This window comes from Eulemur rufifrons, chromosome 16, assembly GCF_041146395.1.
Source record: "Eulemur rufifrons isolate Redbay chromosome 16, OSU_ERuf_1, whole genome shotgun sequence".
Lineage (NCBI taxonomy): Eukaryota > Metazoa > Chordata > Mammalia > Primates > Lemuridae > Eulemur > Eulemur rufifrons.
The window spans coordinates 25,474,968-26,051,683 of record NC_090998.1 but is presented as its reverse complement, the minus strand read 5'-3'; the positions used below and the strand labels follow the sequence as shown (position 1 = coordinate 26,051,683).

Here is a 576,716-nt window from a genome sequence, read left to right as displayed (position 1 = left end):
CCTCTCAGTGCAAGTGTTCTGGAATCTGCTTTGCAGCACACAGACTCTAAACTACAAAATCAGTTTCCCGGTAGCTGTACCTCTTACATGTTATACAGATACAGGGTGGGAATGGCTGGGAAGAACAGACTCTTGATTCACATAGTCTCAGGTTTGAATCTAACACCATAATTTATCAGCAACACCCTTGGGCAAATTGCATATCTGGTCTGATCCTGTTTTTTCTTTTCTAAAATGAGGTGACTGCCATTGGTATTTAAGGGTGTAACAACAACTGTGAGACCCCAATAGCAAAGGCTGCAATGAGATAGGAGAGAAAATGCTGTTCCTAAGGAGAGACAGCTGAAGAATAGGTAATGTACACATTCTGCTGCTCAGAGGGAAATTTTGTCCAGAGGCCAAACGCTCAGTCCTTGAAGTAAGAGGGAAGGAAACCACTGTTTACCGAGCATCACTGTGTACCGGAGAGCATGGTAGGCACACTCACAGCACAGACCTCATTTCACATGAACCCCAAGATGGAGATGTCATCATCCCCATTATGCAGGGGCTAAATAAAGGTAAATAAATTATTCAAAGCCACAGAACTTGTAAGATACAGAGGCAGGAATTAAAATTGTGTCGGACTCCAAAGCCTATGTTTTTTTTTGTAACATCAAACTGCATTAATTAGTAATATCAATAATAATGATAAACATAATAATTTTGTTCCTGCAGAGTCCAAAGGGAGGCTGGACCTGAGTCCCTAAAAGGGTCTTCTGGTAGGTCTATGTCGATCTTCCCTAGCTCAGGGCCTGCCCGCCTCCCAGTGTCTGCCCTGCTACATGTCAGGCTGCTATCTGATGTCAGGTACTCTTAACACTGTGCTTCTCCATCTTCCCAACTTGATCCTTGCCCTCCCCAATCTCCTGTCTGGAGTGTGAGGTCTCCATTTTGCCTCCACAATCCCATCATTTCCATTTGAACTCTTGGGCCGCCAAGTCTTGATTCTGTCAAGTTACCGCTGGAAAACTAAGACAAGGGAAAGGTTTGGTCCAGAGAAAGGGTTTTTCATCCTTCTCACTCTTACTCCTTGAGACTTCATCTCCTTCAGGGGATATTACAGCACTCTGGCTGGCTTAAGAACCTCCTTAGAAGGTCCCCAAATCTGCCCTTCCTGCTCCTGTCACAACCCTTAGCAAACTCCTTAGATTCCGCTCATTCACTTGACTGTCTCCTCCATGAGTGTGAGTGAAAGTTTGTATTTTTTGAGGGACAGCATATATCTTACTCACCGTTAGCTCCCCAGAACCTTACATTGCACTTCACTCCTCCTGTGTACTCAATATATACTTATCGAATAAGTGTATCATTATTGCACAGCATTGAATGAACCAGTGAGTAGTTACACAATTAAGGTCAAGAAACATAATAATTATACCCTTCATGGTTTATTTCCACATCTCCCTGATGTGGTAACAAGTGAAATTATTTTAAAATAGCTTTTGGTGATTACATTTTAAACAGTTTAAAGATAGTAATCTAAATGTGAAGAGTATTTGGTAAATGGCAACATTTAAAAAGTTAAAAACTGAGTTCAAATTTTTCATCCAAAATTCATTCTGGCTTTTCTTTGCCATGAAGCAAACACTGGTTTGATTGTGATAGGTTCTTTAATTTAATTAGAAGAAATGTTCAATTTGTTGTTGTCTTATTCCTTCCCTCTTTCTATCATCTTAAAGCTTTTCTATCACCGCCTGTCTTAGTAATAGAGGCAACATTATCCAAAGTTTATTCAAACTTATCTGAACCTTTTGGGGCTAGAAATTAGGTGGGAACTGTTTTCTTCATGAGATTTCTAGTTCTTTTTGGCTTTGAAAGGCTGGAAATGCAACAAGAATAGCTTTTCTTGCGGTATTTTGGTTTCTACTCCCAATCAAAACCAGGAAGTGCAGAGATGCACAAAAATTAAAATAAAGGGGAAAAAGTTAACTTTTTGAACCTCAAACATGATTCAGGTTCAATTTCAGTTTAAGGCAGAGGTTCAACTAAGATCTTGTTTTATCCAAACCACTTGGCCCTTCCATTGAAATGACTAGTGGGCTCACATATGGAATCCTTTTCTAAGGCAAGGAGAAAGGGAATTGCTGGGGTGTAGAATCATTATGTCAACAGGATGTTCTATGATACTATCATTGCGATGAGAGTTCACAGGACAGTGACTGTAGTGAAAGCAGAGAGTCTTAACAAGTGCAACTTTTATGTCTCAGAATTCATCCTTTTAAAAATATATAAACAGTTGACCCCTGAATGATTCAGGAGTTAGCGGCACAACCCAACACACAGTCAACAATCCATGGATAACTTTTTGACTCCCCAGACACTTAACTACAAATAGCTTACTGTTGACCAGAAGCCTTACCAGTAACACAATCGATTCACATAATCTTGTATGTTAAATGTATTATATATTATATTCTTACAATAAAGTAAGCTAGAGAAAAGAAAATGCTATTAAAAATCATAAGAAAGAGAAAATATATTTACTATTCATTAAGTGGAAGTGAATCATACAGATCTTCATACTTGTCATCTTTACCTCGAGTAGGCTGAAGAGGAGGAAGCAGAGGAGTTGGTCTTGCTGTGTCAGGCATGGCAGAGGCAGAAGAAAATCCACATATAAGTGGACCCATGCAGTGTGAAACAAAGTTGCTCAGTGTATATATTTTATAGGATATGACTCTAACAAAACGAGCTTGTCCAGCCTAAGCTCGCCACTTCTTTCTTAGGAACATCAAGATAAAAGAAAGGTGGCTCTGTTACAACTCCTCTTTAGAACCAAAAGTTTCCTTTCGTGTTCATTTGATTGGTTAGTGAGTCTATCAGGAAGACCATGAAAATTCTTGCCTAGATAGTGAAGGAGGGTCAATGAGATTTAAAAAGCAACTGACCAAACCATTAGGATAGTGGAATGTTCAAATCCTGGAAATTATAGTTAATGTTTTGAGGCTCTAAAGTTTCAGTGAGCACCAAATTCTATCCTTATACAGCCAAGAACAGAAGGAAAGTAGGGATTTACAAATGGCAAAAAATACCCAAGTTTCCTATAAACTGTGAGTGGATAAAAGCAAGATTCAAACACTCAGGAATAATCAGTAGCCTGAGAAGAGTCTTCAGGTTAGATTTATTAGCTGTTCTATTACTGGAGAACAACTTGACTACAGGAACCTATTTGCCTGATAAATGCCAAAGGAAATAAGTGGAGCTATTTTTCTCTTAGACTGTGTCTACATAAAAAAGAAGTTGGCCAAACAACAAGCCAAGTTAGTCAATTCACTTAAGGAATGTCCATCAAAACAGTTGCTTGGCACTAATTTCAGTGATTTCACTTTTCAATTAGCTTCACTGGTGTCACTTAGACACCACCACAATCAAACATCTACACATAGTAGTTTTAATGAGAAATAAACGATCTAAAATTTGAATCTTAGAAGAGTTTTAATACCCTTGAAGGATGATTGCCTCAGTTATCCATCAAATAGTAGCTTCAGTACAAATGCCTACTGAGCTTATTTTGTTTTTACATTTCTGATATTTTGACCTTAATCATAACTCCCAATTATTTAAGTGATGGATGTTTAAAGTATATTTTGGCATTAATATCTTTTCTTTTATGGCTTTGAATAGGGGATGTCTCACTCTGCATATATTATTTTGTACAACATGTTAATAAATGGTTTGAAATACTTGTTTTTCAGGATAAGATACAAAGATGTTTGATTGGATAGTTATAGAGGTTATTTTGTCAAATATTACCAAGATTTTCAGAGTGGTTGCTGATGTTCTGAGATTTCTTATAACTCAGTATGTGAGAATATTTCAAAATCTTTAAAGTGCTATAAAAATGTAGGGTGGATTATTAATATCTATATTCTCCTATTTGAATATATTATAATAATTTACCAAATTAAGTTTAGGAAAACCCACAGCAGTGCCAGGTTGAAGAATAAAAAGTAGTACAATTTTCTAGTGGAAAAAAAATCTTGGTATTGGTAGACAAGAGAAATCAGCTGGCTGGCTCTAGTTATTACACAGAGATAAAGGCCTCTAATATATTTTGGAGCTGTCTCAGAAATATATGGTATCTTTGCACCAGATCAAATACTAAGCAAGTGGAGAAAGGTCCTAAGAACATCTGAGCAGTGGATAACTTGGATGCATAGTCTTCATTTCTTGAAGATTCCAGTTCTATTCTATGCAGCCATGCTTCTGAACTGGCTTTAAAAATTCTCCGACTCTGTGTGGAAATGGAAAGTAGACCTCTTGTAGAACTGCCTTAAGTGCCAGGTTAAGAAGATGCCAGACTTTTCAAGGAAAGTGGATTTCCCTTGTGTGTTCTGGCTTACAAAATCTGTCTCTTTCATTTCAGGAATAAAATTGTCACACCTTCTAAACAGCGGAATAAGCCAAACTCAACAATCAATGCCTTGTTTTTCTGTGAATGATCTTGACCAGTCCCTTGAGAAAGGAAGTTGGGTGGAGAATAAAAATGTATAAATAAAGAACAAAAAGATTGGCTCATCTTATTGCAGTAAGCAATTCATCTGTCCATTCTCTGCCTCTATTATAAAATATATATTGTTTTGATTTAAGATACAAAGTGCTGGTAGAGTAACAAAATCTTAGATGTTTCTTTATTCAGATGGAACATAGATAGAGAGAGAGAATTTCCCCCACTCGCATGTATCTCAAAACTAACCGGAGATGACCCCTTAGAGGTGAAGGACATTTGAGTCTTTTAAACAATCAACTTCTTCATGGGACCTGACTACATTTCCCAATTATATTGATGAGTTTGTGATACTGACTCATCAGTAGGAATGACTAAGTATTCCTATGTAGAATAAGCCAAAACGAAAGTCCTTATCCACAAAAATTATCAAAAGTATCAACACCTAATACTTCATATTCAAATATATATGTATGTGTGTGTATGTATACATACACTTATAGATTTGTATATGTGATTGTGTGGCGTGTGTTTGTGTTTATATCAGAGAGATGATCAGAATTGATTCATAGTAGTTCTAAATAATTATTAATACCTGCCTTTACCAGGAAGATATCAAAATGCAAGAAGCTAATATAAAGACAGAAACCTGAGGATTATACGAAACCAAGTAAATCATCGCAACTTAAAATAGTCTTTCAATATTTATTTTATCTTCTACCATGTGAAATCAGTATGTCTGACTCAAAAAAAAAAAAAAATTGGAATGGAAAGAATCAAATGATGGCCGTTTTTTGTTATTGATGTTAATAACTGTGTCCCACTGCCCCACAGCTATTTAGTGGTATTAGAAGAATACAGAGGAGGAAATTTTTTCTAAAAGCACTGTGTTGAAAGGTTGTAATGAAGCTTAATATAGTTTTGGAAGCTCAATTCCACTTATTTTGTCGGATGCATGTATATGCGTAAGATCAGGTTACTGAGAAAAAAAATACACTGCTCTTTTCATTGCTGAGACAAAGAAGGAATTTCAGCTAAAATATGGGGTGCAGACAAGAGGAGGGCATGAATACAATTGGGGGAGTCAGGAGAGATAACTTAAGCCATTCTGGGATAACGAATGGTTGATTTGCAGAGGCGGCCCTTCCATCCTTTGGAAAGAACCATTTCCAGACAGCTCAGTCAATCCAGAGCCCAGTGAGGATCCCTCCCACGAGGGCCCATGCATGTCCTATGGGCCTCTCTTTCAAGACCTGTGACACTGTATTACCCGCAGTGGGCTGTCTCTCTCATCATCACAATGGTAAGCATCTAAAAAACACATCAACTAAATATTTGTGCTCCCCTCATTGTTTTTCATTGTGCATAAGTACATGAAATCAAGAAACATTTTTAAGATCGTTATGATCCTTTTAAGGTACTGTGGGCTTTCAGTTAAAGCATAGTTGAACAGAGAAGTTCTTGAAGACAAAGACTACGTCATATATTTCTCTTTGATGGACCACTGTCTCTACGGAATCCATGCTGAAAACATATTTGGTGAATAGAATTAAATCTTATTTTAATATTTAATTGTTGTGGAACAGCAAGTTTTCAGAGTATAGGCTAAGTCCTCTGGGGCTCCCAAGACCCCTCCTGGGGCCTACAAACTTAAAAACTATTTTCATGATAATGCTAAGATATGATCTGCCTTTTCATTGGCACTGACGCTGCAAAGGCAACAATAGGTAAAATTGCTCATGCCTTAGAACAAATTAAAGAAGTGGCAGCAAGCTGTGCTAGAAGTATGTTGATCACCTTCACACATTGGTCAAAAAAAAAAAAGCCTGTTTCACTTAAGAATGTCATTGAATAAACAGTAAACGTTCTTAATTTTATTGAATCTCAAATCTAGACTCCTCAGACTTTCTGAAACTTGATGAAATGGGAAGGTCACATACCAAAGTAGGAAGATTGTATCAAAGAGTTCTTTGATGTTCTTTCTTGTTTTGTGAACTGAACTTGCAGCTTTTTTTTTTTTAATAGAACATCATTTTTACTTGAAAGATTACCTTATAGACAAACTATAGTTATCCAAACTGGAGCATTTGGTAGACAATCTCTCATAAAACAAAACAAAACAAAAAATCTAAGTAAGCCTGTCACAAAAAGGAAAACAATGGATAGTTTTGTTTACAATGAATTTTTCTACCACTGATAGCTTTATAGTGTCTTCATACCTGAATATTTCCCTTATAAAATAGGTGAAGTTATTTTAAAATGCATTTTATACATTATATAATGTAGATGTATGTAAAAATGTGTCAATATTTGGAAGATCTGCATAACTCAATAAACCAATATTTTTCTAATGAGTAGTGATGATGATACAAAATCATGAGTGTGTAAAGAGATACAATACGGACCAATTGATTTTAATATAATAGAGTAGGAAATTTCATTCGAGTTGCAGATTCCACATTGCCCCTAACCTTTAAAGGACTGCCACCTGATGAGTTTTAAGATGGTTTCAAATACCATCTATAATTATGTGAAAACCTTATAAAATTCTCCTCACTTTTCAAGTTACATATAATTCAGCCAAAACAACGTATCACAACAGACTGAATACAAAAGCAAATGTGAATCTGTCTTCTATTAAGCCAGAACTTTAAAAGATGTGTCACAATATAAAACAATGCCAATCTTCTCACTACTGTTTTTTGTTTTGAAAAAAATAGTTTTTACTCTAAAAATTTACATCAATATTTAATGGTATCTTATGTTTATTTTAATGCATTAAGAAATTAATATTTTAAACTTTCTCAGTTTTAATTTCCCATATGTTAAATACTGAAAGATATGACCCACATAAACAAAAGCTCTTTGGGGTCCTCAAAAACTTTAAGACTATAGCAGGTATTGAAATCAGAAAGTTTGAGAACTCCTGCTGTACAGAAATAAGGACACAGTTTTAACTTCTCAGAGAACCAGCAAATTGGGAACTATTATCCTATAACTTGTGGGTCAAAAATAATAAACACCTTGAAAAGTTGCAAAGATACCACAAGAATGTAATTACAGCATGTCAAACGCTGATTAGTATATAATTTTGAACTCAAGATCTTGTAACAAACATTTTAAAACACCTCCTATACATGATAAAAGAAACTTACCTTTAAATAAAAGTAATGAGGCATTCCAGAAAAAGAGTTCAAGAACTACTTCTTAATTCTCTACTCTTAAAAAATGGATATAGAGATTATCTCCCTTTTCTTTGTCATGTCACAAATTGTGCAAATAAACTTTTAGTTTTCAACCCTCATGTGTAAATTAGAAAGGCTAAAGCTATTGACTTTCAGAATATCAGTCTCTCTACTATAAATACTGGTGTTTCTTTGGACTTTCTCATTTCTTTCCTTCCTTTGTTCATTCCAAAAATGTTTATTGAGCAACTAGTCTCAACTGAGCAACATGCAAGAAGTTCGTAAAGTCAGAAACCACAGGATTACACTGTATAATTGGCAGCAGAAGCATACACAGAGAACACAGAGATGAATAAGAGATGTCCTTTGCACATGAAATTTTTTCTGGGCAGGATTTGAATATAAATTCATTTTACTATTATATTCAAGTTTTCCAGAATGGTTGCCCCACACTTGAAACCTTTGATCAGAGGTGATGAAAAACCTCAGAGGGAGTGAATTCATAAAGGAACATAGGGTTCCATGTCATGGACAAGCTGGCATGACTCCCCTCTCCTGGAACCTACACTTGGTCACCTCCCCTAATTCTTCACCCACATAGGAGGTAGTGAGGTGTCTACTGTGATTGTAAAGAGGAAATATATGGATTTTTTTCATAGCCAAAATTTGTACTTATTTTAAATCAGTATGTAGTATTAGTGATTTTAGTTTCAAAAAACTCACAGACTTAGTTGTTGGCAACATTCATACATATCTGGGAATGCCGCCTAAAAACCAAAATGCTGCAAAAGTCATAGTGCATTTCGGTCACACTCTGTTTCATATGGCACCAATAACAAATACTGTTGGAAAGCATTTTCAAAGATTCCAAGTTCTCTTAAGAATTCCAGGTCTAATTACTAAGTAGGCTGGAAGGTCTAGAAACCTTTATGGATATTCACTTGTGACATTGTAATTATCAGCTAATTATGGAATAACTAACTACACAGAGCCTTTTGTTTTTGTACCTGGAAAATGAATATGCTAACTAATGAATATGCTAACTAATGAATATATTAGTGAGTGACAGGATGTGTGTGGGGTAGAGAAGTATTCCCTTTGGATATCTTTTTCTTCTTTATTTTCCCCCCAAGAGACAACTCATGGCCAAGGAGAGTCATCTTTTTCTATTACAGCAGAGTCCTGTGATGTTGCTTCTCCATCTGCTATTTCTCCCTCACTGTTCCATCCCATCAAAACCACAGAGAAGCCTTCCGCCCTGGGAGGCCAGTTTCAACACCTCTGCCTCCACTATCACCATTGAGGAATGCTGTTACTCACCACAACCCAGAAGCCGCAGTTGAATCCCAGAGCACCCAGAGAAAAGGGCAAGAAGCATCTGACTGTGAGAGCTACATGCCACTCTGACTCCCAGAGATCACCTATAACGTGAGCCAATCATCAATCATCAAAACAATAGAAGTGGATGGGACTCTTCTTGTATTCTTGGCTGAAATATTATTAAGTCAGTATCTTAAACCTCCTCTTTCTGAAGATGGCTTGGTTAATATTATTTTTGAAAAAGTAAATTGGAATGGATGCTTGGTCTAGCCACTGGGGCACAGGTAAGATGTTCCTCTTCTTTAAAGAACATGGCACAGTGGTAGATTAGGATTAGAAGGTACACAGAGCTAGGGTCAAATCTTAGCGGCATGAGTTTGAGAAAAGATGTTTAGCCTTTTTAAATTTCAAGTTCCTCATCTGTAAAATGAAAACAAAAGAAGCTATCTCAGAGAGTTGCTGTGAGGATTAAATGAGTGAATGAGTAAGAATCCCTTTTGATGAGGCTGGTTCCCTTTCCTTTCTTTTCAGGTAACAGTCCTCTGCCAGCTCTGTCAAAACACTCCGAACACACACATTACCTGATCTCTCCTTTCTGCTACACCTGAGAGACAACCCTGCCATTGTAGAAATCCAATCAGATGGTAATAATGATTTCAATTTTAGTTCGTGACACAGGTTTTGCTGTATTTTTATATCGGGAATCATCCCACTCCAGTTCAATTTAGTTCAACAAGTAGTTATTGAAGATCTGCCAGGCACTGAGTTTGAGCCAAAGGTGGAAAACACAGTACCTGGTCTTCAGAACAAGATGGGAGAGATGTTCAACATGTACACAAACCACAATAATATGTGATGGGTCAAAGAAGTGCCTGGAGAGACATGCACATGGTGTTAGAGGAGTTAGTGACAAAACAGATAACCTAACATGTATCTCCTCAACCATGCATGCCTGGGAAGTGTTTACACCTGCCATAAACACACACATAGAGCTAGGACTCTTGGTGACTCCATAAAACACTTCAATCAAAGTAGAGCTTTGCAGATAAATGTGGCAGGAACCCTTTTCCCCATCTCCCACCCCATTGTTAGCACTCAGAAAATGTGTGGCAAACCTGAGTTCAAATTTTAATATGCATTAACACAATGCTGTAGACCTTTATCCTCTCCTGGAGTCAAAATAGTTTGTCTTTCATTAAATTTAAGAGAAAAAAAAATGGTAAATCTACATTGCTCCATAAACAGTGTAGCACAAAGTCTGTTGCAATTCTGTGCAATTTTCTGTAATCATGTATACTTAAGTGAAATTTACATTATCATTATGAGCTGCACTATGGAAATGATTCTTTTAGCCTACAGCTATTAGAACCACCCTGGTGCCAGGACTGAGTTGTCAGCACCAGGGGAAGCAATTTCATCGGGTTTCTTTTTACACGGGACACACGGCTCTTATTAGCGTTTATGCCTCCTATTTTGTTTTTTTTTCCCTGCTCATGCAGTTTGCCTCTTTGAGTGGAAATGAAAACAATTTCAAGAATGAAAAGTTTCAGCTTGTTGCTAAAAATATACCCAATCATCAGCAGGGGAGGCAATTCCTTAGCCACTTGCAACAAAGATGACCTCTTTGCCAGGCTTGGCCTACAGCAGGAGGTGTCTACTCATGAGCTCTTTTTACATGGGCTCAAAAATAAACAGCCAGTTCCTCTGGCCGGCCTCCCTCCTTGAATGGAGGCAGGGAACGTTCTGTACAAGGAAACCTTTTCCCATCAAGCTAGGGGGCCCATCCTAACCAAGTCAATCAAAGCATCTGATGTATGGTAAACATTAATAGCTTTTAATTACAGGTGCCCAAGTGGCCCAATTTTAATGTCTTTCAAACCTGAGGACTCAGCACATTGAGGATATTCATATTACAAAGGTAGGGCAGTGCATCATATTACTTTTTCAAAAATAAAATCAAAGACTTTTTTCACATAAGCCTCTACCTTGAATATACATCTCTCCCAAGGTCACAGGAATACATTTCCATATTATAAGTCACCAAGTAAGCAAAAACTTGGAAAATGAGTGCCAAGTTCAGGAAAAGTCATACATAAAATTCCCTCCTATCTTTAAGGCTGGCAGTGAAATTTACACGGCTGAACCAGCACTCTGAAAAATTGAAACCACATGGTGTCCCGACTCCAGGTACCATTAGTGTATAAGAAGGAAACATGCCAAATTTGCTTTTACAAATAGAGAAATTGAGGCAAAACACCATACGGAACTGATAGAAGAGCTAGAATTATGATCCAGGGATCTCTCAATCTCTTTGAGCTGGTAGCTAAATTTACTTCCAACGGTAGTGGTCCAGAGTTCACAAACTTTCAAGACATGTATTCAGATGTGCAAAACTTTTGCCGTTTTTCTACAAAGCAATACATCTACTTTGAATCCCCATTGTGCCTGGTGTTAGGAAATGTAATCCTAATCAATTCCAGGTAAATCTAGTAATATAAAATTTATCATTAGTAAATTCAAAATTTCCCCCAGGGCTCTTTCTCACCAGGGTGGCACTTACGTCCCGTGAGGTATGTCAGGTTGTGTCAGTGGAATGGGGATGGGGTGAAATGAGGCCTCTGTCATCTGCTGATACGCAAGCTATTGAGTCTAGTTCTTCTCTATTGTTCTTCCTCCATGTTTGCACCCACTGAGCTGTCTGATTCCCATCTGCTGAGGGTATCCCTTATTCTGACCACGAGACCCTCAGATCCTTCTCAATATAACATCTGATCATTTACCACTGTGAAATATTTGGCTGTACCCACACCTTAGGGGGAGTCTCAGGGACCCTCTGAGAAGGTGCCCAAGTTCTATCTCCCTTGGATACACCATGCAGCTGTTTCAATTCCTCTCTCCCGTGCCACAAAGACCCCTTGGGAGCTTGTCCACCCTCCATCCCTGGAGGCTACTTTGAGAAGTGAGGATATAGCAGGATGCAGTTTGGGCTCAGAGAGCTGCATATGGAATTTATTCTTCTTCTTCCTACCCAGCTCTTCTTCCACTTGCCCAAACTTAAAGGATCTTATTGTAATTTGAGGAGCTGGGAAGAGAGATGAGGACTAGTTTTCCCCAAGCACATAGTCTAAGATATTCCAGTTAGTACTTCACAATATTGCTCTGCCACAGAAAAACAGGTTAAAGGCCATGAAGTAAAAATCAAATACTTTTACCATTCTCCTTTTGCTGAAAGAACCAATGTCATAAAATCCTACAGGAAAGTAAGGAGACAAAACACTGGAATGGGAAGGAAAACTTTGAGAACTTAGAGACTATTATTTTTATTTGAGAGACATTCTGTATACTATCTTAGTTTTTTCTTTTCTTTTCTGTTTTTTCCTTACTTACTTCTTTTCTTTTTTATCAAATAGTATTGGAAATGGGCATTATATTTGTACAATGACAGGTCTAGATGCTTTTTCACAATTTTACAGCTCCTCCTTTATCTGCACTTCCCTATGATTGCTCACCTTATACTATCCCCTCTCTCCCCTCTATTCTGGTTACCATCTTCACTATGTTTTACCTGCACCTCATTGTCCCTTTTCTCTCTCTCCCTACTTCCCAGTCCTTTCACTTCATAAAAGACAATACTACTTATTTGGCACTAAGGGGTAACTGGATGACTAGTCCTGGTCAGCTACTCTGAGTGTGAGGGAACTGACATCTTGGATACCTCTAATTCTTTTATGAAACACTCCTGGACCTTAGCAAACTAATTAGGAAGATCTGATCTAGTCAAATTCCCTCTACTCATCAAATCTTTTCCTCTTGCATATCCTCCATGAATCACCTTTCAGCTATTCTAACCTATTATTGATCTCCATTTTATGATGCCTTAAAAAGCCCTTCAAAGATCCTCTGCCGCACTTCATTTAACTCTTTGTCCTATACTGTCTGATACTATTCTCTATTTGTTTCAAGTGTATTATTGTTCTTTTAACTGTATTTTAAAATATTTGGGGGTATGAGTTATGCTTTCTAAAATAAGGACAACTTCCAAATCACTCAAATTTAAGGATAGAAATATTGTAGTTACCCAAAAGTTATGAAGCAAGATGATAATGCATAATTGAAAGAACATGGGCAATCATATAGACAAGAACTCGAGCCCTTCTTCCATCACTTATTGACTAGATATATTTGGGAAAGTCTAATTATAAATGTTGTGAGAATCAAAATGACAGCATAAAGATGCCTAGTAAACCTTTAGTTTAGAGCTATCCAATGAATGAGTGAATAAATGAATGAAAGGATTTCCATGATAGGATGTAAAAGATGACAAATGTGCCAGATCAGAAAGAAAAGAGGAATATGAAAGAGAACAGGTGAAAACATGGCATATTGTGGAAATGGCAGGTGGTCAGTGTAACTTGAAGTTTGAGTAAAAATGCAACAGAGGGGGCTTCCACGTCTGGCCAAGATGGACTAACACAGACCAGATTTACCCTCCTGCCTGAAAAAAAAAAAAAAAAAAAAAAAAAACAGGACTAAATATATGAAATAATATTTTTAAAACATTGTTTGGACATAAGCAATGAAAGGCAATGATCCTTAAGAATTGGGAAACATATGAATTGAATACGATTTTGTCCAAGCTCAGTACTTTTGGTGAGTTTATGTGCCTCAGAGCAGAAGAGAGAACTCTAGTAGAGTCCAGTAAACTCCCGGAGTTGAGTATACAGAGCTGAGGGTCTGAGAAAACCACAATGGCTTGAGTTAATAAGACAGAGTACTGGAGAAGCAAGTGCTGCCTTGAGCAAGAACTTCAAATATTCATAGAGTACTGCTTCAATATTCAGCAGAGTTTATACATCACCATATTCCTGTAAGAAAATAACATAAAGCCAGGGAAGGAATCACCCAAAAAGAATTAAAGAGAATAGTACCCAGCACTCACCTAGGGCCAGGAACATTGCTTGTTCCTGCCAGCCAGACTGGAAAACCTCAGAATTCACAGGGCATTGGTTACTCAGAAAGGTCTTACCTCAGGAGTGGAGAATAATTTGGCATAGACTATGCGGCACTCTGGTCCCACCTAACAAATCTTAAAAGCAAAACCCAAAATTATTAAACGGTTTCCAAGTAACATAACTACATCCCAGAACAAAGCTCAGTAACAAAGGTAAAATTCAACAAGTATGGCATCCAGTAAAAAAAATTTCCCTATGCAGAAGAATTCCAAACTATTTATGTAGATATTCTACCCTTAAGGAGGGGGAGAATAGCTCCCTACTTCTTAGACGTGGACTGTGCATAGTGAGTTCCTTCAAAAACATACAGTATGAAAAGGGGGGGAAAATAACTCTACCATGGGGAAATCTGAGGAGCACTACCTCAGCCAGGTGATCGAGGTTAATGTGAATCGTAATGGATGATGTTAATAATAGGTACCCTTCGTATGATGTGATGAATATGGCAGTTTTCCTCTCAAAAACACATAACCTCAGTCTAATCAGAAGAAAAACAGAAAAATCTCAACTGAGGTACGTTCTACAAAATACCTGACCTGAAACTTGTCAAGGTCATCAAAACAGGGAAAGTCTGAGAAACTGTCATAGCCAATAGTAGCTCAAAGTTATATGACTGCTGAATGTAATGTGTCCTAGATGGTATCATGGGACAGAAAAGGATATTGCATAAAAACTAAAGGAATTCTGAACAAATTATGGAATTTAGTTAGTAATAATGTATCAATATTGCTTTATGAATTATCACGAATGTACCATACTTATGTAAGATGTTAACAGTAGGGAAAATTTGCTGTGGGTCATATGGCCACTCTGTGCTATCTACACAAATTTTCTATAAATCTAAAACTGTCATAAAATGAAAAGTTTTTTAAAAATAAAATTGGAAAACAATTACCAGGCATCTGAAGAAGCAGGAAAATATTACCCTTAACGTGGAAAAAATAAATCAATCAAAAATTATCCAGAACTGACACAGATTTTGTAGTTAACAGGCAAGAATATTAAGGTGGTATTAACTGAATTCCACATGTTCAAAAAGTTAAGTGGAGACACAGAAGATTGAAAAGATTCTCAAACTTCCACAGTTGAAAACAGCAATGTCTCAAATGAAAAGTACACCAGATAAGATAAATGGCAGATTAGACATTGCCAAAGAAAAGATCACTTAAGTTGAAGACATAGCAATAAAAACTATCCTTCTAAAAAGAGAGAGAGAGAAAAAGAATTTTTAAAAATGAACAAAGTATAAATGAGCTGGGAGATAACTTCAAATAGCCTAATAGGCATGTAATTGGAGTTCTCATGTAAAGGCAGGGGGCAGGGGGTGGGGGGAGCAGAAGAAATATTTGAAAAAATAATGGCTGAGATTTTTCCAAATTTTATGGCAATGTAACTCTATAGATTGAAGAAGCTCAAGAAATGCCAAAACCAAGAAGCATAAAGAAAGCTACACCAAGGCACATTCTGATCAAATTGCTAAAAACCAATGATAAAGAGAAAAATCTCAAAAACAGCCAGAGTGAAGGACAAAAATAAGGATGGTAGAAGATGTCTCCTCAGAAACAATGTTAGGAAGAAGATAGTGAGAAACATTTGTTTTTAAAACAGAAAGAAAAAAAAAAACCCTACCAACCTAGAAGTCCATATCCAGTGAGTAACTTTCAGAAATAAAAACAAATATTGCTTTAGACAACAAAAGCTGAGAGAATTCTTTACAAGGAGACTTGTGCTATGAGAGATATATAAGGAGAGTCTTTAGGCAGAAAGAATACGATGCCAGGCTTGGACCACCAAAAAGACATGAACATTTCTAAATGTGGTTAAAATTAAAACTGATAAGTAAGAGTAGTATTGATATTACACCAATGAAACAGAAGAGAGATTACAGACACAGATCCAAATATTTATGATAAATTAATTTTTGACACAGGTACAAATTAAATTAAATGGAGAAAACAACCTTTTCAACAAATGGTGTTGAATAACTGAACAACCATATGGAAAACAATGAATCTCAATCCATACCACATGCCTTCTTGAAAAATGATCTTAAAATGAATTGTAGACCTAAATTTAAAACTATAGAACTTCTAGAAGAAAACATAGGGACATATCTTTGTCTTTTGGTTAGGCCTAGAGTTCTCAGAAGCAACAGCAAAAGTACAATCTTTAAAAGAAAAAAACATGAATTAGACTTTATCAAAATTAAGAATTTTTGCTTTTTAAAAGACACTGTCAAAAGGTTGGAAAGATGAGCCAGAGAATGGAAGAAAATGTGTGAAAAACACGTTTTATTATTTAAAAAAACTGTATTCAGAACATACAAAGAACTTTTACAATCAATAATAAGAAAATGAGTAACTAAGGCAAAAAATTTGAACAAGCACTTCACCAAAGAAAACACACGGTGGTAAAAAAGACATGAGAAGATATTTAACACCATTTGTCATTAAGGATATGCAAATTAAAACCACAATGAGATATCACTACTCACCTATTACAATGGCTAAAATTAAAAAAAAAAAAACTAACGAAACAAGTGCTGTTGAGAGAGTGAAGTGACTGAAATTCTTAGACATTGCTAGTGAGACTGTGAAAGGTATGGTCATTTTGGGAAGCAAATTGGAAGCTTCCTATAAAATTAAACATACACTTATCATATAATCCGGGAATCCCATTCCTAGTTATTCACCCAAATGAAATAAAACTTAAGTCTATAAAAATACCTATATGTAAATGTTTATAGTACCTTTAGTTAATAATCACCCCAAACTGGAAAAAAATCTAATGTTTTTCAACCTTAGTATTAATATAAATAAACTGTGGTATAGTTATTCCATAGAATACCACTCAGCAATAAAAAAAGAATGAACTACTGATATATGCAACATGGATAAATCCTAAAGGCATTATGCTAAATGAAAGAAGCCAGTCACAAAAGGCTACAGAGTCTGATTCCATTTATAGGACATTATGGAACAGGCAAAACCTAAGGGACAGAAATCGGATTAGTGTTGCCAAGAGTTGTGAGTGGGAGGATAGATTCACTGCAGAAAGACACAGGGAAATCTGGGTAGGAGGGTGATGAAGTTGCTTTGTATCTTGATTGTGGTGGTGGCATGACTGTTCATGTTTGTCAAAACTTGCAGAACTGTATGCTAAAAAATGCTAATTTTACTGCCTATAACAAAAATAGTAGCAATGTATTACGAGTTTGTAGCATATGTGAAAGCAAAATGTGCGATAACTATAGCACCCAAGATAAGAAGGGGGAATTGGAAACACACCGTTATAAAGTTCTTAATCTACATATGAAGCAGTATAATATTTGGATTTGATTGTGATAGAGACAAATAGTAAACTTTTGGGAAATTACCCAAAAAGTTTTTAGGAGATATAAATAAACCCACCATGAAGATTAAATAAAATAATATAAAATAATCAACTCACCCAAGAGCAAGTAGAAAAATTGGAGAAAGGAACAGATGGAACAAATAGAAAACAATAAGCAAGATGGTGGATTTAAATCCAACTATATCAATAAAGACATTAAGGGAAGATGGTCTAAACATACCAATTTACAGAAACAAAAACAAAAACATAATAGCCTCCCACATCATAGGGTCAGTTACAGGACTTGTAGATTCAGATTAAGTTAGTAGAGAACATTTTTAAAAGGCAGGTCTATGTCAGGAGAGAATTAAACAGAAAAGGAGAATATTGAAATAAGCTTTTATACAAGACTTGGCTTTCAAATAAGCCTAATCAGGTAAAGCTCTTGTAAAGGCAGAGCTTTAGAAGAACCAGCTATCCCATTGTGCTTTGTCCAGATGTGGTTTGGGAACAGGGACAGTGGACAGAGGACTAGTTCTCAAGACCCAGACAGCTCAACCACTGACTCACCATGTAATTACAGCAATTTGCTCAGCTTTGCTGTACTTACATTTTCAAAATTTGTAAAATAGTACGTAATCTTTATCTTACTTAGAAAGGCTAAGGAGAGAGAGGATGGGCTCCCCAAAAAGTTGAGAACATCTCAGATTGAGAACACATTACTGTTCCAAACCAATGAATTTTTACCTGATTTTTCTTGCTTTTTATGCAATGAGCTAATATTAAATTATATCCTTTATAACCTATTTTTGTTCCAAAATAATTTTGTTAGAAAATTATGAGATTGAAAACCGTGATGATAAATTTGACCTTGGCAAATGCTGTGATTGAAGAGGAAGCCAAATGTCATGTGTCACTACATTTTGTAAAGAAATTGATCTTGAAAAATGGATTGGCTTCAAAAGGAATTTTTTAAAATATTTGTAATCCAGGACCTCTTGAGTGAAGGAAGCATTGACAATTAATCTCTATTTCTGTGACGTCTACAACCCAAGAGATTACCCCTTCTTGTCTAATAGCAGGAGTGACCATACATCACCAAAGTACATTTGGCAGATATTGTTGATTTCTATTCAACGGTCATTTCTTTCTTCCTTGCTAATGAGACCCTTGATTTTTCGGGGGATGGAGACAACAATGTGCACAGTCCTAATCAATGGGTCATGATTTTTGAAAGCATCATTTATCACAATGAAAGCTAATGTCAGTAGAAGGGTGGGAGCTAATTCTTAGTTCTATAGACTGTACTGCCCGTGGCAAGAATATTTTTATCCCTTGCCACAGCACGCTAAAGGTTGGTGGTATTCCCTGGTCATTGTGATAACCAGAAAATATTCTCTATCATTTCCAAATGCTTGCCTAGATTGTACTGTTCTCTGTTGAGAAACCCTTGGCCAAGCTATTTGGGTCTGCTTGGGCTGCCTTAACCAAATACCACAGACTCGGTGACTTAAACAATAGAAGTTTATTTTCTCACAGTTCTGGAGGCTATAAGTCTAAGATCAAGGTGTCAGCACATCTGGTTTCTTCTGAGGCCCCTCTCCTTGACTTGCAGATGAATGCCTTCTTGCTGTGTGCTCACATGGTTTTTTCTCTGGGCACACACACCCCTGGTATCTGTGTGTCCACATTTCCTCTTCTTATAAGGACATCGGCAGATTGGATTAGGGCCTACATTTATGATCTCATTTTACCTTAATTACCTCTTTGAAGGTCAGTCTCCAAATACATTCACATCTGAGGTACTGGGGGTTAGGGCTTCAACATATAGATTTTGGGGCAGGACAATATTCAGCTGGTAATATAGGCCAAATATTCAAATCTTGCTGCCCCTTGCTAGAAACATTAAAAGATAAACTGAGACGCAACAAAAATTCTAAAGAGTTTATTTGAGCAAAGAGTGATTCATGGATCAGGAAGTACCAAACCAAAAGAGGTCTGGGGCTCTATTGAGGAAGCACATGGGACGGAGTTCTATACGGCACATACAGAAGCAAAGCAAAGACAGTGTCTAATTGGTTAGTTATACAATTGCCCTGTTTGGTCTGTCCCTCTGGAAAGTCCGTTGTTATGTAACTCTCAGTTAGTTGCTGGCTTTTTATTGGTTGAGATTGTGTCATTTTTCTTTACTACAAGAAATGCTTGTAAGTGCCAAATTAAGTTTCACTTATGTTTGCAATTCAAACGAGGGTAAGGTTACTTTCAAGGCCTAACCGTTTTCTCTGCTCAGGGATTTTCCAGGCCTAGTCTCCATTTCAAATCACTTGAATGGACACTAGATTTTCCCATCTCTTTCTAAACTAAGGAAGGTCAAATGACCCAGTTCTGCCCAGTGAGGTGTCAGAGGAAGTCTGCTTGGTGTGGGGGAGCTTATGGGAAAGCTTTTACTTTTGTTGATAAAATGGATAGACATGGCTAGTCCTGCTCCCAGCCCCCTCTTTCAGCTTTGAACACTGATATAACTGATGCCTGAGACCATGAGAAAAAGGTCAGAGAATGGCAGAGATGCCATCTTAGATGCTGACATTGTTGTCATCAAAACAATGTGCCTCTTAGTGTCTGTCTGCCTTGTCATATGAGAAACAAACTGCATAAGCTCCTGTCAGCCATGTTTTTTATCATTTGCTGCTGAAAGCACTCAGCAAACACAGCATAAAAATATCTGAAAAATCCCACTCTAAGTTGTAAAATCTGTAGGCATAGACTTGTTCATATTATTCCCCTATAATCCTCTTAATGTCTGTAGGTCTTTAGGGTCTTTCATTCGTGATATTTGTAATTTGTGTCTTCTCTCAGTTTTCCTTGATCAGTCTGGCTACAAGTTCGTCAATTTTATTTAAGTTTTTCAAATAATTGGATTTTAGTTTCATTGACTTCCTCTAATTTTTTTTCTGTTTTTGATTTTATTGATTTCTGCTCTTATTTCATCCCTTATTTTTTACTTTGGGTTTAACTTGCTCTTCTTTATCTAGTCCCATAAAGTGGAGATTTTGACCAACTTGTGATTTGAGATCTTTCTTCTTTCCTAAAATAAGCATTATTTCCTGTTATAGACTGAATGTGTCCTCCCAAAGTTCATATGTTGAAATCTTACCCCTTAATATAATGGTAATAGGAAGTGGGGGGTGGTTATTAGGAGATAATTAGGTCGTAAGGATGGAGCCCACATGAGTGGTGCTAAGCACTTATCAGAAGAGACATGAGAGCATGTGTGTTCTCCCTCCTCTCTCTTTCTGTCTCTCTCTCTCTCTCTCTCTTTCTCTCTCTCTCTCCCTCTCTCAAGCTCTAACAATGATCATCCTGAAATTCTAATGAGGAATCTACGGGGTTAAAACAATGCAGGTAGTACTTCTACTTCTAGTAAAGATAGAATAACAGGCACTGAATTAATTGATATGTCTAAAACAAATAGAAAACTCATCAATATAGACGAAAGAAAGATTTTTCAGACATTGACAATGGGCAACTACGATCCCTAAGAAAGGGGAAACAGACATACATTCAGAGAAAACTGGAGTATACAAAGAAAGCAGAGAAGAAAAAATAGCTGTTCGACTCCGAAGGATTTCCACTTCCTTGTTCTAGTTTAAGAAGCCAGTCTGTGTGTCCTGCCCTTGAATTCCATAGATACCTAAATTATTTTTCTAATCGATTCCACCCCTGCAATGTTCCAATGATCAGCAACCCCCATTTGCCCAGACTGTCCCAGTTTTAGCATAAAATATGCTGCATCCTGGGAAACCCTTCTTCAGTCCCAGACAATTTGGGAGTGATGGTTACCCTAATCCGTGTGTATTTTCCTTTTAAGCTAATGTGATTTCGGAAACTGCCAACCAGAAAAGCCTTGATTAAGGCAGATGCTTTTAAGTCACGTGCAAACCAATGAAGGTCTGTTTGCATCCAGAAGCTCTGTCATGCATCTCACTTTCTGCTGGATTCTATTATTTACAGCCCAGTACATGATGAAGCTGTGGGCAGGAGCATTGTCATAAGCAGAGATGGGTTAATTGTAAGTATATAAGGCAGTTACTTCAGATTGGGATGATCTATGTGGAGAGGGATTATTCTCAAAGGGCTAACCACTAGAACATGTTGCAATTTGCAATGTCTTATGAGTGGTAACGTTTGGTCACACAGAGTTGTTTTAAGAGTGCAAATTTTATCAAGCAATTCGCTGTACTGAAATAATGTTCATTCCTTTTGCCCACGTATAATAATGTGTTGTTTTCAGTCTGTATATATGCTTAATCAGGGAAGTTCTGTTTTGTAAATTGGTTTTCTGTCCTCAAAATTATTTGACTATCAACATTTGCAGCTGATATAGTTTAATAACTGCATGATCTGCAAGAGAGGTCAATGAATACAAGGGAATTCAATGCCATAAAAAAGTTGAGGAGAGGATTACTTAAGAAATGACAGCAGCAACAGCCCAGCAACAGCAGACAGCCCACCCACAGAGGCTGCCTCTCAGCTGTGGCCCCCCAACCCCCACCCAGTTGGAGAAAAGAAATGATGACAGCCTTGTGAACAGGCGCAACCGTCACCAATAAAAACACTGTCAGCAGATTTGCAGATGGGCTCAGAAAAGCCTCTGAGCCTCTAAAACACTTATCTCACCTCAATTATCCTTAGGTTTTCACATCTTTATTAGGGTCATCAGTAAATGAAGAGCAGTGGGAGTCTACAAAAATATGACTAATGGGCATATCTTGTATCCATTCAGCTCTTTCAGGAGCATTTTATTTGATCCTCCGAACGAACTGTTGGAGAGGGAGTGGAATTATAATTATTCTATTTCATAGATCAAAAATCAAGAGAGCTCTGTGGCTGTGCTCAACTGGGTAATGCCACTATTTTATTACTATTAGCTAATGTTTATTGAGCAATATGTGTTAGACACTGTGGGCTAAGTACTTTAAAGGGATTATCTCATTTGCCTTCACAGAACTGTTTAGGATAGATAATATTATTGTTCGTAATGTACGGATGAGAGAACTTGGGCTCAGAGGGTTTATAACAACTTGTCCAAGAGGGAGAGCTGGAATTCAAGCCTGGAGTCTAAAATCCACACTCTCCACCTTGTCTTGGCCCTAAAATATAAATCAATATTCTTGAATGCCTATTGCTTGAATCAGTTTGTATTTTTGGAATTTTGCCATCAGTTTAACTAGTTTTAGACTCTTATCCTATGAGCTTATGCTAACTTCTTGAACATTTATCTAATAAACACTTATTTAGCACTTAATATGTGCACCATTATATATTTTGAGAAAGTATTTGTTTAAAAAAGGGGCACCTTTTGTATATTAAGATGGCTAAATTCTTTGCTTTTATTTGATCTTTCTTAATTAGTTGTACAAGGATGGTGTTTTTATTCCTACGTGGGGTCTCCCATCTGTGAGTTGTGGGGCAATAGTAGGAATCACGGGTCTTAAGAAGCATTGGCAAGAGGCTTAGAGTTTGAGAGACCTTCAATAAATATGCATAAGATAAGGAGAAAGGACTTGTCAGACAGTAAAATGATCAGTGTTGGGGAGAACACCTATCCCTCACAGCTCATACTTCTCTGTAGAAGAAATCTCCACTACAGTAACTCTTCTGACCTCTCTTTGCCCCATTATTTATCCTTCCCCAGATCTTCGGAGTTTGGGAGAAGGACTTGGAAGTGCATGGCTCAGTTCCTTCTACACTTGGGTTGGAATCTTTTTGCCTGCAGAGACTGTGCATCTGAGTCTGCTTTTTCCCAAAATGAGGTCAGCTAGTGGGGCTGGCTCTGCTCCTGTGAGAGGAGGACTACTGGTGCCCTGAACTATCTGGGACTGTTAAGTGGGTAAGTTTGCACATTCAGGGAGCAAGTGTCATGAGCCCATTAGGCCTAAAGCTCATGCTCATTCTCTAATGAACTCTTATGTTCAAAAAGTTATTTCAATTTCTCTCTCCTACTTGTTTCTCTTAATTTTATCTGAATTTGGGAAGATAGATACTTTTTATTAAATCCAAACAATTGGCAGAAAAGAATCCATGGACCTGTATCTTCTCTGGAACTATAAACGATAAATCAGAATTACCTGTCAGTTTGCTAGCTCCCTCACTAGAGAGAACACTCTATTAATTTCTGGTATATAATATGTATATTCCAAGTCCTTAAAAGGTACCCAATAAATATTTGTTGACCAAAAAATTGGGTTTCAGTTTTTCTCATTTGTAATATAAAGCATTTTTCGGGCATGTTGCTAAAGGCATGGGTATTCTACTGCATTGTTCCTTATTTCAAGTGGATCTTTCTTAGCATCAAACAATGACTTTAAAATGTCATCTACTGGGAGCTCAATCAATTCCATTTGTAGTTCTTTAGGTGCCTTGATGATATCAACTAGGTGAGGCTGATATGCTAATTTAAGTGTGAAGTCAAGATTCTCAAAGTTAGTGAACCTTTCATTGTATTCTCCAATTAATAGGTCTATAACAGCTGCATATTTTTTCAAATGATTTGCATATATCATCTGCTCATCAGTGATCTTTGCAAACTGCAGAAAATGTTCATCTGAAATTTCCTTTTGAAAAAGAAATATCTTGAAAAAAGATAGATTTTTTGAAATGCTTGGATTTTTTGCCACAATAATATAGACTTAGTTTTACCTTGCAAAGAAATATTCAAATCATTTTGATTTGACATATCACACAGAAATGCTGCATTCCTGTTCTCGCAGACATAAAATTTTGGCTAACACCTGTTCCTGCGATAGCCAACTCGTGTTAGAATGGTAGGGCAAATCCACACTGAATACCTCATCATTCAACTTTAGCATGTTTCAGAACTGACAATACCCTTTTGCATTTGCACAAATATGGTTAACAATACATATAACTTGTTGCAAAGCATCACTTAAAATAGTAGCTTTAGCAGAGATTTTGCTAATGCAAGATACGATGAAAAGAAATGAGAGCATTTGGATCTGTTAATACCTTTTTTATCTGTGCAATAAATCACTGTCATGAAAGTGTACCGTCTGTACATACACTCACTAAATTTACCAAATCCAGTCAAACTTCACAACATTTATCTCAACAGTTGCTGAAGATATCTATTCCCTGTGTTCTATTCACAGGAGTGCCCAAAGTGAGTAATTTTTCATAGCAAACAAAATCTGTTATGACCCGAATGCAGTATAAAACCTATGCTGAGTCAGTAGTATTAGTTGATTCATCCAAAGTGATCAAATAATATATGTATATATATGTATATATTCTTTTAAAAATATTGTACGAAGTTGTTCTGTTAAGTTGAAGGCTAACTCATGTTGCCTGTCAGTTATGGTTCTCCTTAAAAGAGGCAGTTATTTTTACTTGGAAGCATTATTGGGGTCTAAGAATCCTATAATTTTAACAATACATTTTTTCACAATTTCTACATCACTGAATGGCTTTGCTTTTTCCCCCTGAGTATATACACTACTTTATAAGTTGCTTTATTGGCATTCTTTGCAGGTCTTATTGCTGCTTGAAAGAATTGTCTTTGCTTTGCTTTTCATCTTTTAATTTCTGTAATACAACCTTTTGCTCCTCTCTCTCTAATTTAAAATATTTGTGGTCCTTATGAGTGTTATAATGCTGATGAGCATTGAGTTTCTTTAACGTTGGTATTGCAGTATCACAAACCAAGCAAATCATCTTATCTTTAGCAGAAACAAGATAATATTGCAATTCCCAATCTTCATTAAGAAATCCGTTTTCTTCCTTCAGCATCCTCTTGATCTTCTTTGACATGATGGACTGTTAAGCAGATAGAAGTAAAAAATACTGTTTGTGTTCCTGAAATTCTCACTATGAGAAGGATTCTCTAAATGGTTGAGTTTAATTAAAACATAGTGTGCTGTGTTAGATAACAAGTCACCCTCAAAAGTACAAACAAAGCAAACCAATGTGTTAGCTAATTGTGTGCTAGCCACTGCTCTAAGGCAATTAAGTAATTCATGTTTCAATTTTCTGTAATGAGCTATTAGTAGAACCACAAAAAAAGCATTTAAAAATTAAGTTATAATTGTCCATGGTACTCTGCTGTTGTTTTACAAAGTAAATAAATTCCAACCACTGAGTTGTAAATGGGTTTTACTCTTTGGTTGGATGAAATTGTTGTTTCCCCTAAAGGTTTAATGGTGAATGTTTATGTTGATTTTACCCTAAAGAATGTGAAATATTTTATTACCTATGACATTTTTATCTCTCTTTTTCTTATGATATTTCCTTCACTAATTTGGATATAGATTCCTTTTCCACTGATTATACCTTATATTTTCCTAGACATTTCTTGCAATTTTAACTCTGCTCACATATATAAATTATTATAGCATTATCTTTCTAATACAGTGATTATTTTTATAAAAGGCCCATTTTTATTATAGTATTACCTATACACAGTATAAAAAGTAGAATGGTTCTCCAAGCTTTATGAAAACAAACAAAAAGTAATATCCTGCCCCACTCCTCATCACCTCCAAAAAACAAATTCAACTTTTTAGCTATTTTCTTGCATGCACATGTTTAAGTCTAAATAACATGATTATACTGCCATTTCTTTATTTTTTTTTAAAAAATAGTGTTACTTACTATACTTTGAATTCCTACTATGAAATATAAGAATTTAAATCTTGCCTTCTACCTCATTCCCCATGCAAATATTTTCCTCCTTCCCATCCATTTAATGTAACTATGATTTGTGGTTACATCAATATGCTAGGTAGTTTTATGATGACTATGTAAATATTATTCAGGGATGAGCCATGTAAAATGCTGTGCATATATTTGTTTCTTGTACAAAAGTTTCTTACTCTTGAGTTAACAGTTGCCTGGGATTATTTTCTTTATTTGCTTTTTCAATCTCTTTTATCTACTTATGTTGAATTGCTCTATTGTTAACTTGTTTAATCTGGGAATGGAATTCATTTTTCTGTATGCTTCCAGGTTAGAATTGGCCAAAAGAGAAATTTGTGTCATTATCTTGCAGGTGGAGATAAAGCATTGAACACTAGTTTTCAAATATCTTTTTGTGGATGGAATTATGACAGAGACAGAGGTGCCTGGCAGGTGCAGGTCGGGCTTGCTCTCCTTTGCTCCCTGCCTAGTTCTTCCGGACAGCTGGCTTTGCTGACTGACAGTGGTTTCAGGCCCACCTTCAGATCCGGTGACTACACAGAGGTAAGAGTTTCCCATAGACCTCTCCACGAGCCCCCCCTCTGATGGATCCACTTCGATGGCTGGCTGTACTTGGCTTCTCAGATTTTCCTACAAGCTCCAACTTGTCCACCTGTGCCAGGGCTGGTTAGTGGCTGAATTTTCCCATTGCCCCTTCCACACTTCACATTCCCAGCTTCTCCCACATTGTGCATGATTGAATCATGTAATTATTCCTAAACACTCACAGTGATTGTGTTTCCCTGACTGACTCCTACCTAAGACTCTATCATTAATTCTTCCAAACTCTTGATAGAATTGTAAGCCTCTGCTCAAAATATCCATATGCCTCAGGTAATTTAATGTCTAAGCTTTTTTTTTTCCCCCCTTAGTAAGTCCCTTTTTCATCCCTCTGTCCTGATTCTACATGGACTGGCTGCTCTGAGGTTCTGACGCACTTCTGTTCTGGGATTACCCGTTAGCTATGTCCTAGGAATTCCCTTCACATCTCACCAATATTGAGCTTCTCTGTTTCCCAGATTCCGTATATTCCTTTCTCTTGATTTGGTCTCTTATGTTGGTGAAACGATGCCTGCAGTAGCTTCCTGAGAAAGATGGTTGGGGACAAAGGTATTCTTATACCATTCTCCAAATTGGCACCATTTGGAGGTGCCAATCCACCATTTTTAAAATCAGACTTCATATTTTTCATCTCCTTGCCTTTTTGTTCTCTTTTCTCTGAAAAATCTTCAAATTTATCTTCCCAACTTCTAGTTTTTGTTCTGCTTTTGTGCACTTAATTTCTAAGAGTTGTTGTTCTTTAGATGTTTCTCTTTTAGGGTGTTCTGCTCTTATTTTTTGGATGTTATAACTACTCTTCCCTCTATGAGGAATTTAGATTTTAAAAACTATTCTGCTTCATGCACTGTGTCCTTTCTTCCATTGTTTTTGTTCGTTTGTTTATTTGTTTGTTTCTATTATGTTAGAGTAGGACGCTAAGATGATCTGGGTATATGGATAGGGCATTTGTACAGGTAGGAGTCCCTCTATGGGGACTAAGCAGGGATAGCATTTTGTGGATTTGCTTTTCTTTGTCTGTTTTTTGTTTGTTTTGCTTTATTTTCAGAGGCTCATTTGAGAAATCAGATTTATATACTGAGTGATCTTACTCATTTAAGGGAATATTCATTAATTGCCTTTTTGATGATGAATTTGAAAAATGGTCTTACATAGACTGCATCCTTTAGTACAATCTCTAATGCCTTTCAGACACTCCATGTACCAGTCAGTAAAAGAGCCATTATTTCATTTGTGTGTCCTACTTAATACAAAAGAGATAATAGGACATGTTTGAGGAAAAATTAATTAGAATATAAGCAAGACAGAAAATGAAAATATATGAAAAGGAAACGATAAGAATGAAAACGCTGAACCTTGACTGATAATGTAAACAATTCTTATTTTGAACCTCTTTCTAACTCTTTACATATTTAGTTGGAATTCCAGTCTTACAAGTTTCCTCTAAGAGAAAAGTTCATGAAATTCAGTGTTTGCAGAAAACTCCAAAAGATCATGTCCTTTCCTGTTTTTAATTTAAGCTCAGGCAGGAGTGGCAATATATAATAAATAATAATTCAATTTCTTTTTTAAAAAGTACTTTTTGTTACCACTGCTTAAAATATTTATATATAGCATTTTGTATTTTTCAAATGCTTTTGGTGATCTTTATTATTTTTTTTTTAATTTAACAAATAATTAGCAGACACCATGTGCCAGACAAGTCCTAGATACTGGGGATACAACATGAGCAAAACAAACTCTGCTCCTAGCTCTCAGGACACTTAACAATTTGATAAAAAAAGACACACAAGGTTACAGTCATAGTGCTTTATTACATTACAATGTGATACGTACTAAAATACAGACTAAGGATGCTTAGATCACGAGAGTGGAGACAAACCAAGTCTTGAGATTGGGAGTCAAAAAGGCCAGTCAGAGAAATTGAAACTGAAAGGAAGTGAAAAAATTAAGAGACAATAGGAAGGGTATTAGGAAAGCTGTTCTAGGCAGAAGAAACAGCCTTGCAAAGGCCCAGCAGTGAGAGAGAGCACAACACCTTTGAGACCTGAAGTGGTTTCTAGTAAAATGTGGAAGGTCAGTGGTGGAAGATGTGGTTTGAAGATAGCCACGGGTACAACATGAAGCCTCTTGCAAGCCGTGTTAGGATGTAAGGCTTTGAACAGGGAAATAACCTGATCAGACTTAGGTTTTAGAAAGATTGTTCTGGTTAAAGGGATGGTTGGAGACAAGACTGAAGGTGAATCAGAGCAGAGGCAGGGAGAGCAGTCGGATGGCTATTGCAACAATCTAGAAGAGAGATGATGACCTAAATAATGCAATGCCAGTAAGGATGGAGAGAAGTGGCCTGACTCGAGGGATAGTAAGATCACCAGAACTTGGTGATTGATTTCTGGCCCATTAAGATCACCAGAACTTGGTGATTATTTCTGGCCCATTAATTAAGATCACCAGAACTTGGTGATTATTTCTGGCCCATTGATTTAATCACAGAAGGGGTTGACTTGCACAACTACAAGCCAACAAGATCGAGAGTCTCACTCTAGGCAGACTCAGAAGAAACCACCCCCACCAAAGTATGTATGAAAAAGTTTAAAAACTACTCTGCCGCTCCCCACAGCATGAAGTAGAGCTACTTAATTGAGAGATAAAGAAAATATTTCAAATTCATAGGATCATTTATTTGTCAGGTGCCAAGTGTGTAGAGCAGAGCCTTGTGCTAGAAGCCACAGGACTCAGAGTGAAAGAGCTCACTTTAATAAGCTCTGACTGGCAGGAGTGGAAGCAGCATTTAGATGTAACGCCTCAATCTATCTTCACAGCTACTTGCACTATTTCACAGCTGAGGAAATCAAGGCTTACTATGTTGAGGTCTTACCTCAGGATAGGGGCATAAGATTCTACATTTTGCTAAACTAGTATAAACAATTAGAGTGGAGGAGGAGTGGGCACCAAGCCATAGGTAACTCCAAGTTTTCCCTCTTGAACAACTAGGCGAATGATGATGCTGTGTAGAAAGATTGACAACCCAGCAACTGGATCAAGTCTGAGGGAAAAAACGAGGTGATATATTTTGGGCAAAATATAGTTGAGGTGTTTATCTTTCATTCAAATGGTGGTTCCAGCAGGGATTTGGAAATCTTAGTCGGCTCTCTGCAAGGAGATCAGTGCTGGAGGCATAGTTAGGGAAGTCAGCAGTATATATGTGGTAGTAAAAAATTTGGAAAAAGATGAGTTTACCACAGAAACTGGATAGAGAGACATTGTCTATTCAGTCTACATCATTCAGTCAGGAAGTTTTTTTAGTCTCTTTAAAAATCCAGTCAAGGCAAGAAAAGGTGTGCGGCTGGCTCAATAAATATCAATAACAAATGCTGAAAGAAGAGCTTAAACTCTGAAGGGTCCCCTGCATACAAATTTTAGTATTTCCAATAACCATAATAAGTAATAACAATAACTAATTATATCTATAATATAATTTGATGGCCTACAGGCCATGTGGGCAACTAAAATACAGAAATAATTCTGATGGAAATTGTAAATTAAGCAGCCTGTATTTAGACAATCACTGAGACTTTCATTCAACTGCTATTTTTATGAACCATACCAAAAAAAAAAAAAAGAACTGAAGAACTTTAATTTCTAGAAACCTTTGGGCATAAACACTTGCGGAATCCACTTCAACAATAAGAAAATTGTCTCTTTGGAAAGAGAAAGCTCAGAGCCACACAAGTAGAGTCGCATTATAAAGATTATGATCTCAAAATCATGTCTTGCATTATGAAGAGAGAAGTTCCATGAAGACAGACTGTTCAGAAATGCAGCCAGCAGCATTCCAGGAATTTTTTTTCTACCTGTTGCAATTTCATTCTAACAAATAAGAGAGTTAGTCTCATTCAATTCAATATCATGACATGTTCCTGTGTTTAAATGTAAAATTTAAAATAAAAGTAAGAGTTTGAAAAATTAGAAAGGAAAGGTCAATACATTTACTATCTCTGAACATTATAAATAACACAGGAAGAAAATTCTTTGTCATATTGGCTGTTATATTTTCTTTTTGGTCATCATTAGTATGCAAAAAGATGACTTCTTTTTGTAAGCTAATTTTGGTTCCAATTACCTTACTAAACTCTTACTAGTTTTAGTAATTTTTTCATCAATTCTCTTGGATTTTATCAGTAGGTATAGGAGACAATTTTATGAGTTCACCAAAATTATTTTATTTTCTTCGTGGACTTATACCGGATCTCCTTCCCCACCTCTCCTCCAGCAACATGAGGCAATCTCTGAATGTGGACGACAGTTGTGTACACCACTTCCAAGTCTGGTCACAAAATCTCCTGAGCTATCCTTCACACTTTCCCCATTTTCCATTTGCTGCTGGATGACAAGACAGAGGGCAACCTGGGAGTTTCTCATTGATAATGGCAGAGCATCTGTCTGTCTAAATTCCCAGAATGGCTGAGTAAAGCCAGAAGCCACTCAACCTGCACTGTGATGTGAGGGAGAAAACATAATTGTTTGTTACATCACCTAGCATGGCTTACCTTGACCAACACAAAAATTAACCAGAAATTTAGATCTTTATTGAGATTAAGTTAAAACTGTACTAAAAGACATAGGAGACCAATACCATGTTACAGGTGTAAGGTTATACATATATAAATGAATCTGTAAATCCATGCAATCCCAATAGAAATCCTAAAATAATATATTATGGAAATGCTAAGGTTAAATTGTTATGAAAGAATAAAATAGGTTACATTAGGTTAGATAAATAAAAATAAGGTTAAATCATTATGAAAGAATAAAATAAAAATAAGATAATTTATATGAAAGAACAAAATAGCTAAGATAATTTTGAAAAGACTAACAAGAGGGAAGCGCTTGCTTTACAACACATAAAAGTATATTTGAAAGCTACCAAAATTAAAACAGGGCTGTAATTTTGCAGGATTATTCAGTAGAATCAAATAGAAGCAAGAACAAGATTTATGATATATATAAGTTTAATTTATGATAAAAGTAGCATTTGAAGTCAGAATGGACTATTCAATAAATGATACTGAGGCAAAAGGCTAATTATTGTAATAAATGGATAAGATAAGATCACTTGACAACATTCAAAAAATTACAATTGAATTAAAAGTTAAAACATAAAAATCAAAGCTACAAAAACAGAATAAGGAAAATACAGAAGAATATGTTTATGACCTCAGGGTAGATAGAGTTGCTTAAACAAGTCATAAAAATTAAAAGACATAAATAATTGATGTCCAAATTATTTAATGACAAATCAAATCATAGGGGAAAAAGAAAAGCAACTGAATAAAAAATAGGTAGCAATATTCCTGGCAGGCCAACACTGCACTCACTGTTCTTCGTAGAGTTTCTCCCAGAAGCCCAGCCTAGAGCTTGCTTTTTAAGTTCATCCAATTGTGGAAGCATCTAATTTCCTGTATTATGTTCTTTTTCCCCCCCTTAAACTAGCCAGATATGTTTCGCTGAACCTTGACGTTAAGTATTTGGTACCAGAAGTGGTTGTGGACAATAGGTTTTCCAAGTTGAAAGTCTGAGATTGTTACTATCTGACCTGCTTGGTTATGAGCAGTGACAATCTGGGTAGCATTACAGAATGTGATACTGATAATCTAGGGAAATTTGAATTATTGCCTGTGTTCACCTGGAATAAAATGCAATTGAAGGTGTGGCATTGGTAGATCAAGGGGTGACTGCCTTTACATAGTATGTATAGCAGGTAACTGTGGGATGGGGGATAGGGTGATCACTTGCAAGACCCCACTGAACATTAAAGCAAAATTACATAATTTAAGTTTTTAAATTTTTAGTTCCAAGAATGATTAGATGATTATGAAGTTTATATGACTGTCCCCACGAATATGTCTCTTATGGCCACAGTGCTGATGTAGTCAAAAAGTAGAGGCAGAGATGAACCTTCACATGCCTGCATTACAATGAAGGTTTAACTCTCAACCTCAATTGATCTCTTGTTTGAAGGTTGTGAAATTTAGGGCGTTAACTGGGAAAAGTTGGAGCCCTGAGAAATAGAATTACAAAATTTTGTTTGATATGGAGGACGGGGAATAAATATGTCTAGCTCCTAAATCCCAAGGAGACTCACTAGCTCCACCTGATGAAATGGGTCCTCTCAGCTAGAAGACAAGTGCTGATCTCACTGAAGGTAGTTACCTGCAAGGAAATGCCATTTCTCCTGGAGCCTCATCTCTCCAGCTAGCACAGCCCCCATACCTAAACTGAGAGTCAGACCCTAGCGTTTCTGAGAGGACCAATTGGAAAGTCAAACTTGAAAGAGAAGGATCAGTCCCTAAAGGGATTGCAAGAATTTATTTATATCAGGAAAAAAACCCACTGGAGAATATATGCAGTAATGAATTCTAAGGGTTTCAGAACAAGAGTGGAAATATACACTTTTGCTTCTAACTGAATGTTGCAACACAGGCATTCACATGAGAAATGCTCAATTCACTGTGCTAACACGAGAAGCTGGGAGTGGCTCTGTTCATACAGACAATTAATTAAAACCTAGCCTCAATGGCAAATATATGCTTTGCATATGTTAACTTATGTATTCTTCTCAGTGACACTATAAAGTAACTACTAATATCACCCTTTGGAGTAGAGCGGTTAAATAATTTCATCTATACCATGCAGCCACCAGAGATAGGGCTAAACCACCACCCAGAAAGAACAGAGCAATTTGCATTTTTTCTTACTTTTTCCCCACAGTATATCATTCTATAGAAACTGTCTAGGAAGACACATCTTACAAGCATTTATAAAAGCAAATAATGCTTGAACCATAGGTATTTGGGGATCAGAAAAAGGAAGCAGCATCCCTTTTGGCCGAGGAGCAAATTGTTTAAATGTCTGCTAACTTAGCAGTATTCATTTATAGTGGTTTTTAATCAAAAGAGATTCCAGAGTTAATTTTGACATGTTTATGTCTGGGAATGAAATATTAATCTAGAAGATGTCACTTTTTTCTTCAGACTTTATTTTGTTTACATTCCCAGCTGGCATTTAGCTTTGCCTCGCCACTCTCATCTTTCACTTTCCAGATCTTGTCTCATTTCCATGTAGTTTATGGTCCAATTAATTATAAGGAACAGATTGCCTGGAAACTGTTTTATGAAAAAATGTGATTATATGGTGTCACAGTAATATTCTCTAAGTTTGACAAGAATGTACTATTCAGGTGAAGAAATTCTGTATTTATATAAAATGCATGATCGCTATGGAATCATGATTAATGTAAAAATCTTAAAAATCAACAAACTGGGCTCAATCTTTCTTATAAAGATGCTACTCAGAAGACAAAAATGATTAAATAAAGGCTCTGACCTAGATCGCAGAATAGTGAGGGAACTGGGTGGTTGCACTGGCTGATGTATATTTGGGACCTATGAGTCCTTCTTTTCTAAAAATGCAGATTAAAATGCACAATTCACAATAGCAAAGATGTGGAAACAACCCAAATGCCCATCAATACATGATTGGATTAGTAAGCTGTGGTATATGTATACCATGGAGTATTACTCAGCTATAAGAAATAATGAAGATACGACATCTCTATGGTTCTCCTGGAGAGAGTTGGAACCCATTATATTAAGTGAAGTATCCCAAGAATGGAAAAACAAGCATCACATGTACTCACCAGAAAATTGGTTTCCCTGAACATCACCTAAATACACATCTGGGAACGACACCAATCGGATATCAGACTGAGGTGGGGGGTGGGGGAGGGGATGGGTGTATGCCTACACAATGAGTGCATTGCGCACCGTTTGGGGAATGGTAATGCTTGAAGGTGCTGACTCGGGAAGGGGGGGTGGGGAAGGGAGGGATATATACCTACATGATGGGTGCAACGCGCACTATCTGGGGATCAGACACGCCTGGAGCTCTGACTTGGGGGGAAAGGCGGTACATGGACAACGTATGTAACCTGCAATTCTGTATCCCCCATAACAATAAGATGAAATAAAAAAAAAAAAAAAGAAAAAATAAAAAAATGCATTGAGGCCGGGCGTGGTGGCTCACGCCTGTAATCCTAGCACTCTGGGAGGCCGAGGCGGGTGGATCGCTCAAGGTCAGGAGTTCGAGACCAGCCTGAGCAAGAGCGAGACCCCGTTTCTACTAAAAATAGAAAGAAATTATATGGACAACTAAAAAATATATATAGAAAAATTAGCCGGGCATAGTGGCGCATGCCTGTAGTCCCAGCTACTTGGGAGGCTGAGGCAGTAGGATCGCTTAAGCCGAGGAGTCTGAGGTTGCTGTGAGCTAGACTGACGCCACGCACTCACTCTAGCCTGGGCAACAGAGTGAGACTCTGTCTCAAAAAAAAAAAAAAAAAATATGCATTGAGAAGAAAAACCTGGAAGAAATAGAGATTTTAAAAATCATAAGAGATATTATGAACAAACATGTTGAAACTTAGATGAAAAGGATAGTTTTCCCAAACTGACTTAAGAAGAAAGCTAACATCTAATAAACCAAAAAACCATTAAAGAAATTAAAAATCACCTCATCCTAAAAGAACTAGACTCAGATAACTTTAGAGATTGCTTTATCCAAACTTTCAAGAAATGAGTAATCCTCATCTCATAAATTTGTTTCAAATAATATAAAAATTGGAATAGCTCTCTAATTCATTTCATGAATGTACAATAAAATTCACACCAAGGCCAGGCAAGTCATTTATGAACATAAATGAACAAGTCATTTCTAAACATAAATGCAAAGACAACTAAATAATAAGAAACTAAATTCAGCAGTGCATAAAGTGTACATTTTAACCAAGTAGGGTTTATTTCAGGAATTGATATGTTTGCCAGTTGTTCCCCTGGGTAAATCAAAGTCCAAACAAAATAGAAAAGGTTTAAAGCATGTCCACATGTCTCAAGACCTAACAGAAGGACATTTGAATTCTGTTTACCTATTCAAATAAGACCTTTTCTCCTTTGATTTTTCCTCTTGCAATGATACATTTATGTTGTTCATACTTTTTTGTAATGATTCACAAACAATACTTTAGGTTTTGGGAAATAATTTCAGAGGAACTAATGGTTTGCTGATGGGGCCCCCTGTGGCCTTCTGGATTCTTGAGTGCAACTCCTCGACTGAACCCAAACTTCACAGACCAAATCTGGATTTGGTTGAGGGGCTGCACTTGGGGATCTGGAGGGCCACATGGAACAGTAATGAGTGAATAGCTGGAGGCTCAGTGTAGAGAGAAGTCTAAAAGATTAAAAACTCCAGAAGGGTCAGTCACTAGGGGCCTTTGCACTTTTGTGAGTTTTACTTCCTGAAGTGTTACCAGGTTCTTAAAATGAATAGTGATGATTCATTTATCTCTAATATGTAGCAGATTATCTCTAATGCGGAACAGAAATGAAGACTGCCTTTGATGGGCTTATTAGTAGCCTAGACGTGGCTAAGGAAAGAAATCTCAGAGCTTTAGGATATCTCAATGGAAGCCTCCAGAACTGAAAAAGAAAAGAGAAAAAAGATTGAAAAAACTAAAAGAATATCCAAAAACTGTGGGACAACTACAATAGGTGTTATATGCATGTAATGGGAATACAAGAAGGAGAAGAGAGAAAGGTACAGAAGAAGTATTTGAAATAAGAATGACTGAGAATATTTTCAAATTAATGTCAGACACCAAACCACCAATCCAGGAAGCTCAGAAAACATCAAGCAGGATAAGTTTAAAAAAAAAAAAAAAAAGCCAAAAAAACCTACACCTAGGCATTTTACTATAAAATTTCAGAAAATCAAAGATAAAGAAAAAATTTTGAAAGAAGCCAAAGGGGGGGAAAAAAAAAAACCACCTTACCTATAGAGGAGTAAAGATAAGAATTATATCCATCTTCTTAGAAACCATGCTAGTAAGAAGGGAGTGGAGTGAAATATTCAAATTATTGAGAGGAAAAAAAAAACACCAACATAGAATTCCATATCCTGTGAAAATATCATTCAAAAGTAAAGGAGAGGCCGGGTGCAGTGGCTCACACCTGTAATCCTAGCACTCTGGGAGGCCGAGGTGGGTGGATCATTTTAGCTCAGGTGTTCGAGACCAGCCTGAGCAAGAGTGAGACCCCATCTCTACTAAAAATAGAAAGAAATTATATGGACAGCTAAAAATATATATAGAAAAAATTAGCCGGGCATGGTGGCACATGCCTGTAGTCTCAGCTACTCCGGAGACTGAGGCAGGAGGATTGCTTGATTCCAGGAGTTTGAGGTTGCTGTGAGCTAGGCTGATGCCACAGCACTCTAGCCTGGGCAACAGAGTGAGACTCTGTCTCAAAAAAAAAAGTAAAGGAGAAATACTTTCTCAGACAAACAGTAATTGAGGGCATTTGTTGCCAGTTGACATGCCTTGTAAGAAATGTTAAAAGAAGTTTTTCAGAGAAAAGGAAAATGATATAGGTCAGAAACTCAGATCTAGGTAAAGAGAAGAAGATCACAAAATGAATAAATGAAGATAAAATCTTTCATTTTTGTTATTCTTAATTGATCTAAAAAATAATAATCTGTTTGAAATGAGTGAACAAATTGTACTTATACAAATGAGTAATAGCAAAAATGGATTCAATTATGTGTGTGTATATATTATATATGTATGTTTATGTATAACTGGAATAAATGATAGCACTGATACAAGGAAAGGGAGAAATTAATTTGTTATAATAAAGCATTCACACACCCATGAAGTCATGTAGTGTCATTTGAAAGTGGACTTGTATTAAATGTAAATGTATACTACCAACTCTATGGGAACAACTACAAAAACTTGAAAAAGAAATATAGCTAATATGCTAAGAAAGGAAAGAAAATGGAATCATATAAAATGCTAAATGAAAACCACAAAAGGGGCCAGGGGCTCATTCCAGGGGGCTCATGCCAGAGGCTCATGCCTGTAATCTTAGCATTTTGGGAGGCAGAAGTGGGAGGATTCCTTGAGGCCAGGAGTTTGAGGGGAGCCTAAACAAGATAGCAAGAACCTATCTCTACAAAAAATTAGAAAAATTAGCTGGGTGTGGTGGCACATGCCTGTCATCCTAGCTACCTGGGAGGCTAAGGTAGGAGGATTGCTTGAGCCCAGGAGTTAGAGGTACAGTGAGCTCTGATCGTATCACTGCACTCCAGCCTGGGTGACAGAGCAAGACGAAAGAAAGAAAAGAAAGGAAAGAAGAAAGAAAGAAAGGAAGAAAGAGAGAGAGATGCTTAGAGGGATCTATTAATATATTTTTTAAATGTAAATAATGGAGAAGAAGAAAGATTTAAAATCAATGATCTATACTTTTAACTCAAGAATCTAATAAAAATAGAAGCAAAATAAATTCAAAGAAAGTAGAAGATACAAGTAATCAAAACAAATGATGAAATCAGTAAAGTGGAAAAATCAACAAAGCTTTGGCTTGGTTTTTTTGAAAACATTAATAAAACTGATAAACAGCGAGAGAGAGAGAGAGAGAGAGAGAGAGAACACAAATCATTAATATGAAGAATAAAAACAGGGCATCCCTACAGATCTCATATATATCAAATGGATAAGAGGATATGACAAACAACTTTATGCCAATAAATGTAGCAACTCAAATACAATGCACAAATTACCAAAACTGAATTACAAGAAATGGAACATCTGTATAGTCCTCCTAGATCAAACCAAATTCATTATAAAAAATAATCTTCTCATAAAAACTCTAGTTACAGATTTCACTGATAAATTCTTTCTACTATTTAAAGAAACAATACCAATCTTACATAAATTCTTCCAAAGTATGAAAATATAGCCAAATTACCAATTTCCAACTCATTTTACAAACCCATCAAAACCCTGATAACAAAACCAGAAAATGACTTATAAGAAAAGAAAATACATATTTTTTATTAACATAGATATCATTATACTAAATAAAACATTAGCTAATAGAATCTAATTTTATATAAAATTGATAATACATCAAAACTAAGTAAGATTGATTTGAAAATCAACCAATGTGGTTTACCTAGCAAGGAAACAGAGTGAATAAGCTATGTGATTGCTTCAGTAAATACAGAAAAAATATTTGATAATATTCAACACCCATTTGTTATTTCAAAGAAAAATATTCAGCATACTAGAAATTGCTAGAATTTTCTTAATCTGACAAATGGTATCTACAAAATAAAATTTTAATGGCTTATATGGTAAAATATTGACCATTTTCCATCATGAGATAACAAGAAGATCAGATGACCACAACCACCAGTTCTATTCGAGATTAGAGGCCCTCTCTAGTACAATAAAGCAGTAAAAAAAAACTTTGAAAAATAAGTAAAACTGTCATTATTCACAAATAATATAATTGTATATATAGAAAGTTCAAATTAATTCATAAACTACTAGACATATAAGTAAATTTAGGAAGGTTGCTGGATATAAGGTCAATACTTTGTTTTGTGTTCATCCCAGAAAGGCAGAATGTGATCCCTCCCAGTTAGTAGGCAGGATGTTGAGGCTGATGGCACTCCACATAACCAAAGAATTTGGAGGACAAGTTATTATTCACACAAGGGCTTCTGGAGAAGGGCGATGGGGGGGCACAAGCAGGCCTAGGTAGGCTTGAACACAGTAGAGAGTACGGGTAGGGCCTGTATAGTGGCTGAGGGTGCATTGGGATAATATTCCCAAGCAAAGGCCAGGGATTTTCCAGGTTTGAATTTCCCACATGTGCCAAAGGAGGGAATTAATTCACGTGGGCTTTCTTACCAGTCTGTCCAGATATGAGGCAAAAGGGTAAAAGGGAGGTGGGGTTCATATGAAGTCAAAAGTCAAACATCAAAACATGGAGTCAGACTCTTTTGTTACATAACCCAAATAAATTATGTTTTTATATACTAGTAAAAATCACTTGCAAAATGAAACTTAAAAGGAATACAATGAATAAGATCATCAAGATGCATCCAATAAACACCAAGGGGGAAATGTAACAAAAGATTAAAATATCTTTATACTGTGGAAACCACTGAGCATTACTGAGGAAAATTTTAAAAGAACTTAATAAATAGAAGTATATGCTATGCTAATTGATTGAAAGATTCAATGTTGTTAAGATGTGGATTCTGCCCAAATTGATTTATAGATTTAATTTAATCCCAATAAAAATCCCCAGCAGGTCTTTTGTAGAGATTGACAAAACTACTTATGAATTGCAGTATGAGGCAAAGGATCTAGCTGGGTGATCATAATGGCAGGTATTATTAAACAGAAACTACCTGACAAATTCATCCCATGATGGGAAACACATTCTGGAAGGAACAAATACTGCTGTTTGTAGATTAGTGTGCACTTTCTTCTGTAGACACTGCTGAAGATGCTGTGCCCATATTTGCCACTGTAACTCTGTTCTCTTCTTCCATGGTGGCCAGTCTCCCATCTGATTAACAAATCGATCCCCTGTAAGTCGAGGATGTTATGCTCTACAAACTCGGTACAAGTGAGGTCACATTGAATTCCAGCCAATAACTGAACCTCTTCTCTCATACCTAATCTTATTATCAGGAAGGAAAAAAAAGTCTCCCTTTGAAGCTTTTTCCTCTCCTCACCCACTCCCAAATTATCAAAGAACTTTTCGGCTCACTCTATGCAAATGTTCCTTCTTTCAAAGACAATGCAATGCATGAAGTGAACTCGAGGTTGTTATTGCTTTTTCTTCTGGCTGCCATGTGGTACATTAGTCCAAAAGTGGTCCTGTAGTCAACATGCCCATTATTACTTGGCACCATGGGAAGGTTCTCACACAGGCTGCAGAAAAGCCCATGAAGGGTATAGTCTATTTAAATTTATAATTCAGTGTTCAGCTAGTGTTCCCCAAGCATAGTCACTGCAAAAGACCATTGATTTGGAGACTCTTCCAGCATCAGACATAGATTGTGCTCAACTCAGGTCCCTCGGTCATATCTTTATATCATGATGTGAGCCTGACCCATGCACCTAAATAACTACTTACCTAACCCCCACTATTGGCCACCCCCACACTACCTTACCTCCTTCCATTTCCTTGAACAAAATAATATTTTAAGGAAGTGCTGTTCAGAGTGTGGTCCAGGAACCTGCAGCATCAGTTGGTTTAACCAGCGAGCTTTTAGAAAATGCAAATTCTCTTGTCCAATTTCTATCCTTCTGAATGAACAATTCAAGAGGTAGGACACAGGAATCTTTGTTTAACAAACTTTCCAGGTGAGTCTTATCAACATTAAAGTTTTGACTAGCATTGTTTTAAGGTGATTTAATATCTCTGCCTATAATGAGATAGCTAAATTCATAATTTCAAACAGATGACAGTTCTCAATTGGCCATGACCATTCTATTTCAAGTATCTATTTCTACTCTGTGTAACTCTTTAATTATGCTCTCAGTAGTTGGAAGATTTGGAAAGTGCAACCAGTTTCTGAAGGAAAACTTACCCTTAGACAAACACATACACACAGAAATCCAAGGGATTATGCAAAAAAATCTTTCGCTTTTCCCTACAGTCACCTGTCAGTCTAAACAGAGTCATTCTGGTATGAGGGATAGAAGCCATTGTTCTTAGATGGACTGCCACCTTCTGCTCTCCTTTGCGGTCCTCTGAGTCTCTCTTTTTAAAAAAATCCTCCTTCTGTTTGCCTTATTCTGCTTCCTCATTGTCTCCTCATGTACATTCAAAACAATTAATATCATGTATAACACAATCTGCCTCCAAGGAACTCCAAGGAACGAACGGAGGAGATGTTCTTGCAACAATCTGGGAAAACGTCACCCTCTCCGTGCATTGGGAAGCACCAGGTTCCCTGACCAATGTATGCTGGTTTTATTTTGTTTTATTTCTGGTGCAATTTAGTACATGGAAAAGGCCAAAAATCCAGACATGAAAAATGTCTCTTATAAAAGCCTACATGAAGTTAAAAACAGACTACATTTTCCTGCTTAGGTTACACCAATGCTTTAGTTTAAAAAACTAAAGAAAAATTTTCACTGACTTAAAGGAGGTTTGTAAAAATTTCCCCACATATCTACTAATCACAGGTACAGAAGATACATACGTAGCCTCTGCATTTCTTAACACAGAGTAATGCCCTCTCTTAAGTAAAGTCCCCCCGCCCCACCTCTATCCCTCCATCTTACTCTGCCCTCCACCAGAAGGCTGTTTGGCAAATTACAAAGAATAATGTGGTCTTTTCTGACAGTTTGGCTTGGGAGCCCCAAATGTAAACTCACATCACTGCTACCAATGAATGATTTTATTCATTTTAAAGTACTTATTTTCTTTTATTCAAATACACTTTTTAAGACATGTAATACACCAAGAGGAAGTGGAAGAAGTTTATTTCAGAAGAGAGATTTACGTGACTACCTTTACATTAAAAATATTAAAAGTTACTCTGTCTAAAATTCCCATTTAAAACTGTCTTCGTTTTTGCATATTCAACCCCTAAAACATCAAGGTGTATGTGGGTGTGCGTATGTTTATGGTTATGTGGGCCTGGTTTGTTTAGGGAGAGGTTCCACTTCACCATTGCCACCCACTCTGTCTCAAAACCAAAGGTATTCTGAGGTGCCCCTGGTTACCTGGAAGTGAATTCACCATACTTCAGTACCAGCACGTCTCTCTTCAAAATGTGGCTCAGGACTCACTAAAGGAAACCACACAGTGTTAAGACTAAACATTCTTGAGTAAGCCTCAGTTATGGCAAATTCAACAGCCTGGCCGTTGAGAGAGCAGTTACCAAAATTTTCCAAATAAATAAAGCAAACAAGTTACTTCAGGAAGAAGTTCACATCTATATGATTTATAATACTGGGAGTTGGCCCATTGAGGCAGGAGGAACCCAGTGAACCAGCAGTAAACCAGAGGCCACCCAGGCACTCAGGATGCCTCTGAGGTTTTAGTTTGTGTTCAATCATCTACTGAATCCTCACTAGGAGTTGCTCTGTTTGGGAGGTGAAGGCGTCTTATAACATCCTGCAAGACTTACTGGCTTGAACTTTATCGTGCAGCCTCTAAATGGGTTAATATTAACAGGAAAAAAAAAAATAGGGATCCTATTTAGAGGCTCCTGGCAGCAAGCAAATACAGAAAAAAAATACACCTCCAAAATCAATGTTTGCTTTGCTGAGGGCCTGCTTAGGTGTACATTGGAAACAATTCTGTCTGTCTACCACAGTTAAGTCACCCTGCAGCCTCGTGTGCCAGCCAGGGGTACTTAGCAGTCCAGAATCAACAGGTTGCCGCTGTTGAGCAGTACCAGAACAGAGGGGCAAAAAAGAATGGAAAATGTTAGATGTGACACTGCGGCCTTGATGGATGAAGATGATAAAAGATGAGAAGCACCCTGGAGAGCCCTGCCTCTCTGACCCCCGTCCACTAACCTCAGACTGGGCACCATCTCCAAGGATCATTCTAGCCATTAGAGAAAACACTGCTGCTCTGCAGCTGGTCTCCACATATCATTCTCAGGCACTTCCAAATTAAAACACACATGCCCACATACACACGCCCCCACTCATATATGACATACTATATATATTGTGTAGGAGGATATTATGTGTTGATGGACAAAGTGAAACACACTTAGCATTCTTGTAGTCACACCCATATATATCTCTCTGCCTGGGCACATATTATAATACATGTACAAAATTATACAGTCAAATACTTAAAGGGCATAAATTATATTTGATTAAAATAATCCATACATATTCTTAGGCAGAAGCCCTAACCTCCTGCAAATGGACTGGGCATGAACTAATAATGCAATCCAATTATCAGTCTCAGTATCTTAATCTGATTAGGAAGTGGTTATTAAATTAAATATTATAATAATTTGTATATGTATCCTAAGACAGCCAAATACACTATATTAGTTTAATATCATATTATTCTTTAATCAGTAAATTCCATTGGCAATTTATCTTATCGACCTACTGTCAATAATAAGATATAGAGATTCTAAGCTCCCAAGCAAGGGTGTTCTGTCTTTGGTTCACCATTACATTAATACATTTAGCAACTTTTACAAAAATAATGTACAACCAAATAATAAGTCCTACCTGAGAAGTAGATATGTAAGTACAAACAATGAAGACATATTTATAAACAACATTTCAAATATTCATCTCAGTGAAACATTCTTTGAGCATGCCAGATACATGTGTATATCGTGGAGTATATCAGATATATAAATGCACATATATATGCACACGACCTTGGTTATTTATCATTCTATTTATGGCATTATTATTACATGACATTCAACAAGCAGGGAAAAACAACATAGTCTATAAAAATGGAAGAAATAGTTTTTTTAAGACAAGACAAAATTAATGATCATGAAGAAAGAACTAAGAACAATAAAACCCACAAACAGAATCATTCATGCAAAAGAAGCTTAAGGTAGCAAAAAGATCTTAGAGAAGCAGAAGATTCTTCACTGGCACAAAATATGAAACACAAGAAAAACTTATTCAAAATTGGGGTAACCTAAGAATGTGGAAAAATTGAAACAAAGATGACTCCTTGTGAGGGTATAAATATTGAGAAAGCACTTATAGGTTAAAAAAATTGAAAAGAAAATATTGTGACAATGATGTGAGAATATTTTGTATGTTTTAATGAACCTGATAGGTAAGAATATGAAAAATGAAAAGGCTAAACTGAGAGATGGAAATTCTTAAGACTCTGACAAATCAGGATTAGAGTATTTTGTTTTCTTTTACAACAGTATTTTCTTTCAGAAGAGTTAATAAAGGATTACTTTAGTTCACTGAACTAGGGAACCTGAAAAGGTAGAAGGTAGGAAACAATTATGTGATAAATAAGATTATTTTGGAATAATTTTTTATTTTTTTTTATTTTGGAATATTACGGGAGTACAAATGCCTTGGTTACATAAATTGTCTTTGCACCACCTGAATCAGAGCTACAGGTGTTCCCATCACCCAGACAGTGTGTGAATTAAATACAAAATGCCCAATAAGAATCACCATGGCAGTGCACACTCTGCACCTTGTAGATAAAGTAATCATAATTTAAGCAAGTGTTGTAAGAGCTAGTCAGTAACAGGAAGATTTCCTTAGATAATGTGGAGCAGTCCCTAGATGGTCCTCTAAAGACATGTAACACAAGCAGAAATAAATCTTTGTTGTTATAAGCCCCTGAGATTTTGAGGTCTGTTGCAACTGCAGCAGAACTTGTCCTATCCTGACTGATATAGCGAGGGTGAAGAGTAGATCTATGCCCTATGAAGTATTCTCATTGCAATTATTATGTAGCCAAGATCCTATTTAGTCACACATATACATACAGTTGACCCTTGAACAACACAGGTTTGAACTATGCAGGTCCACTCATATGTGGATTTTTTTTTGACAAAGTTACCCCAAGTGTGCCTGCCTCGCCTGCCTCCCATTTCACCTCCTCCTCTTCCACCTCCTCCTCTTCCACTTCTGCCACCCCTGAGATAACAAGACCAATCCTTCCTTTTCCTTCTCCTCCTCCTTAGCCTATTCAACATGAAGATGACCAGGATGAAGGTTTTTATGATGATCCATTTCCGCTTAATGAATAGTAAATATATTTCTATTTCTTATGATTTTCTTAATAACATTTTCTTTTCTCCAGCTTACTTTATCTTAAGAATATAGTATATAAAACATGTAATGTACAAAATAGGTGTTGATCCACTGTTTATGTTATCAGTAAGGCTTCAGTTCACAGTAGGCTATTAGTAGTTACTTTTGGGGCAAGTCAAAAGTTATATAGATTTTTGCTAAATGGGAATGGGTCCCCCTAACCCCCACATTGTGCAAGGGTCAATTGTGTATGTACATACAGAGCAGAGCCACAAATTTTTAATACTGTTTGTAGTGTAAAGTGAACAATCAGTTTCATTCCCTCCAAAAACCAAAAAAAAAGAAAAAAAATTATAGTGTTTTGAAGAGATAATTGGGGAAATTATCACTAGTAGATGCCACTGATGGTAAGTGTCACATTATAATAAAACCTGGACTCTGCAGTTGTAAAGAAAGGCAGAGGCAAAGGTCATATAATAAGGGAAATAAGAGCAGTCCAAATACAATTCAAGCAAGCGTGTGAATGATGGGCAGCGTCTATATGGGGGGTGGGGGGATTGAAACAAAAAGAGAAAATAAACAAGAAGGTGCAGTAGTAAAGGTGAACATGAGGCAGATCATAATTTTCTAATACAGAGTCTATTCATTCTGTTTGAAATTTGGAGCCTGCTTATACTGTTGTGTTTTATGAGCGTGCATATACTACTACTGTCTGGAAGGCACAGGCCTCCAATTCCAGCACCCCATTGGCAGACGCTGTTGAGCTGCTCTCCAATGATAAGTCGCGGTGGGAGAGGATCAGAAGGATAACCAAGGGATGAGTCTGTAGAAGGGTGTATCCAACAATTTCCACTGGAAAAAGCAGCAAGAGCTGATTTTTTTTTTAAGCAAAAGTAAAGAAGCTCAGCGAGTGGTCAAAGATGGTATTACTGGTTTCTTGTCTAACAGGTGAATGAAATAGCTCTGGAGGCCCCTCAGATCTTTTGTGGTTAGTTTTGGTTGGAAAGTTGAAATGGAGTATTTGTTGTCTGTTTATATTTTCCCTACTTGTTTCCACAAAGAATTTAAGTGCTTAGGAAAATGATACCTACCAAACTACACTGGTAACCAAGTTGCTGAAGAAGGGTTTGTATGTTTTCCTTCTGTATCCCTCCGTATTATTTGAAATTTGTACAAAGGACGTGTACTCATATATTACTTTGGAATTTAAATGTTTAAGAAATTAAAACAGCTATGAAACAGACTATGCTCCCTGTATTTGGTTCTTTTATCTCTGCTTACTTGAGATAACATTTGCTTATTGATGAAGTGGACCTTAGGGACTGAAGAAAGGTAATAAGGAAAAATATAGCAGAGTAACTCATCACAAACCGAAAACTCCACAATTGGAGACAGATTATGTTACTAGCTGGGCTCACCTGAGTGTATGGGGAAAGCACAGTGGTCACAGCTCAATGTGCATCTGCAGCAGAAGAGTTCTTGTTGAGAAATGTTCCTGAGCACACATCAGTCTTATTATTCACTGTATATATGAGTAGAGTGTGACGCTGGGCAGGGCTGGGTGCAAACCCCGCATCACCACGTACCAGCCATGGATCTTGGGTAAGTACTTTGACTGCTCTGAATCTGTTTCCTCATCTGCAAAACAGAGATGTTAATATATATCCTGTGAGATAGTTGCAAGGAGTAAATGTACTGATAAATATAAAACGTGGAGAAGGTAATCAGTAAATGGTGGCAATTCCTGTGAAGAGCCTCTTTGAAAACGAACCATGATGGACAAGAAATCAAGACAGAATATAAGAAAGTATATGACTATAAAATCCCATATTCAATATCTGCCTGAATTATCTAAAAATACAAAGTACAGTTTGAAACAAGAAATAAACTGTGTAGCTCAAGGAAAATGGAATTATTTAATATGAAAATGAAGGCTAATGAAAAACCCTAATCACCGTCAAAATATATAAGTGGGGTGGAAAAAGGGATGAAAAGCCATTCTCTTTATTCATATGAAGACATAAATTTAAGTTTAGAAATGTAGAAGAAATGAGTTTCTGAGCATGAGAAGCTCTGAGTCATAGTAATGAGTGATAGCATGAAACCTTTTTCTCATTAATCTTTGAAATAAATTGGCTCCTCTAGCCTTGATGGTATGGATGTTGCAGAGCTATGTGCTAAAACACATTGAGTTTCAAGATAGTAATGCAAGTGAATACGAGAGTCTCTGAACAGCTTTGGAAGGAAGTGAAAAGAGAAACACAAGTTAGACCAGGAGACCACTTGAGGCATTCGAAGGGGATGAAAGGTATTGCAAAAGGAAAAAGACAATGGAAATGATTCAGACAAAGGTTTCTGTATATCAAATTCACCTAGACATTTTAGTGGTTGTAAAAGCATATTCCCAGGTACAGATTGAGAGATTGAGATGGAGAGAACTTTAAAACCTGGGTTTAAGGCACAGACAGAGTGTCAAGGCAGTGACTCCCAGTGGAGTGCTCATATCGATCAAGGTGGCTGAGTTCCAAAAAGCCTTTTAGACGTGTAGAAGGGGTAGGAAGGAAGGAAGTGAATAAGGTCACTTGCCCGCTGAAATTCCACCTTGAAAGGATCTGTCTTATCTCCCCTTCCCCCCATGAGACAGAAAATCATATTTTCATCTTTTTAGTTATTTTTAATTGACCCCCATCAGTGCACTTCAGAGAGCAGAGGGATGTCAGGCTCATAATTCAACTTGAGAACCGTGTGAAGCAAGGTGAAAGTTTTCTCAACCCTGGAAAATCTAAGAATTTGTCTCACACACAGAGCTTAGAGTGCCTGACTCCATGAAGAAATTGATGTTTTTACCTAAAATAACTGTTCAAATTGTACATTTGCTACGTTTTATAAACATCAGAAGGGCACCACTGACACCCAAGTGAAAAATCCCCACCTTGGCCAAAATGGTTTCACGTAAAAACAACTTAGCTACCAAAGAAAACTTTCTGCACTCCTTGTGCCCAAGGGAATCTGGGGCAGGAGAGCCTGTGCCTACCTCTGCAGAGAAGCAAAGACTTTAACCCCAAATGGGAAAGGTGCTTTTAGGTTAAAATGCTTCTGGCTTTAGCATCTCTGTTCTCCTCTCAGGAGTAGAGTAGGTACCTCCCAAATTCGCCCTTAGAGCAGCCCCACACCGTTATTTGTCCATGGTCCACCTTTTGACTTGCTCTGTATAAACATTTCACCCTCCGCCCGCAGACAGCCGCCTACCTCTGCCTGCCTCCCTGCTTGCTGGCCTCCCCTGCCCAGGTTTCAGCTGGAGGAACACCTAGCAAACAACATGCGCTTTGGGGCTCAATGTTCTTCAGGCCTGCCAGTTCTTTCAGGAGGTCGTTTACATGCCTGGCTCTTACTTCAATGAGCTACTCGGGAGCAGCCAGTGAAAAGTGCTTTTGCTCCTGAAAAATATTACAGTGCTTTGTTGCAAATGGGGAATCCGTGGCTCCCCACCATTAAAGGTAACAGCCAATGCGGTTGAACCCATCACTTCTTAGGGAGTGACTGTACTCCCCCAAAGTGTGATATGGCAGTTTTTGAGCTCCCAAATTCTGTTTTGTAAATAATTGGTCATTTTCCTCTGATTCATCAAACTCTTTTTGGCCCTGCCTACCTGGTCCCCCTCTTATTTGTAGATTGCCATGGTACATAACACTTAATGGGCCAAGAAAAGACACAAAGCTAACATTTACTCATTACATCCACATAGTGTGTATGGAGAAAAACACCCCCTTGCACACACCCTTTAGAAAAGACATAAATTTTGACAGGAAAAATATTTCAAGGGGAGCTCCATGGATTTCTTTACTCAGTTGTAATGGCAATATTATCAAATTAGTTTGTGTTGCCTCCAACTTAATATTTTCATTTGCTTCTTTTTCCCCTTAAGTGTACTATAAAAAGATGATTAATCAAAGAAAGGAAAGTTACCTTTGATTAAAGAAGTTAATTATGAGCGGCTGACTTGATGTGGGTGGAAGGCTTCACTCAGCCATTTTATTTTCTTCTCCACAGGAGGGCTAGAAAAATGGGCCATAGGCAATATTACAATGAAGGAATCACTGGAGTAGTAAAAACTTTACAGGAAACTTCAACTTTCACTGCCATGATCAATAAGCAATGCAGAAAATGTTTCTCTGTCTACATTTTATTACACATTTAATGGGCATCCAGTTTCTATGTTTATACATTAAATATGTTTCTAAAATCTCATTATGGATTACATTAATATAAATAATCACCATAATATTATACCCATTTCATGTAGAGGAAGCTGAGTCAAAGATGAATTATAAGAAAGGAAATTGTTTTCATTACTGCTGAATATAGTTCTGGAGCCCCACAAAAGGTATTTAAAGAGAGGTACAGTTGAGAGCATGCACTTTGGAGCCAAAATGTACAGGTTAGATCCCCTGGTCAGCTGCTTTGCTACCTGTGTAAACAATGGGAAAGTATTAACCTCGCTAAGCCTCAGTTTTCTCATCTATAAAATGGATATAATAATGGCACCCTCCTGCAAGAGTTTGTTTTGAATATTAATTAATTTGTGAAAACTACCTAGAATAGTACATAGTAAGTGCTATGTTGTTAGTGGCAGCTATTATAATTATTATTATTGTGACACATCATGATGTATGAATACTAAATGGAGGAAACAGTCTTGAACAGAGAGGGTAAGCAGAAGGTAGATATTTAGCCTCTTCAGCTCCTATGCATTTCTGTGTCTGCCTGGTCTATAAGCCGTCAAGGGTGCTTCCCTGGCTAATGCAGAGTGTGCCCCTAAGTGGAAGTCATTCTTTAATTTTATCCTGAGACCCTCATCTCCTAGGCATCATTTTACTGGTGTCCTGGAGAAAAGCTTTGGTAGCAACAGCTCTCTGCTCCCTCTAAAGAGAGAATCTAGCTGTCCTTCCTCAAGGACAATCTAAAGAAAGGTTTTCCAGTTAGAACAGCTTCAACTCTGCCATAACTATTCCCATTCTGGTCACAACTGAGGAGAAAACCTAATATTACAATTTGTTCATTGCATTGTGAACTGAACCTGAAAACAAACACATTTCTGTTTCTGAAGGTTTGGTCTTTGCCCCCAAGTCAGACCTTGTGTCATTCACACTCAGTGGCTTCTCATGGTCTGGCTAGCAAGGGTACAAATTAACTTGGCACAGACCAGGCAGACACATTTTCTTAGCAAAAGTTACCCCTAGGTGTCCAGTCACCTCGTCATGGGCCCCAGAAGTTCTCCATCTGGCTGCATTCCTTAAAGCATGCTCTGAAATTCAAATAAAGTCAAATGTTCTCCTCATGATCCTTTATTCACTTGCTTGGGTGAGCCTGTTGCTTTTAGGTGGCTTCAAAGTTTGCCACCCCAGTAATGGTGGAAAAGTGATTTAATCTCTCTAGTCTCAGTAAAATGAGATTGATAAAAAGACATCTACCTCAATTGTTGGAGAGACTAAAGAAGACATAGTATGTTTTCATACATAGGACAATATTTTTAAATGCCTAATAAATGTTAGCTGTTATTGTGTACACATGATGAAGTTTTTGTTTGATTTGGGGATTTATTTTTTAATGAGTATATGCTTTGCATTCTCAAATCAAATTACACATTGGTAAGGGCAGGGATTGTATCCTCTAGCTTGTTTATTTTCAACCAAAGTAGTTTGTACTGCACTCTTGTAAGGAAATCATGTCCATTTTGTTATGCCTTTCTGCATAAGAACATGTAGTTTCCTCTACCTGCAATGAACTTCCTAGGTTGTCTGTCTGTCTGTCTGTCTGTCTAAACCATACTCACTCCTCCTTTCAGTTAGGGGGTCAATCTGGTGTCCTTTCTCCGGGTTCTCTTAGAGAAGTTATTCTTACTGCAGCTCTTGTGACAGGATATGAAAGGTTATTTTTTTAAATATTAATATAAAAAGAGCTCTTTTGCTTTTCTTAAATTTCTTTGCTATATTAGGAAGATGGAATACAAATGTCTCCCCTGCCTCCCGAAAGGACTTGAAAATAAGCCCTCCTCCCCCTGCCCTAGAGGAAAGGGAAGCAGGTTTTCCATTGTCCAAGATTTGTCTCAGGGTTTATGGGAATTTCAAAACCTCTTATGAAATTTCCAAAAGATAATTGAGGATACAGCAGGAGGAAATGGGGGTGGGGGTGGGGTAAGATTCTCCCAAAATAACAGAGGAAGAGGAAAGAACCAGAAGATTCCTTGGAGTGCAGGTACAGATCCCAGGAGGTTGCCCAAGAAGGAAGAGATCTGCTGTGTAGAGGAAGGACTTTGTAAAGAGTCACTGGGGGACGTATTCTCAGAGTGCCCAGGAGCCCACAGGGCCCTGAGTCATGTCCCACTCACCTCCAGCCCTCACTGGCGGGAGGTCATCTCCTTCCCTGAGCCCTGGCCATGCTCTGGTGAGCCTGCTCTGGCAGCAGAGGGAAGGACTTGGCTCCATTTCCTCTCTTCTTGCCAGGTCAGCAGGAGCAATCTCCAGCCGCTCCTCCCAAGTCCCCTCAGATTTCGCCTGATTATGAAACTTCTACACCCCTTCCTCACCCACAGCACAGCCCCAGAACACTAAGAAACCTGAAACGGCAGGGGGAGCTTCACTCTTAGGAAGGCAGCCAAGACCCAGGAGTGGGGACAGTCCTACTGACCCTTCTGTCATTTCCTTATAATTGTTGGCTTGCCACCTGTCTCTGCCCCCTCACCCACTCACCTGTAACATGTGGAGTGAGGTGTGGGCAAGGAGATGGTCTCCTTCACCTGCCCCTCACCACCACCTGTGCATTCCTGGTGCCTGCAACACTTCTTGGCCAACAGGAGGGTATTTTAGTTATACTGTTTTGCTTTTTGGAAATATAATAGCATCACTTTAGCTTGCTCGGAGAAAGCCTGGGAAGTTATAAAGTTTCAGGTGAAGCAACAAGGGGAAAAAATTCCATGAAATTCCAAAACCTGGAACCATATATAGATCTTATATTAATCACTACCCTGTCTGCAGATTGACTATGTCCTGGTTTAGGTGCCAGATCCTGGCACACACAGTCATGATTAGTGGGCAGGGTCACCTGGACATTAACAGGTCTGCAGAGAATTGCCTCCTCGTCAGGGAAAGGAAATGAGGCAATTTGTATTAGAGAGATGTGGACAAAGTCGGCACTCAAATAGTCATGTATTGTATACAGGTGCTCAATTTACCTGTCTTACTTGCCCTGGAGTGTTAGTTTGTTCCATCCACAAATAGGTATGGGGTGCTCATTGTATGCTATACACTGTGTTGGAAGAAGAAAAATGAATAAGACCAAATGCATCTTCTCAAGAAGCCATAGATTCCTCTCAAGAGGTCACATTCTTCTCTAGGTTCCAGAGCAGGGTCTTCCTACTAGTGTCACTGCCCTTAGTTTCCCAAGGCATTTGGACATCTCCCCATCTGAGCAAAGAGTGGAGAAATCCCTTTTATGCTTATTATAATTCATGATAAAAAGGAGAGCTTGCAAGGAAAACACACACACACACACACACACACACACGCTCAATTATCTGAACTATATTTTATATTATATCTAAGCAAAGGGTAGGTTTTCTACCATGAATTTGTAGGCTTTCTAGCACCCACACATTTTCCCAAGCTTATCTCTTTTTAAGAGGGGTCCTGAGGAAACACAATTTACAATAATGCACAAAATGACTTTAAGATGAACTTCCAGGTCTAGCAAGAGTAACACTATCACCCTTTATCACAGTGTATAAGTTTCCCAGAGCTGCAATAAGTAATTGCCACAAATTGGGTGGTATAAAACAACAAGATTCTATTCTCTCTATCTCTGGAGGCTAGAAGTCTGAAATCAAGGTGTCACCAGGGCCTTGCTCTCGCTACAAGTTCTAGGGAAGGATCTATTCCATGCCCTTCTCCTAGCTTCTGGTGTTGCTAACAATCCTGGCATTCCCTTGCTTGTAGACGTATTATTCCAACCTCTGTGTCCATCATCACGTGGCATTCTCCCTGTGTGTCTGTTTCTGTGTTTCTTCTCTTCCTGTAAAAACACCAGTCATACTTAAGGGAACATCCTACTCTGGTATAACCTCATCTTAACTAATTACATCTTTAATGACACCATTTGTAAATAAGGTCACATTATGAGGAAAGGACATGAATTGTGGGAGGGCACCATTCAACCCAATACTCTCAGTTTCTTCCTTAGATGGGAGTTCCTACATCTATCTCTTAGCCCCAAATATTGCTCCAGGTTCTTTGTGACTTCCCTATTTCCCAAGTGAAGAAGGTATTTACTCATCTGATTCCAAAGAATCTTTCCCTGGCTTTAGCTCTTTTCACCTATGCTTCTTTTCATCATTTCCAAGAAGTCCATAGTCCTGGACTCCTGGATATTCAATTCTCACACCTGACCTGTTCTGATTTCCTCAGACTCATTGGCCTGTGAGGCTTGCTTTGTCACCAATTATTCAGTCAGCACCCAGGTTCCCCAGCTGTGGAGCACTAGCTTATGTTCCAAGTTTTCAGCTTTATTTGAACTTGCTTTTGAAAGCTGGAATAAGGCCCCATTCAAAGCCTTGCTCCCTTTCAGGGTGATGCTCTATATTTCTATTTCCTGCTGAAGGTATAGCATCTGCTATGTGTTCGTAAAGTAACCCCTTTAGTGGGACTTCCTTGTGACTCACGAGTGGTCAGCTCAGATTTCATAGTTCCAACTATGCTCCCAGATTCTCTTTAAAGACTCATCACTCACATGGAGCCTAGAGGTTTTCAAAAATCATATCATTAAAGTTTTAATACAGCAAAATGCCTTTAGCATACAATAGAGATTAACAAATGGATATATTCCTACCTTGAGCAAGAAATGTGTCACTACTTTAAGGAACCTATAGGTGTTTCACTTTTGAGTAGTTTCTATCTATATTATTTTCATTTTCTGATGTGAAATAATTATTATAATACCCAAGAAAAGAGTCTTGAAAGTAGTTAAGGTCTTAGTTGATTCTGGCCAACAGGAAAAAAATGTATTGATAGGGTATCGGATGGTTCATAAAATTACCTGGAAGATTGCAAAGCTGGCCTCAGAGAACGGTCAATAACAAAGAATCATGATCAAAATTACCATACAGAATCTGTCCAGTGAGGACACTATAGCAAACACCAGGTACCACAGTTTACACCACTGATACTGTTGGCATCAGGTAATGGTCATGAGAAAGAAAAAAAAGTCATGCCCACCCCTGGCTGAACGGAGGAGTGGGGTGCTGGGTAATCTAGACTTTTAGCTGGGCAAAATATCAGAAGGAATGATGGAACATATACTAGACCAGCACCTAGAAGTCCCAGTCATTCATTTAAAACTTTTCACTACACCTAAATGTGCAAAAAGGTACATGAACTACAGTTAACACCTTCTAGACATAAATTCATTATCTTCAGGAGCATATAACAAGTTGACTCAGCCAGCTCTCTGGAGTGGTTAATTCACTAATTTCAGACTCATCAATAAGCTATGTTGTATCTTAAGATTACTGTTAGACTTTCTCTTTTTTTCCCCTCTGGTTTCTGTTTTCCCAGAACTGGAGAAGGTGGTGATGTTAAGGCTGACTCTATGCAATCCAATCAAGAACAATAAGAAAAAAGTTTGTTTTTAAAAAGAAGATGAAAGCTAAATTAACAAATATGAGACATGTTTATTTCACATCACTCTCTGCCAGAATGTGCATTTGCTGTGGTATAGATGAATGGTTCTCAAATTGGGATCTCAGGGCCATTGGTGGTCTCATTATGTCCTAGGTGGTCCTGTAGGCCAATTACAAATATGTTCTAAAAAATCAGTCGAAATGTGTGTTTTAAATTTATTTTAATTTACTTTGTTGAATTTAAATCAAAATATAAGAATCAATATTTTAAAATTGTAACCTCAGCAATGATTATTAATTTGAGAAAAGATTGCTCAAGATTTTGTACATGTGTGTGGTGGTAGGGTAGGTGGTCCAGCGGGCCTTTGCCCAGTATCCATGATCTATAATTTTAAAAGGTTGAAAGGACAGAGCCTCTCCTCTTCAGCAGAGGGTGATGCATCAGGCTGTAAGACTAAAGTCAGTTATAGAGGACTCAACAGTCAGCTTTATCTCAAAATTGAAGGTTCAAGAACCAATGTGCCATGTGTGGAATAACTTTCCTGCAGGAATGGGCCCACATCAGCCCATCTTTTACTGTCATTCAGAGTCAGCTAATCAATGATATAAAAAAGGCCAAAAATGACAACCTTAAAATGTAACTGAGTTTAAGAAAGATAAATTATCAGCTTGAAAATTATGATATTACTACCAAATGGGGGAATAGAGAACATGCGGTAGGTTGATGAAGTTAGGGGGGATAAAAAGCATTTGAGAGTAAGAAAATTCTAGGTTTATATAGCTTTTTCCAGAAAAGTGGGTGAATGGGTCACACAGTTGTTCATGTTGGAGTGATTGGTTTATCTATTAGTCAGCATTTGCTTCATGGCATTGTGTCTCACCCAACTGTATTCTAATTCTGTATTTTCCAAGTAATTTTCTAATTCTAACTTGGTTTTACAAGTAGATAGCAATCCCTGATTGAGATATGCATATTGATGTAAGCTTGGCACGTGGGCTTTCAAATGGATACTTTTAATTCATTCTTTTATTCTTTCATGGAGCTTTACTGAGCACCTACTTTGTACTTGAATTGTGCGAGGTACTGGAGCCTCACTGGTGGTCTCATGGGGGATAAATTCCCATGGGTCAAATATACAATAATGAATAAATAAAACTATGTTTCTGGACCATGGGTGACCGACCTAAGGAGTGTCATTCTGTAAAGCCCTGCTTGAAATAGCTCTCCTGTCCTTCCAGTTTGCTTTAGACTAGTTTCCCTTAAAAGCAGAACCTAAAAGAAAGGCACTTAATTTGAGATGTGATTCTAGGAAGCAGCAGTAAAAGGCAGGAATAAAATAGGTCAGAGAAGGATAAAAAGTTGGCTACGACTGTGGGAAAATGGAGCTCAATCTTGTTCTCTGAAGGAGTTTTACGAAACAGTTTGTCCAGAGAATAAAACGAAAAAGCATTTACCAGCTTATATCCCACATTGGTCAAGGATAGCTCCGTGGGCTTTGACTCCCCTGCATTTCTGGGATCTATAAAAAGCAAAAACCTCTTTTGATTAAGCCACTATACATGGGGGCAAATGCAATATTAAGTAATACCTACATGTTCTGCATCTTTTAAAAAAAATATCATTTATATATTATAAAATTTACTCATTTTAGGTATATAATTCAATGAAGGTTAGTATATTTACGAAGTCTTCAAATTGTTTTCTTTTTATATTTCCACTTAGCATATCTTGTATATCATTTCATACATAGTACATATGGATCCGATTTATTCTTGTTCAACAACTGTATAGTGTTTGCAATAGTCATTAATGTTATGTACTAATTATTTTAACTCTACACTCCTGCCCCATGGAGTGAAGTATGGCCTAATAAAATGAAATGTGACCATAAGTGACACATATTTCTTCTAAGTTGAAGCTTTAAAGATTCAGTGTCTACATTTCAGCACTTTCTGTCTTTTCCTGTGTCACAGTGATTGGCAGTATTCCAGAGAGCAGCAGCTAAATCAGCCTGGGCCCCAAAGTGAAGATGACACAAAGCACAGTTTTCAACTGAGCCAGGATGAATACGTAACATGAGTGAGAAATACATCTTTGTTTATTTAACCTACTGAGAGTTTGAGGTTTTTTTTCTTATAGTGCATCATCTAGCCCATCCTGTCTGCTTTTCCTTCATTTGTTTAACCAGTTTCATATTGATTATAATTATAGTTAGCTTGAATTTTTTGATATCATAATCTTGAAATGAAGATCTTTATAAATATATCATTGTGTATGTTTAGATAATTTTGGAATAGATATGGTCAGAAGTAGAATTGCAAATCAGAGAATATGCACATTTTATATTCTACCAGATATTTCCAAATTTCTTCCAAAGAAAGATTTTAAATATTTTCTCTCAGAAGCAGAGTGCCTATATCCTGGCCAGAGCACCTATAATAGATAGCATTATCATTTTTACCTTTTATAGGCTGATAGACAAAGTATTCTACTATGCTTAATTTAAATTTCTCTGATTGGTATTGAAATATGGCATTTATTTCCATGTAATTATTGGCTATTTGATTGTTTCCTTTGTGACTCAGTTGTTTTTCTGTGATGTGCTTACTCTGACCTTACCTTTATCCTCTTGGGTTGTTTATGCTTTCTTCTTGATTTGTAAGAGCTCTTACTATGGTCTAAATATTAATCTTTATATTACGTGATGCAGATGTTTTCTCCAACTCAGTCTGGCATCTTTATGTCTATAGAGTAGAGAACTCTAAAAGTATTATGTATCATTTTATCTTATAGCTTTTGGGTTTCATTGAGAGGAAAATCTTTCTCCCACATGATTTAAAAAATTCTCCTTCATTTCCTTTTAATACTTCTTTAATTTCATTTTTTACAGTTTATACTTTAATCCATTTGAAATTTTTTTAATGAATAATGCGAGCCAGGTAAAATATTTCATAGTAATAGTTTTCAAAGGGGCTGCCAATTTTCCCCATGATATTATCTCCCCTTCTGATCCAAATCCAATCATAATCAAATGATAATTATTTTATCATAATTAAAATTACTATGTATAAGAAGATTGATTACTGAGCCTTGTTCTGTTTCAATGATCAATTTCTCTATTCCTACGTCGGTACCCTCTATCTTAATTAATCATGACCCACATAATCGTTCTACTTTAAAATTGTTTTCCATTAACTATTCTTGCAAGTACAGATAAATTTTAGAAACAATTCATTAAGTTCTATAAAATATTCCACTGGAACTTTGAGATCATGTGCCATTAATAGGTTACTTTGAAGTACTTTGACATCTTTACAATATTGAGTATTTATATCCAAGAATACAGCATGCCCTTCCATTTTTTTAAGTCTTCTTTTAGGTCCTTGGTAAAGATTTGTAGTTTCCTTCATGTAGGTCTTGCACATTTCTTGCTCAGTTTTTTAATAGATTATTTTTGACATCTTGCTTCCCCATATTTCAAGACAGAAATGAAGTCATTAGGCTGAGGCAATTGCTCCAGTTCGATAGCTCTGGTTTCACTCGGGTATTTACTGTTCAGAAACTGTCTACTTATTTCTTCCTCTCTACTCAAGCAAAGCATTATCTTTCAATTGTGACAGTTTGGAACACCCCGCTGCATTTGACCTGCACATTTCCTTTCATCCGATCCATATTTATGTTCTGTTGCATGAATGATGACAGGGTAGTTGATCCCAATTGGCTCAAATCTCATCAGCCAAATAGTTCTTGAATTCTTATGCTGTTTTAAATAATAGTTCCCTCTGAGAATGTTAGTTATTAAATCACACTGCAATTCTTCTTGCACAACTAGATGTTACATTTATATTAAACCCTTGAGGGCAACAATACAGAACGTATTGTACACATGGGCCTGCAGGCACAACTGAAGGCCTAAAAGCATATGGGAAAATGGAAGACTAGAGTCCTCTGAGAAGTGGAGATACTGGTGTATTTTGCTAAGACCCAACAGGTGAATTAATAATGGCAGAACAGCCATTATTGGAGCCCATTCTCCATCTTCATTGTGATACTTTGTTAGGCTTTTACAAAACAAAAATTCTAAACCTACTTTGAATTTCACGTTATGGCATAGTGTGCTTTTGAAATATTTACAACGATTTTTATTGAGGATTTCCTCCCTCTTCCATCTTTCAAATGTATATCTGTTTCTGTGGTTTTAAAGTTCTGTAAATCTAAGTAGAATATTAGCTTTGGTTGAACTGATAAAACATCTGTAATATCAAGAAAGTGTTTTGGAAGCTCCTATGTTTCTTTAATTTCCACCCATTTTTTTCCCTTTCTCTCTGTGATGGTTTTTTTGTTTCTTCTTGTGATGATGCAACTGCAAGGGAAGGAATACCAGAGATTGCAGCTGTCACCAGAAGCTATGAGAGAGCAGACTCCCCTTCAAAGCCTGCAGAACTATGAGAGAATTAATTTCTGTTGTTTTAAGCCACGCATTTTGTGGTACTTTGCTATGGCAGCTCTAGGAAACTTAATACGCCCTGCTTAAGAATGTAAATATTGGTTCTTCTCTCTAGTGTCCAAATTTGGAATCCAAGCTCAGTTCTTCCCTACTCTGCATCCTACCTCCCCATAGATGCTCATCCACATAATCTAGGATTAGACCTTTTTGGTGTATGTTGTACTTTACTGTAGTAGGGAGCATTTAGAGATAAAAAATATACACCAATAGATACAAGTACTCAGTTTTCCCTAAATCTAACTTGATACATAATGTTAGCTTTCATAATCTGAACCTATTTTATCTTCCAAGCCAGAGGCTACCACTGAGAAAGAACTCAGGCCTTTAGAGTTGCTCCAAGCCACATCTTCAGCTCCAGGCTGAACTGCCCTGTCTATACCTATATCAGCCATTAGCTGGATCACGTAGATTTATACTTAGAATCCTATGACAAGTTGCTCTCTCCTTAGGTACCACAGCATGGACAGAAATCCATTGCAAGGGCTTTCACCTCAGGTCATTTCATAGCAAGCCTTTCCTTTGCTGCACTGCTCACAGAAATCTTTCCCCTTCCCACCTGCTGGCCTCCTGAATACTTACCATTTGCCTCTATTTTTGTCTCTGTCCCATGCATGCATGTATGTAAATATATCTATATATTTTTAAACTTAAGTTCAATCCTGCCTCACATACCACATGTTCCTCCTTGAAGTCTTTTTACAGGCTTCACACTCTTGTGCCTACAATCAAAAGTATCTCTCTCCTGGCTCACTATAAAATTGATACCTTTGAATGTCTTATTTTATTCAACAGGTGTAAGATTTGATGGGAGGGGAGAGAGTGCTGCTGTCCCACCTCCAGCACACATAGGGTTGGGGAGGATCGTCATCACTAGAGAGAGCATTTAAATATTTCACGTACAAGCTTCTCCACAGAAAAAAATATTTTATGATATCTGTACCCATTAGGCACGTTTGATCTAAGACACAAATACAGAATTTTTAGTGAAGTCAGTGGAAATCTACATCGGCCCCCTGATGGAAGGAATTAAATTCAAATAGGGTGAAATAATTTCGCCAGATGCCATATATTTCCTATGTAAAAACTGAAATTTTAAAAATGATAAAATTAGCAAAAGGAAACATGCTTGCATTATCCGACATCCTTCGCTAGGAGCCGTTCGAGGATAAGCAACAGGCTTTCTCGTCAGTAGACTCCTTGAAAGAAATCAGGACATTGAGATCATTTTGGAATTATTTGGAGGCTGTTTTATAGAAATATGTTTTCTATCTCTAAGAACTCAGACTACCAGACGTTTGGTTTTCTTTACTTCAAATTCTGCCCAATACTTCATGGGACAAAGCAAGAAAACTACCACCAAGAAACGACTACACTGGGATGAAATTCCAGAATTCACCCCAGGTATAATGTCCCCATGCCCCAGTACCATGTGCAATACTTCATTTGTGTGGTATAACTGACATATGTGTGCTCCCTGGTCTGGGTGTAGGATCTTCCTCACGGGACAGTGCAAGGGAGAGAAACCAAGGTCTGTGTCCACGGCCTCAGGCTTCCAAAGAGAAGGATGAGGCTGACGAAGTGTTTCCCCAAGGCTGTGCATCTAGATGCTTCCCGGGTCTATCTCCCACTTCCCCAAACCCACTGACTGCCCTGAGGAATTATGTGTGTGATGAGCTCCACAGCCCAACTTAAGGGGCGATCCTTCCTGACAGACCTATTCTACCACAACCCCTCAGCCCACCCTCCCCTGTGAAGGTCAGCGGGGGCGCTGCTTCCGGTTTGACTTTGTAGCCCGCTGGGGGAAGTAGTCTGCAGAGGCAGCATGTCACTGTCAACATGAGCTCCAATTCCTCCCTTTACCTACGCTAAACGTGGGGAAAGCTGGACTCTCAGCTTCTAGATAAAATGCAGCCAATTGAAAGTTAATTCAAATATGAAGGGGGTTATTGTTGGGAATATAGGAGTGTAACTGCAATTTTATTTTATAATATATATAATAAAGTTATTATATAAATTTAGTAAGCATTGCCCTCAGGAAGAGGTCCAAACTCGTTAGCTAGGCCATAAAAAGGTCCTGCCTGCTTTCCCAACTCAGACCCGGCTTCTCTGGCTCCTCCCATGTTACCCTCCAGCCAAACTAAACCACTGGCTGTTGGCCACAAGTGTAGCTTCAGCCCTTCCTTTTCTCTTGAATGTCCATCTCAAAGTACCCCCTACTCTCCTCCCACCTTAGGCAATTCTGACTTTCCTTCAGCTTTAGAGCCTTTCTATTCTAAAATGTCCTCCTTGAGCCCCCAAAACTTGGAGGGAATTTCACTCTATCTGTTAACCCCAAACCAAGCACTTGCTGCTTTGTAATTTTCTATTCACTTGCCTGTTTCTCCCTCTAATCTGAAACTTCACTGAAGGCAAGAACTGAGTCCTGCCCACCATGGTTTCCCCAGGGCCACCACTCCCCTCCCCCGCCACCTCCCCATGCAGTACCCAGCAACAGTAGGTATCAACTAATACATTTCAAATGAAGAATCCCTCCCTCTTCCCCTCAGAGCATTCATGCAAACTACATCATCAGGAAATTTTTCTCCTTGTATCTTCCCAGTTGAAGAATGTTGCAACTGGCTGGTGTCTCTGAGTCACCATGTTTAAAACCAAAAGACTTGGATTGAAAGAAGCTGGGGTGAGGAGAAGGTCAGATTGAAAAAACAAAACAAAACTCTCAACTGTGATTTCATTGTCTGTTAAGTGGAAATATTGTACGTATTTAATTATATTTCTTTTCCTCACAGAGTCATGATGAGATAACCTACATTAAGCCCTCCAGTAGAATACTTGGTACAAAGAAAACAATAAATGTTAGTTTAAGGAATGATAATATAATAGAGTTTTAGAGGTCATTTAACACACCTACTCCCGCCTGGTGCAGGAAGGGCTTTGGCAGAGGGCTGGGAGCCCAGTCTCTCTCAGACCACCCAATGGGCTCATGACAGCCATTCCATGTACGGACAGCCCTGGGGAGAAATTTCTTCCTCTGACTGAAGGGAAATCTGCTTCCTGCACACATCAAGACTTCTATTTTGTATATGGAGAAATTGAATTTGTCGTCTTTTTGTTTTAATTGACTTGATCTGCATAAATAATAAAATACATTCTCTTTCTTAAAAAAATTAAAACATTACAGTTAAACCCTTTTTCCCTACTTGGCTTTCATCCCCAGAGCCCACTTCCTTTGTATATGTCAAATTGCTGAAGCTAAACCTCTGTTTCTGTCCCCTTTCCCTGCCCTGTTTCAGTTCTTCTTAGGTTAAATTCTCATTTTCTTTCTCATTTTATAAAGCTGTTATGAAAGTCTTCACTATCCTAGTGGCCTTACCCCAACCGTATCCAAATCCAAATCATCACATTTGCAATGTGTGCTCATTTTTTAGGGGTTTTGATGAAGCGCCTGCCCCTTCCTGAACCTGGAAAAAGGAGAAATAAAATTACTCCTTAATACAGTCTGGCAATACTAATCAAAATCTAAACTGCAAAAATCCTTTGACCCAGAAATTCTACTCACAGAGGTACACTAATATATAAATACACACACATACACACGATGATGTTCACATTTTTGTTTGTTAAGTACTTATTCCAGTGTATGCCCACTCATTGGAATAATATATCTGGTAAAAAATGATGAAGTTAATATATTTCTGTTAATTGGCTGAGAGACATTGTTAAAGGGAAGAAAGCAATTTGCAGAAAAGTTATGTATAGACTACTCCTATTTATGTTTAAATTTTTAAGGTAAATGGAAAAATAATTATTTACTTGCATTTGTATAGAAAATGTCTAGAAGACTACACAGAAAACAGTGAAGAGTTGATATATTTGGGAAGAGGGAATGAGGAATGGAAGGAGGGTGGGAAGAGATGAACTTTTCTTTTTCATTTAGTTCCTATTCATAGTGTTTGTTTGTATGTTTTGCTGTAAGCATGTGTTACTTTTACAGTTTAAATTTATTAATATGGACATCACTAACATGATGGAATAGGAAGCTTTTGACTCTCCCTTCATCCATGGACATGCCAAATAAACATCTATCCGTGGATCAGTTCCCTCTGAGAGAAAGTCAGAGACCAGTCAAGAGACTCTTACCCACATGGGAAACTGAGAAAGCATCCTCATCAAATGGGTAGGAGAAGCTGAGGCACACTTGGGCATGGGCTCTACTCTGGGCACTGTGCCATCAAATTGGGAAAGGAATTCTCAACACCCAGTTAGAATGGAGTGTAGAAGCATAGGACTCTGGGAACAGAAGGGACTGGCCAAATCCAAGTCTTCCTTGATACCAGAACAAAGAGGTGGTTTTAAATGAGCATCCAAACACTTCCAGGGGCTACACTCCATTGAAATGGTGCAGAAAAGGGCCAGCAGAATGTAGCTCCCATGTTCTCTCTGGAATGGGCTTATGACACACACTTCCAGTGGCTACGTAATGGCCTGGTCTCTAATGAACTTGTATTAGGGAGCTTACACAGCAAACAAACAATGCTCACCCCAGAGATAAATCCAGGTCAAGCCAGTCTTTTTGGAAGGAGTTTGGCCATGTACAGAGTGCCACAACTTCCATAGCTCCCACCCGAGAGACTGTCTCCTTAATGACAAAGCTCTGAAATTTGAGGGGGCTTTGTGATCCTGAGTGACTGAAGACCACAGAAAACAAACAGGGGGACATATGATTGGCCCTCTTCACAGCAGCTATCCCTCCAGATCAGAAGGTGCAGCCTGCAAGTGAGTACAGGCATTTCCCATAGATACTCTCCCCAGCTTAGCCCAGAAAGAGTAGGAGATAAATGCCTACACCCAGCCTCACAATGCCTCACCATGAAAGTAGAAAGAACTGGAATTCATATTAATCAGTGCAACTTTTCCAGGCACCCATCATTCAAGTCTCAAGATACTGACAAGATGTGGAATATCTTAAACTCCAGGAGGTCACCAAAAATAGAGATAGCAGTGTGAACAAAAACAAAGATTTGAAAGAACCTTGAAATCTCTGGCTGGATAGATTAGTGAAAGCTTCTTCTACTGATATGGTTTGGATGTTTGGCCCCTCCGAATCTCATGTTGAAATTTGATTCCGGGTGTTGGAGGTGGAGCCTGATGGGAGGTGTTTGGAACATGGAGGGCAAATCCCTCATGGATGGCTTCTGCCCTCCCTGAGATAATGAGTCCTTGCTTTATTAGTTCAGGTGAGAGCTGGTTGTTTGAAAGACACTGGCACCACCTTCTCCCTCTCTTGCACCTTTTCTTATCATGTGACACACTTGCTTCTCCTTCACTTTCTGCTTTAATTGGAAGCTCCCTATAACCTTCACCAGAAGCAGATACTGGCACCATACTTCTTGTACAGTCAGCAGAGCCATGAGTCAAATAAAACTCTTTTCTTTATAAATTAACCAGTCTCAGGTATTTCCTTTATAACAACATGAAATGGACTAATACACCTACAAAAGTCCAGTCTAACAAGAAAGAAAGAGGTAGGTATCTTATCTAGTGTGCAGAAACCAGCACAGAGAATCAAAGAAAAAGAAGAAACAGGGGAATGTTCCAAACAAAAGAACAAAGTAAATATCCAGAAACTGACCCAAATGAATTGGAGTTTTGTGGTTTGCTCAACAGACAATTCAAAACAGCAGTTAAAAGCATGCTCACAGAGGCCAAGACAACAATGCAAGAACAAGCTTAGAATGCCAACAAGAAGACAGATTGTATAAAAAAGTACCAAATGGAAAAATCATACATCTGAATAATGCTATGACCAAAGTAAAAAATTCAATAAAGGAGTTCAACAACAGACTAGATCAACCAGAAGAAAGGATCAGTGGACTTGAAGACAGATCACCGGAAATCATTCTATTTAAAGATTAAAATGAATAAAAATTAGGAGTAATTATAGATTAAGGGACTTATGGGACACCATCAAGCAGAAAAACTTACATATACTTGGCATGTCAAAGGAAGAAAAAGGAGAGAAAGGAGCATAAAACATATTCAAAGAAATAATGGCAGAAAAATTCTAACATCTGGGGAAGGAATTAGAAAGCTAGATACAGAAAACCCATACAACACCAAATAAGATGAACAGAAACAGGCCTACACAACAACACATCATAGTCAAATTGTCAAAAGTTGAAGAGAGAATGTGGAAAGCAGCAAAGAAAAAGTGAATCATCACATATAAGGGAACTCCCACTGACTATCAGTGAACTTCTCAGCAGAAACCTTGCACACCAGAAAGCAGTGGGGTGTTAGATTCAAAATCCTGAAAAAAAAAGACTACCAACCAAGAATATTATATCCAGCAATTCTGTTTTTTAAAAAAATGAAGGAGTGGTATAAACTTCCTCCAAAAAACAAGTGTTGAAAGAATTTATCATCATAAGACCTGCATCACAAAAAAATGCTGAAGTGAGTTCTTCAAGTTGAAGGAAGAGGACATTAATTAGTAACAAAATTATATCAAAGTACAAAACTCACTGGTAAAAGTAAGTACATTGCAAAATCCAAAACATTCTAATACTGTAATGGTGGTGAGTAAATCAATTATATATCTAGTATAAAGGTCAAAAATAAAAACCATTAAAAGCAATTAAAGCTACAAGAATTTGTTAAAGAAAGCATATATAAAAAATATGTAAAGTGCAACATCATAAAAAACATGAGAGGAGGGGGAACAAAAGTGGAAAGTTTGTGTGCATGATCAAAATTAAGCTGTTATCAGCTTAAATTAACCTGTTACAAGTATAAGATGTTTTATGTAAGCCTCAGGGTAACCACAAAGCAAATGCCTGTAATAGATACATAAAAGATAAGAAGAAAAGAACCAAAGCATATTGCTTTAGAAAATCATCAAACTACAAAGGAAAAAAGCAAGAGGGGAAGAAGGGAACAAATATTTACACACAAATAGAAAACAAATAATAAAATGGCAGAAATAAGTCCATACCTATCATTAATAACCCTGAATGTAAATGGATAAAATTCTCAAATTCAAAGATATTGGATCAAAAAGCAAGACCCAACAATAGGCTGTCTACAATAGACTCACTTCTCTCATAAGAACATACATAGACTGAAACTGAAGGGATGAAAAAAAGATATTACATGCAAATGGAAACCAAGAGAGAGCAGGATTAGCTATACTTATATCAGATAAAGTAGACTTTAAGTCTAAAAATCTAAAAAGAGAGAAAAAAGTCATTATATCAATGATAAAGCGGTCAATTCATCATGAAGATATAACAATTATAAATATTTATTCACCCAATGCTGGAGCATCCAAATATATTAAGCAAATATTATTAGATCTAAAAGGAATGATAGATTGCAATACAATAAAAGTAGGGGACTTCAATACCCTACTTTTAGCAATGGACAGATCATCTAGAGAGAAAATCAATAAAAACAACAACAATAGCAACAACAAAAACAGAGTTAAACTTTAGATCAAATTAACTTAACAGAAATAGAAAGGATCATTAAAGACTGTTACGAACAACTATATGACAACATATTGGAAAATCTAGAACAAATGGATAAATTCCCAGATACATACAACCTACCAAGATCGAAGCATAAAGAAATAGAAAACCAATAGTAAGTAATAAGATTGAATCAGTAATTTTAAAAATATCTCCCAACAAAGAAATGTCCAGGACTGGGTAGCTTTACTACTGAATTCTATCAAACATTTAAAGAACTAATGCCAATTCTTATTAAACTATTTCAAAAAAATTGAAGAGGAGAGATTTTTTCCAAACTCATTTTACAAAGCCAGCATTACCCTGATACCAAAACAAGACAAGGACACAACAAAAAAAGAAACCTGCAAGCCAATATCCCTGATGAAAATAAATGCAAAAATTCTCAACAAAATATAATAAACCAAATCCAATAGCACATGAAAAAGATTATGCATCATGATCAAGTGTTGTTTTCCCCAGGGATGCAAGGATGGTTCAACATATGTGAATCAATTAATGTAATACATGCAATCATCAGAACAAAGGGCAAAAACCATATAATCATCTCAGTAGATACATAAAAAGCATTTGCGAAAATTCCACATTGCTTCATGATAAAAAACTCTCAACAAATCAAGGATAGAAGGAGCATACTGCAACACAGGAAGGGCAACATATGACAAACTCACAGCTAACATCATAATGAATGGGAGACGAAAGCCATTCACCTAAGATCTTAAATAAGACAAGGATGCCCACTTTCAAGACTTTTATTCAACATAGTACTGAAAATCCTAACCAGAGCAATTAGGCAAGAGAAAGAAATAAAGGTCATCTAAATTGTAAAGGAGGAAGTTAAATTGTCCTTGTTTGCAGAAACTGAATCTTCAGAAAAACCTAATGACTCCACATACACACACACACACACACACACACACACGCAAACTATTAGAACTGACAAATAAATTCAGTAAAGTTTCAGGATACAAAATTAACATACAAAATCACTGGCATTTATATACATCAATAGAAAACAATCTGAAAAAGATATCAAGAAAACAATTCCATTCACAATTGCTATAAAAAATAAAATAAAATGTGTTGGAATAAATTTAACCAAAGAAGTAAAGTTTTCTTCAATAGAAACTATAAAACACCAATGAAAGAAATTGAAGAGGACACAAAAAAATGAAAAGATATCCCTTGTTTATGGATTGGAAGAATAAATATTGTTAAAATGTTTATACTTCCCCAAAACAATCTACTGATTCAATGCAATCCCTATCAAAATACCAATGACATTCTTCACAGAAATAGAAAAAATAATCCCCAAATTTGTATGGAACCACAAAAGACCTCAAATAGCCACCGCAATACTGAGCAAAAAGAACAAAGCTGGAGGTATCACATTACCTAACTTCAAATTATACTACAAAGCCATAGTAACCAAAACAGTATGGTACTGGCATATAAACAGACACATAGACCAATAAAACAGAATAGAGAGCCCAGAAATAAATCCACACACTGATAGCCAACCAATTTTTGACAAAGGCACCAAGAGCATGCATTGGGGAAAGGATATTCTTTTCAATAAATGGTGCTTGGAAAATTAGATATCCATATGCAGAAGAATGAAACTAGATTTCCATATCTTTCACCATATACAAAAATAATATTTATGGATATACTAAAATTATTGAAGTATATACTTTAAACTGTTGAATTGTATGGTATTTGAATAGTATCTCAATAAAGCTTAAAAATTAAAATACATAAATAAATAGAGGAATAAAATGTTGAGCATGAGTATAAGTGAATATCTTTTCATTTTTCACTCACTGTAAATTAAAATGACAAGTATTATTCTGATTATGTTTACAAGTCTTCTTAGAAGCAAGACATAGTAATACTTATTTGTAACTAAACATAAATTTAAAGATTGATGACAGACCTCTATATTCCTTGCTTCGTCTAGTTTTTGGGTTTTTTAAATTTTTTATTTATCATGCAAGATTTAAGTGTAGTATATGGATTACTGATTTTCTTCCAGAATCTAATCACATTCTTTTATAGGCTATAATTAGAATGTATTATCACAATAGTGGCAATCCCATCTGAAAGATGCATATATATTTTATTTCTAAATGAATTAAAGAAATTCTATTTCAAATAAATGAATAAATTTAACTAAATTTTTTTTCTCTCAGCATTAAACCATAAAAATCAACACACAGAGATTTGAGCAAAAAACAAGTACATATTTTTAAGGTACATACAATCTCATAAAATACATTAACCTTTTTAAAGGACCATCAGTCAGAAAAAAAGGAGGAGAAAAATCAGACAAGGAAACTAGAGAAAAAAAGCATCAAAGAGACAAATAATTGCAATAAAGATCCAAGCACAGTCAAAAGGAAATGAAATGGACTTCAAATATCCCCACGCCATTGGCAAGGCCACTGACATAATGGTGAAGATCATTGGTGTATTTCGATCCATTAGCAAGACCTTCTCAAGTATGAGTTAATTACAGTAGACTTTTTTTAGCTGATGCCAGAAACTCCAGTGATTATGGAGTTAGAGTAACCAAGAATGGGGGGTAAAGTATTAAGAATTGAAGTAATGTTCACCATGGAGCTGGATGAATGGAGAATCGAAATACAAAGAACCAGAACAATGACTGTTTGAGCTATCTTATATTCTCTTGTTTTGAATTAGTATTAATTTCATCTCCCCAGGCACAAAGTATGCTTCTTAAAAGAACAAAGAGGTTACATGTCTTGAGTGTCTGCTACTAACTTACACAACTACATAACCCTTGCATTGAAGACAGCCCAGCCATAAAGTTCCAAGTTACTTTTTGTCATGGTCTGTGTTGGTACAATAATGCTATTGTTTTTTGTTAATTCCTGAAAAATAATTCACTTAGGTAAAAATTCTGTTTTACTCTACTGGCAAGCTAACAAGTTAGCTTGTTTACTGTTTTGTTGTTGCTGGAAGAAAACATGAAATTTATGAATCAGAAATAAAGGACTTTATTACTCACCACACAGTAAGCAGCATAAGCTTAATATTGGTTTGCATTGATTCCCTATGTGCCTTAAGTCCCCTGGGTGACACAAGTGGGACTAGATACACTTCTACGCATGCATTTTATTTCATTACAGAAGAGGAACAATGAGCTTGAGGTATTTAGCACTTTTATAGTGTTTGGTAAGTAAGACCACTCTTTATCTGAAGGAATATGTTATCTCAATCCTCAAGGTCACCACTGCAAATACAGCCCTGAGACGACACCATATATGCAACCACAACACTAGACTATGAGACATTTGAGAAATGGCCCAGGTAAAGAGTGATCAGGGCATTGTGTTCTTGGCATACCCAGTGAGCATGTGTGGGGACACCCAGGGCCCATGGAAGATGGCCTCTCCCAACACTTTGTAGCTGGAGGAAAGGTAGGGAGATAAAAGGATGGCTTATAATTTTCTACTCATAACTCAATATTATAGGAAGAGGATTAAACAAAACAAAACAAAACAAAACCCATCACCAAAAAAATACCAGACCTACAGTTTGCATGTGGTAATGACAATCAAACCATGTGTCAAGACTCTGGAATAGCTCCTATAGTAGCTCCCATAGGGGTATCTTTCCAGGTGTTCAGAATCAAGGAAAGGAAGTGAGGAGAGGGAGGAGACTCATGCTGGGCTCAGGCCACCAGACCCATCCCTAGTCTCTGCCTGTACCCTCAACTCAAGGGTCCTCTTACATTGGACCGTCTGTTGGCTTCTGCCAGTGACCCCCTTCCATGTCTTCTCTTTGGCATCCTTTCCCTAGGTCCTATGTTCTCTTAGAGCAGTGCAATCCTTTCTCAGAACAACCAATAGATCTTTATGTTTCTCTCAATGGTGCCTTCACTGAAATTTATCCTTAACATGTTTCTAGTATAGCATCTCTACTACTGATTTTTTGATTAATACATGATTCTCTAATGTGGTCCTCAGGCCCCAAGAATCACAACAGGCCTCCCAGCGTGCTCACATGTAACACCTTTCTTCTATTTTTAAGTGCATAGACTTTACTTATTCAAATGACTTGGGAATGTTATTAATAACTGTAACCATAATAATAGCTATGCATATGAAGCCTACTGTGTACCAAGTACTTTTCTATAAGCTTTAATCCTCCTAACAGCCCAATGGTATAGGAATTGTTCATATCTCGATTTTACAGACAAATAAACTGAAGCACTAGAAAATGAAATAACTCGAAATGGCAGAGCCAGGATTCAAATTCAGGTAATTGGGCTTAAGGGTCCACAATCTTAATGATAAGCAAAATTATCTCTCTAATATATTAAAATTCAGCGATATTTTAATTATAGTATTCTCTCTCTAATTCTTTGTTATTATCATTTTCTTCTTTCACTAAAAAGTAGGAACAGTTGGATAATGAGGTTGGTGAGCTTTTTGCCTTTTCTATGTGAGTCAAGTTGAGAAAACTTTTTGAAAACCACAAGACTAACTGATGAGATATTTGTAAACAGAGTACATGTCTTAAATCCCTACCTCCAAGTGCATGGTAGAGTGCCCACCACATAGTAGAAGCTCAAAGAAGGAAGTGGGGAGAAAGAGAGAGAAAAGGCTCAGAGAAGACAGAAGGGGAGGAGAAGGGAATGGGGGACAGTATGGGAGAAAGAAAGAAAATTTGAAAGGAAGGGAAAAATAACCCTAATCATCACCATTTATTACAGACAGCTGTTTGTTGATTGGTCCACTATCAGTACCGAAATGGCCAGACAGGCAATCTCTGCTCAAGAAAAGGAGGTGCTGGGTGCTTAGATGTTATTTGGCCATGGGCCCAGGACCCTCTCATTTAACGTGGCTCTCTCAAACTACCTTTTTCATTGTCTTTTTAGATTTGTTTTTTGCCAATGCACATAAATGAAAGGAATAGAATAGAAGGTAAGATGTTGTCCTACAAGATCCCAATACCTTGCAGTCATAGTATTTTTAACAAAGTGGGAAATGACTGATTACTATACAGCAAAACTAGAAATAGAGCCATCCCTAGCACTGTGCTTTATCTAATATAGCCAAAGTTTTATTATGCAAAATAGCAGCGTAAGCCAATCTCATTCTAGATATACATTTTCAAAAGCAAAGAAATCACTGCTCCCTTAAAAAAACAAACAAACAAACAAACAAACAAACAACAATCTCAGCAATCCAACATTCATGAACAGCCCTAAAATAACAAACTAATGTGGACAGAATTTTTTTAAAGGAAATCTTTTTTAAAGATTTTTTTTATTTGCAAGGAAACTAATTTATTCTCAGAGTTTCCAAGAGTTTCGTATAAAAAATAGTGACTACATGTTTTGTTAAAACAAGAAAAAAATAGCCTTATATGTTTTTATAACTATTTTCAAAAGGAAGTTGCCTGGCCTAATGAACTGCATCTTGGATCGGGAATCAGGAAGTTCAATTTTTGCTCTTTCTCAAACACTGTCTTGCTGTGTGGCCTTGGATAAATTACTTACCTTCTCTGGATTTCTTTATTAAAAAAAAAAACAGAGATTATACTGACTGCACAGAAGAGGTATTGTGTTCACCAATGATTTAGTGACAAGAATCATTCAAGTATGAACAAAGAAGAGCTATGTATAACCTGAAACACACATTTTAGAGTAGTTGGGAACAGTTTTCTCATTAGATAAATAAGATAGTTCAACTAGTCGATTTTTAAAATGAATTCCAATTACTCTAAAAGCCATATTTCTAAAACAACCCCAGAAAATTCATAATTCATTTTTGATTTTGAAACTATCCTTTTGCAGAGTTTCCAAATGAGGATCATCTACTTTTTTAAAAATTATGTTTTTACTATAAGACAGGATGAGAGAGAGAATTTACTTCAGCATCTGTGTCCTCTCTCCCCATAGCAAACCTTATTAGTTTTTGGAAATCTGAGTCTGATTTATTAGTGGCCCACAGTAAATAGTCAAATATGACAAAATCTAAGAAATCTTTCCCAATACCCCCAGGAAAGCCCAACTAGGATAAGCCCTAGTTGTACAAAACATAATGCTTTGTACATATTTTCTGAAATTATCTGCCTAGATGTCTGTTGTTCCATTAAATTATAAAACCATCTGCGGTGGAGACTCTGCCTTACCCATCTTTGCACACACAATAACACAATAATCCACGGCACATGGAAGATCTTAAATAAATATCTACTGAGCAAAGCTGAAATTGGAGCAGTTAAGTTGGTCTCTTTCAGAGAATTGAATTAGAAATAAATTTCTCGAATTGACAGTTTTCTAACTAACAGAACCAAGAATCACAGAGAGCAGCTTCAGAAGCTTCTTCTATCAAATTGCTGGATAAGGAAAGGTAATGAGGCATGGCTAATTTCATAGTGTCAGTAAACTCCAATAACATTCCACTGCTCACAGATTGTCTAAAGTTAGCATGGCATGCAGGGCCGCGCAGCTCCATCACCACCGCCTTGGATAACAAATTGTCTCAAGCCCCACCTCAGCAACGTAGCCCTGCTCAGGGTCCATCCCTCCAGCCACGAGCCAGCACCTTTTCAACCACAACAGGCCTCATACATTCTGCCAACTTTCCTAAGGATTTTTAAAGGGAAATGACTTTATACGTGCTAGTCCTTAAAACTTGGATATTTCTCCCTTTTCTTTCCACGTGAAGTCATACTCACCTTCAAGACCATCCTCTGTGAAGTTCTACCAAAACTCTCCCATCCCACTACTTTAGATATACATATCTCTACAACAGCACACATTTTTATCATTTGCTTATATAACTAATCAAAGGCAGACACTAGGTCCTATTCTTTTTTACGATCCCAGATCTAGCATATGTGACTTTTATTATACGGTCTATCCATTTTTGTAGAAGGAATTAATGTTTGTGGGTCCAATTCTTCAAATTAATGTTCTCTCCCCAACCACTGTTTTCTGAAATCAGTGAGTCCCTGGACTTTGGAGGTAATGAGCCAATTGTGGTGACATGGAAAGCAGATAAAACTTGCACCACGATTAGCTATTGGAACATCAGAAAATAGGTTTTCAAAGACAAGAAGTTTAGTCATACATGTTTGCATGACAACAAAGATGGACATGTGACAAAATTGTTTTGCAAAATAGAGTGAGCTTGTATCATTCGTTGTTTAAAACAAGTGACCTCTCTCCAAGATGGGATTGTAAATTATAGGGATTAGCGTTTCCTGAGGAAATTCTTTCCTGGAATATTGTGGGAAATGTGTATGTTTTTCCAAATCCTAATCCTCAGCAAAATCAGTTGAGAAATTGAGAAAATGCAAAAGAGTACCCCATTTTTACTGTGAGAATTAAAGTAACAGAGATATTGTTTGTTTGAAGGAACCCACTAATACCAAGTTAAATATAGGAGTGAAAATGGATGTTACACGTTACACAGTAGAGAAGATTAAGGTCCACATTTCTAGGAAATGGAGCAGGGCTGTGGTATGAGGGAGGGAAGCCGGGTTGGGCCTGGAAGGAATTCTTTTGCAATTAAAAGGTGTGCTATCACTTGTGTTGGAAACACCTTCTTGGTGCCATGACTGTGGGCTGTGCTCCAGCACCGCCACACTTATCCTGAAGGTCCCTGAAAATGAGGCCATTTGATTATAAATAGACACTATCATAGTGTGTTAGTTTTCATGAAAAAAAAAAAAAAAAACGGAAAGGAGACCCAAACTTGCCAAAGAGAATGAAAAAAGTTCAGGATCCAGGCTTATAAAAGAAAACACCCTTTTCTATCCCACAGGGGCTCTAGCAAAGGGGATGATGCATGGCATAAGATACCTTGTGCAACGCAACCTGCACAGCATATTTCCTACCACTGTGGCTTCCTGCCATTCTACAGCTCACCTGTGTTTCTTTTCTTAGGTTAATTCACCAGTTCATTTTTTCCCCAAGCTCTTAGTGTTATTTATTTCTTAGTGTATTTGTACTGTAACAAGTACTGCTTTTATGCAGATGACCTAAGCTGGGCTTTAATATCTTATTAATAAAAGGTAATAGTTTATATTCATTAAATGCTTTCTCTATACCAGGCATTAGGTTTAGTTTATATGTAGTTATCTTATTTAATATTTACAGCAGTTCTGTGGAGTACACATTCTCTCTAATTACCTCCGTTTTGCAGAATAGGACGCTGAGCCCCAAGGGCATCAGAGCCGTGATTCAAACTCAAGTTTATCTGATGTCAAAACAGTCTTTTATCTGCCACACTGTATTATTTCTTATCATTACTGCTCATGGTTGGTGATCATGTTTTTCTACAGTAAAATCAGACATATCATGGGATATGTTGAAATCTCACAATAGACGATGCTATTGAAAATGAAGCCAGATGCAATATCTCTGTCGGGTTCAGTTCTCATGTACACCCAGTGAGTCATGCCAACAAACTGATGTTGAAAATGCCTTTAATTCTCTTATCTGCTTTTAAATGATAAACCAATAAATAATAAATAAAGATGTTAGAGCTAAAATGGAACTTAGAGATCATCCAATATAACACATCTCACGATTTAGCTACATCGGAACCACCTTAAGGACTTGTTCAAACACAGATTGGTGGACTCTAGTTCCAGAGTTTCAGATTCAGTAGCTCTGGGTGGGGATCTAAAGCTCGCAGGTCTGTCAAATTCTAGGTGATGCTGCTGATCTGAGGATAGTGCTTTGAAAACCAATGCTCTAACCTCACTTAAATCTCAGGTGAGGCAACGGAGGCCTGGGGAGATGAAGGGGCTCTCCAAAGACACTTGACAGCCAAGAAGCAGAGATAGAACAGAATCTAATATTTTTTCAGCCTCATTATGTGGGCCCTGAAAATAACTAGCAATTAAAATAGCATTGCCTGAGGGAAGTAAGCTCAAATACTGCCAGTGGAAGTATGAATTGGCACAAGGGTTATTGAAAGCGATTAGGCATAATACATTAGGCACTTTTAAATAGTCACACCATTTGATTCCATCAATCCAATTTTAGCAGACTAACCTTGGAAACAATCAGAGTTGAGTAAATGTTTTTCCAAAAAGATATATACATATATAAAGGTTAATATATTTTATTAATATTTATAAATGTTTGTTGGGAGAGTTAGGAGAATTGGCACTAAGGTTCAGCATTCTCCCCTCCAGATACTCATTGTTCATAATCAAGACAGTAGATTTCGGCACTCTGCCTCTGTCTACACTTACTCTGGTCAGGGCAAGGGCTACCCCCTCATGCTATCACATCCTGCTGAGTGTTCAAGCAATTCCCTCTCTTCCAGGGGCCTCCACTCATCCTTGGCCATTGGACTGGGGATCTGATGGGGCTGCCAGACAGACTCTCCAGATGTAAGCAATAGAGAATGGGCAATCGATGGGTGATATGCCGGCCACACTTGCCAGGGAGGACAAATAGGCCCTAATTCAACCTCCAACGGTGCTGGCAATGGGGCACGCACCTCAGCGTCTCATCACGTGTCCTTGTGTGCCACAGTTCCTGCCCCTCAATCTCCTGCTCTCTAAAGATAAACAAAAAACCCTATTCTGCAAATAACACCCTAATATTGTCTTACAATTAGAATAATGTCTATTGAAATTAATGGAGTATTTGTAGCCTCCGGTTTGCACGTGAGTGACTTTAAGTCTAGATGTTTAGGATGGTGGATGGGGGATTTCAGGGAAGGCGATTGTGGAAGGGGAAATGGGGGAAGTGATGGACCTTAGGGTATGATGAAGGAATATGAGCACAGAAAGGGGGAGAGCAATCTAATACTTCAAAATAAATTATACTGCCAAACAAGCTGCACGTATACATGCTCAAGAGTTTAAACAGTATTAAGTCAAACTGAAGGACAAAAGTTTCTCACAACTCCATCTCCCCAAGTCTTTCCCGGGAGGCAAATTGTTCAACCTCTTTAATCTCTTCAGCTTGTCACCTAGAGGGCCAGATTTAGGTTTTGTGGGGCTTGAAAGGTATTCACTCTGCAGAACTCTTTTAAAGGAGCACAATTCACATGACAATGTGTAAACATCTTCAGGCCTTGGAAGTGGTCTGGGCCAGTAAGAAGTCCTGAAGCTTATGTTTCACTGGTTTCATGGTTATTCCTTCTTTGGCAATCTCCATAAATCCAAGTAACTACAACCCATGTTGAACGGTGCAAATGTAGTTCACCCAAGATAATCTCTACCTCCCCATCTCCCCTGTGTCTACTGATAGTTGCTAGTTACACTTTTTCAGTTCTTAGGGGGTATGTTTCTATCTTAAGGTAATATACTGAAGTCTCTATTCCTACTTTTCAAGAAAGTTGTTAATAGATATAAGATTAGAAAGTAAGTGTCCCTACCTGGCTGTTCTCTTTTTTCTCTCGGTCTCATCTCTGCTACCTCTGAGTTTTTGTCAGCCATATTAGCACTCTAAAATGATCAAACTTTATAAGATATATATCTTGCCCAGTACCTATAGTTAAGTCTTCTGTGCTGTGTCAATGAAACGATTTTAAAATCTGAAAACCCATAAACAACATTGATTATATTATGATCATGCAAGCATTACAGACTGCAGAAATACATAGTATGTAAGATTGGAACTTGGAGGAAGGAATGTAATTCTATGACACAAAACCTGCACTTTTTGAAGGAAACAATATCAAACATTAAATTCAAATAAATTCTTTTATTACATTCCATTATTTACTCAAAAGTATACCATTTTAGTTTGCTTTATACTTATTCCATAACTTTCTTGTACAGATTTGTCTTAGTGTTTCCAATTTTTTTTTTTTTTTGCAGTTCTCAGGATAATACTGTTTCTAGTGATCACTATGCACACCCAGCTTATTAAACATGCTTTCTGTTACAGTAAATTCACTTTCTTCTTGAAGGCATTCTACATAAAATCTTCTAGCTTCTTACTCTGATTTTGAGTGATTTCTTTCTAAGCTTGCTGCACAGTAATCATCCTAAGAATCCTTTTTATAATATATCTGTTAGAGCAACTGGTTCTTGACACTCTTGTCTTTCTGTTCTGGGATCCCTTTTTGGTTTTGCAGTAGTCCATTTTCAAGGAACATTTTACAGAAAAGAGGGAGCAACATTTTCTTGGACCTTACATATATGAATGTCATTATTTTATCTTCTCATGACTGACATGTAACTGGGTATAGAATTCTAAGTTCAGCATAATTTTCTCCCAGAACTTTGAGGCATTACAGTTTTAGCATGCAGCATTTCTGAGAAGAAATTTGATGCAAATACAATTTTTATCCCCTTCTGTATTACCTGCTTCATTTTTCCCACACTCTGTAGATTTTATCATTTGTGTTTAAAAACCTCAGTAGTCTATATACAAATATGTGCATGTTTTTCTTTCATTTCAGTTTGATATTCTATGCTATCTTTCAATAAAAAGATTCATGTCTTTCTCCAGTCTGGAAGAAGAATTTTGTTCAGAAATTGTTAAAATTATTTCCTCTCCTCTATTTTCTCTGTTCTTTGATCCTAGAACTTCTCTTAGATGTTTGATCTGCTAAATTCACCTTTTATGTCTCTGTATGTTATATTAGATCATTAAATATGAAATGTCTTATTTCTAATCAAAACTTCAATTTATTATATCTCAAACAAGAATCAGTACAATTAATCAAAGCATGCCCCTAAACTATCGACACAGTTTTGTCATCTTAACAGTAGCTTGTTTATGCCAGCAGCAAAGAAGCCTGGAGAGTGAGTGGTGATGAAATCGTGAAAGGCATTTTTGACAGTTTGTTGAGAACTGAATATTTTTCCTTGCAAGAAGTGGTCCAAAACCTGGAAGAAGTGGTAGTCAGTTGGTGCAAGGTCTGGTGAATATGGTGTATGGCAGAGAGTTTCCACGTCCAGCCTCTATAGTTTGGGCAGCATTGTTTGGGCAACATGATCTCAAGTCACCCACATGGCTCATTTTCAAGATTAAAATCAGCAGAATGGGACTTCTCAAGCAATCAACAAACTGTGTGTTCATTCATTAGCCACATCCTTCCCAAACACTTCATTGACATTTCAAGCTGTCTGCATGGCATTTGTTCCACGATGGAAATCATAATAAAAAATAACACAAATCTTTGACTTATCCATGGTTTCACAAAAATTGCTCTAAAAAATTTTTTGAAAGATAATCGCAAGCCAAGCAGTGCATTTGAAAGAATGAGGTTGTATCTTTACAATAAAAATAAAACAAAAAGTGTCAAAGTGAAATGTTAGAGATATCAACTGTCAAACTTAGTACTGAAGGAAATCGGACATACCATACTTAATAAACTATTAGTACATTTTCTTCTCTTTTCTTTTTCCTCTATATTCTGGGCAATTTCCATGAGTTTATTTTCAGTCTTCTATCAAAATATTTGGCAATTCTAGTTTTCAATGTGAATGAATTGTGCTCAAAATTTCAATTTGAATAAATCTTTCTTGTTCTTGGATTTCCCAATTCATTAAAAACTTCTCTTCAGTTTTCTGAATTACCTTTATTCAGGATTAATTGTGGTGTGTATTTCTCCTCAGTCCTTCTCTTGTATTGGCTTTCCTTCGCTATCTTGGTCGCCCGTTTATGCTTGGCATAAAGGAATTAGGTTGATTGATACTGGTAGCTTGTGCTGATTTCCTCTGATGAGGTGTCATTTGCTTTCTCCACAGGCCTCCCTGCTGAGTGGAGGGTAGTACGTGAGATCTGTGCGTGGGCTGGGGCCAGCCTCCCGTCAGACTTCACAAATGGCTTTGCCAGGGGGACCGGTAGAGTGGCCATTGCTGCCAAGATGAAGATAGCTTTGCTATGGTTCATGTACGTTCATACCCAAAGCCTGGTTATTTCCAGGCAGCTTGTTCAACTTCTTCAGAGCATTTCTTTGGTTGCGACCTGTGGCTAATTACTGCCACTGTCAGCTGCCCTGTACGTGCAGAGGTGGGGAAGGAAAATGGAGGATGATCATGGGATGGGGTGCTCCTTAGCAGACTTGCAATTAATGCCCAGTGTATGCCTGAGTTTATACTCCTACTGTTTTTACTCTTTAATACTGTAGGGGAGGGGAAAGTGGCTCCCTCCACCCTTATAGGTTCTTTGGCTGAGCTACAAATTAAATGGACATAAGATAGATTAACAGGAGAAAAGCCGTGTTTAATTATATACGTACACATGGGAGTCCCACAAGATATGTGACTCCAACAAGAGTCAGGTGACTGAAGTGTTTATGGCATCCTGAGCTACAGAAAAGAACAGGGGCTTGGAGCTTGTTCTGGGGGTGTTGGCACAAGTCCTGGGATGGTGAGAGGAGGAATTGCAGAGTAAGTAAATGTTGTCTTGTTACGCAGATGAAAGTTCTCTCAGATAATGAAAGCTGTCTGAGAGCAGTCCTCAGAAGAAGAGGTGATATTCTGGGTACGGGGTCAACCTTCAGTCTCCTCTCCTGTGACCCAAGTTGCTAAGTTCCGTGAAAGGGATTCATGATCTCATTCCTTTTGGAGGATTAGTTTTCAGGCAGATGAGGGGGAGCTCAGAAAAAGCCTCTGCCTCTCCCTGCATCTGCCACGCCCCAGGTGCCCTCAGTTCAAAGTAATTGGCATACCAAAGCGTCATATTTTGTTTAGGGTGGAATTTCCTGAGTTCCTTCAATAACAAGCTGGGAATCCATTTGGGGTTCAGCTAGGGAACTGGATTTCACCTTTCTTGATTTCTTCCTCTCTGTTCTGGCCAAGGCTTCTCAACAATCTACCTGCTTTCCATGCTCCAGAAATACATCAACATGTCCTGTCTTACGATGATTCTGTTCATAACCTATTCTCAAATGGTTATGAATTTCCTCTCTGTATTGCTTTAGTGTCATTTCGTACTATTTTGTAACTTTTAAATCATTTTAACAGTGTTTACAGAAACTGTGAAGTAAAATTGTCCTTCAAAGGCCCATTTTCTCCATAAAGGCTTTAAACTTGAAAAACAAAACTTTCCACTGAAAGAATTTAGGTCTATACACACACACACACACACACACACACACACAGCACACATATAAAATCATGGAATAAAATAATTTTGTGAGGAAGAGGAAAGGGAAAATCAATAGCTGCTTTAAAAATACTAGGCTGATTGATTGAAATATCTTGTCCAATAGAATACAATAGTTTTGTGATAGCATACAAAAAGAGTAATGTGGAAAGTTGTTACGCTGTTGGACACCAATTATCTAAAGTCTTTGGTGAAAACTCATGTGAAATGCTTTTTCTTAAATAAAGCCCATTAATGATTTCAAAGGTAATAGAATATTCCAGTTGATGAGTTAGAACATAGCACTGTGCTTCTAATATTTAAAATGGAACAGCTATAACCACTTTCTCAGTTTTACCTATTCACATGGTCATGAAAACTTATGCAAGATTTATTGCAAATATGTCTTGTAAGTAAAGTTACATGCAGCAATAAAATGTAGTAGTGCTCGCTTTACTAGGCCACTCTGGACTTTACCAAAACGCTCTTTCTCTTCTACAACAGCCATTAAGCTTGGAGCCATAACTTTGTGTAATGTAATTAAATGGTAAAAGACTTTTAACATTTTTTATGGGCTTATTAAATATTATTCCCCTGGTTCTTTGAAATCTGGAAGCAGCAGCATATTGGCAACTTAAAATATTAAAAGATTCCTTTAATTAAACACATGGCTTTGAATGGAGAAGAACATTAAGAAAAATTTTAAACAGCCAAAAATGTTGGCATTATTTTATTAACTACTATAAATATTGGTTACTTTGGACAAGCAATGACAGAGCAGGTTGGACAATTTCACTGCTGTGACCAGTTGTGAATCTTCCAAGGTCTTCTTGACTTTCTAGGTTTAGATTTCTGTGCCTTTGTTTATTTTATAATCATAAAATATAATAGTTGAACAGAGCATCCATTTCTGTAGTTTTCCCCCTCTCTTGATCTCTCCTGCCCTCTCCTCTTCCTTACTTTCTTAAAATTTGAAAAATACAGAGAAGTACAAAGAATTAAATGACAAACCACTTCCACTATTGACAATTAAACACTATTAATATTTTAGTTTATTTTTTTCCTCTATGAATACACATTAAAAGACATTACTAGAGCATTCATATAACTACATTGTCTTCTTGAAAAAAAAATGAAAAACTTACATATGCAATAGAAGTCCTCTTTAACCTGTACCCCCTTTTCAAAATATTCCCCACTTCTGAGAGGTAATCACTATTAGAAATTAGTGTATATATCCATGAAATAATTATGATAGTGCTTTTGTATTTTTTAAAAAATTATACATAAATTATCATGTTATTCATTTGTTATGTGACTCATTTAATTCACTAAATATGTTTTTGAGATCTGCAGTTATTGCCACACATAGCTATAATTCATTTGTTTCAATAGCTATATAACAGCCCAATATTAAATTCTATTTTGATGGATATAGATATTGCTAACATTAGATTTTTTGATTAGTAGATCTTCTATATCTTTATCTGTCCTTTCATTTCCCTTTTAGTGTCATTTTGTCTTAAGCAGGTCTCTTATAAATAGCATTAGAACTAGGTTTTTTTTAATGGGAGCTTACTGCTTTAAATAGATAAATTTACCTTATTTGCATTTATCATGATTCATAATAAATTTTAACCTATATCTTTCACTTTACTTTTTGTATTTTACCTTGCTTTCTCATTTTTTCTACTTCTTTTTTATATTCCTCCTTTTTTTCTTTTCCAATGGAATAATTATCTGTTCTTGGATTCCTTTTTTCCATTTGGTGAATTTGAAATATTTTACATGCATCATATTAATAGTTTTTATTTTCTTAGGGTCCCAAAATGGTTAGTTTATGGATAAAGAGAATTTATATTTTGCTAATAAATGCCATCTGTGTTGTGTTAGAGTTTCTTTTTCTTCTTTGAAAAAAGTTAAGCTTAATAAAAAAAGTTTAAAATTACAGGAAATAATTTGCAGATTGATGTCATTTGTGGAGACTCTTGAAAGACCAAGAGAATGAAGATGAGACCTGCTTCCCTTCTTCCCATTCAATGACGGTTTTTGGCTCACTAGTGAGAACAGTTTCTGGATTTTGCTGAGCTGATGTGAGGTAAAGCTTATTAATAAGCCCTTTAAATATAGCTTTGCTGTACAGTATGTTACCCATTAGCCACATGTGGCTACTGAGGACTTGAAATATGGCTAGTGAAACAGAAATGTTTTGTTTTGTCTTATTTTAATTAATTTAAAGAAGATAAATCACTGTAAAATATTTTTTCATTCAACACAACTTTCTTTTGGTAGGAGCATACTTTTACTTTTTCCTTCCTAACATACTTTGTTATTGATGTCACAATTTCCATGTTTTTATATTGTGTTTCCATTACATATTTCATAGGTACAGTTATTTTTAATATTTTTGTCCTTTTTTAAACTAGCATTAAAGTGATTTATATACCACCACTACAATATTTAAATATTCTATATTTGTTTATATATGTACCTTTGGCAGTGACTTTTATACCTTCATATGATATCATGCTGCTGTTTAGTGTCCTTTCGTTTCAATCTGAAGAACTCCCTTTGGCATTTCTTGTAAGGCAGATATAGCGGTAATGAACTTCCTTGGATTTTGTTTGTCTTAAAAAGTCTTTATTTCTTGTTCACATCTGAAGGACTGTTTTGCTTGGAATAGTATTCCTGGTTAATAGTTTTTCTTTTCTTTTTTTTTTTTTTCATTTCTTTGAAAATATCATCCTATCCCCTTCTGGCCTGCAAGGTTTCTGCTGAGAAATCCACTGATAGTCTTACAGAGCAACCTAGTATGTACTGAGTCATTTTTTTCTTGCTGTTTTCAAAATTCTTTCTTTGTCTTTGACTTTTGACAGTTTAGTTATTACATGTCTTGGTGTAGACTTCTTTGGATTCATCATATTTATGTCTGCTAGGCTTCATGAATCTGAATGTCCTTTTCTCTCTCCAGATTTGGGAAGTTTTGGGTTATTATTTCTTTAAAATTTCTGCTCCTTTCTCCCTTCTCCTTCTTGAATTTTCATAATGTGTTTATTGGTTCTATTGATGGTGTCCCATGAGTCCCTTAGATTTTTTTTCACTCTTTTTTATTCTTTTTTTCTTCCTTTGGCCCCTTGACTAGATAATTTCAAATGTCTTGTCTTTAACTTCACTGATTCTCTCTTCTGCTTGATTGAGTGTGCTGTTGAACTCCTCTAGTGGATATTTCAGTCTGGTCCTGTTTTTTATCTCCAGAATTTCTGTATGGCTCTTTTGAATAGTATTTCATTGTTGCTATTAGTGTTTTGTTCATGCATCATTTTTCTGATTTCATTTAGTTGTCTATCTGTGTTCTCTTGTAACTGACTGAGCTCCTTTTTGACAATTATTTTGAATTCCTTGTCATGTAATTCATAGATCTCCATTTCTTTACAGCTGATTACTGAAGATTTACTTTGTTCCTTAGAATGGGTCATGTTCCTTAAAGCTTTGTGTTAATATCTGGGCATTTGCCACCTCTCTCAATTTTTATGGACTGGCTTCAACAGGGAAAGAACTTCACCAATCAGCCTCGCTAAGGATTCTGAGAGCCTCTCAGACCTTTTCTACAGTGTTTCTTCTCTGGACTTGTGCTTGTAGATTCCTAATTAGAGAGATTTATTGCTTCTTTTCTTTGTTTTAATTCATGAACCAGTAATCTCTTGCACCCTCTGGAGTCTGACTATTGTACCATAGGCCAGGACATTGGAGGCACACTCCACTCTCTCCCTCCCTCCTAGGGGAAAAACTTCAGGTTTTGTGCCTTCTCCAATCTGACAGAGCCATGCTGGATGCAGCAAATCACATATCTCTTTCCTTTGTTCTTAGCTGTCTCCAGGCATCCAAATTATACCAGTTCTATTTGTGCTCCATGTGAGAGGTGAGGCAGAAACCAGTCCCTCAGGTGCACCATGATAGGCTGTGGACATTGGATTATGCGCCATTCTGTCTTTCCCCTAAGGGACAAGTTGAGGGCTGAGACATTTTCTCTCAGTAGTGAACTGTGCTGGCTTGGGGGAGGGGCTGACACGAAAAATCGCTCTTTTTACTCATTTCAGTATGGCTGTTCTTGGTTTTGTGCTCATCTGGGGTACTATAATTGCTCAACTGGATTCTGGACCTCTCTTGTATGTATTTTGGTACATATATTTTTGTTAAATCAGTGTTTTTGTGGAGGAACCAAGGGCTGGGACTTTACAGTCCACCATCTTGCTGACATCACTCCCTTTGATAAGACTGTATTATACTTTGTTGAAAATATAGCATCTGAGTTGGCATTTATAAGACTTAGTATGAAAATAGAACAATGTAAAATGTCTCAGTAATAATTTTAGGTAGTATTTTGCAATAAGGATGTTTTTGGTTAAATAAAATATATTTTTAAAAATAATTTTCTTTCTGTTTTACTTTTTTTCAATGTAGTTATTAGAAAATACAATTATATATGTAGCTAATGTTATATTTCTATTGATAACACTGTTATAAATTATCCTAAAAGCATAAGCCACAAGATCTCTAGCTAATGGAGGCCTCTCCTGGGCACAGAGATTATAGCTGGAACCGTTCCTCAGCAGCCTCTCCTTGGCCTTATCATTCTCATGGATCTACTACACTGATATCCCTTAATGCTTTGGGAGCTGGAGGGAAAAGGCACAAGTCCTATAACAAAAGTAAAAGTTTTCTAGGTTTTAGTTTTGTTTTGTTTTGATTTTTGACCCAGACTTTGGCTCTTTTATATGTTTTTCAGTTTGTTTTGTCAAGACATAGAGCACCGGATTTTCTTTCAAAATGGCATGAAGAGGGTGAGGGTTGGGCCTGAGGAGGAAATAAACAAAACAAAACAAAAACTCTTGGCCCTGCTGAGAACTGAGTGAGGGTGTGGCTGGAACTGAACTGGCACCTACTCCTGGAGCCCAGAGACAAGGGATCAGGTGGAGGACAGCCTGGGTGGAGCCCTAGATAACTGGTAGAAGGGGAGTGAATGCTAAGCCAGGGGAGTGAATGTTGTTCTTGAGACAGGGTCCAACAGACAAGGTGCCAAATGCAGCTCATGCCAGGGATCACAATAGAGCCAGGGACAAGTCACAATGGTGAAAGCATCAGAGATGAGTTACTAGAGAAAATGTAAGGGTGAGGGGGCAAACCAGATGGAGGGTGGGATAGACAGGGGCAGGGATATATAGGGAGAGTGTCCTCCCAAAGCCCACATCATTCCTGCTGGTTGAGACAGCTTCACTGCACATCCCTCTTCTGGGACACTCCAGCTGCCCAGCTGCTGACAAATGTGTTTACTTCCCCGGCTCTAGTACTCAAAGCAAAATCAGTTGGGCTTTCTAAAAATTGATTGGTAATGTTGAATTTTTTGGCTCCTCTACATCGATCACACAAAAATCTGACTTATTTACTTGTTTTTCTCTTTTACTAGCCTTGTGTCACCTTAATCATCTCCCTATTGCCAATGCCCAGCACAGTTACAAGCTATAAGCAAATAGTAGTCATGGTGGTCAGTAGACACGGAATTGGAATTAAGAAGCAACATCATTCAAGGCTATATAAATCCTAGTTCTTATTTTAGAAGTTCCCACAAATTCCTTTTGAGATAATACAGAGATTTAAATATTTATGTGCAAACATATATTAAAACCCAGTATGTAAAATAATGCCTCCATTTTGGTGTCAGTTTAGGCAATAGGGACCCCGCTTTTAGGATGGGGTGGGAAAGCTGTTTTCAAGAGCTGCTCTTTGCAGCTGCATTGTTCACTAACTTGATGGAGCTAAAACTCTCCCAAAGAAGCGAACTGTCCTCACGGAAATAGCTGAAAGAAACACATCAAGTTTCTTGGCATAGTGCAGCAAGGAAGGCTGCAATAGATTAGCTCTGCCCTTAACAACAAGTTTCACTGGGCCGATGAGAGATGTTATGGAAATGTATCAAGAGAAAGAGTACTCCAGCTTCAGCTGGCCAACAGACCATAGGGTAATCACTGCAATGAAAATACTGAACCAGCACCAAGACTCACAAAGCAGCTTATTATAAGGATTTAATATACGGTAATATGGAGAATCTGGATAGCTCTTGTAATGGGATATGGAGCCTTGCTCTTCTCAGTCCCTGGTTCAAATTTGGATTAAGTCCATTTTGAATAAAATTAGTTGCCATTTGAGACAATTTGCAGGCCTTGGAAAAACAAGTTGGTCATCTCATCCCAGCTACCAGGATAGCTGACCTTACACACAGGGGCTACATCCCAAAAGTCAAAAATCCCAACTGATGCACATTGTCATGCTACAGATTTACTCTCACGGCAGCAATAGGAAACCCACTAACATTATCTGAAGGATGTTCTAATCACAAACTCCAGTTCTGTGACCAAAAGGGCCTTCCGTTCTGGAGAGTCAAGGTTGCAAATTAAAAAAAAAAAAAAAAAAAAAAAAAGTACAAAAATCAAGGTCTTCCACGACAAGTTAAATTCTTCTATCAGGCTTTTTTTTTTTTTTTTTTTTTTCCCAGAAAGCAGCACAGTGGCTTTGACAACTATAAGCCATCAGGAGCTCAGTTAATTTGTGTGGAAGCCAAGTCTGCCCTGTACTCAAGTGCAGTTAAGGGTTCCACTCTAACTTATCAAATGGATGAATTTTCAGAGCAAAAAGAATAAAATTAAGTCACCAAAGGTTTGCTATCTCTCTCCAACTACAAGGAAGTTGGTTGTGTACCAGCTGTCCAGCATTGCTACACTCTCGTTTCTCAGAAAGTTAGGAAATAAGAGGTCATCAGAAAGGTGCCTGTGAGCATCAGGGACCCGCGGGTGCTGAACTTCCAGGCGGGCTTCTGAGAGACACTAAGGCCCCCCGAGCATCACTGAGCTACAATCCAGTACTTACATCCATCGTCACTTCAGACTCCCTTGCATTGCTTCAGCCAGAAGAATGGAATAGCAGATAGAGCTGGAGGAAAGGCTTCCCCTGCCCACCCTGCTGGGTCTCCTTGCATTCACTGCCACCATCTGGCCTTGTGGACTCTTGTGGTGCTAGCTCCACTGTATATCTTTCTTTACACTAGTCACAAAAGTCCTGTCTTAGTACATTCATGTAGCTTTCCAAAATCTAGGTTGACATGTGATTTCTGGATGGTGCAGCCTGAAAATGACATCGCACTGGGCAGTCATACTGTCTACACCCCTTCGAGTTTCTGGTTTTCTCTTCAATCTGTCATCTTCCCAAGCCAGGGTCACTGAAACAGGAGAAGAGAAGATCTGGAAGCACCTCTGCTCTGTCTAAATGTAATAATTTAGCAGGTAGAAGCTGTGAGTTGAGAGCTACCATGAAAGACATTCAGAGAGGACGGACAGTACAGTTCTCTGCTTGGCGCTGATGGCTGTTCACTTTCCTTCACAAATAAACCAGAAATGAAATCCACAGATAGAAGAACCTACCTTTATTCATGAAGTAAAAAAGGAGTTTAGATTTTAAAATGTATTTCATGGCACCTATAGCCTCAATTTTCATGTCTGAGAGAGCTCTAAATGTAGCTTAATAAAAAGTTCGGTGTTATGTTGTGCATTTTATTGGCAGCATTGCTACTGGTGACATGCTTTTACAGAATTGTGAACTGTGTTCGTAAGTTTTAAACGAAACAAAATATGGTCTTTCACGTTAGTTGCATTCCTTGAACATTCAGTATATGTCAAAGTTGTGAAAAAGATACTTCATGTAGATTTGTAAAACAGAGTTAGAGTCTAGGCTCAGGTAATTAGAAAGAGAGCGTTCACCTTTGTGAATGCCCAGCAAGGACTCAAAACCCATGAGAGATGCAGGGCAATTCCTGTATTGCAGTGTGGGTGGCCTAGTACCCGGCACCCCTGCTTCCTGTTACCTAGAGCCCAGTGGTGTCCCTCTGGCCCCGTAACAACCCAAACGCCCCACCACTTCCCAAAATAGCCTCCCCAAGGACCACTGAGCTAGAATGTCAATCCAGGGATTTGGTTCCTGATGCAGCTCTGTGGTATGTTCCCCCATAATTATCATAAATAATTGTTCAATGTCTGTCACACTCACTAAATAATAAGTTCTCAGAGAGCCAGGGCTGTGTCTGTCCTGTTCACCACATCATCTCCTGACATGTTCTAGGCACTCAATAAATATTTGTGGGATGAGTCAATGAGGAAATGAATGAATGAACGAATGAGTACTATATAGTCATCAGACCTGTATTAATTTATCAGCACAGGCTAAGTCTATATTGCAAAGCTTAAAAGCTTAAAGAAACTTGCCTTTTTTTAAAAAAAAAAAATGGTTTTACTTAAGGATTAGTATCTACCTTCATTAGGTTTAACTGTAATAAAGCTTCCATGGCTTCTCATATGGATGGATATAAGAAAGCTCCTAGCTCAATATCTGAAGTGTCAGGGCCATTTCTTGGGTAGAATAGTGGGGCTTTGTCCTAAAGAGCCAATATTTAGAGGAAGTAAAGAGGGATGGCCTCAGACATCTCAGAGCTTCCTCTTTTCCTGCCATTTTCCTTTTCTTTGTGGCTGCATTTAGTTCTCGCTTCCTGGAGTCCTACAGCAGTGGGTCCACATATCAGGAAAGATCTCATGTCACGTGTGACGTCTGGATCCTACCTTTTGGACTAGGCGTCGGACGTCTGGATTTTCATCCCAGTTTTGCCATGAACTAGCTTTGTGACCTTAGGAAAGTTACTTCACTTCTCTAAGTCTCTGGTTCCTCATATATAAAATGAGAGAATGAGACTACAATTTTCTAACTATTCTTTCCAGCTGTAATATTTAATATTTCAGCGACATTTCACAACTCGGAATAAACAGGCACAGGTAAGCCCAAAGTTGTGAAAAAAGAAAAACTAAAACATGTTTTTTTGAAAGAACAATGGTTGAAAACTGAGCTTAGTCTAGCTACGTGACAGAATATCCTTGGAACTTCACAGAAGATAAAGAAGGAAAACACGTCTGTATAGATTGTATGCTTTCTATAAAGTGAATTTAACTAATTTCTTTCTCTCACTAAAGAATGTGTTTTATTTCCTTTTGTGTTTGCTAGCAGATCTGTTGCAAAATATATTCTGATTTTCCTTTATTTCCAATGTTCAAAATAGGCCTTAACAGCTGGTGGATCTCTCTGTATACATCCCACTCTTTGGCATAGCACTTAGTGAGTAGGCATTTGCATTAATGACAGTTTGTTGTGCCAGCTGCTGTAACAAAGACTGAGAGACAGCCACATCTATTATATGGTTCCTAACATTCCTTTAAGGTAGATCACATGAAATTGAGTTGAGCTGGAAGTGTGGGAGTTTCAGGTGCCTTTTCTGATGATTTACTTGATAATCACACAGAAGCTTAATTGAAAATATAGAAAAATGATGGGTGATAGTTTAAATTAAGAAGGAAGTCAACCTAGCCAAAGAGGGACTATATAAATATGTTTCTCAGATGTTTTATGAGTACGGGAAAATACTGATTTAGGAAAACAACGATCCCCATACCATCTCCTCTAACCCAGAGTGCCTGAAACAAAGAAATATTATCAGCAAAAACCCAAAACAGTCAAGCTATTAAGAGGGCAGAAAGTCCTACTATCTGGTACATTCAGAGTATCAATTTTTAATTTTGAATTTTTCTTCCTAACTAGAGGCTTGCTAGAAAGACTTGACCTACAAAATTGACACATTTTTATCTTTGAAATTAAATGATACTTGGAATTCTTCTTTGTAAATGAATTCTTCAGAATAGCCATTGCATTAAGAATCTTCCCATCATCTTTTACCAAAGATTATTGGTTTTGAATAAAGATTCACTAGCCATCATTAACAGAAAAACAAAACAAAACAAAACAAAACAAAATAGGCCTTAACAGTAGTTCCTAAGCTGTTAAAAAAAAAATAGGCACTACATTATGATGGTGGCTGCTAGTTATTGGAAACAAGAATAAAAAAATCTAAAAACTTATAACAGCAAATAATGATTCTCTCCCTTGCAGAATCCTCAAAAGTCTGAGCTTCGATTTAAAGATCAATTACCTGTAAACTGTGTCTTATTCAGGCCTAAGCACGTGCAAGATTAATACTGAGATTTTAAAGAGCTATAATTTAGGAATTCTAAGATCATCCTATGGTTAGCCCGTGGAATCAGAGAATTGCTTTTTGGGGGGAGAAAGAAATTGAAATGCACACATGTGTCTAGGGGATTTTATCTTAGCAGTCGTCAATCTCCTGCTAGCACTGGGTTTAGAAGGGTATCACCTATGTGGAGGCACAGTGCTCTCCATATGTCATTCTGCATTGGGAAACAGAAGCATCTTGGTGGCCTCCCTTGGGCATCAGGGCGGGCTCACTCCTCAAAGCATCTCAAGGTGGCTACTGACCAGCCTTTCCTCACAGCTGCTAAGGAATACCAGGGCTGCATGAAAACCATGGTGTCCTTGGCAGTGGAAGAGGGAAGGCTTGCATGTATTAACAAGTTATGCCACACCAAGTACAGCCTTACTTCTTCTACTGAAGGAATCAAAGAAAGAACAGAGAATGTTGATTGCTCAGCTTTCTGCATCCACTTGCCGTAGGACCTTGAGCTGAGCAAATGGCAGAGATTTCTATTTATCATCCTTCAGTGGCTTAAAATTGGACATGAGAGTGGGGAGATGCGACAGTGTGTTGTGTCTGGGCAGGGCCCAGGCTTTTGGATAGTACCACTCAGTCTGCACCCTCCAAAATCATGATGCCAAACTGTAATACTGAACAACACGGAAAATTCCTGGGTGCAATTTAAAAGCCCCAGGCTAGAGTCTTCTTCACCTTTCATGTGGAGCTCACACCTCTGCTGTAGCCCACTGATTGTCAGAGAGTGGGGCCAATATACTCTAGGTCATAAGTGGTTAGAGGAGGAGGACACAGCAGTGATCATATGGAATGTGCATCCTTCACCCTAAGGCCTCAAAAATAATGGCACGGACTGATGGCCAAGGCCACTGAAGGGCTAAAGTGACAGCCTGGTCACTCTCCATTAAAGTCTTTAAAAGCTTCACATAGTTTTCATTTTTCAGCATTAATTCAAATCCGAAAGCTTCTACTCCCACCATATCCCTCCCCCGACTTGAACTGGCTGCTTCAGGAGTGTCTTCCCTGCTATTATTAGTGGATAATTGCTTAACATTTTCTAGAGGCAATTAACCTTGCCTTTGAAATGAAAGAAATCCCTAAATTGAGCAATATGATGAAAGCCATTCTTTCATGTAATTTAGTCCCATCAGCCAATACCAGCCATTAAGTACATCAATTTCTAGCTCAAAGGCAGTGCTGAAGAATAAGCAGTGGTTATATTTTAAAGAAAAAAAAAAAAAAACTCAAGGTCTTAATGCTGTCAATCTCAATTTCTTCAGAACAGGGTCCTCAAAGCAGCCACAAGCTCCATAGAGTGACCTTGACAGAGGACATGGGTTAGAAGGAGTGCGTGTCAGGCTGACAGTGTGCCTCTCAAGCCTTGTGTGCAAACCTGAAATTCACCGAGAACTTATAATTCTGCATTAAAACTTCATTTCTCTTTGTAACATGACAGAACAAATCTGTCATATTACAAAGAGCTCTAATATTCTACTCCAGTGTGTCAGTCCCGACTAGCATATTCACGCAGGTCTGTTTTATCATTAACTGGTTAAGCATCTCCTCTGAGATCATCGGATTTGGGGTCGGGAGAGCCCACAGACAGTGTGCTCGTCCCCTTGCTTCCGCATAAGGCTGTGCCCAAGTAGTCTCAGACTGATGGATATCAGCATTTTCCTCTTGCTAAGAGAAAGATTTCCAAGATGGAGACTAAACAACATCCCCTGGTATCTCGTTCCAAGCGTTGGGAAAGTTCTGTGCCAGCAAACCACTTTGTGGTTGCATTAGATGCTCTCTGCCGCCCTGCGGTTAGCTGGAAGTCAGTTTACCGCAGGCCTTTTATCACCCAGCGGCTGCATTTAGCTTTCTGGGTGACCCTGGCCCACACTCCAAACCAGAGGAAGGCCCTGAGGGGCTTTTTAAGGACCATCCAGAAACCCTCAGAGAGGCAGGGAGTCCATGCCACATCTACAAAAACAGAGATTAAAAATAAAAAAAAAAAATAAAAAAGCGCACCGATCACTTTGGCGCCCTCTAGGGGTAATTTGCTGCCATCTTGTAGATTGTGAAACAGGACGTTTTGGGGAATTTCTGTCAGTGGAGAGACAAACATCTTGTTAGCAATTTCCTCATATGGCTTACCAGTACCCTTTCCTACATTCTTTTTGTTGATTATTTTACATGACCACAGGATCCCTTTTCTCATGGAAACTTTCATAAAATCCAGTACCAAGGGGAAAAAAAACAACAACAAAATTAAAGCCAGAGATTTTGATTGTGTCTATCAGGTCTGTTTATTTTGAAGCAAAGCATTGAAGGCAGCTCTTCAGTCGTGCTTTGTAAATGCCTCCCATTCACAAACATGTGATTCTAGTCACTTTTATCCCCTTTTAACACATGGGAGAAACTCGGATGTGATGCATCGTATGAAAGGACATGGCATTTACAGTCCGCCTATAAGTCTCAACACCATGACTTACTGTCTTTGGGTAAGTTACTTCACCTTGCTGTGCCTCAGTTGTCTCAAGTGTCAAATGGGTAAAATAAGAGAGCACCTTCTTCGTGAGATTTCTGTGAGGATTAAATGGCATAACACCCATAAAGCACATCGTCATCCTCCATGTTTATTGTTTCTAGGGACTCAAGGTAGCAGAGAGAAAAGGACTCAGGAGTATCCACCTCATAGGGCTGTTGAAAGCATTAAATTAGTTAATGAAAGCACCTAGTAAACACCACCATAAACTGTGTGCTGTTGTTGTTTTTGTTACTTCCATTTTACAGTTGAGCAAACTAAAACGTACAGAGAGGGTAAGTAATTTGCCCAGGAAACAGACAACTAGTAAGCAGTGGCGTCAGGAATGAAAAGCAGGCACTGACTTGGTGACTCACGCGCTGTAGCATATGCTCTATGTTCGGTAACTGTGTGACAGCAGGGACGAGTTTCAAGTAGATTCGACATCGCCTTCCTGACGAGACGTTTCTCACTCATCAGCCTGCGAAGCGCACACTCTGCAGCACAAGCCTACCGCAGTAAGACACTGAAAACATAACCACCCATGAATCAGTCTTCCGACAGTATGGGACAGAAATCTTCAGCTGTTTTATAGTCAGATCCTATCTTCCTCATGCTGAAATCTCTGAGCTGATCACAGAGAGAGGAGAGAGTTGATAGGACATTTAAAGAGGTAATGGCCATAGGAGAGTAGGAAATGTTCGTAGGGACTCTCCCTGCTGAGGTGACCTGAGTCAAATGTTCTGATAATCTCTGACCTTTCTCCATCAAAGGCCCCAGACCACTCCACTTTCTGATGGAATGACCAGGAATGTGTAGCACAGAGAACGCCTCCTGCTCCTCCGACAAATGTCCTGAGAATTTTCATAATTTCTATTGAACTTGGGTAGAGCCATTCTACCCCTATGATTGCTAGAGAGTTCCTAATGTGGTTATAATAAATCTGCTCCCTGATGTGTGGTTTTCTTCAGCGACCTTTGTTAGCATATTACCAGCTCTACTATCTAAGCTGCTAAACCTCAGAGCCTTCCCACGTTAAGGATTTCTCATTGATTTTAGTTTCCAAAAACAAATTTCCAGTGGGGCAATGAAGCAGTGATCACCAGATCACTTCCGCTGGTGAAAAGTCTGTTGCTATTCAGCTTACTGTCCGTAACTGCTGAGGCGACGGAAACTCAAATCTCTGAGGTTGTTTTATTTTCACTGAGGGCAGAGAGCTAAAAGAAGATAGTTTGTTGTTTTAGGGAAGACACTCTCCCCTTAGACATTTTCTAGCTATGGGCAGAGGGGAAAATATATCGAAGAACGTTGATTTTTTCTGTTGTTGAGATGCATAAAAATGTGTGTTTAAAAAAGATGCTTTCCTTGGAGATGGTGCCCAGATATATGCCTTCCTTTGAGTTCAGTTTGGCTATGAGCACATTTTCCTATCCCTTATTTAGCCCAGGTGATAAAATACTTTATAAGTTAGTTTACTCTTTTAATCACATTCTATACAGAGGAGACAGGGCTCCTGGTAATGAAGTAAAGCCATCTGAAAAAAGCTTTCCTTGGAAGTATTTCTAGGTAATAGGAAGAAGTTTTAAGGTTGACTATTAGTTTTGAAGACTCAAGTCATCACCCTTAGATTATCTCTATCAATAGTAAAGGGAGTGAGACAGCAATGACAATGTCACTTGATCTTTACTGTGAAAAACTCAAAGTTCCCTATGTTGGGCCTTAGATGGTCTCATAGGTGTGTTATTGTTTCCGATAATAGATGGAGAAACTAAGTTTGCAAAGATATTTGTCTCACTACAGGGCACAGAACAAATACTTCAAGGGGGACAGAAGGAAACACACATTTCTCTCAGTATTCAATACTGTGTCTTTTAATATACAGCATTGCAAAAAACTCAGTATACGGTTGATAAGTGTGGCTGAGAACAACGTAATGAGCCCTTGGGGAGTGGAGATGCATGATGTCAGTACATTCATTCATTCATTCATTCAATAGTCCTTGAGTACTCACTGTGTGCCACATATTTTTCTGGGCAGATGAGAGTGAAGTCCCTAATCTCAAGGAGTTTACAGTCTGGTAGGAGAAGACAGAAAATATAACAAAATGTCCTCCCCGCCCAGACTCACACATTCACCTAGACCTTATTATGAAGTTTGGTGTAAGTAAACAGCTGGCGGTGACCTGGAAAAGCCGGAGAAGCTAGAAGATTTACGTTGGAAAGAGAACAGGAATTGAGGGTGGGCACTGAAAATAAGGGAAAGTTTTAGAAGATGTTAGAGAGTTAGGAAAAGTGGTGAAGATCCGGGAGAATGAATTTGTACAATGTTTTGCTGTTTTTATGGCATAAAAATGTACTTTCCCTACCCCAGACCCACCTTCGACTGTTTCCTGAGAAAATGAGTAAAGATATGAACGAACTCAAATTCCTTTTTTGGTTGCTTGTTGGAATGTGTTCTATATGAGAAGGGATCATGACGCCTCCTGACTCGTGTCTGTCTGGCGCACCCTTGCTCTGTCCCTGAAATAATCCCATGCATTAGGGTGTTGCCACATGGAAACAGTCTCACTGGAAGCCGAAGGGAAAGGAAATGGGAACATTTCTCAAGTCTGGAGGGCTTGAGGAGTGTCTTGCCGAAGGAAGAAGCCTGGATCATCCCTCCACCCCTCATTCACCGGTTGTTGACACAGACAAGAGAGTCTGGAGTTTCCTTTGCTCCACCCTCTTCACTCATTTTCTCCCCGCCACTCTAGTCTGGGCTTTCAGAGCCCTGCACTTGACCCTGCCCACACAAAGCCTGCACCCCAGTCCCTATCTCCTGCCCTCCTTTGCATGTTCCAGGCTGAGAATTAACCCTCGTCTTCCAAAGTAAGAGGTTGGGCTGAACGTTAATTGAAAAGATCACTTCTTGTCTCAACTCAGACTCATGATGCCAAAGTCAGGCCAGGCCATTGATGAGAACCTTGCATCTGAGCCCATCCTCAGCAGTGATCTGAATGGTTTTGTAAAGTTCCAGATTCAGAGTTCTCTTGTTCTAAAGCCCTTGGATACCAGCTCTCAGTTAGTCCAAAATGTTAATGGAAAACAACACAGATGCCCATGTCTGCCCTTGCTTAACCTGGGGGATGTTTTCAAGTTTCATCTAGTTTATCGTGCCACCAGGACACATTCTGTTCTTTCTCCCATCTTCAAGGTCAAGAATTTGATTCCTAGTTGCTGAGAAAGACCAGACTTCTCCTAGGAAGAGAAGTTAGAGGAGTCTATGTTGGATTATTTCATCTGTTAGCAGCAGGACCAGAAGATAATGAGGACAATTTGCAGAGACTGGCATTGACAAATGGTACACATTTTTGAACTCATTTCAAAGTACAAAACTCCCATTTCATTTCATTTTCTGAGGCCCTGAATACCTTATAGGCAATTTAATTGCCTGTATTTGGGATAGAGAATTCCTAAAATGTTGAATATAATATTTGGATTTAAAGAAAAAGACACCATAATAGAGGCCATTGTGCAAGTAAGTAGAGACAGGTTCATGTATTTCAAACCTTGGATAAAACATAAAGAAGATCATTGAGCTCTAATTTGAAAGAATTCCACTGAAAGACTCAGAAAACAATCCACTGTGAGAATATGAGACAGAATTATAATATGTACTGGACAATTGTTTGCTAAGAAGCATTTATTTTGTATCACTTTTTAGCAAGATCAAATTGTCAAACTGTTTAAAATTCCATTGGAAAAAATTTGGATTATCACAAAACTGTTTACTCTTTTATCCTTCCATGTATATTGGATTGCTCATGGAAGACAATGGAAAGAATCTGAGAAATGCTGGTTTCAGCAGCAAATCAGAGTGCATTTCAGAAATATTGTGAACTATGTAAACGAATGTGATTTCTGGACATGCGTTATCATAGCCACAATATTACTGGTGCAACGTAAGACACAGAGAAATGAAAAATTCCAGCGCTATCAGAAGAGATGATCCTTTGGAAGATGATGGTACAAGTAAAACATTCTTCCCATATAATGACTATGCTTGCTTAGGAAGGAAAGAATCATCTTTATTTTGTTTTGCTAAATACCACTGTTAACTACAGAAGCTATGATTCATCAGCCGTGCAATAATTTATGCCCTTTTAAAGTCATTCTGGAGCTACGGCATTGTCACCTATGAAGATTTTACAAACATCTATGCCCTAGATCACTCATTGAATGTATATCCATGTAAAAGTAAGTTTAGAACAAGAGTGAACTTTTTCTTCATATTAAGGTCATTTTTGATTATTCATTCTAATGGGCATTTCCGCCTTTTTTCTTGTAATATCTGAGTTCCAAGGGCATAGGCAATTTACAAGGAGGCAATAGTTCTTGGCTGTCTGAGGATCACCCAGGGGGCTTGAAACAACACATTGCTGGGCCCAGTGCTACTAGTGTGCAGAGAATGCATTTCTAACAAGTTCCAGGTGATGCAGGTGCTGATTCCTGGGGCTAACACTTTGAGAACCACTGCAATAAAGGGATGGGCAGGGAGGATGCTAAAAGGCAATTTTTGGGGGAAAAAAAATCTCTCCATGTGGGTCAGGCTGAGCTTGTGCAAAATGAAGAGATGGCTAAGCTTTCCCCGCAAGGCCAAGCTTCCCCATGGCCTCCTCACCTGTACACAGAACCTTCTTCCCCCTGGTTTTCTGTCTTCTCTTTCCTATATCCAATTCTGTTCCCAAAGGAGCTCGCAGATCATGCTATTTTAATTTACCCCAAGATATAAGTTAATTATAACAGTTATTCCTTTTAAAGACTTTTGCATTTTAACGTGGATCAAAACTTTATACCCAATAAATGAAATTCAGACAATGAAAAGGCATTCATTTTAAGTGGGAAACTCATCGTCATATTTCCACTCTATCACCTCCATTACATCAGAGTGATCTAAACAGCAAATCTCTTCATGCTATTTTCTTGCTCAAATTCCTCAATGATTATCTTTCAGGAGAAGAATAAATGCAGGTAAATTTTAAATTCTCAGCAAGACAACCAAGCCTTTCAACATAAGCCACTGCCTACCTGTTCAACCTCAGCCACCAGCTCTCCCTCTTTCCACTTCAAGTACAATACTGAGCTATTTCAAATTCTCTGAAACACTGTTTTATTCTCGGCATCAGCTACATAATTTTCAGGACCAGTGGAATATGAAAAGGCAGGGCCCTGTGTTTAAAATTTGCTAGAGAATTTCAAGACAGCAACAGCAGAGCAGTCACTCAGGTAGCGGGGCCCATAGGACGGCAGCTTGCAGGTCCATGAAGCACCCCTGACGGTTCTGGAGACAAGAACTCATAAGTCCCTTGGCACTTGTTTTAGGGTATCACAAAGAAACTGGCCGAATTTTTTATTTCTTTTTACTCTGAATTACTACGTTTAGACTTGCTGAACTTCAAATACAGGAATGCACTGGAATTTCAGCACTATACTTTTGTTCTTTCTCCAGGTAAACCCCTGCATAACTAGAGCATGCAACATACTGCCTTGACCCTGGCGCCACTTACTCTCCTTAAGCCACAGTTGTAGTCTCTCCCTCTGGTACTTTTGCAACGTACTGTTCCCTCTGAACATTCCCTCTGAAATGCCACCCACCTGTTTGTCATCTGATAAACCCCTCTCAACCCTCAGCTGCTCAGCTCAGCCTCTTCCTTTGCCATAGGCTCTTCCTGACACCCCAGTGCAGACCTAGGCACGTGGGACCCACCTGCACTTTGGTGAGTAGTTTACTGAGTTTTAATCTTGTTTGCACGAACATCTTATTCACTAGACTCTGAGCTATTCGGGGGTATTGACAGTGCCTTCATCTTTGCATCTTCAGTACCTAGCACATTGCCTGGCCTGGGTGAGGAACTCAAAAATGCTTGTTAAATAAAAAGGTGGGTGGTCAGCTTTTAACATTTTTCACTAATTCAAAAATAGTTTCTTGGAAGAAAAACATTTCTAAAGTTGAGGGGTAGCTTAAATGTGATTCTGTCATCTGGAATTAGTAGGTGGGGTTGTAAATGCGCTTCTAGTTTCCACGAAGGGAGGGTGCTCTGGGGCAAGAACTGAACTGCTTGCTCCTTCAAACCTAATCTAGGTGGGTTTCACCGCCCCGGAGATGCATTCAGTCCTGCTCAGTGGAGGATGCTAACACACGGGACAGTTTGAGAGTGCCATCAGGAATGCCTTCCTAGGCTGGTTGCATATGCGAAATTTCATTCTTAATTCAAGTATCAGAAGCAGTTTGAGGTCTACAGTCAATATCATCGAGCTGATGATCTGGTCCGCAGTTGATTTACGTCCTTCGTGGCTCCTCCTCCTTCGTGATTTCCGACTATTCTCACTGTTGCTCCACGGCGGGTGGGTGCAGAAATACCTTACGAGCTGAAATTCAAACCAAAAAAGTCTGCTTTTTACAAATGTATGGTGTATCTATGAATTTCATGTACCCAAGCTATCTTCATCCCTAGCTAACACATAAAATATGAGCATTGGCAGGATATTATATTTACTTAGTTTTTTTTTTTTTTTTCTTTAACTTACATGTACTGTTCTGAGCACATTTTGAGAAAAAAATCCAGGAAACTTTTTTTTTTTTTAATTTGATCTTTCACTTGTGTTTTAGCAGTTGGTGTGTACTCTGTTCTTGCACAGAGTTCAAGGAGCATCTGGTTGTTTCTTTCTGGCCAGACCATGGAGAGAGAATTCGTTGTTACTGACTTTCTGCCTAGATCTCTGCCTCTCGGTCTTTCTCTCCTTAGCTTTGTTTCCTTCTCTCTTGAAGCTGGTAGGATTTCATTTCCCTGAGGCACCTCCAGCCCTGTGGACGTCACTAATGAAGTGGGACAAAGTGTGGCTGGGCCCAGACATAAATCTCAAAAGGCAAGAAAGCCTCGACAAATTAGATTCATCTTCAGCAGCGGTGAAGCCTTAACCCCCATTCAGACAGGTACATTTGTCCATCTGCCCTGAAAGCAAATCCTAGGCTGCCTAAACCAGGTGAGTAGTTAGGGTAGCAGGAAGCACATGAGAAATCTTGGCTATAACCAGAAACTTATCTGAATGGCAAGGCGACTTTATCCTGGTCTTATATGACTAAGGCTCAGTTTTAGTTTTAACCTGTTTGGGTGGATTTCTTATTCACTCTTCACTCTGAGTTTTTCCAGTCCTAAATCCAGCTCCTGCCTGCTTGGCTTCTTAATTCATTTAGGAGCCTTACAACCGGCTATCCTTGACTTAGAATTTGGAGTCTCAGGGTTGGGAGGGAGTTTGATGAATTAGGTGTCTGTCCCCATCTCAAACCTGAATGCACTCTACCACTGCCCTGCCTGGGGTCTGGGCTATCTTTGCCTACATTCTACTGGGGTGGAAAATTCAGTGCTGTTTGAGGTTGTCCCCTTAATCCTTGAGCAGCTCTATTAGAAAATATCTTCTTTTCATAAGCCACATGTCAGCTAAGGTCAACTTGCCCTTTCAAGATTTAAATGAAATTGTTTTGAATTCTCATTCCTTATGTGGTGAGCCATTTAGCAACTCTCTCAAACTCTCCGTTAATCTTTGACATGCGGGCAGGGTGTTTATGATTTTCCTGACTGGCTCTGGCCAGGGCCTAATCGCTCCATTTATGGACCCCTTCTCTTTTCTACGCCTGCTGTCCCTTCTCCGTGCCCTGTTACTCCACACGGAACATTCCCCTTCTTCCCGTGTGGACTTCCACTTGAGCCTGTCTCGAACACAAAGCTGTGTGCGTGTGTGGGACGTATTTTTACTCTGAAAGCAAGTCCTAGGCTGACTGACCCAGGTGACTAGCGAGGAATAGCAGAACCAGGACAACTGTTGGAGTTTACGGTGCAGCAACAAAACAACCAGTGATTACATCTTAGACATTCCTGTTCTTCAAGATCTTTCAGCCACCCCCTCACCAGGATCCTCTCTCTCTCTGGCCACTTTTTCTGTAGCTTTTGTCTCCCACCATGGTACTTGGCCCCATCTCTTTTTTCAACTCCTCCCCTCTTCTGTCTAGTTCCATGCTTCTATCCCAACTTCCAGTTAACTTCTCCTATGGAGCAATTTGGTTTTGTCTTTGTCTTCTTCTAGACTTTGACCTTGGGACCTCATGCCCCATGCCCCAGGCAACTTGTCAATGTGTCTTCCCAAACATAGTCCACTCTTTGAAAGTCCTGTGCCAGCTGTTACTTTGCCTTCACGTGGTTACATAAAGCCCGAGTCTGACCCCATATAGCTTCCATCCAGTTCATTGCAACCTGCCCTCTCTTGGCTGGCCTCTTGCTCTGGTCATTGCTGTGGACAGAAAGAACACAGGCTTTGGAATTAGCCTTGAGTCTAAATCCCAGATCTACTGCTCATGAGCTGTGTGGCACCCATCATGCTACCCTTTGAGACCATGTCCCTCAGCTATAAGATGGTGATAATTATACCCTCTAAAAGATTTGCATGAGAATTCAGTTAGGTAATGCACAGTGGCTGGTACATAACAGACACTCAAACATGTTTACTTCCTTTTTTCCCTCTCATCTCAGCCTCAAACTTCAGCACTGGTGCAGGTGAAGCTACCTCAGCCTGGTTGGATCCATTTGCTTTGACCTCTGGTCCCTACCTACTTGATATCTTGGCTCTCGGGGATGTTTAGTCTGGTCCCTGCTTCTATTTCCAGCTTCAGGTTTCATTACTCAGCTATTTCCACTCTATGCTCCAGAAATATGGAACTATTACACTTGGCGTCCCAAACTTACTCTCTGTCATCTCTGGAATCTTTCTACATGTGCAACTTCTACTCAGGTCTCACTTAGCCACCACTCTCCCTTCCTGAAACCCTTTGATCCTCTTAAAACCAAGTTGGGTTTCACTACTATTGGTTCCTCCAGCAGCCTGTGGTCATCCCCATGACAGCACCTCAAACACTGTCCTGAAATCACTTGTTTCTGGGCTGTCCCATTGATTATGAGCTTCCTGAGGCAGAGGTAGATTGTTCATCAAAATTTTATCCCTAGACTGTGGCATGCAGTGGCCCTTCGAGAATGTTTGTGGTACCATCCTTGCTTCCATGTTATGTGATTGCTCACAGTCCTGACACAGCAGACAAGAAGCATCACCTTTTAATTACTTAAGAACCATTTTCCTTCCTCCTTGCTATCCCACCCACCAGTCACAAATATATTAGCACAGGAATATATTTCTCTGAGCACTAAAGCACTTCAGAGGAAAGAAAATGTGAACTTTATATTTCACTTAACTATGCCAAATTAAGTGAAGTGGTATAAGGTAATGAGAGGCTTAGAGTTTAGTAAACACAGGTAAAGAATAATAAACTACAAAAAAGTCTAGTGAATGAGAATGAAGCTGCTCTACATAAATGGCATGTGACAAGGTAACTGTGGAAAAAGGTTAACATAACACATGCAGAAAAGGGAGAGAGATTTCTCTTTCTGCCTCTCCCTCTGTTTGCCCATAGACCCTGAAGAACTTGGAGATTGTTTCAGAGATGACTGGCATGAAGTTACAGCTCACAGATACAAGTGAGCTTTCCTGCTCACTTGCATCTTCTTAAACCAAGTCCAGAAATTTCCAAATGACATTAGGAGTGCTGTGGTCACCATGCACCAGCCCTCTGACTATTTGCAAAGGTGGGAAAAAGCTTGCCAGGGATAACTGAGGGAAAGCTGTGCCAGATCTCTTTTTTGACATCTCACAAGTAGCCCCTTGGTGCCTCCAAAAAGAAAACAAATCAGAGATGCCATGAAAACTCTCACAACTCAAATCTCATCAACATGCAACATTTAAAAATTTTAAGTCAACAAACAAAATACCTTGGAACATATTCTTTATTTTTGTGCTAAACAACTTTGTTTTAAATATATGAAATTCCAAAGTCCTTAAATACTAGGCATATTTATACTAGGTAAAAATGATCATTTTTATGATTTATTAACCTACCATATTGGTTATCTTAATCTCAAAATGAACTCAGCCTCTGTTGTGGTCGGAGTCCCAGGATAGAGGTTAACAAAAAACGCACCCTGTCCCCCCTGACGTGAGCTCACACACGAGAACACCCGGCCAGGCAGATGTTCCGGGAGGCACACTGTGTTCAGAGCTGGGCATTCCTTTGGTGTTGGGAAACAGCTGTGCGATTTCACTGGCATTTCCATATCAGAGAGGAATTCTAAAGAAAGCGTCATAGTTGGGCTGCTTGAGGGGAAGGTTCCAGAAGCAATTTGAGGCAAGTCATTTGTCTTTTCGGAGGCTCAGATGCCCATTTGCACAAAGGCTACACAAACAAATACCAGTAACAGTTAGGAAACAGGTCTGGCTATAACAAAAATCAAAACTCATTGTGGCTCAAAAGAAACAAGAGTTTATTTTTCTGTCATGATACAGTCTGAACATAATCAGTCTAGATCTGAGAAGGCAGCTTCACGGTCTCGGGACCAGGCTCCTCCTCTCCTGTTTAACACTCGGCCTTCGTCTCGTGGCTAAGCTGTCTGTTCTCAACTAAAGGAGAAGGGGCAGGAGAGGGCACAAGCCTTCCCTTTTTAAGGGCAAGGATTGCAAGTTGTTTATACCTTTTCTGTTCACACCCCACTAGCTGGCACGTAGTCATGTGGCTACATGGATCAGTAAGACAAGCTGGAAGATGTAGTCTTTAGCTGGGATGCCACGGACCCCGCTAGAACCCGGGACTTATCTTGCCAACAAAAAAAGGGAGAATGCAGACTCAAGGATGGCTAGCAACCACCTGTAAAGTTCCTTTTGATCTTCTGCTAAAATAACAGAGACGGAATGTTTGATATAAAGTGAATGTTCAATTGGTAGTAAACATTGTCTTTCTAATATGCAAAATCTTAAATCAGTTCATTTGATTTCATTCTTGATAAAGAGACAAAAGAGATATGTACCTCCACCTAGAGACCCACAAAGAGGGGCAGATTAAGAAGAACAACAGACGGGGCTTAGAGATAAAGTTAATTGCCCTGTGCGGGCCTCCTGGCCCTTTCAGTTGCAGGTACTGACAGCTTTGTCCTTGGGCCCAGGCTTGCCCAGGGTCTCAGCTAACCCGGATCAGGGTGATTCCAGAGGGGAGTCTTACGGCTCTGTGTTCAGAATCTGGAGTGTCTTGGGGGAGTCCCAGTTGCGGCCCTTCCCTAACATCCAATTCATTTCTCCAACTCCTGCATCTCAGTTTCTCTCTCACTTGTTCCCCTTCTCCACTTGTCCACACATACCTCATGATCAAGCTACCCAGACGTTAGGGAAGGTTGCACACGACCCGTGCGTACACTGCCACGCTGTTTTCCTCTGCACCCATCTGCCTTCATGCTGTGATGCCCCCACCAAGTTTGAAGACAAGAACGGGAACAGATAATCAGGATCTAGGACACCATGCCAGAAAGAGATGTGTCCAGAATAGAAGCCAAGGAATAAGAACTCATGCAAGGCAGTAGGACTTTGCAGCAATGGGTGGCCGCACGGTAGTGCTCTGTAAACTCCAGATCCCGACATACAGAAAATCCTACCATACCAAGGGGAAGGAATGAGGGTAGTGGAGCCAGGTGAAGAGTGATTCCCACATGATTACCTTCTGAAATGATTCTGACACTCGATAGGACATCCAAGAAGGACATACAGCAGTCCCCCCTTATCTGTGGTTTCACTCTGCATGGTTTCAGTTACCTGTGGTCAACCATGGCACAAAAATATTATGTGGAAAATTCCAGAAATAAGCAATTCATGAGTTTTAAATTGTGCACCATCCTTCTCTGTCCCACCTGGTACCTGAATCCTCCCTTTGTCCAGCGTGTCCCTGTTGTTCACGCTGCCTGTGGGTAAGTCACTTAGTAGCTGTCTTGGTTATCAGATCTGCTGTTGCAGTATCGCAATGTCTGCGTTCAAGGAACGCTTGTTTTACTTAAAAACGGCCGCAAAGCACAAGAGTAGTGATGCTGACAGTTTGGATAAGCCAAAGAGAAGCCATAAGTGTCTCCTCTAAGTGAAAAGGTGAAAGTTCTCAACTTAATAAGGAAAGAAAAGACAATCGTATGCTGAGGTTGCTAAGATCTATGGGAAGAATGAATCTGTCTGTGAAGAGGGAAAACATGATTCCTATTAGTTTTGCTGTTGTACTTCAAACTGCAAAAGTTATGGCCATAGTGCAAGATAAGTGCATAGTTAAGATGGACACGGCATTAAATTTGTGGGTGGAAGATGTGAACAGAAACATGTTCCAATTGGTGGCAATGGGGTTCACTATGAGCTGCGGTTTAGGGAACCCACTGGGAGTTTTGGAACATTTATCCCTCTCAGATAAAAGGAGAACCTACCATACCCACATATTAGAATTTAAAATTACCATTTGGCAAAGTTACTTTCTAATGAAGATATTAATATTTCATTGACACCTGGGAAATGTTCTAGTTAACCTGTGGGCTGGTCCCCCTGTAAGTGGGTAAAGGCATAAGAATTTGCAATTGGTGTTTTCTGGGCTTTCTCTGTCAAAAATGTTTAGTCAGACCAATTAGAGCAGGACTCAATATTGGGAGAAAGCTCCCAGGGACTTTTTGACTAACAGGGAAAACACAAATATGACTAACTCAATGTGAGAGCTTCAGGGACTCTTAGTGATCACCCAAACTCTATTTTACAGTTGAGAAAGCCATGGCCCTGCTTAGGCCGCAGTGTTAGACAGTGGCAGAGCCAAACTATTCAAAATAAATAAAACCTAAGTACTGGAGGCTCCCGGTCCAGCAAGCCTAGTAAGGTGCTTTCTGACATTGGAGGAATCTACTAGTATGAAAAGAACATCTCTTATGGGAAAACATTAATATATTGCTAAAACTGTTTTTATCAAAAAGGATAAGACCTGAAATGATGAAACAAATCCTGAGTGTATAAATAATGCCATCACACTGTTGTATAACAACCACATTCCTGAGGAATTTGCAGAGTGACAAATGACTTCAGACAAACACGCGTTTCTGGCTGCACATTTTGTAAGTGGCTTTAGAGGAAATGTTGATTCAAGAACGCAGAGGAGACTGGTGATCTAAATTGCCTGGGAATGAGGAAAATCCTCTGTTCAATGCCTGGAACAGAGAACAAGGTAAATGTTCATGAAACGCCCCTTCCTATCTAAGTGAATAACACGTGGCGTCTATAGCCAGGAAAGGCTCCCTTCGAGTGGAGGCTGCTCTGTTTGATGCAGGACACACTCACAGGGGAGACAGAGCTTCCAGATCTGCAGTTAAAGTGGGTAGGAAATTAACAAATTATTATGACACATGCATCATCTCACACAGCTGGCGGGTGGGGGCTTTGGAGGCAGCAGGTTGGGGTGAAAAGTGTACTGCACAAGGCTTCGGAGAACCTGGGTTCTAGTCCCGGGTCTGTCACTAGTTGTTCCAGTTGGGTTACCTCGGGCAGGTTACTTAACCTCTCAGGCTGGGCTTCAGTTTCCTCCTCTGTAAAATGGAAGGGTTGGACTACATGTTTTCCAGCTCTAAAATACTGTGCTATAAGGGATCACTGTTCAAATGCCTATGGCAATGATTTGCAACATGAGGTAGTTTTGTCCCCTCCAGAGGACGTTTGGCAATGTCATAAATGGTTGTCACAACAGAGGGAAAGGTGCTACTGGCATCTGGTGAGTATAGGCCAGGGATGCTGCTAGACTTCCTAAAACACACAGAACAGCCTCCCCACAACAAAGAATTACCCAGCCCAAAGTTTCAATAGTACAGAGGTTGAAAAACACTAACTGAGTGGACAATATAATGATGAACCCATTTCATCCAATTATTGTCATGTTGCCAGATCTTCTGGCTTTTTAAGAGAATTTGAAAATTTGGATTTTTATGTAAAATCTCCCAAACTTAAAATATAGCAATATGTCAATTTTTTTTTAATATAACACTCCAGGAGCCAAATAAAATAGGGCTTCAGGACAAATCCTGTCTGCAGGCTGTCAATTTGTGAAATCTTATTTAGCCATATATATCCAAGTAACTAGTATAGTTACTGAAAGCGTGGATTTCTTCATCTGTATCTCACCATCTGAGCCAGAACTAAGCAGGTCAAAGTTATTCCGTGCTGTGCTCACACACGTGCGTAGTATAGTGGAAAAAACACTAACTGAAACATCCAAAGATGCTACTGCTTATCATCTGTGTAGCCTTGGGATAGGAGTCATTAAATTCTCTAACAGGGTCTCCATTTCAAGGAGGGTGTCAATACCCTCAGTGTCTACTTCTCCAGGTTGTCATAGAATAATAATATCTTGGAGCTGGAAGGAACTTTAGAAATCACCTAACAGACAATATACCTAGAGAACTGATGTGACTTTGCCCATGAACTCACAATCCTCTAACAGGAAGACCAGGGCTAAGAAGCCAGGTGTCTCGACTCAGTGTCCCAAGTTCTCTGAAAAGAGTGAGACAAAGAAAGGTGGTGGGGGAGAGGGCCAGATGTGTCTCCCCCAAACTGACTATTCCAGATGTGGTCCGTCAACACTTGGTCTTCCAGATGTGCCTGAGTAGCAGCAGATGTGATCTGAGGATCCAATGAGAAGGGATGTGAAAGCACGCTGGAGCCTGTAAACTGTTACCCTGTCTCCCAAATGTGAGGACGGCATCAGTATTCACTTGTCTCTGACACATGACCACAGGCAGCTGTTGGCCAGCAGCAATGTGAGTGCCTGGTGTTGGTCACAAGGAGGCCTGAGCCAGGGTGTGTGGCTGGCTCAGCATGGACACTTTGCTCCTAGAAAAACTAAGCAAAAGCAGATCAGTAACATCAATGTGGCTGCTGAAAAGCAGTGTTGTTACAATGCCATAAAGACAGAAAGTGAAGTTGAGCTGCCTTTATTAATTAACATGAGCCAATGGCATTAAAACATACATCTTCAAGGCTAACCATGGTTTATAGACATCAAAATCTCTACACTCCTACCATGTCTTCACTTGGTATGCTTTCCTGCCTGAGACTTCTGTTCTCTTCCTTCCTCCTGCTGGGGGTCTTGCTTCATACCCTCTGCTTATCTGAAAGCCCCCATCTCTCAGGACAGGACAGGACAGGCAGGCTCTCTGTGAGACCCTGCCTGAATGAAGTGTGCACTGTGCCTACTGTTCTTTCTCACAGCCCACTTTCCTGTCTGTGCCAGGTCAGGGTCCAACCACCACAGTCTGTTTTGATGGAGGCATGGCCAACGCCTCCTATAAGTTTTAAGTTTTTAAAGTTATTAATAGTTCCATCTTTATTTAGCATGATCATTGTGGTTACATGGGAGAAGCCTGAGTTTTTGCATCAACTTTCAGAGTTTTTTTCTTCCTTAACTATCATGCTTATTTCATGCCAAAATTTCTGCTAAGTTCATTGTGAACATCACTCCCAGTTGCCTTGTCTGTGCAAGGAGTGAGATGGAACATGCTGATGTTGCAGCTGCTGCCATCGACTCGGCTGCTCCAGCAGGTTTTACATTTTTTAGCCTAATGACAGAGTTTTCGGTTACTTACAGGATGTAATTATAAATACATATTTGCAATACAACCAGCTTGACGTGCTTACTTTTCCATTAATATAACACTGCGTTTTTTGGAATGCATGTACCACCGTTTCCTTAAAGCTCAGCTGAAATCTTACCTCCCTATTAGGCTTTCCAGACTAATTTCTCCTCTACTTTTTCTTCGTTCTTCTGCCTGCGCCACTCTTTCTGGTCTATAGAGCCTCTTTTATTGTTTCTATCCTTTTATGTGTGATTATGCACTCCCTGAAGGAAAGAGGATTCACCCACCCATCCTTCTTCTACCTAACATCAATTACTAACCTTGCAAAACCGTCAACACTTCTTATATTATTTTTATTCCCATTGTGTAGCCTAGTGTCCTACATAGTTACGAGATGCCCAATAAGTGTTCATAGTTGTAGTCTATGAAGGCCAGAGGCCTAATTAATAGCATCTTGCTTCTCTGTTACGGTGATGGACATTTTGAAAATAAGACACAGGCGCAGCAGAGATGAGGCTGAGATACGGAAGATCACGTTGGAAGACACAGCTCAGGGTGAGAGGCCATTGAGTATTCTGGTGCCGACCCCAGTGGGGGTAGGCAGTGCTGGGCGAGAGCGGCCCCCCACAGCTGGGGGGAAGCTGCCCCCAGCGAGCAGTGGAGAACGAGTTTTCAGGAACACCGCTCACTCCCAAAGGAGGAAGGACAGAGTTATTAATCTCAATCATACTCATCTCCAACTGACCAATCTGAACTCAGTTCAGCTGCTTTGAGGCAGAGTGGGTAAAGGGCAGAGAGAAGCCAGGAGTCACATTTGTAAGTTCCCTCCATATAGACGGCTACATGAGCAGTGGGGAAGAATTATTCCCCTTTAACAATTATTTTAAAATGATGGTCACATCCAAGTTATTTTAAAAAAATCTCTTTATCAGATTTTGAACCACGCTTCTTTCAAACCTTGCCCAAATCCTAACACAATCTTCTGATATTACCTATCCCCTCGAAACACTGAAAACAAAGAAGAGTGATTTTATAACGTTATAAAATGTTCATGTTATTAAGGATTAATACATTAACACTTCATAATCTATTAACTGGACTGAATCATTTCCTCATTATGGCTGCATCAATATGACCTACCTACAATTCACCCCCACCTCTCTGGTGATCTAGACACTGGAGGAACAGCTTAGAAGTGAATGAAGCCTGGCCACCCCACAGAGACTGTGAGACCATCTGTCTAAGAGCTTAACTAGGACAGTTCAGGGAATAAATTCAAAGCTGTGCCTGGGACTTTTTGAAGCTAAAGGAGCAGCATTACAAGGTTTATAGCTTAGTACTTTCTTATCTTATTCTTAATAGTCCCAAGAATAAGCTTAGACTTTGGAAAATGTAATACCAGGAGGGCATGTCCTGCGGTAATTACCCTTGTGGATAAAGAGTGAAATTTCCCCCAGAATGGGTGTTGATTGCAAAGCGTGGAGGAATAAAGATGTGTATTTAATATCTTGGAGAGAAAAGTAGAACCAAGGATGAGAAACAAGGTTAGAAACTGGGGTGGCTACAGGATACTGATTGTGAAGACTTCATTTAGGGGATTTTTTTGTTTTTTGACTATGGAAAGATTAAGTGGATGGTCACATTTTTTCCACAATACATCATAATTCTCTTTTGTTTTTCCTAGTGCTTAAGAATAGCCAGCTAAATGTTTATAACTCTGTGAAATGGCAGTAAAGAGGGTAATGGCAGAATTATCGATGAAAGAGAGGCCCACCCCATGTTCAGCCACTACGTCCCTGACCATCTCCTGCTCTGTGGAAGCTTTCGAAGATGTGGCAGTGCCACGCTAAGGAAGAGGTGACGAAACCATATATCTCAGGTGAGTGACAATCAGTGATGACTCAGAAACAAATATGAACTAAATCATCTCTTCTTCCCTAAATATACCATAGGCAGGTGATTCTTAATGGGGACAGAAATCCTACCCTTGGGTTATTTATGGAAAAGGCACAACTGCTGTAATAAGACAATTATCTATTTTCTTGAACATCACAGAAGGAATAATTCCATTGCATATTTTTTATAAACAAATATAGATACTATCACCAGCCAAGTGAGGGATGCTCAGTGATGCTTTAATTAGAGCATATTTGCAGAGCTGCTTCCTTTTCCTAATTTCTGTTTCTATGAATAATCTATGGAGTTGTGCAACATGCAGATGACACATGGAAATCAGAATTATGACTTTTATGTAGACCACATTGTTTTTTTGCCTGTAAATTGCCTCCAAATGGCTTGGAAAGGAGTATTGCTTTATGATGCTTTCAACCAAGAAGGGCTACCTGAAAGCAATTATACCTCCTATTCAGTAGAGCCTATTTCTGTGATCCTCCACTGTTCCATTCCGATAGGCCACGTCAGTCAGTGTTTCTTCCTAAGGAACAGTCCCACTTGGGTGTAAGAAAATTTAGAATTCTTGCACTGAAAACGTAGAGGAAGAAAATTCAAAAACCAAGTGATTGGGAGAGATCTGGAGCATCCTAAAAGTCACTGTAATTAAAACACAGCAGTTTGTAATTATTCTGAAGGAAAACAACATACTGAGAAAGGCACACAAATATTAATGTGGTTACCCAAGGCCCTGCTACATTAATTCAAATTGACTTGGGCAGATATGAAATCCTCACATGGACTGAAAACTAGTTGGAAGGCTTAAAACAAAAGAAAATGCAATATAATTAGGTGGAAAAAGCAGTGGATTTGGAGTCACTATCATATGGCTGGTTCTGCCGTTGACTAACCGACTGACCTCTGGCAATTCATGGAACTTCTCTGTGACTCAAATTTTAAACTGCAAAACAGGATACTATTACTTAACCTTGGGTTAAAAGAATGTATGCAAAGGTTATTTTCTGTTGTCAAATGCTGTTCCACACCCTTTTCCTCGCTTCTGCTTCTCTTCTCTCCACACAGGGACAGATAAACCCCTGCCTACCTTCTCCATCAGGCACCTGCTGCATTTTCCTTTTTATCCAAATTTTTCTTTAGCATAAGCCTGCTGATTTATAAATTTTGTTTTTTTTATATTTCTTAAAGCCAGCATTCAACATCTTATTTATTTGAACTATAAAATAGATGTTTTATTTCAGTGATTTTTCTCCTTTATAATCTTTTTTTCTCATCTTTAGTTTTAAATTTTTTAAATTTTCATTGACAAATAGTAGTTGTATATGTTATATTTTTATGAGGTACAATGTGATTTTTTGATATATGTTTACATTGTGGAATGATTAAATTAACCACCGAATCCATGGCCTCACATACTTACCAATTTTTTGTAATGAAAACATTTAAAATCTACTCTTTTAGTAATTTTGAAATATACAATGCATTATTACTTATTGCAGTAACCATTCTGTACAATAGATCACTAAACTTCTTCCTTCTAACTGAAATTTTGTATCCTTTGATAAATATCTCCCTTTTCCCCATCTACTCCTGCTTCCCAGCCTCTGGTATCCACCATTCTACTCTCCATTTCTTCAACACCATATTTTAAAATTAATCTACTAGTATATTTATATTCAGTGTTTCTCTGAATTAAGAAAAACGTTTTCTTCTCATTCCCCCTTTTCTGTTCTATTACCATTGCATCTCCTTGGTTGCTGCATTAGCTACACTTAACTCACTGTTCAGATTCTTGATATAGGTGAAGTGGTAAACTTAAAGGCGCTCGTTGAAGTATATACTTTTGATAAAGTCAGAGTCACCTCTGCTTAGAGATATTCTCCCAACTGTCCGGGAAGAATGTTTGTACTTACATTCCAGAAGAAGTTTTCAAACTTTACTGTTGTATTAGAATCATTTGGAAAGTAAGTTAAAAATAAAAATTTCTGAAGCCTTCTTCAGAAGATTTTAATTAGAAAGGTTTAGGTAGAGAACCAGAATCTGCATTTTTAACAAGCACCTAAGTAATTTTGATGCAGGTGACCCATAGACTACACTTCCAGAAACTCTGTTAGAGATTATTTAGGCAATTCCAAAAGTAATCTGGAGTTTTGAATTTTTGCCATTTAAAAAAGTAGTACTTTAGAAAGGGAATATTAGTAAAAAGAGTTTTTATATTAAAAAATGTGAAGCTATATGGGAAGCACAGGTGAGTTTGGATGGTAGTTTGTTCACTTGATATCTGTGTGTGTTAGCGAAGTTAATTAGTTTTACTTTCCTAACATATAACATTAGCCACTCCAAGGAAAAATTGGGATGAATAAGATAATACGTGTTAAAAACAAACACTTTAGTCATGAAAAGTAGAATAGAAACATTAATAATTATCTCTTCAGTGCTTATAATTTTCAAAACTGGATTATTCAACTAAATGAGAAAATTATAAACCTAGATTCCATAATTTCCTTTTCCATAAATTAGTGTTTTTAGCCATGTGAAGTCTGAAGGATGTGCTTGTCAACACCCAGTGGCTGACCAGGCCACAGGGTGGGTGGGAGAAGGTGTGACCATGAAACAGCATATGTGGTTATAAAGCTGTTACCTGGCATTAACAGTAAATCAATAAAATGTGCATTAGATTTAGGACAAAACACTGCTACAAAGTGTAAATACAATGTAATAGCAAACAAATTTTTTTAATTGCATCAATTTATTTCAGACAATTCTGACACATTCTTCAAAAGAAAACAAAAAGAAAATTACCAATTACCTACTGGCTGGAAATGTATTCTGTGATCTTCCTATTACCTGGAAACCATTTTTTATTCTGTGCAAGATGGATGTCAAGTAAACTACAATTATACTGATTACCAATTAAGTCTGTCTGGATTTTGGTATTGAAAGACAAACTGCAGCATGTACTGCCTTGCAGCTCTATCTCCTTTGCCCCATGAAATGTATATATCCACATAACAAAGACACTAAATGCATAACATGTATAACATACACATTCAATGTGTGCGTGTGTTTGTGTGTGTATACATGCACATACCTTTTTCAAACTAAGAGATTTTTTTGGTAAGGGGGAATGTTTTCAGGAAAATTTCCCAACAGAGAATGGCTGTTCCCAGCATAACCCTGGGAAATACTTTCACAGCAAGCTGAAGGCAAAGGGTTGTATCCTCATTATCTTTGTACCCCAGGTATCTTGTATAGTGCATACAAACATTAGACGCTGAACAAATATTCATCGTTGTTAAAGTTGATGTGATCTTCTTTGGAATAACAACGTTGAGGTGGGTCTCGGTGAGATTCTGAAGGAAGTGGTAATGTAAAGAGGCCAGATTTTCTCCTGAGGTTTGCTTTATCTTGTCTAGTTATAAGATAGGTCAGGTTATGCTACAATAATAGAAAACACCCAGACTCAGTGACTTAACAGCGTTTATTTTTCATTCAATTAAAACCATTTGCAAACAGAGGCGGCCCTCCAGGGGAACTGTCCTTCATGTGGTAACTCGGGGATGCTGTTTGGATCTTGTGTCTCCACAATCTCAACCCAAAGCCTCCTCCACTGTCACCCAGAAGGAAAAGAGAGCTCTAAGCTGGAAGGTCTGGCAGCAGTAATGAAACGTCTGGGCTCGAACACCACCCACGTCGCTCTGCTCACAGCCCGTCGGTACTAGCAGCACGGCACCACCGGACTGCCGAGGAGCAGGGACACAGAACCGATCCACCCTTTGTTCAGAAGCAGAAGACAACTGGAGAGAACAAGACCAGCAATCTCCACCGCACTAGTTTAAACGGTTTCCAAGGAAATGCATAACAGTACAATAAGCGTTTTTACAGAGGGATAAATTATAAAAATAAATTGAAGAAGGTACTAAATCATAAATATAAATAGATCTTAGATGCTGATTATGAAGGGAAATTCTGCAGTTTCAATACATTTGTTAAACCTAACTGAAGCTTACTGTAAAATCGATGTGAATGTATAACAACTTTAAAATACCACGTATCTAATATTTGAAAGCAACCTATCTTTTGTCAATTATAGCTGAATAAAGAATTCTAAATAATAACAGAAATTGTGATGTGGCAGATCCCATGGAAAGCTAATTAAAATGTATTGTTTTGAGGCAAATCTTTATTTCTGTCACTAAATATGTAGTATTCAATCACTGGGATTTGGATTGAAAGCAATTTTTCTTTCCTTGGCCCATACACATTTTTTTCTTATAGAATTCTCAGAAAAACATTATAATGTAAAATAAGTTAAACTCGTGCTACGTGGAAGCCTGAAGTATTATGTCAGTGTAGTTTCTGGTCATCCCCAAATATCTATGAGGGACCAAAATTAAATTGATTCTCTGAGGGTTCTTTAGAATAGCTTTTCTCTGGGACTTTTCAATACCAGGTCCCAGATGGATTTAAAAGTTGAGCAATCCCAAACCTGACACATTAAGCTGACACAAAGAATTTAAAACTAAATTGTTAACATAATTTGCCATATTTAGTTACTTCTTCAGTCATAGAGGTGTGATTAAACTTATTGGGCCAGCCATTAGAATTGGCTAGAGATCCTTGAACAAGAAGAAAAGCTTGTATGAATTTATAAGAAATGGAAGCCAAGTTTAATTTTAACCTTTGTGTAAAATAGAGTCTTTAATCATATAATCAATCTTGTTTGGATGTCATTTAGGATAGTCTGAAATACCATCTGCCATGGGAAAGTTCAAATGCAGTATTTTCTGGATGTGCTGGACTAGGTAAAGTCTGCAATTCCTCTCCAGACCTAGGATTTGATGTGTAGACAGAACGTGCAATTTTGCAATCTGCTGAGCCAAGGAGGATTTAATATTACATTCAGAACTGTACTCAAATTGTCAAAAAACGTTCAATAAAATAACATTGCAAATCACACTCAGTTAAACTAGCTGGCAAAGGTAGCATGACAAAATTGAGAAATAAAGCATATGGGACATAGTGCTATTTACATGTTTTCAGGGCTTACGCCCTGGGTGGCTCACTATTTACAAGACAGCAGTTTCCACCCTTCCCCTCTGCTTTAGGTTTGATACAAGGCCAAGTCCTCAATCTGACTTCACATGACTGTGGTCTAGTTCAGATTAGTATTTGTCACCACTCTTCACAGCAGACAGGAATTCAGCAGACTGGGGAAAGAGTGGAGGAGGAGGAGGAGGAAGAAATTAAGGGACTAAGTCTGTTGAAGGTAAAAATACCTGTGATCAGCTGCCTGAGTCGATCACAACAGTGACAGATGAAGGTGCCATGGCAGCCAAGATGTTCACAGTTTTACAATTTTAGGTAACCATTGAAGAAAAGGGCATCTTACAATTCTCCTAATATTTGCTGCCACTGGAACAAAAAAAGGTCATACAATAAAGTATTATTATTATGTACCCTCTCTGAAAATGCTTTACAGAATTCTGAGCTTCTTACTGAGAAGTTAATGGGACATCTGGATGAAAGATGACAAATCGTAAATGCCCTTTAAATAAATTAAGACACGGTTTAACGGAAGAGAAAACTAGCAATCAGAACAAATCAATGTAACAAAATTATTATTATTATTTTTTTTTTTTTTGAGACAGAGTCTCACTTTGTTGCCCAGGCTAGAGTGAGTGCCGTGGCGTCAGCCTAGCTCACAGCAACCTCAAACTCCTGGGCTCAAGCGATCCTCCTGTCTCAGCCTCCCGAGTAGCTGGGACTACAGGCATGCGTCACTATGCCCGGCTAATTTTTCTATATATATATATTTTTAGTTGTCCATATAATTTCTTTCTATTTTTAGTAGAGACAGGGTCTCGCTCTTGCTCAGGCTGGTCTCGAACTCCTGACCTTGAGCGATCCGCCCGCCTCGGCCTCCCAGAGTGCTAGGATTACAGGCGTGAGCCACCGTGCCCGGCCACAAAATTATTTTTAAGAGCCAAAAAATAACATGTCATCAGTAATAAAAATGTTAACAAAAATGATGACAAATTTAAAAGGATGACATAGACAGCAACTCTCTGTTTCTTTATGAATACAGAATATGGACTTACCTAGCAATTACTATTTTAATTGTTTTACATGTATTCACAGCCAAACAACCTTATGAAGTAAATTCTATTGTCTCCTTTCTACAACTGAGGAAACTGAGGCACTGGGGAGGTTATACATTAAGCTGGCAAATGATAGACTTGAGACTTGAACCCAGACAGCCTGGCTCCATCTGCATCAACTGTGAAAAATGAGGAAAGGGAAGAACACAAATTGCTAAGCTTTGCAACGGGAATTATATTCATGCATTTCCAAATTACTTACTATGTGATGTGATTTCTAATGTTGATATCACTGATAGGCTGTATCAATTTCAATTAATAGGTAAGAAGAAAGAAGCGAGTCGTATTTGGCTCTCTGTGTGTTCTATGACTGAATAAGATTTAGGACAGAATGAAATTATTTTATTCAGCCCTTCCTATTTTCTTCTCTGAAAATGTAAAGTTAGAATGCTCATCATGTCCTCAAGTTAATGATCTGAGACTGACGATTTTCCTTAAGAATTGATTAGAGATTCAGAGATTAGTCTTCTGGAACAATCTTTATTGTTACATTATATTAGCTGATATTACAGGAGTTGGTTTCTTGACTTTATATGCCAGCCAGGCCGTCTTTTCATTTAGTTAATGTAAAAATCCAGGTTAAGTTGCTGTATTGAAGTAGTATTGATTTGCTTGAGCGGTGGAACATAAGTCTTTTTCCCATCAGGTAAACAATAGCAATTGAATGAAATTGGGCTTAGAAGGGAAATGATTTCCCCACAACTTTGCCCTATCAGCATAGGCCTGACACTCCCCAAGCCATGCGGCGTGGTGCAGGCTTTGGTGACGTGCTACTCAGCATGACGGGTTGCCAAGAGGCTGTGTCTGGAGCTTGTGCTGAGAAAGATCATCAGCATCCTTTGGTGGGAGACATATAACCAAAGTGAATCCTAAACAATGGGTGGCTAAATTAAAGAAAATAGGGGAACGTAGCTGGTAAAAGGCAACACCTGCCCTTGTGAAGTGCACAGGCTTTGGCATCCGGCAGACCTGGCTTGGAATCCAGCCTCACATCATACCAGCAGTGACCACTGCTGGGTCAATTCACCTCTCTAAGCCTTCATTTCCTCTTCTTTATATTTTTACAATTTTCTTTTTTTTTTTTTTTGAGACAGAGTCTCACTCTGTTGCCTGGGCTAGAGTGCCGTGGCGTCAGCCTAGCTCACAGCAACCTCAAACTCCTGGGCTCAAGCGATCCTCCTGCCTCAGCCTCCCGAGTAGCTGGGACTGTAGGCATGTGCTACTATGCCCGGCTAATTTTTTATATATATATATATATATATATATTTTTAGCTGTACATATAATTTCTATTTTTTTTTTTTTTTTTTTTTAGTAGAGACAGGGGTCTCGCTCTTGCTCAGGTTGGTCTCGAACTCCTGAGCTCAAACAATCCACCCGTCTCGGCCTCCCAGAGTGCTAGGATTACAGGTGTGAGCCACTGAGCCCGGCCCATTTCCTCTTCTTTAAAAGGAGATACTTACCTCCTAGAACTTAGAAGCATTAGCTAGTTGTAATATGTCTAGCACAATACAAGCTCAACAATTTTTTAATGAAAAGCTACTTCTCAACAAATTCAATTACTGGAGGGGAGGTATAAGTAAAATATTTTTGAAGACTCATAATTAATTAGACATTATTTTCCATTTACCCCAAATCCATTTTGGAAGTCTGAGTCCTTAAATGGAGTTATTCATTATCTGCTTAATTTTTAAAACTAAAGTCCTATTAACTCTCCAGGCCACTCTCAAAAGCAAACCAAGGCTGAGTCCATAGTATTTCCTCGGATTTAAAGAGACAGTTTCCGATTTTTAGGATAAATGTGGCCAAAGATCAGAGAAATCTCTTCTTGCTGGCACTAAACTAGAAGTGTTCCTAGCTCCAAAAGTCATACATTCGCAAAGTGTTTCAATGGCCTCTTTCACTCTTTACTCATGATAAATAATAATTCAACAGCACTGGGTTCGCACCTTTCTGCTTTCCTTGAAGTGTTTCAAATGCATCTGTATTCAGGACATGCCTACTTTACCCTCCAGTCTTAAGAGGGATGGAAGGAAACAAATGTAATTGTGTTCAAGATTAGGGGAAATAATCTGGTCACTGCTTCTTCCGACATGGGAATCTCTAGATTTGCACTCAATATAGTAGCCACTTGTCACATGTGGCTATATAAATTGAGATTATTTAAAATAAAATTTAAAAATTAGTGTCCTCTGTTACACTAGTCATATTTCAAGCATTCAATAGCCCCATGTAGCTAGCGGCTACCAAATTGGACAATGCGTACATACAGAGCTTCCATCATCTCAGAAAGTTCTATCAGGTAACACTGCTAAATGACTGAGAGTGAAGAAATCTACTTACAGTATAATTTTTCTTTCTCACTGAACATACAAAGATATAGGCATCCTCTATTCTTTAGGGGAAAGAAGTATGCAAAATTACTTACAGCACAAAATGTAAGACCGAAGACCATCTCATACTTTCACTCCTACCTTTTGTTTTGGTTTGTTTAAATTATTTCGTAGGGATGGAGTGGCTCCAACCCTGTGGTTCCACGCTTTACTGGTGAGCTTATCAAATTCACCTGTCATAAAGAAGCCTGGCATGGCCACCTGACAGTGATTTCAGCTGGAAGGGTTACCTAAGCCAGGTGGTTTTAGGCAATATAATGGCTCCTTTTTTCTCCTGCTGCTCTTGTTTGTGATCTCTTGTATGTTGCTATTTCCCCTCCCTCCCAACCCCATCCCCATTTAATTTATGCTTCCTACCTTGGTATTTTTTGGTCAGAGTTTACCATGATGACAGAATTGGTGTGCCACATGGCAAGGTGAAAAAAGAATAAACTTTTCATGGCCAGTGAAGCTGAGAAATTGTTGGTCCTTTGTGCCTCACCAGGCTATTCCTTCATTACCCTTTATCTAGGCCTTATTTTCTCTACACTCCCACATGGTCAGAAAATGTCCAGGACAGCCTGAAGCTGCATATTCTTTTGTAGTGTATATAATTCTGTATGAAATATTCACCATTAGGTGAAGGAAGAGGTCCCATTTTCTACTTCATTTTATCGCTATCACAAACGGAAGTCTTAACCAAACTCAAAAGGGATTGCGAATATTTCTAAGAGATAGTGGATATTTATAACATTGAATTCTGTTCCCTAGTTATCCCTCAAGGATAGAGACTCTGGTTTGAAAGTAAGTAATAGTAGAGGCAAAAGAAGCAGGCAGGTCAAACTTAAAGCCATACAGAAGAACAGGGGAAGAAAAAGAAGACAGCCGGTTCCCCATAAGTTATATATTAATACATACCCACTGCAGAAATGCAGGTCTCTTAGCTATTTATTTGCCAACGTTCTCCCCTTCCTTATCCCAGCTGTACTTTCGCCATCTGCAGACTTGATCCTGTTAGTATCCCTGCCCCGGTGACATAACCACCACAAATGGCTTGAATCTACTCCTACTACATTCCTAGAATTTGAAGTGAAAAAACGAGTGCATTTCCCATAGCGACATTAGCCGATTCAATAAATTTAGGTTATTGGAGATTGTTGGCCGTAATATGGAGAATTATTTGGTGGCAAGAATAGAAGCAAGTGCTCACTTAGGAGGCTGTTTCAAAAGTCTAGGCAAGAGATCATAAAGACTTTGGTTAGGGAGGTAGTAGAGAGAATGCATGGAAAAAGGGAGATGGATTCAGACTGTATTTTACAGTAAAGCTCACAGCACTGAGTCTGCAGGAGGAAGTTAGGGGCGATGGGGAGAAACAGGGAGGGATAAAACTGCCTCTCACTGAGATGAGAAATATTAGAAAAGACATAAATGAGAAAAGACCTCTGGGTGGCTAAGGTGGGGTGGGGATGAAGAGGACTGTTTTTGACATGTTAAGTACCACATCTAAGTGGAAATATTAAGTAGTCAGCTGAATATAGGACTCTGGACTTAAAAAGAAAGAACTGGGCTGGAGATACAAATTTGGTGGTCTTCAGCATATGGAGAGGATTTAAAGCCATGGAATCAGTTGAGGTCCATGGAGAGAGGGAATAAAATCACAATGAGGGTACCAGCCCTGATACATGTGAGGTCAGGGTCTATATAACACTGCATTATGGGTTTTATAGAATGTTTAGGCTTCGCTGTGCACTACTTAATATGTATAATTGGGAATATGCACCTAAAATTCTGAAGAACAGACATAAAACACATTTCTGAACACAACTCTTCTTCACATGGGGAATTGCCAGCATAACAAAGGGTTTATATTAGGTGGAATCACTGTGACACTTTGAAAGAATTTCATTCATATAAAACTGGATACATCTTACTCTTCAATGACCGTAGCTGATTTACTTATCTGGATTGCTTGGAACCATACGGACCAGAGTTTTGTAAAAAATCTGCTTTGATATTTCCACCTAGTTTACCTCATTTTCTATAACTACTGGTTTTAATTTGACACAGAGCATAAGTTATTTCCCTGTTTTATGAGAGAAAAAGAGGAAATTATAAGAAAAAATGAGTTGTTGCTTATTTTTAGCTATTGAAAAGCCCAGGAACATAAAAATTATTAGTTGGCCTATAAAATTATAACATATAATGAATTTTAAAGAATAGCTCACTGAGACAGTAACTGTAAATTTATTAATTGAATCACTAAGTGCTTAAAATTTTTATAGAGTTTGAATTAAATATTTATAAAATATAATGGGAATGCAGTTATGGAAAGGAGACAAAAGACCAAAAAATATTACAGGAAAATGTATCATAAAATGTAGTGCTGCCCACAGGGCCCAGTGCTTGCTAATATTTTCAGAAAAAAGTACCTAAATAAAAGGGGCAAAAACTCAAAATTCATTACATACATATCTTGCCACAAGGAATTTTCTATAATCTGTTTCAGTATCTGAGCTGTGTTGAAGTCAGCAATTTGTACACTCTGTGGCTTTATTTTTTTTTTTTTTTTTCCTTTTTAAATCAGCTCCCAGACTTCTGAGAACTGAATGTTTGCCAGGACTGAGTCAAATTTTCCTACCTTTTGAATGAGTTTGTTTCTTGATTTCTCCTTATTTCTCAAAACAGGACCAGAATGTATCAAGATTTGGAGTCTGAGATGTATTTCAAAAGACTATCAGATATTCTTGGTATCCATTATCATAGGACTGCCACACACATGGCTCTGGACATTCTGAGTTGACCCAATCCTAAACACCCCTGTTCTCCTAATACGTAACTCCTGCTGCTGGGCCCTCTGAATCTTCTACTCCTGATCACAAAACCTCATGCACTGTCTCTCCTCCAAGCTTTCTTGCTCCCTCCTTGTTGTAACTGAAACCTGATGGACCAGGAGTTCTGATACTACTCTATGGCCCTCTCAAGTGGAGGCAGTCTCTTACTCATATAGCCAGGCACCTCTCAGCACCGTTTGAAATCATTTCACATATAATTTCCCATATATTCTTCCCTACTTACGTTCTTAGAGTATCTTCTAAATTGGGGGGGGGGGTGCACATTTCTATCAATGTGATTTAGTAATTCTAGTAGCATTTGGAAATTTTGGACTTTTCAGAAATTTTGTTGATTTATAGGGGGCTGCTTACCATTTTATGGGGGTTATTTAAGCTTCTTATAGAATCTTATTTAGAAACACAGCAATCTTAGCTAAATCCTTTAAATCAATATTCAGAATCTATTTAATGGGGATTAGTTGATTCATTATATTGCAGGTGCAATGATTATTTTATTGAATGATTCCATTTATTTATTAACTTAATTATATGCTAACTCCTCACCACAGGCTAGACACTATAAAATGCCTTCAGGATACAATAAACAAACCAGATATGAGCCCTCTCTTCAGGAGGAGGCAGATATAAATAAGAACACAAATTATTAATTATACACAACAACACAAAATACTATTTAATTATCTAGGTAGGAAAAGTTCAGTATGTAATGACTCCAGAAAAGGGAGCAATTTAACAGGGATAAACTTGTTGATAGGATGCTTTGGAGGAAAAAGAAAACAGAAAACCAGATCAAAGAAAATGTTACCAGCTCTTTTCCTTCTATTTATATATACCAATGATTGATGACCAAGTAGCCCCTACATTATGAGAGATTGGGTATGTTAAAAAGTGTTTATTTTTCAATTAAATGCAAGGAAAATTTTAGTTTTGCCCGGCTAAAGAAGAAATCTGGCAGTCACAGCTGTGAGCTCTAGTATATTGATTCTACCCACTTACTATGATGCTAATGGTGATGCACACAAGTATTCAGAGCACAATGGCTTTCTGCTTCTTGTTAGCAGAGTCTTTGGAGATACAGCAGAGTTGTTTACTGGTATGTAAACAGAAGATTAGAGGCTAAGTTCTTTCATCCAAGTCTCCTTTTTCTCTTGGAGTTTTACAAATGTGTTCCAGGTTTTTACATACTTTTTTTTTTCTTATTTAGAACTTACTATGCAAAGTCTATCTTTTTTTTCCAGTGAATGAATAATGCTTTTGTTTTTATCGTCCTTTAAAATATAGATAGCATTTCCTGGTTTCATTCAGGTTAACTGTCAGATTAAAAAAAAAAATAACCAAAAAGAAGTTATAATTTTAGATAACTGACTCAGTGCAGAGTAACACCAATCACAGGGATATTGTTCTGGTTTTGATTTCAAAGCAATCACTGAATAAGCCTCCTTTGAATTGGAACATGAGTCAGCATTTAGCAAAGCTGAGTTTAAACCTCTACTCTAGATTCTGAGTGACAGAAAACTTCTAAATAGGACGCTGTTTGTTCATAGTTTTGGGTATCTGTGATTTACTTGGCTTTGTTAGACAATAGAGGCTTTGGTTCAGTTATATTTTTAACATTCCTTAAAATAAATCAAAGAGTGTTCCCATTTTGGATGTGGATTGGTATGGTGGAGGAAATGAAGTGCTGAGTATCCAGGGATTACACACTGGGCTCGGTGCTGGACTGCCTTAGTTAATATTTTTTTGGTTGTACATAATAGAAACTGGCTCTGGCTAGCTTAAGGGGAAAAAGTAAGTAGTGCTAGCATATTGCAAGACTATTTGGGTATCTCATAGAATTCAAGACTCAGCAAAGGGGATCTGTGACCTCAGAAATCAGGGTTCATGCCTGTATAGCTACGGTAAAGCAGCTGAAGTGACTCACCACATGACTTTTCAGTGGAGGCCCAGCTGGTGCCAGGTCTTCACCTGTAGATCAGTCAATCAAAGTTAGAGGGGCAGAATGATTTGATTGTGGGCAACCACACCTGTATTTTGTGGGCAATTTCCAGAGAAGGGGGAATGATTGTAAACTGGCAGCCATACCAGTGAGGTCTATATGGAGCACTTTACAAACTTAATTTAATTTCACAAAAAGCCTATAAAAATCATTCTTTCTACCTCACAAAGGAGAAAACTTAGACTCCAATTGGTTAGGCAACTTGTCTAAGGTTCCACAATTAGAATGTGGTAAAGCTAGAAGATGAAGTAGGTCTACAAGGTAGGCTAATCTCATTCTTAAAATATTGAAATAATGTGATAAGACTACCTGGGATAGAAACTTTTGAATATTTTCTCATAGAGAAAACATTAGGTATCTACAGGCTACTGGAAAGGGTAGAACTAAGTGTTGACAGCCCTGGGGTTGAATCCCAACTCCACCCTGTCACCATGGCCAAGAAGAAACCTAATCTTCTCCATTAATAAATGTGTACATATCATCTCCTTCACAGGGTTATCGTAACTTCACATGGTTATTGAGATAACTTACAAAAGTACTTGGCATAAAACAGACATTCATCTTTTTTTGGCAGGGGGAGGAGGGAAGAACATTTCTACTAATGCAAAGTAGAATTTTTCTACTACTTAAGCAAAACAGAGTCACAGTTTGGTAGTGGCTTTATCATTCAAAAATCCTAACTGTTCTCCTACTTGCTGTCTTTCAAAACAGTGCCTTATTCATCTAAACATAAAGGTAGAAAATGCTATGTAAAAAGGGGTAACGAAATCATATACTAGGCAAAGAAAGTTTTAGATACAAAATATTTGACTACTTCTCTTTAAGACTTGGGGGTTCACATTTTAGGAAAAAACTCTTACCTTTGTAGTAGCGCAATACTTAATCATGAATACTACCAGAAATGGTCTATGTCCTTTTGATAACCAGAACAAAAACAGAATATGGTTCTTAAAGTGGAAATCTATAACTTGAACATCATTGAAATAATTTATTAGCTAATAAAGTTCGCAAGAATTAATGTATTCAGATAATCAGAATTCCGTGCCCAGATTATACTTCTCAGTTGCCTTTAAGAATATCTCAGTGCAAAAAGCATTGTAGCATTGTAGCAATGTTATTGTACCTGGTAGGTATTCTTCAAATACATATAGACTAATAGGTATCATTTTTTTCCAAATTCCTTCAGACAATTAGTCTATGTCAACAGCAAAGTTGGAACCACAAATAGAAGAAAAAAAACATTCTGTGGTGTTTAGAGATGAAAGAGAAGTGTAAACTATGACTACTACAGTCTCTTGATATTTCCACTGTCTCTGGATCTTAGCTTCAGTGACCTTATATGCTTTATATTCATTTAAATCATATCGGAGTAATTGTAAAAATATCCTATCATTTATTAGTAATTTGATGACAAAGAGAGTCAAGTGATTTTAATAATGACCATAACATTGTGTAACTGGTTTGTTCCTGAATGAAAAGCTTCCTTTTATACTACGTTGCTTTTCAAGTCAATGGCCTGCTTGCTTTAATTTTTACTTAAATATATAAGAGAAAACTGATCAGTTATTTCTAAAGATTTTTGGGAAACACTATTGTACATATTTAAGGAGAAGTATATATGGTATTATAAAACATCATCATACATGGATCTAGAGGACTGAGCAAGAAAAATCTTTAAAAAAGAATTAAGGAAATATTTCAGATTCCTCATTATAATAAATCTTTAAGAAACCACCTCTTATCTAGTTTTGGTGTGGTATCAAAGAATATCCGCAGTTCTCTAAAAAAGTTATGAAGATGTTTCTCCCTTTTCTAACTACCTATCTCCATGAAGCTGGATTTTTATATACTGCAACCAAAACAACAAATTGCAGCAAACCGAATGCAGAAGTTGATATGAGAATCCAGCTGCCTTCTATTGAGAAATATATTAAAAACATTTGCTAAAATATAAAACAATGCCACTTTCCTATTTTTTGTTTTGAAAAATATTCTTATTTTCATTAAAATGTTATACATATATGAACATGCAACAGGTATATTATTGTTATTTTTAAATGAATAAACATTTTTAAATAAAAAAATAAAAAAGAATTAAGAAAGAATTTTTTAAAAAGAAATTAAAAAAATAACCAAATAAGTTTTGAGAGCTTTTTATTACACTGAGAAATCTCAGAAAAGTACAAAGCCCATGAAAGTAGATGCATTTCTGAAAATAAGACAAAACATTTGCATACATATACCTTAATGACGTTGTAGTTTTGTTGTTAAAAGTATTCATGATTTTGCATTGAAGCACACTGGCTCATGAATTAAGTATATTCTGAAGTACTAGGAAAACATTTCATATATCCTGTATTTGAACCTGAATTCCTATAAATGTTTAAGTTACATATTCTTTCTAGGGACTAAGTTCATGGTTTGATTCATAAGAAAAATGACTTTATTGATTTGTAGTGTCTTTGAAGAGCAGACATAGGAAGTAAATGTATATCATACATACTCCTTTAGTTTTTAAGCGGTACATCAGATCAAAGGTGAATAAATGTAATACTCTTTAGTGCTTTTAATGGTATTGTTTTTTTCCAGTAGACTAAATAAAATACATAGATCTAACTGCAGAAAAGAGGTTTGGTAATGCCAGAATGATTTTCATATCAGTGTTTTACATCCAAGTTATACAGATAAATAGAGGATGTTGAAATCCATGCTATTTCTGTCCTCAAGATCAAATAAATGTATGGTTACATTCCAGCATTTCATCAAGAGTCATCATGAAGCAATATTTACTACTTTTGCCAAATATAACAGGCCACCAGAGGCTATAAAGTTTACTTAATTTTGATAACGTAGCACTTTTCAGTGGCTTTTGGGTCCATATTATACTCTCTTGCTGCTACTATCACTACTAATAAAATAATAGTAAACGTAAAGGAGAAAACAAAAGAAAATAAATCAGATCACTTGATAGTGCTTCTAAATATTGTTTTGGTTTATCCTTGAATTAGAAATCAATTTTACAAGGTTTGGAAAGAAAACAAAACATCTTTATAATTTATAGCATGTATTTTAAAGGTCTAATGATTTATCCAATGCCGGTGTGGGTTAGCATGTCATGTTCTCTTTACTCAATGTCAACTGGTTCCGTAGCTATTAAAGCACTTAACTGCTTCTGAGCACAGGAGAGGAAGAGTTCCAAACTGGACAGGCTTCTTTGGCGGATGACTTGATCAAGCTGTCAATTTTTTTTAAAGAGAGAGAGACAGAGAAAGAGAAAAAAATACACTTAGTTAAGGGATAAAGAATATTGTCACTGAAGCCCACTAGAAAAATCTTTTCAGATGAGATGATTTAGGAAATCAAATAATACTTTAAACTGAATGACAATGTTGTCACTATTTCTGGTCTATCATCTAAAATGAGATGATAATCATTACAGTCTTATAATTGATGTTGATATTCAGTTATTGGAGAAATAGACTTGATCAGAGTGATTTTAGAAAATATAAAATGGTATAAAAAATGCCAGTTCTTAACATATATATAGACCAAACACCCACAAAGATCATACAAATACCACAGATGCAAGTAACAAAAGAAATACACGGTACAGAAAAACAGCATATTTACATAGGGTTTAATAGAACAAATGATAAGTGAGGACATAAATAATTTGCTGAAATGAGAGAAAGTTTTGGGGAAAGGTATACTTTAAGAAATATCTGATATTGTTGAAACTTATTTGTCCTCATTCTTTTGCTGAGATAGAGATTTTTTTATTAGGATGTTTTAATGTATCAATAGCCATATAGTGAACAAGACAAGAGGGTTAGTAAGGGAAGTTATTTGGGTTATAGATGATAAAGAACATTCTGGATGGTAAAGACTATTCAGTTCAATAGGAAAAGTTTCTAACTCCTCTGCACGAAAAAATTTTCCCATGGTGTAAAAATAACCAAACAATGACAACACCTTGCTTACAGGTTACAGAATAATAGAGGAATTAAAAAGAAAGCCAAATAAATTCCATTTTACAATATATAACTGTCATATTTATGTAAAGTTGACATTCTTCTCATAAGCTTCCTCCCACAAAAAAGCCAAATCCAAACAAGAATTCTCTATTAATTTATACTTCTATAACCTACTGATACCCAAAATGACTGAAAAACTGGAAGATTAAAATTGTGAAGTATCCTAAGCATTAATTGATCAAAACACAGTACATTATATTTAGCAAAATGCTCATATATTTAGCAAAATGCTATACTGACTCTCTTCAATTCTAATATTCAAAGATTTTAACATACATACATAAATAGGATTTCTGTTTATACTTTTTCCTCCTTATCTTTTTTTTTCTTCTACCTCTATTGGATGATGCCTTTAGGTGAATATATGTACCTTATGCTTATAAGACTATTAAACAAGAGCGTTCTTAGAATGTAAGCCCCAGGTGAGCAGAAATCTTGTCCGCCTTGCTAATTTACTGTATCTCCAACATCTAGAAGACGGTCTGGCACATGTTAGACACTTACTATACATTTGTTGTAATTGAATGAATCAATAAATTCATAACTCTAATTGAGCAAGTCAACCTACTAGGAAATGACAGAGGCACTTTTAATGCTAACAGTGAAAGCGTGCTTAACCTACCCTAAAAGATATGAGGGAGATTAAAGTTGGATTTTAAAAAGTTTCATTTTACTATATGTAAAACAGATTGAAATCTAAGTATTTGTAGCTTTTTAAATTATTCTGCACTTTGTCAAAATTCAAACAGCACAGAAGAATGTACCAACACTCACTTCCAATCCATTCCCCAGTGATTTCTGTCTACTTTTGGATATTTTCAAGCATTTAAATATGGCCTTTAAAAAATATTTGGTCCAGATCTTATAATTGTTAACTGTGGGAGGGTTCACACAATCACTTTATTCTACTGCCATTACTGGAATTATTCCCTATCACGTTTTAAAAAAATTGCTTGACTGTATTCCATGATTTATTTAGCCGTTCTCTCATTGACAGACACATAAGTTTATTCCAAGTTTGTTTTGCTGATTTTGAAGCAATAGGGAAATTTACAACTTGAATGCACACGTTTCAGAAGATGTTCAAGGGTTTCTTTTGGATGGATTCCAATATACGGAATTTTTATGTCATAAGATTTGCATATTGTAAACTCTAATATTACCAAAGTGCTTTCCAGAGCAATGTACCAAGTTATCACTCCTAACTACAGAGAATGAGAGGAGCAGTTTCCTCTATTTTCTTCTTAAAAACAGTTGCATAGTTTCCATTGTAAGTTTACAATTTAATATATGTTATAGATATTTTAAAAGTATTCTATTGACAGACATTTGGACTTTTCCGTATCTTTGGCTATTCTAATCACTGCTACAATGAACATCCTTCAACACAGACCCCTGTATATATGTGCTACTATATTTTGTAGAAATTGCTTCAGCAAAAGAATATGTAATCTGCAATGCTACTTCTAATCATAAACCAGGTTTCCATACATGTATGAATCTGTCATTGGCCTCTCTATCCTGTTCCCTTGGATAATTCACCTATCTCTACACTAATGTAATGCTATCTTCATTACTACAAATTATATTTAATCTTAATATATTACCTGTTGCCAATATAAAATATTTCAGAAGAATATAGTGCATACTTATAATAAAATTTAGTTTTAAAAGGAAATGATCCAACTACAGATAGTCTCATATTGTTTTTTCATAAGCACAAAAAAATAAACAAAACTCAGAAATATACTGAGATATATAAAGAAGTAAAAAAAAAAACATTTCTTTTTTGAGGCAAAGAAATGATGCAATCAAAACTGGGGACAGTTGTATTCAGAGGGTGGAATTAGACAGGATGACATATGTAGATTCAGTTTGGAGGTGGCCTCATGAGTGTTTGTTTTACTATTATGCTTCATGACTTATGTACATATATCATATGTGCTAGCTTTAATAATTCAAAATTTAAAATCTTTCAGCACAGATCAGGAGTTTCATTAAAAATAAATTTGACTAGGCCAGGCGTGGTGGCTCATGCCTGTAATCCTAACACTCTGGGAGGCCGAGGCAGGAGGATCACTGGAGATCAGGAGTTCGAGACCCCGTCTCTACTAAAATAGAAAAAATTAGCCGGGCACGGTGGTGTGCGCCTGTTGTTTGGGAGTCCCTGCTGTTTGGGAGGCTGAGGCAGGAGGATCACTTGAGCCCGGGAGTTTGAGGTTGCTGTGAGCTAGGCTAATGCCATGGCACTCTGGCCTGGGAGACATAGCATGACTCTGTCTCAAAAAACAAAACAAAACAAAACAAAACAAAAACAAAAACAAATTTGACTTAATATCTTAGAATTTCTGGATGTCAGATGAAAGAGAAGCTTGTCTCCCTTTGAGGGCATATAGTACAAATTCACATGGTGTCACTAGTATCAACCTATGACTGTCGCTAAGTAACGAGAATCGGGATGTATGCTTTCACAATGAGTATTCTGCAATGTTTAAAAAAGGATCAGCACAAAAAAGTTTGACAGATTTCTATTTAAAAATACCAAGCACTTCTCCTTTGCTGCTTGTGTTAGAAGTCACCTTGGAATTAATGAATGTAAGATGACAGACATATAGGTTTTGGTTTTAGGCAGCTGCCAAGACTCACTTCACATCTTTTCCCACTCCTCCCCAGAACACTCTGAAGGCAAGAATACTTTAAATAAATAGGAGTTCAACACTTTAAAGAGCAACTAGGAGACCCTGATACTCCATGAGGAGGAAGACAGAAATTGAGCCATCATGAGGCCGAGCTTCCAACTTAGTGGGTCCTTCCAGGGTATGGTATATAAGATCATGTCTGTGAGAGGGAACATGTATGACCTTTCTCTTATGATGTTGAATTCCTCTCTCTGAAACAAACACATCAAACTGATGTTCTTGGCAAATTTCTGAATTTCAACAGTTTCTATTTTATTAGGCATGACCTTATTATCCTTTACTGAGGCAAGAATTTTGGCAAAACATTCAACTTTTTTTTGCCCCTTAAAGAATAGGACTTAGTTCTGTATTTGCGGCTTTCATTTCAAAGTGAATCAAAGATTTGTATTCCGTGACATACTGCTGATAAATATTAGGTCCAGAGTAGTGGTGGCAAACATTTTTGGATATGGGGTTTAAAATCTCTTCATAATAGTGTAGCTCTAACTGCTTTGTTTTCTCTCCCATTAACTTCCATTCAGCTCTTATAGATACCTGGAAAAATCTGGAAATTCTGAGGTCTCTAAAATAGACATGTGGGCTTTATACCTCTTTTTTTGTTTCATCTGTGTCATGTCTTCAGTTTGCTGGCATACTTCTAAAAGCCATTTTAACCACTTATTAAAAGTTGTTAAGTTTAATAAGCTTAGGGGGGAAAAGAACACATGACTTCCTAATAATTTCCTGTGTTGGATTTACCTTTCCATTAGTGTTTTACACCATAGCAAAACAAAAAACAAAACATCTCTTGACCTTGGTGTTTATTTCCCAGTCACCTAAATGCAATATGAAGGATGGTGAACTTGTATTGGTCTAAAGAGCAACATTCAAAGTCAATTACAAACAAATCTGGCTTCTTTTAATGGGACTGTTCATTAAGAATACTATTCACAGTCTGTTTTTGAAATATATATACTTTTACCTATATAACACACTTAGTACTAATTGTGCTTTCAATATATTTTTGGCTTCTACCAAGAAATGTGAACATATCAGATCTACTTTTATCAATGTTATTTTTCCAACCTACACACACACCTGTATATTTTAAATATAGGCTTAAAAAAAGATGTCATTTTTCAAAAAAGCTAGAATGGATACTCGGCAAATTCACTGATGGAGAGTGACTCATACACAAATGTTATCAGTTTAGTAATAATGTGTTTTATGGATTCAGTTTTCACATTCACTAACAAGCTCTTTCATGGGCATTGAAGAAAGGTCAAGTATGATGATCTGGAACTATAAATACACAGGCAGATTTTCCAGTTAACATCATATTGGGTAAGAAGGGTTGTTTACCTTCTAATGAGGAAGGAAACAGTTCTTCAGCTTCTTGTTTATTGTAAGGCTGCCCTTTTTAACACTGTTGTTCGGATATGAATGCCTCTCTTCATCTGACTTTACAAACACATACACTCAAGCTGCTGTTTTATTTATGTGTCTTGAAATTGAGCCAACCAATTAATCAATTAATCTACTGGTTGATCAATAAAAAATCAAGATTCCCCAATATTTGTCCATTATTGTTCAGAGGCTTGGACAAAAAGTATACAATACTCTCCCTGTCTTTAAAGAGGTTTATGATCTCCTTGGAGAGACACACATGCAACAATTAAAGAACAATTAGGTGCTGTTATGTATAGTAAAGACTGAGTCCATTGGAAGATCAGAAGGGGGAGAGGTCATGGTGGAAAAGTACAGCAGAGAAAACTTCAGTGCTGGGACTTGAATAGGTTCATAGAGGATCGAGAGCATTTCCTTATACAAAGAAGAGCAACATGTGAAAGAAAATTCAGGAAAAATAGATTATCAAAAACAAAGACATAGAACTGTTCACAGACACTGGAAAAAAAGTCTTGAATCTAGTGGAGAAAGTCTGATTACATATATTCTTTCATTTACTCATCTGTTCAATATGTATTTAGCATCTACTATGTCCAGGCACTGTTTTAGACATTAAAGATATAGCGGTGAATAAGACAACACTATATATATGCCCCTATAGGATTCCCTACTCCTATAGAGTTTATATTTTAGTTTAAGGAGACAAATTAATACTCTTTAGGTAGAGATCAATGCTATAAAAATAACAAAGGGTAAAGAGTAAGACAGAGACAGAGGGGAGATCCTTTGGGTAGACTGACTATAGAAGATCACTTAGAGAAGGTGGTAATTAAGAGTCTTGAAAGAAGTGAAGGAAGAGGGGAGCCATGCAAAAACATGGTGAAAGAGAATTTCAAAGCAGATAAAACTGCAAGGATAAACTCCAAAAATGGGTTCAGACTTGGTTTGATGGAGGACTGGGAAGAAATCCAATAAGATTGGAGAAAAGTGAGCAAAGAGGAAACTAGTAGGAGAGAAGATTAGGGAAGTAGATAGTGACTAGAGCACGTAGGGACCTATAGGTTTTTACTTTGATGGGAAGACATTGGAGACTTTTAAGCAGGAATCTGAACATGATCTGTGTTTGAAAAACATCACACTTGTTACAATGTGGACAACAGACTGTAGTGGGGAAAGAGTGGAAAAAGAAAAGCCAGTTAGGAGACTTTTAGTCTGGGAAAAATATAAATTTAACCAGACTGCTGGCAGTGAAGGCTTAAGAGCAGGTCAAGTTTAGGATATATTTTGAGATAGGATCACCTTGAGTTGCTGATGGTTTTGAAGAGGAGAAGAAAGAAAAAGAGAAATAAAAAGCAGTCCTTGGAATGATGGTGCCATCTCCTTAGATATGATGGACTGGAGCTAGACTGAGTTGGCCAGAAGAAAATTAGAGTTTTACTTTGCATATGATAGATTTTTCTAATCCTACCAGATATGTGGGAGATACCAGATTTAAGAGTCTGCAATTCAGGGGACAAATCAAGACTAGAGATACAAATTTGGAAATCATTTGCATATAGAAGGCATTTAAAGCATAGACGAAAATACTAGGGAATGAATGTAGATAAAAGAGAAAAGATTAGAGGACAAAGTCCTGGGGCACTGTCGCACATGATCTCAAAGGAACAGTGGGACATGAAGTTCAACAGATGTTACTGGGTTGAATTGTGTCCTCCAAAAAGATAATGTTCAGATTGTGAACGTGACCTTATTTAGAAATAGGGTTTCTGCACATGTAATTAAGATGTAAGTTAAGATGAAGTCATATTGGATTAGGGTAGGCCCTAAATCCAAGTACTAGTGTCCTTATAAGAAGAGACACAGGATAGGGGAGAAAGCCATGTGAAGATGGAGGTAGAGACTGGAATAAAAGCCAAAGAACAAGGACCGTCAGCTATCATTAGAAGCTAAGAGACAGGCATGGAGACAGGCATGGAACAGGTTGCTCCCTAGAGCCTTCAGAAAGAGCATGGCCCTGCTGATACCTTGATTTCAGGCTCCGAGCTCTAGAACTGTGAGAAAATAAATTTCTCTTGTTGTAAGCTACCCAGTTTGTTGTAAAGTGTCACAGCAGTCCTAGGAAACTAATACAATTATTTTCCAGATTGTTAAGGTCTTTATGTATCAGAGTAGTGTTTCTCACAATTTGTTCTGCAAAACATCATTTCTGTGCAGCATGTGTTTTATTTACTAAGAAAAAAAAGGCCCTTCAATCAAGTAAGTTTGGGAAGTGCAGAATTAAAAAAGTTCCTTTTCCATGGAACTTCTCAGAGCCTCTGTGCTTATATATTGTGAATTGCCAAAATGACTATGGTACAGGTAATGTTTCCCAAACTTTTTAAACTTTGAAATTATATATGCATATATGTGAAAAGCACACATTGGAAAATAGCCCACAAATTAATTTCTTTTGAGAACTCTTCTAGACTAAAAAAAAAAATTGCAAATATAGGGAGAAAAAAACACTGATTTAGTTTTCCCTTTATTAATAAGTAATTGTGGAGTTTAAATTGTAAGAGATACTGAGACTGCTTAGTCTAACATCTACATTTCACAGTTGTGGAAAACGGATGCTCTGAGTGGTTAAGATATTCCTAATATGCCCTTCTATACTTAAAAAAATCTGCTTCTTTAAAGCGTATTTAAATGTACTAAACTGAGTTCATCTTTGCTCAAGAATCCTACTATATATCAAAGAGATTCTATAGCCTCACTAAGTTTTTGACAATGGGTTTTTGACTAATCCTTAGAGTACTAGGACTGTAGCCAGAAAGGTGCCAAAAACTACTCCAGGTGAGATGATATAACTACCCTTACTCTTGGTGTAGACACAAAGAATGCAGATTATGGATCAATTTTGAAACTTAATATGCATACAATCTTGTATATGGTTTGCTTTATAAAATCATCACAATAAGGGCTGGTAAACCTGAAGAAGATCAAGTTATTCTCCAGTGGTGATTATTTTTATTGTGATATTTAATCATTTTTTCCTTAAATACCATCATCCTTATTTTTCTGTTGTGTCCTTGAATTCTGCTGCTCATCATTGCAGCTTACGAAAATTGAGACTTATCTACATAACATTACTGGCTGTATTAATGGAGGTTCTCTAGTACCTATTTTATTACTGGTACACTCACCATAAAGTGTCTTTCTTTACATTTTCAGGTAAGTAAATTTGATGTAAGAGGGCTAAATTGTGTGTAAAGCTGGAGGTTAGACATGAAATCCCCTCCCTGGGAATATAACCATGTCATTGTTGTAAATCATGTTGAAAGAGATTTTGAACCAACTTCAGAATAATAGAATTACATAAAATACATGTTTAGAATAAATGCAACTCTAAAAGATTTAATCTTGTCTAGGTAGCGGTTTGAACTAAGGCAGCGCCAGTTGCCTCAACCTTGAACTTCAGAAAATTTAGGCCATGGCCGGGCGCGGTGGCTCACGCCTGTAATCCTAGCACTCTGGGAGGCCGAGGCGAGTGGATCACTCAAGCTCAGGAGTTCGAGACCAGCCTGAGCAAGAGTGAGATCCCGTCTCTACTAAAAATAGAAAGAAATTATCTGGCCAACTAAAATATATATAAAAAAAATTAGCCGGGCATGGTGGCGCATGCCTGTAGTCCTAGCTACTCAGGAGGCTGAGGCAGTAGGATCGCTTAAGCCCAGGAGTTTGAGGTTGCTGTGAGCTAGGCTGACGCCACGGCACTCACTCTAGCCCGGGCAACAAAGCGAGACTCTGTCTCAAAAAAAAAAAAAAAAAGAAAGAAAATTTAGGCCTAACCTCCTCACCAGAAAGAACACCCAAGGCCATCATTCAAGTCCCATGAAGACTTTCAATTCAGAGTTCACATCTCCTATTCTCTTTGAGGATATTTTCCAACTTTAAAGTATATTTCATGTCTATTGGACTATTTAGATAGTTAAAAAAATGTCAACATATAAAGAAGCTGTGTAACTTTCCAGCACGCACAAGATGAAATACAGATGCTCTTTTAGAGTAAATGAAAAACGGGTATAAAGAGTTTTAAATCCTATTGGCCACAACTAAAGAACTATTTTTTGTTTTGTTTTGTTTTAAGATGTCCTAGGGTAAGTAAATTCTCTGTTTTTGAATCATCTAAAGTAAGCTCTACATATTTGGGTAGTTCTGCCTTTTTATCCCAAACTACCATAGAATCCACTGGGAAATGGAAATACTCATTTTTGATCTTCACTAAACCATATGGGCAGAATAAATGAATATGTATTCCAGACTCGAATGTGCAGGCACACCACCTTGGAATAAAATTTTATTCGATTTTACAAGTTAAACAGCAGCACTTGGCCAGAGAAGGACACACTGCAGGAGTGAGTGAAGATTTTATTTTTGCTTGCCTAACAGCAGAAACTAACTAGACTTTCTAGTTTAAGTTTCCATATGTGAAGTTTAATGAATTTGAAAAGAAAAGAATTCTGGTAGCAACGGTTTTATTACTAATTCTGTCAACTTCCAAAGAAAATCTAAAAAATTTCCAAAACAACTTAAAAAAAAAAGAAAGCCACAGATTTAGAGGAACTTTAGGAAAAAGTAAAGGTGGATGAAATTGTATAGTAGTTGCATAGAAATCCTATCTCAGGACTCTGATCCATAAGGCTATATTTACATATTAATAAACAAGTTCCATATCCTAGTAGAGTTCAATGGCAAGTAGGCAATTTATCTCAAATACAAGGTAAATTGGTTCTGGCAAGGCAGACTAATTGATTTTAGGATGACATCTCACATACAGTTTTTAATATAATTTGTTACATGCTCCCAAACCATGAATAACCTTTTTCTATTTTTTTTCAAGATTATGGTAGTGCAAATATTGCAATCTATAGGATCACTTTTTTTTTTTTTTTTTTTTTGAGACAGAGTCTTGCTTTGTTGCCCGGGCTAGAGTGAGTGCCGTGGCGTCAGCCTAGCTCACAGCAACCTCAAACTCCTGGGCTCAAGCGATCCTCCTGCCTCAGCCTCCCAAGTAGCTGGGACTACAGGCATGCGCCACCATGCCCGGCTAATTTTTTCTATATATATTTTAGTTGGCCAGATAATTTCTTTCTATTTTTAGTAGAGACGGGGTCTCACTCTTGCTCAGGCTGGTCTCGAACTCCTGACCTTGAGCAATCCACCCGCCTTGGCCTCCCAGAGTGCTAGGATTACAGGCGTGAGCCACCGCGCCCGGCCAGGATCACTTTTTGTAAATTAAATAAACATAGAGGTCCCAAATATATATTGTTCAGTCTACTGTTCAAGTAACCAACAAAACTCTTGCTGTACTTTTTTTTTTTTTATCAATTTAGGTTTTAAAGATTTAGCAATCTTATTATACCAATCTAAAGAACAGTGTCTGCCAATTAATATATATCTCTCCTTTTGTTTTGACCTTTAGCAATTTAAATTTAATTTTATTTTGAGGCAGAAGGATTACATATCTTGAGTTCTTGTCTTCCCATACTACCTTTAAATTCTCAAATGACTGACATTTTGCCTTATGTTTTTTAATCTATTAATATAAAAACAACCAAGGGACTGTCCACAAGTCTTATTCTTGAGTTTTTTGCACAAATATATTGAAATTGATTTTACAGTGTGTGATGAACAATCTTGTAATGTTAAAGTCTGACCTTTTCTTGTTTTAAGAATAGTGTTAATGCTTCTTGATTGGTAGTACTTACTACCTGCTATGCACAGGTGAACCTCTTTATGTGCTGTATTAGTTATCTATTGCTGTGTAACAAAGCATCCCAAAACCTAGTGGCTTAAAACAAAAAGTAACAAATATTTACCATCTCATAGTTTCTGTGGGTCAAGAAACTGTGCATTGCTTATGAGAGTGTCTCTGCCTCACGTTCTCCACTGAGGTTGCAAGAGAGCTGTAGGTTGGTGCTCTCGTCATCTCAAAGTTCAACCGGGGAAGGATCTGCTTCCAAGCTCACTCGGTGGCTACCAACAAGCCTCAAAACATCCAATTATAATCTAGCCCATGCAAGCCTCTCCACAAGGCTGCCTAGTGATATGGCAGCTGACTTTTCCCAAAGCAAGCAATCCAAGAGAGGATGAGAGTGAGAGAGCACTCCAGACAGAAGCCACATCTTTTTATAGCCCAATCAGTCCAGCCCAGACTCAAGGGCAGGGGATTAAATAAGTGTAGGGCATATCACTGGGAAATGTCTACTATGTATTATCAAATTTGTATTCTCTTGCTAACTGTATGAATGAGGCCAAAGCTTAGAGAGGTTTTGACTTGCCCAAGTGGCAGGGCTAGGACTGAAATCCAGGTGTATACGACACTCAAACCTACTTTCTAAACCACAATACTACACTGCCTTCTTAGATAAGAACTTCAGTTATGGCTGGGGGCCCTGGCACAACATCTGTTTTGGTACAAATATGCAGGGGTTTCTTGCATTGCATTACTCTAGTGCAAAAGCCTGTCAGGGTGCCAAAAGCCCTAGAGATGCAGTCATTAAACCACGTAATTATCTTCTCTTCACAAACAGTAGATTCAGGAAGGTTTCTTTATAACAACATACAAATGGTTCCCTGAAAATGCAACAGAAGCATTTAAAGAAAAACTGGCATATCAAATACATAAGAAGTCAGTGCTTTAAATAACCTGTAAGCCTCAGTGGCTGTATATAAAAACAACAGACTACTTCCTTATAGGTTCATAATGAAATAAAGAGGAAACCTTCATAAAGACAATGTGGGGTGAAGATCTCACCTTATGTTACCTTCTAGGCTTGTAAAATCTTTGCTTGCTTACTTTCATATTTCCGCTACTGATAAAACTGGCTAAATACTCCGGTGTAAGCTGCCCCACAGCTGTGATGCATACCTGATTCCCATTAGAAATTCTAATTCCTTAGTATCCAAAATTGAACCAATGGCACAAAACACCATTTAATCAAATGGAATTTATTGTGAACAGACTTTTCCCCCCTCCTTTTACATAAATAGAGCTGTTCTTCCTCATCATCCAGGATTTTGTCATGTGTGCTTGACCACTGAAACTTTAAAAAAAGAACACAAAACAAACAATGCCATCTGTCTGGCACATTTTACAACAGATTTATCCTACTGTGAGAGAACCAAGTGGGAAAAACACCCTCCCTGTCAGTCCTCTTGAAATCTCTGCTGCCTCCCAAATGGATCTAGAAATATAAGAAAATCCTAACATCTCTCTTTCTTGTAAACAAGTAAAGGAGGTACGCTTTCAGTGAAGAAAACTAAACTTGGACATTATTGCCTGAAACTGGCAATAGCACCTGCTTAAAGAGGAGATACTGAAAAATAATTAACACTAAACACCTGCCAAGAAGAAGATATTAGAACTCAAGGATAATAGCAAAGCCTTTTAGTTGCCTCTTCTTTTCTTCCTGACCAATAGAGTTCCAGTTTAATTCTAGGAACAACATGCATGTCCTCAAGCCATCATTCCCAAGACTCTGTTCCAGCTGGGGGTAGCCAAAGAAATGTCAGTGCAAGTTATTGGGTAGGATCTTCAAGAGAGCTCCTTAAAAGTAAGATAGACATCTGTTCTTTTCCCTATTTTTGTTCCTTCCATATTTCCTTCCTCCACCATCACAAATATGTTTACTGGAGTTCTAGCAGCCATGTTTCAGTCTTAATGATGTAAATCGGGGCTAAGGACAGAAAAAGTACAAAGACAGAAAGATCCAGAATCTGTTATGACTTTGTTTAGCTTCTATACTAGCTCTGAATGGTTTCTTTATGGATTTGCTTATGCAACTGTTATTTTTAATTTCTGTTATAAGGAGGTAAATATAAATCCCAAATGACAGAGGTACCAACTTTACACTGTGCATATCTATTACAATGGAAACAAAAATTTGGTTTTCAGAGTATCAGCTGGAGAACTAGAGAACAAATTTAAAATGTTAAATGAATGAGACTGCAATTTCTGGTGAGTTGGAAATTTTGAGAACTGAAATACAACCAATGGAATACAACATTCTACAACAGTTTAAGAGTTGATACGTGGTAAAAGTAAAAATAAATAATTGTAAGGATCAGGTGACGCTGACTACCTGAACATACATGTATGCAAGAAAATTTATGTTTAAACTGCATTGGCAAGTGCCTTTTTTTTCTTTTCTCTGCTACATAGAGCATATGCATGTACAGCTAGAAGAGTGGGAAAAAAAGCCACCTAAAAATGTTAAAAAATAAATAATGTGGATAGATTTAAAACTAGAGCAATGAAAGTTTTTTCCAGAACAAACAAGTTTAACTTATGATATCTGGGAAAAAAATATAAGGTTCCTAATCAACTTAATTTTATGAATATTGTGGATAAACCCTAATAGTAGTTTTGTCTCTGGAAACTACAAGATGGTTCTGCAGAACAACTTTGATAAGCAGACAGGACTTCCATGTCGGGTATATATTTTTACTGAATCTCTATCAGTTTTACTCTTATTATTTGATGTTCATTTTCTATACACCATGATTTTTAACAGCACATATATTTTAAGTTGCCACAATCACTTCTGAAACAAAGAGGTATTTAAATTAATAAATACTTAATAAATATGACAGAATGGCTAGAGCTCAAGACATTCTGATCAAAACCATACATTTAGGAAAACTCATCCCAATAATAGTAACAGCATTAATAGCTAACACTGAAAATGAACCTGTTAAATTCCAGGCAATATTCTAAGTACTTTATGTGTGCTGCCTCATTTAATTGTCATAACAATCCTATATAAAGGAGGCAGTATTTTTTCTCTCCATTTTAAAGATGAATAAACTGTGGCCCAGAGAGGTTAAAGTACTTGCCTAAGTTTACACATGTAATAAATAAGAAAATGTGGTTTTAATCCAGAAAATCTGATGAAAAAACCCATACTCCTAATCATATATTATACTTCTCTCACTAAGATGAAAAGTATTTCTATTTTATGCTAAAGTTTAATGCTGAAAGGCTTTTGAGTAAAATGAGACAATGCAGTAATGTTAAACAAATGAAAGCAAAGAAAGGCCAATGATCTTTCTGTCCTTTTCTTCTAAAATCTGTGGGGCATTTACAAAGTAGAACTAGTATTTTGGGTAGAAATTTCATAAACTGATGCCATAACTCAGAGGCATTGATGAGGCTGGCATAAAAGCTATTATATGGCTTTTGTTTCTATTTCAGTCATTTTCTTGTTAGCTAAGGAACATTGGCCTACCATATTTGATGTTTATGCATTCCAAACGAAAATTGTTATAAACAGAATTCTGCAGAAACTGTCCCTTTGCCATATCTGCATTTTAAGACGTTAGTTCAATTGATAAAACTTCCTATTTCCCACCTATATTTTATAGGTAAGAAAGGTTTAGAAGAAAATCTGGTAAAAATTACTTGAAATGTTTTACCCAGCATCATTTCTAATACATTGTAGCTAATGTATTAGATGTAAAGGGGGGAAGGGCAGAATAATTTTCTTAAAAAAAACAAAACAAAACATTAATCAGAAGTGCACACTGCAATTGGGATGCCATAAAAATACCATATGAATTAGCCACACCAACTCAAGAAATCTTTTTTTCTGCTGCACAGTATATTCTTTAAGGACCCAATTAATCAAGGCAATGCAGCAAATGCACTGCAACTCTTTTTCTTCTTCTGTGTCTTAATGTAAACAAATGACATTATGCAAGGGAATGGAAGGATCAAGTAATCTCAATGGTGTGTGGAGATTCAAATGAAGACTATTATCATATAGAAATTCCATGGGTATGACCTATCCAAATGACTCACCACTTCATTTACTATGTAGGTATTACTATGCCTGAATGAAAAATATAGTTTTGCAGACGTATTTCCATATTTTTCTAAAGAAAAGACATTATGGAGTTTAAAGTCCTCAGGAAATGCCAAGATAGCTACACTGAAAAGAACAGTACACATTAAAATATATGTTAAATGTAAGCATGCCTAGCTGTAAATTTAATCATATTCTCTGAACACTTGGAGGTCCTACCCTACTATTCTATGAAAATCTAGCAGTCACAAGCAATATAGAGGTCTCATTTTACAGTTCTTTATTTCTTCAAAGAAAATACTGATATGTATTTTCAAATTTATGGTGAGCATATAAGAATAAAAATTTTACCCCCCAAAATACTGTTTTTGGTGATAGCAGAGCTTTAGATAATGAAATGAAGTGAAGCATTAGATAAAAATGAAGTGTCCAGCCTTGCCTGGGTTGGTTAGGTGAGAGAGAAATAGAGCAAGGTAGCAATAACATTTAAAGAGGAAGATTGCTACACTATTGCAGATCTCAGAGATGTCTGCAGTAGTTGTCCTCGAATGCAGCAGAATAGCTAGGATTATCAAAAATTCATTATTAGTTCATGAATTAGTCTAAAAAGTACCAATCTGGGTTTCATTTTTAAAGGACCCCTGAACCACAGTTAGGAAAAGACATGTTTGAGTCTTCCTTAGTTAAGATCAGCAGAAGGACAGAGGCCTCCAGGGAACATCAGGAATCATTACTACGAGTATTCTGTAGATAGGAAGCAAAATCACAAGTTTTCATTTGATTGAGGAACCGAACCATTTGGGGCAATCATCAAATAGTGGATGAAGTCCCCAAAAGTAAAGAAAGCTGACCGGCTTTTCTTTGCCTTGTGGGAACTTCATCCTACTCTTTGATAATTATTCTATAAAGTTCCTTTATAGAAAAAGCCAATGGCCTGTAATAGTCATTGGTATATAACTCTTCATATACACACAAAAATTGTATAAAATACTAACTCAGCATTCTTTTCTTCATTTTACCAGGTTCATTGATGATTTTCAAAGGAAGTCTCAAAAGTATAATGGAAAGTAAGCACTGATTAAATTATAATCATTACTCCTATTTTACAGATGAGGAAATTAAAACATCAAAAAGTTCTATGTCTGAAAATCAGTAGTAAAACCCTATTTAGAACATGTAAGTTCCTAGCTCCAAAGTCTGAACTCATACTCTGAGTTGAAGTACATAGCTTTATGGTGAAAGATGAAGATACAATAAAAATAATATTTGGGGTGGGTTTATCTTTCAAATCAACTTTATTAAATTGTGTAGGAAGAATGAATAATATAGTAAAAGACTATTCAAATCCTAAGATATATAAATGTACATGAAAAAATTAATGAATAAAAACATTTGATTAGAAAATTATTTCAAAATACCCATATGTGATAAAGACTACAAAGTACTTTTGTTGCTCAAATCAAATAGTAAAGCTACTTGAAAGGCAAAGGAAACTTCTTTCAATAAAGCTTGAAAAGCAAATAGCAGCAAAGCAACGTTTTAAAATCTGGTTCTCATTGCTCTGCTAATTTATCCAAAAAAAGGCAGGGGGAATGGGAACATAATAAATATATATTAAAGATCATTTTAATGGCTATATTTTCTGTATTCTTGACTTCTTATAAAGGAACCACATCCCTTTAAATCACATAGACATCAAAATAATCTTTGGTAATGTAAAGAAGGGAAAATAGAGGTGAGAAATGTATATATCAAATCATCAAAATATCAAAATGATAGTCACCAATAGCAAACATTTTAAGTGTGACTTATTGGTAAAATTACTTAATCATTAAGTACTTATTAAATAGATAAAACCACAAAAATTAGCCTAGAAGCAAATATTCAAAAATTAGTATATATTTTATAGGCAAACTACTGATAGAAAAAGAAATGAACAAATTTAATGTAAAACCTAATGATTATTTGCATTGAAAATTTGCTCCTAATTAAGATTGTAGGTATCTGGTTTTGACTATGAATAAGCCAGGCACAATTCTATGAATTTCAAAAAATGGAAAAGAGCCTCAATGAAAACATTTTAAAATAGAACTATGCTATAAGTAAAAGCAGAAATTGATTAAAGTTCTCATAGACATGTTTTGCTTATAATTTAAGCCTCATGAATGTTAAAGAAATGCACTGACATAATTCCCAGATCAAATATGGCACTGGGGCTACCATAACTAATCAGTAATGTCCAAATATGGCATACTGCAAGGATGTAGTAGTATCTTCTTGGTAGGTATTTAATAAAAGTTTGCTGAATTAATGAATGCTACTGACTTACATGCTTTGAGACGTTCTTCAAACAGAACTTACACTGACCTATCCCAATATTATTTTCATAGACCTACATATGGCCAATGATACCCATTTTCTTCATGGCTGATAAAGGTTAGAGGTACACTGAGTTATATGAAATAGAGAAACTAACTATACTTACAAATCCATGACATCGTTCTCAAATTGGCTTAAATCAGTGGTCTTCAAGTACTTAGGTCTTGTATGTCTTCTCACATATTTTTAAGTTGACATGTAAAATTTTTTACCATAAGTTTCATAGTTATAAAGCATGGAATTTCCAGTGTATTACTTGTTGATATAATAACTAGAATACTGTTTTAGATGTATCCTATGCATACTCCACCATTATCCATTTAAAAATATATATAAAATGCCCTTCTTTAAAATCTAGAAATTGTTCTTTCTCTTTCCTTAAACTTTTGTATTCAACCCTCTGCCATCCCATTTTTATCCCTGCAATATAAACTTACACTGATCCATCTATCTTACTTCTCTGAAGTGTATTTATGTTTAAAAATTTAAAATAATTGCTATGACCATAAATCCACTAATTCCTTGTAGGGATTAAATTATTAATATAATTTTCGAGTCCCTTCAATGTGAGATCATTAGATATTACATGAATTAAAGACTCCTCAATTGTAAGTCCACATTTTCTAGATACATAAGCAATATTTGATAGAAATATTCACTTCTCCATCTAAATCTTTTTTTCATTTCTCTTTTGGGCCACCAACTTTTTGACTTCATCTCCTAAAAGTCTTCCATTTGCTTACTTCGCTCCAGCCATCCTGTGTTCCTTGCCTTTTCTCCAAGGTTCTTGTCTACATCAGCCCTTTGTACTTTCTAGATAGCTGTAAGACTTAATCAATCTCTACATTCAAGTCTACTTAAATGCCAACTCAATTCATCTCTGAGGCCTGTTCTCACTCTGTCTAAAATAGCATCTCAGCTCTTCATCTGCACCACTAATTCATTACTCTGTTCCATTCTCATGGTGTTTACCATCCCCAAATACCGTACTTTTGTTTATTGTCAGTCTGATTCCCCACTAAAACAAGCTTTCTAAGAAAACCCTAAGGATACAGGAATTCTGAGGAAATACTTCTACATTTCCAAGACCTAGAGCAGTACCTGGCACATAATGAAGCTGAATATATGTTTGCTGAATTTACGGGACAAAGAACAAAAATAGAAGAGATAATTACTAACTTTATTTTAGCAATTGTTCTTTTAGAAAAAATACTATAATACATTTTCAAATTTTTCGGAAGTCAAACAGCATTTTGCCTTCAAAAAATAATAGATATAAAAGAATAGAAAACAATTAAATGAAACAAAATTACAAAGTACTCAGTATACTAGTGGTAATGCTGTTTAAATTTTACACCATCTATCAATAAAATACAATGTCACATGAACTAGAGGTTTGTATTGCTAAATAATGGACAGCAAGTTGTCTTTATTTTTATGATACATAGATAGAATCAACTTTCCTTTGGGGCCACAACCAAAAGGGAATACAAGAGAATTATTAATTTAATAATTTCTAAGACTATTTGAAAATTATATACATTTTGAAATTTATAACAAAACTAGAAAATCTGTCAAGATTCTTAATTTTTTTTCACCTAAAATCTTTACTTCTTGAGGATCATTCAAATCAAAGTTTTCTAAACTTTGTTAGGTCTATTTAAAACAGTGAATGCTCTAGCCTAATTTTTTTATGGGCTTTCCAATTTTGTGCTTGTGAATTGGAGAATTAGTTAATGGCATGTTGAAATCTCTCTGAAAAGCACATAAAACAGTATTCTGAATTGTTTCATCAGTCTGGATAATATTCCAAATCCTAAAACAGCCTGGAATCATGTCCTAGTCCGTTTGTGTTGCTATAACAGAAAATATGAGGCTAGGTAATTTGTAAGGAACAGAAATTTATTGGCTCGTGGTTCTAGAGGCTGGGAAGTCCAGGACTGAAGGACTGGTATCTGGCAAGGCACTTCTTGCTGCGTCATCCCATAGTGAAAGAGCAAAGAGAGGGTGTGAGAAAGTAAGAGATTGAATTTGCAGCCATTCAGGAAGGTAGAGCCCTCATGACCCAAACACCTCCTGTTAGGCCCTACTTCTCAACACTATTGCCTTGGGGATTAAGTTATCAACACATGGTTTTTGCGGGACACATTCAATCCACAGCACTCAGAGTACTTATTTGGACCTAAAGGAGACTTCTTTCAGTGATTTCTGGACCTATGAACTCTGATTTCTTCAGCATTTTTAAAATAATCAGTCTTGTGGTCATTCTTTTTGGTGCATTTCAAAATAAGTTTTAGCTACATATGCCTTTAAAAAATTATTCTTTGAATCCAAGCCACACCATGGGATATAAAATTATCTACCCAAAAGAATCTTGTCCTTTTATGCACATACTTCCTCTTCCATCTCCAAGTGAAGAAGTGGCCCTGTACTAGTTATGATGGCTGCAAAATAAACTACTCCAAAACTCAGTGGTGTGAAAACAACATGTATTATGCTCATGAATTCTGTGGGTTAGGAATTTGAGCATGGCACAGGTTGGGCAGCTTGTCTGTTCCATGTTTGAGACCTCAGTTGGAAGACTAAAAGGCTAGGAGCTAGAATCACCTGAAGGCTCACTCACTCTCTCATCTGGTGGGTGATGCTGCCTGAAGGCTGGAGGCCTCAGCTCTTCTGCATGTGGGCTACCCCATGTGGTCCACCCCATGTGGTCCCCCAACAAAGGCTGGTTTGAATTTTTTCATAGCATGGTAGCTCCAAAAGTGAGTGTTTTAAGAGAAAAGAAGAGGTAGGCGGAAGACTTACTGCCTTTTATGATCTAGCTTCAAAGTCACACAGTGTCATATCCATCACATTCTATTTGTTGATGCAATCGTAAAGTTCAGCCCCAGATTCAAGTAGAAGGGAAGTAGATTCTGCTTATTGACAGGGAGAATGTGGGACTGGAAACACCGTGGCCATTTCTTGGAAAATACGATCAGCCATAATTCCTAATTAGGTACCATTTGTTAGCATTCTCAATTTCCTGAGAGTGTTAATCCTATCTCCAGTTCAGATGACTATTGGAGTAAATCAGTATTCACCCAAATTACAAGAGGTAATATCTATCTCTGGTTTCTAGTCGGGAAGAATAACTTCCTGGGACTCAACATGCAGGAAAAAAACAAGATTGAGAGACAACATACATGGAAAATTAGTAAATAACAATGGAGACAATATATTTGGGAGAGAAGTTATTTTCCATATTAGTTTTATTTTCCACAAACCACTTGTAACTGGATTAGCCCTTCTTCTTAAATTCATTCTACTCAAGACTTTATCACCATCATGTCTCCCTGAAAAATGTGCCCTTGCCTACACATACATTTCTTTTTTATTTATTTTTATTTCAGGATATTATGAGGGTACAAACATTTTGGATACATTTTATGTCTTTGCCTCACCCAAGTGAGGATTAGAGGCATGCCCTTCCCCTCTACAACGCTCACCACGTCCATTAGTTGTGAGCTTACCTCCCCCCCCCAACCCCCTAATCCCTGGAAAATGTTACTACTGTGTGAGCACCATAGTGTTGATCAGTTAGTGCCAATTTAATGGCGAGTACATTACACATACATTTCTGTTCCCACTGTATCAGAGTTCTTCCAGCAAGTAGAAAACAAGGAAAACCAGGTGCATGTACTCATTTTACCCTAACGACTTTATGTAAATCCCATTCTTAATCCTGTGGGTTGGCCGGGCGCGGTGGCTCACGCCTGTAATCCTAGCACTCTGGGAGGCCGAGGTGGGCGGATCGTTTGAGCTCAGGAGTTCGAGACCAGCCTGAGCAAGATCGAGACCCCATCTCTACTAAAAATAGAAAGAAATTATATAGACAGCTAAATATATATATAGAAAAAATTAGCCGGGCATGGTGGCACATGCCTGTAGTCCCAGCTACTCGGGAGGCTGAGACAGGAGGATTGCTTGAGCCCAGGAGTTTGAGGTTGCTGTGAGCTAGGCTGACGCCACGGCACTCACTCTAGCCCGGGCAACAGAGCGAGACTCTGTCTCAAAAAAAAAAAAAAAAAAAAAAAATCCTGTGGGTTGATGCAGTGTAAAAATGATTCTAAACCCTCAATGTAAATGTGTCTCTAATCCTATTAAAGACACAAAACAGACCCAGATGAATGAGTAGAAAACTGAGCTAAAGAACTCTCCCTGACCCCAATACCATTGTCAGTGTTGGTGCCGACTTCACTGGTCAGCATTTCCCCCTAAGCATGGCCTGGGAAACCAAAACTCCAGCCTACACCTGTCTGCTATTCTAGGTAAAGCTCTGGAGAGGATTCTGAACAATTTTTTTTTTTAAATTTAAAGGAAAAACACTGAAATACTGGACATATAAAAAATAAACACAAAACAATAGTTGGTTTAAACTGCCTTTCTCTTTTTAAAGCCAAGATAAAATATCTCATATATTTACACAAAGAAGCATAAAGCAGGAAGCATAATCTCTCCTAATCTGACCTCTCAGAGAAGATCAATCACCTTTGTCTTTTGCTTATTTAAATATATTTTGCAATATATGTATATACAGAGGAATATAAAGAAAAATATATTTAAATAGGCAGGATCATATTACTCAGGTGATTTTGCAAACATATCAACAAATATAGATGTTCTTTTTAATGGATGTACAGTATTCCATTGTAGCATAATTCATTTAACTAGTCCCCTTCATGGACATTTAAGTGGTTGCTAATTTTGCAAACACCAAAAAATAAAACTCTATTGTGTGCATATGTGCCATGGAATATTGAATACAAATACAACCTCAAATTTGACCAGTTTCTTTTGTAGCTTAAAGGGCAATTGAAAGGCAAGAGAAGGTTGTGAAAAGAAGTACACATACAAGATAATACACTACTTGACAAAACGGAAAAGTCAGTCTGTTAAAACGTGCTGGTAATAACATTTAGGGCTTGGACTCTCATTAAAGAGGCCCTTGGGAAAATATAAACACTCCTTCTGAATTCAAGTATCAAGCTTGCCCATCACATTCTTGTTTTCAGCTTCAGCTTCTGGCACTTCAGCCTGCAACTGAGGTCTTGCATCAGATGCCAAACTAAACATTTGTGAACAAGAATTGTAATGACATCCTTTTTTTGTTTGTTTGTTTTAAGTAATCTAAAAACATATAACATGAAGTAAAACAAAGAAAAATTAGGATGGGGTAGTCGCTAAGAAATAGGAAACCTGATGCCATTAAAAGCATTCTCTTGGATAGACATTATATACAGCATATATGTATTGTCAGATTTTAGCACAACTTTTGGAAGAGAGGAGAAGGGAAGGGAAGAGAGATTAATTTGATTGTAGACATTAAAGAAAAAATACAAAAATAGAGTTACTTCAATGAGTGGAGTATTGGAAGAACAAAGATTCATTCAAATCCACTTTTCACATCTCCACTTTTAGTTAAGCATGCATGACTGACCAATGGGCATCTGCTATGGTTTGCATGTCCCCTCCAAATTTATGCTGAAATTCAATTGCCATTGGAACAGCATTAAGAAGTGAGACCTTTAGAGGTGATTAGGCCATGAGGGTCATGCCCTTATGAATACGTGAAGGTTATTGAGGGAGTGGGTTCCTTATAAAAGAATGAGTTTTGGTCCCCTTCTCTCCCTTTTGCCCTCTCATCTTCTGCTATGGGATGATGCAGCAAGAAGGCCTTCATCAAATGCTGGCACCTTGATCTTGGACTTCCCAACACCAGAACTGTGAGGAAACAGATTTCTGTTCATTATAAATTACCCACTCTCAGGTATTCTGATATAGCAGCACAAAACAGACCAGGACAGCATCCTAATGAAACCATAACAGATTTTTTTTAATCATAAACTTTTTCAGGTAAACGCTGCCTCATTCTTTTAAGCAGAGGAAAATAACCATTTGTCCCTGAAGGCTTTCATTCTAAACACGTCCAAGCATAATACTGATGATGTAGAAAGCATTTTGACATGTTTAACATGAAATGCTTCAATGTCAGAAGACTATTCTCCTCTTTTTAAAATGTCAGATTGTTTTTATAAGACATCTGTGAACTTATGAAAAGAACACGCTAACTGACACCTTCCAATCAGTCTTTACAATGTATGTTCCTTATAGCAAGAGAGTGGTTGCCTTTGGGGGTGGGCATCAGTGATTGGAAGGTGGGTGGAGAGAGGAGGGTCTGGGTCTGGGATGTTGGTAGTACTCTGCTTCTTGACCTGGGTGCTTTTTGTTACACAGGAGTGCTTCCTTCATGAAAATTCACTGAGTGGTTTTCTTAGAATCTATGTTAAGCTAAAATAAGTTTTTATAAAAGTAGCTTGTGAATAGAGGCAGCTTCATAAACTATAGTTAATTTCCACAGATATTTAAAACATATTAGTGGGTTATTACTGATAATCAGCATAACCAAATAAAAAGTGACTCTGCATTTATGAAACTATAACAGATAGTTTTAGATTACTCTTTATCACTCTGCTAGGTACTTCCTAAATACAAATGTTTCCTTAATCCTTGATTGAGAGAGTGATGCAACCAAGGGTCAGTTTCTCTTTTCTTGCTTTCATGCGTATGGGTGCAATTAGCACTCTCTCTGAAAGAAAATGCAGGTTGAGTATCCCTTACCCAAAATGCTTGGGACCAGAAGTGTTTTGGATTCTGGATTATTTGCATTATAACTACTGGTTGAGCATCACAAATCTGAAAATCCAGAATCCAAAACGCCCCAATGAGCATTCCCTTTGAACATCATACATCAGCACTCAAAAACTTTTAAATTTAGGAGCATTTTGGATACTCCATTCTCACATGGCACATTATGAATACCCAATAACATTAGCTATTATTATTATGTAACTGCACAGAATTTCCCTTTACAGTTTGCATGGTCTTTCATTTATTCAAACAATAGCTGAGGATCTATGATATGCCAGGCAGGGTTCTGACCAATGTGTTACTCTTAAACCTGTCCTATTTCTCCCACATTTCACTTTGGGAGGGAGTCCTGGAGGACGTACGGCTAGGAAAAGCTTTGCTAAAAGTTTTGAATATCTTTCAACTTTATAGCATAGCTGAGACTTAAATAAAAGTATAAAATGAGGGAGGAAAGGCCGTATAAGAAAGCTTTCTGCATCAACACGCTTAACTAATCTATATATGAGATTTATTTCCCAACCAGTAACTACTCTGTGGCATCTAATTCCTTCAGTATCAAATGATTTAGAAATGTACTGATTCACTAACTGCTTCATGTTTTAACAACCAACCCAATTTGTTCATAACTTTTGTAGTGGGTCAGATAGAAAATATTTTAGGCTTTGTGGGCCATATGGGCACTGTCAAAACTACTCAACTCTGCTGTTGCAGCATGTAAAAAGCAGCCATAGATAATATGTAAATAAGTGGGTGTGGCTGTTTCAATAAAACTTTATTTAAGAAAACACATGACATGCTAGCTTTGGCACATTAGCCATGTTTTGCTGACACCTGCTTTATCCCACTATATGTCTTGCAGTGCTAGACAGATAGCTGGCCTTAGTAAATACATCTTGCTTGAAAGAGTCAAAATGCAGGAATTAGGGAACATGGAATGCACCAATTTCTCTCCTAAATCAGATTCTAGAGTGAGCTATAGAGAATATTCTTTCTACTGATTTAAGAAGTTGTCCTTTAGGTAAAGGGGAAAAAAATGACAAGAAATTATAATAATAGTGACAGAGAAGCATACACTTTGGTGTTAGTGTGATACTCTCTCCCTTTAAAGTACAAAAGGCACATTTGTATACAAGGTAGGAAAATCCACTGGAAAAAAGAACCTATTTGTAAAAGAATGCACCAAAGAAAGCCAAATATGGGTGGTCCAACCAGGCAAAAGTGGTTGGCAGTGGAATTTAAAAAATAAGATTAACACAAGATGTTAAGTACCAAAATCCATCTAGTCATACACATGTGTGCTTTTAATGACATTCAGAGCCATTTCCATAAAATGAAAGAACAGAAGTTAATTTATTTCATTGAAAACATTATGAAAAGTCCTAGAGAACCCTAGAACTGAGAACCTTTTATTATTTTCTCATGGCTGAAAATCATGTTCATCTGCCAGTGACAAGCAATGCTCATGATTATGGTGGAGACAGAAGCCTGCTAGTAACATAAAATGACAGCAAAGGACCACCCCAACACATTGTTTTTCCAACATAAAACTGACATATGAGATGCAGACCCAGTGCAAGGGGTTCTTCATAAAACAAAGTAACAAAACAAGTACAGTTTTTTTTTCCCCCCTCAGACTCTGCTGAAAAGAACAACTATTTCAGTAAGTGGAATTGCCCCAGGCTCAGTCCTTGCTGTGACCTCCACTCCCATTTATTCAGCAAATATTTATTGAGTGCCTACAAAGTATCAGGCACTGTTGCATGTATTGGGAACACATGGCTGTTTTCTTTTAAGGCATTTGTTTCTTCTTGAGGGGAAAACAGACAACAACCATTTGAAACAGTAAATAAGATAATTTCTGTTACTAATAAGTGCTAGGAAAAGAATAAGGCATTGATGGTAGAGCATGCCAGGTAGAGGGCTGGAGAGTATGGGGTTATTTTAGCTAAGATGGCATTGGATGGCTTTTCTGAAGAGGTAACATTTGGGAAACCTTTGGAAGATTTCAAGTACGGTAATACAATAATCTGAATTGTGCTTTGAGAAGATCACTAGCTGCTGTGTGGAAACTGTACTGAAGAGGTGGTGGGAGTGGGTAGAAGAGTAAAAAAGCAAGTAGTCCTGGTAAAGGTGATGGTGGATTGGCCTTTTCAGCAGTAGAGACGGTGATAAATGACACATTTAGGAAACATTCTGAAGGCATATTTGACCTGGCGAAAGTCCATGGTGGCTTTGACTAGAAGGGATGCAATGGAGAAATGACAGTAAGTTGATGAATTCAGAATTATTCTGGAGCATGTTTATCAGTTGTCTTTTCAAAAGACTATATGTAGGTTGTGCAAAGAGGATGACTTCTAGGGTTTTGGTTTGACCAACTGGTGCCATTTATTGAGATAAGAAACATTTGTGAAGGAGAAAAATCTAGCAGGGGATAGGTGGTAGAAATCAAGAATTCTGTTTTGGACATATGAAGTCTTTCTTTCCAGTCTATGTCCTAATGTAGACTTAAGAGAGGAAGTCTGGATGTTGTGTTCCTCAAAGAAAAATGACTATCTCATAGTTCTTTATATCATTCAAAAGATTAAATACATGACAGAGGTTCAATAAATACATGGCAAATGAATTTATGCAACAAGTCATAATCTGTTATAGTTATAAAATTATGTATCAACTTCACTGGGCCATGGGATGTCCAAATCTTTGATCAGAGATTATTTTGGCTGTAATCTACGAGGGTGTTTTTAGGTGATGTTAACATTTGAATTGGTAGACTGAGTAAAGCAGATCGCCCTCCCTAATGTGGATGGGCCTCATCTAATCAATTGAAGACCCAAATAGAACAAGAAAGGCTGAGTAAGAGGGACTCCTCCTGTCTGACATTGGTCTTTCCTGGCATTCAGACTCAGACTAAAACATAGGCCCTTCTTGGGTTTCAAGTCTGCAGGCTTTTGGTCTGGAACTTACACCATTAACTGTCCTGCTTCTCCAGCCTTTGGACTCATACTAAACCACATATCAGCTCTCGTGGGTCTCCATCTTGCCGAATGTAGATCTTGGGACTCTCAGCCCCTATAACTGCATGAGCCAATTCTTTATCATAAATTTCTTCACACACACACACACACACACACACAGGCACACATCCATTCATCCTATTGATGAACCGTAATACAGCAACTATTTTCAAAGTCTAATTATTTGAAAAGAATTTGCATGTTAGGTAAGAAGCATGAAAGCCTTTCAGGAAAACTCTTTCTTTTATTTTCATTTCTTTTCTAAAAACCAGCTTCTCTATCCTTTCCAATTCAAGATTTAGCCCTTGGTGTCTCTACTCCCTTCTACATGGATATCCTTACCTGCTAGAATAATCCTACTCTTTAGAGAGAAGAGTACAAATGTTCTCAAATGAGAACAGATACATTGCTAAAGCAGGCAAAACTAGTACCAGTCTAGAAGCAAGAGAAGAGTTCTTGGATCAAAACATATGGATTTTACATCTATGTGAAAACAGTACTCCTTCACTAAATATTTTGGACTAGATATAGTCTTGAGACATGAGACTACCATATTAATACCTAGTTAACAAGAAATAGGCATTCTGTAATTCCTTCCTATCTTCCCCTCTTGTTCTTATAACTATCAGCCTTGAGGAGCAATATAAATATTTTCATTTGAATAGTAGCTAGCTAGCTATCACACGTATCTTTTTATACAGTGTACAGTCTATATATAGCTTGTTATAATAAATACCATGTACATTCAATTATACAATGATTATCTATAGAGAATTATTTTTTAGAGAGAACTTTAAAAAACCAAATGATATATTAAAACCCTTTAAGTCATTCATGTCATTATCCAGAAATAAGCTCCATCAAACTGTGATGTATATCATACTCCTGCCTAGAAACTAGCATTCCTTTGTTTGAAGATAATGAACAGTTCTCTTCTTGCAAGATGACACAGGCACCTTCATTACTACCACCTCTATACTGTCACTAAGATCTGCTCCCACCTCCTCACTTGGATCCCAGACCAAAGCAATGCATTGAGTTACATTATAATCCAGCTTGGGAAGTGCGATGCCTGCTAAGAGAAGAAAGAGGACTACACATCAAAGGAACTGTAGGACTTAGCCAACATGTACCAAAAGGAGGCAGGAGACCATGGATGAGAGAGTTCCATATTAGAGAAGATAGAACCTAAGTTTGGATAATGGAGAGTTTATCGATATGAGAGCATTCTCTCATGGGGTTTAACACCCTAGCAAGACTACACGAGATGATGCTGAGACACTGCTATGATGGCTTGTGGAAGCATACAGAAAGCAATGGTCTACATTACATGAAGTAGAAATACTACAACCTTTGTGACAGACAGTAAAAGTCCTTCCACAGACTATACTACTAGAAGTTGCTGGTCTAATAGAGTGATGGAATGGTCTATTGAAGGCACAGCTGAGACTACCTTGGAGATGATATCCCATAATTCACTCTCTAGGTCACAGAATATACCCTAAATCAACAGCATTATAAGAAGCTGTGTTCCCAAGAAGTAGAATTCATGGGTCCAGGAACCAAGGGGTGGATATAAGAGTGGCCCTACTTACTTATCATTCTTCTTAACTGACTGGGACAATTTGTGTTTTCACTCCTGCAAACTCTGGCCTTTAGAGGTCCTGATTCCTGGAGGGGGGATGCTTCTGCCAAAGGACACAGTATAACGAGTCCCATTAAATTTTATGTTATGACTGTCACCTGGTCATTTCAGGCTCCACATGCCAAGAACAGTAGGCAAGGAAAGAAGGCAGGAGGAACTGATCCTGATCAACACGAGGAGATAAGCTGTTATTCACTGCGGTAAACGAAAACTATGATTGGCATCCAGGTGATCCAGTAGGGCATCTTTTGAAATTTCCTTGCCTAATTTTGAGTATAAATAGACAAGTGGAGCAGTCATAGCCAGAGAAAGACATGACAACCAGAGCCTTAGAAGTTTCACGGATACAGGTCTGGGTTATCCCATCAAATAAGCCCTTAAAACAGCCGAGTTCTACCAAGAGTAAGAGGAATCTAGAAAAAGCAGTAGAGAAAGGAGATGAGAATCAGTTGTGCCTTCAAAACAGGGATAGCAATAGGAGTTACAGCTCATCTCACCAGCTTTCCTCTTTTAAGTTTCCCCAGGAAAGAAGACAACAGGACCAAACAGAATCCTGGAGGAGCGGTTCCAAGGACTTATATAAAAGAAGTGGATCTGAGTGGTACAAGATATAGACTGTAGTACACCACCCAGAGCCCACCTTCAGGGCTAATGTACTACTTTCCCCAGATGCTGGAAGTATGAGTGGCTCATGGTACTTATCTGAGCCCCTCTCCAGGAACTGCTACCTTGGCCAAGATCACTCACTTTTCCTGAGAGCCTCCCACATCCAATGAGTGGCCAGTGCAGGGGTGCAAAGGCTCATCCCCTTTTCCCCAAGGAGATTCAACTCTGAAGGGCCATCTCGCTCTAGGGCTCCTTAAGGGATCAGCTAAAGCCCTGTACAACTGTATTTTGCCCAATCCTACTTTCTTCTCTCCCTATGGGTGTTGATCCTAAGGGCATTCCCTAATGTGTTCCCTGCACATCAATCTCCATCGTAGAGTCTCTTTTTGGGGGCATCTGACCTAAGACAAACTGGTAAGACTGTATTAGTATCAGCTGATTATTAGATCTGGCTATGGCAAAATAAAAGACATTAATCAAATTCTAGAGCTGGAAGGGATTAGGAAGAACACTCTACTCAATGAAAAAGCTTTTTCCCCCAAAGATGAATTCAGAAAAATAAATGGGGTGAGATGTGAGGGAAGAGAAGAGAAGACGACTAAAAAACATTCAGAATAGTTTATATGAGTCCCCTGAAAAAATATCTTAATAACTTAGAATACTTAGTGATTAGAAGAATGCCATTGAGAAAACTGGCAGGACTTTTGTAATCAGTTGTTTTGTTTGTAACAACTGGGGGGGGGGGGGGTTGCTATTGGCATCTACTGGGTAGAGGCCACGGATGCTGCTAAATATCGAACAATGCCTGTACAGTCCCACAACAAAGCACTATCTGGCCCCAAATGTCAATGATGCCAAGATTACGAAACTCTGGTTTAGAGTTTACCAGGCACATTTTGCTCATTGTCTCATTTCATTCTTGGGATTACTGGGATTGTTAGCATCACCAGATGGCAGTCACTGTGTAATTGGAGAACAATAGAGGCTTTTTTATCTCCCCTAATCTCTTCCCTACAAATCAAGAGGATACAAGCCTGTTTATAAAGCTTGACATGCAGGCTGCAGGCTCGAGACTGTTCTTTACTAATAAATTCAAATCCTTCACTGTATTAAGAAACTAACTTGTGAATTTACATCAGAGAAAAAGTATCTGCATATTTATAAATTCTGCATTTATATTATATTTATTCTCAAAGCTTGATTATAATAAATAACCTCTACACTGTATGGGACTACTGGTGGATTTAATATATTTACATATCACACTTTTTGCCTTTTTTGTTTTATCTTTTCACCCCTGAGAGACAGGCTCAGTAAATACTATCACCAATGATAACACACAGATCTGTTAAGAGGAAATATGGAATCTAGTTGCTTGGAGTGTTCTCTCTGGAGTACCAATTCTGCCATTGCCCAGTGGTGGGACTTTGGACAAATTACCTAATCTTTCTCAAAGCTCTAGTTTTCTTACCTGTAAAATGAGGATTATAACACTTTCTGACTACTAGGCCTGTTATAAGGATTAAATGAGATAATACACATGAAATACAATGACTGGTGAACCATATGCACTGAATAAATAGTAGCTGCATTAACCATTCCTTGCTTTTTGGCTTCTAGCATTTATTTCTCCTTCCTAATGACACCTTCAGTTCCATTTGGGGGATTAATTGTTGCTCACTGGACTGCAATTAGGGGTTAGATTTCCATTCCTAGTTATGATACTCTGGCCAGTCTATTTTTCATCACGGGACCATTGTTAACGCTGCTGCCTCTGAGTTTCTAAAGATGTCTTGCTTCTTTGCCCATTACCAAAACTAGTATACAGCTTCCCACCAAGCGTCTGATATCCTTTCAACAAACTCTCTTTTCCTAAAGTTAGTCTGACCTATTTTCTATTGCTTGCAATTAAAGAGCCCTATAGATATACAGTAGCTATGTCTCACATTAGCATCAAATGTTTAGATTAAATGTTTATTTAATCTAAATGATACTTAACTAAATTAAGATTTAGTGACTTCTTTCTGCTTTCAGAAATATGTTTAGTCATTAATTTGCCTTTTGATTTTAGCCCTAGTACATAGCCACATACAGTAAAATCTACATAGAAATTGAAACACTGTTTACCTAAAAGAAATTTTCCTGTGGAGCAAAGGTGCTGTTTAAGCAATCATCTCTGTTTGCTCTCTGTTGGAGCACTTCTTGGTAGGACTTCAAGAAATACAAGGCAAATGAAAAGAAACTGAATGTCTGATTGATGTCTGATTGCCTGAGTCCACAATTCTATAGGCTCACCTGAGATCTTAAATAAGAATCTTTTCAGATACAGGGGCTTTCATTATTTTTGGCTTTACTTCTATGCCTTGGATGTGGTTGCTCTCTGGGTATAGCTGTGGGTCAAGACTCTGTGTGGTAAATCTGAATCTTCAGTTACTGGCGTCAGGGTCAAAGGAGAGGAGTGTAGCAGTAGTAACTGCATGTTTCTTGAACAAGGAAAGAAATGAATAATCACTTTGGGTTTCACTTTACAGATGCTTTGATTCACTTCACTTTTTACTGTGGAAAGATAGAATGGCAATTCTCTGGATTACTGTGGCATTCACTGCCTAGAATAACTCTTTCAAGGCTGTGGAATATTATGACTCTTTCAGCTCGGTTGCACTATGAAGAAGCTAGTTATATGGCATTTCAGCACAGGGTACAGAAATCTTTTCTTTCCCATCACTTGCTATACAAAATTCAGTGTTCTATTAGTTTTCTTATATCCCAGATTAGACTATTCTAAAGGCAAATAGTAATAATTCTTTGAGCAGGGAAATGTGGAAAAACTAAATACATAACTTAAGAAGGTCAATGATTCCCTGGTTCTTGCTGAGTAATTTTGCCAAACACTAGATTTTTATTTAAAAATATAAGGGGAAAAGAAGTCCATTCAGCAGATACTACAATGGGTAGCAGTTCTTATTTTCAGTACTACTGAAGCAGCTTTTACTAGTTAGAATGTGTATAGTTTAGGTTGTTCTGTAGCACCTTTACCCATCTGTCAATTTTGTTGCAAGTTTCTAAAGCTGAAATGGCAACTCCAAAAGGATCTCTACAGATTAATTTATAGCTATAGAGAAGCTGTTCTTCTGCTAAACTTCATTAAGTCTGTTGCCAGATAAGGGCATTTTTTTTTCTTGATCTATATTTGATGAGTGAAACATATACATTAAGAATCTTTCAAGGGACATAAGCTTTCCCATGCATATAGTTCAACGACTGGTTCAAAAACTTTCCTGGGGGGTGGAGGGAAGCTTTATAGAAGGTATGGAAATATTTAGTGATTACAAAATGTATCCCTTTTCCTAGGAAATATTTTACCCCCTGGTGATTAGAAATCAACTGATTCAGGGTGGTTTTTTGACCATTCTTTCTTCCTTTCTTCTTAAGTTACATACCCTCTTTTCTCAACAAGCAATTCTTCATTTTTGGGGAAGTATTAATATAAGGACCCCGGTTACTATGGATTTCATATACTATGGATATGCTGTATTGAACATATAACAAAACTCAACAATAAGAGATCTTTTTGATTCCCAGAGTGACATTTTCAACAGCACGTCTTATGGTAATAACTTTATTTATAATAAAAATTCATGCATCATTATTTCAGCAGGTACTTTTTAAACCCATAATCTACGCAAATAAATACAGCCTAGCCAAAAACATGCTACAAGATCTAGTATACACTAATTTCAACCATGAAAGCAGAGTAAATGTTCTTCAGACTATTGCTGTACCCATTTATTCTTCCACTCCCCACAGGCAACAGAGGAATGAAGTCTCTCTGTGAGTCCTGCTATTTTCTACATGAAAGCTCTTTCTCATCAAACGCAAGCTGAATGCCAGCCCCTTTTATTAAACTACATGATTTTAGCCTTTTCCTCTTTTGTAAAACTGACGTATTTTCTACCTTAATCAAATACAATTAAACTAACACACTCACTACCTTATATATTTAATTACTTCTGAGGATTTTCCCTTTCCTTAGCTTGACTCAGAGACTACCATACTGCAGCTAAGAAAATTTTAAGATGATTATAATACCTAAAACATACAATTTTTTTTGAAGTACCACTGGGTGTCAGTGCATCATATGAATGAATTGGCCCTTGGCCATAATGTTGCTGAAAAACTACATCCGGTTCTAGTTCTTGTTTGAATATAGCATTTCTGTGGTATAAACTTGTTCAAAAAAGAGGCAAAATGACTGTCATGGGGTATTCTTGATGGAAGCTTAAGAACTTTTAATAATGGGAGAAGCCTGAAGAAGTCTACACCTGGCTGATGGACTACTGGATACTTTTAAAAGCATGAACATATTAATATGCAATTGTAACTTCATTAGAGAAAAATGGATAGAAGAATGTCATGCTTTTCAGATAGATTCATAGATGATGACAAAGAAAATAATTAAAAATATTTTCCCAAAATGATTGAAGAGAATTTGTACATTTAAAAGTAACTGAGTTGATACAAACTTCACTTGGGGCCTTAGTCTCCCCACTGCACTTGGACAAGTAACAACCATCTCTGATTCTGAACTTTGTGCCCATATTGTTTTTTTTTTTTTTTTTTTTTTTTTTTTTTGTTGAGACAGAGTCTCACTTTGTTGCCCAGGCTAGAGTGAGTGCCGTGGCGTCAGCTTAGCTCACAGCAACCTCAAACTCCTGGGCTTAAGCGATCCTACTGCCTCAGCCTCCCGAGTAGCTGGGACTACAGGCATGCGCCACTATGCCCGGCTAATTTTTTCTATATAGATTTTTAGGTGTCCATATAATGTCTTTCTATTTTTAGTAGAGACGGGGTCTCGCTCAGGCTGGTCTCGAACTCTTGACCTTGAGCAATCCACCCGCCTCGGCCTCCCAGAGTGCTAGGATTACAGGCGTGAGCCACCGCGCCCGGCCTTGCCCATATTGTTGATATCACTTGTGACTTATGCTTTCCCCCCCCCCCCACTTATTTTATTTATCCAAATCCCAACCATTTTTATCAGTCATAAGTGCATTCAGCCATGTGTAGTGGAAATCTGGCAAACAGTGGCTTAAACAAGGGTCTATTACTTAATGTACTATAGCACGCTCCTGGGAGTAAGCAGTCCAGAGCTGGTAAGCAGTCAAGGAACCAGACTCTTTTTTCCCACGTGGGTATCTTTACCATGTTTTTTTCCCTTATGGTTATAAGATGGCTGCTGCACCTTCCGGCATCAGTCTATGTTCCAGTGATGAAAGAAGGAGGACAGGCAAAACATGCTTGTGAAAGGAGTCTACCCCTTTTTACCAGGATAACAATAGCTTTCTTAGAAGCCTCACTCAATAGACTGCCATTGGAATCTCAGTGGCCAGAACTAGGATACACAGCCACCCAAGACTGCAGAGGTGCTGGAGGAGTTGCATGTTTGTAACTGCGCGGTGCCACCTTTAATAACCCTGGGGCTCTATTAGTCGGGCAGAAGAGGAGACTTCCTATGATGTAGGCAATCAGTGCTGCCTGCCACATCACTCTTCAAAGCTGGATGAAGAATTATGGTTTCTACATAGTCTTCCCTGTTACATTTCAGCCCTTCTCGATGTTTCTTTCTCTGAATGCTCACAGCAACAATAGGTTGAGTTATATATTATGATAATTATGTATATACTGCCTTATGCAATGTACTAATATTTTAATATATATGTAGACTCACAAGTTCTTGAAAATGGGGGCCAATTTTTATTTTACTTCTGTACCTTATAAATATGATAAATATTTGACTTATCGATGAATTCACTAATTCTTTTCATGTCAATCCTGTTCTCTAAAAAAGTAAGCAGCATGCCACTCTTGCTTTAAAAGTTTATTTCATTCTTGACTCATCCCTAAGCAATCCAGCTGTTCTCTGAACTGCTTTTAAGGCTTATTCTCTACTGTGTTCTCTAAGCTTATAGCTTTCCTATCACTATAACAGAAAAACAAAACAAATAAAAACAGTGTCTTGCATTATATCCAAGGTCTCAGGGAGAGATATATTTGAAAATTTATTTAAACACACTGAAATCACTGTAGTATAAATCAATGATGACAACTATTTTTTATCTCTCTCTATCTTGATTTTCCTTCTCAATCCTATCATCCAATAAGGGAAGTAGGGGAATAGACTCAGTAATATAGAGTATTCAAAAAGACAGTGATGGCCAGGCGCGGTGGCTCACGCCTATAATCCTAGCATTCTGGGAGGCCGAGGCGGGTGGATTGTTTGAGCTCAGGAGTTTGAGACCAGCCTGAGCAAGAGCGAGACCCTGTCCTACTAAAAATAGAAAGAAATTATGTGGACAGCTAAAAATATATATAGAAAAAAATTAGCTGGGCATGGTGGCACATGCCTGTAGTCCCAGCTACTCAGGAGGCTGAGGCAGGAGGATTGCTTGAGCCCAGGAGTTTGAGGTTGCTGTGAGCTAGGCAGATGCCACAGCACTCTAGCCTGGGCAACAGAGCGAGACTCTGTTTCGAAAAAAAAAAAAAAAGACAGTGACATTTTCTCAACAAGTGTATAAGTGCTCCTCTCCATATTGTTCCTTTTAAAAAAATCTTTGTGGGTTTCTTTTCTTAGATATAACTGTGGAGAAAACCACTGGTCTAAAATAGAAAAGTTGTGCCCCAAAGAAAAATTTATTTATTAGTTGATATATACATATTAATCTACTAGTATATTATGTACATTATAAAATATGTGCTGTAAATAAAGTGAGCCTAATGGAATTGAATTATGTTTGAAAAACTTGGTTTAGTATTTTGTGATAAAGCAATTCTAAGGATTTACGTTTCAAAAAATGACTTTGCCTACTGTGTCGAGAATAGACTTTGGAGTGCAAGAACAGAAGTAAGGATACCAGTTAGGAGATTCTTGCAGAAGTCTAGGCAAGAGATGACAGAGGTGTAAACAGTGGCAATAGCAATATAGTTGGTCAGATTCTGGATACATTTTGAAGATAGATTTCCCTATGTACTGGATATAGGGAAGAGGAGATAGGAGTCATTTCTGACATTTTAGCTTAGACATTATTATGCCCAGAAGGTTTCTCTGACCCACTGGGTCTGAGTTAGAGTGTCTCTGACCCTCTCTCTGGGTTAATCCCCATCCCAGAGTCCTAACATATACCTAGTATAGAAATATCCAATAAACAGTTATTAATGAATGAATAAATAAATAAGCAAAATCTTTAAAACATAACTCAATACTCTGCTGGCAATAAAAATACTGGAACAAACTTTCTTGGTGTGCAGGCTTGCACAAAACCTTTCTTATTTTTCAATAGTGCTACATCATCAATTCTATAAAAGAATTCATAATCACTTGCATTTTATTATGAACCACTATAGTTAAATAATAGTATATTCTTCAGCAAATAGTGGTAGGTCTTGAATGATTGTATCATGGGGATCTAAAATTTTTCATACCCTAATGCATGAAAAATTTTTAAGAACGAAAAGGATATATGAGAATTGCTATGACTTGTTTCATTTGAAATGTGAGATTTGTCAGATACCAACAGGCTGAGTATAAAAATAAAACAACGACAGCTTCAGAGATGGGGGCTGGGAATATTCCTGTGCTGACTGCTGATAATGCAGTTCAATTGTCTGTGGAACAGATCTATTCTGAGAATCTTTTGTGAAGTTTTTACTTGGTTTTATACAGTAAATACATACTCTGAGACAAAGTTCTTGAAACAGAGCTAAAATGACCAAACTAAATGAACTGCATGACTTTTTATTAGACTCAAAACTTGATAATGGTATCTATTTATATAGCTATTTATACCTTCTGTGGTTGCTAGGTATGAGCCCAATGAAAGAGGGCTAATATCATTAAAACTGTTTATTTTTAGTAGAAACCTTGAAACAAAGAAGATAATATATCTAAAGTAAGCACAACTCTCATGAAAAATGGGATGTCTTATATTCCAAGTAAAAACTCTTTTTATTACCTTTAATGATAGTACCTGTTTAGAAGGGAATTAAAGTCTACTTAACCAATGGAAGTTGCTCAGGATGGTTTCACCTTAGTGAGTTTACTACATTCGAGGATCGGTTTTTAGCTGTGCAGGTACAGATTTATCAAAACACCGAGTACAGATCTCTCTCAAGAGAATGAAATAACTCAAGTTCATGAGACTGACTATAAAAATTTCCTCTATGTTGGAAACAAACCACAATCAGAAGGTTGTCTAGTGAGCATGGAATCTGAACAAATGGAGTTAGAGTACATAAATGTTTAATGACATTCCTTTACTCATTATACAAAATTTTATTAAACATCTGTTGTGTTTCAGGCTTATTCCATATACTGAGAATAAAGCAGTGAACAAAACAGATGAGGTCTTTTCCTCTTAGAGCTTATATTTTAGTAGGGGAAACAGATAAATTAACAAGAATTTTTGAGCGTTTTATTTACTGACATATCCCTAGTACTGAGAGTACTGCCTGGTACATATTGAGTATTTGATGATATTTGTGCACTGAATGAATAATGTGATAAAAATATTAACATAATTTTAGACTGCTATGTTCTAAGAAGAAAATAAAACAGGATGATGATATAATAAAAGTGAGGTTGGTAGCTAATTCAGATTGGGTGGTATGGTAGATTAAAATTATTGTGGCAAATATTTATCCATTTTTTTCTCCCACCTCCGTGACAGGAATAGAGTTTGCCATTCCATTGATGTTAGGCTTGACTGTGTAACACACTCTGGCTTCATGACATATGAAGTGTACTTCCCTGCCCCTTGATCTTGGGCTTGGCCATATGATTTGCTTTAGAGATGTCAGCAGAGATGATGCAATCACGGGCTTGCAGTGTTTATGTGTTTGGGCTTTCTCTCGTACTTCTGCCACTGATGTGAGAAGAATATGCTGGTGTAGCCCATCATAGTTTCCTTCTGAGTTTTAGAAATTCAAGTGCCTTAATTTCTTTCACTAAAATATATGCTATTTTCACTAATCCCTTGACTACTGATGTGGGAGTCTTAAATATAAAAGAAGTGAGTGAACCAGATTGCATTCTGGTGAGAGAGGGAAGAGGAAGAAGAGACTTTTACCAACTATAAAAGTATATAACAAAAAAAGTAGATGTAAAACTTTTTGTAGTTGTGGTTAACAGGATTAAGTAACTTGAAACCAGTAAAACCAACTAAGAGCAGAAGGAAAGTGCATGCTTGTTTAGTCCGGTGGCTAAGCTCCACCCCAGACAAGATATTTTCATTTTCAACACATGATACATAAGAAAAGGAAAATGTGAACCACAGGAATGGAATAAATATTGAGGACAAAAGCAAAGTGTTGAATATATTATAGTCACACTAAATCTTAAATGAATAAACGCTCTAAACTACAAAGGAAAAACTAAGCAACAAAGTTATTTCAAATGCCAAATGTCCCCACAGATGAATAAAAAGCAGACATTAAAATTCTTGTAAAATGGCAAAAAAAAAGCTATGATTAATATGTTCCTAGTTAAAAGTATTAATCACAATATACATGGAAAAAACTAACAAAAATAAAAAATAATAAAAGACCACAGTGATAAGAACAGTGGGAGTATTTCATAAATCAGTCTCAATGTACACTGCTGGATATAGGATTTATCCTAGAATATTATCCATTCAAATCAAATGTTCCTAAAGTCATCTACATTGGAAAACATCATCTGGAAAAGACTCAAATGGATTGGAGGAATCCAACTTGGAAATTTACTACTGTAACATCTTCACAGCCAGGTTTTGAGCAGCCACAACCTTCTGTAACAACCCAGAATCTCAAAGAAAGATGTAAATGATAAGAACCAATGAAAATAGACACCAGAAACCTATATACTTATTACAAGGTTAAGAACTAAAGTCTCTCCTTTTTCAATTTTATAATATATAAGGCTTAGTTTCATAAACAGTACTTTGCTGTCTAGTTTCTCATTTTCTTTAGTTTTACAGAATTGAAAAAATAGCAGAGACTGTGGGTAATGGGTTTGGTAATAAGAAAATGGGGAGGAGGGCAGAAAAAACAGACTCACTGATCAAGTGAGACAGATATTGACAACATAGATAATGGTAAGGACTCAAGAAACAACTAAAATTTAATCTAGGTGAATTTAGTACAACGTTCATTGAGCTCTTTTTACTTTAGTAACCTTTGTGGCCATCATTCTATGAAAAAAAAGTGCTATAACTAATGTATATAAAATACCCCTGAGTAACCAGTGGAAAAAACTGTTAACGCAAGGGTAAGTTTAATCACTAAAATTTCAAAATTAAAAAAAAAAAAACTGCATACATATACCTTCTAAAACTATCCATTTTTAGTATAAGTACATGGACCCAAAATATTGCATTTCCTTTGAACAGTGCTGCATAACTTAAGCATTCACTGTACAAAATGTCAGATTGCTTAAAAAAAAAGATATTATGGTGGCTAGGTTGCAAATTTTCTACAAGATATGTGATGAACCTGGCAATTGCTAAAGCTCCACTTTAGTAAGAATGAAACCTACCTAGTTTGACTTCAAAGGATCAGTCTTAGAATTAGCCAAGAGACTGAAAAGCTGGAAAAATATTTCTTCAGTAACCATAGCAACTTAGAAGAAATTACCAAAGAATGCAGTGGCCATTGGTAATGTTTTCTGATTTTTGATATCCTTCCTATGTTTGATGAATTTACAGCCTTATAAGGTATGACTTCCCTAGATGAAACCCAGAAAATTCAGTTATCTGGCCTGCTTCTACTCCTAAAACTCTACTAACCAGAGTCAAATATGCAAGACTTTAGTTCACAAGTAAGCAATTAGAAGTCTCTGTACAGCATCCATTTTGCTCATGAGGATGGTAATAGAAGTATCCAAATTTGGGGCATAAAAATGGTTGAACTAAGCAATAGTTTCTCATACGCTTGATGGGAATGTTGCAGCAAAGGGGGCGTTTATCTTAAGCCAGTGTTGTGGTGTAGTTTTTGGCATTGTTCATGGAAGCTTAACTTTGACCTTGGTTTTCTAGCCCTCTAACAATATGGTCAACTACTTGATATCCTTTTAATAATCTCTTCTGTTGCTTAACTGCTGGAGGCAGTTACTTAAAAGAAGAATGTTGGTTGACACATAAATTGGTTCTAGAAGTGGCTGAAGGCAATACAACCTCAGGAAAATCAGAAAGATCTCTCATTTGTTATGGGGCTCTGTAAGGGTTGATGACTCTAAAAATCCAGCTAGTATTCTGGAAAAACAAAAAAAGTAATATCTGGCAGCCCATAGCCTGCAGTAGCAAAGTAACATTATTAATTATAGCTACTTGAAATAAAGTGACCACTGAAGGTAAAATTCTGGGAGATCTAGGGGCTACTGACATGGAACAATATGAAGAACACCTGTAACAGCTATTCTAATATGACAGGTAGAATAGTAAACCATTTTATCTTAGGGTTATATAAATTATTTGACTCTGTACCACAATATATTTCAAAAAGATCATTAGTGTCTCACCATCACATAGGACAACTATGTTGATAACACATGTCTCCAAGACGTGGAAAGAAGGAAGTAATAAGTTCTCAAGAGTCTTTGGTAAGGCATACCTATGAATCCAATAAGGTGGATGATATATCATGTGAAAAAGAGCTACACCTCAATGACATTTCCAGGGTTCAGTGATCTTGTCCATACCAGGACAGTCTTTACAAAGTTAAAGATAACTTACCATACCTTGTACCTCCTACTGCTAAGAAAGAGGCACAAGTGCTAGGTGTGCCTCTTTTCTAGTATTATACATTGCTTTGCGAATCCTGCTTTGACCTATTTATGAAGCGACCTGAAGTCCCTAGTTGTGAGTAGGATCTGGAGGAAAAAGGAGGTTTCCTTGTTAGTCCTGACTATAGTACATCTACCTGGTCCTAATTAAGGACCAAGAGATTCAATGGGTGTTAGAACTGTCAATACCTTATCAGATGCTATCTGGAGCCTGTGGCGAGTTCTGATAAAGCAATACCAGCAGAGTTCTCTAAGGTTTTGGAACAAAGTCATCAGGCAAGAAACTCTTGTCCCTTTGAAAAGCAGCACTTAGCTCACTTACTAGGTGCTATTCAAGACTGTATATTTATGTGTGAAACAACAAATGTGACCTGAACTGTGCAAAATGAACTTACTCTAGCTGATTTAAGATCCAACTCTTATATCAGGCAGCTCAGGAACAAGCCATACCAAGTGATTGTGATATATATGGAACAAGACTCAAGAAGGTTATGATAGCAGAATTTGAATGATCAGACCACTCACACTCTCAGCAATACTTGCCTTGTGGTTAGATGTCACGAGAGATTTTAGGTCATCCCTTTTGTGGGCAAAGAGGGAGCACATTTTTGTTTTTATAAGGGATAGTTGGAATATTATAATGTTATTATTTTAATTGATGTTACTGTTATTACATTTAAGTATAGAAGAAGAATGTATTTTGAAGGTTAGGTTTAGGTATTAGCAAAGGGTATACCTTTATGTTGGATAACCAGGTAGTGTATGGTAGTGCATTTTTTTCTTTTTTTTTATGTTTCATTGTTTTGGCACTTTTTGAAAATGCTTAACATATTGGGAGATATTCCATGCATGTAATTTCTGTTTCTACAAGGCAAAACTCACCAAAATATTTTTTTTAGCTTCTTTCATGCCTAGTATACATATAGCTATGTGACCAAGTTCTACCAATCAGGTTTACCCCATAGACTTCAAAAAGAAATGAGCAATTTGAAGGGGGAAACACCATGAGGAAACTTCTCTGCTGCTGAGGGTGGTGGCAGAGACTTTGGAGGGCAGCAGAGGTTGCGAAGAGCTGATACACAGTGGCATAAGCGGGGAAGTGGAAGCAACAATAGTTTTCTCTAGTGCTTGGTAGGGAAGCAGCAGCAATGGAATTTCCTCATCAGGCTGGGTCTATGTCATGGTTTTGGGTTTTGCTTCTGGAAGCTGAGCTTCAAAGACTGTTTCTTCCATTCAAATACCCTCTTAATAAGTAAGCTCCTTTTCTGCTCAGTCAGTGTCAGATCCTGTTGCTTAAAATTATTAATAAGAATTTAATCCTAATTAAAAAATATATACATGTAGTTTTCAAAAGGACCAACTATCTGCTAAATATTTATATCACCTTAATCTTAATTTCAAATTTTCTGATGAAGGGATACAATGATAAAAAAAGCTCTCAGAGGGTAAACCAATGTGAATGCTAAGGCTTTAGGTATAAAGTTGAGGATCATGGAGTCTCATGGAAGGAATCACAATTGAACCAATCAATGTGAGGGAAATGGATGAAAAATTACTTGGAAAAGAATACAGAATGACAATAAATATCTTTAAAAAGAAAGAACAAGAAGAGATGTACATTGCAATCTCAGAGGAGGAAAAGAAGTGCTAGTAAAATTCTTCCCTTGACTATCCATTTAGTATTCTCTGTTTTAAAACAATAAAACTAGTTTGACAATTTAGTCGAAGGCTAAGTCAGACACGTTATACACCCACAATATAATGGACTTCATGTAAAAATAATGTGATGATAATAAATGAGATATCTTCTTTCTTCTCCGTTACAGACTGGAGTTCACACACATTAAATAATTGGTTTTCCTTTAAGGAGTGACCACAAAGCTTCCAGACTAATGCAGGAGCACAGACAGGTCATGTCAGTACATATGAATCAGCAATGAACAGAATGTCAGTAAGGTTTTTTTTCTGTTTTTATATGAGAAGAAAAATACCGCATCTCTTAGAAAATGATTTTTTTCATGCTGTTTCTAAGACATCATTAATTACAAACCAAATTAGGTTTTTTTTTTTTCTATTTTTTCCCAAGGAAAGAGTTGATGGCTGAAATGATACATAGGATGAAAAAGAACTATACAATAAATTAAACAGATTAAATTAAAGCACTACCAAGTGTCTTTTAGGAATAACATCATCTCCTTTCTACTGAAAGTTAGAGATTTTGATAGTCAATGAAAATAACAAAATAGTAATTTCAAGAGTTTTGTTTAAAAAAGCAGCACATGAGAAATAACTCATTTGTCTCTTAACTATATATATGAAAAATAAGTCAAAGAATGGGAGGCAACAGATCTTTATAAATAGTAAGGATTGATAGTTTAAAAGAATATTAACCTCTTATGGAATAAACCTACAATCCTACAGAAATGATTTCTACAGTCCAGTTGTCTAAAGTACACAATTGGGGAGGCTATTGTATTTCTAAATGTGTTATAAGAAATTATTGTGGAAATTAGTACAAATCCTGAAATGCCACTTAATCATTTTATGTTTCCTGTAAATGAAAACAATTTGTCCTCTCTACCCAGTAAGACAGAATTAAGAACTAAAGGTCAGTAAAGAGAAGTTGTAAATACTAAGGTTATATTGCTTAGCTTCATGCTACTAAATTAGAATTAAGTTGTTTTTTTTTAAATGTTCTCCAAGCTAATTTAACTTCAAAGTTTAATAAAATGGGTAGCTTTCAAACAGACTGTATTGTGACCATGACTCAGTTTTCTTAACTTGCTACATAAAAAACTTATTTGCAATAATGATATGTATATTTGGATACATTTTAAAGGACTGAAATAACTGACATATTAGACTTTTTTCTTTTAATTCCTAAAGGCAGTATAATTTTAAAGGGAATTTGGCTTATATGTCAGTAGCTTATATGTCAGTAGAAATGTACATTAATTCCAAGGATATACCTATGAAGACTTTTATGAGAACTAAAAAGAGTAGGCTAGGGGTTTAGTTTTAAACACTGGTGTTAATGGGCTACAAAGTACAAAAGGTACTGATATTGGTACTTTAGAATAGTAGAGCTAGACTGGGTTTAAAAAAAAAATAAAAAACAAACTATTATCTACTTATCACTGGTACCACGTAAACATGTGGTGATTTGTAACTTCATAGCCCAATTTATGTTGCAGCTTTATAGAAACCTTATATTAAGACTTTTTCAATCTTTTATCACCACCTAATATGGTCATGATAATTAGAGAAACATCAGGCCTGTTTATTATCAAAATCATAATCTTAAAATCCTACAGGAATAAAATAATATTTAAAGTATTTAAACCAATAATCTTTGCTATGATATTCAAAAGTTCATAATGGTGAAAAAGCTATTTTAAAATTATTTATAAATTATATGTAACATATATTTTCAAACAGTTTTCCAAGTGAGGTGTATGTGTGTTCTGTCCACTTTTCTATTTTCCTTCCTAATTTATCTGAGTCTTATGTATTGAAAAGATGCAAGTTAGATGGAGCCTATAAAAGAAGAAAAGTATAGTAAAAGCCTCTTAGTGGAGACACTAATAATTCCTAGAATAGTATATGAAAATAATGTGTAAATTAAATTATTCGCTTAAGGAGTTACAAAGGAAGATCCTATAATCTCCCTATATGGTCTACATTCTTATAGGACTAAGTTAAAATCTTGACTCTCTCTTTTACTGATTTTGGGTAGTTATCTAATATCTCTGACTCTTAGTTTTCCTTACCTGTAAAATGCAGATTTGATTTTACTGTTGTTTTAAAAATTCAATGAGACAGGAAATATAAACTACCCACTATATTAATTTGGACAAACTTGGCACTCAATAAGTGGTGTTTTTTATTTTTTTCTGATACAGAACATTTTACTTAAACAACTTAGATTTCCATTTAAATTAAGGATTTCTAGGTATTTCTTCGGTGTTGAGGTAATATTAAGGTTTCCTAAGATTCTATATTGCTGAATTTTTACAGTAAGCAACTTTTTCTTTAGTTAAACAAGCTCAGATGTTCCAAACTCTTCTCCAAAGTTATCTCCTTTATAGTTCACTCTGAAAACTGTGATTTCCATGAAAATATCGACATCTTTCCTAAATATAGAACTCAATCCTGGGCAGTTTTATAGTTAAAATACCTTAAGAAAAAATATATTGATGACATGTGGGCTCACTGTTTGCTTGACCAGTCTTTTTCTGTATTGCTGAGTATATCATGCCTTTCTAGGTCTCTTAGCTGTTGGTTTAATGGTTGTGACTCTTTACTGGTTCTAACTACTGTGGGCTGTGATAATTACCTTTGGATATTGACTTCATCCTAGATGAATTATATAAGCAGCTAGTATATAAGCAGTTGACGAGGCCAGTTGATGTGATATAGTACAAAGAGCACTGGATCAAGATAGGAAAACTTGGTAAAGAAGAGGTCAAACTGTTGCTTTTTGCTAAACATATCTTATATCTAGAAAACCCCAAAGACGCCACCAGGAGACTCTGGAATTGATAAGTAAATTTAGCAAAGTCTCAGGTTGCAAAATCAATGTACACAAATCAGTAGCATTCACATGCACCAATAACAGTCAAGCTGAGAGTCAAATCAAAGACTCAATACAATTCACAATAGCTACAAAGAAAATAAAATACTTAGGAATATACTTAACCAAGGAGGTGAAAGATCTCTACAAAGATAACTACAAAACACTGAGGAAAGAAATTGCAGATGACATAAACAAATGGAAAAACACATCATGTGCATGGATCATTACAATCAACATTAAAATGTCCATACTACCCAAAGTAATTTACAGACTCAATGCAATCCCCATCAAAATACCAATGTCATATTTCTCAGATCTAGAAAAAAATAACTCTATGAACTCTATGCTTCATTTGGAACCAGAAGAGAGTCCTGATAGCCAAAGCAATCTTAAGCAAAAAGAACAAATCTGGAGGCATCACATTACCAGACTTCAAACTGTACTACAAGGCTATAGTAACCAAAACAGCATGGTAGTGGCACAAAAATAGAGACATAGACCAATGGAACAGAACAGAGAACCCAGATATAAAACCATTCACACACAGCCAACTGATCTTTGACAAAGCAGACAACAACGTACACTGGGGCAAAGAAGCCTATTCAATAAATGGTGCTAGGAAAATTGGATAGCCACATGCGGAAGAATGAAATAGGATTCATATCTCCCACCATTCACAAAAATTAATTCACGATGGATAAAAGACTTAAATGTAAGGCATGAATCCATAACAATTCTAGAAGACAGTGTTTGAAAACCCTTTTAGATATCAGCCTTGGCAAAGAATTTATGAAGAAGACCACAATGGTAATCACCACAACAATGAAAATAAGTAGATGGACTTGATTAAATTAAAGGCTTCTGCACAGTTAAGGAAATAATCAAGAGAGCAAATAGACAACCTACAGAATGGGAGAAAATATTTGTAACCTATATATCCAATAAAGGGCTAATAACCAGAATCTACAAAGAACTTAAGCAAATCAGTAAGGAAGAAACAAACAACCCCGTTAAAAAGTGGGCAAAGGACATGAACAGAGGCTTTTCAAAAGAAGATAGACAAATGGCTAATAAACATGAAAAAAATGCTCAACATCACTAATCATCAGGGAAATGCAAATTAAAACCACAATGAGATACTACCTTATTCCAGTCAGAATGGCCTTTATTAAAAAGTCCAAAAACAACAGGTGGTGGTACGGATGCAGAGAAAAAGCAATGTTTATCTACTGTTGGTGGGACTGCAAATTAGTCGAACCTCTATGGAAAATAGTATGGAGATTCCTCAAAGAACTAAAATGTAGAATTACCATTTGATCCAGCGAGCCCACTACTGGGTGTTTACCCAAAGGAAAAGAAGTCATTTTTATCAAAAAGACACCTGCATTCGAACGCTTATTGCAGCAGCACAATTTACAATTGCAAAGATGTGGAATCAACCCAAGTGTCCATCAATTCATAAGTAGATTAACAAAATGTGGTATATGTATACTATGGAATACTACTCAGCCACGAAGAAGGATAAATTAAGGCCTTTTGCAACAATTTGGATGGAACTGGAAACCATTATCCTAAACAAAGTATCTAAGGAACAGAAAAACACCACTTGTACTCGCTATTAAACTGGAACTAACCAATGAGCACACATGTGCACAGAGGGCAATAAAACTCAGTGGAAATCAAGCAGAGGGGAGGGTGGGGAGGGGATAGGCCAAAACCTACCTAATGGGTATAATGAACACTATCTGGGTGATGGGCACACTTATAACCCTGACTCAAGCATAACAAAATTAATAATAAACATGGCAAATGATTGTAAGAGTCAAATAATGTATGTAAAAGTCTATTAATATAAACTTTAGTTGCTGAACAAATATATATCATTATTATGGATACTAGAAAATTTAAGCTCTTTCTTGGTTATCTTATTTATCCTTGTATCCTGAGCACAATACTGTATTAAAGGTACTCCGTATTTCTTTACAGAATGAAAAAATATATTTATACAGATCTTCCCAGTACCTAGCCTAAGATGGGATAGGGATGGGTACATGCAGATGCATGATGAGTAGATATTTAGACAAATCAAGATGCTGGAAATTTAGAATACCACTTCATTCTTCATTTCCTTCTAAATAGTTTAATAGCTTTCACTGGAGTAGCACACTGAAGGGAACTGTGGGCCCTTAATAAATGGCTCATCAAATTAAGGTCATATAGATACACACACACAGACACATATGTATATGCACTTTTTAAATTCTAAGGGGGGCTGAAGGGTTTGTCAACATAATAAACATAAATACACACACACACACACACACACACACACACAATATCTCTCCATTTCCACTGCCTCCAATAATCAGATTCATGAGCCAATATATTCTAGAACTATAATCAAAACATATAACAGGAATACAGAAAATAGACTTCTTTATAAAAATCTTCATATATATGCTTATCCCAAAGAGAGACCAAATCTTTTGGCTTCTCGCAGCTTATTGTTTACCCTCTTTTTACTATATATCTTAGTCCAAATTTCAGTTTCCATTTCATAGAAATCAAAAGTCCATCCTGATAGCCATAGCATTATGTGATCTTCTAGAATTCTACCAATTATTGTCAGAATAATGCATTTAACTTTTATTCAAGCATTGCCACGGGTTAATGGTGTCCATTATTGCTTTGGGCCATTATTTTGACCTCATAAAATTACTTAAGAAATATGTTCTTACACTTTTCTTCCAAAACAAGACTTTAAGCTTTTAAAAGACAGTGCTCCTGGTCCCCCGCAGCTGCTTTGATCTGGTAGACATTACATAGTGCCATACAGCTAACAAAACATAAAAATGAGTCCCTATTATCCTCTTGTTCTTGGCATTCAACCTGAAACCTTCATTCCTCTTTTCTGACCTATTCATGAACTTTTGTCCTTATTCTTTACTTCCACATCTTGCCCACAGAGCTAGTTTGCCTAATGGCTAACAGCTTACACTCCTGAGCAAGACTATCACTTTCTGGCTTTGTGATTTGGGGGCTAATAACATCTATTATTGTAATGAACACACACATGCACATTTAAATAATATCATTAGATTAATGCCTATAAATTAGCACCTGTAACCTAGTAAATGCTATGTAAATATTAGCTTTCATCATCAGTTGTCATCATCATTTCAATTTTTGATAGCTACTGCTTCTTCTACGTCTGACCTCTGTTTTCCTTCTTTAGTAGTTTTTTTCACCATTTATATTAAGGGATTTTCTAGCTATTCTAAGTCAAAACTCCACATGGTTTGACTCATCTCAAAAAGCTACACCCACTTACGGGCCTTCAATTATAGTACAACCACCAGGTGTGCCAATTCTTGACTGCCATAGCCTGTGACTCAAAGTTGTCACTTACTTTGTTGCTTGGTCTTTGATTTGAATCAAATCTTATCACCATCCAAGTTTTAAGAACTTAAGTATAATGCAGTAATAAAAGTCATCTGAATATTTTTTTGAAGTTAAAATATTTTTGCCAAAGAATAAACCTAATTGTCATTGTAAAAGTTCAAAAAGTGATTATTTAGATGAACATTTTGAATTATTACATAAAAACAGAGATAAACATTTTTAGACACTAGCTGACCCCAAAGAAAGTCTTTACCAGACTTTGATCAGAATTCTTTTGTTTAAAAAAAATGCTATTCCAAACCAGCTTAAAAACATTATATTAATTGCTGAGCCAAGCTAGTTTTTATATGTACATGCATAAATTTTTGTTTTCATTTTAAGTTGAAATATACTTTATACTCCCTGATATAGGAATAATAGTATTTAATCTAAGCATTGAGATTTATCTTTAATATGATCTCAATTACCCACCCCACTGTTGAAATGGAAATGACCAGCAGAGTTGTCTCACCAAAGTCTGTGATTGTTCACATGTCAATAAGTTCTTTTAAGATTATTCTTATGCAAGTGAGTCCAGCAAAACAAGAAAGAAGATAAATAAGACTGTTAAAACAGAAAGTGGGAGAGAGCAATAAGTTTGTTTTTAAAGTATATTTTATGAAATAAACTTTCAAATGAGAGTTAAAGATTGAAAATATTAAATAAGTTTTAAAATCATAACTGTATTAACTTTTAAAAACTATAAAACCTTTTAAAACCCGTTTAGTTCATTTGTTTCACTAACCCCTCTTCCAAATCAAATTTTCTACTCCTTAAATTTAGGGGTGAGGATAAATTTATGACCTAGTTGAAATATCATTTGGCAGAATGGTTTGTTCCAGCTATTTTTCTAAATCCAAATCTCTTTCGATTTTTTGTTATTGTGCCACCTGAAATGGATGAACTTTTACAAATTTGGATGGCAAACTTCTGGTGGTTTGAATTAAAATTCAGGTTATGCAGACTAGGCTAAATTCCCTTTGGCATCGAAAAATGAGGTAGAACGGAAAGCACAGGCAACAAGTGAATATGAGGGCATATTATTCATTTTAATATGCCTTGGCCAAATAAAAACATTTTCAAATATGAGACCTAAATCAAAAGTTACAAGGGCAGATGCCTTAGACCTGCCTGCAGTCCCCAACCCCCCAGGCTGTGGCCTGTTAAGAACTGGGCCACACAGCAGGAGGGGAGCACCCTAGATTTGCCTAGATTTTCACAGGAGCACGAACCCTACTGTAAAGTGCACGTGCGTGCGAGGGATCTAGCTTCCGCGTTCCTTATGAGAATCTAATGCCTGATGATCTAAGGTGGAGCTGAGGGGTGATGCTAGCGCAGGGGAGTGGCTACAAATACAGATTATCATTAGCAGAGAGGTTTGACTGCACAATAAATGTAATGCACTTGAATCATCCCCAAAACATCTCATTCCCCCTTCACCAATCTAGGGAAAAATTGCCTTCCATGAAACTGGTCCCTGGTGCCAAAAAGGTTGGGGACCACTGCCTTAGACCACAGATGCTGAATTGCTACTAAGCTCCTTTTTGCATATGCAACTATGAAGCCTGCACCAAGTTGAACAGAAACAAGACTAATTAATTAGAATGAGAATGGGGCAGGAAGCTGGGGAATGGCAGAAAAGTACAATTTTTCTGTACTAATATATAGTCTGTAAAATCACTATGATGCAACCAATTTATAACAACAATTAAAAATCCCTCAAGAGGTTTATCAGTTGTCAAAGAAAATGTTACTTATAGTCTTAATAGAATTTTAGGACTGTAAGAGACATTAAAGATCAAACTTCCATATTAAGATAAGAAAAGTAAGGCACCATGAGACGTTAAATAACTTAGGTTGAAATCATGTTTAATTCAAATAACTATGTAACCGATCAGAAGAAACTAAAGAAGGTTGGTTCATTTTGGATAAATATTACCTTTTAATATGAATAGTTTGAGATACAAACACTCAAGAATATTGCAGCAAAACTGTATTAAAAGAGCCCTTTCATAATTAAGAAATTCTGACAATGCCTTGACCATAAAATCTTTGAAGTGAAGATAACTGTTCCTTACTCCTCTCTAAAGATCTAAATTAAAAGAATATTCTGAAGTGAAGATTATTTTCCTGGAGGTGATTTAGAAAACACAGGCCATAATTCTGGTTCTTAAGAGGAAAAAAAAATAATCTTTTATTACATTTGGATGAAATTTTATTTTTTAGGAATCACTGCTTGGCTGTGAGTAGTTGTTGCTTGCTGAATGTTACTCACACTTCCTCCCTCATAGCAGGCTCATGTGTAACAGTCTCAACTTGTGGAATGGGTTGGAACTCTTCATTCTAATCCAAGGGCCATAGGTCATTGTAAACCACAATTTCTTCCTCCCTAGGGAAATGTCAGGGATGTGGTCTTTCCTATCTCGTTTTTCTGCAATATCCTTTATGTAAAATAAAGTTTATGGCACTAATGACCAGATCTGATATATTATAATACCTTATCTGGCAATTAATATGAAGAGAGAAATTTTTTTTTTCAGAATAGCACTTACGGGGTTTCAATTATCTAGTTATTCTGAGACATAATGAAAGAATAAATATTTTAAAGGGCTGAGAGGAAGAAATTTTCCCCACAAGACAGTTTTGACAGTCTAGAACAGGGGTTGACAACCTTGTTTCTGTAAAGAACCAGATGGCAAATATTTTGAGTTATGTGGCCAGATGTCTCTATCAACTACACAGCTCTGCTACTGTAGTGTGAAACCATCCAGTGGATAATACATAAACGAACAGATGTGTCTATGTGTTCCAATGAAACTTTATTTACAAAAACTGGTAGCTGGCCAGATTTGACCCATAAACTGTGTTTTATAACTGCTTATCTAGAATTTATGGTGATTCATGAGAGTTTGAAACCAAAATTTAAATTTTAATAAAACACAGTATGGTCTTCCAATGCAAATTGCTATACTTACAGGTACCTAGCTGATTCTCAAAAAAAATTAAGTATATATTTTTAGGTTTAGGCAAAACTTACTGCCTTTTCTTCTCTATTATATAAACTATAGTGGAGATGTATAAATCCATTAAAAAAGAGACAATTTCAATCAAATACCATGGAACACTTATGAAGGTTGAGGCTACAAAATATTGGTTTTTTTGATTCCATACTAAATTTTTGAATTCATTGTTATAACCTTTTCTTCCTGGGCTTAGTGAGACAGATTTTACAGAGAAATTTTTTAAAAGACTATCAGGTAGAATACTTATTAGAAAGGCATTTTTATCACTGGAACTCATTCATCATTAACTTGAAATATTTTTCTGGTTGATCATTTAAAAATCTCTCCTTATTTGGATATTTTGATTAAATACTAATTTTTGGTTATGATTATGACTTGGACTAATGGTACAAGCACTATGTATCTGACTTAGTAAATAACTTAGGATATAATTTGAATATAAATTATAATTCACTTAATTAGGACATATACAGGTAGCCTCTTTGTCCTAAGATGCTTAGACCAGATGAATAGTGAGTATTTACAAAGTTCCGTGACATCTCTATTGATCTAACACACACAAAAATGGTAAGTGGCATTTAAAATTAAAATTGTTTTCTCAGTACAAATCTAATTTTAATTCTAATATATTTCTAATTTTGAGCATGATTTTACTACTCATCAGGACTGGATAACTGATTAAAAATTCACTGATTTCACATACACAGTAAAAGCTATTTTATGGTGACCAGTGATTTCACTGGATTTTATATTTTTGGATAATTTGTAAGTTATTTGAAAAATTATGCAGTTTGAATTTTTCACTTTATGAAATCTTTTAAAAGACTGAAGGAAAAGATGTAGGGAAGAAAGTCTTCATTTCAAACTTTTAGTGAATTTTGTAAGGGTATGAGGATGTCAAATGAAAGATTTTTAGGATAAAAGAAATGTAAAGACAGAACCTAACACAACATTTGTCTTCCTTCAAAGATTTTTGAAATCTTCAAGAGAGGAAGAAGATTACTTAATAGACTGAAATGTAAGCCCAGTTGGAACCAAGGTCTACAGGGCTTTTGAGTCAGTCCTCTAATGTTGAAAATCTCAAGTTGACTCTCTAGTTAAAAAAAAAAAGAAAAAAACCCTGGAGAGGGGAAAGGAAACTTTTTGTTCTGGAAGTGTTTCTTCTCTGATGCAAATAGAAATCCATCTTCCAAAGGAAGAAGTAAAGATGAGTTGCTCCAATTTAGTCTTTTGGGAAGAGACAAGAATATCATGAATTTGCTCAAAATCTTTTGTTTCTTCTAAGTATTAGTTCATAAGCTCTGAGATGTCTTTTTTTGTGTGAAAATTTTCCAAATCCCAAGATATTCATAAAAATTAACTTGAAACACTAAAACACATTTTTGGAAAAGAGTATAGAGGATCTTAGTTTTTTTAAGAGTTACATAAAAAAGGGATCTAGTAATTAGTTGGTGCTTTCATTTCAGATAGTTTATCCACTTTTTTTAAATAGCTTTTCTGCTTAGAGAGATGGAAACATTCAAATATTAAAAATATTCCACAATATGTGTTATTAATAAAACTCCAAAATCCCAAAGTGGAAGTAACAAATTTCCTACAAGGATACTGATATAATCAGTTTTAATCTCCTGTGAATTAGTAACGGGGTGAAATAAAATTTTAGAATTCACACTGTAAACTTCAGAGGAAACAGAATGCCAAACTATCTGAAAAGCACATTCTTAATTAGCAAAAATAATACAACTAGTTTTTTTAATAATGTGGTAAAGATGATAATAATCACAAAACATATTTATTGAGCCCTTACTATAGCTGTTGTATTTTATAACTCATAACAACTCTGTAAGATAGGTAATAAATTTATTCTTCTTAACGTAAAGGAAACAAGCAAGAGAAGTGGAACTTTGGTGAAAATGGAGCCTAATGTCATGATTTAATTGTTGTTATTTGATGGATATCTCCATATGTGATAACTGGTTTACCAATTAATACAAATGAATACTATTAATATGAGTTGCAAGAACACACAGATTAAATGACAGAGTTCATTATCAGTTCTCTTCAAAAGTTAATCTGTCTCACACAGGGACCACTAAACTCTTAAAAAGGCATTTCTTCCTCTTACTTTAAGCATTTATGACAGCCACATACTCCCTTTGATGGGAAAGTAATATGATTTTTAAAATCCTTTTTACGAAAAATCTCTCATGTTGACCAAAGAAATACTAGTCTAAAAAATCCTACAAATGGGTTTGCTTTGTTATATAATTCCTTGTCCAGATTTAGAGCTGAAATAAGGATTGGCCACATTATTATTAAGAAAAGATAATAAAAATGTGAAAACAACCTAAATATCCATTGGAAGATGAATGGATAAAGAAAATGTGGTATATACATAAAAAGGGATACCATTCAGCTTAAAAAAAGAAGAAAATTCTGTAATATGAAACAACATGGATGAACCTTGAGGACCTTGTGCTAAGTGAAATAAGCCAGTTACAGAAAGACAACATATACTGTATGATTCCACTTATTTAAGGTATCTAAAATAGTCAAATTCATAGAATCAAAGAGTGGAATAGTGCATACCAGGGGGGGAGGAAAGGGAAATGGGAAGTCACTGACCAAAGGCATAAAGTTTCAGTCAAGCAAAATGTATAAGTTCTAAAGATCTGCGAAACAACATTATACATCTGTATTCAACAACACATTATTGTTGACTTAAAATTTTGTTAAGAGAGTAGATCTCATGTGAAGTATTCTTACTAAAATAAAATAAAATGAAATAAAATAAATAATTTAAGGAAGAAAAGATGAGAAACGATATATCCACGGGAAGTATGGAATTTATTTCATATCTATGCTCTTGCACGATTACAATCCCTGTATGCATGTACAAAGTACACCAATTCCTTTGCTGCATGATTACCTTTGAACCAGATTATTTAAAACAAATTCTTTGTAAGCATATGGAAATAGGCATTTTCTGAGAACATATCATACCCTGAAAAGCCAGAATTCTTTTGGCTCAGAATTTTTTCTTCAGGTTAGGTACCTATCAGGAATTTGGGGGAAAATCCTTTTGAAAACTTCCTCAGGTAAGCAGTGCAAAGATTTAATCCCCCACAAAATGCTTCTGAGAATGGTTAATTTCTCTAGAGCAATGTTTTACTCTAGTGACAAATCTCCTTTGTTGAGACCTAACGGTAGCTATTGAGAAGTGGGAATTTTGTGTTATACCAAATTTGACTTCAAGTTAAGAGCATATAGAACTAAGTAGTGTCATGAATTTTTAGTATACTCCTTACCTACTACTTAACTGCCAAATGCAGCCTAATATCTCATGTTTTTTATTTATTGTGCCTTTTTGACAACCAATTAAGTTTAGATATTACGTCAAATTTCATCATATACATTATCTTTTATGTTTATCTTATATAACACATGACATAGTTATAAATTTATGATACATATTTACATATATAAACTACTTAAATATACTATTTCTATAGTATATAACACATGTTAAACATATAAATTAAACATATTAAAACATTGTGAGAAATTTTATTATACAATTTATTATATGTTTGTTACAGAGATTACCATGTCTCATCTTAAAGTTTATCTTGCACATTGCTTACGAAGACTAAAGATTTGTTGAAAACACAACAAATCAAGTTTGATCCATTATTTTCAGGTACTGCTCAGACTTACGTGAAATGATATTTATTTTGCAAAGCTTCAATACGCATTCTGAATTCTGACAAGCACATTGTGATTTACCCTTTTGATATAGAACTATGGCAGAAGCCTTAATTTGCTAACTGTAATGAAGTCCATTTGAACCACAGTGGTGTTAACATAGTCAGAAAGCTTAGAAGATACATGCAAATTTCTACAAATATTATGAGAAATTAACAAATGTATGACCAAAAAATCCTAAAAATTTAAAACTGTCTAATATCTTTGTGAGTAAAAATTAAATTGGAAAAGCTATAGGTCATTTCTAGGAGTCCAGAAAGAAATTATTCACTGTTGCTTTTCTGTTGACAGAAAGGATTTATGTTTATAGACGTAATTATTAGAATACACAATTATACAAGAACAATAATCTCAGATGGAGATTCCTAAATTAGATGACAAAGGCCATTTTAAAATATTTTAAAATTTCATGTTATTGAATGGGAAGTCAGTGATGGAGTTTATGGAAGTACAGATTAAAACTCTTCCGGAGATACTTACTCTTTTCTGTTCTTTTACGTATTCTATCAATTCATCTCTTGTTCTTTTCACTGCCTCTTCCACAGCCTTTTCACTTCGCTTCTGCTCTCCTATTATTGCTGCCTTAACAGTTTCCTGTTTGTGGGAGGAGGAAAAAGTCAGGGAGGTATGCATTATGACATATTTGTGTCCATTTTATATAAACTAAAAATCCTCTTCAATGGATTGCGGCTTAAGCTGTTCAAAGCATACCTTTAAGTAGGAATAAGAACTTACAAAATCTTTTGGGATCTGTTGGAGATTTCAAAGAACTCCCTTTCCTAAACTGAGTGAAAGGGAAAAGAAGTGGAATAAGCCATTTATTGCAGGGAGCGCCTGACAGACTCCAATGGCTTCCTTACCAAGTTTTCATTTGATGTTTACATGATTGATTGCCTTCCGGTATTTTGCACTATCCACATAAGACTTCCAACTTGTGTTTATTCTTCCAAGAACAGCCTAATGCTCTAGCTGTTTTATTCACGTTTAATTTTGCCATCATACAATAATCAAGTGTGGTCTGGGTGGTAAGATTTACAGCTAGTTTGGTCCTCTTGCCAGGTTAAGATGTTGCGAGCTGGACACCATGAATAAGAGGTAAAAATTCCTCCCTGTGTGCTAATATTTGAAATGGGAGATGCAGGGAGGAAAATGGTACTCCTCATTTTATTGAAATAGTAATCAGGAACCTAAGGAATTTTAGAATTGCAGATAGAGAGAAAGAAGACTATAATTTTGAAAAAGAAATACACTTCACAGGAAGTAGTGACATTTTCTGTTCAAATAGTGTTTCATGAATTGGAAATGAATGCCACAAAATAAAATTCTTTAACTTCCATCTCTTTATATAGATACCATACTTTTTTTTTATTGGACAAGAATGCAATCAATTAGAAAATGCCTTGAGTTTCTCAAAATATTTCCTTCATTTTTGATTCTTGAAGGCTCTTCACTCTGTGGTGTGTATAAATGTTTTTGCTTAGTTTAGTTTTCCCAATTAATATTAGAAATGTGTATATATAATATATAAAAACCAGAAAATATAAAATAATATTATTTATTCTGAATACATTTACTGTAAAAAAATTTGAAAATGCAGAAAAATATGAATACCAAGCAACATACACAGATATACATAGTTGGATATAAAGACGACAAGACTTAAACCATATATACTATTTTCTAATTCTGGTATTTTTCACTTAAAATATATTTTGAATATTTTCTTAAGCCATTATATAGTTTACCATAATATGATTTCTATTCCATTATAGGGCAACATAATAATTTATTTTACCAACCTTTAATCATGGGTATTTTGGTTGTTTTTAATAAAATAAAACAGGGCAGAGAATCCATATTATGTATCATTGTGGTGCACCTGAGATATTTACTTAGGACCAATTTAAAAAGTGGAATCATTTTGGCAAAAGGATATAAACTCTCTTATAGCTCTTGACATTTGGTATAAATTTCTTCCCATAAGCAGCCCATGAGAATGGCTATTTTCTTGCGTCTTTGATTACATTTACTTTCATCAGTTTTTAAAATTTTTACTAATTTGGGGAAAATGGCATCGGTTTTATTCTGTATTTTTAAAAGATTATGTGATGTTGAGCATTCAGTTCATAGAAATATTGGCATTATGCATATCTTCTCTTGTCATTCTCTTGATCACATCTTCTGCCTACTTTAATACTGGTATATTCATCATTTTTTGGATTCTCTTCTTAATATATGAAATTAAGTGACAATTCTGAAATCTATACAATGATTATTTTGAAAATTGTTCCTATTTATAATTACTCAGTACATTGATAAAATAAAGTACAAAGTTGTTTCTATAATTATTTGAAAATATTGAAGCTCAAAAACAGTAATAATTTTCAAAGAAAAAATGAGAATAAGACTATTTAAAATAAAAGTATCTGCTATTACAATTTTTATTGACTTCACACTTACAAATTTGGAATTTAAAGTTTTTCAGATTGGTAAAGGTAAAAAATATTATATATTTATTAAACTCCCCGAAATAAAGCACAGTAATAATTTTGTAGTGAAGAGTACGAATATTCACACTATGCAGATAAATTAAAAGTATAAGTAGCTTCACATTAGTTCCGGTCACCAACAGTTTAGTTAGAAAAATCTTTAGTGTTCAGGGCTTTTGAAATTTTAGAATAAGATAAGATTTTCTATCTAATAGGGAGCATATCAATAAAGTTAACCAGGCCTGTTTGACTGAATACAAAAGCATCAATTTAAATAAATGGGCTATATCCAGAAAAACATGAAGAGTGCTAATGTTCTTCAGTTGACATTTTTTTGTGGGGGGCTGAAAGTTTATATTATCTTCTCAGTCCAAATTTTTGAGGATCTTCCATTCTTCATTTTTGAGCTGGCAGGTTACTATTCACACTACAAAGTTTCCCTTGATCCTATCCTCCTCAGTTGGGAATTAGGTCACAGTCAAGGTTGTGAAGCCTATCCTGAAAAACTACTTCTCAATAAAGAACTCCTTTGAATACACACACAAGTGAAGTTTAAGTCTTCCATTTTCTAATCAAACCAAATTCTAAATGAGTTAGAATTGATTAACAAATTGTGTTTGCATGTATGCAAGTGCTTGTGAATTTCTGCCTGCATATTTTTCTGCCTGCATAGTCCATAAGTGAACTATACTGTCCTTATGAGTCATAAGAATTAATCTAAAATAAAACATAGCTTGCAAGGAATGAAGAGTTGATACCAGTGAGTACATTCAAATAGTCAATTCTGAAAGAGTATTTTCCAGATTATTTTAATGATGGCAACACATTGGAACATGGCATATTCTCTAAGGCAGGGTTTCTCAACCTCAGCACTATTGACAAGGGGGTATCCATCTACTCCCTAGATGGGCTCCAGCTGAAAAACATTACCCTAAGGAGAATAGTTTGGAAGGAAAAACACTCAATTGCATATATATCATGATGCATTTGTAAAGATGTATCAGTCACATTTCATGTCATATTTTCAATATTGTTTATCATCTTAAAATATATACAGACATATAATATCCAAATGATTATATAACTGGTTTATAAGTGTGGAGAAAGCTCTATATACCAATTAAAAATTAATGATTGAAATAAGTTTTTATATTGTTATGATTAAGTAGGTCATGTTCAATGTCATTCAGTACTAAAAGCTTATGTGACATTCTGTGTAAGATTTTATAATTTCTCTTTATTGCTTAAAAGTATAGTTATGTTTTAGTATCCACCAAATCTACAATATATTTCGGTAATCACAGGATCATTAAACAATAAAAGGTCAGTGGTTGTTTGCTCTTTATCAGTGCAATTTTGTTAAGGACTGTAAATACAGTTAAATTATTTACAGGAAACAAATATCAGCAACCAACTCAATTCTGGTCTGTGGGTTATAAACCACAGTATCATGTGGTGGTTTAATTTTCTGGGGCAATTGTGCACTTATTTTTTGTTTTTATACATGATATATGCCATTATCTAATTATGTATTACTTTCAAAGTTGCACATGGTTATGGAAATGCCCCTTAGAAAATGAGTGATAAACTGGAGAGGCAAAAATAGATATCACATGTTATACAGTGTTTTAGTTTGTGGTTGGTAGCATACTCTGTTCGCACACTCATTTGACAAATATTTCCTGAATACCTATTTTGTGTAAGGAATAGTCCAAGATACTGAAGGCTTTTCTGTCCTTCTCTTGATGAGTTTATAATTTACTTGTGGAAATAAAACATAAACATACAGAAACTGAAATAACAGTATAATAAAAGATCTCAAAAGATATGGTGGTTAGCAATGGTGGTGATACTAATTGTGAGTTAGTTACATGGAGGGAAATATCAGAATGTCTACAATGATCTCAGAAAGCCTTAAAAAAGTGGTGGACTCTGACCTTAGATTTAGCTGGTGTTTGGTATACCAAAGCGTGAGGATGAAGACTGAGGGATCAGTATAAGTAGGTCATGTTGAAGGATATTTAGAAATAAAAGCTTATATGACAATTAGTACAAGAGTGCAAAGATAACATCCGAGTATATGTTTGAAGGTTTTGGCTACAGATGAGGGTTCTTGTGGGAAAAGTGGAAAGAAAAGAAGATGGAAAGCCAGGCTGGGACCAGGTAGTGGAGAGCCTGAAGGCTTAAGGCTGAATCAGCAACCTAATAAAGAGCTACCAGTAATGTCATGGGGACTGGTTGCTCCTTCTGCCACTTACATGGTCTTTACATGAGTCAGCAAATAGTCTTTATTAATACCATACATAGTCATCCTTGCCTCACTCCAAATGATATATCAAAAGTATGGGTTGTATGTTTAACACAATATCTCTCAAAAGTCACTAACTCTTAATTAAACAATGGTCTAAACAAGGAAAAGAAGGGACAAGTTTTCATTCCTTTCCTATGCAGGCAAAGAAGGATTGCTTAGTACTGTCCTATGTCCACAGCCAGCAACTGTGTTTAGGGTATATATGCCAGAAATTAGTGTCTCTGTTATACCAATATACAAATAGAACAGTTTCACTTAAAGTTGTGAGAAAATCTTCTAAACTGCCCAAACTTTCATTCTTTTCTACATTTTAATATATATTAATAGAAAAACTAATATTCAGTATTATGGGCAGAGTGATTTGGGGGTAATAAACTAGAGTTCTTGTATTGGATGTAAATTTTTACCTGCGATAACAAGCAAAATAGGCACCATTTTAGTGTCTATAACAAGCAATCCACAAATGAAATAAGCTTATATAATCAGAAATGTAATTTTTTAGTGACTATGATGTCTACATTCATAGGTATTAGTAAGTAGGTGTCTTAGAGAGATTTATATGGTCTGGGAAGGGCCTTCTTGCTACATCAGAACATGATACAGAATGTATCACATGACAAGAGGGCAAATGAGGGCAGGAGAGGGTAAGAGTGCAAGACAGAGAGAAAATAGGGTCCCAACTCATCCTTTTATAAGGAGCCCACTCCTGAAGGTAAGAACATTCATCCATTCATGAGGTCAGAGCCCTCGTGACCTAATTGCCTACTAAAGAGCCCACCTCTACATATCATCATAATGGCAATTAAATTTCAACATGAGTTTTTAAGGGGACATTCAAACCATAGCAATAGGCAAATAGATTTTTTTAAAAGATCAATTATTATATTTAATTTTAACTTAATTTAATCATGGGGCAAGAAATGGGACAAAGTTTTCCTTTATTTAGAGAGAGTGGGTATTGAATTCTGTAAACAGGCTTAGTCTCTGTACTCTAAGAGCCAACAATTTATTTGGGAAAACAAATAAATATACAGATGTTATCTTAAAATATAGTAAATGTCATGATAGAGGTATAAATATTATGGAAGAAAGATACTTATGTGAGGGGAAGATATAAAGATTCTAGAAGACTCTGTCTTAAAGAAACCAAAATAATTCAAGTAAAGGAAAAGAAGGAAAGGGACAAGGATAAGCTGAGGCAATGGGGCACCAGTGCTCTGTGATCACAGAAGTACAAAGCACAAGTATTTTAGTATCACAAAAGCACAAGTGCAAGGCAGAGAAAAGTGAGAGATGAGGCCGGTGAGGTAAGCAATGGATGGATAACAGACAGCTTTGTGTGTCATGTGCCTGTACGCCATATGCCTCAGTTTTCTCATTGATAAAATGGGAATAGTATCTTTTAATGTAGGTGGTAGTGATAATTAATAGAGTTAGTTTGTACGAAATACTTAAATCTATGCCAGGAACATAGTAAGGGCTCAATGAATCTAAATATGATTGTTAAATATTTTGGACTTTATCTTATGTATGATAGTGCAACACTGAAGAGTATCATACAGCTGAGATCTATATGTTAGAACATTCTGTAGCTTTGAAAGATGGATTTCTGTTGCATAAAACTAGAGTCAAGGAGACCAGTTAGGAAACTACTGCAGTACTCAAGACAAGAAACACAGTTAGCCAGGAGTAAATGGGCAACATTTAACTTATACTTTAAAATGTCTAGGAAGAAAAATTAGCGGGACATAGTCAATAAATAGAAACTAAAGAAGGGAGAGAGGGATGGGAGGAGTTAATTATATAAAAACAACCAATTAACCAAATAATCAAGGAAATAACTAGTGTAGGTATCATATTAACTTTTATTGCTCCAATAAAACTAGTCCATGGAGACTTTTACATATCCTTTTAAGTGATAAAACAAATTATAGGACATGAGCATAAAATTTTTTAAAGAATTTCTCCAGAGACATCTTTCTTGCTTCTTTTCCATGTATGTTGGAAATAATTCCCCCAACATGAGTGTATCTATCCAGAGCTAGGTTAGCCTTTTCCCTGGCTAACTAGATGATCTGTGTTCATGGAAGGTCAGAATGATTATTTTTCAAATCTTAATTTCAAACTGAAGTTATTACAGATACTTTTCTAAATCAGCCGAAAGATTTAAAAGACTGTATGTCTAGTTATTGAAACAGATTCAAGTGAATTTCACAGTGTATCTCTGGGAAAATTGTAAACGCTATGTCTACTAATAGGTGCAAGTAATGCTGCAGCCTGAACTGCATTTCGTCCAGTCCCTTTTCTGTACCATGCTTCCGTGGCTCAGGGACTTGGCAGGCAAACATTCCCTACCTATTTTCATTTAAAGAAGTGTAACAGAAGGAATGGCCTGGAAAAAATGGCAAAAATATTTTCTGTCTCTAAAGCTGCATCCCTGCCTCAGGCCCGTGGTTGGGAGGGGCAGGGTAAGCCTTTTGTTTATTTGTGCAACAGGAGGTGGCCCAGCCCAACCTGGTAAAGGGAAATCCTGGGCGGAGGTCATGAGATTGTCTTCAGTGGGGGTGGGATGATCAGAATTACCAACCGTAATTGCCTGACGCAGAGAACTCATCCTTTAAAAGCTCTGTGTTTCTGTGAATGTTCAAGAAATTTGGGAGTTTTTGAGATGAGAAAGGTGTGCCATTTTCCCTCCTTTGCTGGCAAAGTAAACTCTCTTTCCTTCCTCCTCAAACCGGTTATCCTGTTCTTCCTCGGCCTCATGGACAAGTGCCGAGTTTTCGGTAACAGATGTTTACTCATCTTTAAGATCTCAACCTAATTTTCACTTCCTTGGAGAAGGCTTTCCTGATTTCCAAGCCTACATCACATCTCCCTGTTATTTTTATCTCAGAAAATCTCTTCTTTTTAGCACTTATCACCATTGCACTTTTGCATTTATATGTGTACTTATTTGACTGATGCTTTTTTAACCTAATAGAACATAAAATTCATAAAGGAATAGACTATGCCTGTTTTCCTCAGTAATGTATTTCAACGGTGCACCTACCACATAGTAGATACTGAGTATTTGTTGAGATGAAGTAATGAATGGACACTATCATAATCACGCATGTGATTCCATAATAAACAATGGAAAAATTGACTACTGTACCAGTCACTTATATGTTGTAGAACACATAATCCTTACACTAAATATTTTATAATCATTACTATAATTAATTACAATATACAATGTATATTATATCTGTAGGAGTGCTTTCAAGTTGAAGCTTTCCTCAGTAGTGTTGACAGAAACAAATCACTTGTAATTTGAATATGTAAATTTGTTTAAAAAATTTTGTTTTGTTTTGCTTTATTTTTAAACTCCCATAGGTTAAAAATGATGTGATAAGGCTGGGTATGGTGTCTTAAGTCTGTAATCTCAGCACTCCCAGACAAGAGAATTGCTTGAGGCTAGGAGTTTAAAACCAGCATGGACAACATAGCAAGACCCTGTATTTACAAAAAAAATTTAAAAATTTAGCTGGGCATGGTGGCGTGTGCCTATAGTCCTACCTACTCAGGAGGCTAAGGCAAGAGGATTGCTTGAGCCTAGGAGATCAAGGCTGCAGTGAGCTATGATCAGGCCACTGTACTCTAGCCTGGATGACAGAGCGAGACCCATCTCTTAAAAATGAAAAAATGTGATAATATGTGATATTGTGCAATGAGTTTTTTCCTGCAATACACATAATTTTTAAGTTGTTCTATATTGTTCTCAACTAACACCAAATTTTATTACTGTGAAGGAGTTGAAAGCCCATCTGTAAATTCTATCAATACGTCTCACAATCTTAACCCTCTAAAGATTTTAATAGATAGGAGGTACCATGTATCTTAAAAGTATAATATAAACTTCTGGAAAAAAACAGGCAGGACCTAAAATATTTCATAAATACTCTGACAGCAACTTATTTAAGAATCTAGGTGTTTCCTCCTTCCTTGGTGTGAATTCATGCATCCTAAGGTCTATCTCTGCAGATTTATTCATATGATTAGAAACATGATTTTTCTCAAGGTGATGGTAAACATTATAAATGAAGGAAGGCAGTGAGTTAGGGTTGACTTCTAAGTCAGATAAAAATGAGTCTGTACCTGTATTCCCCTGAATAAAATATAATTCTCTAATTTCTTAAAAATTTTTTATTAAATATTAATATATGTAACAGAAAAATTTTAACATATAAAATAAGGTATATTACCATGCACACCATGTGTCCTTCACCAGTTTAAGAACTAGAACATTACCAATAATGCTGAAGTCTGTGTAACCATTATGAATTCCATCCTCACCAGCTTTGTGCTCTCCAGAAGAAACCACTTTACCTCTTTATATTCTTTTCATGGTCTCTCAATATCTCTGAATAGCATTCTTATGTTAATTTTAAAGTTTTAGGCATTATTTTTGACTTTTTAGCATGGAGGATTAGGCTGAGATGGGTTCAGTTGTGCGGTTTTCTGTTTGTTTGTTTGCTTGGTCTTGGCTGGGCTCTTTCCATGTATATGCAATCAGCTGCTAGGTCTAATGTGCCTGGCTGCTACTAGAATGGCCTTGCCTCTTCTTTTTGCTGTCTCCCATTCTCTAGCAGACTAGCTAAGGATTTTTCATATGGAAGATGGACATGGTTTCAAAACAAAGAGTGAAAGCTGGTAAAGCCTCTTAAGACATGGATATAATTAATATACAATACATTGTCACTTCAGCCACATTATATTGGTCTAAGTAAATATTTATTATGAATTAATTCCTAAATTCTCCCTAGTTGTCTACATATCCTCTCAATATGTTCAAAGATATCAAGCATTCCATTTATCTTCTTGGAGACATATCTCCTGCACATATGTCCAAACTGGATTAATCGATCTCTAGGTCTGTTACATAGCTGTCCATCCTGGGATCTCCCTCAGTTATATTTTGGGGTATTTCCTATGTCTCTCTTGAATTGAATCTCCAGCTTTGTAGATCCCAGGGGATTATTTTTTCATGGCTTACCCTTTGCTTTGGTGGAGTACTTCCTCCAGAAGATTTCTGAGAAAAAGTATATGGGAAGTAAAAGTTTTGATAACCAGTTTGTCTGAAAAAATGCCTTTATTTTACCCTTACACATAATTGAAGGTTTGGTCAAGTATGGATATATAGGTTGGAAATTTTCACAGAATTTTATAGGTTGTCAAGAAGTCTGATTACATTCTGATTGCTGATCATTTGCACATTTTTTTCCCCTGGGACAGAACTTTTATGTATCTTTTTCTCTGTTTCTCAAAAATTTCATAATGAACCTAGTTTTAGGGCTACCTAGAAACTCATTTCTTATAACCTAGAAATTCATGTTAACTCTAGATTTACTTTAATAATAATAATGAGATAAGAACATAGTATCATGATTTCCTGCACTGTATTTTCTGTTTAGTTCTCATAATCCTACAATTCAGCTGAAGAATCTCCTCAATTGAATGCCCGACTTTCTGGTCTTTTCAGTCCTATTTTCCATTTCTTTGTATTTTCACACTCTTTTCACTGGAAAACTTTTACAACGCTATCTTCTGGCTTTTATTTATTTTTTTTTTTACTCTATCTCTAAGGAAATTAATGATAGTTTGTAAATTGTTTTTGTATCTCCACAAAATCTTCATTTAATTCTCTACTTTTCATAAGAAGTTGTATGTTCATACTTGATTATTTGCTCATGTTTAAAGAACAGAGTACTAAAAAGCTGAGTAATATCCCTGTGCATGCAGTTGTGGTTTGTGGACTGTGATCTTAATACAATAGCAGAGTAATCTGGCTGGGTTGTTTCTTTGGGGCAATTTCTGATACCAGTGTATTTAGATCTTTTATCTTGGGCTGTCCACATTCCTCACAAAAGAATCTTCCAATTTCCTGTCGAGTTGTCAGCATTCTGAGAGCTGGGATGGGGAAAAAAAGGCTAAAGTTCTCAATAAGCAGCATAAAAATTTTTTACCCTCGCTCTCCCCCAAACCCAATTTTCAGTACTGCATTTATACTTTCAACTGTGCTTGGGGATCTCTGGTCCAGAAACCTCCAATTGTATTTTAATTTTTTTTCCCAGTCTTTGGTACGGTTTTAAAAAAAAATGACTTGGATTCTAACTGTTTATTAAATAGACTTTCAAACTTTCCTTTTATTTGCTGCCTCATCTTCATTCCCACTTCCATAGGTATCTAGTGCCACCAAGTAGTAAGCCTTCTGGAATTTCTGCAAGGTACCTTGGTCTTTTTCTTACCTATCTCCACTTATAGCTTAAAATTTCATTTCAGTAGGGTTTCATTTCAGTGGGGTTTCAGAAGGAGGAAGAAAAAATTAGTATTTTAAATGCTCTTTTAAACTAGATATGTGTTTGAAAAAAAGTCAAATCTTTTATTTTGAATTTTAGATTTACAGAAAAGTTGCAAATATAATATAAGAGTTTCTATACACCTTTCATCCAGCTTCCTATAACGTTTATATTGTACATAATTATGGTACATTTGTCAAGCTAAGAAATTAACAGTATATAACACTACTAAATAGATTGCAGATTTCACTTGATTTTCACCAGGTTTTCCACTAACACCTTGTTTTCTGTTTCGGGATCTATCAAGAGTAAAACACTGCATTTAGACATCATGTCTCACTAGTTTTTTCCTATCCATGACAGTTTCTCAGTCTGTCTTTCTTTATCACGACATTGGCACTTTTCCTGTATCTTGTAGACATTTGGATTTGTCTCCTTTTTTTCTCATTAGACTGGGCTTATGGATTTTAGGGAAGAATATCAAGAGATGATGCACACTTTTCACTGTGACAGATTTGTACCCAATTATTAATATTCCAAAAGTCTATCATTTTTATAATTTAATTGTAGAACATCCTCTTTCAGAAACACTGTAAAATCCTTTAAAAATATTTATATTGCCATTTTTTTAAATGTATAACTTTGGTTATATAGCTTAACTGCTCTAAATCTCAGGGTGTACTTGCCTCTCAAAATAGTTCTGAAGATGTAATGAAAATATATGTGACCATTTTGTTAACTTTAAAGAACAAAATATAAGCATTGGCTTATATTTTTTACCTTTTACATTCTGTTTTTCTTAACTCTGCTGTGTCTTTCACACACATCTGTTAAATCACATAATCTTAAATACCATTCAAGAGCCAATAATCCAGCATAAACTCACCTAATTTACTTAGCATAGTGCCTGGAACACAGCATGTGTTGCTCTTGCTAGGGTGGCCACTACTGTTCTTGATACTATCATCATCATCATTATTACCATTTTATTCACTTTCACAGTTTTAACACCTAGCATAGTGGGATGCATAATAAGCAGTGTATGAACAGATGGTTACTGGTGATTACCTAATACTATGGTTTCCAAACTTTGTATCAAGATGCCATGGGATGCTGCAAGGAGCTCACAAGGATACTGCAGGGTTTTTAAAAAATATTAAAGAGCAACACAGCAATACTTGAGAACTGTTGAAACCAGGTGAATTACCAGCTTGTCAATATTACATTTCATTCTCTTTTATTATATCTTTGTGAAGTTGGATTTTGGGGGTTGCTGAGATAAAAAGCAAGTACCATACAAAAATCATTGTGGAACAGGACATGAGAGTGTTAGTATCCAATCTTACTCCAAGGTTTAAGAAGTTGTGAAATGCCCAGCACATAAAAAATTCTCATGAGTAATTGTAGTTAAGGATGAAATTAAAATATTTTTCTTTCAATTTTTATGTATTATTTTTTCAAATGGCTGTTATGATCTAACTAATTAATAAATGGAACAATTTCTTTTGGCCTAGCAGGAGTCATAAAAAAAAACAAATTTGCTGAGACAGCAAGGGAGCTAGGAACTAAGACCATTTGGGAAGCTCTAACCTAGTGTGTACCCACTTTTAAAGGTGCTCTGGGGGATGCAAGAAATTTAAGGTATAGTCCTTACCTTTAATTAGATTTTCTTTGAATTAGGGAAACAAACTCACATGTTCTTTAAGACAAATTGTGCATCTGTACTCTGTACCAGATATTAGAGTTCTACTGTTAGAATATGATTTGTAATAAACATATTCTCTGGTTTCAAAGGGATATCAAGTTGGTAAGATAGACAAATAAATGAGTTGTTGCAATTCTGAGGGACAGAGTGCTTTGACCAACCTCAGCTGCTTAATCACAAGCATCCTCATCATTTCATTCAATTAGCTGCAGTAGACATCCACTGTAATCGACTGACCAGGTTTCGTGACACTGTAGTGGATAATACCAGAGCCGGACCACCAGACAAACACGATTAGCTTTTTGCAATGAATATTCAGTTTTGGACCATGTTTCAGCACTTCACCTTTATCCAACCATTGTGCCGAATGCTTGCGATTGTCAAAAAGAATTCATTTTTCATCACACATAACAATAAGGTGTAGAAATGGTTTGCCTTTATTTTGTGACAGCAAAGAAAGGCAAGCTTTGAGACGATTTCTATTCTGATGCTCATTTAATTCATGCGGAACCCATCTATCCAGCTTCTTTACCTTGCCAATTTGTTTCAAATGGTCCTATATTGTTGGAATAATAAAGTCACACCTTGCAGCTAATTCACACATAGGTTGAGATGAATTTGCTTCAACTACAGCTTTCAGCTCATCATTATCCACCTTGGTCTCAGGTCACCCATGTGGCTCATTGTCAAGATTAAAATCACCAGAACACAACTTCTCAAACCATCAATTAGCCATATCCTTTCCAAACACTTTGTTGATATTTCAAACTGTGTGCAGCATTGGTTCCATGATGGAACTCATGTTCAGAAATAATACGAATTTTTGACTTATCTCTGGTTTCACAAAAATTGCTCTAAAATTTTTTTGAAAGATAATCACAAGCTAAACCATGTATTTGAAAGAATGAGGATGTACCTTCTCAATAAGAATAAACCACGAAGTGTCAAAGTGAAATGTCAGAGATATCTACTGTCAAACTTAGTACTTAAGGAAATTGGACATTTCATACTTAATAACCTAATAGTATAGTAAGGGAACCAGCAGTTTGGCACCAAAAGCATGACGTATGACACAGAGTGGCAGAAGATGAGACAGAGAGGTATGGACCAGATCACTGAAAGATTTATATTTCATGCTAAGTATCTTTAACTTTATGCAATGGGCTATGAGGAGGCAATGAAGAATTTAAAGTTGGAAAATGACATTCATCTTTTATTCCAAATTGAAAAGGCAAAAAAATGGAGGCAAAGAAGTATATGTTGGAGACCAATGTAAGCTATAAGAACACTAAGACAATGATAGTAGGTTGGACGGAAGTATATATGTTTAAGGATTAATAAAATAGGAAGGTTCTGATGATTATAGAAGTATGGAAATGAGAATGAGTGAGGGAGATTGTAGGCTGAATTCTAATTCTATTGACTGAATAACTTGGCAGATGGTTATCTCACTGAATGAATATAACAGGAGGAAAATATACGGAGGAAAAAAGGTCTTGAGGGATGAGAAGGTAAGCTGATAAATTTTTTTTCATTTGTCCCTAGATATGATATATTTGATAATTTAAAATGTCATTATTATTTAACCTATTATAAATTACATTACTATTGTAAATAAAAACTTTAAAACAAACAAATGAATCAAAACTAAAGAACTCAGCATGGAAAAATTTCAGGGTTGTGAAATTATCTAGACTGCTAAACTAAAATAGAAATGCTATTTCCGTTTGTAAAAGAAGGGTCAGGTGGCAATGCTCAATTTCTTAAAGAAAATTTAACCACTGATTGTAATGTCTGTGGCTTCTGGGGAAAACATAACCCCAAATTATAGTGGCTGTGGTTATAAACTATTATGAAGAACTTCCAGCATCAGACATAGTTTGAGTGTCTGTACACACTAGAGTTCTTTTACAGGACTTTGCTAGAACAGCAAAATTAATGACTACCATCTTTTTGCCAATTTGGTGTCAATAACAAATGTACTTTCTTTTCTTTAACAAAGATTTTCAAGTGCCACAGCATTAATTTAATACGAAAATCAATAAGCTAGAGTCATAAATTTTCCTCGTAATACCTCAGGGAAAAAGTATTATCTACAATCAGCGTTATGACTCAGTGTTAACTTATGACCAAGGCCAAACAAAAACATCTCTAATAAGCTCTGAGAATTATATATACAATCCTTAGGTATTGTATTTTCTGTTAGAGTTTAAAATTTGTCTCCTCAGTTAAAGCCAGCAAAATCTCGAAGTAAATTATAAAGGAGAAGCTTTCTCCCTTTTTCATTTCTCAGGAATAATTTCAGTTGCATAAGTTACACAATGTTTTTGCATTGCCACACTCTATCATTTCCTCCATTCTACTGTGATGTAGTGGCCTAAGAATGATGTTAATTGCTCTTATGTTTTATTTTCCGATTTCTTTACAAAAACATTTCAGTACTATGAAGTGACCTAAACTTTAGAATTAAAAAAATGGTGTCCAGGCTTTTGAAAAGTAAGTCGCTACAGTCAATACTTAAGCAATTTGTATGTCCCTGGAGAGGGGCTCTTCAGGCTCTATGTATAACAACTAGCTGCCAAAGAACTAGAGGACAGAATGAGCATTGGTCTCTGTAACTAGGCAGGGGCTAAGCAGAAGATAGCAGAAGCTGCTGTTCACGCTGGTGACACTGAGCTTCCTAGAAAGTTTGGATGAAGGCCTGGCCACTCAGTCATGGGTAATAGTGTGTTACAGAAAGCACTAATAACTTTAATACACCCATCATGTCACCTGAAATGTAGCAATTGTTAAGTGTGAGACCATTTCCACTATTACACAGTTAATCTGAAGTGGCCATATTCTAAGTAGAAAATGGACACATTCCATAAAAGAATGTCATATAGAGCTCCATCCAGAAAATATTTCTTTATTTATTTGGCTTCAAATAACAACTATATGCTTATTAATCCCAAATTTTATAACATCATCTTTACAGATTTGAAAATTATAGAAAAGTTGTGTCTATTTCTGGTTCTATCCTGGTTCATTGGTCCTCTTGACTGTCTACTCCCATAACAATGGCATACAATTTAATTACATCAAGCATCTTTCTGCCTCAGGGATTGCCTCTGAAATGCTATTCCTTCCTCAAACACTCTTTCCCCAGCTATTCATAAGGCAAACTCTTCACATCAATGCAGCCTTCAGCTTAAATGCTAGCTCTTCAAGATCCCTTACCTGATATATTTTGGTTCCTCTCTTTATATATTGGTTCCTTCACTCTCTAGCTTTATTCTTCATGATACTGACCACTAATTGACATTATACTTTTATTAGTTTCCTACTAGTCTTCTTCACAAGATAGGAGGAATTTTTTTCCACTGCTATATCCCCAGAAGTAGGTACAGTGCCTGCAATATAGTAGGCAATCATTTCTATTATTAATATAAAACACCAAAGAAAAGTTTGACTATGGCGGTTTGTGTGATTATCCTGCTGGTCTAAATAAAAGAGATCTGAGCTTCATCTAGCCCCTACCCCCAAAAAGTAATTTATTGATTAATAATCTAGGATAGGACTATGCAACTTTAAGGGGCTAATGGAATTACAGTTGTTTGGCTGTAGTAAACTCAACCATATGAAAATGGAAGGAATGGGCTGTTTAAAGAAAACTTTGAGTGCATTTTACACTACTGCCTGACTTTCAAAAACCTGAGAGTTACCTGGCAACATTGTTTTCTGGTATAGATCTTCCCTGTTCAACCTTCTTAGCTACATAGTAATTAAACAAACACTCACACACTCACACTCACACACACAATCTCTAGCAAAACATAAAAACATATGTAAGAAAATAAACATAATGTACTTAGTCAAGACATGCTTGGACTATCTTCACCATACTCTGATCCTTTAGGGGAACAAATTTTAAAGTAGTATATAATATATTTCAGTGTTTCTTGGAGACTCCTGGCAAACCAGCAGAGAGGTATACTTTAAGATGTATATTTTCCATTTGGGTGATGAATATATGCTGATTTATTCATGCCCTCTTGCTCAATTTCATAATGATTAATGGCCATCATTTACATGAGGTTAAAGGAGTGGGCTATGGTCACAAAAGAATTTTAAATAAATTCTTCCAAATAAGAACTTAACCAATGAACTCGGCCTTACTGGCATGGAATTTCAACCAACTAAACTAACAGACAATTAAACATCTTTTATACAATAGATGTTCAATATATATTTATTGGTAGAATACAGTAAGAATTAGAAGATAATCATTACTTTAATGAAAAAAAGCATAAGATAAGAGTAGTAACTACTCTTATCTTATGCTACCCTACAGACCTGTTTAATTTCTATACTAAATAGGTAACTATGTGCTCCTGAGAATAAACTTAAGTGATATCTTCTAAAAATGTAACATTTATCCTTGATATTGGCAACACCTAGTTTTTTAGGACTTCATCAGAATTAGTTAATGAGTCATAAAAAAATCTAGGTTCTCAAAACTTAGTCATTTTAGCTACATTTATAATGGTTGATGAACAATGGTAGTGTATGTAAGTTTGACCATGTGAAAGAGACTTCTATGAATGCTATTTTTGTTTTTTATACTTGATTAAGGGATGATTTATTTAAGTATCTCTGCCTTCATAAAGAAAAGACTAAATACAAATAAAACAAAACCATGCAAATTTGATTATAGAAAATAAAAGGTAGAGTTTTTAATTTTTCAGGTAAGTAATCAAAGTTATTTTTTACGTAGGCCATGCTTGTTGATTTTTATATATCCCTTATGAGACCAAAAGGAGTATCTGTGAGGTTTTATTAATTATTGCTACCAATTAAAGGTATATAGACACACAAAATAAAATTATAAATTAATTGAATCAAACTGTCTTTTTATGCAAATATATCTTTTGGTATTTTGTGTGTATGTGTGTGATTGTGAAAAGGAGAAAAACCAGAAAGCTTAATGTAGTTGCAACAATTAAACATCAATTAGAATTCTGACCTTTCTGAAAATAAAATAAAAAGGTAAAATGGTAAGTTACCAAGTTTTCAATATCAGAAAGATGAAAGCACATTGAAATATTAAAAGTTGTCTGTTCAAAATATTAGTATCAACACCAAAAAAAAAAAAAAATTAAAAAATGGTATGTCCACTAAGGTGATTTTAAGTAAGATAGAATAATATAGTAAGGATACTTCATATTGAGAAAAGTAAGAAAAAAATAAAATATTTACAAAGAGTTAATTTTACTAACCTGACTTATTTTTCTTTGTTCTTGTATAGCTTTTTGAATTTCCTGAGATACTTTTTCCTGATCTTTTGCATGTTCTGTCTTCCATAATTCCCTTTCTTCAGCATGGGCTTTTTCCAAATTTTTTCTCTCTTCTTCTATGGCTTTTAAAACTACATCCTTCATTGCTTCTTTCTCGAGCTTCAGAATAAATAATGACCAGAACAAAAATATTTGAATGAGTGACTGCACAATGATGCCTTGAATAAGATAGACTTGGTTAACCTAAAAGATGCAAAACTTTGATTCTACACGGTTTAGTTCTGATATTGCTGTTTTTATGCAGTAAATAATGGCTATGAAATAAAATATATATGTCATTTTTATATAAATATTCCAACATATTTCCATGGTATTTCTAAACTTCAAAGAAATCAAGCTTTAGCTTAAAGTAGCAGATTTCAAACTATGTGGTCTTAGGATCCCTTTATAGCCTCAGAAATTATTGAGGATGTCAAAGAGCTTTTTTTAAATGTTGATTATACTGTATTAACATTTATCATATTAGAAATTCAAATCAAGAAAAAATAAAACTGTTTATTAATTCATTTGAAATTAATACCATTAAATGCATTATATATTAACAAATAATATATTTTATAAAAATAACTATATTTTCCAAAATTCAAAAAGTGAGAATGGCATCATTATATGTTATTTGTAAATCTCTTTAACCTCTTTAATATTTAATAGAAGATAGCTAAATTCTTGTATCTGCCTTCTATATCATATCTGTAATGATATGTTTTTTGGTTGAAATACATAATCTACTCACAAAGATATGAAGTAGAAAAAGGAGGAAAATAAAATTATGTCAAATAAAATTTTCATACTGTTACATTACAACCCTTTCTTGTACTTTGAATTTTTCATTGATGTATAATTTTTTAATATTGACATTTATAAAATATTGATTCACTGAATTACACATTGAGCAATACATTGAGTTATTTCTTTATATAATTTTAAAAAGCCACATTTGCTAATATCACCATAAATCTCATCAGGAAAGTCTTTAAGTATTGGAAAGCAGATACACATTTTTCAAAATCCTGATTTTTTTCTTTAGAGCACTTCAAACTCCATTCCAAGTTAAAAAGTACCTCTCTCCACTTTGTTCTTAAATCCATACTGTGGGAGTTCACAACTTGATCTTCTATATCTACACAAAACATACATATTGATTCCATCTCCTAATTATTTCTAGAATTTACCTGTTTCTTTCCTTTCCAAGCTACTACGAATATTCTATTTCTATCACTATCTCTGACCCAGAATTCTGATGCATTGTATTAACTCTTTCCCATCTAGGGGTGAAGAACCTGGAGCCTTAAGGCCACATGTGGCCTTTTAGGTCCTTAAGTGCGGCCTGTTGAGTGAATCCAAATTTTACAGAACAGAGAAAAGAAGTAGAGAAAGATGAAGCTTTTTTTTTTTTTTTTTGCCTCTTTTGGTGCTTAAAAAACAACAATCTTGAAATCAGAAGGCCACAGGTTTCCTACCCCTGCCGGGTGTCTCCCTGACATACGGAATAAAATCCACACTTAGTTCAGAATGCTAGCCGTCCTTTAAGGTTCACTTCAGAAATAATTTATTGTTTAAAAACTTCCATAACATACACATACTATGTACACACTTGTAATAATTTAACATATTCCTCCTTGTCTTATTGGTACATAAGTAATATTTTACTTATCTGATGGTAAATTCTTTAAGAGAAAAACAAAATCATAGTCATTCTTAAACTTCCACCCCTGGTATAGTGATATGCACATAACAGATGTTCAATATTTGTTTATTAAATTTAATTTTAAATCTAAAACTCGAAAGTTAGTGCTGTAAATGTATTTGCTGGTGTGTCTATATCTCATATGTGTGAAAATACTATTTAGATGAGTTATTTTAAACTTGGCTTTAAAAATTACTTACCTTGATACATACACACACACAAAGCCTCTGATATCTTATCAAATACAGGGTGCATATTAAAAGAACGTATATGTTCTTTTAATAAGTAATTAATAATCTTTATTGTAAAGCATTTCAATGCCATCATAATCTTGTATAATGTGAATTTAATAAGAATATGTATACCCATATCCTAAATTTAAAAGGAAAAATAAAGAAAAAAACTTTCTGATTTTTCTGGAATGAAACATATAAAAGTAGATTGACAATATTATTAATGAATTCAGTTTTTTAATTCCACTTACTTACAAAGAAACCCATAATTACAGATGGAAATACCTTTGCAGCAGATACTAATGCTTCTTTATTTTTTTGCCTTTCTTCCTCTAGACATTTTTCCAATAATTCCTGTAAATGATAAGACAGTTGGAAAGACACTAAATGTATTATTTGAAGTAACAAAGCACATCTTTCCACACTCCGAGCACACTTAGAGTAGTACCTTCTGTTCTTGAGACTGCTGAATCAAAGCTTCCTTTATTTTTTCTTTTAACAGTTCCTTCTCTGTATCTAGCATTTCAAGGAGCCTCTGATGCTACAAGAAAAGATAACTGAATTATGATTATGGCTCTGAGACAGATCATCTATCAACAAAAAGAGCTGGTAGAATTCATTTGCTCAGAAGTACTGAAGTAGTTACTGGAGGGAACAATGAGAAGTTTGCTAAAATGAAGGCTTAGGAGCCAAAAACATTGAATTCAGCTTTCTACAATTATCCCCAAGTTTGACAAAGTATATGACATGAGATCTAACTTAAGGCTAACTACTCCAAATTAGAAAATTGATCAAAAAATGATAAAATGTCTTTCTCCAAAATAAAATTTGGAAAAATTACTCACTAAAGTGATTATAATTAGCTTTGCAGCAACAGAAGCATTTAGATGATAACTGAGAAAAATGCTTGATGAACAATTATCATAAGAAATTGTGTTTCTAGTAAAGCAATGTTAAAGAAATGGAAAGATTCGTAGCTGTTCTCACCCCAGATATTACCACAGATTCAAAAATTAAATCTATGAAGTCAGTCAAAGAAATGTTATGTAATAATAGCTAATGTTAATGTGTACAGAACTCATATATTTACTTTTATTCCAAGGTGCTAGTGAAAAAGTACACAGAACCATATCAGCCAGTTATCATGGACTCACACTTGGAGTTCGAATAGAACTTTCTAAGAAAATTCAACTTTTGCAGCCTCAAGACCTCCAATAAAGATGAGCCATAATACTGCTCTGGAACAGTGGTGCTCCGATGTGGAAACAAAACCTGAGAATATATATTGCTACTCACACAGATTTTTCATTCAGTTACAAAAGGCAAGTAAGATATTTTCTCAGATTTAAAATGCCATTGACATCCAAGTGTCCTTTACATATGAACACATTCTGATACCCAATATTTTAAAACAGATTTATATCTTTCAAAGTTGTTCTCATTTAAAACATTTTTTAGGGAGACCGTCTATATTGAGAGTAAGGGACCAGTCTCTATTATTCCTGTTTTTAATTATAATGTTACATTTCATCTATGTTTTTCAAGAGAGTAAAAAGAAAAATCACATGAAAGATGTGGTTTTGCCTTAAAAACAAATCCAACTGTGATACAAATCATGACATGATCCTGAGAAATTATTAGTACCATATGAATTGGAGAAAGGCAGCTGACTAACAAATGAGTAGACTTACCACATAATGTATAAGTAATAATAACTGAGACTCTAAGTTTTTATTCTATGTAACTCTAGATGCATACAGAATTTCATAGGATCAGAAAAAATATCTAATCCTATTTAAAAAACACTCATGAGAAAATACACAAAGATAATATACCAGGCAAATAATCAGATTTAAAAATAATAAATACAATTCTATGAGACTGAAAATAGTTTAGGCTTGGGAGGGGGCATAAATATAACACAAATAAAACAAAAATTATTGGAATTAACATACAGAATAAACTTTTCAGTCATTCATAACTTTGAGAACAATTGTTCCCTAAAAAGAATTGTTATGTTTGCAAGTTAGACTAATGGAAATCATTAAGTAATTTATTATAATTGGGCCAAATTTCCTCAGTGGTCCAACGAGAACTAAATTTGAAGAGGGTATATTAGCTAAAATGACAATGTAATGTTTAAAAAATTCATTCCTGAATGTCATTTCTTAATTCTGATAGAATACTGTAATAGGAGACAATTTCTGAGCTTGTTTGTACAAGAATAAATCTAAAATTACCATTTGAAAGAAGCATTCTACTTAAAATATATCCTAAGTAAAATCATTGATCCACTTGAGAAATGACAATTACGTTACTGGCTTTTCTCATACTTAGAGATAATCATAGCTAACATGTTTCTGAGCACTTTTGAGGTTCCAAGCACTGTTAAAAGTGCTTTATGTGTAATGGTACCACATTAAACTCTCAAAACAAACTGCTGTATTGTTCCACATGCTACTCATTTTCGGATGAGTGATTTGAGACTTCAGGCTAGGAAACTTGCCAGATCTTTAATAATAAATCATTTCAACCATAATCACATTCTATATACTCATTATCAGTTGTAGTAATTACCTAATACTAAAAGCAGCCCCAGTACAGTATACTTATCACCTATAGTAATTTAAAGCTACATAATGTAAATAGTATGTCAGGTAAAGCTTCACTTCTGTTTCACTGTAATAGAATTTGACTAATGTACGCTTCTGATTCTGCTCTTTTCAAAGTACTACTAAAATAATATAATTTTCTGAACAGCAACTGATATTAGGACAGACGATTCAGAAAAATACCGAATGGCATGGAGAAAAGTTAGGCCTTAAATTTAAAATTAAACATAATCTATAAAGTGAACAATCCAATAATCCACAAGAGGCTAATCAAAAACCATATAAAGTTCAATGAAATATATTTTGATTTTTGTTTTTGTGAAACTGAAATATGCTCATTGAGAAAAATATAAAGAAGTAAATATTTCGCAGTGTCCCATACCCAAAGAAAATCACTGATAGCATTTAAGCAAATATCTTTCTGAAGAGCTGTTTTTGAAAATATTTTATATAATGAGTTTATATATAACTACTATTATGCGATCTTTTTGAGAGCACCAGTATAGTATTGACTTTTTCCCATATAACTCTGTATTATTTTTGTTTTATTAAATTTATATGTTTTATGATTCTCCTACTTATAGACATTTATGTTATTTCCAATTTTTTACTTTAAAAAAAATCTTTATTTTTGTACATGCATCTTTGTGAACTTGTATGAATACAGCCTTATGAGAAATTCCTAGAAGTCATATTAGAAAGTTGAAGATTGAGCAAGTTTTATATTTTCCCAAATTATACTCAGGAAAGAAAATACAAAATTATACCTTTATTAATAATAACAGGACAATGGAGAAGGAAGACTACCCTACAGAAAAGAATCACAGATTGCCAGAGCAACTAGTTAAGAAAATTGTTCCACTCTTGGAGAAAGGAATCCTTGTTATTCTTGACCAGAAATATTTGCTATCTGCTATGAATTAATCACTGCTGTTTATTTCACCATTCTCCTTTTATGAAATGGGGATTTTTGTTATTTTGTTCCTTCTCTCTCTTTTTTATTTCATTGATTGTAGTTTCTTGAGGGGGCAGGGGCCCCCTTACCTCTATACTGTCTCTGTTTCCTCAAAGTTTCTTTTTAATTGTTCTTTTGAGTTAGTAATTTTCTCATTTGAGACATTCCTCCTATGTTTAGTAATATATTTATGTTCATTCATATTAAAATCTAAGACAAAAATATTGATAGGAAATTCTATGTATGTTGGTAAGCTTCACAGTAGGCACAAAAAGTATTGAACTGGCTTTTTCATGGTTGTGATGGGCATTCCCAAATGTTAGTTCCATAAGCACTTTCTCTTGAGCTGGATTTTTGCTTAAAAAAAATAAAAAGTTCTCCAATTTCCTAAGTGGTGCTGTGAGGTAAACCTCCAAGATTCTAGGAGCAATGTGGGGTAAGGGTGCAGTGGAGAGGTCACTGTTCAGTAATGGTCTTTGGTTTAATCTCCTTCTTTACACACAAAGAAGAGGTCATATGAGGACACAGTGAAATTGTGACCACCTAAACACATGAGAACAAGCCTACTTGGTAGGCACCTTGGACTTTCCAGCCTCCAGAACTGTAAATATAAATTACTATTGTTTAAATTATGGTGGGTGCTTTGCTATGGCAGCCTGAGCTAACTAAGACAGTGTACAAGGGGACTTGAGAACCTAACTGCTAGTCATATGGACTTTCAACCATTCCTCCTGTTTTCAGAGCTACAGAGCACTGAACTAGAAGCACTAGGCCTCTATTTCCTGAGGCTAGAAAAGGGTTTTTCAGGACAAATCAGGTAGCTTCATGGGTTTTTACCTCAATGGGCTAAGATTACAACTTGCTAGCCTCTGCTGAATCAGTTGATAATTGTCCTCCTGTTATCTCCTTTCTTATTTCTTTGTCATTCTGGTCAGTTGTTACTTTTTGGTTTTATTTTGGTCCCTTTATGTGTCATTTTAAAGGTAGGGGGTGGTGGCTAGGAGATAGGGCAGATGAATGTTTTAATTCACTAAACCTCGCTGTGAACCTTTGACAAGTTAGCCAATCTTCCTGAATAATTCTAGTACCTACCTTAATATGTTGTTATGAGGATTAAATAATTAATATTCAAATATTGACTAAATTAATACTCATTTGATATTAGTGCTGACAATGGCACCTTTCAATAATAAACTATAAATGTTAGATAGCATTCCTTTGAAAACAGATTAAAACAACAATTAACATTTTAATTTTCTTTAGGATGACACTAGGTCAAAACATCAGAATCAGAAAGGGTATCTGTTTAGCTACTATAGAAGGGAGACAGAAAAAGAAAAGGTGGTAGACATAGGATATTGTCTGGTATAATGCTGTTATTGCTTTCAATAAATTCCTAATCTTTCTATCCTCCCAAAATTGAGCAGAAGGAATAGCTTTTAAAAAATTCTTAAAATGTCACAGGACTTACATTGGCATCATTCTCCATATGCTTGCTATCTTTCTTTATTGGTTAGCTGCCCAAGTTTTATTTTGTGATTATTTTTCACAAATATTAGATTTAAACAACCTTACCCATCACAACTGAAATATGACTTGTTCAGTAGAAAATAAATTTATAAATTACTCTATACCTCTAAAGCAAGTTTCTGCATTTAAAAATTATGATAGAAAATTTTTCTAAAAGTATGCCATTTTTCCCTGCCTCAACAGGCTTTCTAACAAATAATTTAATTTTGTCCTGATGGGCAGACTTCTAACACAAATAATTCTTTAGCATAGCAATATTTTTAGGGGCACATTAAGTGAATCTACTGAGCTGTCACTCATGTTGTTCAATAAGCCTACAGAAATATAGCTATGCTACTGCTCTAGGCCTATGGCCAGTGATGCTATCGCCATTTCCCTTCACTGAAGGGCTTAGGGCTATAGAACTAGTGTGGTCAAAAGCCAGAACTCTGGTTACATAAACTACTGTTACTACAGTATAGACGTTCAGAATTAGTCTTTATAGGATAAATTTATAGAAATTTATTAATTTTTATATCTAATAGAGCTAAGAATAAAACATTGGGGGTTGTACTTTGTATTTATTTTCCACTCCCACCAACAGTGTATATACATTCGTTTCTCTCTGGATCCATGCTAGCCTCTATTGTGTTTGCGTATTTTATAAAAAGCCATTCTAACTGGGGTAAGGTGATATCTCACTGCGGTTTTAATTTGGATTTCCCTGATTATTAGTGACACTGAACATTTTTTCATATGTTTATTGGCCATTCGTCTATCTTCTTTTGAGAAGCTTCTGTTCATGTGTTTTGCCCACTTTTAAATAGGGTTCTTTGTTTTTGTCTTGCTGAGACAAAAAGAGCTTGTTTGAGCTCTTTGTGGATTTCAGACATTAGCACTTTACAGAATACATAGTTTGTGAATATTTTCACCCATTCGGTAGGCTGTTTGCTCTGTTGACAATTTCCTTAGTTATGCAGAAGCCTTTAAATTTAATCAACTCCCATTTATTTACTTTTATCGTTGCTGTGATTGCCTAGGCTGATATCTAGAAGAGTTTTTCTAACTTTTTCTTCTAGAATTCTTATGGTTTTGTGCCTTACATTTAAGCTTTTTATCCATCTTGAATTAATTTTTGAGAGTGATGAGAGATATGGATCCTGTTTCATTCTACTGCAGGTGGCTATCCAATTTTCCCAGCACCATTTAGTATATTGTTGTCTGCTTTGTCAAAGGTCAGTTGGCTATGAGCGGATGGTTTTATAACTGGGTTCTCTGTTCTGTTCCATTGGTCTATGTCTCTATTTTTGTGCCAATATCATGCTGTTATGGTTACTATGGTCTTGTAGTATAGATTGAAGTCTGGTAATGTGGTACCTCCAGATTAGATCTTTTTCCATAAGATTGTTTTGGCTAATTGCTCCCTTTACCATTATATAATGGCTATCTTTGTCTTTCTTTACTATTACTAATTTAAAGTCAATTTTATCTGATATGAGAATGGCTATACCTGCTTTCTTTTGGTTTCTATTTGCATGGAGTATTTTTTCCATCCCTTCACGTTGAGTCTGTATGAGTCCTTGTGGGCTATATGTGTTTCCTAGGGACAGCAGATACATGGGTTGTATTTTTTCATTCTCTCATCCAGCCTGAGTCTCTGTCATCCAGACATTCAGACTATTCACATTGATTGATAGAATTGATACATGGGATGCTGTTCTGTTCATCCTGTTGGGTAGTACCTTATTGCTTTGTTTTCCCTCTTGTGCTATTGTTTTATATGAGCTCTGAGTTTTAGCTTTTGGGTGTTTTTACACTGGTCTGTAAAGGTTTGAGCCCCACTCTCTGTGGAAACCCCAAAATACGGGAAGCAGCAACTCCTGAGAGCCCCTGCTCAAGCATCTCTCTCAGTAGCCATGGGTGGGGGAGGGGTAGGAGAGGGAAAGAGTTTGAATGGAGGTAAGCTAGCACTCTGCTTGTCTCTGTCCCTCTTTCCAGAGGCAGCCCACCCAGAATGTCCAGGCTCTGTGGTCATGCAGATTCCCTGGGACTCACTGGCGCCCTGGAGTTCCTACAATCTGGGCTGGAGTTGGGAAATGTTTATGTGGGAATGAGCAAGATAAAAACTGAGGGGCTGAAGCCCTGTGAGGAGGACAAAGGCATACAGTGGGTTGAGAAGCAATATGACACCTGCCATCTTGGCTTGGGTCTGTAGTGACAGGAAGCACCACTAGAGGCCTGGCAGCCTAGTGCTTTGTCCTCAAGAAGCTACCAGTTCACTGGTGGCAGCAGCTTTTGGGCTCTTGAGGGCAGAAAGGCTCTCCAGCAGTTCAGGAGCCTGTTGACTGCCAGAGTTGTGAGGGAGGCAAAAACAAACTGCTTCACCTACTCTTTTCACAGGACTCCAAGCCTCTCGGGGGTTGACCTCTGATGATATCTTGCTCCTTGTTGTTCTGCTCCACAACTTCTTCCTGTGGAATATCTTGCAGGTTCTGGCACTTTTCCCCCAGAATTACACCCGATCTGATTGTTTGTTTTTTCATCTAAAACTTTTCCTTCTTTCTGAGATGATCTGGCAGCCGATATCTCAGGTCAGCAATCTTGTCTCTCCTCCCATTTTAGAACTTTATATATATATATATGATCATACAGTATGTGTATGTATGTATGCATGAGTGTATATATTTATATGTATTATATGTATATGTACATGTGCATGTGTATATATGTGTGTATATATACACATACCCCATTTGGTGATTTCAGTTTAATTTTAGCCATTTTAGTAGGTGTCCAGAAGTCTCTTGATAGGATTTTTATCTGAATTTCCATAATGATTAAAATGTTAAGTGCTTTATCATGTACTTATTTTCCATTCTTATATTTGTCTAAGTTTTTGTCTTTTTCAAGTATTTTGTTCATATTTATTTTATTTTCCTTTTTATTGCTGATTTATAGGAGCTCCTTATATACTCTAGATATAAACTTTTTGTCACATATACATTTCAGGAATATTTTTGGATGCTTGTGCTTGCCTTTTTACTTTATTAATGGTGTCTTTCAAGTAGCAGAAGTTTTCATGATAAAGCCTAATTTCTCAGTTTTTCTTTTATGGCTATTGCTTTTTGTGTTTTACAAAATTATAGCCTACATCCAGGTCAAGAAGATCTTCTCTTGTATTCTAAAAGCGTTATCAATTTAGCTTTTACATTTAATTCTAAAATGTATCTCAAACTAAGAGTTGTGTAATCATTAACTCTAACTTTAGACTGGTATACTAATTGCTCTGTATACAAACTGGTTAAAATTACAGCACGCACCTAGGCTGTGTTCATTTCACAGTAGGCCTCTGTAATTAGGCAATAATTGAATGGTTGTACTTATTATCATACCTAGAAAGGCAATATGGTTGAAACAAAACAGCCTTAACAGCTTAACTTTTATTCTGACTTATAAACAAAGCTATTGGTTAAGATATAACTGTTGCTTTGTTTTTACTGTGATATAGGTGATGTGTGGTTGCTTTCCCCTGATTGCTCTGGTTAACAAGATTTGGCTTTATAGCATTTTAAAAAACATTATGAAAATTAACTGAAATCTATGCCAGATCTCATCTAAGAATAGTGAAGAGTTTATTACATTTCACTCATCTAAGATATTCTATTGATTGCATCTTTAAATTATATTGAAATTTTAGTAAATTTTTTTAGCAAGTTGAAGAAATAAATGCAAACAATAGAGTTCCATAATCTTACAGAGTAGATACTTCATGCAAGGGTATAAAAAAATAATCTTTTGAAATTTAGCCTAAAATAAAGGCACTCAGAAATAGTTATGCTTTCTCCCCTTTGGAAAAAATTCTTCCAAGTGAAAATGTTTGATTCAAACTCAAATATAAATATAGAGGTTCTGTGGTTTTTACTTGATTCCTGTAAAAAAAAAAAAAGAAATATAAAAAAAAATCTCTTTCCTGGAATGTGAGTCACAAAGATATTGTAAACAGATATAATCTCAATCACACTTGAAAGTTTTCATTAAATTTTAGACTAAGTAATCATGGTGGTTCATGTTCAGTTATACAGTTATCCGCTGATCACACATCCACAAACTTCACAGTATTGTGTGTGTCTGTGTGTATAGTATAAATTCTGTAATGCAAATTCAGCAAGCATCTTCTTTCACCTTCTATAAAGCTCAAACATTGAACAAGATCAAATGATCTGGAAAGATTGTCTTAAAAGCACATGCTCATATATATGCCTCCCTTTAACATGATTTGAAAGACACTAAATAAATTTAATAAACTTCTTAAAATAAAATGAGTCACAGACATTTCATCCATTTATAGGCCAACATATTAAGTGTTATTTGAAAAGAAAACCTAAAAAAGATAAACTATGAGATTAAATCTACCTAAAGAAGTTACCACAAGCCTAAATAATATCAATAAACTTCTTACTATGAATAAAATAAAACTATAATATAAGCTATACTAGCAGATTTACTTCAACCAAATAGTCATATTACTAATAGGCATGGAAAAGTGTAAATAAATAAAATTATTCCCTATTTAAAAAGGCTTTTGACTTAGGGAGTGATAAAAGGAATGAAGCATAACTGGGAGACATATCAGCATAAAAAAGTCAGACTTAGTTTATATTTCCATAATGAGGTCTCTATATTTGGATAGTGAACATTTTATTAAATGCAAAAGATTTATCATAATCCTGAATTTAAGCAGAAGGGTATTTCTGTTTAAACCATTTCCAAGTGAAATAAATAGATTTTGAAAATGTATCTCAATTCTATTATTTCCTCTGTGTGCCTAAGCACAAGACAGTACAGATATTCCTTGATTTATGATAGGGTCATGCCCTGATAAACCCATCATAAGTCATAAATACTGTAAACTGAAAATGCACAGTAAGTTGAAAGTATTGAAAGGTGTAACTCCCTCAACATACGATGGGGTTCTGGTTTCAATATGTATGGCTTTCACACCATCATAAAGTTGGAAAATCATTAAGTCTAACCACCCTAAGTCAGAGAACATCCATAAACTTACCTCAATATAACAGTAGCCTTCAAATTGGCATTTGCAATAAATAATCCGTGTATATAAGATAATTTTTTAGCAGGTGTATTAGTCTATTTGTATTGTTCTAACAAAATACCACAGACTAGGTAATTTACAATAAAAATGATTTCTCACATTTATGGAAGCTAGGAAGTCTAAGATCACGCCACCGACAGATTCAGTATCTGGTAAGGGCACTCTCTGCATCTAAGATGGCACCTTGAATGCTGTGTCCTCTGGAGAGAACAAAGACTGTTGTTCTAATATGATGGAAGGGTAGAAGGACAGAACTTGCCCCTTTGTGCCTTTTTATAAGGTATAGTCAGTCCTCCATATCTGCAGGTTCTACACGCATTAATTCAACCAACCTCAGCTTGTAAACAGAGTATTAGAGGAATGCAAAGCCCATGGATACAGAGGGCTTTTTGTTTTCACAGGATGTGAAGGCTAACTGCAGGACTTGAGCATCCATATTTTATTACAGTATCTGAGGAGAGTCCTAGAACCAATACCCCTGTGAATACTGAGGGCGGACTGTATGAATCTCCCCTCCTAAAGCTGCAACCTCTAACTATTGTTGCATGGGGGATTAAGTTTCAACATGAATTTTGGAGGGGACATACATATTAAAACTACCCCGACCCCCAAAATTCATGTCTTTCTCACACACAAACATATCACATCTCAATAGCGCCAAAAATCTCAACTTGCTTCAGAACCAACTCAAAAAGTTTGAAGTCCAGAGTTTCATCTAAACATCATGTAAAATCACGTATGGGTGAGACCCAAAGCTATATTTCATCCTGAGGCAAATTACTCTCTAGCTGTGAACTGTGAAATAGTTATATGCTTCCAAAATACAATGGTGGGCCAGGCACAGGACAGACATGTCCATTCCAAAACAGAGAAAAAAGAAACAAGAAAGAGATAATAGGTCTCAAGTAGGTCCCAAATCCAACAGGCAGACAACATTAAATCTTGAGGCTTACAAATAATCTTTGACTCCACGTCCCACCTTCTGAATATACCTCCATGGGTTGACTGGGCACAGCCCATGCAGCAGCCCTCAGGGGTTGGAGTTGAGTGCCTGCTGCTTTCCTTAGCTAGTGTTGCAGACTGCAGGCCCTATAGATCTGGGGTCTCAGGGATGCCCACCCATGACTTCACTAAGCATTGCCTTAGTGGGGTCTCTCTACGATGGCCCTGACCTCAGGGCTCCACCAGGCATTACCATTACCCTAGTCGGAGCTCTTTTCAGTATTCCTACTCCCATAACTCTACTAGGCCTTGCCCTAGTAGAGACCCTCTGTGGCAGTACCCCCTCTACAGAAGTTTTCTGCCTGTGCTCCGATGCTCTTGAAGGCATCTTTTACAATCTAGGTAGAGGCAGTCATGCCTCCATAGCTCTTGGACTGTACATACCTGGGGAGTTAGTTAGTACCATGTGGACACCACCAAGGTTTACAGCTTCAGCCCTCTTGGAGTGGTGGTCTGAGCTACACCTGGGCCCACCTGAGCCTCAGCTGGGGTAGCTATAGAGCATTGTGCAGGAATGTGTCATTCACAAAGTTGAGGTGGCACTAGGCAGCAAGCCTTGAGGTCCCAAGGTGCCCCTCCCTTGAAAATTTTCTTCCCCTAAGGCCCAACACTCTGGGCCTGTGATGAGAGTGACAATATCAATAATCTCTGAAATGCTATCAGGGTCATTCTTCCATTATCTGGAGAAACTGGTTTCCTTCTATCCAGACTATTCTTTTATCAAATGGTTACTTGGCCAAATCTTTGGTGTTCTCTCCTGGGCCTGTTTTTCTTCTTTATGTGGTCAGGCTGAGAATTTTCCAAATCTTTAAGGTCTACTTTCTTTTTGATTAAAAATTCCATCCAAAGTTCACTTCTCTTTTCTTAGATTTTACTGCAGGCTTTGAGAGAAGCCATACAGCACCCTAAACACATTGCTTAGAGATTTCTTTCATCAAATACCCTGGTTCGTCACTCTTAAATTCTGCTTTCCATAAAGTACGAGGTCATAGACACAATTCAGCCAAGTTCTTTGCCACTGTAAAACAAAGATGGCCTTTCCTCCAGTTTCCAATAAGATATTCCTCATTGACATCTAAGACCCCATTAGAGTGGCCTTCATTGTCCACTTTTCTACCAATATTCTGATCACAAGCACTTAAATAATCTTTAAGATCTAGGCTCTCTCTACAGCTCTCTTCTTCTTCTGAGTACTAATTCATCTTTAATCCTCAGTTCATGGCAATCTAGGCTTTTTATAGCATTAAGTTCAAAACCGTTTCAGCCTTTATTCATTACGCAGTTCCAAAGCTATTTCTACATTTTCAGGCATTTGTTATGGTAACACCCTACTTCTTGGTATCAATTTCTGTCTTAGTCCAATTGTGCTACTATAACAAAGTACCACAGATTGGCCAATAATAGAAATTTGTTTCTGTCAGTTCTAGAGCTTGGGAAGTCCAAGATCAAGATGCTGGCAGGTGGTGTCTGATGAGGACCCAGTCTCTGCTTTCAAAATGGTGCCTTGAACGCTATGTCCTCCAGAGTGGACAAAGACTGTGTTATTATAGGGTGGAAGGGCAGAAGGGCTGTACTTGCCCCCTTGGGCCCTTTTATAAGGTACTAGCTCCATCAATGAGGGCAGAGACCTCATGGCCTAATCACCTTCTAAAGGCCCCACTTCTTAATATTGTTGCATTGGGAATTAAGTTTCAACATGAATTTCAGAGGGGACACAATTATTCACACCATACCAGCAAAGAAAAAAAAGAAGAAACACACACTTATGCACACTTAAAAAGAAAGGGTAACATAATTGGTTGAGTACTTTTTAGGAAACAATTTGATGCTTTACTTAAGTGTCATAAAAATCCTCATGCACTGTGATTCTTACTCCTAAAAATTCATCATCAGAAAATACTATGTAGTTAGTTTCCAATTTTTCATGCTTGTCTATTTCATGGCCTCCATTTTCATACTTTGAACAGTAAAATATCTAACCCAGTTAGATTTAGACTTTCTTAAAAGTAGTTGGCAAAGGAATACTTTATTGCACAGAGAGGATCTGCAATCAGACATGAAATCAGTTTTAGGAGCATGGTTTTTACTATTTGTATTGTGTTTCTATAACAGAAAATTGAATTTTGCCCATATTATATTTTTAAAAAGGAAAATAGAAAAATGAAAAAGAAAGTGTTGATACAAGTGATAGGAGACATAGGAGGCATATCACAATTGAATTCAATTGTGATAAAATAGAAAACATTACACTTTTTAAAAGAAATGAATTGTCAGTCTTAACTAGGTACTATATACATTCCATTAAAACACCAGTACACAATATTGAAATAATATAATTAAAACTGATCAGTAAACTTATATAAGGATTTTTATTTTCAAGACAGCTATCCACCTCTGGTTGTGTAGGAAAAAAAAAAAAGAAAAAAAAAGATAGCTAAAAATTTTGGCATCAGTAATTATATCTTACCTTTATAGATCAGCTTTATTGTATTTTCAAAAATACATTATTTATAAACATAGGGAACTGCTTGTAACACAAAATAAAAATAATATGTATAAATATGTATACAATATTGCTTGTAAAGTACAAAACCCAAAACATTTTAAATGTCCAATAGGGGGTATGGTACAATTAATTATGGTATGTCAACTAAAATGAACATCATACAGACATTAAAATCTTAGGTATAAAAACTATGCATCGAGATAGACACATGTTTAAAGATACTGTTATTTGAAGAAAAGCCATAAAATTATTTGAAGCCATCATCACCATTATAACTATGTAAAATGATAAACACCTGAATAAATACTGAAAGGGCCCATAAGAAAAAGAATACTGTTTTACTGGGAAACTGGTGAATGGAATTTTATTTTTTTTAAAGTTAATATTGTTTTAATCACAATTCTAAACATAAAGTACAGAACTTCACAGAAAATGGCAGTAAAAGTATTAGGACTGACCTAGAGGGGAAACAAAGGGTAGATAGGACTAAGATGTGTTTAAAATACTTGAATAATTGAATAACCTTACTTTTTGTCTCCAAATTAGCAAAAACTTTTTGTAAGAAATAAAAATCTTTAAAATGAAGATGTTCCACAAGCAGTTTATTCTTTGCTGTCAGATTTTAATAAAGTACAGGGTAACATAAGCAAAGGGGATAGTCTGGATAATGTTTACCTTCTTTGGTAAATACACAAAAGCTACCTGTCAAATCTCACCTTATTGGACTACAGTATAAAATCTGACATTTAAAACTTAAGCCCTACCATAATGTGACCCTAACATACCCTTTTCTCAACCTAAGTTATCTCTAAAGTCACTTTGACATATTGATGATCAACTTACTTTCTTCTATATTTCTTTGCTATACCACCATTTCCCTTTTTCTCTAGACATTTAAAATAGTCCCCATGTCAAAAAAGATTTCATGGATCAATGCATTTTGACTGCAAGCTATGCATTTTTAATACAAAAACTTTAATAACCTGATGAGCATTATAAACCACTAGACAGGAAAAGAGCATACATGATTTCCAAAGTGTTTACTACCATGTATTTCTACAGAACATCCTAGATTTCTATGCTGAGATACATGTTATGAGATATGAGAAAGAAAATCCATCAACCTAGAATTATGTAACCTGTAAAATTCTCTCTGAAAAGTAAAGGGAAATACAAACTTTATCAGATAAAACGAGGGAATCTGTTGCCAGAAAATCTGCTTTATAAGAAACGTTAAGAGTTCTTCAGAGAGAAGGAAAATGGTATAAGTCATAAATTCAGATCTACATAAAGAAGAACATCAAAGAAATAATAAATGTGGATAAAATTTAAAAAGTTTTTCTTATTCTTAATTAACAGATAGCAGTGTGTTCAAAATAATAATAGCAGCAATATACATGGCATGTATATTTACTATATGTCTATGCTTATGTATGCTTATGCATAATTGGAATGAATGACAGCAAACACAGAAGGGAAGGATGGTGGGATTTGGATTATTTTGCTATTATAAGGTACTCACACTACCTGTGAAGTGGTATAGTATCATTTAAACATGGACTTGGATTAATTGTAAATATATAGGGCAAACTTCAGGGCAACAATGTAAAAAAGTAAAAAAAGAAGTATAATTGATAATAAGCTTGATAAGAAAGGAGAGAAAAGGGAATCATATAAAATGCTCAATTAAAACCACAAAAGCCAAAAAAGTGTGGAAGACAAAAATAGGAGGGGAAAAAAATGGTAACAAATAGAAAACACTAACAAATATGGTAGACACTAATCTAAATAGATCAATAATCACTTTAAACATCAATGGCCTAAATACACCAATTAAAAAGCTAAGATTGTCAGGATGGAGCAAAAACAACAAGACCCAACTATATGTTGTCATATATAAAAGACACTCATTTTAAATATAAAGACATATATAGATTAAAATAAAAGGTTGGACAAAGATATACTATGCTAACACTAACTGAAAGAAAAGTGGAGTAGCTGTATTTCAGACACAGAAAACTTCAGAGCAAAAATACGATCAAGGATAAAAAGGAGCACTGAGTAATGATAAAGGGGTCAACTCTCCAAGAAGACATAACGATTTGAATATATACACACCTAACTAAAGAGTACCAATATGTGAGAGGAAAGCTAATAGAACAGCAAGAAGCATAAGATGAGTCCACTATTATGGTTGGAGACTTCAACATGCCTCTATCAGAAATGAACAAATCCAGCAGGCAGAAAATCAGTAAGGACCTTAGTTGAACTCAACAAAACTGTCATCAACTGCACATACTGGATATCTGTAGACTACTTCATCCAACAACAGCAAAATAAACATTCTTCTGACATGGAACATTCACTAACAGACCACATTCTAGGCCATAAAACAAACCTTAAGAAATTCAAAAGAATAGAAATCAAACAATATTTATTCTCCCACCACAAAGGGATTAAAGTAGAAATCAGGATAGCTATAGATGTTGGATAGCTGAGAAACCCCAAAATGTAGATATTTAACAACACATTTATAAATAACACAGCAACAAAGAAAAAAATCAAGAGAAATTAAAAAACTTCGAACTACAAGAAAATAAAAACACAACTTATCAGAATTTGTGGGATGTATTAAAAGCAGTGTTAAGAAGAAATTTTAAGCATTCAAAAAAGGCTAAAATATATTAGAAGAGAAGATCTAAAATCAATAATCTAAGTTTCTACTTTAGGAAATGAGAAAAAGAAGAGCAAGTTAAATACAAAGTAATCCAAAGAAAATAAAAAATAGTAGAAATCAATGAAATTGAAAACAGAAAATAGAGAAAATCACAAAATCAAAAGCTGATCTTTGAAAAGATAAATAAAAATTGATATAAAAGAGAGAGGACACAAATCACTAATATTAGAAATGAAAGAGGAGGTATCACTATAGATCCCATGGACATAAAAAGGAAAGTAAAAGAATATTATGAACAAATCCATACCCACAAATTTGATAACCTAGACAAAATAGACCAATTCTTTAAAAGACTCAATCTGCCAAAATTCACAAAGAAGAAACAGACAATATGAATAGGCCTATAATTATTACAGAAATTTAATAAAAAATCAACAACTTTCCAAAACAGAAAGCACAAGACTCAGATAGGTTTGGTGAATTCTAATAAACATTTAAGGAAGAAATCAAACTTACTACAATCTCTTCATGAAGATAGAATAGATCTAATATAGAATAGAAGATAGAATAGAAGCAGAGGGAATACCTCCTAATTTATTCTACAAGACCAGCATTATCTTAATACCCAGACCAGACAAAGACATTACAAGAAAACTACAGACCACTATCATGGACATAGATATAAAAATCCTCAAAAAAATTAGCAAATCAAATCCAACAATGTATTCAAAGAATTATATACTATAACCAAGTGGAATTTTTCCCATGTATGCAAGATTGACTCAATATCCAAGTCAATTGATGTAATTCATCACATCAACAGCTAAAAAGGAGAAATCACATAAGTATTTCAATAGATGCAGACACAACAAAATACTTAAGAAGAACAAAGTTGAAGGACTGACACTACCTCACTTCAATATGTACTATAAAGCTACAGTAATCAAAACTGTGGTATTGGTGCATGAATCAACAGATAGATAAATAGAACAGACTAGAGAGGCAAAAAATAGATCCATATACAGTCAGCTGATGTTTGAAAAGGAGCGGAGGCTATACAATGGAGAAAAGATAGTCTTTTGAAAAAATGGTATTAGAACAACTGAACATTCACATGCAAAAATAATGTATCTAGCCACAGACCATACAACCTTCACAAAATTTAATTCAAAATAATAGACCTAGGCCGGGCGCGGTGGCTCACGCCTGTAATCCTAGCTCTCTGGGAGGCCGAGGTGGGCGGATCCTTTGAGCTCAGGAGTTCGAGACCAGCCTGAGCAAGAGCGAGACCCCACCTCTACTAAAAATAGAAAGAAATTATATGGACAGCTAAAAATATATATAGAAAAAATTAGCCGGGCATGGTGGCGCATGCCTGTAGTCCCAGCTACTCGGGAGGCTGAGACACGGGATCGCTTGAGCTCAGGAGTTTCAGGTTGCTGTGAGCTAGGCTGACGCCACGGCACTCACTCTAGCCCGGGCAACAGAGTGAGACTCTGTCTCAAAAAAAAAAAAAAAATAATAGACCTATATGTAAAATGCAAAACTGTAAAACTTCTAGAAGATAATACATGAAAACAATCTAGATCTGCAGTTCCCAACCCCCAGGCCAGGGACCAGAATGGTCCGTGGCCTGTTAGGAACAGGGCACAGCTGCTCTCTGTGGCTCACATCACTGTCTGAGCTCCACCTCCACCACCCCCTACCCACCTATCTATGAAAAATTGTTTTCCATGAAACAGGCCCCTGGTGCCAAAAAGGTTGGGGACCACTGATCTAGATGACCTTGATATGGCAATGGCTTTTTGTTAATAGCTACATCATCAAAGGCACAACTGATGAAAAATAATGGATAATATGGACTTCATTAAAACTAAACACTTCTGTGAAAGATAATGTCATGAGAATGAGAAGACAAGCTACAGACTGGGGGAAAATATGTGAGAAAGATACATCTGATAAAGGACTGTTATCTAAAATATACAAAACCTCCTAAAACTGAATAAAAAAAAAACAATTAAAAAATAGGTAAAAGACTTTGACAGCTCACCAAAGAAGAGAGAGCTGGCAACAAAGCATATGAAAAGGTGCTCCATATCATATGTCATTAGGGAAATGCAAATTAAAATGAGATACCATTATACACCTATCAGAATGGCCAAAATCCAGAACACTGACATCCCCAAATGCAGTGAAGATGTGGGACAAGGTACTCAAAATGATACGGCCACTTTGGAAGACAGTTAGGCAGTTTCTTAGAAAACTAAACATAGTTTTACCATACAATCCAGCAATCACCCTTCCTTGCTGTTTACCCAGATAAGTTGAAAATTCATGTCTACACAAAAACATATATGCAGATGTTTATAGCAGCTTTATTTATAATTGCCAAAACTTGAATGCAGCCAACCAAGATGCCCTTTAGCATGTAAATGGATAAATTGTGGTACATCCAGAAAATGGACTATTATTATTCAGTGACAAAAAGAAATCATCTATCAAACCATAGAGGAAACTTAAATGCATACTACTAAGTGAAAGAAGCCAATCTGAAAAGGCTACATATTATACAATGCCAAGTATATGACATTCTGGAAAAGGCAAAACTATGGAGACAGTGAAAAGACCAGTGTCAGTTAGGGGTTGAGGGGAGGAAGGGATGACTAAGTGGAGCTCCAAGAATTTTTAGGGGAGTGAAACTATTTTGTCTGATAATACATTGTTTGGTACATGAAATTATACATTTGTCAGAACTCTTAGAATGTTACAGCACCAAGACTAAAGCCTAATGTAAACTATAGACTTTTGGTGATAGTGATATGTCAATGCAGGTTCATGAAATTTAACAAAGGTATAGGAAGTTCATAGTGGGGAAGGTCATGCGTGTTTGGGGAACAGAAGGAATATGGGACCTCTATGTACTTTCAATTATGCTGTGAACCTAAAACTGCTCTAAAAATTGTTTATTTAAAAAAAAAAAAAAAGGTTGTCAGGCCAAATTAAAAAAAATTCATACACATGCTGCTTTTTAAGAGATATATCTAAATCCACAAAAACTGAAAATTAATGAATGGGACAATGGGCATTAGGTAACTTCTAACCAATAAAAAATTGAAATAGTTGTATTAATATCAACAAAAGACTTCAGGCAAAAGTAGGCATCACTACAAAATGACACCAGGAAGACAGAACATTTTAAATTTGTTTGTACCTAATAACATAACCTCATATTATATAAAGCAAAAATTGAGTGAACTACAAGGAAAAATTGACAGTCCCATTATTATAGAAGTGGTTTTTAACCCACTTCTTTCAATAATCAAGGGATCAAGCAATACAAAATCAGTATGGTAACAAAATTTGATCTCAATAGGCTTGATTAATGGATATATATGGAACACTAAAACCAACAGTTGGACAATACACATTCTTTCCAAGCATACATGAAACATTTATGAAAGTTTGCCCTACAGTAGGACATTACATTTCAAAGACTCTGTAGTGTGAGTATATGTATGTGTGTACATATTATGTTATATATAATGACATATGTAATACATATTCATATATGTAATATATATGTATAACTCTCTGAACACAATGTAATAATTAGGAATCAATAATGAAGAATAATTGAAAAATATCATCCTTGCAATTTTCTTAAAAATTCTAAAATAAAATTTTGTATTGAATTAGACACACTTATCAGTCTCAGTCGACTATAGTACTAAGCAAGTACCGGCCATCCCTGGCATGGGCAGAGCATTTCTCTCTATAACTTAGTATTAACACAAGCAGTTAAAATAGTTAAAAATGTACTCTCTGTAGGTGAACAGACCCCAAGAAAAGCAGCAGGGAAGGGAAGAAACTAAACCAGCCAACAGAATTTATTTATTCTCAATCCACCAATCATAATTAGGGCTTTCTCCTTCACTGGGTAAAAGTGAATGTTAGATAGAGATGTCCAGAAATATTTCTCCAGGAAAGTTAACAGAGAAGTATTAAGTAATTTTTATGCCAAGATATAAGTACATTTTTCTTTATAGAAAAATTCAACAATGGATTATCCATCCTGTAATGGAGGTTACTAGACTTAAAACAGTAAACTCTAATATTTTCATATACAAAAATTTAATTGAATTTATTAATATATACAATGTCTTAGGTTTCTTTCTAATATATACAGTATACAGTATCCCGTATCTTTATAGCAAATTCAATGGATGTTTCCAATAATGTTTAATGTAAATAAATATAATGCTAGAAATAAGATTTCCATTCCAGACTATGAACTCCTTTAGGGCAGAGAATATATCTGCTTTTGCAAATCATGCAAGGATGTGCTGAGAATGACCTTGATAAAATAGAATAAATCCTACACGTTAGGTACTATTATCTTTAGGTTTGTAAGTAAAAAATATTCACCTTAACTATTTTCAGGTGTTGTTCTATTTCTACCATCTCCTTCTCTAAAACCATCAGCTTGTTCTTTTGGCATGCCTCAGGTGTTAAAAAAATCACAAAACTAATTTGTGTATTTAAGATTATGGTTTTTAATCACATCACTTCCTTCTGCTATTGGAAATAGCTTTTGTAACATAACATGAAAGTTAATATATGTTAGTAACATTATTAAAAGAGTAACATTTATAATAGTCTTTCCTAAAATCTTATTAAGACACCTAACTAAGCCAAATTTCAAAGGCTAGCAAAAAAAATTGCCAATAAAATATACCATACAGAATGAAATGACTCACTATCAGAAAAGTAACGCCAAAAAAAAAATTTCCACTAAGATCCTACTTGACATCTTTTAAAAATACATGTAGAGATTAACTAAAAAGGGCATAAGGGAATTTTCTAGGTACAATGAAAATGTTTTTTATCTTTTTAGGTGGTAACTGCAAAATCATGTAAAGTCTGTCAAAATTCATAGAATGATACACCTATAATAGATGGAATTTACTATGTGTGAATAATATTTCAATAAACTCAAAGAAAAATTATATAGGCATTTAAGTAACTTAACTTTAAAGTTACACTCTCTCTCTATAATCATACCCTTACTTTCCTTGCCAGTCAAAAGCCAATCTATTAAGTCCCATTAAAATTTTACCTCTTTTGTATAATCTTCCCCCAAAACTCAGTTGACTGCTTTTTTATTTGTAATCCATGAACATTTTGTTTCTATCTCTAGTGCATTATTTATTATATTGTATTATAATCTATCTTATATCTTTCTCCTATGATAAGGTTATTAGTTTCTTAAAGGCAGAGAATGTCTTATATTTTTAAAAAACCTTTCTAACACATTGCCTGGACTATTTAAAGCTCTCAAATTAAGTTTATGATACCGTTATAGATAATAGTGTTCTAGAGAAGTTTGACCAGTTATCAGCATGACTGCTTAAAGATAAAGAAAAAAAGAATATTAGATTAAAACTTGACTCTGATAAAAACAAGCAACGGTCTTTTTCTGAATCATGATGAAAGAAAAAAAAAGTAGTGGTCACCTAAAAATTGTACACAAATATTATTGGGAAACTAATTAAATAACTCCCCTAAGTGCAACCTGACCAATGCTTTAACAAGGTTACAGTTTGAACCACACCAATCATCTGGTTTGCAAGATTTCCTGCCGGACATCAACACCAACCACTCGTTAGACCCAAAACCACCCTGGGAAATAGCTGTGGCTAAGATTTACACAGACCAGTAATGGACTAAATTACTGGTTTAGTGAAAAAACAGGTCAGAAGCATATATAACATGACAGAAATTGGAAGGTCAATAAAAAAATTTATATATCAGACTCCCTGCCCCACTCCTCAAAATTTAGCTGAAAGTTTTAAGACCATGAAGTTGTTAGAAGACTTAAGAAAGGTTTACTTGTTCTCTCACGCAAATCTTATAATTATCATAAAATGCAGATTTGGTAAATAACATCTTAGGAAAGATTATCAAATCTTTAATATCGTTTAGATAGGAAATGAAGTAATCACGTGTAACTCCTTTGACATATTTCCTTAAAAGATATATTTCTATCTAGACAAAGAATGTAGTAAATTAAAAAAAAATGCCTCTTTCTCTCCTATATGCAAGAAATACACATTCCCTAGATCAGAAGGGGAATTATAAGTAGAATATTTTATTTTCTACAGTCACATAAAACATATATATTACAATAAAACATACCCCATTCCCTTCCTCCAAAATAAACGATTTAGGTCATTAAATATAAAATGTCTGACTTCAAATCAAAAGTGTAGTTTATTATATCTCAAACAAGAAGCAGGACAATTAATCAAAGTATGTGCCTAAACTGTCGATACAGTTTTGCCATCTTAACGGTAGCTTGCTTATGCCAGCAGTGAAGAAGCCCTGGGGAGCACGTGGCAATGAAATTGTGAAAAGTGTTTTCCATAGCTTGTTGAGAATTTAATATTTTTCCTTACAAGACGTGGTCCAAAGCCTGGAAAAAGTGGTAGTCAGCTGGTGCAAGGTGTGGTGCATATGGTGGATGACAGAAAATCTCCAAGTCCAGCCTTTGTAGTTTGAGCAGCGTTGTTTGTGAGACAGGTGGTCGAGCGTTGTCTCGCAAGAGGATGGCCTGTCTCTACTGACCAGTCTCAGCTGCTTCATTGCAAGCAACCTCATCATTGCATCCAGTTGGCTGCAGAAGACATCTACTCTAATCCATTCACCAGGTTTCCTGAAGCTATAGTGGATAATACCAGCACTGGACAGAAACCATTAGCTTTTTTTGATGAACATTCGGTTTTGGACCATGTTTCAGCACTTCATCTTCATCCAACCATTGTGCCGAATGCTGGCAATTGTCAAAAAAAATCCTTTTCTCATCACGTGTAACCATACATTGTAGAAATGGTTCGCCTTTATGATGTGACAGCAAAGAAAGGCAAACTTTGAGATAACTTCTCTTCTGACATTCCTTTATTTCACTCATAACCCACCTATCCAGCTTTTTTATCTTGCTGATTTGTTTCAAATGGTCCAATATCGTTGAAATAGTAACATCAAACCTTGCTGCTAATCATGCTTAGGTTGAGGTGGATTTGCTTCCACAACAGCTTTCAGCTCATCATTATCCACCTTGGGCTCAGGTCGCCCACGTGGCTCATTGTCAAGATTAAAATAACCAGAACAAAACTTCTCAAACCAAAGATGTACTGTGCATTTATTAGCCACATCCTTCCCAAACACTTCATTAATATTTTGAGCTGTCTGCTCTTCATTGTTTCCACGATGGAACTCATATTTGAAAATAACACAAATTTTTGACTTATCCATGGTTTCATAAAAATTGCTTTAAAAAAAATTTGAAAGTTAATCACAAGCCAAAACGTGCATTTGAAAGAATGATGATGTACCTTCACAACAAAAATAAAACAAGACGTGCCAAAGTGAAATGCCAAAGATCAACTGTCAAACTTAGTACTTAAGGAAATTGGACATTTCAAACTTAATAACCTAATATATTTCTAGGAAGTATACGAGGGCACACGGTAAACATTGTGAATGATATGACTGAGTATAATGCAGTGAAAAAGATAATATTAAATACTAACTATCAATAACAAACAGATTGCTTTACAAACAAAAAATAGTGTTCAGAAGAGTTTAGCCCTGGTCCTGCTCAGTTTACACTAAGTACCAATAGTTTTCAAATTCTCTCTGGCAGAGTACTAGACAACCCCATCCTCGCTTCAACGAGAGCCATTATGCCTTTATTGGTCTTATTTGTAAGCATGCTGTTCAACAGAAGCTTTTAATTTGAGAAAAGTTTTAACGTTTGAAATAAACTAGAAAAACTGCTAAAGTAGATAATGAAAACATATATTCAGAATTCTGGTTTCAACTCTGACATGTAAAGAGCTTGGAAGTCATCATCATTGCCATCCTTACAAGAAAAAACTGAACAAACTGAATATCATAATGTTCCCTAAATCCATCAGAACTGTCACAGGCAAACTGTCACCTCAAAAAATCTGGAGAAACAGGCAAATCCAGTGAATCACAACCAAAATCTGATTTTGAGCAATTATTGGAGGCTGAGTGAGGAAAATTATGCAAGTGAGAAATCCTGGGGGCAGAGGTCTTAGGGGGTTCCTCACATGTTTACGGGTTTTCTCTCCTATCAGGATCTTACTGTAAAGAGCCAAGAAAGTTCCCCTCCTGGCTCTGGTAAGAGAAAAAGTAACCACTGTGAAATATGCCCAGATCATTCTCTATAACAAAGGCTTATCCTTCATGTGAAAAGACTTTATCAAAACCTTATCTCACCGGGGGAAGGGCATTACCAAGATTTTAGCTCCCTCTAGCCATCCTATCTCACATAAAGGAAGGGGGAAAAGCTAATAAATGCTTGTAAAGATCACAGGCTTACTGAGAATTAATTATAATACTGTAGAACACTTCCTCTCCCCATCCACCCAACACCCTACCACCAAACCAATAGAGCTCTCCTATGTTAAAAATAACAGCTGAAAGAGCTATACAGAGGCGGTCTTAGGGAAGCCAAAGACAACAGGGGAGGAAAAACAAGGACACCTAATGAATTTGAACCCTCTGGCAACTTACAGCAACACAAAGCACTAAACAGAGCCTACTCCTAGCCAAATTAACATAAAACATCCCACTAAAATCTGTCTACTTCTGTTCCTATTATAGAATACATCATGTTGGTCTTTTAACCAAAAATCATAAGGCATGTTAAAAGGCTAAAATTCTGAGTTTCAGATTTGACAGACATCTTTGGAGTTATCAGACTGAAAATTTAAAATAATAATGATTAATATGTTGAGGAATCTAATGGAAAAATTAGACAAAATACAAGAACGGACAGATAATGTACAGATAGAAAGTCAAAGAACCAAAAGAAAATGCTAGAATCAAAACAAAAAGGAATGCCTTTGGTGAGCTCATCAGTAGACTCAACATGACAAAAAAAAAAAAAAAGGAATCGTCAACTGAAGATAGGTCAATAAAAACTTACTACACTTGGTGCAAAAGTTTGGATTTAGAAAAAAATGAAAAAAAAAAAAAAAGACCAGAGTAGCCAAGAATCGTGAGACATCATTTGTAAAAGATATATATTGAAATACCAAAAGGAAAAGAATGAAGTAGAAGAAATATTTGAAGTAATAATGGCCAAGAATTTTCTAAAATGAATGACAAACACCAAACCACAGATCCAGAAAGCTCGGGGAACACTAAGCAGGATAAATACCAAAGAATCCACACCTAAGTGTATGTATTATATTCAAACTACAGAATATCAAAGAAAAAGAGGAAATCTTGAAAAAAGCCGGAGGAACAAAACACCTTACTTACAGGGGAAAGGGCCCAGAATTATAATAGATTTCTCTTTAGAGACCATGTAAGCAAAAAAAGAGTAAAATATTTGAAGCATTGAAAGAAAAAAAAAACACCAAGAAGAGAGTAGAGATTTGCCATACCACATTTTAAGATATACCACATTGTAATAAAACATGGTAATAAAAGTATTATAGTACTTATGCAGAATAAACAGACTAGTGAGGTAGAATAGAACGCTCCAAACATTCCAACGACCCAAGTATAATATATACCCCAACTAAATATTAACATATGATAAAGAGCCCATGAAACATTGTTTAAAGAGCACATTGTGTATTAGTCCAGTGGTTCTCAAACTTTAACATGCATCAGAATCACACGGAGGTTTTTTTTTTAAAACAGATTGATGGAATCAAATGCAGAGTTTTTGATTCAGTAGGTCTGGGGTAGTGCTACAGAACTTGCATTTGTCATAAGCTCACAGGTAACGCTGACACTGAAGCTGCAGGTCCAAGAACCATACTGTGAGAACCACTACCTTAGTATAATCAGGAACTCACCAGAGTTGGAGACAGTGCACTGATCTCTCAGGTATCAGAGAAGCCAATTAAGCAACAAGGAATCAAAACTAAAGTAAAGGAAGTCTTTAATCACTTACTGCTGTAGAATAAGCAAGAGGTTAAAACTGGAGAAAGCACTGATTCGTCCCTGTTCCAATTTCCCCAAGGAACAGTGCACAAATCCAGGGTCAGGGGGATGACATGAGGTCATCTTGCTGCTGCGGGAGCCCCAAACAAAAGGCTCTGGCAGTTTTATGAACCCTGGAGTAGAGGAGAAAGAAAGGGGAGAAGGCTAGGAGTAGAAAGTACTAAATACTGAGTGCGAGTCAGAGTGGGGAAAAGTGTCTCTAACGTTTCCTCCTCCTCCCTCCAATAAGTAGGACTCAGCAGAAGTGCTGGAAGAAGATTTCCACCACATCCCTCAGATAAAGAGACCTGGAGAAAAAAAGTGCCTAGGTTAGGAATGGAAATATTAATATATGAAGAACATGGCTGGCCAGGAGGTGCTGAGTGCTTGACTGCAACTCACTTCAAGGACTACAATGCATTGGCTGTGCATCAAGCCTGGTGTGGGGAGAGTAGTTTTCCCTTGCCAGGTAAAGCTGTTGGAAGTCCCTGTGGTTAGGCTGAAAAAAATCATACATAGGTTTTTAACCAGTTGCTGAACTTATCAAATATATGCTACTAGGAAAAGGGGCTTCTTTTAAGGAGGAAAATGAAAATGGATATTGGATCTTTACCTAACATCACATATAATACTAAATTCTATAACTTTATCTACAAGGATAACATACCGAAATGTGAAAGGTAAAATTATACAATTAATGGAAAAATTTATAAGCAAATCTTTGACTGTAAGGGAAGTAAAAGAATTCTTAAACAAAACAGTAAAAACCACAAGGCAAAAATGGATAAATTAGATTTTATCAAAATTAGAGATTTTGTTTAGCTAAAGACAATGTATTATTCACCTTACAGATGAAAGAAATTTGTTTTATCCAAAACCTTTTAGGGATTAATATTTCAAACTACAAAGAACTAAAATTTGTTGAAAAATAGATGAACCTCAATGGAAGAAAAGGCTAATAAATATGCAATTGATTGAAAAGGTAATCCCAAAAGTTAAGAAATTTATGTTAAGAAATGCAAGTTAGGAATTAGCTATCATTTATTAAAAGTAAAAAATTAGAAACTAGATAATGGCAAGTATTTTGGGCAAAATGGGGACGTAGGAACTTTTGTCTGTATTTTACTGGTAGGACTGTAGCCTGTCACCACCATTCTGGAGAACAAATTGGCAGGCCTTAAATACATTCATAACCTATCATCTAGCAATTACACTCTTGAATGGACATGATGATAGAGGATAGATAGATATAATAGATAGATACAGATAGACAGAAGAACAGACAGAAATGATTATTTTTTTCTTGCATTGGATCATAAGGGCACATAAAACTTTCTTGGATTGGTGAGAACTTAAGAAACCACCTAGACGTCCATCACTGGGAAAGAAGATAGGAAAAACATGGTGGAATCATACTACAGTGTATTTTTCAGTTTGGAAAGTTAGATTTACACATAGTAACAGATGGATGTTAAAAATATAGGAAGTATATGTACATGTAACAATAGTTTTGGATTTTAAAACCGTAGTGTTTAAGTGGACCTCAGAAATATATTACTTGGAAAAAAATAGGAAACAGAATGAGTTCTATACATAATACCATTTTGTAAAATAAAAAAAAATACATGCATACAACATAATAACACACAGATAACAAGAACACATTCAAATAGGGACATATATTAAATACTTAAAATGGTTCCCCTTATGGAAGGGAAGATATTGGGAGTGGGAAATGAAGATAAAAATCTGATATATGTGCACATACATAAACTTAGGTATACACAATCACACAGAGAAAAGGCCTTTCAACACCAAACACATGATATGCCATGAACTGAGGAGTATGATTAACTTCCTTCATCTAAGTTTAAAATAGAAAAAGATTACAATTATACTGACACAGTAAAAAACAATATTGCTGAAAAATAGATAATGAGAGAGAACTGTGAATGAAAACAGAAATCGCATTTGCAAACACTTGACAAATTGTGCCAGACCTAGCCATGATGTGGGTAACAAACTACATAAGCTCAAATCTTTTAACAATATTTCATTCAGATCCATATGTTCCAAGATAAGATCACAGAAAAAAGAATCTAACAGTAACTCTGCACAGACTCATGTGTTCAAAAGATCACAGATTGTTCCAGCAACTTTATTTTATAAAATCTGACAATTCTCTGCAAGATCATTCTGTGACTAATCTAGCCCTTCAAATCCTAGAATTACTCTTCCCTACTCCCCCATTTTAGAGACATTAATAGTTCCCCTGGTATATGTCATCCCTGTTGCAGCAAGCTTATAAACCAAACTTTGTTAGACTACAGCTAGGTTCCTAGTAGCCTCTGATTCATGGGCTTTAACTGTACAGCACAGTGGGGTACACACAGGAAGCTGTTCTGGAGCAGCTGGAAGCCACTCTAGAACCTTCTATTTACTCCATGTCCTTCTTCCACTCTAAGGAAAACTGATGGGATTGTTATTTTGGGCACAACTGCAATTTCTTCATGTAACTCTGTCGTAGATAGTCTAATCTATTTGTCTCATTTCAATAATATCTAAAGTAAAATGTAAATATTCAATGAATCAAGCCAGTAAAATACTTAGAGCATGCACATATTATATAATGTAACTGCATATGATCTTTTGGACAGGTTCCTTATGGTTAGTCTAATAATTTTATAATCTAAAACTTCAATCTTTTCCTAGTAATTTATTTCCTCTTGCACTACGACTTACTTATACTATCAAAATCTTATGGACTTTATAAAAGTTAAGATAGATTTTTTCATAAATCTATGAAAAAAATTATCAGATACCTAATCCAACACCATTTCTTGAAACAGACCTTGAAAGGGGTTTGGATGATAAGAATTTAACTGAAGAATATTAATTCAGAGATTAATTCAGATAATCCTTGTGGTCACTGAAAAAATTCTTTCTTTTATTGAAAGTCCATCTAATAACTATGTTTTCTTTAACATCAAACTTCTGATTCACAGGCTGTAACTGTATGGTACCAAATATAATAAATAACTTTCCAATCAAATTAGTAAATTCCCTATTTGATAGAGAATCCATTCTGCATAAAGATTTTTTCATGTGTTATAATTTCATCAAAATTGTTATTTAAAATAAGACATACCTCATTTTAAACATCTCTGAGCAAAGAAACAAAGTTAGCAGGTAGAAACTAGTTTTAAGATAATTTTTCTACAATAAGCAGATAGTTTACTATCATTTCTACAATCTACTTTTAATACTTCTTCCTCTAAAGCTAATAAAAAGTATTTTATAATAAAATAATTCAACCAAAGAATTTTATAGAGTATTTTAAAGAAAATATAAATCTTTCAAAATGAAAACATCCAAGATATTGGTTTATATAAATAATTTCTTGGTTTTTTTGTTAAGTTATCGATGTAAAGATAGCACGAATAGTTTTTAAAAATATCCCCATTAAGGACTGGAAGAAATTGCCCAGTACTACATAAAATGTTATCATGTTTTTAAATTTAGTGAAAAATGTGAATATATATAGACAAATGAAGACATTCCAAGTCAAGAATGATAATGTAAAATATAGTCATGCCCAGGTCTATCTGGATGTCCATTCAACAAATATACACAGCAAATGCAAAATTAAATTCAATTTCTAGAGTTACAAAATCTTGGGATTAGAAATGAATTGAAAGAACACTTAATCTGACTACTCATCTAATGCTTGAAACCCCTCTACATATCTATTAAAGAATTGCCGATATTATGATTAGTCGATTCCAGAAAAAGGAAATTTGCTATGTCAAGGGAAAATTACTCACTCAATACCTCTTTATGTCAGGTTAGATCATACAAAAGATCTATTTTTACATGTAAAAATGGTCTAATGTAACTGATTTCATATCAGTATAATTAGATTCACTCTAATACAACTTTGTATTTTCATGTTTAGCTTCAATACCTTGACCCTAGTTCTATAATGATCCAAAAAATACCTTATCTTTTTTCCATATCACAATCTTCCAAACAGGCCATTTATTTCCATTACTTTCAACTGTTCTTCATACTATACATGGTCATGGTTCTTCTACTCTGTATCCACTGTCCTTTAAATATGTTCTAATTTGAATGTAACCTTTTAAAAGTGTGACACCCAGAACTAAAAGGAATTATGTGATAGAAGTTCAAATTAGAGTAAGATTCTCCTCTTCCCATTTTTTTAGAAAGCAAATTTCATTTATGTGAAACTAAAATTCCATTAGTTTTTAAAATTTTCTTTTAAAACTTACTGTTAAAAAACCCTAAATATTAAATACATGTTGTAGGGTTAAATACATGAGTTTGGCTCCTCCTAATCCTCTACTGATGAAGAAGTTTTTAATATAAGACGCTAATGTTTATTCCTTTTGAACTTCACTTTGGATACAGTCCCAGTATTCTATCCTTTTAAAATACTTTAAATATGACTTCGTGTCATATACCAATGTGAAAATACACTTTTAATATTTTCATCCCAATCATGATGACACTATTGAGCAGAGTAAGCATACAGATAGCACATATGGCACTCTTATAGACCTTTCCTCTAAGTGGATATCAATCTGCACATTGACATAGCTGGTGGGGCCAATTATTTCTCTATTGTACTTGCCCTCACATATTTCATGCTTTTGTTCACAAAGATTTGGCGAGAGACTTAACTTATTAAAGTTTTGATAATTTGTCCTTCCCTATTCTCCTGAGTAGCGCAGCAAATCTGCCTTTCAAAAAGTTAAGGTTAGTCAGATGATCACAAGTTTGCAAAATATTCTTTCTGAAAGTTCTTTTCCATTTGTACTGTAGAGTACATAGCCTATGCTTTTAAAACACCTCTAAAGACCGCAGGCAATAATTCACTGTTTTCATTTGTATGTTCCTTGATCACAATTCCCTCAGACAGGCAATTATATATATATTAACACCAGGTTGGTGCACAATTGTAGTCTTTTTACTACTATAGTGTTTCTGTTCTCCTTTAACAATTTCCTCTATCAAAAAGAAGCGATCTTTGTGCTGAGGGAGATTAGTGAAGAAAAAGAAAAACAGGAATTGCAGAAGACAAAAATGAAACAGAAGTTGGTAAGTTCTAATTTCTCCTTCACATCATTACAAATTTTTCCCCAAGCATTGAGGGCTATTATTTCTTTGGCTTTCTTCTTAAGGTGAACATTACACACACACACATACGCACGCATGTGCACACAGACACACACACACACATATATATATTTTAGGTGAGAATGATGATTTGTCTATTCTCTGAGAGAATACATTCAAGAGAAAAAGAAAATAAGCATCTTATTTCTTGCATGATAGATTTCAATTTAAAATTTCACTTCTTAATAACTCTCTTAAATTAAATATATGTGGAGAATAAAGAAAAGTGAAGTATGTGGTAAGAGTAAAACAATTTTATGGCTAGCCACAATCTGCTAACATGTAACTATATACATTTGGGACAATAATTAGCAGTTAATAAAATATGTTTTTCCTGGCAAATAAATGGTCTCAAGGCATACTTTTTCTACCTATTTTATAAGAATGAGAATCAAATGACCCTGATGGTATGTTAAGAATAGATTAGAATAATAACTCCAAAACTCTTATAAAAGTAATAAAATTAGTATTGTTAGTGTTTTATAACTACTGTTATGTGAAATTAAATAAGAGACAAAAAAGAGTAGTATCTGCCGTTAATTCTTATAAAATTTTAATTTTGATACCTACTCTTTTACTTCCTGTTACCAATATAAATATTGGTGTGAGAACTACTAAAAAGTATTGAATAGAATATAACTTGACAAATTGTTTGAATCTATCAGAAACAAAACTTTGATTATTTTGAGGTGATTATAGTACTTTTGGATATGATGTTTAAAATGATAACCAGAATTCCTCAATATTTGCCTAAATGGATAAATATATTATATGATTTACATCAAGCATTTTGCAGGTCCTAAAGCGATAGAGTGATAGATGCGGATATAGGTTCCACCACCCTACTTTCAGGGAGTATATTAATATCCCTGAACTGTATATTAATATCCCTGAGTATATTAATATCCCTGAAACAAAACTGCAATAATAGACAAGTAGCACAGTACATGTATAGACAAATCAGAAAAGCACCACAAGTGCTTAAGCATCCTTAAAAACTCATGTCAACCTTAAATATAAGCAAATAGAGACAAACTTACAAAGTATGCCAGTCAGGATTCTCCAGACAAATAGAACCCCAAAAATATGGGGAGGGGAAGAGGGAGGAGGAAGGGAAAGGGGGGAAGGGGCAGAAGGGAGAGGGAGAGATTGTTTTTAAGGAACTGGCTCACAGGATTGTGGGCACTAGCAAATACAAAATCCTTAGGGCAAGCAGGCAGGCTCAACACTCAGGTAAAATTTCTATGTTATGGTATTGAGGAAGAATTTCTTTTTTTTTTTCAGGAAACTATAGTATTTTGCCCTTAAGGTCTTCAACTGACTGAATGGGGCCCATTCATATTATTGAGTGTGACCTCCTTTTACTTAAAATCAATTGATTATAAATGTTAATTACAACTATAAAATACCTTTACATCAACACCTAGACTAGTATTTAACCATACAACTGGCCACTATATTATAGCTTAGCTAAACTGAGATAAAATTAAACATCACACAAACCTAATGAGTTTTACTTATTAAATTAACAGTTTTTGTTGGTAAAAGCTTAGTGAATAATCACCCTCTTGTATTGCTCGTGATTTATAAATTGTTATATATACAGTTTTCTGAGGTCATAAAATAATAATAAAATTAAGGAGGAGGAGGAAGAGAAGAAAGGTTCTTGCCATATAATTAATAATTTCACTTCTGGAAATCTATGCTAATAAAAAAATTGTAAAATAGGAAAATAACATATGGGCAAAATTATTTATTACCACATTTTATATACTAGAAAAAAATTAGGAATAACCTAAGCTTCCTATGGTAGGAAGCCACCAGTGAAAAGTTGCTTAAGAACTAAAAATACATTTTATATTCAAAATTGTTTTACTCAGTGACTCCAAAATTGGAAATAAAATATTTGATAAAAATTTCATTGCCCTCAGTAAGCTTCAGGGTACTGAAGAAAAAAAAAAAAAAAGAACTTAAAATGTATACTGGCAGTACTGTTAAGTGAAAACAGGAAGATTTTATATAATCTATAATTACAACTATGGGGAAAGGAACAAATTGATGGGAAATAGAATAACATAAATGGTTCTTAAGTGGTGGGATTGTGGGTTTGTTTTTATTTTTTTATTTTTCTTCTTTTACCTTTCATTTTCCAAGGGACATGTAAACTCTGAAGGCAACAAACTGAAACCTCCTCGAGGGTAAAGACTTATTTGCTATTACTATCTCTAGCACTTAGCAGTGTCTGATATATACAGATGGAACATAAATATTTTCCTAATGATTATTACACCTATAAAATTGGGAAAAGAAAACAACAACATTTTAAACAATTTATGTACAGTTTTAGTTTCTACATTTCGATTTCATTTTCATTTAGAGCTATGTGGGCATCAAAGTCCAGCTGATAACAGTGCTAAAATATATCCATTTCTGTAACAGTTTCAAGTCAACTGAAATGTCAATTTCTATTCATGCACACACATACCAGAAAAATTTCACCTAGAACAAAACTGTGAATAAATCAAATTTTCTACATATTTTATAGATAACAGAATATATAAAAGGGTATAGGCACTTTCAAGCAGATTTAAAAACAGAGATGCTAATCTATGGAGTAAATAAGTTCCATTATTTGAGTCAAATATTCGTTGTGATCACCTGCTCAATTTACATTTGACATTTTCAAAAACTGGGTAGAAATTTGCACCTTTGTAGTTTATTTTACTGGAGAGGAAAAAAAAAAAACACCATGAGTAAAACTAATGTTATAGAATGTAATATTTCTAAGAATAAAATTTATAATACCTGTTTAGTAAAGATATTGAAATGCAGTAAGAGACTGACAAATGCCCAGAGTATTTGTTTCTGACATAAAGACTATGGCCCATTGGAGTTTTACAAGGGTTAATGCTAAAGTGAAAATAATAATACTAGGACTTTAGGTAGCTGTAAACTAAACCAGCAATTTAGCTGGATGGTAAAACGGAAGAAGAAATGCCAAAAAGTGTGACCAAAGAAGCAGCATTTTTTTTTTAAGTCCATGCAGTGCAAGGAATTAGCATAGTAATAGGAACATAATATTTGAAATCACAGATATGAGCTCTTCTTTATGCCAGCTGTGTGATTTGGGCAAGATACATAATCTCTTTAAGCTATAGTTTTGTTATCCATAACATGGAAGAAATAAAGCCTATCTCAGGATACGAACTATATTATAGGGATTTAGTAATCTGTCTGTAAAGCAAGTAATACAGTATAATCCATAGTAGACAATAACTGTTACTAACACTTTTTAAGGAGAACTTTAAAAATTTAAAATCTGTTAAAGGTTGTTTTTATTTATACATTTTATAGCATAATGAGAAAGTAGTGTCTCATTCAATCTATAGTTTTATTTCTGATTTAAATTACTTATTTAAATTTTATGAATGTTTTCTAGGCATTTGGCAAAGAGAAGCTTTGTTATTTCTATCAATTTCTCCAGTGTAAGACAAAGTACTCTACTAGTAAAGTACCAATGAAAAAGAGTTGCACAGAGAGAGATCTTTGGAGATCTGAGAAAGGTTCCCTCTCCTGAGTTTTTGCCTGAGTACTGACCAGAGTATATACATGTGAAAAATACAGCCAAGAAATGAAAACAATCTGAATTTCCTTCAGTAAGTGAATGAATAAAGTGTGACACATCCACACCATACAATGGAGTACTACGCAGCGATGGAAGGAATAAACTATGAATAAATGTACAACATGGATCCATCTGAAATATTTTATACTAAAAGAAAAAAAAAACAATCAAAAGGCAATATACTTAGTATACAGCATGGGGACTATAGCTAAGAATACTGTACTGTATGCTTGAAATGTGCTAAGAGTAGCCCTTATATGTTTTCACCACACACACAAAAAGCCAACTCTGTGAGGTGATAGATACGATATGTTAATTAGCTTGATTGTGGTAATTATTTCACAATGTGTGTGTGTGTGTGTGTGTCTCAAAGTGTCATATTTTACATCTCAAATTTTGACCTTTATTTGTCAATTATGTCTCAATAAAGCTAGGGAAAAAGAAAAAGTGAATCAAAAGAAGGCAACATATTATTTGATTCCATTTATAGATTATTGAAAAGGTATAATGATAGGGACATAAAATGAATCAGACATTGCCAAATATCAGGGATGGAGAATAAGACTGGCTACAAATAGCACAAGGAAATATTTTGGAGTGACAGAATTCTTTTATATTCTGATTGTGGCAGCAGTTACATGACTGTGTTTGTCAAAACTCACATGACTATACTTTCAAAAGGATAAATTATACTGCATTCAAATTATGGCTTTTTATAATGAAAAAATAAAGAAAAACCAATAACCACATATTTTGAATGTAAAGAACTGTGTGGAAGTAAATATCCTAAATTCCAGGCCCAGTATCTAGAAGCTCATACAGATTCCTATGGCCATTATTCAAGGTACTGAACATTCAAGACAGAGCAAATGCTAGTGAAGATAGGTAAGAAGATGGGTAGAGAGGCTCGAGAGATCCAGATACATGCACAGAACAGGATGAGACCAGAGGCCCCCAAAGCAACATAACTAAATGCAAAAGATCAAGACCAACAGGAGAAGGTCAGTTCATATATGTATGCCTAATAATCATATATATTCTTATATATAATGTCATAAATATGATATGTGTGTGTACAATCATTGTTAAGCTATAGATGGATGTGTCTGAGTACTGACAAGACACTCACCTTGACCAAACAGATTCCTCTAAACGCTCTTCTCCACTAGGCCTCTGTTCTTGCTAGACATGCTTACCTCACTTTTAGCAAGAATCCTACTTAGTAAGTTTGGAGGGAATCCCCTGACTTTTTGATATTTGATCAAATTCTTCATCTCCCATCCTTGCCATCTGCTCATCCTATCCTGCCTTCAGCAAGAATTCTCATAGGCCAGTTTAGCAAGAATTTGCCCCTACCCTTGATATACACTGTTACTAATTTTCCATACACCCACTCACCCTCACCCACTCTTTGTCTATAAATCTTCTCTTATTCTTATTGTATTCAGAGTTGAGCCCAATCTCTTCCTTCTATTGCAATACTCCAGACACAGTATCACAATAATCTTGAATAAAGTCTTCCTTTGCATTTTAGTAAGTGTCAGAATAATTTTTTCGTTAATAGTACACATACACACACGCGCGCGTGCGCGCGCACACACACACACACACACACACACATCTATACCCCTTGATTACACACAGGAAGATTTTTGGTAGGAAAGAATTGGTAAAAGGAAAGTTCAATTCCCAAAACACCCCTCTACCTGTATATGTCAAGCCAGTGCAGTAACAATGGTAACAGGATAGTGGTACAACCCCTTCCTGTCAAAAATAATGCTGTAAAAACATAATACTTAATCAGAAGCCTATTAGATATAAAGGCATTAGTGCCTTTTTTCCTGTGTAAGATTTTTGAAAGCCCCAAGCATGAACTGGATGGAGAGTGCTATGTAGGTGCTGACTCCTCATCAAAATGTAAGTTCGAAAAGCCATTCCTGCTTAATGATAAATTATCTCATGACTGAGTTTCCAAGAAAAAAATCATTATTCAGTACTGATTATTAAGAAAGTATCCTAACAACTATATTCAATAGCTTTTGTAGTAAACAATATCAGGAATAAAATTAGACTTAGTTTGTAAAATATGCCAAAACTCCAGAAAATAATTTGAATATTGCCTTTTGCTGACTTTGTTCTTGTTTATTAATATCGTATCTTCCATACTGATCATAACCCAGGTATGGGGAAACTGCAACCTTAAGGCCACACGTGGCCTTCTAGGTCTCTAAGTGCAGCCTTTAGACTGAATCCAAATTTTACAGAATACTTTTATTTTTATTGGTACACTTTTGTTTATTATATTTTTATTTTAGTTTCAAAATGAACATATTTAAAATACCAAAGAATAAAATAAGTTTCATGAAATAATCCTCCCAGAATGACCAGCACAATTAGAACAGTAGTAAGCCATAAGGTCTAAACTGACAGTTGCTCATGATTTAGTTCTAACTTCCTTCTCCTGACTGGCACCACTACTGCAAGAGGCTGGTTGGCTAGAGTTTAGGGGGATCGAGCATGCTAGTCTGTTACCAGCTTTTGACAACTGTGTACTGTGTTTCTGTCTGAAGTGGAATTTGTGAATAGTTGCACAGCTTGATAGTGTTTTTTAATTCTGTCTGCTTAACAGCAATCATGTCAAAGACCAAGAGAAAGGTGAAGGAAGAAAACAGATTTCTTAATGAGGATTGGGAATTGCAATATTATCTTGTTTCTGCTAAAGGTAAGATGATTTGCTTGCTTTGTGATACTGCAATACCAAGATTAAAGAAGTTCAATGCTCATCAGCATAACACGCATAAGGAACACAAATATTTTGAATTAGAGGGAGCAGCGCAAAAGGTTGTATTGAAGAAATAAAAAGATGAAAAGCAAAAGCAAAGACCATTCTTTCAAGCAGCAATAAGACCTGGAAATAATGTCACTGAAGCAACTTATAAAGTAGCTTACATACTCAGGAACAAAGGGAAGCCATTCAGTGATAGAGTAATTGTGAAAGAATGCACTGTCAAAGTTGTAAGGATGCTTAGACCCTGATTATGTTTCAAAGTACAAACAACTGCCTCTTCTGAGAAGAACCATAACTGATTAGTAGCATGAATTAGCTTTAACTTTACAGAAGAACATCATAGACAATGCTTCAGAAGGAAAATATATATTATTCAATTGCTTTGGATGAATCAACTGATACTACTGTGTTGGGACAGGTTTTATACTTCACTTGGATCATAACAGATTTTCTTTGCTACAAAGAGTTACTTGCTTTGGGCACTCTTGCAAAAAGAACATGGGGAATAAACATCTTCAACAACTTTTAAGATAAATGTCATGAAGTTTGACTGAATTTGGTAAGTTTAGTGAGTGTATGTACAGACAGTGCACCTTCCATAACAGGAAAACATGAAGGGTTTATTGCACAGATTAAAAAAGTATTAACAGATCCAAATGCTCTCATTTCTTTTCATTGTATCTTGCATCAGCATAATCTCTGTGCTAAACCTACTATTTTAAGTGACACTTTGCAACAAGTTGTAAGTATTGTTAACTATATTCCTGCAAATGCAACACAGCATCATCAGTTTTTGTGACATGCTGAAGTTGAATGATGAGGTATTCGGTGTGGATTTGCCCTATCATTCTAACGTGAGTTGGCTATCACAGGGACAGGTGTTAGCCAAAATGTTATCTCAGAGAGAACAGATAGTTAAATTTTATAAAGAACAGAATCAGCAATGTGAATTATTGAAAGAAGATTTCTATAGGAATGCAGAATTTCTATGTGATATCATGTCAAATCAAAATGACTTAAATATTTCAATGCAAGGTAAAACTAAGTCTATATATGATATGTGGCAAAAAAAATTCAAGCATTTTGGGAAAAGCTATCTTTTTTCAAACACTTCTTCTTCAAAAGTAAAATTTTGGATGGACATTTTCCCCAGTTAGCAAAGGTCACTGATGAGCAAGATGACAGATGCAAATCATGTGAAGAATACGCAGCTGTTACAGACAGCTGGACAGTTGGACAGTGAAGTTTTACTGACTTTGAGAATCATGACATCACACTCAAATTAGCATTTCAGTCTCACCTAGTTGATATCACCAAGGCCCCTAAAGAACTACAGATGGAAGTGATTCAGCTCTCAGTAGATGACATTTTAAAAGCATTATTTGATGCTAAAAAAGATTGAATTGAAATATGGAAAAATGCAGTAGAATATCCATGCCTTCGGCAACATGCCTGAGAAACGCTTTCTTGCTTTTCAACCACTCACTGCCACAAATCAACATTCTCCTACCTCACCCAAATCAAGGTGCCCTTAAGGTCACAAATGACTGACACCCATCTAGCGGATCACTGAAACGGCAGACCTCCATGCTGCAACCAAATATTCAAATGCTTTTCAACAAAAAGCAGACACAAAAAAGTCATTAAAAGGTTAGTTAAGTTTAATATGAACAAAGAGTTTTCATTTTTGTAATTATTAAGTGCATAGTAGTTCGATTTTTACAAAATAATGTACATTTTTAAGTATATCTAGTTGAAGTTTCTTGAATGTGTTCTTATTTGATTACAGCTGAATTAATGCGGCCTTCCAGCATGAAAAGGTTCCCCACCCCTGTCGTAACCACTATATGTTAACATAGATGAGAACAAGAATTTTTTCAGGCAGAGAGATAAACTTTGACTCAAAGTATTTTTTTTTTTTCCATTCTTTAAATCAATTTAAGTAAGTATAAAGCTTTCTTAATGTAATTTATTCATTCTTAAAGGCTACATATAAATCAATATTGCAAATAAAATATTTTGCAAGTTTTTATAATGAGTTCATAGATATTCATTAACAATAAAACTTGCTTTAAAATACCCATTTTAAAATATACTTTACAAACAAATAATTAATATTTTAAACTGGTTCCTAAACTGGATCCAAAGACATGAATCTTAAAGAAAATTGGAAAAAATAATAAAAAGTAGATAAATCCTAAAGTAGACTAGGAAAAAAAATAACTTCAGTATCTTAGCCTACAGTATACATTACCAAAATGTTAGCTAATTATACTTGAAACCTTTGAGTTATCGCCATGTGTGTTCCATATTATCTGGCTAGTAAGAAAAATTATCTTCCCAAAGACAAAAAAGACTTCAATTTTTCAGTTTGAATGCATTAAACAAGGAAAAGTGGCTTTCTCATTGTTTCTAGGAGATTCCCATGTGGAGTAGCTCATTTGTTTGTGATTTAACAATATTGCAATGGCTTTTTAGGTACTTTCTTGCCCTAAGTTCTTTACTCTATGTTCTTTTCTCTCTGTTTCTTTTCTCTACATTTAAGGTGCCAAGACCACAATATTTTTCTGTTCTGCCCAAGCAGAATGAGAGTGGGTGTCTTGTAACAATCTATCATTACCAATTTTCCTTTAAATGAATGCAAGGGAATATTTTAAAGCATTCCCGTGATCTGGAGATGTAATGACTGATACTCAGATGAAAAGCCAAGGGTGATCAAATGCCGGTGCCATACAGAAAAGAGCCACATGATATGCACGAGACCAGGCATAAAGCACCCATTCCTTAATTTAAATTAAACCCAGATATGATTTATTCAGGTTGAAAAATATAATTTTTAAATTAATACAATTCTTTAAATGCTGGAGTATTTTTGATCATTTCAATTAAATTTTTAATACTTTCACACATTAATATTTAGATCTTAATTTATATCTACTGTCAAACTAAAAGAAACTTTCGCCTTCCTCTTTCCCCATACACAGACAAAACATGGACTTTTTACTTGCTTGGGATCCAAACTGTCTGATTTATTGCCTATACTCATTTATCATTACAATATTTTTCAACTTTTTAAACTTTGCTGCAGATTTCTAGATGCGTATACTTCCAAGATAAATTTGGGGTTTTAAAAAATATATGACAAATGAGTTTTGATGTATTAAAATAATGGTAGCTGCTATCAACAAATAAACCCCAAAATCCCAGTGACAACACACATAAGTTTCTTACTTATTCAGGGAGATGTTCCTGAATGACATATTCATTCCATGTGATAATTCACAGACCCAATCCTTCCACCTGTGCTTCTGCCATTGACAAAGATTTTAATATTTTCTCTACCAGGCAGAAGGAGGAAGAGATGGCAGAGAAAATGCATTTATCATTTTGGTCAGGCAGTGATACTTCCACTTACTAATCATTAGTGAAAACTAAGCTACTTGACCTTCGTTTACTCTCCAGGAAGATCATAATATAAATTAAACTGTTGAATTTGAAAAGTATGTTTTATACCAATTGTTTTAACAGAGGCAAAAGCAGGCTTTTATGAACTGCAATCACTTGACGGAAGCAAGGGAAAAGAATGCCAGGGGTAGCAGCAACTTGCCAGTGACAACTCTATACCAAGTAAGAGGAAGAAAAAATTTTGGTGTGCAGTGAGCTATCCTTAGCAGGATGTACAAAAAATAAATTCAAAAATAAATTATAAGATCATCAGAGTAAAATTATAAGACATCAAGGGTAAGTAAAAGTATTTAAAAACAAACAAAGGGAAAAGATAGATTATTTCCAAAACATCAGCAATTAAACCAACATTAGGCATCTCATAAACAATAACAGAGATTTAAAGGCAATGGAATAATATCTGCAGGGGAAAGCAACTGCTCTAGAATTTTATATAGTACTGAAATATCATTTACCAATTAATGATATAACAAAAATTTTCAGAAAAATATTAATAAAGTTTACACTTTACAATTGACACATGAGGAGGAATTAGAAAGCAAGATGCAAAAGGGAACAAAAAAGTTAAAAATATGAAGGTAAAACCCAGTAAGAGCTCTAGGGAAAGAATGATAATTTTTTTCTTCTACTTCCACAGTTTCTTAGTTGGAAAGGACGTCTGCAACAAGAAAGTTCAAAAAAAGAAAAACAAACAGAAATTTATGAGCATGTATATTTCCTATATATATGGGAGATACCCAGGGATTGAGTAGTTCTCCAGGAAGTGGCTTTGAATTCTAGCTTATATTGGATCTTCAACAAAGAACCACTAATTTTTGGTGAAATAAGAAGACAAAGGAAAAGGACTTTGAGTCTCTAGAGGCAGCAAATTGTGGTAAGGCAAAAAAATGACAGATAAAGTCTAGTTAGTAAAGCTTGTTATTGTAGTTTCCTCTAGTACCATATCCAGGCCAATAAGCATCTAAGGTTATCTTCAGTGGTTAACCTTTGTTCTCCCTGGTAGACTGGATGCAGTCAGGGAGGGGATGGTGGCAGGATACCTTTTGTCTTTCTACATCTATGTCCTGTTTTTGGGCAGAGAGCTTTCCTGTATCTGCTTTTTCTTAACTGTATTCAAGTCAACAATTCTTCATATTTTGGGGTGGCATATTCTGATCATATAAAAAACAATGGTAATATTTCAGGGAAATTTAAGAAAAACTCAGAACTAAATATAGTCATTCATCACTTAATAATAGAGATACGTTCTGAGAAATGTAATGTTAGGTAATTTCATCCTGCAAACATCATAGTGTATACTTACACAAACCTAGATGTTATAGTCTACTACACAACTACTGCTTCAAGGCTATATCCCTGTACAACACGTTACTGTCCTGAATACTGTAGGCAACTGTAACACAATAGTAAGTATCTGTGTATCTAAACATATCTGCTATGGTTTGGATATGGTTTGTTTACCCCCACCAAAATGCATGTTGAAATTTGCCCAATGTGGTGGTCTTGGGAGGTGGGGCCTAGTAGGAGGTGTTTGGATTATGGGGGTGAATCCCTCATGAGTGGCTTGTTCTCATGAGAACAGGAGGTCCTGTTGCCAGGACTGTGAATGAGTTCTTTTTGTTGTGAGAATGGATTAGTTCATGTGGAAATGGATTATTTTTTGCAAGAGTGGGTTGTTACAAAGCCACAATGATCCCTCAGGTTTTCTCCTTTTTGCACATGTTCACTTGCTCCTTGACTTCCTCCATCATGTTGTGATGCAGCACAAAAGCCCTGGCCAGAAGCCAGGGCCATGCTCTTGAACTTCTCAGTCTGTGGAACTGTGAGCTAAATAAACCACTTTTCTTTATAAACCCAGTCTCAGGTATTCTTTTATAGCAACATGAAACAGAGTAAGACAACAGCTAAGCATAGAAAAGGTACAGTAAAAGTATGCTATCAAAGATAAAAAATGGCATAGCTGTATAGGGCATTTGCATGAATGGAGTGTGCCAGACTGGAAGTTGTTCTAGGTGAGTCACTGAGTGAATAATGACTGAAGCCCTAGAACATTACTGTGCCCTCCTATAGACTTTACAAACACTGTACACTTAGGCTACATTAAATTGATGAAGATTTTTCTGTCTTCAAAAATAAATTAATCTTAGCTTATTATAAACTTTTTAACTTTTTAACTCTTGTAATAACAATTAGCTTAAAACACACTGTACAGCTGTACAAAAATATATTCTTTCTCTATATCCTTATTCTATAAGCTTTTTACTATTTTTATTAAACTTTTTTGTTAAAAACTTAGACTCAAACAAACACATTTTGTGTTAGCTTAGGCCTACACAAAATGAGGATCATCAATATCATTGTTTTCCACCTCCATATCTTGTCCCACTGGAAGGTTTTCGGGGGTAATAACATGCATGGAGCTATCATATCCTATGATAACAATGTCTTCTTCTGGAATACCTTCTCTGGAAGGACCCGCCTGAAGTTGTTCTTGAGAAAGTATCACTTTTTTCAAAAATATGTCCATGGTGGTTTGCTCAGTTTGTTTCTTTTTTTCATCATAGACTGGCATGAGTAACACAATGTGCTATGATGTTATGATAGCTACATCACTAGTTGATACAAATTTTTCAACTCCAGTAGGATCTTATAGGACTACCGTCTTATATATATATAGTACGTTGTTACTGAAATGATATGTTATGCAGCATGAGACTGTACTAAATAATTATGAGTACAGGAAGGCAAGAGTAAAAACATGATAAAGTCTGTCTAATGTTGGTCCTTTATGGAAGGAAGAGGAAGTGAAATATGAAACATAAGTCAAGACTTAGCTCTATTTGTAACTTTTTCCCCAAATATAAAAGTTCTAGAGCATATATGGCATAATAAAATCATCTATTAAATCTTGTTACTATCAATAATGTCACTTTTGCATTTGCTCTATTAAATTGCAAAAATTATAATTAAAATATGTGCTATAGGAACTTCCAAAATCAATGAGGTAAAATAAATCTCCAAATTTTATAGGAAATCATATGCTTTTGAAAAAACAAACAGCGACTATTAATAGATTAAAAATGTACACTTTTTTCAAAATAGAAAACTTAAAAAATCTGCAATAATTTATGAGTGTATTATTTCTTGTATTTCAGGAAAATAGACTTTACATAAATGTAGCCACAAGGAATCTGTGATTACATAACAATAGCCATTAGTTATTGAGCATTACTATACACTACGCATTGCTCTCCACTTAATCCGTTCATAGCATCTATGAGGTAGGTAATACAATTAACCCTAATTTGGAGATTTAAAAAATGAAGCATAAAGAAATTATATAGTTGTCCAAATCCAAATAAAGGATAAAAACATGATGTAAGGAGGCTTCTTACCGCACAAAATGTCAAAAATTCCCATGTACTTTTCCACCAACCTATCCCTTTAATTACTTTGAGGCTAATGACACCTTAAACAAATGGGGTAATGGGGTTCTTTTAAATTTCTGAAAGTTGAATAGTGGGAAATTAAGAATGAGGATTGCTAGATATGAGAGATAGAAAAGCAATATTAAAACAGTGTTTCTCAGACTATAACTATATATATCAGATGTTATATATCAGATATATATATATCAGATGATAACTATCATCTGATATGCCTGTTAAAAATACACATACATGGGCTCCAACTAAATCATAAAGAATCAAAATCCACAGGGGAGAAGCCTGTTAATCTGAGTAGTAACCAAACATCACCAATATTTTCATTATCAAAAAAATTTGGAAAACTTGCCCAAAATAATGTTTCCTAACATTGTAAAAACTATAGAATAACCTAGATTCTTGTTAAAAATACAAAAGATTGAAGTACATGAATAGACTGTTTTTGTAAATTAAAAATAGCTAAATATTGCCAATTTCATATGGTCCAACCTCATATATTCCTTCATCCCACTGGATGTACAACATCAGACTTTGAAGGAAAGGGAGCATTATTATGTAGTCCAAGGAATGTTCATTATAAAGAAAATTTGAGGAAAAATTAACATAAAGAGAAAATTTAAGAGGTCAAGGTCCTAAAATCCTCCAAGTTACACCAGTTTCACTCCTTCTAGAGTAGAAGTGGGCAGGCTTTGGTTCTCAGTTCAAATCTAATCTGTACACTGACTTTGCAAATAAGCTTTTATTGAAACACAGCAATGTTCATTCATTTGTACATTGCCTATGGCTGCTTTCTCACTCACTACCAGATTTAAATAGGAGCAACAGAAAACATAAAATAATTATTTTTTGATCCTTTTTGGAAAAATTTTGCCAACACTCTTTTAAAGCAACCACTAAAATACAAAAAGAATTATAGATAATAAGCCAACAAAGGACATAAAATGATCCAAAGACATCAAAATACCCAATGCAAAAGTAAACAGAAAAAGAGAGAGGAAAACAATGAACACAAGGAATAAACAGAAAACAATGAGATGATACATTAACAATGAAAAATATCAATAATCACATTAAATGTAAAGGGTTTTCAAAACAGGATTAAAAATCAGTGACTGTTGGACTGGATAAAAAACAAGATGCAAATATATGCTTCCTACAAGAAACCCATTTTAAACATAAAGGCACAAACTGATTAAAACTGTAAGGATGGGGAAATATATCACACTAACAATATTCAAGATAAAGATAGAGAACTTTTAATAATATCATATAGAGTAGACTTCATAGGAAAGGATACTACCTGAGAAAGAGATTGGTATTTCGTAGCAATAAATGAAAAACTCAATGAAGAGGACATCATAATCCTAACTGTGTACCAAATACAAATGTGTCAAAACTACTGGGAAAAAAATTAAAACCTGATACAATGGCAAGGATAATTAATCATATACATAAATATAGTCAGAGATTTCAACACCTGCTTCTCAATGACTGGCAGAACAAGTAGACAGGAATTCAGTAACAATATAGAAGACCTGAACAAGACAATCAAAAAACTTAGCCTAAATAATATTTATAAAAAATTCCACTTTACTCAGTAGGGATGGAATAAAAAATAAAAATAAAAAAATAATTCCACCAACAGCAGAATGTACAATACTTTCAAGTAGATAACGAATATTTACCAAAACAGACTATATTCTGGGCCATAAAACAAACCTCAAAAATGTATTCAAACCACATGAAGTATGTTCTCTGTCAGCACTGAAATGAGATTAGAAATCAAAAAAAGAAGTACATCTGGAAACACCAAAATATTTGGAAACTAAATAAAATGCTTCTAAATAGCCTCATGGTAAAAGAAAAGATGAATTTAAAATTATTTTTAATTGAAAATGAAAACAAGGCATTTGAAAATGTGAGACATGCACCCGCAGTAGTACTTAGAAGAAAATTTATATTATTAAATGCCTACATTTAAAAAGAAAGGTCTTGACCGAACAACCAAAGCCTCTGCTTTAAGACACTGGAATAAATGTAAATTGAAAGCCAACTAAGCTACAGAAATTAAATAATAAAGGTTAGAGAAGAAATTGGCCACACAGAAATTAAAAAAATAAAACTCAATAAAGTCAAAAGATGGTCTCTGAGAAGCTAAAGAATATTGATAAACCATTACCAAATAATCAGTAAAATAGAAAGAAGACATAGATTATCAATATCTGTACTAAGATAAGAGATATCACCAAAGTTTGTAAATATTTTAAAAGGCTAATAAGGGAATATTATAAAAAACTTACACATGTACCTATACAAAGATAAATATGTATACACATTTTAATTAATGTGGCATCTATTCCTGAATAAAAACTAGGAATAGAAAGAAAAAAACATAATAAAGTACTTCAACAAAAATAGTTATAGCTAAAATTATGTCTAATTATGAAAAACTGAATGCTTTTTTCTTATATTCAAGCAAAAGGCAATGATATCCATTTCTCATCCTTCTATTTTAACATTAGAGGTTCAGCTAGTGCAATGAGAAAAAGAAATAAAAACCATGAAGATTAAGAGGGGAGAGGCAACAATACCTTTATACTCAGAAAACATATCTATGGGCCGGGTGCGGTGGCTCACTCTTATAATCCTAGCACTCTAGGAGGACAAGGCAGGAGAATCGCTTGACCTCAAGAGTTCGAGACCAGCCTGAGCAAGAGTGAGACCCTGTCTCTACTAAATATAGAAAAAGTTAGCCGGGCATGGTGGCGAGCGCCTGTAATCCCAATTACTTGGGAGGCTGAGGAAGGAAGATCACTTGAGCCCAGGAGTTTGAGGCTGCTGTGAGCCAGGCTGACATCATAGCACTCTAGCCCAGGCAACAGAGTGAGACTCTGTCTCAAAAAACAAACAAATAAACAAATAACCCATATCAACATATGTATGTATAAAATCCTATGAACTGTACAAAAAATGCTGCTAAAGCTAGTATGTAATTTTAGGTGATTAAGGAATATAAGACTGATATCAATTATATTTCTATGTTCTAGCAAAAAGCACTAGATAATTGAAAAAGAAAAACTATAAAAGTTAAACTAGCATAGAAAAATAGGATCATACAAAGTATTAAATTAAAATCACGAAAGGCAGAAAAAGTAAAGAAAACAAAAATAGAAACAAAGAAAAAGGGCAACAAATAGAAAATAAATGTGGTAGATATTAATTGAACTATATCAATAATCATTATAAATTTTCAATGGTGTATGTACACCAATTAAAAGATGAAGAGCAGAAAACATGATCCATCTATATGGTGTCCACAAGAAATCGACTTTAAATATAAAGGCACGTGTAGATTAAAAGTAAATGGACATGGAAAGATATATCATGATAACACTAATAGTAAAGCACTAATATAAACAAGCACAAATAGCTATATTAATTTCAGAAACAGCAGACTTCAGAGGAAAGAAAGTTGTCAGGGATAAAAAGAGGTATTACATAACAATAAAGGTGTCAATTCTACAAGAAAACATAACAATCCTTAACATGTACGCACCTAACAACAGAGCATCAAAATATGCCAGGCAAAAACTTACAAAACTGCAAGAAGAAATAGATGAATCCATTATTACAGCAGGAGACTTCTACACTCCTTTATCAGAAATGGACAGCTCTAACGGGTAGAAAATCAGAATGGACATAGTTTAATTCAACACCACTAAAGTCAACTCAATATAATGGAATCTATAGGCTGCATTCAATAACAGCAGAATAAACATTCTTCTTGAGCTCACAAAGAACATTCTCTAACATAGACCATGTTCTGCACCATAAAACAAACCTTAAGAAATTTAAAAGAATATAGGCCGGGCGCGGTGGCTCACGCCTGTAATCCTAGCACTCTGGGAGGCCGAGGTGGGCGGATTGTTTGAGCTCAGGAGTTCGAGACCAGCCTGAGCAAGAGCGAGACCCCATCTCTACTAAAAATAGAAAGAAATTATATGGACAGCTAAAAATATATATAGAAAAAAAAAAAAAAAAAAAATTAGCCGGGCATGGTGGTGCATGCCTGTAGTCCCAACTACTCGGGAGGCTGAGACAGGAGGATCCCTTGAGCCCAGGAGTTTGAGGTTGCTGTGAGGTGACGCCACGGCACTCACTCTAGCCTGGGCAACAAAGTGAGACTCTGTCTCAAAAAAAAAAAAAAAAAAAAAAAAAGAATATAAACCACACAGTGTCTGTTCTCAGACCACATTAGAATTAAACCAAAAATCAGTAACAGGTAGCTAGAAAATCTAATAATACTTAGAGATTAAACAATGAACTAAATGAAAACACAACTAATCAGAATTTGTGGGATGCAGCAAAAGTAGTGCGTAGAGGGAAATTTAGAGCTTTAAATGTATATATTAGAAAAGAAAAAAGATCCAAAATCAATAATCTAAGATTCCACCTTAGGAAATGACTATAAATAGTCTCCTTATCAATCAACATCTACTGCCTCTCTTGTAATTCCACAAAGTCTGGTTTCTGTTTCCTTAATACCACTCAAAACCATCAAAATCTCTCTATTCCCATGCATGCACCTTAGTTTGGGCCACCAACATTCTCACTTGGATAACAAAAATAGTTGTTTAACTGATTTATGTGCTTCTAATTTTCTTTCCCAGCAATTCAATTTTTATACCTTAGCTAGAGTAGTATTTCTAAAATGTAAATTTGAACAAATGTCACTTCTCTGGTTAATGCCTTTTAATAGCACCCAATTTCCCATGAGAGAGTGTGGCAGACAAAGTCCTTTATAAATCTTCCTATGGCATATAATGATTTGACACTTTTTTTTTTTTTTTTTTTTTTGAGACAGAGTCTCACTCTGTTGGCCCAGGTAGAGTGCAGTGGTGTCACCATAGCTCACTGCAAACTCAAACTCCCAGGCTCAAGTGATCCTCCTGTCTCAGTCCCCCAAGTAGCTGGGACTACAACTATGCACCACCATATCTGGCTAATTTTTCCATATTTTGTAGACACGGGGGTCTTGCTCTTGCTCAGGCTGGGCTCAAGAGATTCTCCCATGTTAGCCTCCCAGAGTGCTAGGATTAAGGCATGAGTCACCACACCTGGCCCATTTGGCACTTTTAAACAGCCTCATCCCTAACATTTATATTTTCTCAACTGAAGGATTTTAAATATGTTATTTCACCTACCTCTCTCATGCTAAACTCTCAATTCTGACCTCACTTGATTCATGAACTTTGAGAGAACACATTATTAGTCCAGTAAATCTTCCTTTACCTAATACAAAGGATCTATATACTCTTGAATGTACTCTCATATAACTATTTATTCCATCATAACTTATCACACTATTTTGCAATTGTATCCTCTGTTTCTATTGTTTATGAGGACTACGTCTTATTCTCTCACTCACCGTTATATCCCTATAACCAAGAATAGTGCTGTCAGATAAAAGTTCCTCATTAAATAAGGAGGAGAGAGTGACTGTGATACAATAAGACATACATATTTGGGTTTTGTCCCTGATTTCCTAAAACCCTTGGAAATTCCAGGGTGATAAGAGAATCTTTAACATGCTAATGTGAAAACTTGTGGCTGAGGACTCCTAGAAAACTTTAAGATCAGAATAGGAGCTAATCATCAGAAAACGCAAGACAAAAAGAGAGGGTTGAAACTTTCAGCTCCATCCCCTCAATATCCAATGATTTAATAAATTTTGCCTATGTAATGGAACTTCTATAAAACCCCTAAATGAAGGGATTCAGAAAGCTTCTGGGTTGTTGAACACATCCAGGGAGTGGGAGAGGGCCAGGTGCTGTGCCCAGAGAAAGCATGGAAGTTCCACACAGCCCTTCCTCCTATAACCTGTCCTGTGTATTTCCTCCATCTGGCTATTCCTGAACTGTCTTTTACAATAAACCAGAAAACAAAAGAAAAATGTTTCTCTGAGTTCTGTGAGCCATTCGAGCAAATTATCAAACCAGAAGGGGAAGGCGGTTGTCGAAATCCCTAACTTCATTGTCAAGTCAGACAGAAATGTGGATAACTTGAGGACCCAGTACTTGCCATGGCATCTGAAATGAGGGCAATCTTCTGAGACTGAGCCCTTAAAACTTGTGGAGTTGGACACTAACTCAGAGTTAGTCTCAGAATTCAACTGAATTGGAGGAGACATGTTGGTATCCAGACAGTTGGAGAACTGGTTGGTGTGGATGTGTTGTAAGTTGAAACAGTACAGAGGAACAAATGGTTTGGTGTAGTATTCATATATCACAATGGCTCCAAAGTAAATTTTTAAAAATATAAAAGAGGTTCTTTGACATCAATCATAACAAAATATGAACTACCAATAAAGAGCCTTTCTTCTGTTCAATGGAAATTAGAAAACCTGAGTCCTAGCCCTGGCTCTAATACTAGATATACAAATGATCTTTGCTGAGATAATGAAGATGATAATACAGCCAATACCAACTAAACACCTAGACTGTGCCAAGCTCTATTCTAAGCACTATGCAAATGTGATGTCATACAATACTTACAACAACACTTTGAGGTAGGACTTTCTTGTGTATCCCCTTTAGAGATGAGAAAAAGAAGACACAGAAAGGTTAAGAGACTTGTCCCAATTACCGTTAAGTGACAAAGCCAGGGATCAGATTACACAGTCCGACTCCAGAGTGCATGCTTGTAACTACTTTTTGTGTTAACTTGCTTTTCCCTTAAATTCTTAATTGGAAAAAGAGAGAGAGAGAGCACGTAAGAAAGAGAAATAGTTGAACTAAATGATTCCTAAGGAACCATCTAGCCATTACATTTGCACTTTTCTCAAAAATATTTCCTTCTTTGTTGTTAAATTAACTTATTTCAAGTTTCAAATAGCATCTCTAGAAATATGATTTTATAAAACAAATATGGGATCATCATTTCTTTGTTTTTTCCCTGAGTCTGTTGCTAGGTAGTCATCACTGCTGTGTTTTACATGGTTTTACTTACTAATCATAACTTCTTTCAGGCTTTGCTTTTTAAATAATATTTCATTATACTATCATACTATATTAGTATGATGAAGATTATAGGACCTTATGATCTATAAAGATCCTGCAGTAACCTTGAGTGCTCTTCACCAAGTATTTCTAATCAACAAACAGGGGATATCCTTTCCATTTATTTAGATCATTTTTAATTTCTCTCAGCAATGATTTGTAGTTTTCAGTGTACAAGTTTTTGACAATTTTGGTTAAACTCATTCCTAGGTATTTTATTCTCTTAGATGCCCTTGTGAATGGAATTGCTTTCTTAACTTCCTTTCCAATTCTTCATTGCCAGTGTGTAGCAACACAACTGATTTTTATGTGTTAATCTTTTAACCTGCAACTTGGCTGAATCCATTTAATAACTGTGCAGTTGGCTATTTATGACAAGGCATTACAAGAGCAAGACAAGCTCACATTGAATTCACAGAAAAAAGACAATTCACAAGCATCAAAGAAGATTTAAAAGTTCAGAAATTTGAGAACTTGCATGGACAACCACTTCTCTGCTTCAATTTATGAAAGAAACAACTGAGAATGTCTTTCAGCAGTGGAGACCAAACATATTCAGCCTTGCAGCAGGTATTAAACCAACTGCATGTTAGTCACACGCACTGTTAAAAACTCAATGGATTAAAGTATTTCCAAGCAGAGACTCAATAAAGCTATGACTGCTCAGTGTATACTTTCATTTGGACTATATGGTTCGGGGAAAAGAGACCACAGGGATTTCTTCCATCAGGTTTGATAAAATGAATATCTGCAATCAAATAAAAAAAAGAGAGAACCAGGAAGGCAGACAAACATGAAGTGGAAAGCATATAAATATATTAAATCCAGGAAGTAGTTATCTAAAACAACTGTGGATATGTCTTTAACAAATAGAGCAGACTATCATAAGATATACAAGATCCCAAAAGAATCATTACCTTGAACTGTGACTATATGATACCTAAAATGACCCTTGTGCCCCCAATTTTTTATAGACAGGAAGCAGGCTGAGAAAGGGTATAATCTCCAATATCCATATTAAGTATAGCTAACAAATATACTGAACAATGTACAACCTAAAAGAACAGAGGGAACAATGGACTAGGAACCTTGTCTCAAAACCCTGAAAAGAGAATCATGGTAAACCAAAGATCAATCCCTACTCCTAGGGCAGAAATTTTTATTTAATCTGTATAACGAGATTTTAAAATTGCTACATACTAATGGTAGCTGTGCATCTTTGATTCTTTGCCTTTTCTATTGGGAATGTTTACAGTTAATACTCTACCTTTGTCTCACCATTGTATATTAGATGTGTTAGGGGTAAACAACTTATATTTTAGTTTCTAAATTCTTCAGGTTGAAAGGGACCATATGGGGACCTGAGAAAGTAGAGACTGCAGTACATTATTCCCCTCCTATCACCCAGAGAGTCTGGACTTTTGAGTTTGAGGCCATGGCTAGATGGGAACTTTCAGATTTTCTTCCATGGAGACAAGATATGTTAATTTGCCTGTGAGATGGAAACTTCGAATATTTGGAGACCAAAAGAGCAGAATGTGTCTATTAGTGATGTTCACCAAATATTACCTCCTCTCTCCCCTCCAGGTTCATGGTAGGATCTCCCTATTTGGCCCCATTATGATTGGGTGGGGCCATGTGGCTATAAATTAGGATTAGATGTGTCATTTCCAGTCCAGAGTGTTTAATTACTGATATGAAATCTAACAGGGCTCTCTTTCACTCTGCAATGATACCAGGTAATGTTCCACATTGGAATTATACCCAATTCCTAGGGTGAGGACAACATGAGACAGAGCTCCAAGACAACCTTCAATGTGTATGCAGGATAAGTAAAATATTAACTTTTGCTGTCTAAAGAGAGCTGAGGGCATAACCAAGTGTACCCTGGCTAATAAATGCCTTATGCTATTTCACAGTTCTATAATCTTATTTCTTCTCTGTGATTTCTTTTTATCCATTCGTATAGTTATATACTTCATACCTCTAACAGCCTGGTATTACACTACCCAAATAGCATAATTGTTACATGAAATTTATAAAATTCCCTGTGTATTTCCTCTTTCAAGCCATTTATTAAAATGACATTGAAAAATATTTCATGATTGAACCCACTCTTGGGTATGGGGTGGTATATTTATACATCTCTATTTAAATCCTATGCCTAATTTTATTTCCTAATTCCTAGTAAATTTTCTTCCCATAATATAAAACAGATCCCTTAAATAAAGTTGATTTAATTTTCACCTACCAAGTTTTATATTATTAAAAATTGTTGCTAGGATCTTATTGCATACATTATTTATACTATGACTCATCCATACCTTCCCTTCAACTGATTGTTTAATGCAAAGCAGCTAGGCATTCAGGCCTTCTAAGATATTAAAACAAGAAAAGAAAAAAATTAAATAGAAAGATTCAAACAGAAACCATTGCCTATATGGAACAACAGGTAACTCAAACATATATAAGTGCTTTAAACATTCAAATGTTATTTATAAATCTTAAGTCATGAAAAATCATTTACGTCCCATAGTGCATTCCTAGTTATGTATCTCTTTGCTTCTGTTGGTAAATATTATTATAACCCAGAAATTAACATAAGAATAATCATTAATTTGGGAGAGACCCATATACTTCAGACCTTTAGTCCTATTTTGAGTCTACCATAAAATTCTCAAACTTTGAGTTTACATAAGCATGTTTTTTTCTCCAAAATACACCAGGGAAAGCAAATGGAACGAAACTGAATAAACAGTTATAGAGCCCTCAGGGGAGGGGAGTCAGGGGAAAAGTATAAATATATAATGGATATGCACTTTTATTACCTGAGCATTTAGCAACTCCTCACACTTGTGTGCTTGTTTCTCAATTGCAGAAATGTACTGTTTTTCAATGGCTTCTACTTGTTGCTTAACTGAAGACTGCAGTAGTGCCTAAAAACAAGGAAAAAAAGTCATTTGGATCACAGACAAAACTTGGAATCTACCGTTGGCATGGGAATTTTCTTGACAGTTGTACATATCTGAAATATGATACTCTTCAGCATTATAAAATATATATTTGTGAATATTGAAGCACATTTATATATAACACTACGTTAGGCTTTTCATTTTAGGTTTTTTTCTATTGCCAAGATTACAGTTTTTTGGCTCACATGTTCCTTCCACACACCTTCTCCTTAAAAAAGGCTAAGTCATAGAAGATGATAAAGAGAGTGAGCAGTTCTGTTAAATATAAATTCAGTTTTCAGTGAAGACCACACAGGATGAGGAGCGTATGAAAGCTGCTGAAAGAAAAAAAAGAAAAAAGGGGGAAAAAAAAAAGCCAGACATATTTCACTGGCTGACAAAACTCCACATCCTCTCGGCACACTGTAATATCCCATGGGCCAAGCATGATCTTCAAGACCACAAGTCAAGTAAAAGCAGATGGAAACTCTGAGCAACTTCAAACATAAAAGAACTGCCCCCCAGGAAGTTCACGCCCCTAATGTGAAAAGGTATAAGTCTAAGTGTGTAAGTCAGAATCTCAAGGCAGTATTCATAAAAAGTAATAAAACTTGGGAGACTGGACAAACTTAACTGGGTAGTGTAAATGCTGGAACTTAAGTCAGTTAAATATAAAGACGTTACCACTGTTCTAAGGAAAGCCAAATCAGCATTTGAAGATGTTCCACCCACTCATTTCCTTATTGGAGATGCTTAAAATATTATCTTCTTTCTTTTTCTTTTTTTTAAACTTTATATGTTATACTAACGTATTCCCAATATCTTACATGCTATTTATAAATCCTAAATCGTTCTAAAATATGTACTCAACCATATACATAAGAACTCAAGCAAATATTCTATTTTTAAAGGTCTATCTGGATAATAAACTACTCATAATCAAAATAGAAAGTTGAAACAGACACATGTCTTATAGAAAACAGACCATTGGCACATTCACCAAGAAAAGAAAAATCAGCCAAATCTCTTAATCTCTGTTTTGAAAATAGATTTACTTGGTTGGAAACAACATGCATTAAGATGCTAAATAAATAAGCATGTATTTTAAAAACTGAGACAAAAATATTTTTAAAACTTCTGGATAAGTCTCAAATTTTCAGATAATTAACTTTCTTTTGCAAATGTTAGACTGTCTGATGATGTCACTACTTCTACAATTCGGTCTTTGTCAATATGAAGCTACAGAATTACCCTTAAATTAGTAAAGAAAAATAAAGCTCTGACTGAGGTTTAAACAAAATATAAGGAAATGCTTACTACTAGAACTGCTTTTATACAATAAGTATCTTCTACAGATTCCATAATGATTAATTTATATAAGGCACCAAAACTTGATTTTCTTAAGCTATGACTAGATAATGTAAATCTCTAATTTACCTTTAGCAAAATATGCTATTTGTTAGACTTCAGAAAATTTAAAGAATGATATAGTTATAGAGCATTCCTTTGGAATAATCATAGCATCTTTCGTAAACAGAAAAATGTCATTCTTTTTTGTGACTTGGGTGTGACAGAATTATTTTGCTTAATGGAAGGAACTGTTTTCACTTCCCTATTTACAAGGGTTCCAAATAATCCCATAATCTAAATGTCCAATCGTGAATTTTTAGTAGATTAGATCCTTTGAAGGACAAGTAAATTAATAAGATAAAATAATATTCTCTCTCCATAATTAAGAAAGACAATTTGAATGGTATTTTTTCCTCTAATGATTGATTTGTACACCATATACTCATTTTGTTTGCAATGTCAAGGAGGATGGTCAACTAAGAACCAAAGCTGTGATTATGGAGCATGAAGAAAAGCTATGCAAGAGTAACTGGCCTCTTATATAATTCAAATGTCTCATCTTAGCCCCATTCAGTCATTTGAATCTATACATTAATAAAAGGAACACAAAGGTAGGTACATGAAGATTTTTTTAAATCTTTCTTCACTGAATTCTGCCTCAGATTGAAGGCAAACATTCTCTTGATAATCACATACTATAGATATTAATATGTGCAGGCTGCAGATCAGAGAAAGATGTCCCAAGCCTTCCTGTAAGGCTCATCTTGATACACAAAGAACATTGAATAGATAAGAATAGCTGGAGCATAGAAGCGGAGTTAAGAGTGGAGGAAAATGGTAAGGCAGGAGGCTGGAAAAGTAGGCATCTGTCAGATATTAAAAGACCTTGTATGCCACAACAAGGAGTTTAAAAATTTGGCCTATACTACTCAACAGTGGGATTATTAGTGCTGTACATAGTCCAAGCAAATGAGGTAATTTCCAAAAACTATTCCTACTAGTAGATTAACTATTAAGGACATACTTACAAATACATATTGGTGGTACTGTCCACCTGCGTTTATGGCTTGCTCTATTATTATATAACTAAATATTTACCTTCCACTGTAATATGCTATAATGATTGTCTTTAAATTTCTCATAAATTTTAAGTATAAAAATGAACAGTATTCTTATCATTTACTAATTTATTGTTCTCCTCTGTCATTATCGCTACAGATACCAAAGACAAGGAAAACTTCCTTGGGCCTATACAACACTATATAAGGATACATGAAAGAATAAATTCCTTTCTAAACTATTTTAAACTATTCTCAACACACATAAAGCATTAGGACGTCACGGGATACGTAGGGAGAAAAACCAAGATGTATGCCAACATATTCTGTATTGAAAACAACCAAGGGCAGGGAATGTTTTGTTGATTTTCAACATATTTACATCTTAGTCACAGTTCTAGCAAAGATTTACAGTATTTTACCAGGGGCCTTAACTCATTAACTTAAGGAGAATTATTTATTACAATTTAAGAATGATTTTAAAGGTATGAACAAGAGTGTAGGTCCCTTTAGTACACAATCTATATCTTCCTCATCTTTATATACTACACACAGCTTCTTACAGAGTGCCTTGTACATAGTCACAAATGTAATAGTTATTTGATTAACAAGGCTCCTTGTGTGAAAACTGATATTAAGAAAATACATAGTATCAACAGTACCAATATTTACTGGAACTTTCACTAAGCTTCAAATTATAACTCCCAAGTCCGGTTACCAAAATTGTTACTAAGTACATTTAATCCCTACAAGAGATCTCAATTTTTTAAGTTACTATTTTAGACAAGAAATATCCATTCTTTCTACTCCACAGGCTCAAATGCCAGTAAATAAAATAGTGTGAAGGACTACTGTGGGAAGGAAAAGTATGTTATAAATTCTACAATTATTAGACTCATAGAAAACAAAGATATGAAATAAACAATGATGCTGCCCCAACACATACCAGTAGATGCATATTTCTACGGTGGAACTGAATATATGCTGGAATTTAAGTGGCATAAGAGAAGTACAGCCAAAATGGACTACTGCAATCCACACTACACTCCATTGTCCCAACAGATCCACAGCTTTTCCTTCTGGCTTGAAATAGCCCAATTCCCACAGATCTGATTCCAGCTTCATCAAATTAAATTACTTGTCCAGATTTCCAGAACAGATGTGTGTCAAGAACCAGATGGTGTCCGAAACATTAATATCATGTTGGTATTTATTACATGACCCTAAAATAACACTGTGCAGCTAATTGTAAGCAAAAATAATTAGATTATTTTGAAAGTCACAAAACATTTTATCTATTGATTAAGTCATACCTTATAAATGGAGAAAAATATAAAGCTATGGAGCAAGCTGTTTAGTAAAGATAACGTGCCACTAGAATTTAAGCCCTAGGAGAAGAGGAATCTGTGTTTAACTCAATGATATACCCAAATGTACCTATAACAGTGTCTGCCACATAGAAGATATTTTACAAATACGTTGAAAAACTAAATAGATGGATCATGATTTTGGCAAGCCTGATTATTTTGCCTTGTTATAGAAAAATAAAATTAAAACAATAAATTAAAACATTTATGTTGATTCTGTCTGTAATTACACACTTAGTTCAGCTTACTAACTACAGTAGTACAGACAAAACAATTGTAAAGTATCATCTGAAATCAAGCACAATCTCACCTTTCTTGGAAAATTATCACAATTTGCTTTTCAAACACATATTTTTTCCTATCTTTATTTCAATCTTTTTTCATCTAACTTTTCCCATCTTTAACTACAAATCAAATGAGCAAAACTGAAAGATATCTGCAAAAATGGATGTTAAAACTGTGAAAGGGATACATTTACGTTTTTTCTGGTGTAAGCCTTCTTTTTGAGCAAAATATTACTTCAAATTTTGCAAGGATATTAAATTGTTAGCATGTCATAATATTTCCTTAAAAATTGCAAACATACTGTAAGTCAGTCTGTTATTCAAAACCAGAACCTACTTGAGTGGGACACATTAGTAAAAATGATGGCTTTCAGGCATTTTACTGAATCCTTCATTTATCTTTCTCTCTGAACTTTACATTCTTGCCTTACAAATAAAGACACAGACACTGTGGTTAAGAAATGTGTCCAAAATCACATGAAAAGACACAGTGGAACAAAGAATTTAATTTAGTTCCATCCATTTGGTTCCCTGTTTGTCTTAGCTATTCTAACTCACTGAAGCAGAGTTCTCTCTTCATAAACTAAGCACCTATTCTCGTTTTTATCAGTCACTCACTCAATTATTCATTCATTCTCCATTTATTCAGCAAATATCTACTGAGTGCATACTTCATTCCAGACACTTTTCTAGTTAATGGGGATAGCGAGTGAACAGAGGGGACAAGGGCCTTACCTTCCTGAGCTTACACTATTGGCAAGGAGATGGGGAGAGCAAGGAGGGTAAGGAAGAATTAAAAGTAGGCAACAAACAAATCATTTCTGATGGTGTTACATGCTATGAATAAAATAAAAAGAGAAAATTAAAGAAGAGTGGAGGAGAAATTTTTCAGAAAAGGTAGTAAATAAAGAGCTAAGAAATAAAAAATAGAACTGAGGTGCCACAGATGAGGAAAAACTCGGCCATATGTAAAGTCTTAGGGAAGAACATTCCCATCAAAGAAAAAAGTGCAAAGTCCTAGGGTAGAAATAAGGTGAGTTTAAGAACTATTTAAGAGGCCAGTGTAGATCATAAATGAACCAGGGAATTTCATCAGATGCTACAGCCACACTGGACTTCTTTTTGTTCCTTAAGTAGGCCAAATTCCTTCTTAAAAGGGCTGTGGGCTTCTTGGGCCCTATGCCTGAAAAGTGAATCAGAGATCAGAAAAGTATATAGAGGGCCAGGATCACGTAGGGCCATGATAAAGCATCATTTTAATTCTACTTGAATTGCAATGAGAAGCCACTGAAGGCTTCAGGCAAGCAAGTTTCTATAATCTGACATATTTTCAAAAGCCCTGAAACGATGTTGCAAAGTACCAAAGGTACTCAAATGCCATTAAAAACTTCTCTATTAATGGACAATTTATGAGAATGAAAATATGTAGCATTGATTTTTGTGGGCTACACATAATACAAGTAAGTTAGAAATTTACAATTAATGCACCATGTATGAACTTTCTTTTTATACTGTAGAATTAAGAGAAATGCAATTATCCTCTCTGATAATGAGTTAATACTAATAAGAACTACATGAGGTTTTTTTTTTTTCTTTTTTCTTTCCTTCCATATGTCCTTACAAGAAGTGCTATAGATATATGTCCTATCGGTATACCTATCAAGTAATAATTACTTGATCTTCATCTGGACATGTTGCCTCTATAACATACAGTTCTTCTACAATACCTACATTCTCCATTTTATCATGAATAGACCCTGTAAGCTCAATCCTTAGGGAGAATGAAGGTGCATGTTTCCCAACAGTAAACTCCAGATGTCTGAGGAGTGATAGTAATAGATTAGATCTGATTTCTTTGTAGAAAGGACAGAAACTATTACCTAAAATTACAGAAAAACTGGATTGAGAAACAAAAGATTTCTTCCTTCCTTTTCCCTTAATTTAAAAAAGGAAGAGCAGTAGCAAGGTCACACTGAGGCTGCTGAACATTTATCCTGTTATAGATCTCAAGCATTTGGAATTGCAGTGAATCTCAGGTTTTTCTGTGTATTTGAATTACGGTGCAGTGGTACTATACAAACTCTAAAAGGAAAATGTTAAATTATGGGTGTAGATCTAAACATGGAAATTCAATACAGTCTAGCCATGCTATAAAGTTCTTTGGAGGCTGTGAAAGCCAAAAAAAATCTTCAGGACAGAGGGAATCATTCCTGTTGGCTTTGTTGTTAAGGGAATCTAGTAACATAAGAGTTGTTACCTCAAACACCACAAAAGTCTCCCAGTGAAAATTTCTTTTGTGCCATGGACAACACATTAAAATTAAGAAGTTTCTAAAATTAAGTACAGCCCAGAAACTCTCCATGTCTGCCTTCCAGATACTTTAACCTTCTGAAAATCTGCCACATGGATATGCTTCTCCCTGAGATGCCACAATATTATTCCTTGTGACTTGAAGAAGGGCTATAGCTTCAGTTGTTTGTTTGTTTGTTTGTTTGTTTTTAAGGAAAGAAGAAAAAGAAAAAAAAGAATTCTGACTGAAACAACCTCTTCATAATCTATCATAGGATTAATAAAACACCTGGTTATACAGTAAAGGCCTATGCATTTTATTTTCTGAAATAAAAAAACAGAGACTATGACAAGAAACAAACTCATCTAGATGTCAGAAATAGTTGTTTTTAATACACATGTATTAATTACGCAAGGAGGCAGTGATTTTGTTGAATAGAGCCCTGAATCAAGCCTTGAATTACTTGGCTTTCATTTAAAACTCCTCTTCTGTTTGTTTATATGTGTTTCATCAAGGCACAGTGTTTCTCTAAGTCTCAGATTCCTCAGCTAATTAATGGAGAGAATAATAGAGTTTTTCTCTGCCAATGAAGAGGAAATTCTGTCAAATTACGAAAATTAATTTAATTCTTTACGTTGATGGTGATATTTTGAAATAGGATTGTTCTAACAATTTGATGATATTTGAGAACTAAATTCACGCTATGTGCATTGAAGTTAGGATTAACATTTTATTAATTACTAAATTTAATACTATTACAATAAGTATTTTCCTCCAAACTAATGGAGATCCATTTTACCAAATATAGGCCTCAAAGATTAGAAATTTTCCTCATATGGAATAGCCATCAACAACATTAAGAAAGAGATTAAGTTGGATTTAAATAAATTTTATTAGAGAAAACATTAACAACTGATTTTCCTTTATGTTTTAATTTATTCGTAAAGAGAATAAGTTGGTGAACTTAAAGGACAATTGTAGATACTTCTATTAGTTTCTTTTCCAGTTAAAAGTAGACAGCATATTACAGAAGTGATTAGGCTGAGGGTGATGTATAAAATAATTGAAATCCATTGGTTTGGGCACCAAAAAAATCAGAAGAGATGCCATCCCAGAACTGAAGCAGGCATCAGAGGTCCCCTGCAGTGCCAAGCTCTAGCTTGATTGTAGGTTAGGAGGAAGCCCCAGGGGAAGGGACAAAGTCAACACAGTGGCTCTGAGGAATCGTTACAATACTAACAAGTACGATACAGAAGTATCTCGGTATTGTAAGAAGGCACAAAGTAGCGCTTGCCGGCTTACATTAGCCCAGATTGGGTTGTTACAATGAACTGATTACAAAAAATTTGGCTACATGAATATCCCTCTAAAATATCAATATAATGTAACCTCTGACCTTAGTGGTGACTAAAATGTACTAAATCTGACTCTATACAGATTATTTATCAAATAGAATTCCTTTCTCATTGCTATACAGCAACCTGATATTCAACTCACCACAAATAAGAAATGTGACAATTTTATGCAAATTATCCCACTTCTGGAAAAGATAAAGCCTGGGATGAAGAGGAAACTGATGCCTGATAGCAACACGAAGAATACATAGTTCCTTATCTTTTGAATTTTGCACTACATGCTTATGTTACCATGCCAAAAAATATGGTATTTGAACAAGGCAAATCATTATAACCCCTAATAATTTACCGTTGGTATAAAATCAATATTCTGATATCTCAAGTTTTCCTAAAGTTGATTACCAAGAACACAGGGATTAAAATCAAAACCAGTCCTACGTTTGGATAATGGATTGCAATTAGAAATGAAATGGACATGTTAAAATGCTATTCTCCCACGTTATTGGCTATTATTTATATCTCTGCTTTCCTTCTCAGAGTTTGTTATTAGTATTTCAGAATAAATAGTAAATGTAACCATTCTTCTCTGTATCTTTTTAAACAGGCAAAAAATTAAAAGTAGCCTCATAGACTATCATCTTTACAAATAGATTTTGGCATACATATCCTCACTTGGACTTAGAAAATTTAGAGAGTATAAGAACATCTAATTTTCATCGGTTCATTTCTTTGCCTATAACAACTATGGTATGCAGCTTTTCGCTAACTGTACTATTGGTGGCTAATAAATAAAAATAAATCTGTAACACACATATTAATTTTTTTCCTAAAGTCTAATTAAGTAGTGCTTTTCAGACACTATCTAAAATAGCAAATGCCTGAATCTAGAGAGACCCTGCTGATTCAGTTCATGATAATAATGAAAGATTAAAAACTATATAATTGACATATTATATTGATTAAAATAGTTACTGAAATATATTATTTACAGATAGTACTACATAATCAGTCCAACAACAGCATTACCAGAGATAGAAATGTGTCAAATATGCTAAGATAATACAAAGAGTCAAAAAAACTTTCGACTCCATCAGAACAAGTCAAGCCTCAATCAGGTCAAAATGGAGAAAAATATTATGGACTTCAGAAGATACTAATGATAAAGTAGCCTGAATTCTTATGATAATAAGCAGAAATCAATAATTAATCAGCAATATTATGGTAGAATAGAATTGATATTGATACAATTTTCAAGTTTGGTCAATATTAGCCACAAATATTAACCTGATATAGTATAAAAAGGAACCCATAATATTTAAAATGGGTAAAAAATTTAGAGGGTAAAAAATTACTACGGGAGAAAAGGTAGGTCTTACGTGTCTTATGAAACAACTAACTAAATAAATTCTATTAATTATAAATTTGTTTAGAGTTATTTTTAAAGGTCTGCTATGGAGCAAAAACTTGAAACTTGTACCCTCAATACAGAATGAAGTCTTTCCCTTCATTCCTTTGACTATCAGGCTAATGATCAGTCACAATATAAAGGCAAGCCTTAAATCTATATTAGTACATGTTTTCTTGCAAGGTTTCCAATGCCTTTTGGTTTTGGCCTGGCTAGAAAAACCACAAGAATAGCCTTGCATGCAAAATTCTGGCTTAGCCCAGGAAACTCAGAGGCACACAAGAACTATTCTCAACTACCAAATCTTTCCCAATCCTCCACTGAGGTTAAGTTTGGTGGGAGGGATAAGAAAGGAGAAGCCAAGTCTCTAGTTCCAAACCAATCACTAGTATCTAGCATGCCGTTAGGCCAAACTCTATTGGCAACAACCGACACCTTTATTTGTCCAGGAAAAATCTGATCATACGATAAAAACTGGAATTTATGAGAATCCTCGTTCAATCAAATAAATGAAACTATAAATTTATTTCATACCTTTGAGTTAATAAAATGGTAGGATTCAAATAAAGATATACTGTCAGGTCTCACGTATCTTAATTTTTACCTTCCCTCTCTGAACAAAAACTTAGCAATATCTAATCAAGAGAAAATATCAAAAGAAGAGAAAACAAAGCTGTTTCTCCCTCCTTGGGAAAGGACTTTATACAATACAAGTAATTCTACACCCTGGGAAAAAAAATCGGTCTCCTATGTTCTCCTTTATGAAACAGTACAAACAATTTGAGAGTTCAAATAAAATACTAGCAAGTGGATGCTTTTGAAAAATAGAATACAGCAGTCATGTGATACCCTAAGCTGGAATATAACATATGTTACACTGCTAAAATTCAAAACAATTCTTACCAAAGGTATTTAAGGCATATTAGACCTTTTCAGAAAATGCACAGAGGAAAACATTCTAAATAAAACAAAGGTTGGTTAACATGGAAAATTAGTACATTAAGAATTTTAATCAAGTTTATTTCAGAGCAACTTAGATTATGTAGCGATTTTGCATCATTTTTCACTATAAGTAGCAGAAATCTCATGTGTCCATTAAGTTAAAACTTCGGTGTATCTGATTCAATACCCTAATAGTTAAACATAAGAGGAAGAGAAAAATTATGTCAGAAAATTCTCTTCATAAAATGCTCTAAGACTTTAGAAAAGAATCTGCCCGTTTCTTGCTTTCTCATTAAAATAGTCAAGTATTTATAAGCACTATTCAAGTGGCCAGCACTGACTAGTTTTTGGCATGTGGATAATAATACAGAGGTTTAAACATCTCCAATTTAGTTAAGCTTCAGAAACAAAGACTGCAAAAGGAAAATGGGTGTGGGTATCTGTATGTCTAGTTGTGGTGGAGTTATCTTGAAATGTGTAAATATCTATAAGGATAGGTTTTTAAAATGTATTCCACTTGGCCAAATGTGTGCAAACAAAACACCAAAAGAGAAAAGGAAGGCTTAGAGTTTGAGAAGAGGATATTAAAAACCTTTTTAGTTTCAAAATGAATGTGATGACCAGTAACTAATACTCACATCACCAAAGAAGAACACAGAAAATGTGTAATTTAGGCATCCACAAATGTGCTTAGAAACATATAATATACCTTTAAATCATTATAGTTATAATTTATTTGGTGTTATTTTATTTGCGTGGAAACATTAAACCAAACTGCATTTTCTTTTTTGCATTTTCAGGATATTTTTCTAATCAGCAACTTTGCTGATCTGTCAACTATGTCAAAATTCTATGTTTCAACACTTCTATCTGGTATGATTTGCAGAGTGCCTCAATCCCTTATGATTAAACAACAACAAAAACAACAGAGAGTGTAATTTAATCAAAAAATAAACAACATGAGGCAGAACCAAGAAAATAATTTGTATTTAATAAATGTTACTACAGTGTGAAATTTTATAATGTATATAAAAGAGTTTCAAAAGAGAAAGCCATTTTTCTAAACAAAAAAAAAAAAAAGAGGAGAGGAGGAGGCTGCTATTATTACCTTGAAAAAGAAGATTCTTTAAACAGTAGCAAAATAAAAATTTTAACCTAAAAATATGTTCATACATTATTTGTGTCGAGTTGGAATTTTTAATGAACTGAGCTCAAAGCAAAATAAAATAAAAACAACATGTTGAAGTTAATTTCTTGAGTGCTTTCCACTCACTATTATAGCATGTTAGCAGAAATTTGGACTTTGAATTTTAACACACTGATTGAGTCAACTAAATACTTCCTTTGGAAAATTCTTCTTAAAAGTTATTTAGGATGAAAAGAAAAGTCATTTTGAGAAAGGGTTAGCATTTAAATTACTTTACCTCAAGCACTTATATGTACTGTAGTAACTGAATAGATATATACAGAGATATTTCTGAACAGAAAAACAAGAAGGAAATACATCTCTGCAAGAGGATACTTTCTCTTTAAAAAGACAGGGCATCATATTTCTTAAGTTATAAAATTACATCTATTTTAGCAAATATGCCTCTATTTTTTCCATGTATGACTCTCTGTGATAGTCCCTCTGTGCTATTATAAGAATTCTTCACTATAAAGAGTTTTTTTCTTACTGTGATCACTTATCCCACATCAAGGAAAACAAGGAATAAGTTGTTTTGTTTTTTTTTTTAAATCTTGATGTAGGACAAATTCTTGTTTCTTAGTTACAGCAAAAACTCATTTTTTTCTTAACTTTCAAAAACAGAGAGCAGTCCATCTAACACTAATTTCTATTAGAGTTTGTTTCTTTCATCTTTCTTTTATGGAAAAAATTTCCAAGTGATTTCAATGGGATATAACATAAAAACATATATACATGCCGACAGGCACAAACACCCACGCAACCTCGATACAGTCAATGGCAGAGTCAATATAAGAGATAAAAATTAGAAAAATGGTAACAGCTGAAATAGAATAGATTGACAGACAAATAAATATAAAAGGATAAGACAATGATTAACAATTCCCTTGGGGTGGCAAAATAACTTCTAGAACTAAAAAAAAAAAAAAAAGACAGATACCTAGCCCCCACCTACAATCTACACATTTAGAATTTCCAAGGAAGAAAACCACTTTAGCAAATGAGTTTTGTTTTGTTTTTTTAAAGCAACACAAGTAATTTATTATGTGCTGCAAAAGTGGAGAACCAAAGGGTTAAGGGAACCTGATCAATGACAATTGTTGGATGCATCTTAAAACAGAAAGCATCAGGCTAACACAACTACTCATTATCTAAAAAAAAAAAAAAAAAAGAAGATACTCTATATTATGGCTAAACAGTAATCTTTGCTAAAGAAAACTACAGACATTAAGTATCCATGAAGTCTGAGCCAGTAGATATGTAGGAAAATGACAGTTTCAAGACACAAACCCAATTAAACAAGTAAAGGAAAATTCTTATGTTGCTTGTGGTAAACAAACTTTAATGTGTCATGTTCCTGTGGAAAGTCTTCCAAGATTGACATTGACTTTACTATTGTTAATTATCAGAATAAAAGATTTTAAAAATCATAACATCAAGGAAAAAAATAGACAAAATTAAGTAAACATTATGGGAAAAATTGGCATACGGCACATTAGGGTAGATAGTTTTAGGTTGTTTTTTCTGTACTTGAACAGAATTTCACACATCCTTTTCATCAGTCTGTAGTAGCTATTTATTTTCTAAATGGACAAAAGAATTCTGGCTTTTAAACAGGAGCCCAGGTGAAGAGCAGGGTCACCATCTCTTTCTCTTAAGTGGATATTTCTAAAGATTGAAATAAGAATCTGTATTGTATTATTATGAGAAGTATACTAATTAATAATCAGCTATAAGATAATAAAAAGTATTGCAATTGCTATGTTAGAAAAATATGTTAAATATAATAATGATAATGATAATAAGGTAAAATTTATGAGCTTAATTAACTATGCAATATTCATTTTTTTCCCTCACTACATCCCCACAACACTCCTATAAATAGCTTCACACTTCCTCACTTGCTGATGAAGAAACTAAAATTTATATTTAAAAAAAAAAAAAACTGCCCAAGGTCACACTGTTAGTAAACAGAAAAGGTAGAGCTCCAATCCAGGTCTGTCTAACATCAAAAACCTATGCTCTTAATCTATCAGTTCTACTAACAGAAGTACTTAGCAGTCCAAAAGTAGAAATTATGGCAAGCATGTAACACTCTTTCAGGAAATCATAAAATAAATTTATATAAATTATTATATAAAATCACCAAAGACAGAAAAAGATAAAGATAACAGCCTTAATAGTATATAATAACTCTAGATCTTAAATTTTTTAAACATGGGATTGGGTTACAGATTCTCTTTAGCTAGTGAGGATGTGGGGAAATTGGAACTCACAATAATTGCTGGTGGGAATATAAAATAGGGCAGAAACAAACACTCTGGCTGTTCTGCAAAATGTTAAACATAACATATGACCCAGTAGTTTAAACTCTGAGTATACATTCAGGAAAAATAAAAATATATATCCACATAGCATTAGTCATAACAATCAAAAAGTAGAAGTAATCCAAATGCCCATCAACTGATGAGAGAATAAATAAAATGTGGTATATCCATACACAGGAATATTATTGACAATAAAAAAGGAAAAAATTATAATACTAATACAATTGAAAAAACAGATGAAACTTGGAAACATTATGCTAAGTCAAAGAAGCCAGTCTCAAAAGACAGTAAGTTGTATGATTCTATTTATAGGGAACATCCAGAAGATGCAATCTATAGAAACCCAATGTCAATCAGTAATTACCTAGGGCTGGGGATAGGGATAGCTGAAGAGGAGTAGAAAGTGACTATTAATGGGTACAGGGTTTCATGCTTGGGTGAAGAAAATCTTATACAATTAGACTATGATGATGGTTGCACAATTTTATAACTATATTAAAAACTATTGATTAAAAACTTCAGGTAAATTTTATGGTATATGAATTATATCTCAGAGCTGTTAGTGATTATAATCCATCAAGATCAAGTGGGCTTCATCCCAGAGATGCAAGGATGGTTCAACATATGCAAATCTATAAATGTGATTCACCACATAAATAGAAGCAAAAACAAAAACCATATGATCCTCTCAACAGACACAGAAAAAGCATTTGGTAAAATTCAACACCTTCTTATGATAAGAAATCTTAACAAAATAGGCATAGATGGAACACACCTCAATATTATAAAAGCCATATGTGACAAACCCACAGCCAACATCATACTGAATGGGAAAAAACTGAAAGCATCCCTGTGTAGAACTAGAATCAGACAAGATTGCCCACTGTTACCACTTCTGTTCAACATAGTGCTAGAAGTCATAGACAGAGCAATAAGGCAAGAGAAGGAAATCAAGGATATCATAATGGAGAAAGAAGAAGTCAAACTCTCGTTCTTTGCTGCTGATATGATCTTATATCTAGAAAACCCCAAAGATTCTCCCAAAAGAGCCCTAGATTTGATAGATAAATTCAGCAAAGTCTCAGGTTACAAAATCAATGTACACAAATCAGTAGCATTCATATACACCAACAACAGTCAAGCTGAGAATCAAATCAAAGACTCGATACTTTTCACAATAGCAAAAAAAAAATAAAATAAAATAAAATACCTAGGAATATATTTAACCAAGGAGGTGAAAGACCTGTACAGAGAAAACAACAAAACACTGAGGAAGGAAATCGCAGAGGGTATAAAAAAATGGAAAAACATACCATGCTCATGGATTGCCATAATCAACATTGTTAAAATGTCCATACTACCCAGTGATTTACAGATTCAATGCAATCTACACTAAAATACAAAATTATTTTTTACAGATCTACAAAAAATAATTCTACACTTCATATGGAACCAGAAAAGACCCCAAATAGCCAAAGCAACCATAAGCAAAAAGAACAAATTGGGAGGCATCACTTTACTAGAATTCAAGCTATACTACAAGGCTATAGTAACCAAAACAGAGACCTAGACCAGTGGATCACAACAGAGAACCCAGATATAAAATCATCTTCATATTACCATCTGATCTTTAACAAAGCAGACAAAAACATACAATGGGGAAAAGAATCTCTATTCAATAAATGGTGCTGGGAAAATTGGATAGCCCCATGTAGCAAACTGAAACAGGATCCACACTTCCCACTACTCACAAAAATTAATTCACGATGGATAACAGATTCAAACCTAATGCATGAAACTATAAAAATTCTAGAAAAAGAGGTTGGAAAAATTCCCACAGATATTGGCATAGGCAAAGAATTTGTGAAGAAGACTCCAAAGGCAATCATAGCAACAACAAAAATAAATAAATGGGACCTTATTAAATTAAAAAGCCTTTGCACAGCCAAAGAAACTATTGATAGAGCGAATAGACAACCTACAGAATAGGAGAAAATATTTGGATGCTTGACATCTGATAAAGGGCTAGTAACAAGAATCTACAAAAAAACTCAAGTTAATCAGCAAGAAAATATCAAACAACCCCATAAAAAAGTGGGCAAAATACATGAACAGAAGATTTTCAAAAGAAGATAGACTAATGGCCAACAAACATGAAAAAACACTCAAAATCTCTTATCATCAGAGAAATGCAAATCAAAACTACAATCAGAAATCATCTAACTCCAGCAAGAATGGCTTTTGTCAAAAAGTCCCAAAACAACAGATGCTAGGGTGGACGTAGAGAGAAAGGAATACTTATACACTGTTGGTGGGACTGCAAACTAGTTCAGCCTCTATGGTAAGTAGTATGGAGATACTCAAAGAACTCAAATTAGACTTATCATTTGATCCAGCAATGCCACTACTGAGTATTTACCCAAAAGAAAAAAAGACATTTTGTAAAAAAAACACTTGTGCTTGAATTTTTATAGCAGCACAATTCACAATCACAAAGATGTGGAAACAACCCAAGTGCCCATCAGTACATGAGTGGATTAATAAAATGCGGTATATGTATGCCATGGAGTATTACTCAGACATAAAAAATTGCTGAACTCATACCATTTGTAACAACCTGGAACTGTAGACCATCCTCCTAAGGGAAATATCACAAGAATGGAAAAACAAACACCACATGTATTCACTATTAAATTGGAACTAACTGATCAATACTCGTGTGCACATATGGTAGTTAAATTCAATGGAAATCAGGAAGGTGGGAAGGGGAGGAGCAGATAGGTAAATTCACACCTAATGGGTACAATGCACACTATCTGGGTGACAGACTTATAACTTTGACTCAGACTGTGCAAAAGTAATTCATGTAACCAAAATATTTATACCCCCATAATAATATGAAATAAAAAATTCAGATTATAAAATATTAAAGTAGTATCACTAGCCTACTCTAAATAAAGTATTAATATATGATTAATTAAACCTCACTTTGTAGTGATCATTGTTGGATATTACTTTAGGTTCTTGGAAATCACAGTGATAAATGAAGAAAAGATTTTCATACTACATTTTAAACTGATTATCATTTCTGAAATACATATGTATAAATGTAAACTGGCCCCAAATGGATTTTAATAGTTTAGCATCCTACATTCAAATTCCGTTTAATAAAGAAAGCACTAAGCTTTATCATAGGATAGGTAGAAGAATGAGTAGAAACATTTAGAATATCAATAATAAAAAGCCACAGCATTAGTATTGTTGGCATTTTACTAGTTTCAAGTGAACTGTAGAATCCTTACTTCCCTTTATATTTTTTCACCCTTTCTTACTTACAGTCTAATTTTCATAAACTTTGTTTTACATACATTGAGGAGCACATCAGTGTTAGAATAAACAGTTGAGTATAATTTTAGCAAACTCAAAAGGAAAAGTAAAGTCTATTGTATTTATCTATATTTTTGCTCTTTTCTTTGTTCTTTCCTTATGCTAGAAAATTCCTTCCTTTATCATTTCCTTTTTGTTTAGACAATTTCTTTTATTTCACCTTACTTTATTTTATTTAATTAATTTATTTATTTAGAGACAGGGTCTCACTCTGTTGCTGGGGCTGGAGTGCAGTGGCATCGTAATAGCTCCCTGCAACCTCAAACTCCTGAGCTCAAGTGATTCTCCTGCCTCAGCCTCCTGAGTAGCTGGGACTACAGGTGGGCACCACCACATCTGGGCTAATTTTTCTATTTTTTTGTAGAGATGGGGTCTCACTTTTACTCAGGCTGCTCTTGAACTCCTGGCCTCAAGAAATCCTCCTGCCTTGGCCTCCCAGAATGCTAGGATTACAGGCATGAGCCATCACACCTGGCCTAGACAACTTTCTTTAGCCATTCTTTTAGAATAGGTATGTTATAGCAAATTTTGTTAGTTTCTCTTTATCTGAGAACATGTTGATTCCCCTCACCCCTCATTCCAGAAGAATATTTTCACTGGATATAGAATTCTGAGTTGACAGGTTTGTCCCCCACACCAGCACTTTGTTCCCTGGTCTCCATGGTTTCTGATATAAAATCTACTGTAATTCTAATTATTTTCTCCTATAGATAAAATGTCATTTTTCTCTGGCAGTTTTCAAGAGTTTTAATTTGTCTATAGGGAAGTTTGGCTATGATATGTGTCTTGATCAAAGTCCCCAGGGAAACAAAAGCAATAAAATTTGTAAAATATAGACAGAGATTTATTTTAAGGAATTGGCTCATGTGATTATGGAGGCTAGCAAGTTCAAAATCTGTAATAGCTGATGCTGTAATTCAAGTCCAAAAGCAGTCTGTTGGCAGAATTCCTTCTTGTTTGGGGAAGGTCAAGCTTTGTTCCATTCAGGCCTTGAAAAGATTGGATATTGTCCACCCAATTTATGGGAGGCAACCTGCTTTATTCAAAGTTCACAGATTTCAATGCTAATCTGAAGTCCAAAAAAACACCCTCATAGAAACTTCCAGGATAGTGTTTGACCAAATATTCCCCAATCAAGTTGACACACAAAATTAACCATCACAATGTGCCTTGGCATGGATTTTTTGTATGTGTGTGTTTGGTTTTGTTTATCATATTTGGAGTTCATTCAACTTCTTGAATATGTAGTTTTATGTCTTCTGCCAAATTTTGGAAATTTTTAGCTATTCTTTCTTTGAATGTTTTTAAGTTCTGCCCTCTCTCTCCTCTCCTTCCAGGACTCCAAAGACATAAATTCTAGTTCTTTTTTCATATGCCCACGGGTTCCTAAACCCCTATTTTTATTTGTTTTAAGTCTGTTTTCTCTACACTTTTCAAATTGGGTGATTTCTATTCTACATTTTTAAATTCACTGATTCTTTCCTTACTTGGGGAAATAATGTGGGGTAGCCTTATCACCACTGAACAGTAATGAAAGTTCTGACTCTCATTAAGTATCCCTTGATACGTCCCCAACACGGAAAGGGAGGACTGCCTCATCAACACCAAGTTGGGGTGGAAGTCTAGGGTTCCTACACGACCTACCCTGACACTAGTGAGAAGGAAACTTACTGCTCAGTGTGAATGAAAATCCTGGTTCCCCACTCCACCTTCTTTAACACCACACCCACAGGAGGAGATAGAAGGGTACCTCATTATACCATGGTACAAGTGGAAGTCTAGGTTTCCTCTCCAACCAGCACTTGTTGGCAGGTTTAAGGGTGAGGCTGCAGTTTTTCTATGGTGTTTGATGGGAGTAGAATGGCTATGATCCAACAGTTTTTGTCTTACTAGGTGGAGGCTTTCATGGACTTTTGGCTAGTGAGAGTAGGTATTTCTTGGGGCTTGTATTTTATGTGCCAGTTGGTATTTCTGGGTTACTCCTTTCTCTAGCACCTACGCTGGGGCAAATAAGGTAAAAAGAAAACCCAGGGAACCCACCACATGTAGTTTCTCAGGTCCCAACAATCCTAGTCAGTCTGCCTGTTTCTGTCTCACCTTCAGGGGCTCATGTCTATTTTATACAAAATGACTAGGGTTTTTGAACTGTACTTAGTAGGAAAAATAGGGAAAGGTATGTCTTCATATTTCTGGAATTAGAAGTTAATACAAAAATAATGCATCTTCCTGTGCATTTTTTTTTAGGTTTTTGTCACTTTTTTGTTTTACTCCATTTGGTATTTTCTACTTGCTTTTCTAATGAAACCTTTTTTCAAACTCTTCAACAGTATCTCAACTCAACCTGGAAAATAAAAAATGATTGACTACATCTAGTCCAGGATAGCCAGAACCTAAAAGCCAAGAATGATGGTGAGATGGTATCATATTTTTCTATTCCAGTTGCATAATTGAATAAACACCTACAGAAGTGGAAGAGGTAAAAGTGTGAAGCCCTGAAAACTGAAATGTCAAAGAAAGCTATGGTTTGGGGTTCCTTCCCTCCTGAATATATGTGCATGTGTACCAGTATGTAGGTATAGAATATATATTCCATTGGAAAAAAAGCATTGAATATTTTGTTCAGTCCTGTATCTACAACAGTTCCTGGCACAAAGAAGTCTGTCAATGAATATCTGTTAAATTAAGGAATGAATAAGTGCAAAGAGAATGGTCACAGAACTTTTCCCTTTGAAATATCTAGTGATTAATGAATCATCCAAAAAATGCATATATATTTTAAAATATTTTGAAAATACTTAAAGCTTAAAAAATATGAATGAAAAGTAACTTGCTATCTAAAAAAAAAAGGGAGGCATACTAAAATAATTATCACATGAACTTCTCATGCTTGAATCTAGAATGAAAAAAAAAATTTCCTTTTTTATTCCATAATGGGACACAAACCATCAACATTTAAATTATAATGACATCTCACCTATTAAGAAAACACTGCCTTTTTTTCCTATATAAATTATTTACTTTTTTCTGTATTACTACAAAAGCTGATTCTCAATATGTTTTTAGAATGCTTTGGTTGCAAAATTTTACATGGTAAGCAAGATATCTGATTGCGTTTCTCCTAGACTACTGCAATATCATTGTGTAAGACGTGGAACTCATCAGTAAATCAATATGAACAATTGCATGTAATATATTCACACAAAAGTTCACCAATGTAAAAGAATTCATTTATATTATTTGAATATAAGTCAACTATTAATGTAAGCTGTAATATGACAAATTGAATATAACTTTAGGAAAAGACTAGATTCTTAATCCCTTTTAGCAATCTAAATGCATAAATCTGAAACTTTTAAATCTCTCCTTGAGTGTTAATGATATTAGACAATAGATAAAATGAGTAGCTCTCATCCAAGTGTCTTCAAAATGCCATTTGCAAATATTAGAAAAGTTTTCACATAGGATTTAAGCCTCTTTTCTGGTCAGTATTGAAAGTGATATAAATAAATATGTTTGTAGCAAAGAAAGTATTGTGGAGCTAGAACCACAAAAGAATTAAAAACACCAAATATTAGGCCTGGCACAGTGGCTCACACTTGTAATCCTAGCACTTTGGGAGGCCAAGGAAGGAGGATCGCTTGAGGCCAGGAGTTCGAGACCAGCCTAGGCAACAAAGCAAGAGTTTGTCTCTTAAAAAAAAAACAAAAAAAAAACCAAAAAAACAAAATTTAGCTTGGCATAGTGGCATGCGTCTATAGTCCCAGCTACTCAGGAGGCTGAGGCAGGAGAATTACTTGAGCCCAAGAATCCGAGGTTACAATGAGTTATGATTAGGTCACCACTACACTCCAGCCTGGGTGACAGAGCATGACTCTGTCTCTAAAAAAATTAAAAAATAATATATAAATAAAAAAAACATCAAATATTGAGCTGTTAAGAAAAAAATAAGCACATCCACAATAATCATATTTTTAAAATCTTTAATTTAGAACTAATGAATAAAACAAGTAAAATATAAATTTGTGCAAGAATATCATTTAAAGCAGCAAGAGAATTATATAAATCCAAATACTGTTGTCCCTAGTCTCACTATCCAGAGTGGACTGGTTCCAGGACTCTCCACAGATGCTTAAGTTCCTTATATAAAATTGTGTAGTACTATATTTGTATATAACCTAGACACATCCTCCTATATAGTTTAAATTAACTCTACATTACTTATAATATTTGATAAAATGTAAAGGGTATAGAAATAGTTGTACTGTGTTGTTTTTTTAAATTTGTATTACTTTTTACTGTTGTATTGTTATTTTTTTCTGAATATTTTCCATTTGTGGTTACAGAAGCTACAGATATGGAGAACCAACTGTACTTTAATTCTTCCCACCCTCAGCCTTAGGGAAAAAAAAGAAGATATCTCAAAATAGATACCATATATAGGGCTTTTCTTCAACTCAACAACTGTAAAGCTGGTTTTTATTAGAATAAAAATTCTTAACATTATAAAAAGAGCCAATAATCACAGCTATAAAAAAACAGAAAATTTTTAAATGACCTTTTTGACAACGAGCACCAGTTACTCTATTGGGTATGGTCACAAAAATGACCTTTCATATCCCAAGATATATCTAATAGACTACTTTAATATCTTAGGTTAAAAAAAAAAAAAGCACTTTTCACTTACATTAACTTTAGATCTACTTATTTTTCTACTTTTACCCAAATAAGTTCTTAAGAAAGCTTTTGACATTAAATTATAAACTAACTAAAATGACTTTTATCAAGTCTAGTGATGAAGTTTAATCAACAACAAAAAAATTCTATACTCCACCTGTAATAGGAAGAATTTTTTTACATTTATTATAATAATGAATAATCCAAAACAAACTCAATGTCTATTTATACATATATGGTTAAACAAATTATGGCACATTCATTCTGTGAAAACCTCTAGAACAATAACCAAAATAGGGTAAGTTTATATGTACTGGCATGAAAATATCTTCAAATCATATTGAGTAAATACAGCAAGAAAAAAACAAGTAAATTGAGTAAGACAACATTTTTGTAAAAGCAAATCAAATCACATACATGTGAGTGTATATGTATGTAAAGATGGAGAAACATCCTAGAAGAATGTACATCAAACTGCCAATAGTGGTTCCCTCTGGGGAAAATGGTCTGAACTTTGTTTCAGTAAGAATGTATTCCTCCATTACTTGTGAAAGAAAAAAGATCTAACATGAAATTTAGAGGGGGGAAAAAAAGACTTTGACATTAAACTCTCAATTTGCTTTAAATGGTTAAGTTTATGTAGGCACAGAATCAAAAGAGTTCTTAAAATAATTTTAAATTATATCAATTTTACTATAAATCACTGATATTGAGAATTATCATAATTTCTATTATTACTTCAATGTACACATATCTATTTAATTTATTTTAAAAAAGAAAAAAGGTATAATAGTATTTTTTCAGATTTATATTATGCCTTAATTTTTTTCCCTTAAGACAGAGGGACCACAGCAGAGACAAAAATGATAATCTAGCAATGAATTCTATAGTATTTTGTATTTAAACTTCTTCACCTGCTGATATTATATTGTCAAATAATCTAAAAGTTTCTCAAATGCAGGGCAATGTCTAGCATTACTGTTGTAATCCACCAAGTACAATTTCAATGAACATTTATTGGCCATTGGAAAGGAATTATAAACCAAAATAAGATTATACTATAAATTTACAATTTGTATGTTTGCACATATCTATGTGTGTAAAATTTTTATTAAATTTATCCAAGATTTAAAAGAATAAACTATAGACTCTCAAACCTCTACCTTATATTCATCCACAATAATGCTAAGGGCTTCATGACCAGCTTTCCTCATGTCTTCCAATTCTTGTTTATGTTTTTCCTGAAAGAAAAAGGAAACTAAAACCATGATTTGTTCTTCTGTTTTGTTTTCAAAAGAATAAAACCATTGACTTTTGCTTTCATGAATGAGTGAGTGGTTTGTGACACACCAACACTGCAGCTGAAAACAAACGGAAAAGGTACTTTTTTTTAAAGTTCTGTTTAAAGCATTGGGAAACACTGAGGCAATGAGGAATTAAAGGGAAACAGGAACTGAAACAGGAAAACCATGTTAAAAGGTAAAATAACACAGACACTCCATGGTGCTTTCTCTTGGGGCATGTGGCAATTCTTGACCAAGATCAAGAGAGAACTGTTACTCCAACAAGCTTTTATGGTTTTTATTAACATTGTCAGGTGTTTCTAATATATTCCAAAGTTTGAGAACTACTGGATTAAGGTGATTACCTTGTAACTCTCCCTGCCTAGGAAAGGAAAAGATGAACTATCTTTGGAGGATATTAACATCCTACAGAGCCTTTCCAGTTTTTCAAATACAATGTCCAGCTTTCAATACAAAATTATCACAGCTAACAAGAGACAAGACCGACCAAACATACACACACACACACACACACACACACACACTCTCTCTCTGCAGAAAACAGAAGATAAAAGAAATAGGCCCATGAATGATTCTGATATCAGTTATCAAAGAATTTTAAATATGTATGTAAAAGTGTTTAATATGTCAAAAAATAGAAGGGAAATGGAGAAAATGGATTAGATAGTTTCGTCAGAGAACTGGAATCTCTGAAATAGAAATTTTGGATCCAAAAATATGTACTAGTTACAATTCAGTAGATGAGGTGAACAGATGAAAGAGCAGAAAACAAGATTAGAGAAAGCAAAAGATAATGAAAAAAAATACAAACTACAGCAAAAAGTATTTTGTATTTCCTAGAAATACATAAATTCCCAAAGCTACCTCAAGGAGAAATAGAAAAATCAAAATACACATAAAACAAGTAAAGAGATTGAATCAGTAAACAAAAAAACTCCCACAAAGAAAGTTCCAGGACCAATGGCTTCACTGAAGAATTCTAACAGGAAAGATTAAGATCAATTCTTCTGGGACTTCCAAAAAAATAGACAACAAGGGATAATGTCATAACTACTGCTACAAGGCCAAATTACATTGATACCAAAGGCAGACAAGGTCAAGACAAGAAAAGTATAAACCGAATTGTGCCTTATGAATAAAGATGCAAAAATTCTCAGTAAAATAGTAGCAAATACTCCAGCAGCATGTTAAAAGGATTATACATCAAGACCAAACAGAATTTATCCTAAGAATGTGACAGTGGTTCAACACATAAATATCGATCCATTTAATATCCATATTAATATATATAATCAAGGAGAAAATAACCAGAACCATCTCAATACACAGAAAAATAATGTGACAAAATCAAACACACTTTCATGATAAAAATACACAAGAAATTAGGAATATAAAGGAACATCCTCAACCTTATAGAGGACATCTGTTAAAAATCCACACCTAGTATCATACTACTGACAAAAGACTGAAACTTTTTCCCTTAGAATGAGGAAAAAGACAAAGATGTCCACGCTTGCTGCATTTATTTAACATTGTACTGAAAGTTCTAGCAATGGCATTAGGCAAGAAAAATAAATAAAAGTATCCTGATTAGAAATGAAGAAGTAAAATTATCCTTATATGAAGAAAACATAATCTTATATGTAGAAAACCTACAGAACCCATTAAAAATTAGATCTAATAAACAAATTCAGCCAAGTTGTACGATACAAAGGTTAGCACACAAAAATCAGTTATATTTCAAAAGACTTGCAATGACCAATTCAAAAATGAAATAAAGCATTCCATTTATAATAGCATCAAAAAGAATAAAATACTTAAGAATAAATTTAACCAAAGAAATATAAAACTTTAACACTAAAAATTATAAAACATTGTAGAAACTAAATGTAAAGACACCCCATGTACCTGGATCAAATGACTTAATATTGCGAATCTGCCAATCATCCCAAATTATTCTACAGATTAAATGTAAATCCTATCAACATTCCAGTGGCTTTTTTACAGAAACAGCCAAGCTGATCCTAAAAGTTTGTATGGCATTACAAGGGATTATGAATAGCCTAAACAATCTTGAAAAGGAAAAGCAAAGTTGGAAGACTCACATTTCCTAATTTCAAAATGTAGTACAAAGATGCAGTAATCAAAACAGTGTGGTATTGTCATCAAGGTAGAGATATAGTTCAATAGAATGCAAATGGGGCTCCAAAAATAAACCTGTACATCCATGGTCAATTGATTTTTTACAAACCTGACAAGGCAATTCAATAGCAAAAGAATAGTCTTATAACCAAATAAGAGTGGAAAAATTAAATTAACATGCAAATGAATTAATTGGAAACCCTAACTCACAGCATGTATAAAAATTAACTGAAATGGATCAGAATACCTGAATGTAAGAGCTAAAACTATAAAGCTCTTGAAGGAAAACAGACACATATTTGTGATAAAAGTTTAGTATCTGGAATATATAAAGAACTCACATAATTCAGCAACAAAAGATAAACAACCTATTTTTTTTTTTTTTTTTTTTTTTTGAGACAGTGTCTTGCTCTGTCACCATGATGGAATGTAGTGGTATCATTCAGAGCTCACTGTAGCCCCAAACTCCTGGGCTAAAACGATCCTCTTCTCTCAGCCTCCTAAGTAGCTGGAACTACAGGTGCATGCCACTGCATCCAGCTAATTTTTTATAAAGAGCAGTTCTCACCATGTTACCCAGGCTGGTCTTGAACTCCTGGGTTCAAGCAATTCTCCCTCCTCGCCCTACCAAAGTGCTGAGATTACAGGCATGAATCAGCCTCTCCCAGCTGCTAACTTTAAAATAGCCAAAGGACTTGAATAGACATTTCTTCGAAATTTACAAATGCTCAACATCAGATTAATAAGTATCAGCAAGGATACGGAAAAATTGGACCCCTCATACATTGCTGGTGGGAATGTAAAATGCTGTAGCCAATATGCATAATAGTTTGGCAGTTCCTCAAATAAACTAAACATAGAGTTACCCAATGACAAAGCAATTTCACTCCTAGTTATGTACCCAAGTGAACCAAAAACATACATTCATTCAAAAATTTGTACATGACTGTTGATATCAGCAATATTAATAATGGCCAAAAGTAGAAATAAATCAAATTTTCATCAGCCAATGAATGGATTAAAAATGTAGTATAACCATACGTAATGTTACTAATCCACAAAAGGAACGAAATACTGATACATGCTGCAACATGGATAAACCTTGAAAATATTATCCTAAGTAAGCAAGGCCAGCCACAAAAGGCCACATATTGCATAATTCCATTTTTTATGAAATGCCCAAAATAGGCAAATCTAGGGACAGAAGGTAGATTAACAGTTGCCAGCTGCTGGGGCAATGGAGGAATAGAGAGTAACTGCTTTGTTCACACAAGGTTTCTTCAGATCTGGCATTAGATATTAGTGATGGAGGAATAATAAACAATATTATGAATAAACTGAAGATCACTAAATTGTACACTTCAAATGGTTTAAATAAAATAGTACATTTTATGTTATATGAATTTTATCTCAAAACAAAAAAATTGGTACAAGAAAGAAATAGTATGTGTATGGAATTTTAATTTCCAAATTCAATGGCCTTCCTAGCTCTTTGATTTTGTTCATGATTTTTTTTTTTTTTTTTTTTTTTTTTTTGAGACAGAGTCTCACTCTGTTGCCCAGGCTAGAGTGAGTGCCGTGGCGTCAGCCTAGCTCACAGCAACCTCAAACTCCTGAGCTCAAGGGATCCTCCTGTCTCAGCCTCCCGAGTAGCTGGGACTACAGGCATGTGCCACCATGCCCGGCTAATTTTTTCTATATATATTTTTAGCTGTCTATATAATTTTTTTCTATTTTTAGTAGAGATGGGGTCTCGCTCTTGCTCAGGCTGGTCTCGAACTCCTGAGCTCAAACGATCCGCCCACCTCGGCCTCCCAGAGTGCTAGGATTACAGGCGTGAGCCACCGCGCCCGGCCTGTTCATGATTTTTTATTTTCTTAATTTTGATCAGAAAATGCTAGTTTTGCTACTTTATGTTTTAGAATTCATCAAGGTGTCAGAGAAATTCCTCAGAAGGAAATCTTAACAAGAACATTCTCTAAGTTTTTCAATGTTAATAACCATCTGCCTGTAGCATTAAACTATAAAGCTACTGATTGAAAATAAGTTAAATATAAGTCCTTATTCACACATTCTTTCCTTGATTATCTTAATTATGTCACATTATTATCTTTTGTTATAAAGTATGTTTTTTAACATACTTTATGATATACATATACCACATTTTATTAATCCACTCATGTATTGATGGGCACTTGGGTTGTTTCCAAAACTTTGCAGTTGTGAATTGTGCTGCTATGAACATCCAAGTGCAGATGTCTTTTTTATAGAATCTCTGTTTTTCCTTTGGGTAAATACCCAATAGTCAAATTGCTGGATCAAATAGTTCTACTTTGAGTTCTTTGAAGTATCTCCATATTAATTTCCATAGAGGTTGTACTAGTTTCCAGTTCCACCAGCAGTGTAAGAATATTCCCATCTCTCCACACCCACGCCAATATTTGTTGTTTTGGGACCTTTTGATAAAAGCTATTCTTACTGGAGTTAAGTGATATGTCATTGTGGTTCTGATTTGCATTTCCCTGATGATTAGAGATGTGAGACTACTGGAAATGATAAACAAATTCAAGCAAAGTCTCAGGTTACAAAATCAATGTACGCAAATCAGTAACATTCATATACACCAACAACAGTCAAACTGAGACTCAATACCAAATTAAAGACTCAATATCTTTCACAATAGCAACAAAAAAAAATAATAAAATACCTAGGAATATATTTAACAAAAGAGGTGAAAGACCTCCACAGGGAGAACTATAAAACACTGAGGAAGGAAATAGCAGAGGACATAAATGGATGGAAAACCATACCAGGCTCATGGGTCGGCAGAATCAACGTTGTTAAAATGTCTATACTACCCAAAGTGATCTACAGATTCAATGCAATCCCTGTTAAAATACCAACGTCATTTTTTACAGATCTAGAAAGAATAATTCTACACTTTGTATGGAACCAGGAAGACCCTATATAGCAAAAGCAACCTTAAGCAAAAAGAATAAATTGGGAGGCATCAGTTTACCAGACTTCAAGCTTTACTACAAGGCTATAGTAGCCAAAGCAGCATGGTACTGGCACAAGAGAGATATAGACCAATGGAACAGAACTGAGAACCCTGATATAAAACCATCCTCATACAGCCATCTGGTCTTTGACAAAGCAGACAAAAACATACACTGGGGGAAAGAATCCTTATTCAATAAATGGTGCTAGGCAAATTGTATGGCCACATGTAGAAAACTGAAACAGGATCCACACCTCTCAACTCTCACAAAAATCAACTCATTATGGATAACAGACTTGAACTTAAGGCATGAAACCATAAGAATTATAGAAGAAAATGTAAAAACTCTTATAGAAATGGGGCTAGGCAAAGAATTTATTAAGAAGACCCCAAAGCAATCACAGCAACAACAAAAATAAATAAATGGGACCTGATCAACTTAAAAAGCTTCTGCACAGGCAAGGAAACTATCATCAGAGTGAATAGATAACCTCCAGAATGGGAGAAAACATTCGCATGCTACACATTCAATAAAGGGCTGATAACTAGAACCTATAGAGAACTCAGGTAAATCAGCAAGAAAAAATCAAACAATCCCATCCCATTAAAAAGTGGGCAAAGGACAGAAACTTTCCAAAAGAAGACAGACTAATGGCCAATAAACATATGAAAAAATGCCCCAACTTACAAATGTAGGATTTCCCTGGGAATCAGACCTCTTCTGCAACCTTTTCAACTTCTAATTAATCTTAACTCTATTATCTTAAATACTATCTACATATAACTCTTTGATTAATATCTCCAATCTTGCCATGGCTGATGACCAGATTTATGTATTTAATTGTCTATTAACATATTTATATATATATATTTAAAAGGAATCTCAAAGTTAACAAGTTTAATGTCAAAATCCTGATTTTCTTCTACCAATCTTTCCGGTGCTCAGAAAACAAAAATCTTGAAATCGTCTTTAATTTCTCTCTTTTTTTCCCCTTATAATCCACATACAACCCTTCAAAAGATCTTGTTGGCTCAATCTTCATTTTTATTTATTTAAGAAATTCTTAAAGTATACGACTGTGGGCCAGGCACTGTTCTAAACCCTTTACAAACATTCATTCATTTAATTTATTTAAACCTATTATACCAATCCCATGACCCAGAATTAAAGCGCTCATCATCTCTACTTTTACTTCTCTAGTCCACAACACAATCATTTCTCACCAGGACTACTACAATAATATCTTTGAGGCTGAGATTCTACCCTTTCGCTAATAAAGCAACCAGAACAATCCTTTTAAAACTTAAGGGCAATCATGAAGAGTATAAGAAGTAATCTCTAAGATGGCAGGAATTATTCACTGCTGTGTTCACAGCACCTAAAATAGTGCCTGGCACATCGGGTGGTCACAAATATCTGTTGAATAACTAAACATCACGTTATCTGCTCCAAATTCCCACACTGCTTCCATATTTCTGCAAATAAAATCCAAAATCCTTCCCATGGCCGGAAAACTATACCATTCTCTTCCTAACTCCCTCTATCTGCTGTCACTGGTTTTCCTCAGTCTTGCTCTAAAGCTATTGCACTTGCTATGTGCTGTGATTCAAATGCTATGCCCTCCAGATATTGCATACTCACTTCGTCTGGATCATCTCACCATAGATAACTTCCCTGACCATCTTTACATACATGAATAGTACATCACCATCACTATCCACCAATCATGTTTTATTTTTCATCATAGCACCTATCACTACCAAATGTTTTACATTTATTATTTATTGGCTGTGCCCCCCCCCCCATTACATTGGGAGAGATAATGATAGAACACTCCAACATTCTGGTACTTAGGAAAATGAGGATAAAAAGTTAACAAAAAGGTTTCAAAGTTTGATAGTAATTTCAACGTGAGAAGGTGAAATTTTGCTTGATATTGAATATATGTATCTCAAATGGTGCCTCACATAGAATGTCAGCTCAATAAATAAAAACTGAATAAAGAAGAGATAAGATGGGCAGGATTTGAAGGCCAAATATATTTGAGAAATGAGAACAGTGTTTCTTTCTTCATCAAGGAGAGAGAGAACTATTTAACACCAAAATAAATATGTAAAAAATGCTATTTAGAACCTAGTCTTGAAAAAGGAGGCTACTGTTCAGGTTCACATAGATGTTTTCTTGAATGAATGAATGAGATGATCAATGTTCTGTTTTAATACAAGCTAAGGATATAAATTAAGAAACATTTTTGGGCATGTTTCTCCATCAGTTAAGTGAGGGAGTTGGATTAACTTATTTCTAAGATAACTTTACAGTTGCTTAATGCTAATCTACAACACAATATGCTACAACTAGATCAACCAACCCTCTTTACTTACTTCGAAGTTACTGATGGCATTCATATTATAACATAGCAGACCATTCAGTTACCAGAAGAAAAACATAGAAATAACCAAGTAGTCACACAGGGCCTGCAATTTTTATTTTAAGAATTGAGAGCCAAAACTCTACACTCTATCTTCAAAGTATCCAAAACCAAATTTGACCATAATGATAGCTTTCTTTCAAAATGTCAAACCTTAAAGCATCACTAGAAAGGAGAAAGACTCAGGAAAATGCCCTCACCTTAAATAAAACTACAGAATTTTTTAAATAAAAAGAGACTTCAAAGGTAAACTAAATTCCTATGTATTCATTTTATATATAAGGATACTGAGGCCCAGAGATGTCAAGAAATTTGTTCAAGGCCACTGAGTTCAATAAGGGCAGGATATAGCCTCAATCAAATCTCCCAATAGCCAGCCCAATGTTTATTTTAAAATATCCTCACAAAAACTGAACTATTTAAATGTTCCCAATCCCTCATCAACAGATTTATTTTCTGTATAAAACACAAGAATACACAGATTCACATATCATATGTCATACACGTTGATAAAACTAAGACATAATTAGTAATGCTTGATAAAATAGTCATTAATGAGTTCATTACTGCCAACCAGAAACTTTAGTCTACAAAAATGATGAAAGATGTTTTTCAAAGGTTAGCAGAAGCACATTCCAAACAATCCTCCATTACCCATACCACTTCAATCCCAATTCCTTATTGCCAAAATAATTACTACTAAGTCTCATACCCTCAATATGCCTGGACATGATTGGTATTCAAAATATATTTGTTGAATAGATACATATGTAAACAGGAATGACACAAGCAACAAATATAGGTGCTTTCAAGAAAAATGAGAAATCAGCAAAAAATTTTTCTATAACCATCATTGATGTACTGATGACAACACTCAATTCAAATATCTGAATCAAGACTTTCTTTAAAAAGCCCAGTCTGTAGCACAAACTGATAAACATTTCTCACATTTTATTTTTGTTGGCTGTTGCCAAGCCAAGTAGAACCCATATAATCACCTCGAATAAATTAATCCATGCATAGCAACAGGATCTTCTGCCACATAGATAGTTAAAAGCCAACATGTGATTGATGTGTTTGGAATGGATTATTACTGTGCTTTAGAAAAAAAAAAAGAGAGAGAGAGAGAAAAAACCTGCAAAGACCAATCAACCATTACTGCACCTGTGAGAAAGCCACTGCTTCTCATTTTCCAAATGCTTTGGCCAAGAGCCAGTCTATAATTAGCCTACCAGAACATAATTAGCAAATATCATCTGAATGAGAAAGGTTTTCCAATACAGGCTTCACCACCACTTTCTCTGTAGCCACAAGATTACATCCCTTTCACAACAACTAATCAACCATATTGGAGAAGGCAGGCATAAACACCCCCAGATATTCCAAAAGGAAATTTGTGGGTCAAAAAATCAAAATAAAGATAGTGGAATAACATTCAACCAATACGCTAAAAAATTCTGATTGAGAAATGGTGTAAAATTCTCCCCTACCAAAATCTGAAGAATCCAACACACCAAAGTGGCCTAAATGTAAATGCCATGGTAGTACAAATGTATATACTGTCAAAACAAAAGAAAAACAACAAAACAACACTTTCCTTCTCTCATTGACCCCACCATTTAACAGCTTCAATAAGCCTGGTTGGTTTCCTAAAGGAGACATAATCCTTGCAAGAAAAGTAGGTTTTACCAGCATGATACACATTATACAACAGGAAATCTTTCTCACTGAATAAATGTTTAATGGCTACCTCTCCATTCTACATCATTTCTCAGTCTTTCTATACATGAGGTAACACATAACAACACATGACAGAACCCATTAAAATCTTCCCCAGTCAGTCTCACAGAATAATTCCATTATTTTAGTCAAATATAAAATGGGAGAAAAAAATAACACAAACATGTAAGAATCACTCTAAGGGTATAAAGTAGTATTACAAATGGAAATAAAGCATTCTTGCCATAGTCATCTGTCCCTAGTATTGAAATAGATGCCCTTAGTAAGACTTTAGCTTAGGATATCCAAAATCTCAAAAGATGAATTTTGATCTTTGGCCCTAATCCCATTACTGGCTGCCTTAACACAATGCATGAATTTCATCAGCATGCAGAATCCAAAACCATCAGCTTTGCTGAATACCTACAATCAAAAACAGGATAAAGAAGCAAACTCCTCCTGAAATTTTCCTAACAGATACAATGGTGAAGGTATGCAAAGAACCCCACATTTGCTCAGACCAGCACAGAATTAATTTTTCTATATGTTAACCCAGATATTACAATCTCACATCCATGTCTAAGCCACGACTTTAAGGAAAGGAATTAGTAGTTAGCAAATGAGGAACAAATAAACAGGTCACACCAAATTTATCACTCTGAAGATGAAAACAACTGCTCCAGTGAAGTTCATAAGACAAAATACATTTACAACAGTACCATGATTGTTGCCATTGTCATTTCTCCTCTACCAACCACATTCTGTTATAGAACGAAGGCCAAATCCTGCACCGCCTGAGAAATGTAGCCTCTTGCAAAACCTTGGCTGAGATCCTGGCTAATTTGTTGATTGGATTGGTTCTGTTCCTATTGCTACTTCAGTGTCACCTTATTAATTGCTCCAATAGGAAACAAAGAAATTCCACACTGTACCAGATTCAGAAGATTATTATTTGTCCTCAGCTTTAGTAAGATCTTCAAAGGCAAGGTGACTTGAGTAACTCAAATCAAGCGAGGGGGAAAAAAGCAATGGAAGGGAGAAAGGAAGAAGAAAAAGATGAAGGAAAAGAGGAAAATAAAGGGGAAGAAAGCAGGGGCGGGGGTAGGAAGAAGAGAGGATGGAAGGAGAAAAAGGAGGAAAGAAGAAAGGACAAAGTTTGAAATTCTAAGAACAGCTGTGCCTGCTTGTGGCAGGACAATTACAATAAATTCTCCCTAATTTTGTGGTTCCAGGAGCTGGCATCAGAGTAACAAAGAGCAATTCCCAGCCACCTAATGTTAAAGAAAAGGCCTATATCTTATTTATCCAATAAATCTACAAACATTATCCCAATAAATAAGAATCTAAGCCACTCTAAAATTCTTATAATGTTTTATGACTTTTCCCATTTCAAGCCTGCTCTCCAAAGGTTGATTATATTTTAAGTTCAGTAACAGAAAGGAACTTTCTAATAACACAGCTTCCCAAAATATTTTATTTTGATCAATTAAAGAAAAATGGCTTAATAAAACTCACTTTTTAATGTTGTGGTCATTTGTCTGTATACAGAGTATTTCTGTCCATGGTATCATTATTTGCCTTTATATACTTAAAAACACTAAAATTCATCTTTAGTGTTTTGCAGTGGGTTGAATTGTGACTCTCCTAAAAGGTATATCTAAATTCTAATCCCTGGTAGCAGTGAATGTAGCCTTATTTAGAAATAGGGTCTTTGTAAACATAATTAGTAAAGAATCATAAGATGAGATCATCCTGATTTAGGATGGGTGCAAAGTACAATTACTGGTGTCCTTACAAGAGAAAGGAGAGAAAGATTTGAGATATAAAGATAGAGGGTAGAAAGGCAGGTGAAGATCAGAGGTAAAGGATGGAGTTATACTGCCACAAACCAAAGAACATCAGGAGCTAGCAGAAGCTGGAAGAGGCAAGGATATATCCTCTGCTAGAATCTTTGGAGTGCACCCCTGCCATAGACCTTAGACCTCCATAACATAAATTTCTGTTGTTTTAAGCCACTAAGTGTGTGATTTGTTATAAAGGCCCTAGAAACTAATACAGGCATACCTCATTTTAGTGCACTTCACTTTACTATGTCTCAGAGATATTGAATTTTTTTACAAATCAAAGGTTTGTGGCAACCCTGTGTCAAGCTGGTCTATCTGTGTCTATTTTTCCAACAGCATGTGCTCCCTTTGTGTCTCTGTGTCACACTTTGGTAATTTTTGCAATATTTCTAACTGTTTCATTATTAATCTACTTATTACGGCAATCAGTAATCCTTGATGTTGTTATTGTTTTGGGGCGCCATGAACCACATCCATATAAGACAGAAAATTTAATCAATAAATGTTGTGTGTGTTCGGACTGAACGATCAGCCATTTCTCCCTCTTCCTCCCTCTCCTCAAACCTCCCTATTCCTCCAGACACAACAATATTGAAATTAGGCCAAGTAGTAACCCTAAAAGACCCTCTAAGTGTTCAAGTGACAGAAAGAGTCACATGGCTCTCACTTTAAATCAAAAACTAGAAATGATTAAGCTTGGTAAGGAAGGCATGTGGAAAGTCAAGATAGGCCAAAAGCTAGGCCTCTTGTGCCAAACAGCCAAGTTGTGAATGCAAAGGAAAAGTGCTTGAAGGAAATTAAAAGCACTACTCCAGTGAACACATGAATGATAAGAGAGAGAAACAGCCTATTGCTAATATGGAGAAAGTTTTAGTGGTCTGGATAGAAAACTGAATCAATCACAACATTCCCCAAAGACAAAGCCCAACTCAGAACAAGGCCCTAACTCTTCAATTCTATTAAGGCTGAGAGAGGTGAGAAAGCTGAAGAAGAAAAGTTGGAAGCTAGTAGAGGTTGGTTCGTAACATTGAAGGAAAAAAGCCACTTCCACAAGATAAAAGTGCCGGGTGAAGCAGCAAGCCCTGATGTAGAAGCTGCAAATTATCTAGAAGATCTAGCGAAGATAATTGATGAAGGTGGCTACACTAAACAATAGATTTTCAATGTAGACAAAATAGCCTTCCTTTGGAGGAAGATATCATTAAGACTTTCCTAGCTAGAGAGAAGAAGTCAATACATAAGGTAACTAGAAAAAGGTCTGAAACCACTTACATGTTCATTACAGGAAATTTGTAAAATAAATGATAGCATACCCATTCAATAGATTATGAAGAAGCAGCTCTTACTATATTGATACAGAATAAGTGATGCTTTTAAGTGAAAGAGCACATGATACCTCTTATATTAAAGAACAAAGAAGAGTAAACATATATGTAAGTATGTGTGAATACACACATAAGACACACATACACATATGCACAGTATATTTGTATGCATATATCCAAAATATCTTTGGAACGATATATAAAAAACTGCTAATACTGGCTGACAGCAGGGAGGAAAACTAGGCAGATATTGTGGGAAGGAGACTTTATACCATGTAACCTTTTGTACTTTTTAAGATTTTGAACTATGTGACTGTATTGCCATTTCAAAAATAACCTCTAAAATAATAAAACACAAAGTTTCTACCTTAGAAACCTAACTCAATGAAATAAACTTCTAATGATTAGATTTCTGACACCAAGACTGAGGGATAAAGGTTGACATTTTGAGAGAAGCAGCAATAATCCCAGCTTCCCTCAACTCAGTGTAGGCAGATGCCTTCTCTGGCTATTGGCATCTGGCTGACATTAGGCAATAGATAGAAACAATCAATGTTTAGTAAATATTTATTGAGGAAGAAAATAGTGGAAGGCAGATCAGCCTAGAAAAAAAGACCTCTTTTAAATGCCAACAGCTAAGCTTGAATTTCCTTATCTGTAAAAGAATAATAATATTATAGGGTTACTATAAAAATTAAATAAATAATGCATGCACAGTAGATAGCACAGTGCCTTGCACATAGTAACCAGTCAGTAAATATTAGTTTTCCTCATCATCTTCCTTTTACTTTTGATGAAAATTGGGAGGATACTAAGACACAGACTTTAAGTTTCTGTCTCAGAGTGAAGACTATATATACTGATCAAGTTTGACATTGAATACGGATGAGCATGTTATACATAAAAAAGAAATCCTTTTCAAATGAGAGAAGAAAATATTCATAGAAATAAGGAGAAAGCCCATGCCATAAGGGAATTTCTTCTACTCTCTATTTGTGACCACAAAGATGATGTTTCTTCTAATACATATTCGTTGGAGTTTCATAATGCTGAAAAGGAAACAGAAAGAAAAACAGGCAAATACATCCCCTCGCACAAAAATCATCAAAATTCACTATTTCCTTATCAAAATAGTCAAGTAATGATTAGTATGTGGTTCTACTAACTCCAAATCAGATATATTACTTCAGATTTACAAGTCACTAAACTTAATTCTTATATAAATGTTACCTCTTTAGTATAACTTTGACTTCTTACTACAAGTATGCTCCTAAAATTTCATACTGTACTTTTTTTTTCCTTTTGTTGAAATACTTGCTGGTTCTCAAGTATAAAAATAATTATTATTATAGATAGGAAATTAAAATACCAGAAAAAAATGAGACATAAAATATGAATCACATCTTTTAGATGTTAAACTATTTTTCTCTCTCTTCTATTCTGGCAAAAGTAGCTGGCAAGCCAGTGAAAACATTACCTCACTCTTAGAAAAGTCATGTCAATTTTTCTAAAATTAATGTTAGAATAATGCATACTGTATTTTGAAAAACAGAGGCATCAGCCTAGACAGGACTATAAAATCCTCAATGCACCAAAAGGTCAGATAACACATATTTGTAGAGAAGCTGTTTTATAAAATGAGAAGCAAATATTCCAAAAGAATTTACTGTATTATAAAATTGGCTATCAAATCAGTTACATAAATTTAGTTACACAATTATAGAACTAGAAAAGACTATAAAGACGAAGAAGGCATATTCTCTCTCCCACCCCATATTTTATAAATGATGAAATTGAACTGTTGGGGAGACATTTTCCCTAAGTTCATTTTTCTGTGTGATAGGAAACTCAGTATCTCTGTTGGTCTCTTACCCCGCCCACTCACTTTTCCCTTCCTCTCTCCCTCTCTACACATGGAAGGTGAGGTGATTTGTATAATCCTTGGGTTAGTAAGGAAAAGCTGCAAATGCATAGCTCAGCACCATTTCTCTAAAACTGTCTCTCTCAATCTCTTTCTTTCAATCTCTTCCATTCCCACCTCCACATATACATATGAGTGTATGTATAGATATATGTGTATATGCACATACAAACGTGTGTATATGTTACCTTATGTTATATATTACATATGAGAAATAGGGATATTAAGAGAGGTGAATATATATATGCATTTGAGTGTACATGTGTGTATATATGATGTGTCTGTGTATATGTGTATTCCCTTCTCTCAATCTCTCTTTCCCTCTCTTGCTCTCTCCCAATTTCTCTCTACAACCTATTTCTGTCTCTCAGTCTCTCTCTTCTAATCTCTCTCTCTCTCTCATTACCTCCTTCTCTCAATATCTCTCAGTATCTCTCTCTCTCTCTCACACACACACACACACACACACACACACACACACTCCTGACTGCACAAAATGCATTTTCTACTCTTCAGGGCCTTAAGCTTGCTAGGCCAGGCTTCGAAGAGGAGTATCTAACATTGTCCAGCTATGCCAAATAAAAAGCAAATAAGTGTGTCAAATTCAGGCATATAGTATTAATGATCCTGTCTGTGAACAAACCTTAGCCTATTATTTCACACTTTCTTTATTCTCAAATCTCCAATAGCTCCTCAACTCTCTTTACTCCATTCTCATGAAATGGAGGCAAACATGTGCCTATCATATCTACCAGTCATCTGTATCTGTACCCCTATATATAATCTTCTCTACTGTTATGATAAAAGAACTGCTGAAGTGCTCCTTCTAAAGGTAACAGCCCTTACTTATCTACTAGATCCTATATTCCCTCATCTTCTCAGAGACTTTCCTTCCCTCCTTTCACTTGATCATCAATCTTCCCATTCACCTGAATCAATCCAATAATGATATAAACATGTTATAATATTTTCCAGCCCCCCCCAAAATTCTCTCTTGCCCCACATACACTGAAGAATTGTCTTTACTCATTGTGCTTCTAATTCCTTTCCTCCCATTCTCTTAAATCCACTCCAACAGACTTCCCTCCCCACTGCTATACCAAAACTGCTCGTTAAGACAACAAATGGCCTACTATATTAGTTTTCTATTGCTGCCATAACAAATGACTATTAACTTAGTGGCTTCACACAACACAAATGTATTATCTTACAACTCTATGAGTCAAGAACTGAAAATGTAACGTGGCCCAATCTTTCATGAAACCAATTTAATTTTATGTATGTATTTTCATCCTTTGATCCAATAATTCCTCTCCTCATAATTTAAACTAAAAAAAGTCATAAATCAAGACAGACTTTTCTGCATAAAGATATTCAGAGATGACATGATTTTGAGAGTAAGAAAATTAAAAATAATCTACATAAACTACAACAAGGAGATGATTTTGAAAAGTATGGTTCATTTCTATGATGGAATATTATGGGGTTACGCTTGTAAAGAATCTATATGAAAACTGGGACCGTTATGTTAGATGGATAATGGTATATGAATAGTATGAATTTGATCACATTCAAATTACTCATTATGAAAAAATACACCAAATGCATACTCTTATTTGGTAGAAGCATTACAGATAATAATAAGACTAATTTCTGGCATGAAAAATACTCATCTCCAAAGAATGATTACTTCCAAAATTATGCTTAAAATTGAAAGAAATCTAGAAAAATTAACTATTTCAAACTGAGGACAACGGACCTGGCAGGAAAAGTTACTTGACACTGAGGCTTTAACAACCAACAGTGATGCTGGAAAAGTATTTTGTATATCATCCAAATAAAGCACAGCCCTATTAAAATAAAAATTCTAATAAGAATATAGAAGGAATTAATTTGATTAAATACACTGAAAAATGAAAAATACTTTTTTTAAATTAGCAACAACTCTATTTTAAAAAGGTGAAAATTACATGTAATGATCCATATAAATATATGAAATTGGAATAGCTATCGAATTTTAGTTTAGGAAAAAAGAAAAAAAGGACTTTACCACAGGCCAAAGATCACTTTTTTTTTTTTTTGTTCTCTACTTTCATGAATGGGAATGTTACATTAGGATTAGACAGATGATCCAAAAATGAAGTACATGTGGCTGCAAAAGCATGAACGATAACAGACCTTCCTAGTCTCCTGTCTACTTTCATGCTTATAATCATTTCCAAAAAGATTTCTTCATTTCTAGAAATAAAAATAGCCATACATCCAAGAAATAACATATGATACAATTTGAACAAAACTTCAAGCTTTAGAAAACAAATTAGTCATCAATAGATTAAGCCTAACCCTGCCAAATGTGAGCCTAAAACAAAATGTTGAAGTTAAATGATTTAATATTAAGCCTATAAAAGTTTTCTTTAAGAGATAATGTAACCACAACTATAAAAATCACCATACTTTAATCACCGCTAAAATTTCCTATGTACAATAATATACAGTATAAGTCTTGTTCGTTCTAATAGAACTGAAGGAACACTTTAAAAATTCACATTTAACAGAATAATATGGATACGTCCCAACTTTCCAATAATTATTATTCTGATTAGTGTACCTATGAATCAGATTCTCTTCCTGCTCTGCCATCAATTACTAATTATTTTCTGCTCACAGCTAACCAGGCTAGACAAGCATAAAATATTCCAACCAATTCCACTTTGGGAGTATTCTGTTCTTTTGAATTAGGGCCTTAGTGACTGGGAGTTGCCTGTTTATTTTTTCCATTTATTACTAAGAAATTAGATAAAATGATCTATTTGTGTTCCTTTGGGAAGGGGATTAAGGGTAAGAAAAAAAGCAAGAGGCGCTGTTTTTTGTTTTTTAATTTACCCCTCAAAGTATCTCAAATTTACTCTCTGATAATAAACCAATAATCATTTCTGAAAAAATAAAAATCTATGGCAAATATCTCTGCTATATATAAGATGGAAAAAAAAGGGGGGGGTTTTCTTTTTTTTTTTTTCTCCTGGTTTCCTTGTAGGAAGAAACAGTCCTGACTCCTCTACAGGCCATGATGGTAACATGGTTTACATGTCAGTGTAAGAACTGGTGTTCTTGTTCCTCCACCAAACAAATGGTAAGTGATAGTTAATATAATCTCTAAAAACAAAAAGAAAAAAAGGGGGAGGGAGATGTTTGCCTTATGCTAGAGTTCTACTCAAAATGGTTAAAGTATTTAAATAAAATACTTTTACACTCTGAACAAAATAGTTACTAATATTTGGTATCTTCTCTAAGCAAATAATTATATTAAAATCTCACCTCCATAGAGAATAAAACGTTAACAACATTATATAGGAGACACATGGAAAGTTTGACTGATGGAACTGCACAGCTATACCTATCATTTCAGACTCTATGTTAATTTTGTCCATTTGGAGAGGGGGGTTGTTATTATGTTTGCTTGCTTTGGTGCCCAAATGTTTTTGCTTCTGCTAGTACATTGAGTTAAATTTCCTATAAGCTAACTGTATATGGTGTCACTCCGCTAGATTTCCTTGCTTTATTAGTCAAACTAGAAATCCAGAAAACCATTTTCTGAAGTATAAAAAAGGAAATGCATCCTAAAGAGTAGATACAAGTGTAAAAAATATGTGCTTCAGAATTTACATGCAAGGAGAATTTCCCCAGACCCTACTACAGAAGTCACTTGCCCTTCTTCAAGTTATTCCAACAAGGCTAGTTAGTTAATCTACACTTTCTTCAGACTAGAAGGGGAAAGGAAAAGAGTATGTCATAGGCAGGGATAGGAAAGAAACAAAAATAGGTGATTTTAAGCCACCTGAACTCTTTAGAAAAAAGGGACTATTTATTTATAATGCCAAGAAAACGATGAGCTCATATTAATTGCTTAAAAAAATTGCTTTAAATAAACCTGTTTTCCTCTTCAAAAACCATTCCTTCAAATTGCCTGCAGCCAATAAACTAGATTAAAAAAACAATAGAATTATGCAAACAAACTCCTGACTCCCACACTAAATATGGAAAAGCAAGTCTTCCAAACAGAAGAAAAGTTCCCTGCTACCTATAAGCTCCTCACATTCCTCAGGCTATTAGACCTCTGACAAATAAACTCATAAACCCCTCCCCCTAGTAGAAATGTTAAGACTAAAAGACACACACACACACACACACACACACACACGCACACACACACGTTCTGCCAGAAGTCATTTCAACTCCAAATAAAGGATAAGCACAGACATCTGTCATAAAAGTATAGAAACAAATAAAAATAAATCATAAGGCATATTTTTTAAATGGTAATAACTGAGTGCTTATAGAAAGGTCTTTAACAGAAATGTAATAAAAAATAGGAAAACATTTTGGAAAACTTATAATTCACATTCTTATTAGAACTTAAAAGGACAAATACACATGTAAAACCATACCAGACAATCATAAACTCTATGTACTCTGAGGTAAGGAAGGCTGTTCAGAAAGAATCCTAATGATCTAAATTTAAAGCTTCAATAAAAGAAATCAACAACAGATTTTAGGCCAGATGCAGTGGCTCACACCTGTAATCCCAGCACTTTGGGAGGCCAAGGCAGGAGGTTCACTTGAGGCTAGGAGTTAAAGACCACCCTGGGCAACACAGTGAGATCTCATCTCTACAAAAAATAAAAGAAATGAGCCAGGCATGGTGGCATGCAGTAGTCCTAGCTACTTGGGAGCTGAGGCAGGAGGACTGCTTGAGCCCAGGAATTTGAAGTTGCAGTGAGCTATGATCGTGCCACTGCACTCCAGCTGGGCAATAGGGTGAGACCTTGTCTCAAAAAAGGAAAAAAAGAAAAGAACAGATTTTAAAGTGCAGAAAATAAAATAATGAAAGATGAGATTCCCTGAAGAAAATCTCCAAAAAGATAGAGATGAATGTGAAAAGCAAAAGATCAGACATCAATACAGTCATCCATTCCCAAGCAGAATCAGTCTACATTATTCAGAGATTCCATATTTGTAAATTCACCTACTTGCTAAATTTGTAACCCCCAAATCATTCCAGGTACTTTTGTGGTCATTCGTGGACATGTGCAAAGTGGTGAAAAATCTGAGTTGCCCAACACACACATTCCCAGTTAAGGTCAAACAGGGTGCTCTGCCTTCGTTTCAGCTTTCATACTGTAAACAAGTGTCATTTTCAGTCTTCTCAGCACCATGATTTCCACATTTTTGTGCTTATTGTTGGTGATTTCACTGTTTAAAATGGTTCCCAAGCATAGTGCTAGAGTGCTGCCTAATGTTCATAAGTGCAAAGGCTGTGATGTGCCTTACACACAAAACACTTCATTTAGGCATGAGTTACAGGTTATACTGCTATTGGCCATGAGGTCAATGTTAAATAAATCAACAATATATAGTAAATAAGGTAATTTCCACAGAAACACACATAAAACAAAGTTATATACTGATCAGTTGAGGAAAATGACTAGAGGAGCTACATCCTAGCAAAGTCAGAGGGGAACAGGCATCAAACTAGATTGTTTCATTTTTAGACTATTGATACTCCCAATTTAACTTTGACAAAATACGGAGCACATTTTCCAAATGAAAAATCAAGACAAATAGTCTAAACAAGGAATTTTTTCTCATTTGTTAAATTTATTCCTGTGAAAGGTAATATACAGGTATATAAAAGTATTTTACCATTTTTGTAAAATACTCAAAAAAATTAAAGATATATAATAGTTCATCACACTTTCAGGTCATATTTTCCCTTTAATTATTTATGAGACTCTTTCCTGAAACCCCTCCAAGTTTTTCAATAACTGTTTTAAAATGTAATCTGAAAAAACTAGGCAAGAAAGTCATTCTTAAAATGCTTAAGAGATGTCAAATATATCTTAACTCAAGCTAATGTATCATCATGTTACTATTTGGACCTTTTAGTTACTGACATTTTTTGTCATTACTGAAGCAACAAATCCCAAATCTGTTTTCAATATACCCTCTGTCACTATTTCATTTATAGTATCCATAGTTTAATCATATATCATACATTTGCAATTTCCTAGAAAGAATAATTAAGCATCTAGAATGCTTTCTGAATGGACAAAAATAAATTTATATATTAATTTGTAAAAACTTAATAAAACATTTCATTACATTAAGTATTTTCTGATTATGAATGAAATAATTCTTTTAAGGAAGAATTGGGGATTGTAGCCCCCATGTACAAATTACTAAACTCCATCCTTATAAAATTTATCACATACTGGCTTGTCTTGTAACATATGATCATATCTCCAATGTTAGAGTCTAAAGATTAGGGGCCATTCCTCATATATTTTATATACTTCATTCATTCCTAGAATAAAATAGGAGCTCAGTTGGTAAAAATTCATTTATTTTCAAGCCCTAAGAAATCTGTTCCCAAAGAAGCACCACACTTCAAAGGACAGAGTTTCCAATAATGATTTTAAAGGTATTATTATAATAGTGAAAAATATTAACTTCTGATTTAATATTAATTTCTGATTTAACAAATATTTGGTTATAATTTTATATATCATCTTATGGTTACTAAAGAAGAATATCAGGACTATAAATACATAAAAATAGTGAACTGTCTCCTAGCTCTGGGTAAAGAACTGTGGCACACAAAGTAATCCTTCCAAAAATAGACTAATTTGTTATGACTATCATCCCCATAACATCCTAGGCTTCAAAACAAGGGGAAAAAATTATATTTCAAGATTTGTGGCATTTCCACAATGTTTTAAAAATGATTTTCCAAAAGGGTTTATGGCAAAAACTACAACACCATCACCATTTTCATAGAATACAATACGTTTGCTTCTCTTTTGTCCTGTAATTTAGCCCAGTCTGACTTTTTTTCCTCACATGAACCTCTGTCAGGAGGACAGCTGTGTTGGCTGCAAATAACCAGTCTACAATATTCATCCTGAAGATTACTGACAACTCAAAACCACAAGCACGGAGTTAAGATAGTATTGGGGTTAGAAAGTAGTATTTAGCCTGTAGTTCATCAATTTTTGTATGACCAAGGTGAAATAAATGTAAAAGGAAATCTGTGAATAACTGTCTTTGCCTCAGAATGTTTCCTGATCTTTTTAAAAAATTTAGAAGCCACCAGATCATAACTTTGACAGATGCCTTTGACTTAGATATCTAATTGAAAACAAAAATAAGTTCTAATCTGGAAGCACAAACTTTTCTTGCTGAAATAAAAGAAAATCAAAGAGAACAGGCAAAACTCAACTTTATTATCCTTACTTGTGATGACAATCTCTTTTCAAAGGGCTTTCTTCAATGACTTGAGCATTTTTCTGTGCTTGCTTTTTCAGGGACAAAACTTTAAAGTACAACAAGTGATAATAGTTAAATCCCTATAACCCATTAGGTTGAATAAGCTCTACAAGAGCAATAACCCTGAGTGTGTCTCATTCTTCAGGCTAGCTGCAACATCTATTAATAGTAGTATGCCCATCGTGACACACTATTGAAACGTTTTAGCAACCATCTCAATGGCGCTTAATAATCCTTAATAATGTCCTTAATAATCTGACAATTGGCATTATATATACTATCGCTGTCACGCAGTCACTAAATTACTGATTCAGCTCCTATTTAAATAAAAAGTATGCCAAGTGTATGTGGACTTAATGATATAAAATTAAATAGAATACATTTAGGTATATGCAAGAAGGTCTATGGCATATGGAAAAACAGTTTAGCTTATGGAATACATCTTTAGGTTTTAGATCCCGTATGTCCACAGGATCTAAAAGCTTTTGCCAGGGATGCAAAAGGAAGAATTTAGTGGGAATGAAATACATGCCATAATACTATAAACAAGCCCTCTAAAACGAATAAAATGAAGGAAAGTCAACCAAGGGACAAAGACTTTAAAATCCAACCCAAACACCTTGCTTTAGTAATAACTTTCATAAAAATTATTGGCCCTTGAAATCCAACATTGAACGGAATCATTATTTGCATAACAGGCAACTGATTCACATTTTAACTTGCTTTTTTCGGTATTATTTCAGGAAGACTTCTTTATTTTCCATTCAAAACCATATGTAGAGTCCAGGTATGAAAAATACATTTTTATTTTTGAAAAGACAAATTTTATGAGGTTAGTGGAAGGTAAACAGATCACACTTTTTTTCCCCAAACACCATTGTTTCTCATTTCTTTTCCATTGTCTAAAGCTTATCATTAGCAACCTACCTTCAAACCACCAAATGAAAATATTTTTTCTTATATTAAGCATCTATTTTCAATAAAATATCCTGTAGCTGAGCTGCCTAAAAAACAAAACTAGGAATTTATTTATTCTTAGCTTACACACAAAAAAGCAGCTAAAAAGAAAAAAATTTTTGACTCTGTTTATATCGTATCTAATACCTGTATAAAAAATAATTCTTGTTAGTCATCGGGATATGGAAAATGTGATGCCCCTCTCATAAAATCAACAACATAACATCATTATGGGTAGAGGAAAAGTTTCATTCTCTCACACATCCTAACAAATATACTGCTTTTAAGCACAGGCACTTCACCCAAATTCTAAGTCCTCATTACTACGAATTCTATGAAACTTCCATGGAACTTCCACTAAGGAAGTGGTTGGTTTTTCTTTACAAATTATTATATTGCCCTTTCTGTTTTTAGAGAATTAGCAATCTGTGAATAAAACCTGTAGCTCAATTTTAATAAATGTTTAAAAAATAACTACATATGTATTTATTTTTCTACTGGCCTTCATATTCCATTTTATATGTATACTCATAAATTCTTTTTTTTCCTTACAAATTCTTATTTTTTAAAAAAATTTATAGTGTTCTACTTTGATGTTTAAAATCACAAAAGACATCCAAAACTATTGTAGAAAGAAATGAGTTACAAATGAGTAAATGTAAAAAATGCAGTAAATATGTTTTGCTCCCAGAAAAAAAATAACCACCAAAGCTACAAATAGCTGAAGTGAAAATCTAAATTGAAATGTACTTCCAATGTAAGGTAGACAGCAATATGTCTAAGACTCATTTTTCCTGTGTTGTCTAAGGGGATGACAGCCATGCAAACATCAATTAAATTGTCAAACCCTGAAAGGCAGAGAAATTTAAAAGTAAACTTTCAGTGTTAAAATCAATAGAGTATCCCTATATTATTAAGGATATATGATACAAGAACATTCTTTGAATTCTACTTACGATAAAACCTATTTCATCTGCACCTCTCGTTTCTTAAATAAAAAAAAATTAGTTGTAAAATTTTTTATTTAGAGTAGAGATTTAAAATTGTCTCAGAAAATAACTTTAAAAATTATTTCAAACACTAAATCTGTCATATACCCACAAAAGAAGTATTATATAAGAAATATCCCAAATGGACCAACAAACTTAATCTTACTCAAAAACTCATCCAAGTTTCAGCCACGGCCATGTCTCACAATTGTAGTAAAGTAAAGATGGACTTATACTTTACTTCTAGGCAGAATCTCAGTATCATGTACATAATGGCATAGAAAAAACAAAAAATGAGGGATCCACTAGAAGGAAAAATACAGATTACCACAAAAATATTTTTGACAAAAAGAGCTTTTGGAAACAAAAAGTTTGCTCAGGCATGCCTGTATAAACCATAAAGGAATAAAGAGTGCTACTTTTGCTGACCAGGTTTCATCTGCAAAGAAAAATATACATGTTATCAAATGACTATAGATATCCTGTCTTGCATAATGTAAAGTCTATTTGCTACAGTACATCTTCCTGTGGCATACTCTTTAAACAATATGATTAGACCCACATATTTTTTAAAACATAAAATTAAACACAATTAAAATAAAACAATATTCCCTAAATAAAAATCAGTCATTAAGGCCTCCCCATCCTCTGCCCTACCTCTATTGTTAGATAACTTCATCTCCTCCTACCCATCCCCCTCATTCATTCTGCTCCAGCCACCGTGTTCTGTTTTGTTTTTTAAAATATGCTTCTACTTTAGAGCATTTTCATTGGCTCTTCCTTATGCCCAAATCTGCCCTTGCCATCTTCAACTATTTGTTCAAAAGTCACTTTTTAAATGAAACCCTGATCACTTCATTTAAAATTGTAAACCACCCCTTCTATACCACAGTACTCACAATACCCCTGACCTTGCTCTAATTTTTTCACCACTTATTCACTTTCTATTTTATATTAATAATTTATTTTTATGTTTATTAAATACTGACTCATTAATTCATTAAAATGTAAACTCCATAAGCAGTGATTTTGGTTCTTTTTCTACTAATACATTCTTTTTTTTTTTTTTTTTTTTTTGAGACAGAGTCTCACTTTGTTGCCCAGGCTAGAGTGAGTGCCATGGCATCAGCCTAGCTCACAGCAACCTCAAACTCCTGGGCTCAAGCGATCCTACTGCCTCAGCCTCCCGAGTAGCTGGGACTACAGGCACGCGCCACCATGCCCGGCTAATTTTTTCTATATATATTTTAGTTGTCCATATAATTTCTTTCTATTTTTTAGTAGAGACGGGGTCTCGCTCTTGCTCAGGCTGGTCTCGAACTCCTGACCTTGAGCGATCCACCCGCCTCGGCCTCCCAGAGTGCTAGGATTACAGGCGTGAGCCACTGCGCCCGGCCTCTACTAATACATTCTAATTCTCTAAAACAGGACCTGGAACACAGAAGGTACCTATTAAATACTTGTTGGATGAACAAATACATGAATAAACTTGTTTCTTAACTATTTCATGAGAAAGAGTACATTCAAATCCCTTAATAGATCAACTTTTTCTTACATAAAAAAATCACGTTAAAATATTTATTAATTTTAGTTAACCCAATATTGCCATTGTTTTCCTTTTCTGTTTGTACATATTCATACGTTACTCCCTATTTATCCAATACTTTTCTTCAAACAATCAAAACATTTCAGTGCCACCAGCTTACAATAGAAGCAACCGAATGCAACTGGTCCTTTTCTTAGCAACACGGGATACTATGAACATTCATTCTCCTATTACATTATAACAAATAGTACAATTCTCCCTCTGCTTTAGAGGTTTTGAATGCTTCATTACCGTGTCTTAAGATAGCATTCATCCATTCATAAAATGACTCTGTATTACCCATTTAATAGTAATATATTCTGTGCTAAATCCTGAGAACATAATACCAAAAGAAAGACAGACATCATTTCAAATCTCATGGTTCTTACAGTCTAGATAGGAAGTAAGATACTAAACAAGTAATAAAAATAACACGAGCAAATAATTTATATAGTGCTGTGTACCAGGCATTGTTCTTAAACACTTCAGAACATCAACTAACTTAATTCTCACAATAACCCAAGGAGGAAGTATTATTAGTATTATTATTTCTATTTTTATAAGTAAGGAACATGAGACCTTGTAAGGCACTTTGAAAGGTTGGCCTTAATGCTAAGAAAAAGAGAAAGCCACTGAAGTTTTAAGCCAGAGGATGAAATGATCAGATCTGAAGAATTATTCTGGCTTCGGGAATGGATACTTCATTCCAGTAAAGCAAAACTACAGTAATCTGAGTGAAAGGTGATTGCTCCCTAGGCTAGGGTAAGGGGATTGCTGAGGAAAAGAGTGCTAAAGATTGGAGAGAGAGTGAGGAGGATAAGCAAGAAGATTTAATCATTAAATTCAGGTAGAGGTTATATGTCCACCTCTTGACAGTCCTCTATTACCACCAATTTCATATCTCCTTGCTGTTATTGATTTGCTATAGAATAAATGGAACAATCATTATTTTTGTGAACCATACCTTTAAAAATTTTTTCACAAGGAAAGTTTACAAATTAGGACCTGAAAAATTTCACAAATCTGAAAGCCCAACCATTCTAAATTCTTTACTCTTTCTCACTTCCAATAGTTGTTGAATTCTCTAAAGTTTCTACCTAAATATCTTCAAATATCTCTCCCTCTTCTTTTTCCATCTTTATTTGTATTTCCCCCACTTCATTAATATCTCCATCATATTTCTCTTGGACTAACTCATCAGGCTTTAAAGAGGTCTCCTTAACTCCATTTCATCTCCCTCCAGCTCATCCTTATCAACTGCAAGAAATATCTTTCCAAAATGCAGGTATGTTCAGTGTTACTCAACTGCTAAAAACATTTTGACAGCCTCTAGCAATCTTTTCAGATTCAGCTACAAAATTGCCTTATATTCCCCCTCATATCCTGTGCGAACATACCAGACCAGGTACCATCAACTACTGAAACTCAAACTCTAGTACTAGCAGTTTCTCATATAGGTCATGCTGTTTCACAACTGCAGGACTTTTCAAATGCAACTCTCTCTACAAGAAGCTCCACTACCCATCTGACTACTTGGCAAAGACTTAATCATGTTCTGAGTCTAAATTCTAATGACTTCCACCCCCTTTGTAATCTTCCATACCATGTATACTATCTCCATCAGAAATATCAGACTGTATGCCAACTGTTCGCTTATATTCATTCATTTATTCATTCACCCAATGAATTTACATGTTTGTACCTTCATTTCCTGACATAGTTTCTGGAAGAATATATGCATCCTAGTTTGTTACACCAAATTTAGGCACAAAACTGATATCAATTTTAGGTGCTTAAAGGACTTTTAATCCTCTAGACTGCAAGAAGCTCTAAGAAGAAAACCTTTATGGGATATTTTAAAAGTCAAGAATGAATGGAAAAATATACCTTATTATTAAGTAGAAAGATTAGAAATAGGGAATAATGTTAATTTTCCATCTATAAATCTAATAATTTAACAAAATTTCTATCAAAATCCCAACAGGGTTTAACAAAAAAGCACTTTGACTAAATGATTGTTAAATTCAACTGTTAAGATTAACAGGAAAGAATAGCTAAGAAAAGGAAGCACAGCCCTACTGAATATCTAAGGGTACAATAAAATAGTAATTAAAACAATGTAAGTCATCCTAGTACAGGTAAACACAGACATATATCAACAGAAATAAAAATAAATCCAGAATATATTCAAGTACATATGGAAATTTAGTGTATGGCAAAGGTATATTCTAAATATGAAGGGGAAAAATGGATTATTTCATATTCTAACCCAAAACTCACATATAATACTCTACTTTTTTTTATTCACTATAGTAAAAGATAGCACTAACATAGAATAACAAACCAGAAAAATGCTCCATAATACTTAGAAAAATATAAATTAACTTAATATAGAAAGGTTCCTATAAATCATTTAAAATAAGATGAACAGAAATTTTGAAATATATATTTTAAAAAAGGAGAGACATAGGAAATGGCTGGGAAGAAACAGAAATGGTCAATAGCCATTTGAAAAAAAATTCAACATACTAATAAGAAAATAAAAATTAAAATATCAAGAGATATATTTTACTTCTCTACGTGGCAAATACTAAAAAGACTAGCAATACCCCATAGGCAAGGGTACAGTAAAAGAGGCATTCTCATTTATTGCTTGGTGAAAGTGTAAATTTGTATAACATTCTGGAGGACAAATTAATAGTATCTGTCTAAAAGTTGTCATCTGTAAGGTATGAAATTGTGGGCATCTTTCCCTTCCTAAGTTACAGATTTCTATTATATAATATTTACATTTTTTACTAGACGACTTTTTTTAAAAGTTGCTAGAAAAATTATGTGTGTTTTAAGAAAAAGAGCAAAAGAAAATTTATATGGCAGACAAAAAAAAAGAAGGTATACTTAGACACACAGAAAATGTACACACATTAAAAATAAACTACCTAGGAAGCGTATTATTTGAGAACAAGAAACTGTAACAAAATGGGAGAGACTTCAAAAACCAAGTGGGGAACAAGTCTAAAATGATAGAGAAAAAAGGTTTCATGAAACTAAAAGTAAAAGAGGAGGGCGGTGTCAATGATTTTTTAAAATGTGTGAAGTCTTTGGTAATGTCTTGAAGCAGAAGCAGGATTGGAGCTGTCGCCGCATCCATAAATTCCTATGCAGTAAAGAGCAGGTTGGCGTTTGCCATGAAGGCTGCTTTTTTCAGATTCTGCAGGTTTTATGCTGCTCTGAGATTTCAGAGATTGCTTTAACTTGTGAAACTCCCTGGCAGCTAGTGTATAATTTTAGATGCAGATGGAGTAGGTAATATAATTACATCTGTTTTTCATAATTAGAATGTTCTCTACTCTGTATCTATAACTAAAAGCAAATTTCATACTTTCTTAGAAGATGTCACTTAATAGAAGTCAGATATTAGCTTGAAAGAAAACAAACATTTCTAATACTTTTATCACAAAAACTTCCTCTAAAAACTGTAAATTCCTTCAGTAGCTTTATAATGTGATCCAAAAAGTATTTTATTTACTTAAAAAATGAATCCAGCTAAATTTCAGCAGAAAGCTAGATCAACAGGGCATGTTAAATGGATGATAAAATACACTATAGCTTTAAATATAAAACACCCATACTCCATATCTTAGAATATTCGGGCTGCTATAACAAAACATTAATATCACAGACTGGGTGGCTTAAACAAAAGAAACTTATTGTCTCACAATTCTGAAGGCTAGAAGCCCAAGATCAAGCCAGCATGGTCAGTTTCTGTTGAGGGCTCCTTTCCTGGCTTATAAAACAAGACACCTTCTCACTGGGTCCTCACTTGGCAGGGAGAGAGAGAGAACAAGCTCTCTGGTGTCTCTTTTTAAAAGGGCACTAATCCCATTATCAGGGCCCCACCCTAATGACTTCCTCTAAACTTAATTATCTCCCAAAAGTCCCAGGAGTTAGAGCTTGAACATATGAATTTGGGGGTAGGGGGAGAGACACGATTCAATCCATAGCACTCTATAAACCACACATTTCAGTCAACCAACATATATTTTTTTATGTGCAAGGCACTATTCAAGGAGCTAATAATATGTTTAAATAAGACAAAAGATGTCTCCCTCTAGGAACTTACGTTCTGGAAGTAAAGGGAAATAGCCAAACAATAACTACATAAGCAAGTAAGATTCTGCTAAGTTTTAAGGAAAATAAAACAGGAGTAGGATAGGGCGAGAAAGAACTACTTTAGCCAGAAAAGCCAGAAAAAGGCTGTGTCAGAAGTGGCCTTGAATTAAGGGCTAAATAATGCAGATGAAGTAGCAATAAACAAACTAAACCCATCACAAAATGTTCAAACATTTATTCTACATAATCCTCTTTCCAAAGTTTGGGATTCAGAGCACTATACTCTGTATTGTCAAAGAGTTTTAGATAGAAGATTTCTTACCTATTCCTTTCAAAACCACAATATTCTTCTTCCCTCAGATAGAATATATAAACCCACATAGCTTTCTGAAAAAGTAAACTTTCAAAAGGAAGGAAGAATATAGCTCTTCATATCAACTCTTATCAACACATACCAAATATCCCTTAAATCACTTATTTTCACTTTAAACACTTACACCTGAGTAAGTCCAAAATTCAAAATCCATCAAATGAATATACAGAAAACATAGACCCTGGAGGCCACCTAACCCTGGCCAAAATTTTCTCAGATTTCCAAGCTTTGAATAGGTATTCTCCTTCAGCATTCTCTTCTGGCTACTTTGAGTGCAAAAGCATCCTTTCTCCTTTATTTTATCTCAATGGTCTTGTTGAGAACAAAAAGGCTCCATGACTTACCTACCAAATAAAGTGTATGGATTTTATGAGAATTTGCTTCAAACCAGTCTTTTCGTTTACTGCTGAGGTCTGTGGCTTTGCTCTAGAATGACTGAGGTCAGAGTCTGACCTCAGATAAGTAGAGAAATACAGTAAATACATCCCTTGAGATTGTAAACTAGAGCATTCAAAAATAATAGGTTTGCCCCACCACTGCATGAGAACGAGGCTTAGCCACACTGTAAGACCAAGTCTTCCCATTTTGTGGCAATGTCATTATGCACATTTAGAAAGAAGTCTATCACTAAGCACTTCTCAAAAGCATTTACTGAGTACAAAAAAAAAAAAAATCTGTGTGCGCTCTGGGAATGCTTCCTGGGTGATTTACAATCTAGTAAAGAAAATAAAACCCATCCCTCTAAAGTGATAAATATAAAACAACCAAACAGCATATAAAATGACTGTAAATAAGCATTAAAGCCATATTTTACCAAACTATATGTTCCTGAAAAGACAATTTTAAAAGTTGCTTAAATTTAGAAGACAAAAGATCAAACAACGTAACAGAATAATTATCACAATCACAATTCTATAGCACTTCTGAAATGCATATGCATAAACCTTTGTTTAACATCAAGAGGTCATGTTCTGTCTACCTTTTCAAGAAAATATGACTATGAAATTTTAGCATCCAGCCTTAAATCACTCACAATTAAAAATGAGTAAAAACCGTAGACCGAGTAAATAGTCAGCCTTTCGTATCCATGGGTTCAACCAATCATGGATTGAAAAGCATTCGAAAAGAAAATTGCATCTGTACTGAATATGCACACACTTTTTTTTCTTGTCATTATTCCCTAAACAATAAACAACAATTTTTGTAGCTTTTACATTGTACTAGGTATTATAAGTAATCCAGCATAATCATCAATGTACGTTTTGAAAATAATGTTCTCCCAATGACTTCGAAGCTGTCCAAAAAAATTTTAAGAAATAAAATGACAAATTGATTTTCTGAATTATTAAAAGAGGAATAAGAAAATGACATAATGTCATCAAAGTAAAAGCCAGTACAAAATTTCAAAAAATTGTATTTATATGGTTAGTTCTCAAAAATGCCCCCAATTCTTGGCATTTTTGAGATTTAAAGGTCAATGAGTTTTCTTATTACTACTGTTATTCGATAACAAATAATGAAATCATAAGGTAAATCTTTTTGCCCCATAGTTAAAAAAGTACTAAAGAAATTACTTTTATTTCTTTTAAAAACTACCTATTTGGATGATAAAATTGACATTTTTTAATAATTTTTTATTGTTTGAACTTTGTCCAAAAACTGGCAGTTTTTTTTAAGAAAAAAAAAGTTAAAGCTATTTTCATTTAAAAAATTAAATATTTATTTTCTTAAAATGGTCATTTTTTAAAAAAAGTTACTAACTACTAATTAGGTAATAAAAATGATGTATGAGGAGAAATAGTATAAAACTGAAATGTTTAAAAGTTAATATTTTGGTGAGAAGGGAATTGCCTTAAGGTCCTCATTATTATAGCAACATCAGTTATGGTGTTGGTAATCGGTATCTGCAGATACAGATAAAAAGGTAAAAGTTCCACGTTTCAGCACATATAATCAAATGAGTAGGAATCCTATAGCTATGCTTGTAAACACTGCCCTCCCCCCTAAAAAAAACTAGTTTATCATCTTCTATAATAAAATAGATAAATTTAGTTATTCTTGGGTAAATGTAATGTGACTGACTTTCTAAAAAACTTAATGTAGAAATAAAAAATAAAGTTTTTTCCAAGTAGTTTTATTCTCTAATACTTCCCTTTTCAACAATTCTCACAGACACCAACAAGTGCTAACTAGCATACAAAAATGAATAAAACATAGTCTTTTCCCTCAAATATTATTAGGATAATATGGAGACCCAGCAATCTACCATTAATTCCATAAAGAGGTAGGTATCCTTAGGGAAAGGACATGTGTAACCCTCATCATCAAAAATAATTCCCTTTGACAGCAATTTATTAACAGTGAGATGATAGTAAGAATATACTGGCAGTGATATTATAGTTTTTAGATCTCTCAAAATCCCCTCACAAAAACACAGAGAAGACCTAAAAAAAAAAAAAAAAAAAAAGTAGAACCAGAAATTCATATTCAGTATCTATCACAAAAACACATGTCACAGTATCTTTTGTGATTGCTAAATATGAGCATGTGAAGACAAATCACCAATAGTCCCAAGACCTGTATGGCATCAGAATCTGCAGGAGAAAAGATAAAAGCAATAGGACATAAGATAGATATGAGAACTCAAAAATTGCCAGCAGATGCTCATTGGGAAGGTCAGCATGCCAATATGAGGACAGCACCTGAAACTGACAGAGGCCTATACACTCCAATTTCTAGCAAGTACAAGTGGTTCTCACTAAGGTTTCAATAGCCCTGGATACACTGGACCAAATAAACTCCAAATACTTTAAAGATAAAACCCCCACACTGAGAAGAAATTTCTGGGAATAGAATCCAAACCGACCAAGCTGAAGACAATACAGGGGGAAAAGAGGGTCAAGACGAAAGTGGAAGAAAGGAAGTGAGTTAGAAAATTCTAAAAGTGTTGCCACCGTATTTTTTAATCTGCCAGAAAGACAGAGGAGTTTAAAATCATGAGGGGAAAAAACTATCCTAAATCACTCCTCCATTTAAAAAGTTTAAGAGAACTAATTTCATGTAAAAACAACAGAAAAGTATTACTCAAATCCCATACAATGCTAACGTATGGAAAAAAAGGAACAGAATGACAGCCCTACAGAAAATGAAAGCAAAACAGAAATACATATATAAAAAAAGCAATTAAAAACTCAACTTTTATCTTTCAAAGTGAGATAAAAGATTTTAGGAAAATAATAAACAATAAAGACCAAAGAACAACATAAATTAGAATTAGAAAAACTCAGAAATGAGGAGAGATTTTAGAAAAAAATTATAACAGAGTATAACACTTCAGAACTGATGATTAAACTAAAAAAGAAGATAAAACCCAATAAGCTAAACTAAAAATAAATTTAAGAGAAATAGAGTAAAAGGAAAAACACACTTTAAATCAAAAGAAATGAAGAAAGAGATGAAAGGATTCAAGAGAAGACTATCCAACATGCAAGCAACAGGAGTTACTGTAAGGAAAAAAACCTGGTAAAGCATAAAATAAATATTAAATGTATGATTTAATAAAAACATCTTGAAATTTTAAAGAAAAAAACTGATACTATATTATTAAAAGGATATATTATAAACCTAGAGGAATCAACCCAGAATGACCAAAACTAGAACATAACAAAAAATTGGAAGAGATTGATATTAGACTTTGACAGCAATGCTTTATGATAGAAGAAAACGTAATAATATATTTCAGATACTCATGGAAGAAAAAAAGAATAAGAAATCACTTTAATGAACCACTGTGGAAAGGCCTCCAAGAAATATTCTTATGTAAGTAAATAAGTGTAAAGTGCACTGCACTACCATCTATATAGGAAAGAAGGGAGGTGATATATACATACCCACATGTATATAAATACATATATATACATATATAGGCATATACACATCTATACACACATACACATTTTAATATATGTAGTTGGTTTTTGTGTGCATTATAAAAGATTCTGGAAGCATTTTTAAAAAAATAAAACTGGTTATCTGCTGAGAGGAACAGAATTAAGTGGATGGAGCATAGGATAAGTAATAGACTTTTAATTTTAAACTTTTATTTACTATATGCACTTTTTGATGTTTGAACCACTGAATGCATTATCAAACTGGTATGAGCCAGTGGTTGAGCATTTTTTGAAACTTCCCTAGAAATTCTAATATGAGCCAAGACTGAAGACTATGGTTTTAAAATTGAAAGGGAGTCAAATCAGTGAAGCAAAACGGATGAAATGAAATTAGTGAAAATACTACATGAAGGATTATTTTAAAATTTATTAGTTTGAACTGGAAGTCTTCTTTTGAAGAATATATGACTGACACAGTAAAACACCCTCAAAATGCTGCTCTTTTTATATAAATAATTCTACCAGTTTGTTTTAAATAAACTTTTCTAGACTATATAGACATGTTTTAAATCAATCATGTAAATGCTTATTGTTCTAATAGTTTGACAAAGAGGTCTTCCAAATCTTAGTCTGTAACCTGTGGATCTGATAATTCAATCATTCAGTTATCTTTGGATTAAGAAAGAAAATACTTGGATGTATCTCACAATGATTCTCCTCTCATAATGGCTTCTCCCTTTATAAAAGCTGTGAAGAGGACAGGTTTCCTAACAAGTGAAATTTATTCATTCCCCAATAATTCAATCTAAAATATAGTACTAAAAGGTAAGGCATATAATACTAACAAAAACATAAAATCCTTATTCTCCTTTTATTTTTTTTCTCCTCTTCAGAGTATTGTTAATCATGCTAAAAAATACGTGAAAATACAAGATGTCTCCAAGCTATGGTTAATGTGTATTTCCTTCAGCATTCTCCATTCCTACATAAAACTGCAAACTACATTTTGGTTACCTAAGCAGAACTGGTTAATTCCCCACATACCAGGTCATCAAGCTAAACATCCCAGGTTATCAAGCCACTGATCTAATCTACCCTAACGAATGCCATAAAGCACATTTATCATAGTAGCCTCTGGCCAAGGACCCCAATGTCCAATACCTGACTAGTACTCATTTTACAATAAATAGTGCATGAAAAAAACTGAAAACAATATCAATTAATACTTAAGTAATACAAGTTGTGCAATCAACAACAGAACTTAGGTAGTAGTCTGAAGCTATATAAATCCATTTATTAGATATATTGAAGGTCCTCTGAAACACTTTATTTTCACAAAAGGGTACTTTTTTTTTTAATTAAATTCTCAAGCAGAATAATCAAGCTGTTGTAACCAGCAGGCATTTCAATAGCAAATGGATTTTGAAAGAATAGGCCCAGTATTTAAAAACCTTACACAAAAAATTCCCAAAGCTAACCATAGCTACCAATACTGACAACTATCAGAGATGATAACTTTATAACCAGCTGTGTCTGTTAATTAAATTTTTAAAAATGTGGCAGCATTATGACATGTGCTAGCTGATAAACTGCCAACTTTCCTTAGTGCTTGTCACAGGTGCTGGCCTAGTTGCTCTGGGAGTTAGAGCAAAAAAGACAAAAAGGATTGGAATCTCAGTTGTACTAAGATGAAGAGTTCTCTATTCAAGTTTCCTGAAAGTACTCGAACAGCTATTTCTGACAACTGCAGCATGACTCACTTTCTTCCTCTAGTTAGGCTACACGCCCTGGACGGAACAGGAAAAGGGGACGTAGCACACACCCCCATTGTACTGTGGAGTTCACAGTATTCGTTATTTCCTTCTGTTATGGTACATTCATGCCTCTCCACCTATCCTGGTAATCAGACCATATCGCATAAAATAACACTGTTAGAATTCTCTGTAATAGATAATGTTGTTTTTAGAAAAGTTTGTTTAAAGGTTTTACAAACATTCCATTTATTAATTATTCTTTCTTTGGTCAGACTAAAATCTTGACAAAGGGACATCCCACACTGGTCTGAGCAGAGGGCCTAAGTAGGTTTCTTTTCAAAACTGAAAATTCAGGCCTGGCGCGGTGGCTCACACCTGTAATCCTAGCACTCTGGGAGGCCGCGGCGGTCGGATTGTTGAGCTCAGGAGTTCAAGACCAGCCTGAGCAAGACCAAGATCCTGTGTCTACTAAAAATAGAAAGAAATTATATGGACAGCTAAAATATATATATAGAAAAAAAAAAAATTAGCCGGGCATGGTGGCGTATGCCTGTAGTCCCAGCTACTCGGGAGGCTGAGCAGGAGGATTGCTTGAGCCCAGGAGTTTGAGGTTGCTGTGAGCTAGGCTGACTCCACGGCACTCTAGCCTGGGCAACAGAGTGAGACACTGTCTAAAAAAAAAAACCTGAAAATTCAAAGCCCAATATTCTGAAATCAGGTAAAATACTTGGAATCGTGATGAAGGATAGTTATAAATTTTGTTTTCCTTTTTCTAGATTGCCCACATTTTCCAGAATAAAATATTAACTTAATTTTATAAATACATATGCATACTACTATTTCTTAAGGAAAGGGGTTTCTCAGCTAATTTAGTCTTCCTAAATGTTTTGCTTTATTTAAGATAGCAGAGAGATGTAGGTACCAAATAAGTTATCTCTGTCATTATAAATAACAGAAAGAAAACTTTTTCTATTTCATTAAGCTCCATGCATATAAAGAAGATCTGTATGTTAGATACTTTAATATTTAAAAAAATCACCATATTCTCCAGAAAATATGTGATAAATATATTGGCTTTAAATTAAAGGAAGGATGACTGGCAAACTACAAATTCAAACAAGAAATTTAATATATATTCACTATTTAAAATTTACTTTGTGAATATTTCATCCTATATGTATTTACCATAGAGTGGCCTCCTTTGACACTCACAGATTGAATGATGTCTCCTATTCCTAAGAGATTATTAGGTAGAACCAAGTTTGTACTAGTCTGAAAAAAGGCCATATCACCTAGAAAGATCTGAATTACAGAAAAGGAGATCAAATAGTAAAGATTTCCTAAATTCTTGCTCAATCAGGTTTTTATAACACAATTTAAATATTTTTGTTGAAAATACATTTCCAGAATATCTAACACATACACACATGTATGCACAAAGCTGGTAACTATAAAACAAATACAAGAGATTTACAGATTATCTCCCATTTTGAGTTATCGACATTTTATTCACCCTTCCCCTATCTACAATGACGCTATGAGAACTGATTAAACTGTTTCACTAAAAGAAAAAATTAACTGAAAATTACCTGCTTTAAATTAATATGTACTTTAACTTTGAAATCAATTTCTTAATGTAGCTACCACAAAAAATAACTGAAATTTAAAATGTTGCTTTCTATTCCACTTCCAGATTGAAGAGATATATTTCTCCCCACTTCTCTCAACAAAGGCAGCTAAAAAGCCTGGACACTATATTAAAACGAGTATCAGAAGATTCTGGAGGGCAGAGAGAAGGCAAACCAACTGGGGACCTGGGAACTCAAGGACTGACACAGTGGTGCATTCTGTGAATTTTCTTTTAGCCTCATCTACTCCAAACTGGGTACTGAAATGGCCAGCAACCAGGAAATACCAAGGGGCACAAAAAAGCTCCAAGACAAGCCACCCCTCTGAAAGGGACAACCTGGTAAAACAAAAAACTTTTAGACTTTAAATGCCCTACACCAGCCAAATACCATGGATAAAAATATGACCCAACCTTTGAAACTTTTAATCAACAGTATAGTAAGTCAAATAAAGTACATTCTCCTAAATAATCCTGGGGTAGGCCTATTTAACAATTTCCCCAGAGGACATTGAAAAGATAGACTACTCACCTTTTTCCTTATTCCCCTTATAACCAACCAAAGTTAACAAAGCCTCCCCTGCTCACATAGTGTCAGTAAGGACACCCGTGGAACAGTAATAAGGTGCCTCCCTTCCTTCCTGTAGGGTCCTGTCAGCCAAGGTCCACGCTGGCCCTGAAATCTTACTTCTCCCAGGAGTAAGGAGGTATCCCTCCTGCCCAAAGTAGGCTGAATGGAAAAGTTGTAATTTTACCTGCACCTGATGTTAACAAAGTGTTATCCATCTTTCTCCAACTTCTATAGTATCAGAGGAGGCCTGCTAAAACACAAGACTTAAACACTAGCCAAACTATGCAGGATATAATTAAAAATCACTCATCATACTAAGAGAATCAGGAAAATCTCAACTTGAATAAGAAAATACCATCAACAGACAGCAACACTCAGATGGCACCGATGTTAGAATTATCTGATATGGATTTTAAAGCAACCTTGATAAAAAACGCTTCACAAGCAATTATGAACATGCTTGAAACAAACAGAATATAGAGTTTCAGCAGAGAAACATAAGGTATGAACAAGAACCAAATGGAAACTTTAGAACTGAAAAATATAATAACCAAATAAAAAACAAAGAATCAATTCACCAGCAGAATTGAGGGGACAGAGGAAAGAAATGCTTTCCTCAGAGATGGTGCAGTAACATATAACCTAAAGAATATGCCTGCTTTGAGTTCAATTTGGCTACGAGACCTCTTAGTAAATTTTTCTATAATTTATTTAGCCAAGGTGATAAAATATTCCATAAGTTAGTTTACTCTTTTATCCAAATGCTATAAAAAGGAGAGACGCCTATTGGTACTGAAGTAAAGACATCTGAAAAAAGTTTTCTTTGGAGGTACTGTTTCCTATAAAAGGAAGAACTTTTTGAATTGAGTATTAGTTTTGCAGACTCAAGTCATCACTCTTAGATTTTCACTATTAATAGTAAAGCAGTGAGACAACAATGATAGTGCCACTTGGCATTTATATTGGTCTTTACTATGAAAAACTGAAAGCACTGTTAGGTCTTAGATCATTTCTCAGGTATGTTCTTGCTCCTATTGATAGATGGAAAAATTGAATTTGCAAAGATATATGTCTCACTAAAGAGAATAAGTCACTCAATAGAAACAGAAGAAAACACAAAGGTCTCTCAGTATTCAATACAGTGCCTTTTAATAAGCACCATAATTCCAAGTATGGCTATATTAAATGTAATTAGCTCTTGGGGAGCAGGGTAATTGATATTAGTTCATTCATTCACTTAGTCATTCTTTCATCTAACAGTATTAATTGAGCACACACTACATGCCAGGTACTGCTCCAGGCAACAGGGAGGAAAATTCCTAATCTCACGGAACTTGCACTCTAGTAAAGGAGAAGACAAAAAATAAACAAATGAAAATAAAATAACAGGTGAAGATAAGTGCTATGGCAAACAAAAAAAAGCAAAAGGGCTAGGGAATGCTAAGCAAGTACACAGGATCTTATTTTACATGTCATGGTCAAGGAAAGCCTTCACAAGAAGGTAGCATTTGAGCAGGTATCAGAAGGAAGCTAGATTCAGTGAGAGTTGTTAGAAGTATAATTTTCAAAAAGTTAATATATGACTCACATAAATACAAACTGAATGTATATCAAAGATTTATTCTATTCACCTATTAATATACGAATCATTTATGTTAAGACGAAATGAATCAGATATTAAGACTGGTTCAAAGAGCATTTGAAAAGCTAACATCTATATAAGAAATTTAACAATGGAGTGTTAAACTTAGAAAGAGGGCTAAATTAGAGACAAAATTTGTTAATGTACTACAGGGCAATAAACTACATTCTTTGAAGTTATCTTTTCTAACAGACATAATTATTTCTATCTCTTCTAAGGGACAAAAATCTATATATTAAACATGTAACTTCACTATATCTGACACTTTTAGTTAATAGTAAACAGTGAGTCAAATAAAATACATTCTCCTAAATAGTCCTGGGGTGGGCCTATTAAACAATGTATCCATAGGACATTGAAAAGACACACTACTCACCTTTTCCCTTATTTCCAAGTTTTGTATTTTTTTAAAAACACAGCTGTGAATATATATGAAGGAACAACATTCCAGGCAGAAAGAATATGAGTGAATTACAGACATAAGCCTCCCACGAGTAACAAATGCTCTTCCTCACAGATACTCACTCACACATTCACCTAGACCTTATTGTAAAGTTTGGTGTAAATAAATACCTGGTGGTGAACTGGAGAAGCTAGAAAATTTACATTGGAAAGAAAGTGGGAATTGAGATTAGTATCTGATCTGATTTACATTTTGAAAACCCTACTCTACCTGCTGAATTAAAAACTTAGTAGGGAGAAGAGCAAGAGTGGAAGCAGGAAGATGACTTAGGAGATGATTACAATGACCCAAGCAAATAAACAAGTAACTACATAGTTTGTAGGATATAAAAGGTGCTGTGGAGAAAAATAAAGCAGAATATGGTAAGGTTGGTGGAGAGATGTCAGCGTTGCCTGGAAAGGCCTATCTGATAAGGTGATACTTGAACAGAGACCTGAAGAATGTAAAGAAGAAAACCATGCAAGTGTCTGAGAAGAGTATTACAGACATTGGGGAAAAAGCAAAATGATTGAGGAGAAAGAGTCAGGAAAAAGACATACAGAAGAGAATAAGAGAATGCACGGCCTTGAAAACCATTTTAAGGACTTGGCTTTTAGAGTAAGTGAGATGAGAAGCCACTGAAGGTTTTAGAGCAGAGGCATGACAGGATCAACATTAAGTTTTAATCAGATCACACTGGCTGCAATGTGGGGAATGATCTCTAAGTAGGTAATGGTAAAAACAAAAAGATTAGTTAGAAGGTGCTTTAATATTCCAAGGGAAAAATAATGATGGCATAGAATAGGTTGACAGCAGTGATCATGATGACAAATGGTCAAAACCTGGATATTCTAAAGGTAGAGCCAACAAGTCTTGCAAAAAGAACAGGCATAGATTAAGTACAAAAATGGAATAAGAGTGGGTTTTAGCCTTAACAATTAGAAAGATAGAGCTTCCATTTACTAGGATGGGGAAGGCTGCAGAACAAACAGGAAGTAAGAAAATTTAGGAAGGAGAAGAGGAGACATTGACTACAAACAATTTATATAAAAATGTTAAATATCTCAGTTTGGGGTTTATAGGATTCTAAAGGTAATTCAAATGTAATTATAATAATAAAAATTAGAATGACTAGTTCTTAAAGTTCGTCCATCACAAACAGATTATTTTTTACCAAATTGTTTGAACTTCAAACTGCTAATCTTTGGTGCTTCACACAAAGTCATACTTTTCAAAATGGCAGCCTTCATTAATTTAACCCATGTTGGTCAATGTTTTACATATTTAAGTATCTGATTCTTCATTCATAAGATATTTATTAAGTACTTTTGAAATGATATTAATAGTACATTCTTCATGAAAAGGCCTGCATTTTACACCTTAAATTCACTGGGCTTACCTGAAGTTCTTTGTATCTATCTTGAAAAGAAATGGCCTCTTGCTCTTTTTCTTTTAGAAAGCCTTTTTCTAAGACACTATGTTTTTCCATCAGTGATTCTACATCCTAAAAGAAATATCCAAACATAAACTTTATAATATTTAATAGCATAAAATATATTTAGTTTTTTCAAAGAACAGAAAATATTTGTCAGGGAAAGAACTTATAGGAAGTATGGCTTTAAAGTCTAATAATATTATAAATTGTATGCTTCACTCTAACTTCTAGACAACATTGATATAACAAACTATCAAACGTTGATATAACATTAAAATTACTAACTTATAAATAAGAGCATCTTAACTAATTTCAATCAACATAATAAATCTCTATATACACTTTTTATAAATTTTCTAAGGTCTTTTTATAGATATATTTTTAGGAAAGAAAGATGAGAGCATAAATAAATAATTTACTAAAATGACTGTATCTAAGTATTCTTATCAAATATCCCATGATGCCTGACTTCCCACAGAGAGAAGTCAATGTCAGAAAATTTTACATCTTCATGAGAAACACAATACTACCTGCTTTCAAAGTAAGTAAAAATAAACCAAAAAGAAAACTTTAGAGAAAAAAAAAAACCTAGTAAAAAATGTTTATATCTTTAAAAGTACATATGTAAAATATATTTCTTTTCAAAGGCTTTTCCAAATGATAAGCTCATATGACTGATTTAAATCTATAGCCAAGGGAAAACAATTATCATCTTCCTCTAATGAGTTTTTAATCAGAGTTTGGGGTTATATTAAATTTCCAGTATATGCAATTCAAACATTTATTCCTTAGGCAAATGTAAACATACCTTTTTAATTCTCTGTTTTTCTTCTTCAGATAGTTTGAGTTTAATCTCCAGACTTGAAATTTTTTGCTGAAGCTGTATGTTTGATACATTGCCCCCAGGATCTTCAGAATCATCCACAAGGGCAATTGTTCCATTACTTTTTTCATCAGTTAAACCCAATGGAAAAAGTGAGATATCCAGATGAGTGTGTCTTGATTGCTGAATCTAAACCACATTAAAAAAAAAAAAAAGAAAAAAGAGGAAAACACAAGAGAGGAAAGTTTACACTATACCAATAATGAAAATATCCAAAGGGCACCAGAAACCACATTTGGAAATGAACTTGTAGCAAAGGTTCCGAAATTATTTCACCCTCTAAGTAAATCAACAGAAGACCTCAAACTGTTACAACAACCTGGTCTTTACTGTAAGAAGCAAAATGTCCTCTTGACTTTAAAGTCTAAAGCATTTATTAATTTGCTAGCAATGCATAAAATACTTAAAACTTTTTCTTACACTTGAAAATATGTGATTAAGTATAGATATATCCAATTTCTAAATATACACACGGGCTTAGAATTTATTTATATTTAAACTGTAAATGAAAATTTGAAATTATCGATGACCTCCACTGAGCATCACTTTCTAACAAAAGTAATAGGTGACTCAACACTGTGTACAGCACTTTGGAAATTGGGACTAACTCTAGCACCTAGCACAATGCCTAGCTCGGTAAGTATTTTAACGAATAAACCCTATGACTGCTATCTTTTTCGATTTTACTCTAAAATTAAAATAGTCTAATACCTGAAAACATATGGTAAGATTCCCTGAAAAGAGACATCATTATTCTTTTTTGTAATGATTTTCCTTTTTGAAGTTCAAGATTTGAAATGCTAAGCTAAGTCAATTTTAATAAGAGATACTTACTTGAGATACTCAAATAATATTTTGGTACCTAAGACTGCTTAAATACTTTGTAATTGTGCAACAAAACAAACATTATCTGGGGTTTTTTTTTTTTTTTTTGAATTCTAGGTATTAGTCTCAAAATTATAACACGTATTACAGAAATATTTCTTTTAGAAAAACAAGTTCAAAAAGAAATCAGAAATGCAGCAATTGAATCAGTGGGCAATTTTTTACATTTGCAAACTTTCTTTAAAAATATGCTTCTCTTTATCTGTACTTTAGGAACAGTTTGACTCACAATGTTGTTGTCTGTATGTGTATCCTCTGGAGATGAAATGATGGCATCTGAAGAGAGGCAGCCAACTGAAGGAGAAGAGTGGTCATGGTCCAGTACAATCTCAGGAGAAGCTGGTGAAAGATGGACTCCAGATACTAAGAACAACAACAAAAAGGAAGAATAGGATTATTAAAGAGAAAACAGAGAGAAGACAGGTTGAAGAGAAGAAAGAATAAAGGGAAAGAAAGGGAAAAGGGTGAAGGAGGTAAAAGCAATTAAGACTGAAAATCAGGATTCTATGATTGTTCCTCAAAGACCATTATCTGAAATCTAAAACTAGTGTTTCTAAATTTAACATGACATTTCCAAGTGAGACCCAGGCAAAAAAAGTAGTTTTATAATGTATTAGTTTTTACATACTAAAAACATGCTGCCATCAGAATTACATTTCCAACTCAAAGAAAATATTCAGTAGTCTCATATATTATATATTCATTCATTTAGTTCAGAAAAATTCATTCGATTAAAAAAAAAAGCACTAGAGTGCCTACTAGTGCCAGGCACAGGCAACAGGTACAAAGGAGATAGCGAGCAAGACAGATGCACTCATGTACTACTCAATGACCTTATGACCCAGTAGGCAAGTCAACCACTTAAACATTTAGTACAATAAAATGAGTAAGGGGGAAGAACAATTGCTTTGAAACAACTAATCCAACTGTCTCTGCATTAAGCTCTTACGTTGTAAAAAACAAAAGATTTTTCATGCCAAAATAAAGTCAAATTAAGTTTGCTGAGTGATTTATCTAGGAAAATAATGTTTTGTTTTGTTTTTTTCACATTTAGTTTCACAACACATTATCATTAGATTGTGATTAGGGCTCCAATACAAAGGTCATGAAAGAAAAACCAACCATCAAATATGACATAAGACAAAAATATGGATAACAGCAAAATAAACAGGTTGTATTTATGTTACTTTATTTTCAAATGTTCTTCTTAAAAATTCAAATAAATTTGTATTATGTGTTTTAAAATTTAAGAAGAATAACTGAGTCATTTTTTACTACAACCCATTTATACGTTTTGATTTTCTAAATTATAAAGACCTTTATTCCACATTGGCATCAGTAGCAACGTCAGCGAAGCTCTACCATAAATTCTGGAAGGCAGCTCACAATGGAAATTGCATTTTTTCCCTGAAGAAAGACATGTATAAGGCCATTAGGTATTAACAAACTAAAAAATATACCAATTTCTGATGGGTACTCATTTAATCATCTTATACACACTTTTATTAGGAAGCAATATTGTGTTTTTGAGATATTACATGCCACGAGTTATATAATTAAGACAGTCCAACTTCACCCATTTCAATTTTTTCAACTCAAATACAGGAGGGCCTGGAACTTTAATTCATGTTTTCACTTGGTATATCTTTTTCAGAAATTTTTTTTAATCTTCACTATTCTACATGCTGAGAGAATTCTCTAAAACATCAAAATATCCTAACTTCTAATTCTGAGCTATAATTTATCACAAAAATATTACAAATGAATTTTTAAAGGTATGGCAATACCTAGTGTAGCGAGAAGGAATACAGGTCTTGTGTTTACGAGCACAGACTCTAGAACCATATTGCCGTGCAAAGTATAGAACAATGGGCAAGTTACTTAACTTCCCTGTTCCTCAGTTTCCTCATGTATAAAATGGGTATGGAGTTGCTGATGAGGTTTAAATTGTCTAAAATACGTAAAGCATTTAGAGCAGTGTTGATATTATCTTCATTATTATTTTAAACATTATTACTAAAGTTTATTGGATAAGTATGTCTATTTAAGGGCATGTATGTGTCTGTGATCCTGGATTCAAGAAACTATTAACAGTATCACTCTGAGCTACCACCTAAATATTTTAACATATCTTTATGTCATTCATACTTATAGCTGTAATTTAAGACAAGATGTCATGGTGTTCCCCAAGTTAAATTCTCATCCTATAACCTTAAATATTCAAGTGTATCATATTAGGAAAAGAAGGAGGGAGAGTGGGTAGAATACAGGAAAGGTGGGAGAGAGGGACAAGGGAAAGAAAGGAGGAAAAGAAGAAGAAAGGAGGAAGTTGAAGGAGGAAAGAGGTACCCTGAACCTCATACTAGCTACCACCACCCTATCGCCCTTACTTTTTGTAACCAAATTTCTTGAACAATTTATAATCCCTGTCTCCATTTTCTTCTTCCTCAACCCAGTTCTCACCACTTCACTGGAACTGTTAAGATACTTGTCCTTTAAGTTACTATTAAATCAAATGAGTTCTTCAGACCACATGATGCTAATGACTCTCCAGTTTTCCTGAAACTTCTCTTTTGGTGCCTGTGACACCATGATCTCCTAGATCTCCTCCTAATATTTTGACTATTTTTTCCTTGATTTCTTTTCAGGCTCTTCCCTCCATTAAACCGTAAGTTTCATTGTTTCCTACACCTGCTTATCTTCTCACCGTATACAATATTCTGGGTTACAACTTTCAAAACCCGTTATTCAAATTACCACCTACAAGCTAATAAGACCCAAATTCACATCTCTCGCACAAATCACTCTGCAAACCTCCAGATCCATATACTCACCTTACGACCAGTTAGTTCTATTTAGCTGCCCAACAAGTACACCATTCTTACTCATCATCTTACATGAACTTGATTTGCTTCATGTTTTCCATATCAGTTATTAGAACCTCAATAAACCATTTGCCCAAGCCAGAAATGGTATCACTAAGTGCTAACGTCACTCCAGTCACACTGTGCTACCAACATTCCCTTATTATGCCCTACTGTTCAACACCTCTGTGACCTCACAATATTACTGCTTAAGTAAAAGCCATGGGCTTTGGAATCAGAAATGGATTTAAATTTGAACAATAACAACTTACATGTTATACAGCCTTAAACAAACCACATAAATTCTCCTAAGCGACAGTTTCTTTCCCCTTCTGAAAATGGGGAAATAGTATGTACCACAAAATGATGTTATACAGTTTAAAAGAGATAATATACACAAACCACTTAGCCCAGTGACAGGTACATGGTAAATACTCAGTAAATGGAAGTTGACACTGAAGTTATCATTTGGCAACATTCAAAAAAGCTTTTCTAGAAATCTTTTCACCATTACCCACTCAACCACAAGATAATTCTAATTTTCTATCATCTGTTAAGATACTAAAACATTATCTAAGAAATAATGACACACTATTTATGTCAAAATCTATGAGAAACATTTAAAGCAGAAAAAAAGTTTATAGCCTTGAACACATCAATAAAGAAAAAAAAATCAATGAATTAAATCCCAACCCAAACTAAAAAAGAAACAACAAAGAAAATTTTAAAAGCAGAATAAGAAAAATAATAAAGATAATGCAGACATTGAAGTAGATTAATAAGAAAAAAGAGTAAATCTAATTAATAAAAATCCTGGATTTTGAAAAAAAATTAAAGTAGTAGTTAACAATAAAAGGGAAAGAATACAAATATACAAGATTAAATAACAAGGAGTATATAGCTATTAAAACAAAAGAAACTAAAAAGAAAATCATAAGACTCTTCTACAGACTTCTTAGTAAATAAACTTAAAAATTTAGAAAAATGAGTGATTGTCTACAGAATGTAGTTTATAAAAGTTGATCTGATTAGAGTTAAAAAAAAAAAACTTTTGAAAATAGATCTATTTCTTTGAGAAAAAAATTAAAGTTATCAGGCAACTACCCCATAAACAAAACATTAGGCTCAGATTATTTCAAGACTATTTCTACCAAAAATTTAATAATCAAATACTCTAAAATTGAAAATGAAGAACACTCAAAATGAAGGAAATTTATTCCAGGCATACAAGGTTTGTTCACTATTACAGAATTCATTAATATAATACTCTCTATTAATAGACTTAAGGAGAAAAATGATATGATTATCCCCAAGACTCTGAAAATGCTTTTGATAAAAATTGGACACTCATTCTGGCTAAAACCACTGAAGAAAACAGGAACTGATGGACACTTTCTTAACTTAATAAAACATATCAACCTCAGTTTTAAAGCCAGCACCTTAAATAAGGGGGAAAAATTAAAGGCATTTCCTCAAAGATAATGAATAAGACAACGATGCCTACTATCTCTGTAGCATTTAACATTGTACTAAAGGCGCAAGTCTAATCCAGTTAAACAAGAGAAATCAAATAACAACATAAAAATACGAAAAATGTGAAAACTACCTCATGCTCCTATCATGGGAATCCATGATAAAATTAACTCAAATAGCAAAAGCATTCAGTAAAGTAGCAGGATATAAACTTAACACACAGAAATCAGTATTAGTTATATGTAAAACAATAACCACTTAAAAGATATAATGGTAGAGAAAATATTATTTTTCACTTCAACAAAGAAGATTAAAATACAGTACTTAAGGATAAATTTAGCAAGAAATGTGAGGAAAATTTTAAAACACTCCTGAAAGACACACAGGTAGAACTAAATAAAGGTAAAGATATATTCCTTGCAATTGGATAAGACACCTACAATCATAAAAATGCCAGTCTTCCCTTGTTCATTTATAGGCTTAATACAATCCCAGTGAGGTTTGTTATAATGAAGCTAGATAAATGGAAATTAAATATTATGTGGAAAAAGTAAACTGGCAAAAATATGAAAACATTAAAAAGAAAAATTCTAAGGGAAATAGCCCCTCTTATTAAAATACACTAAACTATATTAACTACTAGCTTATTAAAATATACTATATTAAATTGAATTAAAACATACTATAAAATCTCCATAAATAAAACAGTGTATTATTTGGTACAACAATTAACAGACCAGAAGAACACAGCAGAAAGTCGAGAAACAGATCCAAGTATGTGTGAAACAAGTATATGATAAAAGCGGCATTTCAAATTTCGGAGGCAAAGATGAGCTTTTAAATAAATAGTACAAGGAGTATTGATTAGTTCTTTGGGAAAGATAAAACTAGATTCATATCTCATACCATACACAAAAATAAACTCCAGGTAAGACCGGCAATCTAAATATTTAAGAAATGAAACCATATAAATACCAGAAGAAAACATGAGTGAATTCCTCCTCTTTACCTTGAGTGTAAGAAAGGGTTTTCCAACTGTGGCTGGATTCCAAATATGATAAAAGAAAAGACTGACTAATTTGACTATAGAATATACAAAACTTTTGCTGTCAAAAATTACCTTAAAGAAATACAAAAACCAACTGATAAACTAGAAAAAAGATACATGTAACATGTATCACAGATAATACCTAATATATAAAGAATATTTAAAACCTATGCAAAAAAGATTGGGGAAATTTAAAATAAAAACACAGAATGGGCAAAAGATGTGAATATACAATTTACCAAAATGAAAATAAATAAATGGCCCTTCAATATATGAAAAGTTGAAGATACATAAATCTACTCATTTGTTGTAAAGGAAACACAGGAATGATAAAGCCAAAAACCAATGGAACCAATAATAGGAGATAGGTGGGAATGAGAGGAAAGGACAGAGTATAAGAATGGCAGGAAATCTCTCTTCCCTGAATATAGGCTTTAATATAGTTCTGAACTTTTAGAACTACTAATGTTTCATATATTCAACAAAAGAAATATAAAATCAATAAGCAGGGGGATGGGGGATTGAATCCTAAAATCGAATACAAAGAGCAACAAATGAACTAAACCATATTGCAAATGAATAACCTCATCACCTTACACTGTGTGTTGGGGGGGGGATGGGTTAAAAACTAACCCAGGTTTCTTTGGAACACAGTATTTTGACTATATGCCCTCAGAGTAAGAACAAAAAGAGCACTAAATAAATATTGAGGAGAATAAGAAGAGGAAGAAAAAAGAAAAATGAGGAGAAAAAAAAAATAATGATAAAGCAAATGTGGTAAAATGTTAACCTTTGAAGAAAACAAATGAAGGGTATATAGTAATTATTTGTCTGTTTCACGCGAATTTTCTGTAAATCAAAATAAAAAGTTAAAGAGGAAAAAGCAAAGCATAAATTATATAATGGAAAAGCAACAAAAGATCTAAAGAATTACTCCTAAAGGGAAAAATATCTGGACTCAACAAAATCTTCCCTAGGCAAAAGGGTTAAATAAAGACTTTTTAACCCTTGAAATGCTCAGCAGAATGCTTCTAGCAGTACTATTCGTAACAGCAAATAACTGACAGCTGTGGCATAACCATACATTGGAATATTTTTTAGCAGTGAAAATAAAGGAACAACAGGTATGGGAAACAACATGAATGAATCTTCAGAGATATAAATTTGGGTAAAAAAAGTAAATCCCAGAAGACTTAGAATAATAGGAACCCATTTTTATAAAGCACATAAACAAGCAAAATTCTTTGAGATAGATATACATATATAATAAAATTATTCTTTACAAAAGCAAAGAAATGATAATACAAAATTGAGGACAGTGGTTCTTTCTGAGGCAAAGGCACAGGGATAAGATAGAAGAGAACTACCGGAATTGGTAATATTCTAGTTCTTAAATTAAATGCCAGATTCATGAGTGTTATTTTTAAATATAACAAGGAAAAAATAAGCACATGTGCTCAAAATATAATTCTGAAGTCTTTTTGTTTCAATATCCTTCCTAATTTTAGTGGTCAACCCCCGTGAGCTACCTTATCCCACCAATCAAAGCATATTCTCAGTAAGACAGGAAAGACCCTACTTCAAGCTAAAGAGTAATAAGAGCCAATTAGCTCTTATGAAGAAATGTCAACAATCAGCAACAGACCAATAAACACAAGATTTGGAGGTATGAGCCTTTCTAGCAGCCTGTTAATCACACCTGTCCTCATTCCAGACATATGGAAAGTTGAGCCTAGAGTGCCTACAATTCATATGTGCTTTCAATTTAAGAGACATAGATAGGATTTTCAGAAATCTGTTGAACTTGATAATATAAATATGTTTACTAAGCATATCACAATCCACATCCAATTTTAAACATAAAATCAGATAAATGAATATCATCTGTGAAAGAAAAGAGAACATATAAATATATTTCCCTCAAAAAAAAAAAAAAAAACCTAGATTTTTTTCAGTTAAACCTCTAAGTTTTTTGTTATGCTTGAATTCACATATCTTCATTAAATTTTAGGTGAATGTCCTATAACAATAATTCATCCACCCTTAAAAAAAATCCACACTGGTAAATACTGCCTACATATCTGTACACAAAATATTACTTAATAGTAATGGTGATATACATGTTTTATATATGTGTGCTTAACAAATGGGAATTTTTAGATATAATAAATTAAAATTCTAGTACATAAAATATAATTAATTATTTTCTCAACTAGTGAGAAGATACAATTTCTAAAGTTTCAAACTGCTACAGTAGTCTTTGGTCTATTAAAAATTGACTAGCATCAGTCCTCATGCCTAAAATCTTTTAAATTCAGAAGATCAAGTATACCCAACAGCACCAATTCCCATGAAACAAGCAGCCAAAAGTTTTTAAGAGTCAGAAATCTGTAATATTTAGTTTTGTGGGGTTGTATGTTTGCTTGCTTAGTTTTAAGTCATAATCAGGGTACAGACACAATTTGCTTCATTTTAAATACGAAATCTTTAGTTTTCTAAGACAGAGAAAATACAAAGTCAGCATAATGCTCCTTACAGCTACAAAGCCAATCAAATGTGCAATGAATGGCAGTTCTTCATCTTTAACTTTGTAAGGGTAATTAGCAAAGTCACTGGGACATATCATTTTTCATTGACAGACCTCTTCTAAGGCACAAAAAAAGCCAACTACATCAAAACATCACACAAGCAAAGGAGCACCAAGTTTCCAAACAGTATGCAATTTTTTTCTGGTAATTCTGTTTGTGGTCAACTCTGTTTCGTTTTATATAAACATAATAACTTTTGTAAAGTCTAAACAAGAAACAGGTGTAAATACCCATGCACTTTTACCTACACCCAAGAAAATCTGTTTATCTGTGTTAATGGTTAAAATAAAGAGGAAAATGCCAATAAAATAATAAAGGTTTTTATAAATTTTAACTTAGAAAATATTCTTGGCCTTAATTTTTCATTCAAACATCCTATTACATAATCCAGCACCACCAGCACCACTACCACCACCACCCTCCCGCCTCTTTTTTTTTCCCTATTCTTTTATGTCTCAGGTACATGAGAGGATGGTGACTACCCCCTTCACAAACTGTCATCTCACGCAAATCCTCTGATGCTCTGATTTATTTTCAGGTCTACTTCTTCCCATTCAAGACTCACTGTTGAGACTTTTGAAAATCAGTTACATAGGGAAATCACTGTTAGTTATGGAAAACGAAGAATTTGTAAGAGTTTAGGAAGATCCAAATAGTATATCTAAACATGAAGAGCTATTACTAAAATAAAAAATAAGCATATAGATTTTTTTAATTGACAAAAAACATGGTAAAAGTCAGTATTTAGAAAATGATTGCCTCTATCCAAGGAAGGCTCCCTTCAGGAAATGACCCTTGATTTATAAATTAATGGATAGATATAATTTAATAGATGTTAGTACATATCTAGGATATGGAGGTTGGAGAGTAAAAGAGAAATATATAATACCTTTAAAAAGGGTAAGGTGCAGGAACACAAGAAATAGAAATGGTCACTTTATTAATAAAAGGAGGATACATAATTGATAAAATTTCTACCATTTTAGTTGTTTTTAATTATTCCCAAGAGTTATGAACATTCTGTAAATCCACCCCTACTTGCTTCTTTGAGGAATAACTGTGTGCCCCTGAAGGCTGTTTGGGCAATACTATATACCAGAAATTGTAATGAGCAATTTTCAGAATTATGCAAATGAAAAAAGAAACTATGTTTCATTTCTAAAAAAGACATGCAGAGAGGGAGTTCTCACAATCCTTTACTAGAATGGTCAAAACAAAATCATATAATATAAACATAAATAAAACTTTTTGAACAGGAAAAAAAAATAAGCTATTTCAATCCACACTGCTTCTTCATTATCACAGCAGAAAGAAAATCCCACAGTATCTAAAACAAGTAAAAGCAGAAATTAATAAAGTAAAATAAAGTAATGTCAGTCTATTAAGTTTGAAGAGTACAGAAGAAATACTTCAAAATCTTTTAGCCAAACTTACTATCCAAAATCTAAGATTTTTTTCTTTTAACCCTTGCTCACATGGAGTGACCAAAATTCTAAGCAATTTTCAAAGCGGAGGAAAAAAAGGGATATCACAACTTACGTTAAAGTGATATATTTTGAACACATCATTTCAAAATGTTAAGTTTCTGCTGAGGTAGTTTTTGGCTCCTCAGTTTAAGGAAACTAGATCCTTAAAGTTTCCTTGAAACACATTAAAACATGATGAGGCACTTAAGAAAAAAAGTGCTTGCGTTCTTTTTTGAACTCATTTATTTATCTATTAACTCATTCAAAAAACAATTGTAGGGTAGCACTATATTCAAGACACTATGTAATGGAAGATACAGAGCAATCCTGTAAATTGGAAAGCTTTACCCTGAGACTATCACATTGGCATTGAAATAATGAAAAACAAATAAATCTTTTCTAGAGTACTGAGTTGTTACATATTATGGAAAGACTTGCCATGTTTGTAGAGTTGATATCACTGTTGGAACACTCCAAATATCAAATGATTAAAACATTAGTGTGCTGCAATAACAGGTGTTCAATAAATCAATCTATTCTTGAAATTTTATTTAGACATTTCTTGAAACATTTTAAGTATTAAATATTTTAAACATAAAAACATGAGTTTCAAAAGACAATAAAATCTTGACTCTCACAGAAATAAAGTGAGTAACGTAAAAGACCTTATTCTACTCATACAATAAGGACACCAAGCTAATGTTACAAACAGTTTAAATGCAAAGACTTTTAAAATAGCACAAATTTACAGAGAGTAAAGGAAAGTTGAAATGAACTGCAAATGAGGTGAAACTGCTTTTTTCCAAAGGGAAGGGTCAATCAAATTTCTACTAGACATAACAGAATTTCATGTCTATCAGTTACATACAACGTATGAAGAGCTGTAAAATATAAAATAGCTCAAAGACAACGTACAGGTTTAGAATCAAATAATTCTGAAATTTGTGAATGTAGACAATGAATAGTTTTCCTTTGAAAATATTGTTTTCTACATGACCAAAAAGAATAACTCAATTTTCTATTAAGCTAAGTGAAATAAAGAAAGAAGAGAGAATTGTCATTGACTGGGGTATATATTAAGGTCCAGACACTACAAAATACTTTCGCGTGTCAACTTTTTTAATCCTCACAATAACAACCATTTTATAAATGAAGAATCTAAGTTTCTGGGTTTAAGAATCTAAAATCCAAGATTTTACAAGCTAGAAGATTATTGAGTCAGCATCAGAATTCTCACCTGTTTGACTCTAAAGCTCATATTCTCCACTCCACGTTGACTAAAAATATAAGTTAGAATCATGTGAGGTTCTGTGGCAGGTGTGGGGATGGGGGGATATGAGTGTGTTTTCCAGGAGGTAAACAAACAATGAAAACAAACAAGGAAACAGAATATAGAGAACCTAACAGTAAAAGCATAAAGTTTAAAAAAAAGAGATGAAAACTTAAGAATTTAAATAAACTAACATCCTCAAAGTATATATTTAAATTAATACCAACAACAGAAGTTACTGTTCTGTTGTTAAAAGCCTAAAGAGAAAGAAAAACATGACTACCTAGCATGCATAGTGATTTTAATAATGCCAATTAAAAGAATAAAAGCCGCAGTCTTCAAATAAGCTCTTAACTACATCCTACTGCCAGTGGAAAACAAAACTTAATGAAGTAAAACAAAACTACTTTAAAGTCCTCTTCTGCCCTTGACTTAATCAAATGGGAAATCTAGTTATAATACGTGAATATTAGCAAACTCTAACACAATTATTCTTTTCTTTCTTCTATTTCTTTGAACCTTCAATATAAAGCTTGCCACAATTTCCATTCTATTTAGGCTATGGAGATTTTTTTCAATTCTCTATTTCTTCTATGTGTGCTATTCTTTTTCTTCAATTGCAGATTTCTTCTCTTAATCTCTGAATGAGTTTCTTCTATTCTTACTACTTTCTATATGCCCAAGCCACTCTTGCTATTAATCTTTTTATAATGCATATTAACACTTTTTGACTTAATCACTGTGTCTTGAAGTTAAAATCTTTTTTCTTTTCTTTTCCTATTATCTAAGTCATAAAATAGAAATATCAACCAAAGCTTCTCAGTAACATACTAATAGGTAGCAGTAGATTATAAACATAACTATCATTTGTGAAAAGCTGACTCAACGTTCTAAAATGAAATAAACCTGCCCATAATCATTTTCAGAGTATACACAAAATGAATACTGTTATATACAAACAGAATTGTTCACTTTAGAGTTTTGGGGGTATTTCGCCCAAGTTTAAGTCTAACATTTGAGAAGCATCAACACTACCCAAATAGACTGATATATTTAAATATTCCCAAAATTAACCTGTATCTACACGACCATGTATATACTACATGTATGCAGCTTTTATAAACTTGGTAATCATAAGGGTTTCAACAGCAGCAGAAAAGCCTGTTTTTTATCAATATGATGAAAATACTATTCTTAAAAGAACTTAGTCATCACACCAACATATACTTACTAAATATCTAAAGTTATGTGCCATCAACCCAAAAACAGGTGACTCAAAAGCAAATGTGAGCCAACTACAGACCATAAAGCTCTTAACTCTGCTAGATGTGATTATCTATCTTCTCTTTTCTAGCAGGTTAGAAATAATAGCAATTATTAGACACCTAATCTCTTGGATTACCTTGAAAACAATTTTGTATGCCTAAATCCAGAAGAAATATACCGTTTAAATAAAGTTTTATCATTATATTCATTAAAATTAATAAGCCATGTGGGTAAAATAAATTGAAAATGGCACATACTTTCTATTTCTCAAAGTAAAAAGAGAAAAGTGGGAAATGCCTTCATTTAAGAAAAATTTTGTCAAAAGAGTCTGGTGAAATGCCAAAGTTAACAAGAATTATCAATGCTGAAAACCCTTGTATTTAAAAAGAAAACTTATAGAATGGGTAAGCAGCTTTATAAACTAATCTTTTAAGGTAAATATTAATCTGAGGTTTAGATTTGGTATTAAACTCATGAAAAAAGTGACGGTTTAACTTTAATATGATCCTACACATATAATTAACAAAAAATAGTACACAATTGGCTCCTATTGCCTTGACAAAAGGTTATTTTAATGTCTGAATGTATAATTCAGATCAAAAAAACTTTTAGATCACAGATATGCCAATATTTTAAATATATATTTAGTTCTCTGTGATCCTTAAGAGAACTCAAACCACTTAGAAAGCATAGAACAGCAAGGAGAACAGAACTCTGAGAACTAGACCCACATCCCAATTCTAAACTTAGAGCTCAGTACCTCAGGGTAGACACTGAGCCTGGGTTTCCTCATTTAGAAAATGAACAAAACAAGACTATCTTTCCTAAACAAATTTTATGATAAATAATAACTGGGAAATTGCTTTACAAACTAAAATTATTAGAAGAATCGTCAAATAGGTGATCAAAACACAGATATGTAAAATACTAAAATACAAAATATTAATTTATCCAGTTAATATATTTAAAGAAATGATACAATTAATCAGAAAGATTGATTGATCAGCCCCAGAAACTTAAACAAAAGGAAAAATAATACAGATAAACATTGGAAGGGTTCATGTAAGTGTTATTCAGAAAAAAGGATACTTAAGCCAACATTTTAAATTATTCTAGTCCTATTAGCAAATCATTGCAAAGTCATTAAACTCAATGTATTTAATTCCCTTTATTCTAATTCCATGTTCATTATACACCTTTTGATGGTAACGTGGTTTTCCATTTGTTCTGCATATAGGGAGAGAATGGACTCTGAGTATTCCAGTCTCTGGCACAGAAATTTATCATTGTAAATTAATAACTTGACATTCAGCTTCTACATGTAAGTTTCATAAGCTTAGTTTGTCTCTGAGAGATGACTCTACTCTCAATATAATGAGATTGCTGAATAAGCAAGGGGCAGTTTCCAACCTTGAACAGAAGCAAATTTAACAAGAAAACAACTGCCCATCTCTAAGGCCTCTTTGGAGAAAGTCTGCCAAACTTCTCACTTGGTTAAAACATCCCAGTGTCTATAAACAAGACAGCATATAAAAGAAACCTTAGATAACAAGCTCAACCCTCTCCATTTTACATTTTACAATTAACGAGGTCTAAAAAAATCAAGTATTGCCTAAATTACCCTACCAAGCACTAACAGATTTAGACCACAATGGGCAATTTCCTGATTCCTAATAGCACTGTTCTTTCCACCAATCCTCCATACTAGAATGCCGTATCAGGAATATTCCATGAAACTTTTCAAGTTCATAAAAACAGAGTTATGATTCAGATAATAAAAACCCTGCTTCATTTGAGGCTATTTATAGGAGGATAGAGTTAATCTATGTTATTTCACAAGGCGTAGTGCAAAGCCTAGGCAAAAAGGAACACATCATCTCAGAGTAAATGGTCTACTTTTATTTAATTCCCATTGTTGACCATGAATAAAATTGTGCTACTTTCATCCCAACGTACTCAATTCATTAAAACTAAGTAAAGCCTGGTCAAATTTAAGGAGATGGAGACCAGCTGACAATCACTATTGCAATACATAAACATTAAATACAAAAAAAGTATAATCACAAATGGTGAAAGCAAGGAGTGCAGGAAAGTCCAGAAAGCCTAATTTGCATTAGGCATTTTCAAAAGCTACTGGTGTGCACTAAAATTTTATCAAGAGAACAAAGTGTATTGATATTCCACATATGACACGTATGTGCCTAACAAACTCCTCCATTCCAACAGTGCAATGGAAAAGACCTACTCAACATAAAAAAGAAGCCTGCATCATGAATGTTTAAAATTATTATAGAAAGAGTACCATCCTTACATGAGGAGCTCCTTAGGAATTTCTGTTAAATATACTACAGAAGAAATCAGATTTAAAAAATAAAGAACCAGACCATGTCACTCACTCACTGCTGAAAGGGATAGCATGTCTGGCAGAGACAGTCTGATAGACCCCTGACTAAATTCCCTAACAAGGAGGAGAAAGGACAGACCAAGGGAAAGGTAGCCACTATCAATTGAAAGCCAGACCAACAGGATTTCTCTTAACATGGAGGACGACAACTGGTTGAAAGCCAGCCTACAAAGACAATTGAGAAAAAAAGGAGTCAGGGCAAAACAGATAATCCTATGAAAATATACTATAAAACAAAATGAGGAAAATAACTCTGAAGATTTGGGAGAAAGGCCTGTCTCAGAAATCAAATTTATGCCACCAAAAAAAAAAAAAGGTAGGTAAAATTCTGTTAGCCAATTTAAGATTGTGACTAAATATCATCTAGGTATTAAAAAGGCATCACTGGGATAGCTGCGTTGAGAATATAAACTATTGTGGACAAGAGTAGAAGAAATGAGACCTGTTTCGTATGCTTTTCATGTAATCCAGTCAAAAGAGATGATGGTGACCCAAACAGAGTTAGTAAGAGTAGAAGTTATGAGAAGTGACAAAATACTGTACACATTTTGAAACGCTAGGTAATAGGATTCCCTGATAGATTAGCAGGATGCTAATGTACTTGTAGTAGGAAAGGTTTAGTGCAATAGAGAAACCATTCTAGAAATTTCAAGCAGAAAGGGATTTAATACAGGGAAGCACCTGCTTATAGACTCATCATTGAAAGATTTGGAGGATCAAAGGTTGAGGCAGGAAAGTGAGCGGTAGGATTAATAGCTTTCAGTTTACTTTCCCACATCTGTAATCCAGAACCATAAAGTTGCTGGTGTCACCCAGGTGTTAGGAAACGCATGGTTCAATTCAGTGTTTAGTGTGTATCAAGTGCTAGGCCAATGAGTCTTCACTTTCTTTAAGTAAGAGATTCCTCTGAGGGTCTACAAGGAATTATGAACTTCTCAGGAAAGTCCATATACTTTTATGTGCATAGACATCTGTACCTAACTTGAGAGGTCTCATAGATGATATATTTTAAAGTTTTATTAAAGGGGATAAGAAGATAAGACAGTTTCCCTACCCTAAAGATCACATTCTAGTAAAGGGACATACAAGCAAAATTTTATAACACATAATAGAAGATGTGGTTGATTAAGTACAGGGAAAAAAGGATTGTACTACCTTTATAAAAAAAAGACTTCACAACAGAAGTGATCCTAAAGTAGGCTTAAAACATGACAAATAGCTTGCCAGATAGAGGAAGGATAATAGAAAGAGGAAACATAACATTTAAATAGCACCATCCAGGCATATGTACATATTTAATTTTTAATTATCACTTTTAATTATATACATGTACAAATTATTAAATATATCATATATATGAATATATCTATATAATAAAGATTACATAATATGTATGCATGTTTATGTGTGTTCACACTTGATCTTCACAATACCTCTTCTAAGCAGACATTGTTACCATTTTACAGATAAACAGGTACTTGAAAGGCTAATTAATGTGACCAAGGTCACATAGCTATTAACAGTGAAGCAAAATTCATACCCAAGTCTGTATAATTCTTACTAGGACTTTCAAGGCAAAGAGAACAGCATATAAAAAGCTACAGAGTCATGAAATCACAGGATGTATTTAAGGAATGAATAGCAAGTACTTAAGTATAACTGAAAAGTAAAGAGCTCAGAAGAAATATGGTGATTATAGAGGTCCCAGTCCATTAGCTGTACCAAGTAAAGAAAAAGATTTCCAAATGACTTATACACATAGTTATCTGGCTTGTTCTCCTGGGTGAGCAGTTATTTTATTAAGTGAGAAAAGAAATAATAGTGTAGGTTTGAAGCAGTAAAAAGGAAGATATGTTATGTTTTAGAGATGTTGACTTTAAGATACATATGGAACAAGCCAAGAAGGCTCCAAAGAAGGGCCAAGAATGAAGGCACAAATTTGGATATCTCCAATTAGAAGATTTCATCAGAGCAAAAATATAAAGGGGTCCAGGACAGAACTCTAGAAAAACAATTTTTAAGAGCAAGGGAGAAAGGAGATAATCAAGTAAAGAAATCAAAATGGAAGATTAAATAAATAGGAAAGAACTAGAGGTATGCAGTGTCATAACTGACAACCTAAAAAAGAATAACTAATAGTATAAAATGCTATGCTACAGATAAAACAAAACAGTAATTAATAGGCCCAGCATGGTGCTGCATGCCTGTAGTCTCAGCTACTGGACAGACTGAGGCAGGAGGATCATTTGAGCCCAGGAGTTTGAGGTTGCAGTGAGCTATGATGACGCCACTGCACTCTAGCTGAGGCGACAGAATGAGAGTCTGTCTCAAAAAAATAAAAGAAAACAAAACAAAAAAACAGTAATTGATAAAAAAGAAAGGTCACTTCCAGATTTGCCTGGGAGTGGGGAGGTTGGAAGAATGACTGAGGAAAGCTCAAGTGGAGAAAGAAACTAGGCCTTGAAGAAAGGGTGTGATTTAGACATGCAAAGATGGAGAATGGAGAAGAATATTTTAGCTGGAGAGCATAACTAGAACAAAGAACCAGAGGTAAGAATACATTGGGAAAATGTGCTGAGAAGAGTAAGTAATTTCAGTTTTACTGGGCCACTAGTATGTCAAGGGTGATAGTAAGTGAAAAGTCTACATGGTTAGGCTATTAGCAGATCATAGAGGCCCTTGAAATCAGACAAAAGAATTCAGGGTAGTTCTACAATAACAAGATTACTATATAAAGATTATTCTGGAAACTATGTATAGAATGAATCAGAAGGCAAAGAAGCCAGTTAATTTAATACTATAATAGCCCAGATGAGATTTTATATAAATCTAAACTAGTTTGAGGGAAGTGAAAACAAGGAAGGGGTTGAAACAAGAAATAGAAAAAACTGACTATAGGTTGAGTATCCCTTACCAAAATGCTTGGGACCAAAAGTATTTCAGACTACAGATTTCTTCAGCTTTTGGAATATTTGTACTATATATTTACCAGCTGAGCATCCCAAATCTGAAAATGCAAAATCTAAAATGTTTCAATGAGCATCTCCTTTAAGCATCATGTCAGTGCTCAAAAAGTTTCAGATTTTGGAGCATTTCCGATTTTAGGTGCTCATCCTATAATAGTACTAACCATTGCAGTTACATTCAGCTTTTGCAAAAAGATAAATAACTGAATTGACTAAAAGGCAATGTCATTTCAAGATAAAGCTAAAATAAACAGCATCTGACATACCAAAAACTAATTATTCCCATTTTAGAAAAAAAAAAAAACCATAATTTAAATGAGGTAGTACCTACCCATAGAACCCATGATGAGTAGAAATTCTCTTTATAACAGTGTCATCTATAAACCTCTACAATGCTCAAATACTATGAAGAAGGTGAGTTTGTGGCTTATTCTTATAAAAATACATTTGAAAATAAGGCTTTTTCAGTTCTAAAGTATTTATTAATTTTAATGTCTACTTTATTTGGTCTTACACAGAAATGTTTATATTACTTAACAAACTTGTAACTATATCACTATGAGTTATGGGCTTATGAAATATGGCTTCAATTAGCCTTTAGGAAAACTGATAGTATATCTCTGAAATTTAATTTACCATAAATCTTAGCAGGTAAGTAAAACATAATTATAAAATTAAAAATCTAAAACAAAAAGCTAAAATGTCTCTAAATTACATACAATAACTGTATATAAACCTTTAAAAATATACATATAATTTTCAACAGATAAACACAGAAAAGTTTATAGTATAGATTCTGTTACATCAGATTTTTTATTACCCTAAGTCTTAATTAATATTTGCAATAGGCAAAACAATGAAAAGTTTTTCTAAACTATAATAAATTTGACTAGTTAAACTTCTATACTTCCAATGTTTAAAAAAACACTTTCCTTTTATGAAAATTAAAATTAATTTACCCCAAGACCCTGAAAGACTGATTCAGACTCAAGAACCTAACAGTACTCAGCAATCTGAATAAGGCAAAAATTACAATGTACTCCTCCACAAAGCTCTTTACCATCTCATAGGCTACATGGAAAACTGTACAATTTGTACAATAAAAAAAAGAAAGTAAATATATCTCTTTGGTTTACACCCAATCAATTCAAAATGACATCAAGTTTAAACTCTAAACAGTACTATCACAACCAATAACAATGCCCTTTCTTTCTAAAGAAATGTCACTCAAAAATTACAAGAATTATACACACACACACACAATATTCAATTATATAAAGATACCAAATGTTTTTAAAGATCATCAAGGAATATAAATTTATGAATTATTTACAAAGGTCATGAATCTAAGAAAAAAAGAAATTTTATTTGACATTTGTCATCATCATTTTTAATTAGGCCATAAACACATATTACAGTGATGATACAATACTCCAAAGTAGTACAAAAGTATACAAATGTCTTAACAGTAGAGATACACTAATATCATAATCTAACAAGCAAGAGCCCTATATGCTTCATTTTTTATATAAGTAGTTTTTCTGTTTTGACAATAACTAAAATAAGACTAGTAAACTATATTGATAAAGAGTTTTAAAAAAAAACTTAAAATTTCCGTTTCTGAAGTGTAAGAGAGTAGGTACCTGGTTAAACCACCCATAGGAGGCAAAAAAGGTCAATATAAAAAAAAATTCAACTTAAGGATCAGTAAAAAGAATAAGAAATACTTGGGCAAAAATTAAGTAAAGAAACTAACAAGGAATGATAAACAAATTTTACCCTTAAATACATTTTCCAAACTTTGTAAACCTCAGCTTTGATTTCCATGACTCAAGGAAACACAAGATAAAAGAACATTTCAGGATCTACTCAAGGGCCTCCCTCATAAATCTGGGATCCCAAAGGACTAAACTCTCAAGATAAGAGTGACCTAAAAATTACATACCCATCCTAAAAGACCAGAAAGAAAATGTCTTGCATCTAATAGTGCACTGAATCAGGAAAGGAAGAGAGAGAAAGGAAAAAAAGGAAAAGTGGAAGAGAAACAAGGAAGGAAGAAGGGAAAGGAAGAGAAGGGAAGGAAAAGGAAGGGAAGAAAGAAAATTGAAATTATAAACTCAATGGACAAATCTGACAACAGCTTAAACAATGATGAAGAATTAGTGAAGTGAAAGCTATACCTAAAATTACCAGATTGTAGCACAGCCAGAATGTGAAAAAGGTTAACACAGCAGAGTAAAAAAAAAAGAAAAAAGAAAGAAAAAAAATTGCTATCTAACCAGGGTTCCAGAAGGAGAAAGAGAATAGAACAAAACCAATACTGGTAGAGACAACAGCTGAGAATTTTTAGAAGTAATTGACTTTCCATAATTAGTTTGTTGAGCTTCTTGAATCTATTGGTTGTTGGGCTACTTGACTCTAGAGATTCAATCTATACATTCAAAAAGTCCAACAAATTCTAATCAAGGTAAATAAGATATCTATACTTAGTATATCACAGTGAAAGTGCAGAACACCGGTTACACAGAGTAAATCATATAATGAGCTAGAAAGAAAAGACCAATTACCTTCAAAGGAGCAACAATTAATGGAACCAACTAACTTCCCAAAAACAATTATGGAAATCAGAAGACAGTGAAATAATAGAGAAAAGATAAGATAAGACTGTAAATCTAGAAACTAGGTGAAACTAACAAGGATAAGAACAAGTATTTTCAAACAAGCATAATCATGCTAATGGCAATGTCTTGTGGTATTAAATATATATGTTATACATATATACCTATACATTTATATATAATATATTAAATATATATTTTATACCATACATAATATCCATATATTATATACATATAAAATACAACACAACAGTGCAATAACAACAGAAGAAATTAATAAATTTCAAATTTCCACAGTCCTTGTATTTTTAAAGAGGAAGATAAACATACAGATTGGCTTCATATTTTTAATAAGTTAAGAATCCTTGTTAAAAGTTCTAGGGAAACCACCAAAAGAAGAGAAGCAGAGTATATAACTTCCAAAATAGTAGAGGAAGGGGCAAAAGGAAATGAGAAAATTGAGGCAATAAAGGGGATGGTTAATGTGTACAAAAATACAGTTAGTTAGAAAGAATAAGACCTAGTGTTTGGTAGCACAATAGCGCAACTATAGTTAAAAATAATTTATTGTATATTTTAAAATAACTAAAAGGGTTAAATTGGAACATTCATAAAACAAAAAAATGATAAATGCTTGAGGTGATGGATATTCCAATTACCCTGATTTGATCATTACATATTGTATGCTTGTATCAAGTATCACATGTACCACATAAATATGTGCCACTATTATGTATCCATAAAAATTGATTAAAAAGAAAATAAAAAACTTAAAAAGTAAAAGTACAAGGTAAATCTAAGCAAGCTTATTCAGGAAAAAAAGGTAAAAAAGAAAAACGAAATGGAAGTACAAATAGCCAAAATTAAGATGATAGGAAGAAAGAACCATATATGTATACCAGTAATTACTTTAAAATATAAATGAACTAAATATTCCAAGCCAAATACAAAGATTGTCAGATTGGATATATAAACAAAATCTAGCTTTATGTTCTTTATGAATGGTATATCTACAAAAATCATAAGGATACAAAGAGGTTAAAAAGCGTAAGGATGAAAAAAGAAATACTATTAATGGTTGAATTCTAACAAACATAAGGCTGCTATACTTATTATCAGGAAAAACATGAGTTTGAGGATAAAAAAAAATCTAGAGACAAAAAGATCACTACGTGATGATAAAAAGTTCAATATACCAAACAAATATTTTAAATATGATATAATCTCAAAATAGACAAAGTGAAAAGTTATAGAACTTCAACAAGTTTATAAATCTACCATCATGAAAGTATTTATAAGATTTGTATAATTTAATATTAATAAAAAATAATGTGTATGCTGGAGTTGAGTGTCATATTTTATACGTGTAGGTCTAAAATGGACCTATACATCTGCATCTTTAACAAGCTCCCAGGACATGTCAATGCTGTTCTTCCTCAAATAGCATTCTGCCACAGAGCATGTCTCATCAATTACAAAGAATTTGTATTAAACTACTTTCTCTGGCCAGAAAGCAATCAAATTAGGAAACAATAAAAATAACTAGAAAATCCCCATGCTTGGAAATTAAGAAATACTTCCAAAATAACTCAAAGATCAATTCATCTGAAAATTGAAATTAAAAAATCAAAATTGGCAGGATACAGTAAAAGCAGTAATTAAGGAGAAAAATTACAGCCTTAAATGCTTATATCTAAAATTAATTAGATAGGCATCAAAACTTTAAAAATCAGAAAAAAGTAAAAAAAGCCAACAAAATAGAGCAAAGGAACTAACAATCATAAAAGAAAAACTAATATATCCTAAAACAAATGTAAAAATAAGAGAGTATCTACATTGCCAAAGATTAACACTTGAGAAGTTCTTAAGATGTTCTCTTTCTCCCTTTGTCTCTGCTGCAAAGTTTTTAGGTAAGCCCTGCCTCCCTAAACATTTTAGGCCTTTGCCTTGCTGATTCCTACTTGGACTCAAACTCCTGTGTCTGACAGCCTTCCTAGCTACAATGCAGTAGCCAGGAATAACCAAACTATATGTAATATTAGGTCATTAAATATGAAATGTCCAATTTCAAGTCAAAAGTGTAGGTTATTACATCCCAAACAAGAAGCAGTACAATTAATCAACGTATATGCCTAAACCATTGACACAGTTTTGCCATCTTAACGGTAGCTTGCTTATGCCAGCAATGAAGAAGCCTGGGGAGCACGTAGCAATGAAATTGTGAAAAGTGTTTTCCACAGCTTGCTGAGAATTTAATATTTTTCCTTGCAAGACATGGTCCAAAGCCTGGAAGAAGTGGTAGTCAGCTGGTGTAAGGTCTAGTAAACACGGTAGATGACAGAGAGTTTCCAAGTCCAGTTGCTGTAGTTTGAGCAGCATTGCTTTTTGTGACATGTGGTCTTGAAAGATTGGTCTCTCTCTATTGACCAATCTCAGCCGCTTACCTGCAAGCATCTTCATCATTTAGTCCAATTGGTTGCAGTAGACATCCACTGTAATCCACTGACCAGGTTTCATGAAGCTATAGAGGATAATGCCAGTGCTGGACCACCAAACAGACACCATTAGCTTTTTTTGATGAGTATTTGGTTTTGGACTGTGCTTCAGCACTTCATCTTTATCCAATCATTGTGCCAAATGCTTGCAATTGTCCAAAAGAATCCGTTTTTCATCACACATGACAATACAGTGTAGAAATGGTTCACCTTTACGTGTGACAGCAAAGAAAGGCAAGCTTCAAGATGATTTCTCTTCTAATGCTCATTTAATTCATGCAGTACCCATCTATCCAACTTCTTTGCCCATTAGTTTCAAATGGTCCAATATTGTTGGAATAGTAATGTCAAACCTTGCTGCTTATTCACGCATAGCTTGACATGGATTCGTTTCCACCACAACTTTCAGTTCATCATTATCCACCTTGGTCTCAGGTCACCCACATAGCTCATTTTCAAGATTAAAATCACCAGAATGGAACTTGTCAAACCATCAACATACTATGAGTTCATTAGCAACATCCTTCCCTAACATTTTATTGATATTTCAAGCTGTCTGCACTGCATTTTTTCCAGGATGGAATTCATATTCAAAAATAACACGAATTTTTGATTTATCCATGGTTTCACAAAAATTGCTCTTAAAAAATGTGAAATATAATTACAAGCCAAAATGTGCATTGCAAGAATAAGGAGGTACCTTCACAATAAAAAAAAAAGTGTCAAAGTGAAATGTCAGAGATATCAACTGTCAAATTTAGTACTTACGGAAATCAGACATTCCATATTTAATAACCTAATATTTGATTACAGTGTTTTGTCAATTCTGTGTTGTCAACCAAATTGAATTAAAATTTCCTTCAAATCAGCTGAATCACCTTTTACTCACTTTTCTGTGACCTCAGACATGACAGATTCAAAATGATCAAAACTTTCATGTCTTAAGCAAACTTTCTACGGGATTAAGATTTGGTAAAAATTTCACTATTCACAGTTCTAAAGTATATACCTAAACATCTTTCTGTTCTAATTTCTAAGTATTTTATGCAGTCTCTGTGTTATTTATCCTAAAATTACTTGGCAAGCTCCATCAACCAAAACGATCTATCTGAGGAGGACCACAATAAAACTGGCCTTTAACAAATTTACTTCAAAAAGAAAAAACCTAGAAGATTTTCAATTCTAATTTAAATGAAGGAAATAGTCCCAATTAAAATATTAAAAATTATTATATCTTCACTTCAGCAATGCTTTAATAAGGAAGAAAAATTTAACACATAATAGCTACAAGCCAAAAGAATCATGTAAATTAATGCAGAAATCAGATTAAAAAAGACTTTGATTAGGCACAAGAGCGATGCCAAACCATTCAGGAATTGATAACTGCAATTAGTTTATATGATTTATTCAAGAGACTGTATAAATAATAGGTACAAACCTTTAGTACTCAATGCAGAAATTATAGAGATTCACAAGAATACCGTAACAATAGGTTCAAAATTACAACCTCCAAAATTATAGCTAAATAATGTTTTATGCTTTGATATTCAAGAATCCACAAAAATGAAAAAATTCTGAGCATGTCTAAACTTTAAAACCAAATAGCACAAATAGTCAACATTTAAAGGTCATTCACTGTGTCCTAGCCCTCTTAAAGGGTGCCACTTAAAGAACTAAGAAAGACAGTTAGAGTGGATGCAGGGAAAAAGCTGCGGAAGTCATCTAGGAAAGATTGATGGTTTGGGGGAAGTGGAGAGACCAGGGAAGTGGAGAGAAGTGAAAAGTGTCCCACGTTTAAATGAACTTAGAAACTACAGAAGTCTCTGACAGATGGGATGTGGAATACATAATCACAAGGAGGGAACAGGTACACAAAAGTATTAGAAGATTCCAGAATTTCAAGAAATCATGATTAACTTTCCCCACAAGAGGAAACACCAGGAATGTCTCCAAGAGTAATAGCAAGAATAATACCAAGAGTTACAGATGCTATATGAGAAGATGGAAGGCCTAACCTTGGACGAAGTGCCTGAAAACTCATCCTAGGTGAGCACAAAGTGCAAATGGATTTTAATCCACATTAGCAATAATATTAATAGTATTCATTAAGGGCATCAGTCCAGAGACAGCAAGCCAACTGTGTGTATGGCACATCAGTCAGAGCCTCTGATTATGCTGGTCTCATTGTCCTATAAGTCTTAGTGCCTGTGGGTCCTCCAACCCTCTATCTGGCCACTTGAAAATTCCCACAGCAGAAGAATTTACCGTTTCCAGCCACAGTTACGCCTGAGTCCAATACAAGAATCTGAGGCGTAATGGGGGAAGAGCTGAGTGATGGAGGCGTTTTGTCTGCTTTAGGTTCAGCCTTGGTCTCTGACCACCATACCAGAGACTTTAGGTCAAGCTCTAAAATTTTTCTTAGTCCCATATTGCACTATTCATCCATAGTTCTTATATCTAAAATCTACTCCCCTCTCCCCTCCCCATGCCATCCCAATTGAGTGAGCAGGATGATGACTTCTGCCCTTTGGAAGATTTAGACATGGGGCTTTCTCTGAACCAGTCCTGGGTCTGACTCTCTAACCAAAATAATGGATCCCTCATTCTAATGAAGAATAAGAATTCCAGAACCCCAAGGCGAGGTTGACATTCTACACTTCACAGATTGTGTGAAGGATCTCATCTTACAGAATCTGCTATTACATTATAGAACCGTCTACCAGTTGAGACCTCTTACTGATCTCTTAAAGGTACTGTGAAGACAGTATATACGTTCATGAGATTCTTCCATGGTATTATATGTAGCTGTAGTTTGTTAATTTTCCAGGTATACAGCATTCTATTATATAAATACAACCCAAAATATTAAACTTTCTACTTCTGATGAACATTTGGGTTGTTCTAGATGGGAGCTATCATAAATAATTGTTCAATGAACAATAATTTTATACATAAAAAAATTCAATGTCATAACTAAAGAACATTTCAAACTACCATGTTACTACTAGTTTGCCCATGGTCAAAATAAAGTATGACTTTATTTTCAACATACTCATAAAATTATCATCTCCTTCAACATGGCAAATGTTTTTTCATGTGTGACCTTAGATATAAAATTTGACACTATTCAGAGTTAAAGAGCATGTTTTGCTCTATGCTTATATTAGTAAAATTAATAAGTAAACTATTCATTAATTTTAAATAATCTTTCAAGTCACAGAACAATATAAATTATCACCCTAATTAAAATAGGTTTGCTGAAAATACATACAAGAATAATCACTATAGGGCTGTTTGTATCAGCAAGAAATTGAAGGGAAAATAACTGGTTGCATGAATAATGGTACATCCATGAAAAGAGTACTATGCAACCACCAGAATAAATTTGGAAGATCTATAAGTACTTCTGTAGAAATTTCTTTAAGTTACTGTACAAAGAAAAGCAAAGAGTATTAGCACGTATATATAATACACTGTCATCTATATAGAAAGGACAGTATACACTTTTACATGCCTAGATCATCTCTGGATGGTTACAAAAGAAACTGTAAAACTACTTGTATCAGAAGTGAGACTAGAAAACTACAACAAAAGAAAAATTTTCACTATATATCTTTTGCATTATCTCCCTTTACATTCATGCCCTTATACTTCATATTTGTATGTATGTGCCTGCCTGTCTGTGAAAACTGTAAAAAGTGTATCTTCTGAAGACAAAGAAATGTAATTCAAAATGAATACCTAAACAGACATGTATATATTGGTATCAGAATGATTCCTACTGTTACTGAACCAAATATAGCCTTTTTACTTTTGCTACTTTAAGATTATAATGATAAAGAGTCAGGGCATTATATTAATCATTGTAGAAAAAATACTTGCTGCCAAACATTCATGTTTTAGTAATATGGGATAATCCCCAAAACACTCTATTTTAAACTATTTTTCTTTAAATATATTCTAAAATATCCTAAAAAGCACACTGCAGTCTTTTTAAAAAGCAAATTCAGAGTCAGACAGAACAGATTAAGATGGTCCCATAAACTACTGTAAGAAAAATCAGTGTAAACAGTAAATGATAATTAAAATATATAGAAAATGACAAAGTTTCTCTTAAGTATTATAGTTCTTCACATTAATATGAGTGTTCCATGTTTATAGCTATGTTTTTAGAACAAATGTAATTTACTAGATTAGCACTGTGTCAGTTGTACCATGAGGTTAAAACCAGGCACCATGATTCACCTGGTGGAAGCTACTCATATTACAGATATTGTAACCAGAAAATAAAATTAAAAATAAACTCAGAACTCAAAATCCAGAAGAATACTTACATAAGTCCTTCAATTTATAGATTAGCTAATTGAGTTTCAGAAAAGTTACACAGTTGGTTGAAGGCAAAGCCAGAACTCTTCACTCCACAGTCAGGGATATTTGACTGTGAACCATACTATAAACCTAATCTTTAAAATCATAAGAAATATCACTGGTATATTCCCTGTTATATGCATTAATGAAGGCATGAACTTCCACAATTACTGAAAACCCACATCAGGACTAATACTGACATGTACAGTAATAATGTACAGCCTTACAGAAACTATCATCTTAAGTATCATTTTAAAGAACTGGCTCCATAGTAAAAGACGGTGAGTTAATAACCTGGGAGGTAAAAAGAAAATACAGGAAGTAGCAGAAAGAAGATATATGGCAAACGCACATTCAAATAATCTGAGTAAAGATACTATGAAATGAATACACTACAATAGAAAGCTGGCTCGTAACCTAACAAAAATGTCTGATGTAGATAGAAAGTAAAAGGGATGAAACGTTTTTAAACATTATCCACACTGCCTATTATAATGCATATATGTGACTATGTAATGAGTCACTTTCATATTTTACCTCAAATATAGATGAGACCAATGAATTTGATTAATGTTTATTATTACTATGTACAAACCACAGATTAATCTGAAGAAAAATATCGAAACAATTTTTCCTCAAACAAAAATTTGTGGACTCGGGTTCTGAGCTCTCGTAGATGTGTAACACAGATTCTACTGGAAAAACAGGGTTAGCAAGGACAGTAATGGGATATTAATAAAATGACCGATTTGTTGTCCTAGGTTTTCCTGGACAGGAGAATGGAGAATGGAAAACTCAACCATGAAATCAAAAAGGCATCTGTCTTCCAGGTTGTTCTCTGCCAATGTCTTGAGAAAAATGTTTGAACTTTCCTGTTGGCTTTGTATGCAAATAGCTCCAGATGCAAAGTGAACCACATCTAAGTTATTTGGTTCAACATCTGCTGGTCCAATTCCCATTATTCCTTCTAAAGGGTCAGCTTGTGACAGTTTAGTTTGCCCTCTATCTAAGCTGTTTTGAAGGAGCTAATTTGGATTAAAGTATCTATCTGGATCTCTAGTTTTTCCCTTTGATGGTCAATGCATTCTACTGTGGTCTGTGTAGTGCTACAAAGCACTTAGAAACATATTAGAAAGGACAGTGTTCAAGGTTTTGCCTCCCACCTTGCCTTCTAGACAATTTATATTGTGATACAGTTAAAACTAAAAAGCGAACAGTCATTTGCCTCTAATACTGCACCACCCATGTTGTACACAATGGCAACATGACAACACTTTTTTTTTTCAACTTCTTCCTTTTATTGGTAGCTCCATGACAACATTTTCTAACATAATATTCTTTTCATGTAACTGCTATCAAAGATTTGAAACTAAAGTTACTGATTAAAGTGTTTGCTAATATTAACAACACATTTTATGAAACATCCTGTCCTTTGGGATGACAACTTTTATACTGCATCCCTGAAAATGGAATAAGGTCCACAGCATGTGTCATTGAGTGTCTCATACACAGTACATATTCAAATATATAAGTGAATGAATGAACAAATAAAGAAAATTTTAAAAAATTCCATGGATTCTGAAATTTTGAGTCTGTTGCAACTAGAAAACATAATCCAAAAAAAAGTAGTGACACCAAACTAAGACTAACAGTTCTGAGAACTTGCAAGATCAAGTAAAGATACAGTCCTTTCAAAACAGTGTAAGTAGAGAACTTGCATTGGAAGGCAAAAGGGGGGAAAAGGAAAGAAATCAGAATATTTAGCTATATGTATCTATATATGTATATACATACCTAAATTCTGATTGATATATTAACATGTAGGCATATGCACATTTGTGCATGTATATGTACATGTGTGTGTATCAGAAGACAACCATTCCTTCTGAAAAGTCTCTGCTCTTAATCACCTAAAAAGTAGAACATTATGAGTCTCATAAACATTTAGAAAAGATTAATTGGGAACAATTTCAAAAAATAAGAGCTATCTTATCCAAAAATAAAAAGATCTTTTTCTGTAAAATAGACTGCCACGAGTAGCCAACTCAAAAACTTTCTTATATTATATGCTATGCAAAAGACCAACAAAATAGCTGTTCTTTCTTTCAGAAAATCTGACTATTCTTGTTAATCATCATTTCTATTTCAAATGACTGAATTGAGAATGATCGGGAAAATTAACTGAGCCCTAGAGAAAATAGGAAAAGAGACTGATAATTTCATATTCATTCATCTCTTATTTACATTCTCCAATATCTATGATAATGGAGGTATAAGGATACATTTTACAGGTTAGACGCCATACCTTAATGATATATGGATCTAGAGATAACAGTTTATGTAAAGAGTCAACATGCACATTTTCTTTATTCTGACTGGCAATTCATTAATTTCATCAGCAGCACTGTATACAAGCTAGCATTTAAAAGAGTACACCATGTAAATGATGCTAATATACAGTGAGATGCATGTCTTCAGGTAACTCGACCCACTGACAAAATCAAGGCTATAAACAGACACTTGGAGAGATACATTAATTATCCCGGGTGCTATTATGAGATCATTTTCCAACTAATTGCCAGTCCTGAAGAAGTATAATCACTAGGCACACTAAGCCCAGTACACTCTTTACTTAACAATATCCTTTACCCTAACCCCAAGAAGGAAGATTTCTATTTCCCCCACATATATTAAAAACTTAAACTAAATGTTTCTAAGTTATCTTCCTAGATTTTAAGCTGGGTAAAACTTGGTTAATATTCCTCTCTTTTAACAATATTTTCCATATAGATTATAGACAGCTGGGCTGTAAGTAGAGACATAGACCACCTAAAAAAAGAAAATTAGTCTTTTCTTATGCTGAAAAGAATCTGCCTTAGCTCTCTTAAGGGTTCCTATCTCTGGTCTTTAGTTTGGAAATGATTAAGTTGGGAATTAGGTTGTTTCTATCACTTTCTTTTTTTTTTTTATTTCAGGATATTACGAGGGTACAAACATTTTGGTTACATTTTATATCTTTGCCTCACCCAAGCAAGGATTAGAGGCATGCCCTTCCCCTCCACAATACTACAACTTTCAACCTCCAGCTACCTGAATCAGGGGCTGACTTCTTCAGCAGCCAGAAGACAAACTAACAAAGGAGAAAGATTGCTTTGACTGAGTGAACACACATACCATGTCTTTAACTTTAGCCCTTAGCCAGATTTGTTTTTCTCCATTTCTGCAAGTCATTGAGGAAATTGAGAAAGAGTACTTTCTTCAGGTCTGATTTATTTGACGGAATGAAGGAGAGACAGTGTGTGTATATATGAGAAGATTTGTTAACTCCAGTGTCATCAGGCTTTGAGGACATGACCTACTAATATATAGGCATGTGCAGATGTGACATAAAGTGTTCATTCCTGGAGAACAGGAACTATTAATAGATAACTTGTCCACAATATACAATTCTTTAGTACACTGTCACAATTTATTATAGGAAGCCAGATCCTGTTTCTGCTTTCATAAAAAGCAAAGAAATGCAATTTGGCTCCAACTTCCAACCTACTGAAACCATTTCCTCAAAAGCCACTTATGACCATCTGTGGGTTTTTCCTCAGCGTCCAATCTCACTGATATCTCTATAGCCTTTGACATTAGTGACCACAGAGTCTTTGAAGTTTTGTACTTCTGATTTCTGGGTTGTAGCACTAGCCCACTCTCCTCTTATCTCTCTGACCTGTCTCTTTTACCTCCTCCTATTCCCTAACTACAGACATCCAAGTTAATCTACTCAACTCTATCTTTTCTACATATTGTTTCTCCCAGTGATCTCCTACAACTTAAACTGTCATTATCAGTAGGAAAACCTTCTCCTGAATTCTAGGTACCTTAAATACACATGTCTAAAATAAATTCATTAAGGCCTCACATTGTACCAAACCAACTCTCAATTCTCTATTTCTGTCCATGGTTAACACCATTCTTTCAGAATCAAGACTTCAAACCTTAAAAACCAATTTTGACTCCTCCTTCACTGCCACAACCAGTAAGTCAGATAGTCCTGCTGATACTTTTTACAAAAAACTGAGTTACTGAAAAAGAACTGAAACAGAATCTGAAAGACTAGATTTCATCCCTAAACATATTTACATCATATCAAACTATAAAACTTTTTAAAATCATCATTGTGTCATCCATATGATGGTAATACTATAGTTGCCCTGCCTACCTTACCATAAACAAAAACACGACAGCACACTAAAAATCCTGAGCCATTATGTAAATATTATTTATTATCCCAACTCTTCTTATCCATTTCCATTGCCATCCTATTTATTCATTGAGTTACTAATTCACTCATTCATTTTTTTCTTTAATTATTCATTCTATAAATATTAGGAGCCAGCTATAAGCTAGACACTATGCTCAGCATTTAAGATATAACAACAGGACAAGCAGACATAGTGTCTAACACCACAAAACTTACAATTTAACGTGAAAGTCAGATAATAGGTGTATGTTGGCATGAAAGGGTTCACTGGAAAGGTGTCCCAAAAAAATAAATACTAAAGCAAGAAACAAAACATTAAAAAAAAATAAGAGTTAATATGGTAAGGGAGTGGGAAAGAGTGGCAGTGAAAAAATGAGAAAGACAACTTTTAGCAAAGCAAATAACATATGTAAAGCCCCCTAAGCAAGAATGAGCATCCTAACAATGCCATCCCTTTCTGTCGTTTGCAGTTTTGTTCCGTTTATCTTTTCCCTTCAAAATCTTTCCCCATTCTCCCATATCTGCCTGTTGAAATGATAAGCATCCTTCAAAGTCCAGATCAGCAATATATGTAGCCAGCTTTGAGGGCACTACTTGACTCATACCAGATATGAAATAACCATTTGCTAAATGAATAGATGGCAAAATCTTCAATCTTTTCAAATGACAAATCTGCTTCATATTACAAATATACATGTGCCTGTCCTATCTACCTTCGAAGTAAAGGACTACTAGACTATGCATCATGTTCTATACATCTCTATATCCCCATAGTGCCTAATGTATTAGAAGCACTGGATAAATAATTGTAGGATCAAAAACTCTAACAAGCTAGGACTAGGTATAGCTGTTGAAAATACTATCATCTTCTACTCCTGACTTTAAAATGATTTGACAGAAAAGTCTAGTAACCTCAAAATATTTTTTAGACATGAATATTCACATTGAATATTAGGTCTTCCAAGAAATGTCTGTCAATAATGGAATTTATTTTAATATTTAATTTCTTAGATGAAAATATTAGTTTTCAAAACTTTTGAATGATTTTATTTTAAAAAACTTAGAAATTTAAATAAGTAGAGATAATAAATTATTTTCAGAATATAAAAAGGGAGTCTAATGAGCTAGGCAATCTAAAAAAAGTTATTTGGTACTTCACCTTTCTAAATTAGAAAATGTAAATTGTACTTTAATATCATTTAATGTCCATATCATTTTTAGAATCAAGCTCAAACCACCATCATGGAATTTGTTATACAATTAATAGTTTGTTATTTTTAAAAAACCTAGATTCAAGAGTAAATCTGGGTCATTTCATTTTTCAGATCAGAGAAGGACAAGTGAAAAGGTGAGAAACAGGCTTTCAAAGAATAGATGAAAATGTTAAATGGAAAAAAATTCCTAGTTACTGTATCCCAGTACCTGCAGGAAAGGCAGCCCAAGGAATAGCAGGCGATGTTGTTTGAGTTTCACCATTTCCACCATCAAAAGTCTCTGCAGCCTACAAAGCAAAGGCAAGATTATTTTAGAAGATCTGAAAAGTAGTAATGCTATTCAAGTGACAAAGCATCCAAGTTCCACAAGCATTATCTTCTGTAACACACCACACACTTTCATATTCCCTTTAAATATCCAATTGCTTTTCAGTCTTCATTGCTACCACCCACCACAACTCACCACCCCCAGTACCCATGCCTTATTATCTTCAAGTAAAAATTCTTGTTCCTTATTCAAATAAATCTCCTTTCTATAAGATTTTTATTTTATGTATCCTTAACCACATTATCACTTGTGAACTTTATATATAAGTATTCTAACTTAACTCACTACAACATTTACCCATCTACGTAAGAAAAATAGTTTTTTCTTTAAAAATCTAGAGACCAAATCTTTCTAATTAATTAGCACAAGACACAGAGATTAATCTAAATAAACAGGATTCATCTACCATCTTCAATAATCTAACTGGACTTACTATAGAGAATTCCTACATTTAGAGAATTCTAAAGCTGACATTTTCAATCAACAAGCCATCCTATTTTCAGACAATTACTAAATGTTGAGTTTGTGGGTAAGAGTTCAGAGTTTTCTGTCTGTTAAGTGCTCAGGTCACAGCAAAATTATTACTGAAAATTAGAGCCAGAATTTCAATTTGGATTCTTCATTGAGTTGCCTGACAAGGAGATGTTAAGTGGGGCAATCGCCACAGGAGTTAAGTAACATAGAACACAGAAGGTACTCTCCACAAACTATGAAAAATGAACATACATGTGGGGGGCACCTAATAACTACAATTAAATTGCAATGTTGATCAACACTGTATTTATGTAATACTGAAAAGAACGGTGTGTAATTATTACTGTAAAGGGTGTTAGGCACTCTATTCTTTTCTGATAAAATACATGAAGCATGGTTTAAATAAAGGAGACCATGCTAGATTGTAACTTTCAAATAACTAACAAATTCCAAATAATAAACTGAGATGATATCTGAAAAATATATTTTCCTCAAAATATAAGAAATTTTAACAAAATTTTAAATGTTATATTTCAGTAACATAAATAAGATTCAATCACCTAGCAAAGCCTAAAATGGTAAACAAAATGCAGAAAACATAAAAATGTGCTAAACAAAAACCACTTTTAGATGAGACACAGAAAAAGGTATATCCATTCTCCATATTGACAGATATGAAAGATTGACAAAAGAGAAAAAGATCCCAACCTAAACTCACACCATTCTTTCATGAAATTCAGACCATTAAATATATGCCTAATAGTTTATTTCTCCTACTAATGTCATTAATCACATTCCCTAACTTTTGCAATCCCATTTTACCAAATCCAAACTAGGTGAAAGTCTTTAAAAAAAAAAAAAATCAGGCCGGGCGTGGTGGCTCACGCCTGTAATCCTAGCACTCTGGGAGGCCGAGGTGGGCGGATCGTTTGAGCTCAGGAGTTCGAGACCAGCCTGAGCAAGAGCGAGACCCCATCTCTACTAAAAATAGAAAGAAATTATATGGACAGCTAAAAATATATATAGAAAAAATTAGCCGGGCATGGTGGCTCATGCCTGTAGTCCCAGCTACTCGGGAGGCTGAGACAGGAGGATCGCTTGAGCTCAGGAGTTTGAGGTTGCTGTGAGCTAGGCTGACACCACGGCACTCACTCTAGCCTGGGCAACAGAGTGAGACTCTGTCTCAAAAAAAAAAAAAAAAATCATAGATTTCACTTGATGGTAGTTCCAGGACTTGAGCTCAGGCATCCTGACTCTTAATCCAGAGATTTTCCTGCAAGACTATACTGACTCCATAAAAATAACTGGGTTATAAAATATTTCAATAAAATGAACACACACTGAAAAGGATTAAGGGAAAGACAGTGCTTCTTCAGCTAATAATTTCCACTTAAAAAGTATCCATTTCAAACCTGAGAGAATAATCTAACAACACAAACATACTAATTAGCTTTATAAACCACCAAAACGCTATGTACTTAACATACTAAATTAACTCATTACAGGTGTAAATATAACAATATGTGACAGGATCTTTAATACTCATCCCTCATCTCAAAAGTATTTCCTAAGAGAGATGTATCCCAGCAAATCATCTGCTGACAATTTTTCAATCTTTCCTTTAGTGAGTGATTCCACTAGTAGCACTTAATTACCTCAATTTAAACCATTCCTATGGGCAAGAGTAAATGTTGGATAATAATAAATCAATTTTAACTTTCAGAAAGGATATTTTTAATTTTCCTTGATTGTATTCTTTTACTCCAGAATTACCTTCAAAATGATAAGGAAAAGATCATGAATGCCAATGAAAAATAATATATTTTCAAAATGGTTTACTCCCTTATGGAACCATAAAGTTAAAACAAACTAATGTAAATAATAGTGCGTACCTCAAAACCGCCAAAATCATCATCATCCATTCTTCAAGTTGCACCTGAAAAATATCAAAAGATACTGAAACAAGCCCATACACACATTTATGTCAAAACACTTCTCCAACTTAAATGTATGTATATTTTGATTTGTAAATTAAAACTATTTCATTCGGGTTAAAAAAAAACTTTAACTATTTATGTGTTTTTTAACACAAAAAGAACTGGTAATCGGCTTTTACTTTTTGGCAAAATTAGCAATTTCTGTAACTTTTTCAGCAACCATGTATTTTGCCATTTTATGTTGAGACGCCAGGAGTGGAAAAATATTCTTTTACATTTTAATTTGCTTTTCCCAAATTGGCACTAGGGCTCAATTCAATAATGCTTCCTGCTTTTTGCATCTATTCCTCAGTTGTCTGGCAACATCAGCACAAACTCCAGCTAAGAACAGGACTGTGGTGAATTTTTGGAACTCTGTCCCCCACCACAAAGGTTCTTCCTTGGTTTCATGGCCGAGGCTGATTTAGATTTTCAAAATTGATCAGCATTTTTGAGCTGTGGCCACAACTTTTGGAGCATTTTGATATGTGTATTTTTAGCTGAAACTGCTTTGCACTTTTGGAAAAATGTGGAGCAAGTTACTAGGCTGATCAAGATAAATCAAGTCATATATTCATGGGAGACTAGAGATGAGAAAAACACAAGCTAATATCCAGAATTCCTCTCTTCTTTACTCTTGAAGTATGTAAGAGAGACAAGCAATAGGATAATACATGCTTTATTTTGTCCTAAATGTACATCATAAAAATGGAAGTATAAAACCCTTAGTACCTGGGCTTTAAAAAAGAGTAAGATTTACCTAACAAACCATGAAAGAGCTATAAACCCTGAGGAGGTAAAATAAGTAATAGGTGACATATATTAAAATAAATTCTCAGACAGATTGCTTCTGAATCTATAATTTGGAACACATAATTGTGAAGCAGTGGCTTCATGTGATACTCTGGTCAATAATAACTTTCTTTTTTTATGATACACATTTAGGACAAAATAAAGCATGTATTAGCCTATTGCTTGTCTCTCTTACATACTTTTAACAGTAAAGAAGAGAGGAATTCTGGATATAGCTTGTGTTTTTCTCATCTCCAGTCTCCCATGAATATATGACTTGATTTATCTTGATCAGCCTAGTGATTTCTTTTTCTGTCTTTCAAAAATGAACACATTTCAAGTATCAATTAGTTTTCAATGAATCAGTAATACAAGTTGGACTGGATTACAGGAAAACAATACTCTCCCATTTCTAAAATAAATAGCTACACAAATTAAACTATATGTTAAACAATAATCCTAAAGGCATTTTCTAAGGTCATTTGCTTTAAGTAGTTATCTATAGCCATGTTGTGCCTTCTTACTGAAATGAATACTAATGCTTTTAAAAAGAAAACTCAAGAAGTTGTTAAAAAAAATAGTAAAAAACATTAATCTCAAAGATTTTGTTTTAATAGGCAAAGCAACTTTATTTTCACAGAAACTCAGTAGGTAATGACACTAAAAAAATATGAAAATGGAAATATATTATCAAAAGTAAGGGTATTAAATTAATCAGAATATAACAGTACCATCACCATTGCTCACAATTTAGCAATCTGACAAAAATTTTTTAAAAGATGTATTCTCCAAAAATTAAAACTAAGCCATCTATATACAGCACTTAAAAAATATAAACCAGACTTTCAGAAACTTTTGATGATGGTTAGTTTGAAATGGCATTCCACATTAATTTTGTGTTGCAAATGAACAGAAATCTGTATGTGATTACATTTTTCATGAAGAAATTACTGAAGAATGAATGATATGGACACTGAGAATTAACCAAGTCAAATTATAAACACCAAGTTTGTATTTTCCATATGTATCCCATGAATCTCAAGAGACAATTAAAAAATATTTTTAACATCTACACACACTACACACAAATAATATGGTTTCAAAAGGAAGAATTTTTAGAGTAATGTTTCTGGTGTGTTTTCGTAAGTTGCATCCCAATCAATTATTTGTAAGGTGCCAGAAAATTTGAAAACAAAAACAAATATCCATGCCTAACAATCATTTCAGCATGTTTTCCTGTGGTAATGAACCAAATACCATCAGTTTCCTAAGTACTGATTTAGCTCTACAAAAGAACATATTAGTGACCACTGATATTTTCCACACCCAGCAACTTTTAGGTATAAAAAGGCAGATGACAGTCATCCCCTTTTTTATTTTCAAAGAATTATTAAGACAGTAAAAAAAGTGTCAAGTTTCTTAAAATACAGTACTAGAGAACTAAATATTATTGTTAAAGCAATAATTGTTCTCCATATAATTTAGATTCCAAATCCACGACTCCACAGCACCATGTGACACCATGCTTGCAGTCCAGCTCTTCACTATAGAACTGCTAGCTACAAGCCACTCCCATGATGTACTACCATTACACCTAGACCTGGATGAAGCAAACACCCACAACCCTGACACCTGTGGCCACCACCTAGATAGCCTCAGCAAACAGCCATTGCTAACACCAGGGGAGACCAGGGCAGAGCAACCTCCTGCACACCTACCTCAGTGGAGAAAGAATCACCAGACCCCTGCTAGAGCCTCCAACAGCAGCCTAGGGACCAGCACACCATAGGGAGTGCCCCAGCACTGGCCCCAGGGAGATGCCCCAGCACTGGCCCCAGTCCCCCCGGCCAGCCTAGTCCCTGGCTAAGATCCTGCAAAGCACACAGATACCCACCAAGGTCCAGTAACATGCCCGCCACTGGCAGAAGTCCCATGACATTTCCAAGTGCCTGCTAAGGTCCAATGACTGGCCCAGGCACCAGCCCAGTTTACACCACCCACTGCCATGGAAAAGGACTTGCAAAACCCGCTGCCTGAGCTCCCAACAGTGGTTTGGGGAGGAACCCACCAATCTGAAAGAATATCCTCCAGCATTGGCTTGGACTGTGATAACCGCATGGCATCAAGATGACTTAGAAAAGCTAAGTTACAGGCTTTCAGGATATCCACTGGATCAACCCACTGGAGTAGGACACAGAAGCGTTGTCTAGGGACCTCTCCTCTTTCTAACTAAGTGGGAGAGTTCCCAGAAAAGGAGACCAGGCATACTGCAATCCTATCAGCCCTGAGCTGACAGAAGAGGTTTCCGATAGGAAGAAACCAGCAAAAAAATTCTGGCATCATGAAAAACTAAGCTAGTTCAACACCCCCAAAGGATTACAATGGATCCATGGATTCTTCTCTGGTGAATCTAATCCATCCATGAAAAGAACCTCATCAGAAGTTCCACAAAGAAACAGTTACCTCAGGGAATACTACTTTGACAAACTCCAGCACGTAAAAAGAATTTCCAATTAGCTCCTGATTTCAATAAGAAGCAGACTACTGTAAAGGTTAAAAGAAGGGATTATGAAGTCAGGATGCCTCAATTAAAATTCCAGCTTTGCCACTTTCTGTGTTACGCTGGACACATAAACATTTTGTGCCTCAGTTTCTTCATCTGTCAATTAGGGATTATAATAATAATAGAAATTAACTTGTAAGGTCATTATAAGGATTAAATATGTTAAAATAGATGAAGAGCTTAAAGCAGTATCTGACATATTCTAAGCATTAAATGTTTGCTTCACTCTTACACATGAGCAGACTCCCAAGGACAACCAAAGATATGAAGAAAGCATCAAATATTAAAAATAGAGACCAAAAAAAGAAGATTAAAAGGATGAAAAAAATTAAGACTATCCAAGAGAGAAAATCTTCAACAACAACAAAAGAACCTCAAACATATCTTCAGAGAGTTAATAACAGAAGATAGTTTGTGCATGAAATAAGAATAGGATACCCTAATTTGGGTGGGGAGGAAGGGATGGACAACAAGACTAAAGTCTTATAAATAAAAAAGTGTAATTGTAGAAATGAAAAACTGCAGGGTGGAAAATAAGGAAATCTCCTTGAAAAAGAAAATTATAAGGGAAAAATGGAAAATCAGAGTAAAAACATAAGAAAATTATTAATACAAGATCTTGTCCAGGATATGCAGTATCTAATTATTAGTTCTAGAAAAAAAGAACAGAGAAAACAAAACTGAAGAAATCATCAATATAAAGAAAATTTTTTCTAAAACTAAAGGCTATTATTTCCAGATTTAATAGGTCCATTAAGTTTCCAAGAAAATAAAAAGGAAAAAACCCACACCAAGGTAGAGCAGAGAAGAAGAGAAAATCCTACAAGCTTCCAGAGAGATAAAATAGGTTTCATACAAAGGATCAAGACTATAATGGCATCAGACTACAACATAGCATCACTGGAAGGTGAAAAACAATGGAGCAATGCTTTTAAAATTCTGATGGAAAAATGACTTACAAATACACAATTCTATAATTAGCCAAATCAACACATAATTAATTTGAGGAAAGAATAAAGTCATATTCATATGTGTAAGATCTCAAAACAACTTTGATTTCCCAAACACTCTTTATTTAAAAAGCTATGGAGGAAACCAAGGGAATAATATAAGAAAGAGGACATGGGATTAGAAAGTAAGAGATCCAACTAAAGTGAAAAGCAAAGGGAATTCTCCCAGAATGAGGGTAAAATGAGTTCCCACAGTATCTATGTACCAAGAATACATATCAACCAGTCCAGATTAGAGTAGATCAGAAACCTCCCGGGAGATGTATTAAAGCAAATGAAATTAATAGACTATCTTATAGGTTTTACCATCATGAATGTAATTTTAAGCAACTGGAAGAAAATTTAGGGTTGAATTAGAGATTAGAGAATTAACCAAATGAAAACAGAGAGAAACCATTATGTTAGACAGGAAAAGTAAACATTATACCCTATATTTTTCAGCTGTGAATGGTATTTACCCAGTCATAATAATGTAAACAGTGACCAATTGAACCAAAATTATAATATAACCATATTGGGAATGTAAGAGAAAGAAGATTGGGGTGAGGGTAGACGGGGGTGATGAAAGACAGCTAAAGCCTCATCTTTCACACTGGAAAGCTGATCTGTCTGAAATTGGAAAATCAAAAAGTAGCAATAAAAACATGTTATTTTGAAATACACTGGTAAACACTAAAAGAATTAGCTATATGTGTTAAATATCTTGCTTCTAGAAAGCAGGAAATGGAAGGATAGGGAAAGAAGGGAGGGCATAGGAGACTATTGTACATCGCAGCAAGCCTTTTACAACTTGAAACTATGAACACAAAAAACAATATGGCATGATGAGCCAACTACCTGTTATTTACATCAAAATACTCTGAAAAAAACTCAAGAAAAATATCGCTTTATAAAACTAACCATAAAAAGAGGCACAAATGCTTTAAATTAGCATTTACTCAATAAATAAATTAGCATTTTCATGTTAGTCTCCATTATAACATTTTCCCATATTATAAGAATTTAAACACAATATAAAACTGTATCTTTAGACACCAGTTGCTCAAAACCAATCCCCTCCCCGTCCACACACACTCAAAAAATCCTAACAGAGAAAAAGACACTGAGGTAACCGACTTCAAAAAATAAAGTCTCAAGAGATCAATCCAAGTTATTCAAGCATCCCAAAGTGCCCTACTAGTTAACACTGTCCACTTAGCATTTAAATAAATCTCTATACCATCTGTAAAACTACTTTGCTAACCAACATCCTCATAGTTGCAATAATATTTTTCCATTTGATCCTGTTTGGTGCCATGTTTCCTAGAAGCAAATGAAACAAGTGATTTTTATTTTCTGACTCTCCTGTGCAAACATAAATTGGAAAGAGGAAACAGAACAAAGGAAACACACACACACACATACACACCCCTTAATTAAGAGTTAATAATAGCCATTAAGACTGAGAAAATTAGAAGATTCTAAACATACAAGATCAGAATTTCAGGCTGATCAGTTCAAGGAAATTATTTGTTTACCTTAATTTCCACAAGAAATTTGGAGGTAGTATTGGGACCATTTGTTAATCTTTTTTTACACCCTAGCACCTTGAACCAAGCAGTTCCTAGCACATAAGAAGGGCTCATAGATTATTTTTGAATCAATGCTTTTGGAATAAATAACCAAATGAAAGTAAATGAGTTGCTAATAGTTCCCATATGACTTCCTTTTCTGTCTTATTTTTCCAAGAAAAATACATTGGAGCTCAGGCAATAGAAGATCAAGTTGCTAGCACTAAAACAGCTCCACTCATATTAAGACATGAGCCTAAACACCTATATCTTAAAAGAAATTACATTGCTACTTTCCATTCTCTTCAAGTACACAATCATTACTGGGGCTAATGGTAATTTTGAAATTTCCTATGAAGCTGAATTAAAGAAGTATTGCTACACTACAAATTCTACTGCCAATGAACCTTAGCCAGTAGCAAAATATTATCACAAGTACAAAAAATATCTGATGTATAAATTTGTAATAAATTTATACATGAAAAATACCTGAAAAATCTTCTATTCATAAATGATCAGATAGGAAAACATCCCAACCACTAATAATTTTAATAACTACAATTTTTCCTGTATATAATTTTCATCTGTTATCAATTAAGTTTTTGTCTCTACCAACTTTCAACTAAGAAAATTTACATATTTGGATAAAATAAGAAAAATAAAAATTATAAGGCACTTAGTCTCCAAAACCTTATCTACTTTCCACTCTCTGGTTAATTCTTCTGCCTCCTCTAGTGCCTTAATAGCAATTTTTCCCCAGGCTAATCGCCCTCTGATCCTATCTCATTATCCTCTTCTTCAAAGAATGCATACACTCTCATAATTTTAATGGTCTGCACAAATTTTCCAGAACTAACCACTTCTCAGGGGCTAGTCATATATTTACAACCAAATAATGAACATTTTTATGGAGCTATCCCTCCATCAACTCAAAATTCTCACCGCATGAACTGTACTCCTATCTGGCAAAATCCCATTCCCTGATGAATGTTAGGGGGAAGATATTTCACTTCCTCTGCTCACATTTTAAAAGATGCAGGCCTCTCGATATAAGGAAACAAGATTAAAGAAATACTATGATCCCTCTCTCTATCCTCTTTACTCCTCTCCAAGAAAAGAGTAAGAATAACAATGGTGAGAGCAGGACATCCATAGATGTCTGTTAGATGAGATTATAGAGTTTAGTGTGCATGCAAAGTAGATCTTTGAGTTCCTCACTGGGAACTTGGTGCCCATAAACAATATACTATTATTCTAGTATAGCTCCCCTGGAGAAGCTCACCAGGTAAAAACTTCATTCTTTTAGTGTGAAGACTTGCTTTTTTAGCTACTATGCCTGTGATGGACGGGTAAATTTAATTTAGAGGAAAATGCATGGAAGACCTCATTTCAGACTTAGGTCCAAGCCACATTTACATTAAAGCTTTAACAACAGAACCACTACTCTGATTTCTGTATGACTTTTGATTCTATTCCTCAATTAATTCAGAATACAGAATGGTTGCAAAGCAACTGATAACGCCTCACCGCCCCCCCCCCCCAAGAACCACCACCAATATCCAATTACCTGTCTTCTGATGAGAACCATCAGAGAAAATCACCATGAAATTCAGGTTTCCCATTGTCAACTAGATTCCCAGTGCTGCTTGCCACACCCACCATTTCTTATTAAAACTTTCTTTCATTCTCCAGAAACTGCCAACTCTCCTCAAACTTCCAACCTTTTTATTCCTTTCGGCAATCAAAGCAAATGGCCAAGTCTCCTGCTAAACAGGGAAAACAGAAGACCTTTTAAGATAAGTCCCTCAAGGTCTTCCTACTAAAACTATAGTTACCAGCATTCTGCTCACAAAGAAAAAAGAATGCCTCCACCTACTACTTAAGGCCAATTCCTCCATCTGTGCTCTTGGAAACAGATTTCTCAATTGTTCCTTATTAAATATTCAACTTCCCCCTCTTATTTGGCATTTTCCATCAACACTGAAACATGCTTCAGGTCCTAGTCTTTAAAGATGAAACAAAACAAAAGCAAACCTTCCTCAACTACACCGTCCCCTCCAATCACAGTCCTTCCCTTTTCACAACCCAATTTCACAGACACTCTATTCTTACATCCAATTTCTGCAAATTACCTCCTTCTCACTAAATGCAAAAAGACACTTTCAATTCGTTGTCTTATTTGAACATTAACAGCATTTGATCTGTCTTTCCTTCTCAAAACACTCTAACCCCATGATATGCAAGACAACCATACTCCTTCCTTCTTTTTTCATAGTTCTCTGACTGCTTCTCAATCTCTCTTGCAGGTTCTTCTACCTACTCTTTAAATGCTGGTGTTCCTAAGGGCTCCAACCTAACCCTATTTTTCTTTACACTTCAGATATACTTCCTGGACTACTTCATTCACTCCTTTGGATTCATTTATAATCACAAGCTAAAGTATCTCTAATTTGGTTATGTCTCCTGAGCTCCAGATCCACATACCCCAGAGACAACTGAATAGTTTCTCTTTCAATCTAACAGGCACCTCAAATTCAATACAACCAAACTGAACTTAAAATCTCCCCCACTAGCCTCAAATTTCCTCTTCCTCCAGGATTCTGTGGCCCAGTGACTGGTACTATCACCTATAACACAGTTGGTCAAGCCAAATCTTGGAGTCATCTTGGTCTCCTCCTTCTCTCTCTCACTCCACACATGCAGTCAATCACCAAATCCTATCTCCTACATACCTCTAACCACCTGCTCCTCTCACTCCCTAATACCTCCACCTGAGTTAAGGCAACCATTTACCTTTCATCTGGTTCATAGCATCAGCCTTCAAAACAGTGCTCTGCTTCCAGTTTTGTTACTTTCTAGTTCATTCTCCACTCTGCTACCCAAGTGGTCCTTCTAAATATTTGCCATATTTAAAATCTTTCGGCCAGGTGCGGTGGCTCACTCCTGTAATCCTAGCACTCTGGGAGGCCAAGGTGGGTGGATTGTTTGAGCTCAGGAGTTGAGACCAGCCTGAGCAAGAGCGAGACCCCATCTCTACTAAAAATGGAAAAAAATTATATGGACAACTAAAAAAATATATACAGAAAAAATTAGCCGGGCATGGTGGCGCATGCCTGTAGTCCCAGCTACTTGGAAGGCTGAGGCAAGAGGATTGCTTGAGCCCAGGAGTTTGAGGTTGCTGTGAACTAGGCTGATGCCACGGCACTCTAGCCTGGGCAACAGAATGAAACACTGTCTTAAAAAAAAATTAAATAAATAAATAAATAAAACCTTTCAATGGCTCCTCATCATTTTATGAATGAAGTCAAAATTCTTAACATGAATTAATGGAACTTTGTAACCTAATGGCTGCTACCATCCTCATCTCTAGCACATCCACATCTTGCAATCATATATTAATAGAAATTTGTATTTAAACCACATGACTCTGGGCAAATCACTACACCTCTCTGGACCATACTATCCTCTTATGTAAAATGAACAGGCTGACCAGATGACTTCTAAGGCATTGCAGTATAAGATCCTCTAAACATATTATTATCAAGTTCATTTCTTCTTCACAAACTACTTTCTATCCTGGATCTGTTCTTTTCAGTCAATAGTATTATCCTCCTTTATTTAGTCCATCCAAGGTGCAGAACCCAGGTATCATCTTTTACTCTTCACTTTACACTTCACTGTAGCAGGTAAGTCATTCAATCCTATTATTATTTTCCTACTCATTCCTTCTTTTCTTCTCCAATGGCCATCCTTGTGATCCAGATCTCTATTACTATTCTTGAAAATTACCAGAACTTACTTCTTGGCATTCTGCTCTCCAATCCATTCATCACACTATATAAATATTTCTAGAATAATCATGTATTAGACCCTAAAACTATTATTATGTCAATTTCAACCCCAAATCTTTCAAAACAAGAATGTCAAATCCATCCCTCTAATGGGATATGAGCTTTGAGGCCTCACATGTAAACAAATTAAGCATGAAGATAAAATTGTGAATTGCATTGACACTAATGATTAAAAGTAAAAATATGTCCTGTAAAAAGTCTACAATTATATCACAACATCAAGGCACAAGAGAGGCCTCTATACAACAAAAAAAAAAAGGGAGAAAAATGTTATGTAACAATCAGAGTAGAATCAGTGTTGACAACATAAAACTGAAGACCCTGATAAGAAGTCAAACATAACTCTTCCCTGTGCTTACCTGGAAATCCTTCACTTATTTTTTCATCACTCCCTCACTTTGAAATAAATGAATTTTCATCTCTTCTATACCTATTACCAAAAATCATACTATTTTTATCTGAGCTATCTTTTAAGGAGTATCCTGCAGTATGTAAATTTGGGGACCCTAACTTTTTCATATAATATTATGTTGCTGATATTACTGTAGCTATTATTCATTCTTTTGACTGCTATAATATACCACAGTTTATTCACCACTTCCCTGTCAATGGACATTTGGGTAGTTTATAGGGTTTTGTTATTGAGAACAGATATGCCTCAAACTCCTGGGCTGAAGCAACCCTCCCGCCTCAGCCTCCCAGGTAGCTGGGATAATAAAAATGGCTATGAACATTTTTCAACACATATACTTTTGTATATACACAGAATTTCTCTCTAGTATACACCTATGAGTAAAATCACTGGGTTGAAAGGTTTGTCTATGCTTAGTTTCAGAGGAAAATGAAAAAGTATTTTCCAAAATGGCTGTACAACTTTTACTTGTGAAGGCAATGTATGAAAATCCTGTAAATCCTCATCCTTCCCAACACTTGGTTTTACATGGTATCTCATTTTGTACTTAATTTGATTTCCCTGATCATTAATGAAGTTAAAATCTCTTCATATGATATGAAGTGATATGTGGTTCCTCTTGTGAAATGCCTAATTCATATCTTTAATTATTTTTCTGCTGGGTTGTCTGTTTTCTTAGTTGATTTGTATGAACTGTTAAAATATTTTTCATATTAATCATTTGTTAGCTGTGTAGATTGCAATCATCTAGTTTATAATCTTTAATGAAGCTTTTAACAAACAAAATTTCTCAATCTTATTGGACTTAATTTTAGTCTTATTTTTAAAATCTTTTGCTATCTCCAGGTCTAAAAGATATACTCCTATATTTTCTACAAAGAAAGTTAAAATTTTATTTTTGATATTTAAGTACTTAAGCCATCTGAAGTTTATATTTATATATAATGGAAGCAGAGTTCCAATTTCTTTTTTTCTGATATGGATCATTTTTCTCAATTTCACTTATTGCATAGTAACTTCTTTCCTCACTAATCTGATATGGCATCTTTATCATATACCAAATTTATATTGGTATAAACAGACTCATAAGTATATGGATTACTAACTTTAGAATTATAATATTTCAGCAGAAATGACTGACATATTTATGATATTCAGTAATCCTATTCATAAACATAGTTATCATTAAGATATACCATGCTAAGTTTTTCTTTAAAATGCCTGTTAATAAAGTTTCATAATTTTTCCTAAAGAATTATTGCACATCTGTTAGGTTTATTTCTTGATACTGATATTCTATGATACTTTTTAATGTCTTCTTTTAAATTACACTTTGTAGCTGTTTGTTGCTATTGTATAACAATGCAATTGACTTCTGTATTACCCTTGTATCCACTCACCTTTAGTAAACCCTTATTTCTAATAAAGTATCTGTGTATTATTTTCCTTTTTTATGTAAATGATCATACTGCATCCAGATTAACAACAGCTTTATTTACTCCTTTACAATTCTTATGCCTCTAATTTTTTTTCTTGTCTTAATGTGCAGTATAGGGGATGCAATACTAATTACATGAAGTAATGTGGCAGAAAAATATTTTCCAAAGATGGTCTCAAAAATATCTCCCATATTCTTCTAAGAATGTTTCTGCCCTCTCCCCTTTGAATCTAGGTAGATTGTTTTGACTTCCACAACCAGTAGAGTATAGCAGAATTAACACTGTGTGAATTCCCTAGCTAGATCATAAAAATGCAGTGCATTTCTATCTTGTACTCTTGTATTGCTTCCTCTTGGAAACTAGATGCTATGATCTGAGAAAGACCAAACCAACCCACACAGATACCACATGAAAAAGCCATGTGTAATTTTCCCACTGACTGCCTAATTGAGTTCCCAGCCAAGAGCCAGCATCAAATCACCAGACATATGAATGTAGACACTTACAGCTGATTCTAGTCCCTAGCTATCAAAAGTCACCTCCAATATTCAAATCATCCCAGATGAGGCATTAAAAAAGGGTAGAGCAGTAAAAAACATTATTTTGCACTACCCAGTTTCTGACGCTCAGAATATATAAGCATAATAAAATGGTTGTTTTATGCCATTAAATTTGGGATGATTTGTTATGTAGCAATAACTGGAACATGTGATAACATGCCTTTATCATTCCTGATTTTAAAGGGAGTTTTTTAATATTTCCCTAATTAAAAAGATGGCTGCTGATGATGACTGGTTCATTGGTTGTTTTTTTTAAATATTCCTTGACAATTTTTAAAAAGTTCCTTCTTTTCCTAATTTGCTAAGCATTCCTATCATGAATTTACATTGATTTTCAAATGTTTTTAAGTGTATCTACTGAAATTATCATATGTTTTTTCTATTTTAATCCATCAATGTCATTGTTTACATTTATGGATCATCTAATAGTAAGCCATCCTTGCATACTTGGGATAAACCTAACTTAGTAATGATGTTTGTCTTCTTTTAAATGCTGTTTTCAATTTGCTAACATCTTGTTTGAGATTACCAGGTCTACAGTCAGCAGTGAAATACATCTGTAATTTTCATTTCTTTTTTTGTGTGTGTGTGCTAAAGAAAGTCAAAAAATTTTATTAGTCATAATGTAATTTTCATTTCTTATAATGTCATCATTTGGTTTGGACATCAGGATTATGCTGGGCTTTCAGAACTAGCTGGGGAATCATCCCTCTTTGTGTTAATTAAGAGATTGCATCAGATTGGCATAATTTATTTCTTGAAATATTGGTAGCAACTTGCTCATTGGCAAATCATCTGGGCTTGTTGCTTTCTTTGTGGGAAGATTCAATTTCTTATAATTACAGGACGATTCAGACTTTTAATTTTTCCCTCAGCTTTTGTAAGTAATATTTTCCTAGAAACGCTATTTATTTTTAAATAGTTGGCATATAGTTATTAACAGTATTCTCATTATCTTTTTAATCTCTGGTTTATCTGTGGTTATGTCTCTTTTTTATTCTATGTATATTGAATTCCATATGTGTCCCTGAACTGTATTATTTAGTAATTCTATATCCTTGCTGATTTTTTTTCTTGATCCATCAATAATCACAGGAGCTGAGTTGAAATGTTCCACTTTAATAGCAGAAGGACTATTTCTCCATAAAATTCTGTCAATTTTTTCCTGCATATTTGATGTTATACATTCTCGGCAAATGTAGTGAATTCTGACAATTTTATGTTGCCTTGGCATCCATTTTAAATGTAAGTTTAACTTTCTCATACCAGAAACAGGGTTTAGTCTCCCTTAACATGGTTTCCACGTCTGTCTCCACCCAGTTCCTCTACGTCATTGTTCCAGATATCTTCCTTGTATAATTGCCTCCTAGTGACCGCTTGCCTATGGGACAGCTAGACGCAACCTATTTGACTCACCCCACTGACCCCGACACCCTGCCTGGACTGCCCAGACATGCTGCAGTGACCCCCTCTCAGTCACAGCATAACTCCAGGGAACTTGTGCCTGTTTGCTTATAAACCCACCAATTAAAACTCCCTGCAGGAAACCTCTTGGGTAATGCTTTAAACCCCAATAAAGTTTTTGGTCCACATGTTCCTCTCTCTCGCTCTCTCGCTCTTTCTCTCTCTCTCTCTCACCTGCCAGTTGAGCACACATATCCCAGATGGCTCCCCATCTTCCCATGGTCCTGAAAAGCATGCTGTCCTCTTTTCTCTAGATGTGTATTACATTTTTTCTATTATTTCATATGTTTTGCTGTGCTGCCTTCTCTGTGTCTCACCTGACCAACACACCTAAACCTAACTTTCCTAAGGAGTTGCTATCTTGGTAAGAACAAACTAGACACAGGTCAGAGAAGAGCCATAGGGAGTCTGCCAGTATAAATGAGTTTCCTGTTAGAGGGATACCTGGTCATGGGTCAGAAGACACTTGGGCATTAGGCCATGCCAGGGATGAAGAAGTATTCTGCTAAAGTCACATTGTAAACATCCACAACCAAACTCCCTAGAGCCCCCTCAGGGAAGGCTTAGAGTTTATAGCCACGTTCCAGATACAGACCTCAAAACCAAATCAGAAGAAAAATAGGACAGTAAATTTAACCTTATAATAAAGTGATCAGTCCTAATATGATTTTTTATTTTAAAGTTGATATGGGATAATATTAATATAGCTAAGCCACCTTTATTTTTTAATGCCTTAAGTCTTTACATGACCTGTTCTCTCTGTCTAAAATGGTCTTCCTTCAGATAGCTGGTTGGCTAACTTTCTCATTTCCACCAAGTCTTAGTTAGTTAAAATATCACTTTCACCATAACTGCCCAATTTTAAATGATACAGACCTTGCTTCAGCATTCCTGATTCCCCTTTCCCTGCTGACTTTTCCACAGCACTCACCATTTTCTAATATACTGAATTTATATGTTTCTTTATTTAATCTGTTTATTATCTGTCTTCACCCCACTAAATATAAAGCTCCACAAAGAAAGGCACTTTTATCAGTTCGGTCACTAATCTATCTCCAGCATCTAGAACTGCCTGGCATAGAGGTGGTGCTCAATGTATTCTTGTTGAATGAACGAATGAAAGATTCTCAACCTCAAAGATTATCAAGGAAATATACATTTTAAAATAGTAAGATGTTACTTCATACTCACTGAACCTGAAAAATTTAAGATGTAGATAATAAGAATGCTGGAACAGTGACAGCTATTATAAACAGGGGCCGGTAAATTGGTGGTACAACCACTTTGAAAAGCAACCAGGCACTACCTTGTAAAGCTGAACACTGGTATACCTTAATGAGAAATTCCACTTCCAGTTACATGCCCTAGAGAAACTCTCACACGTGTACCAAAAGTCTTGTACAAGAGTATTCATGGCAACACTATTTGCAATAGTAATCTGTAGAAACAACCCAACTGCCCAGCAAGAACTCCACTAGGTACTCAAGAGAAAGACCAGGACAGGGTAGATTACCTGAAAGAACCTTTCTTTTTGTACAAGACTGAAGAAAATGATTAGCTACCCACAGCCCATGTTTCGTTCTTCATACAAAGCAAATCCAAGCTGCCACCTGGGGGAAAGGCAGAAAACCCTCCCACCCTCTGTACCCAGGCAAATATCGGGAGCTAACAGAGAGAACACTAATTCTACACAAACTTTTTCAGGAAAAAAAGAACAGGAAATACTCTTAAACTTACTGAAATTTGTTTTATAACCAAGTATATAGTTTATCTTGGTGAAAGTTCCATGTACATATGCAAAGAATGTGTATTCTTTTTAGTGGACAAAAGATACAGAGACATTTCAAAGAGAACATACAAAAGGGACGGCAACTAAGCAAATAAAAAGATGCTGAACATCACTGGTCTTGAGAGAAATACAAATCAAGACCACAATGATATATCACTACACACCTACTAGAACAGCTAAAATTAAAAGTAGTAACAATACCAAATACTGGCAAGGATGTAGACAAAGTGGATCTTCCAAATATTGCTGATGGAAATGTAACATGGTACTTGGGAAAACAGTTTTTCAGTTTCTTTAAAAATTAAATACATAAGACCAAACAATTGCACTCATTGGCATTTATCCCAAAGAAATGAAAACTTACGTCTACGCAAAAATCTATACATGACTGTTCAAAGCTTGTTAATAGCCAAAACCTAGAAACAACCAAAATGTCCTAAGTGAATGGTTAAACAAATTTTGCCACATCCATACCATTGTAATACTTATCAGCTATAAAAAAGAAAGAACTATTGATACATGCAACAAGTTGGATGGATTTCAAGGGCATTATGATGAGTGAAGAAAAGCCAATCTCAAAAGGTTACACACTGTATGATTCCACTTATGTAACAGTCTCAAAATGATAAAATTATAAAGATAGAGAACAAATTAATGGTTGCTAGGGGTTAGGGATGGTGGAGAGGGAGGGGGTAGGAGTACTTGTAAAAGAGTAGCACAAGGAAGATCTTTGTGGTAACAGAATAGTTTTGTATCTTAATTGCAGCATTGGTTATACAAATCTGTAGATGTGATAAAATAGCATAGAACTATATACACACTATCCTTGTTCTAATGTTGTACCATAGTTGTATAAAATGTGACCATCTGGGAAACTGAGTGAAAAGTAAGCAAAACTTCTCTGTACTATCTTTGCAACTTCCTGGGAATCTATAATTATTTCAAAATGAAAATTTTTTTAATTCCACATACCTTCAAAAAGTTAAAGTATGTACTTTATTAAAATAAACTTTAAATGTATCTCGTTTAAATGTGTTTTGGCTTATACTACATTTTTCCTTGAATTGCTTTACAAATTTATCACCTGTCTGCCTTAGCTCCATAACACATTAGTATATTTTAGAAACACCAATACAATTGTCAAATGATTGAATAACGCACAATAGCTAAGCTGTTACAGAATTGGCTGCCTAAATCTGTACCAATTCTGTGAGTGTAAAATTAAGAAGTTAGGCTAATTATTTCTGGAGACTTACTCCAAGATTTTCTCCTAGTTAAGAAATATGACACATGAAACCAAAGATTTCTCATTAATAAATCATGAAGAGACTGCAATTTTTAGAATAAGATATTGATAAAAAATGCCAACCTTATTCCAAATTTAAACATTCTGCAAATGCCTAAGGCTAAACTACAAAATTTCTTTGTGTTTTTCTAACAAAGAAAATCTGCCCCATGAAGTTACATAGCTAGATATTAATTTTTAATGAGTGTTTCTTCTAAATTTTGCTTTCTGATAATTGAGCAACACTTTTCTCCAGATTTTATTATCAAAATGAGATAAACAGAATTCACTATAATCTCACCATACTGTTTTCATTTTATGTTATTTCCTTGCAGTATTCAAATACATGCATATACAAACTGTATATGCAATTGTAAATTTCTTTTTCAATTATATCATAATATAAAGTTCTAAGTTATTAATGGCCTTCATAATTGTATTATTTATGTCCATATAATATTTCATCAGTATGACAATGTAACCATTTTCCTATTTTTAAACATTAAAGTTTAAAAAGAGAAAGTTTAAACATTAGTTTATGCTGGATAAACTTTATTATATTCCCTAGCATATAATATAGTCCCTATCATATAGCTAACATCACAATGATGTCTTCCTGCATTAACTTTTTTCTTCTGTCAGGTTACCACCTAAATATAAACTCCCAAATACAAAATGATTAGCTCAAAGAGCATGAACACTGCTTGATATAGTTTGCTGAATCACTTTCCAAAGAAGCTATAATAATTAATACCATCACATGCAATTTTTAAAAAAAATCTTTACACCTACGTTTTAATTTCAACTTTAAATCATATAAATATGATGATACCATCAAAACTGTTGTTTTTAATGCAGTCTTTCATTTTCCTTTGAACGCATGGTTCCCCACCTCACATACCCTCCCTACACTCCCTCCCACAACATGACAGCTCCACCCATTCACCCACCCAGATGGTCCAAGGTATCAACCTACTATGTATCTAGCCTGTATCTCAATTCTGATATAATAATATAAAAATATGTATTTTCATAAACATGTCTACATTTAAAATAGTGCTATCACTGCATGGTTTTTTAAATATAATATGCCACATACATTTTTCATCATCTTATTTTTTCTTATGTAGTAATACTCCATGGAAATCCCTCCTAGTTTACTGATAGGTATCTGATTCACTCTTTTTAATGACTACTTAGATTCCATTATGTAGATACATGATAAATACATATTTATTTGACCATTTCCCTATTGAGTAACATATACCACATTTCTACTTTTTTGCCACTACAAATGCTTGTACAGAAATCCTTACATGTGGAGGCATGTTTCTAGAGGCTAGATTCCAAAAAATAAGATTGCCAGGTCAACTGGTATATAAATTTTTAATTTTAATAGATGTTGTCAGATCACTGTCCAAAAAACTCTACTAATCCACATTTCTACTAGCAAAGTATAAAAATAACTTCTCCCTTAGGTTCCTGCCAGTAAAACATTAATGTTGGTTCTTCTCTCAACAGCTTCTCTTTTTTCACTGGAGACAGGGTTCAGGGTGGGGGTGAAGGAGGCAGTTTTAATAAGTATAAGGTTACATATCACATAGATACTTTACTTTGCATTCCTTTACTAGTAAATTAGAACATCTTATAATATGTTGTTGGTCGTTTGGATTTGCTTCTTCATATCCTTTGCTCATTTTCCTACACTGCTGTTTATTTCCTTTTTGTCAATATCTAAGCAGTTATAACAGATGTCAACTCTGTCTTTTCTCTGCATTGGAAATATTTTTACTAAACCCATTGTTTGTGTGGTATATTTCTTTCATTCAAAAGTTAAGTTTCATACAAACATATCTTTCTTTCTTTATAACTTGTAGATTTAGAGTGGTGGTTAAGAAAGTCTCTCTCACTCCAAGAACACAAATGATGAATGATACATAAAACAAAAAAGGAACTGATATAGAAAAAAAAAAATAAAGAACTCTGGGTGGTAAAAGAAGGCTCATCTGTAGAGCTGATATTTAAGCTATGACCCAAAGGATAAGGAGGCACTAACAGTATGAAAAGTAGGGAACTTCATCTGTGATTATGTTCAGGTCATAGGAAGAGAGGATCAGATTGCTTAAATCCTTTCTCTTTTATGATTAACTCTTTCAGTGACTATAGAAAAATATATTTATACATATTAGTTTCCTGTAGCTGCTGTAACAAATTATCAAAAGCATGATGGCTAAAAACAACAGAAATTTATTCTCCCATAATTCTGGAGGCTAGAAGTCCATACGGGGCTGAAATCAAAGAGTTGGCAAGGATGCCTCCCTCTGGAGACCCTAGAGGAGAACCCGTTCTTTGACTCTTCTAGCTTCTAGTGGTGCCGGTATTCCTTGGTGCGTAGCCACATCATTTTAATCTTAAAGGCTAGTATCTTCAAATCTCTTTCTGCTCTGTCTTCACGTTGCTTTGTCTTGTGTATGTCTGCAGAATATGCCTCTGTTTCTCTCTTGTGACATCTTTTAGGACCCACTCAGATAATCTAACACAATTTCTCCATCTCAAGATCCTTAAGTTAATCATATCTTCAAAAACCCTTTTTCTAGATAAATAACACTTAGGACACTGGACTGCCTACCACAGCTTAGTAAAAGAAAGATATTAAGGTAACTGGATGAGAGAGATTAACATAACCATTAGTGAAGGAAATATCTGGAGTTGCACAAAAATCAAAGAAAACAATTCAACCACTTGAGATATATAAACATTTTAGTAATTAATTTCTAATTTCCATTAATGTGCAATATCATAGTTGTAAATACTTCTACATACTGCTTTTCTATAAGAAAGTCTCTAAAAATGACATCTACTACATTCACATTAAAGAAATTGAAGGAGGGCCTACAACAATGATCAGCATTGTATGGGAGGTAGAGCTGTGAATAATTTTTTTACTTAAAAATTATTGTTATGCAAACTTGAATCAAGATGGCAGACTAGACACATGTAGTATATGCCTCCTCCAGAGAGAGGAACTAGAACACTAAGCCGATTCTCATACTTTGAACAGATCGTCAGGAAAGAATGCTAGGATTCACCAGGGACACCACAGGAAGCACCAAAAATGGGTAAGGAGAAGGTTTGGGGCAACTTGTCCAGCTGGGAACTGGATAACAGCAGGGAGAAGATCCTCGATGCAGGGCAACAATAAAAGAGAAGTCCCCAGTATTCCATGAGTTTTTACAATCTTGGCTACAAGAGAACCCCCAACTCATGCAGCTCTTGGGCCTAACATAGGGAGCTACTTGGAGATTGCACAGAGACATTGTACTTTCGGGAACTTATGCCCACAGGTTGGACAAAGCTGCAGGCCCACCTGGGAAACCAAGCTTTCCAGCACACATCTGGAATGGTGTCCACCATCCCACAGCTGGCAGCTGTGGGACTGAGTCTCAAGTGAACTCCACTTCCCATGGTTCCCTGCCAGTACAGGCTGCCTGAGAAGGGCCCCACCCTCTCTGGTCACAGGAACAGGGTGCCAAGTAACACCAACATGGACAACTTGAATCCTAATGAAGGGCTCCACCACTCTACTGCTACGTCCTACAGCACACCAACTCCTTAGGGGACTGAGAACCCACCCACTCACGTGGGCCTCTACTCCAACTACTAGTTTCTGAGCAAGCCACCAAAAGGCCTAAGAATTGGCCCCCCAGGACACATTAACACTGCTGCCAGCATAAGCTGCCTGGGGCCCAAAATCAGGCACATTCAGCCCACTGCTTCCACCAGTAGGGCCCAAAGACTGAGTTGGCAGCCATTTAAATCCCCAGCAAAACTTCACCACATCCTCAAATGAAATAACTGTTCCCTAAGCCACCAAGGAAACCACAGATACCACTGACCCTGTGTACTACCTAAGAATTCAAACAAAGATCACACTACTGCAGGCACCCAAAGCCAAAGTGTCCTACTCAACCAATAACATATATATGTATCTTCAAGAAAAAATTCTTCCCTTCAAAAGCAATTTCAAAAAATCAGAGCAAGCGACTGCTATATCAGATGTGTAGATGTCAAGAGAAAGACACAGGAAACATGAAAAAGCAAGGAAATATGACATCACCAAAGGACTACAACAACTGTCCAACAACAGATCCCAATCCAAAAGAATTTCTCGTAATGCCAAATAAAGATTTCCAAATATTGACTCTAAAGAAGTTCAATTAGATGGAAGTGAAATCTGAAAACCAACACAAAGAATTCAGAAAATTAATTAAAAATATGAATGAGAAATTTACTAAGGAGATGAATATAATTTAAAAAAAAAGAAATTCTGGAGCTGAAAAATTGAAGGAAATACAAAACACATTAGAGAGCTTCAAGAATAGACTAGACCAAGCAGAGGATAGAATCTCAAAACTTGAAGACAGGACTTTTAAAATAATCCATTCACATAAAAACAAGGGAAAAAAGAATAAAAAAGGAAAGAGCAAAGCCTTTGAGACGTCTGGGACTATATAAAGTGATGAATCATACAAATTATTGGTATTCTTGAGGGTAAAGAAAAATCAAAAAGTTTAGAAAACCTATTTAAGAAAATAATCAACGAAAACTTCCCTGGATAACCAAGAGAGTTAGATATCCAGACACAGAAGACCCAACAATCTCAAGGCAAATACATTGTAAAAAGTTTTTCACCATGATATATTATAATCAGAATGACTAAAGTTGAAGAGAAAGAGAGAATTTCAAAATTAGCAAGAGAAAAGCATCTAGTGACCTATAAAGAAAACCCCATCAGACTAATAGTGGACCTCTCAGTAGAAACTTCACAGGTCAGAAGAGAATGGTATGGCATTTTCAAAGCTCTCAAAGAAAAAAAACTGCCAACTGAGAATTTTATGTGCTGCTGGAGAATAAGTGTCATAAATGAAAAAGGAAGAAGGTCTTTCCCAGACAAGCAAACAATGAGAGAATTCATCACCACAAAACCAGCCCTACAGGAAATACTCAAGGGAAACAAAAGGTCAATAGTCACCATCAAAAAAACATATAAAAATATAAACCTCACAGGTCTTATAAAAAAATTGTACAAAGGAGAAAGAGAAAGGAATTAGATGGTAACCTGACAGAACTTCAGCAAACCACAAAGAAAAGAAGACAGAAAAAGAAAGAAACAAGGAAATTATATAACAACTTGAAATCACCTAACAATATGACAAGAACAAAGCCTAACATATCAGTATTAACCTTGAACATGAATGAATGAAATGTTTCACTTAAAAGATACAGATTGGCAGAATGGATAGAAAAACATGATTTCACTATTAATACTTGCTGCTTAAGAGAAACTCACCTTACAAATAAAGACACATATTGACTGAAAGTAAGGGAGTGGAAAAAGATATTCTATACAAACAGAAACCAAAAGTGAATGGGAATAGCTATACTTAGATAAAATAAACTTTAAATCAAAAACAGTAAAAAAAAAAAAGACAAAGAAGGTCATTACATAATAATAAAAGGACCCATTCAATAAGAGAATATAATGATCTTAAATACATATACACCCAACACTGGAGTACCTCGATTCACAAAACAAATATTCCTAGCCTAAAGAAAAAGATAGACAGCAAAACAATAATAGTGGGGGACTTCAATTCGCCAGTCACAGCACTAGACAGATCATCAAGACAGAAAATCAACAAAGATACACTGGACTGAAATTGGACTTTAGGCCAAATGAACTTAACAGACATTTATGAAACATGCCACCCAATAACTACATAATATACATTCTTTTCATTAGCACATGGAAAATTCCCCAAGATACATCACAGTTTAGGCCACAAAACTAGTCTTAAAAAATTTTTAAAAATCAAAATCATAATCAAGTCTCTTCAGACCACATTGGAATAAAGCCAGAAATCAATATGAAGAGGAACTTCAGAAACCATACAAACGCATAGAAATTAAACAACACACTCCTGAATGATCATTTGGTCAAGGAAGAAATAAAAAAAAAATGTTTGAAATGTTGACATCCATCAGAAATATTCTCAAGTTTTTTAAAATAAGACTATCATTCATTATATACACCATCTAATACTCTGACAGATTAAAGATGGCCACAAATTCTTTGGCATGCCTCCTATAGAGAGGCAGAGTCTGTGTCTCCTCCCCTTGAATGTGGGTGGGCTTTGTGATTGCTTTAACCAGTAGTATGTGGCCATTTTCTAGGCCCACGCCTTAAGAAAGAGGCAGCTTCCACTTACTGTCTTGTGAACACTTGCTCTGAAGAAAACTACCCTCCATAAAAGAAATTTGAATGTGAGAACACCAAACTACAAAGGAGGCCAAATTAGCCCTATGGAAAGACCACATGAAAACAGAACCACCTAATCAATCTCACATTCTACCCAGTTATTCTGGCTTTGATGCTAGACGTGAATGAAGAAGCCTTCAGATGTCTCCAGCCAGAGCCACCATCTGACTTCAACAGTATAAGACCAGCAAAAGCCTTCCCAAATACCTGACCCACAAAATTATGAGCAACACAATATATTGTTTAAGTCACTAAAGTTTTGGGGTAGTTTGTTACACAGCAAAAGGTAACTAAAACAAAAGTTATAATTTCATTCTATGGCATGAACAGACTCACTATTTGTGACAATAGGAAAGAAAGCAGAAGGCCAATTTGTACCTGTTAATGTAAGATACTGAAACTTTAGAAACTATCAAATTATCAATTTACTATCCATGCTAAAAGTTGTTTTCATTGTCTTTAATGTAAGTAATTCATGAGATAAGCATGAAATGAGCCAATGCTTCCCATTACCTTTCATTTTCACAGTGTGAAGGAAAGGGTTATGGTTACTAAGGCAAAAGCTTGCATTTATGTTCCCATCAGCTGAACTGCATACCATTAAGAAATAATTGTTTTTGTTCCCATTTTTATATTAGTTTTATCTCTTGATATAATTATATAATTTCATTAAATATACTTTTAAAATCTATAAATAGAAGTGGAAGTAGTTGCTTCCATGAGAAAGTTCACTACTTTATAACAACTTGATAAAGACTAGTTGCTTTAAAAAAAAAAAAACTGCTGTCAAGAGGCAAGACTATTTATAAAAATTTAGGATAATCTCCACTGAAACTTTTTGCAACTGTCTTACTACACTCAAAGGAAGTTGAAACTAGAAATTGAAGATGATATTTAAAGATGTGATTTAAGAAAATCCATGATAAATTCTAATCAGAAGTCCTATGCTCACAGAAAAGATTTTGGGTCTAATATCAAAAGGCCGGGCTATAAATATATATTATGTTTTAAGTTATATACATATCATTTTTATGACTACCCACCCACACTCTAGCAAAAAGTATTTTTATAAACTTAACAATTACCAGGCCCAACTGAGTTGGATAAAGGAGTTAGTACTGTAACCTCTTTTTGTAAAATGTTTTTTAAATTAAGAATGATGAAGTTTCAGTTTTGCAAGATGAAGAATTCTGTGCATGGATGATGGTAATGCTAGCAAAACAATGTGATTATACTAAATGCCACTGAATTGTACACTTTAAAATGGTAAAGATGATTAATTTTATGTTATGGGTATCTTACCACAATTTGGAAAAAAAAAATAAGATGATACCAAGAGTTAAGGCACTCACACCTGAGTTATGTCTCCCGGTGAACTGTGACCCATTCCTTAGGCATTGTTAATTTAAACAGACAAAGGCCCATCTCTATATATCCTTAGCTATAACCAAGATCAAAACCAAATGTGAGAATAAAAACTAAATAAAAATAGAGTCTCCTTTCTTCCAAACCTGAAAGATGATCTTTTCAGAGCAGTCAGTATTCAATAATTAGGACAAAGTTGACTATTCTGACAAAATAAATAAAATGAAGATTTTAATTTCCAGATTCAAATGGACCTTGTGAACATTCATTAGATGCCCATAACAATTACCAAAAGAAATATTTCCTATCTAGGTTGCAAAAGGATATTTATTATAGGTATTATCACTTTACATAGATTTTTTCTTTGATCGCTGAATTAAACAATGACATTCACAGGAATTTTCTCACCACCAACCAGGGGGATGTTCTCTAACACTTCTCACTATACTATTTAAAAAGTCTTCACAATACTACTACTAATAATAAATCAAAAACATCATGTTGGGCAAATTAAGCCAGTCACAGAGAGCATATATTATAAAATTCCATGTATATGAAGTTTGAGAACAGGCAAAACTAATCTATATAATAGAAATCAGATGAGTGGATGCCAGGGGGTAGGGTAGAGTATATGGAGAAAGACTGACTGCAAGGCAAATAGGGGCACTTTCTGAGAAATTGGAAATGTTTTATAACTTGATTGGAGTATTGTAACACAGGTATGTATTTATCAGAACTCAACAAACTATACACCCTCAATATGTTCATTTATAATATATGTAAATTACACATTAATTTTTTTAAATAGTAGGGTTAGGAGAAAAGAAACTTAGGAGATTAGTCTAGACATTAATTCATGAAATTTATCCCTTGAAACAAAATATAGTAATGGTATTTTTTAACACCAGAATTATTACACAGGCAGCTTATTGAAAGGTAAATTGCAGAACACAGACATGCTACCATCTCTGATCATTCAGTCATAACAATTTCAAAGGTGAATCAAACATCACCACTCTCGATTACTTAAACCAAAACAAGACATCTGGAATGACTATAAGACTTAGCTTCCCAGGCCGGGCGCGGTGGCTCACGCCTGTAATCCTAGCACTCTGGGAGGCCGAGGTGGGCGGATCGTTTGAGCTCAGGAGTTCGAGACCAGCCTGAGCAAGAGCGAGACCCCATCTCTACTAAAAATAGAAAGAAATCATATGGACAGCTAAAAATATATATATTAAAAAAATTAGCCGGGCATGGTGGTGCATGCCTGTAGTCCCAACTACTCGGGAGGCTGAGACAGGAGGATCCCTTGAGCTCAGGAGTTTGAGGTTGCTGTGAGCTAGGCTGACGCCACGGCACTCACTCTAGCCTGGGCAACAAAGTGAGACTCTGTCTCAAAAAAAAAAAAAAAAAAAAAAGACTTAGCTTCCCTCAGTTTATCTTATTTTTCAATCTGTCTAATTCCTCCCCTCTAATTCAAGTCAATCTAATTCAACAAACTCATTACTTACTAATTCAACAAACTTACTCTATGTAAGCTGTTATAAGAGAAGTTACGTATAATAGAATACACAGATGAATTTATAGTAACCCCTATCTTCAAGGCATTTATAATTTAGTAGATGGCATTATACAAGTAGATAATAGCTATAAGAAAAGACTTTGTGGTACCTGCAATATTCAAAATGAAACCCTGTTCAATTCAGACCAATAATTATAAAAGCAAAATTTTTTTAAATACAGCAAAAGAGCAGTAAATGGCTTGTGCTTTAAGCTTATCCCCTATTCTTCACTTTATATTACCAATGCAGGAAAAGTTCATAAATATATCTATTTCTGAGTTTTCAAGAAATTTTCAAATGCAAATACAAAGGGTCTCCTATAGTTTTATAAATAAAAGACAGAAAATTCACGGTTACAATTCTATGGGTGGGTGGATAAAATGAGCTACCATATTCTAATAAAGGATATTCAGTTTGATTCAAACCCTTGACCATCAAAGCACCTGGCAGTATACAGAAAATCACAGATTTCAGATTTTTCTGGAGTGAATTATCCTATTTTAAAAACTGAAATTTTAAAATTAGAATTATGAAGTGACAGAAAACATCACAATCTGAATTTTACTTACACAAAACTACATGGTGTTCAATGCCAAGTTCCTAATTTAAAGCTAGGAAAATCACCATTGAAGATAACTGAACCTGGAACAGATTCACTTAACTCAAAACCAGATGTAGACCTCAAATTATATGTGTTATCTCTATTCTTATTTACTCATATAAATAAGAATAATGTAATCTGAAAGACAATAAATTTACCTAGATCTTTCTAAATTTGGCCACCATACTAGTACTACAATATTCCTTTCCTCAAACTCTCAAATAAATTAGAAGAAAAGAGGGAAGAAAACATATATCTGCACTTAGGCACTGCTAAAAAATCTAAAATTATTCAATTAAATTATTCTGGGGAAAGTCCTTTAAAAATTCAGAAAATTCTCAATCTTGAAATACACCTGTCATTTTAAAAATATGAAGAAAACTCACTAGAAGAAATCAAGTCTTGACATGTCATCTCAGAACTCTTCCCCAAACAGCTTGTCACAAGTGAACAGGAACAAGCTGTACTAAGAATGCACAAAGATATTTCTTTTGTTGTTTGCTTAATCAGCTATTGATTTCCCACCACAAATTTAAAAACCAAATGTAAGTCAACAGGAGTCTGTTTGCAACTATAAAGTCACTCTACATTATTTGGCCTCAAAAGTTTGAAGCCTATGGAAAGTCCGCTTAAAAATTTACCTGGCACATACATGCTAAAATATTTTGATTGCCTTTTGAAGCCACACCAGATTCCAACCCACAGAGATAGGATTTCCAGTTTATTTCTCACCAACTACATGTACAAAACCCAAAACTACAACATAGAAAAGCATTGTTAAAATCCTACAATAGTAAAGCAAAGAAATTTACCAACGAACTCTATTACTTAGGAACTTTTTAGAGCCTCTAGTTTAACATCCTATCCATAATATACAATATTCCACATCTGAATTAAGTACTCAAACACATGACGCTCACTTTGCTGCTCTAATGTAAGAGTCCTTGTTTTCCAATGGAACCAAACCCAACCTAGTTCAAACACTATAAATTAAATAATGGCATAACTTCTTAAGAAGAATATGGTATCAAATACTATAATTATTAAACAATTTAGTAACAGTATAGCTCATATTCAATTCTTTACAGAAATTAGCCTCATGCTTTTTATAGTCACCTATTTCAGGTGACTTCAAGAAATAAGATTATTATACGGCATCACATATTACTGGCATGCTGCAAGTGCACCATTTCAGAAACATCAAAATCTAGTACTCACTTTTGCCCCTAATAGTGAATACCACTATGAGTTAATATTATGTCACTCACTACTATACAGAATTCAAATAATGCAGCCCTCACCACCATATTGGATCAATGTTTTTAATACTATCAAAATCCAATAAACAAAAATATGTCCCCCAAAACTTGCTTACCCAGAATAGTTGGAAATGTAGAAGATGAAACATTACGGGTTAACAAAGTTTTCTCATTTATGCAGAGACATTTAGAAATTCCTTTTGTTTTAAATTTAATTTAAGAAGTGCTTTAAAAAATACACTGGCCAATTTCCATGCCTTAGGAAATAAAGTACAGAATGTCTTCAAATTAAATATACCCTTTATACATGAATGGCCATTCAGGGAACAGACTGGATATATTCATAAAATACACAGAGATTTCCATCTTCTTTTTCTACCTTTCACCCTCACTACTACTATAAAATGTTAAGGTAATACATGTGGTTAAAGATTCATTTCAGAGAATGTAGAGACAGTGTAAAGTTTAGCCTTGATAAAAAGTCAACAAAGATAAAGAATAGGCATCTTCAGATATGTCAAGAAAGAACTCTTAGCTAACATAATGAAAAGCTCTTGGCCCAAAGGCCTACCGTAAGTAGCATCTCTTAATTTTGCCAACCCAACACCCTTTCCCCCAATCTTCTAGCCATACAGGTAGACAATTAACCTAACCTGAGCTAAATAAAGCAAAATATATCCCTGACATTAGTCCTAGGGATAGGAAACTGACTCAAGCTGGATCAACCAGAGTCTTTCCCTGAAATATTTCCAACTAGAGATGCAGGGGAAAGCTCCATTTCTCTCTGATCACAAAACTCTCCTTGTCTACATTCTGAATTAAACTGCCTTATCGTACTCCCTCAAACATGCAGTTCCATTCTACTTCACAAATTTTGCCTGAGCTAGTCTTAGGAATGCTCTTCTTCCTGATATTTACATGGCTGGCTGTTTCTTATAATTCAGATCTCAGCTTTAAGGTCCTCTTTAGACAAAAGCTTCCCTAAAGTAGCCACTTAATTACTGTTATATCACTCTATTTTAATTCTCTGCACAGTACTTAACACTTTAATATACTTCTTTTTAATACTCACTGCTTAACCTCTAACATCTAGGATAGTGCCTGGCACAGAGTATACACTCCATTCACAATTTGTTGAATAAATAAATGTAGACTGTTAAGAAATGAGCCCAATGCCAGCAGCAGCCATGGTCCTAGCCCCTCCCCCCCAAAAGCCAATCTGAAACAGTGAAGCCATTTAAAAAGAGAGAGAAGTAAAAAAAACAAAAAAGAAGTAGAAGTCTTATTCTGTATTATCCTTTGACAAGTGAAATATTTGTGTCTTTTTTTAATGTACATAACATATTATTATAATAGATTATAATATAGTCATATATGTATATAAAGATATATAAATATACCCACACTGGGGATGCATTTCCAAAAATGTATTTCTGATAGAGAAGAACAATCAAAAAAGTCTAGAGACAACCAAGGTTAACAAACAAATTTGATTTCTTAAACTACCAGGTTTCAGGTTTCTTTCATTTCCAACCAAGAGATTTCTGAAATTTGATTAACACATATATAGGCCCTGGAGATCAAAGCCTGACCATGCTAGGGAGAAGGACACTGGTCCCAAGTCTCTCTCATGGGGTGTCCAAGCTGATTCAATGTCCCTTCACGTTGGGGTGTGTCCCGCTTTGCTGGAATCACTGGCAATCAACACCAGGGAGGGCCAGCAGGCAGGGAGCTCACAGTCCAACCTCCCCTAAGTCTGCTGCAGGACCCCAAAATGAAAGGTCTGAGCCCCATTCACATGTGGTGGCTCAATTGTCTCTCTCGCCAGCTGCAGGTGGGAGAAGGGAAGGAGCAAAAAAGAGTCTAGGTGGAGGAAAGTCCACCTTCTGGCTGTCTCCTACCCTCTGTCTGGGAGGAAGACCACACAGAATGACGGGGCTCTGGAGTCATGTAGGTCTCCCGGGACCCACTGGACTTCTGTGGCTCCTGCAGTCTGGGCCGGAGTTGGGAAACATCTGTGTGGGGACAAGCAAAACGGAACCTGAGGGATTGAGGCCCCCTGGGGAGGGCAAAGGTGCACAGTGGGTAGCGGAGCAATATGGTGCCTGCTGTCCAGTTTGGGTCTGTGGGGTGGGAGGTGCCCCGGGGGGAGGCGGGTAGTAAGAGCGTGGTGCCCTGTACACAAGCAGCTCTCCACTCACTGGCAGCAGCAATCTCTGGGCTCACGTCGGCAGGTCTCTCCAGCAGCCCGGGAGCCCTCCAACAGTCCGAGATGTGAGGAAGGGGGATGTCAGCCAATCCACCTAACCTTCTCACTGGTCTCTGAGCCTTTCTGGGCTTAATCACTGCGAATGCCTTTCTCCTTCCACTTCTGCTCCACAACCTTTTCCCATGGAATCTCCTGTAGGTTCAGGCACCCTTCCTTCAGACCCTCATCCAATCTATGTTTGTCTGTCTGTTTTTCCTCTTTCATCTAAAATTTCTCCATCTTACAGGGATGCTTAAGCTGGTGGTGTCTTTGGTCCACCATCTTGTCCCTATTCCCTGTTCTTCTTGTTGAATTGCTTTCTTTACAATTTTATAGTGACCATCACGGTTTTTCTTTACCATTGTTGATTTAAAGTCTATTTTATCTGATATGAGAATGGCTGCAGCTGCTCTATTTTGGTTTCCATTTCTGTGCAATATTTTTTCCATCCCTTCACCTTGAGTCTGTGTGAGTCCTAGTGGGTTAGATGTGTTTCCTGGAAACAACAAATACTTAGGTTATGTGTTTTCATCCATTCAGCCAGTCTGTCTTTTAAATGGGGCATTCAGACCATTTATGTTAAGTGTTAGTATTGATATGTGGCATGCTGTTCTGTTCATCATGCTGGGTGATATCTTATTGTTTTGTTTTCCCTCTTGTCCTACTGTTTTATAAGAGCTGTGAGCTTTAACTTTTTGGTGATTTTCCACTGGTGGGTATGTATTGTGCTGATCCATGAAGTTCTAAGCATTTCTGTAGGGCAAGTTTGGTAGTGACAAATTCCCTTAGTGCTTGCTTGTCTGGAAAAGTCTTCATTTCTCCATTATATATAAAACTTAGTTTTGCAGGATGCAAGATTCTTGGCTGGTAGTTTTTCTGTTTAAGAAGACTAATGATGGGGTCCCAATACCTTGTGGCTTATAAGGTCTCCACTGAGAAGTCTTCTGTTAGCCTGATAGGTTTTCCTTTGTAGGTTAGTTGCTGCTTTTGTCTTGCCGCTTGTAGAAGTTTCTTCCTCTTTTTGACTTTGGCCAAGTTGATGACTATGTGTCTTGAAGATGTCCTATTTGCTGTGAATCTTCCCAGTGTTCAATAACTATCTTGTATCTGGATATCTGAATCTCTGACAATACCAGGGAAGTTTTCCTCAATAATTCCCTCAAACAGATTTTCCATGCTTTTTGCTCTTTATTCCTCTCCCTCAGTGATACCTATAATTAGTAGATTAGTTCAATTCACATAATCCTATGTTTCTCTGAATGACTGTTCAGTCCTCTTTGTTCTCTTTTCTGCCTCTTTTAATGACTGGATTAGCTTGAGAGCCTTGTCTTCAACCTCTGAAATTCTCTCTTTCTTGGTTTTGCCTGTTGTTGAAGCCTTATGCTGTGTTTTGAAAATCCCTAAGTGACTGTTTCACTTCTTTCAGTTCTATTATATCCTTTCTTATTATATCTAGCTCTTTAGCAATTTTTTCATTGATTTCCTGAAATATTTTTTTGGCTTCTTTTTGTTGGTTTTCAACTTTCTGTTCATTTCCATTCATCTTATTTGCCATCCATATTCTGAATTCTATTTCTGACATTTCAACCATTTGCTTTTGATTGGGGTCCATTGCTGTAGATCAGAGTGATCCCTTGAGGATGTCAAACTGTTTTGTTTTTTCATGTCAGAATTCTATTGCTGGCTGTTCCTCATCTGAATCTCTTTTCTTGGCTCAGGGCTGATAGATTTATACGGCACCTGTTCTCTGCTGGGAACTCTCCTACTTAGTGAGAAGGAGAGGTCCCTAGGTGGCGCTTTTATGTCCTTCTCTGTTAGACTGACATGTCAGGGGAGGGGTGGGTACACTGAGAACATGTAACACAGCAGTTCTGTCTTGTCTTGTTCTCCTGTTATTGTCATAGTTCAAGCTGGTACTGGATGACCTTTGTGCAGAGTGGTGGGTTGTTCCCCAGACTGTTGTTGGAAGCTCAGGTTGGGTGCTGGGTGAGACCCTCCTCATGGTGACTGGCATTTCAGTGCATTGCTCTACCTAGAGTCTCCCTGCAGAGGTGACAGTGGAAGCTAGGTGAGGCTATATAGGCAGCAGTCATGAGTGTCTGCTCTGTGGACATTTGCTCAAAACCGCGTCAGGTGCAATGGCAAATTGAGGCTCCAGGGTCCTTGGCAGAGCATTGGACCACAGGGCAGTTTCATGGGCCTTGCAGCAGTAGCAGAGTCTAAAGGGTGAAGTCTTGGGGCCCAGAAGCACTACTGGAGGCTCTGGGGCAGAGCCACAGTCCCAGAAGCTACAGTGAAGCCTCAGTGGCAGAGCCTGGGGGCCCAATGGAAGCACTGGAGCCTCACAGGCGGAGTCATGGGCCCAGGGCAGCAGGAGCCTCAGAGGTGAAGCTGTAGCCTGGAGGTAGTGCAGGAGCCATGTGGGCATGGCCATGTGGTCATACAGCAGCACAGGAACTGTGAAGGTGGAGCTACATTGGGTAGGCAACTCTGCTGGCACGGGAACCATGGAGGTGGAATGGCACTACCATTTTTAATCCTTAGAAGATCCCTATCATCATCTCTTCTTTTTTAATAAGGAAACTTAGGCTAGAGAGAGATCAAGTAATTTGGCTGAAATCACAGTTAAATCAGTGGCAGAGACAGAACTCATTGAAGGATTCTGAAATGAGAAATAAGGAGTATTTTCAATAAATGACATGTATTTTAGAAAAACAGCTATGAGGCAATGTGGATGAAAGTGTGGTACTGAAATAGGCTAGTTTTAGGGAAATCAATGCAATAGGTAAATATAATAACTCAAGTAAGAGGTACTGAGGGAGTGGGAATAAAGGAAAGGAACACTAAAGGATTCTATTAGTTTCTAGCTTGAGTAGATGGGTAGGAAAAGCATGTTTGGGTGAAAAGAGTCATAAAATGAAGGAGATAAAGTATAGAATGAGTAGTTTGGCCTTAGGTAATGTGGACACATTAAGTTCTAGGTTTTAATAAAAGAAAAGACCAAATGTAAAGTCCAATAGGAAGTTGATTAGAAAGAAGTAGAGTTCAAAAAAGAGGTGGAAAGAATTGCTAGGATAAATATATTTGGAATTCATCAGTATACATCAGCAATTAAAACTTTGGCCAAGAAAAGTAGAAAATAAATACCCATGAGTCTATACTGATATAAATGATTAAATAAATAAATGAGGATGAATAGATACATCTTCCATGCAGAAGAATTCCAAATAATCTATGCAGCTATTTCACTCTCAAGGAGGTACAAAATAACTCCCCACTCCTCAAGTGTAATCTGCACATAGTGACTTCCCATAAATCACGATATGGAAAAAAGGAATAAGAAGAATAACTTTACAGTGGAGAAGACTAACAAAAACCACCTCAGCCAAATATCAACATAAACATCAACAATGATAAGTCACAACTTAACAATAATAGATAGTACATACCCTTAATATGATGTGATGAAAGCAGCAGTTTACCTCTGTGCTCTTCCTCCCAAAAACCCATAACTCCAGTCTAATCATGAGAAAAACAGCATATCAATTTCAATTGAATGACAATCTACAAAATGCCTGGCCTGTACTCCTCAAAACTGTCAAGGTCATCAGAAACAAGTAAAGTTTAAAAAACTGTCACAGCTAAGAGCAGCCTAAGGAGATATGACCACTATTTAATATGGTATTCTAGATTGGAGTCTGGAGCAGAAAAAGGAAATTAGATAAAAACCAAGAAAATATAATAAATGGACTTTAGTTAACAATTATGTATAAATATTGGTTAATTCATTTAAACAAATGTACCACACTATAATGTAACATGTTTATAATAGGAGAAACTGCGTGTGGGGTTTATGAGAACTCTTTGTATTATCACCACAATTTTCTGTAAATATAAAACTGTTATAAATAATAAAGTTTACTTTTTAAAAATTAGGCTGAGAATAAAACCATAGAAATTTATTAATATTCAAGTTATAGAAAGAGGAAAATAAGTCAGTAAAAGAAATTTAAAAGGAATGATCAGAAATACAAAAAGACAGAAACAGGTCCAATATAACAGAAGTCAAAGAAAATAAGAAATAAATAGAATCCACTGTATTCAGGAGGCCGTTGCAAAATTAGAAGTTCACTGGAGCTGCAAGGATGAAAAATAAATCACAGTTAGTTTATGATGCCCTATAAGCCATGATTTTATTATTCTCCCAGTTAAAAATCTCTTAAAAGAGTCTACTAGTTTCAAATCTATTAAGAGTCTTCCCTCTTCACTGAATTCACATCCATCTAGTTGCCAAAACATAACTCTTATTGAATCTTCATTCACAGCATAAAGTATTAGGAGATGCATCAAACAGAATACTTCCACCTGGATGTAACAGAAAATTCTGACATCAAACTGGCTTAACCAATAAAGAAATGTATAACCAGAATCACATATAACAAGAAGTTCACAGGTAAAGCAGTCTCTAAGCACTACAAGTCAGAGCTTCAGAAATTCTTTCTTATTCCCTTGTATCTAGCCTCTTAGGCGCAGCTTCAACCACAAGCTGGAAGCAAGATGACAGAAATATTTCGAGACTGTGATCTGCCCATCCTCAAGGATGTCACCAGCAAAGGAAAGGAATTATCATGTTTCACTTAGGCTTAGCAAAATCAATCCTGGAACCTGGAATGAGGTCCCTTTCCTCTGAGTCATGTAAAGGAAGGTTAGATGCCTAAAGACAACAGAGAATCTGTTTAAAAGGTAGCAAGGAAAGGGGTAATGCAAATAGGCAACCAACAGTAGCCAATACAGGAAGTTCTTACTTGCATGTTTTTCCTCAAGAACGTTTAAAAATTATTTTAATATAATGAAGAATAGAATTGAACAAAATAACGGCCACACAATTTTCTTCCTCAAATAACCAAATGATAACCTTAGAGACTGTCAGCACTGTTTTACATGTCAAGGGCAAAAATGCAGTATGAATGTAAGCTTTCTCTCATCACTCAAATTTATATCACAAAAATAAAATATATGTGGGTATTTTCAAACCAGAACCCTATTACATGTTATACTTTAACTTTTTATTGTGTTAGGGATAAGATGATAAGAGATTCCAAGGTAGCAGAAAGAACACAGACCTTGGAGTCAGGGCACTGGACTCTAGTCCCAACTCTTCCACTAAACTACAGTGTTATCACAGACAGTCCCCTAATCACTCTAGGGTTCAGTTTCCTCCTTTGTTAAATGAGCAAGTTAGGAGAGGTGATCTCTCAAGTCTTATTTCTGCTTAATTCCTAATTAGAAATAATACCCGTTTGTTAACTGGAAGATTTACGTGAACTATTTAAAATTGTAATTCTGGGCTAGCCAAATCCTAAAGATTGCTTCCAAGACGTTTCTAAGACTATGGGGCTAATGACACATGAAGCTTTTTCCTACAAAACTTCACTTTCATGAAAACTTTCACTGTGGCCAGAAATGTAAATAGAATGATGTTACAACTTCTGAAATAACTCAAGAATTTAATTCAATTTCTCTTTAAATTCAAAATTCATTATTAAAAGGTTGTAGTGTACCTACAGATGCAAATCCTCACTGTTGGACAGGGGAACGGAAAATGACAGAAACTTAACCACTTTGAAATTCAATTAAAGACAAGATTTCTAACCACTAAAGCCTAAATGAGGAAGAAGATGGAAATCAAAGCACAATGAAAAAGCTGGAATTCAAGTCACAAATAGAAATGGAAATTTCTATACAGAGTGAGAAAGGGGGTAAAATATACTCCCCCAAAAATATCGGCCTAGAAGAAATTAAATCTAAAGGTCTCATGAGTTTTTCTTAAAGACTATTGACTTACACAAAATGGATAAAAATAATTTCCAAAAACAGGTTGGTGACAGTGAGAAACAGGAGAGGAAACCATTACCATGTCCTTTGGGAACCTCAGATTAATAGGTTTTGGCAAAGCAGACACAGAATCATATGGGATGACTCTGGATAAAACCCCATGACTTTAGCCAACTGCATTATGACCTGGAGTTGGTTCTTCTCAAAATTATTAATAATGAAAAATACTTACACAGGATACACATGATTGCCAGGAAAAAAAATGCACTTCTTTGAAATAGTTTTTAAAACAACAAACCACCCGCAGAAACCACATGGGCACAAAATGAAATGATTCTAGTCACTGATTTGTGGATCATTCAAGCACTCCTCAAGTAAAAGACTCAGCCTTAGGCTCCCTTTCTGAGACAAGCAGACTGTCCATGAAAATATCTGATTTGGAGCCAGTAAGAAAACTGTGCAAACATACCTCCAGTGGTCTGAGTTTCAAGAGAAATCATTTTCCCCAAGGAGAATCTTACAGTTTTAAGAGATTACTTACTTCTTTCAAGAAGACATTTCTTTTCCTCACAGTAAGAATCCAGATAAAGCTTAAAAATGGGCTTTCAAAATAAAATAAAATCTCATTCAAAGTGCTTTATGTTACAATATTATAAGCTAACACCTCAATTTAAATACCAAAACTCCCTGCTATCAGGAGCAGCATAATTAATACATTAGGATTACTCAATTTATCGAATTATATAATAATATCCTAGTAAGATGTTACATCAGCTATACCATTTTTTGGTAAGCTGCAAAAGAGGAAAGAATAAATATAAAGGCAGGAATACTGTTTGGGAGACAGGCAAAAAGAGAAAGCAGGAAATGGGTAGCAGGTGGTTGCACTGGAACACTAGAAGCTAGACTAGGTACACTGAACAGTTTGACCAAGAAAAAGGAAGCCAAATAAAATCATAGCCAAACACAGTCTAGGAAGAAGCAATGCCTAGGTAAAATGCAAAGGACACAAAAGGAACTAATTTACATATGGAAATCTCAGGAACTAGAAATATTAACATAAACCAGGAAGTTTACCTTGATCCTCAGCATCCTGAAAAGTCCACACACTCCTTTAAGAAAAAAAGATTATTTTTAACCATAGCTTATATTATATCATCCCTACAAGAGATAAGAACACATAAAAACCCAACAACACACAAGAGCTACAAGTTCACATACATCTGCACACATATTCCTCCACACTTTCAATTTCCTGACATAACGCCGTAAAAATGGAGGGTTTTCCCCCCTCTATTTGGTTCTACGTAAGGTGCTGACTTTCCCTTGGATAGGCTGGCAAAGCTCAGCTTGACAGAGCCTGCATAATCTTAAAGAACACATATAATTTCAGAAGAAACAGAGGAAGAATGGAAAAATAGATGCGTTTCCAAAAGAAATAATTTTAAATTGTACATATCTGTAGTCTTCTTCCTTTAGAGTTGATGTTACTGGTGGCATTTGTTACCACACGTATGAATCCTAAAGAGGTAAAAGCATTAAGAGCCATCCAAGGCAAATGTAGTTATCTTATAAACTACAGTTCCAACACAATGAAAAGAATAGTAACACCAAGGATGGAAAACCCTGGGATTGTCACCTAGTCAGAAAAAATACAGAACTAAAGAAAGACCAGATTAAACTCATTTCAGAAATGAAGAGGGAAGCCCTATAACTATGCTGAAGATCTCTAATTAACCAAACAGCATAAAATTTGTATACAAATAATTTGTAACAAAATTCTTCACGTTATGGTAAAATAACTGTTTTTTAAATAGCTACTATGTATAATTATCTATTATGGATATAGAAATAAGAAATGCCTGGTTTTTCAAGGCTTACTGAGCATAGAAAGTAACATGTCTAAAATACAGGAAACTACCAAAAACTGTGGTACATGTCTCTAGCATGTAACTTCCATGCAAATATTTAATGACAGGCTGAGGGGAGAGATTTACTTTTTATGAAGTAGATACCTCATAAAGTACAAAGCAGAATAAAAGATGAACAGAGTAAGCAAAAGATTAAAACATACACCTCCCACATACCATCAGTTTACCCACAGACTCTTCACCACCACCCACCCCCACAGTCCATTATCTTCTGCACTGTGGTTACTTCAAAGCAAAAGTATGATAAAGTGTGGAAGAAAATTTAAACTGCAGTATACAGGTAGCATTCTACCTACAACCAAAATGGAAACTGGGACTAGATATAACCTCCAGTTTCTATGTAATTAGAAAACTGAACAAAATGTATGAAGCACTAGTTTTCAAATATTTGACAGCAGCATAGAACTGTAATTCCTAAAAGACTGAAAACAAAGTAAGCACTGTAATTGCCAACTTACAAACTGGAGTCAGTTTGCAGGCCAAAGCACATGGTAGGGGATCCCAAGCAAAGCTGCCCTCTACTGATTTGCTGGGATAGAGTTAAGAGTTTACAAAGCACCTAGAAATTGCAAGGCCAAGAACTTGGGTGTAAGAGCTCTAGAGATAGAAAGGTCTTCTCAAGTCTTAGGCTGAGTTCTAACACACGAGAGACAATTACTCAACAGTGGGAAAACAACAAAAGTGAGTGGATACAACATCTGGAGCTAACACACGACTGGCAACTGTCTGTATTCTCTCCAATCAGAGTGGATAAACCATGTAACAGGGAACATTCGGCTGAATCCTCAGGAGGAGATCTCCTTAGTACTGGGGCTATATCAGATTTAAACAAAAGTCTGCTCTGGAGCCATATTAACATACCTTGAAAGTAAGTCTCAAAATAGTCCCACTGATTCTACAGAACATAACAGAGAGCCAGAGCAAAATATAACACTACTTAAAATAAAACAACAAAATTTAGCAATCAACAAGATATAATCCAAAATATCTGACATCTAATAAAAAATTAACAGACATGCAAAGAATCAGAAAAGTAAGACCTATAACCAGAAGAAAACTCACTCAATACAAACAGACACAGAAATGAAAGAAATGATGGAATCATCAGACAAGGACATGAAAACAGCTATCATAAATACGTTTCATATCTTTAGGAAAATAAAAGAAAAAATGGCCATGATGATGAGAGGTATGGAAGATATGAAAAAGACTCCAATGAAACTTACAGAGGAAACTTCTGAAATAAAAAATACAAAGAATGAGATTAACAGATTAAACATTGCAGATCATGAAGTTAAAAAAACAGCAATAATAACTATTCAAAATGAAGGATAGGAGGATAAAATACTAAGAAAAAAAAGTGAGATGATTTCGAGTGGTCTAAAACATATGTAATTGGAGGCCGCAAAAGAGGGAGAGATACAGGACAAATTATTTGAAGAAGTATAGTTGAAAATGTTCTAAATTTCATGAAAACTGTAAACTGAGAGATCCAAGAAGCTAAACAACACCCAAGCAGAACACACATAAAGAAATCATGCCAATGCACCTCATACTCTAGTTGCAGAAAACTAATGTAAGACTATTTCAAAATAGCTCAGAAAAAAGGCAAATTACATACAAAAGAACTAAAGAATAAAAGCAGATTTATTGCCAGAAGCCATGCAAGCCAGAAGACAATGGAGGGATATCTTTCAAGTATTTAAAGAAAAAAAAAATATGACAGGATAGACTTCTTTGCCCAAAGAAAATATCTTTAAAAGTTGAACAAAAGAAAAACAAAAGCAAACAAAAAAATTGAAGGGGAAAAAAAGATTATTTTTCAGACAAAAAGTGAGAGAAATATTTGCTACCAGACCCACATAAAGATCTGTCAGAAAATGTTTATAGCAGTCTTACTCATAATAGTGAAAAACTGGAAACAACTCAAATGTGTATCAACTATTAATAGTAAATGTATAAAGGAATTGTGGTACATCCATACAATAGAATACTCCTCAGCAATAACAATGAATAACATATTTATATATGCAACAACATGGATGGCTCTTAATTACACCAAGTGAAAGAAGCCACACACACATGCACACACACACAAAACCACCATGTGTAATGTTTCTTTTATATGAAATCCTTCAAAAGGCTTAAAACTTCAGTGACAAAAAGCAAATCTGTGGTTGACAGGGACCAGGGATGGTGGCATGCATCTAGTGTAAAGAGACACAAAGGAACATTCTGCAGTGATGAAAATGTTCGATTATCATATGGCAGTGTTTTCTCATATGTGAATATTTGTAAAAAGTTGTCAAATTACATACTTTATATACGTGATTTTAATTTTATATATGTATATAAAAATGACTTTTATATCACTACAATATACAGAAATAAGTTAAGTAGCAGAAAAGAAGTTTCTGTTGGAGACTTCTATCACAGCCTGGATGCTTGCCATTAGTGCGAAGTCCCTCCCTCTAGCAGAGACGGAAGTGGAAAGACACATTAGGCCAACAGTCTAGTGGGCATTTCTTGAAAGTGGAGCCAAAGGAAAAGATTATCTTTTAGGCAGAACTACAGTAGCTACCAAAGTCAAAGAGTGAACGGGTTGGGAATTAAGAGGGAAAAGATGTGCAGTATGTAAAGTGCCTCAGGTAAGTAAGCTTTAAAAGCATGCCCAAAGGGATTGAACCCAGAAGATGGAAGAAGTGAGAATAGAGCATGGAGTCACCAAACTGCAAAACATGGGAGTCTGGAAGAGGAGGGGTCGGGTATAATAGGTATCAGGAAGACAGTCTTATACGATAAGATAGGTATATCACCTACATCAGGTTTTTTTAAGTTTTCTGCATAAGCTAGGCTGCCAGAGACAGTGAAAGTTATCAGGCACACCCAAATTATAATCATCTTTCTACTTAGTAAGAGTCTCTATCTTACTTTTAATTTGAAAGTAAGAGTATACTACCATGTTTCCTCCAAAATAAAGCCTTATTTTTTTTTTCAGACAGCCACGTAACAGAATGATCACATACAGTTTTGATTATTTCCCAAGCAATCCACAAGGGCATCATCCCAGCCTATCTAGGGTTGACTTAATCAGGCCCATGCCTGCATTTCTCCACACTCTGCTTTTGGTCATCTATCCCTACCATGAGATCCTAGAGTCCCTTCACAATCTCACTCAAATTTTCCTACACAGTCTTATCTTCTGCCTTTCTTTGAGTTTGCCTTTTTTTTTTCCCTAGCATTAAAAAAACAGTTCATTAATAAATACTTCATATTTTTTGATTGACTTACTGACTTCAACTTCTCAAATACATGGGGAAAAAAATCTGAAGCCTACCAGCAACTATGAATATAAGATTGGGCAGTCAGTTCAAAATTGCTGTTTCAGAAAATTTCCCAGAGATACATAGAACGCAAATATGTATAACCAAACTTGGTTCACTTGCAAACTATTAGTATCCTAGGATATTTAAAGGATACAATGAATTAAAGAATTTCAATATTTCTAGGCATTTTAATGTGAAACACACACTTATATACATCTGTGTGTTCACATATTACATATATTCAATAATATTTGGTGCTAGCATCTCTACTGTCATTACCACAATACTACCATCTCACTCACTTTTGCATATGTCCTAGTAATATGTTAAGAGATTAGCTTGGGCCATAATTTTCTTATCACAAGAGAAAGGTGTATATACTATGTGTAACAGGAAAGCAGTAATAGTGTTGTGAACAAAAGGGCAGTTCTCCTAAGTATTGGTTCCTTCATCACCATTACAACTGATTCCCTGATGTGTATGATACTCCTGACACTTCATGATATTCCAGAAGGCTAAAACAAAGAATCTCTTAAAATGAAAATAACATTCTATTTATAATACTTCCTCACAATGACTTTCTCTGGCCTTAACACACACATACACACTTAAAACCATCACTAAATTTCAGTTTCAGTTTCATGCATAAAGAACAATTACAACAGCGGTGTCCTGAACAATTGCCCATTATCTTATTAGAAGAATGGATAAGAATAGATAACTACATAAAAAGAATGCTGTAATTCCTACACATACAAACACACAACCCAGCTTCCCCAAATGTATAACCAATTAGTGCTGTTTTATTCAATGGTTATGTTTACCTTCCTCAAAGAAAGTCTACAAATTCATCACATATGGCACTGCTTTCTTGGTTAGAATAACTGAATTCTGTGATATTTTGAGGCACAATACATATTTTCTTTTAATTATTGAAACCATGTTAAAGTAACTGAATTGCAAAAGAAATGAATGTTTGCTCTGCTTTAAAAATGGCTATACATTTTCTAAAACTGAGAACCAACAAAAGCTTGCTATATAGTCCAACATTAGAGACACAGAGGAAAAATTCTAGTGAGAGTTGATGAACAACATAAAAGCTCAAATGATTTGCATGATTCCAGACCTCAACATTGCTACACAATCACAATGGAAAGAATGTGTGGTAATTAACCAGATTTAAATGCTGAAAATATCCAAACAATCATTCTTTTTCCTTAAAATTTTTTTATAAAAGGAAAAATCCTATAGTGTTCATGATTACTCCTTCTTTACTTAAAAAACAAAAAAAGTACTGAGAGTAGCTATAAATGGGTTTCTCTTCTTTTTTAAGCAGCACCTTATTCAGCATAAAATTCCATTTTAGTATATTTGTTAATTCTTTCCCAGTATATTTGATTAACATCTTAGCCCTCAATAGGGAAAATAAGAGCATGACTATCCTCTATAATCTAAAATGGGATTGTGGTGAAAATAAAAGCTCAAAGAACAATAGCTATAATATGCCTGAGTTTTACCAAATAGATTTAAGCCAAAGCAGGTATTTGTCAGTACTATGAACTGTTGTTAAACATCAATATACTTGATAGTGAAGGAGTATTGCTGGTCTTGCCAGCTGAGAGCAAACTGATTTAGGTAGGCCTTATAGATAATGATGGAGAAAAAGGCATTTGCCTGATCAATAGCTTCATACCAGGTACCAGGTAAGGTGTAATTTGCTCAAGCAATAAAACCACATCTGATACAACAGCTGTAACTGGAGTCACCACTTGGTTAAGCTCATGATAATCCACTGTCATTCTCCAAGATCATCTGCACAGGCCAAACAGAAAGTTGAAGGGGAGGTGGTAGGAACACCACTCTTGCGTCATTCAAGTCCTTGATTATGGCACTCATCTCTGCAGTCCCTCCTAGAATGTGATACTGCTTTTGATTTACTGCTTTTCTAGGTAGAGGCTGTTCTACCAGGCCTTTCTCACCATAGTAGCTCTCACTTGATAGGTCAGGGAACCAATGTGGGGATTCTGCAAGCTACTAAGTATATGTGTTCCATTTATGCATTCTAGAACTGGGAAAATAACCAAAAGATGAGTTCAGAGACCCACTAAGCCCACTGTAAGATGACCTGAATGAGCTAAAACTACATTGATCTTCTGACCTCCATTAGTCCCTATTCTGACTGGTAAACTACAGTGATGTTTTGGGTCTCCTAAAATTAGTGTCAGTTCAGAACCAGTGTCCAGTAGTCCCCCAAAGATCTGATTATTTCCTTTTCCCCACTGCAGTTACCCTGATAAGGCTATAGGAAGTCTAGGAAAATAATTGACAGTATAAATTTCCGGCAATGTACTAGAATTCTTCAAGGTAATCCAGCCTCCCCTTCATTCAGGGGATTCTGGGTTGTAAATTGGCTCAAGTCTAGAAATTGTCCATTTTTATGATTCAGGTTAGACTTTTGTTCACTTTATCGAGAACATTTTTGCTTACACAGATCAAGTAACAATTTAGGAGGTTTCCTATCTATTTCACTTCTCAAAACACCACAATCCGTTAGCCAATGCCACAGGTCTACAGGAGTCAGATTACTCTTTTTGCTACTTTGATTCTATCCATTATAGTAACCACACCCACCTTGCCTTTGACAGTTGAGTGCTGCCACTTGCCCCTGACACTGGGATACAATTACTGCCACTGCAGTTAGATTTCCCAATTCAGTGGCTGCAGTTCCCATCGTAAGATCTGGCATACAGAGAAGAGCAATCACAGAGCTCTTCAAGGATTCTGGGACTCCCCTCACAAATTTATTTCTCAGTCATGGTGAAATGTATGTCTTCTAGACCCCACTCAGTGTGGGTGAATAAGTCTGAAATGACAAATCCTAACAATCCAATCTCCCTAAGCCTTTGAATACCTTCTGTATTAAACTAAGGCAAATCTGGCATTTCCAGTTTGCTCACCGTGGACCACCTTTTGGTCTATGTTTCAGGGTGGCTCATGCATGTAATCCCAGCCCTTTGGGAAGCTGATGCAGAAGGATTGCTTGAGCCCAGGAATTCAAGACCAAAGAATTTGGGAATTCAGCTTCATCAGGGTCTTTCTATATTTCCCCATTCCAACTTTCAAGATCCCATTCCTTCCCAATCAATGCTCTCACAATAATGTATTTGTTAATGTTACTATTATGTAATTAATGCGAGGTCCTTGAAGACCCAGAGAGGTATTTATTTCTAGAACCCCCAATGTCTAGTACAGGTACTTAAAATACAATCAGGGTTCAATAAGGATTTCCATTAAATTGAATTTTGCTTCGCAACATATCTCAGGTCTCCATTATTTAATTTTCATAGGCTCAGTTCTGATGGCTACTAAATCCTTGTTTAAGTATCTATCAAGATCTTAATCTACTAATAGTGCCTCTTTAATAAAAAACAGACTTGTTCACCAAGGCAAACACATAAAGGATTACTTGCTCATATTTTTCCAAGATGATATAAAACTTGTTCTAACCATTCATTTTCATTTCTCTTTAAATTAAAGGTACCACTATCCTCAGTACATTTTTTTCATCTGATCTTGACATTAGTATGAATCACCTATAATTTTTTCACCTCCATACCTAATATGTAATAGAGTATCAATTCTATCTATAAAAGACTTCTAATCCTTATAAACTCTAATCCATCCAGTAAAACACAATTAGACTTGCATGTTAAAAAAAAAAATACCCCTATCTGAAGCATACCTTCTTTCTCCTTTCTCTCTATGATTGAGTATATCCCTGACAAAGCTGTCACCCTATGAGCAATATTTGAAAGAGTATTCCTCTTCACCATTACAAAGACTTAGTCATTAACTAAAAAAGTAAGGCTTTCCAATATACAATCTAGGCACTCCCAACATTCTTCATATGCCATAATGTCAGGGTCCTACAGAAATGTCAACTGACTCTGTTCCTCTACTGAGTAAATATATAATCAAACCCATAAAATTTTAGCTATTTGTGATAGCAATGATATTAATAAGTTTTATTTACTAAGTTCCTATGATTGTGGCTATGTATTCCTTTAATTGTGCATAAATATCTTTGCTTAGTGCTTTTATGTTTGACATTAACCACAGAATTAGCTATACTTCCAGAAACCCACCTATCACCTTCAGCAACTTTATGGTGAACCTTTGGTAGCAATATATACCACCTAAACATGGGATGTCTCCCTGGTAATAAATAATAAAAAAGTACATAAATATCTAGTTCAAAACTATACATGATACAAATGTAATAAGGGGAATAAAGAGAAGAGAGAGACATATCTTAGAAGTACCTAACATGACTCTCCCTTGTGACAAATATAGCAGATCCTTAGCATCCTTAAATTCATGATGGGTGAGTGTGAAAATCTGAAATTGCTTCTGCTAGGAATTGCTAATTTTGCATTCTGAATGATGAAATATGTAATGGCATTATTTCCCAAAGAAATACTAGTATGCTTCATTGCAAAAAATAAAAATAAAAGTAAGTACATATCAGGACAGTCTGATGTAGGTATGAAAAAGCATCTCTAGTGATCATTTACAATACCTATAAACCATTTATGTCTTCCTCAAGTAGAAAGGTGATACAAATTAAGCAAAACACAAAAAGGCACATACAGTCATATTGTAAGAACCCAAAGATACAATACAACTACATTTTAGCCCCACTTTCTTATCACCTTCTTGAGAGTAAGAATCATGTGAATCTCTTCTATGGCACTAGAAAATAACATTCTCAATTATGATTCCCAGGTACCGTAAGATGCTAAGCATTCAGTTAAATGCTTTAAAAAAAAATTCAATTACCTTCAATAACTAAGGCATCAAAATCCATGAATATATGTCTAGATATTTTTACCAAATCAAGAAAAAAAATGGGCTTCTGGTTGTCTAGGAAATCCCATTAACCAGAAAATCCAATTTCCCCAAGTATATGGTCAGGCATTGCACACAGTGTTTAATAATCACCAATTATGTTCAACATAATAATCTGAGCAGGTCAATTAACTTTTTAGCCATAATTCGCAAGCCTAAATTGAAGATTTCCTCTATTTAAATTGACCCAATTACATGAGGACAAAATGGCATAATATAATGTCTAACAATATTTTATGACTATGGTATACTATTTATTATCAATAAAAGTAGCTTACATTCTACCTTATCAGATCTCTTTCACTCATGTTATCATTAACTGTTTTTACATTTGTTAAGTTCCTAACTACACTGTAACCACTTCCCTAAACATAGGAACATACTGTAATTTTTATACTGTAGAGTTCCCACAGCACTTAGCAGATGCCTTATATTGCTAAGTAATTTCATACACATGGGAAATTTTACATATGTGAATTAGGATAATCCCTAAATGATCTTTTATATAAGGCTGCACCATACCAGTTGATGAAGATGACGGAAAGTGGCATAATATAACTGGGATAAGGTGACATTGAGAAGAATTTGGGCCATTAAATATTCACAGCGATATCAGCAAGAATGGAGGAGTTATGGAACTTCAAAATCCTTTCCTCCATAAAGCAAGAACAATAGTGGCAAAAATTGTCAGTCAACTTTTCCAGAACTCTAGATATTAATCAAAGGCTTGCAAAAATCTAGGGACCATGTATTCAAGAAAAATTGTTGAATGTTGATAAGAATAGCAAGCTTTGCGGCATTTTAACCTGTCCTATTCTTATCCCACTCCCCCAACCACCATGACAGCCTTGAAAACCAGGAGATTCAAAATCATGATAAGATCCAGCAGCCTAGCAACCATCAGAAGAGGCAGAATAGGCCTAGAGATCCTCCAAAGCCCCATTCCCAGAAAGTGTCATTATTAAGTTGTCAGGCATTTCCCTGGAAAACATCACTCCTGTGCTTGTCTTTATTTGACCTGACTCAGCTTGGCAAATGTTAATAACCTTTTCCCCAGATGGCATTTGTCAAAAACAAACCAGGCCAATTGTTTAACATCACAGCTGCCTGAGATGACAATACCAGTTAAGGCAAACAAGAAGCTGACAAAATCTTAAAATGAAAAGCTGGGTAATGAGATGTCTATAGGAGGTTTTGATAAGGTCCAACATACTCCTTGAAATCTAGAAGGCCAAGCTCATACATAAGGCTGTGTGCACTCTCAGGAAAGAACTGACACAGCTTTAAGCTTTCATATCTTGCTAAACTTTAGGCTCTGTACAAGTACAAACTGATAGCTAAGGCAGAGTTGTAAATTGCCTAAGAATTGAAGGCATGCCCCATCATGCACACAGAGTCTTCCAGCCCTCAGCAAAGGCTGGAAACTCACTGGTTCCAGACATTTAAGGAAATAATTGCCCAATCATTAGCTGTCCAATAAGGCTAACCTTGCAGAGACTTCAGTGGCCACACGTAAAAAGGAATATAGAGTTTACATAAAATGTTCAAGAAAGTCACTAAGCAAACAAACAGGAACAAGAGTAGCAACAGACAGCAACAACAAACCCCGGGAAGAGAGAGAATCTGATTTCCAGAGTTACCACATTAGGTATCATTTAAATGTCTCGTTTTCAACAAAAAATTATGAGACATGCAAGAAGAAGAAAGTTATGATCCATGAATAAAGAGAAAGAAGGCAGTTAATAGACACTGTCCCAAAAGAAGCAAATACATTAGACTTACTAGACAAAGACATTAATGTCAGCTACTTTAAATATGTTCATAGATACAGTCTCAAAGAGCTAAAGGAAACCATGTCTAAATAAATAAAGTATGATAATATCTCACCAAATAAGGATTATTAATGAAAGACAGGAATTACAGAAAAAAAGAAAGCAAAACTGTGGAGTTGAAAAGTACAATAATTTAATTGAAAAATACACTAGATATGTTCAACTGCACATTTGAGCAAGCAGAAGAATTGGTGAAACTGAAGATAGGTCAAGTGAGATTATCCATTCTTAAGGAAAAGAAAGAAAAAAGAACGAAGAAAAATAAACAGAGCATTGAAGACCTATGGGCAACTATCAGGCATCCCAACATACACATAATAAGAGTACCATAAAAAGGAGAGAGAAAGGGGCAAAAAGAATATTTGAAGAAATAATGCCAGGAAACATCCCAAATTTGATAAAGAAAAATTAATCTATACATTCAAGAAGCTCAAAAAATTCCAAGTAGAATAAATTTAAAGAGACCCACACTGACACATCATAGCCAAACTTTCGAAAGACAAACACAGGATATTCAAAGCAGCAAGAGAGAAGCAACTCACCACAAACAGGGAACTCTCAATAAGATTTTATGACTGATTTCTCATTAAAAACCACTGAGGCAGGGAGGAGTAAGATGACAGATCAGAAACACCACCACCTAGAATGTCTCCGTAAGAAGAAGAAGTTTTAGAAGAAAGAGAAAAAAGCAAACACACATAGATCAGACGAGGGTTTGAAGGAAGGGTGCCTGAACCTACAGCACACACTACAGGAAGAGGCCATGGTGCAGAACTGAAAGGAGAAAGGCATTGGCAGTGATTAAGCCCAGAGAGGCTGGGAGACCAGTGAGAAGTTTAGGTAGACTGGCTAACATCCCCCTCCCTCACATCTCAGACTGTTGTGGGGCTCCCAAGCTGCTGGAGAGACCTTCTGCCCAAGCGAACCCAGAAATAGCTGCTGCCAGCAAGTGGAGAGCTTCTTGCGAACAGGGCACCAGGCTCTCACCAACCCCCCGGGGCACCTCCCACCCCACAGACCCGAACCGGATGGCAGGCGCCATATTGCTCCTCTACCCACCAGGCACCTTTGCCCTCCCCAAGGGGCCTCAACCCTTCAGGTTCTGTCTTCCTCATCCCCACACAGATGTTTCCCAAGTCCAGCCCAGACTCCAGGAGCCACAGGGGTCCGGTGGGTTCCAGGTAATGTGCATGACTCCAGAGCCCGGTCATTCTGGGTGGACTGCATCTGGAGAGAGGGTCGGAGACAATCTTTCCTCCACCTAGACTCTTTTTCGTCCCTTCCCCTCCCCAACCTGCAGCAGGTGAGAGAGATAATTGAGCCACCAAAAGGAGGCATCCACAGGGAACAGGGCCCTGACCTTTCCTTTTGGAGGCCTGCAGGGGACTGAGAGGCGCTCAGACTGTGAGCGCCCTGCCCACTGGCCCTCCCTGGTGCCGCTTGCCCAGTGACTCCAGCAGAGCGGGGCAAACCCCAAGGAGGAGGGACATTGAACCAGCTTGGGCACCCCGCAGGTGACTTGAGACAAGCATACTTCCCCCGGGCAGGATCAGGGTTTGATCTCCAGGGCCCAGGGCATGGGCCTGCAGGCCAAATGCCATACAGCCAAGTCTCAATCACATTGCCCGGGGGCACAGAGGGGATATTTATGAATTGCCTGGGGGCACAGAGGAGATATCTGTGAATTAGTCTCATGAGGTGTAGGTGCCTGCAGGAGCAGATCAGGGAGGAGAGTGTAGTGTGGGTACTACAGCACACTCACAGGGCACCTCTACAACCACAGGAAGGCCACAATCCCAGCTCAGGCCAGGATCCTGGGCAGAGAACCTCCAGGCTCGCACCTATGTCATGGAGGAGGTAGGCAGGCTTGAGGTCCTGCCTGCTGGCAGAAGCCCAGGAGAAGTCTCAGAATAGGGGAGGGTAGAAAGGAGCAAGGCCTGCTCCAGACTGCCTGATCGAGGGTCTCAAGACAGGCCCCACTTCTACATGCATACGTTCTGGTTGAGTGGGGCCACTTCAGTTCCTCCCAGGCAACTTGGCCCAGAGGCAGGGAACAGACCTTTGACCCCTGCTAAAAGCATCTGTGGAGCTTGAGAGCAGGCTCAGCCAACCCAACCACGCCCAGTCTCACTTTCCTACCTGCCCCTGCTTAGGTGGAGAATAAGGACACACCTGGAAGTCCCAGGGCCCCACATACCACCTGAGGCATTAGAGTGGTATCATGAGTAATTACAGCTGGTCACAGGACCCAAAAACAACATTGCAGCTTGTTCCTTCTGACAGGTGCCACCTACTGACAGGGAAGTCAATTTACATACCCTTTTACTGCATTTACTGACTCATCACAGAGAGTGCAATGGATTCTCAAACATAAGCACCACCTATTAGCTCAGAGATTAAACTGGGTGTATCACTAAATAAAAGAAATTCCAATGGTAAGAAGCAAAAGCTGATCCAGATAATAAGAAATCAGTGGAAGAACTCCAGAAGTATGAAGAATCAAAAAGAAAGGACACCCTCAAAAGGGAGCACTAGCTCTCTAGCAATGTATACCAACCAAAATCAGAATATTGAAATGAGAGATGAAGAATTTCAAAACATGGATTGTAAGAAAGCTCAATGAAATGCAAGGTAAAATGGAAACCCAATAAAAAGAAACCACAAAAACCATATAGGAAATGAATGAAAAATTCACTACAGAAATCGAAATAGTAAAGAAAAATCAAACAGAACTTCTGGAAATTAAAAATTCACCCAAGGTGTTATGATACACAGTGGAAAGCCTTAAGAATAGGTTAGATCTGGCAGAAGAATCTCAGAGCTTGAAGACAACTCCTTTCAATTAAACAAGTCAGTTACAGAGAGAGAGAGCAGAGAAATAAGAGGAACAAGTAAAGCCTACAAGACATCTGAGATTATGTGAAGAGGCCCCACATAAGAATCATAAGCATCCCTGAGGATGAAGAACAACATACGCAAGGGTTGGGTAATTTATTTGAGGGAATAATTGGGGAAAATTTCCCTGGCCTTGCTAGAAATCTAGACATCCAGGTACAAGAAACTCAAAGGACTCCTGGGAGATTAATTGCAAAGAAACAAACACCATGACACATAGTCATCAGACTGGCCAAGATAAACACAAAAGAGGTCCTCCTACGAGCTATGAAATGAAGGCAGCAGGTAACTTACAAGGGAAAACTCATCAGACTAACTACAGACTTCTCAACAGAGACCTTAAAAGCCAGAAGGGACTGGGGGCCCATTCTCAATCTTCTCAAACAGAATAATGCCCAGTCTAGAATTCTGCAGCCTACAAAACTAAGTTTCCTATACGAGGGGAAAATAAAGTCTTTCTCAGACAAGCAAACACTGAGGGAACTTGTCAAAAGGAATTGCTCAGAACTGCATTATATATGGATCAGCACAAGACACACTCACCAGTGTAATCTTTACACCAGTGTAAATCATCCAAAAGCTGAAGGTCAAAGGCCAAACACCACAATGGCTCAAGAAATAAAACAAAGCAACAAAGTTTTACTCAACATGAACAGAAATCCGCCCCATTTATCAATTATTTCAATAAATGTGAATGGCTTGAACTCCTCACTGAAGAGAAATAGGCTGGGTGAATGGATGAATATATAAAATGAAGTATCTGCTATCTTCAGGAAACACATCAAACCACAAGGACTCATTCAGACTCAAGGTGAAGGGATGGAAAACAATATTCCACACAAATGGAAACCAAAAGAAGCTGGTGTAACCATTCTCAAATCAGATAAGTTAGTCTTCAAATCAAAAAAAAGTAATGAAAGACAAAGATGGTTATTATATACTTGTAAATGTAACAATTGAATAAGAAGACATATCAATTCTACATATTTACACACCTAACACAGGTATGCCCAGATTCATAAAGCAAATCCTACTTGATCTAAACAAAATGAAAAACAGCAGCATCACAACAGCTGGAGATTCCAACACCGTCTTACAGAACAGGACAGATCCTCCAAACAGATAATAAACAAAAAAACAATGGGCTCAAATAGGACTCTAAAACAAATGGGCCTAATAGACATTTACAGAACACTGTACCCAAAAACCTCTGCATATCTGTTCTTCTCATTAGCTCATAGAATAGTCTCTAAAATTGACCACATCTGAGGCCAGAAAACATATCTAAACAAATTTAAAAAAACAGAAATTATACCATGCACCTTCTCAGACCACAGTGGAATACAATTAAAAATCAACTCAACAGAAACATTCATCTATACACAAAGTCATGGAAACTAAACAACCTCCTGCTGAATGATAGTCAGGTCAAGGGGGAAATTAAGATGGAAGTCAAAAGATTCTTTGAACCAAATTATAAAGGGTACACAAGTTATGAAAATCTGTGCAACACAACTAAAGCAGTCCTGATAGGAAAATTCATAGCCATAAATGCCGACATGCAAAAGGCAGAAAGATCACAAATGAATAATCTAATGAATCACCTCAAAGAACTGGAAAAGAATAAACAAACCAATCATAAACCCAGCAGAAGAAATGAAATAACAAAGATCAGAACAGAACTAAATGAAATTGATAACAAAAGAACTATACAGAAGATTAATGAAACAAAAAGTTGATTCTTTGAAAAGATAAACAAAACTGAAAATGCCTTTTGGTAGACTAACCAGAAGCAGTAAAGTAAGGACTGGAATAAGCTCAGTCAGGAATGAAACAGGAGAAATTACAACTGATACTATGGAAATACAAAATATCACTTATGAATACTATAAAATCTCTATAAACATAAACTTGAAAATGTGGAGGATATGGACAAATTCTTACAAACACACAACCTCCCTAGGCTCAATGAGGAAGAAATAGAATTCCTGAACAGAACAGTATCTGGTACCAAAATTGAATCAGCAATAAAAAACCATCTTTAAAAAAAAGTCCTGGACCAGATGGTTTCATACCCAAATTTTATCATGCCTACAAAGAACTGGTGCTTATCCTGCCGAAATTATTCCAGAATATCAAGAAGGAAGGAATACTCCCCAACATTATGAAGCCAACATCACCCTGATACCAAAGTCAGGAAAGGACTCAACAAGAAAAGAAACTACAGACCAATATCACTTATGAATATAGATGCAAAAATTCTCAATAAAATCCTACCAAATTCAGCTGCTCATCAAATAAAATAATCCATCATGACTAGGCTTCACCCCAGAGATTTAGGGATGGTTCAACATACCCAAATCTATAAATGCAATTCACCACGTAAATAGAAGTAAAAACAAAGACCATACAATCCTCTCAGCAGACACAGAAAAAGCATTCCACAAAATTCAGCCTATCTAAACAAAATAAGAACGCTTAACAAAATAGGCATAGATAGGACTTACCTCAAAATTGTAAAAGCCATATATGGCAAACCCACAGCCAACATCTTACTGAACAAGGAAAAACTGAAGGCATTCCCACTTAGAACTGGAACCAGAGAAGGTTGCCCTCTATCACACTTCTATTCAACATAGTGCTGGAAGTCCTAGCCAGAGCAATCAGACAAGAGAAGGAAATCAAGGGCATCCAAACGGGGGCAGAAGAGGTCCAATTATTGCTCTTTGCTGACAATATGATCTTATATCTAGAAATTTCAGAAATATTGATACCTTCTCATGTTGATTTATTAATTTGCTTAGTGAGTTTATTCTAAGCTTTAAAATCAATATTCAAAATAAGCATAATATATATAAAATACTAAAAGAACTTAATACTGATCAGTAGCCTACAAATAAAAGCACAGATTCATGAAAACTTGTGATCAAACTCCACCTCTACCACTTACTATTAATACAACCTTAGATAAGTTTGCTCATTTGTCAGAGACTCAGTTTCTTTTGTCTATGAAACAGGAAAAATGCTACTACTATCAAATAGTGGTTGGAATTTAATAAAACAACATATATAACGGTTTTACCTCCTAGACACAAAGATTTCCATAATTCTCATTAAAAGAAGAGCATGGGTGGTATATTACAGTATATGGAATGGATCAGGAATTCTATCTGCATCAGTGGCAACAAAATAAGAGCATGGTGCAGAAAAGTTATTTAATAATTGCAGACTCTAAACCTATAATATAAATGGTTTGAACTAAATAATCTCTAAGAAACTCTGAGTTCCTGAAATTCAAGGATTCTGCCTTAATGTGATGCCCAAAAAGCCAACGATACTCTAAAATTTGTTACAATTGTAAGGCTGGTGGCGGCACCCCTTCCCTCCCTAATGGAAAAAGAAGAAGCCCAGGAGACCTGCCGAGAACAATGCCTGCAAGGCCCAGCTAAGTTAAAGGATGATCAGACCTGGATGGAGATAAGACCTGGACCCTCATAAGAGTCAAGGTTCCTGGAGTCTACACATACCACCAGCCCCTCCTATTTCTCAATACCCGCCCTAAAACTGAAACAAAGAAATTCCTTACTCTTTGCGCCAAAACTCTAGCGCCAAAGAAACCCATCCCCCAACTCTAAAAACACATATAAGCCCACTCAAAACTTCTGGGCGATCCGATTTCTCGGGCCTCTCTCTCTCTTGGGGCCCGTGAACCTCCTCGCCCGGGAGGGCCCCAATAAAGCCTCGTTGCTTACCCCTTTCAACTCTGTTTGTCTTTCTTTCTCTGGCGCCAGCTATCCAAAAACCTTACAACAATAAATAGCCTAGAGGACAAATTCCAGGGACACCAAATAAAACAAAGAGGAAATGCATATCAAGAACCTGAAAAAATTTCATACATTTTTAGTGATAAACATTTTCAGGAATCAATTTTAAAAAATTATCAGAGTTAAGCACAAATATTTAATGTTTATTTCAATGAAGAAAACTTAATTAGAAGGTTAATATCTGACAAAAAAAATCATTAAATGAGGGTATACCCATATGACACAACAGCCCGTAAACATTACAAATAGAATTCTTAAAAAAAATCCATGAAGTTGTAAGCACTCACATTGTGATTCTGAGTGAAAAAGGAAAAATATAAAACAATAGTTACAACTTTGTATTTGATATATCTTTGGAAACGAAAGAAGACTGAAAGAAAAGCCAACAAAATGTTAGCAGGAGTTACACTTGCTTAATGGAAATAGGAGTAACTTTTTCTTTATAGGATTCTTTATTTCCCATTTTCTAGTATAATGAACTATAATGTGTACAGTCAAAAAAAGTAATACAACATCCTTTTATGATTAAGTAAAAAAATTCTAAGAAAACCAGGAGTTAAAGAGAATTTCCTAAACTGGCTCAAAATGGATCTACAAAATACCTACAGTTAACTATTCCATGGTTAAAAAAAAAAAAAAAAAAACTACATGCCTTCTCTACTAAGAAAAGGGATAACACAAGAATGTCTTCTCTGACTTGTCCCATACGATATAACTGGAAGTCCTAGCCAGTGCAATGAGACAAGAAAATGAAATAAAAGGCTAACAGATGGGAAAATGAAATAAATTCTCTATACTGGCAGACAGCATGATTGTTTACATAGAAATCGCAATGAGTCTATAAATACTATTAGAAATAATAAGTGAGTTTAATAAGGTTGTAAAGTTTGAGGTCAATACTAAAATATTGATTTATTTATATAAACAATCAGAAATTAAAACTTTTAAAAGGTTAACATTTACAACAGCGCCAAATAATGTAGGACAGATACAAATATAATATGTGCAATATTTCTATGCTGAAAGCTTAAAAATGCTAAGAGAAATCAAAGAAATAAATGGAGAAAGGTATTTCCATTGGATTGGAAAACAATAGTTAAGATGTCAATTCTCCCCCAAAATGATCTCTAACTTCAATGCAATCCTAATCAAAATCCCACAATGCTTTTTTATAAAAATAGGTAAGGTGATTCTAAAAATTACATAGAAAGAAGAGGAGCCAGAACACCCAAAACAATTTGAAAATTAACAAGGTTGGAAGACTCAGGCTTCCTGATTTAAGATAATACTATTATATAAAGCTACGGTAATAAAGACTACTTTTGGCCAAAGGAGAGACACATAGAACACTGTAACAGAATAGAGTCCAGAAATGGATCCACACATATATAGTCAATTGATTTTTGACGAAAATGCCAAGGAAATTTAATTAAGAAAGGATAGTAAGAACAATCTTTTCAACAAATGGTGCTACAAGACATGGACATCCTCTTTAGAAGGAGAGAGAGAATCTTGACCCTTACTTCACACTGTATACAAAAATTAACTCAAAATGGATCATAGACCTAAATGTAAAATCTACAGCTATAAAGGTTCAAGAACTTTGAAACCCTGAGTTAAACAAAATTTCTTGGGACACAAAAGCACAAATCATAAAAGAAAAATATTGATAAACTGAACTTCATCAAAATTTAAAACTTCTGTCTTTTTAAAGACAGTGTTTGAAAAAAATGAAAAGACAAACCACAGACTCAAAGGAAATTATTTGTGAATATATACATGATTTGTATCTAGACTGTATAAAACTCTTACAACTCAATAATAAATGACCCAATAAAAAATGGACAAAAGATTTGAGCAGACACTCCACCAAAGAAGATACACAGATGGCAGATAATAGCACAAGAAGAGATGTTCAACATAGAGTCAATAAGAAAATTCAAACTGAAACATCAATGAGTTATCATTAAGTATCTATTAGAATACCTAAAATTAACAGCCACCTTGGAAAACACTTTGGTAATTTCCTATAAAGTTAAACACGCATTTGCCACATGGCCCAAGAATCCCACTCCTAGATGTTTAACCAAAATAAATGAAAAAATATGTCTACACAAAGAACTGTATCTTAATGTACAAAGAGGTACATATGAATGTTATAGAAGCTTCATTCCTAAATGCCAAAAACTGGGAACAACCTAAATGTCCATCAATTGATGAACAGATAAACATATTATGATATATTCACACAATGAAATACTACTCAATAATAAAAAAGAACAAAGCACTAATATATGCATCAACATAGATGAATCACAAAAACACTTAGTGAAGGACATCAGAAACAAAACGTGACATACTGTATGATTCCATTTATATGACATTCCAGAAAAGACAAAGCTATAGTGACAGAAAATACACCAGTGGTTGCCAGGATCTGTGGGTGAGGGTAGGGAACTTTTAGAATGATGGAAATGTTCATTGTCTGGATTGTCGTGGTGGGGGTTCTATAACCATATGCATTTGTCAGTTTATATGATATACTAAAAATGATTTTTTTACTTGTAAATGATAACTCAATAAACCTTAATTTTTAAAATAAGCAACATATGACCTTTTTAAAAATATATATCAATTTAAATGAGCTAAACCTAGCTTACTGGGTATGAGAGAGGGGCAGGGATGAACAGTAAGGAGACCAAAAATGCTTAAAATATTGCAAATTTTAAAATTTATCCTTAGTAAATAAGAAACAGATACACATGGATTCAGAGAGTTAATCTAAAGAGAGTTGCCTTTTTTATTAAGTTCTCATTTTTTAGGCAGAAAATAAAATTTGAGGCGCTTTCAAGAAAGATCAAAGGTCACTAGGAACAAGTTGATAAAGGTGTACTGTGAATTTAAGCTAGAATTTGGAAACAACTTACCTGAACACTCCCCTTGCATTTTACTAAGTGGAAATGGTCTTTTTCATCTATCTACCCAATCCAATCCCACCCAATTTCTGCTAACGAAAGAAAGATTATAAACCTTCAATCATAACAATAGTATATACTTTACAAATCTTACATCTGCAGCTAGGGGTAATTTAAAATGCCTCTTATTAGACAAATTCATATTTAGCCATTTAAGTTTCAGATAAGCTCATTGTTAACCACCTTTCCTCTCTGTTTTACTGCCACACACACAAAAAATGTGATGCCTCTAGGTGATGATTTTCTGTTTCTTGTCTGTTATTATTAAAATGATCAAAATAAACAAAAACGTCTTAGAAGTTTTGAACTGATCATTCCAATAAGAAGCTACATTTTTCCATTTACTAAATTAAGAGGTAAGTTGTAACTTTCATCACTTTGTTTTATGTTTATTCCATTTGGCTTATACTGTTGCTAGGAAACCAATTCATAATAAGATTTCCCAGCCCACAGAACACCCTCCTAGCCAGCCTAGAGTATACCAAACTTTGTAACCAGGGCAATTCTCTACTATGCAATAACTGGTTAGCCGGCACCACGCGCAGGTGCACTCTGCCTGGCATCCCCTGTGTTCCATTTACCTAACAGGTACAGCATTACCAATCCCCCAGTGCAACAGAAATCGTAGCGGAAGGCAATGAAATGAATACAAGTGTAGAGCTCTTGGATGGCAGAGAACACAACGGATTTATTGTCAGTCCTTATCACCCCACCCAAGGATTCTGGGATTTGTTGTTGTTGTTGTTGTTGTTGTTGTTTTGCCTTAAATTATGAAGTGAAATGTCAGCCCACCCAATGACAAGATGAAAAGTCAGCTCACCCCAATCACTCCATCAGGCAACATGCAAACAAACTGCTTCCAAAAACCATCATCCAACTCCCACCCAGATAAATAGTTGGAGAGGAAGGTGGCATCAGTATCTGCACAGTTGATAGCGGGAGGGGGGGGCGGGGAGGAAAGAGTCGGATTCGTAAGGGGCCGCTGAGTCACCTACAGCTGTGGCCAAGACTTTACCCTCCAGGAAATCAGGCTCTGCCCCAACTCACACCAGGGAACCAAGTGAGAGTAGCAGCAGCAACATCATCCTACCAAAAAAACACTACTTGTGCTTTTAATAGAGCTCCACTCCTTTAAGTGCAGCCAAAAATAGGTTTCACGTCCAGAGCTTTCCTCCACAGTACGCGACACGCGCAGAGGAAGGCAACATCTTTATTGTGGGGAAAGGGAGGCGCACTTATACAGATGAAGGATACCCCTCCATTTGGCAAAGTTTCTGGCTCCTGCCTTAACCCCGAAATGCCTCTTTTATTACAGCATGTGGCCTAAGTAACTATAAGGAAATGTGACTGGCGGACGCTGTAAAGCTTTTACCCCAGTGTACTTGGCAAAGCAAAAGACGACACATAAACCAAGCGCGTTCGGTGAAACCTCAGCAAGGATCAAGTTCTCCGTTCGGTGGGAGCTTTGGTGACACAATAATCACGTGTACTTGTGCATAGACTTTCAAAAACACTCAATTCCGGAACGTGCAGGTGCCGATGTCAGCCGGCGAGAGCGTGAACGGGTCGGCCACTCTCTGTCCCAGGAGCCAGGCTCCGTTCCCGCCAGAGGCGGGTCACGCCCCCTGACTCCCGGTCCCGGCGACCGCCAGGGCGAGGCCGGAGCTGGCGGGCGAGAGGCGGCGAAAGCTCAGCCGCGCTCCCCGCCCCGATGGGGCGCTCCCTGCCCGCCTCGCGCGGCTCCGGCCCCAAGACCCAGGCCCCGGAAGGCGAGCGTCCATTTACCTGCTGCCCGCTCTCGCTCGCCGCTGCCGCCGCCGCGCCGCTCACCCACGCTGCCAGGTGAGCCACCCCCAGCACACAGACCCGCACGCGCACACCCGGGCGACGACCCCAGACCCTCGGAGGTGCCTGCGGCCGCAGTCACAGAAGTTAGGGTAGCCCACGTACCACCCGGCTTCCAACACCTCTGCCCCCGGAAGTTGATTTCGCCAAGGCCCGCCCAACCCTGCGCCCGTCACTCAACGTAAACACGTGCGTCACGTGGGCCCAGCTGGATACCGGAGTTGGGGCACCATCTTCTGTGACCCGCACACCGCCAACTGGCGTGGTCCCTAGAAGGTTGCCCCATGAAGTGGTAGATGGCGGTGGCCTTTGAGTTTGTGACTCCCCTGCTCCTTTTCAAGAACTACCTCGTGTTAAATACAGCTTCTCGTTCCTCATGAGTGACAGGCCCTGATTCTATGCCTAATCCATGCAAATAACACCATTCTCCAAACCACAATAAGTTCCATCTGATCTAAGATGAGCCCGCCTGATCTCTTCTCCACTTGCAAGCAGAGTTCCATAAAAACTAGAACTGAGTAAAGTGCCTGACTTGTAGTAAGTGCTCAAGAAATGGTTGTTGACCAGACAACTGCTCTCTCCCATCTTGGCATATCTGAATTCTCAAGCATAGGGATGCACCTAAGCGGGGAAAAGCCTGCCAGACCACTACGGTGACTTTCAAAGAACTCTGCTCTGGAATTACTTTTGTTCTTGTCCTCCGCTTCAGATCACAGCAATTCATACGTGCCATCTCTCTCACAGAGAGTTTACTTTCAGCTGCCAAGCTACCCCCCTTTTTCAAAGCCTTCAGTAAAATAGCTTTCCGTGAACAAAAACAAAAGCGAATTGACAGATTTTTATTTGAAAGGAATAATGGTTATATGGATTTTTTTTTGTCCTTTTCAGACTGTCAATAGCTATTAGATTAAAACTGTCAACTAGCAGTTCTCTTGTTAAAGAGTCTTCCATTTTTGTCATGAGAGAGATTTGGAGAACATTCATTTAACAAATTTTAATTGAAGGTATACCATATTCCCAGTACTGGGCCAAGTTGTGACAATTCAAGAATGAAAAAGATATACTCAAGATCTTCGCCATAAAGGAGTTTACAGTCTAGTGAGAAAGAAGGATAAGTAACCAGAGTACTTTGAACATAAATCTCTGGAGTATTCATGTTCATTGTACAGCAGTCGTTCTTTAACCCTTGGACATTGTTTTTCTCATCTTTGGGGATTAGGTTTCAACATATGAATTTTAGGGGGACACAAACATTCAGACCCTCACAGGTAGATTGCACTAATTTAAACTTACTACCATTATAGTTTATATGCTGTTGCAATCACCCACAGAAATAAGATGGACCCTCGCCCAAAATTTGGCTCATATTTCAAGATTTATGATGCCCTATATGCACCAAGAGGGTATAAGAAGATTTATTACTCACATAATGAGGCTTTCTAGGAAGAGTAGAGCAGACTTCCCAAGCAGTCTTTAAAATGGCTTGAGAGACCAGGAGAAAGGCTTTTTGGATTTTTTTCTTGGCAAGGACATGGAACCAGGGTGAAAAATTCCACACAGGGGGCAGGGCTTGTGTAGCTTAAATTTCTCACTGGCACCAAAATAGAGAGCACCCAGGTAGGCTTTCTTATCAGCTTGCCCAGATAAAAGGTGAGGGCTTGGCTTGAAAGTTGTCAATGAACATAAAAAACGGAGTCAGACTATTACATATACTTAGATCTAGTTTTTTTTTAAAAAATTCCAACTAACAAAATAATATAGTAGTGTTTTATATATAATATATATGTGTGTGTATATATAGATATATATACATAATTGCTTTGAAAATGATTGTAGTGGACACTGTAGTTGCCTTCCCAACATTCATTCCACTCTTCCCACATTGTGCAGCACACATCTGAGAAGTCTGGGTGAAATTAACCTCCTTATCGCCGAAGTTAGTCCAATTAAGGTAATCCAATTCTAGCCTATGGTGTCCCCCTGGCCACAAAAAAAAAAAAAAATTGTTCAGGGTTGAGCAAATTAGCAGCAATCACAAGACTTTTGCCCTCAAAATTGTGGGATATAGCTCCTTTCTCTTCTGTGATGTGAATGAGAAAGCATGTGGTCCTTGTTACTGAGGGCAGTGCTCTTGTGACCAAGAAAATAAAAGAGACACAGAGCTGGAACCCTGATCAAATAAATAAAGATTTATAACTTTGTATATAGGCACAAGGATATAAAGAATAAACTGTCAAAGTTTTAAATAAACACTTTTATGCCTCCTCCCTTTTCATCTACTGGATTCTTCAGTTTTGTCAGCCTTTAAATCCAGTTAACATAGTTTGGGTTTTTTCTACTGATCCTCGCTGACACTGAATATTGATTAAGTCAGTTTGAGTTTGTTATTATTATACTTTACCTCAAAATATTCGTGTACGTAATGGGATATAAATGTGTACATGTGTGTTACTGGATTTACCTTACCCTCCAGTGGTCGTCAGTTGCCCTAATCTGGAATTCACACTTTAGGAATTTTCAGCTGGTATTTAATCAGAAAAGCTACACTCCAAATGTAGCCACTCTAAGTGCTTCAGATATCATTCTTTCCCATTAACACCTGAAACCTTGATAATCAATAAAATGAATGTTAAAAGGTTTTCATTGGTGAAATTAGTGGTTTGTTAATTAGCATAATGGATGTTATAAATGGACTCTCATTGCTGAATCAGTGATGTTCAAGATATGTAGACTGTATAAAATATTTCAAAGACAATCCCTACCTTGCATGACCAAGGTTATAAGAAGATAGCAAGCCCTGTAGCCTACATATTAGGGATATCACCCTTCAGATTTCAAACCTAATTGTGGCAAATTCCAATAATCTTAGTATGCCAAATGTGGAAAAATTAATGTTCTGCATAACTAAAAGAAGAATCATGTTCATCATGGAGATGACTAGAGACATCATGCCCATTACAGAGACAAGGAATAAACTATTGGTGCCTTTCCCCCTCCCCAAAAGTTCATTTTTGAAATATGCTCAATGCAGGTGCCATAAAACTGAGATCCCAGGAGGAGCCATTAAACTACATTTAGACTAGCAAAACATGGTCTACTAGGAAACAGAAATTCCAAAATAGAAAAACAAAGGCTAGGTATTGTCCCTGACCAGTTACTTGCCTATAAAAATAACAAAAAGCAAAGAGTTCTAAAACCTAATATTTAAGGGAAAATGTATCTGATTGATACAGCCTGTGACTATTTAATCTTAGAAGTATCGTCAGACATTTATACTCAACCTAATAGGAAATGAGCTACCAAAATAATGCAACTTTCCAAAAAGAGCATCCCCCCTGCCCAATGACCATCTCAGATGGGGCCATGGAAGACACGGAGAGCAAAACAGTAACTTCCAAAAAAACACATACCCATTGCCAGCCAGGAGTCCTCACTATTCCTGTCTGCAGAATATAATAGGCATCAGAGACCATTGTGTAACGTTTCTACATATCCCCTTCTTAATTGGAAATTTTTATTGCAGTTATTTTGACCTTTCTTTTCCATTGCATTTTGCATTTATTGGGAGTAGATGGTTGTCATTGGTTGCTAGATCATAAGAAACTCCAGGTGAACCTAACACATTTTGGGGAAGAGGGGAGGAGAGAGAGACACTAATTATTAATACACTGGTTGGGCAGAAAAAGGGTATATATACCATAGTGAACCTGATAGTTGTTATCCAAACATGCATTTCACCCTTCCCTTACTGTGTAGCATTCAGGTGTGTTGGGTGACATTGATCCCATCCCTTTTCCAAGAGTGAGTCCTGATTGGTCTAAGCCAGAAGTTAACCCCAACATCCTTGCCACAATTGTTGTGGGGGAAAACCTAGTCATAGACAAATTATGGCATTACCCTAATTAGATTAATTATTTGAGAAATTATTTAACAAGTACAAAGCTTAGGACAATTGTTCAGTGGACGTTGGGAGGAAATTTCTCTCTTCCCCAGGATATAAGCTATGAAACGTGTAACTCCTGTTGCTTTTAACAACCAACTTGTGACCATGAAGGAAACCAATCTGAGGACAAACCAAATGCAGATAGTAAAACTAAATTGACATAATTTAGAGAAATGGAGCTGAAGCTTAGATCAAATCAGTTCTAAAGATTCCTTCACCTCCAAGGGACCTTTCACTTATGTGAACAAGTCCCATTTATTGTTTAATCTAGTTTGGCTTAGGTTTTCTGTTACCTGCAAGCCCAAGCATTTTAACTGGTGAAAGGATTCTGTATTTCTAGCTTCATATTAAATGTTGGAAAATGAATTGTCATTTTCTAAAAATAGAAAAGAGCCTTATCTCCTAACCACCTTCCTTTTGTCTATGCTCATGCCAGAGTGAGATTGAAAATGAGCTATTGTCCCTGAGAGCAGTTCTCTCAGATTCATGTGGTACTCAGTTTTCACATTAAACCAATGCAAAAGTATTTCATATAGTGATTTGTAGCACTGTGTATAGACAAAGTATGTAAAGAGTAAACTGTGAAAGTTTTAAATAAGTGCCTTTCCCCCTCTTCCTCCAATCAGATCTCCTTCATATTCTGTGCTGCTTATAACCCATCTATGAAATCTCCTTTATGTAGGGTATACAAAACCCCTAACTTTTCACTCTTTTGAAAATTATCATTGGCCACAATATGGAGTTGCAGAGTTTAGCTTAATTCACAACTGGGCAAGATCTCTTCCTTAATGTTGGAAAACATGAATTGCTCCTATTAGTGTCTCAGGGCCTAATACAAAAGAAAGCCCAACTCAGAAAAAAAAGCAAGACAAGCCATCATTTCATCCATGTAATTATCATAGTAAATTAATAAAAACTAACTTACATAGTCTGTAGCCTTTCACTATGATCTCCAAATAATAACTCAAACATGTAGTGACTGTGGGTAGAAAGCACATGGGTCTATTCTATTTTCCTTATTCTCTATTATATCCTTAAAAAATATATGAACAAATAACTTATATTTGTGGAATTAAACTTTCTAAATACATTAAAAGTTAATGTTGGAATATTGTTTATATTCTGGGTTAACTATAACACCTAAATTATTCACAAAATTCTCAATGGTTAATAAAATGTCATATTTCTGGCTGCTAAATGCTACTTTTATGACACACATTGAAAAATCAAAAAGTGGGTTAGGTTTTATATCTATATTAAATTATTACACTGCTTCTTTAGAAGTTACTCCACCACATTTGCAGATGTAGCAAGCAATATCTGGGCAGAAAGCCATGCAAGAGCTACTATGACTTAGATAAGTTGAGTTTGAACTAAACTTTTTGAAAATTTTTGGTGCACCACAAAATTAACACATCATGAGAAAACTCTGAAGTTTGAAAAATGGAGTTTGAAAGAACACGGTGGAACCCCAAGCAGCATTCTCTTGAGAGTTTGATCCCTCTTTTAAGTTGACCAGAAAAAGCAAAGTATTATATGTGAGCAGTAGAAGGTACTTATGTTTATTTCTCTTTCTTAAGGTTGTGGATTTTAAATGATTCTAATAGTAATAGAGACTTTTATGTCTTTATGTCAAATTTTAACCTAGCTCTAAGCTAGGTTAAAAAAATCATCAAACATCTCAAAGAAAGTTATCTTTATTGCAGACCAACTCTCCCCGTGTATTTGTTATATTGTCAATTCAGGAGTATTTGGCTTATAATTTACAATATAAATAAATAAAAGGCTATTCAAAATTTTTCTTTGATCATATTTTTATAAGTTTGAAATCATAGTGATAGGTATATAAAGTCACAGAGTATATCAAGCCTGTAATGTTAAATCTATTGCTGGTAATACGCTATAAACCCACTGCATTTTTTGAGGGAAAACGGAAGTTCACTAAGAGATAAGGGATTATTTTGCCTATTATTCATATTATAAATTTTTGTATTTTTCCATTCATTTATCAGAATCTTTGCTTAGGATGTATATCTTAAACCCCAGGTTTGTATAATGATATGCCTGATATTTTTCTACCAAAAGTTACAATTTAATAATGCCTTCCCTTGAGATTAAGTTACAATAAAATTAACTTTTCACTTAACGAACACATTTTTTTTAGTAAAAATGGGTTTGTAAGATACCCCAAAATCTGAGCCCTCATGGAAATATTTAATAATATGGATTATGTGAATCCTGATAAGAGGAATCAGAACAATGGCATGCTCATTGCTTTCTAGGAAAATGCTATGAATTCTTGATCACCATGTGATTACCTCTTGCATAGGCAGTATTTCCCCAAGTTTATAATCATAGCATAAATATATATTGTTAACAATCTATAGTGATATAAATATACTTTACAGTTGCTACTTAGAGGTATAGAATATATTTCACTCCTAATTATATTTATTTACTAAAATATGCTTGGGATTGTAAGTCATGGTCTCTCTATAGAAATCTCCACTCCAGTATAGACTTCAACAAAATTATTCTATTCTGATTTTCTGACTTTTCAGACTATTTTTTATCCAATCACAGCACCCTTCTTCTACCCTCTGCTTCAGGGTAGCTATCCTGCAAGTTTCTATCCTTTGCTCTCTTCTCACTCAGAGTTAGCCATTCCCTATGCATAATCTTTTCAACTCACCACAAATTATATCCCCTTAATGTAAATGATTATGGAATACACAAGTATCTTATGCATAAAATCTTCTTTGTCAGTCTACATGAATGCATTCTACATGCCCAACCAAAACCCATTTACCGTATCCACCTTTGATGATCCTATGGAAGGTTTTTTTTTTTTTTTTTAACTCAACAGCTTAGAATTATCTTTTGAGCTCACTAGATATGTACCTAGGTGTCCCACAGGAAATGAAAACTTAACATATTCCAAAACATTTCATCATCTGTCCTCCACAAAACTTATCAAACTTCTTTGCTCAGTTGCATTTGTAAGTACCTGCAATAGTTCAGACATTAGTTTCAACTCCTTTAACTAAAACTCCCAAATAATTGTGGCTTGAACAGGATGTCCTTATTTCACATAAAAGCATAAGCCTAAGCAATCCAGGGCTGATATGGTGGCTCCATGTAAGGAGTCTTGACCTGGCCTCCTTATATCTTCTTGTTCTCCCATTTTCAACACATAGCTTCCTTCCCATGGTCTAATACACATGCTCCCGCTCCTGCAGTCATGTCTGCATTCTAACTAGCAGAAGAAGGGAAGCGGGAAGTGAAGGACAAACTTTTTTTATAAAAGAAACTTTCACTTTAACTCACATCTCAATGGCAAAACTTTGCCACATAGCCATACCTAGCTACAAAGGAAGTTGGGAAATGTCGTCTTTGTCTGGGCAGCTTTGTAGCCTGCTAAAACTTAGGGATTCTATTACAAAGAGGAAAGGAATGATGTATATTGGAGAATAACCATTGGTTTGTTTCACATCCAGTTCCATAAAAAACTCTCACCTTCCTCCACTTGACTGCTATTGCTGCCTTGTTATTATATATTTATTCCTTCCATGTAAATGCATACTGCATGATTTCTAATCCTGGAATCTGAGTGGGATGGAAAATAATGTACTCAACAAACCAGTGGCCACATACCATGTACCTAAGTCCACACTGATTGATCTTAATACCACATCTGGCCTCATCTGGCATAGTAGCTGTCATGAGGACTACTACTTGGTTGGGCTTGAGGCAGTTTATAGTCATCCTTCAGGACCCATTCAATTTTTGCAGGAGCCAGACTAGTGAATCAAATGGAGATAAGATGATGTTTTAGTCTGTTTTGCACTGCTATAAAGGAAATACCTGAGGCTGGGGTAATTTATAAAGGAAAGAGGTTTATTTGGCTCATTGTTCTGCAGGCTGTATGAGAAGCATTGTGCTAGCATCTGCTTCTATGAGGGCTTCAGAGAGTTTCCAATCAAGATAGAAGGTAAAGGGGGAGTAGATGTGTCACATGGTGACAGAAGGAGCAAGAGAGGGAGGAGGTGGTGCCAGGCTCTTTTAAACAACCAGCTTTCCCATAAACTAATAAAGCAAGAACTCACTCATTATTGCAAGGAGGGCACCAAGGCATTCATGAGGGATCTGCCTTCACGACCCAAACACCTCCCACCAAGTTCCACATTCAACACTGGGGGTCAAATTTCAACATGAGATTTGGAGAGGCCAAACACCCAAACCATATCAGATGGGAACCACCACCCCTCCATCCTTTAGATCTGGGTCAGCAATTTTTTTTCTGTAAAGTAACAGGTAGTTAATTTTTAAGCTTTATAGGGCATATGGTCCCTGTTGCAATAAGTGAACCCAATATAAGTCAAACCTGGACAGAACTTCATTTTTTAAACTGCATTCCCTCTCTAACTGAGGGGCCCTGGTGATGTATTAGGTCTCCTGGTATCAATGTCAACTAAATGTCCATGTTCAATTGTTTGTGAAATGTTTGGGTGCCCATTACCCACGTGTTAATAAATTGCCTTTTGTCCATTTAGGGGAAGGACTAGAAATCGTTGCCAGGTGTACTTGCCATGGCATCACAGGGTTCATCCCCATGGAGACCCAAACACTTTAATGAATGAATTCCGTGTCTGAAAATCAGCTCAGATCCATAAACTGGGTAAGGTATCATGACATTTTATTGTGATGGCCTCCCAGTTATTAATACTTGACTTCTTCTGCTGGTACATGCTGAGTGATGCCATTGTCACTGCCCATCTTGCCCCTAGTGTTGTAACATCTGTTAACCTTTTCCATAATTCTGTGGGTCTTGGCTGCCATTCTGACCTTGTTGGTCATTACAATAATTGAAAACCTCTGACTTCCGACAGTTAAATACCACACCTGGACTCTGTTGTTTTAGAGTCCTACCATGTCCTTTGCTGTCAATGAGTCAAGTTCTATATGGCCTCTCCTACAGTCACCTCTGGTCTATATAGGAGCATCACTACTCTACTATTTAGTGCTGCTGGTGCTCCTTTCACCAGCTCATGCATTATGGTCTTAGTAAATCGTGTGTCCTCTGGGCCTTCCCATGGAATATATTCATCTTACAGTTTTCCAGCCCTGTTTATATATTCATTCCAGCATGCCTATTTTCCTGGGCCTTTTTATTTCCTTCCCCACCTTCTGCCAAGGCAATCCTAGCATTTTAACTTCGCTTATTATTGACCATCTATATTGGCTGGCATATAACCATCTTTGAAGTTCAGCTTCTCAGACTATAAAGTCTTGGTCTTGGTCCTCAGCTTTCTCTAGCCTCCACTTGCCAGAAATGAGAGCTTCTTTGTATGCAACCAAGGAGGCCCTCAAATCTTCCCACTTGGCTTTTAATTGCCTGTTATTCACTCTCGTTTGTTCATTATCTTTCTGCAGAGTATCAGTGCTGTGTAGCAATAGTTATCCAATCCCATTAGCTACTACAATCTTCATACATCTCAAATATCTGATACATTTGGCCAGTTCACCAACAGTGAAAATTTTAACAATTAAACTACTGCCTTGTACCAGGATCTGTCTGTTCACCATTTACCACCAGTGATGCCAGTGAGCAACGAATGGCTAAGGCCAAAACTCCATCTTATGACCAACTTTCTTGGACCAGTCCTGGTATCAAATGTCACAGATTTCATTCTCAGGAAGCAGAAGCTGAGACAAGAGCTTGGGGTACAAGATATTTATTAGGGATTAAACCTTTGATAGGAAAGGAAATGAGCCAGGATTGGGCAGAGAGATGAGTTGAACTGCAATGCAGACAAGACAGAGCTTCAGCCAACCCAGCAGAAAGCTCTAGGACAAATATGCCTATCAGAGTTGTCCTGCATCAGATTGAAATGACAAAGCATTTACATTCCCACCTCTCTCATTTACCAGATGCAGATTGCCCTGGAAAGGGTGAGACCTTGGGAAAGCCAGCTTTCCACACCTGAATAGACTAGAAAAGAGCTGACAGCTGTAATTTTCTGGCTGTACTTCTGCAGCTAGGTAGGAAATCCTCCCCGAGGGGAATCTGAAGGTGCATCTCAGAGTCTAGCACATTAAACCACTTGCAAGTTTCTTCATGGCTCAGCAGGCATAATCTTCTTCCTGTTTGACTCCTGGATAGTATCTGTTCATTCCTGGAGACTCACCTCAGGCTCAGTCTCCTCAGGGAAGTCTTCTCTGAAACTTCCAGACTGTATAAGTGGCCCATTCTCTAATGTTTCATCACATATTATTTATGCCAATTTTATAGCCATTCTATTGTAATAATTTGCTTATCCCTTTTGCCCTATATATTGTGAAGTTTTTAAAGACATGAATTATGTATGTACTTTTGTATTTACAACATCTAAAACAATGCCTTTCACATAAGAAACACTAAATAAATATTTCTTAAATAAATGAGAAAGCTTGCACCTTTTATCCTATCCATTTTTCTATCTCCTATACAAAAATTAGACCCCAAAAGAGTCCTGAAATAATTCTTTCATTTCTCATGCATTTTTGCACAATTTTAAAGTAATGATAGACTGACATAGACTGAGTAGTAACATTGGAACCTCCTGATCTCATGCTCATGTATCTTATTATGTGATAGATATTTTCCTCTCTCCCAAGACATCTCAGACTCAACACATCAACATATCCCAAAGGACATGCATCATTTTTCTCTCCTCAAACCTGCTCTTTCTTCTATATTCTCCAACTCCCTTGCTGGCACTACCTGGTCAACCCAGGTAGAAAACTGAGAGTCTCTCTAGATTTCTTTTGCTTTCATTGTCCATGTTTGCCAAATCCTGATCACTTAACTTTCTAAATTATTTCAGCCCTGTGTTCTCCTTTTTATCCCTAATGCTAATGGTCAATTCATGTACTGTTCTAATTTTCTGGACAAATTTTAAGTGATCTTTCTATCTTCAGACTTAGTCCATTAAAATCAATGCTCTATCAAACTTCCCCAAATAACATCATACTTAATGACGAGAAACTCTAAGCTTTCGTGCTAAGATCAGGAACAAAGCAAGGATGTTCTCTCTCACCACTGCTTTCCAACATCATAGTAGAAGTCTTAGCTAAAGCAGTAAGATGAGAAAAGGGAACAAAAGGCATATAGATTGGGAAGAAATAAATAAAGCTGTCTTTGTCCATAGCTGACATAATCATTGATATAGAAAATCTGAAGTACTCAACAAATAAACTCCTATAATAAGCATTTATAGCAAAGTTGCTAGATACAAGATTAATATTCAAAAGCCAATTGTTTTCCTATACACCAGCAATAAACAAGTGAATTAGAAAGTAAAAACACATTCCTATTTACATTGGCACTTGGGTACTTAGGTATAATTCTAACAAAATATGTAAAAGATTTATATGAAGAAAACTATAAAACTCTGATGAAAGATATTGAAGAAGAACCAAATAAATGGAGAGATAGTACAAGGTCACAGGGAGAAAGACTCAATATTCTCAAGATGTCAGTTCTTCCTGACTTGATCTATGGATTCAACACAATCTCAGTCAAAATCCCAGCAAGTTATTTCATGAATATCAACAAACTGACTCTAAAGTTTATGTGGAGAGGCAAAAGACCCAGAATAGGAAACTCAATTTTAAAGGAGAAGAACAAAGTTAGACAAGTGACACTACCCAACTTTCAGTTAGAGGACTGAAATCTATAGTAATCAAGACAGTGTAGTGTTGATGAAGGAATACACAAATAGATCAATGGAACAGAATAGACAGCCCAGAAATAGTCCCACATAAATACAGTCAACTGATTTTTGACAAAGGAGCAAAAGCAATGCAAGGGAGTAAAGGTACTATTTTTAACAAACAGTGCTTCAAAAACCATTTTTTTTGTATTTACCTGCAAAAAAGTAAATCTAGACACAGATCTTTTATCCATCACAAAATTTAACTCAAATGGATCACAGACCTAAATGTAAAGCACAAAACTCTAACAATTCTAGAAGACAGCATAGGAGAAAACCTAGATGACATTGGGTATGGTTGTAACTTTTGAAATACAACATTAAAGTCATGATCCATAAACGGAATAATTGATAAGCTGGACTTCATTAAAATTAAAAACTTCTGCTCTGTGAAAGACAATGTCAAGAGAAGGAGCAGACAGGCCACAGACTGGTAGAAAATATTTGTAAAAGACATATCTGGTAAAGGATTATTATCCAAAGTATATAAAGAACTCTTAAAACTCAGTAATAAGAAAACAAACAACCTGATTTTAGAAATAGGTAAAAGATCTAAACAGACACCTCACTGAAGAAGATATACACATGAGAAGTAAGCATATGAAGAGATGTTGAATATTGTATGTCATTAGGGAATTACAAATTAAAACAACACTGAGACACTACTGCATGCCTATTAGAATAACCACAATTCAAAACACTGACAACATCAAATACTTGTGAAGATATGGAGCAACAGAAATTCTCATTCATTGTTGGGGGGAGTGCAAAATGGTACACTTTAGAAGACAGTTTGTCTTCTAAAAATTTCTTAAAGTTTCTTCTAAAAGTTTCTTAAAAATTAAACAAACTCTTACCATATGAACCAGTAATTATGCTCCTTGATAATTACCCAAATTAATTGAAAACTTATGTCCACATGAAAACCTGCACATAAATATTTGTAGTAGCTTTAGTTAAAATTGCCAACACTCAGAAAGAACCAAAGGTCTTTAGTGAGTGAGTGGATAAGTAAACTATGGTACATCCAGACAATGGAATATTATTCACCACTAAAAAGAAATGAGCTATCAAGCCATGAAAAGACAAGGATGAAACTTAAATGCATATTACTAAGTAAAAGAAGCCAATCTGAAAGAGGCTACATACTGTGTGATTCTAACTATGTGACATTCTGGAAAAGGTAAAACCATGGAGACAGTAAAAAGATCAGTGGTTGCCAGTAGTTGGAGGTGGAAGGGATAAATAGGTAGGCAGAGCACAGAGGATTTTTCAGGCAGTGACGCTATTCTGTAGGTACCACAATGGTGGGTACATGTCATTATACATTTGTCAAAACCCATAGAATATACAGCATGAAGAGAGAACTCTCATGTAAACTATGGGCTTTTTGTGGAATAATGTGTCAGTGTAGGTTCATCAACTGTAACAAGTGAACTCTGGTAGTAAAAGATCTTGTGCATGACAGGGAATATATGGGGACATGGGGACTCTCTGTACTTTCTGCTCTATTTTGTGAACCTAAAACTGCTCTAAAATATAAAGTGATTAGACATAGATTGGGAGATATTTAATCAAAGACTGAACTTTTATTTATGAAAAGAAACTATTGGAAAACAATTAAAGAGGTTGCTAATCAGTTAATTAATAAAGTGTATCTGCTACACATTATAGTGAAATAAATTGAAAAAGATTCTGTGCTAGCCAGAAACTCCCTCTCAAATATAGTCAAAAGTAAAGGTTGAAAACAAACAGACAAAATCAAAACAAAACTGGGTAACATTATTTCTAAGGGGAAAATAAAATTTGACTTATACCATTTCTCCTTATGGTAGTTTTTAAGCTATGTAATATACAATACAAAGGGTGAGTTTAAATACATATTACACATATACTTAATATTTAAATGTTTAAAATAATTATTCACTAATGTATGATACCATTAGAAATATAGTATTTTTTAATTTAAAATAAATGCTATTTTATTTAAATTCCTCTCTGAATTCAGAAATCTCTTACCCACATTTAAACAAGTCAGCAGAAAGCACCCAGAAGCCTCTCACAGAAGACTTTCTTATTTGAAAGTAAAATAAATTAACAATAAGTAAAAACCAGTTTACTGGGTTTATATGTAAATAGCCTCAGAAAATTAAAAGATTGAGAGTCAAAAAAGGATGTAGTTCTACTATAATTTAAACTTTCAACTACATGATCAAGAATATAAGGAAAAATTACACGTCTATTTTAGAAGGTTCTGGATAATAAATCAGTTGCCTGGAGATTGAAGAGTCAAAATTTTGATAAAAAGGGATTTGATTTTTACAAGATTAGCACTTCATTAACCAACAGGAAGGCATTTATTCTATATTTCTACAAGTCTTCTTTTTTTTTCTTTTGCTTCATAAGGGAAATTTCCGCTTACTTGATGATCATCCACTACTGGTATCACTTTTACAAAATGTAGTTTCCTGAAATTAGGAATAGTATAAGAAAATGAGAAATGTATTTGTGTACAAACACCAAATAGGGTTTGTTACAGAAGCTAATTAAACACCTCATTGGACAGTGGGTTATATGTATTCCTCCTAGAATGTGAGGTTTGAGCAGTTCCATGTCTATTCTAGAACTTTTCATTACTGATTCAGCCCTGGATGTTATTCAGTCAGGTGGAAACGAATAAATTAATATCACCCAAAAATATGGCAGTATCAATATGTTCAAAAGCCAGACGTAGATGTGGTCCTTCCAAATCAAAGAGTACTTCTAATGTTATTAGATTAGTTATTTGGTTTTTGGCCTTCTCTTTACGAATGAGAAAGTTCCATATTGTCATATATGAAGTAGGACTCCTTTATGTGAATGTAGAAGAATTTAGCATGTCAATTACAAAGACTCTGGCTTCCCTACAAACTGAGAAGAATATTTTTTACCATTGTTTTCATGCAATGCTTTGGTGATATTTGAAGATGTAGGGAAATGTCATGGTAGAAGTTATGGTACAATTTTTTTTTTTTTTTTAAAGCAGGGGTTAGTAAGATTCATTACAACTATTCTGGATCCATTTTTGGCTAAATGAAGAGGAAAATTTTACCAACTGATGGCCGTTTGATGACCTGCATGGAAAGAATTAGTAGACTCAGGGGAGCACACAATTGAGAGAAGTGATCACATCACAAAATGTGACATCATTCTTTGGCACTAGCTGCCAGCCTGGGCATGGAGAGTGAATTATACTTTCAACTCTGAATTTTCCCCTCTAGATTACCGTCGTAGCTCACCAGAGGGCAGTGTGCAGTAATAGGCTCTACTGCTTCCTGCAGATGTCTCCTATGGAAAAGCCAAGGTCAAATCATCAGAACCAGCCAACAGACAACATAATAGGTTATAGAAGTTGTTTGTTAGATTTGTTGTATCTGTGCCCCCTACATGGAAGTATTAATATTGAGAAATTACTCAATCACCACATGAGATATCATGTTATAAATTTTTAGTAAATTCTGTATTATAGTTTCAAGTTTATGACATTTGCTTTGGGATTACTGAAGTCAATTCTTCCTGTTAGATGTAAACTGCATATTACTATCCAATGGTGGAAAAATTGCCTTCCTTCACATATCTCACACCTGAATTCTCAAGGGTTTCCAACCTTACCTACACATTAATTAATTCAGTGACTATTAATTGAACAATTATTATAGAATGTGGGCTATAACAAGATAAAGTGCCTATAAATCCTGCTCACAAGGAGCTTAAAATCTATCAAAGGATTAAAGTGTAAATGAAAATTAAACACAGGATCAGAATTATGTGAAAGATAAATATAAAGTGAAAGATATATATAAACTACTAAGAGAATTCAGAGGATGGAAAGATAAAGGCTTATAAGCGTTGACAATCTCAGCTGAGTCTCCCAGGTGAGACAGAAATCATTTGGACATATTGGGAATAAGGAAAGCACATCCCAGAAAAAGGAAACATCATAGATGTGCAAAATTAAAGGACCTAGAGGTTTAGGGTATGTGAAAGGTAGTAGTGGGAAATAATGCTAGAGAGCTATATTGTGAATAGGTCCCTGAGTGTATTGAACACTCTACTTTTGGAGTATACTGGCATGCTCCAAAAACTGAACTGGCAATGGGAAGTTGTTGCCAGAGTAAAAGATCAGCTTTGGCACTGTATACTAAAAATTTGATCTAGCAGCTTTGTGTGTGATGGACTGATAAGTTCACCCAAAGGTAGGGAAATCAGTTAATTTCAATAATCCTGTAGGCTTTGGGATTGAACAAGAAGGCAAGCAAGAGATTCTGTCAAAGTAGAATTGGTATGAATAAAAGCTAATTAGATGTGGGTGGGGTAAAGAGAGAAAGGAGTCAAAACATAGTCTGAGGTTTTGAGCTCAAGTGGGAGGATGATGACTTCATTCACTGAAATATAGGACCCAGGAGAAGCAGGTTTGGGAAAGAAATTGATATGTTTACCAAAAATCTTAACTAGAAAATCCTGCTTGAAATCTTTATGAAGCTAAATATCTTTTCATCTTATGAAGTCACTTATTTTTTCATCTTTTCCAAATAAAAAATTCAGGTGAATTTGGAGGACTCATTACTCTTGATACCAGCCACGAAAAGTCTATTCAAACAATACATTTTTTTGTTTATTAAAATGGTTTGAAATTTTTAAATGTGAAAATCAAAGGGGAGTACACTGTGCACTCAAGGTAAACAAACTTGAATTACATCATCATGATAAATAGCTGCAAGTTGTCCTCCCACACCTGAGGAAAATAAGGTTTGTTAAACTTTATTTTTATTAAAAATTTAAATCTGTCCTAATTTTAGCAAATAGTGAATTTCTGGTTAACAAAGGAAAGAATTATAACCTTTTTCTGAGGCAACCATGTTCTATACATTTTTTCTAATAGAAAAAAAGTGATAGAACATTTAAAGTAATCAATAATTTTATTGAAGAAATAAAAAGAATAAAATATACAAAATAAAATATAACTTCCTTTAATATTTTTAAATCTCTTTTATGTATTAACTGAAAATGGCGTGATGGAGTTCCATCTGCTCAAATTCATTGTAATATTTTTCCCCAACTTAGCTGACAGTTACAAAACCCAGAAACCAAGCTGTGAAAGAAACTTTTCCAGTTGAAGCATCTGCTTTTGTGCCAATTTTTTTAATCAATCATATAGGAAGTTTCAGAGTTGCCTTGAGTTCATCTGTTGGTTTTTGTACTCAAATTAAATAAATGACATCATAAGTGGCATGGACTTATTTCTTGGCCACTAAAAAGTAAATCTAGTAGCAAATTTTGTCCTCTTCAGTTCTATAATCCTATCTTTCTCTCTTGACCCTTAAAAAATATCTACTAATCATATATCTCTTGTCCACATTTGTAGACCCTCTAGCTTGAAAATTTTTTTCCATATAAACCACAGAAGAGTCTTCTACATATTAACCATGTCCTCTCCATCCTGGCCCATACCTGTATAATTATTTGGAACAAAATTATAGCCTCTCATCTTGATGAGCTAGTGTACTTGATATTTTAACATATGTCTTGCCAAGTTGGAATTGAAAGGCTTTATGCAATTTGTTACATTGCTTTGCTTGGTCACCCACATGTGCTTATGCATTCATCAATTCCATACCATCAGAGCATCAGGTTAAGTTTTAGAAAATGAGACCACCACATTGTACTGTGATTGCCCCCTCTCTTGCTAATATACCTCAGTGGAATGTAAGCCATCTGAGGGGAAGGACAGTGTCTAGTTTAAGTGTTCTGAATGCATGAACTCTTTAGAAAACAAGGAGAGAGTGGAAAAGTCATCTAGTGCCAAGACTTCTGGCAGTGGGAAAATTCACAATATTAATTGGCATTCTGCTAAAGAAAGGGAAAGGGAGCACCAGGGAAATGAGGTTATAGTTATTACCTAAGAATCAGAAAGCATAAGACAGTTAAAAATCTCTGGTCTTTCTTTTCTTAGATATTTCTCTAATACATCTTTATGTATTTACATGTGAATTTATGTAGTTATTTATTTAATTGTGGTAAAATACACACAACATAAAATTTACCATTTTAACACTTCAGTGACATTATGTACATTCACACTGTTGTACAACCATCATCACCATCTATCTTCATAACTCCCTTTATTTTTGCAAAATTCAAATTCTGTACTCATTCGATAACTCCTATTTCCCTCATTCTCCAGCCCCTAACAGCCATCATTCCATTTTCTGTCTTTATCAATTTGACTACTCTAAGTACCTCATGTAAGTAAAATCATATAGTATTTGTCTCTTTCTGACTGGTGCTTATGCTTATTTCATTATGCATAATGTCCTCAAGGTTCATCCATGTTTTAGCATGTGTCCAAATTTTGTTCCTTTTTTAAGGCTGAATAATATTCTATTGTATGTATATACCACATTTTGTTTATCCATTCATCCATCAATCAGTGGACACTTTGGTTGTTTCCACTATTTGGCTGTTGTGAATAATGCTGCTATGAATGGGAGTGTACAAATATCTCTTCAAGACCCTGCTTTCAATTGTTTGGGAATTGCTGGATCATATGGTTATTCTACTTTTAATTTTTTGAGGAATTGCCATACAGTTTTCCATAGTGACTGCACCATTTTACATTCCCACCAACAGTGCACAAGGGTTCCAATTTATGTGCATCCTCACCAACACTTATTTTCTGGTTTTTGACAGTAGCTGTCCTAATGAGTGTGAAATGATATCTCATTGTAGTTTTGATTTGCATTAACCTAATAAATTAGTGATGTTGAACATCTTTTCATGTTCTTATTGGTCATCGTATATCTTCTTTGGAGAAATATCTAGTCAAAACCTTTACCCATTTTTAAATTGGGTTGTTTATTTTTTGTTATTGAGTTGTGGTAGTTCTTTACATATTCTAGACATTAACCCCTTATCAGATATATGATTTGAAAATATTTTTCTCCCAGTCCTTGGGTTGTCTTTCCCTCATCAAAGGGTTGTTCTTTGATGCACAAAAGTTTTTGATTTTGTTGTAGTCCAATTTATCAATGTTTTCTTTTGTTTCATGTACTTTTGGTATCATATACAACAAATAATTGCCACTTCTAATGTCATGAAGTTTTCCCCTTATATTTCTTCTAGAAGTTTTATACTTTTGGATTATTTGTGTTATGAGAAAGTGTTTCAGTTATATTGTATGGTGATATCTTTATCTGATTTTGCAACCAAGATTATATTTGCTTTAAAAAGGAAATTGGGAAAGTTTCCATCTTTTTTCTGTGTTCTTAAAGAATTTAAATTTATCACATAATAATTACCTGATGCCTGATAATTATAAATAACTCACAAAAACATCTGTGCCCGATACCTTTTTTTCAGTTCCATAAGTAAATATTGATTTGTGCTCTTCTCAATTTAACCAATACAGTTATCATAATAGAAAAAAAAACTTTCCAAAGCTGAAAAAATGTATACATTTGTAATCAAAAGTGTTCAATGTCTGAGTTAGGCTAAATTAATGAAAAAATACTAATACCTAGACAGACTATAATCAAAATTTTAAATTTCAAAGACAAAGGGAAAAAAAATCCTACAGCATGTGGTGCAATAACACAGATTGCCTCTAAAGGAATAAAAATCAGATTGGCTTTGGGCTTGACCAAACCATTAAAGGAGAAAAACAATGTATCCTTTTAAGAGGAAGTTTTACTACCCAAAAGTTTTAAACTCAGCCAAATTGTTGTTTACATATGAAGGCAACAGAAAGACATTCTCCTATATGTAGGGGCTCAGAAAGTATACCACCCAAATATGCTTGATGAAAATTTCTCAAAGAGGTGCCCCCACCCAATGAGAGATACATCAAAATAAACAACAAAAGAGAGGAGAAATGACAGTGAAAAGAGAATTGGGATGAGTATCAAGAGCAGCTCAACATTGAATTAAATATTTGTTGGAATTGCTGATGCAAACTTAATGCAACTTTTCAAAAACTTTAAGAGATGTGTAATATAAAATATTTTCAAATACTGAAGGTAATCATTAATAGAATTTAAAACAGTATCACAATATAATGATAAAAAATTTATAACAGTCATAAGAGATTGAATACGAGTTAATTTGTTTTTTCACTATTGATAAACAGATAAATCTATAAAATCCTTCTATAAGATAATTTAATAACACATTCCAAAATTTTTCTAAGTGCATAACTTATGACCAAGTATTTCCACAATTAGAAATTTTAAAGAAATAAGCAGGTAACATGCAAAGATTTATATATAAAGATGGTCTTTACACTCTTGTTTATAAAAAAAAAACAGATCTATATCATCTTCTCTCTCATCCCTTTGTCTCTCTAACCTTTTTTTCTGAAAACAAATTTTATTTTCTACAATGTTTCTTCTTTTCTCATGGAGACTTAAAAATCCCATTGCATTTTTAGTTTATTAAATCTTCCCTTTGTTCATTCAACTACTTTTAAATTTTGTCCTTTTTTTACATTACTTCCCTCTGTCTCAATTTATAGACTTGCCCATTATCTCCTCTGTTGTTTCATAAGAGCAAATTCTCTGGAATTTTTCTTCAATATGACTCCGTTTGCCCTATAACCAATAGAAATTCTTTGAGTGTTGTGACAGGTGAATGATGATAGCCTTCCACAGGTTCTAGGGCTGATGCTAGGATTAAACCACTCTTGCATTTTGATAGGAAGATGTTAACTAAGAAGTTAGACATCTGTGCTTCTGTTGCCATCCTATTGGGAAACGTCCTTTGAATGGTGCTATATACACCATTGATAGCAGTGTAATGACTCCAGCTGCCATGTGAAAAACAGACAAAGGGATGTTCAAATCTTTGGTAGGGGACCTATTTGTTAGGATATAAAAATACTCTATCGAAAAAAAAAATGAGTGTCCAAACTAAAACTATTTCAATGGAATTGATAAGAGAAGGTATATTTGAGACATACTTAATTGGTACTAACAACAAACATGATGGTTCATTTATGTGGGGATTGAGAGAGGGAAAGGACAGAACAGAGAATTATTCAGAAATATCTATCTTGGACGACTGGGCTAAGGATAGATTGCTGATTGACACAGAAAATAAATGAGGAAAATCAGACTTCTGGAGTTTAGACAATAATTTCAGGTTGGAACTTAACAGGGTTTGCGATAAATTTATAAGAAAAACGGGTGGAAATGCCAAGCAGACAATTCAAAATATGGACCTGGATCTCAGGTTTGGAGGTGGAGACATGGATTTGAGTATCATCAATAGACTGTAGTTACAAGTAGGAAGAAGGAATAGGAGGAGAAAAGGCAGAGGATGGAACACAGAAGAATACCAACACATAGAGAGTGGTTAGAAGAAAATCTGGTAAAGAGTTCTGACGAGGAGCAACTTAATAACTAGAATTGGAACAGGAGAGTATGGTGTCACAAAAGCCAAATTAGGAGAAAGTTTTAAAAGGGAAGAATGGCCAAAGAGCAGAAGGGACCGGAGTGACCACAAGAGTTAAGGACTGAAGAGGGACCGTGAAAGATGGAGATTCTGTCATTAGCAATCGTAGAGAGCTGGGTCATTGACCTGTGTGGAATCTATTGGGATTTTGTAGTGGCTTTGAGTTAGAAAAAGCTGAGGAAGCTTGGGTGATAAAGGAAAGGAAAGGAAGATGTATCTTTTAATTACCTATTAAACATTTCCCTGCCTTTGTTTTTCCATTTTATGTAAATCTTTATTAAAGTAGAAATTCGGAAAAGTACACAAATCCCAAATGCGCAACTCAGTGCATACTCAGAAAGTGAACGCACACTGGTACCATCGTGTAACCAACACACAGGCAAGAAACACGCCACCAGAACCTCAAAAGCCTCCCTTGTGATCCCTTCTTTCACTACCCATCCCCCATCTTTATCGAGGGTAACCATTAACTTGACTTTTAATACCACAGATCAGTTTGTTGACTCTGTACTCCCCAGTCTTTTAAGATGAAATTTAGCTAATCTATTAGTAATCCGACATTTTTTTCTATAACTCAGAATCATTGCTATGAGCACTAATTACAGGATAAGGCATAGCCTTATTGGCCTCCTATTCCTAGATCCTGGCAGAAGGCCTGAAGCACAATAGGTGCTACTAAATTAGTTGAATGAAAGAATAGATTTTCAGAGTCGGTTACCATGCTACCGACCTTGCTACTTCCCAGCCGTTATCTGACTTTCTCAAGGCTATCACAACTGCTGAGGATTAAAAAAAAAAAAAAAAAGCCAAAAAATCAGTCTCTTACTGTGTATGAATCCTGGCAAGAAAAATGCTGTATCAAAAAAAAAAAAAAAAAAAAGAATTAAAACTTAGTTTATCTCTATTAGAGAGATATCTTTTAGCTTGATGCTTCCTTCAGCATTTGTATCACATCCTGCTCATTATTTCTAGCACTGCTCAGGACTGCCTCTTAACAACCTTCCCGAATTGTCTGTTAGTTCTGCAATTCATTAGCAAAATCCTTGACTCATTTTTCTCTTCTAGGCTCTTGTATAGCTTTAATAAATGTAGCAGTTGTTATTAATAGCAAGATCCTTAAGAACTAGAACTTATTTTAGTCCTTAAATCATGAAGATATTCCCTAAAATCATATAGGTCTATATGCAACTCCAAAATAGTTATAGATTTTTATTGTAAAATACATTCATTTGTAGTGAAAACCAGCTGAGTGGAAATCTGATTAAAAAGCACTGTCATTGATTTCATATGGCTCTGTTAATTGTCTGCCATTCCTTCCACATAATCCTAATTCTATTTAATTTGATCTGATACCATTAAAATATTATCCTCAAGGAAACTTACAGGAATTCAAACATTTAAGATTAAAACCATAAGTGAAAACGGCTTCTTTGCCCATATTCACCATGCATGTTCCTAACAAAAGCAAAGATTAAATAGAATCCTTTCTTACATTTGGATAGCGCATTTAACTCACTCGGCCTGAACAATATAATATGTCCATTATGACAAAGTACCAAGATTACTTTAATGAATGGATATAGATATATAATTTTTTTGTTGTTAAGGAAAAAAAACTAATCTTTTTTTTTTTGGTAACAGCTAGGTCATATTGTTATATCAAAAGCTCATTTGTGAACATAAGGGTCTCATCAAATAGAAAGCAAAACATTTTTATAAAGAACAATTTTTGCTATAGTGAGCTAAAAAGAACAAAAAATTAGATATGAAATATCCCACAGTTTTAGGAAGAATAGACTTTTTGAATTATAAATATGTTATATGGAAAAATACCAACTGGTAATGTTAGGTATTCTAAACTAGAGTATTTATTATTTAAACTCTACCTATTTTACATGGAAAACACAGATATAACTAATTACTGAAGCAAATAGAAAAGCACAAAATCTAAGAAATACAAAAGGAGAAATAGCAGAAAAAGCAATTTGGTTGTACCAGAAAGCCTGGGCTCAGGATAGCTACTGATTTAAGGAAAAAAAAAAAATTAGGTTTGACCTTCTTGGTAGACAAGCCCCCCTACCCTCCCCCACCAAAAATGTATATATATGAGTTACACAGGATTTTTAAAATATATAATAAAAAGAATCATACTAGTTAGATAAACTTCTTCCCAGCATTAAACTTTAAAGCAAGTTAGTCACATGGATCTTCATATTGAGCATGCAGAACAAAATAATAGTTATTTTTTAAAATAAAAAAAAGTTTAAAAGTTTCAGAAATATTGAGGCTATTACGGAAGTTAATACCACAGTATATCAATATAAGTTGAGGTACTTTCAAGGAAAATTTAAATTTTAGTTTATTAATTAGATTGTCATGGTTTGAAGTCAATTTTAAAATATCAACATTCAATATCTTTAAACATCTTTACATTTCCAAAACTTTTTTAAGAAGCAAAATTCAAAGGCAAAGAGAACTAAGAAAAAAGAGTAAGGAATTAACATTAATATTTATTGAACAACTTCTAAAAGCTAAACAATGCTACATCAGGTATACACCAATACATTTGTGTGGACTACAGCATCCTTGTAGTACATTTTTGGCTATCTTTTCCTGAATTTATGACATATAAAGAGGCTAAGTTAAAAATTATTCTAAATGCCTAAGAATCTGTACAATGAAAATAGCACCTATACTCCCTATAAGTCTCCTACTTTTTCCATAGGATAGCCTCTTGTTCTCTTCAAGTATTTGGTTTTATAGTACATAATAATTTCAAATGTTTTTATCAACACAGTAAGCATTTGACATTTACAATATGGGCAAAATTTCTCTTTTATTCAAACCATTTCTCTTTTTAAACACTTGTTTTATACATAGATTTAAAAATTATTTCTGGAAAGAAAATATTTTATTAATGAAAGAAGGTATTGAAGGTTAAATGTTTTCTTCCTTATATAATGTTTTTTATTTTCTTATGGTCCTGTTGTTTCATCATATATTTTCTACACTTTTCACTTTCATCACAGGCTGCTACAACAGAATCTGAGAATACAAAATTCTTAAGCCTAAAACATTGCGGTAGAATAAGAAATGGTACTTACTAACTACCTAGAGTGCTGCAAACTTCTGGCAATTAATTTCAATTAAGTTATTTACAAGGTGTGCCACTGCTAACTTTGTGCCCAGATGTTTCAGTTGGCAACAAGCGATGGCCACCAATGTAGTCAATTTCAGTAACAATCACTCATTGATGGAATTTTCACACTGAATTCACAGCACCTTCGTAACATTAGTACATGATGTCATCACCCTTTGCCTCATCATAACCGTAAAAATGCCAATACGAGTTGCAACAAATTACTGCAGGCAATTGCTGAGTTCTAGAGATGTAGTGAACACCTGGGCTGGCTCAGAATCTAGCAGCTTTCAAAGTTTCGTGACCAGATGTTTGTGGAACAACTTATGCATGTATGGAAAACATACATTTTTTTTCATTTGCATGAACGATTACCAGACCTTTGGAAGTAGTGGAAACATATGTTTCATGAAAAAAAAGCTAATAAGAATTTATTAGGAAAATGTTTTTATTAAAATCAATATGATTAGTCTTAAGCATTGTGAATTGAATCTGCATAGTCATGTTTATAAGCAATTATTTGTTTATATAATAAAACACATCTCAAATAAGTGATACTTATAACTTTCTTGGGTGAAGAAAATAAGAACTTATGAAAGTTTAATCTTAAAAATTTTTAAATTAGCTATTTAAGTGTTGCTTTTGTTAATTGTGTATTTTTTAGAATGATATTTATTTAATAATCTTTCTTTTTTTGACTATCCTACATCCTCTTATAAAAAGACAGGGTTTATTTAAAATTGCCTGAATATGTTTATTTTCACCATTAATTTAACATAATATTGACTTTTACTACATTTTAGAAAAATTACACTTTGTGATTCAAATAATAAATGTTTTTAGAAAAATACTTTTCCGTGTTATTTCAAAATATATTCTCCACCCATAACAAGAATTCGAATAGGAAGAAAATCATTACTAGCTTTTTGATAGATCTACTTCTTAGGGGATTCTTATTTTTAATTTAAGGAAAGTGATGATTCTTAGTTTTTAACTGAAATGCTTGTCCTATGAAAATACACAAGCCTCCCTTTTATTAAAGTTAAACTATTGTTCCCATTGAAATTCACTTTATTTTATACATAGATATGAAAGAGACCATTTTCTTCCTTCTGGGGCAACTACAAAAAGTTGTTAAAACTATTAATTGCTGTATGGTAACTGTTAGATTCCGAGTGATTTCATTTAGTTCAAAAGAACTCTAAATTTATCCAGGTGTTAAAGTTTTGTTAAGTCCTGGGTAAAATCAAAGGACATTCTATTAGGGGTGCATTTTTGGATTTGATGAATACATCATGTTCATAAAGTCCAAAGTATAAGAAAATATATGCATATTTCTGCTACTTACTAAATGGACAGGTAAATGAATGTTAAAAAACAAAAACAAAACCTCCTGCCCTGTTTAAGAAGCAAACATTTCAACACTTCTACTGAGAAATGAGAATTACACATACCATTAAAACAGACCTGTTCACTATCAGGGTATAAAGTGAACGAAGTGCCAGAAGCAAACACGTATTAATAGGCTCGAGAGTAAATTTGGAGTGAAAAACCTCTTTGCAATTTTAACACTAAGGAGATGAATAGGCATCACCCTGTGTGCTGCTGTGAAGTTCACGGCGGTCCTAGGGTGCTGCCCTGATGACTTACTTTGCCTTTCCTTCTCCGTACGCCCAGAATCCCTCCACATCTCCAGGGAGCCATTATGAGCTGCTGGGTAGTACTGCACACTGAGGAGCCCACATTTTCTCATTCCTTGTTTGTTATAAGACTTGGACCCAAGGGGCTGTGAAAGAATGTCACGTGCATATATTCCCCTGTGTTTTGTTAAGAGAATGAGAATGTTTCAGTGTTGCATTTTTCCCTGAAATGATCCTGAAAGTTTATTCTTGACCCAAAAACAGAGTACCTCTTAATGCCTATGTTAAAAAATGAGCTACAATTTGTTTTCAGTCCTTGGGACATTTTTACACTCCCATTAAATAAAAGAAATAATCACAAAGGAAATTAAACCACAAAGAAAATACATTAAAGCCATGTTAAGCATCTGACCTAAATATATAAAACAAAGGAAATGCATGGTTGCAGTTAGAAGTTAGTCTTTAACCATCTATTGCATTTACAACACACAGTAACATGGCAACAATATGTTAGGGACATTCTTAAACTGTATTTACTCAAAGCAACATATCTGGAAGAAGAGTGAAAGAGTCATGAAATTATTCCAGTGTTTTATTCATTTGAAGTAAAACTTCTAGTTTTTTAGAAGCGTTAGTATTGTTGGAAACATCAAAATTGATAATTTGGAAATGCTTACTAATTATATCTCCTCTATATGCAAACATAATTTCCATTGAAAAAAGTCGAACAGCCATGGTTAGTGTGAAAAGACTATTACAACAAATTTAAAGATCAAATTGGCTTTTATTTGTGATTTTAGAATTGAGCAACACCTCATTGTATAAAATAGAAAGAGTGTTCCAACCACCTGAACAGAGAATTTTGGCTTTATAGGCAGAAAAGAGCTGAACAAAGCAGAAACAGAACAAAGAGCAGATTGGTCATTTCCAAGTTACTTTCTTTGTAAAGGTTAAAGCAAAGAGAACTTCCTTATCACACCAGCTAAAACTGGCCCGTTCAGGGTTTTGACTATTATCTCTCTTCCTCTTCTGATTTCTTGGAAGGTCAGATGGTTTAGTTTTGGCTCAGTGGCATGAAATTTTAGCATGATTAACACCATTTTGGTTTGGTCTGTTGGGCCTCGTGCAGGAGCTCAGTCCAAACCAATGGCCTCCTATAAATTTTATTTCACATTAGTGCAAGTCACCCATGTCAGTACATCACAAGGCTCTTGCCTCCCCAGGCAATCTGGTCAAAATTATTCCCATTCCAACTCCCTGCCTCCCTTGTATTAATATTTCCCCCTCAAATGGAACAGCTAAGTGAGTTCAGAACTGGTACCCCAAAAGCATTTCAGGAATCCGACTTTCTACAATATTATATGTGAGAAGTCATATACTACATTTATACTTTGCACCATTTGATGCCATAGGCATAGATATTAATGAAGGCAAGTGAACAAAAGCAGCACTCACAATCTTTGCTTTAGATTTGAAGGGTTGTCCTGGCATAGTTCATTCTAAAACCTGGACTTTGCCCATTATATGACTGTTATCATCTCAATTTGATCTGCAAGGACTTTAGCCATTCCAAAAATTTAGCCCAGTTTAATTTGTCAGTAGTCACATGCATATCAGATCATGTGATAAAGTAGAAATTACTCATTGGCAATTGTTATTCACATTATGAAAAGATGAACACAATGTTTTTATTACTATCTGGAGGACTTGCACAGTGAGTTTCATATCTATAAAGTACATTACTCTGCAGAGTAGCTATTAGATTGCTAAAAATCAGTTATGTTCTGTGTAACCTGACCAATCAGGTAGTTTGATTCCTTCCTGTGTGATGGAGAGTGGCTGAAGAAATCCACCACAGTGGAAGACATAAGAGAGCACATTGGGCCTACTCCAAAGAGCTAATGGAGAAATGAGAGTTTGGCTATACCCTTGGCATCAATCTTACAAAAATTTTAAATGTGTCTTTGGGAAGGTTGTTTTTGTTGAAATGGCACTTTGATAATATCTTAAAGCTTCCTAACTCTTTGCAAAGATTTTTTTACATGTATTTTCTCATTTGATTGCATTTCAATTTTTCAGATGCATTTCAGATGAGCTGATTATTTTGAGGGAATTTATACCAAAAACAACTAGGAAAATTATAATACAACTGGAATAGAAGAAAGAAAAACTGAGTTCTTTGTTTACGTAACTTACTTTTATCCTTATTAAATTTGGTCCTTACCTAAAGGTGATGCCCTTACAAACAGCGTCCAAGTAAGCAGGACTCTAATGGTTTAGCACAATGGGTCTACACAGATGGAGAGTTATCTACACAGAAAGAAGCCACTATGCTGGACTGTGATTGTGATGTGCCTCACTGGGCTGTGCCTTAGTAAATGCACCAAAACCTTCACTCAACAGCTGTTAATGTCCTGAGAGACAACCAACCCATAGAGCAGCTCAGGGACAAAATTAGACTTGGGAGTTTCCTGCCCCTTAATTAAATTTAAACTGCTTTCTTCAGTGACAGGGCTCCAATTAGAAAACAAGTTCAAAGAAAATCTACCATAGTTACCTGTGGCTATATCATAAGCTTTAATGCAGCCCAGCGTTTGGAGAGTACAGCCTTAGGTGAGCCTTCTGTATCTACCTTAACAGTGACAAATTTAATTCATCTAAATCATGAAGCCCAGAGGGAAAGTTTCTTTTCTTTGTTGTGTTTTTTTTTCTAAGTGGTCTAATCCACATATATGAATCACACATACATGCAGTGCTTGGAAGACTATTTCCCTTTGTTCAACATGAAGTGTACTTACCACAAAAGCCGTCCACAAAAGCTGGCTCTAAGATTTTCACACACTCCAATAAGCACTAACACCAAAAAATGCTAACATACTATAAGCATTTCCTATATATTTAATGTTCTCAAATAGTAGTGAAGATGCTAGAAAAAAAAAACAATGCATTTTGTGGTGCTCTTCATGAGGCTTGCAAATTCTCAATGTCTTGAATTTTCTCAAAGCAGAATGTATAATGATTTCTTCAAAATGTCACTTAAAATTTGTTCCCCTTTCCCTCTACTTAAGATTAGTATAGACCATCCATTTTAAGTCAGCATTTTCAAAAAGGATCAACTGAAACTCGAACAGGCAGAAGGAAAAATGTTTCCACTTCTACCAGACTTAAAAGAAGTTGGGCATCTTTTCGTATTTTTCTTATTAGCATTGTAATATAAAACATCTGTAATAATTTAGTAAATTAAATACATTAAAACAACAAATAAAAGAAGCTGTAATGAATAAAACACAGAAGACCCCATATGGCTGCTCGTTCTTTTCTTGACAAGCAGCACGGTCAAGTAGCTAGAGCCATGAGTAACTATGCTGGAAGGCAATAAACCAATGAACAGGACTGTGAGCTGCTGTGTGCTAATATGAAAACCAGCTTTTATTTGTTTCGCCACCTTTGTAACAGAATGTTAGATGCTACCATTTCTCCCCAATTTTCTTACTCTCTGTGGAAACGGTAGTCTCATAACTTATTTCTGCAGAGTTCTTGTCGAACCCTTTTTCTCTTACCTGCTAGTCCTCTTTTCTGTTTCTTTCCATCTTCAAAACTACAACCTTTATCTCTTACCTAGATTACTAAAATGATTTTAGCTTATGTCTTTCTTATAGTTTATTTTGGGGAAGCAAGAGTCATTTGTTTTGCTTCTTTCATCCTTGTGTTCTAGAGATAATCTCTCTCCACTTATATACATACAACATGTTGGTTGAGCAGAAAAAATCCCTATCAAAATTCCAGTGGCATTCTCCACAGAAATAGAGAAAGCAATACTAAAGTTTGTATGGCACCACAAGAAAATCCTAAAGCAATACTGAGAAAGAAAAAGTTGGAGCCATTGTATTTGCTAATTTAAAAGTGTATTACAAAGCTAGAGTAATCAAAACAGTATGGTACTGGCATGAATACAGAAATATACACTAATGGAACAAAATAGAGAGCCAGAAGTAGGTCCAAACATATATGGTCAACTAATTTTCAAGAAGGGCACAAAGAGGACACAATGGAGAGAGGACAGCCTCTTTAATTAATAGTCCTGGGAAAACCAGATCTCCATATGCAAAAGAATGAAACTGGACACTTATCTTTTATCATACATAAAAATCAACTCAAAATGAATAAAAGACCTAAATGTAAGACCTAAAACCATAAAACTCCTAGAAGAGAACATAGGGAAATGTTCCTCAATGTTGGCTTGGCAATGATTTTTTGGATCTCATACCAAAAGCTCAGGCTACGAAAGCAAAAATAAATAAATAAGACTACATAAAACTAAAAAGCTTCTACACAGCAAAGGAAATAATCAACAAAATGAAATAGCAACCTATGGACTAGGAAAAAATATTTGCACACCACATGCCTGAAAGGGGTTAATATCCAAAATTTATAAAGAACTCTAATGATTCAATAGTAGAAAAACAAATAATCTGATTTAAAAATGGGGAAGGGACGTGAACAGACATTTCTTCAAAAAAGACATAAAAATGGCCAAAAGGTATAAGAATAGGTGCTCAACATCACTAATCATCATGGAAATGCAAATTAAAACCACTATGAGATATCATTTCACATCCATAAGTATGTCTATTATCAAAAAGACAAGAGATAACAGATGTCGGCAAGGGTTTGGAGAAAAGGGGACCCTAGCACACTGTTGGTGGGAATGTAGATTGGTACAGCCATTATGGTAAACAGTATGGAGGTTCCCAAAGAAATTAGAACTAGAACTACCGTACAATCCAGCAATCCCTCTTCTGGATATATACTCAAAGGAGATGAAATCACTACCTCATAAAGATGCCAGCACTCCCATGTTCATCGCAGCATTATTCACAATAGCCAAGATATGGAAACAACCTAAAATGTCCATCAACAGACAAATGGATAAAGAAACTATGGTGTGAGAGATATATATATTTCATTGTATGTGTATGTGTGTGTGTGTGTATATTATTTAGCCTTATAAAAAGCTAAATAATCAATGGAATATTATTTAGCCTTGTAAAAGAAAGATCTTGCTATTTGCCACAACATGGATGGACCTGGAGAACATTATACTAAGTGAAATAAGCCAGATAGAGAAAGAAAAATATTACATGATCCCACTTATATGTGGAATTTTTAAAAAATATTTTTTAAAATATATATTTTTTAAATCTCAAATACACAAAGATAGAGACTTAAACAGTGGTTACTACAGGTGGGGGAGAGAGGGAAGGAAATAAGGAGATGTAGGTCAAAGAATACAAAATAGCCAATATGAAGGACAAATAAGTTTAGAGATCTAATCTACAACAAGAGTACCAAAGTTAAAATTGTATTAAAGATAAAATTGTATTGGGTTAGATTTTTGTTAAATAAACAGATTTTAGCTACTCTTGCCACAAAAAAGTAACTATGTGTTATTTACTAGCCTAAGAGCATCTGAAAAAAAAATCGTCTCACTCACATCTAGAATATTCGTTAATTTCTCACACAGAAAGGAGGAAGGAAAGTTGGGGAAAGGGATTTAGAGTGATGTTTTTGTCCAGCTTACTTAAAGTTACTCAGCCGACTGTCAAGAAAGATAAATCACATCATGAAAAGAGAACTGGATTGGGAATTCTCCCTTTATGAGCTTGGCCAAATAATTTCATCGTTCAGGAAATGTTTTGTTATCCATAAAATGGTGTGTTTTGGATGGGGGGCAAGGTGGGAGTAGCTTTTCTGATGGACACATATCTGCTTAGCCTGCAATGACCCCCTTAACTATTTCCCCCTCCAACCGCAGAGACACATGCCTAGAAGCTATGCTTAGACAATGGGATCCCTATTTCTGGACCACAGCCGATTGGACTATGTGACAGCGCATCCAGTCCAAACTGAGCCAGTCACTGTCTTTCCTCCAGGGGTTTGGACCTGTGGTTGTAGAGAGATTCAGTATTTAATGTTACTGGGCATACTTAATGTTTAGCATATAAACTTGAGCCATATTCTGCCTTTCTGTGCAGGATACAGAGGAAGCAGGATTGGAGAAAAACAGAAAAATGAAGTAGAAACAAGAGATAAGGAAGAGAATCTGCCTGGTTTCAAGACAGTCTTCCTGTTACCAGCTCCAGTCATTCTGCCTTTAGTTATTAGCAATGAGCAGTCTTAGTCTTCCAGATTCCTCTGTGCCCTAAAATTCTGTGAAGCTATGCATTCAATTTTTCTCATCTATAAAACAGAGGCTGTAAGTGGAAAAGCAGTTAACAGAGTAGTTCAGTTTAGTGGGACTCTAAAAACCATGTAGTCAGCCAAAACTGTTTGCAAAAGCTGTATTTCCTGGGATGGATGGCAGAATTTGTCATAATGACACATATCTTACTTTCCACCTAAGGTGATGATATAAAGTTCAGAAAAAAAATGTAAAAAGCGTGAGAATTGCTAAGGTAATATCTGAAAGAGGTTTTAAATTTCCCACATGTAAGAACCATATGGATTCAAAGCACTGTATGCATTGCTTTTTTAAAAAATACATACATAAGGAAAATGAGGAGAGAAACTCAAGTATGTTAGTACATAATTAGAGGTCATAAAATTACCTCTAACACTTTCAACTTTGTATAAAATAAAAGCTTATTGAGTAGCTTTAAAAATTGATCTATCAAATGAACTTAGTGAAGAAAAAATAGTAAAGAATACTATATGGGTTACACTCTTACATATGGAACTGAGAGGATTTACATTTACTGAGTGATTTTCAATTTCAGTATTCTTGGAATTTCTAACTGGTGGCTCGCTCCACATATTCTTCTGTGTAAGTGGAGTTGAATCTTGTTGTAGGACAAAAGACTATTAACAGAGAGGTAAGTCTACTACAGACCAGATTGTACTCCTGGAAACATAACTATAGGTGAGAAAAACCTAAGGTTCAAGAATTATTCTCAAAGGCAGATATTTATAGCAGCTTCCCAAATCAGAGCACCTCTCTGGAATAGAGCCTCTCTCCTTTATTTTAGCCAAAAAATGTTTCTTTTCTTAAAAAGAGAGGGAGAGAGAATAGAAGAAGAGGAGGAGGAAGGTGAGCTCTTCTACTTCTATTCATACTCAAAATTCTTGAAAAAGTAATCCACCTTGATGTCACTTTCTTCCCTCCTTTTTGCTCTTGAATCCATTACAATCTGGCTTCTGCCTCCTTTGCTTCCAGAACATTGTTCTTGTGATGCCCTCCAAAGACCTTCTAGCTACAAAATCTGATGAGCACTTTTCAATTATTGTCTCCACCTATTTTCAATAGAATCGAAAATATTTATCCAATGCCATTTGGAAGGTTGACGTTTCTTTATGTGGCAATTACTTCATCTTCTTGTACCTCTATTTGTTCTATATTTTTCCCCTTGTTTAGCTTCTTTTTTTACATTTGGTTCTTTTACACTCTGATTTTCCTTCAAGATTCTGTCCTTGTACCTGGTCTGTATGTTCTTCTCTTTACACTCTCTCAGGGCAATCTCATCCACTCCGATAATATCAAGTACCACATAGTTATGACTCTTGGTTTTTTATCTTTAGCATAGACCCCTCTCTTGAACTTCAGACTTGTGCTTCTGGGCTGTTAATAGACATCCTGCTAGGTAAATCACAAACACCCTAAACTTACCATATCCAAAATTAATTCTCTTTTTTCCTCTTTCCAATCCTGCTTCTCTTCATTTAATTATGTCTTAGTGTCCAAGTCAGAAAATTCAGAATCACTTCCTCTTCCTTACTCACGTATCCAGTCAATCATTAAGTCTGGGTGAGTCTATAGATATGTGTGGAATCCACTCCGTGACCACTGCTCTGTCTTACTGCTCACCCTTATCATTTCTTGCCTGTTCTGTTGCAGTAGCCTCCCACCAAGTCTCCCTGTCTGCAGGCTTTCCCATCCTTCTTTCCTCTTGAATTTGGAGTCTACATTTTTGCCTCCAGTATCTAAAGCACAAAACTACTTACAGTACCTCTCTGCTTAACACCTTTCAATGACTTTCATCACCCATAAGGAAAAACTGTCAGCTCCTTCTCTTGAACATAAATGCCCTTCATGATCTGGCTCCTTCCTCCCTGTTAATTTTATCTCCATGCTTTCTCTTATTCACTCCCAATGGTTCAGCCTTAACTGTCTCCTTGCAATTTCCTAAACATGCCATGCCGATTCATATTTCCAAGTTTTTGGACAGGCTGGTACGTTTGCCTGGAATGCTTTTCCAAACTCTTGTGTACCTGGCAAATTCCTGTTCAGTCTTTGAAGAGTCCATAAACATCACCCTCCATGCATCTTCCTATGATCATTTTCACCCATAAGCATAGAGGTACAAGTCTCCATTAGCATTTTTCTCATTGTGTGGTAGTTTATAACATGATAACATGAGGGGGCCTCAATCAAGAGGTGACCTAGCACCTCTTATATTTTCCTAGATAGAGCTTGAGCCCATCCTCCGAAATGAGGTATTACAAGAATGGAAGAATAAGCACCACATGTACTCGCTATCAAATTGGCACTAACTGATCAACACTAAGGGGCTCACATGGTAGTAATATTCACTGGGGGTTGGGAAGGTGGGGGTGGGTAAACTCACAGCTAATAGATACGGTGAGCATTGTATGGGGGAAGGGCACGCCTCTAATCCTGGCTTGGGTGAGGCAAAGTTATCACATGTAACCAATGTTTGTACCCCCATAATATACTGAAATGAAAAAAAAAAAAAGATCTTCTATGGATGAGTAAAAAGAAAAACAAAACCTCAAGGCTCCTGAAAGTAGGGAGTATGTCATACTCATCTTTATTTCAGTACTTTAATTATGCTTAGAGCATAAGACGTGCTCAACACATGTTGGTTGAATTAATAACAAATGGAGAAAGAAAATGACTAGAGAAAGAAAGTTGCTAGTTGCGGTGTCTGGTGCTACTTTCCTGTGCCATTTGGACTACATGTAATAATCTGCAACCATTTTCTTAAATCTCTTAAAAGCTAAAGTTTCAGAGAAGCAGAGAACTTCATAATAAAGCAACAGTTTGAAAACCAAACACCTTCATAACAAAAGAAATGGTTACTTAACACAAGACAAGTATCTGAACTAATGTAAAGGAAAAAATTTTGCGTGTTGTTACTAACCGATGAAATAAGAGCAATTAGGTCTGGCTTTCTCATTGTTAATTCTTCCACTAGAAATATTTGGAAAATAGTAACTGATCTTACAGCCTGTGGGGTCAATTCTGCCCAGTGAACAAAACATGGACATGTGCGTCACCATGATACTTGCAAAATCCTCTAGCAGGCCTGCATCTACATGCACGTCGCTGGTTTTATAAGATCCTGTACGTGACAATAAACACATCAACAGTAAGTCTAGACTAAGAGGTCATATTCAGAAACTTATGACTTCAACAGGGGTGGAGATTGTGGGGGAATAGAGCCTAGATCGGGTGAACTTCTAAACAGAAAAGGCATTTGTATGCTTGTGCAAAAAAGGAACAAGGAAAAAAGCATATTAACAAAAGAATGACTTGTCATAATTCTGGGAACTATTGGAGCAAAGAATTAAGAACTTAAACAATCCAATACCTGGATAATTGTACTGACAGATATAGCTTTTCAGGAAGAAGATTTCTACTAATTCTTGGACAAGTATGGAGTGAAGAATAACAATCAGAAGTACAGATTAAGATCAATTTGCAAAAGAAATTTCCATCTAAATTAAAAAAAATTCTTTCTTTGGACAATATGCGGATCTCAGATTGAAAAAGCAGTGACAAGCTGGAAGAATATTTCTTCAAATAGGAAGCAGAAAGAAAGGAACATCCACGAGCCACAGGCAGGGCCAGAATCTTTCTCTCTTAAATATACTCATATTTTAAACTGTTCCTTCCTTCCTCGCTTGGCATACTCCACTTTTAACCCCATGCCTTTCACCCTTTTATCTGTCTGTAGTAATTGCTTATATCTTCCCTAATAATTTTTCTCTTTTTATTGGGGGAGAGGAGTGACTTTACTGATTCCAGAAGCACCAGGCACAAGCACGGCCAAATTCTGTTAAACCACAAGTCTAACTTGAACAGCAAATGCATAGAAAACAAAAAATAGAGTAGCATTACCTTATGTGTTATTTTTGAATCTTCTTAGCAAAGCTATAAAAAATTATTCCACTAATATTTCCACTTAAATCCTTAAATTACGAATTTTGAGCACAAATAATAAATGGTAAGCTATCATTACTTTGTGTTCCATCAATTTGGAATTTATAACGGAAAAAAAAAGAAAGCTTTGCCATTTTGGTCAGACCCAGATTCATTCAACTCAGGTCTCTTGTCTCTGGCAGGAATAATAAAAGATGTTTTACAGGGAAATGTGTGGTTGACTTTCCTAATGTCAAACTAAAATGTTTAGAATTATACTCTCAGATTCTTCATTTCTCTTCATAAAATAGTATTAATTTTATTATGCAAAAATCTATGCTATCTCCATCCTCTTCTGGGGGGAGTGAGTTTCAAATTTTCTGTCCATCATATAAAGATCCACATTTTTTTTCTAAATTTCTGTTTGACAGATTTTATTTGTATGTTCTCATTTTTAATAGGAAATTGTCAGTACACTTCACGATTTTTAGAAACTTAGATTTTTTTGACACTTAGCCATTATTTTCCATCTGTTGATTCTTAACTTTTTCTTCTCCTCTAGGTTATTTGTGCCGTGCACTTGATTATCTAGCTTCTTGGCTTAAAGCATATAATTATGGTTTAGTACAAAAGCTATCCATTGTTAGGGACTTTTTAAGCTTGTTTTGGTTGTGGTTGCCTATTGGGCTGCTGTCACCTGATTTATCCAACAGCAGTTTTCAAGGACTTCAAATATCTTGTTTATTTGATTTCTTAAAATAAAATTATGGTTTTTATTAATTAAAAAATCCAACAAATAAAAATTTCAAAGAATATAAAAATGAAAATGAAAATCCGGAATATTCCCTGCAAAAATAATTACAGTTGACATTCTTCTGGATATTTTTTCTGTGCTTGTATTCATGTATATTATTTCCCTAAAAGGGAAAAAACAAAACAAAAACAAAGCAGCTGTGATTCTCAACCTGAAAAGAGTCTGGGAGAAAAAAGGGTGGGGACAGGGGTGGGGGACGGTGATTCAGAACCACCTATGGATCTTTCTCAAAGTGTACATGGTTCCCTATCTTACTGTAATATGACTACTGCAAAGGCAAATCAAATTTTTTAGGAATGGGAGTAAAGAAGAGTTAAAGATAAGTCTCCTTTTCCCACTCTTCCCATCTCTCCTTCAAGAATCACTGCTGTGGGCTGGGTGTGGTAGCTCACACATGTAATCCTAGCACTTTGGGAGGCTAAGACGGGAGGATAGCTTGAGGCCAGGAGTTTGAGACCAGCCTGGGCAACATAGCAAGACCCCATCTCTACAAAAATTTAAAAATTAGCCAGGTGTGGTGGAGCATGCTTATAGTCCTAGCTACTAGGGAGGCTGAGGCAGGAGGATCACTAGAGCTCAGGAGTTCAAGGCTGCAGTGAGCTATGATGATGGCACTGCACTCCAGCCTGGGCAACAGAGAGAGACCCTATCTCAAAAAGAAAAAAAAAAAAAAAGAGAAAAAAAAGAATCATGGCTGTGATGATATTTTATAACCTGCTTTTTTTAGGGGTGATGGAGCTCTCATTATATGTTATAAACATTTTTCTGTAACAATGAAATAGTGTATTAAGTCTCCAAAGAAAAAGTCCACAGTATATTTTAAGTAAAAAAAAAAAAATAACAGAACAGAATATTCAATATATTCTCAATTATCATAATGATACATTTCTAGGTGTATTTATATACATGCAAAATCTTTTGGAAAAGACATATGTCTATCTTAACAGAAGTTATCTCTGGAATTTTGGGATTTGAGGATGTTGGGCTCATTTTCACTTTTGTACTGTTCAAGAATACAGAGAATTTTGTGCAACAACAATACTGTATTTTAGAAAAGATGAATATGGGTGTAGGAAATCATATTAATGGCTGCATAATACTGTGACAATCAATTACACTTTTTTAAAGTAGTTCCCTCTGCTTGACTTTTCCCTTTTAAAAACCTTATAAGTAATGTTACTTTAAATATTAATGTATCTATCTCTTAGTGCACTTGTTTGTTCTTAAACAGATTTCCTAGTAATGGCATTGTCAAACCAGAATGTATCTAAAAATATTTGGAACCTGTTGTCAGAGTATTGTCTGAAAAAAAAAACTATCAATTTGTCTCCACCAATTAGAATGTTCATTTTCTCACAACTTCATAAACACTGAGTATTTTCAATCCTTTTCACCTTTACAAATCTAATCCGTGAAAATTATATCCTTTAATTTTGCATTTCTTTGATTACTAATCAGGGAAGTATAGCTATTTATACATTTAAAAATTGGTCATATATTTTTCTTTTTTGGTGAATTGCTTGTTTAGGATCTTTGCTCACCTTTCTACTGCGGTATCTTACTTTTATTATTAGTTTGTAAATGCTTCTCCTTTCTTAGGTATATTAATGATTACCAAATATTACACAAATATGAAACTTATGTGCAGTTTGCCATTAGTCTGCATAGGTTTTCTTTTGATTATAGAAATGTTTAATGCTTATCCATTTATCTATTTATCCTTCCCTTTATAATTACTGGTTTCTCTGACTCAAAATTATTAAACAATTTATCTCTATCAATATTATTGTTTCTCATATGCATTAAAATTTTTAATCCATCTGGAATTTATTTAAATATTCTTGCTTCCTTTACAAGCAAACATTATTCTGCAATATTTTGACTCGAATTTCTGAGTATTCAACACAGTCTAAATAGGCATTACATTAATATTTAAATAAGCCATTTTGCATTTACTTTTCTTAGTTGTTTAATGTTATTAAAACAGTGTTTTACCTCATTCTTTCTCACATTTTTTCCTTGTTCTTTTTATTGTCCATTGTAAGCAAGGTCTGTTAAATCTATAAACAATATATATCTTTTTAAAACTATGGAAATATTTATTTTATTTTCCTATACTCTACAAAAATGTAGGCTTATCTGTATATTTCAAAGGAGATTTAAAACACAACACACTGCAGGCCCTTGATAAGAATTTCTGGAATGGATAGACAGAAAAACCAAGCTAAATATTTATATTATAGCAAATAGACAGCACTACAATATCATAAATAATGTGATGTTTTTACTCATGTTCAGCACGGGTTTGTTAATCATTTGTTTATTCACTTTTTCATGACACAGGGTGAGCACCTTATTTACGATCCTGGGCTTTCCTATCTTCATTTGCCATAGGGGTCTAGCCACTTCTACTAACCAGTTCACAAGAAGATTGGATTACTAAGATACAGATTCTAAAAACTCCTTTGAAAGAAAAAAAACTTTTTACATGGAAAAGACTGTCATACAAACAAAGAGCATTGGCCATGGATGGTCTTTGGCTGTTCTGAAAAGAAGTAACAGCAAGATAGACCTTTGACATGTTTCCAACTAGTCAATAAAGGTTTGTGTTTTTGATTTTAAAATAAAAATGAATTTCCCACACAAAAATTCATGAAGACAGGTATCACCTGTCCTGCCAGACCACAGCAAGGAGGAGACTGATTACAGGTTAGGTGTTTCCTGTGGGCTCAGCTGTATCTATGATTACAAGCAGTGAGTGTTCATTTTTCAGAACTGATGTGTATTGATGACACTCCGCGGCTTGCCTCCGAGGCCTACCACAGCACAGCCAAGCCATGATAGGCAGAACTGCATTATGTAATAACAACCTGCCTCACCTCCTTCTTACATAATATTTCACCCTCTCACGGTGCTTTGTAGTCACATTGCAACTATTCCTCACAGACTTTCGAAGCAGAAGTAAGTTTCGTGACTACGTATGAGTAACAGTCATAAGTGCCATGTGAAGTGTTCATTAAAAAAGTTAGTTTATAGAAGTCTGACTTGCCAAAGTTAATGCTCCACAATTATTGCCCCAATGGCAAAATCAGCGTCAGAATCCAGATTTCTCCACCAGTATTTATTTAGAAGTTGCTATGTATCCATAACTAGGATGAATGCTAGAACCACTTCTTTTTCCTTAAGAAGTTCATAGTCTGACTTAGAGGATAAAGGCCTGAAACTTGAAAATACATGTAATTTTACAATCCATTATACCTCAAGGATTGTAGCTACCTGCTATAGGCTGAATGTTTGTGTCCCCCGCCACGATCAAGTTCATATGTTGAAAACCTAATCACCAATGTGATGGTATTAGGAGGTGGAGCCTTTCGGCGCTGATCAGATCATGAAGTCGGCACCCCATGAGTGGAATTATAAAAGAGGCCCGAGAGAGCTGCCTTCCTCCTTCCATTATGTGAGGACCACAGTGAGAAGGCGCCATCTGTGAATGAAGAAATGGACCCTCAGCAGACACCTAATCTGCTGGCACCTTGATCTTGGACTTCCCAGCCTCCAGGGTGAGAAATAAATTTCTGTTGTTTAGAAGCTACTCAGTCTATAATATTTTGTTATAGTAGCCTGAATAGACTAAAACACTACCTCCATGTGTAAATCAATGCATCTAAGGAACTGAATGCTTAGAGCCCAACTCAAGCACCCGGACTCACTCACATCCCCAAACGATGGAGAATCTTAGGATTCCTGGATTCCCTCTTAGGGGAAGATTTGAAGCTGTTTCCCAATTGTCACGCTTTTGGATTTTTGGGTAGTCTAATTTTTTGTGGCATGATAGTGGCAGAGGGAAGGGTATTCAATCAGAATGAAAACTATAGAGTCCCCGTACCTCTCCAAATGCTCCCTCGGAGGTCCATCCCAGCCCACGTGAGAACCACTGCACTGTGGGATATCCTGAGAATAATACTTTGTCTCTTTAGTTCATTTTAGCTGTGAAGATCCACAGGGAGCCATAGAAAGGAAAATTCCATTTGATTTCGAATTGTTGCAGTTATCCATAATTCTGGCTTTTATCATAGGCCATTCTGCTCCTTTCGTTTTTAAGCCCACTCCAAATGTTAGAAACATTATTAAGGTAAGCAGGCGAGGATTTCTGATCAGACAGAGTAGATTGAACGCTTGCATTTATCTACACACCAAACCTTATAAAAATTACAATAGAACGATAAAAGCTTACCAAAATAGCAGGAAAAGAAATAACATTAGACACTCAAAACCTGTCAATATAGGCCGGGCGCGGTGGCTCACGCCTGTAATCCTAGCACTCTGGGAGGCCAAGGCGGGTGGATCGCTCAAGGTCAGGAGTTCGAGACCAGCCTGAGCGAGACCCCGTCTCTACTAAAAATAGAAAGAAATTATATGGACAACTAAAAATCTATATAGAAAAAATTAGCCGGGCATAGTGGCGCATGCCTGTAGTCCCAGCTACTCGGGAGGCTGAGGCAGTAGGATCGCTTAAGCCGAGGAGTCTGAGGTTGCTGTGAGCTAAGCTGACCCCACGGCACTCACTCTAGCCTGGGCAACAAAGTGAGACTCTGTCTCAACAAAAAAAAACAAACAAAAAAAAACCTGTCAATAGCTTCCTGTCTCACTTAGATTAAAATCTATTACCCTTGCTTAGGCCTATTAGACTTCACACAAACCGTCATCACTGCCGTTCTCTGACTTCACCTCTTCCTTCCCAGCCTTGCTGGCTGCCTTGCTATTCCTTACACAGACCAAGCGTGCCCCTTCTTCAGGCTCTTTCCATTTTAATGTCCCTCTGCTTATAATACACTTCACTCAGATATCTGCATATCTCCTTCCCTAGCTGTCTTCAGGTTTCTGTTCAAAGGCTACCTCTGGGCGAGGTCTTCCCTGTATATCTCATGTAAAATAGCACTTCCATCACTCCCTAGTTCTCTCACCCTAATTTACTTTCCTTCATAGCATTTGTTGCCATTAGAAATAGTTTATGTTTTTGTTTATTATCTGTCTCATCACCCAGAACATATGCTCTAAGAGGACAGGGACAAGATGATGTCAATTACTTGTCAATAAGTCAGTCAAGAAATGTCAATAAATTTTTTTTTCCAGAACTGGAAACCAGATATATGAAAAGTAACCGACTTAATGGAGAAGAGAAAGCTGAAACCTAAGTGTCTGCAGGTGGAACGCCAGCACTAGCCAACTGAGTCATACCGCAGAATCTCGAAAAGTCTCAGAAGTTGGAGGCACCAGGTACCTCAGAAGAATGGGGTGGAAGATTTGAAAAATAAGATAGTGCAGATCAGTTGAAATTCCTATAACATAAATTAGATTGCTGGTCCCCTCTCCAATTTCAGAATGCCTGAAGAAATCAAGAGTTAAAGGATTGCCTAGGGAGCAGAATTTGGGTGGAGAGGGGGACAGTGTAGGTTATTGCTGTTTTCTAACGTCATTCCTATAGGACTATTTGACTTCTTAGATTATGTTCCTGCAGTACTTTGATTGAAAAGGAATAGAAAGGGAAGAAAGGGAAGTAGAAATTCAAATTTTTTTTTTATTAAAGGTACTTTGCAGATAATTTTTCACTATTCCTGCCTGAAATAGAAGTAGAGGAAGTTTCCAGGAGTTAATTCCTTTGTCTCAAAATTATTAATAATTCATTGGTAGAATTATTATTATAATTATTATTAGGCAACTAATATTATTTGAGCACTTACTATGTTCCAGAATTATTTAATCCTCAGAACAATCCAACAAATTAAGCAGTATTAATTCCCTACTGTACATATGAGGAAACCAAAGCTTGGAGCAGCTTATACAACTTGCTCAAGGTAGCATAGCAAGTTAAAAAAAAAATCAGTAAAGGAACATAGTTCAAAAGAACAACTCATTTATTGACTTACATCACAGAGGTCCCTGACTTTGTCCTGTGAATATGATTTATCCTTTAAAAATTCCAGTAAACCTAGGACAAATGCAATTTAGAAATTTGTACCACCTTTAATCTAAGCCTGATCAGACACCCAAGAAGTTTTTCACAAACAGCCCTGCCAATGTACTTCAGTCCTGACCTGCAGCACCCTTGGTTTTGGTCTCTTCTGAACTGAGTATGCCAAGAACACTAAGTTATACAAAATGATGTCAGTGCTTTCATAATAGAAATATTGCACTGACGCTCTGGGGCTACATCAATAAAACTCAATTTTATAAGGGCTTTAATGAAAAGTCAAATTATGCAATTACTACTTCTCTGTCATGTCTAATGAAGATACACATCTAAAAGGTCAAAGAAGTAGTGGAGATAGGCAAATGAAAGAAGAAAGTGGACGATCCAATTTGCTTTTTCAGTCTTCACTTTTTTCTAGCCAGTGGTTCAAAAGCTCTAAGCCCATTTCTTTAAGACCAACTTCTCCAAACAGAATAACAAATAGGAAAAGGTGTTTTTGTCTGTGTGTGTGTGTGTGTGTGTGTGTGTGTGTGTCTGTTTGTGTGTGTTCGCGCGCATACGCGCATGCGCATGTGTGCTTTTCCGTTCCTCTTTCTGGAAGGTTTTTAATGTCCCCAATTTTTTCTGACCCTCTTTTCAAGTGTATTTCTTTCTAGATTGCTCTAAGGTAATGGGAGGCCAACCCTGACAACCCGTGACTTTATTTCAAATGCTTCCCAGGGCTTTCTTGGGGACTTCTATGGACCAACAGGGTCTTTTTTCTCCCATAATGGTAATGATATATCTTCATTCAAAGAATTGACTCATTTGGCAATTTAAATAGGGAAAGGAAGGAGTGGTACAGAAACAGAAACAGAAAGCTTGAGGGAAGCATTTTATGATTAAAAAATAAAGGCTAGTTTCTAATTTAGGTGACTGGATGGATTTGGTATGTTAGATGGATGGTGAATACTGAGAAAGGAGTAGGCTCCTTGAAGGAAGATGATGAGTCCAATTGTGATGAAGCAGAGTTTGAGGTACCTGCAGGACATCCAAATGAAGATGTCTACTAGGCCTTCGTCCTGTTCAGGGTTATTCGGTAGCGGAATCCAGGGGATGCCATGGAATCCAAACTAGGGGGACGGTGCTGAGAAATGTTTCAGTCTTACTCAGGGTGTGGTACCATAGTCTGGACCAAAAAGACTGTTTTTCCAGACATCAAGGGATTGACAGAAATAACTCAATTCTCTGTTTTAGTTTCACTGCCTCCTTCTACCCTTCGGAGCTGTCCCTTCTAATTATCCTCATCTGTTTCTGCTTTAATTGCTTTTCTGGCTCACTGTTTACACTAGGCTGGGGCTTGCAGATACCACGCTGCCACTTCCTCTCCTGTGCCCACGGAAGACATTACTGATAGAACAAGACCCTCTTCCCACTGAGTCTAGGTGACCAACGAAGCTTCTCTACCTAGTGTTCTCAGAAGCAGCCCCCAAACAGAGCTGCTCAAGAGGAGAAACCCACCCCTCCCCATTGTCCTTGTCTAGGTTCAGGCTCTCCAATCTGGATCGAAGTATTTGAATTTTCTTTGAAATCATTTTCCTCTTATTTTCTAAACATCCTTATACAATTTTTCACCCATCTGCCCCTGCTTGGCTAACAGTCATTATCTGGGGCTTCCAACTTCCAAACCAAGACCACAAACTTAACAAATTGGAATTATAGAAGTGCAGCAGAAAATGTGTGGGCCATGAACTCAGGCAGATGCATGTCCAAGTCCCTGCCCCATTATCTGCAATCCATGTGACTTGCGCATGTTACCTGACCTCCCTGAGCCTCTGTTTCCACAGCTGTCAAATGGTGAAAATAGTATCAACCTTACAAGATTGTTTAGAGTCTAGCTAATTTACATAAAACTTGGTATGCTGTATTTTGTCTAGTTAGCTCTATTATTGGAACCATTCTTCATGCATTTTTCATAGCACTGACTATGTGATCTGTATTTGTATTTCTCACAATGCCCACCACAGTGCAGGTCCTCAATATGCCCTTAATACTAAATGGATAAATTACTTGATGACTTTGGGGGATAGGGATCCTTTATTTTTATTTTAAATAAACCAGGGTATATCACAGCAAGAACACAAGTGATTGTCCTCAAAATAATCACAGCTATCATTTATTGTATGTTCATGTATGCTAGACCCTGTTATTAGTACTTTAGTTGAATTAGCTCATTCCATCTTCATAACAGCCCTATGAAGACAGTACTATTACTATCTTCACTTAACAGATAAAGTAACTGAGGCGGGGAAGGATAGACTACTTGTTCAAGGTCATCCAGCTAGTAAGTGGGGAAACAGATTTAAGAGCAGATCATTTGGTTCAATCAACCTCCATGCTGCACATATGTGAAACATGAAAAAACATTCTGCTTCTGACTGACCTCTTCAGGTTTTGCCCCCGACCCCTGGTATTCATTCTCAGCTGTGGTTAGGACTACTTTGGTGAAAAAGATGGAGAAGCTGTGCCTAAAGAAATCTTAGCACAAACATCCAGGCTCAAGCAACTTCCTTTTAGCAGATGCCCAATTTCTAACATTCAAAATAGATTCAGAAAATTTCCTCAAAACAGAACCAAAAAACTTGCAAATAAGAAAGCCACACTAGTTTGTAGAGAGAATATCATGTTCCTTGTTCCCAAGGTCTAACTGAAAAGTTGTTTACAAGTATAAATTGATGACTTGCCCATGTCATTATCCATTTGCAGATTTGATTTATCCATCTTCATATGCAAATATATCCACCTTCATGTGTGTTTCTTGCATGCTGATGAGTGCACCTGGGATTGTGAAGTAGGAGCTTGAGTAGGTAGGGGCTACAGTGGGTGGTGAAGTTGGGATGTGCAAACATAAACAGAAAATGTGGTTTAGCATATTCTCCCATACAAGCTTGTCTTTCTTTTGGCTGCAAACTTCCTGCAGGGAAGATTTCCCCAGGGAAAACTATGCAAAGGGGCCCCTTTTTGAGTTTATCTGCACCAAAAATTCTCTTAATATGGGCCCATGCATAGCAGGTTTGGGAAGCAGTTCAAGTAGTCTGCTCAAGCACCTCGTGAATTCTTTGGGGGGCAAGTACAGTTTGTCTTTCTTCTTGACAATTTTTCTTAATCTTCGTCTCTTGCTTTGCTGCAGACTTTTTGGTATCTTATGATGGAGCAGGGAAAAGGCCATGGATAGTGATTGAGCACAAATTTCAAACTTCATCTAATATAGAAATTAATTCTTTCACTGTCAAAAGTTAATTTTTCTGCAACACTAGCAGTAAAGACCAATGACTACAACCCACATTTTCACTGGTTAGGCCATCCATGAACAAGGCAAACTCTTATCCAGAGTGGGAGAACTGAAGCATTTCTAGAGGCAAGACCAAGATGAAGAGTAAGCTGGTGTTAGAGTGGAAACAGCAGTAAAATGAGAATCAGAAGTCCTAGACCCTACTCCTTACCATGAACTCCATCCTTGGGAAATTCACTTCCTCCCTTAATCTTGATTTCCTCATTTGTAAAATAATAATAATAATAAATGAATAATAGCTAGCATTTAATGAGAATTTGGAGACATTAGGCACTTTTCTACCCTTAAATGTATTAACTCATTTAATCTTTTTAGTAGCACTGTGACGTTGGTGCTAATAATACCACCATTTTACAGATGAGAAAACTAAGGGGAAAAAAGTTAAGTAACTTGCTCTAGGTCTGAAAACTATTAATAGTAAGTGATAGAGTCAATGTTACAAAGTTCTTTTCAGTTCTAAAATTCTATTTTACTTTAAAGTGTCCTCCCCACCACAGCCATAATCAATTCCAAACCCTCTTATCTATGAGTTTTGAAGGCATGCTTTATAGAGTTACAAAAGACTTCGGAATTTAAAAAGCCAACAGTTTACTAAGATTATTCAAATTTGCATTTAATTAAAAATTTTTAATTTTACATATATAATTTTGCATATTTCCTTTGGGTGGAGCTTATCAATTTCACATAGTTATATCAGGCCAACTTTTATTTTAGTCCAGAAATGAAAAAACTCAAAAGCACTTTTGGCATTGACTAGAAAAATTTTTAAATATTCATATACTTTCCTCTATGAATGGAATAATAATAACAGCTAACATTTCTTAAAAGCCTTAAATTCTCCCAGACACTGTTCAAAGCACTTTACATGTACTATCTCATTTAATCCTCATTCATCCAGTCTTATGAGATATTTAATCCCCATCCTATAGAGGGGCTAAATATGAGGTCATTAAATATGAAATGTCCGAGTCGAATCAAAAGTTTTGTTTATTATATCTCAAACAAGAAGCAGCACAATGAATGAAAGTAGGTGCCTAAACTAGCGACATAGTTTTGCCATCTTAACAGTAGCTTGTTTATGCCAGCAGCAAAGAAGCCCGAAGAGCAAGTGGAGATGAAATTGCAAAAAGCATTTTCCACAGCTTGTTGAGAACTGAATATTTTTCCTTGCAAGAAGTGGTCCAAAGTCTGGGAGAAGTGGAATTCAGCTGGTGCAAGATCTGGTGAATACCGTGGATGACAGAGAGTTTCCCAGTCCAGCCTCTGTAGTTTATCATTGTTAGTGCAACATGTGGTCAAGTGTTGCCTTGCAATAGGATTGGCCAGTCTCTAGTGATGAATCTTGGCTGCTTATTCCCAAGCATCTTCATCATTTCATCCAACTGGCTGCAGTAGATATACGCTGTAATCGATTTTGACCAGTTTTCATGAAGCTGTAGAGAATAATATCAGCGGTGGACCCCCAAACAGACACCATAAGCTTTTTTTGATGAATATTCGGTTTTGGACTGTGTTTCAGCACTTCATCTTTATCCAACCATTGTGCTGAATGCTTGTGATTGTCAAAAAGAATCGATTTTTCATCACATGTAACAATACGGTGTAGAAACGATTCACCTTTTTGTCATGACATCAAAGAAAGGCAAGCTTCGAGACGATTTCTCTTCTGATGCTCATTTAATTCATGTGGTACTCATCCATACAGCTTCTTTACCTTGTCCATTTGTTTCAAATGGTTCAATATTGTTGGAATAGTAATGTCAAAACTTGCTGCTAGTTCACATGTAGGTTGAGATGGATTCACCTCCACGACAGCTTTCAGCTCATCATTATCCACCTTGGTCTCAGGTCACCACGTGGCTCATTTTCAAGATTAAAATCACCAGAATGGAACTTCTCAAACCACCAATGTACCATGTGATCATTAGCCACATCCTTCCCAAACACTTCATTGATATTTCGAGCTGTCTGCACTGCATTGGTTCCACGACAGAATTCATATTCGAAAATAACATGAATTTTTGACTTATCCATGATTTCACAAAAATCGCTCTAAAAAAAATTGAAAATAATCACAAGCCAAAATGTGCTTTTGAAAGACTGAGGATGTACCTTCACAATAAAAATAAAGCAAGAAGTGTCAAAGTGAAATGTCAGAGATATCAACTGTCAAACTTAGTACTTAAGGAAATCGGACACTTCATACTTAATAATCTAATAACTTATCCACAGTCACACAGCTAAGCAAAAACCTTGAGATTCGAATCCAGTCACAGTCTTGATCCAAAGCACTCTTACTTAACTTCTCTGTGTAGAAAGAAAATAAAATAATGAAAAATGAATTTTTGGAGGAAGGTAAACACCAGCGTCTGGAGTGCTGTATTAAGTATTTTAAAACCTGCTCAAAGATTTAGAATGGCAAAATTAAGTCATGAACAAAAACCAGTCCATAATGACTACTGATCTTTGCCAATTTAAGCATATCATTAGCATTAAAATTAATTTTCCGTTATCTATGTCATCTAGCACTTGGAAGAGCTCGAGGAATTCTAATTCTCAGAAGAAGCTCAGACCTCACTTTACTTGGTAGTTTCAGTCTTTTTCCTGACCAGACATTTTACAGAACAGCCTAGTTATTACAGTTTGTAAAATGGAATGCTGTGAAATTTTGTGAGTTCTTTTTTCCTTTCTGATTTATGCTGCAGTATAAGGTGAACTTGAAGGGAATAAAAGTGTGTCTTGAGAAAGAAAGATTGGGGAGGCACGTGTCTTCCCATGTGTCTCCTCAATCTTTCTATTTAAGGAGAATAATCAATCCCTTGTTAATTTAATTTTTTGTAAAAGTTTCTCTAAAATATGTAACATATGAGATAATGTGTTAACTATTTTTCACTTTCACATTTCTGCTTTAAAATGTGGTTAGTTGAGTAAGTCCGAAGGCTGGTTACAAAACACCCAGGGTACACTGGCTAATAGATAAACCAAGCACATGGCAGCAAGTACAAGACACGCAAGATAGGGTAGTCTTTTATCTAAGAAACCACAAGGTTTTCCTTTCTTCTAACATATTTCATATGACTCATTATGGCAGCATTGTTTCATGGTCATTATAGCAAATAAGGTCAGGGTGTTCCTTGCAGAAATGTAAATATGCATTGCTAGAGACAGTTGGGTGTCTTCTTTATAAGCACGTTGCAATAGGAAAGAATTTGTTTTTTTCAATCTGATGCTTCCATCAAATTCTTGCTATAAACATTCGATGTACTGTAGCAAATTAACATTTAAACACTGGGTTTATAGACTCTTTTTGTTTGTTTCAGAGCCACAAGGAAAACCCACCTTTTCTTAGCTTTTAGTATCATGAATCACAGACCTGTTATTTCTTCTTTCCCATCTACATTTTACCATTTTCAGACAAATAGCACTGTCTCCAGAAAAGCAGTAATTTTATTTCTACCAGTTATGTTCTTTGTTCAGTTTCAATTTGACTTCCCAGAATCACATAAGTGAAAGGAACATTGAGCCATCATCTGGACCAACCGCTCCGTGAAAGAGTCTTACAACATGCACTTCATGGCTAGATAAGAGATCCTACTTGATATATAGTCTCTTCCATTAAGATAATGATGCACTTAAATTGATCATATAATAGGTATTTGCTTTTATTTCATGTCCAGAATTGTTACAGACTTTATGAGGATCATTATAACAATCACAGGAAAAATATTATATCATGGTCTTTTATCTATAAAATAAGGGGTCTACCTTGTGTGGTTGAAGTAACTCGGAGAGAAGTCCATTGGAGTGTTTAAGTACTGTGAACCCATTCTGTAGATGAGGAATCTAAAGTTAATAGAGGTTAAGTGGCATCATCGGATTACTCTGCACCAATGTCATGAAGCTAGTAAGTGGCAAAATCTTGATCTCCATCTTGTGATCTTAAGGTTTTTCCTTCTAATCTCCTGCCTTCTTTCTCCTTCCTACCTCTGAATACTTTATATTTAGGTAGCAGTACACATTTTATAAGGTTCTTCCACATACATGCTTAATTAAGTAGATAAATATTCTTATTTTTATTTAACAAATGAAGAAACTAAGATGTTGAGTCAATGGCTTGTCTGTGGTCATTTGGTGGAGGGGGAAGACCAGGTCTTGGCCTTCTCTCTTCCAATCCCGATTTAATGAATTTTCCACTGCACCACATCAGTTTACAATCTTGCTTAGGAATCCACATAAACACACTAGAAACAAAGAAAAAATAAGTCTTCAGACTCTACACTACTACTTACAAGTACAAGGGGAAGATCAGAGTTCATGAGCTGAAGTGATTTTTCAGTTTCATCCTTCATTCTTACCAGCTCTCTTGTCATTTTCTGAGCCCCGTACAGTTCAACCTTCCCACTTCCCTGTATCATTTTAGTCAATCTGCTTTCCCCTGAACTTCATTTGACTTGTCTATTAAATATTTCCAAGTACAAGTATTACATTCCTTTCACCCTTGTACATGGTTGTCTTCACAAATGATCAAATTTGCTTAGAACTATTTCTCTTTTTGTTAACTTAAGTGACAAATTGCTCATTATTTCACAGGATTTACGTGTTTATACAGATTGTTAAATACCTTCCATGTTATTCCGCAGCTTATGTGGCTGTGCAGGAAGTTGTCAATGACTCAACATTAGCTGTGTGCCAAGAACTGTAGCTGCAAGCAAACTTCCACTTTAGCTGTACGTTCTACATCCGCCTCCCACTGAAATGCAAGTCTGTGGTGGCCAACCATATCTAGGATTATTGTTATTTCCCCAGTGCTTTGGCCTAGCAGAAGGCCTTGTTCATTCTGTAAGGCTGCCTTGTAGTATGCCTAGTAGTGAAATGAAGGCAAGTGAAGAAGTAGCTTGAGCAGTGTTCAGCTCTGGGGTCGTGGTGCCTGGGCTCAGTTCTCAGCTCTGTCAAAGCTTCATAACTGTTACTTAGCATTTTGTGCCTCAATTTCCCCATTTGTAAAATGTGAATGATAATTGTAGCTACCTCCTAGGATTATTGTAAAGATTAAATGAGTCAGAGAGTATAGAGCGTTTGAGAGCATAAATCCTCAATAGATGTCATCTACAAGTACCAAATTTTTATTTAATCAGCATAATATGGCAGACATAATGTAGGGAAGGTGACATGTTTTTATTAGCTCCTTGAACCCTCCTTAGAATCTGAAAGATCAGTTCTATTATCACCATTTATGATGAAGAAATTGAGGTAGAGAGGATAATCAATTTGGCCAAGTTACGGTGGCCTGAAAATTATAGAGCCAGAAGTAAATTCAGATCAGTCTGATTCCTGCATGCCAAATAATAATAACTAATAGCTGATATTTATTCAATGCTTATGAGATGCCAGGCACTGTGCTTTTCTGTTCCTCATAAAAAAAAAAAAACCCTTAAAATAAACACTAATATAATATTTTTGCAGTTCAAAAAACTGAGGCTTAGTGAGTTTCAGTAACTTTTCAAGACATCAAGTCGATCTGATACTGATTCAAAATATAAAGTTTTTTTGATGAGAAGTATCTCAAAATGAGATGGTTAAAATTGGGTCAACTCAGTAATGTTTTTGATAAATAACTTCTATATAATGGGAAAAAAACATAATAGCAAAAAAAAAACCCTCTAATGGAGATTAAGTGGGAAAATATTGTGGGATCTATGTAATAATAGGTTACCTACAATTTAGTACATTTCTAAATGGAGTCTGAAAGAATCAAGTATTTCTTCCTCTAGATTATACCATTAAGCTGTATTTCATTAGCTCTAAGCACATCTTTTCATATTTTAACATTTCCTGAATTAAAATACTTATTGAAATTTTAACTTGGGAAGTTTTCTCTTCTTTAGTGATATGTAAGATGGTTTTGCTTTTTACGGTTGCTGACTTCTTGAGATTCAAGGTAGCCTGATATTTTGTATATTCGTTTTCTATTGTGTGATCTCATTATTAGAGACTTCAAGTTTGTTTTCTGTTTTTTTATTTGAAAGCAAGCAAGCTCCTTCCTGGGGCCCATTAAGGAATGAGAACTCTCACGAAAATGCTTTTTTATTCACAGTGCTCTGTATTTCATTGGTAGTTACAATAAATTACAAGCTGATATTTTATGGAAGAAAAAATATAAAGATTTTTTCCCTGAACGGATTTCCCTTGTACAGGTTGATTCTGTACAAGAAAAATGGAAAATGAGAAAGTCAGCATGCTGGCTGAACATTTCTTTTCTCGAAGATTTCTTTTGGCTTCATGTAGTCATAGTTTAAACATTTTCAAGCTCTTATTTTTGAAAGATACTAATTACTCTCAAAATTCGCCTACTACAGTGTACGTTTTAAATTTCTTTTTCTTTGACCCTATCTTTCCAATTTTCACACCCAGTTTAACTTCAGCTGTTTAACTACCCCTTGCAGGCAAGAGTTTTAAGGGCTTTTCTTCTCTCATTTGCTTGAAATAAATTTTGCATCATTCCACACTCCCCAGAATATTCTATAATCATAAATTTCTATAATTTTTTGTTGTTGTTTTCCCAGGTAATCAAGATAATATGCATTTTTATTCCAGCCTTTTATTCCATATTAACAAGGAAAAAAGGAACACAAATTTATTCAATATAAGTTTTATGTGATAATGGAATCTTAGAAATGAAGACCCAAAGAAACAGTAAACTTGTATACTTTTATGCTTAGATTTGATGATGAGGTGGGCAGTTGTGGAGAAGTATGATTGGACAAAGGGAGCATGATCTAGTAGTAATAAACCAGGGGAACTTAGCAAGGTCTGTTTGCTCAGATTCTTCTGTGTCCCTATGTCTTTAAAGATAAGCATGTTCCTTTCCTCTGAGTATATATAGGAGGGCACCCCTCGCATGAAGGTCTCATGACCTGCTTCAGAGGAGTGGGGCAAGGAGAGGGTGAGTGTGACCTGCCTGCTTCTGCTGTTTTTTGGAGTTGCATGTTCTGAATCCCATCAACCATAACAAATGCTACACATTTATACAAGATGCAAATAAGAGGGAAAACTATTCTGTGCGTGCGTGCGTGTGTGTGTGTGTGTGTGTGTACAAGAACTCTCTGTACTTTCTGATGAATTTTTCTGTAAATCTAAAAAAAAAGTCTACTAAATTTTAAAAAATCTATTTTCCCAAATTAAGAAAATATAATAATATAGCCCATGGCTTTGTGGTTGTTGAATTCAATCCTCAGTTACCTTCCAGGAGCAAGCTCAGATCCAGTCATCCTGCAACAGCACTTTTTTTTTTTTTTTTTCTTTCAGGAAATGACCACAAAGGCCTGAAAGAAGGAAACAAGGCTGGTGATTCAATGCACAGCATGCTCCCTTTCCTCAGAGTCAGTACATTAGTGCCTATGTAGCACTTTATGTTCTGAGATTGCTTTACAATAGCTTAATAGCTGAGCCTCCCAAGGCTTCTGCGAGGTAGGCGTCAGCAAATAGCTTGCTTAGCAGTTTCATTTGAACAACTTGATGCCCAGAACAGCTAATGACATACTCAAGGTAGCAGTGGATCAGAGAGTGAGAACAGTGGACATCGGATGTAGTGGCCTTTACCAGTCCAGTGTACTGGCTGATGAGCATGTAATTATGAAAGGTCTGTTTTTCATGGGGTAGCAAAATAGAAGGTAAGGATGGTTGTGTCAGTCAGAGATAACAGGACTTTGCACCTCTGCATCTTTTGTAAGCAGAAGTTGCACATGCCAATCACCTGAGCCTAATACTAGTAGAGAGGAGGGGACCAGTAATCTCCATGGAAACAGTTTTCCTGTAGATGAAAAACAAAATGGAAATTGATGAAAAAACTCTTTCACACTTCTTTAAAAAATGAAGGTGCTACTGTCATTGTCCTTATGGTCAAAGCAAGAATAGACAGTTTTTGTTCCAGCTGTTGTCCTCAGTGATTGCTTAGTGTTTCATTAGTACAGAAACAGTACTGCAGAATGAAACTGACGGTGTGTGCTGGGGCATTTGTCCACAACCATAAAGCCTAAATTCTAGGTATGTGTGCATTTTAGAATTTAGAATTCTAGAGTCTTTTCGAATGAACGGTGTTACGTTAAAAAGCCATTTTTGTTGTAATGCAAGGCATTCAATGTTTTGCTATACTTGAAACCACTTAGTCATTTCTGAAAAATCAGATATTAAGGGGAAGAGACACACATATACAATTTTGCCTTTATTACATTTGGAGGATATTTGTTTTAATTTTTTTCCAGAGTTGTTGAAGCAGAGGAAAACAAAATATATTGGTCATTAGATCACTGGTATAAATCAGGTAATCATCGTTACCTGTATCTTCATGTCTTAGGAGGAATGGGGAATATTTATGTTCTCTATAAATGAAATGAAACATCAAATGTGAATGAATTAATTTGCAAACAAACATTGAAGTTGGAGAAAAATCTATGTTGAAGGCTGACAAAGGAAGTAATTGGGGTTGAAATAAGGCCAGAGCTATTCAATATAATATTTTTTTTTCTGAGAAGCAAAACAAGAAAGTTTGCATAAGATTGTTTTACATGAGATAATACTGGGTTTACATTTTTTCAAAGAATAATTATTTTTTGAGCACCCACTATGTACAAGGTTGTGCCTAGGTGTTATGGTAGATACAAAGATAAATTCTCACCAACGTTGTTTGTAAACTATTAAGATAAAATTTTCCCTATATTGTAATAGAAAATTATAATCAAAGAACACATTTATGGCACATGAAGTATAATATATTCAGTATAGACTTGTTTTGTAATTAATAATGGTAATTAATCTATAGAATATTTGGAACATAAAAACTTTACAATTTTTTTCTGTCTTAAAGGAATGCCTTATCACAATACAGCTATACAAACCTTAAAAAAATTAGTATAACCAGCAACTATAATAAATCTGAAGAACCTATAATTACCAAGAGAGTCCTATATTATTTAGTGATTAACTTTAAAAATTGAAACATATAAGAAATATCTTGATACATATATATTTTTTATTTCATCTATACAATGACATCTGGATTATTTCAATCTTTTGTTTCAAAATTATTTTCATAAAAATGGACAAATCTCTAAATCTTGAATTGGATGTTTCAACTTTTTCCTTATGTGAAAGGAAGAAAATTTTATAAGTGCTTCATAATTAAAACAGAATCATATTTTGGAAATTGAAACGGCAAAAGGAAAAACACCTGTGCTACTATTTCTGGGCCACATAATAATTAAGACTAATGACTCATTATTTTTCAATTGAAAGTTAAGCACAGTGTTAGATTAATAAACCCTATCATCACCAGTTTCTAATCTAGAGGACCCTTTGAAATAACCAAGGAAAAATATTATTGCAATTACTTAACATGAACTTTCTAGTCATTCATTTTTAAATAAGAATGGAGAAAAAATAACTGCACATAGGTGACTAAAAAAATGCTCAAGAAAAATTTTTTCTCATAATAGAAATATTTATTGTTTTAATTTACTCCATTGTTAAAGTGCTTTTTAAAAGAACCTCCTTTAAAGGCCCGGCACTTTGAAAGCTACAGCAAACCAGATGCTTGAAGCATTGCAGTTTTATTTATTTTGGAGTGTACATGATGTGTGGATACCTTTTTTTTTCTTTTCTAATCTGAAACGCAAAAAGTACTAGAGATCCTTTTGTTATCAGCATTCATCAGAATATGAAGAAAGAAGGTTAGACATAAAATATTTCTTGGAAGAAGAATAAACAAGTTATGCCAGTTGTAACAAGCCAAGGAATTTAGAACTACAATATTTGCAATGTTATTAGTAAATTGGGTAGCGCATGGGGGGAACCCGTTACCAGAATGTTTGCAATATATTGAAAAAGAGAAAGGGAGATATTTAAAGAAATGTCGTACTTTCACTGCATGTGTATGTTTTCAGCAAAGCTGGGAGAGTTGTGCCCCAGCCAGCTGGCATTCTATCCTATCTGTGTAGAATGCTGTGGCACTTCTCAAGCTATGAGAAATTTGATTAAGCATTACGTTTGTTCCTTACAGCAAGAAACTCTCTTGTCTGCTGTAAGTTGGTTGTTTTCATCCCATTTTCTAAAGAGGAACTATATCAAAATAAAGGTCCACTTTGTTCAATAAAGAAGTAAACCCACTCTCACCATTATTAGCACGGAAAAAAATTCAACCTGACCTTTCACTGTTACTGTTTATACCCTGGGGCTTGAATTTGATTCTTCCCGATCGCTTTGAGGATGACAAAAGTATGAACTTCAAAGGTATAAAATGATTGATATATGGTATTCACAATAGAGTGTTTTAGGTAATACATGTATGTAGTAATTCATTTTAAACATTCCTTTGATAATTAAAACCCCATTCTTAAAGAAAACACTTAGAAATAGGGCATCACAAAGAACTACTGTTATGCTATCTGCCTCTTCTGGTAGACGTCTTGGAGTTATTATTTTCTCGATGTGTTGAATTCTTATAAATTTATTTCATTTTTATTTCTCTTCTCACATCATTATTTTGTATACAAATATTTTTAATTTTGGCTTCAGGTAGAAATTGCTTTTCTGTTTTGCTATTACTTTCTTACTCATCTAATAACCTCAGATTAAAATTCACTAAGCAAAGATAAAGCTTTTGACATTTTGGAAGAAAGAAAAAGATAACCTCGATTTAAAATTGGTTAAAAGTGAGTCTGATTATAGTTGTTAAGGAATGGAAAAATTCAGTAAGAATTAAAGATCTTCATGATTTTATTCCATTTTTTACATGGAACCAAGTCAAACCTACCTGAGAGAGGCAAAAGGAAGAGGAAAGGAATAAAAACTATTCAAATGTGCCATAAAAACGCTCATACTTTTGATTTGGTAGGCAATACACCAAGCTGGCAATTCTCTTAAAAAGATAAAACAAAAAACTTTATAAACCAGAGACTTAGGCAGGGAGTACCACCTAATGGTTTCAACAATTACATTGAAAAACTTAAAAGAATTTCCACTTCTTTACAGGCACAAGGGCATTGTCTTAATGAGAAGGGATCTGAGGAAAAGCTGCTGAAGTGTACCTTGCTGTCTTGCCACCGATTCACATAAATCTACTGCAGCAGCCTTCTGTCCAACTCCAAATTCAAGTTCACAGGTCCATCTTTTCATTAGCCTTTACATGCTACATGCATTTTAATACTTACAGTGGGTACATTTTAAAAGGATCTCTTTTAAAAACAACAAAGAAAATAACATTCCAAGTTAAAGCAACTTAGTATTGATAAACAAATGTTTGTCATATGATATATATATATATATATATATATATGTATATATTTTTTTTTTCCTGGTGGTGTTTATTTAAAAGATCAGAAAGACAAATCTAATGATGAGGTTATTTATTTCATTGCAATCAGTAGTTACCTCAATGGGAAGAAGGTTTACCACTGCTTCCCTTCTTCCCTTTCTCCTAACTCCTTTTCCTTTCAGAGGTGCTCTAGGGGTGGGGGCGGATCAGATGGAGGATGGTGGGGGTGTGACAGTTTAGCCAAACATTAGGACTTTTGTGAATAATACACTGTCACTAGGGTCACACTATTCTCAGAAGGTAATTCTTCCCAATGGACTGGAAGTAACACAAACTCTCCCCATACTTCCATGTCAGGAGAGGGCAATTGATGGTCTGCTTTTGTTTCTGAAAGGTCTGCATATTGGAATATTATCACAGTGACCGCTCCACTCAGCGGAACTGGTGCACCAACTAATCCTTCGCTGCCACCAGCTCTGCAACTACTCTTTAATACTTCCTTCTTCCTTCTTTTCTGCTATTCATAGCAGAATTCCTCTTCTCCTAGATTTTATGTCCTTCAACCATTTACAAACACTTTCATTTCTTCTAATCAATTCATACTGCATATACTTCTTTAATCTTCCTGTCTGAGTCAAATCCATCTTTCTCTCCTTCCATACTTTTCCCTTCATTTCTTTCCATCCTTTCTTCCTTCTTTTTCCTTCCTTCCTTCCTTCCTTCCTTCCTTCCTTCCTTTCTTCTCTCTCATCCCCGCCCCTCGCCCATCCATCCAGTCTTCCCTTTTTCCTCTTCCTCTTCTTTCTTTTTCTTCTTCTCCTTTTTTTTGGTCTCAACTTTCTGGTCTTAAACAGATCTCACAAGCAAAGAGCAGATAGTCAGAAATCTTTCAGAAACCCTTTTGTTGATTTACTAAAAATACTTCCTTCAGCAGTAAATTAACTCCTTTGGAATTAACTACTTTCATTTACGTCATTAATAGTGCTTATTTGTGTAACTTGAGGCTAGTCTGTTTAAAATCTGTGGAGATTTTCCTAAGCGACTAAAACAGGTGCCATTCAGTGGATGTTAACTTGACGGTGTACACTTTTCATGTGTTTCCTCTAGTTCTTATATTAATCCTGAAACGGAGACAATGTTATTCTCATTTTACAAGTAAGGAAACAGGGTTCCTAGATGTCAAATACATTGCTTCAAACATGTTAAACAATAATAACTGACATACAAAAACATATATGTTTGTTAAACTGAACATGCCTGAGACTAGAAGGTGAAACTACAATTCAAGCCTAATTTGGTGAGATTGCAAAGTTCCTGTTCCTTCTGCTACAACACATAGCTTTTAAATTCTAAATCAGTAAGAACCAAAGAAACTAATTAAGAATCATGCCAAAGAAAATGCAACAAAAGTTTGATTTATTTGATCGTGCTTTAAAAAAAAAAAATCAGCTCTACTGATCTGAAAGGGTTTTTTTTTTAACTTGTATCATTTTCTTAAAAAACAAAACAAAACAAAAAAATCTGATGCTAATTGTGGTGTGTTATAACAATGCAAAACCCAAACCCAGAAACTGTGCATGCAGAAAAGATTACATGGGAATAACGGAAATACACTAACCTTTAAACAGGAGTTATCTTTGAGTGAGGGGACTATGGAGCTTTTATTTATTTTCCACTGTCTACTTTTCTGTATTTTCCAAATTTTCTACAGCAAGTATGAGTTGCTTTTTCAACTAAATAAATCTTCAGTAAAAATTAACTGGCAGGTAAAATTAGTGAAAAAGAAAAAAATATTTTTGCTGTTATCAGCTTACATTTTTACCACAAGGTGAAAAAAAAAAGGGCAATGACATCAGGTGATTGTGTAGTGTGTTTGTAAAAAATATTTTAATCAGGGCTTAGAGAGTTTAGGAACCCCCTGCCATGACAAGCATGCTACCTGTTCAGATGAGGGGGAAAAAAAGTCTTAACTGAGTTAAGCTTTGTAGTTTAATTACTATTTGAATGAAGAATTAAGACTTTAAAACCCAGCTGGGCATTAACTCATCAAGGCCTCTGACACACTGTTTTAATAAAGCTCCCAAAGTTGATGCCACACAGGAAAAAGGAGCAAAAAGAACCAACTCAGTGAATTCCAGTATTGAGTTTGTACTTTATGAAAACTGTAGTCTTAAGACGCTGAAGGAAGGGGCAGTCTGTTTAGCTCATTTATTTTCAGATTGAATTTTCTCCGCAGTCTTTCATTTAAGGATAAGTCTCACCTTCCAAGTTTATTCCCAAATGGGAAGGAAATATCCATTATAGGAAATTGTTTTATGACTTTGGTACTTCCAGTTTAAATCATTTTAATTGAAATATATTTAATTTGAAAACTGTAGTATCTGATTCTCTAACAAATCGTCTTCCATGAGGATAGTTTTAGTTTGTCAGAGGTAGTCTCACATTTCCCCTGGAAACACATGGTAGACTATAGACAATTATATAATAGATGTAAAAAATAATTTGAGAAGTGTTATTTTACTCATTTATTTACCAAACATTTCTTCAGATGCTGAGAGTAAAAAGACAAATGTAAAATGGTCCTATCCTTTGAGAAGCCAGGGGAGGGGCCAGAAGACAGTGAAATGTGGTATTTACATTGAGAAGTGAGACTATTGTCTTGTGTTTTATAAAAACCGCCCAATTCAGTTCTCAATTTCTTGAAACCATCCTGGGGTAGTATGGGTGGTGTGTGTGTATATGTGTGTGTGTGTGTGTGTGTGTGTGTACAGTCAAGTGTCACTTAACAACAGGATACATTCTGAAAAATGTGTCATTAGGTGATTTCGTTGTGCAAACATCACAGAATGTACTTACAAAAACCTAGGTGGTCTAGCCTCGGCTATATGGTCTAGCCTATTGCTCCTACGCTATAACCCCATGCAGCCTGTTACCGTAATGAATACTGTAGGCAGTTATAACACAGTAGTAAGTATTGTCTATCTAAACATTAAAAAGGTACAGTAAAAATATGATATAAAAATGAAACATGGTACATGTATAGGGTACTTATCATGAATGGAGCTTGCAGGATTGGAAGTTGTTCTGGGTGAGTCAGTGAGTGAGTGGTGAGTGAATATGAAAACCTAGGACATTACTGTACACTACTGTAGACTTTATAAACACTATATACTTAGGCTACACTAAAATTTATTAAATTTTTTTTTCAAAAAGACACCTGTACTCAACAGTTTATTGCAGCGCAATTCACAATTGCAAAGATGTGGAATCAAACCAAGTGCCCATCAGTTCATGAGTGGATTTACAAAATGTGGTATATGTATACCATGGAATACTACTTAGCCATAAAAAGGATGAATTAATGCCTTTTACAGCAATTTGGATAGAACTGGAAACCATTATCCTAAGTTAAGTATCTCAAAAATGGAAAACAAACACCACATATACTCTCTAATAAATTGCAACTAACAGATGGGCACATAAGTGCACAGAAGGAAGTAAAAGTCATTGGAAATCAAGTAGGGGGAGGGAGGGAGATGGAAAGGGCAAAAACCTACCTAACAGGTACAATGAACACTGTTTGAGTGATGGGCACACTTATAGCCCTGACTCAAGCATGACAGAAGCTATTCACGTAACCAAAACATTTCTACCCCCTTAATATTTTGAAATAAGAAAAATTGTTGGACCGGGCGTGGTGGCTCACACCTGTAATCCTAGCACTCTGGGAGGCTGAGGCGGGTGGATTGTTTGAGCTCAGGAGTTCGAGATCAGCCTGAGCAAGAGTGAGACCCCGTCTCTACTAAAAATAGAAAGAAATTATCTGGCCAACTAAAATATATATATAGAAAAAATTAGCCGGGCATAGTGGCGCATGCCTATAGTCCCAGCTACTCGGGAGGCTGAGGCAGGAGGATCGCTTAAGCCTAGGAGTTTGAGGTTGTTGTGAGCTAGGCTGACGCCACGGCGCTCACTCTAGCCCGGGCAACAAAGCGAGACTCTGTCTCAAAAAAAAAAAAAAAAAGAAAAGAAAAAAAATTGTTTCTTTCTTCAATAAATTAAACTTAGCTTAATGTAACTTTTTTACTTTATAAACTTTAATTTTTTTAACTTTTTGACTCATGTAATAACACTTAGCTTAAAATACAAACACATTGTACAGCTGTATAAAAATATTTTCTTTCTTTATATCCTTATTCTACAAGCTTTTTCTATTTTTAAAATTAAAATTTATTTTTTTTTTTAATTTTTAAACTTTTTTAAGACACAAACACACAAATTGGTCTAGGGCTCACAGGGTTAGGATCATACCACCATCTCCCACCTCTGCATCTTGTCCCACTGGAAGGTCTGCAGGGGCAGTAAGACACATAGAGCTGTCCGGCTCCTGTGATAAAAATGCCTTCTTCTGGAACACATCCCGAAGGACCCACCAAAGGCTATTTTACGGTTAACTTTTTTAATAAGTAGAAGGGCTACACTTCTAAAATAATGATAAAAAGTATAGTATAGTAAATACATTAACCAGTAACATAGTTGTTTATTATCATAATCAAGTATTATATACTGTACATATTGTATGTGCTGTACTTTTATCCAACTGGCAGTGAGGTAGGTTTTTTTATGCCAGCACTACCACAACAGTGAGTAGTAACGTGTTGTGCTACAACATTATGATGGCTACAATGTTACTAGGTGATAGGAATTTTTCAGCTCCATTATAATTTTATGGGACCACTGTCATATATGTGGTTCATCACTGACTGAAAGGTTGCTATGCAGTGCATAGCTATATATATATATACACACACACACACACATGCACATATATATATGCATTTTTAAAAAGAACTATAGCTTTTGAGCAATAAAACTTGATTTCAAGTCATAGTTGTGTACTTAGGATTGTCTGTGAAAACCCTGACAAACTGTAAAGCTCCTGATGTATATTAATATATATACACACACATAACATATGGACATATAAATACAAAAGATATACTGTTATGTACATATGTGTATATGTATTTATTTTATATATACACACATATATTTATGTATACACATGCAACTCAAACTCTTGTAGATTCTGGAGGAAAAAGAGAGGTGACTTTCTTTTGGGGAAGGGACAACTTTCAGGTAAAGGATTTATGGAAGAGCACAAAATGAAAGTACATAGTAAAAATGCTTTTTATACTTAATTTTTAGGTATTATTTTATTTTTAAAATGTACAATGTAGTCAATGGGTACAAATGAGTAAACAGTAAATACAAGTCTTTCTCCTTTCCTTGTCCCCCAAACATAGCAAGAACAACTCTTAGCAGTCTTTGTTATTCTTCCAGGGATGTGCTATGCTCATAAAAGCATAAATATATAAAACAAATCTTAGGATACTATACGGTCTGTTAGGCACTTTGCTTTTTCATCTCATTAAATTTTTAAAAATATTTTGAAACATTTCACACATACAAATGAGAACATTCTGCTTTATTACGAGACAGTCAGTGGACCTCACAGCTCCACGGGGTAACCTTCACATTGACTGTGATGTGAATGGTTTTCTCTGGAGTTGGGCAGTCCACTGTTGAAAATAAAAAATGAATAGCCTTGCATCCCGTTCACCACACAGCTTTATGAAACCATAACAAAATGGCAATGTTTGCTCCAGGTTTGGGGAAACTTAACAGATACAGTTGAGATCATCTGAGTTTTACTTGTTGATCTCAGTATTATCTTGCCCTCCTACCATAGTCACAAATTTAAGTCCCATGCATAATTTATGTCTTCACTCAACATGTACATATCCATAAATATAGATAATACTACATAATATGGTTATATTTACTGGTATTTAAAGTTTACATAAAGGGTATACTATTGAACATATCATTCTACAACTTGCTTTTTTTCCCAATCAACCTGTTTTTGATATTTATCGTAACACATGTATCTCTAGTACATTTTAAAAAATGCTATGTAGTACTACACTATATGACTATATCACAATTTACTACTCTATTTTTATTAAATGATATTTCTGGGTTTTATTTTTGTTATTAGAAACCACGCTGCAATAAATATTTTTGCACTCATTTCCTTCTGCACAAGTGAAATTTTCCTTAAGTTATATATTTAAAAGTGGATTTGCTAAGTTGGAGTACAGGAACCTTTTCAACTTTAAGATATTTCAAAATTGCTCTCCAAAGAAGTGGTACCAATTCACATGCTTAGTGGCAGTATATGAGAGTTACTGTTACTCTACAACCAGAATAACTCTTGCTATCATTAAAATTTAAATTTTGCCAATCTGAGTTGATGTCTTCCTGTTATTTTTTCATTTCCCTCATTATGAGTAGGTTGAGCATCTTTTCATATGTTTCATGTTCATTTAGATTACTTTCTTTGTATTGTCTGTTCACACTTTGTTCATTCTTGTACTGAGTTATTCAGCAAAAAACAATCCTTCATTATTTGTATGTGTTATGAATATCTTTTCAAAGGCTGTGGTTTATTTTTTCACTTTGTGTTTTGTGTCTTTATTTAACATAAAGTTTTCCTTTTTAATCTTGCTGTCATCAAATGTACCAAACTTTTGCTCTAATTTTTGTGTCTTGTCTTAGACATTTTTCCACATATAAATGTTGTGAAGATATTCCATATTTTCTACCAAACGCTGCTTTTAACATTTAGATCTTTAATCCATCTGGAATTTATTTTTGCATATGGTGTGAGAATGGGATCCAATTTTATTTTGCATTTTCCATATGGTTAATCAATTGTCCTAGTACCATTTATCTAGTCCTGCCTTTCCTCATTGAGTTGAAGTGCCATGTTGGTCACATTTCAAGTTTCCACATATGCAAGTATGTGTTTCTGGGCTCTCTATTATGTTCCTTTGGTTTATTTGCCTCTTCTGGTGCCAATACCACATTGTCTCCTTTTCTACAGCTCTATAAATTCTTGATATATTTGGTAAGGCAAATATCCCCCTCCCCCCAACTTATCCTTCTTCAAATTTATCTTGACTCTTCTTGATTCTTTGTGCTTTCTTATTAATTTTAGGATTCTTTTTTGGATTTTGGCTAGAATGTTATTAAGTTTATAGAGTATTTGGGGGAAGGGGATTAACATCTTTACGATTCCTGAAGGTTGAAGTGTATCTCTGTATTCAATTTTTTATTGTTCTTCAAAAAAAGAACATATGCTAGGTTTATTTCTAGGTCTGTTATAGGTTTTTTTTCTTTCTATTTAATTCTCTAGCTGGTTATCATTATTATTTTGTTGAAATGACAATGATTTTAGGATATTGATTTGAGTTCCATAAACTTATGGAACTTTTCTTATTAGTTCTATTAGTGGAAAAGCACTTGGATTTTCTTTGTTTAAAACCACATTGTGATTCTTATTTGTATAAGAATAGTTTTATTGCCACTTTTTCAAATCTTATACCACTTAATCCCTTTCTTCTTGTATTGCGTTGGATGAGACCTTCAACACACTGTTGACTACAAGTGTTTATAGGGATATCCTTTTCTTGCTGTTGGGGACATTTTTAAAATTTTTCCTTTAAGTGTGATATCTCTAGGTTTTTCATAGATATTCTTTATTAGGCACTATTCCTAGTTTGACTGAGCCACATGGTGCCCAGACATTTTGGCCAAACACTGTTCAGGGTGTGTCTGTGAGGGTGTTTCCAGATGCAACTACTATTTGAATTAGTGGACTGAGTAAAGCAGACAGCCCCCTCTACTCTGAAAGGCCCCATCCAGTCAGTTGAAGGCCTGACTAGAACAAAAAGGCTGACTCTCCTACGGGTAAGAGAGAACCCCTCCTGCCTGACTGCCTTCAAGCTGGGACATCAGTTTTTTCTGCCTTAGGGCTCAAACAAAAACATCAGCTCTTCCTAGTTCTTGAACCTGCAGCCTTGAGACTGGAACTACACCATTGACTTTCCGGGGTCTGCAGCTTGCCTACTGCAGATCTTAGAACTTGTCAGCCTCCATAATCTCATGAGCCAATTCCTTATAATAAATCTCTCTCTCTCTCTCTCTCTCTTTCTCCATCCAACCCATTGGTTCTGTTTCTCTGGAGAGCCCTGACTAACACATTTTCTAATATATTTTATCCATGAATCAATTCATTCACTCTCACCACTGCAACTGCTCCAGGACAAGCCACCATGTCATTTCATGTGAGACACTGCCATTGCCTCTTACCTGGGCTTCCCCTTTTGATTGGTTTTGATATCAATTACACTGGCCCTAGTATACATTATTCTCTATATAGTAGCCAGAGAGGTTATTTAAAACACAAATAAGATTATGTCACTCCTTCTGAACACCCTCTGAGATTTTCCCATCACATTTAGAATAAAATCCGAAGTCCCTACTTTGGGATACAAAATAATGCAGGATCTGGGTGCCAGCAATGGCTCCCATTTCATGTCCTATCTTTTACTCAGCCCATCCACATCACCACTTCTTAAGCCTGCCAAGCAGGCTCCTAAAGGTTCCTCCTTGATCCTTGATCCAAGCAAGCTGTTGCCTTGGAGCCTTTGCATTCACAGTTCTCCCCACCTGAAGTGTTCTCTCGCTAATAAATTTTTGTCTCCTTACTTTATCTGGGTGTCTGGTCAAAATGGCATTCTTCATCACATTCTATTTCACTATCCTGCTTTGTTTTTCTTTGTAGCAGTTATTACATCATGGCACTATACAGTTTAACTATCTGTTTATGTGATTATTTTCTGATTCACCCACGAGTCAGAGAATTTTTCTGTTTATTTATATATTATATCCCCAATGCCTGAGGCACTACCTAACACAAATCAATATGTGTTGAATAAATTTTTAAAAAGTGTCAATTTTATTACTTTTTCCTGCATCTGTGATTTGATTATGTACCAATATGGTTGATAGGGTTTCTACTATTGAAACAGCTTTGCATTCTTGGAATAAACACTACTCAAACATGGTGAGTGTGTACTTTTGGTATTCAAATAAATTAAATTTGTTAATATAATATTTTGAATTTTTTATTTTATGTCCACATAGGAAGTATTCTGTAATCTTCTTTTTTATAATGTTCTTACCTAGTTTGGATGTCAGCAGCATGTTAGCCTTACCAATTAAGCTAGCCAGCTTTTCTTCTTCTTTTTTTAACCAAATAATTTACTTAAAATAGCAAATTGTTGTCTTTAGAAAATTTGTTAAAACATATCTGTAAAGGCTGTCTGGGCCTGGTGTCTTTGGGCTGGAGATTTCTAACTAATAATTTATATTCTTTAATAGTTATTGGTTTATTCATGTTTTCTGTTTTTTTCTCCAGTCAATTTTAGTAACTTTCATTTTTCTAGGAAATTACCATATTACATAAATTTTTAATTTACATTGTATATTCTTATTACTTCTAATATTTGTACTATGTCTACATTTGTGTATCGTTTATTACTAATTATTTGTATTTTTTTTTTTTACCAAAGCTCCAGCTTTTAGGCTTATTGATCCTCCATATTATTTATTTTCTGCTTATTAATCTGTACTCTTAGCTTTTTATTTCCTTAGAGTAGATACACTTTTCGGTTTTCTTTGTTATTTTATTCTAGCATTCTGAGTTACTTTCTGAACACTTAACTGATTTAAGTTTTTGCTTTAAATGTGTTAAAGGTTCTACTTTTGCCACCATGTACTTTTACTGTGTCCCTCAAGTGTTATATATAGTATGACTTTCCTGTTATATGTATTTAAATATTTTCATTACAGATGAAATACATTTTAAAATCCAAACATGTATATGTTCTTTAAAATTACTTTTTAGTATCTATTTCTTATTTAATGGCATTATGGTCAGAGAATGTGATCTATATAATATTAATTTCTTGTAATTTATTGAGATGTCCTTGGTGGCATATAGCTCAGGGTCAATTTTTTAAAAATAAATATTCCATATGTACTTGAAAAGAATGTTTATTTTTATTTCGGGAGGTATAGAGCTATGTATTTTATTTGAAGCATCTATATCCCTGTTATTTTTTTGTCTGTGGAATATAACTTGAAATTATATTAAGCATATAGAAGTTCATGGTATACATTCTTCATGGATCATTACGCCTATAAGTATGTGACGTATATCTTCATTCCTGTTAATGCTTTTTGCTGTAGTTTGTTTTGTCTGTTATTAATATTAATACAGCAACATTCTTTTGTTTAATATTTGTGCAGCATATCTTTTATCATGTACTTAATTCATGGCATAAAGAAGTTATGAGATTGCCTAAGGACATATGGCTAAGACACAGACAAACTAAGATTGGGCCCCAGGCAATCTTATACCAAAGTTCACATTCTCAACTGCTAAACTATGTCATCTCCTGGACCCCAGTAGGCCCTTGTCTTCAGACCTTCTCATTCTATTGAATTTCTTTTTCACAGAGATGTTTATCCTGTGTTTGATACTCTATGTCTCTTTATTTTTCTCTTTTTGATTGTTATGCATCATTGCCATGCAATTCTTGACCTGTTCCATACCTTGCTTAATAATATTCTTGGAGATTGTTTCATAGCATTACATATAGAACCTCATATCATCACATATGAAATGACTGCATAACATTTCATTGTACATTTTCAACATTTATTTAATTAGTTCCATAAAGATGGGCATTTGGTTCTCACTCATAAGTGGGTGCTAAAAATATATATACATATATAGAGTGGAATGATAGACAATGGAGACTCAGAAGGGCAAGGGGGAGTGGAAGATAAGAAATTATTTGATGGGTACAATGTATACTATCCAGGTTATGGGCACCCTAAAAGCCATGACTTGACAGCTACACAATCTATGCATTAACAAAATTGCACCCGTACCCTATAAATATATATAAAGAAAAATAGATGGGCATTTGGGTTATTCCTGATATTTTGCTATTACCAACAATACTGAAACAAATACCTTTGTACATAAGTAGTTTGGAAATATTGGAGTATATTTGCAGAATAAATTTCTAACAATGGAATTTCTGGGCCAAAGATTATAGGCACTTATTATTGTATAGATACTGCACTATTGAACAGTTGTTTGCCATAGAGATTATTAAGTTATACCCCCAAAAGCAGTTGGAGTTCTGTTTCGCACACCTTCTCAACAATTGTGCAACTTTAAACTCTTTGATCTTTGTTAATTTGATAAGTTAAAAAATTGGTATATCACTGTTTTAATTTTCATTTATATTCTTATGAGTGAGACAGTATATTTTCCTATGTTTAGGCACATTTGTCTTTTCTTTTCCTTTAATTGCCTGTTTGTTACATTGTCAATGTTTTAAATGTTTATATTTATTCTGAAAAATACACTCTCTCTTATATTTTTTAAAGTTTGGGTTTGACAGTTAAATGGATTCAATGTACCACTCCAGTAATTTCTTCTTCTCTCTCTCCACCTAGTTCTTGGTTGACTGAAAGTTTTCCTCTAGAATATTATCTTCTCCCGTTTTGGAACAAATTTGGATAGGCATAAAATTCTTAGTTTATACTTTTTTAAAAGGTCTTTGAAGGTATTTCTTTTCTGTGTTTTAACATCTGCTCTTTATATAAAATTATTATCTTTTTGGAAGCCCAAATTTTCTTTATTGTTAAAGTCCAGAAAGTTTACTAGGATGTGTCTCTGTGTTCCTTGTTCTAAGTCAGTTTTTCCTAGACCATGCTATGTGTGCCCCTTCAGTCTACACATCTGAGGCTATTTATACTGCTGTAAAATTTTCTTTAATTATATCTTTAAATACTTTTCCTCTTTCACAATTTATTTTCTATTCTTGGGGGCAACATTATTTGTAGCTTTGATATTCTATCTACTAGGTTGTTCATATCTATTTTCCACGTCTATCATTTCCTTTATAATCCTTTTCATCCCCTTGTCACTTTCTATTCAATTTTGCTCCCTTCATGATATTCCATATTTCTTACTGTGTTTTTAGTACAGTCTGTTTCCTTTATACTACTTCAAATGTGGCCTTTATTTTTGTGATGGTTTTACTTTTCTCTTCTACTTCTTTTGAACTTGCCATCCAAGTTTCATTGTGTTCTGTTGCCTCACGCTATTTTTCCTACACTCTCATGTCTATGCTTAGAATTCCTATTTTATAAAAGCAATAACTTCTTAACATTTAAAAATTCATGGCAAATACTTGTTCATAGTTTTTAAAGAACTCCATAGAAATATTTATCTGATGAAGGCTTATTACCTGCCATTCTTTTTCCTTTTTTCTTAAAATATAATTGGATATTTCTGTAACAGTTTTTAAAAAAAGAAGCCTCCTGTTGAGTAAGGTTACTTCTTCCTGAAGTAGCTATTTATAGGGTGATATTTTGAGGGGGACGAGGACTATATTCTAGACTGGCAGGAATTCTGTGATACTAGCTTGTGAGTATTGGGTTACTTCTCCCTAGCTAACAAAGGTTGATATTTCAGGGCTTCTCACAATGCATTCTTCCTCCTCTATCCTGTCACACTGATAGATTGCTTCCTGAAAACATGACTTATCTTTGTGTTTGTATTTCCTCATTCAGCCCCACCTTCCCCTTCTTTTTACCAAACTCTGCCTAGGGAAGCTCTTGCTATTAGACCATACATCTAACTGTATCATCCCAAAGAAGAGTTGGGCTTCACCAGCCTTGATTTAGATCTGCAGCCTTCAGAGCCCTCTCTCAGCACTAGTCTGCATCCCTGTTTTACATCAAAAGATTTGGCAGCCTTCTTCCCACGGTAGGGTTCAGAGTTAGAGGTACCTCTTAATGTCATAGAACTAAGTTATGGCTTTAGGTTTTCATTGCTTGCTCTTCTTGTTGATTTGAGTGACTTCTAAAAGGATAGGATAAAAAATGTCTTTGTTTTTTCACCTATTTTAAAACTGCAAATTATGTATTAAAATTTTAAAAAGAACTTCTATGATCAATAACTTTTAGTATTCTCTTTGAATTTCTTCACTGCTTTCATTTTTAACTCTTTAGTCATATTTATTCCTTTTTCTTTATTACTGTCTAAAACTTATTTTCAATCTTGTTCAATTAAATTTTAGAAATAAGGGCATAGTCCTTACAAAACATAAAGAGCAGTTTTAAAGCTGCGCCTAAAACCTCTAGTGTATATTTCAGGATCATGTTATTTTTCTAAATTATCGCTTCTTAATATAGAATTATAGTTAAGAAAATTTTATAATTATATGTTCAATGAAAAGATCACAGTGAAATTGTGAAAAGATTTTTTTTCGATGGTACACAAAAATGTGGTGATGTATAATGTACAGATAAAATGTCAGTTCATTCCAAAATATATACATTACTATAAAGATCATTACACAAAAATTATGCTCTATTTGAAATTGGTAAGCTGATAGAAAAAGGCATTATTTTGAAGTAGCACATAAATGATTCACTAATGATGAAAAAAGTATTTCCTCATACATTTTCATATTAAAGACTATTAATAGAACCACTGAAAGTGTATTTTCCTTTAGTCACTTAAAGAATTAAATATATTTAGAATAGGGCAACCTTAAAAAATAAAATATTCATTTATCAATGTTTCAGGAGGAGGCCCAGATCCACTATGCATTTACAGAAGTATAGGGTTTTATTAAACTTCCTGTTTCTGCTGGCTGCTTGCTTGGATAGCTGTGGATGGCCATGTGATTGTAGCAAATGCTGGATGTAAATTTATATCTTTGGCATAAAATGAAAGATAAAATTATCAGAAATATGAAAATGTTTTTGTTTGTCTAACAACTTGATCTTGAAATTTACAGTCCACCACCTTAGAGAGGGAGAGGGACAGAATTAATGTCAATAGTCTAAATATTGGTTTGGGCTTCTGGAAAATTTTCCATGGGTGGCAATAGTGGTGTGATTAATGCTTACCAGGAACACTTAGATATTCTCCATCATAGGCCCACAAGTAATCTGTGCTGGAGAGGGTTGAATGCTAGGTCCCCAGATGATTAAAGCAACTTCGCCCAAGGTAACATTAAATCTAGATCCCAGAATTCAATAAATCTAGTTAAACTAGAAAAGATGAAAGATTTAAAATGACATCTGGATTTTAAAGAAAAAATAACTAATCAACAAATACACACAAGAACAGTTTCCCACTAAACATTTCCTACTAAATGAAAAAAGTCCTCTGCCCTGATGTGCACAGTTTCTTTATACTCAAACTTCCTAGGTACATTTTAATTAGATGCCCTTGTTATCTAACAGTCAGGTTGTTGTCACAGCTGCACCAATTCTATTTCGCCCTTCTGTGATTTGGGGGAGGGGACTGGAAGCCAATGTGGTTTGTTTTTGTACATAGCAACTTGGTCCCGATCACAAGAAGACCACAAAAGAATCTGATAGCGCATTTTGACTCAGATTGCACATGCACAGATAAATACACATCCAAAAACTATTTTTTCACTCTCACCCACAGAAACGAAATATTTTTGCCTTTAGAGTAATAAAATGTTTCAGAACACGAAATGTCATTTTAAGACAATGCCATGGAGGCACACCAAGCATTCATTAAAGCATTTTAAAATGATTGTTCTCCTTTGAAAATTATTCATTTTATAATTATGATTGCCTTATTCTTTTCAGGCCAGTCTTAATCAGTCTAAATCTAACCAACATCCCCAGAAATTATATTAAAAATGTGATAGCTAGTTTATTTTCAGTGATATGAATAAAATTTACCTTAATAATTGTATTGTGTACTTGTTTATTTAAGAAATATTATGCCAGCTGAAGAGTTATGACCCAATGCCTGCTTTGAGGAGGTGAGGGTTTAGATGGAGACAAAAGTGAGAACACAGTTAGAATAAGTAATCACTTAAGGATTATATGCCAAAGCGTTTCCTAAGCAAATGGTTTTAAAACCTGTGGCAGTCATTGAATCCTTCCCCAGTTAAAATATTATACGGAAGCCCAATTTATTAGACACATAAAAACAAAGCCCTTATTGAAATGAGAATGGATGCCATGAATCTCCCCTGCTAGGTTCCTTGTCTTAACCCCTTACAGCTCTTAAGTTTCTTCTGTGGAGGCTCTTGGGGTTTTTAGAGCACAGCTCAGTGGGCAAAAAACTCTGCTAATCCCTACTATGAATATATATACAAGGGCTGTCCAGAAATTATCCAACCATTGTTAATATAATGAGAATGATTACATGGCTGGATACTTTCCGGGCAGTCCTCATATTTAGGTCATTAAATATGAAATGTCCAATTTTGAATCAAAAATATAGTTTTATTATATCTCAAACAAGCAGCAATACAATTAATCAAAGTATGTGCCTAAACTAGTGACACAGTTTTGCCATCTTAACAGTAGCTTGTTTATGCCAGCAGCAAAGAAGCCTGGAGAGCCAGTGGTGATGAAATCGCAAGAAGAGTTTTCCACAGCTTGTTGAGAATTGAATATTTTTCCTTGCAAGAAGTGGTCCAAAGCCTGGAAGAAGTGGTAGTTAGTTGGTGCAGAGTCTGGTGAACTCTGTGGATGATAGAGAGTTTCTAAGTCCAGCCTCTGTAGTTTGAGGAGCGTTGTTTGTGAGACATGTAGTCGAGCGTGGTCTTGCAAGAGGATTGGCCTGTCTGTATTGACCAATCTTGGTTGCTTAATCACAAGCATCCTCATCATTTCATACAACTGACTGCAGTAGACATCTGTTGTAATTGACTGACCAGGTTTCATGAAGCTACAGTGGATAATACCAGTGCGGGACCACCAAACAGATACCATTAACTTTTTTGGTGCACATTCGGTTTGGACTGTGTTTTGGCACTTTGTCTTTAACCATTGTGCCTAACACTTGTGATTGTCAAAAAGAATCCATTTTTCATCACATGTAACAATACAGTGTAGAAATGGTTCACCTTTATGCTGTGACAGCAAAGAAAGGCAAGCTTCAAGATGATTTCTCTTCTGATGCTTAATTCATGTGGAACCCATCTATCCAGCTTCTTTACCTTTCCTATTTGTTTCATATGGTACAATATTGTTGGAATAGTAATGTCAAATCTTGCTGCTAATTCATGCGTAGGTTGAGATGGATTCGCTTCCACTACAGTTTTCAGCTCATTATCCACCTTGGTCTCAGGCCACCTACGTGGCTCATTGTCAAGATTAAAATCACCAGAACGGAACTTCTCAAACTATCAGTGTATTGTATGTTCATTAGCCACATCCTTCCCAAATACTTAGTTGATATTTCGAGCTGTCTGCTCTGCATTGGTTCCACAATGGAACTCATATTTGAAAATAACATGAATTTTCGACTTGTCTATGGTTTCACAAAAATTGCTCTAAAAAAAGAAAGATAATCATAAGCCAAAATGTGCATTTGAAAGACTTGAGGATGTACCTTCACAATAAAGATAAAACAAGAAGTGTGAAAGTGAAATGTCAGAGATATCAACTGTCAAACTTAGTACTTAAGGAAATCGAACACTTCATACTTAATAACCTTATAACTTATCCAGACATTTCATACTCAATAATTTTGTGCAAGTAATTGGGGCCATATATACTTAATGCATAGTAGCCTTCAGTAGGTAGCAATATCCCACTGTATGGGTTGAAATAGCCATGCCACGGGCTACGATACATTTTAAAGTAGAAATAAATGGGAACTAGGGAGTGAAAATGTAGAGAAAAAAAGGAATGAAAGGTGACAGTTGATACAGTTTCTTTCTTATCATATTACAGAACTAACCAATTGATAGTTGATACAAAAACAAGCCAGGCTTTCCAAACCCAAACTTCTATGATAAAATATTATGAGAACTATTGTCAGTTTTGTCCCTCAAGTATCCTCAAATGACTATGCCAGCTGATGAGTACCATGGGACAGACACCATGCAAATGTCTCCAGACCTTTGAAGGACTCATGTTTAGTAGGAGCCATTCGAGCATTTCAGATAGGTCTTGGATTAGAATGAATACGGTCTTATTATACAAATCATGTTTTTAGAAATTAACCAAATTCTGAGAAATCAGCTCTGTTTTGTCTTACCAAAATCCATGAGGTAGGTACCTGAGTATAAAGCAACCTGACATTTTAGATATTGGGGTTTTCTGGTCACTAGATGTTGAAGCTAGAAAAGAAGGTGGGGCCCTCACTAATTTATTTTGCATTTACTTTTCGCCTTCTGCTATGTAAGTATATGGCACATGCGATAGAATGTATACTTAGGATATGCTCAGGAAAATAAATTTTCATTTTTTTTAGTTTGAGATTATGTGATTCTAGAATTCCCATGACACAAACACTGTTTAGGTATATAGTTCAGGAACTTGGTACCTTATGGTCATGTAATTCTTGGACTTTCTCATCCATTTGATTTCGAGGAAGAGATCTTGAGAATAGCAAAGCAAAATTACATTGCATTAATTGGTGGAGCAGAGCTTTCAAGTGAGACAAAAATCTAGGGACATTTACAGAGGAAAGGGTGATTAGTGAGAAAGGGTAGTAAAAATAGCTTTTGTTTAAATGTTAGGGATAAACCCAGGTTTCCAGCTAGATATATGCTTGGGAGAGAACTAGATAAAAGCAAAGATTTATTGGAAATGTTTGGTGACAGAATACTATCAGCAGATGTTTCCTGTTAGGATACATAATAGTTAATATTGATGTGTTGTCCCAGTTTGGTTGCAGTCCCTCTAAACTGTCTGATACAGCTGCCTTATAGAATCACTGCATATGGTTGTTCACTGCAAAAGGAAAAATATCTAAGAGGGCAACATTCACATCATAGATGTCATGGATATGCATATTTATTTTGGCAGTATTCTCTACTGAAGTAAAGTGTCACAAGAAAGGGACACTTTTTTCTCATTTGCAAAAAGGTGTTATCCGTGCTCGCAACAGTCCTACTACATATTATTTTAAAAGTGTTAATTCTTCTGTAGTATCACTTCAACTCTATCTAAGATGTTCCTTGGCCAGAAGAACAGATGACTCATTCCTCATTTCCTTTTCTTATCATGTTCATAAATGAGGTCTAAAATGCTCATTAGATCTTTGGACTCTTTTGGCATCCAAAAGATTGGGAATGAACCCAAAACAATTTGTTTTACTAATACAAGATGGGGATTGGGCAGTTACAAACAGGAAAAGAATAACTGGATTTGGCAAAGGAAATGATACTTTTCTTTTTCTGGCTTGTTTACTGCCTGTTACATAGAAGTTACTCAAGAAAATATTTAGGGAATCAATTAATGTCCATAGAAGCCATCATCTCTAGAATCATCCAAAGTCTCCTTTAATTCACGATCAGTCCAAAGGCTAAGTATTGATGACTTCGTGGAGGGTAAATATTAATGACAGTGATGATGACTGATCATACATGGTGGTGCTTTACATAGATTCTACTAACTTTACTATACTCCTGTGATTTTCTAAAACACATCTGTTCTATTGTATCTAGTCAGCCGTTCTCCTTTCTCTCTGTTTAGCCCAGTGCCCATTTTTGGCTGGGTTCTCAGGCACACTTGACATTTTCATCAAGAAAAGGAAAATCATTTCAAGTCCAAAGGATAAGCACCATCATGGTAAAAGGTCATAAAACACTAGGAGTTGCTCTTTAGCAATAGATTTTTGAAGGTAAATCCAAAGAAAACATGGGACATGGTTTGGAACAAGCTTGCGTATACTTCATCATCAGGGCTGTGGTACACAGTATGAGAAAGCTTCGGGGGAATTAAAACACCACTGGAAAGGAGGGTTTTGCTTGCATTGGCTAGAAAAAATATGTTTTTACAATAAACAAATGGGTGGCCATAAGACATGCATGTCTGATGTTGAAGGAAAGCCTGTTTGCACCAAATAAATTACAGAAACAGTTCAAGAGTAGTTCATCCTAGTGAAAATATTATCCCTGAACTACTGACAGGGTTAGTGTCAGGTTAGGTTATCTTTTGTATGAATGCCAGCTACACTCGCTAAACCTGCCTGAGGGTAGTCTGTTGAAACCTGTATGCACTTTGGTGTTTCTCGGTAACCTTACATACTTTAATTTTGATCACAGCTAAATCTTTCTTACTTTTTGCCTCTCAGGACTGACTTTTTCAGCAGGCTGACCATCTTTCAGCTTCAAAAGCATCCCTCTCTGCCTCTCATGTCTTCTTGCCCCTGCCCTATCCTATGTGACTGCATTCCAAATGAATGTCTGAGATGAAGGCCAGGCTGATGGGTGCCAATCCTGTGCAAATCACAGAGCACACAAACTGATCCAAATGCCATCATTTATTCAAAGTCTTTTAGTTCACTGGAGGGGAATGGCTTTTAAAATATAGCCAGCAAAAACAATGAGGTAAGAATCTTTGGGGGGCATTAATTTCATCAAAACTTTTGAAAATTTTCAGATGCTCATGAACTTTGGCTTTATAGAATACTATAGGAACATTATATATTTCTATCTTATTATTTACTATAATTTATAAATATTTATGCTATAACATAAATATTTATAAGTTGTAGTTGTCCAAGCCTCTGTGCAAAAATGAACATGGAATTAATTGCGTGGCTAACAAGACAGATGAACATTTCCCAGAATTGGCAATTAATCCTCTAATTGCTATGACTAGCAAAAGTTTGCAAAGAGAACAGAAACTTTAAGTCAATAGTCTGTCACCAAGCATTCATTGAACACCCACAGATTGGAATAGGTATCTGAGAAGAGTTATCTGTGAACATTGCCCTGAAATTCCCTTTCTGTCTTTTTAGGAAATGAAGTCATTTAGGAATAAACATCTGTTGAATGTTATTGTTATTGTTGTTTGTAGCGGTCTTTCTTGATGATAAGTTCCTCTTTAATTGTTTTCTTACAAATTATGAAGAGATATTCCTCCTTTCCCTACTTGCAGTACATCAGTGTTACAGTGCCAAAAGTCCACAGCTTCAAGGAAAAAGAGCAGTATTCGAGTTTTAATTCTATCACTTAATAACTGGGTAAATGATTGAAACTGCCCGAGCCTCAGTCCCTTCAACCATAAAATGAGGATAATAGTAATAGCCTTTTTGGTGAGGATTGAAGACAATAATATATGAGATGACCCAAAAGAACAAAAGACATATGCACCTGAATGTTTATAGCAGCACAATTCACAATTGCAAAGATGTGGAAACAACCCAAGTGCCCATCAATACATGAGTGGATTAATAAAATGTGGTATATGTATACCATGGAATATTACTCAGCTATAAGAAATAATGGGGATATAGCATCTCTTATGTTCTCCTGGATAGAGTTAGAACCCATTCCACTAAGTGAAGTATCCCAAGAATGGAAAAATAAGCACCACATGTACTCACCAGCAAATTGGTTTCACTGATCATCACCTAAGAGCACATTCAGGAATAACGTTAATCGGGTGTCGGGCAGATGTGGGGAGGGGAGGGGATGGGTGTACACCTACATAATGAGTGCGATGTGCACTGTCTAGGGGATGGACACATTTGAAGCTCTGACTCCGGGGGGTGGGGGGCAAGGGCAATATACATAACCTAAACTTTTGTACCCCCCACAATATGCTGAAATAATAATAAAAAATAATAATGTATGAGATGAAGTAATCAAGGCTTGTATAAATACAAATTGTGATTTTGAATTGCCTTTCACAACCTGGCGAAAAGCTCATGGCATCTAAGTGATGATTTAAATCAGTGGTACATGATGAGAACTTTGGTGCACATCAGAATCACTAATGCAGCTTGATAAAAATATAGCACCATGGGCTCCACCATCAGTGATTCACACTTAGTACACTGGGGTTGGGCCAGGACATCGCTATTAAAAAGTGCCACAGGTGGACCAAGATTTGAGAACTACCACCTTAATAAACAAGAATCCCCTTCTCCTTCAGGATGCTTCTGTGAATATAATTAGTGCACCTTCTAGATGAATTTGGCTTACAAGTAGAAACTTGGATTCCGGGACAATCTGTGAGAATCCATATGCTAAAAACTCCAGTAAACTCTAATGATAGATTCTAAACCTCCAATTGAGAATCCATGTACGTGCACTCTACCTGGTGGTAGAAACTGAATTGAGGGACGGTAAGGAAAGTTAATATTAATTCATTAAAATATCTACTATGTCATCATTAATGACAGGGGAAATGTGCTAATATAACTGACCGATAATTTTATAGAATCCAAATTTCCAAAAAATGATGTTTTAGCAAAACAGTGTGAAAAATAAGAGGAAATGGTAACTTTTAATTTCCTTCTTTACCATAGATGAGATGAATTATTCACTGTGTCTGAAATCTCTCTTAACTTATATCATGAGGTCTATAGTTGTTAAGACTAACTCAACATGTTCTTAAAAGATTTTTGAACTGAACCTTTCTGAAGTAGCAAAGAAAAAAAAGATAAGTTACCATTTCATTATTTTTCTTTCTCATTCACCTCTGAACTTCCTGGTTCTGTCTGGGGCCAAAGTAAAAATTGCCAAAACACCACGGGAAAGGCTGCTCTCACAGTATTTCTGGCTCACCAAAAATTTCTTAAGAAAGCCAGTTTCCATGAGATTTCAGTTCCAATTTTAAAGACCCGAGAAAACTCAGGATAGTTCAGATAAAGTTCAGATAAGCATTCAAATTTTCAGTTACTGGTGCCAGATGAACCGCTAAGTCATTTGACATGTTCACATCACTGTTTCAGGGGAAAAAAAAAAACAGCTAGAATTCTAATCCAATGTGGACAATTTTGGAGGAGTACAATGTGTTGAGAAGCCACTAGAATTAATAGATAATTTGTTTATTTAAAAAAATGAAAATGCAAAATAAAAACAATAACTCTGTGGCTTATTTTCGGTATTAATGAAATTTAAATGAAGTAACCTAGCAATATCAAACATTGAGCAATAGCTTGTCTGAGAAAAGCTACTGTGGTAACTAACACAAGAATATGACTTGGAGTGACAATACTTTGCCTACCTGTTTATCTTTCTTAGCTCTCTTCTTGCCCTCCTTCCTTAAAAATGGAAATCTTCATACCAACACCACTATATGTTTCTAAGTTCCAGGAAGATAATGAACTACTAATCTTAAGGCCTTAAAATCTCTGAATTTCTCCCATTGGCATGGGGTGGGGCAGGGGGAAAGAAGGTTAATTTAACTTTCAAATAATCTTGTAAAAAATCATTTTGGGGGCCATTTATGATCCTCTGAAGCAAGAAATAAATTCTGAATTTTTTAAAGTGGTTTTAACATACACTTACTGACCAGAATATCAAGATCCTCTCATAAGCTGTCAACAAACACTGCATGTACACCAGAGTCTCGTTACCACACAATGGTGTGAAGTTTGACATAGCAAGCTTTTATTCTTGGATCCCATCCAAAGAGATTCAGTTATTGTAGGTGCCAGAAGGAAATTGCTATAACGTGGTTCCATGTATCCATGTATAGTACCTTTTAGTGGCATAAGCAAAACCCTATTATGCTCAAATACAGTAATTGAGAAAACTAGGCCAAAGAGATTGCCAATGATGGACATTAAAAAGGAGTTTTGTAAGTTTATCATTCTACCGAAATTTTTATCAGTGTTTTCACCTCCCAGGAGAGACATAAGCATAGGCAAATCAAATCTGCATTTTCTTCCCTCAGCATAAAGCATCACGTGTGCTTAGCTAATGGGAGAGTACATACTTGCAAGGATGGGTAAAATACTTTGGACTCTTCCTTCACTGAGTTCATAACTAAAGAAAAAATTTTAAAGACTATTTCCAGTGTAAACAGCCATTTTGAAATATTTAGGTAAGGAAAAATTGATTAATATTTACAACTTTAAAGTGCTACTACATCACCTTTTATTCTACCGTCCTGTCACCCAACTTGGGAACTGAATTACTCAGATTATTTGTCTGTTTTTACCACACTTAGTAAATAATTATTGCTTCTTACTTCAGAAGGAGAGACCTGGCTTCTAAGCATGAGACTAACTGCCTCTTACTATTGTCACTTCCTCAATTTTCAGGAAGATGAAGAAATTTATTCTGGTCATGTATTATGCCTAGTAACTATTAACTAGAAATATTAATATAAAGTATCAATAATTAATAATATTAATCAAAATTTGTATTTAAACTCTAACTTAATATCCATTTATTTAGAAGAGAGTAAATTCCTCCAAGGGAAACTACACCATAATCAATATACTATAAAAATATCAATGAGTGTGAATCTTAGCAATTAGTCAACTGAAAATCACTCAAACAATTCAGCATGTTCATCTGACTAAAGCAAGCTTGAGAAGTAATACTAATGTGTTTGACTTCCTTCTCTTCCCCCAGCCACTCACGCATTTGAGCAGGAACATGACCTGTAGTAAACGATGAAGTAAGGGACTGTAGAAATAAAAAGTCTCAGAAGTATACATATAGATGTGTACTACAAATATTTAAAACATTACTTATCCTTTAATATAGTATCTACTATTTATTTAATGCTACTAAGTATTAGGCACTCTCCTAGGCACTGTACACATGTATCATTTAATTTAATCTTAACATTACATGAGTAACTTCAATATATATTATTATTACCCCCATTTACAGATGGGAAAACTGAGAATGACAAGAATGAAGTTAACTTGTCTGTGTTCACACATCTAGCAAAAAATAGAACTGATTTTTAAATCTAGGTGTGTTTGACTTAAAATCTAGTCACTATTCACTGTGAAATTTTTTCTAAATGAGTATAATGTACTTTATCACCCTATAAATATTACAATGGTAAACATTAGAGTGGTATAAACTAACAATGGAAGTTCTCTAAGCCAGGAATTATTATACAATTTAACACTAGCCAACTACTTTTTAAATTTTATATTTGCACTAATGAACTCATTGCTGATGTAGTTTCAATTACTTCCTATATTTAAGAGATTCCAGATTTACAATCAGACCTAACCACCTGCTCTGTTATCAGATTAGATCAGTTGCTTGCAAGACACCACCAAAAATTTGAAATATGACATGGTGAAAATTGAAAATATTTTGCCTATTGGGAAAGTGATACCTGCTGCTATGCATATACTGCCATTACTGTATGTGAAAGATTCTTTTCCTCTGTATTTTGAACTTTCTTCCTGCTGAAAGAAAGAAGAAAGAAAGCAATGAAGGCAATGATTAGAGTCCTGGGGTAATCAATGATATTGGTAACCTGAGCTATGAAGGTCAAAAAATGAACTGGACACAGGAGCTAAAGAGATGATTAAATGGAGGATTCCCTGGGGTGCAGACCTTTGAGATGTGTAGAGTTGTCTTCAGTTAATCCTGGAGGGGAAGTGACGTGAAATAGACAGGATCTGGGAAGTTGGTGGCAGCCTTTAAGACCACCTGGATGGTAGAGAGACCAGACCCAGAGGCTATATTGGCTTGACTCAAGAATAGAACCAGCCTGGACATAAAGTTGGTGAATGGATCACAGACAACATTAATAGTACAAAGAAACAGTCAGTGACAGGAAGAATGCTTTGCAGGAGGTGGGAAAGGTGAAAGGTGTTGGCAGGGAGAGAGAAAAGTAAAAATTCCCAGGATAGGATAAGAGTGGACTAAAGCCCAGCAGAGAAATCTTTGGGGAAAGATCCAGAAATTCCTTCTGCATCCAGGGAGCCAGGAGCTCTCACAGAGCCCTGAGGAGATAGAAGGCAAAAGTGCAGAGAATCCTGGGTATGGAGGCAATATCTGAGAGCTCAAGTTCAGAGAAGAGGAAGTCCGAAAACTGTTATTGGCAACAGGGAAGTCCTCACCAAATTTATATGTTCTAGCCAAACCCTATAAAGTTAAACTGATGTTAAAGTATACATTTTGATAAGAAATGTGTACTGATAAACTCATGTTTTTATGAGTTTTAAAGTTTCTAGATTTTCTATTGGTGTAGGCAAAAGGTTACTATGCAAGTACTTTGAGGAAAAGTTTGATATTGTCCCTAATGAACTGAAAAGAAAAGAAATTTGTTCACTACCAAGAAAGTTGAAAACAGCTGAAGGCCCCCAGCAGTTGGGTAATGCAGTGTTGGTGGTGGCTATCTTGAAGTGAAACTGTATCTATGAATCTCCAAGGTTAACACTGGAAGGAAAGTCTCAGGTAGAAAGAGGCAGCTGATCAAAGAGCTTCTCCCCTTTCTTCCTGGCTGTCACTCTTCCTCTGTGAGTCTCTCACCAACAGTGCTATTGCTTTCCGAAATACCAGATGGACTATTGCTAGGGCCAATAGCTTCCAGTAGAACTGAATACTCCCTTCCATTAAAACAGGGAGATGGTTTCAAAGAGTATGTTTTTACTGAGCCCACGAGCTCATTTGAAACAGCAGCCTAACTGAAAAGTTAGGGATAGAGGTTCCGAGTTTTGTTTTAATAAAGGAGGGAAGTTGTTGCTGCTGTTGTTGTTTCTTCTCATCATCCTTTTCTATGGAGCCAAAAGGAAAACCTGGTAAAACCATAGCAAAAAGAGATTTGGTGAAATGTTAAGATCCCTATAGATACTGACAGCTATGATGAACTACTCCTGCCCCCATTTGCCTCATACATACAAAAATGCATTGCTAAACTAAATGTAGTATTTACTTCTATACATAGATTCAAATATAATATTGAACAATACCTGAACACATTTTGCAAATCACAGAAGTAATCCTGAGTCTCTCCACGCCCACCTCATTCTACATCGAAAGTAGAATACATAACTGTAATATGCCAGGATTAACCCAGATGGTGACTTCTAAGCCCAGTCCACAGGGATCTAGATTTTGTTTCTCTAAATGACGATCAAGAAGTTTCTTCCAGTCAGTTTTCTACCTTTGGAGTGAGAGGAGGTAGATGAAACAAAGAGTAACATGAGTTCTGACAATGCAAGGCGAAACAGACTAAACTAAGGAAAACAGGCGTTTACAAAATCTAAGAGTAAAAATTGTGCTTTTGAAAGACGTTTGGCATGCCTGTGTAGGGTGGACAGGGACTTGCATTTCATATCCATATGGGTCTATAATGCATGTTATTGAGCAGCTAAAATGTGTACTTGGCACTGCTAATTAATACTCGCTGAAAGAGGCACTGGAAATGCTTTGTGTGTGCTCGTCTTGTCTTCCTAAATTCCTCGAAGGAAAGACTCCTTTACTTTTCTTCCACATCCCTCTGCTCAGGAGATGCTTCTCTGACCTTGCACAAGACAGCCTTACTCATAGAGTCCTGGTCCCATTCTACTTACATTGAAGCCCTTGTTGAGGTGTCCAGCACAACACGAGACACAAAGTAGGCATTTGAAACACGTGTTGTATCTGGAATGTGACTGGTTGACTTATGAGCCAGTAGGGTGCTGGGCCTGCCCATATGAGCGCTGCAGAGCAGATTGTGCACATGTCTTCCCAACTCTATGTTCAGTGATCTCATCTGGGTAGCTTGAAACCAGCCACAGTGGGAGTATTTACACCGCAGAAATTGTCCAACTGATTTTAAGTATTCTGCTTATAAGCACTCTATCTTCTATTTCTTTTTTATTCCATCTAGTTTTTAAGCTGTTTTAAATTTAGCAGCTAAGACTTTCCTATGAGAATTGCACTTTGAATAACTATATTTATTTTTTCAAAAAGTCATTTTTAATTTATTGAAGAAAAGCAATTATTTTGTACATAACTTTTTATATCATTTTGGATAATCATTTTCAGATAAGACAATTATTCCTTTACTTAGTTTATATAAATAGTAGTTACTAAAGGAAAAACAGCTATTCTTATTTTTGCCAAAATTGTTATTAAATAATTAGTAAAGGCTCTAAAATCTGCTTTGTTTAATGCTCAGGAAATTAAATTGTCTAGTTTGTAAAATTAGAAAGTAAATGTGTACTAGAAAGTTAATTTCATTGCATTAAAATTAGCTTTTTTGGAAGTTATATTACTATCTGACAAAATAATTGCTATTTTAACCAAATACATAACACTTTCTGTCTAAAATGGGCTTTGTGATTTTTAAATATGAACATTCATTTTCCAGAACATGCATTGGAGAGACTATGGTCTTTTGAAATTAAATTAACTGTTTAACAAGGAGAATGATGCCCAGTATTCTTTGAAAAGGCAGCAGAGTGCTGTGCTTAGAGGCAGAGAATCTGGGGGAAATTGCCAGGGTTCCAGTCCCAGATACTCCCCTTATTAGCTGTGTGACCTTAAGAAAGTCACTTCTCAGTGCCTCCATTTTCTCATGTGTACAATGTGGATGATAATAGACCTTGTTTCATATGTTTATGGTGAGGATTAAATGCATAAATATGGTACATGTAAAACACTTAAAGTGATACCTAGCACTCAACAAATGTTCAGTAACTTCTAATTATTATTATTATTTCTATCCTCTATATTTCTGAACACAGACTCTTACACTTACTTGGTGCTTAATAAACATATTTAAATTGATTAATTAAATGACCAGTTACTTGCATGACACAAAGAAATGAAGACTGAGTGCCTACTAAGTGCCAGGAGTACATCTGTGAACAAGACAGGGACCTTGGCTAAGGTCCCTGAGGCCATACAGTTTACATTTTAGCACTATGTTGTTCAGCCCTAAATGTATAAAGAACTGATCTTCACATTTAGGGACTGAAAGATGGGCCAGGATTATAATCTCCCTGACAGCATATATTAAAGATTATTTTAAAGACAGCATAAATTAAAAGATAAAGATTTGGCTGTGTGTAACAGAAGCCCAAAATAGCTTTTGCATAAAAGAGATAGAAAATTCTTTTTCATGTAACTGTCCAGAGATGGGTGGGCCAAGGCTCCAGGAAGTTGTCAGGGACCTTCTGTCTTATATCTCTATCATTCTAGGGTATTCTCTGTCTTCGTGGTCCTGAATAGCTCCTCACCACATCCACATTCCAAGAAATGGGTTGGAGGAAGAAGGAAGAACATGCCCCCTCCATTAAGAGAGACGTGGATAAAAAATTATTTTCTTTGCTTTTGTGCATAACCCATTAGGTAGAACTTCACACAGCCACCCTGACTATAAGGGAACCTGGGACGTATTTTTATTCTGAGTGCCCTTGTGTCCACCCAAAATCTAGGAAAAGCAAAAAACAGATCTTGAGGGACAGCTGATAGTCTCAATTACATCCCATCTCTTTGGCCAAGTTTTGCATTGTTCATCCACCACAGAGAATACCCTGGATCCCTTCCCAAGGAATGCAACCCCAAAGCCTCATCCAGATCAAGATTGACACTTCTCTGGGTGAGACTCACCCCCTACCTATGGTCCCAATGTGGCTCCTTGTAACACTGTGGCCTGTAAACTAATGGACAAGTGATCCACCCCTGAACACTCAACATAAAATAAAGGAGTAGGAACAGGATGACCAAAAATAAAAACTTCTGTTGGAAAAGGGAAAATGAGAAACACACAGCTGTCATCAATCTATAAGATTTATCAAGTCCCGTTGGAAAGACACTGTGGAAACTCGCTACCCTGCTGGTGGTGTGTGTCCTTTGGTCAGCCCATTTGGCAGCTGTAGCTCTAGCTCTCTGGGAAGATTTTTTTGTCCATTGTCTTTGACGGCCACATCTGAAGCAGACATCGGAGAGTATTTCTTCTTGGGGCCACCGCAACTTTCACACTCTGCTTCTTGCCGATGTCGATTTATGGATTCAGAAGTTGGGTTGGTTTGTCACAGGTTTTAGCAGGCCAGTTTTCTGGCTTCCTTGGCAATACAGTTCCCTTATAACTATAAGAATGGCTTCCAGGCCATTTGTTTCTGTTCAGTTCCATGTGTGGGTAATCACAGCCAAGGGTCTGGTCTTGATATAGATGTTAAGACTAAAGGTTCTGTCTTTATAAGGACCTCAGTGTCACTTAGATTCCCAGAGGAAGGATTCTTTCATAGCAAAGATTCTTTTCCACTTTTCTGCTTCACATTGAGAAGGGTGGTAAATTGTAGCCTGCTATTCTGTCAAAAGAGTGCCTGTGGGTGACACACTCAGTCCTAGTTGCAACCACTCAGCTCCTGGTTGCAGGCCACAGTCTTCCAAGTTGTCCTTAGGCCCACAAGCATGTGTCAACTCTCAGCCTGAGCCTGCCAATAATTATCACTTTCAGCCCAACTCATCAGCAAAGCCTGTTTCCTTTCACTAAGCCAACAAATAAAAGATGTCCTCTTTCAGGCTGTCCATGAGGCTGTCCATGTAACCACCTGTGGTGCAGAGGTCACATCCAGAACTTTAGAAAGGGGTTCTTTGTGCTGTCTTGCCCAGAAACATGTCTCCTCTAGCCCTGCTCAGCACTCCAAGCTGCAGGGGCTAGGGAAGTAATCATGCAGGGAAGGGGATTAAGATACTGGAATAAGAAAAAAAGACTTTACTACTTAATCCCTTGAGACTTTAGAGAACCAGCTTTACCTTTCAGGGTCCAGTTTCTTCATCTTTAAATTAACGAGTTTAACAAAATGACCTCCATGTCCCTCCAGTTCTTTTATTCTATAACTTTTATGAATGTATGTGAATATAAACATGCATAGTCTATTCTAATCCTCTTTCCTCACTCTACCACCAAGGGCTGCTCCTTGCGAATCTACCAGGGAAGAGGCAAGCACGAATCTCTCTGTTCACCAGACTCCTGACTTCCAGGGTCACATGCAGGCTCCCCAGAACCCTCTTTCCACACTCTGCTCCAGGGGCAACACTGCAGCAGCCTGCAGATATCCCAGAATAGCAAACCTCTAGATGAAGATGAGGTCCTAGTCTCTCCTATCAGGGACCTCACAATGCTTGGAACCTCTTACTTATTTTGGGGAAATGGCACAGCACTACCTACTAGATATTATAGTCCCATGAATTCTCCACTTGAAAAGATTCTTGAATTTCTAGTCTTTTTTCTCTATAAGTGGTAGTGGGTGACGGAATTAGCTACCTTTCAGTAAGTCCTGCAGAACTTCTTTAAAATGTGGTGGCACTTAGCATCTAGTGTTCCCAACTTTGAGGCTTTAGCTGAAATCTAAGTCTCATTCAACATTCTGTTGCTAATCATAATATTAATAATAATGATAATAAAAACAATATTAGCTAACATTTATAAGTATGTGCCAGGCATTGCTCTAAGCACTTCAAATCTATTGGATGGTCAATCCTCTAGCAATCATATAAATTTGGTTCCCCATTTTATTACATTATTTAGTATGAAATGTTTGATTTCCTTAAGTACTAGGTTTGACAGTTGATATCTCTGATATTTCACTTTGACACTTCTTGCTTCATTGTTATTGTGAAGTTATTAATACATGTTCATTCTTTCAAACACATGGTTTGGCTTGTGATTATCTTTCAAATTTTTTAGAGCAATTTTTGTGAAACCATGGATAAGGCAAAAATTTGTGTTATTTTTGAATATGAGTTCCATCATGGAACTAATGCTGCACAGACAGCTCGAAATATCAACAAAGTGTTTGGGAAGGAAGTGGCTAAAGAATGCACAATACATGGATGGTTTGAGAAGTTCTGTTCTGGTAATTTTAATCTTGAAAATGAGCCATGTGGGTGACCTGAGACCAAAGTGGATAATGATGAGCTGAAAGCTATAGTGGAAGCGAATCCATCTCAGCCTACATGTGAATTAGCAGCAAGGTTTGACGTTACTATTGCAACAATACTGGACCATTTGAAACAAATGGGCAAGGTAAAGAAGCTGGATAGACAGGTTCTGCATGAATTAAATGAATATCAGAATAGAAATCGTCTCCAAGCTCGCCCTTCTTTGCTGTCATGACATAAATGTGTACCACTTCTACACCATATTGTCACGTGTGATGAAAAATGGATTCTTTTTGACAATTGCAAGCATTTAGCACAATGGTTGGATTAAGATGAAGTGCCAAAACATGGTCCAAAACCAAATATTCATCACAAAGTTAATGGTGTATGTTTGGTGGTCCAGCACTGGTATTATCCACTACAGCTTCATGAAACTTGGTCAAAATTGATTACAATAGATGTTTACTGCAACCACCTGGATGAAATGATGAGGATGCTTGTGATTAAGCAGCCAAGATTGGTCAATACAGACAGGCCAATCGTCTTGCAAGACAATGCTGACCACATGTCACACAAACAACGCTCCTCAAACTACAGAAGCTGGACTTGGAAACTCTCTGTCACCCACAGTACTCACCAGACCCTGCACCAACTGACTACCACTTCTTCCAGGCTTTGGACTACTTCTTGCAAGGAAAATATTCAATTCTCAATAAGCTGTGGAAAAAGCCTTTTGCGATTTCATCATCGCTCGCTCTGCAGGCTTCTTCGCTGCTGGCAAGAACAAGCTACCGTTAAGAAGGCAAAACTGTGTCGTTAGTTTGGGCGCATACTTTGATTAATTGTACTGCTTCTTGTTTGAGATATAATAAACTACACTTGATTCGAAATCGGACATTTCATATTTAATGACCTAATACAAGTTCAGAAACTGAGGCATAGAAAAGTAACTTGCCTAAGTTAGTATAACTAGTAACTGGCAGATTTGGTATTCAAAGCCAGGCAGCCTAGCTGCAGAGTTTATACCCTTAACCACTATGCTTTCCTGCCACATCTTGTTAAGAGATTTGGATTTTTATCCTGAGAGTGATGGAAAGAACTTGATTTTCCCCTTCACCTAGAAAATAAGGATAACAAAACATACCACATACAAGTGATTTGGAGGATTAAATAATATGGATGAAAATTCTGGAACCAGCCCTATATATAGTAAAAACTTGATAATAAATTGTCATAATTATCATATTTTCCCCTTTTTGTGTGAGGGAACTACACCAAGCCAGCACCAAGAAAATCCAGAACAGTCATTAACGGAGAAATAAGAGAATGCCCACCCCACTCCCCCCTCCCAAGTCCCCAAATCAGCTGGCAAAGATATTCAGCCCCACATATGATTCCCCTTTCTAATAACCAAAGCACGGGAATTGTTTGCCAAATCAAAATACTGCCAGCCATGACCATATGCAATAGTTTCTTTCCTGGTAGGTTTATTCCTTTGAAGACTGTGCCAAAGAATCAAAGACAAGTTCGAGAAACTGAGACTGAGTCTAAGCTCTCTGATTCCCCTTGATCAAGTTCCCAACACAGAGTCTGGAGAAAGACTCTAAGTTTTATCTTTTCTAGCAGGCAAAGTATCAAAATTAGTCCCAGACAAAGGGCTAGGCAAAAACACTAGCATGATGTAAACCCCTTGTATGGGTTGAGTTGACCAGAACATTAGGAAATTCCAGTTTGAGACTAGTGCTACCTATACAAACCGGATGGACTTTAGTTTCTATAAAGCCCAGGGTATTAGGGAAAGACTTGATTACCTGTGGCTTAGTTTGAATTAGAAGGCAAAGCAATTACACAAAAGCTCTCATTTAACTTTTAAGTGGGATTAGGCCCACACTAACTTTATGACACTAGGTTGCTAAAAACAAATGGCAGTTTCTCACATGCCCTAGGAAAAATTTGAGGCTTATATAATTTTTCCAAATTATGAGGCACTGTGCCCAAGACAGGCAGATAGGCCCTAGAACCAAATGTACCCAGCCTTACAGCTCAAACCAAGTGACAAGAGAACAGCAGTTTCATTTTTGTTTTTCCACTTGCACAGAAAAGCAGTGTGGTGTAAGGAAGAGCCAGGTTTTGGTCCTGTCTCTGCTCCTGGAGTTCCATGTCCTTGGAAAGAAAAAAAAATCAATGAACTCCTTTTTGTTTCACTTTTCTCATCTATAAATAGGAAACTGGACTCTAAAAATCTGAGTTTGGATTCTTGGGAATTGAATTGTTAGTGCTCAAATACAAGAGGTATAAGTACCAAGAGGAAGAAGGTAAAGCTGAGAGCTAAGGAGCAGGAAAGACAATGGGAGAAGTGAGCATCCTCAATGTGCAGATAAGTGCTTCCTCCCCTTTGTAATTTGATAGCCCCAGGAAGCCTCCGGTTCCCAAGGGGAGAGGAACTGTGTGGAGGGGAAGTGACACAGGCCACTTAAATGTTTTCCCAGAGCCCATGGAGAGTCCACGCAGCTTGATTTGCAGGACACAGCCAGTCTGCCTTGAGACTGTACACACATATGCACACATACACACACACACACACACACACGCACACGTATCTATATATATCAGTGAATACACAAATATTAAATTCTCCATTTCTCTAGCCTCCAGAAAAATTCAAGAACTTACAGTTGATTCAAAATCAAACCCAGATTAAACTAATATTTTGTAATCAAGTACCTCTACCTGGGCTGACACTGATTCTGGTGGGCACTTACACAGCGTTTTGGTTGCCAGGGACATCTTACCAGGAGTTTATTAAAAAATAAAATAATGCACTGGCTTTGCAGTGCTAAAGTAGAGTCCATAAACCACAATATCTCTCTGTGAGGAAATAGACTTCCTGTCTGCTATTTTTTTATGTGCCCAATTAAGTGCAGATTTTTGGCTGCATGAGCAACATAACTGCAGCATTTTTTCCAGAAAAACCAAGAAATGAACTAAAAAACTAAAGGAGAAAAAGTCTTAGAAGAGGATGGTCTGATAAGTGCTGTGAGATAAAATTTTTTTTCTCACTTTATACCTGATATCTTCTAACCTGGACGTGACCAACCTCGAGCGAAGCAACTTTAAAGCACATTTCTAATTTGCTGGCAGCTTCCCACCCCAGAGGGATTTTTACTGAGTAAGGTGAGTACATTTCAAGACCTTATATGGAATAAAAGAGCAGGGTCCTGGCAGGGTGGGTGGTTCAGCAAGTAGGCTGTCTGAGAATTAAAAATCAAAGTTAAGTGAGAATCTTTGGTGGAAAATAGGGCCTGGATGACCTAGTTCAAAAGAAATAAGAACCTGCCTAAAACCAAGTTGCCAAAATAAAATCGAACCTGAACCTGTGAGGTCTAAAAATAAAGTTCATAGCTTTTAATTTTAGTGCTGAGTTACACACACCTGTGCACTTCCTGGCTTAAGCCATAAACCAGAATATTTGAATCCTGTGAGAAAAACTAATTTGGAAGACGGCACTAGTACAGTACCCAGGCTTCACTGACATTCTCTCTGCTACCTCAGAGATACTCAACGAGCTTTAAGTAAATTTACATACACTCTTCAAATCTGGATAAAAGCTTGAGTGGGTTCAGCTAGGTCAATCTATTTCCTGTACAGAGTCATTGAAAAAAATACTTCAGTGCTAGGGTTAGAGTCAGTCTTGAAAACATGAATAGTTTGAGCAGCACCTAGCATAAATGTGTTTTTGTCTATATTGTACAAGTAAAGGGCAACAACAACTTTTTAAGGGGCATGCCCAGATCAGTTGGAAGTACCTTTGTTCTTATGTGAGGGCCCAGAGTTCTCCTCAGAACATCTCTTCTGAGGTAAATAGATTTGATATCTTCTGAGTTTTTGGCTTCTCTGCTCTGGGTTACCACATTTCTGAAGTGATATTAAATATCAAGATATAGGATATGTTAAAAGTTTAATTTGCTCGGTCTTTCTGCTGTGGGTAAAATGTGGGTAATATTTTCCTCTATGCTTCTCTGAATCTACTCCTTAGATCAGTTTTAACTCAATGAAATACTCCTAAAAATTTACTGTTGACTTGGGGAAGCTACTTTTCTTCTGCCTTCATTTTCCTCATCTATTAAATATGTTTGGTCATGCGTCGTGTGCATACTTTATACTCATGGGATGATAGCAAATCAGATAATATAGCTAAAAATTAATTAAGAGCCTCCAGGAAAAAAGAAATATTATGAACCTTTCCGTGTGTAAAATTCAGCCTCATGGTAAATCCAAACCACAATTGTTGTTTTCAAAATAAAGTTTATAAATAGGGAAGCAAAATAAAAACATGTGTCTCAGTGTAGACTGGTATGTGAATTTTACTGTATTTGTAGTTTCAATGGAGAGTGTTGATTTATAAGAAGGCGCAAGAGAAAAAAGCCCAGTGCCTGAGGAATAGTGTTAATAGGTAGGTCCATGTTTGTAATTAATGGCTCATGGCAATTCTGACAATATTATTCCATGTTTATTTATGAATGTGTTTTGCTCCACCTCTTGTCATTTAAAGTTTTAACATAAGCCCTGGTTTGAGTCCTGGTTTGAAATGTAAATGATATCTGACGTGAAATAAACTTGTTAAACTTCACATCACACCCTCTCAGGAGTCTGCATGCTTCATGAACCACTACACTGCTGCTCAAAAAGTGCCCTTCTAATGAGGCCAATTCTGACTAATGCATATTCCAAGAATAATACTTGACCAAAATTGAATACGATTCTCGTGTACTTATTATAATTTTCTATGACAGAGAGCAGAGGCTAAATTCGGTGAAAGTATTGTTTTTCTTCTAAGCTTGGGTCTGCCAAAATTTGTTTTTATTCTACCTCCCCCGCCCCCTGCAGTCACCCCCTTTGGAATGATGTGTTGATCAGGACCAACTTGGAAACTTGCTGGCATCTGCATAGTACCCATTTTCACCACTTTCACTCACCCTTAGATAGGTTTTTGGTATGGAATGGAAATATTCCCAAATGGAACAATCATTAACAACAGCAATGTCAAGAGCAGCCTTGAAATGAGGCATCTGATATTCCATATGTACAGAGAACGTATTATGCCGACAATGTAAAAGCCATTTGAGGTCTGTAGCTTCCTTTTCTCCACAGAAGGAACTGTGGCAGAGAGTCAAATTGATACAGGAATTTTAAATATGTGTGGTCACACAAAGTTAGAGAAGATTATAAATTCAGCATTAGAAACCAAAAGAAAAAAAAAAACAAGCCACAGGTAGCATTCTCATATTATGTTTGCTTGAGCTGTCAGAACAAAATACTAGAGAGAAATATTTTTATGACATGGAAACTGAGATCTGCTTTCCAAAATTATTTTCCACTAACTTAAAGCTATGTGTCATTGTGCAAACCTAAAGACTCCTATCCTTGTAGAGTCAAACATTCATCTCATAACTGGCACAGGTTGCCTAGCTCACATGAGCAAGCATACATAGTGGTGACATATGGGGTGCAAGGTGCCAGAGGAGGATGGCGCCTACGGTGGGATCGACCATGTGCCTTCACAGATCTTGAGTAGATTTAACTTAAGGGCAAAGCCTACCGTCTAGACTCCAAACACACAGTACACATCACTCTGTGTTCATTGGTTTGTTTGTTAAGAAATGAGAATTGATAATAGAGTTCAGTGGAAACTATTATATGGAGATTCAGTTGGCTTGGGTTTTTTTCCCCCTAAAGCTTACCGCGCGATTTCTTCTTGCCTTTCCCATGATCCTTCGTCACATCTCCAAAAGGTCTCCTAAAACAAATCTTTCAATTTTAAAAACATTCCTGTAAAGTTAAGTAGACATTGCCGTATGTTCAACCTATTATTACTGTTGGACTTTGCTTCCCAGACGTGGAGCATAAAGCAGGTGTCTACTTCTTCCTCTCGTGCTGTGTCTTCCCCTTTGCAAGGCTTATTGATGCAAGGACCAGAACAGAGATGACTACTGAAGAGGGCCCCACCCGTGTATGTGTGCACAGGGGAAGCACTAAAGGGCGAGTGAGAACGTGCCACACACTTGACACAGCTGTTGACCTGCACTCCTTTTCCTGGCTCAAGAAACCGTCTAGTCCACTCAGGGTTCAGGGCACAAGCAGTATCATTCAGAGCTGTGGCACCCAGGACATGAGGGCAGAATATTTAGAGATTCCCTTCAAACATGGAGACTATGTGGGCAGTGTTGTTGAGGATGGTGCCTGTAGTCCACAGATATTTATCAGCAAGGAGAGACTGATGACAGCTAAGCTTTATTTGGGGCCTTATAGTTTACAAGGTGCTTTCACATTAATTATTTAATCTTCACAGTCTATCTGGATGCATTATTTTTGTTATTATTTAAATGGGAAAACTGGGCACTAGAGAGTTCATTCATCCAACTAGTCTTTATTGAGGGCTTGCTCTGTGTCAGATGCTGTTCTAGGCACTAGGGTAAAACAGTAAACAGAATAGACAAATTTCTGCTCCCAAAGAACCTGTGTTCTAGTTGGTGGAGAGAAGGAAGACAGGCAATAGATGAATACACAGATGCAGTATGTAGCATGTCAGATGGACGTAATGCAATGGAGGAAAAATAATGACTGAGGACGATGATTAGGGTGTACCAGTGGGGAAGGGTGAAGAACTTCTTTTTTAAATAGGGCAGCTGGAAAGTGCTTTGTTGAAAAGGTGACCCTTGAGCAGAGAGCTGCAGAAGGTAAAAGAACTGGTCAGACGGATCTCTGGTATGGGGGCATTACTGGCAGCAAGTGCAATGGCCCTGAGGCAGGAGCATACTTAACTTGATTGAAGAAATGCCAAGAGGTGTTCGTGGCTTATGGGGAATGAAGAAGTCTGGAAGTAATTGGAGATGCAGTCAAAGATGTAGAAATGAATCCCATCAATGTTGGGGCTTGGCTTTTATTTTGAATAAGATGACAAACACAGATATTATACAAAATATTTAACAGCCAAGTACAGCACAGATACTAACCAATCAGCATGGATGTCTGGCCTCTGCACAGAAGCAGCATTCTGGAGGTCCCCTGAAATGCCAAGCATTGCCCCTTGAGTTGGTGCATAGTAGAGACACTCCCTGATGGATTTCAGGGGACTTTCAGGGGAAGGCGACTGGGAGGGGATATCTACCAAAAAGAACAGAAGGATTTCAATACTCATACCCCAGTTGCAGAGTGAGCCAGCTGGATGTCAGCTCTAACAAGGATCCAGGCTAGGTCTGTGTGGAGGGGGGATGTGATTGGGATTGCTCTGGCTGAGGTGTGGAGAAGAGACCCTAGAAAGGCAAAGGTAAAGACAGGGAGATAAGTCAGGCAGCAGTCTGGTGAGAGATGACGGTAATGTGAACAATGGTGGCAGTGGTGGAAATGGTGCAAGGTGTAAGATTGAGAATACATTTGTAAGTCTGAGCCAAGAAGATTTCTTGATGTCCTGGATCTGGCATGAGAGAGAAAGAATGCGTCAAGCACGGCATGAGGAACTGGAAGGTTGGGGTTGGCATCAACTGAGACAGGGAAGACTGGTGGAGTAGAATTGGAAAACAAGATAAAAACTTCAATTTTAGACACAGTAACTTTGAGATGAGTTAAGTTTATTGACACTTATTATGCCCCAACTCAACAGCCCTGTAAGTTAAGTACTATGTTACTATCTTCATTTTTCAGTTGATAACTTGGCTCAGAGGGCTCAGATGACTTACCCATAGTCACACAGCAAGTAAACAGCACATGTAGAACTCAAGCAAGGTTTTCCAGTTCTGAGTTGAATGCTTTTCTTAGGACACCATGGCTAAGAACCAACCGGTGCTACCAAAGCAGATAATTGATGAGAATTTGCTTTTCTGTGACTCCCTGTACAGCGAGATTTAAATCAAAATTCTAAGATTTAGTGAATCTGCTGGAAGAGGGGAGAAAAGTTTCATCTTAAAGCCATTTGAAAAAAACGAAGAAGTTTTTTCTTTTTCCTTAAAAAATAAAACAAAACCGAGGTGAGCGTAAGGCCAGCATGCTGATTGCATCAGAGAGACAGAGATGAAAAGAGGAGAGAGGAAAACGGGCATGAGCCCTAAATCAGCACGTTAAAGGGGCTGGCCTGAAAGGTTTGTATTATCAGACGTTAGTCAGAGAGGGACGTTCTTTTGCTGGCTTAGAAGAAAATTGAAATAACACATTAATTTTAGGTCCTTTGATATTTTTTCCTGGAGATGTTTTGTTTTGATACATCTGACAACAGCCAAAGAGAAAGCCTCAGAAGACAGACATAATAAAAACAGCAGATGATCCATAGTCACTAAGCATAAGTTCCACTTTCTTAGTCTTGCCCAGCCCAAATCGGCAGCTCACTAAGAAGCTACAGGACATCCTGGAGGATTTAAAGAGCAAGCCTCAACGGTTTCAAGTTCCAGCGTCAGGACTTCTTCCTTCAGCTAATGGCTATGAGACCTGTTAAACCTCAGATGTTTCTGAGGAGGATAATATTTTAATTAATCACAAGATCACGGAGCATGTTGGGGGGATTTACTAACAAAAAACCAATGGCTCAGCTTGGGAAGTGCTTTCATTGTTTGGCAGAGGAAAGCCTGTGCTTCCAGTGGTTTAGAAACCAGGGTACCATTGTTTGGGTAAAGAAATGAGGGAGGAAACTGGAATATGTACTTACCCATTCCACCAGCATTTATCGTCCAAAAATAGTAACATAACTATGAAAATCGGGACCTGAAAGGAAGAGCTGGGAGATGGTATAAGTGAAGCAAATTTCTCATCTTTTGTAATGCAGAGTCAAAGATACTATGTAAAAACTGATAAATTGATAAATATGAAGACACTGACTAGAACAACTACAAATAGGATTTGTTTAGGGTGGTTTTCTGGGGGAATGAGAATGAGGAGTGAGTTAAGGAAGTGTAGATAAAATATCTTGCACTTTACACTCTTCTGTACTGCTTGCTTTTTTAAAAAAAATGCTTGTAGATATATATTGCATTTAAAATTTTAAACTGAATAAATACATTATAATTTTATTTGTATTATAAATGGTGTATAAGACACTCTTGTTCCCTGCTGTCATGGAAGCTTAAGCACTGAACACCCTGAAACAGAGAAAGGGTACAAAGTCTGAGTTAAGGCACAACAAAGGAAAAACTGGTATAGAACAAAAAGGGGAAAACTTAGATCTCATTCCTGTTATGGCCTCACTTCTCTGCCTTGGATGACATTAAAATGAAGAAAGGGCATGATATATTCCCAACTGGTAGGCATTTTGTAGCTATACAAAGGCAAGCCAGGCCTGGCCTGCCATGTTTCCTACCATACTCCTCCCACGCCCTTTTCTCTTTCCTGAAAAGAGAAACTTTGACTTCCTTTCCTCAGCAGGGACTGATCTGCCACAGAAGAAGAAGGTATGTAGGATGAGTGGAAAGTAGGCACAGAAGAGGAAGTCAGTTCTTTCTTACATTTCCCTTTGATTCTGCAACTCTGACCTGGCTATATACCTGCTTGCCAGACTCCCCAACCGAATCATAAGGAAGATGTTTCCAAAAATAAATTGCCAGCAGCAAAGGGGTTAATAAATTTAAATATGCTTAAGGTGAATCATTCACAGAACTTCAGACTTCAAACACGGAATCATTAAAACTATTAATGTGGACTGTGAGTTCTGTTCTCCAAAATCCGGGGGTGTCAAGCTCCCTCTGTAACTCTGGTAACTCTTTCTTCACATAATTGGTTTCAGTGTACCAAGACTTTCTTTCCTAACCTATATCGAAGGATTCTTGATATGGTTAATTCCCTAGGAAAATCTCTGAAACTCAGTGACCCATAGTCACTACTAATCCAGGAGGATCAACACAATTTTACAATTAGAACTCAGGCTTTTTATGGATAATAACACTAGCTTACATTTGCACTCATGCGTTCATGCTCTGCGTTCAACAAAATTTAATTAGCGTCCATTATGTGCCAAAATTGTAATAGGTATAAGGAAACTAGGATGAAACAACCAGTCCTTGCTGTTAAGGAGTACATAGTCTACTTAAAATTTATGAAGTACACAGTCTAGTTAAAATCAAAATAAAGCATAATAAATGCTTTAATAAATTTGTAATAGAGATAGTATTTTTGTATCTTTCCTGATAAGTTTATCTGCTTTGTTTCCCATCAACCTTTATGGATTAGGGAGAGGAGAAGAATAGATCCCACTGAAGGGTATCAGAGGATGCCACCCCAAAATATACCACTTTGGTGTAAGAATTATTCTGAGCTGAAGTTAACCAAGAAATAGCAGATGCAGGAAAAGCTCTCAGCCTTCTCCTTTTCAATTCAAAAGCAGAGGACAAATTTCCCTTTGTAAAGGTACCAAAAATTTTCATTTGTAAAGTTGTTTCCCTCTCCCATACCAGGAAGAGGAAGACTCTCTTCAATGAAGAAGGCACCAACTTGAGTATGCATAACAAATCTTTGTAAATAATCCTTATCTTTCATTCCTTCTACCCATGTGTTTACCTTCCCATAATTCACTGCCTCTAGAAGCCCAAACTTCTCCCTTTGTCTTGTTTCTTCTCCACAACTTGTTGCTCTTTCTTAAAATGGCAAAGACCCTGGGTCTAACCACTTCTTTGAGTTTTCACTTTCTTCTTTTCTACAAAGGCCTCCATATGCATATGATCTGTTAGTCTGTCTCTTGTCAGCTTAATTTGCAGGACCCCAGTCACTGAACATAAAAGAAAAAGATTTGCCTCCCCTACACCTCCTACAATGGATATGATGTAGGCAAAGTCCATTTCATAGAGGGAAAGTAAGTAGAAAGCCAGTATCATCCAGCTTGGAGGATTATGAGAAGAAATAATGTAAGCTGAAGATGTCAGAACCACATAATTGCATTTCACCACTATCTCACACCTTAAAAAAGAAGTTTGGTTTGGGTGGAGGATATAGAAATATCAATATAAGCACGAAGACATCAGAGATAAAGGTCCCCTGGAGATGTTGTGTGCCTCTAGTAGAAGCCATTATTCAGCTTGATATATTGCCAGCAATTTACATCATAGTTCTTCTTCTGCAAGAAAACTATAGCCACTTTTTATCATGACTGTACATTGAGGAAGTGGAAATAACCAGGTTTGGGGGAAATGATTGCACACTGACTCAGAACTGACACTAATCCCTGACACCCAAAGTCACTGTGGCTCACCAGTCAGAATAGGGCTAATGGGAATCAGGTGATCAATGTAATTTTGGCACAAAGCTGTCTCACATAGGCCGATGGGGCTCCAAAACTATATCATGTTTATTTTCAAAATTCCAGAAAGTGTAGCTGGAACACACATACAACAACAACTGGCAGAATTTCCATATTGGTTTTCTGAGCTATTGTGATAAGAAAGGACAGGTGGAAAGCCCTAGAACTTCCTCTGCCTACCAAAATATTAAACCAAAAGCAATACCACATTCCTGGAAGGACCATAGAGTTTAATGACATCATCAAGGACTTGAATGATGGAAGATGGTGACGCCTAACACATCCCTGTTCAAATAACCTCTTAATCCTGAGCATAAGACCAGATGGATTATGGAAAATGACAGTTTATAATCATAATTTCAATAAGGTGGTAACTCAAATTGCAGCTGCTGCTATTACAGATGTAGTTTCTTTGCTGGAACAAATCAATACATCTCCTGATACTTTGTATGCAATTATTGATCTGGTAAATATTTCATTGTTGTTGTTGTTGTTGTTGTTGTTGTTATTTAGCCTGTTAATAAAAATCACCAGAAGCTTTGTGCTTTCAACTTAAAGAGCCACCAATATACATTCACTGCTTTACCACTGTTTAGTGCTATATTCAACCATAGTTAGTTCACAAGACCTTGGTCATCTCTCTATTCCACAAAACAAATGTGGCAAAGAAGAAATAGCAATTACTCTGGAAACCTTGGTAAGACACATATACGCTAGAAGACGGAATATAAATCCCACAAAAACTCAGGGGCCTATGACAAAGTAAATGATACCAGATTTACCCTTCTACCATAAACAGTTATAAAACTGAAAACAATACATGAAACCATAAAACAACACTTGTTCAGACTTTGGGAAAACAGGCAGCAAAACACTATGATCTATAAGAAAAGAAACAATCAAGGTAAGACTAGGAACACCTTAGATTTCTGCCTGGAAGTATTTCTAGCCTGTAGCACATAGCACAGTAGTCTTGCTGAGTTGAGAAGACAGAAATCAGAATTTGAGGATGATGAGGCAACTGCACTTTGCAGGACTGAGTACCAGAGAAAAATGAGCTTTGGAGACAGAAAGGGAGAGAGAAAAAGAGAGAGGGGAGAGTATGAGAGCACAAGAGAGAGTCTCTTAAGTCTTTTGCTAATTAATACACTGTGCATGTGTGGGGCTAATCTTCATGAGACCAGGCAAAGAGAAACCACTGGCGAGAAATAGGTTAAACAATTGCCAGTGCTTGCACAGGGGAGAGAGACATTCCTGTTCTGATCACTCAGAGCAGACAGACCTCACTGAATGATTGGAGCATTCAAGAGAGACTCCAGAAAGAGCCACATGTTAGTAATAGGGATCAACCAGCCCTAGAGTAATGGCTATATGAGGCTCACCCTAAAAAGAGCTTAAAAAAGGAAACACAAATAACTTTCCTGACTACCAGAATAAAGTCCAATAAACTTTAAAGAAAAACAAATGAAACCTAGCCCTCAACAACATTGTATTGACAATCAATATGTGACATTCAATCAAGAATAAGTGGGAAAATCAAGAAAAAAAAAATCAGTCAACAGAAATAGAACCAAAAATATCAGAGATGATGGAATCAAGACACCGTGAATTTAAAACAGCTATTATAAGTATGAGAATAAAAAATGGCTTTTAAAAAAAGGAAAAAGAACTTCTAGAAGTAAAAAATGTATATATAATAGCTGTAATGATAACCGTACTAGTTGCAATTGAGTTGAGTGTTTGTATCATCCCAAAATTCATATGCTGAAATCCTAATCCTCACTGTGATGGTATTAGAAGGTGGGGCCTTTGGAAGGTAATTGGGTCATGAAGTTGGAGCCCTCATGAATGGGATTAGTGTGCTTATGAAAGGGATCCCAGAGAGCTTTTTCACTCTCTTTCTATCATGTGAGGATATAATGAGAAGATAGCAATCTGCAGCTTGGAAGAGAGCCCTCACCAGATCCAGACCATGCTGGCACCCTGACCTCAGACTCCCAGTCTCCAGAACTATGAGAAATACATTTTTGTTGTTTATAGTCTAAGATACTTTGTTATAGCAGCCCAAACTGACTAAGACACTGGTGTTATGGGTTGAATTATTTCCCCAACAAAGATATGTTGCAGTCCAATAAAAGAGAATTTAAAAGTATACTAAAACATTCAGTTAATCTAAAAGTAGGCAGGAAAAGATGAAAAACAACAAAAAAGAGAGAGAGAGCGAGATGATAGATTTAAAGATAACCATATTTTAATTATGTCAAATATAAATGTACTAAAATACTAATTGAAGAGCAGTGATTTTTAAACTAAACAAACAAGACTGAACTACATGCTATTTATCAGAAACTCACTTAAAATACAATGACGTAGGCTGATTTAAAGTAAAAAGGTGCTAAGTGATGTGCCATGAAGATACTAATCATAAGAAAGCTCCAGTGGCAATATCAGATAAATTAGATAAGAAACATTAACAGAGATAGAGAAGGACATTGCATCATAGTAAGTGGGTCAATTCATATACAAGTCTCAACAACCGTAGTAAGTGTATAACTGATTACAGAGCTTTAAAATACGTGAAGCAAAAATTGACAGAACTAAGATAAACAAATCAGTAATTGTAGCTGGAGACTTCAACACTCTTCTCTCAGCAATTGATAAAATAGACAGGTAGAAAATCAATAAAGATGTAGAAAATTTGAACACTATCAACCAACTTGACTTAATTAGTATTTATATATCACTAAATCTAATAGAGGCAGAATGCATACTTGTAACAAGTGGAAATGAAATAATCACTACGATAGGCCATGTTGTGGGTCATTAATTAAGTCTCAATAATTAGGATTATTGAAACTCTACATCTTCTTTGACCGCAATGAAATAAATTAATAATCAAGAACAGGAACATGTCTGGAAAATTTGGAGATTAACTAACATACTTCTAAATAACTCATGGGTCAAAGAAGAAATCATAAGGGACATAAGAAAATATTTTGGACAACATAAAAATTAAAATATAAAAATATCAACATTTGTGGGATGTTCAAACTAAGTTGAAGGAAATAATAAAAAATAAAGGCAAAAATCACTGAAGTAAAAAAATACACAAAAATAGACAAAATTCAAATAAACCAAAAATTGTTCCTTTGAAAAGACAAAAATTGATAAACCCCCGACTTAGGCTGACCATGGGGCAGGAGTGGGAGGGGAAAAGAAGACAAAAATTACCAGTATTAGGAATGAAAGAGGAAACATTACCACAGATCCTACAGACATCAGTGTTATTATGAACAACTTAGATGAAATAAATTCCTTGAAAGACAAAATTGTGTAAACTAACATAAGAAGAAATAGAAAATCTGAACAATCTTGTATCCAATTAGAGACACTGAATTTGAAATTAAAATCTCCAAACAAAGAAAATTCCAGGCCCAATTTTACTCAGTGATGACTTCTATCAAATATTTAAGAAGAAATAATAACAATCTTATACAAACTGCTTTAGAAAATAGAGACAGAGGGAATATCTAACTAACATATTTTACAAGGCCAGAATTCCCTGATACCAAAACCAAAATCATTACAAGAAAAGAAATTAAAGTCTGACATTCCTCATGAACATGGACAAAAGTTTCTTTACCAATTCTTAATAAATATAATTCAGTAATATTTATTTATTTATTTATCTTTTTGAGACAGAGTCTTGCTCAGTTGCCCGGGCTAGAGTGCCGTGGCGTCAGCCTAGCTCACAGCAACCTCAAACTCCTGGGTTCAAGCAATCCTTCTGCCTCAGCCTCCCGAGTAGCTGGGACTACAGGCATGCACCACCAGGCCTGGCTAAGTTTTTCTATATATTTTTAGTTGTCCAGCTAATTTCTTCTATTTTTAGTAGACATGGGGTCTCACTCTTGCTCAGGGTGGTCTCGAACTCCTGAGCTCAAACAATCCGCCTGCCTCAGCCTCCCAGAATGCTAGGATTACAGGCGTGAGCCACCACACCCAGCAATTCAGTAATATTTAAAAAGGATAGTCTATCACTATCAATTGGGGTTTATCTCAAGAGTACATAATTGGTTTAACTATTGAAAATAAATCAATGTAATTCACCATAATAACAGATTAAAGATGACACGGAGGAATATTTGAAAAAGTAATTCAATACATATTCATTACAACAACCCTCAGCAAGTTAGGGATAAAAGCAAACTTCTTCCATCTGATAAAGGACATCTACAAAAAAACTTACTGCTAAAATCATAACAATGGTAAAAAAATAAATGTTTTTCCCCTTGTCAGGAACAAGATAATAATGTACATTCTCATCATTTCTATTCAAAACTGTATTGGAGGTCCTAGTTAGTGTAATAAAGCAAGAAAAATTAATTAAAGCCTTAAATATTGGAATGGAAGTAGTAAAAATGTCTCTATTTGAATGATTATGTGTGTAGAAATCGTAAGACATAAAAATCACCTTGCTAGAATCATTTCAAATACTGGATTAATAAAATAAATTAATAAACTAATTGTTTTATAGATGTGGTACATACAATAGAATAACAATAAAAAGAGATTAACTAATGATAGCAGCAACAACAAGGAATAACTGAAAACCATTGATCATGGGTCAAAGAAGCCAGTTATAAAAGAGTGTATAGCAAATTATTCCATATATGTGAAATTCTAAAACAGGGAAAACTAATTTATAGTGACTGAAAGATTACTATTGTCTGGGCCCAAGGAGTGGGGAATTATGAACTGCAAAGGAACACAAGAGAATTTTTTAGGGTGGTGGAAAACTTTTATATCTTGATTGTGGTAGGAGTTATTCAAGCATATATATATTTGCCAAAATTCACCAAACTGTAGACTTAAATGGGTGTATTTTATTGTACTTAAATGTACTTCGATAAAGTTGCTTTTAACAAATCTAAACCTACCATCTTAGTGAAATTTTTACTGGTACAAGATGAATTTAAAAGTTGCTCTCTCTGGCCCTTGTTATTTAATAAGAAAGAGGTCCTCCCCCTTCCAGTGCTTCAGGAGGACTGGTTAGTAATTTAATTCTCTACTTTTCCAATCCTTACTTCTGGACCTAAACTTTCCAAGCTGCTGTCACAATTATGTGAAGTCTGCTTCCTATAATAAATCCCTTATTTCATAACACTCTTAGTTGATCTGCTTCTCCAAATGGTTTCCTTGACAGGAACCATCCTCGAGTTACAGATAGAAAAATATACAAAAGAATCAATGAGCTAGTCATTTATCCTTCCAGGAACTAAATGTCAAATTTCACAACCATGGTCTAGACAGCCTTCCATAACCCACCAGATTAGTATTTTGGTTTGTTTGTTTGTGGTAAGAACACTTAACATGAGATCTATCCTCTTGACAAAATTTTATGTGCACAATACAGTATTGTAAACTATCGGCACCAAGTTGTACAGCAGATCTCTAGAACTTACTCATCTTGTGTAAATGAAACTATTAAATATATACCCATTGAATGGCAACTCCTCATTTTCCCCTCCCCTTTGAACATTTCCCCAAACCCCTCTCCCGTCTAACTACCCCAGCTTCTGGTAATCACCATTCTACTCTGTACTTCTATGAGATCAACTTTTTTAGATTCCATAAATACAATATTTGTCTTTCTGTGCCTAGCTTATTTTAGTTAACATAATATCCTCCAGATTCATCCATGTTGCTGCAAATGGCAGGATTTTCCTTTTTATGGCAAAATTGTATTTCATGGTGTATAAATACCACAATTGTTTTATACATTCATTTGTTGTTGGATACTTAAGTTGCTTCCATATCTTGGCTATTATAAACAGTGTTGCAATAGATGTGGAGGTGCGGATATCTCTTCAGCATACTAGCTTCATTTCCTTTGGATACATACCCAGTAACGGGATTGCTGTATGATATGGTAGTAAATTTTAAATGTTTGGAAGAGCCTCCATACTGTTTTCCATAATGGCTGTACTAATTTCTATTCCCTAGGAAAGTGTGAAATTCCCTTTTCTCTACATCCTTGCCAATGCTTATTATCTTTTGTCTTTTTGTTATGGCCATTTTAACAGGAGTGAGGTGATATATCACTGTGGTTTTGATTTGCATATCCCTGATGACTAGTGATTTGAGCATTTTTTCACATACCATTTACATGTTTTCTTTTGAGAAATGTCTATTCCTATCCTTTGTCCACCTTCAATCAGGTTATTTGTTTTCCTCCTATTGAATTGTTTGAGTTGCTTATATATTTTTGATATGAACCCCTTATTAGATGTATGGTATGCAAATATTTTCTGCCATTTTGTAGGTTGTCTCTTTACTTTGTTAATTGTTCCTTTTGCTTTGTAGAAGCTTTCTAGTTGATGCAATCCCATGTGTCTATTTTTGCTTTTGTTGCCTGTGCTTTTGAGGTCATACCCAGGAAATCATTTCCCAGATCAATATTTTGGAGCCTTTTCCCTTTGTCGTATTCTATTAGTCTTGTAGTTTTGGGTCTTTAATCCATTTTGAATTCATTTTTGTATATAGTGAGAGATCAGGATCTAATTTCATTCTTCTGCGTGTGGATATTCAGTTTTCCCAACAACATTTATTGAAAATTTTGTCCTTTTCCCATGTGTTTTTTTGGTACCTTTGTCATAAATCAGTTGGATGTGCATGCATGGTCTCTGGGCTTTCTTTGCTGTTCCATTGGTCTATATTTCCATTTTTAATGCCAGTACCATGCTGTTTTGGTTACCATAACTTTAGAGTATATTTTGAAGTCAGGTAGTATGATGCCTCCAGTTTGTTCTCTTTGCTCCAAATTTCTTTTGCTATTCAGAGTCTTTTGTAGATCCATTCAAATTTTAGGGTTGCTTTTTCTGTTTCTGTTAGAATGCCCTGGGCATTTGGAAAGGAATTGCATTATATGTGTAGATCACTGTGGATACTATGGATATTTTAACATATTAATTCTTCTAATTTATGAACACAGAATATCTTTCCATTTATTTGTGTCATTTTCAATTTCTTTCATGAGCACTTTATACTTTTCAGTGCAGAGATCTGATATTGGTTTGGATGTTTGGCCCCTTCAAATCTCATGTTGAAATTTGATCCCCAGTGTTGAATATGGGCCTGATAGGAGGTGTTTACATCATGACGGTAGATCCCTCATGAATGGCTTGGTGTCCTCCTTGCAATAATAAGTGCTTTCTCACTTTATTTACTCATGTAATAGTTGATTATTTAAAAGAGATTGGCATCACCTCCTATCCCTTTTGCTCCTACTCTCACCATGATACACTCCCACTCCCCTTCACCTTCCACCTTGATTGGAAGCTCACTGAAACCCTCACCAGAAGCATATGCTTGCATCATGCTTCTTGTACATTCTGCAAAACCATGAACCAAATAAACATCTTTTCTTTATAAATTACCCAGCCTCACGTATTTTCTTTATAGCAACACAAATGGGCTAATACAAGATCTTCCACCTCCTTGGATAAATTTATTTCTAAGTATTTTATTTTATATTTAGCTATTGTAAATGGGATTGTTTTCTTCATTTCCTTTTCAGATAGATTGCTGTAAGTATATTGAAACTTTGCTGAGTCTTTTATGTTGATTTTGTATCCTGCAACTTTACTGAATTCATTTATTAGTTCTAACAGTGTTTCAGTGATGTCTTTAGGGCTTTCTACATGTAAGACCCTGTTATCTTCAAACAGGGACAATTTAACTTCCTCCTTTTTAATCTAGATCCTTTTTATGTCTTTCTCTTGCCTAACTGCTCTGCCCAGGAATTCCAGTATCATGTTGAATAGAAGTGGTGAGAGTGGGCATCTTTGTCTTGTTACAGATCTTAGAGGAAAAGCTTTCAACTTTTCCCCATTCACTCTGATTTTAGCTGTGGGTTTGTCGTATATGGCCTTTTGTGTTGAGATACATTCCTTCTATATCTAATTTGTTGAGCATTTTTACCATAAAAGGATGTTGAATTTCACTGAATGCTTTTTCTACATCTATTGAAATGACCATATGCTTTTTATTCTTTATTCTTTTAATGTGATTTATCACATTTATTGATTTGTGCATGTTGAACCATCCTTACACTCCTGGCATGAATCCCACTTGATCATGGCAAATGATCTTTCTAATGTGCTGTTGAATTTTGTGTGCTAGTACACTGATTAAAATGTTTACATCTCTGTTCAAAGATATTGGCCAGTAGCTTCTTTGTTGTTGTTGAGTTCTTATCTGGTTTTGGTATTAGGGTAATGCTGGCCCTGTAAAATAAGTTTAGAAGTATACTCTCCTCTTCAATTTCTTGAAAGAATTTGAGAAGAATTGGTATTAGCTGTTCCATAAATTTTTTGTAGCATTCAGCAGCAAGGCCATCACATCCTGGGCTTTTCTTTGATGGGAGCTATTTTATTACTGATTTAATCTCCTTACTCACTATGAGTCTGTTCAGATTTTCTGTGTCTTCATAATTCAGTCTTAGTAGGTTGTATGTGTCCAGAAATTGATCCTTTTCTTGTAGGTTTCCAATTTGTTTGATATAGTTTTTCATAATAATCTCTAATGATCCTTTGTATTTTTGTGGTATCAGTTGTAATGTCCCTTTTCTCATCTCTGATTTTATTTGAGTCATCTCTCCTTTTTTCTTAGTCTAGGTAAATGTTTGTCAATTTTGTTTATATTATAAAAAACCAGCTCTTCATTTTATTGATCTTTTCAGTTGATTTTCTATTCTCCATTTCATTTATTTCAGCTGTGATGTTTATTATTTCTGTCCTTCTACCAATTCTAGGCTTAGTTTGTTCTTATTTTTCTAGTTCATTCAGGTACAATGTTAGATTGTTTATGTGAGATCCTTTTTCTTTTCTGATGTAGCTATTTATTACCGCAAAATTCCCTCTTAGAACTGCTTTTACTGTATCCCATGGATTTTTGGTGTTGTGTTTCCATTTTCATTTGTCTCAAGAAATTTTGTATTTTCTATGTTTTTGTGAAGTTTCCAAAGTTCCTCCTATTATTGATTTCTAGTTTTATACTACTGTGGTCAGAAAAGATATTTGATGTGATTTCCGTCTTCTAAAAGTTTTTAAGACTTTTTTTGTGGCCTAACATATAATCTACCCTGGAGAAAATCCCATGTGCTGTTGGGAAGAATGTGTACTTTGCTGCTGTTGGATGGAAGGTTCTTATATGTGTCTATTAGGTTCATTGGGCCTAAAGTATAGTTTAAATATGATGTTTCCTTCGGGATTTTCTGTCTAGATGATCTGTCCATCAATGAAAGTGGGTTGTTCAAGTCCTCTACTATTATCATTTTGCAGTCTATCTCTCTTTTCAGATCTATTAATATTTGCTTTATATATTTAGGTGCTCCAATGTTGGGTGTATGTCTATTTACAATTGTTATATCCTCTGGCTGAATTAACCCCTTTATCATTATACAATGATCAATTTTGTCTCCTTTTACAGTTTTGACTTAAATTCTATTTTATCTGGTATAACTATTTCTTTGGGTTTCCATTTGCATGGAATGTATCTTTTATCCTTTCATTTTTAGTCCATGTGTGTCCTTACAGGTAAAGTGAGTCTCTTTTAGGCAGCAAATGGTTGGGTCTTTTTTTTTTTTTTAAATCCATTTAGCTATTCTATGTCATTTAATTAGAGAATTAATCTATTTTCATTCAAGGTAATTACTGATAGATAAGGATTTACTACTGTCATTTTGATAATTGTTTTCTGATTGTTTTATAGATCCTTTATTCCTCTCTTACTTTCTTTGTAATTAAGTGATTTTCTCTACTTGTATGTTTTGATTCCTTGTTTTTTATTTTCTGTATAACTACTGTAGGTTTTGTTTTCTAGTTACCATAAGGTTTACAAAAAAATATCTTATAACAAGTTACTTTAAGCCAATAACAACTTAATTTTGATTGCAAAAACAAAACAAAACAAAAACCTCTACACTTTTATTCCACTCCCCTCCCCACATTTTAAGCTTGCCATGTCACAATTTACAACTTTTTGTATTTCATTTCCCTTCACAAATTATTGTAATTATTATTTTTAATAGTTTTGTCTTTTAACTTTTGTACTAAAATATGAGAGAGTTACAGACCACCATTACAATGTTAGAGTATTCTAAATATGACTGGTACTTACGTTTAACAGTTAGTTTTATACTTGCAGATGTTTTTGTGTTTCTCATTAGCATTTTTTCCTTTCAGCTTGAAGTAATCCCTTTAGCATTTCTTGTAAGATGGGTCCAGTGGGGATAAACTCCCTTGGCTTTTGTTTGTCTGAGAAAGTCTTTCCCTCTTCTTCCTTTCTGAAGGACAGCATTGCTGGGCACAGTATTTTTGGTTTACAGGTTATTTTTTTTTTTTCTCTTCAGCATTTTGAATATATCATCCCACTCCCTCCTGGCCCGTAAGGTTTCTGCTGAGAAGTTTGCTGCTGGACATATTGGAATTCCCTTATAATTTATTTGCTTCTTTTCTCTTGCTGCTTTCAGAATCCTCTGTCTTTGATTTTTGACAATTTGATTATAATATGCCTTGGGGTGTCAATATGAATTGAATCTGATCAGTGCCTGTTGATCTTCCTGTACCTGGATATTTATATCTTTCCAGGTTTAGAAAGTTGGAGAAAGATATAAATATTATATTGCTATTATTTCTTTAAGTTTTCTCCCCCTTTATATTTCTCTATGCCCTTTTGATCACCAATCACACAAATATTTGCTCTTTTGATGCTATCTCATAAATCTCGTAAGTTTTCTTCATTTCTTTTTATTCTCTTTTTGTTTTGCTCCTATGATTGGATAATTTCGAATGTCTTGTCTTCAAGCTAACTGATTCTTTCTTAGGCTTGATCAAATCTTGTGTTAAAGCTTTCTATTCAATTTTTCAGTTCAGTTATTTTATTCTCAATCTCTATGATTCTATTGGGTTTTTTTTTTCATTTTCTTCTATTTCTTTGTCAAATTTTATTTTGTTCATGAATTGTTTTCCATATTTTATTTAATTTGCAATCCATATTTTCTTACAGTTACCTAAATTTATTTAAGAGAATTTATTCTGAGCTCTTTGTCAGTCATTTCACAGTTCTTCTTTTCTTCTGGGTCCATTACTGGAGCTTCATTAGTTTCTTTTGGTGGTGTCATATTTCCCTGATTTTTTTGTACTTGTTGTGTCCTTACATTGATGCCTGCACATATGAGGAGATGGGCACCTCTTCTAGCCTTTGTGGGATAGAACTTTACTATTTAGTCTAGCCTAGGATTCTGAATGGGCCGGCTGACTGCAACCCTGAACAGCCAGGCCTTGGTGTTGGATTCTCTAGTTGGGCTGCGTCATTTCCTGTGCTGAGGTTGAATGAGCATCCTGGCCATGTTCCATGGTTTGATAAGACTACTGGCTGGACTCTGCCATTAGGTGAGGCTGCTGGCTGGTCTCTGTGATTCTCTCTGATCGGGCGGATTTGCAGATTGTCTTCTTAGGCTGGGACATACTGTTTTTTGGAATCTGTACTGTTTCCGGCAGCATAATGCTATTGGCTAATTTCTCTGGTGTGGTCAGAATTGGTCAGAATGCAGAGCAACCACCAAGATCTGTATACTAGTTGCTGTGAGCCCTACCCTGATTGTCCATCTTCAACTGACCCCAGGTGGTCCAGCCCTGCTGGCACTCCCAACATTTTCCACAGGACAAGACAGGACCAATTCTCCAGCAAAGGGTCTCAGACTGGGGCGGGGAGAGCTGAATGTCCACCTCTAACCTGTCCCTCCCACTGAAGAAACTGTGGGCCCAGGGGAACTCTTTGCATGTGGTGCCATGCCAGCCAGTGGGGGTGGGCAGTGCAATCAAAGAGAATTGACCTTCTTACCCTTCAGGCATGGCATTTTTCAATTTTGTGGTCCAAAGAGGTGTCTCAGTCTCACTCCTGAGTTCTGGGATTTTCATGACGGTATTCTTGCCTGTGGATAGTTGCTGGTTGGATTTCTTGGGTGAGAGTCAGTAAAGCCAGAGACCTCCTATTCTACCATCTTGCTGACATCACTCCATTACTCATAATGATTTTAACCTACAGTATATTAATTATATTACTTCTAGAAGTTTATGAGACAATGTTAACAAAATTCCAAGTAGAACGTCTGGCTCATGGTTATTCTCTCAATAAACATGAATTCTCTCTCCTTTTTTTCCCTCTCTATTCCCTTTTACTCATTACTCGTCTCCTACATTAATAAATTAAAATATAGGGATCAGTCAGTTAAATGCTGTTTTGAGGACTACATGTCATTTGAAGAGAAGGGCAGTAAATCCTATATGTCATTTGAAGAGAAGAAACAGTAACTCCACCAAATTCATATGTCCCCAAGAGGCTGTGAGAAAGGAACCACAAGAAGATTATACACTTTTTAGGAAAAGGGAGGAACAAACAAAGATGAGGTTTGGAGAGATAGAAAGCTTATGTAAAGAAAAGGAAATGCATGGGCTCACTGTCAATAACCTTTCATAGTGACCTTAGAGTATGAAATAATTTGTGGTTTGATTTACCCAGATAATTACATTGGTTCTGCATTTGGCATATCAGAGAACTAAAAGTTGTGGTTCTGCTGCAGACTGAACTGTCCTTTGGAAAATGACTTTTCTCCCTAAATGAACTACACAACAGCAGTTCAGCCCCAACCACAGCTGAAGGCGACTCCTCTGCTCTCCCACTAGCTAGCAAGTTCAGACTTAGCCTCTGGGCCACATAAATCCAGGCATGTATCAGTTCATCTCCAAACACTCAGCATGTCTGCTCCAATTAAAAAGCATGAGACAAGTGAGCCACTCGAAAGTTCAAGCATGATTAAGTAGCTACCATGCATTTTCATATCCACTTTTAATATCTCCATTATTTCAAGTCAGACCTCTAGCTATTAGTTTTATGAAAAGAGAAGAAAGAAGGAGAAGAAAAAGAAGACACAAAATCTCTTCCCAGACAGGTTAAAACATGCTCATCCCTAGCTCTCTATTCTTGATTTAAGGAACATTCTCAGAGTAGGAGCAAAGGAGTTTTGTGTTGTATGGAAAATTTGACTCAACCCAAAAACCCAGCCAACACCACAAAATGGATTGGAGTCAAATCAGATAACTAGAAAAAGAAAAGAATACAAAATATCTTTGAATGACAGTATCAGAAAGGTTAAAACGCTTAATAGAATCTGGTTCAAAACACACAGACCACAAGTTAGCTTCATCCTAACAAGGTGAATTTAAATATTGGTTGAATGATGTTTCCTCTCCTATGTCCATAGACATGTAATTAAATGTTCACAAACATATACATTCCTCTTGGGTTTGGTTTCTGTAACTACCAAAAATAATGTTTGAGAAATCACCCAAACCTCCCAGTGTATTATTCATGTAACCTAGATATCTCATGAAAACAAAACGTACAAGACTTTAGTGCCAGTTAGCATGTGAAAATATCTGGCAACAGTCTGTTTTTACTTCTTTGATAAACTGTATTGTCTTTTTGTTATAATGGAAAACGATTAGTAAGGCTTACCAAATAAACAGCAGCTTCCTTAGAGACATTGACCCTTGTATTTTACAAAACCAAGAAATCAATCCTGAATAGAATCCAGGGCTCTTTGGCAGACTGATGAAGGGCAACCTTCAAGGACTATAACCGTGAAAGGATCTGGGTCAGATGAGGATTTGGGCTAGTGATACATTTTGATACTTTCTAGTTTAAGCACCCGAAAATTTAGATGTTTATATATAGTTTATCTAATTTTTTTTTTTAAATCTTTAGTTTGCAAAATTGTGTTCTTCCAGAACTTTTTGCCTGTGTTTCGCCTGGAAACTATGATCTTGAAATGCAGAGGTGTACCCAAAAGAAAAATAATAATAAAAAAAAAAAAGAAAGAAAGTGAACCAGACACTTTCAAACTTCAAAAAAAGTTTGGTTTAGTGAGTGCTTTGGGTGAAGGCTGAAAGGGTAGGGGCAAGATATATTTTGAAAAGCCCAAATAAGTTTTCCTTATTCTCTGCCAAAACAAGGTTGGTATTTTTCGAACAAAAATTTTACTATATATTGAATAAGTAAAACAAGAGGAAAGAGAGAAAAGCGAGCACAGTTTAGAATTTAACTTGGTGGGGGTGGGGGATACTTAAAGCACTTAAGTGAAATCTAGACATTTTCAATACACATCAGCTCTTGTGCTGTCTGAGGTTACATCACCTGTTTGAATTAAGATCAAGACCTGAATTACCAAACAGTAGCGCTCTTTTCAGCAAAGTCCACATTTCAACTGGCTTTTCTGAATCCCTCTATGAGTAACCTGCTTCCTTGACCACTAAAGTCTGGTCTGAGCTTCTGAAATGCAATGCATTAATCCAGAAAACCTGTAATTGATGCCAACACAGGGTTATCATCAGGTGATAAGCCTTCCACTTTATTTTCTTCCATCATTCATAATAAGGAAGTTCTTGCTTCCGAGATAATTAAAGGTCGGCAGATTTATAAGCAGGTTTGCTCTGCCACTGTTTTCTTTATACAGTTTCTCTTCTCTTAATAACTTACTTAACACCTTTATATAATAAAAAGGTCAGATAGGCTCCACACAAAGCACCCATAATAGCTGGCAGCCTATCCCACCGCTATTAGCCATCATTTAGCTGAGGAGAAGTGCCAGAGCATGTAGGAACAAAGAGACAATGGAACGTTTCTAGGAGCACGTCAGGAGCAAAGCAAAGAGGAAAAGAGGAGCACTCAAACACAAAGCACAGGGCAAGTCAAACTGCCTAGAAACAGCGGCATGATTACTTTTGAAGAAGGTAGCTGGCTTCCTTGCAATACCGTGAGATTATCCTGCAGAAATTAATGCTTTGATGGGGGTAAAAACATGCAGTTATGGGGTCAGGTCCAGACAATGTGAAGAACAGACAAGCATAGCTTATTCATTCACTGCTATTTTTCAGAATTAATATCAAGTCACTGCAGTCAACTGAGACCTATAATAGTCTAATTAATTTTTAAGGAACTCAGTAGGAAAACAGAAGCCATAATCACTTAAAATGTATATACGTATTCTGGTTTCCCAAGATTTTTATTATATAATATTAGGTTTAACTACAAGAAATTGCCAATATTTGACCATTTTGACCTACAAAAAAGGCAATTTCATATGGTTCTATTTATGTTTATAAATAGAATGGTGTAAAGCTTTTCTTTGGACTTGAAAATCAGTCTAATCCTGTGGATTTTTCAGATTCAGTGCATTTAAAAGCTAAACACTAAAATATTTGTGTTTCTCCTTTTCCTAGAGTATCTCTATATCTTCCCCATTTTCATGGATATCAAGTGTTTCATAGATATGTGGCCCCACATGCCAAGTTGTGGGAAGATTTAACTATCAACTTAATGTGAAATCAAGGGTGCAATTTCTGGTTAAGCCAGTAGACTTTGCCCAGGAAATACTCTTTGTTCTATGGCTATTTCCTGTATATCTCGTCCTAGCCAATTTGCCAGCAAATGTTAGTTCTCGGTCCCAAGAAAGACTGGGGAAACATATTGCTCAACTCCAAAAAGGCAATTACTAATGTCTTTCTGATGTCAGAGAAATTTGATTTACTCTGTGACATCTTCTTACCAGGTAGCAGAGAGAAGAGTATAAGACTTTCTGAGTCAGAAGACCCCAGTTAGGCTCTCTGGGCCCCAGGGCCCTTATGAAGGGTTGCACTGTATGATCAATAAGCTCACTTCTTGCCCTAAATGCTTTATGTTTTTGACTCCTGTATTTATGATTTTTAATGTTCATGGAATTGTTAGGGTGGCCTAATAAGTAAACATAAAGCTTGCTATCATCTGTATGAATTTGCCCCAAACCTTTAAAAGCACATAAACATGGACCAATAAATCTAAATTATAGTATACTGTACATTTGGTGTAGAAAACTTCCTGTTATCACTACTTTTACACAAATGATTGCTCATCATGTAAGTAGGAGACATACCACTTAATAATTTCCAGGCCAGTGAACTTCTGTCTGACTTCAGAATAAAGTTGTTATTCTCCTTTCAACAAAAGCTGAGGATATACATCAAACCTAATAAGAAAGAGTTGCCAGGGGGAAAAAAGGCTATGTCATCAATAGCAGTGCTAACAAAGTCAGATTGAGCAGTTCCAAGTGTGTTTTATTTTCAATCATATGCTCCCATATAAGTTAATCTCAATGCATACTGGCTTGGGTGGCCAGAGTGCTACCATGAAGATGCTTCTATCTGAGACTACATGAAGACTTTTAAGAATAAAGAAGTTCATAGGAACTTCAAGGTAACATTCTTAGGGGAAAAAAAAATCCAAATATCTGTATTGCGAATTGCCAAGAACTGGGATCAAGTCTTGATCCCTCCACTGATATGCTCGGAAACTGGAAACAAGTCAATTTCTCTCTCCCTCAAGGTCTTGAAATTAATGTTTTATCTGGATCACCTATGTCATAGTAATCAAGGTTTCCCAAGAATAAAGTGGAATTATATGGCATCTTAGATTCCTTTCAAAGGTAGTGTCACTATTTCTTTCTCCTTAATTAGTTGATGATATTGCCAACTTCTCCCCCAGGCATTATATTTATTCCAGCAAATGCTTATTTAGAAAGCTCACATTACCATGATCCTGTACACTTTATCTGGATTGGCAAATTTAAGCCCCCATCCATTAATTTGTGTTTTATTAAAACTGATTCAGTTGAGGGAGCATATCTAAAAGTACTACAACTAAATGCTGTGAAGGCAAACTACAAATTAAAGGATGTATGAAATCCCATTTATAAGAGTAAATGTGTGTTTGTGGATATGTGAGTCTGTACATGTACGCACAAAAGCAGGGAGGCAGCCATGGTGTGAATCAGGAATGCATGCCCTCCAAGGCCATAATGCTGATCAGGACACCTTTATGACAGAGTGAGTATGTTCCGTGATGGTCCCTAAGTGGCTGGTGCTAAGGTAAACTCATCCCAACATAGGGCTGATTGTTTCACTTCCTGTCTCAGCGGCAGCCTGTTGTAATGTGTCAGAGAAAAGTATTCTGCATCCTCTGTAGGTTTGGAAGATACATTTAAAACTAGATAGGAAGAGCCAGGACTGAAAGATAAAGGAACAGGGAAATCAGTCATAAAAGGTGAGCAACCATGCTTGGAAAAAAATAAATAAATAAGAGGAAAATACATGTATGCAAAAATGAGAAGGGAAAAGTGAATGATTAAGGAAAGATGATGATATTAATACATATGGGAAAAATCAATGAATGAAAAATAATCTCATACTTTCCAAGCCTGCAAATAGTACTTTTACTAACCTTGGTCACTATAAATAGGAATTCCAAAAACCCTCAACAGTTCAAATTGGCTATTTCACTTAGTCATTTTTTTCCCTACAATATCAAAAGAGCAACTCCTTCTGACCTAACAGAAGATCATGAAGATTATCCTAGATGAGTGATAGAGCATCTTCTAGAAATGTTCAGACCAGGGACATCATCCACAACGTGGGTCATGGTTACTCTTCATTGTTTTAGCCTTGAATTCAAATTCTCCATCACCAAGAATGGTGGGACATGAGCCCTTACTTCAGGGATTACCTTTACTCAGAATGTTTCTTTGATTAGCAACAAGTGCAGTGACTGAGAGCTAGCCCCTGGCAGACCATCTACCTAAACAGTGTGATTTAAAGGTAAAAGAGAATTCCAACCACCAAAAGTATTCTTCACCTCACCAGTTCTGTCATGATACTTGAAGACAACAACAGCAAGAAGCTTTTGTTGAAATAAGGCAAGAGAAGGGGAAACACATAAATCCAATATTGTTTGTTATCTCATTAGAACACATTGGTTTAGCAATGTAGGTGGCTGTCCCCTTGGAAAAGATTTTGTGGAGATAAGACCACCACTAGATATGTTTTGCTGTGGAGAAGAGAGAACGAGAAGGTCCAGGACAGGATTGCTACTAGAGACGGCTGGCTTAGGGGCAGAGAGAGAAAATGAGGAAGCAGTTGGAAGGAGAGGCAATGAGGGACTGAATAAAGGGCAACGTTTGTGTGTGTGTGTGTGTGTGTGAGAGACATGTATGAACATGTGTGTCCCACCATGTGCAATGCAACCAAGAATCTATGCATTTGAGGGATGGGAGGAGGGGGACAACATATACCAAGCCCAGACAAGGCTCCACTATGTTTTAAGAGTGTTCATAAGGTAAGCTTCATCTTTTTATCAGCTACCACAAATGCCCATTTCATTATAATGCCAGTTTATATTCTGAATAATGCTGCTTAATCCAGGTTGTTTGACAGCAAAAACATAGAGACATTGTTCACAATAATCTCTTGCAGAGGTCACTGTAAATAAATGGAGGTGAATAGCACTCTATCGGTAAGCCACTCTTTGTGTGAAACGGGGTCAACAGTTCTCAATAAATCTCATAAATTATCACTGCCCTGATTGAATATTTATGGAATGCTGTATTTGGATCTTTGCTATCAGTTTTCTGGCAGTTTCATAGATTATCTCTGTGATACAATTATTTCCATTTTACAGAGGAAGAAATTAAGGGAAGTAAAGTAACTTGCTCTGATACCCAGGAAATTTGGGTCTTGTGTAGAAATCATGGCTCCCTACTCAGAACACTGGGTCTCAGTTCTCACACAGACTATAGTGAACGCTGAGAGGTTTTTAATTTGACTCTGAACACCCTGACCTCACTCAAATTTCATAAAAACAAGGGTAATTATTAAGAGCTCATCTCCACGTACCTTGTATAATTCTCCTGTTTACTGACTTTGGAGTGGTGAGTTGAATCTTGTGTATTGCCAGGAACCAACTGCCAGAGCTACCACTGGACTCCAGATAGTACCATGAGGAGCGAATAAGGAACGCCAAACATAGATCGTTGGGAACCCCGTGAGATAGAGCTGTTCCATCTCTCAAATGTTTCCAAGAAGAGAAATTGCTCAAGGAGAAAATTCATGAGAACTAACTTGGGAGCCTTGCTTTCTTCAGTGTAAAGGAGCGAGAAGATTGAGACCATCTGAGTGGTTGTATTTACCGTATTTTATGAATTTATCCCAGTTGAATTCAGATCCTAAATAATTTTTGAAATGCACATCTCTAAAGTGCCCAGTTGCTGAAATCTTTACAAATGAGCCTAATGTTTAGCTGTTGGAGAAAAGCTTAGGTTGCTGTGCAAACTGCACTAAGTTTTCTGGGTGGACAAACTTCTATATTTTAAAGAAGTACCTTCCAATCATTTGATCAATTAAAGGAAGGAAGTAAAGCAATTATGTCCTTGTAAGCACTTGCACTGTTTTACAACCAGCTATTGTATTTCAGTACACGGTTAGGAACAATTTCTTCACTTTCTATAAGGAGTGTAGAAAACTAATGACAGGATAGAGAAAAGGAACAAATAGGAAATCAGAAAGACTACTAGAGATAAGGGAGCCAAAGGGTCGATTGTTGAAACATGTAACAGGAATTTAGCAATGAGATTTAGAGAAGTTAGGAGGACAAAAGTACGGAGTACCACACTTTTGAGAGTAATACAGGGATTCCTTAAAGATATCAAGATCAAGAAAGTAAAGGCTAAAGAACTATTATATATTAAAGGAAACTCAAGAGACGTGACAACTGAACGCTAAATGTGACCCTGGACTGGATTCTGTACAGTAAAGAAAAATGCTATAAAGGACACTATGGGGACAATTAAAAATTGGAATATGAATTATAGATTAAATAAAAGTTTAATACTGTTAATTTTCCTTAACCTGATAACTGTACTATGGTTATAGAAGATACGTTCTTGTTCTGACACACTGAAATATGTAGGCATAAAGACCCAAGGTAACTCTGACCTGTTTTCAAATAGTTCAGGAAAAAAATAGTTATAAGTATAAATATATATATACACACATATATATTTATGTATTTATATATGTATATGCGTATATAAATATATGTATTTTTCTCTTTATATGTGTATATATATATCTGTGTGTGTATGTGTGTGTGTGTATATGTATATATATATAAAAGCATACAATAGGCTGTTTTTTTAAGAAATTTGTTAGTCCTCTACTCTCTGGTAACTTTTAATAACTTTTTACTTTGGTGTAATTTAAAAATTATTTTAAAAAGTTGTAAGAATAGGACAAGGAAGTTATATATATACACACACATACATATATATATATGTGTGTGTGTGTGTGTGTGTGTTTGGAAACAGAAAGAGGAAATGACAAAGCAAATAGGACATTCATTTTATCAGTAAATCTGGAAAAAGGATGTATATCACTTCCTTCTTCTATTCTTGCAACTTTTTTAAAAATAATTTTTAAATTACAACAAAGTAAAAGATACTGAAAGTTAACAGAGAGTAGAGGACTAACCAAGTTCTTAAATAAACAGCCTATTGTATGCTTAAACACTCCTCACTACCCTGACATCAAAGTTTTCATCCACCCCTGAACAGAACACAGAGTGAGAGGAAAGCAAAGATTCTAATGTGTGCTTTCAAAGTCTCCTGTTGACTTTCAACAGCAATTGCCTACCCTGTCCTCACTTGAAGTTGCCATTTCTATATCTTAAAAATTTAAAGGCCAAACAAAAACTCTTTGTTCTCAGTCCTAACTAGCTTGACTCAAAGTATTGACAGCTGCTAAGGACCACACAACAAATGCGGGGAGGAAGTAAGCCTCGTACTCTCCAGATGGCTGTATGTACCCCAATTGTTAAAGGGCCCAGGAGAGCCCACTTCTTTAGCTGGCTATAGAAATTCTCATCTCTCAGAGGCACTGAAAGCCCTAATATTTTACAATTTCTTCTGGAAGTTTAGGGGGATTCTCCAATCCCTTGGGGATGTGCTATTTAATTACCTTTCAGAAAGCCAGTAATGGTATTTTGTGGTCATGGGCAGATTACACAGACAGGCACAGATACACACCTTCTCACGAAAGTGACTTTCTGAGGCTGCATGACTCACTGCATCTTCTATTCAGATAGGCAGCATATTGTGTTTGGCTGGGACACAAAAACAGGTAGCTTAACTAGTAGCACGAGCATGTGGCCTTTGTCCATAGCCCAAAGGAGATCACCTGTGGGCTTTCGTTGGAATTTCCACTCCCTGTCCAAGTCAAAAGCATAATTGAAAAAAGATGTTGTTGGTCTCCAGGTGTTTCTTTAAGCTGGCCAACTTCCTCCCTCTCAATTGTGTTTCCCAGGAATGGGAGGTTTGAAATTGGGTGGTAGTTAGTGAGGCTATTGCCTGAAGAATTGAATAGAGAATAGCACTCAACCAGGCAGACTAGAGATCTCTTTCTGAGGACTTAGCAGCTCTCATTCTTTTTTTTAAAAGAATTGTTCCTTTTAAAGGAGCTGGAACCAGGCTGGGTATGACTGATGTGCTTACCACCTGCCCTGCGTCCCACCTTCTTCAGGCTTATCCATAGCCCTTGGTGCCTTGCAAACACTATGAAAACATTCTTCTGGAAAGGCTCTACAGATCAACCTAAGTCCGTCCACTACTCTGCTTTACTCCTCAATACTTAAGTATAGGTGTATCTTTCCTCACAAAACATGTGTTCCTGAAAAGTTGCATGTAAACATAATTTTTAAAAAACTCAACATGTATCAGTTGGGTCTTGGTTGCAAGCAATAGAAACATATGCCGACTTAAGAAAATAGGATATTATTCGAGGTACATAGGATTTAGAAGACACGATCAATACAAGGACTGGAGAACAAAAAGTTGGAAAAAAGGGCCGAAAACCAGGAAGACCAGGCAGTAGAAACCATGAATGGATCCACATAAAGAAACCGTGGAAGACATTGCCACTGACATCTCCACCTGGGCCACTTCTGTACACCATTATGCTAAACAATAGTAACCACTGCTCCTGGGAATAATTTAGCTGTCTTTGTGTCTTTGAACCATTCCTTCAAAATTCAGATTTCCAGGTGGGAGTATCCTGGTGGCTGAGCCTGGGTCATGTGCTTCAACCCTAGCTCTCTGTGCCCTAATAGGGAGAGCTTCCGATTCTGAGGAGCAAAAACAAATGTCAACACATTTAAAAACTTCAAGGGAACTGAAATTTAGAACTTCATTTGCAAATTTAAAAATCTTATTTTTAAATAACTTCCCCCTTGATTGAACTCTCTCATAAACTCTTATTTTAGTCCTACTAGATTTATTCACCCACTCCTCCCATCTCTGTAATCTCCTTTATTGCCTTCTGTGTTCATCTAAAATAGGGAGAAAATTATTTCAGCGCGTTGGTCTTAGTTTACTAAAATATTTGTGACTTTTCATTCATTTATCATCATTTCAATGGGCCAAAGAGCAGGAATGAATGTGTATAATCAGACATGATATTAATCGGCCTCTTCCTTTGCATTTCCCTGGGCAGAGGGTATAGGTTTGTCACATTGTCTAATGCATCTTCCGCTCTGTCTAGTAGACATAAGATCTAAAGCAGTTGGCTGGTTCTTTTCCTGTATTTAAAGGTTCATAATAAGCCTTGAAAAGAAATGAAAAACTAATGTATTACATCTAAACCATTGTAGAGTATCTCCTTCGCATACACACAGATGAGATCTCAAAATAGTCAGTTTTCAAGCTGCTAAATGAAAGCAGAGATTTTATAATATCTATTTTCCAATTATCTGCTCTCTTTAGAGAGACATCACAGACACAGTATGTCTCCTCTGGGACCTCTAAAATGCTTATGGAATCAAAGAGAACTAACACCGAGTGCCTCCAATGCTCCGAGCTTTGCCCTAGGCATTCATGTATTTTAGTGCATTTTATCCTTACAATGACACATGGGAAGTAATGGTATGCCCTCTCTTCAGATGAGTAAACAGAAGCTAAAATAACTAAGTTGCCCAAAATCACAGAGAAAGAGAAAAAAAATCATGGAGAAAGAGAGAGTTATAGATAGATAGGTAGGTAGATAGATAGATAGATGCATGAGAGGCCTGTCTGGAAAGTATCCAGCCATAATTTTCCATATTACATGGCTGGATATTTATCTGGTCTCAGGTGTTTTTTCTACAACTTGGAATTTCTATAAAATATAGCATTTTTTCCCATTACCAGAAGGACCAGTGCGACCGTGGACCCGGACAAGTTTGGAAGCTATTAATAGAACAATTGTCACAAATACCAATTCAGAACAACTGCTGAAGTGATCACATTTTTTGCATTCATTCACAAAGCACATTGTTTTACTGCTCTTCTGTATAGCCAGATGTGCCATTTGGGCCTTCAAAGGAGAAAATCAGGTCATGCCTTCTAAATGCCACAACCTATTTGAAGTCCTAGGTGGGGTAGGTAATGTTTTTCACTTTTTGTTGTGATTAGAAAAATATACCCATGATATAAAATAATTTAGAATATAAAACAGTGTATAAAAACTATTAATAATTAAGTCATCCATAATTGATAGGATGGTTTTATTTGGTTAATATATCTCAATACAAGAAAATCATAAGACTTTAATTCGACACAAATGTTTTCCATATAGAACCAAATTCAGATTCCTCTAGGCTGGCTCTTTGGGCCCCTCGAGGCAAGAGACAGGATATAAGAGGTCAAGAGAGCCTGATATCAGAAACATAATATTCACCTAACAACTGTTTGATTAATTAATCTCATGCAATTTGATCCCCGGCAAAAGAGGCAAAATAACAGTATTCATGATGAAAGGCTGATAGAAATCAAGCAATGGGGGCAGTTACTTGTCCTTTCTGCAGCTGGAGAGAATGCCAGGGGAAGCCAGCCCAGCCTAACAACTGTTGCCAGGCTTCCTCTGTGTTTTTCATCTTATAGGAAGAGATGTGGGACTGAAATGGATTCATTTATTCACTTAACAAATATTTATTGAGTGCCTACTATAGGCTTGGCAAGTTTTCTAGGTGCTAGGGATTTAGCATTGAGCAAGACAGACAAAACCCCACTCTTACAGAAAAACGAAATGAGAAATGTTTTCCAAGGATCAAAGTCCTCTTATCTGAATTTTTCAAATGAATGTCTTCGAGTCTTTTTGCACTTTCTAGCTTTACATCAGGACTAGAGGAACTAGCAACCCCATCATGATTTTCTGAAAGACGTGTCCAATGAAATATTGTAAGATAAGGAAACTCACATTATAGTGGGAGCAGGTTCAAATTAGAGTGATATTCAGGTAAAAAGAGTCTCCAGGTTGGAAGGTAGTTTAAACCCGCTGATGCTGAGGCAATAGGTTGGTTGGTTGGTTTTTTTTTTTTTTTTTCCTTGCATCCTCTTGTGGATCTGTACCTAGAAGATGCTCTATCTAACTGGAAAGGACTCAGAAACTATGACTATTTTCCCCAATTCCCCAACAGTCTTAGGGAACACTGCCTCTTTTCCATGGAAACTTCTCCATGCCTTTTACATGTGTGGGTGTCCCGAGGCATGTTTTAAGCTGATTTCTGGGTGTAGCAGGTTTCTCCCATCCTTATCAATATAACACACCCAAATTACCACACAGAGTTCCTGACTTCAAAAGGTTGGATGCCTTTTTGAAGATAGATCTCTTCAACTTTCTAAACCTTGGAAGTTATAGAGAGCTCTTAATGCCTTTTTTTTTTTTTCCTCCACTACTGTCCAAAATAAGCAAGTTACAAAAATTAAATTTGGGAAAACCAACCTTACCAAATCACACAGATGCATGTTTATAAATTATTTGTCTCCCCACCCATTACTTTCCATGTATCTGTTTGTTTCCAAGATTGTGGCACCTCTCTTGGGCCTGCCCTCTATTTCCTGCTTGTGAGCTAAGGCAGAAGGGTAGGATTTGATGCTCAGGTGTGCAGACACTTCGTGATTAAAATGCTGAGCACTGTGAGTTTGGGACTGGTGTCTACTCTCTCTAGCAGATGTTGCCAGTTACCAACAAAGGACATGGAGAATCTTCTCTTTTATTGTCTATATCCCAGTTCCTCTCTTATACTTGAATGATCGAATCATCATTGTTGCAGGGGCAGGGGGACTTGCATGGAAGGCGGATAAATGAAATGTAACCTCCTTTTTGCAGTATATAATCCACGAATTTGGACAAAAAAGAGAAAGAAAAAGATACAAAAAATACCCTAATTTCTAACTCCAGGATTGCCATAATTTTTTAATTTAAAAAACAGTTATGAACACATATCCCTGCACACACAAATACAAACACACGTGATTGTGGTTGTACTTCTTGTGTATGTTATTTAGTAAAATATATATTAATCAGATGCTACTATGTGTTCATAAAGCTTTAAATGAATTCATATTTTAATTAATTAATTTTAAGAGTTAATCATAAGGGCATCTAATATCCATCTGAAGTGTCACAGTGCATAAATGTAGAAGATATTTTTAAGTCACAGGCATGCTTGGTACACCTATGGACTCAGATTCCTAACACAGTTTTTACGGACTTGGATCAGCCCACAAGTTGAAAAGTTCAGGTTGGGGAAGAAACACTGTACTCCACTTGAGTTGGTTCAGAACCAGGGTAGGTACTTGGAGACCTCGGGGTTGATTGTGTCTGTGCCATTTTAGCTGCACGAACTTAGGCATGTTACTTAATCTCTTTGGGCTGCATTTTCTTCATCTGTAAATTGATGATGATAAGATCTAATGACGTAGATGTGATTCTCAAATCCGATAACAGAGATAAAGATAAGGAAGCCAAATTACTAGTACCAAAGCTACTCTTTCCCTTTCTATACCTCTCAAACCTGGTCCACCAGTGCATAGCTGATATGTACTTGCCTCATAAGGCAGGAAGAAAGAGGCATTTCCAAAGGACTCAAGCCCATATGGGCAGTGACATTTATCCACCACTGGCTGTGCTGAATTTAAACTGATGACCTATTCATGAAAGCCTTGGTGTCTGTTTTCCAACCTACCAAGTCATTTCCCAAACAGAAACTCTGCTAATCCCTAAATCTCCTGATATGACATGCAATGTCACTCTCTTAAGCACTGGCCTTTCTATTTATTGTAATTTATACAAAGATTTTTAAAGAGTGTGAATTCACAACAGAAATGAACTAAGGAAGTACCACATTTGTGGACGAGATGGCACTGCTGAAATGTTAGCATTCTGAGTCCATAAATAGTGCCCCTTATGTAATCCATTATTCTCAGCAAGGATCTGTGGGCTCCAGTCTATTTAACTCATTTTTTCTCATGTCATCTGGTAAGATTTAGCCATCACTGTAGCAGCTGCAGCCCAAATTACCACACTGTTTGGAACAGGCTTATAGTGTGCTACTCTACGATGACTGCGTCTTTCTCTCATAGAGAGCTTAGGAGTGTGGGCCCTGTGCTAAGTGTACATTCATGTTGCAGAATGAGTGGGCAAGGCAGTGAGGGAGCAGGTAGCATCCCACAGAGCCTTGCTCAGTGAGTTGCAGCTGCTCAGCCCTTACCCCAAGGGAAGCCAAAACATCGAGATCAAAGGGAGTTTAGAAAGAATAAAATCACAACCCTAATTCAATACAGGAAAATTGCCATGACTGTAGTGCTTAGTTCATTCTTCTAAGAAAACAACAACAGAGGGGAGAAATAAAGATGAAAAAATCCTAAGATCAGGCTCTGGCATCAGGAATTAGTCTGCCAAGGCGGAAGGCATACCCACTGGGGAAGGCGGCTCGCTTTCCTAGATTAATCAGAGTGCTTTGAGTCTGCTTTTATTTCCAAATGTACTGCTGCCAAGGTACAGCATAAGCCACTTAATTCCTTCCCACAAACTAGAATTATTAGCTGTCATACAAGCTAAACAATTTTAATAAAACCTCAGGAAAAATAAAGCCCATCTAAGGTGAAAGAGTTAAACCAGGAGATAGGTAATCAGAGGCTGGGGAGGTTTCCACCTCATTGAGAGCCTAATACGAATCTATCTCAGGGTGTTGATGAAAAGAGTTACCCCAGGTAGTTACCTGTTGACACCTGTCCAGTAAGTTGGTTGGCAAATCGTTTCTGTGATGGACAGAAGGGTAAAGTGTAACCACCCCCATAAGAGCTGGAACAAAGATGACCCAAGTTTCTCTGTGGAAAGACTGAAGGTACAGAAAATCTACGGAAAAATTACACTTTCCACCATAGAGGTTTCCTTTGGGGCAATAATAGGCCTAAAACCAGGTAAAAGGGGCAGAAACAGCGGACTCGGAGGCCTCTGATCCAAAATATTTTCCCACAGTGGCTGTCGAGCATGCCTCCCCCACCCGCATTAGTCACTCCTCCCAGTTAAGCCAGGTCTCCCGGCGGCGCGTGTTAAAAGGCCAATATGTTACCTGGGAGGGTGACACATGAACACTCATGATCACATCAGTTTACCGGGTTGCTTGGTGATGGATCAAGACTTTAAGCTTTAAGAAAGAAGAGTAAAGCCATCGAGCTTTAATAGAACAAAAATCTTTTTGAGGTAGAAAGGGGTGCTCCCTGCACTGAGAATTCTTGTGGGGAGTGCTCCAAAAGGAGCGTCCTCCCACCCTGGGGGTGTGAGGACGGGGTGGGGAACAGTATGAGAGCAGCAGACCACAAAAGGGGCAAAGAGGACTCAAGGCTCTGGACTGGGCTATCCTGACTCTACCTTTTACTCCAAGAATGCAACAGCTGAGGCTATAGTTTTATTTGGAACTAAGTCTTAAATTGCCACCTTTCATGGTTTGCATGATGACATTTATCAGTATTATTGGACGTGTATCACCAACTCAGACCCAAATAGTTCATTCAAAAATAATAATCTTAACCACAAAGATAATCATGCATAGCTTAAGGCTTCCTTTACTGTATCATTTTAGGCCAACAGAATTGTATGCCTGATCATACAGGAAAGCTCCTTTGAATTCACCCAGATCCAGTAATTGTTAATGCCTACTGGTATAACTGAAGAATTTAACTTGGAAAAAGAAAGAAGTAGGGTGGGTTTTTTTGTTGTTTTAAACTGAAAAGCTGCACAATATGTTTCAACTTTCACATATGCCTACCTCTTGTTCAACATCATAGAGCAAAAATAAATTAAGAAAACATTCCTATTTACTAGGTTTTTGAGATGATTTTTCTGTCTTTATTCCATTTTCATTTGTTGTTTACCTTTCTTACCACTGCTGTAAATGTCCGTGTTTCTTTTTATAAGATTTATAAATAGAGAAAAGTTGAAACAGAGAATTGATGTTAATTTCCACAATTTCCAAGTGAACAAATCCATCAGTATTAGATGAGACGCCTTCCTTTTCTAGCAAGAGTGCTCTGCACTGTAGCTACATCTCTCTTCTGTTCTGAATGGACTGTGTGGTTCACGTCAGCTCTCCTAGGAGACATTATTGTCATTGTGTATGTTGAGTAAAAAGTAAATATCTACAATGACATCTAATCACGAGTTGCTATACTTACTAGAGCAAAGAAAGGGCATGTAGAGAAGGCAGACTCTTGAGGATTTTCTTTGCCAGTGGTTTATTGTTGATTGGAAAAAAAAGGAAAGTTAGGATGAGAGAGAGAAAGAAAGAGAATTTGAAACAGCTATCACCGCTGCTGACACCTCATCCTCAGAATTTCCGGGCTGGGCCCTTCATAGGTGAGGCACAATAAGGCTTAAAAATAAGGCACAATAAGACTCATTGCTCAACCTTTCTATCTGGCCAGCCCTCGCCTGAGGCTTCTGATAGAAAACTATCATCCTCAGAGCCAAAATCATTCCACTCCCTGGTAACTTGAAAAGTTAGCCAAGTCCACCGCCCAAATACATCATTCGATTGTTTTAGACATCATTTCTACCGATTTGCATAAAACAGCACTAAAAAGAAGGTTCTACGATCCAAACCTTTTCCTAAATGTATTAATCATGTTATTTCTCAGGATTCTGTTTTAAATGAGACTAGTGCCTATTGACTAGATCTGAAAATGGAAAGCTGTATAACATCATAGAACAATGAGATTGTCTCCAGTGGGTCAAAGGAACAAGTTAGTTCTTCCGAAGGTAAGTGAAGTGTGCAGTGTGTGGTGTTGGAATGCCATCTGATTCAAATGCCCACTCAGTGGAGTGGGAAAATCTACACCACGTCCCCAACAGATGGCCAGTCTCCACTTTAATATTTTCAGTGTGCAACACCTACAACCCGTGTGTTTGCAGAGTGGGCCACTTCTGTTTTCCAACAGCTCCAATGTTTAGGTTTGTGTCAATATCATGCAGTTGTCTCCCTCCTCTATATTTTCATTCATCTGATCATTTCACTTCCCTACTCTAAACACTGATAACCCTCTAGTGGCTTCAGAAGAAATCCAAATGCCTTAGCATGGCATTTCAAGAACTTTATGATTTACCTCTCATTTTTTTCACCATACTTCCATTTCCCTACTTCAGCCATTTATTCAACAAATATATATTGAACCCCTATATATATTGGGCACTGTGGTATATGCTGGCACCACAAAGAAAAAAGTTTCTCAAACTAAGAACCTCCTAGGAACTCATTTCCAGTATCCTGAGCACTAGCAACAAACACCAGGCTATTAACTGTTTCTCAAAGATGTCATATATCCTTGCAAAACTATGGTACCGTTTTTCCTTCCTGAAACGTTCTTTCCTTCCTATTGCTGCTGGTGCAATTCTATTATACTCAGAGCTAATTCCTACAGGAGCCTTTCTCTAACCTCAAAGTCAGAATTCTGCCCCCCACCCCTTATCTGTATTGCCATAGCACTTAACTTCTGAGAAAAGGGCCTGAGAAAAGAAGACACCTAAAGATACCAATGGGAGAAATCTAGCTTATATAAGCAAAGATAGAAACTATTGGAAGGATACGGAACAACTCCAAGAGTGAAAAGAAAGTCGAAAAGCCAGATTTTAGAATCAACAGGAACCAGGGTAGTTCTTGGGTTCCAGGGAACAGACACTAAAGATGCTTTTTTCATTGTCTAGGGAGGGTCAAAACATTTTGATTGACAATACCAGTAAGGCTGAATCCAACAAGGCAAGTGAGGCTGTTCTCTGAACCACAGGGCATATGCTGTTGCCAGCAAAAAGAGATCATGTGAGGCAGGAATGCAACACACCCACACTCCAGTAAACGTTATAGCTATAGAAGTTATCAAATTTTTCAAAATAAACTTGCTTAGAAATTCCTGGAGTCTTGATTTAAATATAGATAAGTTCATATATGGTAGATCTACTAATACAATAGGATGTCAGTGAAGTAAGGACTATGAGTCATGGCCTAACTTTAACAACAAAAAACAGTATTTATTGTTTTACATGTATAGCAATACAAACATTTCTATAAGACAAAATCACTCATTTTTCCTATGTCCTCTTCCAACATTTGATCATACATATGTAAAATCCTAACATAAAGACAGTCATGTTTTCTGAACATCCCCCTTTTTCTGTATCATGCACATTTCTCCAGGTTGCCTCAGAGTCTTTAATTATAAATTAATTTATAATTTAAATTTATTTTAAAACTTTAAAACAGTGTTTTTAGAATTAATTATTTTATAATATCCTGTATGTTACTCACACATAATTTGCTCATTGAATCTTATGGATGTTTAGGATATTTCTAATTTTTGCTCTTATACGTAATTCTATAATTAATGTCTTCACGTAGACCAATTTTTCTTTCTTTGTATTACTTCCTTAGGATAAATCCCAATAAGGAATGTTTGCGTAAAATAAAGTAGGAACATTATATAGTTCTTAAAACGCTTTGCCCTATTAGTTTAAAAAAGATTTACCAGTTAAGATTTGCCATCAGCAATGTTTAATAATTCTGAATTCCCCAATTATATGGCATTACCATCATTTTGCTGTCATTAAGACTTAACATGGCACTTTGTTGTTTAAATTTGTTCAGTAGATGGAGGGATTCTCCACAATATATCAATATTTCCTTATGCCAGTGCAAGAGGCAGGTTGGTCAGAAGGCACTACAAACCTGTCCTGATGTTGTATTTCGTGTGTGTGTGTGTGTTTTAAATTTACCTAAATATCTTCTCCATTCCAGCAAAAACAACTTTCTTGCTTTCCAATGTGCATAACTGCGTTAACGTGACTTTTTGAGCCTTCAAGTGTTTTTCTGGTCAAAAAAGATTACTTTTAAGTTCACTTGAGTTTTAAAAAATTAACTTTCAATTCATTGCAGTTACAAACTTAAAAACGTTAGGCTTTTAAGTTCACCTTAGAAATCTTATTATTTCATTTATAAGCCAAAAAATGTTTAGTAATTTCTTTGAAAATCATTTAGAATAATATTTTGTTCCATTTATAAACTTTGTTAATTAAACATAAATAATTTTAACTACATTAATACATTTTAAATGCTTTTTAAAAGTACTGCTATTGTGACTTTTTTCTGAGAACTTTTAGAACCTTATTATAGTAAGTTAAACCTGTAAGTATGATGGACTTTATGTGTTTTTAACTCTTCCAATCCTCTAAATAATCTTGGTACGATTTAACTTAAAAGCACAAGTCTAAATTACTTATACAATTATACATTTTAAATTGGAATGATAAGATTAACCTATTATTGCAATAGGTAACAATATTCCTAAATATTATAAGATAAGATAATACATATATAGATTCTTTATTATAAAAGTATTAATGCCATGTGTTTGATTTTCTTTAATATCTATAATGAGTGCTAAATCTACCCACTAGGAAATGTTCTTGGCTAGCTGAAGTTGTGCCTCCATCAGAGATCTGGCCTGGGATATTGCCTGGGTTCTTGCTGGTAACTCTGGGGGAACACACTGAATCTCATTTACAGTTTATAACAGAGACCTCATAATTTAAGAATTGGTTGCATGGCCCTCCTGGCTTCATGCCCAAAATGGTTCTCGTCTCTGTTTATCTCACAGACATCTGAAACTTACCCAGACTGGCCACTTGATGATCCTAGGTTCTTATTTGGCTTCCAACTCTAAAATCCTTGGAGCTTGACTCATTTCTGTATTCCTTTTGCAAGTCTACACAAGTCTTAAGGATACTTAAATGACATCCAACTGAAATCTTGATATCCTATGTGGTTTTGCCTGACTTGTCAGTCACAATGTATAAGTTCATTCTACTGACAATAATAAATTAACACCCACTTTTGAGCTTTTGTTTTTCTCCTCTTTGAAATTCATGTCTTCCTATTAGTAACCCTTTAAGATCAAATTTTTCAGAATTTTGACTTTATTAAATTGACACTACATGACTTTACATTGTACCTCTCACATTGTTGGGTTCATGAACTAATTAGACCTTTATTATAACAATGATTTGTAGCCAAAGCATCTAGAAGCACATGTCATGTAAAAAGGTGCAGAGATTTTCCAAAAATTAGAATAAAATATTTGTCATTATTCCAACACTTGGCAATATCTAAGATTTCTGGGTATTTGATGAATATAGGAAGATTTAATGACCACATAATTAGAACAGCAATAATTATGATGCATTGAGCATGTTACACTAAGACTGATTAACATTCAGTGAGCTCTCACTGTGTGTCAAGGACTCTGCATGGTAGTTTACATGCACTGTCTCATTTAATGGAATCATTATAGGACCCATGGAGTGATAGGGTTCATAACTCTCTGCCATTCTTGGTTCAGGGGGCGAAAAAGAGAACTTACTATAAGGACAGAAACATACATATATTAAGCACCATCGCAGCATCTGGCTCTGAGAATGCTTAGGAGTTAGTAAATAAAGTGTCTCATGAAAAGTTTGGGGTGTTTTTCCTTCCATGTGTTAATCAGCAATAAACCTTATGTGCACATCAGAATACCTGCCACTGTGAAGTCATTTGAATCTTCAAATTGAAGTTTCAAGCCTGCTACCATTTGGATGTGTCTCCCAAAAGTTTACATGTTGAAAACTTAATCCCTCCTAAAGGTGGGACCTTTAGGTCATGAGGGTTCCCCCCCTCATGAGTGGATTAAGGGATGGTAGAAGGAGAGAAAGGAGACATCTGTGACCAGAGGGCTCCGGGAGCAGAGTCTTCTCTGGCAATTCTGGAGCTGGAACAGAGCAGCTGACATAAGGACAAAGCTTCCTCCAATAAGCTCCCCAATTCATAATGTGGCTCACAGATGGGTTTTAATAATAAGGCTGAGCCATCTGGTAGCTTCCTATTTTAGCTAATTATTCTTGGTAAGTAAGTGCTAAGCTTTTAAAATCATTGTTCAATTCTTTTTGCCACCTTCCCTCCATATTTTGGTTTCCTGGGGTAAATCCCTGCCCTACTTACTGTTCGGAGGAATGCCTGGCTTGTCTACTATCCTTAGCAGAAAAGGCTGTCAAAGCTTCCATTAGCATTCTGGTTCTCTAAGTTTTCCACCAAAATACACTTCCCTAAACAGGAGAGTTAATTAAGTGCATCCCCCAGGATTCTAGGGTTGTGGCCCAAAGCATCTCTCACTAGCAGTCTCTTGGACTATAACTTAAAATTTCACCCAAGTTTTCCTTTTGCCCCCTTACTATATAGATGCTGCATTTAAATGTTAAAAAAGAAAAGAAAAAGATTTAATTACTATTGAGTCAAATAGTCTCCAGGAAGATGCATCAAATCATCACATGCCATTTTGTACCCTTCATAATAACATTGCCACATTGAAAAAGTATGAATAGAACTAAGGTAAAAGACTTTAGGAAGGTATGGAATAACAGAAGAGACACGCCCCTGGTCAGGTGCTGGCAGTGGGAAAAAAATACAGATAAGTGAATTCCTAAAGAAGTAACGAAATCTCTGAAGGAGCTTAGAACTGAAAAACCATCCAGAAATGATACTAGCCTGAGGCCTTAGCCTCTAAGGCTTCAACCTCATTCTTCATTCCATACACCTGGACCCTCATCCTTTCCCAGCCCAAGGCCCTGAGAGCCACCACCTAGGGCCACCCTGTTTCCTCATTCCAGAAAAAAAAAGATAAGGGAAATCTGCGCTCCAGATACTCTCCAAACTATAACTCTGAATTCTCAGGAAGATTTCAAAGCATGACTAATCTTGATTCAAATCCCAGCTCTCCTTCATAGAAGCTGTGAAACTTTGGACACAATGGCTTCAATTTTCTCAATGGTAAAGGTATAATATTTATCTCATAGGACTCTTCTAAAGATTAATTGAGGTTAAGCATATATATATAGTCGGTGAGCATAGTTGATGCTTTTAAAATGATAAATACTTTATAGAAGTATGAAATGTGCAACAATTTACAAAGAAAATAAAGCTCTTTTATTTCATATAACTAAGCTAATGTCCCAAATGAGCTCCCTCACACCCTGCTTGGGGCGGGGTGAAATGAAGAAAACTGAATAGGGCACATTTGTCCAGTGACAACTTTGTGCCTTGCAAGGGGTCTTGGATCTGTGTTCGGCCCCTTGGTTGTCACCGCTTTCCATTGCAGAACATCTGGTCAAGTCCCTGGAACTGTATGCTGGGGGCTGGCCGGCAAGCATGAGGCCTGTACTCTCTGCTCAGTGTGCCTGCCCAGTGACCAGTGGTGGCTGTCTCTCCTTGCAGCAGGCTGCCCGTGTGGTGGTTTCCTTGCCAGAGCTAAAAATCGCAAGTGAAATGAAGCAGCTTTTCTTATTGTGTGACTTTCCCTTGAATCCCTCTAAATCCCTCCTTGGTCTTTAACATCCAACACTTGCTTTCCCTCCTGTCTGTCTCTCCGTCTCTCTGTCCCCCCACTCAAGGCTGATTGGGGAAGCTCTTGCCCACTTTCCCGTGGCCTGTTCCACAATACACTGAGCCCTCTCCAGCCCTGGCTTATGGTACCTTAAAAGTCAAACTCGCTGTAGATATGTAGCTACGTAATAGCTGCTTAAGAAATTTAAAAACTTTTCCTCTCTAGATAAATTCTAGATTTGAAAACTATTGTCTTGCTGTGATCTCAAAAATTCTATTCCTGTTGTCAAGCACTGAATACAGACTCTTTGCATTCCTGCGGTAATAATCCTAAACCTCTCTGATACAAATGGATGCCTCTGGCAAAACAGAGAGAAATACAAACAAGAAAAGCACACTGATAGATTTAAAAATATATATTATCCGCATGACACTGTTTCTTTTTCCATAAAGGCAGTGTTTTAGTTGGTCAGGAGTTTTCATAGCACCATACTATCAATACTGTATTTTGTGTGATGGGAGTTTAACAGGGTTTTATGGGCTGGCCTAAGAGTGTAATCATCATAAATAACATGATTTCTATGGGAAAATTTCTTGAGAGTGCCTAATAACTGACTTCCAAATGAATTTTTGGAACACAGCTGGTTTGTAAGTTTAGAATGGACAGTATTCCACTTTAATACCAAAAACTTCCCCGAGTTACACAAAGTGAAACCTAAGGAGGATGATTATCTTGGACTAGAAAAATTAATATTTCTAGTTTCTCTGTTTTTATAACTTACTTCCTTAGCTTTTTAGCACAAATATAATAGATCAGAGAGGCCAAATTTGAACTATAAACTAGAGCCTGTGGTGAATTAAATATATTTGCTTTGTTCTGCAGATGTTAAACACAATTCCCACAAAATTTGAAAGGTGGAGTTAATTCTGACTTAGACGAATCTAATGAGCATCTGTTTTGATTTTTCTAACCATTGATCTGATTTTCTTTTAACTTGATACTGGTTGGTTTATACAAGTCCATGTGATAATTGCATATAGCCAAAGGTGAAGTCATTCCAGAACCCCCCAAACAGTTTTTTTCATAAAATGTCAAATGATTCTTTAAAGACATTTAACAATTTTGTATGAGTGCAGAATACGTGGCCCATAGATATATTTACATTTATTTCTATAGATATATCTCTATATAAATACATAATTAAATAAAAATTGAGAAGGTCCTTTCTGTAAAAGGAAGAAATTTCTTTAACAAGGATATAGAAAATTATGAAACTCTATGTTATGGGCTGAATTATGTCCCCCAGAAATTCATATGTTTAAGTCCTAACCCTCAATATCTCTTAATGTGACCATATTTGGAGATAGGGTCTTTAAAGAGGTAATTAATTTAAAATGAGGTCAGTAGGGTGGACCCTAATTCAGTATGTCTGATGTTCTTACAAGAAGAGGAAGGTTGGACACAGACATAGATACAGAGGGAAGACCAGGTGGAGACACAGGAAGAAGACAGCCATCTACAAGCCAAAGAGAAGAGGCCTCAGAAGAAACCAACCTACCCAAACCTTAATCTCAGACTTCCAGCCTCCAAAATTCTGAGAAAATAAATTTCTGTTGTTTAAGCCACTCAGTCTGTGGGACTTTGTTATGGCAGCCCTAGCAAATCAATATACTCCACAACCTAAAATTATGTCTAGAAATATAAAATATAATTTAGGTTATTTGATGGAATGGATCATTTTATACTATATTAACAGATCATAGGTTTTCAAATTAGGTTCTATAGTGATAGTTTGGAGTTCTGCAAATGCTTAATTTGAATTTTGTTGTAAATTATATTTTAAAACTTTAATAAAAAATTCAAATGTATTAGTTATTAATATTTGGCCCATTTTAGGCCTTGATTCCATTAATTTGCACTGCCACATTGTACCATGATTATGTAGCTCTCAGAATAACACTTCTCCTGACATCCCTGTGCATGTATTTTAATTACTTGCAATATCATCAGAAATGCTGCAGCTTTGCACTAGTCTTTTGTTTAATGCAGTCCTGCCTAACTAATGTCTACATTTGGTGGTAATTCTTTAATTTTATCCCATTAAATAAAAATTAATAAATCATCAAAAAATATATTACATATTCTTACAAGAAAACCTGGAAAACCAGTAGGAAGAAACATTCCCATTATCTCACCTTGTATATTAGTTATATTAGTAATTTTCTCTGTAATTTCTTGTTCAACAATTATTTTTACATTGTTAGTGTATTAAGAAATGCATATACTGGTAATTAAAAATCAAAAACAATTTCTGAGAGTAAAGTTAATATGTCATATGCTTACTGAGAAACATTCTGAAAATAATAAAGAAGAGAAAAAAATAACTCAAAATCACACACACACAAATGCAGTTCTGCATATATATCTATTTACATAAAATTATAAGTATACTACTTTTGTGCAGAGAGTTGAGTACAGGTGTGCCGCACTCAAATAAATGTCAGGTAAGGCTCTGGCACGTACATTCAGTGCATGCCCTTATCATGGTATATATCATAATCAGGGGTATAAAAAGAAGAGACCACCATGACACGTACAGTCATGGTGACACCATGTTAAAGACAGTTTTGAGCACATATTGTGAACTTCCTTTTTTTTTTTTTGGAGGCAGAGTCTTGCTGTGTTGCCCAGGCTAGAGTGCCGTGGCATCAGCCTAGCTCACAGCAACCTCAAACTCCTGGGCTCAAGCAATCCTTCTGCCTCAGCCCCACGAGTAGCTGGGACTACAGGCATGCGCCACCATGCCCGGCTAATTTTTTCTATATATATATTTTAGTTGTTCAGCTAATTTCTTTCTATTTCTTAGTAGAGACGGGGTCTCACTCTTGCTGATGCTAGTCTCAAACTCCTGACCTCGAGCAATCCTCCAGCCTTGGCCTCCCAGAGTGCTAGGATTACTGTGAGCTTTCTATATGACTCATGTATGTACCTCAAGAAAAGCAAGCAGTTGGTCGGTATTATTATTAATATTAAGAGTAGTTAAATTTTGAAACAAAAATGTCCTACTAAACATCTTTCAGTTTAATCAGTTTAATTAAAGAGAATCCTAAATTTAATTAAGATTCAGTTTAATTAAAGAGAATCCTAAGATTGCAAGGGAAACTGCTTTAAGAAACTAATACTATTAGCAGCTCAGGATTTCCTCAACACAAAAGATAACTGGACGCTGATGCAAATTTGAAGCATCAGCATCCTAAGCCTCTCTAAGCCTCTGTTTCCATTTTTTTGTTTTTAATGTATAGTCCCTTTACTAACCTTAATGGACTTTACAGTAAGGAAATATTAGACACTAGCTTTGTCCCCTCATTTCAACATAAGATTTCACATGAGAAAAGTATGTGAAAACCACTGACATAGAAGAATAAGTAAAGGAACCAAAATCTTTAATCTAGACAACAAAAAAGTTAAAGGGAAACATTCAAGCTGACTTTGTCTAACTAAAAGAGAAGTTGTTTATTCTGATTGCTTCAGAGAGTAGAAGAGTGAATTAATGAAATCACAGAGGGACAAATCTCAGCACAATACTGTAAACGAATTGTTTCTTTCCAAAAGTAAAGGATTGTCTTGCGAGCTCCCAAGGACCCCGGCATGGGAGATATTCAGGCGAAGGATGGGTCTTTAAGAGGGAGTTCTTTTGGGGAAGAACAGATTAACTCCAATTCAGAGCTCAGAATTTAAGGAGAAATCATGCTTGGAAAGAAGAAAGAAAGCCTGTTGGCCCTCCTCTTTCAGGGATTTGGGAGAAAACCCTTGAATTTTCTGCACGCTTAATCATGTAAACCAGCAGATTAAAGTCACGAATAGCCAGACTGCTCTGCCTGATACAGCAGAGCTCCACAGCACAGAGCAACTTTTGAAAAGCTCCTTCCTTATGTGGGGATAAAGTGGTGCTTGGAAACACTAAGCTTCAGGAATTGGGGTTTGGAAGGTAGGAAAAACAAGAAAAGGGATTCAAGAAATTATAACCCGAATGGGGGAAATAATAATTTTGAGTAGACTTACATAAGAACATGCTCAGGTTTATGCAATTAAAAAGGGAAGCAAAGACGCCTTGTCAATGAGGATGTGCCCAAGCCTACCCTAATATTAATGGTTTATTCAAGCTCTTGAATATTTGCTTTGGGAAAAAGTCGGGGCATGCCCATTGCAAACTGTGACTTACTGTTGAATTCATGCAAGAGAAGCAGTATAGCATGATAGTTAGCAGCATACCTTCTGGAGCCTGACCCCCTGGGTTCAGAGCCTGGTCCTACTTAGAGCGAGACCAACTCATCCCGGTTTGCCAGGGCCTTTCCCAATTTTAACTGTGAAAGTCTCATTTGTGGAGAGCCTCCTCAGTCTTGAGGAGGCTCTCAGCAAACCAGAACAGTTGTTTGTCCCAGCTCTACAACTTGCCAGTTAGGAGGACTTGTATACGGTACCTAAATTCTGTGGGGGCAATAAATGTACCTACCTCATAGAGTTGCTATGAGGATAAAATGAGTAATAAAGACAAATTGTGTAGAACATGAGTGATTTTTATTGTCTGTGATCTATTCAATAGTCAGCAATGTGACCTTAAGTAACATGTCCATTCTAGTATGTGTTTATATGTAACTATTCAAAACAAGCCCCCTCCCTGTTTTCATCATGGTCCTACTAATAGCCCAATTACTAGCCATAAAAAAAGAAATGGATGCTCTCCATCATTTAAATCCATAGATTTAAATTCATATATAAAACACCCACGCATTGTTCAAATCCACTGATCAGAAGACTACACTCTCCAGGAATTTCACAAAAGTGCTTTCTCTGTAGAAGATACTGTGGGTCTTAGAATCACCTAAAAACAAACCTGAGTAGGGAGTTGGGAGGATGGAGCAAAGGGATCAGAGACAGAATAGATTATTCAGCCAGGTGAATCAGTGATGCTGTGGATCCGGATACTTGCAAATGCTAACAGCAAAGACACACTAAGGAAAAGTCTTGAGAATAATGTGGTGCTCATTTTCATCATTTATATAACTTTCTGATACTCACCACAAAACAAAAAAAAAATTTAAAATGTAGACTATACATTCTTAAGTAGCACTGGGCAAGAACATTGCTTCACAGCCTAAAAAGTACCCCAACTATATTTGGGGTGAAAGATGTACAGTGGAAGAGCCCACTCCTTGCCAGAATCATCAAGTGTATCTCATCTGCTTTGAAGTGACACCACCAGACCCATGGCCACCACGCCACTATTCCTACCTTAACAAAAGTGGGCTGGATGATCTTTGAGTGTCCTTCAGGGAAAGAGGGTGAGCAGATTTGCTGATTCAGAGCTGAGAAAGTTAATAACTGTCACTAAAATAAAGCAGTTTAAGCAAAGGTCAGTGAAGATGCACATGTGTGTGGACAGGATCCCATAAAGCACATTTGCTAGAGGACTGGATCCGGCTTTCTGCCTTCTAAGCAGCTAAAGTGGGGTGTGTGGGGTATGGGTGTCATGCCCCCAGGCACCCCTGCCACCAATCCTTCAGAGACAGGAAGTTTGCAAGTTACTGGGCTTTGAAAGTATTGTTCCTTGAGATTATCCAGAGGTAACCGACCACATGAATTTTGTTCTTTCATGGAATAGTTCCATTTATTCACCCTAGAGGTTGGTTTAGACAAAAGAAAGACTTAGTCAACTGGAGCCTGACTTACTACAACCATCAATTAACATTTTTCCTTTTCATTTAGATTCCATGAGAAATGAAATGAATCACAAGAAAGTCATTTGACATTAGCAATTCATCTTTTTAACGGGGCTACCTGGTGTAGCCAGGTATTAGTAAGTTTTTTTTTTTTTCTGGCTCGTCTTGTACATTTTCTGTATTTGTGAGCAAATAAAGACTGTGAATTTATGCTCATATCAATGCTCCATTTGCATGAAGTGGTATGAGAGATCCAGAATGATTTCAACTAAAAGGTTTTTAGTTAACTTGCAATCAAAGAGCACCCTAGCCTTTCAGAAGTGGGAGGAACCTTAGAGATAGAGTGTGAGCTTCTCATCTAGTTTATGCTCCTTCACTGTCAAGGTTGTCCGGGTTTGGATAACAAATCATTTGCTCACCATACAGATCATCTATCACTGTGTTTTTAAAACAATGTTGGCAGCAGAATCCTCTTTTCAAACTAAATCTTACACAGAGAGCTGATATATAGACAGGGTGACTGGCCAGTTTGACCAGAACAAAGGAGAGGCTTTAGAATGAAGGACTTTAAGGCTAAAACTGGGACAGTCCCCAGCAAACCAGGTCAGCTGGTCACCCTATTACAAACTACACAGAAGCTCTGTTTTGCCAGTGTAGATATATTTTAGAAATACAAATTCATGTACTCATTTATTAAGTCAATCAGTTAAAAAATAAGGCCATTTCCATAACCACAAAAAGAAAAGAATAATGTTGGGAGTGATAGTTGCATTCTTATATGAGTCTCAGAATCCAGCTTAATTTTTTTATTCATGTTGGATTCATACAACTGAGGAAATTCTGATTCCCGTGAATAAGTAGTTGCGAATGATAGTTTGTTGCCATTATTTTAACAGTCTCCCTTACAAGCTCAGGATTCTTTCTAATTAGACTGGCCCAGAGGCTTGTAAGAAGAAAAGCAAAATATGTTTGTTTTAATGCGAAATCACTAACAATATCTAACACATTCTTTATGACAAATGCAAAGGTCAGATCAGAGGCATCCAAAACTTACGAAGGGTGTAAAAACTCTCTTATACTTCATATATGTGTGTATATATATAAACTATGTGACATGCCAGTGGCTCATTTCTATTGTTCAACTATCCCAGTGTCACATATTGATATGTGTGAGCCTGGCTGGCTTTCTTTAGTTGAGGCTCTGGTATGTTTGCTATAACAGTGTAGTATCCTGTACACTTCTGCACTGGGAGTACATGTGCAAACCTAGATTTTAAGAAACACCAGATTTCTTAATCAGTATTAATATATTTACAAGAAGATGTGGCAGAAGAAACTTTGTCCCAATGTCTATAAAGAAAAAAAGTTCAACAGGTAGCACAAAGTAAAAGGTTGTTGACAGTGCGCTGTGTGGTGGCACATAACATATTTTGGTTTGCATGTTATTTTTAATAATCAAAAACATGCTTTGAAGTAATATTCAAATCATGTACTTGCAGAACTGGGTTCAGAAAGTGCAAAAGTAACAACAATAGGGAACTTTTTTTATATAGAATTTACTGTGTGCCAATCTCTACATATTAACTCAATCCTCACGACAACCTTGAGACAGGTACTTTATGCTTGTTTAACCCAAACTGAGGTGCTGGGCTAAGCGATTTGCTGAAAGTCACAAAGCTATTAAGTGACACCGCTGGACTTGAACTCAGACAAGCAGGATCCAGAGAGTCTGTGTTCCTTGCCACCAACCTTGACGCTAGCACTCACCTCAGTTTAAAGACCCTGCTCCAATGTGTTTTATAGACCAGAAAACCTGCTCCTGAAAAGTTATGGGACTTAGCCAAGGCTATACCATTTGTAAATGGCAGAAGGTCAGGAACCTGCCTGCTGGAAGCCCACTTCAGAGTCCTCTCCCCCACATCTGAGCCTCTCTCTGAGCACTCTGCCTAACCCACCTGTGCAGACATTAGCAACAGGTAGGATACTGCACTGCCAGGACTCTACCGCTAGCTAAGGGAGGCTTTTCTAATTCATGGGGTATCACTTTACTCAGCAGGACACACAGATGCACACCCCACAGCCTCAATGGGCACTCACAGAGTGAGCGAACAAGGTCCCATTCCATTATAAACAACAAAGAGAGCCTCTTTCTTGTGCAGATTACCTCAGCTATAAAGGATCTAAGATCTGTTTACAATTACACAAATATTGCCTGTTTTGTTCCAGGCAGGCCTCTTTAAAACATCATAAGCAAGCCACAAAAGCCCAGAGGGTGGCCCCGTTTCTCCCCAAGTATTAAACAACTCTGTTGACTTCTAGAGTGCTAGAGCTGCTCTTTCCTTCATTAACAGCTACAGAGAAAAAACAGCTGCTGATTGGTGCATGTTGCTAAATTCCCCATCACAGATACCCCAAAAATCAGACTAATGGAAAATCACAAGTGCCTTAACACATGCATGCCATTCCCTACTTAATATGTGTCACTAAAATTTAAGAGTGGATACTATTAAATAATGTCTAATATTTTCCCAAGAAACATCACAAATGGTGGTGAGATTCCCAGACTATCTTCTTTCCCAAATGTATTTAATCCCTGTGTAGCTGAAATACTATACTTGCAATCAAAAAGAGAAAATGATATTGTACAAGAGATAGCCATCACAGTATTAGCTGTACCGTATATTTAAACCTATACCTTATAAATATATCTTAAAAATAAATACGTATAGTCATTTCTGGAACGTACTGGGACATTTGTAACTAACTGATATTGAAATCATAATTAGATAACTGGTCTTAGTTATCTTTAATTCTGACACCTGAGGGAAAAACAAATCTAATTAGAGAAGACAAGACAGTGGGTAGCAATAGCAGTGCTGAAAGGAACTTCTGGGCACTTTCAAGGGCTAAGACTAGAAGGAGAGAGCATTGGCTCCCCATGCCTAATCCTCTTTTTTTCTTTTTCTTTCAAAATGGGGGTACAGATGTTGAGGTTACATATACTGCCTTTGCGCCATTTGAGTCAGAGCTACAAACGTGCCCACCCCCAGAGCACCCCGCCTCCCCCAACTCCTGCCCGACACCCAGTGAATGCTACTTGCATATGTGACATCCGGGTCTAATTTTACTTCTCACCAGAGGCTCCCTTCCTCCTTCCTCTCGGAGGCGAATCAGGACGAAGGCCGTGTGCTGCTTCACGCTGCCTGCTTCCAGCGCGCTTCCGCCTTCGCTGTGTCTCGAATCCCCACAGACTCTTGCTGAGGTCACAGGCCGGCCATGGGTCAGGCGGGGTCAGCGTGGCCTCACGCAGACACCTCCCACGGCACTTCTGGAGGCTGGCAGTCGCCCGCCCACAGTCTTGTTCCCAGGCGAGAGGTCATAGCACCGACTGGGGACTGGACGGAGGCCATGTGCTGCCTGCGTGACGGCGGCCCCGGCCACCCTGCGCCTCAGCCCTGAGGTCGTGCCCACAGACAGTGATCCAGAATATTCCACGTTTATATTCAGGGCGAGAAGATGGCTAATAAAGAATCCAGGCTATTCTTGCACCACAGAGGAAAAATATGAGGAAACATAGGCACTGAACGTTGATTGCATAAAGGTAGTAAACTAACTTCCACGACCTAGGACCTAGAGCAAACCCTCTGACTCGTGCTTAGCTTGGCAACCTTTGTGTTAACCGTGGCTGCCTCTAGGAACCCTACGCTTCTGTGACAGGGAAGAGCCCCCCTCACGTTCTCGCGTGGTGCCTAATCCCAGCTCTGTACCCACTCTGTCTGGGAATCACGACCTGCCACTCTCCATTCCCCACTGGACGCTGGGCCGTGGTGGTTCCGGGCGTGCACTTTGGATCCAGACTGATCCGGATTCTGGTCTGCCTCTTCCTAGCTGTGTGGCCTTGGGCTAGTTCCCCAACTTCTCTAAGTCTCAGTTCCTTTATTGGTTAAATGAGGGTGAGAATACTGCTTACCTTAGAGGTTTATTGCCACGAACACATATAATAATTATTTAAGTTTCTGGAGGAAGGGTGCCCTGCCTTTTTACTGTGTATCACCAGCCCAACGAGGGTGTCGAATAAATATTAGTTAATTGAATCAATGAAGAATGCTCAGCTGAGGAAGGGAAGACAGTGCCCGAACGAATGATGGTCTTCCACAAGGCGGCTGTGCTAAGAGTCACGCTGCCCTTAGGGTTTTCTCAGCCCCAGGTGCTGCCCCTGATTTTAAGGATGATAGCTGGGCTCAGCTATTTCAAGTGTGGAAGGGCATCCTTGTTCTGTGAAGTGCCGTTTCACAAACAGGCCACCATCTGCCGCAGTGATAAAAACGTTTGGCGCTGAATTTGCTGTGGTTGTCAGTATCGACGTGCCTGATATTTAGAACACTTATTTTTTTATGGAGCTGATTTGGGAGCACAGAAAGCTTCTGGGAAAACTGCCCTACATAGCTGCCCTTTACAAGCAGAACAGCTGTGCCGCAGTTTTGCTGTTCTGAGGCTGAGAATAGGAAATTAAAGAATCCTAACAGCCAGGCTCCATTTCAGAGCCCTTATAGGATGCTATTCCAAGGCAGTGCACACCCGTCTGCACCTAGATTTCCGGTGTTGTTTTCATTTTACTTCTTAACATTGCACATCAATGTGAAGCTTTTAAAATATCATAGTGGATATACGTCTCAGTCCACAAGCTTGATGTGCAAGAAAAATATTTTCTTGAGTTTTGTTTTCCCTGTAACAACTTCATGTCCGTTTGGAGTTTCTATTTCTTGGGAGCTGCAGAAGTTTATCAGTTCGGCTGGAATCCCCTTTTCTCAAGGGTTGCATGGAGGCACCGGAGGGTTCACACAGCCTCAAGCTGCTGCAGGGCTGATGATGTGCCTGGGTCTCAATGTGTCTGTCTTTGCTGAGTCATCTGTGGCCCCTCAGGCACGGATCCTCCAGCTCACTCCTGAGACAGCCAGAGCTCCAGTCTCCTGGCCACTTCCGGTGCCACCCTTTGGAGCAGCGCAAACATTCTGTGGCTTCCTTGCTAGGGTGGAGTGTGGGATTCTCTGTGTGGCTCTCTATAGCCTTCTTGGCCAAGACTCACTGCACAGCCGTTCCCTTTCTAAGGCTGCGTGGTCTCCGGGGGCTCTAAGCACATGTCCTCTGGACAAGGCAGGTTTCGGAACTCACCTGGCATCTAGGACCAGTGCCTGGCTACCCTGCATGCCCCATCTTCCCTGGAGGGAATCCAGGTGACAATCTAGAGAACCCTAATACTCATCTGGCTCTCAACAATTTGGATAATTACAGAGTCCTTTCCATTCCCCTAAGGCTGTGGGATTTTGAAACAAAAAGAGACTCCCTTTTTTTCCCTCCTTTGTTCTCTGCCACACTCCTACCCAGATGCAAGGCTGTGGGTAGAAGGGGCAGGGGTCGGGACAGAGAAGGGGAAATAGTGGAGGGCAATGGAGAAGGTTGGGCATCAGTTAAGATTTCAAATACCATCTTGGCATCGTGGCACGGTACACTCATTTGTCTCATTTAATTGTCACAGCAGTTGTGTGAGGTAAAGGGCCTCACTTTTCAGGTGAGGAGGCTGAGACTTTGAAAGATTAAGTACTATGCCCAGCACCTGTTTTAGATAAACAAATAATGTGAGTGAATTTTCCCCATTTTTTAACCTTCTTTGCACATGCTAGCTGGCGGTCCATCCCACCTGTTACAAAGGGTGAGACAGGCCACTGCCAGCATTCTTCCTCTTTCCATGGTGTCTTGCTTTGGAAATTGCTGTTCCCCTAAGGTGTAACAACAAAAACAATACTGTGTGGGCAACGGATAATTAAGAATCTCTCACACCTTCCCAGAACTAAGATAATCTTAGCCATAGGGGTAAGGATTTGTTTAGCCAGATACTACGTCAGACATTGTAAACATAAAAACTCAAAAATTAGTAAGTAAGCTTCAGCGCTCCTTTTGCCAGGCAGCCTCTGAGATGGCCTCTGACACTTCCACCTCCTGATATCCATCCGTTCAATTTCCTCACCTTGAGTGTGGGCTGGACCTAGTGACTCACTTCTAATGAATAGAATACGTCAAAAATGATGGGCTGTCACTTCTGAAAAGAGATGGCAAAAAAAATGTGGCTTCCATCTTGGGCATCCCCTCTGACTCTCAAGCTAGCCTGTTCTGCGGGAAGCTAGCTGCCGTGGTAGGCTCTGCCCCGCAGAGTGGCCCCCGTGGCAAGGAACTGATGTCTCTGGTCAACAGCAACAAGGGTCTGACTCTTGCCCATGGTCACATGAGTGAGCTTAGAAGTGTATCCTCCCCCAGCAGAGCCCTAAGGTGACTGTAGCCCCAGCCAATATCCTTACTGCAGTTTTGTGAGAAACCCTGGGCCACTGGCACCCAACTCATTGGCACCCTGATTTCTGATCCACAGGAACTGAGAAAATAGATCTTTGTTGTTTCAAGCCACCAAGTTTTGGGGTAATTTGTTATACAGCAATAGATAACCAAGGGGGTAATAGTTATATACTGTATATCTGCAGTCCCCAACTCTGGGCCATGGACCGGTACCAGTCTGTGGCCTGTTATGAACTGGGCTGCACAGCAGGAGGTGAGCAGTGGGCGAAAAATCATGTTGGTCTTCATTTCATAGGAACATCCCAAATGGAGTTTCTATTGTTAGCCAGCTAGAAGCAAGAACATGCTAATAATAGGCATTCTTTCCACCCTATTTTTTTAAATTAATGATTCCTTTGAAATGACTATCAAGACTTTCTATTTAACACTATTAAAAATGTAATCCCTGTCAGATCAGCAGCGGCATTAGATTCTCATAGGAGCACAAACCCTACTGTAAACTGCACATGCGAGGGATCTAGGTTGTGCGCTCCTTATGAGAATCTAATGCCTGATGATCTGAGGTGGAGCTGAGGGGTGATGCTAGCGCTGGGGAGTGGCTGCAAATACAGGTTATCATAGCAGAGAGGTTTGACTGCACAGAGACCATGATAAATCAACTGCTTGCAGACGCATATCAAAACCCTATCAGTGAGTGGCAAGTGACAATTAATCTGCATCTATTGGCAGGCTTTATAGTGGCAAGTGAGTATCTTACAATCCTCCTCACCCCTGGTCCGTGGAAAAATTGTCTTCCATGAAACTGGTCCCTGGTGCCAAAAAGGTTGGGGACCACTGCTATATATTATTATATACAATATAGTTATATACAGTTATAATAATATATAGCTATATAAGGAAAGAGTAACTAGCATATGCATTGTCTTTATTATGTGTCAGAAACTGGACTAAATGTTTAATATGCATCACTTCATTTATCTCTCACAATAATGCTATCAGATACTATTGTTATCCCCATTTTACAGGTGGGAAAACTGAGACACAGAAAGGTCACTTGACTTGCTCAAGGCTACATTGCTAGTAAATGGAAGAGCTAGAACTCAAGTCTGCATCTGATTTAAGAGTCCTTGCTCCACAGGCAGTGAATACTGCCTCCCAGGCACTTGCGATGGGTTTCACATAACAGAGAAAGTGTATAAAAACTCCAGAGGTGACCAAGGGAGAGAGTCAGACAATAATGCCTGAATATTTTAGAGAAGTTTTTGTATTTATGTTAGGTCTAGAAGAATAAGAAGTTGATTAGTCCTCTAAAAATTGAAAGTCCATTATAGGCAGAAAGACTAACAACTGCAAAGGCATATGGGGTAGAAAAAGATCTTCGAATTTGAGAACTTCTAATATAAAGTTCAAAGCTGTGGTGGGTAAATAGATAAGCCTAGACTGCAACAGGATTTTTTCCCATTAAACAAAACACTAATTTTTAAATTGGGTTACTCGTCCTTTATCTTTCAACTCTTGAATATAAAATAATAAGATGCCATTTCAAAAAAATAGAATTTAAATTTATGGACTACGTAAGTTAGACCTTGCAGCTTCCCAGGAGTTTTATTTAAGGTTTCAGACTCAGACTATAACAGACAGTTCTAAGAAATATTTACCTTTTCTGTAAGGCTCTATGACAAGTAAATACACAGTGAACAGAGCTTACTGTTTGTCGACATGAATAATTCTGCAAACATTATCTCAGCCTTTATGATTTCATTGATCTCACATCAGGTGTTCAGTCTCATCTTAAAAATTTATCTCAACAAGCTGCAGATCTATTGTTTCTTACTTGGGAAATCTGTAGCCTTGGGTACTGAAAAGAAAACGCTAGCAACGTTGAACTCTCATGTCTTGAGGCAGTAGCTTTTATTGTAAGAAAATATGTATAAAATTTCAACTGATACTTGCAATGTCAAACATTAAGTTGCTATAAACCCAAATAGATCCCAGATGGTTTAAAGAATTACATATTATCTTACAATAGAAAAACAATTAGAAACGCTAATATTTAAAAAAAAAAAAAACTGTGGAAGAACAATAACTTATGCAACTTTAAAACATAAAGGAAATAGAAATAGAGAGCTTTTAACGTATAAAATTCTTATGCTATAAGTGGAAAATAGAAGAGGACATAGAGTTAATACATATAAAGAACTCTTGAAATATATAAGAATAACATCAATATTTTAATATAAGCAATCATAGTTACTCTGAAAACACCTATTATATCCCAGACGTTTTATTCATTCTCTCATTTAATCTTTTCAATAATCATGCAAAGTCTAGTATTGTTACTGTAGTTTTGCTGCTGAGAAAACTGTAGCTAAGCAAAATTAAGTAACTTAGCTAAGCTTAGTTAGTGGCAGAGGCATCTTTTAAATGGTACTCCAAAGTCTACATTTTTTCTGCCAGGTATTGCTGTATAAGTAAAAGCATGAAGGTCATGAACAGATTCTACGTAAATGTTATAATGTCCTCAAATGTAACCGAAGTAAATTAAAGCAGTTCTGAGGTAAGTTTTAAGCAATCTAAAATATGTTTTTAATTTAATGATGACACAAATATCAGTATAGTTTTGAGAATGTAGGAAAGGAAGAAACCTTTTACCGTATCAACATTATGATGTGATGAAACCTACCTGGAAAGACATTTGGTAATCACTTGTTTTTCCTTGGGACTATCCAAACATCACATTTGCTGAAGCCTTTCTGGTGTCTCCTTGCCCAGGTAGAGTTATGCACCCTTCCTCTGTACCTTGAAAATATTTATCTCTATGTTGCCAGTGCATTGCAATTGTGACTGACATGTGCAAAAAATTTCTTAATAAATACTTATTGACTAAATGAAAAAATAATTCATCAGATGTGAAAAAAGGTATATGCATGGAGGCATTCATTGCAGCATTCTTTACAATAGTAAAACATTAGAAACAAGGTCAAGAAAATGGAAATGGTTAAATGAAGGGCCTTATAACAACATGACTGACTTTCACAGTCTAAAAACAATATAATGTGTAGTCATCGGTGAAACCTGAAGAATATTTGTACATTATGGAAAAAAGGCTGAATACAAATACAGTGCTATTGCCCTATGGTAAGATGTGTGCTTGCATAGGACAAAGACTAGAAGTTAATGTATTTGAAAACAAAAGTTAATGGTTCTGTTAGAGTGATGGGATGAGATTTTCTTCAATCATTTCTCACAATTTGCTTTAATGTGGTTGTTAAATTGCTTATGCTCATCTCAAAAAATGACTTAAATTGCTCTTAAAATTATTCAGAAGCCAAGAAAAATTTTTTAAAATTTATCAAAATTTCCTGGCTTGACCATTAAGAAGTTCAGAGCTGTAGTAACTTTCCTTAGCTGTTTGTTTCTAATATAATTATTTTCCCCTTAACCTTTATCTCTATCAATGCTTAGTTCTAACTTTTTATTCTTCCTTTTAATAGTTTGAGAAATTTATTATATTTGTGCTTTTTATAATAAACTGCTTCAAATCTTATTTGGAAGTAGAAGAATTATAAATAAATAACAATAAAGATTACCATATAATGAGTGAGCCATGCATAAGACTAAGACATTATTCAAGGAATGAAGCAAATGCCATTGGATGTATAGAAAACCATCTGAATGCGAATTAAAGCTAACTCCTTTACACTTCCAACCTTCACCTCCCTCCCTCCCCCAAGAAGCACTAACACCCTTACACAAAACTCCACTGCATTACTTACCCATCACGTTTTTTTATTTTAAACTTGTAACAGCAGTGACTACCTCAGCACAGGATGTGCCGTCAGCATTAATGACCTGCTGAACTACATGGCATCATCTGCTTCCAGCGGGACATTACCCCCTATTCCCTTCCATGCCACCACCCCCCTTCCTCCCCCACAAGTTCTTTTCCTCTCAGGATGTGACCTGTGCTTTAATCCTTCTTGCTCCATTTTAATGCTTTGTATTTTTAGCTGTTTTGTCATTCACTAAAAGCAAGAGTCACATAACTCGGTTGTTCATTTTATAAGCCACTCCACTCACAGAACCAAGTTGCTCATTTTAACACAGCTCTTGGACTTAACTAAATGTAAGAGTATGTATGAACTAGTTGTATCTCATTCTCTTTCAAGGTTTATTAACACTCCTTTCCATGGAAGCTTCTTTAAAAAAAAAAAAAAAAAAAGATACCTAAATAAAACCAGCCTTAAATCATATAGGAAGAGACTAGTTCAAGGAGAATATCAAATGACTAATTGTGTGAAATGATTAAGTCAGATACAATGACCTTGAACCCCTAGGACCATTACCAACCTTGGCTTCTACCCTCACCATCCATCCTACCACCATTGGTATAAATTGATATCTAACAGAGAATTGAAAAAGTCAACAGCATCTTATGCTATTTCATGTTAAAGAAGGAATTAGCAAAGTAAAACCCAAATAACATTTAAATAGTTCTACTCTATCCTACTGTGTAATTTGAAGATACTTCAGGGGGTTAAAAGATTAAATATTATTTTCAGTGTGCAAAGGAAATAACTTACTCAATACCTGGCAATTAAGCCTTTGCAAACTCATAAGCCAACATGTTTTATTTGATTTAAACCAAACAGAGACATAGTTGAAAAAAGTTAAAAGAAAGTATTTTGCAAAGTTAAGTACAATCCTAAGCAGACCAAATCTTTTCTAAGTACCGGACAATATTTTTCAAACTGTCTCCATTAAGGAGTATGAATGGACAGGAAGCCCATACAGTCTATATTATATTTCAGGACAGGGATTATATTTTTAATAGTGTTAAATAAAAAGTCTTGATAGTCATTTCAAAGGAATCATTAATTTAAAAAAAAATAGGGTGGAAAGAATGCTTATTATGGGCATGTTCTTGCTTCTAGCTGGCTGACTAACAATAGAAACTCCATTTGGGATGTTCCTATGAAATGAGCACCAACATGATTTTTCCTTAGCACCCGTGGATGAATCAAGTCATGTCAAGAAAGCAATTCTTGCTACCTATGGCGCAATATTAGTAATATGATTAATAGCTACAGAATCATAAAATTTAGCTCAAAGACAGCCTTAGACTACATCCAGTCCCCTACTTTATTTTATAAGTGAGAAAACACGAGTGAAAGAGGTAAAGTGGCTTGCCTAGGGTCAAATAATTAGTGAAAATTAGCATCAGGACTAGGATTCCTAATCCGGTGTTCTAGCTTCTCATCCATCCTTTCATCTGTCCATCCACCCAGCCATCCATTCACTGTGTTCTACAGACATTTCTGCAGCTCAGCTCTGTGCCAGAAACAATGCGTGGCCCCAGTGAATCATTCCTCCCTATGTGCACACTCCTTGTAGTATGACTTTTCTGTTCCTCCCATCGGGGGGTAACATTTATTTCTCCTCCCACTGAAACTGGACTGACTTTGCCACTTGATTTGACTTTAAAAATGTAGTGAGTGTGACATTATACAACTTTGGAGTCTAAACTTCAAGAGACCTTGCAGCTTCTGCTCTCCTCTTGCTGCTTGGGGACTGCCATACCAAGAAGCCTGGGCAAGCCATCTTAAAGATGAGGAGTCATGTGGCAGGGAACCAGGATACCCCAGCCAACAGCCCCAGCAACTGCCAAACATGTACACGAGGCCAAATAAAACCAGCCCAGTCCCCAGCCGATGCACCAACTGACTGCAGATTTGTGAGTGAGTTTATCCAATTTCACACAGCATAGAGACCAGCATCAGAGATTAGTCTTGCACATGTTTTTGACCCACTGAATCATGAGCTAATAAAGAGGTGGTATTTGTAGCCTCCAAGTTTTGGGGTGGTTGGTTGTTACGTAGCAATTTTCATGCAATTTTCTAAGTGAGGAATTATAAGGGGCTAATTATAAGGGGCTATAAGGTATTGAGGTTAAAGTCAATAGCCTTTGATGACTGAGTGGGATGATTGAAGAAGGAGGCTAATATGGTGTCTAGAATGCTAGATAGATACTGGTAAGGTTAAGCCGGGGAAAGCCTGAAGAGGACTAGGTTTAGGACGAAGGGAATTGAAATGAGCAGGAGTTCAGATTTGACATGTTGACTTTTTCTTTTTTATTTCTGCATATTATGGAGGTACAAAAGTTTAGATTACGTATGCTGCCCTTCTTCCCCGCCCCCAAGTCAGAGCTTCAGGTGTGTCCATCCCCCAGACGGTGCACATCGCACTCATTATGTATGTATATACACATGCCCTCCCATCTGCCCAACGCCCAATAAATGTTATTACTATGTGTGCACTTAGGTGTTGATCAGTGAAACCAATTTGATGGTGAGTACATGTGGTGCTTATTTTTCCATTCTTGGGGTACTTCACTTAGTAGAATGGGTTCCAGCTCTCTCCAGGAAAATACAAGAGGTGCTATATCACCATTGTTTCTTATAGCTGAATAGTACTCCATGGTATACATATACCATATTTTATTAATCCACTAATGAATTGATGGGCACTTGGGTTGTTTCCACATCTTTGCAATTATGAATTGGACATGTTGACTTTGATGAGGAACCTGGAAGTTTCAAGATGAAGTTCAGGTTTATAAACATCCAGGTAGAAATGAATATACAAGCTCAAAGTTCTGGAGAGCAGATTGGATTAGAGAACAGCCTTGAGAATCATCTACACATGTTAGTAGTAGTTTAAGCCACAGATAGGGTTAAGTTGACCAAAGAGAGTGAATCAAGTAAAACAGGGAAGAGAAAATGAAGACAGTCAGTGGATCATTCCTTTGAAAAAATTTTCTGGGACATATTAGATAGCAGGCAACTTTATATTTTGCCTCATGCCAGACATGAGGTAAGATTCTGCACTTATTCACATTCTCTCCTCCCCCAAGGAAAAATTACTACCTAGAGCATCAGCTAAACAAATACAATTTGCTTAAGAATTTGAGGAGATGTAACATGGGCATTACATCACTCAGTACATAGCCTTTCCTTCCAAAGATCCTCATTAGATAAGTCTTTCCAAGTCACTCATTGGACCACTAACTGTTGAGTCTCACTCTCTCTTTCCAGACACTTCCCTTGGCCTTCTTCCTGGCCCTTACATCTATCCCAGCTCCTTTCTTATCCAGAGCACTGTAGCTCTTTCCCAGTTCTCTCTGGGCATCAGTCTGCCCATAGGCCTGGAAGCCTCAGCCTCTAAGTGGGGCCATCAAGGCATTCACACAACAAAACACCTCACAGGTTATTGCTAAGAGGAAAAAACAGGACTTCATCTTGGTACATACTGAAACGAGTTTTCAGAAGGCGCAGTGGAAAAAGAATAGGTCAGGGGAAGAAGTGCAGTGCCATTCCAGGCTGGGCATTAAGGAGATAAATGATCTAAAGGTATGCATTTGGGTCCTGGCCAGGGATGACAGGGGTGAGAGACGCAGTGAGATAAATTGGCCTCAAAGCTTTGAATTGGGCATTGTTGATTCTACAACAAAACACCTCACAGGTTATTGCTAAGAGGAAAAAACAGGACTTCATCTTGGTACATACTGAAACGAGTTTTCAGAAGGCGCAGTGGAAAAAGAATAGGTCAGGGGAAGAAGTGCAGAGCCATTCCAGGCTGGGCATTAAGGAAATAAATGATCTAAAGGTATGCATTTGGGTCCTGGCCAGGGATGACAGGGGTGAGAGACGCAGTGAGATAAATTGGCCTCAAAGCTTTGAATTGGGCATTGTTGATTCTTATTTAACTTACTTGACCTACTTTTTTTCTTTCTAATGGAAATATGTTCCCATTTCAGGAAGAACTATAAATCAAAATGAGGAACTTCTTGTAATTTGAAATTTAACCTAGAAACCATGAAAAGTAACTAAAAATTAAAAGATATCCTTCTATTTTTAATTAACATTGCACACCTACAAGGAAACCATATATTTAAATATTCTAGCTTTTAATTAGCATTTCCTCTTACAGTGACAAATAAGACTGCACAAGTTGTCGAGAAAATAATTATCACTATTTTCTTTAGCTACTGTGCCATATTGCAATCTCCAAAGATCTCTGGCTCTATTTCCTATGCATTTTGTAAAGCAGAAATGTCTCTGGAATAAACTCTAGACTAGAAACTGACCCTTATAGAATAAGGAAAATAATTTCTGTTATGGCAATTATCTTTGTCCAAAAAAATCTGCTGAGGTAAGAATTCATAGGACAGCCAAATTCTCCATTTTTTACTCAGAGGAATAAAAATTATTCCAGTAAGTATCCAGTGCACCTCAAGGGAAGTTTTGCGATGTTTTCATACTTTACCAAACCACTTAAGAGTTTTGTGACGCAAATGAAAATAGTAATTTTAGCTGGCAATAAAAATAATAATTCAACAAGGGAAAAATCAGCTAATAATCAATTATACTAATTGGGATTAAGAAACTATGACACTTAAACAAATGTTTAGAGTCTGGTATAAAAATCATTATGAAAGTCCACGTTTTTAAAGAAGTATTAATGCAAGTAATTAGACAATGGGGTCCACAGCTGTTAAAAAGAAATTCTGTATGTGCTTCTCAGGGGCCTACACCAATAAGGATGCAAATATTAACATTTATAAACCTCCTGATTCCAAGAAAGTTGTTTATATGCCAATGGTGGGAATAGGTCTCTTTAAAGATCTAAGAAGTAATTCAGATATCTTTAGAAGACTTGAAATCCCTCTATATTTTTCACCCAATATTTAGGCCTTATATTTGCTACAACCGTTGCAATAAGACGGCTTCAGCCATCACAGCCCCAACAGACTCTTTGCAGCTCTGAGAAGTTTCTGGTTCTCTGCACACTGTAAGAACACCGCAGATGTGACTGCAAGTATAAAAAAGGCTTTCTTTCCCCAAAATGTCTTGCATCTTCACGTCAAAATAACTGAAATATCACTATGAGAGATTTTATTCTTTGATTAAAAAAACTTGGTTCTCCATGAACAAATATTTACTGAGCACTTTCTGAGTTTCATGCTTAAGTTTGTAGTAAATGCTCTAAGAGTTATAGGATCATATAAGATAAGATTGCTGCGATAAAGGAAAATCATGCCAATTGGGAAAACATGAAGACTATAGCGTGCAAGTCAAATGCCCTTGTGTTGGTCTCTATGATCCCTTGGTCTGTCTGTCCGAAGAGAGAGGTACCACAGAATACAGAGAGCTCTGGAGAGAGAGGGGTGTGTACAGCAATGTAGGAGACACTCAGACAAACTTCTCTTTCCCTACAATTCTGCCTAAAGCCAGAACTGCCACTCACTGCAGCAGCCCAGCAACCAGAATGATTCACCTGGGAGGCTCAAATCTCAACATACAGGTTTCTCGGTACTAAAAGACATGCTGCCAGCGTCTCACTGACCTCTGACCTTTTTTTTCTACCTTATCCCACCCCCCACCCACCCCCAAGTATGCACATTTCTAGAAGCAGAGGAAGGAAAAGAATTCAGGTAAGGCAGTCCTTGAGAAAAAGAACTGAATGTTAAGGTGGTTTTAAGGGACCCCGGGATGGAGCCAATTGTTGGGAAAGTCTTGTGTGCATCCAGATAATAGAGTCCTTTTAGGGTTTCCTGAGTGGCACCAGGATCAAAGGAGATGCCCTCAACCAACCATACTACCCTCTTTTTATATCTCTCGGAGGAGAGAGCAAATGAATTTCATCGTGAGAAAGGGAAGAAGGGGAAGAAAAGACGTTGTCTGGGACAGGGGGTGATGCAATGCAAGATGGGCATTCACGCAGGTGCTCTCTTCCCAGCTCAAATGTCAACCATCTCGGTGTTCCTGCACCTGGGCAAGGAAAGGTAGCTCTTCTAAGATTGTTCATAAGTCTTGTGACTGGACCTCAGTCTTGGGCTCATAATCTGGTGTAAAAATAAATAACACAACACCTTCATCTATACAGATTTTATAATGTGTGATATTTTGAGATAATATTAAAATAAAAACACAGTCCTCATTGTGGGTTCACCCCTTCTCTTTTTAATGATGCTATAAACTCAAACAGAAAACATGCTCAGCCTTGGCTGCAAAATATAAAATGGGAGGAGTCGGGAATCCTATAAATATATTTTAAAATGTATATCTAATACAGGGTCATGGGTTTATGAGTTAGTTTTACTAACCTCCAGCTTGCTGACTGACAGACCAGCTTTGACTTCAACCCCAGAACAGGCCTCAATCTTGGTTCTGTTTTCCCAAGGAAAGGTGCTGCCAACTGCAGGTGCTCACAAGGTGGGGGGTGAAAGGGCTACACGGGACATGGTGTGCAGACTGAGAGCAAAGTGAAGCCCCCAGATTAGAACTATTGAAAGCCCCAAATTATGGCTTCAAAGAAGGCTTGGAAATGGATTCATTCATTTTCTTTGATCTCACAGACAAAAGAGACTTTATGGTCAATATGTCATTGTAATACCTTCCTTCCTAGAGAGCATCTCTATCCATCATTTCTTTCTAAGTACACCATCTATGGAGGACCAGGGGGTGACTATTATTCAGGCCCATGAAAGAGCAACTGTTTTCAACTCTGAGTTAGGAAGGAGAACAGTACAGGAAGGATCAGGGATTCATCTGCTCCCTGTTCCCACCTCCCACCCCAACCACACATGAACTACAGATCTCCTGTCTCCTGAAGAGGACTCGTGAGTAGCTTTCCCCAAGCCTTTGTCCTCTCACCACTTGAAACATCCTTCCCTTCTCCCTTTCCTCTGCTCAAAGTCTCATTCAACCACCCAGCCACAGGTGGATGCTTCTTCCATCGCATCCTTGCGCCATGATTACTTCTGCTCCCCACTTCACACGCACCATAAGTTACTGAATATTATCAGAGATCAGTCATTTTAAATGGATTTCTGGGCCTCTGAAACTTCAATCTGCAAAACAGTCACCTAAGTAGCATAGTATACTATAGATATATAGATATGTGTGTGTATATATGGATTTCTGCAGATTTAGTAGGGTGGAGTCTAAGAATGTAGACTTTTGACTGGGTGCAGTGGCTCATTTCTATAATTCTAGCATTTTGGGAGGCTGAGACAGGAGGATCACTTGAGGCCAGGAGTTTGAGATTGCAGTGAGCTATGATGATGCCACTGCACTCCATCTTGGGCTACAGAGCCCCTGTCTCAAAAATAATACTAATACTACTACTAATAATATATGTTTTTAACTAGTCCCCCTGGTAATTCTGGTGTAGTTGGTCTAAGAATCACACTTTGAGAGATACTGAGATACACACACACACACAGAACAGGGAAACTATCCTTGGAATTTGCTCACACTATCAGTAAACAAACAAAAATGAAACATTTTCACAACATTCATTTAAAAAGAGGGAAAATGAAAGCTCACTATGGAGTCTAATATTTTAAAACTTTGTTTCCTAATTTCATAATTACTGGAATAACAAACATCTCTAAGAAGCCTTTAGTGTCTTCATCCACTTACCCCATGCAAACCCATCCCTGTTCACTAAAACTTGTTGTTCTCCAATCTAACCCAGAATGTTAAAATGGAACCTTTTGCTTTTGAAAGGATAAAGGAGAAGCTTCCCACCATCTAGAGAGAAGAAAGACTTTCCCTACTCCCTGGAAACTAAAAACAATTGAGAGAATGATATTCTGATTTCAGACACTCTTCTCATTCCTCAAAAATCATAATACAATTATAGGAAAGATCATGGACTTTAGTAAAAACAAAACAAAACAAAGCACTTTCAACCTGCTCGATGGCCCTGCAAAATGCCAGAATGTAAAGGTTTAGTACTCAGATT

The 576,716-nt window shown here is 35.8% G+C and overlaps 1 protein-coding gene across 2 annotated transcripts; it reads right to left on the bottom strand.

Annotated features, from left to right (window-relative positions):
• Positions 1-126,681: 126,681 nt before the first annotated feature.
• On the bottom strand, positions 126,682-418,902 carry CCDC91 (coiled-coil domain containing 91). Of its 2 annotated transcripts, XM_069489816.1 has the most exons (13): positions 418,717-418,902; positions 359,253-359,296; positions 356,767-356,845; positions 324,496-324,629; positions 323,307-323,510; positions 322,463-322,567; positions 281,276-281,353; positions 258,365-258,472; positions 204,004-204,096; positions 203,841-203,909; positions 201,558-201,734; positions 183,937-184,050; positions 126,682-127,779 (listed from the first exon to the last, which is right to left on the bottom strand). In XM_069489816.1, exons 2-13 carry the CDS (start codon positions 359,280-359,282, stop codon positions 127,669-127,671), a joined length of 1,302 nt encoding a protein of 433 aa, XP_069345917.1. In that variant the 5' UTR covers positions 359,283-359,296; positions 418,717-418,902; the 3' UTR covers positions 126,682-127,668. The 2 variants fall into 2 exon arrangements, with proteins under 2 accessions (XP_069345917.1, XP_069345918.1); XM_069489817.1 differs by lacking the exons at positions 356,767-356,845; positions 359,253-359,296; positions 418,717-418,902 and adding an exon at positions 325,584-325,642 and having other exon boundaries at positions 127,516-127,779; positions 324,475-324,629.
• Between the last annotated feature and the right edge of the window lie 157,814 nt (positions 418,903-576,716).

Coding starts and splice junctions, on each gene's coding strand:
- CCDC91 (XM_069489816.1), bottom strand. CDS start 359,282: ATGGATGATGATGATTTTGGCGGTTTTGAG. Junction 324,630..356,766: donor TTGGGCTGCCTTTCCTGCAG/GTACTGGGATAC, acceptor TGTTGTTCTTAG/TATCTGGAGTCCATCTTTCA. Junction 281,354..322,462: donor ATAGATACAAAGAACTTCAG/GTAAGCCCAGTG, acceptor TTTTTCTTTCAG/GAAAAACATAAACAAGAATT.